The 512,369-nt window shown below is 40.9% G+C and overlaps 21 protein-coding genes, 1 long non-coding RNA gene and 1 other non-coding gene across 32 annotated transcripts in view; 10 read left to right on the forward strand and 13 right to left on the reverse strand.

Annotated features, from left to right (window-relative positions):
- The window catches only part of fras1 (Fraser extracellular matrix complex subunit 1), a 402,098-nt gene extending 378,689 nt beyond the window's left edge, over positions 1-23,409 (reverse strand). The window contains exons 1-2 of the mRNA XM_049578302.1: positions 22,812-23,409; positions 10,378-10,409 (exon numbers count right to left, since the gene is read on the reverse strand). Of these exons, the coding sequence (XP_049434259.1) occupies positions 10,378-10,409; positions 22,812-22,899 (120 nt within the window). The 5' untranslated portion in view covers positions 22,900-23,409. The remainder of the gene's footprint in view (positions 1-10,377; positions 10,410-22,811) is intronic.
- Positions 23,410-33,294: 9,885 nt separating this feature from the next.
- On the reverse strand, positions 33,295-48,990 carry mrpl1 (mitochondrial ribosomal protein L1). Its single transcript, XM_049577669.1, has 9 exons — positions 48,914-48,990; positions 47,190-47,298; positions 46,704-46,959; positions 44,061-44,144; positions 43,647-43,718; positions 41,945-42,056; positions 41,711-41,811; positions 39,802-39,883; positions 33,295-33,446 (listed from the first exon to the last, which is right to left on the reverse strand). Exons 1-9 carry the CDS (start codon positions 48,942-48,944, stop codon positions 33,352-33,354), a joined length of 942 nt encoding a protein of 313 aa, XP_049433626.1. The 5' UTR covers positions 48,945-48,990; the 3' UTR covers positions 33,295-33,351.
- A 559-nt stretch (positions 48,991-49,549) lies between these two features.
- cnot6l (CCR4-NOT transcription complex, subunit 6-like) lies at positions 49,550-78,498 on the forward strand. Its single transcript, XM_049577668.1, has 13 exons — positions 49,550-49,678; positions 54,493-54,614; positions 56,396-56,582; positions 58,543-58,628; positions 58,741-58,830; positions 59,014-59,082; positions 60,974-61,131; positions 61,847-62,001; positions 63,605-63,756; positions 68,054-68,281; positions 68,456-68,667; positions 71,319-71,536; positions 75,377-78,498. The coding sequence occupies exons 2-13, from the start codon at positions 54,503-54,505 to the stop codon at positions 75,411-75,413; spliced, it is 1,704 nt and encodes a 567-aa protein (XP_049433625.1). The 5' UTR covers positions 49,550-49,678; positions 54,493-54,502; the 3' UTR covers positions 75,414-78,498.
- A 10-nt stretch (positions 78,499-78,508) lies between these two features.
- Positions 78,509-99,976, reverse strand: LOC125889644 (C-X-C motif chemokine 13). The gene is made up of 5 exons (XM_049577670.1): positions 99,941-99,976; positions 82,598-83,449; positions 81,432-81,549; positions 79,960-80,040; positions 78,509-79,122 (listed from the first exon to the last, which is right to left on the reverse strand). The coding sequence occupies exons 2-5, from the start codon at positions 82,785-82,787 to the stop codon at positions 79,068-79,070; spliced, it is 444 nt and encodes a 147-aa protein (XP_049433627.1). The 5' UTR covers positions 82,788-83,449; positions 99,941-99,976; the 3' UTR covers positions 78,509-79,067.
- Positions 99,977-105,155: 5,179 nt separating this feature from the next.
- On the reverse strand, positions 105,156-153,123 carry fam102aa (family with sequence similarity 102 member Aa). Its single transcript, XM_049578027.1, has 12 exons — positions 152,969-153,123; positions 152,573-152,876; positions 125,302-125,422; positions 122,954-122,983; positions 119,493-119,609; positions 116,447-116,493; positions 115,544-115,695; positions 112,637-112,741; positions 111,345-111,540; positions 111,128-111,249; positions 110,800-110,869; positions 105,156-108,761 (listed from the first exon to the last, which is right to left on the reverse strand). Exons 2-12 carry the CDS (start codon positions 152,713-152,715, stop codon positions 108,716-108,718), a joined length of 1,149 nt encoding a protein of 382 aa, XP_049433984.1. The 5' UTR covers positions 152,716-152,876; positions 152,969-153,123; the 3' UTR covers positions 105,156-108,715.
- An 8,062-nt stretch (positions 153,124-161,185) lies between these two features.
- slc25a25a (solute carrier family 25 member 25a) lies at positions 161,186-169,466 on the forward strand. Its single transcript, XM_049579056.1, has 10 exons — positions 161,186-161,434; positions 163,310-163,436; positions 163,552-163,639; positions 163,736-163,847; positions 165,396-165,554; positions 166,368-166,520; positions 166,613-166,720; positions 166,826-166,993; positions 167,282-167,432; positions 168,048-169,466. The coding sequence occupies exons 1-10, from the start codon at positions 161,273-161,275 to the stop codon at positions 168,230-168,232; spliced, it is 1,413 nt and encodes a 470-aa protein (XP_049435013.1). The 5' UTR covers positions 161,186-161,272; the 3' UTR covers positions 168,233-169,466.
- Positions 169,467-173,777: 4,311 nt separating this feature from the next.
- Positions 173,778-188,966, forward strand: zdhhc12a (zinc finger DHHC-type palmitoyltransferase 12a). Its single transcript, XM_049578991.1, has 5 exons — positions 173,778-174,109; positions 176,849-176,982; positions 177,523-177,603; positions 178,011-178,177; positions 182,634-188,966. The coding sequence occupies exons 1-5, from the start codon at positions 173,998-174,000 to the stop codon at positions 182,950-182,952; spliced, it is 813 nt and encodes a 270-aa protein (XP_049434948.1). The 5' UTR covers positions 173,778-173,997; the 3' UTR covers positions 182,953-188,966.
- Positions 188,967-190,789: 1,823 nt separating this feature from the next.
- On the reverse strand, positions 190,790-222,848 carry LOC125890388 (serine/threonine-protein kinase N2-like). The gene is made up of 20 exons (XM_049578992.1): positions 222,364-222,848; positions 221,934-222,090; positions 217,869-218,020; positions 215,839-216,052; positions 214,935-215,063; positions 208,324-208,433; positions 200,134-200,277; positions 199,463-199,538; positions 199,192-199,384; positions 198,641-198,776; positions 197,901-197,953; positions 197,764-197,821; positions 197,593-197,684; positions 195,947-196,123; positions 195,714-195,776; positions 195,555-195,631; positions 193,471-193,613; positions 193,226-193,333; positions 192,950-193,030; positions 190,790-192,652 (listed from the first exon to the last, which is right to left on the reverse strand). The coding sequence occupies exons 2-20, from the start codon at positions 222,082-222,084 to the stop codon at positions 192,449-192,451; spliced, it is 2,361 nt and encodes a 786-aa protein (XP_049434949.1). The 5' UTR covers positions 222,085-222,090; positions 222,364-222,848; the 3' UTR covers positions 190,790-192,448.
- A 2,873-nt stretch (positions 222,849-225,721) lies between these two features.
- Positions 225,722-229,945, forward strand: seta (SET nuclear proto-oncogene a). The gene is made up of 8 exons (XM_049578400.1): positions 225,722-226,005; positions 227,164-227,221; positions 227,531-227,673; positions 227,800-227,903; positions 228,008-228,121; positions 228,445-228,615; positions 228,811-228,942; positions 229,028-229,945. Exons 1-8 carry the CDS (start codon positions 225,933-225,935, stop codon positions 229,049-229,051), a joined length of 819 nt encoding a protein of 272 aa, XP_049434357.1. The 5' UTR covers positions 225,722-225,932; the 3' UTR covers positions 229,052-229,945.
- si:ch211-51h9.7 (uncharacterized protein LOC558400 homolog) lies at positions 229,938-231,709 on the reverse strand. Its single transcript, XM_049578401.1, has 2 exons — positions 230,984-231,709; positions 229,938-230,188 (listed from the first exon to the last, which is right to left on the reverse strand). The coding sequence occupies exons 1-2, from the start codon at positions 231,423-231,425 to the stop codon at positions 230,034-230,036; spliced, it is 597 nt and encodes a 198-aa protein (XP_049434358.1). The 5' UTR covers positions 231,426-231,709; the 3' UTR covers positions 229,938-230,033.
- A 435-nt stretch (positions 231,710-232,144) lies between these two features.
- Positions 232,145-249,029, forward strand: LOC125890024 (outer dense fiber protein 2-like). Of its 2 annotated transcripts, XM_049578397.1 has the most exons (17): positions 232,145-233,340; positions 234,728-234,844; positions 235,430-235,551; positions 236,222-236,351; positions 236,446-236,577; positions 236,661-236,735; positions 236,828-236,899; positions 238,083-238,199; positions 239,531-239,731; positions 240,309-240,418; positions 242,752-242,887; positions 243,389-243,499; positions 244,165-244,428; positions 245,983-246,083; positions 246,235-246,397; positions 248,408-248,533; positions 248,610-249,029. In XM_049578397.1, the coding sequence occupies exons 1-17, from the start codon at positions 233,239-233,241 to the stop codon at positions 248,754-248,756; spliced, it is 2,226 nt and encodes a 741-aa protein (XP_049434354.1). In that variant the 5' UTR covers positions 232,145-233,238; the 3' UTR covers positions 248,757-249,029. The 2 variants fall into 2 exon arrangements, with proteins under 2 accessions (XP_049434354.1, XP_049434355.1); XM_049578398.1 differs by lacking the exon at positions 248,610-249,029 and having other exon boundaries at positions 246,532-248,527.
- A 726-nt stretch (positions 249,030-249,755) lies between these two features.
- Positions 249,756-264,536, reverse strand: LOC125890554 (zinc finger protein 260-like). Of its 5 annotated transcripts, XM_049579248.1 has the most exons (5): positions 263,938-264,536; positions 263,408-263,800; positions 262,094-262,156; positions 260,909-261,910; positions 260,183-260,781 (listed from the first exon to the last, which is right to left on the reverse strand). In XM_049579248.1, exons 1-4 carry the CDS (start codon positions 264,104-264,106, stop codon positions 261,183-261,185), a joined length of 1,353 nt encoding a protein of 450 aa, XP_049435205.1. In that variant the 5' UTR covers positions 264,107-264,536; the 3' UTR covers positions 260,183-260,781; positions 260,909-261,182. The 5 variants fall into 5 exon arrangements, with proteins under 5 accessions (XP_049435202.1, XP_049435204.1, XP_049435203.1 ...); XM_049579249.1 differs by lacking the exon at positions 262,094-262,156; XM_049579245.1 differs by lacking the exons at positions 260,183-260,781; positions 260,909-261,910; positions 262,094-262,156 and adding an exon at positions 249,756-254,507 and having other exon boundaries at positions 263,938-264,522.
- Positions 264,537-266,149: 1,613 nt separating this feature from the next.
- Positions 266,150-279,085, forward strand: gle1 (GLE1 RNA export mediator). The gene is made up of 15 exons (XM_049579398.1): positions 266,150-266,332; positions 268,621-268,863; positions 269,388-269,546; positions 270,026-270,174; positions 270,668-270,728; positions 271,368-271,619; positions 271,736-271,958; positions 273,490-273,602; positions 273,837-274,049; positions 274,226-274,416; positions 274,505-274,634; positions 274,715-274,819; positions 275,527-275,609; positions 275,721-275,784; positions 277,998-279,085. Exons 1-15 carry the CDS (start codon positions 266,234-266,236, stop codon positions 278,064-278,066), a joined length of 2,154 nt encoding a protein of 717 aa, XP_049435355.1. The 5' UTR covers positions 266,150-266,233; the 3' UTR covers positions 278,067-279,085.
- Positions 279,086-280,685: 1,600 nt separating this feature from the next.
- ptgesl (prostaglandin E synthase 2-like) lies at positions 280,686-286,839 on the reverse strand. The gene is made up of 7 exons (XM_049579443.1): positions 286,526-286,839; positions 284,339-284,527; positions 283,752-283,807; positions 282,721-282,873; positions 282,311-282,511; positions 282,043-282,160; positions 280,686-281,938 (listed from the first exon to the last, which is right to left on the reverse strand). Exons 1-7 carry the CDS (start codon positions 286,820-286,822, stop codon positions 281,810-281,812), a joined length of 1,143 nt encoding a protein of 380 aa, XP_049435400.1. The 5' UTR covers positions 286,823-286,839; the 3' UTR covers positions 280,686-281,809.
- A 2,438-nt stretch (positions 286,840-289,277) lies between these two features.
- Positions 289,278-391,451, forward strand: ralgds (ral guanine nucleotide dissociation stimulator). Of its 5 annotated transcripts, none has more exons than XM_049579581.1 (18): positions 289,278-289,953; positions 366,036-366,340; positions 368,092-368,166; positions 370,333-370,508; positions 371,398-371,522; positions 371,966-372,181; positions 372,303-372,406; positions 372,534-372,618; positions 378,166-378,243; positions 379,153-379,239; positions 379,349-379,381; positions 379,615-379,736; positions 380,838-380,933; positions 381,074-381,278; positions 382,541-382,615; positions 383,494-383,760; positions 384,082-384,196; positions 384,341-391,451. In XM_049579581.1, the coding sequence occupies exons 1-18, from the start codon at positions 289,699-289,701 to the stop codon at positions 384,514-384,516; spliced, it is 2,595 nt and encodes an 864-aa protein (XP_049435538.1). In that variant the 5' UTR covers positions 289,278-289,698; the 3' UTR covers positions 384,517-391,451. The 5 variants fall into 5 exon arrangements, with proteins under 5 accessions (XP_049435538.1, XP_049435537.1, XP_049435541.1 ...); XM_049579580.1 differs by having other exon boundaries at positions 289,279-289,953; positions 370,333-370,526; XM_049579584.1 differs by lacking the exon at positions 289,278-289,953 and adding an exon at positions 307,956-308,227 and having other exon boundaries at positions 370,333-370,526.
- LOC125890810 (uncharacterized) lies at positions 308,472-325,860 on the reverse strand. Its single transcript, XR_007449583.1, has 4 exons — positions 325,817-325,860; positions 325,597-325,730; positions 310,864-311,010; positions 308,472-309,446 (listed from the first exon to the last, which is right to left on the reverse strand). It is a non-coding gene; the product is annotated as an uncharacterized LOC125890810 (long non-coding RNA).
- Positions 391,452-392,708: 1,257 nt separating the features above from the next.
- smarcb1a (SWI/SNF related, matrix associated, actin dependent regulator of chromatin, subfamily b, member 1a) lies at positions 392,709-400,615 on the forward strand. Its single transcript, XM_049579607.1, has 9 exons — positions 392,709-392,863; positions 394,652-394,763; positions 395,287-395,416; positions 396,251-396,388; positions 396,746-396,873; positions 396,983-397,149; positions 397,253-397,443; positions 399,517-399,648; positions 400,148-400,615. The coding sequence occupies exons 1-9, from the start codon at positions 392,780-392,782 to the stop codon at positions 400,185-400,187; spliced, it is 1,122 nt and encodes a 373-aa protein (XP_049435564.1). The 5' UTR covers positions 392,709-392,779; the 3' UTR covers positions 400,188-400,615.
- A 155-nt stretch (positions 400,616-400,770) lies between these two features.
- Positions 400,771-412,736, reverse strand: derl3 (derlin 3). Its single transcript, XM_049579625.1, has 7 exons — positions 412,614-412,736; positions 411,898-411,963; positions 411,736-411,809; positions 411,542-411,635; positions 407,586-407,781; positions 406,845-406,935; positions 400,771-405,371 (listed from the first exon to the last, which is right to left on the reverse strand). Exons 1-7 carry the CDS (start codon positions 412,701-412,703, stop codon positions 405,272-405,274), a joined length of 711 nt encoding a protein of 236 aa, XP_049435582.1. The 5' UTR covers positions 412,704-412,736; the 3' UTR covers positions 400,771-405,271.
- A 1,131-nt stretch (positions 412,737-413,867) lies between these two features.
- mmp11a (matrix metallopeptidase 11a) lies at positions 413,868-466,752 on the reverse strand. Its single transcript, XM_049579596.1, has 8 exons — positions 466,492-466,752; positions 443,802-444,022; positions 433,798-433,941; positions 429,819-429,952; positions 427,326-427,564; positions 423,395-423,599; positions 421,397-421,657; positions 413,868-420,527 (listed from the first exon to the last, which is right to left on the reverse strand). Exons 1-8 carry the CDS (start codon positions 466,594-466,596, stop codon positions 420,409-420,411), a joined length of 1,428 nt encoding a protein of 475 aa, XP_049435553.1. The 5' UTR covers positions 466,597-466,752; the 3' UTR covers positions 413,868-420,408.
- A 17,558-nt stretch (positions 466,753-484,310) lies between these two features.
- Positions 484,311-485,262, reverse strand: LOC125889684 (taste receptor type 2 member 40). Its single transcript, XM_049577727.1, is given in 2 exon segments — positions 484,311-485,024; positions 485,026-485,262. Coding segments are annotated over 2 exon segments (951 nt in total).
- Positions 485,263-487,135: 1,873 nt separating this feature from the next.
- trnac-gca (transfer RNA cysteine (anticodon GCA)) lies at positions 487,136-487,207 on the reverse strand. Its single transcript has one exon. It is a non-coding gene; the product is annotated as a tRNA-Cys (tRNA).
- Positions 487,208-490,210: 3,003 nt separating this feature from the next.
- On the forward strand, positions 490,211-499,970 carry gstt1a (glutathione S-transferase theta 1a). Its single transcript, XM_049579624.1, has 5 exons — positions 490,211-490,384; positions 493,690-493,777; positions 496,438-496,594; positions 497,245-497,421; positions 499,637-499,970. The coding sequence occupies exons 1-5, from the start codon at positions 490,279-490,281 to the stop codon at positions 499,835-499,837; spliced, it is 729 nt and encodes a 242-aa protein (XP_049435581.1). The 5' UTR covers positions 490,211-490,278; the 3' UTR covers positions 499,838-499,970.
- Positions 499,971-502,349: 2,379 nt separating this feature from the next.
- Positions 502,350-512,369, forward strand: part of p2rx7 (purinergic receptor P2X, ligand-gated ion channel, 7) — a 19,012-nt gene continuing 8,992 nt past the window's right edge. Inside the window, exons 1-8 of the mRNA XM_049579590.1 lie at positions 502,350-502,591; positions 505,492-505,639; positions 505,727-505,798; positions 505,922-505,994; positions 508,751-508,847; positions 509,925-510,005; positions 510,131-510,266; positions 511,161-511,297. Coding sequence (XP_049435547.1) covers positions 502,476-502,591; positions 505,492-505,639; positions 505,727-505,798; positions 505,922-505,994; positions 508,751-508,847; positions 509,925-510,005; positions 510,131-510,266; positions 511,161-511,297 — 860 coding nt within the window. The 5' untranslated portion in view covers positions 502,350-502,475. The remainder of the gene's footprint in view (positions 502,592-505,491; positions 505,640-505,726; positions 505,799-505,921; positions 505,995-508,750; positions 508,848-509,924; positions 510,006-510,130; positions 510,267-511,160; positions 511,298-512,369) is intronic.

The following is a 512,369-nucleotide window of genomic DNA, read 5'->3' on the forward strand; positions in this document are numbered from 1 at the left end:
CGCGGCAGGCTCACGATTTGCAGCGATCAGTTCGGCGTCTGGTCTATCTTCTGCGCGAGCCGCGAGCGAATCTGACAAGCCAGGCAGTGAAAAACAAGAGCTGGGAGCAGAATCGCTTGTCGACGGCGTGGAGAAATGCGCGTCTGATGTGAACGGAGGTGCTCCGGCGCGCGCGAGAATTTCGGTGCGCTGCGCTTCCGCGGGCAGTGTGGCCCTGGCGTAAATGTCTTTTTAAAACTGATATTCAGCATGGCATGAAGTCAGTGTTCACCATTAACTTTTTTTTTAAAGTTCAAAACTACTTGTTCTAAGACGTTGGGTCAAAAGTGCTGAATCCAGTTTAGTTCTCAAAAGAGGGAGAGAACAGTGACTGCAGAGTGGTGACTCTACCTGTCCAGGATTTCTAAAAGGAAAACGCTGACACACAGACTTTGTGTCCCACAGGACCTAAGTGATGTCAGGTTCCTGCTGTCAGACACCTCCCTCCTGCTTTTATTTTGTCCCAGACTGTCGACCCTTCTGTTTCGCCTCTTTCCCCCTCTTCAATACTTTGCTCCACTCTCAGTATGTTTCCCTCCTGCAGCCTTGAAGCATTCCTGCGGTGCTCGTCTCATCCCTCGGGGGGGACATGAGGTCTGATTTGGCTTTTCCTTTGATCACATGGGTCGTTTAGAGCCCCGCGGGGGGAAACAGCAGCGTGAACACCAGTCAGTGGCGACCGGGTCGTCACAGAGGAATTAGCACTACAGCTTGAGCGTTAATCCACCGAGGGGCCCTGGAAAAAAGGCAGTTTCCGCTAATATACATATTCTGTCCAACAGCAGTCAGATCCTATTAGTGCTTTTAATGTCATACTTCACCACCGAACCCCAGTGGGCACAATGTGGATGGATATGAATACGCGTGCTGGGGATATTACCCCTCGGCACAGAGGAAGTTAGAGATAGGCGCTTTTAAAATAGCTCATTGTATTTGCCTTCACTGTATTCTCCTTTTAATTTGAGTCTGAGCTTTTTCTTTTTTTCCAGTCGGCGTCATCAGACTCAAGTTGTGAAGCGTGTCGGGCAGCAGCAGCAATCAGACGTACTGCTGAGATTGTTTTTCTGACGGTGACTGGAAATGTTCTGCAAAACTATTTTCCTGAGAGATCACCTTGGTGCACTGAAGCTGCACTGCATTTCAGGTGCTGCAAATTACATACGGAGGTTAACCTCAGAAAAGTGATCAGGGGTGCTCAGATTTATAAGGAGAATATAAATGTCAAGTATGATTTAAAAAGTCAGTTATTGAGGAGTCATCAGCTGCTTTGGTGAATTTTCTTTTACAACTTTGACTTCACTAAAAAGGTGTTTTTATTATGTAGCCATCAGTGGTGGAATGTACCTGGGTGCAGTACCTATAGGGAAACTTCCATCATTACATCATTTTTTAACCTCGACACTATTTTCCCGTATTTTTGTCTAAGTGAGAAATAAAGACAACAATTTTCGAAATTGGTTCAGTACTGAGAGAGACCTGCTGCCGCTTACAGCAGGGAAACAGGCTGAAGTTTTTGAGTACTTCTTCCACCGCTGGCAGCAACATATTCTCATACAATGGTTTGCATGATATCAAAGAATTAGCACCCCAAGAATGATGTAATGTTCTACATGTACAGATACGTACTTAAAGAAAAGTGGCTGCTTAGCCCTTCTCCAACGGCTCCCTGTGGCTTTGACCAAAAATTAGGCTACATGGAAAAGAATCAGGGTTATTTTTGAACGTTTTAATTTTCATTTATTATTGTTGTAGGCTGTAATTGATTCCAACGTTATCCAGCTGTAGAAGTGTGTAACCTGCAGGGTTAGGGTTAGTAAACGTTGCTGACTCTTTGGTTAGGTTTAGGCAAGTAAAGTTCACGTGCTTAGGTTTAGAAAAAGAAACACGGTGATGTTGTGTCCTTTACTCCTGTCAGTGCATTCGTCAAGTGATCATAACCTTCCCAAATACATTGTGGGTTAAACAGAAATTACTGGCTCACGATGACATGTACAAATTTTGGTGCATTAGTTTTTGCAGACATATGTACGAACAGTATTAAGGCGAGACACCCCAGGTGAAAATATGGTGTTTCATGCACTGGTCAAGTTTGAGATTTTGGGCTGTTTTGCTTGTATAACATGTCGTCTTTCAGACTAGTGGATGAGAAACATCCAAAATACACATTTAGGTTTAGATTTCTGCTCTGGAAATAACAAATAAGGCAAAAAATAATAGTTCAAGTAGATCAATAATTGCAAAATACTTGTTTCTGTTTGGCACGTCGGTGTCTTGATAATCAGGACACCCCAATCAGAATTTCAGTTAAATAATTAGCCCGCATTCTTCATCAGTGCTCCAGGTATTTTAATGCTGTTAACAGTTAACTGTCACTAATGAGACTAAACGAATCATGCGTTAAATTTACTACAAACACACTTCAAAAATCAAGGGGTGAGTGGTCATGGTTTAATTTTTGGGTTGTGCTCAAGCAGAACTTGAATAGTTTGTCAGAAATTAAAGGTGTTTCTAGTTTCCTCTTGAAGGCGGAGTGATAACCCGGCCATCATGGGAGGTATTGCAGGGGAATTTTCACTAAATTAGGAGGAAACCATAAGAGTTGAAAGAGAGACATGCAATAAATGTCCTTGGGACTTCAACCAGTGATGATGTGATTAAACAGACACCAGGACTCCCTCTGGACATCACTTTTATGATCATGACGCCTCTTTATGTAGCATCATTTACACATCCAAAACTGGAGAGTGATTTACTTTTGGGGGATGGGAAAGTGCGCAGGAACTGGGAGGAATTTACATGTTTTATTATCATGTTGGAGCTGTTTTATATGCTGCATCCATGACAACAAATGGAAATGATTATTTTTTTCTCTACATAAATCCAGAGATACCTGATATATGCATACAGTACAGGCCTACCACCAACCACAACTACAACCCTGAGAGCTGTGTTTAAGGCACTTCAGAGAGATTACAGAGGTTCAAAGAGACATAAGACGGTTTTTCCCTATATGTGCACAGCAAAACTCATTATCTTTTATGGCTCATCATGCTGTAAAAAGCACTGCATTCCTGTAAACATATGTGCACTGATGTGTGCATAAGCTCAGCATGTTAAAAAATTAACCACTGAAGTAACATCGGATTCAAAAAGCATTCCTCATTTTTATGTATTTAGCAACCGTTACACATTCAGGACTGGTTATGAGTTGTTCTTTGGGCTGGAGCTTCGATACTCAGCACTGGAGAACAATGACTCAAAAACAAAAGTGGGAGGATTGGGATCAAACAAGAAGAAATTTATTGGGACCAGTCCAGACAGGAAGAAATATTAACCTTACAACACGTCACTGTGAGCCGGTGAGATCAAGAGGAGTTTGGAGTTGCACCCACACAACGTTCCAGCTCTGTTCAGGTTAATGCTCTGTTAAATCCAAAGCTCTACCCGTCTTTGTAAAATCTTGGCGTAACTGCATGGACCTCCGCCCCGATGGTGCTATTCTCGAGGTGCCCTACATTTTGATTCCTACAGAAACAGTGACTTGCAATGCCAGGAATTCAAGCCTTGAGGGGGCAGGTGATATATTTGGACATGGTGCTGCATGTTGCCGAGCCCCGCTGTCCTTCACTGAGGGGCTATATGCTGTATTTCAGCAGCGTGTCAGGCCTGGTGGCACACTGCCGCACCGCCACAGTGAGTCTGGAGTTATTTTAAATCTGCCAGGATGCACATAGAACACATTACCCACAATGCTTTTGGCTTTACAGTGTACAATTGTTGGGTAAAAGGAATGGAGAGGAGGATACAGCAACATTTACTCAAGTACTTCAGTATATTTTTGGAGGTATTGGTGCTTTCTAGAGAAGTTTTGCACTATTTTAACATTTATCTGATTTCTAATCACTTAACAGATTAAGATGATCAGAACGTCACTTAAAAAAGCCACATTTTAGTTTGGTGGTGCATTTTAGATATTTTCAGCCCTTAGATGCTGAGCCGACCTTCAGCCATCATCGGGCCAGCGCTGGGCCGTAGATGAACATATATGGCTGTCCATTCTCTGGATTTTCACCTTAGTTTTTTGTTCTTGGGGGTACTGATCGAGTTCCCAACAAATCAGAGACTAAATCTGAATGCTTAGATACAGATTAGTTCAAAAAATGGCTGCAATTTAACAACACACCAGGCAAACCATCAGCCAACACTGAGTCAGCAGTGGGCCATAGTTAAACATCTGTGGATGTCCATTGCCTGTATTCTATGCAAAGTTTTTGGCTCTTGGGGATACTGATCGAGTTCCCAACAAGTCAGAGACTATATTACGAAATGTTAGATACCCCTCAATTAAAAATAACTGCAATTTAACCACTTAAAAATGTAATAAAACCAACTGCAGTTCCTGTTCTCTATAACATCTGCTCTAAATAAAGTACCTGAGAGCTTCTTCCTCCACTGGTAGCTATGTTTAGCACCCAGTGTAAGCCTACAGGCTGGCATGAGCTGACCAGATTGGGATGTTTAAGACGACCTGAGGGTGACGTCACTTGCTGTTTACACCCAGCAGATACAGGCCTCTCTGAGCACGACCTCCGGTGGGTCTGATCTGATTGATCAGGTTACAGGAGCTGAGAGACAGCTGACTGATAAATGATTTAGTGCGGATGTGGAACATCAGCCAAACACCGCCTCCCATGGTCTCTTGGAAGTTGTCAGTAGAAAGTGAACCCATAAAAAGGTCCAATCAATACATCCGTGGGAACTAGACTGTTCTCTGTGGCAGAATGTAAGGACTTGCTCCTCAGTGTCTCACTGCCTGTAAATCCATCTCACACATTGTACCACGTGTGAAAATCATCATTTCTTTGATCAGTATGGGGTTTTGAAGACCAAGCCAACTGTTTTTGTTTTAATAAATTCCAAAAAATGATGAACACAAAATGTTAGTCTTGGCAGCAAAAAAAAAACACAAAGACATCTCTGCTGATGAAAATGAAGGGTGATCAGCAGCCTCCGCTTTGGGGAGCTGCAACGCATGATTAATCGCCTTAACATTTAACGACGATCAGATTTTTGGCATATGAGAAATTTTGATTGGCTGAAGTCCCTTGATCCAATATCCCATATGGCTGCTGTGAGAACATTCATTAAAGACTTGTTTTATGAGTTTTATTATTTTAGAGCGTTGTGGTCACTAGTCTCTGCTGTGTTACAACACAACTTAACTTTGCCGCAAAACACAGACCATAATCCATAAGCCATGTGAGTCCATATTTTTGTTTCTTGTCAATCACTGCGTTTATATTTAAGGGGCCAGGTTATGTAGGTAATCGTGTTTACACGCTCTAAAGTCACCTGGTTCCTGTAAATCCATATATACATGCAGCAGCTCAGTAATCAGCTTTCTACCTGACCTTATTTTGTGAGCATGGCTCGCTGATTTTCACTGTATCAGTGTCATTTGGCTGTTATTTCCCTGTCTGAAGTCTTTATCAAGCACATTTGTACACTTAAAAAGCCAATTAGGTTCCAGTTCCACTTACATTGCCAAGAAACCAGCATTCTCCGGGAGAAAACTATCTGGTGATGTCACGTTTCTCTTATCCCGTGCCACAGAAACCAGGTTTCACTTTAAAGATCTATAAAAGGTCCAGTGTGAGGATTTAGAGGTATATATTGGCAGAAATAGAATATAAAAGGGTTTAAATCACCAGGTCTGTTTGTGTTAAAGTCAAAGAAACCTCTATGAATAATTCAGCTCCCAGTAAAAACCTTCTGAACCTCTGGGATAGCATTAAAGTTGGAAAAAGGTCAACACAAAAAGTTCAGCACACATTGGCAGGTGCCGGGCTCGCTGCTCGTCTCCAACATGCAAGACAACATCAGAAAAACACTGATTTGTAACATAAAACTGATTTATTCAGTGTTTCAATCAACTGGTCTGTTTGGTTTGGAGAGGAAGAGACCTCTGTGGATAATTTTGCTCCTGGCAAAAACCTCCTGAGCATCTGAATATTAAATTATCAGAGAAGAAAGGTGAGCACATATTAGCAGGTGCTGGGCTAACAGCCTGGCACCCACATGCCAAACAGCATTGGAAAAACACTGATTTGAAACATGAAACTGATTTATTCAGTGTTTTACCAGTTTTAATCACCTCGTCTGTTTGTTTTGAAGAGAAGAGACCTCTGTGGATAATTCAGCTCCCCATAAAAACCCACTGAACGATGAACACTGAAGGAATACTAACCAGGAGAAGTTTCAGCTGGTTGCAATCTGCAGTCATCCCTGCTAGCTGCCATTAAATCCCCCTAAACCTTACACATTGGACCTTAAAGAAATCATCTTACTGAAGAACTGTAACCAGGTTCTTGAAGTGTGTGGAAACGTTCAGACTGGAAAAAACTGACCACATGTTCTTGTCTACAGTTGTGACTATAAATTGTGAGTGTAGAAGTCGTACATTCTGACAGCGCAGAGGGTGAATAAAACATGTTCTGTGATTTAAAGCAACATCCAAAACTAGTGCCTGCTACACATGAGGTGAACTCATTACCCTGGAAACCCTTATCTAGGGATCCTAAACACTACAGGGAGGTCTGGAGATGTATGAAAGAATAATTTGGTTATTTTAAGTCCTGGAACCATTTTAAAATTGTGAGAGAAATCTTAGAGAAGAATGAGAAATGCTGTTTTATTGCTCTGAAATGCACATACCCCATGGTTTTAAATGCCTCTTAAATGTCATCTCACATATATAATTGTGCCTTTATGTCTTTTCTTACTTTAGCTGTGAGCAATGATCATAATGACCTTTGTTCGTGGAGTTATTATCGAGCATAAATCAAGCTGAACACCAGAGCTAATCAAATTCAGAAATTAAAGTCTGGAAAAAGAAGAAAGAGGACACTGATCATGTGTGAGAAGGCTGTTGTGGCTCTTATGATTATTTTCACCACACAGAGAGGCCTGAGGGCTTCTGCACTTTAATCTGTGTGTTTCTTTATTTTCCATTTGTTCCCCTCTGCCCACCACTCCAGGTGTTGGGGGGGAAGTTCTTCACTTTGAACTCCAGAAGGGCCTTTTTCCTGACTGTGTTCAAACATGCTGGGACGGCCCACCTGTCTCCCTGCCCTCTCCTTTTTCCCACAAACCCCCTCCTCCTCCTTTCCCTTCTCGTCCTCCACCACCACTCCTTCTTCCCTCCTAAAACACCAACTGAGCCATTTCTGTCTTTACATCCTTGCTCTAACAATTACCCCCCTTCAAAGCCGGGGGGATTAGTAACACGGGAGGCAGGATGTGTTCTCGTGCATTTACATGACTGCAGGTAGTTGTAGGTATGTTACTGCGCGCTGTTTAAGCTTTACTGTAATTATGCTGATAACACAGCAGGAAAGAAGCAGGAGTTCATCATTATTCTGCATGGGAACCACTGAGAACCATGTTTAAGGCTTTTTAAGAGAGATTACCAGTTGTTGCGAGACTCAAGTGGTGTTTTTCTAAAGTGTACAGCAGCAGATTTTCTTTTTTTTTTTTTTACTTGGGCTTGACCAATAAAAGGAGAGATATCTATTGGCTGAAGCACTTCAAAGTACAACCAGTGCTGACAGTGAATGTCTTTAACTGTTTCATCTTTTACCCTCCTTTGGGTGGAAAATCTCCTGAAACAGCACCCAGGACATCACTGGATACAAAGTCCTTCCACTCAAGTCTGACGTACGTTATTTCTTTAAGAACCAGAAGCTCTTTAAGGCAAAGTGACCCACCATCACACCTCGTCTTTGGTGGGGAAATTTTAGCCCAGTAGCCAGAATAAAATGTTGGCATTGCACATTTCTGCAAACCACAGATGTTTCATTTGCATGTTTCATACCTATCATATCAGTGTTTCTAATGTGAAGTGGTACACGAGCTTATTTCGTCATCGGGAGGAGGAGGGGGACATGGATGGGGTATCACCTGCCAAGCTGCAGACTACAGTTCGAGACTGACAAACAACAAAGGAGAATTGGGACAGTTGTGTACACGTCACTTCCGTTTGGGTCCAGCTGGTCAGTCTCCTAGGAGACGAAACATGGCGTTAGAGGAAATAACGTTGTTCGCAGCACTGCTGCTGCAAATGATAAATAGATACAATCAGCGAATGATGAGGAGGATTAAAAGCCGCAGGAGAAGGCGGCATCTACATCAGATCCAAGTACTGATGCTGATGCCCAGCCAACAGGTAAATTAAATTAAATTTTACTCTTGAATTTACCTGTTAATAATGTGTATATTAGCTGTAACGTCTTTTTTTTTACTCTACCGTTAACGTAGCTCCATTGCTCTCGGTTGTTTTGCTTTCCGTTTCTTTCCGTCTCTTTCTGTTGCTTTCTCCTTCGGCTTCCCATTGGTTGGCTGTTCGAAACGTCACGACACTACAGAGGATTCTGGTTCTGGATTCTGGCGCACTTTCAGAAGGGGTGCATTAAGGGCGCAGGTTTGCACCCCTTGATAACAACAGAAGACAATTGGGACACCCTACGCATTTGCGCCCCTTAACGGGAGCGCGCAATTAAGGGGCACTGGGGCGCAAGTGCGGGTATTTGGACAGGGCCGTGGTCATGACTTTGTTAAGCCATTTCTGCAGCTTTTCAGCCCCCAAACATGGGTGTTTTTAGTAACCACTTGCTGGTTTTTTTTTCAGCAGGGATAGTGGCACAAAAACCAGGTATTTAAAACTAAACATGATCTTTTCCAAACCATAACCAACTAGTTTTTGTGTCTAAACCAAGTGGGAACCTCCAAGGCTTCATGCACCACTGCTCAACTTTTAATAAGACTGTACAAGGCCTTGCCCCCAGCGCTGTATCCAGTTCTCTTTATACATCTGTGGCAGCAAACTCTGGGGCTGAAAAACAAAGTCAATGCTGGAATGCCAAAACCTGCAGTTCATCGAATGGCCACTTGAGCTGGCTCCAAGACAAAGTAAATCCCCACAGACCCCCATGTTAAAATACCCAACGTTACAGCAGAAATAAACATATTTACAGTCTGGTACAAAAAATGGTTTTGGTCTCTGTCGCAAATTCGAACATTCATGACAACTGAACAGGGAGTAAATGTTTTTATAACTCATGTGTTTCCATTTTGTTAAGGCCCAAAGTTACACATATTTAAGGGCGGGGATGCTTAGCATGACAGGCTGTCTGTGAGGTGTCACCACAGCCCAAGAGTCAGATCCACCCCTCACTCCTCTACAGCTCCACCCTCTCGTCCAAATGTAGACACTTCTGGCTCCAAAAAATTACAGTGGCAACGGCCAAATTGCCCAACTTGAGACCTCAAGGTGGCAGTCTGCGTACCAGTCAATGACGTCAAGGTAGCTATGTCCATTATTTCATACAGTCTGTGGCCTAAACCTAACCTGCATTAAGCAAAGCATTGTTGAAATGTCAAGTGTCAACATATGTGCTAAGTAATAATAGAAGACAAACGCAGTTTCACCTGAGACTTTTCATGTAGCCGCGGTCAGAGACAAACTTACATCTTATCAGCAACAGATAACAGACAATATCACAATACTGGATAACTGTAGTGGTGAGGAGAATACAAAAACAGTGTGTCTAAAAAGTACAACAGCATATATCAACTGACATCTCTGTCTCAAACTCCACTTTCTACGGCTCAAACTTAGTGCAACTGGGCAACTCTCTGCAGCCGGCACAGAGGAACAAGGCGACTTCCATCAGTCGAAGCCTAAAGCCAAACACGACAAACTTAAAACATTATAATAAGTCACGAGCCAGGATATGAGGATCCTGCAGCAGGGTTTAAAAGACTATAAAACAAAAGCCCAACTCAGAGCAAAACCCTGAATGTTACTCAGCAGAGCCACGGGAATATAGCTCATCACAAACTTCTGTCTAACTTTGAAAAGAGCCTAACCTTCAATCGACAGAGCAGCAGGAGTCGACGGCTCTTCTTTTAGCAGCCAGGGCCTGCCGCCGAGCTGCATCATACTCCCTCTCATCGTCATTATCATCCACAAAGTCAGTATGAGGCATGCATTATAGATGAGACACATCTTCTCGGGTACATCTCAGACAACAGAGGATGTACGCAGCAATCCCTACTGATCATACACACGCCTTTTACCACCTATCTCTGCACATACACACATCTTCAACCGTCAGTCATGCTAACCTGGTGATGTCCCCTGTGAATAATACATGAGCAAATACCCATTAAGCTTCACAGACGGACTCGAGATCCTAATTCTGTGAGTGGACGGGGAGGAAATCTTAACCAGTGATACCAGAGAGGTAAAATAGGACAAGACAGGGTGGGTGCACCTACCGCATACAGCGATCCCTCGTAGGTACAAGCTCCTGGGATGACAGACAGATAAGGGAGGGGGAGAGAAAGACAGAAAGCATTAGAGTCCAGTCATGATCACACCTTTCATATGTCAGGAAGCAGGGATTATGTAAATCTGATCCTGTAAGTGCTCAGTGTCATGTGTGTTGCTGCGTAATCAAACTCTGAGAGTGGTCAACATGCCCAGAAAAATGGTGAATAAACAGACTGTTAATCCCTGTGGGAGAATAATCCAAGAACAAACATTTAAAATCTCCTCAGCTTGAAGCAGAGATATGAAGTCGTTTTAAAAAGGTTACAGAAATTCAGATGTCACTGTTACATATATATGAGCTCATGTTTAATGAACATTAAAGTTTGATTTAGTTTGAGAAGGAGTTATAAGCCCCTTTTACACTGCGGGCTCTAGTTTCGCAGACTGGGCGAGGCGGAGGCGCAGCGCACCAGCGCTTCGCCAACTGGGTACAGCCAGACAGATTTTGCAAGTTTGGCACACCGTGCGCCTGGCACAACTACGCCTCTTTCCCACCTCCGTCCCTCCTACCTGCGCAAGTCGGAAAGAGGGAGGAGAGAAGGCGTGGAGTGGGTTTTACACACATCACACCAATCAAATGAGCCATGGCAGAAGAGCGCAGCAGCGTCAGACGGCCAAACTTCTCCCAGGAGGAAACTGATGTTTTGGTCCGAAAGGTCCAAGCTCGCAGTGTCCGAATATACGGAACTGTGAGCAGACCTCCACGGGCTGATGATGCAAAGGTAGCCTGGGAGGAGGTCACCACAATTGTAAATCAATGTTGCATTTCTCTCTCGCACGCACGCTGTCTCCTTCTCTCTCGCAGTCTCACTCTGTTTCTTTTCTTTTGACTTTTCTAAGATGGCAGATGCTGAATATATACTCCCTATCTGATGCTGTGGCTGTTTGTGGTTGGCTGAGAGGGATGTGAACTCATTAGTTTGCAGCTGTGTTAATCAAATCAGGTTGGGTTTCCATTACGCGTGCCAAACGTGCCAAACGTGCCAAACGGTGCCAATCCCCTTTGATCTGACATCAGATGTGACGGGACAGTCGATATAGAGATACATTTATGTGCTAATTGCAGATAGTTGCATTGTATAATGGCTTTGTGGCTATTTATTGCATCGTTAATGTGCCTCATATTCTGGAAACCTGCCTGTGAGGTTTGGTGACATGTGCGCACTGTCCACCGGTCAGCCAAATTTCCACTTACACCAGCTGCGCTCCGCCTGCGCTGACAGTAGACGTGGTTTCAAATGGCGAGCTTTTAGCGCACCTTCGGCGAAGCCTTTTGGCACGAAACTGTCACTGCGCCAAGCTGGATCTGTCGGCACCTCCCCCTGCTGCGCCGCCACACCCATCTCAGCGCACCTCAGTCTGCCAAACTACCAAACTGAGCGCGCCTCAGGTTGCGCTGCTCGAAACTAGCTCTGCGCGGGATTCGCCACCCTGCGCTGCACCGGGAAGCTAGAGCCCTGCCTGTTCAAGTCCAGAATTTCACGCCACATCGCCCTTCTGTATAAAAAATACGATTGCAGAGTGGGGGGACAGAGTTGTCTCGCCTCTGAGTCAAGAACGGAGGTAGTAACAGCGCTGAAATGGTGTCTGTATAAACAAGATAGCTGGCATGACGGGACCATGGGTGGCACAGGTGTGACGTTTTGACGACGTGTTATGCGTGCAACCCACCATGGGAGATTTAAAAAGTAGCTGCTAGCAGTTAGCAGCTAACTCACAGAAGAACACTGGCTGAAAATGTTCGCAAACTGGGAAAACAATGAGATCAGAGCAGAGGACGAGATCAGTAGCCATATAACAGAGGTGGTAAATGATTGTTATTGCCATATTATGTCATCGTTATTGTTTATAAAGCGCTGGCGACGCGTATGTTATATGTCAAACTAGAGACTGATGCTGTTGTGTTAAATGTCACACCTGTCACACCTCTTTTCATTCTGTGATGCCGAGATGCTATCTAAAACCACACACTGGAGAGGAGTGATGCCGCCGACATTTGTTTCTTGTGTAAAAATGCAAAGGCGGCATGAAGAAGGGTGTGCGTAGCGGCCTTATTGCGCAATCTCTGTGTAAAAAGGGCGACAGAAAATCCCAGGAAACACAATCCTGATTGTGATTCAATAATCATTGATCCAATCAGTGCGATAATTGGACCAAAAAAAGTGCCAGCTCCCCAAATTAGCAGCTGCCTGACATGATCAGCGCACGTGTCTTGGATATATTTATATCAATATGAATATCTTGGTGATGTATTCCACCTCAAATGTATATTTTCATGCATTTCGTAACATGTGCATTTCTACTTTACCTAGGACGTACGTTTCTAAGGTTTGTACCTAAATGTCTATAAAAACTTTGTGCTACTGATACGAATACAATTGTACACAAATATTATATTGCATATATGCTACAAAAAGCATCCAGCATCTAAGCTTCTTATCTCTCACACTGAGCCTATCACAGTAGCCATATTTATCAACTTAGCCTGTCATTCAGCTCATGGTGCAAAGCAGTTGACAGCTGATGGGGAAGGCTTGGCATTGGTGCTGCAACTGGTACCAACTGTTTAGTGGTGTGTACACACACACCTGGACACATGTTGGGAGGTGGAGGTACACAACAAGAAGTAAGGGTGCTCATGGTGACAGAATATAAGGAGTGCTGGGACTCAGTGGTGGCAGATTTTCAGCACCTCTGTCCTCTAAATGTGTGCGTAATTTCAAACCCTGAGGTTCAGGTTTGAGTGCACTTTAAAAAGACTAGGTCACCTGTTTTGTTCTCAAACTGGATGATATATAACACAAGCACAGGTTCACCTAGTTTACAGAGCACATGCAGGGATGCTAATAATAATATTGCAGCTTTAAAATATCTCAACCACCTGTGTGATATAATAAACACAGTTGCCTTATGTTGGGTGTGACATTTCCCACTCAGCTTGCCAGTCTCACCTCAACATTGTTATATTTGAACAACACTTTGTTACACTTCACTCAACACCTGAACACATGAACATCAGCTGAGTCCAACAACATACAGCTGAGGCTGGGGAAATGCAGCTGAGGCTGGAGATGGGAATCAAGAACTGGTTCCAGTTAAAAACCAGCTCCAAATTGTCTGATCCATTGAAATCATTCGCCTCCGAGCTTATCAATCCCTTTTCTTGAAGAAACGATCCAAAGCACAGCTTCATTTCATGAAGACAGATGACGACAGTGTTGCTGTAAAGCCTGTAAAATGATCATTTCAAGTAAGGTGGAAACACCAGCAGTGTGCTGAAACATCTTGCTATGCAACTTGGGTTTAAAATCCAGGAATGCCATGACCCTCTGCCACTGCCTCCCAACCGAGCAGCATGTCTGTTACTGAGGGTCAATATCCTGTTTTATAACATCAGCGCCACACAGGCAGGTAAGCAGAATTTTTCTTTGACTATGAAAACCTAAAACGAATGCTGTTAATATTTTCTCATTTCATCTACACTGTTCAGACTCAGATAATCAAACAGTTGCGCTGATGCAAAAAACCTGTGTAGGCCTACGGTTTTTTACAGAATTGAAAATGACAATGCTTTCAATAAAGTCTCATCAGTTCTCATTCCAATGCTGGGGCTAAAGCCCTGCACACATGCAGAGACAGAAGACAGAAGAATCGTCCCCTTACATTTATTGTAAGCCAAGAACTTAAGTATGTGCATGCAGGCAAATCTTTTGGATTATCGGAAGGCTCCCTCTTTAGCCACACCAACACAATCCCTCAAACACTTGAGCTGCCAAGCAGTGTATGGCTAACAGAAACCTCTCAGAAACCTTGAGCTGTGAAAAGAAGCCTCCTTTTGCTACTCATCACGGCCAACTCTACCATCACGCATCACAAAGCTGGCACATTCAAAGACATCAGGTCATTAGCTTGATAAAAACTGCTCAGCAATGAGTAACATTTTGCACAGATAAGAGACAAAAGGTGACACAAAAATAATTCATCTAACCACAGTTACTTAATTTCACACACACTCCACACTGCCTGCTAATGCTACTCGTCATATCAACTTGACTTTACCATCAAATGACATAACGTGTACAAAGAAACCAGTCTCCACAACACTGCTCACTTATTAGTGCTAAGTAGTCTTTCACTACTAGCAGCAGAAATCTCCAAGGCAGAAGTTCCCACAGAACTCCCAAAAATGCATCTAAAGACACAAACATTAAATGACTTAATTTCATAATATGGACGCATAAACCCAATTCTCAAAGGTCCAGTGTAGGATTTAGGGGGATATATTGGCAGAAATGAGCCATTTATATCTACATAGGAAGCGGGTCCTCATCTATGGAGACTGCCATGTTGCACCGCCATGTTTCTAAAGTTGCCCAAAATGGACAAACACTGGCTCTAGATAGGACCTCTTGCGTTTTCACATTGAGCACCACAGTTAGAAGCTCATCTGCAACGAACAGTGTCGGAGAAACACTGATTTGTAACGCGTAACTTCTTTATTCCGTGTCTTTACTGGGTTAAATGACCAGGGGTCTCATTCCTAAACATTGCATACGCACAAAACAAGGCCTGGAAGAGGTATACGCCACTTCCCACCGAAAAGTCGAGACTGGAAACTAGCAACGCAAATGGTGAGGTGGACGCTTGGTTGTAGACACTGTCGATTATTTTGTGGTACACACCATCTTTGGCTTTTGTCGATACGTATATTTTTAGTTTGGATCCTTTGCACTGCTTTATAAATGAGACCTGTGACTGGAATAGATCTGTACAGATAATTTGTCTCCCAGTATAAACCTCCTGAACAATGAGAAGTGACGGAATTCAAACCAGGAGAAGTTTCAGCGGATTGTAATTTGCAATCCTCACCACTAGCTGCCACTAAATCCCCCTAAATCTTACACACTGGAACTTTAAAAATGACTTTCAACTGTGGTACCTGAACACCGGATGTAACACCTCCCACTCTGAATTATTGTATCTCTTTTGTTTTGTCTTCCAGCTCCTTAATGTTAACACAAATTTATAATTCAGTGTATGGTACGGTTTCCATTAGGGCATCTAGGAAATTTAAAAAACATAATATGCAACCTTTAGACTGAAATGGCAGAGAGGTAATAATTATCTCTGCTCAGTTTGAGGGCTAAATGTTAAGAAAACACAGACAGACGGATGAACGGACACGTGCCTGAGAACCCGCCTGATGTCTGATCCTCACAAAACCAGACTGGAGAAATCTGAGACGCCTCAGGGGGAAAGTACAGCAAGAGGTAAACATTTACCAATAATGGTCCAGGTCCACAAAACAAGAGCACAGTTACACAGTCCTCAAACGAGATGCCCGAGAGCGAGTGTGTTTGTGCTGCTGCTTCATGCTGTTGTCTCTTTATCACTGAAGTGCACTGCAAACTATAATCTGGCTGTTTAATCAGCTGTGGGCAGACACACAGAAGTGGAAGCTGTGAAAACTGTTTCCCCCAAAAAAGTCACCAACAGTTCAGATTTTAAACAATTATTAACTCTTGGTTTGACTCTGAGGCTTTTGGTGGCTTTAAGAGAGTGTGTCGTGTTATCAGAGGGTGAGTGTGCAGATTTAAGATAGAATTACCGCCTCGTGGTTGTGTGCCTCCTCCAACCAGTCAACTTACAGCTTATATCCATGTCTGTCCAGACTCACATAGAGCCATGACAGCTGACACAATTTGACCACCAAATTCTAAGCAATTCATTCTTAAAGTTCCGGTGTGAAGGATTTAGGAGCATCTACTGGCAGGAATGCTACGTAATATTCATGTCTTCATTAGTTTATAACCACCTGAAAATAAGAATCGTAGTGTTTCTGTTACCTCTCTTCAAACACTGTAAACATCACTGCCCTCATACTTCCATGTGTCCTTTGTGATGGCATAGATACAGCCAACAGATGGCGATAGAGAGCGTTCCGTTCTGCTACACTGCCTCCACCATCTTTGGTGGTACTGCCCTGTTGGGCGGCACAGTGGTGCATTGTCACCTCACAGCAAGAGGGCACCTGGTTCGAACCCTTCTGTGTGGAGTTTACATGTTCTCCCTGTGTCAGCATGGGTTTCCTCCAGGTGCTCCAGCTTCCTCCCACAGTCCAAAGACATGCAGGTTAATTGGTGACTGGTGTGAATGTGAGTGTGAATGGTTGTCTGTCTCTATAGCCCCTTTTACACTGCCAGATTTTCAGCGAATGTTGGACCGTTTTGCCGGCAAGCTGCGAGCGTTTAGACACATAGAGCCGGATTGGCGAGTTGATCCGAGGTGCCCAATTTTCCGCCTCATAGGGTAGACATATTGGCAGAACCTTGTTGGTTTAAAAAGACCGAGGCGGCCTTCCGCAACGGGAGGAGCTGTTGATGACGCTGCAGGTGCGACCCACTGGTGGTGGATAAACAGGAAACAGCTGATAGCAGGAATTAGCGAGCAGCTAGTAGCAAGAGGGAAACACAAACCTGACAGACACTGTAAAGATGAGCAACTGGGAGACAAGGAATTGCGCGCCCTCCTTGTCCTCGCAAACGAAGAGGCCATTAACCGTCAGATGACGGGGACGGTGAAGAACGGGCCGATTTATGAGAGAATCGCCGAAGGACTGACCAGCCGCGGCTTCCCTCCCATGTCACTGTTTACGTCACACGCTGAGCTACACGTTTTGTTACTTGCTCACGCCCCCCACTGCCCCGAAAAAGGCGCATTCTGTGTAAACCAAAGTAGGTAGGTGGCATTTTGCTGCACTCTCCGTTTTTGTTTTCATACTGCCAATGCTGAAAGAAGACTGATTGAGCTTTCCTGCAAATCTGCACAATTCCTATTTAAAAAGGGCTATAGTCTGGTGACCTGTCCAGGGTGAACCCCATCTCTTGCGTCAGTGTCAGCTGGGATAGGCTCCAGCCCCCCGTGACCCCCAACAGGATAAGCAGTTACAGAAAAGAAAAAATGAATACGCTACACTGCCTACCTGATCTCTGGTAGTACTGCTCTGTTTCGTCCGTATCCGTAAGCTTTGAAAAAACATGCACAAATATGGATGAAATGAACGCAGGGTATGTAACGTTGAGCATGAATGAGCTCTTGATATTTACATAATGCAGCAGGTCTTCTCAGAGTTCGCTGTGTTTTACAGTTGCCAAGAGCAGACAAAACAAACACTGGCTCTATAGACAGGGCAACTCCTGTTTTCGCATCAGCCACTGTAGTTAACAGCCCCTCTGCAATGAGCAGTGTTGGAAAAACACAGCTTTTATAATATGAAACTGCTTTATTCAGTGTTTTTACTCACACATTCTCACTCTGACCTCGTCACATATCGACGTTTGGTCATGGACTTTCCACGTCAAGATTAGATAGGGGGCGTTGGCTGGTGATGTTCTCGGATGTCGTGTCAAGTTCTGCCTATTAAATGAATTGTCTTAAATACACTTCTGTTTTCACAGGAAATTTGCCGTTTACATACAGTCTCTTTCAAAATAAAGGCACTAAGTCGGTACAACACTGCAAAATACCGTTTTTTTTCCTTCAATAACTAACACGTGGTCGGGTTTAGGAACAAAATAACATGGTTTGGCTTTATAATCTTACAGGACACAAACACCACTCTCCTGGGTGAAAGTCAGTGTTTGTTGGAACCAAATGCTCCACTTTCGCTGCCTTAACTTTCATTGTTGTCCCACAGTGTCTCCCCCTGACACTACCAAATGCAGATTAACTACAACAGCGACGGGCTGCGCATCATGCTGACATTAAAGGTTGCTTTTGTTCGACGGTGTCTGATGCTGCAAGTCCAGATTTCAATGGCTTTGGAGTGAGACTGGGTTTTTTTTTTACAGGTTTAAATCCCCATGGTCCATTTGGTTTGGAGATGAAGAGACCTCTGAGAATAATTCAGCTCCCGCTAAACAAGTCCTGAAAGATGGACACTGAAGGAATCCTGACGGGAAAAGTTTCAGCTGGTTGTAATCTGCAATCCTCACCGTTAGATAACGTTAAATCCCCCTAAGCCTTACACACTTTTCCTTGAATGCAATATAAATATTCTGAAGAGGCATTGCTGCAGGTTCAAGCTTTCAGTTTTACTTTAAAACCATCAGCGAGTAAAATTGAAACAACGCCTTTGTCCTTTTCTTAAGTGACTCTACTCTTAATTAATATACTCCTTCATGTTTTGGCTGCATTTTGAATGGTGCTCTGTATCTGGTGAAAGATTAAACCAGAGATAAGACGTGTTGCTCATCTTTAGGCTTTTAAAGCTCATTTTCACAAGATGATTCCGTAGTTAAGAGAATCTGGAGATATCAAACTCTTTTGATCGTTCTCTTGTGATCGAGTCTTAAGTGCCTCATCAGCTCTTGATAATCGTGTTGTAGCTGAGTTTCATCGCGGAGTTGTTCCTCTCAGCCTTGAAAGAAAAAGGCATCAAAGAACATCAGAAAATGTTTAAAAAATGGAAGCCTGTACATGTTTTACCACAGTTCTTTTACATGGAGAAATAAGATAATGAAGAATCCATGGCAACTCTCGGCTTCCGCAGAGAAACAGAACAGAAACTTCCACTTTTGGCAAAACCCCAATCTTCAAGCGTTTCACTGCAATCACTCTTAAATGCTGCATTTCTCAGCCTCACAGTCAGGATTCTTTCATATCACACAAACATCCATTTAACACAATGAGCTCCCCGCACCTGAGAAGATTTGTGCTTCTATTGTACATCGTGAAGTGAAGGTTTAACTGCTGATGATACTGGAAAAGAGGCATCTTGTAATCAGCTCAGTATTTTGTTTGTATTTCATAAAGCACTGATTTGGTGAGTTGCAGGTGTAAAGACATCCAAACGCCTGTGTTACAATGGAGAAAAGTTTTGCAGATAATGAACATTTTTATGGTTATATAAACAGGTTTCCCATGATTGTGTCTGAATCTCTAAATATGGCATGATTTATATTGACATACAGTCATTTGAATGCAACAGTTTATGTATCCTAGACATTTACAACACCTAACTTAGCCCACATGTATCATCTTTGGACCTCCAAATCACCAAATCAATCTCTCATGTGGTAGAAGTTCAGTCAAATTTCACAGCCAATTTCAGAAAGTCTAATTTCAGAGGAACCATGCTCAGTCAACCAAATTCAGTCTCCAAGTTGAGTGAGACTGTAATCTGGTTAGGTCAGGGGTAATAACACTGCAGATACTCACAGCCACATACAACAACTTTAAAGGTCCAGAAAGTAAGATTGAGGGAGATCTAGTGGCATCTAGCCTTGATGACTGCAGACTGCATCCAGCTGAAACTTGTCTCAATTAGTATTCCTTAAGTGTCCATTGATCAGGAGGTTTTTACCATGAGATGAGTTACCCCCAGAGGTCTCTTCCTCTCCAAAATAAACGTACCAGGTGATTTAAACCGGTAAAAATGAATAAAGCAGTTTCATGTTACAAATCAGTGTTTCTCCGATGCTGTTCGGCACATCGCAGACAGGCCACGAGCCCAGCGACTGCTACATGAGCTCACTTTTTTTCTCTGATAACTTAACGTGTGCTCACCTTATTTCTGATCCAGATGTTCAGGAGGTTTTTACTAGGAGCCGAATTATCTGCAGAGGTACTCTTCCTCTCCTAAACAAACATCTCATTTATAAATAGTGCGTAGGATCCATACTACAATGTCTGTCATATGGACCGCCACCTCACCATCTGTGTCGCCAATTTCCCATCTCCAAAATGTTCGTAAGCGTGGGTCAAAGTTTCTAACATTAAGTCTGTTTTTATAGATCACAACTTTTGCGTGGAAAGTGGCGCACACCTCTTCCAGGCCTCGTTTTGTGCATAAACAATGTTTACAAAAGAGACCTCAGGTGACTTAAAGTGGCACAAACACCAAATAAAGCAGTTTTATACAGTGTTTTTCCAACATCTTGTCACAAAGCGGCTGCTAACTACACAAAAACATGAAAACCGGAATGGCACTACCTATAGCTAGTATTTGTTTTGTCCGTTCTGGGCTACTGAAACATGGAGATCTCCACAGACAAGGACCTGCTCCCTGTGGAGATATAAACCGCTCATTCTAAGGTAACAAAAACTAAAAGATTCTTATTCTCTGGTGATTATACACTAAAGAAAATATAGTTATCATATTCTGTTTCTGCCAGTATGTCGCCCTAAATCCTACACACTGGACCTTTAAAGGAATCTGCATAGCAAAGCAACACGTGTGATGAACTTCACTCCAAACTTTTGCTCAGTCTCTTCATCTCAGCAGCCATCCGATCCATGCAGCGGCACTTCAATGTCGATAACATTTCAACATTTATAAGTACTTTAGTCTGCCTGCCAACGCCAACGTGCTCTGTCTTCAGTGAAAGGAGGCGAAGGAGTATCTCTGTAAAAGTTTGAGTTTTATTTTATTATGAAGCGAGCGCTGCCAAGCAGATTGGATACATGCCGAGATGGATGAGAGAGGATGCTAATGAATTTGGTAAAGAAAAAAGTCTGTAGTCATGTTCCTGCAGAGAAACATTCACCCTCCAGATTTCAACATGCAGCCCGTCTCTTTCCCACCGGTACCCGGCTGTGATATTAACAAGCATGAGTTTGATTTGAGGAACGCAGTGAAACCTTGAGTGGGTCAGTTCAGTAACGGCTGCTTTAGATTCTGCTCCTGACAGTCTTCTGCATTATGGGAATACTGTAGCTGTGCACGGACAGAGCTTTTTAGATGTGATGCAGAGTTATGAATATTTAAATGACACAGAGGCCACAAGCGGGATCCGTTTCAAAGACGTGCTGAGATATTTAAAGAAAGTGAAAATGCACAACAGGTCGACTCAGACAACAAGTTTACTTTGTTTCTTTTCTTCTCAAATTCCTTTAAAGTCTGTTGAATGTGGCTGTGAGCATCTGCAGAATTATCCATGAAGCTGATTATACTCTCACTCACCAAGGAGATTATTTTCAGTAGATATTGACAGCCTGAATACTGTATTTTTAAGAGACGTAACTGAATGTATTCCAGCATGGCTCCTCTTTAAATCAGACCTCTTCAAACTGGCTGTGAAGTCTGGCTGCACTTCTGTCTCATGAGGCAATGATTTGGTGATTTGCAGGTCCAAAGATGAAACATTTGGGTTAAATGAGGTGTTTTAAATGTCTACGATACATAAAACTGTTCTCACCGCAGGGTTTAAATGACCATATTTCAATGTAAAACATTTCTTACCCACAGGTTCAGATATTATGCTTAAAAAAGCTGCTTCAGCAACCATAAAAACTTGCACTTTTCATCCTAGTTTTGGCTCTTTTCATCTGCAAATCACCAAATCAGTGCTTTCTGAGATACAAGCACAACAAGAGGATAAATCTGACTATGTTGAGCACAAAGTGCTGCTTCCCCAGCATCGTAAATAGGCAAATCTTACCCACATAATGTAGAATAGAAGCAAAAATCCTCTCAGGTGGAGGGTGCACATTCAAAAGCCCTGTTAAATGAATGTTTGTGATAAAGCTATCCTGGCCGCGAGGCTGAGAAAGGCGGCAGTTATGAGTGATTGAATTAGACTTTCTCAAACTGGCTTTAAAGTTTGACTTCACCAAGAACTGATTTGCATATCAAGAGATGTGACGGCATCTTGTTAAATATAGGCTAAGTAAGGTTTTAATACATCTAAGATACACGCAACTGTTGTTTCAACAGCATTTCAATTCCTGGATTTCAGTGTCCTAACTCTGCCTCGACAGATAGCCACTGAAATGCGACAAAAGTTTGAACACTTCTTATCACCTGCAAATCATCTAAGCAATGCTTTCTATTAATCTGAGTTTGGGTGCTGCTTTCTCATCATCAGAAACAGTTTAGTCTCCACTTGTGATCAATACTTTCTCCCAGGTGGACGCTCTCATTCAGAGATCCTATCAAATGATGTTTGTGTGACATGAAACTTTAAATTCACTGCTTTTCTTTTCCTTCTGGGGAACTCTGCAAATCCTGAAGCTGGAATGGCACTTCAATGTGTGCTCTCACTCCTGGGAAACAACAACCTGCTCAGGGGGTCCCACAGCAGGTCCTGCCCCCCTCCAGGGGTCCTTGAGAGAGCTCCAGGATGTCCCGGGCAACTTGAGGAATGAATTACATTCCCTGCTGCCTGTATCAATGGGAGCTGGTCTAAATAGAACTTTCACTCCCCTGTGAGAGTCCTGAGCAGCCTGGGCAGATTTATGTGACCAATGTGGAACAAAATCTACCCAAATCTGGAGTCTGTGACTCTAATGTGAGAGTGCATGGTGGTCCCTGATAACCCCTGACCTACATAACAACCCCGAACAACTGGTTTAGTAAAAAGACACCAAAAATACTAACCATGTATCCCACGGGGGACGGTGAGGATCCCGGCCAGAGCGCCAACAAATATCCACCATGCACCCATGGTCGCAGCCAAAAAGGGCATTAAATCCAAATCCAGTCAGGAGGGAGAAACGCGCGATGTGTTTGTGTTTATCTCTCTAGCTCAGGCAGTTCTCACTGTGCATTACTGATGTCCCGATGTACGAGAAAACAACCAGGAAAAGATCCAGGAATCTTTGAAGACAGGGAGCGGGGAGACGGAGCGCACCGGGTCCGACTCCTGAGCGCTGCGCTCCGGGCTGGAATGCGGCGCAGTCCCGAAACCTGGAGAAGTATCCACCTCCTCCTCCTCCTCCTCCTCTTCCTTCTCTCCGCCTGCTCACTGCTCTGCCGGTCGGACACAAAACTCTGCCACAAAATAAATCAGCAGATGCAAGGTGCTTCGTCCTCTCCCCAGCAGCGGCAGCACTAGCAGCAGCCGGGACGCTTTTAAAAGCCGAGGCGCATGACGACGGGAGGCGGTCGGACTTTCAGCGCTCCTGCAGCGAATGTTGCGCGGTGTTTGAAGTCACTTCTTGCGGTGCGGCGGTCTTCTTGTCCTCCCCAAACCCCCTACTCCCTCCTCTTCTTCTTCTTCTTCTTCTTCTTTTTTTCTTGTTCGTCCTTCCCTCCTCTCTCCAGGAGGACGTCCCACCTCTCCTCTGCTGCACCTCCCTCCACCTCCACCTCCCTCCTCTCAGATTATCTCACATGATGGGGGACTCAGCTCCTTGGGGATTAAAACATGAGAGAGAACAGTGACATTATCACAGGGATTCATCATTTTAATCTCATTTACTGTCAAAAATCTGAGGTTTACAAAATAATAAATCTGTGTCGGTGGCACCATGCTCACTTTAATAACTTTGTCTTGCGTGTTTCTACTGACTTTAACATACTTCATGGTGTTTTATATCATCATTAGTCTCCTGCAGGGCGACTTTCTCCCACCAAATGACATTCAGTCCTCTATAATGAGCCATATTATAGGTAATCTTATCAGGTAAAGTGAGTTTAGAGTGATTATATTGCACATTATGGCACTGTAGGTCTCATATATTGTTAAAACATATTCAAACTCTTTTGTGAAACCAGAGGTCAGGACCCTCCCAGGGCTCACAAGATAATTAACAGGGTTGGAAAACAACATCTTTTCACACAAAATGATGCTTATTTTCTACAGGGGTTTTTTTTGTAATCATTCCTTTTTATTTTACTCATTTAATACTGGACAGTTTCATTTCTCTCAGGCCTTTAAATATGATTTACTTTAAACAATGTGAAAGTTTAAAATCCCTCTTAGGTGTAGCTCCTCACAGCTCATAGACCCATGCAACTTCTAGTCACTTTAACACACATATACAGGCTTTTTGTGTGACCTTATGGTTTAGAACTTTGATGAAGACCTGTTAGACTTTCGGACGTCAAATTGGCATGAAAAAATCTTACATTTCCTGATAAGGAAATGCAGATTGTTGTTAAAATCATGGAAGCATTACTGAACAGGCCAACTGAGCACAGGCCGCGGGGCCTAAAGTGTAAAGGATTATTTTATCTTCTGAGTTTTCCTCAACACAGAGAACCCAGGTGATGCACTGCTGATAAGCATCTTCTTGCAGCAGAAGATTCAGAAACTTTTGGGGTGTATGAGGACATGCAAATACAGTTTAAACTGATCTGCTCCTTTAAAAACAACCAGGTATTTTCAGTTAAAAGTGACATGGAACAGAAAGCAGGCAAATGTCCAGTTCAAAACATGATGGGAGATAAAGAACAATACAATACACAGAGGATAAGACTGTGACAATTTCTGCTTCACACAGGACGAGTAAGTTCTGAGCCCCACCAGTCTTTCACTGACATGTAACAGGTGTAAACCAGACCCAGTAACCCAGTGAGAAAATACAGCTGGGGTCATGAAGTGTAACAGTCAACTCACTAACAGTGCAAACTGTAAACCACCATGTTCTGAACAGACACACTATAGACAGTGACCAAAAAGTGACATTTGCTTTATGGAACATAAAACAGCAAATTTGAGCTGCAAACTACAAACTCCTCAGTCCAGCATGATGGGAAATGTAGGCGTCGCTACAATATCAAGGCAGTAACTGTGTTTAGTCACGGAAGGATGCCTGAAGTGTGACAAGGGGTTGGTCCCTGGTCCTCACCTGCAAAATGTCACTCAAATGAACACATACTGATCAGGAAGAGAGTCAAAATGACCACAGAGACATGCAAAACAACCACATAATACAAGGCTGAACAACTGCATAGTGTGTGTCTTGCTCCTACAGGAGAGGAAGGGGTAGGGTGGGGGGGCTTTTGCATATCTGTGCCCAGGGGCAAAGGGTCTGATAATCTGTGCCTGATCAAAATGTCGAACCAGTTTATAAAGTTTATTATTTCAGTTTAATATCCATATAATGCAGTTGGAGTACTGACATCCAGTCCTGTTGTACTTCAGGTGTGATGTATTGCCTTTATATATTCTAAGGCAGTGGTTCTCGATGGTGTGTCCCGGCACACTGTTGTGCCCTGATGCAAATCCAGGTATGCCATGGGATTTTATAAGAACCACTCATAATTACTGCAATATTCAACTGAGCCTGTACAAAAACTTTTGAATTCATTTTTAATTGACTGTATCAGTGTGTCGTGCAAACCTATTTCCTAATAAAGAGGCAAACTCGACCTGAACTTTATTCAATTTAAGGTCATTTAATTTAATTTAATTTAATTTAATTTAATTTAATTTAAGTCAATTGTATTTTATTTTATTTCATTCTATTTTATTTAAAAAGTCTTTGTGTGTTGGAATTATCTGACATCATTTCCCACACATTTAAATTGATGTTTCATTGGTGTTTTGATGTCATTTTAAAAAGTTTAAAATGAATTCTTGAATCATTTTGTCAAATATTTCATGAGTGATAGCACAAAAACTTTTAAAACCACTGCACTGATACTGTGGGGACTTAACTAAAGTCTAGTGTTTATTTCACTGAAGTTCCCTGAAAAATGAAATTGTCTACTAACAGTATTTGGAGACAAGTGAAAAAGTCAAAAGTGATCAGGTTTTGGAGAAACTAATAAAATATTGAAGTGATAAAGAGCTGTAAAAGCTCATAAAAATGTTCAAATTTTGTGTGATATGAACTTTCACATGTGTCTAATGTGCTTCATTTTAATTTTTTCTACTTTCTACATTATTCAGTGTGACTTTATTCACTTAAAATGTCTTAATATTGAGTTTATAGTAACTTTAACATGCTTTAACAGCAGTTTAATACACTTAACATCACTATCTAACTGGTGGTGGCAGCTTATGGTTCCTTTAACTTACTTAACCACATTTAATGGTTACTGTTATTAACATACAGTATGTTTTTATGATACAATATACTGCATACATTTAGCTGTGACTTTAAGTATTTGTGTGTGTTTTATGTTTATAATCCCACAGGGACTCTGAGGAGCTTTCCCAGTGTGTATTAACATCATATTGCCTTCATAAAGTATGACTATATGATTTCTGCTGGATGTATTTGTCATCCGTAGCTGCAGGGAGTTTAATTCAGCTGATGATTGTATTATAACAGTGGAGTATTATGGGATGTGTGCAGAGTGTGATGTTTAATCAGAGGGAGTGCAGCACTGAGATTCCTCAGTGTCACATGGCAGTAACCTGATCTCCACTCAGCCCTTTTGTCCTCTGCCAGAAACTGGGATCAGAATCAGTTTTGCCTTTGAACGAGTTTTCTTTCTTTCTGCTGCTTTAATGTTTCTGCTGCTCCCGTCTGCTGCCCTCAAACTATTCACAACCTGCACTCAGATCTGAGTGAACCTTGACCTCCAGTCTGGGACCCTGACGAGTCGACGTGAGCAGAAATCAGTCAGAATAATTAATGTTGTCTCTGTTTTAACTGTCATTACTTTGACACCTCGGGACGAGTCTGCTGATGATTTAACTTTATTCTCACACTGAGGTCAGATTTAATACAGAGAGTGAACTGAGAGAAGATGAATCCACTTTCATTTACCTCTGGTTATGATCATAGAAATGTTTTCACACTATTATGAGGAGATAAATAACATCAGTCAGGTGTTTTTATAAAGTTACTTGATGCTCAGTTCATGTTCAGAGACACTTCTGTGCTGTTTTCCTTTTTTATCACTCACTGTGCTTTTTAAATCAGTGTCATAGATGTAGATTTCGGGGGATGACACAGGGGACATGTCCCTCTCAATATTTCAAACATGTGCATTCGTCCCCCAAATAAAAACATGAAAGTAACAGAGGACTGGGGCGTCGGTGGCTTAGTGGATAGAGCAGGCGCCCCATGTACACAGCTGTTGCCGTAGCGGCCTGGGTTCAACTCCAGCCTGTGGCCCTTTGCTGCATGTCATGCAAAAAAAATCTAAAAAAAGAAAGTAACAGAGGACTTTTATTTTGACAAAATTAATATTTTCACTAGTAATCGATGCAGAAAAGGAACACACTGGTGCATACAAACTAACCACGATGCAGGAAACTGCAGGAAAGAAAAGTGTTTGATGCTCAGTTTCATATGTGTGTCCCCCCAGTGTTGAAACAAAACCCTTGATTCATGTGATTTGGGAAACACAGGAAGACAAAAGTCCTACTTTAATATAATGCCAGTGGTCTTAGTGCCGAACGTGTTCTGTCAAGGAACAGCACTTCATTTGTAAAGCGGCACATATTTACAGGTTTATATTTGCATTCTTCTACTTTTTTTTCAATTTCATGTAACTGTGGCAGATGAATTCAGGGTTGCAACTAACAATTATTTTCATTATAAATTAATTTGCCAGTGATTTGTTTTTTAATCATTAACTTTGTCGGAATAATCAAATACTAATGTTTGGAGATAAAGCAAAATGCCCATCATACTTTCCCAGAGTCCATGATTACATCTTGTTTTGTCCGACCAGCAGTCCAAAACCCCAAAGTACTCAACTTATAGTGATATAACACAGAGACAAGCAGCAAATCTTTACATTTCAGATACTAAAACAAGCTAATATCTTGGCTTATTTGTTTAGAAAATGATTCTAATTAATCAATAAATTGCAAGAATAAACTTTTTTTATTTTTATTTTAACCTTTATTTTACCAGGAAATAGTCCCATTGAGATTCAGAATCTCTTTTGCAAGGGAGTCCTGGCCAAGACAGCAGCATAATAGTTGCACTAAAAAACACAATAGGTTAAAACAGACAGCATGAAACAAACAGTTAGAAAACAGTTGGCAATTCACTTCAAGACAGTAATCACCAGCAGCGCTCAGTAACAGGACGTGCATTCAGTACTCAAATAGTCCTTAATCCTACTTTTAAAATGTTCCATACTTGGCAGGTAATCCAGTTTAAAATGTCTCTGTAACTCACACCAGGACGAGGGTGCGAATACTTTAAAGGCACTTTCACCAAAGACAGTTCGTGTTCGAGGAACGACATACATAATTTGTCCATCTGACCGAAGATTACAGCTCCTGGCGACTTTAGGAATCAAGAGAGAACATAAATAAGAAGGCAAATCACGCAATATGGCCTTATAAAGAAAAATGTACCAATGTTCCAATCTCTAATTTAATTGACGATTCATCTGCCATCATTTCTCTCTATCCCCCACCAGAGCAGAAACCATCCAATAAAACTTGATCACAAAAAAATCAATCAGGTATTTTCATTAAATTAAAGTTACAGATGATGATTTTTTTCCAAATGTAATATGTCATGACATTTTACTGGAGATTTATTTTGTCTTCACAGAGGTCAAAGGTCAAACACGTCAAGCACATTCAACAAAATGACCTCCCAACCGATCACACCACCTAGGGCTGTTTGCGTTTTCATGTTGGCCACCGTACTTCTTCTATTGGCTCAGCACATGGGAGAAGTTTCAGTTCTGCAACCTCAAAGCTAGATGCCACTAAATCCTGCACACTGGACCTTTAATATTTTATAACTACACTTGTGCATGTTGCAGGTTTCTATGTCTGGAGTTAATTTAACTGATTCTTTATTGTTGAAATGCTGCAAAATCCTAAAACCCTCTTAAGAGCCCTTTAAGATCCCAAGCCAAGTTTTATTTATATAGTCCAAAATCACAAATCTGCCTCAAAGGGATTTAGCCTCCATGTTTAGACTCTGTATTCAGACAAGGACAAAAAAGAAAAGCATTAACAGGAGGTAAACAAGGAGAAACCTCAGGAGGAGCATCAGAGGAGGGAAACATCTTCGAGGACGCGCAGATGTGCAGAAGACGTCTGGAATAACAACGATAAATTCACACTATGAATCATCAGAATAACACTATAGATACCAAACACACTTGAAGAGTACAGGCCTGTAAACGCCACACAGGCAACAACTTCTCTGAAGCTGCTGCTCGTCAACAGGAGTCAGCTTCATCATTTTTATTATTTCCAGTTTCCACAGCCTCCTTCCATTGTGACTCTCTTTATCTGCCAAATCCTATTACATTAGCTGCAGCAACAGCCTGATCTCCCCACAGGGACCAATAAAAGCTCCAACTTATCTCCATCTTACACTGAATATCAACCTGCACAGCATCAGAGGACGGCTGCGTAACTGTCTGTATACTAATTCAACACACAGTTTGAGAAGACATCTCGGCTCTCGCTGTGGTTCAGGGACATCAAACATCATGTCTTACCTTCCCAGAGACATGCTGCGTGTTGTTAGCAGCTCATACTGACACAAAAATAAATCTTTAAAGGGGTAAATGTTGACCTCAGCAGGGTGAGGACGCAGCTACAGGGACATTGAGCTAATATAAAAACAGTTTTCAGTTAAAGCTTCAATTCACTGGTTTAACTTCAGGCTTTAAATCGTAAACATGAATTAATAAAGACACTGTTCGGCTCAGGAAAAACAGCTGGAGGAGCTTATACTTACATTAATGAAAAAAAAAACCTAAACTTTGCATTTTGGGGGAGTTAAGACATCCCACAGGTCTCAGTGAGATCCCCTCAGACTGTCTGCTATAGCAACATAAACTCGTCTTCAACATGTGAGTTTGGACTCAGAGACACTGATGAACTGATGAGAACTTTTCAAAGCCACTCAGTCATTTTCTGCAACCTTGACTCTTGTCTGTCTCCCTCAAACCCAAGAGGCCACACACACACTCACACACACTGTAATGAAGCTTGCAAGACATTTTATAGATAATAAAAGAGCACATCTTTGTTACACAGATCAATAAATATGTTTATATCTAGAGGATGGTTGTCAGTGGCCCCGCATGTCTTTATGAATTATTGAGTAAAATATTAAAAGAACAGAAAATCAAACTTCTCCTCTGGCAACGCTTCATATTTCTGGTGATTTCAGCTGCAACAGGTGGCAGATATTCATCTCTGCAGGACGCTGCAGCACAGGCTGTGTCAATACTGCCTCCCGGTGTCTGGTGGCGGTACTACACCTGTGGTACACTCATTACTGTAGTCAAAGTGTTTGATTTTGCTTTATAAAACCTGCGGACACCTTGTAAAAACTGAATATATGCATACTAGAGATGTGATTTTATTTTCTCCAGATTAAAACTCCAAATGTACATGAATGTGATGAAGTACAGTCTGCTAGGGAGAACATTCAGTGATCTCTAAAGGACAAAGTGTTTGGTGTAAATTAGGCTCCTGTCTTGAATTAGATCATGTAATTGTTACTTATTAAGAGGCCAAATGTCCGTATTAAAGGGACAGTCCACCTCTGAAATCAGAAGTACATATTTTTCCTCGTAACTGTAGTGCTATTTTCCAATCTAGACAGTTTTGGTGTGAGGTGCAGAGTGTTGGAGATATCAGCCTGTCTGTCTTCTCTCCAGTATAATGGAACTAGATGGCACTCGGCTTGTGGTGCACAAAGTGCCAAAAAACTACATTTGAAAAACTCAGCAGCAATGTCTCTTTCCAGAAATCATGACCCGGTTACTCTGTATCACTGTGCAGAAAGAAACGTGCATCACGCGTGAAAATGTGGAGATTGTCCGGTTTTTCCTGGTTTGGACTCCTTAGAAACAATAAAGTCTTGTTGCTGCAACAATACATGCAGTGATATTTTAGACAATAGTGTTGTACCCTGTGCACAAAACCTGCTCCGTGAAGAAATGGTTTCCTCCAGAGGTGGGGCAAAGTCACAAGTCTCAAGTCTTTCGGTTCAGGATTGTCCGCTGCAGGACAACAGGTCTGAGAACAGTTTTTATCATTCAGTGATCAGACTGTTGAACTGTCTTTTGACTGCACTTTATTGGCCTTTTTAGTAGCTTCTATTTTAGATTTATTTATCTACTTATTAACTGAATAATTTTACTGCACTGAGAACTTTTAATTTTGCTGATTTTAGATGTGAAACTGTATTTCGTTTTTTACATTTCATCATAAAAAAAATGACAATGAAAGGAATTTGAATTTACACTCAAGTCACACTTAAAGACAGGCAAGTCCAGAGTCACGTCGCAGGTCCTAAACTTTAAGTCTCAAGTACTTACTTAACAAGTCATAATGCACTCTTCCCCAAATGTAATGCCATTTTAACAGCAGTTATGATAGTAATAATATATTTGCAATAATCATGAATGCTTTTTAAGTTTGTATTTATTTGTTTGATTGTTTAAAGTTGTTGTATCTCTGTCTGTAAATTTTGACCCACACGCTTTTCATACTGCAATTCATTTCTTGTTGACCACCTCACAGTTTTTGTAGGTGAACTAATCTTTGGTATCATTTTTTCCAGCTGACACTCAGTAATGTCAAGTTCCCTCCTGCAACCTGAGTAGAGTGTCAGATAAGTTCAAAGTGGATCTGGGGAATTAAGCGTCGACTTGCTGGGAATGAAAAGCTTCAGTGATTCGTGACACAGTTTTTTGAGTAACATACTTTTTCATCTTTGAGCTCGGGGTAAGGTATCAAGTATTAAAAGTCAAAAGGCTCAAGTCCAAGTGAAGCCATGAGTCAAAATCCAAGTTGAGCTGCAAGTCTTTTTTGATTTAGTAGAGTCTAAAGTCATCAAATTCTTACCCTAGTCTGACATGAGTCCAAATCTTGTGACTCATATCCACATCTCTGATAAATATCCAAACTTTATAACCTGGCTGCAGAGATTTGCTCTGTTGCCACTAGAGCACCAGTGAGTTCAGGTGCGGGTGCTAGATGATCAGGTTGCTGGTGCTGGTGTTGGATGGGGTTCAGGTAAGGACTCAGTCAAGATCTTTGAAACCAAACTGGGGAAAGCATTTCTTCATGGAGCAGGATTTGTGCACAGAGGTAGTGACATGATGAAACAGGACAGTGACAAACACAAACTGTCAAACTAACGCTATTGTCCAAAATGTCACTACAGGATGTAGCAGTAAGACATCACTGGAAGCGAAGAGCCCAAACCAGGAAAAACAGGATGGTCTCCAGGTTTACACTTGTGATGCACACTTCCTTTTGAGTGGTGATGCAGCTGGCTGGTGTAGTTCAGTAGAAAGAAAGTATTTCCTACATGAAACTGCTCACAACAAGGTCTGTGGATTATCCTGAGAAACCAGGTCATGATTTCTGTAAAGAGACATTACTGTTGAATTTAAAAAATGTGTTGTTGTTTTTTTTTTGAGCTTTAAGCACCACAAGCTGAGCGCCATCTAGTTCCATTATACTGGAGAGAAGGCAGACATCTCTACGGCGGATATCTCCAACACTCGGTGACTCACACCAAAAATATGAAGATGTAAAATTAACACTACAGGTCAGAGAAACAATATGTACATCCTTACACCTGTGAAGAGTTCAGATTGTTCACAGGTGCATCAGACAGGGGCTCTCTAATTTACACCAAACAGTTTCATCTTTCATCACTAAACGTTTTCCCTAAAAGACTGCTCTTCATTACATTCATGGACATTTAGAGTTTTAAATCTGGAGAAATTACATCTCTAGTGTACAGTTACTCATATGGTCAAAGTGTTTGCAGCTTTTAGCAAAATTAAACACTTCAGCGTCATTTCAAATCAACTTTCAAGTTGAGTTTTCAAAGTTAAAGACTCTCCAAACGAACCAGCCAAAGTTAGGATATTTCTGACTGAACGAGGATCATTTAATTATAAAATGGAAATAATCTAAAAAGAATGTTAGTAAATGCAGACGTGACACACTGTGCTATCAAACTTTATCTGGATTAGAGGAAAGAGCTGGATTTTAAATACTTTTACCAGTGTTAGTTAAGGTAACACACACACCTTTGTGGACCTTTGATGCACCTCCGTGTGTCCTGTGAAACACCACAGCATCAGCTGATTTATGGGCTGTAGCCTCCTGTGGGTCATTATTAATAAAAGTCACTGTTCTGTTCTGGTCACCTTGTTTTGTTCTCCTCTTACTCTCCTGGGATGTTTTTGTTTTTAACAGCAGACACCAGAGCTCAGGAGCCAAAGTCAGAACAAACACTTTATTCAATACAGTGAATATATACAATGTGAGATCAGGTCACTCCTCTTCTGGTGTTGGTAAAACGTCTTCGCTCTTGAACCAAAGAGCTTCACTGGTGTGACTGGCGATGATCGCTCGCTCGATGAAAGGTCCTGAGGAAGAGGAGGAGGAGGAGGAGGAGAAGAGGAAGAAGTGTGTCATCATTAGGAGATTGTGTTAATGTAGTTGGAAATGGAGGCGTGAGGTCAAAAGGAAATTTCTAAAACGCTTTTCATTACAGCTGAAAAACACTTTGAAAGATGCTGCGGCGAGATACGAAAATCAGACTGAAATGAAAACAAAACAAGAAGTCAGGCTTTGGTGATGTCAGGTTTTGCAGTAATAATACTTTTAAATTCAGATAACAGGTTTTCTTTCTTTCTCTTCACAATTAGCACAGAAGTTAAAGATTATTCTCATTATTAATTCATCATTAGTGACAACTATCGTTCAGATTAATCTAAGAAAAATATAGAGAAAAATGACTTTATAATTTCCCACATTCCAACGTGACGTCTTCAGCTGTCTGACCAACAATCCAAAAGTCATGTGTAGTTTCTTTTTTTTTTGCATTTTTATGGTTTAGTTCTAGTAAATAATAACATACATTTTGGCTTTTCTTTGTAGTAATCTTATTTTGTGTTTTATATTGCTTGTTTTAGAGCTGTACATTTTTATTCTGCATTTTTCGTTCTGTGTTATCTGTCTGTAACTTGTTGCTGCGTGTCTCGGCCAGGACACTTGAAAAAGAGATTTTTAATTTCAAGAGGTGTTTATAAAGGTTAAATAAATACATAAATAAATGAATAAATAAATAAATAAATAAAGTCCAGTTATATTCAGTTTGGTATTGTTTGCAACCAAAAAAACAAAACAAAACATTGAATCCTCAGAACTAAAAACTTCCCAAACTTCTCAACTGAAAAATGTTAATTGCTGTTTAAGTAAATAAAATGACCATACATTTCGTTACTACAAAATTAGGTCAAGAAATATATGCACCAACAATACGTAGTTAAGACTGAAGAAGAATCTGACTCTGAACATCGCGGACACACTCTGGTCAGTTCTTACAAATCACATCTAAAGAACAAATCAGTACTTTGTAATAAAGAACTTATGGACTGGTTCACCAACAGGTTAAAGTCCCTCAGACACAGAAACATGTTTTTTCCTTCACTTGGATGATTTCAGAGTTTGAGACTAGAAGGCTGTTTTCACATTTATCTGCTGAAGGAGGAAGTTTCTCTGAGCTCAGCATGGCTGTATGAAGACACCTTGAACATTAATATCTGCAGAAACATTTCTGATTTTTTCAATGAGAGAGAAGGGCTACATGTAATTTTAAGGATTTTTTTTAATGACTGACTAAACTCTTTGATGGAAAACCAAATAAATATCTGAAGGACAGTCTTTTTTTTTCATCTTGAAACATATCGGAGGGGGATCTTTACACATTTATACTCAAGAAATTAGAGAAAAAATAATTTCTTTCCAGTTTTTCTGTCGTGGCATTCAGAGAGAGAGACCTTCAACCAACTGCTCTTATCGTGCTATTATCTCCTGGTAAACCTGTCGACACCAGTTCTTATAAAAAAATATGTTATGACAAGTTATTTAAAACATAAAACAGCCAGCGTCTCCCTGGATAACAGAGCTGAGAATAAAAAAAGGAGCGTGAAGACTTCTAATACATATCAGACTGAGGATCAGTTTGCATGAGATTATGTTAAACAGCTGCCTTCAATCTGTCTCACCCACACACCCTGCATCTCGCTTTTATTTCAAAACACGCTTAAATTCCCTGCAGTCTTTTATTTCTCCCACGTATTTACTTTTAACTTACTTATAAATAGTTGTTTCAGCATTGTTTTCCCTGTTGTCTCAGATCCCCTGCATTCAGGTCTTTATTTATCAGCATATGGTTGTGCTTTTTGTCATGAATAATTCCCATAAGCCCCTTGGGGATTTCCTTTCCCCTTCACCCACACGTTGCATTGCTGTGCTCTTTTCTCTGTTTTAAGCATCTCTCTGTGCAGTTTCCTCTTGTTTCTGCCCACGCTGCAGCCATTAGCTTCTGTCCAAATGACTCTTTAACAGGCATTAATGGAAATAAAGAAAAAAACCTCAGGTATTTAAATTAACAGTAAGTATTCACATCTTCTGATCCTTGACTATGAGGTGCAGAGGAAATTAAATTCTGCCCAGAGCCCTCGTGCACCTCTTGTCGGGGAGTTGAACTGCTGCATAATGTTTGCTGGCGCCAACTCAAAGAGGACTCTTCGCTGACAGTTCAGAAAAGCCCAAGTGGCTCGACTTGTCGCACCGCCTTCAATGCTCGGCGATGAAAATTACAGAGCTGGAACGAGTCACTGAATGAGACGCTTCACTCAGCTACTGTAGCGCAGAGGACGCTCTCTGCAGCCGGGAGGGTTCAGCAGAGCATTAACATTTCCAGGGTGAGCTGTGAAGAGTCCCCCTGGGATCATCTGGAATAAAAGTGCAAGTTTACTGTGAGCACTTTAAACAGAAGCTGTGCGTGCAGTCACAGACCTGCTGCTGCTGCTCCGAAATGGAAAAAGTTTTCTTTTAAGTTACCTTTGATTTGTTTGATAACTCACATGACATCAAAAACCTCAATCTTTTAATGGTAGGAAGAGGCCATGAGCCAAGAAACAACTCATTAGTTTTCGGTTTAGACGCAAAGAAAACACTGGGAGATCATTTTTCAGCTCATCAACTGCTGCACTTACTTGAAAAAAGGCTTCTCATGACACCTGTGTAACTAGAGTCAGATCTGTCACTCTAAGATCTCTAAGTGCTTTCTCATTTTAGGTTTTTAATTTTTCTTTATATTTAGGATCTTAAAATCCAATTAAAAGTGACCCGGGCATGTAGACACAAATTATGATTTGCAAGCAGCTCTTCCATTTAGCAGAAGTTTACATAAGGACAGTGTTTGTTGCTGTTGTTTATGGTGCACAATTAAAAAGCTCGACTAACACTAACACTGTGTTCCTGTGCGTTTCACTTTGTGCTTATTCAAAGGGCAGGTCTCTCTGCATTCTTTTCTGTGTTTTTCAAATGGTACTCCCACTCAGCCGTTAGCAAAGAGGAGTCATGTAGGTTACAGCTCAGATGGCCTCTCCTCCCGCGCTAATTAGAGGCAATGGTAGACCAACAACTCCTTGTGTTTTGCAAAGTAAAAGTACTGTTTCTGTCGAATGAGTCTGGTGGCTGTGGACGGGGCAGCTGCAAATCGTATTTTAGCCTCATTAAAAACAGACCACATTAAAAAAAATCAATACAAGTTTAAGTGTATGCTATATTTGGATTGATTTTACCACTTAATGTTGCCATCAGATACTCTTTCCTGTTGGGGAATGAAGCTGCTACATCACCCTCTACAAAGCCACCAGACTCTTTGAACAGACACAGTAATTTTATCTCACAGCACACGGGAGTTGGTACTTGCAACTTTACTTTGTCAAATCAACGTTTTCTCAGTGATCAGAAAAACTGTCGGCCAAACAAAAAGGCAGGCAATAGAATAGACTTAAAACAAAACTTTCTTCTTCTTTTTGTTTTTTGGAAACCTTTGTGACACGTCCTCCCTAACATGACATCTTCAGTTGGCCTATTGCTCTCTCTCTTTCTCTCTCCTCTCCCTACTTGATGCATTTTTCTGTCTCGGCCTCGCTCAGTCGATTCCCTTGCTCTGTGAGTAATTCAAAAACTGAATTCAAAAATATATTTTTCAGACAATAAAACTATAATAAATAAAAGACAATGATATAAACAATAAAAATAACAGACCTAACTGAAAATTTTTCTTTGTTTTGGGACATTAGAACATGAACGTGTCCTGAAAATAACACGTGAAATCAGTAGGTCACTTCTCAACCGCGCTACTCAGTTGATCAACTTGATCAACTTTGCTCCTGAAAAGCTGTTTGACTCAGAAAGTAGTGATGTTACCACCACACTTGTAGAGACACTACTGCCCATCACTAGACCTTACTGGTCAACCACTGCCTTAATCATTTAGTTTATTTGTGTTTTTGTGTGACTTCCAAAACCACATTAATGTGGCGTCCACAGCAGAGCAAAATTTTAATTTTAAGATTTGAATGCATAATGAACACTACCAGGAAGCTAGAGAATAGAGCTGGGCATTGTATCTACATCAATATTGTGATATGAGACTAGATATATAACATTTTGGATATCGTAATATTGTTAAGTGCTGTATTTTCCTGGTTTTAAAGGCTGCATTACAGTTAAGTGACGGCTTTTTCTGAACTTTTTTTAGCTGTGTATCATTTACCTTTAACCACTTAATCATCATATCCACATTACTGATGATTATTTACAAAAGAAAAACTCATTGTGTAAATATTTTGTAAAAGCACCAATAGGGTGGTACTGCTTTTGTGGTTACCGTCATACCGCAGTACTCCGGCTACAGAACGGGGTCCGGCGGCCTGCCTGCCTCACGCACCTACCTCACTACATGATAGAGGTGGCCTGGCCAACTGCCCCAAATCCAGGCCCGTGGGAGAAGAGGGCCCGGGATCCAACGGCCCTCCCTCTTCCCACTAACGTTTATACATACTATTTAACATTTAATACACAATAATAGATGGATTAGCAACTGATTTACTTCTGACGATAAATAGTTTCCATCCTAGACTTATATGGCTTTTTAAATTGTTTTATTTAAGGTGTAAAAAAAAAAAGAGAGAAGACGATACCGCGATATCATACCGTCACCGCATCCCCCCAAAATAATACCATGATATTGATTTTTGGCCATACCGCCCAGCCCTAAGCACCAATAATAAACCCAACGATACAGTATCATTGCATTATCGACATCAAGGTATTTGCTCAATAAAAATCCTGATATTTGATTTTCTCCATATCGCTCAGTCCTACTACAGAATGATATCAAAACCTCAAAAAACAAAACAAAAAAAGAAAATGACGGTGCCACCCTTTAAGCAGAAAAACCAGGACTGATATTTTCAAAGGTGTCACTGTGAGATAAAGAACCACAGACATTGTTTAGTCCAAATCTGGGAGCTGTTTGATTTAAAACTTTGGTGAAACAAACCTGTTTTTCCAATATGACTCGGGTCCAAGCACGTTAACTTGAGGCAAACTGAACGAGGAGGTTTTATACAAATGGTTTTACATTTCCTGTGTGGTCACAACACAATCTGTGCCCCAACAGGAAGAATTTCAGAGCAAGAAACCCATTATTCAGAGGCCGGCTGAAGAGACAAATGTGTGAGTGGCAACACCGTGCTCAAGAGAGACATCCAAGATAGATGGGAAAGTAAAGACTTCTTGATATGAGACGTTTCAGGTCACAAAGGGACGTTGGTTTTAAAGCGTCCTCCATCAGCGTTTCTGAAAGCTCTGCAGTTTACTTCAGCTCTGTTAATGACATTTTATTTAGCAGGCTCAGAATCAATTATATTGTAGATCATTTAAGCCTCTCCCTCTAATGAGGGTCCATTAGCTGATGATTACACTCAGCGTCTTATTATCGAACAGAAAGTGAAGCAAATGTACAGAAGATCACAAATGAATTAACTCCAACGTCCCGAAAATACAGTCAGTTTATAGCAGCACTGAGACGAGTCCCGGCTGCCTCATCGGGGTCAATCTGGGGTCATTTTCATTCAGTGTTTAAGGGGCTGTAACTATGTTCTTTCTCTCCAAGTTTTCTTTGACTATTTGTGTCTTTTATATTTTTGCTGACTGTCTTTGAATGCATGCTTTACAGCTATGGAGCCATTAGTTTCCATTCAGTCCTGTGCATTATGAAAATCAATTAGCAGAGTTGTGTGATCCATCACAGTGAACAAAGTTCACATTATTTGTGTGTTACATCAGTGTTGAGTGGCAGGGCAGTCCAATAAAGATTTATTTGAAACCGTATAATAATAACAATGTGATTCTGGTGGGAATTTAATGCAAACTTTAGCAAGCAAGCAAAATGTGGATGAAAACGTGAGTTGTTTTTCAATAAAATGGTTTAATTTTCCACCTCTGGATCCACCTAAGAACATAAAAGCTGACTGGACTACTCGCTCTCATTTCTGGGGTAAAAAAATTCAGAACACTTGATTTAGAAAATGCATCAATAAGCCTGGAAAAGTCATAACGCCTGGCTGGCATGTTGTCTCCCTGCTGTCTCCATCACTCTGACTGAGGAGCTGTAATCTGAACCAGGGAAACTAAAACCAGCCAGCAGATAAAAACTGGCACATTTTGAAGGCTTTTTCCCTCCAACAACCATTGTGGCGAATAAAAATCAATCAGCAACGTGTTATTTTATCTCGAAGAGCTGTCAAAACAGTTAGAGGGAGTTTATCAGTTGCTGCTGACAGAAGAAGAGCAGCCACAAAGTCACGTGTGTTTGTGTTGTGATTTATTGGCTGGGGTTGGTGAACGTACCCATTTTAGCTGGTCGGTGGGAGCAAACATCAATCAGGATAGTTTGCAGGTTGGCGTAGATGTGTTCTTTGGGCATGTCGAGCTGTGAAGAGGAGAGAAAATAAATAATATGACCACTGCAACCAAACAAAATGCATTTTACCTAACATAGATATTTTGTTTTCCTGGTCTTGTCTCACCTTTATGTTTTTTGTTTCTAAAATCTGCTGCTGTAGGCCTGTCACAATAACTACTTTTGCTGCACGATGAATTGTCACAGAAATAATTGGGCTAAACAATATAACATGTCATTTTGAGACCATTTCATGCCACTGATATGATGACAAAACAATTGTGTAATAATGCAAGTACACCCTCTCAAAGAGCAATCAACTTTTGATTCTTAGGAATATTCAGACATTACAATTAGAATATGAAAAAAGTAAAAAATAATTTTTAGAAAGTTTAGCCAGTGTGCTGCCAGAATATATGTTTATATGTTAAATGATTTTTAAGACCTTTTCAAGATCATTTTTAATTAAATTTAAGACTAATTTTCTTTCGGACAAATCATCTTTTCTCTTTCAAGCGTTGCAGGTAAGTATGAAGTTAAGTAGTGTATATGGGGTCCCACACAGAGGTAGGTTTCATGAAGAAATATGGTTGTTAGAGTGAGTTAGGTTAATCTGTGTTTTGATCACAAGGTATGTCAGGTTTTTAAGATTTGTAACATCAGAAATGCAGACTTCACGCAGAGAAGCTCGACTTATTTTGATAAGAAGAAATTAAAGATGAGAAAAATAAACTAGAAAAAAATGTGTCTGGCAAATTCAAATTCAACAAGACAAGACAATTTAATATTTAATATTCTAATATTTATCAAATTAAATTTAAGACATTTTAAAGAACCTGCAGACACCCTGCATACAATAAATCCATAACACACTTATCATGACAGGCCTAGCCTTTAGATAAATACAACTACAGTCATGATGTGCTGCCTTTAACTCTTTGAAACCTGGAGTGATACCACTTTTCTTGTGCCGCTTTCAGACGCCTTTCTCAAGTTTGAACATTTGAACCCTGAGCAAATTGGTGTCTTTCAAAAACATGGGGAAAAAAGGCAATTAGCAACTTGGTAAGAAATGTTCCACAAAAAGCTCAGGAGAAAAATTTAATAACACGCAACAACTATATTTATAATTATCATTAATACATATTTAAAGTTATGTTACAGAATTATTATCAGTTTAAGTTCTTTTTTCCAGGTAATTTCCTTGTTTGTTTTTAACTTTTCTTGCTTTAAATTTTCTCCTTTTACTAATTTCTTGCTACTTTTTTGGGTCATTTCCTCCCTCTTTGCTCCTTGCCTTCTTCCCATGTCTTTGAAAGACACCAGGCAATTTGCTCAGGTTTCAAAGGGTTAAATTTAACTTGTGACGCTGTATTCTTAAGTATGACACAGGCAGAGTCTTCAACTGGTGTTTGTCCTGGGAACCTGACGGGCAACTTATGTTCCTTTTCAAAAATGGTGAATAATTTTGTGTTTTCCACGTCATACAAGATGGTACAACACGTATGAAAGCTCTGATCAGAAAAAGACTGAACCCCTCCCCAGCTGAAACTCCCTCGCTGATTTTTGCAATTTGAAACTACTTTATAATCTTTTGCAATTCAAACTGATCCTGGTGGGAACTCAAATGTAGAAGCAAAATTGTATTTCATGCCTAAATAAACCCAAACACTCCCCACAGTCTCTAAACTTTTTCCACTTTAACTTGTAAAATTTAAAATGTAAAACTGCCTCGTCCCCAGACACTGAAAGCCTCCTCTGAGCTGCTGTTGATGACAGAAAGACGTTCAACCTAACATCTCACTATCAGCTATAATAATCCCACTCAGCGCTCTGCAGCCATTTGTTGAGACGTACCGTTCCTATCTGGGTCCTGACGAAGCAGTTGCTCTCCACCATGTACTCGTGACCCATTTTAAACAACTCTAGCATCTTCGAAATCTGGACCCCGACTGTGCCTGAGTGTCAACAGAAAGAGAAAGAGAAAAGAATTGATTGTCTTCTTTATCTTATTAAAGCAGGTTTTGAATCCCAGGACTTTTTCACAAGTTAAAGCAAATTAACCTTTGATCTGCCAAAGACGCAGCTTACCTCTCCTGCTCTTTGGAAACTTCTTCCTCAGTTTGTTTTTCAGCGGTAGAATCTTGGGCAGTATTTCTGGCACTGCTATGTAGAAGTCTGCTGAGATCTCATCATCTAAGATCTGGAAGTGAATAAAATGTTATTGAATGAAACTTTAAAGACACCAGGAGGAGTCTTAAAGGAGTACTTCACCTACAAAATGACCATTTGTGTATCAATAATGCAGAAAACTTTGTTCTTCTCTCATGCCTTTTTGTAAAACGGTGAACATACTGACTTAAAACTGACTTGACAGTGAAGCCTGTCGATGCTCTCTTCAAAGCCACACTCCAGTACTAAGATTTTTTTTTTTTTTTTTTTTGCAAAAATGCATGTGTTTAGGAAGTACTGCGAAAACAACTGGATAAATGAGTCTTGAATTAAGGCTTGGATATACTTTTGCATTAGAAGAGCTGGAGTCACGCGGACGTACACGCGGTTCTATAGTTTATAGATGTTCAGAGTATAATTGATGGTTCGCTTCAGCCCCAGCTGTAAACAGGAGGACTGGGAGGTGAGCTTACCGACCTCCTACGGCCAACATCAGGTGAAAGTGAAACTAAACAGGCTGCATCCACATAGTGGTCAGCGCTGACCCTCGCAGATTTGTATGGATGATAAGATTTACACCACATGGACGTAAAGCTGACCACCGCGGTTATGTGGGTGCAGAAACATTTTCTTTTAAGATTATTTTTTAGGGCTTTTTTTTGCCTTTTATTACAGAACAGCTAGAAAGTGACAGGAAAGGTCTCTATAAAAAATATGTATTAGGGACCGTTTGTTATTTATGAGAAAAATGTGAGAAGCATGTTAGACATTTTTTCAAGCACTGAGAGGGGACGTATGTTTTTTATTTTGGCCTAGGAAAGGGACATACAACTTTAAATGATTGTACTTTGTATTTCTTTTACTGCTGATTACAGAACTTGCACCATTTATCAAAGAAAGAAACTATAAAAACAGAAATTATCATTGGATTTTCAGATTTATGGCTGTTCTTGAACACATCATGTGTGACAAATGTTTCCGTCAGAAATAAACATAATCAAATCTGAGCTTAAAATAGTGATATTTCATCAAAATCAATTCATTCTACGTCTCATCATCTCAAGCTTAAACCGTTAGCATGAACTAACCTGCAAAAAAACGATGCCTTTTTTCAACTTCAGAATCTCGTCTTCAACTTTTAACTGTTATTTTGACATCTAATAATTAATTTACGGTGGAGGGAGGGTCGTGCATTCACTGCCAGTCACTCAAAGAGAAATATCTGTAGCTTCAGCAAGGGTCAAAGAAAAAAAAACAAAAATTGATGTGACACCCCAGCAACCCCCGTAATGTGATGAATAAAGATCATTCCCTTAACGAAAGGGAACAGGAGTGGATCATATGGTAGAAACTGATATCACAACAGCTGTACTTTACCAATATTGATATGTATATCATATAAATAATCAAACTGATGTTTAATGCAGTGAGCTGTGCTCCACTGTTACACACTGCACCAGACAAAAGTCTAAAAATGTCTGAAAGAAAAACTTTAATGCCTCATTTTATTCGTTTTTATCTTTCCATTGCTTGATTTGGGAAATATGCTTTGTAACAAGATTTTAACTAATAAACTTGATCTGAACCTACAGTAAAATACACCTCAGTTAAACCGACTCACCGGCTGCATGAGCTCTACTCCTCCAGCCAACATTGCTCCGTTCTCCTGGGCAACCTTCACGAGATTAGCATCCTGCAGAGAAAACCAGAACAACGTCACCCATTTAAATCTGATGCGGGGTGTGTCAAAGTCTGGCAGACCCCACCAGTCCCATTCATTATGGTCGTTAACATGCAACATCTAAGTTACAACCCACAACCTGTGCTCCTCGACAGGAATATTAATCAAACGCCGCTTGTAGGATTCCGTGATCAAAACACCCGAGCCCATTCATTACAGACAAATAAAAAGCTGCTGCTGCACATCTGAATCATGTTCAGACAATATTAAAGCAATTCATCAACAGCAGGTAATCAATTGGCTATGAAATTAAGATTCAGCGAGGCTGAGGGGGTGAAAAATAAAAGTTTTTACCTCAGTAAATACTAAAACTTTGTTCATCTCTGTCTTGAAGGGGTGCGGTAAGGTCAACGTGCTGACAAAGGGGTCGACTTTTTTCTGTGAGGAGAAAAAAAAGATTCAATTATTAGAGTTTTAAAGCCTCGGCATGCTCCAGCAAATAAAAGGATTCAGGAGGAGAGATAAGAAGAAGGAGGGATGTCAATCAAAGAGAAAGCTCAGATAATCAAGTATTAAATCTCTTCCGTTGCCACTTTAATTTTTCATTTCTCTGGAGTGTTCTTAATTCATTATGCAAAGGAACACTGGTTCTGCATGGTTCTGCAGAGACAGACAGATGAGAGCGAGGCTGTGAGCAAGTCTGTCTCATGTGGGCTGTCTGGACAACACAGCAGCTCTGCAGCTCTGTGATATGGAAACAAACTCATGAGGTTTTTATTCCTCTGTGTCTCTCTGTTTTTCGCTGATTAACCAAAACTGCTCAGGTTGACTGATGCAGGAAATATCACTCAGACTGGTGGATTAATGGATATACACCAGTGAATTCAGAGGAGCCAAGAGCTGTTAAGATTGCAGAACTCACCAAGTCACTCCAGACAGCCAGCTTTGAGTGCAGACACGGTATAGCAATACAGATGTGACAATTTCGGTATATAACCCAACCGTTTAAGTTCTTTTTTGTCAAGTGCACAACAGTTACAGTGACGTAGTCTTTGGCAAGGAAAATAACAGATCTCAGACTCCCTTCAACTGTGCTCCTAAAGATACTTACACCAATCAGTCAAGACATTAAAACTACTGAAAGATGAAGTGAATAACATAGATCATCTTGTTACAGTGCAATCTTCTCTTTTGATAACCTTGGGTCCACTACCCAACACATGCCACACCATGCTCAAGAATGGTTCAAGAAACATGACACAGAAGTTAAGGTGTCGACCTGGCCTCCAAATTCTCAACATCGTAATCTGCTTGAGGATTTGTAGGATGTGCTGGTACTCCAGAAGGTACCCCAAATCCATAGTGGGTCTTCCTTGGATTGGACTTGGCTCTGACCTGTGAGAGATGGACACAGGGCCTCTGAGGGTGTCCTGTGGTGTCTGGCGCCAGGGTGCTGGCAGCAGATCATCTGAGCACTGTGGGTTGTGAGGTGGGGAACCATTCTGTCCCACAGATGTTCAGTCAGATTGGGATCAGAGGAACCTGGAGGCCAAGTCGACGCTTTGAGCTCTTGTCCTGTTCTTCGGGCCATTCCTGAGCAGTCCGGCTGTGGCTCAGAAGAAGAGCGGGTCGTCCACCAAACAGAAGATCTGCAGTTAGATCCTCGGCTCCTCCAGTCCGCATGTCGAAGTATCCTTGGGCAAGATACTGAACCCCAAATTGCTCCTGATAGCTGTTCCGTCGATGTGTGAGTGTATGAATGGTTACTGGGTAGCAAGTGGCACCATGTATGGCAGCCTCAGCACACCAGTGTATGAATGTGTGTGTGAAGGGGTGAATGTGGCGTAGTGTAAAAAACACTTTGAGTGGTAGGAAGACTAGAAGGTCCATTTACCATTTTTGCAGTATGGCGTGGCGCATTGTCCTCCTAGGGGGTTGCCATGAGGAGAGGTATCTGGTCGGCAACAGTGTTTGGGTGGGTGGTGTGTGTCAGGTGGCATCCACATGAATGCAAGGACCAAGAGTTTTCTAGTAGGAAATTGCATTGTGTCAAGCTGTTCACTGTTCACTCCACCTGTCAGTGGTTTTAATGGTGTGGCTGGTTGGTGTACGTATAAAATACATAAGAAAAATTATGTAAGTGCAACACAAACTAATTAAAATCTAAGACATAAAATAGCAGAGCAGCTGAAATATAGGAATCTACTGTATGTGTATAATAGTTCCATTTGGGTTTGCACAAAAACAAAACCCTTGGCATTATTAACTTCGGTGTGCATATGTAATAATTAAAACCTGAGCTGATGTTTCTGCTGTTTTCTTCACCCCATTTATATCAATAGGTGTTAAAATATTAGTGTAAATGAAACCTTTGAGGATTGAGATAACTGTATGCATCACCACAGCTTCTTGTTGGATGGTTGAATAGCTTATGAACCCCCAAACTTTTCCACAGTCAAAACTGTGAGAGCTGCTTCAGACAACTTCTGTAACTTTACTAAACCGACTATCCAACAAACTATTACACGTCACAATGTGATTGGTGAGCTGTGCAGAGATGAGACAAGAGCAGGAGTTTCTCTCTTTTCTCATTTGTTACTTGTTACTATTTCTGTCACTTGAGTGCTATGACTGCCTTCTGGGAGAGACTGTCTGAAAGTGTACGGTGTTATCACCATATTTTAACAATATGGCGTCCCCTCTGACAGCTGGCTGTTGTGGCTTTTCAGAACCGACATAAATACTTTGGATTTCTGACATAGTTGGACAACGCGTCGCAGAAACCACTTTGTCTCGCCACAACCCAGACATTAAGATGCTACATAACCTTTCAAGTCAGGCCAGGGGCCATTGCTGTACGTCCTCCCCTATTTCTCTCACCTCATTTTGTTCAGCGCTTCACTGTTTCCTGTCTGACAGAAGCGAAATTGCCCCCTAAAAACACTTTCACAGCAAAACAACTCTTCAAATCTCTTCATCCATTCACTCTGTCATTACCTTTTTTTCCAATTTCATGTCTAGCCTCAGATCGATGTAAACAGGCTGATTGTAGGGAGTGAAGTCCAACTTCTGAAAGTTCTTCAGCATGTCGATGGCGTCTCCTGCGTCATAGATCACCTGGGGGTAGAACCTCATAACATACACGTCGTCCACGGGCGCCCACGCTGTCTTGCCGAAAGGCTTATGTCTGTCTTTGTCATCGATGACCACCCTTGGCTTCTTCGCCTTCTCTGTGTCCTCCTTCTTTTGTGCCCTGACAAACAATGAGGGAGATGTTGAACAGAAAAGTATCAGGTCATCAAGCCTACCTCTGTCTGCTCTTGATTTTATAAGTCACTGCACATGGTGACATTTCTATCTACTAAGTGAACAACAAGCTTGTACTGGTAGGCAGCTCCATAATGTGCAAAGGTGGTTGCAGGGTGAAGCGGAATGGAAGATCTTGAAAGTTTGTTTTATTAAACTGAGGGTTTGTAAACTCACTTGACAGCTGCGAAAGTCCTGACGGGCAGATTCCTCTGTGCAGTCGGTGAGATGCCGGTGTAGGCAGGAGCACCGGCTCTCAACAGCTGCCTCTGACATCCTGCTAAAACTGGAAAAGAGAAAAAAAAGCAGTTGAGAAATGAAAACATACAGAGCTGGGTTACAGATGACATCCTCCATTTAACACACGCAGATGTTGTTCTCTCTTTATGTGACACACAACATGAAACTGTATACCAGAGATAGAGACGTTATCTGCAAAGTGTATGTGTCAGGGTTTATCTCTGCCAGACTAAAGCAGACTGCATCCAATGTTTGTGCTATTTGCATGAAGTTGGAATTATTCGATAATATTTGTCGGCGGAGGAATATCTGCCTGCGCCAATATCATTTCATCAACGTGTCAGCGAGCTAGCTGTTTTGCAAAACAAAATGTGCTTAGCAAATGTAAATACTTGTGTCAACTTGTCCACTGACACTAGTTAACATGTCACCAGTGCCTCTTTTAAGTTCACCATCAAAAGCACTTTTATAAATCCTGCTGTTAATTATAAGTAATAAATCTCAGGACGCCTGCAGGGATGTGTGCTGAGAAAATCTGCCTCATGTCGGCGAGGTCTGTTTGAGCTTCACAGACTGTGTGCAGGATGCAAAGCAATTCATTTAATCAGGTTTTAATTTGTTGAAGTGTTGTGGTTAGTCATGGGCACGCAGAGACCGATCCAAAACCATCGAGAATCAGAATCGAGGTAATTTACTGGTAGGTTTAATGTACAAGGAATCTACTTTGATGTATTGGTGCATAACAATAAGCATAATAAGGGAAAATAAAAATTGAGGCAAGTACTACAAGGCAAGAATGAGAAATATATAACAGCAAGACTATAATAAAATATCATAAAATACAATGAAAATGAAAAGACGTGCAAAACACAGTATGTATAATATATCTCTCTAACGTATACAGTATGTGCACAATTTAAGTGTAACCAACAGGAAGATACAGTTTTCTGTATTACTGCTCTTTGTTTTGTTTGTTTGTTTGTTTATTTCAACATACAGTTCAGCTCTTTTCGACACGGAGCAGGCTATAAAGCCCATAACATTGGACGTTGCCTGTTATTACATTTTCTGCACGAAACTGCGTTCAGAAATCTAACAATTTAACACACCCTCGCTTTTAAGTACAAATAAATATGCAAAATAACGTCACTTCAAACCTAGATTTACTCATTAATAGTAAGTCTTCGTTTCGGCATACATATAAACATCTAAGCAGCACTTTAAATTAACTGAATAACGACTTTTTGAAGTCATTACCACTTCTCGTCACCGCCTACTACTACGTGCAATGTCAAGGACGCTCTGAAATAAAACGGTTAACAGTATTTAATTAAAGCCCCCCTCGTTAATTATATTAACGCCGAATTCAATGTAGAACTCCAATAATTCAGATATGATCTTAAGTGATGTGTCTCCATGTAAGGAAATCGTCGATACGCAAGGGAACAGTAAAATTAACACACTTTTGGTAGCTGTATTCGTTAACAAGGATGGCTAGCTAACGGAGTAACACGTAAGCTAACAGACTATAATGACTGTTAACTGAGACGAGGAGCCAAAGCGGAACCCTGAAATAAATAACATGTACTTCTCTTATTAAATACATGACGCGAATGTTTACTGTCACTTAGAATAAAGTAAATTACACATAAACATCTGACCTTTCCACACACTCCGCGTGCAGGTTGCCATGTCTGGGAATGACGCTGTTCCGTGTGGAAACAGCGGTACGTGCTAAACAGTTCCGCCTGGAGAGTACAAACCAAACCTCCATGCAAAAACTGCCAATCTATGATTATCTTCACTACTGGTAAATGCTAAATGCTTAAGTAAAATTCTAAGTTACTATGTGGAATTGCTCTGGTCCATTTTTATATTCGGGATAGGTTTGATACACCAGTATTCACTTGTTAAGTAAATATAGTATAGTTTGACTTAGATGAGCATTTAGCAACTTCCAAAATATAGACAGAAATCCATAAAACTACAGTTTAGCTTGAGGAAATGTATGCCGAATTTTCCAGTGGTGTCTATAGATTCTAAAAATGAACATGAATTGATTAATGGCAATCTAGTTTTCTTTATATTTAGTATTAAACTGAGATTTAAATGGAGTTTGGTAGTACTTTGAGCTAAACCAGGAAATGCTTCGCTCCCAATGGGATTTTCTCATAGTGGAAACAGCGTCTTGTGTTTTTTTGTTCTTAAATTAAAAAAGGACACAATTTTCCAAATTTTGACATGATATGAACAAGGGAGAAAATCTGGGGGTGCATGCCGTGTGCGGACGAGTACGAGCGGAAGTCGCGTTTGTTGTTCTTCCTTCTGTTTCCGAGACGTTCAGGGTCTAAACGGGTTCAACAGCCGTGTCTGCATGTCTCTACCAATTCCCTCTATAAATCGTCTTCTACCGCTCCCGAATGAAGGTAATAACAATTCTGATTTTGTTCTCACTCTGCGGATACGCTGTCCAGGTTGTCCCGGGTTATATTTCACAGTTAAATCCGCTTCCGATTGTGCCAGCACCGTCTACCCCCGCACCGCGTCGGTAAGCCCGGGCGGCGTGCGCCCTGCTGCCGCTAGCCAAACAAATCCAGCGCCGTGCTTCAAAGCTCACCCGGCGGTTAACGTGTGTGAGCGGTGTTTCGGTTGTATTTTAATAGTTTCAACAGTGTGAAAGGTTTAAGTAGACACAACCAGAGGGCGTGTTTACCTCGTTGCCAGGTGTGACAGCTGGTGAGCGGTGGGCCGAACTTGTCCTGAACGGGCCCCCATCCATGTAACGTTACGTGCTTGTCACTTTTGACATTACAGCTATGTTTGGACGCTCAGCTGTTGGCGCAGTTGCCATTGCAACATATTTTCCATTTGCAAAAAACTCCCGCCTTGTTAGAATAACGTTAATGACACAGTCACCAAAGCAGCAGATTTGGGGTTCAGCACTCGGTGATCTGTCACAGCCCCCCGGAGCCTCAAATGTTATCGACCCCAGCTTGAGATGAAAGCCGCCGTCGCAACAGTCTCCGTGCGGCTGATATGACCCGCTGCCACTAGGCCGTATATCTGCCCGCAGCCGCTTACTTGTGACCCAGAAGTGTGTAAACAAGTTATGTAAGTCCTCTCCAAACTTGTTCACCCTCAACCGACCTCATGGCGACTGGATTCATAATATCATGCACCCTGCTCCTTTCTCTTCTGTCACTTGTTTTGCTCACACGCACCATGTTCACATGTCAGTGGATAATAAATAACAAGTCACGCAACATAATGTGTGTCCCTGAGCCGTGCAAACAGCAGTACTCTGACAGCAGGGGAGTTTACTTGCAAGCTGCTGCTGCAGGCTGGTTTCTGAGAAGACCTCCTGCTGACTGCATGGCTGCAGAGCAAGTGTGATATTTAAGTGTCACTACATGAGGAATCCCTGTGTCTTCAACCTTGTAACTTGTTGTCTTATAAACATGTGTACTGCTTTGAAGCATTGCACATGGTGTCTGAGAAGAAGCTTTGAAGGTGATATGATAACCAGTCACATTTAAGACACCATGTCACTTAAATTATCATGCAACTTTTAACTTTTTAATGTCAATGCATCAATCAGACTCTGAGGTGTTTTCATGTCTCCTATCATGACATAGATATGTCACCTTAGCAGCATATTCTTCTGTTCCCATTCTGGTCACTTTTTGTGACACAATGTGTGTTATTACCAGCAATGCATGTTATGTTATAATGTCATACACATGCTCAGAGGTGGAATAAAAATGTGCTTTCCGAATAGACTTAGACACATATTTTTCCTTTGTTGCACAGGGCTGTGGACAAGACTGCATCTGTTTGGTCCAAATTAAATTCAAGGCAAACTCCAGTTTAGTGTAAGCTGAAATCAAAGCAACTCAAGTTCTATTTGAAGCCAAAATGTGCATGCTTTAGTTAGTTTGATTTACTTCTGAATTAAAATGTTCAGCTATGAGGTTGAAGTTCTTAACATTGTTCTTGTTTCTGGGTAGGTTGGGCACAGTGGCGTAGGGTACTTGCGACGGGCCCCAGTTCACACTAGTTCCTTGTTATAAGGCGCACACACACAGCTGGCAACTGTTAATATAAAATCCAAAGGAATCTAATTTCTTATTCATTTCCCTCTTGTCCATTCTTACTGCCGCTTTTATGTGTAAGAGGCATGACTGCTCGCTGGGCTTGTAGATATACTCAGCTTGTCAGTCTTGACAGATTTTGCACCTAAACTAGCAACTGTTTCGTATCGTCTTGTCACATGATCAAATAGAGACTTGACATTAGGCAACATTAACAAACATGTTACCCAATAATCATCATTGCAGACCTGTATATGAGAATAGTATCAAAGAGAATAAGAAATTTTTCATGTTATTGAATAGTTTTTTTTAAATGTATTTATAGTTTATTCAGAGTTTTATAGGTTTTTTTTAGAATAAGCGTTTAATTTTGTTATAGTTACATTGCTACTGACTATTTTACCTAAAAAGGAAAAGAAAATTATGACAGAAATGGGTTTGAATTCTATAATAAATTCTATAATAAATGGCACCATTTTTAATTTAATGTGAGTTTTTATAAACACAAGTGTAGTTCCAAGGTGGCAATCTGAATCATCATGCAGGCCCCCCACCCCAGGGGCCCCAGTGCAACAGCACTGCCTGCACTGTCTATATTTACGCCCCTGGCTGGGTACGGTTTGAATCGACATGACAGTTTTAATAAGAATATTTATCTTGTATTGATGTATGTATCATGATTTGGCAAATGTGTGCAAAATGAAACGCACTGAAACACTGGATGAGCCCAAGCTCTTTAAAAACTTTAAAACCTAATATTAGTTAATAAAAAAAGACACCTTGCTGCACTGACACTTGCATTCCCCCTGGTATCTGTATATCTGCTTAAAATTATTAGTTTAACAACAGACTTTTGTAAAACTAAAACATCAAATGATATCATTTAACCTAATTTTCTCAGCCTTACTTTCTGGGAGACAGATCAACCGTGTATTAAAATAATTACCAATGTTTTACAGTCATGTATAACCCCCCGAAAAAAGTTTGAGAAGTTAACGAAAGTCCAGATTCAGATGAGAATCGACTCACGCAGCACTTGTCGGTGATTACTGACGTATTGTACTTTTTTTGTCCCATGAACACAACAGATGTGCGCTGATGTGTCCCACTGTTACACACTGCGTGAGCTCAACCTCCTCACACATAAAAACCTAATTTGGTTAGTTTATAATTGTTAGTTTAGTTTCAGTGTGCAATATCATGCTGTTATGATACTTGAATAGTGCTTGGGGTTAATAAAGTATCTATCTGTAATAATTCTTACTTTAGACAACAGAACTTTTGTAAAATCTATAACGTTACATGATATAATTTCACAGAATTACCACAGCCTTCATTTCTGGGAGACAAATCACCAATGCATTAGTAAAAATACCAGAGTTTTAAAGTTTTATTTAACCAAAAACATGTTTGAGAAGTCAGCTAAAGTCCAGATTAAGATGAGAATCCAGTCATGTAGCCTTTGTGTGGTCCCTTTTTTTTGTCCCATGAGCACCGCAGATTTCTGCAGAAGATGTTTTCAGACAGGAGCAATTTAAAGAAATTATTTTTAAAATATTTCTTGCATGAATCAGTTTGGGGGTGAGATCACACAGGACAGGATTATTGCCAGAATGTGTTGATTGTCACTCTTGTTAGGGCATCTGGTGGGAAAGCTGCTGTTGGTGTGAGGGTCTCTAATTCTGCACTAAAATTGTCTTGGCACCATGTTTTAATTTGCTTCGGCTCGTAGATCTAAAGTTTATTTTCCTGATCTTCTCACAGGATTAACTCTCCACATGGACTCAGCTCCGACAGTCACATTAAATTCTTTAAATCACGTGCTGCACACGTCTCACTGATAACTGAACGATCTATGACCCATGACTGACATCAGCTCTTTATATAGACATCAGGTTTCGTTCGAGTGTGCCATAACTGTCTGCCAGGTGCTTCCTCTGTGGTTTGGCTCAGATTTGGTCGAGGCTCTGTGTCGTTCTCATGCAGCCGAGTGCCGGTAAACGCTGTCTGAGGCAGCTGAGGTTCATGACTCCACCAGCCACAGTTTTGAATATTTAAATTACTAGGAAAATATTTTACAGGTGGCTGGAAAATTTTGGAGCCCTGCCATTCACTGAGACCCGGAGAGAAAAAAGTGACAACTTTGTCACAAGTGATCTTTGATGTTGGGAGTTTATACTGATCTGTCTGAGGAAAAATGTAGGTCTCCGACAAGAAAGACACACCTGAGGACAGCTGTGTTTTACGGTGCTGGAGGACTCAAACAGAATAAGATTTCTTATCCAGATTAAACAGAACATAAAGTATATTTTAAAACACACAATAAAGACAGGAAACATTTGTTGGTTATTTATTGTGGAGCTAAAAACATTAGTTAATTGTTAAAGGAGTGGACTGAAAGAGAATCCATCAGCAACTATTTTAATTGGTAAATCATTTGAGTAGTTTATCAGGCAGAAAAATCAGTGTTTGTGTTTTGAAGACGTTGTCTTGGGTTCTGGAAAACTGTGATGGACATTTTTATTATAAATGTTATGATATTGTACAGACTAAATCATTAATCAGTATAATAATCAGTAATGCAAAGGCAAGGCAACATGATCAAAAAATAAAGAGTTGCAGCTGTAGTTCGCTGATTTCCAGAATATAATGGCCACTTTTATAATAAAATAATAAATTACATTTATATAGCACACTTTCAAGTCAAATGACTTCTCAAGGTGCTTAACTATTTTAATGACCAAATATATTATTAATTCAGAACCAGAAACTATTTTTATTGTTGCAAACATGCAGAAGTATTATTTTAATCACTAAATTTTTAATTTGAAATTATTTAATTATTTGAAATTAATCTGTTAACTTCAGTTTTTTATTAAGCTCAGTGGTATTATTTAATTATTTTTTTAATTTTTTGTACAAAGTGGCCCTGTGGAATTTTCTTATAAACAAACAAAAGTTCTGTTTACATTCTCACTCTCCAAAGCACAGTGTGTGTATCTTTGGGGTCTAACACTGGTTTAAGTCTTTTAAATAAATGTTAATTATTTATTTACATCCATGTTTACCAGCTTGCTGTCGTCTCCTTCTGTCACCTCAGTGCTGCCTAATGAGTGTTTCTTGCTTTGGTTTTTTTTTTTCGCCCTCAGATTAACAGGTATGCCAAAGGAAAAATATGATCCTCCAGATCCCCGCAGATGTTACACCATCATGCCAGCGGAGGAGGCGGCCAGTGGGAAGAAGTCTTACTGGGCTGAGCTCGAGATTTCTGGTGAGTCTGACAAACTCCCTCTGTGTCTGCTTCTATGAAAAATATCCCAGCGGAGGCCTTGAAGCTCAGGTGTGAATCTGTACCGAAACTGATAGGAGTGAAACCCAGCAGAGCCCAGAATTGAAAACCACTACCTTTTTTTTGCAATATAAGAACATCAAGAAAAAGGTGACTTCATTCTGGTCTCTGATATCCAGTCCAGTTTTTCAGTCCTTGGAAAGCAAACATTTAAAAATGTAGCGGAGTCGTGGTTTTAATCTGTGAGATTGAGCAGAATGTCAAATGAGTTCCCAGTATTTTTCTCGGTGTGTTGCTTCCTGACATTTTTTAATCTCCCTCAAACTGTACTGTTTGTGCAAACTAAAGCTGAGCTGTTTCTTATTTCGGATGGTGCAGATTAATCAACACAAAACTATTTAAGAGGCGCCCACTAGCTCACCTGGTAGCGCAGGCGCCACGTGTAGAAAGGCTGTGTCCTCGCCGCAGCGGCCACAGGCTCGACTCCCTGGCCCTACATGCCCTCCCCTCTCTCTCCCCACTTCATGCTATAACTCGCCTATCAAATAAGAGCAAAAACCCCCCCCAAAATATAATATAATGGTTTGTGATTTGTAAGTAAAATGCCTCGGGTTCTAGGTAATTATTTTACATATTTGTGATATTTTTGAATGAATGAATGATTTTATTTCAACCAAAAATATAAAAAAAACACAATAAAAAACAAACAAAACAAAGACAACAGTGTCTGAAAAGGAGTTGGTAGAAGTAAAGCTTATATGTCCCAACCCCTTTTTTTACATTTCTTCTTTTAACTCAAATTATTTCAACAAATCCCTAAATTTATTTACAGCTAATATACAACCATCCCCAGTCTATTTACCACCCAATTAAATAAAGAAGTAATAAACCCAGTTTATTTACAGTCCAAGAACCACCCAGTGTTAGAAAATAAATATGTGCTCCCCTAACACAACTTTTCCTCATTTATACATCTGCCAAAAATATCTTCTTTGTATAGTTAGACCAAACCATTAATTGGTTACATTCAGCAGATGAATCAATGATAAAAATAATCATGTGTTGCAGCCATAAGGACTCTTAGATAAGATCATGGAGATCTGTGAACAGCGTAATTAAAATTCTTTTCATCCCAAAACCTCAGATGTCAACTAACAATTTTAAACAGAATCACAGGGCGTCTCAGTTTGAATGTTCACAGCTGAATGTGAAACTGAAAGACAGAGTATTAATGGTTAACAGACTCTCCCTGGCTGGTCAAAAGTTAATAATAAACAAGCAAATCAGGTTTCTGTTTTATGTTATCTGAAGTTTTATCTATACGTTAGATACGGGTTAGTCAGTGGCATTCACCTCTGAAGTGATGGAGGTTTCTTTTTGACAGAAGCTACAGAAGAACAATTTAGAAATTATTTATCTTTTGTGGTTTGATTCAGTTGTTTTATTTTGTAAAGTTTTAAAATTAAAGTGTAGTAATGGGTCACAGAGTTCTCTACCAGTGCTCTGCTGGAGTCCACCAGTCTACTTTTAGTGTCACATGATGGTCTTGATACTGATTCATGTGGTTTTCTGCCCTGAAAAAGAATTATATTTCAGCTGAAAACTGAGTCCAGTTCTTGTTTTGGCATGAAAAGGGTGTAAAATTAAAACTATCTAAAAGGAAACAGTCTGCTTTCTTTCTTTCCTCCTGTTTTCTTAATGAGTTCTGGAGGTGATGTCCTTTTTAAAAACACTCTGCTGTTCCTGTGTCTGTCTCGACGCAGGACGCGTGAGGAGTCTGAGCAGCTCGTTATGGACGCTTACCCACCTGACGGCGCTGCACATCAACGACAACAACCTGAGCCGCATCCCGCCAGACATCGCCAAGCTGCCCAACCTGGTCTACCTGAACCTGTCGTCCAATAAGCTCCGCAGCCTGCCCGCCGAACTGGGCAACATGGTCTCTCTCAGGTAGGTCGGGCCCATTCAGGAGACATACCTGTAGGTATTACAGGGACATTGTGAGACAGTTTATCTTGGATACACAAAACAGGCTTCTTAAATATGGAGAGAAAAATTAACTTACTGTTACACTTTGTCACAGATCTTCAGAGAGTGGTTGAATATTCTGTGATATGACTTAAGATAAGAATAAAATCTTTTTTACAGTATATAATTTTACATTACAGCAGGGATTTATGGTGTAAAATAGGAACATTTCTGGAACTTTATTTGAAAAATGACTGACTGGCGACCGGCGACACACACAAGATCTTTCACTGGAGGAAAGACACAACTCAGGGGGGCTTACTCGAAAATATCTAAGTCAAAAAGTGACGACAAGAAAAGTTATGAGGCTGACAATTTACAGAAACATTAGGTGCAGTAGTCCACCTTCCACCCTCTCATCCCGTCTCACTGTTACTTCTTCACTGTCCCTCTCAAACACACACTCATCTTGGAATGCACAGACACAGCTCGTCTCTGTCCTCAACCCGTGTCGTGAGCTTTCTTTGGCTGTGGCTCACGACCAGGTCAACGACAGGTCCAGATATTTAGCCTGATGATATCTGGAGTGTCTGGAGCACTCGAGCACCAATTTGCAAGCGCCGAGCCAGCGCTGAGATGCCTCTGATGTGGGGCTTTTGTCTGCTGTTAGCAAGCAATCAGGGCTTAAGGTGTATAGTGTGAACCAGACATTATTGGCCAGAATGAACTGGAGGAATTGTTACTGTTTTAGGACAGACTTGAAAAACTTATCCTTTAAATATGTGGCTGCCTTTAAATCGAACCCACTCTGTAATCACACTAGCGTTGGGAAACCGCTAACATTTTCATATCATCCATAGACGATCCGATCGCCAGGTTATGAGGTGATTTGTACAAAACCATATCCATAACTACTCCCATCAAAGCAACGTTTTGGTGAGCAGGCAGAATGAAGAAGCAGGGTGTCAGATCCCTGGCAAAGAGATGGCAAACTGTTTTGTAATCAAGGATTTAAAATTCACTTGTCACTCGTGCTGATTAACGGGGCTCAGCTGGCGGATGTGCTGCTCCACCAGAAACATCTTAATGTGCACAGTAGGGCACAGAGTCTAGAGATTATTTTTATAGCATCTTACTTCTGATTAATTGCCTCAACTTTGACATAGGAAAAATCAATCATCGATCATCCCTTCAATCGTTGATATATGGTCTGATCCAGTCAGCACAAGCCTAAATTATACTGTTGATTTTGTTTTTGGTTAAATGCAGCTTTAATTGAAAATAGTGACAGTAGCGTTTAACCTTTTAGACCAGATATGAATTTCAGATGTGATGTGTGTATGTTGTAATGTAATAAATAATATCTCAATGAATAAGAGGCCTCTGCTTTGTAAGTCTGCAGTGTTTGGGTAATTCTTTACACAAACAAAGTACCCAAGCTTCCACTCAGCATATCTACTGACATTTGTTGACTTACACAAAGGATTGAATCTTGCTAATGACTTCATTCTTCACAAAGCTTTCACTCCACTTCAACAGTGTATATTTTGTCTCGAAGAATAAATGATTCTTTGGATTCATTCAAAGGATTACGTGCCACACGATCCGAAAGCATAGAAGAGAAGTGATTAAAAAACTTGACAATTAAAACACAATGATCAAAACACTCAGAAGAAAGAGCAAGATTATGAAATGTGTGGGTGTGTGAGTAGTTATCCCGCAGGGCTCAGAAAAGCATCTCAAAACTGACAAATAAAAAAACAAAGATGACAAGTGAAGTCACGTTTTGACTGGAAGACTTAATTGAAGTGACAACAAAGGACGACATGGTCGATGTTGTGACACCAGTGAAAATACACTGATGACAAGGAATTACTATGTTGTAAAAATTAAGTTTGGGAAAGACACAATGCTGATATTTTTTTCTCCCGTTTTCTTGTAGGGAATTGCTTTTAAACAACAATCTTTTACGAGTTCTGCCTTATGAACTTGGGAGGCTTTTCCAGTTACAAACCTTGGGGCTTAAAGGTGAGTCCTGTTTTTTTATTATTACTAAAAGTTTGGCCCAATAATATAACTTAAATTAAATTAAAGTGGCTGGCAAATTAACCATGTAAGTCATTTCATGGTTGTTTTGCAGGAAACCCTTTGTCCCAAGACATCCTCAATCTGTACCAGGAGCCGGACGGAACCAGAAAGCTTTTGAACTACATGCTCGACAATCTAGCAGGTGAATGGCTCGGCGGCTTCACGTTACCACACAACCGTTTTATTGGAACTCATGCATGATTAAAGGGCAATTTATTGTAAACTGGAGTAGCACAGGTGTATCGTAGCAGGTGTACCATTGTGTTTGTCACGGGCCATTGAGCGCTTGTCCCTAATTTGCCCCTGCCTCCGCCCTGTTTTGCAGTGCACCCAGAGCAGCTCCCCCAAAGACCTTGGATCACTCTGAAAGAGCGAGACCAAATGAGTTCCACAGGTACGTTCAGAAGGGTCTTTCTTTTATTTTTTTAAAAGCTGCAGCAGCCTAGATTTTACACAAAAATTCACTTATTTCATCAGCCTAAAGGACCAGATCACCCCAAAATCAAAAATACATATTTTTCCTCTCATGTGTAGTGCTATTTATCAAACAAGACTGTTTTGGTGTGAGATGCCGAGTGTTGGAGATATCAGCCGTAGAGATGTCTGCCTTCTCTCCAGTATAATGGAACTAGACAGCACTCAGCTTGTGGTGTTCAAAGCACCAAAAATATAGATTTCTGAAAAACTTAACAGCAATGGCTCTACATTACATGGCTCTACGGACTGCAGCGTTCACAGCTCCACCTTTTAGTACCAGATCTGTGTGCTAGGTACCCCAACAGAGGGGGGACCAAAATTGGGGATGGTACGGAACGGTTCTATTGGTACCATCCACAACTTTTCATAGCGGAAACGGGGAAAAAAGCACACCAAACTGAACTGTACTCTACCATACTGCTCGGTGGAAATGGGGCTTAAGTGTTATGGTCTCCACCAGGCGTATCTGTCTGCAGCTACTCTCAAAACCTATTGGAGCCATTAGCCTAATATTTTGTGTGTACATCTAAGACTGTATGTTCAAGCACAAGAACTTCTTGTGCTTGCAGTGATTCACAGTTGTTGAAAAACCTGTTTTAATGACTGTTCTATAGCATCATTGACCGCTGATTCCTCAGTTCTCTTAACTGGCCAGTAGGGGCAGGAAGTTTTCCAGCAATCGGCTCAACTAAAAACAACAAGCCTTACCTAGTATGTTACAGGTAAGGCTTGTTGGAAGATGACCAAGGCTTTACATCCACCAATTGTATCACCACACAGAAAGAAGTGTGCATTTACTGGTAGCTCACGTAGCACCCCTGAGCTAGCTAAGGTTACAGCTCAGCTGAGGATGCCATTCATGTTTACATCTCAGGCTGTCATGAGCACGAGCCTCTGATCCATGAGTAGAGACACGCTTCCTTCTGTGCTGTTATACAGTTGGTGGGTGTAGACCGGTAGAAAGAAAATATTCCCTACATGACACTGTTTTAAACCATGTCTGTGGATTAACTTGAGTAACCGGTCATTATTTCTGGAAAGAGACACAACGAAGACCAAAATGTGGCCTGTAACAGACAAGTTAAAGCTTGTTTTTAGACAAGCTGATTACCAGAAAACCTACTGCCCCTACCAGCCGGTTCAGAGAAGTGATGAGTCAGCAGGCAGTGGCGGTATAAAACAGGCAATAAAACAAGTTTTTCAACAATTGAATCACTGCATGTACGAGAAGTTCTTGAGCATACAGTCATAGATGTACACTCAGAATATCAGGCAGATAGACAGATACACACACACACACACACATGCATGTAACCAAACACATGATCCCCTCCAGGCTTATGTCTGGTGGAGATAGTAACACTGTTGAAGCAGTAAGAGAGTGTAGAGTTTCTTTTAGTTGCCAAGTAGATCTGAAACTCACTCACAACCTCATTTAACACAAGTTGACCCAAAAGCTGTTTGATGTGATGACAAAGGAAAGGCACTGCTCATCTGTTCTCAAGGTCAGAAATGGTTTAGTAAATAAAACAAAGTTATTTTTCCTTTAATAAGACTTCAAATTTTTTTGCCTTCGGAGAGTCATATCTTCCTTATGTCATACTGTAGGTGCACAGGTTTAAAATGAAATCATATAATGAGAAGGAGGAGTGTGTTGAATAAGATTTATGTCCGGTTCCATCCAGCACAAAATAATCTGTGTATCAATAAATGTCTGTCCACACAGGGCAGCAAATGTCAGAGGAATAAATTTATAGCAAAATGGATCTTAACAATAATCTTGTCTTGTTAATAATAATTTTCCGCAGCCGTGTTCACGGTCATGTGCTACAACGTGCTGTGCGACAAGTACGCCACGCGACAGCTGTATGGCTACTGTCCATCCTGGGCCCTCAACTGGGAGTACCGGAAGAAAGGCATCATGGAGGAAATCACCAGCTGTGACGCTGACATCATCAGCCTGCAGGTAAACGAGAGGCTCCTTGATGACAATCCATCTAATAGCTGTTTAGATATTTCAGTCTGGACCAAAGTGGTTGACTACACAGGATCCACACATATCTAATAACTTCATAGAATAGAGAGACTGTTTGGTGTTCTGTCAGGATTTGAAATAAAGAGATAAACTTACTACGCACAGCCAAGATGTACCTGCTTTCCTCTGGCTGTGGATTTTCTATGATTGTAACAGTTTACAGTCTTGCTCTAGCTCACTTGTGACCTTTCACGAGAAGAAGGTTTCTACCCACCATCTGTCCACACACTGACTTCTGATTCAAGCAAGGAACAGTTTCAGCAGGTTTATTGAGCCTTTCACTCTCGTCTGTGCTGTAATTATCAGACTGTACTCAGCTGCTATCAACTCCTCCAGAGTCACCAACCACTGCCCTTCAACACAATTAAGTCATTGTCTAGTAGATAAAGAGGCAGACATGACTGATAAACCGTCCTCAGCATTGGAAAGTGTGTTTGTTTTCCTACTAATATCATTTTAGAATTCCAGAGAGGGTTTTGTTTTCGTTTATTTTTTATGGAAAGGCATCTTTAGGACGGAGCAACCTCATCTGGATCAGGGAAATGTTTCCTATTTATATGTGGCTAAAGCTTACTCCTTCAGGCACACCTTTGTATGACTCTTTATGACTCTTTTAGGTGACATTTCTTGCCCTGTGTGTCTGCAGGAGGTGGAGACAGAGCAGTACTACACTATGTTTCTGGAAACACTAAAGGAGCGCGGCTACGATGGCTACTTCTGCCCAAAGTCTCGTGCCAAACTGGTTTCTGAACAGGAGAGGAAACACGTGGACGGCTGCGCTGTGTTCTTCAAGACCGAGAAGTGAGTTTAAGAGCTTTGCAGAACAAGATTTATTGAATACATTTGCAGATTTGTAGGTTTTTGTTGGAAATCCTAGAATGTTTTTGAAGGTGATTTTTAGAGGTTGAAGCTTCAGAAGTTAATTTGAAACAGACTCTGACCATGTTTGTACACCACAGTTGAAAAGTTTCTGTATCTTGCCACAAAAGCCTGATTGGGTCCAGTCAGGTGTCTGAGAGGACTGCTATGTTATGTGTTTGAATGGTCTCTCCTGCCTTTAGGTTCAACAAATATGTTATATGAAGGGTTTATTTTGTACATAGAGAACAAAACGCTGTACAGTGGTTCAACCAGACTGACAACTGAAAGACACAAAGATCCCTCTGACCAACAGCTGAATAAGAACAGAAGAAATCGGCAGTCATTGGTTAAAGAAACTGGAAGCTTAGCATCAAAATATGTGCAGATTTAATTAGGAACAGGATCCTGTTTCCGTGTCAGATGCCCAATAATGCCTTGAACAAGCTGGAATTAACAGGCAATGTTCTTCTTTGGCAAAGCTCTTCTTCAAACTTCAAAATTGGCACAGAAGGTTAGTTCAGGGTTAGCACTGTTGTAGCTGATCCTCAATATTTAGGGCCCAGTTGCACAGTTGTGGTTCAGTAATGATCGAAGGACATTAACGATTTTCTGGACTGAAAAACAAATTCAAAATCAAAGGGTATCTGGAGGAAGAAATGGTTACAAAAGTAGCCCCTTTCAAGACAGGACTTTTACGCCAATATTCCATCTTGCTGTTTTGTACAAAGGAGTCATTGGCTGAATGAGGGGACGGAATTGGCTCCCCTTTAAGCCGGCAGTGGAGGTAGTAGCAATACTAAAACGACGTCTGTGTTGATGTGTTGTTGATGTGTTATGTGTGTGCTCCTCTCCTGGGAGATTTAAAAAGCAGCTGATAGCAGTTAGCAGCTAACTCAAAGAAAAAGAACAGCAGCAAAAAATGTCTGCAATTGGGAAAAACAATGAAATTCGGGGGGCTCTTCACCCTCTGAGCAGAGGACGAAATCAGCCGCCATATAACAGGGACAGTAAATGATTGTTATTGCCATGTTAAAGCCACTGTTACTGTTTATAAAGCGTTGCTGACCCATATGTTATATGTCACACTAGAGGCCAGCGATGTCGTGTTACATGCTACGCCCATTAGGCCTCTGTTTCCAGGATGCTGGCATGTCTAAAATCACAGTCTGATGCTGTATGATGCTGCCGTTGTTTGGTTCTACATAAAAATACAAAGGCAGCACAAAGAAGGGACTTTCATAGTGAATCTATAGCGCAATCTCTGTATAAAAAGGGCTGTTGCCTAAATGGAAGTCTAAATCATTTGATTCTTCTTCTGGGGTCCAAACCATTTCAAATATAAATAATATATTTGGAGTGTCAAAGATACTGTTTTATATGTTAAATGGTTTACTTACAAAGGAAGTCAAAAAATATTAATAGTACAGGTGATTCCGAACCTTTGAATGTCTGTGTATGTAGTAAGGCAGGGACATCCCACATCTGAAAATTAAAGCGTGAGTCCTCCGTGGATATTTATGCTGCCTTGTTGATGTTTGTGCAGGTTTACTTTGGTCCAAAAACACACTGTGGAGTTCAACCAGGTGGCCATGGCCAACTCTGAGGGCTCAGAGGTCATGCTGAACAGAGTGATGACCAAAGACAACATCGGGGTGGCCGTTCTGCTCGAGGTCAACAAGGACATGTTCTCCAGTGGTAAGAACATCTTCAGAACACAAAACAGAGCGTGTAATGTTACAATCCCTTGTTATTGTTGTGCCGTAAGATGACGATTTTCAGACCTCAAAAATTGCATTTCTACCCAAAGTTCCCAGGACCTTTAGTCTAAGGCACAACTTTTCAAGGAACTAAAAGGTTCATTCATCCCATTGTTATCTATGTTTTCAATACAGTCTAAAGACCTGTTAGGATTAGGCAAAGTAGTCCACTGCCGCATGAAAAAGCAGCATGACAGGACGAGGGCTGCTGGTAGTTGCAGGGGTGAACACACCCATTTCATCTACAAAAAAAGAACAACACATTGGAAAAAAACACACCTTGGGTTTTGTCTCACTGCCATGACATTTACTGCTGCATCACACTGCTGCAAGCAGGATGTAATTAATTAAATGCAGGGGAAGAAAATGAAACTCAGTCCCCACGGTAAATCCTTTGTTGAGTGTTTGATGGTTATTTATTTGTACTTTAAAGCACAACCACCATGAAACAATCAGAAAATAATATTTAATTTCTCTCAGTCTCTGGTTTTCTCACGGCACCGCAGTGCTCGATTGGTGCTCTCAGTTCGCTGCCACAATCTCTTTATTTGTCTGTCTTTTTGAAAATGAGTCTGGAAGTTCACAACAAAGACTAACTTTATTCGTAAAGTTATCAAACAAAGAGAAATGTTCCCCCCTTGTCCTAAAATTGGCCTAAATCGATACTAAAACACTTTCTTGTTTTGACTTGAGCAGTACAAGTTGAAGCAGCAGCAACCAGCGATGGTCATCCCCCGACACCCCAACCTGGAAGTTCCTGTACTTTCAGTCAAAACCCCCTGATCAGGGACTTTTTGGGGGAAAATAATGTCCCCACAACTTAATTTAGACCCTGGTCCTTGTGGTCGAAACACTGAGCTCTTGAAAAGCTTCCTAGATCCTGGGGAAAGTTTCTGTGGTCAATAAGGGGGCTACAATGTTCCAGCTTCCCAAAAACATACGTGTAACTTGTTTTAAATTAACTGTTTAGTTTGTAACATGTCAGAAAGGAGTCAAAAGGCACAAGTTGATGTCTCATTGCTTGTTTCGTCAAATCAGCAGTTCACTACCCAAAGATATTTAATAATATAACAGAAAAAAGGCAGCAAAAAGCTGATAAATGACTTGATGATTAATCAATTATCAAAATACTTTTCTGTTAAAAAATCAATTTAGCCAGGGCACAGGTGTATGACCAACCTGGTCAATATTATATTTACTGTGAATTTGCCCCACTCAAGTTTACAGTGTTATCATGAATGTACATGGATCCAAGGTTGTAGTGTAGCCAAACATAATTCAATAAAACTGCAGTCAGCTTGTAATTAATAATTCAAATTATTTATAAACTAGTCCATACCCACTGAGTACAGCATACCATACCATGACTTAGTCATACCAAAAATTAGAAAAACAAAACACCAACATTGGTCCACAGGGGGAGCCACAGCGATCGGTCACATTTTGAAGCATTTTTCTGTTGTTATAGCGCCACCCAGTTGCCAATTAGAGTTAAATTTCTCCAGTCACCTTGAGGCGTCTTGTTCTACATATCTACCAAGTTTAGTAAAAATCCATATGGCGGTTAGGCCTAGATAAGAAATGAGCTCTCTAGCGCCCCCATTTTGTTTGATGGGGTCAATAATGGAGGGGTCCCCTCAGATTATGTGTGCTCATATGCCTACAAAGTTGCGTGGTGATGGGTGAAACCCTTGAGATGTTCTACACCTTTATGTGATGAGCCACGCCCTCCGCAATATTCATTGCCTTATAGAAGCTCAGTTTTAGGAAGTTTTCCAACTTTTGCCAAGAGGGAACTTTAGATATTGCTCCCTAGATTATGTTCACCCAGTTTCATGCAGATCGCTCAAACTTCCTAGGAAGAGATCCATTTGAAGTGTTTTTCAAAAAATTCAAAATGGCGGAAAATCTGTATAAGCGGAAGTTATGGGTTCTTGAGGCAAATGTGTTCCTCATGAGGAGAGGCATCTCTGTGCAAAGTTTCATGTCTCTACCACATACGGGGCATGAGATATGCCCATTCAAAGTTTGACATTTCAATCGGTTGCTATAGCGCCCCCCTTTGGCCAATTGATGTAATATTGCTTTATTGGCATCCTCCCATGACCCTCTACCACTGTGCCAAATTTCACATGGATTGACCAAGTCAGTGAGGAGAAAAACGTGGAACAGACACACACACACACACACACACACACACAGAGTTTTGGTCATTATGTAGTAAGATTATATAGGAAGATGAGTAAAAGTTTACCTGCAGTAATTTCTTTTTGCCACAAGGTGTCACTACTGACTTTATTTAGAAAGTTACATATAAGTTAGTGTAGAGTGTATTTCTGATCCTGCTCAGGTAGCATCTGTTTCATGAGTCTGTTCTGTTGTGGTTTAAACTTTGTACATAATTAGTGTTCATTAATTTATTAAACTTTGCAGTGACTGACATGCAGGACTGTATTGCTCCATGTTTTTAATACCAGGGACTGTTTGTGTACAGTATAACTTCCCTGTTTGTGGTTTACTTCTTTTTCACTCACGTCCTGTAAGTCCTTCTCTTCCCTCTTGTTCTTTTATTTTAATGTCTCAGCACTTCAGATGTTTCTAAAGTTGCATCAGCGCTCTGTGCTTTTCTGTGACCAGAAGTCAACTGTGTTGAGGTTTCATTTGGGGGTTTTGTGGGGATTAACTGTCCCTTTTCAGTGTTTATAAAGTTTTTTTATTGTATATGAAGCTGAGGTAAGCAGTTTAATTTTGGCATTATTGGACAAAATCCCATAATAAACTACATATTGTGATTCAAGAGGACTGAGAGAAAACTAGACGTCTGCACCTCCTCTTAGCTGCTTTCAGACTTTAGAGAATCTAAAGGGCCTTTTCCACTGTCACTTTTGGTCGCACCGAGTCAAGCCATGCTGCGCCACTTTGCGTTTCCATTATCACTTTAGACCCACGACGAACTGCACCAAAGACCTTTTCCAGAGTAGGTCCAAAAGCCGGGCTGCCCGCCCTCAAGCAGGTCATGGTGATGCCTCGCCAACCTGTGTCTGTTGTCTCCGTGTTCAGCTCTCAGTAGGTCTGTAGCTTCTAACTGAATCACTGTGGTTTTAGTTTAGAGAGTAGGAGTTTAGTTTCTTTCCTGCGTCCTGTTTTTACTTTAGATATCTGCTTTATTTCACTGTTTATGTTCACCATCAGAAGTCGTGGGAAAATGCTGTTAAATAAATCTCAACATTTCCTTATTTTGCTGCTTCACAATAAAAACAAACAACAAAATAACGGGGGGACCTTTTTTACGAAGAATGTAAAGTAAATGAAATGCGTTTATCACTGAACTGTGGAACTTTGTTAGTGGCTTTTCTTCAATAAAGGCAAGTCTCATAATACAGCAGGGAGGAAGACTAAAAGCAGAAACAGTGAGATGTTGATGACCCTGCTATATTGGAAATGTAAATCCCTGCTGTGCTGGACTGACGGCCTAAACCAAGCCAAGCCAGCCCATGACTGTTGAAAAGGGATAAAGGCCATGATGGGAGACTTTGGCTAATCAGGGGTCATTTTAGAGAAAGGGCGTTCCTATTTGCAGATGCACATGCTGAAAACCTGATTTAATGGCAGACAGTACTGCAGAGAAGGTTTCTATTCCAGCATTGGCAGTAACTGGCTACACTGCAAAGCAACCCAAAAAAGGGAGACAGATACTGTTGCTGTTGCTGGCCACATGCCTGCTGCGACACCCTCCGCTGGGGGGTTTGCCGTGGCCCAAAACAAAGCCACTACAGCCACCGACCAAAGATCTGTCCTCCAAGCTGCTGCCTGCTCTCTTACTAGAGAAGCGGTCCACAGTGGTGGGGAATGGGATGGACAGACTGTGGGATGGCTAGTCGCTAATTCTTCTCTCTTTTTTTGGTCTGATAAGCAGAGAGAAAGCAGGGCGAGAGTGAATGAGCTGTGTGCAACTTTACAGTGAAATAGGATTAAATAATTCAATGTTTGGGAAACACTGGGTCACTATATGAAGTGAGTGCATATGCCCATGGTCGTCTGGTGGGAGGGGCTTAGGACAGAGAGGGGAGAGCTATTTTCAAATTCTGTTGAGTTTGTTGCCTTTTCCAGATTTCTACTTTAATGCTTTGACATATTTATAATCCCTTTTGAGATTTCTCTCATCTCATCTAAACATTATTTTGCATTAGCTTCGTATCTGTTTCATAATCCAGTTTCCTCTTCTCTGTCTTCAGGCATGAAGCCAACACAGGAGAGGCAGCTGATCCTGGTGGCCAACGCCCACATGCACTGGGACCCCGAGTACTCGGACGTCAAGTTGATTCAAACCATGATGTTCCTGTCGGAGCTGAAGAGCATCGCTGAGAGGGCCTCGGGCTCCATGGCGACCGGTTCGCCGACATCCGACCCGTCCTCCATCCCCATCGTCCTGTGTGCTGACCTCAACTCGCTGCCCGACTCTGGTAGGACTGTCTCACTTTTCAGGGACTTTGTTTTAGTCTCGCACTCAATCACTTAGTCTTCTTTAATTTATGTTGCTGCAAATGTAGTTTCGTATTGTTTTATAAAATGAGAGGGATATTCTGGATTCATGCGCCGAGCTTTAGGATAAACATTTCACCTTCTGTATTATCCAGGTGTGGTGGAATACCTGAGCAACGGAGGAGTGGCCGAGAACCACAAGGACTTCAAGGAGTTACGCTACAATGAATGTCTGACCAACTTCAGCTGCAATGGCAAGAACGGCAAGAATGGCAACTCAGATGGGAGCATCACACACAGCTTCCAGCTGAAGAGCGCCTACGACAGCAATCTAATGCCTTACACCAACTACACATATGACTTTAAGGTAAGAACCTCTTAACCTCTCTCTGTTTCTGTTCTCTTCAAGTCCGCAGTGCATTTCGCATAACTTGTACATTGCAATCACAAAGTTCTTAGGGTGTGCTTTGCTCTTAGCCATTATATTTAGCCCTTTAGATCATATGCTATTGCGATGGGACGTCCTTCCATTAGGCAACATAATGGACGATCACACAGCACAGGCTCAGTGAGTGCAAACACGAAACTAGCTGATGTGATACAGTATTTTCGATATGGCAGGTTCACATGCAGTATGTGGAATGTTTAATATCACTATGACTGTTTTTGTGACGGGAGATCCCAGTGGGAATGGAAAACCATGAACGTTATCACGTCTGTAGAGTGTTCGAAACAACACAACACAACTGTTCTACGCTTTTTTACAGATGCGTTGGTGGTAAAGCGCATGTCAGTATTTGTTCTGATAAGTCTTGTGGTCTCTGTTCTGGTTTCTAGTGAGTCATCCAGGCAGTTTTTGTGATCCATTTTTTTGTAGGTCATTGGTTTCCCTTTTCACAAACTGTTAACACGCACCGGTCTCACAAAAACATTGAGCTTATCTCTGTGATACAGATCTTGAAGATATATATTTTTTGGCAACTTTCAGATCAACTGAAGAATCCCTGTGTTGTGTAGAAGTTCATTTTTCTTTCTTATGTTAGTGTCTTTAGATGCATCATCTTCACTGAGTTTCTGTTTATTTCAGTACATAATTAATTATTAGAAAATTAAAATGAAAAATGAATGATAAGAGAGGCAGAATAAATTAGCTTTCACCAACCAAAGTGTTTTTAGGGACTTCAGGTTTTTTTGGTTTGGAAACAGTCGGCTTTTGCGTCATGAAGTGATTTTATCTGTTAAGTGTGCGTAGATTAAAATTACTTTGCAGGCAAGTGCATGACCTTTTCGTTTTGAGAGGTTTTTCCTTCTCGAAAACATCAACCCTTCCCATATGCAAAATATTCTTTTTTTTCCCCCAAAACTGTCCATTTTCGATAATAAATATGTAGTTGTAGAAAACTTTTAAGTCCAGCTGCTAGACTCAGTCACTTCTCAGTGCATGTGTTTATTTGGCCCAAGAGTGCCAAAGGATATCATTTATAGCATTTATTTTTCTGAAACTAAAATCTAGTCATAAAAACTGAGTATGTCGGATTTTTTTTTTTGCAAGATTTCTTTAAGAAAAGTACTGAAGAAGGCAAATTGAAGCATCTGTCCCACCTGTGACTTTTTATTTTGGAATCATTCCATAAGATAAAGAATCACATCAGATGACACGAAGAGTTTCCCAACAGGAGTGACATTACCTGCGCAGGGTGGATGGAAAGATTAATACCATTCTCATCTCTGTATGCTAGAAAATGAAGCTACAGCCAGGAAGAGGTTAGCTTAACTTAGCATGAAGACTGGAAACAGGGGGAAACTTCTAGCCTGTAAAATCTGCATAAGAGGACCTCTAAAGGTCACACATTAACATGTTATATCTTGCTTGTTTAATAAATACTATTAGAATTGCCGCCTTGTGGTTGTATGCCTCTGAGATCAATACTTGAAAATATGGATGTTGCTGCAAGGAAGCAACAAATTCTAAAACATAGATGTTTTACACGCATCTTCAACCCAGAGCTATACAATCAGCACAGTTTCAAGGAGTCACCCATTCAGTATCTGACCAAATGTCTCCCCTTCTGTTCCTGAGATATGACGTTGAATAATGGCCAGAAAATTTTTTTTTCCCCAGGACATCATAATGTCTCAGTCAAGCTGACCTTTGACCTTTTGGATATAAAATGTCATCACTGAATCCTATTAGATTGTTTATGTGACGTTTTGTCATAAATAGCATGTTAATTTTTGAGTTGACGTTTGTGCCAAATTTTAAGAAATCCCCCCAGGTGTTCTTGAGGTATCACGTTAACAAGAATGGGACAGACAAATGGATGTGAGATGGACAAACGAACAGACAGCCCAAAAACATTTTGTCTCCAACCCGGAGACATAAAACGTTGTGTTGAAACGGTAAATCACTTATTCACGTGGGTTTGTGTGCCAGGCTAGCTTTTTACCCTTGTTTCCAGTCTTTGTTCTAAGCTAACAGTCTCCTGGCTACAGCTTCATGTTTACGTGGTGGGGCGCCCACTAGCTCACGCCATGGAGCAGGTGCCTCATATACAAGGGCTGTGTCCTTTCCACAGTGGCTGCAGGTTCGGGTTCCAAACCACGACTCTTTGCTGCACATCATTCACGCTACAGCTGTCCCATCAGATAAAGGCAATATAGCCCCAAGAGATACCTTAAAAAAATCTGAGTGGTATCAATCTTACCGTCTAATTCTCAGCGACATATGCAAATAAACGCATATGTAACTAAGTCAAAGAGACACTTGTCAGGCCTCAAAAACCCACATTTCGATCTAAGGTTTTAGTCCCAGGTCAAACTTTTCCGTCAGGACAACATATAAGAATGCATTTGGAAAGTTTACCATATTGTGTTTGCATTAAAGGCACTGTGAAATACAAAAAAGTCTTGTCTGATAAAGAACGAAGTCTTAAGTCCCAGTTTATGGACACATTTCCTTCATAACTCATATTAAAGTTGTTGGTGACCACCTCTGAATTGGTATCTTTGTGTCTGCAGGGCGTTATCGACTACATCTTCTTCTCCAAGACCCACATGAGTGTCCTGGGCCTGCTGGGACCGCTGGACAGCCAGTGGCTCATCGACAACAACATCACCGGCTGCCCCCACCCCCACGTCCCCTCGGACCACTTCTCCCTGCTGGCCCAGCTGGAGCTGCACCCTCCCCCGCCCCACTCGCTCAACCCCCTCAACGGGCTGCACCTGCCAGTCCACAGGTAGTGGAGCCCGAGAGAGCCCCGCCAACCTTCAAAACACTGTCCTTCCCTCCCCCCCTCCAGCTTTATACAGGACCCTGTACAGTTTACCAATCATGATAAAACTCAGACACCATCCGACCTTCCAACCCTGAGACACACCTTCCCCAAAAGGAGTGAAGTATTCGCCCGTTTGTTGCTCCTTTTTGTGTTTTTGCACACTGTAAATGTTTGTTTTATTACATTTTTTCTCCCCTTGAAAAGGCTTGATACCAAATGTTGGGCTTGGGATGAGGTTGCTATGGTAACCCCCAATGTCAGTTTCTGTTTTTTCTTCTCTTTTTTTGCCTTACATATGATCAGAACCGCTTGTAGATTCTGCTCCTACAACAACAAACCTAATACTATCAACGTTTTAGTGATAAACTACATGTCAGCAGATTAGCTGAATTAATTCGGGTTTCTTTTGCCATTTTCAAACAGCTGTGAAATAATCTTTATAGAGTAAAAACACAACATAATATTAATGCTGCACCACAACATGTACGTTGTGTTACAGTCGCACTCCCAAATAAACTGACAGGTGTTTTAACGAAAGGAGTAACACTACAAGGAACGTTTACAAGGATGTGAAAGGTTTGTTTACATCGGATATTATTGTAAATGCACGTCTGCATTTTCAATTAGGATCAGCCGAAAAACAACAAAATAAAAAAAGTTCAATTAAATAAGGAGGAAATACCTACAGTTTTTAATGTGAGGAAGTACCAAGTGGGCGTTTTTAAAAGTAATGTAATGACATGCTAACACTAAATTGTGTTTCAAATGGGAACTAGAATATAAAATCATCTCGTGTCACAGCTGGCGGTGAATCACTACGCACTGCTAATACTGAAGAAACTTTTTCTGGATCACATTTTCATATAATTTAGGATTACGCTGCCTAAACAGGATGTCATCTGACGCATTCTTTTTGCCAGGTAGCAAATCTCAACCTGAAAGACGCCTCACGTGGCTGCATGAATGCTACTGAGCTGCTGCATTCGCCTCTACAATTTTTTCTTCCATAATACCAGTCTCGTACCTCTTCTTGGTCATGGCTAAATGTTTTGCAGAGGTGTCGTGCTCACTGTAGTTTAAAAGATGCAACTTGTAATTTTCCTGCGGCACAATGAAGTTGTAAAACAATCAGTTCAGGCCAAATGAGAGCTAAAATCCTAAATATTAATAAGCATCACAGGCAAATAAGCCCCCTGCTCTTTGAATTGCTTTGAAAAAAGAAACAAACTAAATATATATTTGTTGTTTGTTCATTGAACAACAATGCGCTTTATACTTTTAGCTTTTGAAGTCGTGCTTTCAAACACCTTAGGTCTTAAAAGAGTTTTGTCCCGTTTTCCCTTCACCTGACTGGCCAAAGAATCTCCCCAGAATGAGTGACTTATGATCTGTCGACCATAAGATCAGAGATAAAAACTTCCTGAGAAGAATCCGCCAATGATTCATGACCAGGAGCCGAATGTATTTACCAAATGCTCACTATAAAATCAGTTGTTGGAGCCTCTTAATGCCAGATTCCTGTGGACTTTGTATATTTGTGTCAGATGATTAGAACTAATAGCCCTTTATATAAGTTGTAACTCAGGGCTATGCTATGCATCCAGCAGTACCTCTCAAACCGAAGACTCTCAGAGTCGCGTCGTAAGAGCAAAACCAAACAGGAAGCTATTGGTTTGAAAATCCTTTATAAAGCACAGGTAATGTTTGTAGGTACATACATATATGTTGTTATTGTTGTAGAAGTCCCACGTCTTGGTGATTTTTTAAAAAATAAAACTGCTGCTGCTGCACTTTTTCTCCATTCCCAAAAAGTGTAACTTGGGAAGTTTAAATTAGTGAAACTTTTGAGTTGTCAGGAGGTGCGAAAAGTGTTCAGATTAATTTGGTTCGGACACTTTTTAAATACATTTTGTTTAATTGTAAGACTCAAGTATCAATGATGGGATAAATGACTGCAGGGGAAGGACTGGGTGTCAAAACTGACGCACTTCACTGTGTCTGCTGCTGACCTGGTTACGATACTTTTCTACACAGACATGCAGGAGAGTTTCGCTTCCCATAAGAAACGCCGCCACACTATGTCACAGTTACACGTAACATACAAAAGCTGAAGGCTTGGCTGGTCTGAGTCATGGAAAATGAGAACTGGGCAAGTTTTCCCTTTGTATCAAGCATCAAATATGTTGAGGTAATTTGCCTCACTTGACACTGCACGTCCTTCGATGCGACTGTTGCACATTGCAACGTTGATGCTGAAAGGATGCATCGTGCAGCCCGAAATTGACGTATATCAACGGCTAATTTATGGTAAACATATTCTCGGTTAAGTTATGTTATGGGAAGGTTATCCCCGGATGATTACGGTAACAATTAACTGCATTACAAACCACAAAATTCGATGAGTTTCCCATAACTATTAATGATTTTTTACCAAGTCCATGACTTTTTTATGGCTAGAAAATGAGATTGTGAAATTCCCGGACTTTTCCAGGTATTCCATGACTATGAGAACCCTATAAAAAAACAATATCACTCTTTGAGAGCCACTGGTCTAAACACAATCAGCTGAACTGAAATAAGAGTCAAAAATTGGCAAAATTTTAAAGTAAATCAGGAACAATCTGAGTGAAGAATTAGCCAAAAAAAAAAAAAACCCTCCATAGTTGATGCAACGGACACATTTAGACTGGTACAAAATAAAATACTGAGGTTTGACACCCAGCCCTTCCTCTGCAGGGGGACTACAGCTGCCTGCACATGCACTCACAGTGTTTAACATATCTGGCACATTTCACACTGTGGTGTCGAGTAAATCCTGACGTTTTAAGATTTAATTAGTTAAATTAGTCGAAGCATTTGCTTTGTTCAGTATTTGACAAGAAAAGCCATAATTTTCGGGATAAATGGTGTCAGCACAACACGGCACCCTGTAACCTCAGCTTTAAACTGCAGTCAGATCAGTGTAACCGGCCTGGACGGGCAGCATCTGCTTTGCTTCATTTGCACATGATTTGGCGCTAACGCATACACCTCCAGTTCTGGTGGAGTTGATGAAGTCTGTCGTTGTGAGCATTCTGAGGCCTATACTTCACTCCTAAACTCACCTCACTGGGTTTTCTGATTTTGTACAACAAGCTGTACATAAATTAAATTTGCCTTTGATGACGGGGCGTCTTTCACATCTGTGAGGGGAATGTACCATTCTCCGATTACGGGGCGTATTTTTTCTCACAAATCAAAGATGTACCTGGTGTTGTACTTTTTTTCTTTGCCCGGTGCACTAAGATCTCATATGTGAATACCACCTCCACCTGTCTCTGATACTCTTGTGGAGACAAAACTGGTCTCTGTCCAACTTTGTTTTTGAACTACGGGCATTTTCTGTCTCTGACGAACATGCAGTCTTTCAATTGGTACTTTGTACAATTCAGTATTACCAAGTTTTTGAGAAAAAAAGATAAATGTTCTAGGTTAAAAAGCAGTTTGTCTTGATGGCTTTTATTTCGTCAGTGCACATCTTAAGTGACCGCCCAAAGCTCCTCACACTCTGAGATGATGCTTAATCAAAATTACTTTGGTTTCTGCCTCTTTCTACTCGATGTTTTCCCAAAAAAATGTTTTTCCAGATCCCTTTCACACCCTTTCACCCCACATCCACAGCCACTTCTTCCACATTTTTCATAATAATATCCACCTTTCATTACCTATAAGCATTTACCCTGTTAATTTTGTCTCTGTAGAGCGCACCTTGCATACTTTTTCTACAAACAACGTGCCTAGTTTGTACAATTTCTCCAACAGCAGCACTGCCCATGAGACCAAGACGCTCAGAGATTAACCCAGCGCCATCATCCAGCCATCCATTCATCCATCCATCAATTCATCCCTCCAGTCCTTCCTGAACCAACTCCTGGGGATGAAATCACAAGGAATCATTGCTCACCTCAGACTGGTTTCTGTTTTTCTTTTTTTTGTTTGTTTTTTTAAATCAAACAGCTCTTTTGTATCCATAACATCAAGGACAAATCATTTCTACCAGATATCAAAAGATGCACACTCTCACTTGTTATTGCAGTTTTTCTCTGCAAAGAGTTTGCTGTAAACTTCACAGGATTATCACGACGGTCATCGCATGTGATTTCTGAATGTAAAAATCCTGTTGTTGAATATCTGGCCATGGTTTATTTTTTTAAGTTAATTCAGGCTGATTTTACAAATGCGCTACATGAGATTTTTGGTGGCATGAGGATTATCTGTTAAAGCATTTAGCATTCGGATGAAGGGTTTGTTGTTTTTTTTTATCAGCTTTTACATGTCAAATTTGATGCCTCCAACTAGGCCAGGCCGCTACGTCCAAACTGGGAAACAGGAACTTAAAGGATGCTGCATAAATGTTTTATTCTCAGTGTATTAACCTGTAAATTATACTGTGGAATATGAATTCAGAAACACACCAAGTAAGTGTGATAAAAATGAGGTGATGCACATTTGAGCAGAGTCAATACAACCTTTAAAATGCATGGTGTGTCGTCAAAATTCATGTAAATCATCTTTGTTAAATTACAAAATTAAACAGGTTAATTCACTGTTTAAATTGTTGGAATGAGGCCATTAGAAAACAAAAGATTTGACTATAAAGGGGAACGTCAGCAACTTCAGTGTCAAAACACCTTGAAAAGTCTTCGCCGTCACTTTATTTGACAGTTAAGAAAACAACTTTCTTTGACTGTCCTTCCTTCAAACTTACAATTGCCACCTGTCGATTCCAGGAGTGATCAGAAAAAGGAATGCAAGGCTGTTTTTTCTTTAAACAAACTATTTCCTTGGAGCATTCTTAGGAAAAGTATTTTAAAGTTGCTGCCTTTCAGCAACTTACAGCAAATTTTATTCATGTGAAGCCACCAGCAGTCACCAACCACGGTGCTACATTATTTCTCGAGGATTTTTAAAGAGCTCCACTCAAACCTGTTCTATGTAACAACAGAGTTAAGTTTCTGTTATCAGATTCATGACAAGCAGCTCTTCACCAGATTGGTTTTCAGTCCAACCAGCCTCCACCGTAGGAAGCTCTCAGTGAGGGTTTGGTTGGAAGGAAAACTTAGACGAAGAAGGTTGTGGAAGCCAAAGTCTGCGTCGTGTCTGACAAGTAAATGTCAAGAACTGCACAACTGCAGCGACACAAGTTACTGTTCGCCTGCGAGGACGAGTGGAAGTTTGTCTAACGTAGGTGGCAGTGCTGACTTTGTGGTTTTCCTCTGACAAAAAAATACAGATCTATCCTTTGTAGAAGTTCTCCTTACTTTTGTTTTGAAAATTAAAGCTGCACACTGCAGATGGAAAGTCAAGATTTGTCTCTTAAGTCATGAAGGCCCAGTGGAATCTGAATCCCCCAGAAAGACTTAAAATCAGTGAAAGGCACCAAATTACCTCATTAGTTTCTTTCTTACAAGATATATCACAACCTTACTAAAACTGGTGACATATATAGAACTTATAAATAAGAATATCTGCAGCACCTTTCATCAGTTTTGGATGAAGATCTCCTGCTCTAATTTGGGGAATTTTTATGCTTTCATAAACTTTAAAAGATTACATTCTCCTCTGTGAATTGACACATTTCTTTTTAAATGATAATAAACGTATTATTTATGTTGCACTTTTCTCAAAGGAAAACCCTGATCGTACACATAAGGTTAAGTTTTCCTGTTTGGAGGAGTACTACTACCTATAAAAGTTTTAAAAAATAACCCTGATTATGCAATAGGGATGTTATCAGGGTTTATCCAAGCTTGTGATTAGAGACTTAAAATTTTTAATGGAGATGCGTAGGATTTGAAAGGAGAAGGAATATAGAGAGCAGTATGGAAACTTTAGGATGCAGTGTTTTTGCAGTTTGACCCAAACTAGGGACTGAAATTCAGGATGTCTAAGACTTCGCTGCTGAGATCATGACCATCCTTTTTGTGAAATCACTGGAGTACGTAGACTGTTTGCCAGAGTCGTAAAGTGTTTTGCAAGGAAAAGACAAAGACAAACAATGCAAATAAAAACATAATGTGACATATTGGCTTTTTTCAGACTGCAAGCAAACCAGATTTTTCTCTCAAACCAGATCTTTAAGACAGACTGTTCATACTGTTATCTGCAAGTGATCGGATCAGATTTGTGTGTCCAGATATCAGTAACCTATCTGCATGGGTTACTGTGGTCACAACATAGGCATCAGTACTATGTAGGTAGTGATGCTGTAGGTACGTAGGACAGTACTAACAAGGAAGCATGAGAAATGGAGGTCCATTATTTGGCCCTCCGAGCAATCGTCAAGTCGCGGTGCAGAACTCTTCCATAGTGCTATGCAAGAAGCAAACTGGATTCTGCTCAGTACTTCCTTCGCTCTGGATTTGATGTTGTTGCGTTGTGAGTGAAGCAAAAGACACTTTGAAATCTGATTTGAGCGGCCAGGCTGTGACACATCTGTAAAAACCTGATTGGAATTGCATTTCAGACAATCTGATATGTGGTTTAGATTGGATTTGCTGTCCACACTATCAAAAATCAATCTGGATATTCTAAAAAACAGAAATGGGCTGGCAGTCTGAACACAGCCTTTTTTCAGGAATGATAAAATTAGGTCCCCAAAAAGCTGACATTTGGGTTACAGCGGAGGTTTTCATCCAAAAAACAAAGTGATGGTCGAACATTTTGTGAACCTCACTGGCTCCTGGGGGAAGCCACTTCTTTTGTCTCAACATATTGACATGACTGGAGGACCTCTACAAAGGCTACAGCTGTATTTAGTATGTAAAGCTGTTACACCTCAGTTGAAACCAAACATGCTCAACAGCACTTGTATCATCTCTCCACACACAGCCCCAACTCTCTCCACCTCCTGTAGGCAATAAACATGTCATTTTTTTGAAAGATTCTTTGTGTCTATGATTTTTATTCGTCACGAGAAGTCATGGATTCAACATGAACATGTCAAAGGTTACAGCATTATCCCAAATATAATCGAGGCATTTGATTTACATTACAGAGTCAAAGTTACAGGACAGCATCTTCTATTTGTTCTCATTAAAATTGAATTGACTTCACAGTATAGATTTGTGGGCTCTGACACTAATATGGCAACATAAACACATTTAAAACATTTTTATTTCAGAGTCTGAGTATCCATGCAGCAATAATGGATTCCCTGATAACACATACTTAAAACAGCACAGATAAAGTCTATGACAACAAGAGTCAGTACTTCAGGCACATGAGGAAGCACTAAAACAGCATTATTGCGCTAATATTCACATTTTATCAACATCTAAAACTTAAAAAAAAGCCCAATGCATCAAAGAAAACTTCAACTTAAGATGTTGAATTGTATAAAATTTGATTACAAGCATAGTTTTTAAAGCTGGACAGCATCTCCTGCAGTCATTCACAGTTTGATGAACTTAAGTGAAGCCACTGATATGTCAAAACGTGCCACAAAATGTGATCAGTTAGTTGTGGAGGCAGCAGTGGATGGCTTGGCAGTTGTGTTCTGGTTTTTACTGTAATCGAAACAAGACAAGAAAAATTGATTAAAGAAGGAGCAAGTAACAGTTACATCATAAAACAATACAAGACACAGTAACTCAGTGTTGCATGATGGTCAAGGATGACATGATAATGACCGAGCGGATACAGTACTATAAGATTCTAGTAAAGTTTTTAGAACTATTACCACAATTACTGATGACAAAGACAGGAGGAAGCCCTTCCTTTGACACAATGAAATACCAGTAAATACACACTGTCGGAGAAGATAATGACTTTTTTGTTTGCATTTGTTTTCAAGGACAGAAAATTAGAAAACAGAAGCTTCTCCATGTCAAATACAACAGTGATAAAAGATAAAAGTGCCTCCAAATTGATATTATAAAGTTCTGTGTTCTGTGGCGATCAGCAGTGATGTGGTGGTTCACTTTTACACTGTGATCTGTAGCCTACAGTTCGGCTTTAGCTTCTAACTATCTTTGTCTTTTTAACCTGTTGTTGCTGCTGAGTCAGTTTGACATCCTGGATATATCCTTCAAACACAGACTGTAGACCCCTCTGTCTGCTTCTCTCTGACATCACTGTTTAGTTTCTACAAAAATATGATACTATTTCTTCAGGGAGTGCAGTTAGTTACAGTGTGGGCTCCCTGCTAGCTTGACCGACCATCTCAAAGGGGCGGGGCTTAGCGAAGGGTCAGTTGGTTGTGTCTGACTTACAGTCCAAAATGTGAAGACAATCGATTTATAATGATATAAAAAAATCCAGGTATTTTAAACTGATCTTATTGATTAAAATCATGTTGATGTACAAGAACGCAATCACTGATAGGAGTAAAAGCAAATCGTTACCTTTGCAAACGCTTGAGCAGGTTGTTGACCCACTCTGCGTTGGGGTCGACACAAACACGAGTGTTGTTCTTCCTGGTGATTCTGTGGAAAAAGACAGGGGTTACATTTTGTATTTCTAATAAGAGTGAAGAAGCTCTCACACTGGACTCAATGTATATGTAAAGTAGTATTTTTACTGAAGTGATACAACACTACAGTTGTGTATTTTGAAATACTAGTCGGTAACTTGTGTTTTTTCCAATTTGTGCAACTTTGTTCTTCTATTTCACTACTTTCACTTTTGCTCTGAGTGCAGATGTATTCGTCAACCATTAAACGTCTGTGTGCAAATTCAAGTTGCATCACTGCTTTGATGACAAACCAGAGCAGGGGTAGGAAGTATGTTAGATTTACTCAAATGCTGCACTTGAAGGAATAGTACAACTTTATGGGAGATGCACTTATTTTGGGATGCAATTAGCTTAGCTTAGCATAAAGACTGGGAGTATGATGAAACAGCTAGCCTGGCCCTCTCCCAAGTTAAAAAATAAATGAGAAAAAATAAAATGAATGTGCTCTAGAGGCTCTGGTGGTCGTATTTTTGAATTGTGGAGACCGCTAAGCTAGCTGTCTCCCCCTTAGATGTATAACATTAACTAGATACTAGACCCCAAGATGGTGCCTATTCAGCCCCGTGGAATTACTTGCAGGGTGGCATACACCAAAAGTTTCTAGCTTCTGGGTTTACAGTATGTGACCCACTGAATATGCATAGCAGTGTTTCTCCCACTAGCCCCGCCCACAATCAGCTAATCCAATTTACATTGTGATGACATCACAGATTTTAAAATCACTTTTCTCATCTCAAGAAAGTTTTATGAATATGAAACCTCCATGGATCAAAAATTGATCATAGAAAGAGTCATAATTGACCTTGTTTGCAATTCAACAGTTTTACATATGTATCTTTTGCAGTGGTGGTCTACGGAGAAAATACTTTTTGAGGTGTGAGGGATTTTTTTTTCGCTGCAGTAACACGAGGGGCCAATGGAAAAAAATGGAGGCAAAGTTGAGCTACTTCCTGAGGCCCTGGTGTCCCCCTGCTTCCAGTCTTTATGCTAAGCTAACTACCCAGATGCTCTAATTCTATGGCTGCTGCACAGACATGACTGATTTATGTCAGGAAAGCAACTGAGCATATTTCCTAAAATGTTAGAATATTGCTGCAAGTACAGTTTAAAGGTATTCATACTTAGTAGTTACATAATACTTATGCTTCACTACATTTCAGAGGGAAACACTGTACTTTTTACTGCACTACATCAGATACAGTCACTTTGCAGATTAGCATTTAACACATAAAATATATAAGCTTAAAAGATATAATGCATTTTGTAGATTAAACATCAACAGTATGTAAAATTGCTCCATCCCATGCAAAATATAACACCAACAGGGTGTTGCACTTTCACTGAGAGGACTTGACTACTTACACGACTTCAATCCGGCGACAGTATCCAGTGATAGGAAACACCTCAATTTTCTTGATGACCCGGACAGGAATGACATCAGAGATTGCCCGTGCGCATTGGCACCTGCCTGCCTGACGAGCTGTGGAAAAATTAAATTAAAAAAAGCCTAATTATTTAATTCATTTATTAATTCAATCTGTAGTGATTAAAAATCAGTCTGACTTTGTTAAGCCTCAAAATGACAACAAATTTTACTCCTAACAAAACCCTGAAAATGAGAATGAACTGAACTCAAGGTACATCGGGTCAGTAGCTTTTTCTGGATCTTTCAACCACATCTCCCTGTCTTCCTGAGATGACTGAGTTTGCCCAGTTTCCATGGAAACTATGAAAAATGTAAACCTTGATTCTTGTGGTAACAGGTGGTCTTACATGAGCAAACTCTGTCACCTGAGAAAGACTGCGAGATGTGGTTAAAAGCTCCAGAAAAAAGCAAGTAAATGGATCTTGAGTTATGAAACTACTGTTTCCAAGATCAAAAAATGAACTTTGACACTTAACAGAACTATTTACTTTCACATGTAAAACTAAAAGTTTAACCAAATGTTTATCAGTGCAAGTTGCAGTGTTTTTGATTAAAAAATAAAATAAAATGATATAAAAAAAGTAGTGTTGTGTCTTGCGCTTTACGACAGAATAATGAAAAGTATAAAACCAGGTAAATTAAAATAAGATATATTAAGTCAATGTTAAAAAAAAACTTACCAATACTTTTAAACCCAGTGAATACGAACAACATGGGACAATTATTGAAGAAAAATAAAATGTATTGACAAATTGCCTGCCTACTGCAAATATAAGAATGAATATGTACAAAATCTGATGTTAGGGCAACATAAACAGAAGTTACAGCAAAACATTTTGTTTACTTTAATTATTTGATGTTAGAGTAACAAAAACAGAGTAACACCAAGTGCCTAAAGATATTAAGACAAGATATTAAGACAAGTCAAATATAACAATATGCAGATGACACCTTAGTGTTTGATTAACTCCAGTTGCACAAATTTTAAAGAATACTATACTAAACTGAGAGCATGTAATCCGAAAAAACAAGAGGTGATATTAAAAAATCCTACCTAATCATGTCATTAACAGTTTTAAATAAAAAATGGAAAATCTCTCACCATGCAGAGAAGCCATGCAGCAGCAGAGAGTCAGAGCGACCAGGAGGAGCAGTGGCTTAGTCATCATCTCGGCGGTTGTTTTGATCTTCCAGCACCAATGAGGATGTGAGAGTGATGAGAGTGGAGTAGAGTCTGGTCTTATAAAGTGGCAAATAAGGAAGTGTGCGTAGGAAGCACTGTCCTGACACATCAAAAATGCAAAAATGTGGCATCTTGAATTTTTAGGGTGGGGTTTCTGCTCTGAATGAGCTCCGAGTTTCTTTCTGAGGGTCTATTTTTACTGATCTATCAACCAGACTTCACAACACATCACTGTAAAATAAAAACTGAATGACTCCTCATGCACTCACTATTTTGTCTGCACATTTATTGGGTACCATTGCCGCACCGACACCATGTGGGGTTGGAGGTATGCCAGTTACAAGTATTCTAGCCAGTAGACATGCCTCAAAAAATGTCAATAACTATAATTTTGTTTTTAAGCGTTGTATAATAGCCTTTAGCTGATAAAAGATATATTTGTTCGCCTTTAAAATATTTTTACATATTATCCCAGTGATGTTGATTGGTTTTCCGCTCATTTGAGTGGGTGTGTTTTTTGATAATTGGTACTGTTAAACTTGTGTTTTGTGTTATAATGAGAGATATATTTGTGTATATTGAAACTCTATCTGGAAATTAAAACAACTAAAATCCCAAAAACCATAGACTGTACATGTATGCACAAAACATTACACAAGGGTCACATCTTGAGTTAATCTTCTACCAGCAGTCCACAGGGACCTCCATGCTGTGCTGCTGGCATCGCCGCCTTTGCACACAGAGATCTTGGGATGACAGTAGGTGTAAGATCTGCGCAGAGCACCAAAACAAAAACACAGACACATCACCAAGAGTTATACAATAACATCCAAAACACATGTATCACCATTTGTGGTTTCTGTCACTTGAGAAATACTTTCTAAAGAAGTAAACTCTTGCAATATCACTGTTTCTGTGATTTCAACATGCAGTTGTTATTCATAATGTATTATCGTCAGGGATTAGGGTGTCTCCTCCAGACACATTTGTAGTGATGCAGGACACGTGTCCGAACATCTAGAAATAAAAATTTCCATTATCAATTAACACTTGGATTTTTTTTTTTCTGAAATAATATTGTTAATGCAGCAAAAGCTACAGAGCGCCTAAATTCAAGCAACTTGTCCTCCAACTAAACGATAAAATTGGCTGTCAGTGCCTTCCAACGAGTAAAGGACAGCTATGAAAATGACTCAAGGGTGAAACTAACTGGCTAATGAGGACCCACAAAGTGCTTCACAAGATAAAATACAAAAAATATAACAACAGAAACAATGCAAAATACACAAAAACAAATAAAAAGTAAAGTGCGGAGAAATACAGAGGTGATACAATGGACTATTACTGGAATGCATGCCTAAACAGATGTGTTTTTAACTGCTTTTTAAAAATGTCCACAGAAGAGGCCGCTCTCAGCTCATGAGGTAGTGCATTCCACCATTTCAGTGCAACAGCCTTAAAGGCTCTATCACCTTTCGTCTTTAATCTTGTGTGAGGGACAGTGAGTAGGTGGCCTTCAGCGACCGCAGTGACCTGACAGGACAGTGAAAGGACACCAGATCCGTCAAGTATGCAGGTGCTTGACCATGGAGGGCTCTGTAAGTGATGGTTAGAATCTTGTGCTGGATCCTGAAATTAACAGGGAGCCAGTGCAGGGATGCCAGGACTGGAGTGATGTGAGTGAACTTATGAGATCTGGACAGAAGCCTGGCGGCAGCGTTCTGGACTAGTTGGAGGCGGTCTAATGAAGTTTTATTGAGACAGGTGAAAAGAGAATTACAGTAATCCAGACGTGAGGAAATAAAAGCATGGATGATCATTTCTAGCTCGGAATAAGTTAACATGGATCTGAGTTTGGAAAATGTTTTTGAGGTGGAAAAAGCAGGAGCAAGTGACAGTTTTGATGTGGTCATCGAAGAGCATGGCCTGATCAAATGTGACCCCAAGGTTTCTCAACTTGGGGCGCACAAATGAAACTAACACTGACTGCTGGTAGGAGATGATAGGATGCCAACAACGGCCTCTCATGTCAAAGGTGTTCAAACGGTGCTTGGTGGCGTCAGGAGGAAACGCAATGTGACAAGAACGAAAGTTAAGGCGACAAAAGTCTGCATAGGGTGGGACAAACACCGACTTTCATCTGAGAAAGCAATGTTTGCGTACCGGAAGGTTAAAAAGCCAAACCCTGTTCTTTTTCCCTAAACCCAACCATGTGCGTTAGCTGTTGAAGGAAAAAAAAGTCAATTTGCGGCGTTGTACTGACATTTATTTTGAAAGAGACTGTATGCAGCTTTAATTTTCCTTTTGCAAGAAGACAATGCATTTAACAGGCAGAACTTGACACGCCGTCCCAGAACGGCAACAACCAACACACCCCGGATACCTTTCACGTCGTACCTGAACGTGGAAAGTCCATGACGAGGTGATGAGGTTGGAGTGAGAATGGGTTGGCCCAATAGACACAGGTTGGCCCAATAGACACAATCCCGACAGATGGCTGCTTAATTGCCATCCCAGGCGGACTTTGTATGGGACGTCCAGATATTTTAAACCCACCAGCGTGCTCACTGTTCTACTATAAAAATGGGAATTTCAGTGTATTCTAACCATGAACTATCTTCTCTTTTAAATTTGGTTCATCAGTTCAGGTAAGAATGACACCATTTTTATTGAGTAATAAATAAAGAAATAAAAGTCTCTGTCATCATGTTATAGCCTTCTTATATTCATCATTTAATAAAAATTTTGAACTCGTACTAAAAATGGCATTAAATATCAATATTTTTCAAGGTACTGTGTTGAAGTTCCAGCTGTGACAACACTACACAGATAAAAGAAATAAACCAGACCAGAACAAAGTGCAGCCACAAGAGGGTGGTGTATTGCATCTTGCAGGTGGTTTAAAGTTTTAAGACTGAACTGGATTTTATGTGTCTGATTGTCTTGTAGCAGATTTATATAAATATCCTGCTCTACAAGCTAATTTTTTGAATGAATAATCCCACTGACTGAGTCTGACAATGTCTTAAAGAGGGTGCACATTTTGCTGGAGGGCCACTGAACTGACGTGCCGCTGCAAACAGTCAGGCAGAGAAAGAAAATCACAGCTATTTTAATTTTGTCAAGACACAGTGTCAGCACATGTCAGGAAAGCTCTAAAAACCGCAACTATTGCATGAATTATAAATCCAAAACAGACCGAAGGAAATTCTGGGACAGACAAAGAGTAGTTGCAGCAGTGTGGGATTAACCCGGGCCAGAATCAGGAACAGAGAGTCTTGCAAGGATACTGGAGAGTACAAACTCTGGCAGAGGTGTACTTCTGTATTTGCCTAACTGATGTCCACCACATCCCTTTCTGGTAAGTAATTAATTGAGGGGACTCTTTCCCTCCCCCTAGCACACTCCAAAATTAGACTGAAGTTCCCGTTCATGAAAATAAGATGTATATTCTTGTATTAAATTTGGGTAAACTAAGTCATGTACAGTAAACACTGAACTCAGCGGGGATCAAGTTGGGGACTGCCAAACAATCACACGGTGCTTCTGCCGGGTCAAGACACGACACTGAAAGCTTGAGGTTGAACTTTACACGCATGTTTCTTATTTAATTATATTTCATGTTAATCCACTTAAAAGTGAATATAGTCAGTCTGTGACATCACGCTAACAACAACAATCACTTTCGAGTAGCCAGTGATTTGAATTGCGGAGATATTTGAAAATCGGCAAACTGTTGTTTTTGTTTTTTTTTTGGTCATTTTCAGCCACAACTGTAACATTTAAAGATATAGTAAACACTTTTCTGCTGTGCTTATTTTATGTGCTGTGTTGCTGCTTTGATAAACCAAATGTACTGACACTGAATTTAATTTTTTTTTATATATCACTTTAAGTGTACAGTATATTTAGGAATTTTTTATCACTTTACCTTACACACTAAGTATTTGAGGCGCTTAAAATGCTTAAACGCTAAAGGCAAGATAATTTTTTGCCCAATTCTGTGACTGTACCGTTTATAAAGGATGGCGAGGTGGAATAACAGTGTGAAACTCCTGCCTTGAGCAGGCAGTGTTAAAGGAGGGCTTCAGTTCCCCACTGGAAATAGCAGTTTTACAGCAAGGCAATGTGGTGAAAATATTCTAAATATAGCGTACAGAAACTAATATTTATTTTTTTGGTGGGCCTTTATTTGGTGGCTCAAAACAAACCAACTGAGGCAGAGATTGCTCAGTGCTGTTTCACGATGATGATGCGGGGGTTTCCCCTTTAAGTTGTTGTTAACCAACACTGTGATTCATTGTTCATTGTTTCAGATGTAATCATTGGAAGTAGAGGCCAACAAGACATATGGGGACACAGAGGACAAAAGGAAACAGAAACTCTCTCCAGCACAGGCAGTAAAATAGGCAAGTGCAAAATGAGTTGCCGTCTATAGGGGAAAAGATCCAGTTCGACACGCGGTGCCCGTGGGGACCAGTGATCTCATTTAGCAACACTGTGTATGCACAAAACGAGGCCTGAAAGAGGAGTACGCCACTTCCCACGCAAAAATTGTGATCTATTAAAACAGACTTGATGAGAGATACTTTGACCCATGCTTACGAACATTTTGGAGACAGGAAATTGGCAACGGAGATGGTCAGGTTGAAGCCTGATTGTAGAAATTGTCAAATAATTTTTGGCTAATACCGTTTCTGGCTTTTGTCCGACATACGACCCCAGATTATTGACTATGGCAGGGGAAATATACAGAACCACCTCATGATTGTTCAAGGGTTTTTTAGGGGGTGTTTTTCCTTAACCAAACTGTGGTTCAGAGGACAAAGGGTGTCACGCTGTACAGATAAAGCCCTTTGAGGATAATTTGTAGTTTTGGGGGGGCTACATAAATAAAATTGATGTAACTATAAAATGGCCTTGATGAATAATTTGCTTTAATTGGTCATTCATGTGCACAATATAATTATCTTATTCCCTACATTTAGTAATTTATGCCCTCGAATGACTTTAATCATCTCCCAGAAGAACTTTTTATTTTATTTTAGATATGACCACATTTTATTTTAATCTCAGACTGAGATATGTGGGTTTATATTTTGGGTTTTGGCTCACTTGGAAATTCCTTGGTGAAAGTATATTGCTGCAATCATCAAGAGAGAAGTATGGGGAGGAAGTTGAAATAATATGTAAAGTTAAGTAGTAGGAGCATAAGATATCCATTTGAAGAAGCGATATTATGTCATACACGGTTATTTGAGGGAATGACATTTTGAATTTGAAGAAATATGCTATGGGCTCTCGTAGGATCACTGCTCTGTTGCTTCAAGTCAGAGGTCAATTAAGGCAGTGACTGTGATAGGTTTTCAATGTAGTGAGTCCCAAGGACACACAGGAGATCATTTGAGACCCAATAAAATGTATGTTTTTATGAAGTTTTGTAACCAAGTTCCGGAATAAAGACCACGCCTCGATCTCATCTATTTCTGCACTAAAAATATTTAAGCACACCTTATCTGTTTCCTTCCCTGTTATCTCTTCCTTTTCTCTCTCTGTCCACAGAATAAAGGAATCACCACGGGGCTCTATCTGTAATAGAGCGGGCGAAAAGATGACACCCCCACTTTGTCTCAACTTCCCTGGTTGCGTCCTGCCCTCTCCTCTTCAGTCTGCACCAGACCGCCATTGCACTCCACCGTCCAACTGTCTGGAACCCTGATTTTTCTCATCATCTCCCCCACCCCACCTTTGTTCCTTCCCCATCCCTACATCCCCTCCATCCCTTGACCTTCATCCCTTCATCCAAATCTCTCAACCCTCATTCCAAATCCCACATTGCTTGATCGCCTTCCCTTCAGCCAGCATCCCTCGACGCTCATTTTAAATCCCTCGACCCTAATCCCTTCATCCCACATCCACACTTTTCCCGGTTTCTTCAATAAATAATCCATAAAAATGTCCACAAGCCACTGTATAAAAATACCACTTCAACATTCTGAGAAATACCCTGATCCTCCTCCTTTCTGAGAAGAGTTATTTATGTTTTCCTTGAACGCCTTTAAGGGTAGTGGCCTTGCTTCCATCAGATTGCCCAACTCGTAAACATGGGTGTCTCCTGCCCAATTCTGTGAAGCAACAAAACAAGCTCCAAATCAATAGGTGGATGTCCTCAGATTAACATTTACATTTAAAATTTTGCAATGGTTGGAACCTTTAATCAGAAGCCCTTTTAAATAGGAATTGTGCAAATTTGCAGGAAAGCCCAATGGGTCAGAGGACAAAGGTGTCATGCTGTACAGATACAGCCCCTTGAGGCAAATTTCAAATTTTTGGGGGCTATATAAATAAAACTGACTTGACTACAAATGGATTTGATAAATCATACCCTTTAATTGGTCATTCATGTGCACAATATAATGACGTAATTCCCTACATTTAATAATTTATGCCCTCGAATGACCTCAATAATCTCCCAGAATAACTTTATTTAACTTTACTTGTTTTTATTTTAGATATGACGACATTTTATTTTAATCTCAGACTGAGATATGTGGGTTTATATTTTGGGTTTTGGCTCACTTGGAAATTCCTTGGTGAAAGTATATTGCTGCAATCATCAAGAGAGAAGTATGGGGAGGAAGTTGAAATAATATGTAAAGTTAAGTAGTAGGAGCATAAGATATCCATTTGAAGAAGCGATATTATGTCATACACGGTTATTTGAGGGAATGACATTTTGAATTTGAAGAAATATGCTATGGGCTCTCGTAGGATCACTGCTCTGTTGCTTCAAGTCAGAGGTTAATTAAGGCAGTGACTGTGATAGGTTTTCAATGTAGTGAGTCCCAAGGACACACAGGAGATCATTTGAGACCCAATAAAATGTATGTTTTTATGAAGTTTTGTAACCAAGTTCCAGAATAAAGACCACGCCTCGATCTCATCTATTTCTGCACTAAAAATATTTAAGCACCCTTATCTGTTTCCTTCCCTGTTATCTCTTCCTTCTCTCTCTCTGTCCACGGAATAAAGGAATCACCATGGGGCTCTATCTGTAATAGAGCTGGCGAAAAGATGACACCCCCACTTTGTCTCAACTTCCCTGGTTGCGTCCCACCCTCTCCCCGCCATTGCACTCCACCGTCCATCTGTCTGGAACCCTGATTTCTCTCATCATCTCTCCCACCCCACCTTTGGTCCTTCCCCATCATCTACATCCCCTCATCCCTCAATCCCTCGACCTTCATCCAACATCCTACAACCCTCATTCCAAATCCCACATTACTCAATCGTTTTCCCTTCAGCCAGCATCCCTCGGCCCTCATTCTAAATCCTTTGACCCTCGTTCTAAATCCCTCATCCCTCGACCTTCATCTCTTCAACCCACAGCCCTCATTCCTCTTCCTTCCATCCCTTGACCCTCATCCCTTCATCCCACATACCTCATTTTAAATCCCTCAAGCCTCATCCCTTCATTCCAAATCCTTCGACCTTCATCCCTTATTCCTTGATCCTCTTCCCACCATCCCTCGACCCTCACCCCTCAACTCTTGTCCCTCATCCTTCAGCCCTCATCCCTTCATTCCACATCCCTCAACCCTCATTCCAAATCAGTGGCATCATGGAATAAACTAATTGTAACTCTTGGCATGGTTTTTGTTAGTGAATGATAAATTGCAGTGTTAAACTCGATCAATCAAATCAAATGTGATACATTTGCGATAATCCCATCAATACAGAATTTCAAGAAATAATCCATAAAATGTCCATAAGATACTGTGTAAAATTAGCACTTCAACATTTTGAGAAATACACTGATCCTCTTTCTTTCTGAGAAGAGTTATTTATCTTTTCCTTTCACTTATTGAGACTATGAACGCCTTTAAGGGTGGTGGCCTTGTGAGTAATCTGTGAGTCTATGGCACGTGCTTCATTGTACGTTGTGAGTGAGAAGTAGCTCTCTCTCTGGTGTGTCATGGTGAAGATGGCGTGCAGCATGAGTGATTATGGCAAGCAGAATACAGTGTCTAGATAAGCTCCAGGCTACTGCTCATCGTCATGAGAAGGCCATGTTTATTGTTTTCTGATGAAGACTGAAATGAAGCCATTGTTGGTGGATGGCACCCAAGCACCTCGCTATCCTTCCTTGCCCTAATAACAAACCAAGCTAAATTAATGCTAATAAAGCCAGCATGTTCCCAACTATGGTTCGGAGCCAGTAAGCTGTCACAGAGAGGTAACAATGGCCAGCGCCAGAGCCGCTTCTGAACAGCGTGTAGCAGTCATCCAAAGCGTTAAGGAACAGGACAACACCTCACATTCGCACTGTCACACTAGTCCTTACTCACCATGAAACGCACACCTCCTCTTCTCTGCTCTGTCACATCACCATAAACAAAAGAGTCACCAGGTGGAATGCTGTCCGGTATTTGAGGATGGAGGTAAAACAAAAGTTATCATAGTTTCTGATATACCTTTGGAAGCTGATGTGAGCACAGATTCATTATCCAAACGCTTGTACACTGCCCAGCCAACCCAGTCTCACTCCAAAGTCGTCGAAATACGCTTGGGCAGTCAGACACTGACGAAAACAGCCTTCCTTTAATATCAGCATGATACGCAGCCGGTCTGTGTTGAAGTTTAATGGCACTTGGCGGCGTTAGGGGGAAATGCGGCTGTTAAGTGTGTTAAGGTGTCAAAAGTCCAAGTATGGTGGGTGGGACGGGCGGTGAATGGATCCAACAAACGCGGTGTTCACGTCCCGTACGATTATAAAGCCAAGCCGTGCTTTTGTTGCTTAAACCCAACCACATGCGTTAGTTGTTAGAGGAAACTGACGTCAATGCGCAGTGTTGTACTGATATAGTGCATTCATTTGAAAGAGACTGTATGTCAGAGATTTCCTGTGAAAACGTCAGTGTGTTTTAAAAGAAGGCAATGTATGAAACAGGCATACCTACTGAGGGTACCTTGCACGTCATATCTGGACGTAGAAAGTCCATGACCAAATGTCGATATGTGACTAGTTCGGAGTGAGAATGTGTTGGGCCAGAAGGATGCTAGTTCAGCTTAAAAAAACAACAACATATGAATGGGATCACAGCCGTGTTTAATTCTTGCTTGTCAATTGTAACTGGTGCCCATTTTCTCCATCTTTTACTCAGTCCTCAGATTGACATTTATATTTAAAAATTTGCAACAGTTGGCACCTTTAATCATATTCAGCATTTTCCATTTCCCAATTCTCCTTCTCAAGAAGTATAATCTAAGGTCAAAATCAGGGTGTAAACCCTATGTCAACCTTTGACATATGATATTGATTCTGAGCGGATACACTACTACCTTCTGATAGGATTTGATGTGGCAGCAAAAAAACAGCACCAGCACTAAATCAGAGATTTGGAACACAGACTTCATGTAGATGTTTTTTCTTTTAATGTTTTTAAGAAAAGTTTTACAATTTTGTGCAATATATAAGACTGCTGACATAAACACAATCATCACAAGAGAAAGTCATGACATAAATTCCACTGTCAGCGTTTTTCTAAGCGACTGATTAAGAGAACAAAGCCACCACAGTGTGCTGACAATCACTAAAAAAAAGAAGTGAAATGCCACTGTAATACTTATTTCCTGAGTCAGTCATATACATATACATTTGCGCAGAAATGATACTTCACACCAACTCAGCACTAAACAGGAAACTGCCATATGGTGTGTGATATTTGATCATGCTTTGATACCACTGATCCTGGAACTGGCAACACCAACGCATCCTTTAAAAGTGAAAAAATGGATTTTCCTTTTGAGAAAAAATTTACCGTACAGGTCTGTAACAAAGCAGGTTAAAGAACGTGAACAAGGAGGAGTGTGTGGAGGAGGGAGACTTCAAATTTAAAGTTGCAAAAAGAGTGATAAAGTCCTGGGACCAGTTGCACAAAACACCTTTTTTTTTTTTTTCTCCTTAACTATGACAAGTGAAGTGAAGCTTAATTTCTCCTTAGCTCAGAGACTTACACAGTTGCACAGAATCCCTTAAAAGGTTTCCTTAGTTAAGGAAAAATGTTAACTCACTTTCTGCGTTGAAAGAAATTTTACAGTGGCACAAGTTTCCATAGAGTTTGTTATCGTCACACAAAGTTGGCTTATAGTTAATGAAAAAATGGCGGAAGAAAAGACAACAAGAAAACCATATTGGATTACGCCAGGGCCACACCGCCCGCGAAGTGCTGCAAAGCGCAGCGCACCAAAATTCTCGCGCGAGCCGGAGCACTTCCGTTCACATCAGATGCGCATTTCTCCACGCTGGTCGACAAGTGGTTCTGCTCCCAGCTGTTGTCTCCGTCACCTGGCTTGACACATTCGCTTGCGGCTCGTGCAGAAAATAGACCAGATGCCGAAACGATCGCTGCAGGGCGCGAGCCAGCCACAGAGCTGCGCCGCGCGGCACAGCCGGTTAACATGGGCGCCGAAAGGAAACTGGCTTCGCTTCAAGGCGCTTCGAGGCAATTCGCAGCGCTTCCGCGGGCGGTGTGGCCCTGGCGTTATACCTGTTGAAGAATACAATCATAGAAAGCACAAACTACAGAGTAAATTTGATCCCCAGAAAACAGAAAATGATTGCAGGAAGAAGCAACGAAAATTAATTGAGTCAGTACCTTAATTTCTTTTTGTTTGTTTTTTTTTACCTTGTTTTGGTTGCTAAGGTCTTGTGTGCAACGGTCTGGGGATTCCTTATGTATAAGACCAAGACAAAGAGAAAACCCATACCATAAAAAAATTAAATACTTTTTGAAATTTGTGCTACAGAAGGAGGAAACCTGCAACTACCAGAATGCACTGCACCACACCACCTCAATAAACACTGCCACTGGTGGGTGACCTAATGCAAACACGTCCATTTGAAACAGTGGCAGCCAGCTGGCAAGAAACGATTTTGATCTCTTATAGTTTAACAATGAGCTAAAACATGTTTCTAAGAACATTTGAGGAGAAAAAAGGCAACTCAGTAACAGAATCTTTGTTTATATTTGATCAGCGCTGCCTAATTTTACTTTTTGATCTCAGTTTTTTCAGTCTCCATTTTCATGGTGCAGGAAAAAGTATGGCGCCCACTTCCTGTTCACAAATTCTCACTAATTACAGCTAAACACGGCACTAAAATATGTTTCAAAAAGCACTGTAGGCCAGAAATAGGCAATACAGTGACATAATCTTGATATATTCAATCAGCACTGCTTATTTTTAACATTTGATCGGATTTCGGTCCGAGTTTGAGAAAGAGAGGGGCGGTCTGTCTCTTGATCTGCTTCTATAGTCTTTGTTTCCATGATGGCAGCATGGGCAGTGGGCAATACAAAATGCAGATGTAAAGCCTATAGTTCAAGCAACAGCCCAAGAGCCAGCTAAACATGATTTGGCAGAGTTTTGCTGGGAAGTGAGGAGCCCTATGTGTCAGCCCTGTGATAGTCTGGTGACCTGTCCAGGGTGTACCCCGCCTCTTGCCCAGTGTTAGCTGGGAAAGCTAAACCACAAATTATGAGCCAGGGTTTTGTCCATTTTTGTAATTTGGTGCCACACCTGTCACCTGACCATGGCATTTTTGTCTCCATTAGCTCTTACATAGTTTTGTATTCTTTATCCCATTATCTATCTATTTTATGTCCTTTTTATTATTTCTCTTTTTTACTTTATCTGTACTACTGCTGTCCTAGTGCTGCTCCAACAACTGAATTTCCCAGATGGGGATCAATAAATGTTTATCTTATCTTAACCTTATCTTATTCTTTGTGTTAAAATAATCTGGGAGTAAAGTCAAGGCTGACCTCACACTACAGACCAGTCTAAAATATCTTACATCTGTAAAACTGACCTCAGGACTTATTCAATTCTACCTTAATAAAAATGTTGTGAAAGAGAAACACAAACTTTGTTTTGTTTCTAATCATAGTCAAGATAAGATGAAACTTAAATGACTTCAGTGGAGATTTTGAGTTGCCGCAAAAGCAAAACTAAAGCAGATAAAAATAAACAAATCATCCCCAACCACTTCCTCCTGACAGGCCATCCAGCGCACACCAAATAAACCACCTCTGCATTCTTTTATTAGCACGCTGACGGTATTGTACCACCCTATTAAGGAGAAACTCATCTGTCTGCGAAAAAGGGAAACCACTGATTTTCAATTTCCCGACTTTCTACTTCAGAATAAAAAGGTCAACCCTCTCACTGAGACACTGCTGAGTAAACAGAGCTCTAAAAACCTGCTTAGCTCAGCAGGATTTCATCAGCGTTTGGATTGTGTCTAATAATCTAATTTATAGTCTGTTTTTTTTTTTTTTATCCTTGTCTTGCAGGGCAGTTGAAATACTATAGAGCTTTTTAAAATGAGGGTTAAAGTTTCTGATTTGTTTTTAATACAAGACATTATGCTTATGATACAATTTTACTTGCAGAGCATGAAAAAGATCTACAGATGATGCCTAATGTCGGCTAAAGGACTGAAATGGTATGGACCTCGCATGGCTGCAGAATGAAATGACCACATGCAATTCACATCGCTCCCTGCTCTGCTTTGTGCATCTTTGCCATCGTTTGTTAAAGAAGTATTTCACTCCTAGAAAAATGGTCTTTTCGTAAAACAGGGCAGTCTATGCAGCAGAAAAACACAAATACTTTTGGAATTGGTTCTTCGTGACCGGAGGAAACAAAGAAAAAATTGCTTTTACTCAAGTGGTAGAAAATGTACAACTACCAGAATGCAGTACGCCACACTGGACCAATAAACGCTCTTGAACTTTTTGAAGCTCAATGGCAGCAAAACTGAGGCCCTGCTCATTGGCTTCCAAAACACCCAAGTCCCATACATTATCACTGACAACTTCCCTGTACCTTTCTCCAGCCATGTCAAGAGTCTTGGTCTTGGTCATCCTGGACAGCACTCTTTCATTCAAATCCCACATAAGAAAACAAAAACATTACCCGGAAAGCTTTCTCCAAACTCTGCAACATTTCCAGGCTCCGCTCATCACCGTTCCAGTCTAGCGCTTAAGTCTTGGTCCACGCATTTGTTACATCCCGTATCGACTACTGCAATGCAGTTCTCTCTGGCCTTCCCACCAAACTAATTACAGACTTCACATCACCCCCATTCTCCTCCAACTACACTGACTCCCTGTTCAAGACCGAATTGACTGCTCACCTTCAAAGCCCTCCACAACCGAGTCTCCACTTACCTCTCTGACATTCTCCAGGAGTACACCCCCTCCCGCTCCCTGCGCTCTTCCTCTCCTGGTCTCCTGACCATCCCCACCTCACACCCCAGCACCATGGGTACTTCATCTGTTGCACTGCCCCCATGCTCTGGAACTCCTGATCCTTCAAATGCCATCTCAAAACCCACCTGCTCAAGCTGGCTTATGCACTAGATATGAATCTAGAATATGAACAGTGGCGTTGCTTGCCAAGCTTCAATCAGCAGCTCACATGGTGGCAAATATGTATAAATAATTCTTAAAATCCTCAAACGCGGTGCACTATTTATACACAAGATGGCGGTGCAACAAAAAGTGGATCCACCCCAGCTCACTGCAGTGTTGCCAGTTTTGGCGGCCCTCTAGAGTGGGGATGTGTAAGATTAATCAACTAGTCGATTTTGTCGGCCTTATCAGACTGTGACCTCCAGCATGCACTGGGGAGGTTTGCAGCAGAGTGTGAGGTGGCTGGGATGAGAGTCAGCACCTCCAAATCTGAGGCCATGGTGCTCTGTCGGAAGATGATGGATTGACCCTCGCGGTAGGGAGAGAGTTACTGCCTCAAGCAAAGGAGTTCAAGTATCTCGGGGTCTTGTTCGACAGTGAGGGTAGAATGGAGCGTGAGATGGATCGGTTGTTTGTCGTGGCATCTGCAGTGATGTAGGCACTTCGTCAGACTGTTGTGGTGAAGACAGAGCTGAGCTGGAAAGCAAGCTTTCGATTTACTGGTCCATCTACGTCCCAACCCTCACCTATGGTCATGAGCTCTGGGTAGTGACCGAAATAATGAGATCGTGGATACAAGCAGTCAAAATGAGTGTCTGGCCTCAGCCTTAGAGATAGGGTTGAGGAGCTCGGACATCTGGAGGGAGCTCAGAGGAGAGCTGCTGCTCCTTCACATCGAAAGGGGTCAGCTGAAGTGGTTCGGGCATCATCGTCAGGATCAGGATCTTCCTGGGTGCCTCCTGTTAGAGGTGTTCAACTTTTACTAAGCAAGCTGTCATGTTTCGGAAGATAATGTGTTGATAGTGCACGGTGCCACAAATTTCAGTGGCATTTAAAATACGATTTGGCTATCGAAAAATGTGATTAATGATTTCAAATGACTCTTATAATATATGCAATTTTTCCCAACAGTGTTTAACCTTATAAATTCAATTGGGCTCAATTCTAACTGTTTTTTCAGGTGTTTTCTGACTTTTAGATTAGTCGACTGGTCTAAGTTTAAACTTATGTTTAAATGTAAGGACAAGAGCTGCTGGACAGGCACATAAATACTGGGCTGGTGTAGGGTAATTTGGGGAATTCAATGACAAGCATGTAACCTTATCATGTATATTTGGGCTTTTACTAACTTCCTAAATGTTTCTACTGAATTCAAGAAGTGGAAACTGTCACTGATCTGTCTGTTGTAGGGCTTCAGGCCAGCCAGCATTTAGTGCAAGGACAATAAAAATAGATTATTTCTAACCAACCAAGGATATTTCAAGAAAAACAGACAGATTACCACTTAATATAACTGCATGTTTTTTGCTGTTTCACAGCAAAGTGGCTTTCCTGTTTAACGTTTCAGTAGTGAAGACTATTTGTGCAGAGCCTTATCAAACTGCACTGATGTGGAAACTGTTTGTCATGCCTCCTCCACATGCCCACACTTCCCTGGTTATTCCATTAGCATCTATCTTGATTATTCTTTTAATGCACTTTAAGTTTTTCTGTATATATATGTTTTCAAAAATGTTCCATCTTTGACAGTAACGTCTTATGATTCTCGGGTTTCCACTTGGAGACAGCTAAATCTCCTCAGTTTGTGTTTTAATCTGAGGAAACTTCCTATCACACACTGTGGGGCTCACACGTCTTATTTTACTGTAACTATCAGTTACTGGTGTGAACCCAGTAGGATTCTTGACTCATGATATACGGGAAAGCTTCTATACTTAAATGCTACATAGACCAGAGCTGTCAAGACTGGCAGTTGTTATCTTTGATATAATTTCAAGGTGCCAACCACAAGCCTGCTGTGCAAATCGGGAAATGGTACACCATGTGAAACAAAGAACTTCTTTTTGTGTGGACTTAAACAAAAGCAAAACTTTGAGCCCTTTTTTTTCTGCTGATGGTTGTATCAGGCAGCCAAAACACTGTGCCAATGGTGTGAAAATGTAGGTGTCGTACAGTGGTGGAGGAAGTATTTGTTTACTGAAGTGTGGTATTAACCACAGAATAAAGATCTAAGTAAAAGTCCTGCATTCAAAGTATCAAATCAAATGTATAAGTACTTATATTATACTCATATATACAGGGTGTCTACTGTCAGTGTTACTCTATTCTATTATTCGACTGTCATGATTTATGTACACTCACCGGCTATGTTATTAGGTACACATATTCGACTGTTCGTTAACACAAATAGCTAATCAGCCAATCACACGGCAGCAACTCAGTGCATTTAGTCATGTAGACATGGTGAAGACGAGCTGCTGAAGTTCAAACGGAGCATCAGAATGATGAAGAAAGGTGTTTTTTAAGTGATTTTGAACGTGGCATGGTTGTTGGTGCCAGACGGGCTGGTCTGAGTATTTACTGGGATTTTCAGCACAACCATCTCTAGGGTTTACAGAGGATGGTCCCAAAAAGAGAAAATATCCAGTGAGCCAAAATGCCTTGTTGATGCCAGAGGTCAGAGGAGAATGGCCAGACTGGTTCAAGATGATAGAAAGGCAACAGGAAGTCAAATAAGCACTGGTTCCAACCAAGGTGTGCAGAAGAGCATCTCTGAAGCAACAACACCTTGTCCAACCTTGAAGCAGATGGGCTACAGCAGCAGAAGACCACACCAGGTGCCACTCCTGTCAGCTAACAACAGGAAACTGAGGCTACAATTCACACGGGTTTTCTCACCAAAACTGGACAATAGAAGATTGGAAAAACCACATTCAGATGGAAGCATGGATCCATCCTGCCTTGTATCAACGCTTCAGGCTGCTGCTGCTGGTGGTGTAATGGTGTGGGGGAGATTTTCTTAGTACCAACTGAGCATGGTTTAAACACCACAGCCTACCTGAGTATTGTTGCTGAGCATGTCCATCCCTTTATGACCACAGTGTACCCATCTTCTGATGGCTACTTCCAGCAGGATAACGCACCATGTCACAAAGCTCACATCATCTCAAACATGACAATGAGTTCACTGTACTCCAATGGCCTCCACAGTCACCAGATCTCAGTCCGATAGAGCACCTTTGGGATGTGCTGGAACGGGAGATTCTCATCATGGATGTGCAGCCGACAAATCTGCAGCAACTGTGTGATGTCATCATGTCAACATGCATGTTGTATCAGTACTGAGCTCTTCAGCAAAAATTGTTTGCAACTGTTTGTGTCATTGTTCACTAAGGCATCATAAATATTATTTGTTCTTTCAACATCAGGTTGTGTCGTTCATGTGCTAACTGGCTAACTAGCATTATGAAACCGTCCTGTCGTTCTTTGGGTTTCTCATTTTGAATGACGATTACAGACCACCACCGGCTGCTGGTATGGAGTTATTTCCTCTCACGCAGGTGCAGAACGTATGTGCTAGTTGTTGTTGGCTGTTGTCTTTGCAGTGTGTACAAGCGCAACCTTTTGGCAGAGATACAGGTGAGGTGAGGTGACGCAACTAGTTCTTTGATGTCAGTTTGGTTTTTTGGGCCTTAAGTGACCGAAAGATCAAATCATGCAAATTAAATTTCTGATTTTCTCACAGCTGCTTAACACTATGACTCCAAGTTTTATTGTTTAATTGAGCCGACAACAGATGGAGCTTTTAAATCACAATGGTACAAAGTATAACACAGAGCTGCACTAGAACTTTACTTCTATCACAAAAAACAAAAAGGCGAAAACTGAAACCTGCCGCATTGCATTTTTGACCAGCTGCAGACTGTGCATCAAATGTCAAAGAATGGGAGTCTTAAGTTCCCTAAAAGATATCCTCCCTTATACACACTTCCTCCGCTCTTACCTCCTCTTTCTGTCACTTACTGACTCTTCAGGCTCCAGATGAACCTGTTGAGTATCTCCTTCCACCATGGTGTGTTGGTCAGTGTCCACATCTGGTTATGATAGCCTCCTTAAGGGATAGACAAAACAACGATATACACCAATCAGCCAAATCATAAAAACCACAGCAGGCTCTAAACACTGACCTATTATCATCATATAAAGTTGAAATAGTTAATGTGTTTACAAATGTGTTTCCTTTTTACACACTCAGCAGGCACAAACCAGAGCTAGCATTTATTTGGAGCCATGTTTGAAGCCACCTGGCAACTGTACATTCATTATTCACTCACCTGTTGGCTCTGGTTACAAAGTACATAGTTAGTAACTGAAAATAAACCATAATATATAATATAACTTCTCTAAAGTACTCATAAACATGTACAGATAGGCTAGCTGGCTAAAACACATCCATATGCTCCTTTGACAATGCTAACGTGCGCAAGCTAGCATTCATTAGCATCAATAACACCACGTTACAAACAGTTATTAACGTTACAAACCAAATATAACTACTCATGTAACGTTACGTTATTAAACTTGTACTTAAACGTTATTGTGACTAAAGACGTATCTCAAATACTGGAAGTAATATACTCACTTGTTCCCCATCTTCTCCGCCACCAATGACCTTACTGAATCAATTAGCAGAGACAAAATGGCGCCGGATAGCGGGTCCAATTAGGCGAATTAATTAACACCTGCACAGGTGAAACACTGATGTGTGGTGAGTGACTCTAAAGGTTTAATACCATCTACTTTTACAGGTTTAATGCACCTGTTGCAACAATAGAGACATTAGAGCACTTATTCTTAGTCTTCTGGACATTTCGGCAAAAACATTTCACTCAAAACGCAAATTTATCCAAGAATGAACGATATATTTAATGTGTTCATTATCAAAAATTCAAATTTATATATTTTTAAAATATTATATAACTTAAAAGTAATTAAGAAAAACCTAACCAAAACTATTATTTTATGCAACTCTTACATCTTTATAACCAATAAAGTGAACCCCTGTGTGTGTTCACACTGGTGTCTTTTTATTTTATGTATTTATTTATGTATCTATTTACAGTACAGGCCAAAAGTTTGGACACACCTTCTCATTCAATGCGTTTTCTTTATTTTCATGACTATTTACATTGTAGATTCTCACTGAAGGCATCAAAACTATGAATGAACACATGTGGAGTTATGTACTTAACAAAAAAGGTGAAATAACTGAAAACATGTTTTATATTCTAGTTTCTTCAAAATAGCCACCCTTTGCTCTGATTACTGCTTTGCACACTCTTGGCATTCTCTCCATGAGCTTCAAGAGGTAGTCACCTGAAATGGTTTTCCAACAGTCTTGAAGGAGTTCCCAGAGGTGTTTAGCACTTGTTGGCCCCTTTGCCTTCACTCTGCGGTCCAGCTCACCCCAAACCATCTCCATTGGGTTCAGGTCCGGTGACTGTGGAGGCCAGGTCATCTGCCGCAGCACTCCATCACTCTCCTTCTTGGTCAAATAGCCCTTACACAGCCTGGAGGTGTGTTTGGGGTCATTGTCCTGTTGAAAAATAAATGATCGTCCAACTAAACGCAAACCGGATGGGATGGCATGTCGCTGCAGGATGCTGTGGTAGCCATGCTGGTTCAGTGTGCCTTCAATTTTGAATAAATCCCCAACAGTGTCACCAGCAAAACACCCCCACACCATCACACCTCCTCCTCCATGCTTCACAGTGGGAACCAGGCATGTGGAATCCATCCGTTCACCTTTTCTGCGTCTCACAAAGACACGGCGGTTGGAACCAAAGATCTCAAATTTGGACTCATCAGACCAAAGCACAGATTTCCACTGGTATAATGTCCATTCCTTGTGTTTCTTGGCCCAAACAAATCTCTTCTGCTTGTTGCCTCTCCTTAGCAGTGGTTTCCTAGCAGCTATTTGACCATGAAGGCCTGATTCGCGCAGTCTCCTCTTAACAGGTGTTCTAGAGATGGGTCTGCTGCTAGAACTCTGTGTGGCATTCATCTGCTCTCTGATCTGAACTGCTGTTAACTTGCGATTTCTGAGGCTGGTGACTCGGATGAACTTATCCTCAGAAGCAGAGGTGACTCTTGGTCTTCCTTTCCTGGGTCGGTCCTCATGTGTGCCAGTTTCGTTGTAGCGCTTGATGGTTTTTGCGACTCCACTTGGGGACACATTTAAAGTTTTTGCAATTTTCCGGACTGACTGACCTTCACTTCTTAAAGTAATGGTGGCCACTCGTTTTTCTTTAGTTAGCTGATTGGTTCTTGCCATAATATGAATTTTAACAGTTGTCCAATAGGGCTGTCGGCTGTGTATTAACCTGACTTCTGCACAACACAACTGATGGTCCCAACCCCATTGATAAAGCAAGAAATTCCACTAATTAACCCTGATAAGGCACACCTGTGAAGTGGAAACCATTTCAGGTGACTACCTCTTGAAGCTCATGGAGAGAATGCCAAGAGTGTGCAAAGCAGTAATCAGAGCAAAGGGTGGCTATTTTGAAGAAACTAGAATATAAAACATGTTTTCAGTTATTTCACCATTTTTTTGTTAAGTACATAACTCCACATGTGTTCATTCATAGTTTTGATGCCTTCAGTGAGAATCTACAATGTAAATAGTCATGAAAATAAAGAAAACGCATTGAATGAGAAGGTGTGTCCAAACTTTTGGCCTGTACTGTATTTGTCAGGTTTTGTAAGATTACAGTTATTACTGAAGTCTGTGCTTACTTGTCACATTATTCTTTATATAAATAGTTGATTGGCCTTTTGGCTTCAGTAAAGAGGCTATGTGGTGATTTATTTATTTTTAATACATCAGAGTTAGAGTCTAATTTTGAACTGCCATTTATTGTATCTTATTTTATCTTATTTTATTTTATTTTATTTTTTTTACCAGTGGTTGATGTAACTAAGTACTTTTACTCAAGTACTGCAGGCTAAAAGGTACTCAAACATGAGGCAACTTATACTCCATTACATTATCAAGGCAAATATTGTAATTTTTACTCCACAATATTTATCTGACATTAGTTACTTTGCAGATGTAGATCATTAATAAAAATATGAATAAACTATATTATTACAGATTAAAATAACTAGCACTATGTATAAAACTTTTCTCCACTCTTACCAGCTGCAACATTAAAAAAACATAATATATATATTCTTCTGAAATGAGCCACAATTCATACTCAGTATTTTTTTTTACTTGTGGTCCTTATATTTTGATGCTGTGTATCCCACTTTTACTTTAGTGAGATTTTGAATATGGGACTTTTACTTTTGTCAGAGTATTTTGAAAACTACAGATGATTTAATTTCTCACTCAGAGCTCAACAGCACCATCTTCAGTCCATGTGCAGACACTATACTGACCTAATTTTCTGGTCTGTGACGCTACATTTAAATGATATATTAATTATTTATAAGCAATTATAAGCATGTTAATTTGTCATACTGTTGAACACAGAAGCAGCTTCAATTGCACAAGCATTATTATTATGATCATTTTTAAACAACGTATGGAGTTATAATCAGAATATTTTAGCTTCTGCTGCACCAGTTTTGACCATAACACCTGTCTCTTCCAAGTCAACAGTGGTTTTCTGTAATCTCCCTGCTGTCACTATAAAAATAAAGACATAATTAAATTGAAAAAGTTGCAACTAAATCGATTTAAGTATCTGTTTTAAGGCTTCACTCCTGCATCCAGAGCAGTTTTGTATGGCTTTGCCTCCAAGAAATGTTTGTAAGATTAAATCTAAGATACAAGAAACTAAAGATCAAAATAATATATTCCTCCATTTCCTTCAGCTGCTCATAGTGAATGTGTGTTAATAGATGTATGAATCTCTACAGAGGTAATAAGCTTATGCAGATCGCCCTCTGCTGCTGCAGGAAGAGAACCACAAGTGTGATGACGGGATAATTCACCAATTCATAAAAAGAATAAAATTAAATAATAACAATAAAATATAAAATACGATAAAAGTCACGCCAAAAATAAATAATAAAAAATGTCAGGGTTTGCATGCAAAAAAAAAGTTTGATGACAGGATATTTTAACCAATTAAAACGATTAAAATTAAATAATAACAATAAAAAAAAAAGTCACACCAAAAATAAATAAAAAAATGTCACGGTTTGCATGCAGAAGAAAGTTTGTTGATGGAATATTTCACCAATTAAAAAAAGATTAAAATTAAATAATAATACTAGAAAATAAAACAAAAAATAGTCACACCAAAAATAAATAAAAAATAAATAAATAATGTCAGGGTTTGCAAGCATGCATGAAACGACGGGACATTTCACCAGTTTAAAAAAAAAAATTAATTAAATAGTAAAAATAAAATGCAAATAATAATAGTAATAATAAAATAAATAAATGTCAGGGTTTGCATGCAAAATAAATAAATAAATGAAATAAAATACAATAAAATAAAATATATTGATGATGGGATGCATTTTATAGAAATGACCCCAGTTGAGCCTCACAGATTTCTTATAATTGGAAACTAAAGTGGATTTCTTTAGAGATCAGATACAGTTTCTTCATGGTTGTGTTCCCAGTGTTGGATTCACTCCCTTTTTGGATCATTGTCCTTTTTCACACAGACACACTACTGTCCTTCTGTACTTGTGAGAACCCTTATTGACATAATACATCCACATAGCACCTAAACTGTGACCTTGAACCCAGGTCTTAATGCTTAAATCGCCCTTAAAAGAAATGAGGTCTGTCCTCACTTTTCCAAATATGTTCTCACTCTGACATGGACTTAGGCAGTTTAAAATTCTCCATCATCTTCACTTCACTTGAGAGAAATTATCCAAGATATACGCTGATGTAAACCCATGTGTGCTAAAAATTAGATAGCATCTCTTTTACACACATTTTGGACCTGCCTTTGCAAGTACCGCGGAGATGTGTTCAGGACCCTCTTCAAGGTGTTTGAGACCCTTCTCCATCAGTCTCTGCAGAAAAGGCATAAACTGGTGCATACAGTTTCAGAATGCAGAAAATAAAGTGTTTGAAGCCCAAAATTATCTACCATAATCCCGTTTCTTAATCCCCCCCATTAATATATTAAGTCAGTGATTCATCACCTCACACTGACACTCAAAAACATGACACAGAGACAAACTCAGATTAGATTTTTATTGTTTAGAAATAATTTCTGCAGAAATACAAACGAAAAAAAAAGAAAAGCTTCAACATGGTTCTCTATAAATTTAGGTTATTACACTAGCTTTGTTACAATAGAATAATTTGTTAGAATTACTACAAGAAAAAAAAGCTCAGGGAGGTGAGTTGTGTGCGTAGCTTATAACCAACCTCCAGACAAATAAAAGAAACAAACACATATAAATAAATGCTTTAAAAGAATAACTGAAGGCTGCGGTGATGTAAACCCAAATTCAGACTATACGGTCAGTGGTTCATCCATGTGATTAATAAACATACAGCAGCTACAAAATACAAACAGGGTAGTGTAAAGACAAGTGATTCAACTTATATATCAAGAGCTGGATTCAACCAGCGTAGTGTGAAGAAGGTGTGAAACGACGAGCTGGAAAACAAACTGCAGCTTCACTGGAAAAATAACGTCCATAAAAATAAGTTTACTGATGAAGGACGGAGTCTTAAAAGATTATTTTTCTTATTGTAAATGATGAAAATTATTCTGCCAGAGGGACTGTTTTATAACTGATGAATCAGTTATTTGTCAAGCACGTGTCAAACATTTGCTGGGTTACGAGTGCAGATTTGCTTCTTTTCTCTATTTTTGATGATTGTAAATTGAATATGTTTCAGTTTTGTGCTGCTGGTCACAACAGACAAATTAAAGATGTCACCCAGTCACCATTTTAGAGTCTAAATGAGCGATTCATCAAACAAACTGTGGCCTAATTAAATAGATGAGGAAAATTATCAGTAGTTGCAGCTCTAGACTTCGTTTTTCCTGGACGATCTTGGAACATAACCTCCATGTAATTTAAATTAATTCAAGAAAGGTGTGAAATTAAAATAACCTCCATTTGACTGCCGGACTTTTTCACCTTTTTTACAAACAGAAAATAACATTTTAAGAGTCTGTGGGGGAAAAAACAATTTTTCTTGCTCCATTCAAATAAATTTACTGATACAAAAAGAGTCTTAAAACTGATTTCTTATTGTAAATGAGGGAAAATAGTCTTTCCAAAGGATTATTTTATTTTGGATGTTACTAAACTTAGGCTGAAACAGAAAGTCGATTTGTTGCTCAACAGAAAATTAGTCGCCAATTTGCTTGTTCCAGATTGTCCTGTGAAGGTCTTGTGTCTCTTTTGCTATATTACTGTATCATACATTGAATATGCTTTAGTTTTGAGATGTTTTTCAAACCAAACAGATAATAACCCAGAACTCTTTGACTGTTTTGCACCATTTTTCTTGACCTAAACTAATAACAAATTAAGTGAGTCATCAAACAATTGCCTGATTAAATCGCTGAGGAAAATTGACAATAGTTTCAGCTCTACAATTAATTTTTCCAGACAATCTTGAAACATAACATCCATGTACTTGAAATTAATTTAAGAGATTTGTAAAATTTTAAATGTTTGACTAACAGCTTTTTTCACCTTTTGTACAAACAGAAAAATAAGATTTTAAGAATCTTAGAAGCTAATTTCTTATTGTTAACAAGGGGAAACAGTCTGCCAAAAGGATTATTTTATTTCAGATGTAACTAAACTTGGGCTGAAACAAGAAGTCTGTTAGTTGCTCACTGATTTATTGTATTGTAAATTGAATATGTTTCAGATTTGGGATGCTTTTTGGACCAAACAAATAATTTAAAGATGTCACCCGGGACTCTTTCTGACTGTTTTTCACCATTTTATGATCTAACTATTAACAAATTAAGTGATTCATCAAACAAACTATCACCTAATTAAATGAGGAAAATTATCAGTAGTTGCAGCTCTAGACTTCATTTTTCCTGGACGATCTTGGGAAATATTCATGTAATATTAGTTTAATCAACCTTTTCAAGAGATTTGGGAAATGAAACTTTGACTGATGGACTTTTTCACCTTTTTTTACGAACAGAAAAACAACATTTTAAGACTCTGTTTAAGAAAAACACTACTTTCTGCTCCATCTTGAGGAGATTTGCAGAGTTCAAACTCCAAACAAAAAACTTTCCTCTAAAACTAAACAAAAAAGCATCAACCAGCCGGCTGGTTGCCACCATGACAATTCTTCCTCCTCTGTTTGTCTGAGCTGCAGACTCGCCCATTATTCTGCCTCTTTGTTGTTTGTTCGTCTGAAGACAGCTGTAAACAAACTCGGAGTAAACAGCAAAGGGCAGGGACTCATGCATGAGCGTGACAGCAGGCTGCTGCTCCACCAGGGGGCAACAAAGACTTTTACAGTCTGCACAAATCTGTCTCCCTCTTCAAAATAAAACCAGCACAGTTTGTACCACAGTCGGAGTGTTTTCAGATACCTGACATTTTAACTTCAGATGGCTGAGGAGAGAGGAGAGCTAAGTCTTACGCATCCTTCAGGAGATGGAGCAACATGCAGTGAGCGTACAGTGGGGTTTCCATAATGGCTACACCTGCAACTTCCAACATGACAAACACAAAGCAGAACAAAGAAACAAAACAGGAAACAGTATTTCTCTCCTCACCATCACTAGCACGCTGTTGTCACAGTGTTCGTGGTGCTTTAGGATCATTCAAGAGAAACTTTACAGGCACAGAGTGGTTCTAGTGCTCTCCCCCGATCAACAGGGAACAACTTCAAAACAAAAAGACAAAATCGATTCAGAGTTTCTGCATCTTCACGGCCGCTCAGTGGTGTCCTAAACTGTGGATCACATTCAGTGTTTGGATGTGTTGCCTGTCGGTGGAAGTTAACACACTTTGACTTTTTGTTATGAACACATGAAACAAAATGATTTTATCCTGTTGTGCTGTTCGGACTCAGTTTATAAGTTCTGAATTAAAGGTGGAAACTTTCCTGCTGAATCAAAATTGAAAATTAAACATTAACTAAACTCCCAGTAGGATTCTTGCTCAGCATTACAGAAAGTGTGCAGCAAAACAGTGCCAGATTAACAGACGTGTTTAAAAAGATAACTGACTGGATCCACAGAGAAAATGCTGCTGAACATGTGGCTGCACAACTTGTGGCCAAATTAAAGTCTGTATAAGCTGTCAGCTAAACAGGAGCTTAATGAAAAATGCATCATCTCAGATACACAAAAAGTAATTTCAAACACTATGTTTCCATCGCTTTTACTTGATGTAATGCTGGTCACCTACTACCAGAACAGCTGGTATAAACTGGGGGACAGATGGATGATTTAGGGGTCTGCATTATCTCTTAACATGTAAAGTTACTATAAAGTGTGATCTCCTGAAATCTCTGGACTTCACAGGACAAAACAGGACCAGGTAAACGCACCACACGGCAGTATCAGAGAAACGTTGTGTGCATTTCACTCTGAGTCTTCGCCCTCAACGTCACAAAACAACAGCTGAACGGAGTGCAGACAAGTGCCGCCACAAACTTCACATAAAGTGCAAACTGACGAGTTGTCTTCCCCTCACGGCGTCAGACCGGCTGAAGCTCCGGGAAAACCAGCGAGACAGAAGACGAGACGATCCACCATCCACGGGTCAACGTGTCCGCCTCTTCCTGCTGCTCGGTTTAATGGCTCTCAATCACCACAGGCTCGTACCCGCCTGCAGACACCCTGTAAGGACCAAACACACAGAGACGACAGTCAGAGCGGTGACACAGTCCACACATTTCTTTAATGCTCACTTTTAATGTCACCATGTCAATGATTTACAGTTAATTGTGTCAGGTCAAAAATTCAAAACTTTTCCATGACTTTTTAAGGACCAATAATAGATTTTTTTCCTAATATGTCAACGCATATTAGAGCTATGTTACATCCACAGCTAAAGAAAATAAATTTGCCGTTATGTTACATAACATTGATTGTGAAATTCCATGACTTTTCCAGGTTTTCCCATGACCTTGGGAACCCTGTGTTTTGCCCAAGGCTTTTCTTTTATGGAAAATTGGATTTGATGTTTATGTGGATTTTTGGATTATGGTTAAGATTCGTAAAGAGAAGCAAAAACTGATATTTAAACTCTGATATTTCCATAAGTGAAACTGGCACCTACTTTTATCATGAGAAGAAAATCTGAGAGGCCTATCAAGATAAAGAACACTTATCTAACATTTCATTGAATATGTTAAAAACCAAAGAATGTGTTTTTGCTGTTAAATAGAATAGAGTAGAATAGATCTTTATCGTCCACCATGGGTGGAAAATTGTCTTCGACTCACCAAACACAAAGTCAACATTGTAAAAAGCAGACAAACAGTAAAACAAACATGCATAGTCATCACAAAAACACAACTCAGTGTCTGTCTGTGGTTTAAATCTCATCAGTCACGTTGTTGAGCTCAGAGTATTGATGACAGTCAGGATGAAGGACTTCTTAAATACATTTTTGTCTCCAGAGGGGCTCTATAGCGCCTCCCAGAGTTCAAGAGCTCAAACTGGCTGAAGAGAGGGTGGCAGCTATCGGCCAAGATACTCCTCGCCTTCTTCCTCGTCCTGTCTATGAAGAGCTGGTCGAGGGCTTTTCTGCTTTGCCAATTATTTTACTCACCATTGTCACATTCCTAGAAAGTTTCTTGTTGTATGTACAGTGAAGGTAACCGTACCAGGCAGGGAGGTGAAATGTTCAAACACTCTCAACCATAGTTCAGTACACTGATTCTAAAATCTGCTGACTCACACCAAGGTCAGTGTGAGCATCTCTTTTAAATTATTAAATTAATTATTTAAATTAATTCAATTTAAATTATACTCCAGAGGAGCTCACATGGGAGTCCAGTGCTGTACAAAGGTATTTAAAATCTCCCATGGTTTTAACATGATAGCAATGAAGTGAAACTGGCTGTCTTTGGATTTTGTTTTGTGCAAATAATCAATTCAGTCAATAAAAGAAAATAATCTAATGAAAGTGGAGAAGAGTGGACTGAAAGGACACTGTAAGGAAAGGAGGTTCACTCAGGCTTCAGCCTATTCTTAGTAAGGCTGCATATTGTTTGTGCCAAACAAGTTTTTCTACAAAATCTTCTTTTTAGATTTAACAAAATGAGCCAAACTTCTCAAATGCATCAGTGTTTAACTCTGTCTAAAGCAAAGCAGCTGCACCAACAACTTAAAATATAAAAACAGATGAAATATAGTATTAAATTAGCAACATTATGACTTTAATCAGGTGCTAGCTAATTAAGGTAAAACTATTTTTCATCCCAAGGGAAATTGTTGTGCAGCAGTTGCAAGACAAAGTGGGAAGGAGTGTAAGTATACAGAGTGCAAATAAAACAGAAAATAAACAATTAAGGTTATAATAATGTGCATAAACCAAATATACACAATGCCAGTCACACTAAGGAGTAAGTAAACACAACAAGAAATCTGATGAATCAACACTTGTTGAAAACTATATGGTGTTTTGAACACATTTTAAACGTAACCAGAAAAATGTTTTAGTGCCACAAACTACTATTATTAATGCATTATTTTAGCAGAAGTGTTTCTACAACTAAAACATCAATCTGAAGAAAGTCAAGTGAGAGTGACAAAAGAAAAAGAGGAAGAGAGAGCGACACACAGACTGTGGCAATGAGTGGAGAAACAAAGAGAAGAGGAAGCGACAGAGAAACAGAAAGTGACACTAAGTCCCAGCCGAGCTTCTCACCTGTTGCCGAGCCTGATGCCACTGAGCGCAGTCGTTCCATCTCTGCTGACGAACAGACGCAGGTTGCTGTCTGAAAGCCAGAAACACAGAAACCGAGTTAGCAGCTGCTGATGGAAACCAGAAGGCATCGAGACACAGACAATAAAATGTGACATAGAACAGAGCTGGAGACAGAGAGCCGAGTCCAAAGATGGTGCAGGAGTTACAGACTGTTTTAGACATCAGTAATATGCTGTTAACTTCATCAGACCAAGAGAAAAACCACACAGACACAAAGCTGGATTATCAATGGCAGGTCACTGTGTAATTTAATCACTCTCCTCTGTACCTTCAGTGTTGTTGATATCTGCAAAGTTTTGGCTTTGGACAATTTTCTCCACAATGTCGTCAGCATCCATGCGAGTGTCGTCTACCCAAGAGGGGTGACTCTCCACTGAGTCCTGCTTCCTCCTGAAACACCACGATACAAAGAAGAAAACTGAAGTCAGAAGAGAGCAGCAATCCAATGACAAGAGGACTGACGAGATGCTGTGATGTGTCTCTACCTGGGGGGCCTGTTAGGAGGTAAGACAGGCCTCGGGGGGCGAGGAGGTCTTTCAGGACGTCCTGCGTCCTTGTCGCCCTCCGTAGGTGTGTCAGCAGTGAAGCCCAAACCCCCAGAGGTGCTGCTTCCTGTCGAGGTGTTCCTGCGGTGTGTGAGGTCGGACAGGCTGGAGGAGCAGGAGTGCTCAGTGCTGTAGCCTGCAGGGACACAAGACAGTTACCATAGAATATATATAACCCTTCAAACCAGCATCTACAGCACTGCATCTACACATCTCGTTTTAAGCACCCTGGGCATGGAATAAGCTGCAAGATATCATCCCCACAGAAGTATTCCCTTCTCTAAATACCACTCAAGGTCTTTCACAAACTGTCCTGAAGCTGCCCACTATACTATACTATACTATACTATACTATACTGGGACTGGATATCTGGCATGCTAGAAAACTGGAGAAGTGTGACATGACTGACAAAGAGCATCAGCCAATGAGAGGCGGGATACGTCCCACGTCAGCACGCAGGAGGATGGAAGAAATGTGAGGAGGACAAGCCGCAGAGTTGACAGGTCCAGTTGCTTGTTTTGGGCTTGTTTCCATAGCCCTGGTTGCTTGTTTCTCTCCCAAGATCTGGCAACACTGACAAGCCGGCAAGCAACAACAATGGCGACGTCCACAGGATCACGGGGAGCGCGTTGTGTTTGGACCCAGGCCCTGGAGGCAGATCTGATTCAACACTAGGAAGAATATCCATGCCTTTACGATGTGTCCTCTCCAAGTTAAAAAACACAGTTTGGTGACGTCACCGCGTTATCTGGGGCTCTGTCGGCGAGGGCTCGGTGGAGGAATCTTGTGGTGTGCACACACAGGTCGTAATGCAGTTGGTGAGACTCCCGATGACAGAAACACACGTCGCCAGGTATGAACACTCAAAAGATTACGATAGTCTCTGCGACGCAAGATCAGGGTGAAAATTGTGTAAAGTGAACTAGGCTTTAGTCAGCGTCCAGCCGGTCAGATGAATATTCAACCATAAAATTTGCAACAAAACAAGTCAATAAAATGGAATAATGCAAAGAATAAAGAATAAACAGAACAAAGTTTCCTGTAAATTTCAGATAACAACCAAATCTCTCTGGGAATCAGCTACTTCTAAACTTTCTTCCCCTACAGTCAGTTCACATTTATATACTCCAGTTGAAACATTTCATTATAGCTATTAGGAAATTACAGGACCCATGAAATAAAGACTTTAATTCATTATTTTGGATAAAACAACTGTAGGTGAATGTTGTACCTGAGATTTTGCTGTGCTGGCTGGCGTAGCTGGAGTTACGAGAGTGGCCAGACTGGAAGATTTCTGCAGAACCGGACTGGTTCACCTCTGATTCCTCAAGAAGACCTGAAGGCACCAAAAGAAGGAAACAACAGTTACCATCTCATTGTTGTTTACGTTGTTTACTTTCACAGCAAATTACAACCACATAGTGTCTGTGTTCATGTGCAGTCAAACAGTTGGCAGGTTTTCAGGAGCTGCTTTTGTAAAACAACCTTCTGCACGTAATGAAACCTTGAATACTTTAGACATTCATGTCTCGTGTCGGAGAGTCTGCGAAGGTGTTTTGGACAGATTCCTGAACCAGACACGCCGCTGCTGTGAACAACTTCAGCCTTCAATCGTTTTCCACGTTGGAACAAAAACAGGTTTAATTTTTCATTTTAATTGAAACTGAACAAATCCTAAACACTGTCAGCTAGTGTTCCGTGCAGGGAAAATCTTCTCAACAAGATTTTATTTGAAGTTCTTCCAGGAAGTTCTGGCTCAGAGTGAAACACATCTGGCTGAAAGGAGTTGGTCCAAGATCTAAAAGACTGGAGATTTGGTTTTCATATCAGAGATCAGTTCTAAAAGCAGGTGGTGTTTGACATGCTTTTTATTAGTCTGGGACAATTAGGACAATTAAGGCTAATAGGATGTAATTTAATCTGTTCAGTCTCAACTTCCGTCACTGTACCTGGAGACAGGGTTGAGATTTAATACCATTTTATTGATTCTGGATCCAGTAGCTAATCTGCTTATCACATCCAAATCCTTTTGAATCCCTGAACCCTAAAACTCAAAGATTAACTGAGTACATACCGAGTACAAATGCCAAAACAATGAATACAAATTGCATTTTATCAACCGATACACAAGAGTTCTTATACACAAGACTCACATCTCTCCCACTATACTGACACAGTGAACTTGAGAGCAGTATGATTGATGTGTCTGCTCAGTGAGGATCATCTGCTTTTCTTCTTTTTCACATCTAAAATCTCCCCATCCTGTACACGTTGTTCTGTCTAAATATATCTCGCAAACCTCTACAGTCTCACACGCATCAAAGCACACGTGTTTGGTTATTGTTTTTTATGAAACAGATCCCCCCTGGTCGTGTATGACCCTTGCACGCCCCTCAGAACGGCCCAACACGTCAGTTTGGGAACGACTGACTTAAAGGGGATCTATTATGTTAAACTTGAAGTTAATACTTATATTTTGGGTTTTAACTAGAACAAGTTTACATGCTTTCATGTTCAAAAAAAAATACTTTATTTTCTTCATACAGTCTGTGCTGTAGGGTTGCAACGGTATGACATTTTCCCGGTGCGATAACCAGCGGTTTCATGTTATCACTGTATAACAAAAGTATTATTATTATCAGTCAGATTGAACCTTAAAGCAATGAAAACAGAAGGATTATTTTTGGTTAAACACATGGTTTATTACTAGAATTGAAATTTGAAAACAATTGTTTTAATAGATTTCAGTTTTTTAAAAATATATTGAGATAAGTAATATATACGGTGTGGTAACCGTCAACTTTTATATCATAGTACACCTTGAAACCCGTATATTGCTGCAACCCCACTGTGCCAAAACACCTGTATTCACCCTCTGTCTGAGATGCTACGTCTTAGCGCCCGTCTCTTTCACCCCCCTCCCAAAAAAGCCCAAACAGCTTGCACTAATCAGCGTTACCAAGTGTTCCACATCTCTGTGTCTCTGCAATGTCTGTGCACCCTGGAAGGGTGCGGCCGTTCAATGTCAGGCCGTTGAACGTATGCCGCCCTAGTTTTTGCAGCGTGTCCCGCACCATTGGCACTACTCTGCCCTTGTTGGCTGTTTTTGATTCAGCATGTTGAATCGATGTCAGGCCGAGTGGAGCCCTTCAATGAGTTAAATCAATCTGACTGGCAGTTTAGCTCAGTACATAAGAAGTGGGGAAGTGAGGAAAGCAAACATATGACTTAAGTCAAGATGATGTAAGATCAAAACAAGCTTGTATTAAATGCATTTTTTAAAATTTTAGTCATTGAACTGTTTGTGTTATTGTTTGTTAGCACACCGTATATGTATTTGTACTTCCTGCAACATCAGGTTGTGGTGTTAACGGGCCAACTAGCTAACTAGCGTCTTGAATCCATCCTGCCGGTCTTCTGGTGTCCCTTTTTGAATGATGAATCCGGACTATCGCCGCCTGCTGGTATAGAGAGGTATTTCCTCCCACGCAGGCGCAGAACATAGGTGCTTGTTGGCCAGTGGCTATAATATTTGCAGTGTGTTTGGGTGCAACTTTCTGGCTGAGATACAGGTGACATGACACAACACAACAGTCAGCTTTCATGGCTGAACAAATAATAGCTGCACTTTCTACCAGGAAAAATTACCAATAAAAGCTTTAAAACACAACCGGACATGTTGCAGTGTGAAGATGATTCGAAATCTGGGAGAAATTAACAACATCAGCGACCAGGATTACATGTTTCCCTGATGTTAGCATGTAGCTACATGTAGCAGTGTATGTCGTGTAAACTTTTGCAGCTGCATGCCTGAAGCAGACGACCATATAAAGAAATCTGTCCTGAGCTGACGTCAGCTTGAGTATTCAGAAAGGTCTGAAGCCTGAGGTTTTTGCTCACAGGGATTATTTTTATATATCTTTACCTAAATATCTGAAACTTTGGCCACGTTTAATATGAACATCTAACAGTGTAACATTATAGACATATGACAGGAAATACTGAAAAGCATAATTGGTCCCCTTTAAGATAACTGTATGTTTTACCAGGTCAGACCCAGGTCCAAAATGTACCCTGCAACCCCAACTAAAACAGCCCCTTTCAAGTCCAAATCCCTCTGCCCACACGAGAGATGTACCTGAGCTGATGATGGAGGGTCGAGGCTTGGAGGCTCGGCCCAGAGAAACCCCTCCAGCCGGCCCGGGCTCAGCAGTTCCCTCCCCCTTACAGTCCAGCTGCAGGGTGTGCTCTCGTCCTGGGATGGAGATGGACTTTGCTGTGCTGGGAGGCCTGCAGGAAAAAAAAACACAAAACACAACTTATCAGTCTGGAACAGATTAAATGAGCACAGAGCTGCTTAGCTTGGCACGCTCAGATAGGACTCATTTTATTGACAGCGGGGAAAGTGAGTCATTGCTCCGACAAAGGACAGAGGAGCATGAATATTACAAGTGTTTAATAATCTGGTTAAAAGATTAGAAACATACCAAGACACCAATCAATAATAGACTCAAACACATTATTCAGAACTCTTTAAACAAATATTTAGGACAGACAGGGTTATTTTAAAAAACCTTGGAGACAACTGACAAGATTTCCTATTGTTTCAGTAAACACTGTATGTCTTTATTCGTCACTAGTTTTACAGACTTACTGTGGAAGAAATCTGCTGTTCATCAAGATGAACATGAATGGTTTGCTTCAGATTAATCAGTATTAAATCCAGATTTAGAGTGTTTTTGACATTAACAGAGACAAACGGTCAAAAAAAAAACAACAAAAGGAAGGAAAAAAACAAAACTCAAAAGTGTGATGTCGAGTTTATGAGGTGAGACTGAAAACTCCAAATGGATGTATTCAAATGTGTTTAAAAAGACAACATTTGAGTCCCAGTCGGATCTTCGTCTGATCAAAAGTTTAAAAATGTTTACCACACTCATTTTTAAACCAATATCCTGACGTGATGGAGACCCTGTGATGAAATGAGGTTAACCATTCAGGAACAAAGTCCATCCTTAATCTCACAATTTGAAATACTCACGTTTTAAAACACGGATCTCCAGACAGGAGGGTCATCCCGATGATCACCTGGAATTAACATAAAAAGAAAATTCACCACACAAATTTAACACGCACATAGAAATCCAGAGGTGAATGCAAAAGCAACGTAACAAATATCTGTTTTACAGCCATGTTAACAAGTGCTCATCAAAAAGGGGTTAATTCTCTTTTCTTATCTCTGATCTAACATTAACAGAAGGATAAAACATTTCCTCTTACTCTCCCACAGTTTTGTGGGTCCTTGTCCTTATCACAGGGGGAAAGACGTAGATGTGGAAGACGTACTCTGATCTTTCACTTCAGTGAAATTAGAAATACAACAGTGTAAAAATACTCTGTTACAAGTAAAAGTCCTACATTCAAAACCTTAAGCAAAGGTGCAAAAGAAAGTAGTTCCTACATGAAACTGCTCACAACAAAGTCTGTGCATTTTCTTGAGTAACCAGGTCATGAATTCTGGAAAGAGACATTGATGTTGAGTTTTTAAAATCATTTTACAGCACAGTACAAGTAACTCAGAAGTACAGTACTTAAGTAAATTTACTTAGTGACACTGCACTACCTCAGGATGATAATGGTGATTATCACCAATCAGCTCAGCTAACAGACAGAAATCTGAAATCAAAGGTTAACAGTGTCACTGACGTATATAGTCGTTACCGAGAAGCAGCAATCAAAATGTTTCGTCTGTTGGCTGCTTGAGCGATGATAAAGATGCACTGGAAAAGCTGGGAGTAAATTCCCAGTAAGCTCACTGACGTCTGAGTTACGCACAAAACGAGAAGTCTTCCAGAGGAATGAGATGACACAAAGACTCGTGACTGTCTTGGCTCTGTTTTACAGAGCAGTTTGAGTGGATGACCTCTGGATGGCGCTGCAGAGTGAGAAAACCAGAACATCCCTCACATACAGGGACACTGAACTGATTGAGCTGCCTGAGAAGTTCTTATCTTTGTGATCAGCACTGATGAATAAATGGGGATTTTTTTTTTATTGTTGTTTTTTTTTTGGTTGCACTTAACATGTTTTAATTTTGGACAAATCCGCAGACAATAAATCGATCAATCCTTTGGTCTTTGCCAGGAAAATTGTGATTTTCCTAAAATCTTTAGTCTTCAAATTCCTTTTTTTTTTGTCCAACCATCAGAACAAAACCAAAAATATATAGTTTATTATCAGGATGGAAGAAGGGAAGCTTCCAAAATAAAAACAAATAAATTAATTGATTGATTAATGACTCAATAAATGAATCAATATGCTATTAGATGTTCCAAAACTAATATCAAAAATAAATAAAGCTCTTGATAAAATGGGACATAAATTGATAATTTATCTGTTTTATTTCCTTTCCCATCTAATTTCCACATTATTTTTATTTATTCATTTACTTACTTTTGTTTTCATTACATTAGACAAAGAGACGCAGCAAATCCTCACAACTGAGAAACTGGAACTTGGTTGATTCATTCTGAAGACTGGCTAATTAGTGAATGGACTAATCATCATATCTTAACTTTATCTATACGAAAAGAAAACATCCTAATAGTTGCATCCAAAGTGGACGTTTCCTGTGCAGTGCAGATTCATGGATTGGTTTACGAAATGTTTTATTATCTGTTGAATAAAAACAAACAGGTGAGCAGAAGAAAACACAAAGAAAAGGCTGCCAGAAATGAGATGTGACACGTTTCCTGGTCGAAATAAAAGTTAATCAGCAACTATTTTGATAACCAATTAATAGTTTCAGTCGGTTTTTAAGCAAAAATGCTAAATATAATCTTGTTCCAGGTTCTTCGCTGTCAGGATTTTACCTCTTTCTCTGTCTTCTATGATAGTAAATTAAATATATTTGAGTTTGGGGCTGTCGGTCAGACAAAACATTTCATTGGTTGTCTGTCATTTTTCTGCATTTTATAAATTAAACACTTACTAAACAGAAAAATCTGCAGATTAATTGCAGATTCAATAGTAAAAAGAAATCACTGACATTTACATTTACAGTTTTTTGTTATCTGCTTCCATCAAAAACTGCTCTCGAAAACTAAATTTTCATGGCATGATAAGAAGATTAAAATGAACTAAATTAATCAGCATGACTTGTAACTGGAATTATTCATTGCAGGCACTGAAGATAGTTTAATTAGTATTTCAGAGCGTCTCCTGTGAACAGTGTTGTTTTAAAACACAGACAAATTAAAGGTAAAAAGGTTAAAGGAAACTGAACTCCTCCTGGAAGCTGCAACTGATCATTTTCGATCTCAATCATTTAAGTCGATAAAATGATCAGAGAATTATGGAAAATGCACATCACAATATCCTTAAACCCAAAGTGATGTTCTTAAAATTTTGTTTTGTTCCACTGACAGTCTAAACACCCCCGAAATTTTCAGTTTACTGTCACTTTAAACAAGGAAAAGCAGCAAAATCCTCACAACTGAGAAAACGAAATGAGGGGTTGTTTACCAAAGAACTGCAGATCAATTATCTGTAGATTGGCAAACTGACCAATTGACTCCTAGTTTCAGCTCTCAACTACTAAAATATTTTTAATTCTGACAGAAAAACCAAAGCACTTGAACAGAAGTCGCCAGTTTTACATGACAAAGGGACCATTGATCCTACACCTTTCCACTCTGACCGCTCCTGACTAAATTTGTGGAGTGGAAGCAATCAATGAAAAGGTCAAAAGTCAAAGGTCAAAGTCTCAGAGTTAATGATTGCACTTCCTCCAGGCATAAAATTTATGACACAATAACATTCTTGTTTAAGCCATGAGGGCACGGGCTAAAATAAGACAGTCCCATATTAATGTCCTCTTGTTCTGATGGTGTTTTAAACCACTGGTTCGGCGTCATACTTGCATTTGGCTGTGTCATTGAGCTAGTCTGCTGCCTCTGTCAAGTAGCTGTCCATTGGTCACTCACTCTACCGCAGGAAACACTACTTCAAAATAAAAGCTCTGAGCCAGAAATTCATTAAAATAAAAAGTGTTTTTTACAAACTTGACACATTTGCGAGTCACTTGCCTTCAGTATGGAGTTGTCCTGCCGTGTGTTCTTGGTGTCGTATCCCTCCAGGAGACAGCAGCGCACAGTGGAGCCAGAACCCGCAAACTCCGCCATGTTGAGGTCTGTGAAGCCCAGCTGAGGGCGAGGAGGAAGAAGAGCAGAGTTTATTCTAGATTCGCTAATGGAGGGGTGTGCTGGTCTTTATTTTTGGCATGAGAGATTTTTTCGACACCCATCATTTAAGCACACCGAGCAACGTCACGTCGTTTAAGACGTCACAAGCTTCTGAAGTTTTAATGTATGACAGGGTGCAAAAGCCACACGTCCATCTCAACAGACATCAGATGAAGAGTGAAGCCTGTATTTTTAAAACAGCTTTGATGAACACAAAAACGCAATTACATGCTACGTTTTAAACAGTCAGCTGATAATATCCAGAGCTGCAGTGAGTGAGCAGGTGTATTGTTAGCATGTGGTGATATAACTTGTCTCAGTCTCTGTGACCTCAATTAATCAAAGCATGAGAGGAAGTCCAGAGCAGGACTAATGTTGGTCTCCCTGCTGGAAACAACTCCTCAGAATCTGAGGCACACCTAATGGGAAATGGTCCTGTTCACACCCAGTCCGTGCTCACGATGGGAAGGTAGCAAGACAGCAGGTCTCATACTGAAAGATGCCGTTCGTTTTTTAAATTAACAGGGAAAATAAGAACATTTAGACTGCTAATAATTTGGTCTCTGTCTTATTATGAATGTGCTTGCTTACCTCAAATGTTCTTGTTTTTTTATTTACTACATGTTATAGATTATATGTCGACTCGGTACTTTAACATAATGTATTTTCTCCGGGAGTGTTAATTTAATTGTATTTCCTGTTAACTCTTTGCAAATGACACAGACGTGTGGTTTGGGTTTGTGGGGCAGCCCTTATTTGTATGTTCTTGTTCATTGCTATGTTGACTGATTTGGGTTGTTGGATTTTTGCTTAAATGTCAGTTAACCTCAATATTTTTGTGCCTGAGGACCCCCTTGGGATCCAGATGGTGCATGTCAAGGGGTTATCCTCTAGTTAAAGAGGTCCAGTGTAGGATTCAGGGGCATATATTGGCAGAAATGGAATATAATATATAAAGTATGTTTTCTTAAGTGTATAATCCATGAAAATAAAAAGTATTGTGTTTTCTTTAGCTTGAAATGAGCTGCTTATATCTACATAGGGAGTGGGTCCTTGCCTGTGTCATGTTTCTACAATAGCCCGGAATGGACAAACCAAACACTGGATCTAGTTAGGGACATTAGCGTTTTCATGTCGGCCACCATAGTTACGGGCTGTACACATGCTGTGTTTTTTGCGCCCTCAAGTTCATTGTTTTCAATGTAGACATGCAGGCAGGCGTGCTCTAACACCATTGTGGCGCACACGCATTCCTAAAAGCCCTTTTTTCAGGTCACAAAGGCTGTGCTCTGAGATAAACCAACTTCAACTTTTGGTACGTAGCAGCGCGCACCGCATGTCATGTGACGAGGAACAACCGATCACAACTGACAGATATCTTTCCCTTCTTCTGTAAGTCTGTGATAAATACGGAAAAGTTGATCATTTTGGCGCAGGGCTGACAGAGCTTTACATCTGTCCCACGGATGATAGGCCTACACACTAGGCTTTGATATGGTGCTTGTTAAGGTTGCTTCGCAATCTCAGAGGCAAGCTGCCGCCGCGCTCTTGAGAGCTGGCTCGAAAAAAGGCACAAGCACCTTCCCTCGCGTTTTCCAGGCGGTTAAAGACGCGGCATGTGTACGGCCCCGTAGAAGTCCCTCCACGATGAGCAGCGTTGGAAAAACTGATTTTTCCTTTGTGAAACTCCTTTATTCAGTGTTTTAACTGACCAGTCTGTTTGTTTTATATATATTCAAATGGAAAATTTTGCTTCCGGTTAAAACCTCCTGAACGTCTGGATCTTAAGTTAGCAAAGAAAAAGCTGAGCACACGTTAGCAGGTGCTGGGCTAACATCTTGTCTCTGTCATGCCAAACAGCATAGAAGAAACACTGATTTGTAACATGAAAGTGCTTTCTGAAGTGTTTTTTATTGGGTTATATCAGTGGCACTGTTTGTTTTGGAGAGGAAGAGACCTCTGCGGATAATTCAGCTTCTGGTAAAAACCTCCTGAACATTGAAAAACTTAAGGAATTCTAACTAATCCTCACTGCTATGCCACTAAACCCCCAAAATATTACACATTGTTCCTTTGAGATAAAGTAAATTTGATATTAAAAAAAAACACATTAGTAAAAAATCTATACAGGTTATCAGAGTAGATTTCATTTACAGCTGAATGCACAAATGTCATCGTTCAATTTAATTAGTGGAGATTCTTGTGTATTCTTATTTATATTCTAACAGAACTTATTCTAATGGGAAACTTTTTTAACTAACAGAGCTAAAACCTGAGGGAAGATGGGCACCTTTTCTAAATCAGGTGCTGGCTTGCAGGCAGACATAAAAAACAACAGAATAGGAAAGCTTCCCACTCGAACCTCTGACACATTTATTTCAACAAATAAAGACCAATGCTTGGGCAAACTGCCTTCCCCAGGACGACTTGGCTTTTAAACTGACTGAGACAGGCGTCACAAATCAGGGCAATCAGGCCCCTTAAATCCTGAAACCACCTGACGATTAAAAGCACCGTGAACTCAACTTTCTGTGTCTAAAATACGACCTCATGAGTTGAATTTGAAGCCACCATTACTCTCAGCATCTATAAAAGTTGTAATGGTCCAAGTATGTGACATTTGCTGTATGTTGAGAGTCCAACCTACATGTATAGGTCGGGGATTTCTACACAGCCCCAGATTACGCAGATAAGGACTCTGTCTACATGACCTTAACCTCTAGAACAAACCTCACATCTTCTCACTGTGTGGAAACTGCCTTTGTCTGAGCTGCATTCATGGTGTTGTTTTAAATCAACTCTGCTGCTCTCTCGAGCTAAAGGTCCCCATTCTTCATCCTCCAGGTTTCCCTTTTCTTTAGGAGCTTCTGTTTTCATAGGTGTGTATTTAAAGGAAGCCAACTTCTAAGGAGGGAAGCTGGGTATATTTAGCCCAAAGGAAAACCTAAATAGGGAACGGGCGAAAACAGAGGAAACGGTTCCTGTCGGGCAACAACGTCCACGAATCAACAAAGTGTCTTCACGAGTGGTTTGACCTTGTAATTTCATTCACGAGACGTGACTCATTTGTCCGGGGCTCGTCCAGTTACGGTTAGAGAGGTGTTGGCAGGATGTGCTGCAGATTCCGGACAAATGTGAACTCAAGCAAGACAGGTTTTTGATTTATCGTCACGCCCTGCGAGTGTGAGAAATGCTAATATTTACATAACGTGACATTAAGGTTTACAGAGAGCTCATCTGTAACTGCTTCTATGTGTTTATGAACGTGAGAGGTGAGGCGACCCGAGAGGCAGACAGGCTCTTACCTTCGTATATGCTTTTCCTCCTTTGAGTTCCTGCAGGGGGAAAACAGGAAGACAGTTATGAACCCGGTGATCTGAGCTGATCCAACTTCATATTACAGTGGCCTCCAATTACAGGGCTCCCGACGGGAGAGTTAAAATTACAGGCTGAGACCACACTCATGGTTCCTCCGAGCATGGCACCGAGGCGGCGTTCACATGGGAGATTTTAGCTTCAAGTCTGAACTGAAATATCCTCGAGACATTTGTGTGAGAACGTCTCCAAACCTCCTGAAACAGTCTGTACAGTGCCCTTGGCTTATGTGTTAGTGGATGCAGTTCTATAGGTCTGGTAACAGTATTGTAGTTTTATTACCGAATTATGCCTTGCTTGGAGAAACCAAGAAAACACCACTAAAACAATGGTTATATTTAATCTAGAAATACAAAGGTTTTTCACCTTTCCTCCAAACATGTACCATTTTTCTACCAAATGTACATTTTCAGACAAACAGGACTGTTGTCCTGAGACTGAGGGCGGCAGCAGCACAGTCCATGGGGACTTAGCTTGGGAAACAGAGGGTCAGTGGTTAAAGTCACTGTACGGATGAAACATGGAATGTGGACTGCTGGTTGGAGAAGTGCCACAGATGCTCCTGGGTACCACTGAGGTGCCTTCAAGCAAGGCACCAAACCCCCAACTGCTCAGACACCTGTCCACTGACAGTCCCCCTTGCTCTGACATTTATCCACCAATGTTTGTGTAAAGGTCCTGTTTGTGTGTGTCTGTTTTCAGGCTTGCGTGGGTATAATCTGAAAAATAACAATGAGTCAAAAAACTGAATTTCCCCTCAAGGGATTAATAAAGGAATGCTTTCTTTCTGCACTCTTAAAATAGGCTTTGGGTCCAATGGGTGCCCTTTTCGGACTAATGTGGGCCATCAGAACAATGGGCAGTCACCGTGTGTTCACCGCAGCTTCTGTGCATACCCAAGCAGTTGCTGTGCTGGGCGCACACCCATACGTATTAGAGCAGTGTATATTCCGGGTGAATTGAACTAAGTGGCAGACATTATGTCGAGAGGAGGGCCTTGTCAGATTAGCCTGCTAATTCAGCCGTCCATTAAACACACGCACTGAGTAATGCTCTGAAAGCCTGCATACATCCATTTGATGAAATGAGCCAAGTCAGAGCCGCCGTTGCTTGTGTCGGAGTGATCTCCCGTGCAAATCACAGCAGGCTGAAAGGGCTAAGCAGGAGCTTTGGGCTGCATTATCCATCGCAGCCAGGCACTGCTGGGGAGACGGTGCATACTGCACGGAGACATTGGCAACAAAATGCTGGTGTAAAAAACAACAACAAAAAAACATGAATAAATGTCTCCTCTCTTGCATACTCACTCCTTCGTCAGTGCACCAGTGCACTCCAGTCACTTGAGAGGGCAAAACAGCCTAATTCAGCCTAAAATATTATCTCCTACACAGGAGATAAACTTTGGTATTGGCCGACACTGTCTGCAAAATGTTTGCTTTTCATTGATTGAGTAGGATGAGTCAACAATCACTTTTTGGGTAAAACTAACCTTCAAAAAAGCAAATAATGACAGCATTCAAGTAAAACAAGTCTGTGGCCCTTCTTACACAGAGATCGCACTATGAGGCTGCTATGAAGTCCCTTCTTGATGCCTCCTTTGCACTTTTATGCAGAATCAAACATCGCCGGCGTCTTTCCACTGCTGTGCGTGATTTTAGACAGCATGCCGGCATCGGGGGAAACAAAAGAGGCATGACAGGCGTGACATGTAACATGACAGCGTCAGCCATGCGCGTTGGCAGCGTTTTATTAACAGTAAAAATGGCATTCCATGTCAGTAAGAATCATTTACCGTCTCTGACATATGGTGGCTAATCTCGTCCTCTGATCGGAAGGTACGGAGCTCCCGTATCTTATTGTTTTCCAAATGTGCGGACATTTTCAGCTGCTGTTCTTCTTCTTCGAGTTAGCCACTAACTGCTAACAGCTACTTCATAAATCTCCTGCGATGTGTTGTACACATGATACATCGTCAAAACGTTACACCCCATGATCCTATCGTGCTGGCTGTCCATTTACACAGACCTCCTGGCTCAGAGGCGAGACAACTCTGCCTCCGTATTCCATAATTGTACCTTTTATACAGAACACTAAGGTGGAATAATGGCCTGATATTTCCGCCTTGACCAGCCAGTGTACAAGGGGCTTACATCTGCATGACTGAATGTTCTGAGTCAACAGGAGTGTAGTTTTCTGTTACTGGTATTCTGGTTTAAATCAAACTGTTAAAGACATTGTATTGATGTAGTTAATCTCCAAGATATTTTGAGAGTCGTACCTTCCTGACTGACACCCTGCAGACAGAAGGATCCAGGACTCCGGTGTGAGGGTTGGCGCTCATCTTGGACACAAAAGTGAACCTCTTCCTCCAGCGAACACAGTTCTCATGAACCTCCTGTCTGTAAGAAGACAGAAAAGAACAGCAGGAACACATAAATCTCTGTGATGAACAGTTTCTGCATTCTTGTGCTTCCAATGAATTATTTATTTCCAAAAAGCCTTTCTGTTTCTGCTTACGCCTCACTTCTTGAGTAGAAGACTTGGGTTAATGATAGTATGATTCATTTTGCTGCTTGCTGAGGCGATTTAACTGACAATGACACTGAAACATGTTACATAAAATCGCAACAACCTAAAGAGTGTATTCATGTATAGACTAGGACTGTTTTCCTGACATTTAGGTCAAACACAAATGTTCTCAAGACTTGGCATGTTATATTTTCGATTAGTTATACTCTCTGAGTTCAGAACAACACATTTTTTCCAGTTATGTCATCCCCAGTCTCATAGCCCCATGATCAGTATGTCCACTGAGGATCAGATTTATCAGAGCAACACTGAGAAAACATGTTCTGAGCAAGTTTTTCCAAAACTAACTGAATTACAGAACTGATTCCCATGACTTCTGACACATGGTCACAGTTTAAGCTTAGCCTTACATTGGCTGTTTCTGTAGGTATGGATGCTGTATTTTATTTTGAGGATAGTGAACTGCTGACAATTTGTCAACAGGACCCACCAAGTAACCTCAAAGTCGCTGATGAAACAACCTTTGCGACATGTAAACTAGTGTGGCTCTCAGGATTTTCCCTCCTGCTTCACTGACAAGACGAACTGTCAAGGAAACAGTTTACAATGGTCAACAGACCTGTGAAAACACACTTTGCTTGGTCAGAAAATGCCAGTGGAAAACCTGAAAAAAGTATCCATACATCCTGGCTGACGGGTGGGAACACAGCTGTAGGTGTAAAGACAAACAGACGGGTCACTGACCTGTTTGTTTCTGAAAACAAAAGCTGATGTGACTGGAGCAGAAATGTCATAGAAACACCGAAGCATGCAACATTAGGAGGAGGAAGTAGACTTGTGAGACAGCTTAATTTGTTTAATATGTCACTTGGGACATGTGTTGTCTTGCCAAAACCAGACTCACATCTAAATCTGATTTTCTGCAGCCCTATGTGTCATCTGTAATATCAGACAGCACTCTTGTTTAGAGCTGGAACAGTTGCTCAACTAATCGACATCAGAAAGATGATCATTTTTCAAGAGAAAAAGCCAACCATTACCTAACTCCAGCTTCCCAGCTTATGGGGATTTCCAGCTTTTCTTGTCTTATGAGATAGTAAACTGCGTGTATTTGGGTTTTTCACTGTGGGTTTTAAGAGCAACAAGCAATTTAAAGATGTCACCTTGAGCTTTAGAAAATTGCAATCAGCCTTTTTTTTCACATTTTCTTACATTTTATCGACAAAATCAACATTCTGGCACCTTATTTATATCCAACAAAAATTCCCAGTGTGAACCAATTTATTTACATTGTGAATTATAAAATGCTGGGTGGGCCAACCAGCATCCTATCATGAGCCAGATTTGACCTTTGTAGACTAAACTCTTAAGTATTTGGTCATAAACCAGAGGAGATGGGGCAAGATGAAAAAGTAAGAGATCAACAAAGTTATTAAATAATATGAAGGGGAACATGAATGTGTGCATCAAAAAATAATGGAGATGCATCAAATAGTTTTCAAGGCATTACACTCAAAATCACAACATCTCAAAGTCCGTGATTCACCAAAGAACTTTAAGGGTTATTTATCAAATATTTCTTGAGATATGTCCGTCTAAAAACATGGCTGAAAATGAGTTTTTCACTGAGAGGAGAAGTCATTCTTCTGTGTCATTTGTAGTCAATTATGAGCGTCTTTGGTGGTAAAACTGGGAGACGTCCAAAAACCAAAGGACGTTTGAAGTCGCTTCAAAAAACGCTACTTACCAATTATGGGCAGAAAATACTCCTGACACACATTACTCTTCATTATTCCTACATCATGAGAACCTACGCTGTTCTGTGAATGATCATCAGTCTGTCAACCAAACATTTTAGTTAAACACCATCCCATCAAAGAGCACCATCATTTGTGTGAACGGTTGTCAAAGAGAAAAAGTTGTGTTTTTCTCCTTTGAAAATTGCCAACAGCTCATTTAGAAACTCAAATTGGATTCTGTCCAACGACATGCTGAGAAAAGGGAGACCAACCAAACAGCCAAATGTTTCTGGAGTCACTTAAACTGCATGACGCCTCCTTAATTCCAGCACATATAAATCACAGATGCAGAGCTCCATGGTGGGACTGTGTTTCAAAATGAAAGGTGAAAGAGAAATGATGATGAGATGTTTGTATTGGCGCTACTTTGGAACATCAAGTTAAGCAAAAGAACGGCCTTAATGCTCCCTAAGTCTAACTAGGTAACCTCTGAACTTGTCTTTAGATGATTAGATCGTATCAGAAATAATCTCCGTCCATACTAACACGCCTGAACTGGACTTGGACTTGAAAGAGTGAACAAGGGTTTTTGCGTCATTGTTTCAAAAAGTCTCCGTTTACGCCCATCCAGACTAAAATGCAATCCAAGAGGTAGAATGTCCAACTTAACAGCAGAAATGAACATGTTTACAGCCTGGTACAAAAAATGTTTTGGTCTCTACAGCCACTTTACCCCTTAATCTATATAAGTCATCCGTTCATGTTTTATTAAGGCTTAATGTTACACATAATTACGGGCGGGCCACTTTGAATGACAGGCTGTCTGCCGATAGTGTCCTCAGCTTCTCTGTCAGATCCACCCCTCGCTCCTCCACAGTGCCAGCCTCTCACGAAATACGGTCACCTCTGGCTCAAAAAAAAACAAACAAACAAAAAAAAAAAACAAGATGGCAAAGACTGAAACACCAAACTCAAGGCTTTAAAATGGGAGTCCATACACCAATGGGTGATATCACAGTGGCTACATACATTATATTTACAGACAATGGTGTGGACGCTAGGTGTAAATGTAGCACTAATTGTCTTATGTCTTACATGTAATATATGTGATTATACTGATGTTTACATGTTTTTAAGTTAGTAAAGTATATTCTATCTTATTCATAAAAGTGCTGTATACATGTTTGTCGGAAGGAAAATGTGAGCAAAACCTCAGGGTGGAAAGCATGACATCAAATAAAGATAATTATTAAACTCTCTCTATATTAGTATGAATGCAGCCTTAGCTCTCAAGCTCTCTCTAATGACGCTCATTGAATGTGTATAAAGAGAGAAAATCACGCTATAAATGTTGAAATCTTTGGATAAAATATAACGTGTAAAGTATAAAGTAATGCATTACTTGTGTTAGACAGTAACTACAAAATGAATAAACTGTAGTGATAACAGGAATGTCATGAATGTATGCACATAATGCAGAGATGTGAACAGGTGGTAAACAGACGTCAAAGTATATAAAAAATAAAGTGACAATATAAAAAGTAAATTTAAATACCTTACATTTATATACAGGTAGTGCTGCGCTGTCAAGACTGTGTGCAATTTACAACCACTCAACTCCCATGACTTTTTATTATTGCTGGTTATAAAATCAAATAACTGGCGGGGCTTTTTGTCTGCCTGTTTTAAAAATGAAAACCTAATAATTAATACATACTGCACTATCTGTAGATGATTTCCCCCTTCGCAAAGACAAAGGTGACAGGGTTTAAACAAGGTCCTCATATTAACAGTGGCAGCAGAAATAAAAAATGAAAAACAGAAGTGATTTCAAACTGTTCCAGAAAATACTGACAATATTTGATGTGCGGAGGATGAAAGAGAAAAGTGTTTTGTGACATTATCATCAGCAGGAAAATGATTATCGACCTCCAAGAACCTTGGATCAGATCAGGGAACAAAAACATATGACATGCCTCAAAATGAAGAGGGTTCATCTGAACTTCCTGCCACTCAACCCATTAGATTTAAATATTTCTTTATGTACAAATAGATACTTTAACCTGATGGTAGTGCTTCAGGGAAAGAGATGGATCAGCAAAAACATTAGGATGCATCCTTTGGGGAACATAAATATTCACTGACATTAATGGCAATCTGGCCTTGAGCTGAAGAGACATCATGGTCTAGAACAAAGTGTTGGAGGTCGACTCTTTGAGTGACTGATCAAAATGATGCTCACAAAAGAGGTGATGAATCAATTGCTCTCAGTTTTATTTCAGTGTTATTTCGATTATTATTTACATCATTTTCACATCAGTAACTTTAATTTCAATCAATTTTATTCACTGAGCACGTGAGGCAGTTTGAGTTATGGTGTGAGACAGAAGGTGCTAATGACACATGTACAACAACAACACATACAATCTATAGTGCTAACCAGCAGCAGCTGCTCCTCACACTCCCCTCCCCCATCATCTCATTCACCATTATCCACCAACCCTTCACAGTGTGTTGTGTGATTTCCACCACTTGTGTTTCCTTCTTTCTCTCTCTTTGATCATTTTTAGTCATTTTTCAGAGAAACACATTTCATAAGAAATATTAGCCAGAGTTTAGCTACTTCCACTTTTGGTTGTACAATGAAGCCTCAGTAAAATTGACATGTTTTACTACAAAAATCCTGAATATCTATTATTGTCACATAAAATTAAACCTCTTTCCTTGAGCACATCTTTGGTTATTGCCATTGTAGAATCAGTGACAGCTTTTAAATCACTTTTCAAAACTTTTTCTGAAAGCTAGCACGACATATTTCTTCCATTTATTTGTTTTATTTTAACTGGCTGATTTCATTGGCCTCGTTGCAGTCCGCAAATACTTTCTGGCTCAGTCATGCAAAGCACTTGTAACTGTGTTTTAAATACAGTTTATTATTATCTTGTTATATTTTGTGGGTATTGTATTAAATGTAATGACAGACTGTTACAGACGATGAATATTGATGCAGCACAGGGTTGCTTAAATTTCAGTGTTTTTTAGGTTTTAATTGATCATTTGCTGAAAGTTCTGGTAACCGTTTGCTCACTTACATGTAAAAATACTAAACACCTGGTGGCTACAACCTCTCAAATAAAGCTTTAATGCTTTTCTCCATTTAATATCCTATAAAGTAAAATATTTAGGGGTTTGGGGCTCAGTTTTGAACACCACTTTACTTGAAGAACTGAAGTTCAGCAAAGCTAAAATCAAAAATAAAAACAGCCCAATGTGTTTAAGGCTTGATTATTAAATTACAGGCATTTCAAAACTCTGAGAATCACCTGGTTTCAATCAGAGCAGCGTGGACCAGCTTATAACCTTTGGATGCAGATTTGGGAGACGACACAAGGACTCGGGTACTTGCATCTTATGACACACGAGTGACGCAATACACAGTCCTGCCAATGGTGTCACACTATTCCACAAATCTACTGGTGACTGTAATGTGGCATTTATACTTCTGCATTGAATCAGCGCCGCAGCTACGTCGTAACCTACGTGGGTTGATCTGCACCTCCCAAGAAATGCAGCTACATGTCGCTGTGACACAGACCTCCTATCTACTTCTGTGAGCTGAAACCATTTCCCTCAGTGGAAACAAAGCTTTTGTTTACTTTAATTTCACAGATAAAAACAATAAATTGTGAAGACAATAAAGCCTCCACAAAAATAGCTTTTTAAGTCTTAAGATTTATCCTAGCTGAACATTAGCATGTTGTATTTGTTTGGAAAATGTGTTTAGTATAAGACAGTTGTTTTGTCAGTGAACCTTGTGAGCTGTAATGGAGACGAATTTTGTAACGTTACCTTTGTTACATGTTGCTGTTGTCCCTGGTTTAATATGAGAAGAGGAAAAGATCGCTAGACGCTAGGCTAATTTATGCAATGTAAAACGCCATAGACTTGTGCTAATAATGTTAGCATGTTGTATTTGTGGGGGAAATGTGTCCAGATAAAGGCAAGTGTTTGTCTGTGAGTGCTGCGAGTTATAGTGAAGCTGATTTGTGTACTTGTGTTTGAAATTGTCTCTATTAAGCCATGTTTAATGTGTGTTTTGAATCAATTAAACTTTACAGCACTTCACAGAAACCTCCGCCGCTGGCTACTGTTTTGAAGGTGTAACTGCAGAGTGACACAGACACACCACCGCACAAGTATAAATGCTTACAACGGCGTGGGATATGGCGTAGGGTCTGCACACGACTATATATCCCACTTATAAGACGCCAAAATATGTTGCAATGCACCAGCAGAGGTAGGAAAGAGCAGAGTAAGTGGGAGCCAGTAAACATGGTTGTAAACAATGCTGGATTTATTTACGATACTTAAATAATCAGGTTTGTAAATGTATTTATGAGGATGAGAACACACTCCTTGAGGATACCCATGATGTGTTTTGCTCTGAATGTAAACATAATTTTTGTTTACAGGAAAACTCCACAGCTAGACTGTCTACTAATGCTAATCTATCCAGAAGACATGATTTAAAGGTCTGGGCGTGCTTCACCCAAAAAGCAACAAATGCAGTGAAGCACTGGGAGATTTCACAAGAAAGAGATTAAAAACACCAAAAACAAAAACCATAAATCACGCTGTAAATCTTGAAAGTCGAATCCTAATCTAACCCTCTGAAGAGGTGAAGAGAGGTGAAAATGAAGATTTTCCTTTATCCATCTATGCCTGGAAACAAGTGAGGATCTCAGAAGAGTACAAACACGAAATCACACACACACTCCCTCTCTCAGCTCTTATCAGGACCCCCACACTATTGGTCCTCCAGTGTGTAACGGGGAGCGTTCCCAAACCACATTCCTCAGTCCAGATGGCTTTGTTCAGACTCCATGGAAACCTCACACTCCTCAAATCCAGCGACGCTCTGCCAGCAGCTCAGAGGAGGAGGAGGAGGCGCTCGCACCGACACTCTTTCAGCCTCGGACGTTTTTAAAGGCTTAATCTCACCTGCAACCTTTGCATCTCTATTGTTCTCTTCTTTTATTCTCACGTGTTTTACTGTTTGTGCAGGAGGAGGCTCAGAGAAGTGAAGCTGTTTTCTGGCTGCGTTCGTACTGCAGCTGATTATACAAACTGACTTTTGCCTCTCACATGAGACTCAAATCTAAGCTGTCAACAAAAAACCCTGCATGGTTTCAGGCTGTTTCAGTTCTGATCTGGTGTATATATTTACATAATAACAATGTGACAATGTGGGCACACTGTAGCATCGTAGCAGATATCGTCGCTAACAAGCTAAAATACACAACAAACAAATAAAAGATGTGCTGAATGTGCATATTAAGGCAGTACAGGAGGAGGTGCACATTAATAATCCTCCAGGACTGTAACATGCTCATGTTTAACCCAAACAATGTGTCATGTGACTGCAGTTGGTTCACATCCAGGTTGGAACACCTTCTCACCACAAACCAACCGCACCAGAGTTCATTTGTAACCGGACCAAGACCACCTCTTCAAGAAGGTCTCAGTCTGGTTGCTTTGGTGCGCACCTGAGTGTGATTGCTGAGGGGGCAAATGAACTTGGGTTCGACTGAACCGAACTAAACAGGGCAGGTGTGAAAGCACCCTTAGTCTGGTGCTGACTGAGGCTCAAACATGTATGGCTTAGTCTCTCCGATGTTTCCTCTAACAATAACGTCAACATCTGCTCTTTCACTGCTCATATGGTAAAACCATGTTAAACAAAATATTAATAATAGCGGAACATTTTGACATACGTGTCTGGAGGTGGACTTCAACATTGTTATATCGTGTATTGTGATACAGATCGGGATCCACATGCAGATTAAGAACCTCTCTCACAAAGAGACTTGACTCATCCAGAAATAAAAGACTAGATACAAGCAACACTTGAGCTGTGTGCTGTGAACGCAGCCCAGCAGCAGGACGCAGTGACAGTAGACAGACACTGAGCTGCTCTCACTCCAGCTGAACAGAGCTCACATAAACAGAGGACAGAGGGCTGACATGATAACGCCTGCAGAAGAAAAACGAGTACAAAGGCCGACATTGTGCGTGTCCTCTACCATGCATTTGTCCCGCGGGCAACACTTTGATCATGCTGAACCAAATTAATGTGTTTCAAACAGAAAAATGCTTCAACCAAACATAATTTCCGACAGCTGAAAAGTAAGTTAAACCTGATGTTTCCCCCCACACACATACATCATCCGGAAGATGGAGGAGTGGCAGCTCAGGAAGATGTGGGACTTCTGCAAATGCTCACAAAAAAAAGGCACTGTCCTGAGGGGAGACGGCATCCAAAAATGAGCTCAGTCTCTGGACCTCAGACCAAACCAAAAACAGAGATCATAAAACGACAGAAAAGTCTGCTGGCAGACTGATTTAGCCCCCAACGCTTGAAGAGTAAAGTACAACAGCCTCAAATCCACATCATCAACAATTACAGGCAAATTAAAGAAAATAGGCCAAGAGTCAGAGGCTGAATAAGGCAACCAGAGACGGAACAAAATATTCCTGTGACTTTATAATAACCAGTGTAGATTAGGGAAGTTGTAGGAAAGCAAATAAGAGCCAGGGGCAGAGGAAGAGAGGATTTATTTCCTCAAAAACCTCAGAGAAGCAAACACTGGAGAAAAAAATGGAAGAAGAGGTTATAATTGGGACAAGAAAGAAAGGATGTGAAGTACTTCTTGAGATTATTTACAGGAAACATGGGATGAGAAAGAAGTATGACATGCAACAATGGTACCCAAAACTGAGGTTTTGTGGTATGTAGCATAACCGCGAGGCCACAAGAACTCTTATGAAGTATTGTTGAAGAAATGAGTCTTCAGTTTACAAACAAAGAAACTTCAGCAAATCAAATTTAACTGGAAATAATTGGCCTCTTCTGCTTGAGAAAGTCTTGGTTTTCTTCTCAGCATCCCAATGTTTTTGAGTATGTTATTATTTTATAGTTTCAGATGCTCTTACATATGATTTTAGCCAGTTCTGTGGTTGACGTTATGCTGCCTTTTCTAGGTATTTCCAAGTTATTATATGCAAGATATTTTTTTCTGTTTCATGTTAAAGCCCAGACACACCAGACCAACATTGAAGAACTAGTGGCGACAAAGGCCGACTGTTGCATTGCTTTATGTCTTGGCCAAAAAGTTGCACTTGAACGCACCCCAAAGAGAACAGACAACGACCAAGTAGCATCTAAGTTCTGTACCTGTTTGAGAGGAAACTGCTCTCTATACCAGCAGGCAGCAGTAGTCTGTATTCGTCATTTAAAAAGAGAAATAGGAAGACCGACAGGATGAATTCAAGATGCTATTTAGCCAGTTAGCACATTAGCAATACAACCCGATACTGAAAGAACAAGTGATATAAACAACTACAAAATGTTTCTGCTAAAGAGCTCAACGGCTGAAAGAAATAATCTCACCTAATATAAAAAGTCTGTTTAGCCATTTGTTTGCTTTCCTCAGAGTGACGTCACTCGCCGACAGGTTCCGCCATCTCCAATGCTGATTCAACATGCTGACTCGGCCGAAAAAAAGCCGACATGGGTCAACTGGTGCCAAGAGTGCATAACACACTGCAAAAACTAGGACGACAGATGCTCACCAACAGCAACAACCGTCAGCTTGGTGTGTCAGGACCCTTAGTGTGTGAATCTTTGTTGTTGAAGCCGGTCTTGGCAGCAACACATATTTTATTGATCTCTGTGAAGCTTCACTGGTCAAAAGTTAAATTTATATAGGCATATTTTAAAAAGGAATGTGAGGACTGACTGTTTTTAAAGCAGGAAAAAGGGTCACTTTTGATACATCAAAGAAATGTGAAACATGATTTTGACTTTTCAGGTGAAATGTTTTCCATCCTGACTCAGTGTTTTAGGTGTGAAAGTAGACTCATACTAATATCTACTTATCAGCTGGCCCTGCTGCTTGGAAAACCTTACATAATAAAGTACATCTATCATGCTGAGCTAAAGTTACAGGAACTGGAATCAGATTTGTTCTGACCTTCTCCCTGCTGCCAAAAATCTGCAATCTGGCGAGATGACAGGTTATTAAAGCTCTGTCAAGTAATCGAGCTGTACTGGCTCCATGTTACTTGTGTTTAAAAGTCTTGGTTGGCTTATTAAAGGGGGGAAAACTGAGCCTAAATGAAGCCAACGCAACAAATGCAACAACAAAAACTTCTCCAGAATGATTCAGACTGAAGAAGACAAACTACAGTTGTGACTTCACCCTTAAAGTCATCAGAGAGCCTGAAATGTAAACACGAAGCCCCTGATTTGAGTTGCCCCCCAACAGGACCCCAGCATGTGATGACTCAACATGTCAGCAATGCAGCAGAATGGGATCCTTATCTCCTATCCTGGCTGCGTGGCTCCTGGGGGCCCCGGCCGTTTACAGAAACACAAACAGCAGCCCGGGCTGGGTCGGGTCGCATCAAGGGCTCAGATAAACAGCGCAGAGAGAGAGAGCAGAGTGCTGAGGAAGCAGACAGATCCTGCAGAGGGGACAGTGACGTCAGGATGAATCAGGAGGGGCAAGGAGTCACAGAGGATGTTCCTGTACCCAAAATGTCACGGGGTCGTCCCTCACTGGCGCTGACAACCTTTAAACAACCAGGAGATGCTGGATAGATCACCAATCCTCCCCCTACCTGAGCAGTCAGTATTTTATTTGCACATTGATCCATATCACTGCCAAAAGGCAAAATTCCAATAGCTGTCTCTGACCAGATGTTAGCCATTAGAACAGCAATAAAACAACAACACATGGGACCCTTCACCCTCATATGTGTGTAGCTCTTATGAAATAAACTAAATAGACAATATTTAAAGGGGAAGTCTACAAATCACACACACAAAAGTCAGTTTAGTCCTCACAGGGAGTCCTATTGAACCTGTGGAAACGTTATGAAATGTTGTGACTCTGGAGGAGCTTTATCAACTTTGGGCTTGGAGGCTACAAATGTTGGTACACATACGTATATATGTATATATATATATGTACAAGTTTGGCAGGGATGGGCTGAGAGAAAGAAAAGTACTACATTCATTATGGGGAGTGTAGTGTTTAATGGAGCTTGACGCATTCGGCAGACTAAAAGTCAGGATACCACGGCCTTTGCTGCAATACAAATTTGCTGGAGTACTTTTTAATTTTTAATATTACAGATAAAGAGATAGAGCCAGCTTGGCCCTGTTCATGTTTGCAATGCTCTTCTCTAACAAGCTTCAAAGCTTCAATGTAGTTTTGGATTTTCAACAAGTACACTTCCAACATCTGCAAATTTAAAAAAGTAGAGGAGGATGCACAGTTGGCTTTTTATTTGTCAGACAGAAAAAACACCCTGTGATGTAGCTAAAGTTAGCTAAAGTCTTCAATGAAGCAGCAGAGTATTGTACTAGGTTGCTATCTCACTAGAATTTAGTGATACTCTCACTGTACCTCGTCAAACATGATATCTGATATACCTGCGAAACTCCTCCCCTCCGTAATATTTTGGTCCAGAATTTGCCTCAAGTATGTTTAAAAAAAATTATCTTTTGCAGTGGATTTCGGAGAGACCGTATGACAGTGTGCTAGCTTAGCTAACAGGCTATTTACCTCAATTCAGTTGCCTGTTGATTGTCAAGTGAGTTTGTATGATTAAAACGAACTTGTTTATCTAGTTTAACACATTGTGAATCTGAGTAATGTTATTCTGCTAAAATATGGTTGTACCTTATATACAGTCAGATCGTCATTATGGGTCGAGCTGCTGTTAATATGTCTTTTTAATTAAGTATTTCACAAAACATGCCACGTAGCTGGCAGGCCAACATCTTCATTTATTTGTTGTCATGCATTATTGGTCCTGTTTTTGTTCCAAGCGCATATTCCAAACTACTGGATGGTGAAAATCAGACAAAATTAGCCTCTTTTCCATGGCTACAGGTCGTTTCTATAAGGTTTCTATCCATCCGTAAAGACATGCACTTCCTTGCGTTGGACACTAGAGGCATCATCCCTATATTCACGGATCTACAGACACCAGTCATATACGTCAATGGAAACGAGGCATTCGCCATTATGTTCATTTTATGGTTGGTCTCAATCATTTATAATCAATTAATTGTCTAGCCTGAATCACAATTTTTAAGAACTTAGAGAACATCTTTCTATGCCTTGTTTTGTCCAACCAACAGCAAAAAACACAAGGTTTACAATCAACAACACAGAGAAGCTGGAACCAGTAAATGTTTGGCTTTTTTGCTTGATAACTGATAGCAATTAATCAATTATCAAAGCTGCTATTTAATCAACCATTTGTTTGTCAATATGGGAATGAAACACATAAATCATCAGCTAATAGTACGAAGTTTCTGTCTTTGTCAGAGAAGTTTTTCGTCTGAGACTGAACAACACAGTTTCGCCTCTGTGATCATGTAGCAGCTCAGAAAATCAAAGTGCTGTAATCAAAGTTATTAATTATTTACAGGAACTGTGCCTCGATGACAATGACTCATTCAGTTCAGAAAATGCGATTAAATTATTCAACAGGATTTAATTTTTCTTCACTTTGAAGCAAATCAGAAACTCTTTTTCAAAAAAGGAGTTCAATCTAATAAAGGTCAGTCTTAAAGAGAGAAGCTCTAACAATCGATTTCACAGGAATTCTTCCGTATGGTCCGTATGATCACCTGGCCCGATACCAGAGGAATAATATCCAAAACACTCCCACACACTCACACCTCCCCTCACATCCCACCAAAACGCTAACGGCTGGAAAAGTGAGATGAAAACAGGAAACAGCTGTTGAGAAGCCACTCGTCCCAGTCGATCTCTAACTCTCCTCACAAACTTCTTCCTTCCTTTTCCCTCAACTCTTCCCTTCCCTCACATGTCAACTGTCCCACCAGGTGACAAAAATGGCACTCACAGTCACAGTGACACTCAGAGCCCCAGCACAGTAACAGACAACACACACGAGCTGCATATGACGCACAACAAAACACTGATGAGTTGTTTTTACTGACCTCAAATACTGTGTCAAGGCAGACTGCTGACCCATATTATAGCATCCCTTGTCCTATTTCCTTGTGTTGGCAAGCGTACAGAAAAGCAGCATTAATATCACATACATCCTGACTACAGTTCCTTAACTACATCTTAGATCTGTGCGGTGCATCTAGTGCGTGCTGTAGGTGTTAATAGTTTGCCCAAAAACAATGCAACTTGGATACAGTACTCACCTCCTAAGCTTTTGGTGATAAGGGGAGCGGAGCAACCCAAAAAAATGAAAGCATATCAGTGCAAACAGGCTTCTACAAAGGCCGAACGAATGACAGATAAAAATGAGGTTAGAAAAAGTCCTTTGCAGCATTATCCAAGTGTCTTATATACATTTGTGGCTTCATGGAAATCCAGAATCAAATATTTTTGCTAAGCTATTCCTAAACAGAGCATCAATATTATCCTCCCATGAGGAAATTTGTTGTGAATGGGTGTGCACATTTACTTGTAGGCATGTCGTCAATTCAAAGACACTTGTATAATGCTGCAGAGGAACTTTCAGAAAGTTTTTCTGATGTTTTTTTTGCTGTCTTTTGTTTGGCCTCCATCAAAGTCTGTTTGCACTAATATACCTTCATTTTTGGGCACTTCAATTCTCACCATTCGATAGAAAACTTTTTCTGTGACTACAGTGAGTCTTGGGAGGTGAGTGCTCATCTAAATTATTTTGTTTTGAGGTGAACTATTCCATTAAATTTCATGTCGCACTTGCCGCCTTTCATGAACTCCAGTCTATTTATATTCTTTATGCTACAAACATTCGCACAATCCATTCTCTTCATCTTTCAACACTGTACAGCTCTTTTTTAAATATATATATTTTTCATATGTTGTATTGTCAATTTCTATTTCATTCTCTTGTGTTTTGCAGTACTTGTTTTTCATTAGGCACCAGAACACCTTGTACGTGAGAACCTACTTGGTGATGAACTCATTTCTCTCTCTGATGTAATGCTACACAACCCAGCTGATATCTATTGTGCACTTATAACCCTAATTCCTGCTTCTGCAGCTGTGATAGTCCATGTGACGGAAATTTCATCATCTGCTCACATCCACAGGACTACAAGTGTGCCAACCGGACATGTGTGGAACATGTCACCACACATTGAGCAGAGATACAGGGTCCCAGAACAAACCCAAACATCAGGCAGGAGATACCACGTAACAGTGACACCAGAGACCTTTGTTGCACTTCATCTACCAATGCAAATACAAATTTTCAAGTTGTGAGAATGCCAGGAACATATTTAGAGAAACAACAAATCAATGAGAACATGAAGAAGACAAATCACTTAGAAAGTTCAACTAGGCCATCGACAACAATTCAAACCCGTCAAGTGCTGGATGGCGCCTGACAACAACAGACAGTCAGGAAGCTCTGCCAACTCCACCCAAAAGTTCCTGGTACTTTTGAGGGTCCCAAGAACTACATCCTGAACCTTACTACTGGGAAACACTGACACAACCTGTGAACGACAGGGTGACACCATACTGGATGAGTCCAGTGTCAGATTTATACAAATAATAAATTCAACACTAAATTTTAACAAATAAAGAAGCTAGTCAGAAGTATTATTGGCCAGGTTAAAGGGAAATTCAGTATTTATCAGCCTGGAGTGTGATGAAATGTTTGGTCAATTTTGGTCATTGTTCTTGTAAACTTTAACAATTTATGCTGCAAAAAGGTGCAGGTAACACCACTAGAAACAGCTTTACAATAATGACCGTTAGATAAGTTTAACCAGTTTACAGACTGAGTGACGGCACCAGTTTACAGATTTCTGAGTCACAAAGATGGCAAATCATTATTGTGTGTTAGGATTTATAAAATTATGTTTTAATATGGACTTTGGGCTGAAAGAGATCCAAACAATGAAGCCCATAAAGTTCAATAAAGCCCCGACGCTGTCCTCTACTGACCAATCAGACTGCAGTGTCCACAGCTCCACCTTTTAGCACCAGATCTGTGTGCTAGGTACCCCAACAGAGGCAGGGCAAGGCAAGGCAAGGCAAGGCAATTTTATTTATATAGCACCATTCATACACAAGGCAATTCAAGGTACTTTACAGGAGAAATACATTAAAATAAAACATTAAAGGAATAATCAATTTGTGTTTGAGAGCATTAAAAACAAAAGCTAAAAGCAAGACAATAAATAGTTAAAAACAGTGCAGAAAATGCATTTAAAAAGCAAACATAAAACAAAAGCAACAGCAGACAAATATAAAAACAATAGCTACAGATTATCCTAACAATAAGTTACATATCTAGTTCACTGCTAAGCTGCAGTAAATAGTAATGTTTTAAGCCCTGATTTAAATGAGCTGACAGTTTCAGCCGACCTCAGATATTCTGGAAGTTTGTTCCACAGGCGGGGAGCATAGAAACTAAAGGCTGCTTCACCTTGTTTGGTTTTGATCCTGGGAACACTGAGTAAACCTGTTCCAGATGATCTGAGGGGTCTGGATGCTTCATAACGTACAAGTATATCAGAGATGTATTTAGGCCCGAGACCATTTAGTGCTTTATAGACAAGTAACAAGATTTTAAAGTCTATCCTTTGACACACAGGAAGCCAGTGCAGTGGCTTAAGCACTGGTGTAATGTGCTCCACTCTCTTGGTGTTGGTGAGGACTCTGGCAGCAGCGCTCTAGACGAGCTGCAGTTGTCTGATTGATTTTTTACTCAGGCCTGTGAAGACACCGTTACAATAGTCCAGCCTGCTGAAAATGAAAGCATGAACAAGTTTTTCTGTATCTTGTTTAGACAGAAATTCTTTTATTCTTGCTATGTTTTTAAGGTGGCAGTAAGCTGATTGTCTAAGTATTAACTGTCTTAATGTGACTATTGAAATTTAGGTCTGAGTCCAGAACTACACCAAGATTTCTGGCTTGATTTGTAGGTTTTAGTGTCATGGCGTCAAGGTGAGCACTGACTATTGATCTTTGTTCTTTGGGGCCAAAAACAACTATCTCAGTTTTGTCTGTGTTTAGTTGTAGAAAATTCTGGCACATCCATGTACTGATTTCGTCAATGCACTTATTTAGCAGATGTAGGGGACTGTGGTCATCTGGTGACACTGTTATGTAGAATTGTGTGTCATCTGCATAAGTATGGTAGGAGATGTTATGATATTCCATAATCTGAGCAAGAGGGAGCATATAGATGTTGAACAGAAGAGGCCCAAGAATGGACCCTTGAGGAACACCACATGTAATTTTTGTTCGCACAGATTCATAATTGCCAAGTGACACAAAGAAATCCCTGTCTTGTAAATAAGATTTAAACCAATTTAGCACAGTGCCAGAAAGTCCCACAAACTTTTCTACAGAGGGGGGACCAAACATGGGGACGGTAAGGAATGGTACCATTAGTGCCATCCACAACTTTTCACAGTGGAAACAAATGTGTACCGAACTGAGCTGAAACATACCGTACTGCTTGGTGGAAACAGGGCTTCAGTATGTGTTCTGTTGTTGTTAAATTGTAGACATTAAAACTACATTTTTCAGAGCATTTTAAAAGGACTTCAAGGATTATTTGTAAACTACTGTTTCCAAAGAAATTTTTAAGTTTTTGGTGTTTGCACTTTTACAAATCTTAAGCACTAAAATAAAATAGCAAAATCTGTATTAGGACAATTTCTGTGTTACAAAAGGTTAAATACCTTCAAGAGCTAAAGTTTGTGTCTTGTAATAAATATGCTCTGAGTCATCGGTTGAATTTTAAACTGTGGAAAAAATGATACAAAACAAAACAGATTTTGACAGCGAACTCAAATTTTGGACGTCACTGTGCTGTATACTTTTGAGAGGAGCACCTTATTTGACCCCATCATACCCATGACGCTATGTATTTGCGTATGCGTGAGAGTGTGTGGTTGAGGTCTGGTCCTGAACATGGTGTGTGTGTTCCTGCAATGCTGAGGTTAAATATCAGGACAGGAAATGAACACAATCTGTCCACGTTGCCACATCAGAAACACTCCCTGCAGCCTCTCAAAGCTCCACGTTTCACTCAGACTTCTTCTACTCTGTCTTCATCTTTAAACTCTCTGTACTCCATCGCACCGTCCTCTCAGGTGCATTTAGCCTCTAACTGCTCCAACATTCCTGCGTCTTCCTGACCTTTTAAATCCCGTCTATCTTCTCCCCTCATCTCTTGTTTCCACTCCTGGCAACTCTCTAGCGTTATCGTCTCAGATAAATATTTCACTGCATCCCAGAGTCAGACTGTTGTGATTGTGTCTTCACACTATTTACAACTGGCTTCATACATTAATAGTCTCTGGAAATGTCAGCAACAGTATAGATAAAGACATCAGATAAATGTCCAAACTGTAAACTCTAAATGTCAAGATGGAGCTTATAAAACCTAAACTAATGCACCACTGGAAACCACGTTTTTCTGCCAAAATCAAGACAGAGACCATATGTTTCTGAAGCTGCACAGACATTATCCATCACAAAATCTGACTGGCTGTATACAGTAAAGCTGGCAGGAAGTAGTGCGCGCCTTAAAGTACTTGAAATTCAAAACCAGTTCTCAAATGGCGCACTCCTGATATCTTTACTTCATGAGAGAAACTGAATTTGTGCAGTTTCCTCTTGTCGTCTGTTTTCTTGGTGCAATCTATTGAGTGAGATTTTGCATGAAGTTAAACAAACCATGGCAGAAGTATAAAAGTGAAAACAGAATTTCTGGTACAAAAATATAAAAAATGTTCAATGAGTCAAAAATCAAAAATACTCTTAAAAGGGATAGTGCACCCAAAAATGAAAATGCAGCCATTATCTACTCACCCATATGCCGAGGGAGGCTCAGGTGAAGTTTTAGAGTCCTCACAACACTTGCAGAGATCCAAGGGGAGAGGAGGTAGCAACACAACTCCACCTAATGGAGGCTGACGGCGCCCCAGATTCAAACGTCCAAAAACACGTAATTGAAACCACAAAATATCTCCATACTGCTCGTCCGTAGTGATCCAAGTGTCCTGAAGCACACATGTGAGTGCAGTGCACAGAGAGGCAGTTAGAGCTACAATGAGGCTAAAAACAGAGTTCAAATGACATTTTTCCAAACAACTTTTTATGTCGGGGCTAGGGTTCGTTCTTGTCTTTTGGATTTCCTTTTGCTGGTCTGGCTTTCTCTGTTTGTTCCTGGGTTGGTTGGTTGGTTGGTTGGTGAGTTTGTTTTGTTCTATCCTTATTGGTTTTATGTTTGTGTTGATGCTCCATGCATCTTAATGAATTACAAATAAATAAACCTTGTTTAAAAAAAAAAAAAAAGGTGATTTGTCATACATGTATAGACGAGTTAGGGGAGGAACTTGGCGCATCTTTCTTAAAGTGGTCTACAGGAGAATTCAATCTTTTCCAAATGTAGGTGCATCACATCCTTCACAAAGGCAGAACGGTCAAGAGCCTGTATTTGTTTTAAGATTTTGCATGGTTTTTTTTTTTTAGTTAAAACAACAAAACAAAAAAACATTTCAGCATCTTGAAGGAGGATTTTAGCAATTATGGGTTTCTGGGGACTGAGTGCACAGAACTGCTTTGGGACCTTTGCACATGTTTTGGATTACTACGCAGGAAGGGAAGTTTGCACTTAAATACTTAAATCTTAGAAGTCGAATTAAGTCAAGGATTTGAGTCATTTTTGTACTTTGAAGAACAACATATAAGATCAAATTAAACACAGAGCTGTTTAGTTTTCTCTCGAATGTTCTTCTAAACATAAACTGTTTTTGTTGCAACTCTTTTTCTTTGGTAAACTTGTCTATCCTCTTTCCCAGTATTCCTGTTAAACTCATTCAAGTTCTGAGAAACAAACTGAGCATGCACGAAGGGTCTTATGTAACTCTTCTTTTGCCTCTGGCTCGTCTTTGTGTTTGCCGTGTCCAATTGTTATAAATGCACCACACAGTTTTATGTTATATCACTAAAACTGTAAAACCACAAGTTGGACGAAACACAAAGGCCCCGTTAAACTAGAATTACAGCCTCGTGGTTCTGTGTGCCTCCACCAACCAGTCAAGTTTCAGTTACAGTTTACATCCACGTCTGTCCAGACTCGCATGTAGCCATGACAGTAGACAATTATTCATGGATAGATGTTGCTCTAACAAGGATGCTTCGCACACATCTTCCCCCCGGCAGCACTGAAGATCTAAACAATCAGCAGAGTTTCAAGATTAGTATCACCAATTCAGTACCAGACCAAATGTCTACCCTGTTTCTGCAGAGCATTATGATGTAACAATGAAGCTGACCTTTGACCTTTTGGATATAAAATGTCATCACTTCATAATTTTATCCTGTTAGACATTTGAGTGAAATCTTGTCATAATTAGGGCATGGAGTCTTGAGTTATGGCCAAAACCATGTTTTGTGAGGTTACTGTGACCTTTGACTGCCAAATTTAATCAGTACATCCTTGAATGCAAGTGGACATTTGTGCCAAATTTTTGGAAAATCCCTGAAAGCGCACTTGAGATATCCCGTTCACAAGAAAAGGACGGACAACCCGAAAACATAATGCCTCCAGTCACCGCTATCGACCGGCACAGACACATACAAACAGAACAAGTACTTACCAGTCAGTCTTTTATTTTTCAGACTGGATATCAGCCACCAATATTTTTTCAAAGCTTATTTTCTGTAAGTTTGTCCCTTTGATGCCAAAACAAGATAACCTTGTGGATGTATTTTTATTCTTATCAGCATGGATAAACATCTAAAACAAAACTTAAACCATCGTGGGACGTAAAGGCCAAGTTCAGCTTTTAAGGCAGCTTTCAGACCAAGAGTGGTCTCCTTTGGTCTGACCCAGGGACTGATTCTGTCACAAAGTTGTATAATTGCCTAGAGTTGGTTCGTGTTCTCACGGCAGCATTTACATTTTCATGTGACTGCAGTTGCTTCACATCCAGGTCGGAACACCTTCTCACCACAACCAACCGCACCAGAGTTCGTTTGGAACCGGACTGAGACCAGCTGTTCAAGAAGGTCTCGGTCTGGCTGTTTTAGTGCGCACCTGAGTGTGATTGCTGTGTTCACACCTGCCCAAACGAACTGCACTGAGGGGGTAAATGAACTTGAACAAAACAGGACAGGTGTGAAATAAGTAACACAAGACATTTGAAGACTGCAAAAGAATCATCCTTAGGCACTTAATGATGTTACACAGAGGAAACATAACAAAGCACAGTGACACCCAGGGAGGTCACTGTATTGTCGATAATGAGATCACGCCAGAAATAGTAGCAGCCATGTGAGTTTCCCTGCAAAAATTTCCACTGTTGTTGCTGTTGTCAGTCTGCTGCTGACCTTACTTCACATCCTGATATAATGTCTTCACTGTGCTTTATTGCATCTTGTGGTTTATTCTTAAGGACGTGCACAGCCAATGCTCTGAAGAAACAGGCTTAGGAATCCATCAGGCTGCCAAATCTTCTGAGGAAACACATGAATATGTTTCTGTGCAGCAGCTGAACCTCTGTCATATCGCAGGCGGACGACAGATATCAGACAGACCAAACACAAATCAACACGTCGGTCACATTCGCAGCATGTGATCCTCTGTGCTTTCACCCAGACTTGGAGCCAACAGGGACTCTGGGAGGGTTTTCATGTGGAGCAGCTCGGTCCGCTGCATAAGCTCGCTGTTAATTCCCCCCACTGTTCACGACCCACAACAAGGCAGGGCCCCGGCCAGGCCCCCGTACAAAGACTGGGTTTGTCAGATCTGTGACATAACCCTAATCTCTGTCCGCCGTGGGGGGAGCCTCCCTGTGCCGTCGCCTCGTCCTCTGAGAGGGCCTTGTTTTCAGTCATGGAGATGATAACTGAGATGGGAGGGAGGGAGGGAATCTGAGCTGTTATATAATATCCAGAGAGGAGAGTGACCTCTGAGGGAACGGGACCTCGGCAGCCTCGTTAATGAAGACAGGAGCTTGTAGTTGGTTATTTCTCAGCAAATTGCAGTTTTAGTTTGACAAACAAACTTTTCCAGAGGCCGCGTTCCTCTCGGGGCAGAGAAAAATAATCTCACTGGATCATGAACTGAGCCGCAGAGGCCAGAGCTCACAATGTTTTTGTATCATGACGTAAGAAACTGGCAGAGTATAATATCAGAGATGGATCTTTAAACTAATAAACAGATGCAGGACATTGTTGTTTTTCATTAAAAATACATGACAATGAAATATATCAAGTTAACAAACTCTTCCGAAAAATAAAATCTGAAACACATTCTGCATTATTATGTTAAGGAAAGTTATTCAGACTAAACTGTGACAGGACATGTGATGTGGCATGTTCACAGTTACAAGCAGATTTACTAACATCTGCGTGTTTGTGGTGTGTTGTTTGTGTCTTCCTGCTTTTCAGTTTAACATGAAGAATGAGGGCGAAGATTAAACAAGACAGAGTCCAGTTGAAGTCTTAAAATATGCTGCCACACATTTCGCAGTCCGCACAAAACTCTCAACTTATGACAGATTGTGTTAAAATGAGTGTTGTTTCTAAAATGGTTGTCATATTCTGGGTAGAACAGAAAACAACAAGATGAGGCGTGTTCACAAGGCAAATCAAAGTGCTTCACATGAGACATAAATGCATTAAGAAAAGATATAAAATGAGTAAAACTGAATAAGACAGTAGATTAAAAAGCTAACGCCCAATAAGACAAATCAAACAGTAAAATGAAAATTACAGTGCACCTACAGTATTATGTTGATTAACAGATTAATCCAGTGGCTCCATAATGTGATGCAATGTCTAGTCTCAACTGTTGCATGGCTTAGAGTTGTGATTGTGACATTCCCTCCTCAGGCTGTTTGCATATGAATAGTTTTGAGAGGCCTAAAGAGGTAATACTGCCCAGTTTTTGCAATAAAAACAAGAAGATTAAAGCTGCTTTAAGCGGCAGGTAGTGTTACAAGTTTATCAGAGTGTGTTTGCTGGAACAACAACGTTGAGAGTGGTGAGATGAAACCATGCAGTAAATGTGCCGAAGCAATGAGCTAAAAACGGGCTTCGTAGAGTTGGTGATCATACGAGTGACACCTTTTACATTACACATTATCATTTAAAGAAAAGTTAGAAAAATAAACAGAATTTTTGCAGCAGAAATATGATATTTTTTTCTACCTTGTAACCCAACAATCAATTTTATTGTTTTTGTTTTATCTGCAGGTTTCAGCTTTACAGGAAATGTGGTCTTTTCATAAATCTAGGCTGTCTATACAGTAGAAGCGCACAAATACCATTTAAATCGGTGCTACACGACCAGAGGAAACAGAGGAAAAGGGCTGTGGCATTTACTTTTGCTAAAGACGTAAAAAACTGACAGCTACCAGAATTCACTGCACCACACCAGACCAATAAACACTCCTACTGGTGGGTGACGTAATGCAAGCTTGGCTGTTTTGATGCAGTAAACAACATGACAGCCAGCTGGTAACAAATTATCTGGAATTACAGTTAAACACTAAACTAAAATATGTTTCTGAAAATAACTGAGGTGAGAAATAGGCAACGCAGTAACAGAATCTTGGTTAATTTTTGATCAGCGCTGCTTAGTTTACAGAGTTTTCAGCCTCAGTTCTGACAATACAGCACAGGAAACAGTATGGCGGCCACTTCCTTTTAACAATATCTCTTATTACAGCCAAACAGTACACTAAAATATGTTTCTGATTAAATTTTACGTGAGAATTAGGCAAAACAGAACCTTGGTTTATAATTGATCAGTGCTTATGGTTTGATCTGAAATTGAGAGTGAAGAAAGGTAGGTCCCTCGTTCGATCCGCTTCTAATTTCTTAACGTCCGTGGTGGCAGGCATACGAAAATGAAAAAGCACAATCTGTAGTTTTATCATCAGCCCCAAAGCCAGCAGAAATTGTCATACAGCAGATTTGAGCAGGCAAACAAGCAGGGAGATCTGGGTGCTGATATGATGGAGGGAGGTCTAAAGACCCTGACACACCAAGCCAACAGTTGGCCGTCAGTCAATGTTGGGCCACGCGTGAGAGTCCGAGGCCCTTGCCACTGTGGTGTTTCCCGCATCGTTGGCCTTGTCAGCGCTAGTTACTTTTTTCTCACCAATTCAGCATGTTGAATTGGCGTTGGCAACTGTGGAGCCCATCAGTGAATTAAAACTGATGAATGTGACTGGTAGTTGAGCTCAACCCACAAGAAGACAAATGGAAGTGAGGAAAGTAAACAAACAGCTAAACAGCTTCTAGTAGCATAAGGTAAGATTATTTTCCTTTAGCCATCCAGAGCTTTAGCAGGAGCAATTTGTGATGGTTTATGTCATTATTCACTGGCACACAATAAACGTGCTTCGTTCTTGCAACATTGGATTGTGTTGTTTATATGCTCACTGCCGTCAAGACAGTTTTCTGGATTCCCTTTTTGAATGACAATTACTAACGACTGCCGTCTGCTGGTGTGGATAGTAATATCCTCTCACACAAGTGCAGAACGTAGGTGCTGGTTAGCCGCTGGTTGATGTCTTTCCGGTGTGTTCATGTGCAACTTTTTGGCCGAGATACAGATGATATGAGGCGACACAGCAGGGTGCTTTCGTCCCTGCTGGTTCTCTGAAGTATTTGGTGTGTCTGGGCCTTACTAACATCTACTACCCACACTGATATAATGCAAAGCCAGTTGAAAATTGTTAACTGTTGCTCATACAACATGAGAAACTCTTTGAATCACCTTGAAGTCTGAAAACATTTCTCCTCAGTTTCTGACTTTTTATGGACTAAACAATTACTAAAAAGAATATTCTGCGGGTGAATCATTAAGGCCTTAACTTGTGTTTCACAAAAGCTGCAGTTCTTTGGCTCTGCCCACAAAGGTTTGTGTCAACCTGTGAGATAATCTGTGTTTGTAAGACTAACACTCACAATCTGCTCTTTCCTCGCTGATGAAAGGTAACAAAACGGAAACATCCGCTGACAAAAAAAAAAACCTGATCAAGATTATCACAATCTGTCAGAGTGTTTACTTTTCCCTCTACCAGACCTTCCAACTCGCACACTGACTTCACACACTCTGCTCCGGGATACGTGACAACAGGGAGGTCTAGCACATCCAGAGAGGACAAGCTGTTTTCACTAAGGACGCAGAGAAAATGTTCTCCCACATATGCATCAGTCAGCTCTGAGATTTAGAAGTTTAACAGGCCTGTTTGAACACGAGGTGCAAACAGGGTATGGAAAAGTCTCGATAAAAGCAAGGAAAATGGGGTTTTCCCCCGGTTTCATATCACATACCCAGAGACAACTGGAGTCCTGAATGTGGGGCATTCTGAACTTAACATATCAGACGCGAGACCTGGAAAATCAGGTCCATGCTTTCATCTGGAAAATGGGTTAGCAGCGGTTCAGAGATTCTCTGCCAATAAAACACTTAGCTGGCTAACAATATAACGCCTCGTATTGTTTAACAAGTTGAGGTTAGTTTAGTAGGTCATACTTTGAAAGAGAGAGCAGCGTGGCAGGCTCAGAGAACCCAAACCAACCACCTAAAACATGAGAAAGTTCTGTACGTATAAAGTGATGTTCAGGGTGTTTTGTGTAACGTAGTGTGTTAGTAGGTCAGACTGTAAACGAGAGCAGCCAGGCAGTCTCTGTGCTTCAGGCTGGGTTTGAAAGGAGGGGTATAAACAGCGTACAAGTGTGTTGTGAGCTCACTTATTTGGCTCATGTAGGACATAGTGAGCATCCAGGGGCCCCTTTAATGTCTGTACACCTGTTATGGAAACAGAAATATCACCTGAAACGAAGCTCTACTTTTGAAACATAACTTGTAACACAAACTATCAGGTGATGCCTCGACCTGATGGCTCTTATAGCATGCTTTTCTTCACCATAATGAGGTCAAAACAGGTTGGACTGTCTCCAGATGCTCACTGTGTCCTGCCTTTACCCCTACACAAGTGTAAAAACACTGGAAAAAACATCTGACGAGACTTTCAAGGTTGCATAATCTCATCTAGTGAATCAAAGACAAGGAAGGGAGAAAGAGATGAAAGTTGTTGATGTTATCGAAGTCCAGGGAGGGAATCTGGAGTTGTGTGTGACGTGAATGATGAAAACACAATCTCATTATCTACTTCACCACATCCTACTGCCATTTAACCAGATACCCAAGGCTACCAGAGCAAAAATGATTTTAGGGAAGTTTAGAGCCAGTGGACGAGATAATTCAACCAGTGTGAACTGGTTTCGAGAGGTTCTGTTTTGTTTAGTCTGGTAGTCCAGTTGAGGTGCCAGCACAGATACACAGAGAGGCCACTTAACATGGCAACACCCTGTGTTTAAATGTGACTCGGAGAAAACCAGTCTTTCATTAACCGGTCTGAGCTGAGCTGCAGAAAGTGGTGCAATATACACCTGAAAGACTCTGATGCAACAAAGCAATAACGGTGAATTTATGGGAGTTTCGACAAGGATACAACAGCAAAGAATTTAGTCTTTTATGATACTGAAGGTGGGGGGGGGGTCAAACCCAAACACACCAGCTAAAACACAGGAAAACCAGTATGGTGACTGCAAAATCACAACATTTACCATAATGAACACACTGCAGACAAGATTAGGAACCATACCGAGTATTACAGAGACACCATAAGAGTTGAAAAACTCAGTGAAGTCTAAAAAACTTCACAATGTAGAAAGAATAACTGCACTTTAAGCACCTGTGAGGGTATTAAAGTGACTGTCCGAGGAAAATGTTCTCTAAATTCTGTAAAATTTTGCAAAAATACTTAGCATTTTGAATGCAAGACGTTATGTTTTAGTGTGGTTTTGTGTGAAAACAGCAAACAGCAGAGCATCTGGTATTTTATGATACTACAGGAGAAAGAAACAGACCCAAACCAACCGCCTACACCATAAGAAATACGGTATGGTGACTACAGTGTGGCTATATTTACCATAAACGACCCACCAAACTCTATTAATGCATTAAATTCTCTACATTTTAAAAACAAATGCATTTTCAGCTCAGAAGAGTGTATGTAAGTGACTCTGTCAGAAGAAAACTCATTTCTAAAGTGTATAAAATTGTACAAAAATCCTTGAAAATGCCTCTTACACAAGATTTGCATGCATGAATTGATATTTCAGGGTGTCTTTGTGTGAAAACAGTTAACAGAGGAGCATATAGTCTTACGAAAGGAGACAGAAACAAACCCAAACCAACCACCTACACTATAAGAAATACTTTATGGTGACTGCATAGCATATTATAGAACCACAACAAGAGTTTAAAAACTCCACGAAGGCCAAACAAAGTCAGCAAATTCCCTACATAGCAAGGTAAATGCCAAACTCTAAGCTCCTATAAGTGCATAAAAATTACTGAAACTAAATAAAACTGTACAAAAACACTTTAAAATGTCTCTTAAAAGACGTTCTGCATGCATGAAGAGATGTTTCAAGGTGTCTTTGTGTGAAAACAGTGAACAGAAGAGCATGTAGTCTTTTGAGATACTAATGGAGACAGAAATAAGCCCAAACCAATCACCTACACCAAAAGAAATCCTGTATGGTGACTGCAACATTGCTATATTTACCGAAATAAACCCACCACAAACAAGTGTAGGAATCATACAGAATATTATAGAAACACTTTAAGAGCTCAAAAACTCCATGAAGGCTTAACAAAGTCAATAAATTCACTATGTAGCTAAATAAATGCACTTTAAACTCACATAAGTGTATATTTAAGGAACTTTGACAAGGAAAAATCATCTCTACATTGTATTAAATTGCACCAAAATACTTAAATATTCCTCTTAAAGAAATGTTGCATGTACAAAAGTGATGTTTAAGTGTGTCTTTGTGTGAAAACAGCAAGAAACAAACCCAAACTAACCACCTAAAACATAAGAAATCCTTCATGGTGGCTGAAAAATCACCATATTTGGCATTTCAAACCCTCCACAAACAAGTTTAGGATCCATATACAACATTATCATCTCTATGAAATATGAAAAATGGTTAATAAATTAACATTTAAACTCCATTATTGCATTTTAAGCTCATTTCAGTACGTTGAAGAGACTTTCAAAATGATGTTAAATTGCACCAAATGCAACTTAAAGAAGTTTTGCATGCATCAAGTGATGTTAAGCTGAGTTTACATGGGATTTGCGGTGAGTTTTTTTGCTTTTACCTGGAGGATGTGGCGACAAAATCTCCATCCAGCAGCCTCATCTTGCAGAACAAAACTCCGTTGACAAAAGGCACAGCGGTCAGCTCCTCCAGAGTCAGATGGGTCTGGAACTTGAATTTCTTCTTCTTCACGAAAAATGCCATTGTCTTTGTGTCTTCACTCGCATACAACACGACCAACACTAACACAAACTGTTAAGAACTAAGCTAAAGGTGAATGAAATGTCGCTAACTACTGTTGATGTTTCAGTCTGTGTTTTCATGCGAGCTCCGCTTCTTCTTCAGAGATGATTCAGCGCAGAAATCTGGAAACAAATCCCGAATATTTTCGTTAATAACGTGAATAAACGAAGAGAAAATGTTGATGTTTGTGGTTTAAAAGTAGTAAAGGACTTACCAGGAGACATTTCTGGTCCGCTGAGTGTCTTCAGGAGCGCTTCAACAACATAAACTGACCGAAGGAGAGGTTTGTCCGCTGTTTCTGTCTGTGCCGAGAGGAGGAACTTTGCGCCATTAGCATCAAGCTAGCTGAGAGCTAACAGAGTGACTTCCGGTTAGCATCTTCCAGAATAAAAGATAATAGCCATACAAATTAAGGGATTTTTTTATATATATATAAATCTAATAATGTATTATTTATATGGAATAAAATCCATGAAAATTAAGGGAATAAAAAAACTCCAATGATATATAATTTATATGAAATCAAATCCATTTAAATTAAGGGAATAAAAAAAATCTAATAATATATAATCTATACGGAATAAAATCTGTGTAAATTAAGGGAATAAAAAAAATCCAATAATATATACTCTAGATGGAATAAAATCCATGTAAATTAAGGGAATAAAAAAACCTCCAAAATTGTATAATTTATATGAAATAAAATCTGTGTAAATTAAGGGAATAAAAAAACTCAAAAATAGTATAATTTATATGGAATAAAATCGATGTAAATTAAGGGAATAAAAAAAATTCCAATAATATATCAGTTATATGGAATAAAATCTTTGTTAATTAGGGGAATTAAAAATAAACCCAACATAGAATTTATATGGAATAAAATCCATATAAATTAAGGACAAGCACATTCTAACATTAAAATGAAAAATGTTATCAGTTGTTCAGACTGGTAAAGTTAAACCTAATGCTACCCCAAACACTCTGACTGTGTATTTTAACTATTTGGTCCCATTTAAAAACTTCAAGAGAGACTTGATTAACATTATAAAACCACAACATATTGTACAGTGGTGTAGTGGAGAGTATATGCAGATATACAGGGCATAATCACATCTTTTTCTGGCAGTTAACAGTACATCCACCATCAGCCAAAAAGTAATGAGAATATATGGGGGACTGTATATCCATTTCCACCTCTACTTCAACCTACCCATCTACACAGAATTACACCCACCTCATCAAATAGCCTCATACTACACTGCACATATTGGAATACCAACAAAACACAATAAAACTAAACAAACAAATTCACTATATTAAGTTAAGAATTATAATCAAGAATTCATTAAAGTAACAGAAATTAAATGGGAAAACAAAAACAATGAATTGCTGTTTCTTGGCCTGGATTTGTGGATACAATTGTGGATTTATTTTTTTTATTTTTTTTTTAAGGTAAATGACCCAACTTCCGGTTTCTTCCCGGCTCACCCTTGTTAACATGACACTGCTCTGTAGCGCTCCATTCACTGCCAGTCACTCTGCAGCCTCACAGTGAAACAGCGACACCCTGTGGCGGCAGACTGCACCGCTGCTGGCTTCATGGACCAACTGGAAATTCAAACTTCCCAGGACCACAAAAAAAAGTATATTTCTGATATGTGAAGATCAAAATTAATTTTGAATCACTGATGAATCAAAGAAAAATCAACCTAACGCGATGACTCGCTTCACAGTGTGTCTTTAAGTTAAAAATAGACCCTGTATTTTTTAGATTTGACATTAATGTCCATAGGCTACATTCATGTGTTTTATTCATTATATCATCACAGAATACTATTTTTTTTGGTATTATTATTATTACTGCTATTTATACTCATCTGTACAGGCCGACAATATCTGATGAAGATGCGTTTTATTCTTAAAGGGGAGATTACGTATTTAAGCATTTCAGGCTCAAGTTTATCCAGCAGAGAGCAGCAGAGACCTAAAGTCTGTCAACCTACAGTCAAACTTGTGCGTTATCTCCAGAGCAGCATCTTGTCAAGACAGTTGTACACAGTACTTAAGTGTGCAGAAAAAAGCTAAGTTACCATCTCAGTATACTGTGTGTAATGCCAGTAGTAACAGAGTAAAAGTACAGAGAAAAAATACATGGAAAATTTTAAAATTTGAGCAGTATCAGGGGCTGGTTTAAGATTAGTCATTTTAAATTTCTCTCCTAGTTAATAAACTATGTTTTCTTTGGTGATAATTGTCTATTGTCAGTCATTCTACTGTGTGTTTTATAGTGGTGGAAAGTAACTAAGTATATTTAGGCCCACTTGAGAACTTACTTAAGTACAAATTTTAGGTCTTTTCATGCCAGTTTATACTTCTTCTCCACTTTTACTCCACTACATATCAGGGAGAAATATTGTACTTTTTACCTTACTACATTATCTGACACCTTTAGTTACTTTACACATTAAGATTTTTGGATACAAAACATACACAGAGCTTCTAAAGTATGATATTATTGTCATAAATTATACTGTCAAACACAGGGCTGCAATCACATGTTTGGTGGGGACCATTTTCAATCAGCACGTAACAGCTAAACTGACCATTTTAGAGTATGTTGAAAAAACAAATCTTAGATTAGGGGTTCTCAAAATTTTAATGACTTGTCAACTTGTGATTGAGGGTCGAACAGGAACAGTGCACACGCTGACTTTATCATGACATAACACGACGATCACAGTCGACAGTGAAACAGCAGCACTCAGTATTTGGGGGCAGCAGTTGTTCAGTCTATAGGGACTTGGCTGGGGAACTGGAGGGTCACCAGCTCAAGTCCCTGTACAGACCAAGCATGGAGCATGGACTGGAAGCTGGAGAGGTGCTAGTTCAACTCCTAGGCACTGCCAAAGTGCCATTTAATGCATGTATAAAACCTGTTTGTGCATGTGTGTGTGTCAGGCCTGTGTGTGCATCCTCCTGAGACCCTGTGTCCTCATATGAGGACATCGCATTTTGGGTTTGCTGCATCTGACACTTCATTCTACTTCACTTAGACCTGTTGTCCTTGCTCGTGGACACTTCCTTGTTCGTGGACACTTATTGTGCCATCTAGTGGCAGTGAGAGCACAATACACTAATCCATGTAAAAACAAGATGGCAGCCAAGTCAGTCTGCAGCCGATCCCGACACAAAAGAAGACAAGGTTAAAAACCTGATCACATTTTATGGCTTAAACTTGTTTATTTATGATTAATAATGTTTGTAGTTTGATATGGCAACAAATTTGACCAATTTTAGCAACAGTAACAAACTTTTATAATCGTCTCGTTTGAGGACATTGGGACCAATCAGGTGTGAGAGACTGTTCCTAGCTTGGAATATGGATCGAGGGAAATTCATGCTGAGTTTTTTAAATGAACAAAGTTTTATACTTTATTACACACTTGTGACTAGTAAGATAAACCCATCGTTCCCATTAGAGGACATCATTTTTCCTCTCCCAAGCTACTTCCTGTTCAAAGACAGTGTTTATTTTTTTATACTTATCAGGTCCTACTGATCCCAAACAGTTAGGAGACATTAAAAATGCATACCAAACAGAGGCTGAGGTTTCAGGAGGATGTCCACCTAAATCCTACACTGGACCTTTAAAACCACAACATGCTGGAATACCAATAAAAATCAGTTTCTTTGGACTCAGGCTGTAAAATGTTGTGATTCAAAGACAAGGTGATCTTTTGGTGATAAAGGAACATCCTGTTACCCGTCCCTCCTAACAACAACAACCCACCAACAATCATAAAAATACCACAATCCAGCTGTAAACCTGCACCATCTCATGAGAAAGAGCTGCAGATCATTGTGCCATAACAGTCTGAGATGCTGCTGTCAGTGTCCAGACCCCGCCCCCTCAACTTTCACCTGTATCGCTCCTGCAGATATGGAACTGTTTGTGTGATCCTGCAGGTTAAAGTGTCTCTGTCGCAGCAGTTATCGTTTAACGTCAGCTGAGTGACGCAGACGACAAAAAAAAACAGCAGCTACACCAACATGTTTTCATTCAGGCTGGACTTTAGCTGCTGTGTTAATGAACTGCTGAGACTGCACGCAGCTGCAATCAATTTAAACATCTCTATATGCTTTAAACCACCAGTTAAGTGCACCTGAGAACAGTGATGGAAAGTTTTTAAATATAGTTACTTAAGTAATGTAGTTAAGTATGATTTCAAAGCACTGAGAGTTTTCTACAGTTTTCTCCTTTCAGCTACTTTATTATTCTACGACACCAAATGTTAGAGACAAACATTTAGCAGAGAAAGAAGTGCTCAGATCATTTATGTAAGTTAAAGTAGAAATACCACAAAATTCACCAGCCACTTAATTAGGTACACCTTGCTAATGCCAGGTTGGACTTTGTTAGCTGACAGGAGTGGCACCTGGTGTGGTCTTCTGCTGCTGTAGCCCATCTGCTTCAAGGTTGGACAAGGTGTTGTTGCTTCAGAGATGCTCTTCTGCACACCTTGGTTGGAACCAGTGCTTATTTGACTTCCTGTTGCCTTTCTATCATCTTGAACCAGTCTGGCCATTCTCCTCTGACCTCTGGCATCAACAAGGCATTTTGGCTCACTGGATATTTTCTCTTTTTGGGACCATCCTCTGTAAACCCTAGAGATGGTTGTGCTGAAAATCCCAGTAAATACTCAGACCAGCCGATGCTTCGTTTGAATTTCAGCAGCTCATCTTCACCATGTCTACATGACTAAATGCACTGAGTTGCTGCCACGTGATTGGCTGAATAGCTATTTGTGTTAACGAGCAGTTGAACAGGTGTACCTAATCACGTAGAAGACTATGGAAAAGCACATCCAAATTAAGTACAGTATTATAATAAATCAGTGTTCTTAGTTATGTACCACCCATGGTGGCAGAAGTATTCAGGCCTTTTACTGAAGTAGAAATGTGGTGCCACTTACTTCTCAGTAACCATCCACACAGATGGAACAGCCATTGGGAGAAATATTTGGATCAGTATCTTGCTCAAGGATACTTTGACATGTGGACTGAAGGAGCCAGGAATCAAACCGCAGATCTTCATATTAGTGGACGACCTGCTCTGCCTCTGAGCCACAGCCGCCCACATCATACTAACTTGGAATTTAACTAATGTTGTCAAATAAATTTAGTGAATTAAAAAGTAGAATGTTTTCCTCTGAGGTGTAGCAGAGTGGAGGTGTAAGATAGCATAAATTGGAAATACTCAAATAAAGTACAAGTACCTCAAAATTCTACTTAAGTACAGTGTTTATATAAAGTTATATACGACCATTGCAGATAGCTTCTTTTACTCTTTAGTGCACGATACTGATTTAACAATTGTGTTGCTTTTCTGATTAAGATTTTACATTAAACACCCTATATAAGATTATAAAATACAACATATTGTTACTGAGTAAATCAAACCTTTGTAGCGTCTGACCCCTTATAAAAAAAGGTCATAGTTAGAGCCTCTAGTGTCATGATGTGCCGTTGTTGTTGTTGTTGTTGTTGTTGTTGTTGTTGTTGTTGATGTTTAGACCTTTCATCTCTCAACATTGCAGATGGTTTCATTCATATAGCAGTTTGAGGCTGAACATTCCTAATAACAAAGATTATAGAAGAGTTAAAAAGATAAAAACAGGTTTATGTAACAGGACTTTGACTCTGGATGGAGTCGAGGTCGGAGGTGTGTGCAGCGACACTGTCATGTTGAGACAGGAGCGAGCCAAACACAAACTGTTGACACAAAGTTTGAAGTGCAGTGTTGTCTAAAACATAATGAGTCAAGAAAAGAAACAGCCCCAGAACAAAAGTACACAAAAGCTGAGCCACAGGACTGATGCAGAGGAGTGTATATGTGTGTGTGTGTGTTTGTTGTATGTAAACCCAGACAGGATTAGCTGACAGCCCAGGGAGCTGAGCCGAGAGCTCTTGGCACTCCTTCAGTGCCTTTTTTGGCTTTTGGTGTTCGTCCTTGTCCCAGTTTATTTCTACTGCCCTCATCCCTTCAGCCTGGCCGTACCTCAGAGTGGATTTTATAGAGGGAACAGGCTTAGGTGTAACTACTGCGCAGTCAGTGCCCAAATAAAATTATGCAATAGTGTCTGCAGCTACATACAAGGGCAGAAAAGAAAGTCAAAGACTGGAAAGAGGACTGTTTTAGCTTCTCAAAAACTCACTGTAAAAAGACTTTAAAGGAAAAACATGACATGTAGACTGTGCTTAAGTTTGTCTGAACAAGCAGGTTAAAGTGAGGGGACAAGAGGAGAGTGCAGGTTTTCTAAAACTCACTCACATTTGGTCAAAATCAATCTTGTTTATCAGGTTTACTTTGTTGTCTCTTGTAACTGCAGCTGTGTGTGATAGCTGCATATTTACATGCCTCCACACAGGCGACAGCCGTGGTTAGAGCTGTTATGTTTTCAGGACGTCCGTCTGTCCCATTCTCGTAAACGGGGTATGTCAAAAACGTCTTGAGGGAAACATCCACTTGGACTCAAAGATGAACTGATTAGATATTGGTGGTCAAAGGCCAAAGGACACCGTGACTAAAAAAAACATGTTTTTGGCCGTGACTCTATAATATATACACTAATTATGACAAAACTTCACACAAATGTCTAACAGGATAAAGAGATGAAGTGATGACATTTTATATCCAAAAGGTCAAAGGGCAAACTTCACTGTGACATCGTAATATTCTACATAAACACTTTTCTGGCCATTATGTAACGTCAGAAGGGGAGACATTTGGTTAGATCCTGAATTGGTGACTCTCATCTTGAAACTGTGCTGATTGTTGAAATGTGTGTGAAGCTGTAGCTTCTCTGCAGCAACATCCATAGGTCTACTTGAAGCATTGTCAACAGTCATGGCTACATATGAGTCTGACTTGAATGTAAACTGTAACTGCAACTTGAGCGGTTTGCAGAGGTGTAAAACCACAAGCTGGTAATTTCACTTTCATTGTTTTACTGACAGATACTGTATGTCTATTTTACACCGTCTGTGACAATGAAGGCTGAACTGAAAGCAATATAAAACATTAAAGATTAATGTTGGTTGCCATCCGTACATTTTGTCCTGTGTTTAATACCTGGCTGCAAATAACATTTCCTTTGGGATAGTCATAAAGGTGAAGTTGCCTAATAGCTCATACAAAGGGTACACATTTCCTGTCTCTGTTTAAGGTTAAAAACTTTCAAGCAAAAACTCAAATAAATGTTGATTTTCTGCTAAATTTGCTTGCATATCTGAAAGTAATATTTCCTCCTAAAATCAGTACTGGATTACGGGCATTGGATTAAGGATGTTATGTATTTTTTACAATTTTGAAGGATAAACTGCAACCATTTCTAATGGTGTGGCAAATATGGAAGCTAAATAATTGTAATGAAACATGCTAAACTCCCCTACTGATGTCACATAGATTAATTAAATAAATGAAGGTTCTCATTTTCTTTTGGATTCCCTTTGACTGGTCTGCCTTTCTTTGCTTGTTTTTGTGTTGATGGGTGGGTGGGGGTTTTTTCCTTACAGGTTCTGTGTTTGTTTTTAGTACTCTGTATGTCTCCATTGAATGGCTAATAAAAATATTTTGTTTAAAAAACCAGGACTGGATTACTAACTGCTTAGGTTTCCTGTGTATCTTTTTTGGGGTGATTTTAAAGTATAAAATAAACTAACTTAAACGAACAGCAGGGGTAAACAACGTCCTGTTTTGGAAAAGTAAATATGAAGGTAAATGTCAAGAAAAGTTGTATTTAATTTGCCTAGTCCTGCTGTAAATTCTGTTTCTTGAATAAGGTACATTTGATTGAAACAGTTGAATTAATGAATTTATTTTTTCTAGAAGAGGATCAACTCTGAACACTGAAAATTAGCACTTGACCTTCATGTAGCCTACCTTTTTGTATTTCAGTTTGCAGAGAGGTGCTACAGATAAAGATTTGTTGTTGTTGTTCTCATCATTCTTAAGATTTTTCATGCCTAGTTCATTTTATTTTTATTAATATTAATATTTTAAGTTGTTTTATGTCAAAATAACCTCTTTGATTATCACAAATCTTAAATTATTTGAAATAATGAAGGTCATTATTGTTATACCGCCAAGCAGCCCTGAGTCTGCTACTATCACAGTTTAAATGAAAAAGACACGTGATTGGTCAATCTTCCACATGCTGAATGAAAGAAGGGACGGGATTGGTTGGGCATTCTTCGTCTCTTTACGCAAGAAGTAGGCGGGACCGTGCCGAGTCCATCAATGGGCAGCCTCAGCGATTGGTCTGTAGTAAATTGACGTCAACACTTTGGGCAGAACATCCAATGATGTAAAGCTATTCCTGGAAGGGGCGTGGACTTCATGACATTCATTAGAAGTCGGCGCTTCCTTACCGGCATTCAGTGTTACCTCGCGGAGGAGAGACACGTCAGTGTGCTATTTATTTATTTATTGTAGTTTATTTTTTAATTTGAGCTAAAGATGCTCGGCCTGTGCCTTTACGTCCCGGTGTCCAACTCGGACCAGGTTGAAGTGGAATACTTTGAGTCTAACGGACTCCCGTCGGAGCTGAAGTCTCTCTTTAACAAGCTGAGCCTGTTCCTGCCTTCCCAGGAGTTTTCAACCTACCAACGATGGCGAAAGGTGAGCGAGAAACACTCAAAGTTAACTTTTTAATGCTTAATGTGTCAACACGCAGCGTATTTAGCGTTAGTACTCACCTACTTTTCCCGATCTCATTACTTTGACCGCCGCTAAATCCTTTCTTTCCGGGCGCCGGAAAGATTAGCATGAGGGTAGAGTAAAGCCTTACGACTAGGCCGCAGCGCTGACCGGCTTCCAGGAAAGTCGCTACGAGGAAATTTCAATTTTTTTGTGAAAAACTTTGCTGTAATTATCTGTAAAATATTTGTCTTAGTTTATTTGAAAACATAATGATATATTTTTAATCGAAACTAATTGTTATAATCTTTAAAAGTGAACTAAATGGAGCGCGCGCCACAACTCATTCATCCAGGGAAAATCCACCCTAAAAAGGAATTTGTGCTATGTCTGAGTGGATGTGGAAAATCTCCCTGTCTGCTGCCTCGTGTAACTGTCTGCTGATAGTGAAAATCTGATGTAATGATAATAATATTAAAACAACAGATTGTGATTGTTCTAAGGCATAAAATACACACATTTGCTGTAGTAAGTAGTTTAAAAAAATGTGAAACTGGCATCAGTCAGGCAGTGCACTACTAGACTGCAATGTGTAAAATGTACAAATTATGTACCACACTTAAGTATTGTAATGTGAAAATACCTTTGAGTGTCACATCTTTAATTCCTTGCACATCCTCATTTTGCTGAAGGTCGTTTCATTGCACAATTGCACACACAGTGCACTGCAGTCTTATCAAATCCCATGTACCCACCTGACTCGCAGCACTTAATGAGAGTTGGTCAGTTTCCCACACTCCAAAAGGAACAAACATATCATTACAAATCAAGAGTGTGTAATATGTAATATGTGTAACACCTCTTTTGATATCTTTCTTGCTCCACTGTAGCAAGAACATTTGATATAGTCTTGAGTGAACTAAACCTTGAATTTTGTGCTCAAAGTTTGCACCTGTCTGTGACTCATCCTCCCTCCTCTGCAGTCAGTTGGCCGCTGACCTGTTAGAAGTTTCAGTCCCCGCACACAGCTGAGGTTCACGTTTGTGTTCATGAACTGATGGCACTGCAAGAATACTTTGTAAACATTTATTTCGATGTGATAACTTCAGCGGGCATTGAATGCCTCCAGCAAGTCAGCTGCCATATCGCGTTGGGAAAAAGGAAATACATGGGCGCTGCAGGGGGGCGCAGGATGTCCAGCAGTGTATCAGTGTGACAGTCATATGCCTGTACTGTGGACAGCGAGGTCAGGTATCAGCCCTGGCCTGTAGGCAGGAGGACTGCCGGTGTCCTCATCTTGTTTTAGCTCAGGAGGTTTGAGCTTAGACTGGATTACATCGGTTGGCAGGTCGGCCTGTGGTTGAGGTCAAAGATAGACCTGCGTGTTACAACCTAATTACCCAACCTCCCCTGTCCTGCAGACACGAACGTCATTCCAGAGCGCCAAGAGCATTTCGTCTCAGCAAATGGGTCATGAGACTCACCAGTGCCATCGTGACATAGAAGCCAGTGCGCTTTTTAAATCCTTACATTCAGACTGCATGATTGGCAGCCAGACATGGAGAACATTACAGAACTTGCTGTACCTGTTTCATAAGTGACCAATTAATCATTTTAAATGTCTGCACAGATCATTCCTCTGCATACCACTGCAGATATAAATAACTGCTGGGGTTTCTCCCTGAAACTGTGTGTAAACATGGTGTACAACCACATTAGTCTGCATCTTTGCACCAATAAAATGTAATTCTCAGCCCCCCAACAACCATCAATATATTCAGACTTGACTCTGTCCTCTTATCTGACATATTGGAGTACTTTGTCTCATTGTCTATGTATTTTTTTTTTTTCTTACAGAAAGCGGGAAAAGGAGCAGAAAATGTCTCAGACGGACAGCTGGACTTTGACGAGTTTGTTCACTATCTACAAGACTACGAGAAAGACCTGAAACTTGTGGTGAAAAGCCTCAACAGGAAGAATGCAGGTATGACGCAGCTGCCCTGACTATTGGCAGATGCATCAGCGCTCGCTTGGTTTCATCTTTCGCTTTGTGTCAGTATAAGACTTGTTCTTACACATTGTCTTTGTTTCCTTTTAAGGCCAAGTTGATCTGAAGGAGTTCATGCAGTCCCTTCAGGACCTCGGCGTGCATATTTCCCCGCAGCATGCAGAGAACGCCCTTAAGAGGTAATTTCATTCATCCATCCGTCTCATCCACTGAAACCATGGTTTCTGGATTAAAGGCTCAGTATCTAATGTTTGTTTTTCTTTCTTTATTTAAAGCATGGATAAGAATGGAGTGATAACCATCAGCAGCAAAGACTGGAGCAAGTACACCATGCCAGAGAAGACTGAGAGCAGTCCAGAGATCATCCTCTACTGGAAACACTCCACGGTGAGTTCACCAATCTGCACCGAAACCACAACTTCTGCCCACAAGGGAACACATGTAGATACAGCTGAGCTCTAACAGTGGTGCTCTTTCACTGCCAGAACCCAAACAGGGAAGTTTGGGTTAAAAAAAAATAATGTGGAAAGAACTAGAAAATTCCACTGCTGGTGTTACATAAAACTTCTAGTGACCTATTTTCACCTAGCCTAAGATCCGATAGCGGTATCAGGGCGTCCGATAATGGTATCACTCGAGCTGAGACCAATCAAAGTGCACAGTGTGTTGCACCTTCCTGTCTATCATAGAGCAAATTCCCTGAATGGTGCTATCAGCACAAGCCGTGCGTCAGCAATTAAGCCCTATTAGGCTATGGCAGGAATTGGTCTCATTCCTGGAGGATTATGTCGGAAGGATTTGTTTCGCTGTTATGTAAAAGAGAACAGCGGTCAGTCAGAGCAGGTGGAGGCTGGAGTAATACGACACCACTGCTGCAGGAGGACAGTGTGGTTTTTGGGTGTTAGTTCAAGGCTAATGAGTGCGGCAACCTCGACTTTTCACAGAGGGGACAGTGGCGGGGCTAAAAATAGCGCTGGAGTTAGGCCTCCCGGGGGGGGCAAGCAGAACGCAGCCAAGTCCCTGATGAAACATAAGCTGCTGGGGTCATTTCAGTTTGCACAAAATCAGATGTTTAATTCGTTGTGTGGCCACAGGTCCAGTCGCCACAGCAGGATCAGCATGTCCCCAAGTGACATTGAAACTTCCACTAGCTATTTACAAGGAGGAGGTTGTTGATGCCCTCTTAATTAAAGCAGGGAAATTAATGTGCTCAGTAGAACTATATTATGATGATAAATCAAAAATAAAATTCCCAGACTGAGATTTGAAATGTTCTTTAGAGAGAATGTTGTCATTCATCTTAGTGAGACAAACTTGTATTGGCCTTTAAAACTGAGACACTCGTTAGAGGGGACCAGTTGCAGGTTCAGACCAATCCAGTTATAACCAGTGTCTGCTTCCTGCTCCTGATCCTCATCGTTCTGCATCATGTCTCCTGTAGGACTTTGCCACTTCGCCTATTGAGTCTCATTAACATTACGGCTCAGATTTCAAAGCAATACAGTGTGTCCATGCATATCCACTGAAATCAGTTAATCTTGACCTCCAACTGAGGTGGCTGTGAAAACAAACCTGGCACTCAATGACAGTCACACGGTTTGACCATTACTGGGGCTCGAGGGGATCTGGTGACACTTTTACTGCCAGCAAAAATGTTCGGAACAGTATACACGGGGCTGCACGTCAATGCCACACGTGAAGATTTTTAACTGCTAGCTGGGTGTTTGGTTAAGAATAGAAACTCTTGGTGGCAGCAGCTGGCAGTGGTGAAGACAAACAAATAAATAAAAGTTCCACTAAAAACATCAAGAAGTTGTCCACATGACATTGACCTCCTCTAGTCTATCTTTGGGCAGGACAGTTACAAATGTTCTTCCAGGTGTTTTTCAAGGTCTAAGCTAAACCTGATCATTCATGTCCCCCTCCTCTTGGCAGATCTTCGATGTGGGTGAGAATCTGATGGTGCCTGATGAGTTCACCATAGAGGAGAAGCAGACAGGAATGTGGTGGAGGCACTTGGTTGCAGGTGGAGGAGCTGGAGCGGTTTCAAGAACCTGCACGGCTCCGCTGGACAGACTCAAAGTCATGATGCAGGTGAGGCAACCAAATCACATGATGAAACACTCCCTAAAAATTTTGAATTCTGGCAGTGAAGTTAGGAGAAGTATGACCTTGGGAACTAGACAGTGTGTGTGGAAACTCTTATCTTACAGCAGAGAATTATCATCAGCTTGTGAGGCGATGTGACCCAGTTGCACCAGACATAAAATTCCAACCAAATTCAAGTCAAAACAAGATTTAAGCACTAAAAATCAAATTTAGAATAAGAAAATGTGGCCTAGGTTCTTCTTCAGGCCTTAATTAACCATCTTTCATAACTGCATGTTGCACAATTAGGAACGAACTTGAAATAAATTGCTCAAGAATAAGTTTCATAAGCGCCATAAACAAGTTAATGTTTAACAGACGGTGTGTGTGGCTGAGGGGGGGCAGAGTCCAGACGCTGACTCACTGTCAGAGCCAGGCCACTCCGCCGACCAATGACTGCTTGCATACGGTCGTCACACCCTCGGCCACATAAAAGTCACCATCATCGATGAGACCAAGGTCTAACTGCGCAGATTCAGAATCTGTGTCAGTGGCCCTGATGTGCGTCACTCGTCATGTTGAAAGTCGACTTTGAAACATACCTGTCGACTTTGAGCCCTGATTGATCAGAAATTACATGTGTTGGTTATGTTCCATGCGCCTTATCAAACGGGCCTAGTTGGCAAAGTTTTTTTGGGTCAAAAGAAGTCTAGGCCAACATGGCATCACGCCTGATTTATCTTCATCAGCCAGTAAAATTAAGTCAGATCTCCAAATAGTATGATTAATGTGTCTTATTCACAACTTCTTCTTTCTCAGGTTTATGGATCCCGAACCAACAACATGTGCATCCTGACTGGGATGATGCAGATGATCAAAGAAGGCGGCACGAGGTCACTGTGGCGAGGAAATGGCGTCAACATCATCAAAATAGCACCCGAGTCGGCGCTCAAGTTTATGGCATATGAGCAGGTACGACGAGTGGCTCTCACTGTGGCTTCATTGTAATATTTCCGAAGCTTAGTGTTCATTTACTAATGTGTGTTCTTTCTCAATTCGTCCAGATTAAACGCTTAATCGGCAGCGAACAGGAGACTCTGCACATCGCGGAGAGATTTGTTGCTGGATCTCTGGCTGGAGTGATCGCTCAGAGCACCATCTACCCCATGGAGGTGATTATCAGTTTAATTACATCTACTCTGAAACTGAAAAGACATCAGGAAACCTTATTTAGGTGTTCTCAATACTAAACTCTTCCTTTTATTCAATGTCCTCAGGTCCTGAAGACCCGTCTGGCTCTGAGGACGACGGGGCAGTACTCCGGTATCGCAGACTGTGCGAAGCAGATTTTCAGAAGAGAAGGACTTTCAGCATTTTACAAAGGCTACGTCCCAAACATGTTGGGCATCATCCCCTACGCAGGCATCGACCTGGCAGTGTACGAGGTGAGCAGTGAGCTCGACTACACACGCTGTTATCCAGTGAAACCTCTGTGGGTTTATTTTGTCTAGCATTCTCTAGCCTTGACAGTATCAGACTGTGTTTGTATTTTATCGCCCTGCTTATGGCACGTTCTCAACTTCTAATCAGAGCAAGAATGTTGATCTTTTCAGCTGCAGTTGCTAGCCTCCTAACTTAGACCAATGTAAACCAGCTCCAAACACATGACTGAGTGACGTCACACACTGTGAATGCCCAAATGATGTAATGTAATTGCTCTCTTTCCTCCTCAGACACTGAAGAACAGCTACCTGCAGCAGTACGGCACCAACAGCGCCGACCCAGGCATCTTCGTCCTCCTGGCTTGTGGCACCGTGTCCAGCACCTGTGGTCAGCTCGCCAGCTATCCTCTGGCTCTGGTCCGCACACGCATGCAAGCACAAGGTGAGGCCTCTGCTTTAAACATCTGAGCTGGAAAATGGAATCATGTGGCGGTGTTTTTCCTGATGTTTCTGGGGAGAGCCACCAACATGTTTCTAAACCAACTCAGTACACATTGATTTAAAAGGGAGGGTTGAAAAGTGTCTTAAGGAAGTAGCAGCTCCTTAAAGGACCACACCTGTTTAAGGGAGGATGCTTTCATAACTGGTTAGGGAGGGACATTCCTGCTATAGGAGGACAGCATGATTCTATAATTGTACTGGTGATTCAAAGGGCCGATGTTGACCTTTAACAGTTAACAAAGACGCAAGTACAGCTGGAAGATTTATTACTTGTTGTCTTGAAAGCCTTTGTCATGATCAATTATTCTGACAAGTATCTTCTCCATAAGCAGTTGTTTGCTTTAGAAATAATCAGTGGGATAAAAAAATCACAAAATTGCGATACCCTAGAGCCAAACGTGACGCCACTGTCTTGCTTTTTTGTAAAACCAACATTCAAAAACCCTCAAATATTAAATTAATTTTCCTAAACCTAAGAACGTCACTTGATAATCATGTTAAGATACTATAATATTTCTCACATCATCTAACCTGCTCATTTTTTTTATCTTTACAGCTGCGACAGAAAAAAACCAGCAGGTGACAATGACGGGCCTCTTCAGACAGATCGTGCAGTCTGAGGGCCCGATGGGGCTCTACAGAGGCCTGACCCCCAACTTCCTCAAAGTCATCCCTGCTGTCAGCATCAGCTACGTGGTGTACGAGCAACTGAAGACACAGCTAGGCGTGAAATCGCGCTGAAAACCAACCTCTCGTTGTCACATGAAAGCTTGAATGTGATAAGTGACCCTCACCCCCTTCCACCCTCCCTCCCACCACCCCACCATCGATACGTTAGGGAATCCCATGGACCATTTTGGCCCCTCTGGGGGTTCGTGGAGTGATCTCATTCTGTGAATGTCAGCTGACGAAAGACGAGAAAGGCCAAGGTGGAGGATCTGGACTCTATGAGCTCGGGTTGTCTGGACTGTGACTGCTGCTATTTATGTTTTTAACTCGTTGAGACCTGAAACGAGAGATGCGTGAGGGATGTGAGCGATTTCTAAGTCGAGGACCAAATGTTTTTGCTCTTCATGCCATTGTGGTGCCTGAGCATCCGTCCTGTTTATTTTTTTATGTTGGTGTGATTCTGTAAGTTGTGGTTGGTCAGTTTGAGATGCAACACCAGCGCTCGTGTTACGCAGCTCTACTGAAAACGACCACCATTCAGAGCACTTCTTGCATGTCAGATATAGCATTAATAAGCTCTTTGAGGGGTGTCATTATTATTTAACAGGAGGAAATGATTGTGTTCCTTAATGAGAGGAGTTTGCACATGTGAGATTGATCTTTCTCCACCCCCGTCCTGAATGAATGGATGAATGAATAGCTGACAGGATTTTCTGACTGTGGATTATTTATTTCCATCTGTCCTGTATTTGTTTTTATTGTCTCTGACAGTGGACATGTACTGCTTCAGAGTCAAAAGTAATAATAGTTTTAAATGCAGTGATTGTGTTCAGGATGGACAGTAACACCTGGCAACAGCCTTAACAGGTGGCTATAAAACACTAAATGTAGTTGTCTGACGTGTTGAACATGAGGTTGGAGTTCTCGCTGTAGCTGCTGTTAAAGCAACTGAAAATAACTTATTGTGCAGACGACATCAGATTATGTCAATGTGTGTTCATGTTTTTGCCCTTTTATAAAAGGTTTAAATGTCTTAATGTTCACCTCAGGTTTAAGGGCAGATTACTGTTAAATCACAGAAGAGTACACCAAGGTGTTAATGTTTTTGGTTTCACAACATTTATACTCGGGAAACGAAGGGCTTGGGAAAAAATGAGCAACATAATGCACTTTAATCAACACTGGAAGGGCCTCTGAATGATGTCATGTCAATATCAGGTATTAACATTTAATTCTTTTGTAAAGAATGAGTTTTAGTCTTGTTTTAATGGACCATTTTCATGCAAATAAATGCAAGTTCTTGTAATACCGAGTCTCTATTGTTTTCTTTTTGCACCAAATGTAGTACATAGAGCTGTGTGATGTGTCCAGAGTATTTTCCCACACAGGTTCAGTTTCAATACATGTGACCAAGACAGAAGTGGATTTAGGCTGGGGCTTTTTCTTGTGTAATGTATTAAATGAAGGTTCAACTTGACTTTCCTCATTTTGGCTGCGCTCTGCTGCTGAATGGGTGATCAAGAGGTGTTTAGAGCAGCTTGCTTTCCGACTTGTCAATAGCTTTCGTAATAATCAGAGCTAGACTGATAAATCAGCTGGTATTAGATATATCAGTATCAGTGCTCATCAGCCAGTAAGGAACAAGGAAGTGAAGTACAGAAATGCCAAACTAGGTTTATGGTAAATGGGAAACTGTGTCTCTGTATAGTTTGTTCACCAGAGAGTAGTTTCTTCAACTGTAAAATGTCCCAAATAAACATTTAGGTCACAATACAAGCAAAAAACAAATCTGAGAGATCTGTATTAAGATATGTTTGTACTTGTGTTAATGTTAAAGAAAACTACAGGCTGATGTGTTGTAATTAAATAACAGCCTCAGAGTATCAGTCTGGTTTACACAGCTGGGATTTATCTAAAAGCTTTTGGCATGACAACCAAACAAACATGAACCTCTCACATCAGCCAAACACTGTTATTCAATGCAATCACATCAAAATGTAACTGACCTAGAGTTAGGCTGTCGGTACACAGTATTTTAATCCTTACACAACCAGCTCTGTCATGGACACTACATCAGATACTGGGAGATTACTTTGTACGTTTTGTACGTCCATTAGTGATATTGAACCATTCAGACTGGATCTGAACACTCCAATATAAGTGGAGGTGAATTTAATTTGTGGTGCACAGAGGTGGAAAATTACAACAGCAACATTTTACTTAAGCAAAGAGAATCCAAAAATTAGTTTAATTGGGTCCGGGCAGCTAAGTCCTGATGGTGGCGCTACAGCAAGCGTCTAAAGTTCAAAACTTTGAAAATTCATAACAAATCAACCATACGTGCTACAACTTCACAACTTTCATCCAACTGTAGCCCCAATACTGAAGAAACTTTTGTACATTTAAACCTATTAATAATTATGAAGTTCATCACTCTGTTTTTTTCAAAAACTGTAAAACTTCTTAAACCTATCTCCTCCCACAGTTTTTGCTCAGTTGACACCAACCTTGCTACAGAGCATCTCCAGGCACAAAAGCACAGGAAAGAGATGGGTTCACATAACAAACACCTGTCTAGTCTGTGCGAAGATATGATACATCAGGAAGGTGGTTCATGTGGGAGGATCGGCACATAAGCGCGGGAAAGAGATGTGTACCCGCAAAAGACATTGTTCAGTCTGAAATGTGTGGTTCATGTGTGTGTGTTTGTGTGTGTATTGGGGTGGTGTGTATGGGGATGTTTTCTCATCTGATGGGTGGATTCCCATTCATTTCCTATGGCGATCACTTTTGACAGGGAACACCACAGGTGTAACAAGGTTGACTAAACCACTCAAAATTCAATGATGTTCAAGTGCACAGTGTGGAGGCCCATAAGGCCCTGAGGCAGTCAGATGTAAAACATAATATTTATGAGTGTTTTAAGTTGTAAATCAGTCAGATTTGACCGGAACACAACAGGAAGGTTTCCAGTATAACAGATAAATAAAATAATGGGGGGTATACACAGCCTTTTTTCTGTCTGTTTACAGTAAGCCCACTCATAAGCCAAAAACCCATTTCCTCCTCTGTAACCTACCCATCCACTTAGTAGCACACCCACCTAATCAACTACCATTACACCACTGAATATGAACTAGGCTATATCAATGGATATTAACTAGCAGAAGTAAGAGAATATTTGTCTTGTTTGTTTTACAGTTTGGGTGAACTGATCCTTTAACCTTGACCTGACCCTCACATAAATGCAGTAGCGAGGATGACTTAGGACTTATAACTTTATATGAAAGATGTACAATAGTTCTAGTATACCTGACGCTGTTCCACAGTCATTTTTAATGGTGTATTGTATTATATAAGGACGGCAGATGAGATACCCACACACAAATGACAGCCACAGAAAAGGTTCACAGGCTGACATCAACGCAAAAAAAACACCTGTGCACAAGAACAAAGATGCTCAAAGTGCAAAAAATAATCAAAAAGTGAATGAAAACAGCTTCAAACATTTCAGTCAGTGCTACTGACGTGCGTGCGTCACAGAACAGATATAGACCCTGACAGATTATTACCAGGTGTGATGAATCAGTCAGCTGGTGCCACTAATCACATGAGATCAACTCTGAGGAGCAGAGGCCTGACGACCAGATCACAATGACCTGTCATATGAGAGTTGTGCTGTTCACAACACCCTCAGACACCAGTGTGTGATGGCAGAACATGTACAAATGTACAAAAATGCACAACTATATACAGAATATATGGTTATATATCCATAAGGGCCACACTGGTAGACGCAGATGTCTGTAAAAGGCAGGACAGATTAAGTGCTTCATTCAGGCCTAAAGGCTGTTCATTCACACTGCAGGAGTTTAGTTTCCAGATCTGTATGTCTGCAGTGAGGATTAACTACATCAGTGCCACAGAAACTGAGAGTGCAGTCGCTAGATGTTTCCTCCTGGAAGTGTCTCGCTACAGAGGATAAAAATGAACTTCTCAGAAAACTCGTTGGCAATAAAATGTTTCTCTTTATCTTCATTTAAAGTATAATCTTTCACAATGTGCAAATGGGCCCTTTTTACATTTGTTAAACCTCTAACACATCCCAGTATGGTGTATAGGGTATACTGTGGGGATTATATGGAGAATCAAGCAATGTAAAACAGGAAACAGCAGATACTGAAACAGGACGGGATTAGACACTGAGTGTTGTTACATAACATTGGTTGAAGCAGGATTATCAGTGTTGGAATGTAACTACATTTATTTAAGTTCTGCAGGCTATATAAGTACATTTCTGAGATACTTATACTTCCATTGAGTATTTCAATTTTCTGGTACTTTGTACTTCTGCTGTAGCTACAACATCTCATGGGTCTGACAGCTTTCGTAACTTCACAAATTAAGCTTTTTGTACACAAAACACATGAATATCTTATTAAATATGATGTTCGATATGAATTAAGTTCCCCAACAGTCTATTGACGAAATTATTGGGCACCTCCAGAGGCTCTCTCCAGGTTTATTCAAAGACAAGACAGTAACAGAGTAACAAGGAGCAGCTTGAATGGCAACTGTAAGACACCATTTTGTAAATCTCAATTTGGACAATCAGCATTTTCCAAAAAGGTCTGTCAACTCTGAAACACATTACCAACTGAAATCACCTGATTACAGATTTAAAATCCTTCACAACAGGTCAGGTGCTGCTGGTTAAAAGCAAATTAGAGCTGTACTCACTCTGAGCTAAAGGTGTGGTATGTGTATTGTGGTTTATGTATTTCATTGTTCCTTCCATGTTTATAGTGTAATGTCAACCACATTATATGATGATGTTTTAAACTATATATTTTTTTGTAAGATTTTAGATCTACACGTAAAAGCCCAACTATGGACATGAAATTAGCAATAGCTGTAAAGTCTCTGCAACACATCAGTCCCACACTCTGTATTGGAACTATGTCAAATTACATTGTCCTTTTAAAATAAAATGAAATAAAATAAAATAAAAAAGACAAAATAAAATAGAATAAATAAATAAAACTATATTGATAATAGTTTAAGTCATTATTCTTGCAAAAAAAGGTAATAACATTTCATGGTTCCAAATGTGTGGATTTAGGTCTTTATTTATTTGTTTTTTTTTTTTTTAGATTTGTCTGCATCGAATGTTACTTTTTAATACTTAAAGTATATTTTCCCGATCAACAACTTAACTTAAACTTTCAATGCAGGACATTTGAATGTAACAGAGTATTTTTGCAGTGTGGTATTAGTACTTTTACGTATGAGTAAATTATTAGTAATTGTTATTATTATTAGTAGTAGTAGTAGTAGTAATTATTATTAGTACTTCTTCCAGCACCACCACCAGTTGTTATATAACATTATGGATTTAGTCCTACAATTATTAAAATTAATACTTATATTGTATTTTTGTATTTGCATTGCATCGCATTTTTTTCTGTGTAAACCACTCTATAAATCCGATTTATTGTTCTTTTTATTACTATTATTATCAGCAGTAGTAATAATACCTTGTTTGACTTGTTCGCGCAGCGTTCAGTTCACGTATTTTGTCCCACGCAGACTCCCGTACCAAAACAAGGGAGTAGCAACTTCCGGTATCAGGATGAATGATGTAGAACCAGACAAGAAATACATAAAATCTGCATCTATCTCGTTAACTAGCTGCAGGATAATTTCGTAAATCCCACAGTTATTTCCTAACAGAGTTATAATGTATTCAATTTTGAACGTATTTGTTTTTTTTCCGGTAAAATAGCCATGTTTTTACTGCTAACGAGGCTAGCTAGCTAGCAGCGGTGCTAACGTGAATGACAGGGATTGAAATGGTGCAGAACATGTTTCGGACCGGGTTTCTTGTTCGGGCCACGCACACACTGCTCACCTGGGTCATCACCCTCGTACTGTTCCTGCACAACACAGGTAAGTACATCCAGACTGGGACACCTTATCCGAAATACCCCCCTGACGACAGACCACCAGGGGCCAAAACAACAGGAACACCTGAGTAAACCTGGGCAGTAACGTCAGTCAATAGTAGAGTAGTCAGAGAATGGCAAGGCAAGGCAAGGCAAGTTTATTTGTAGAGCACAATTCGTACACAAAGTAATTCAAAGTGCTTTACAGAACAAGAAAATGCATTAAAATCACAATGCAAAATAAAAACATAAATAATCATTATAAAATGAACTTTAAAAGAGAAGAGTGCAGATAAGATCCTTTCAGTCATATGCACAGTGAAATAGAGCTGTTTTGAGTCTAGATTTGAACATTGTCAGAGTAGAGGCCTGTCTCACATCTTCAGAAAGACTGTTCCAGATTTTAGCTGCATAAAACTGGAATCCTGATTCCCCATGTTTAGTCCTGACTCTGGGCACCAGCAGGAGGCAGGTCCCTGAGGTCCTCAGAGTCCAAGATGGTTCATATGGCACTAACATGTCAGAGATGTACTTTGGTGCTAGGCCGTGGAGAGACTTGTACACAAGCAGAGCTGCTTTAAAGTCTATTCTCTGAGCCACAGGAAGCCAGTGTAGAGACCTGAGCACAGGATCCATGGCGTGTATCCAGACACTGTTGCCTCAGTGTTGTTTGGATAGTCCTAAAAACGTAAATGCCCAAAGTCCAAATGCCACATTACAGGTAAAAGTCCTGCATTCAAAACAGAACTCATGTAAAAGTATGTAGGTTTTACGTGCAAAATGGAGGCCTGCTTAAATGACAAGTGAAAGTAGTCATTGTGCAGTTAAATGCTCCCATTTCTATCTGTTGTCAGTGGATTAATATTACAGCTGCATTAAGCTTTGTGTTGATGCATCTTTCAGCTGATACAAGACGGTTTTTAAAGTTTATTTAGCTTCAGAAGAAGGAGACATTTCCCAGTACAAACGTTTAGCATCAACAGGAAGGGGGTGAAATACTCATCTGGAATGTAACTAAAGCTGACAGACAAATGTAGTCCAGTAAGAAAGCGCCATTTCCATACTAAAACAATAGGACCTTGGTCCCAAGGTGACCCAGAAAGAATTGCTTTAGCTCCATTCGGATAGTCCTGAAAAAACTCAAATACCTCCTCTGTATGCGCCCTAACTGGATATTGTTTATGACTAACATTAAACATCAACACATCTGGACATACATGGTTTTCACTGGACGGGAAGGGGATGAAAAACTGTAATCTGAAAAGTAACTAAAGCTGTCAGACAAATGTAGTCCAGTAAAAAAAGTACCATATTTCCCTCTGAGATGTAGTGGAGGAGAAGTATACGCTGCATAAAGTACAAGTACCCTGAATTTGGGAATCTGTACTTCAGTAAATGTATTCAGTTACATTCCACCTTTGTCTGAAACCCATGACGACAAACCAGCAGGGACCTAAAATGACAAGTACACAAGGCTACATCAGGATCTGCAGAGTAAATAGTAGAGTGGTATGGCTTGTTCCAGGGCGCTCTGTGTGGCTGCAGGTTCCCAGATGACCCAGAAAGATTTGCTGTAGCTCAGGTTGTTCCCAAAAACACACTCAAATACCTCCTCTTTATACAACCCACACTGGATATTATTTATGCTCCATGTTGTTTGAAACGTATGTAATGCCGTCACCAGCAGTGGAGGAAGTATTCAGATCCTTTACTAAGTACAAGGTATTCGCACGTCCAACTGTCTGAGATGCGTTTGAACAGAAAATCCTGCACACTGCTCATTTCAGAGGCGTGCACAAGTGTGAGGGAATTAATCAGCTGCGGGTGTGTTTCCCAGTAACTGGCAAGAGCCTGTGCACCATGTGTCACATATCCAAAAAATGAAAAGAACAAGGGTACAAGAAAAACACGCACACCTGTGAAATGGTTGGGGCAGTTTCTGTTTAAGCTCAATGTCGGAAATAATAGTGTTGAACACTAGTGTTACTACACTTGTAAAATGTGAAGCTGAGCAAGAGCAGTGTGCGGGATTTTCTGTTCAAAGACACAAGTTCCTGTATCGAAAATGTTCCTAGTTTCCTTGATAACGGCAAAAGCAGCAAATCCTCGCATGTGTGAAGCTGGAACCAAACATGCTTTTGTCATTTTTGCTCAAATTTCCCTGCTTAAAGGTTTAGCTTATCTAATACAACTGCTTTCACATTCAAACACCGAAAACACAGCAAGCAGCAAAGTGCAGCCTGCAGCAATCTGCCCTGCAATATCCATGGAAAGGAGCAATGGCTGCTCTGAGCTGCAGAGCGAAGTGCTGCCAAACTAAAAGCTGTGGATAGTTTAACTTTTAGGGGCAAATTATGGCCGGTGAACACAGTCCTGTTACTTCTGTGACATGTTGACCCCTGAAACACAAAAACATGCTTCGCAGCTGCAGAAAAACGTAGTTACTGCAGCAAGCCGCACTTCACTGCTGCTTCAAGTGTTTAAGAAAAACACTGCATGGCTCCCTTAATGTCATTATAAATGAGATTAGCATATTGTACAGCTTTAATGTTGTATTTTCCATGTCTGAAATACTTTAATGCAATTAAATACAAATTTTCTGACTGTTTTTCTAAATGAATGTTGTGTGGAAGCACATCCAAAATATCTTAACCTCAGAATCAAGCATTTGATATAAAACATATTTGGCTCCGTAAGTTTATCTCTGTTTTGTCTGTGTGTGTGTGTGTGTGTGTGTTTGCAGATTTGCGGAAGTGTGAGGAACGAGGGGAGCTGCTGCTGCCCATTCTGTTCTTCCTTGTGGTCGTGCTGTCGGTGCTCTTATACTTTGCTGTTTCTTTAATGGATCCTGGCTTTGTTCTAACTGACAATGTCAAGGTGAGAATAATTTAAACACAATCACGTTTATCATCATGTGTTTTCTGATAGTTTATCGCACTACAGTGGTCTATAAAACAGTATGTGCTCTTAAAGGTCCAGTGTGTAAGATTTAGGGGATGTAGTGGCATCTAGAGGTGAGGACTGCGGATTGCAACCAGCTGAAACTTCACCTGGTTTGAAGTCCTTTGGTGTTCATTGTTCGAGAGGTTTTTAGGAGGAGCAGAATCCACAAAGGTTTCTTTCTCTCCAAAACAAACAGACCAAGTGATTACATTTTACAAAAATACCAGACGGTATGTTTTCTACAATGGATCATCTTCGTTGTAAAGTTTGTGGAAATGTTCTTAATCACTAATAAATCTAGAAGCCTGTGAACTGTACCATAGAAAACATTCAGCAGTGATGATGACTACATGTGATTTTTCATAAACATGCTCAAACGTGCCAAAACATGAATGAACCGTGCTTTAAGTCAGGGCCACAGTTGACGCATGTGTATGTAAACGTGTGACCTACATCAGTCTGTGTTGTGTTCAGGGTTCAGATGAAGAAATGGAGTCAATGATTCCTCAGTCCTCAACCCCTCGGCTGCGTCGCTGTGGATACTGCCTGCTGCAGGTAACCAGCTGCTGCCAGCTGCCCACGCACACTCACTCTGTGTCCAACAGCATTCAAAGTTTAACATGAGTTTGTCATTGATGCGTGCGCAGAGTCACATATTTGCTTTTGTTTTCTGTCCAACTCTTGATGTATCTGTATCAGGTTTTTGTTCATTTATTTATGGGGCAATAATGCAACTTTGGCAGAATTACAGTCAGACAACATGTTCATATGTGGTGGAACATTTTGTCTCCTGGTTGCATGATGATTCAGATCAGTGCAATCAGTCAGGCTGTAGCAGAGAAAAAACATTCCAGTGTTTTGACATACTGCTTTTATCCAGTCATTACTGCTCTTCTCTGGAGAGGGGTTTTCAACAATAGTACATCTCTCTTTCTTTCTCTCTTTCTTCCTTTTTCAAGCAGCAGCCAATGAGAGCGAAGCACTGTCAGACGTGTAAGCGCTGCGTTCGTCGCTTCGACCACCACTGTCCCTGGATCGAGAACTGCGTGGGAGAGAGGAACCATCGTTGGTTCATCGTCTACCTGCTGGTGCAGCTGCTCGCTCTGCTCTGGGCGCTTCACATCGCTCTGTACGTCTGCTAAACACCCCAACCCCCTCAGTATCTGTGTTCTTTAAAGGTTCTCTATGACATTCAGAGCAATAATACAGCAGCACACCACTACTTGCTATTTACAGACATAGTGCTTAGCAGAGAATGAAGTCACACTACCTCTGTGTGTTGTAATCTGAGCTGTGGTAAGCCTGTTGCTGTATCCCACTATCTAGCTCGTAGCTGCCACTCTGCACTGCCTTCATATTGTGGTTAGCACTGATACTGGGATGGTGTTGTTGTGGAAGCATCGCGCCCGCCCTCTGGTTCCCCCCTGGTTAATACTGATACCTCTGTCAGCACTGTCGTCATTGTTTTGCAGCACTTTCAAAGCTAGCCACAAGAATAATTGGTGTAGTTTTTGTTTTCTTGAGTGACTAACACTGCCGTAACTCTGCTCGCCACCCCAAAAACACATGGACTTTTAAGGTAAACAAAGAAAACATGCCCCCTTCCGTCTGCTGAAATTTGATCTCTTTCACAAGTTATTGTCTCAAGCGAAGGAGATCAAGTATCTCGGGGCCTTGGTCACGAGTGAGGGTAAAATAGAGCATGAAATGGATCGGCGGTTTGGTGCATTGTCTGCAGTGATGCAGGCACTGCACTGGACCATCGTGGTGAAGAGAGCTGAACCAGAAGGTGATTTTTTTCGATATACTGGTCCATCTACGTCCGAACCCTCACCCATGGTCATGAGCTCTGTGTAGTGACTGAGGGAATGAGGTCGTGGGTACAAGCGGCCAAAATGAGTTTCTTTTGAAGGGTGTCTGCGCTCAGCCTTAGAGATAGGGTGAGGAGCACAGACATCCGGAGGGAGCTCAGAGTAGAGCCACTGCTCCTTCATGTTGAAAAGAGTCAGTTGAGGTGGTTCGGGCAGCTGATCAGGATCCTCCATGGCGCCTCCTGTTAGAGTGTTCCAGGCACATCCTACTAGTGGGAGGCCCTGGGGTAGACTCAGGACACACTGGAGGGATTACATATCTCGTCTGACCTGGGAACACCTCTGGATCCCCCAGGAGGAGCTGGAAAGTGTTGCTGGGGAGAGGGACGTCTGGGGTTCTTTGCTTGGCCTGCTGCCCTGTGAGACACTAGTGGCTCCGGTAGTAGTTGTCATATTGTGCATTATGGATGCAATACAAGCTGGATTTAGCGTCATGATGCTGTCAGCACAGGCTGCCAACGTACGCTACTTTTTAATTTACCAGAATAAATTTTAGTTCAGCGCTGGTTTGCATGAAATCAAACTGGGTTAAAGGGAAATTTCGGTTTATTTCAACCTGTCTCCTATCGTCCAAAATTTGTTTCAAGTGACTAGTGACATAAAAATAATAGTTAGCATGTTAGCCGTTAGCCTAGATACAGCCGGGGCGCATAGTAGCGTCAGACCTGTTAAAACGTAAGTGAACGGGCAACCTTCAAGTGCAAAGTTAGTCCACTAAACAAGCTTTTTTCCACAAAGACCGCCTCATATCGTTAGGATAAATGTCAGAGAACATATAGAAAACGACATGTAAACGTGTTGTCTTACCTTACCGGTGTGCTGCCATGTTTGTTTACCATTTAGCTCTGCTTTCCAAAGCGCAGCCGAAATATCGCAAGAACAAGCAGCGATCTCATACCGTGCCTGAAATCTCGCGAGCTCTAGATAAAGCCCAGCTGGATACTACTCCAGGTGGAGGTGTCTCGTCCTCGGTCACATCCAGACCTTGAAAATAAGGCTGCAACCGGTCCCATTCCTTGCAACAGAGGCATTCCTCTTCTGTGGGCACTGGGGCACAGCATTCACAGGTACACCACCAATCTCCAGAGCTACGCAGCCTTGCAGCAGCCATTCCTCCTCTCTCGTCCTCTACCTGTTGCACCTCTCTCTCTCCTCCTCCGTTCTTCAATTTCACAAAGCTCTTCGTCAGTGTATTCTGGCTCAAATAAATAAGGGCGGCCATCAAACTCTGCAAAATCAAATTCCTCCTCCACAAAGTCGAAGTTTGGCAAAAAGTCAGCCATTATTCTATAAATCTTTCATAAAATAAATGAATGAACTTTTCAGGCTACTGTCTGGTTCTGCCTTCCAGCTGTTGCTGCTTGTTCTCGCGAGATTTCAGGCACGGTATGAGATCGCTGCTTGTTCTCGTGATATTTCGGCCGCGCTTTGGAAAGCAGAGCTAGATGGTAAACAAACATGGCAGCACACCGGTAAGGTAAGACAACATGTTTACATGTCGTTTTCTATATGTTCTCTGACATTTATCCTAACGATATGAGGCGGTCTTTGTGGAAAAAAAGCTTGTTTAGTGGACTAACTTTGCACTTGAAGGTTGCCCGTTCAATTACGTTTTAACAGGTCTGACGCTACTATGCACCCCGGCTGTATCTAGGCTAACGGCTAACATGCTAACTATTATTTTTATGTCACTAGTCACTTGATAGAGACAGGTTGAAATAAACCAAAATTTCCCTTTAAGCTCATACATCTGACAGCCAAAACTGGAAACTGACCCAACTCTGTTATCTGCTAGCTGCCGGCTCAGCCACCTTCACATTGAGAACCATGTGCAGATAACTCATACACTCTGAATTACACAAAGAGCTCCTGTAATATAAATGTCTTTATCTGGTGGAGAACAGCCTTCTCATTGTGACTCAGTGAAAAATAAACTTGTAGTGCACTCTGATCTGCAGGTTAATCTCTACAACATCAGGCCATGTTAGGAGACATGTGAGTTTGAGAATACAAGTAGATTTACTGATATTCACTGTTTATATTTGGTAAACAGACACTTTAATGTGTTGCTCAAGTACAATCTCAAAGTTCATCCTCATTTTCGAAATCGATCCTGCAGAGATGAAGCATGTTGTAGCTCGTAGGTTTGGCTACACACACACATCAACTTGTATTTGGATTAAACCTTAATAAGTAGAGAAAGTGAGCAACTGTTATGTGCAAGAAAACTAAATGGAGAGACGTGAATGAAAAAGAAGGAACAGTGAAAGCTGATGGGTATCCAAACAAACTCCAGATAAAATATAGACAAGCTGAGTGAATGTGTGTGTAACAAGCAACACAAGATGATGCAAATGCTGCAAACTTTCCCCAGAAATCTGCAGTACAGCTTTAGGAGAGACGACCTCAAAGACCTGAAGAAGATTTTAAGGGGCTTAAAAGATCCCAGTTATGAGAAGGGCTCTGAAGCACATGTGTCTATAAAAAACATTTACTGTTGAAAATCAATTCTGGTAGCCAGTTAAGAGAAGCCAGCACAGAGGTGGTGTCTCTCTTTGTGGTGTCAGTGTGAAACCAAACAAGATGCAGCTGAGACAAGTGAGACGGACTAATATGAACATATAAGGAGTTACAGTCACAGTCCGGTGTTCAGGACTCCCACGAGGAATCACAAGATGATTAACAGGAGGGTGAAGCATTAAAAAGAAAAACATTACCTCAGTGCAAAGTTATTTTAATTGTCTCAGACATTCCTCTAACCTTTGCCCTCTCTGTTGTAAGTGACTCAATAATTTCAGGAACAAAGTTATTCATATAAAACGAGGAATGAGGAACATGTCACAGCTGGTAGACGTGATTCATCCGGTGATGAGGGGTCACAAGTGCTTTGTTTAGAGTCTGGATAGGAGGAGGCGTGATATCGGAAGTTGCCAGCAGCAGGACTTTAACATAAATGTGGGTCTTTCTTTGGCAGTTATGATATTGAAAGGTCAGCAGTCAAGCTAGCTCGGGCTAGGTACGGTAAATACACTGTAGGCTAGTGCAGCTAATTAAAACTTTAAAGATTAGTCAGGCTGAGTAGCTAACTAAAGATACTTTAACTTGCTAATTAGGACACAGCAGACTTTGTCTTCAGGAGGTTTGCTCAGCTGTCCTCTTGCTTTTTTTCAGAAATCAGAAACTGGTTTATTGGGGCGCCCACTAGCTCACCTGGTAGAGCAGGCGACCCATGCACAAAGGCTGTCTCTTTGTCACAGCGGCCAGGGGTTTGATTACCACCCACGGCCCTTTGCTACTCTGTCGGTTGCTGATATCTGTGGTTGTATCTTCTCTCTAGATCGGACTGTTTTTGAGGTGTGAAGTTTTGGTCTTGATGGTGCGCCGCTTCCTGTTGTAGTGACTCAAAAAGTTTGTGTCCAGCTTGGGAAGACTGGAAAAACTGTCTCAGCTTTGTTGGCTAATGTTTAACCCACCGTATAATCAAGGATGAAACAGTTTCTACCGATATACCGCCAACACATTGTCCATAAATGAAATCTAAATAATAATGACTGAATGTATGAATGGGTGTTAAATCTTCAGGACCAAACCTTAACATACACATACTTGCTGGGTGTTGCTTGGACACCCAGCCTGTCAGGCAAAGTTCAGGGCAAAGAACAACTCTTGAAATAATAAGAATATTTGTCATTAACCTTGGTGTTTATCCTCCAGGTCTGGCATCTCGCCCAGCATCACATGGGAGCTGTGGTTCAGAGTAAACGGGTTCCTGCTGGCGGCGCTGGCCTTCGTCAGTATCTTCTCCATGGTGGTGCTGCTGCTGCTGGGCTGCCACCTCTACCTGGTCTCCATCAACTGCACCACCTGGGAGTTCATGTCGCGTCACAGGATCTCGTACCTGAAGAACTGCGGAGACGAGGAGAACCCGTTTGACCGCGGCGTCCTCTGCAACCTGTGGGATTTCTTCTGCATCTGCAGGACGGTGGTGTGGGAGCAGACGTACAACGACAGAAGCACCACGCATTCTGTCTGACCTACAACCAGACGCCACGTCACTACCTACACCCGAGTCAGACGCTTCTTTCAGGGAGAGAAAATAATTTTCTTAACCTCAGTAGCAGAGATTTTTTTAATTTCCTTTTTGGGTAAAAGTTTACAACTGAATTGAACCACAAAATGTTTCCTAACTACCTGCTAAAGTTCACATACAGTGCTAACAAGGCATTAAGCAAATCACTGAGCTGGTTTAAGCCTAAGCTTTGTTTATACCAGCGCAAGACACCATGGCATGGGCCTCGGTAGATGGCATGCAAGCTATGAGCATGCACTGAGGTGTTAAAGCTCAATGTGCTGTTGGCTGCAATATGCTCCAAAACACTGGGTGACACACCAACAAAATATTCTGTGGATAAGCAAGAAGTCTTAACAGCGATCTCATGTGCCTCCACACCCTGCAATGAAATGTCTTTCCCAGGTGTGTTGGCTGTTTCCAAAAACATAAAGCCATTAGATGACTGTCCCTGTGGTCTCTCAGTGAAGAGTCGTTATTAGAGATCAGTAGAGATGTCAGTACAGGCCAATCTCCTTGGTCAGAACTGAAAAGCGAGGTGGGCTCCTAGTAACAGAAACTCAGAGGTGCATGACCAAACATCGTAACAACTTTTTAAGCCCTTGTGGTCGATGCACAAAGGATGATTATGTCATTTTCTGGCATGCAAAGGTCGCACCTGGGACACTAAGGCGAGTATGAAACACAAAACAAAAACACCCCGTCTGTTTTTCAGTCAGTTCACCACTTGACTGAAATAACTCAAAAACTTTTAGATGGGCTGCCATTAAATTTTGCACAATTGTTCATGTTCCTCAGAGGAAGAATCCTTTTTAGGGCTGTCCCCAAATCAGGATTTTTCAAAGTCAACTCACTTCAGAGTGAGTTGAGCCTGCACTGGAAGTTCTTTTTCAGAGTTGATGCGTTGCTTAGAAAACAAATATTTTAATTTATAGACATATTTAAAGATCGATTTTTCTCTGTGAGGATATTTTTACCTTCGTTGGACAATTTGACAGTGATGAGGTAGACAGGAAATGGTAGAAAAAGACTGGGCCATGACATGCAACAAAGGTAATAGTAACTGGACTGAACCGGCGACATTGCAGTTATGCGACACACCCAAACCACTTAGCTACCAAGGCTCTCTGCATATGTTTGTTATTGTAAACATTATTACTGCTGTTTTGTTTTCGATACAACTTAACTACAAATATGGTAAATATTTTATGCGCTCTGCTGTGCACTTAAGCCCTGTTTCCATCAAACACTTTCAGTATAGTACCTTTGGAACCCCCATCAGACATGGTACCTAGACCCAAGTGTTTCCACCACAAACAGTCCTCTGAAATGTGGGCAGGGTTGTTGTCACTCACTGCTCCGTCCAGCGCTCACTGTATTTCCTCCTTTAACTGTCAGCACCTAGTTTATCCACAGAACGAGGCTGCACACCAACATTCATCAATAAAAACTAAAAGTGATGGTCAAAGTTGTCACAGTGAAATTTAAGGTGTGCTGATGGATTCACGTCATCAACTCATGCATTGAGTAACATTACAAGTTAACGTTCCACCTTAAAAGTCACCGGCAGTCGGCCCAGTGAATGAAGTTATTTTTTCTCAGACTCCAGCTGCTGTGAGAGGCAGCAAAACATCCTTTCATTTTATAGTTACAGTTTACTAATAAAACTCTCCACAGTATGAACAGTGGTTACATGAGCCTCAAAACCAGACACAACTCAGCCCTGAGCAGAGTGAGCGTCCTGTACTGACCAATCAGACTGCAGTGTTCACAGCTCCACCTTTTAGTACCAGATCTGTGTGCTAGGTACCCCAACAGAGGGGGGACCAAACATGGGGACAGTACAGAACGGTTCCATTGGTACCATCCAGTGGAAACGGAAAAAAAGTACTGAACTGAACTGTACCGGTACTGCTCAGTGGAAATGGGGTTTTAGTGTCACTTCAGCACACTTGCAGAGCAGCCGCCATGTCCTACAACAGCCTACCCATTTTGTTTTACCTTTAAGACTCATGTTTTAAGCTTCTATTCATTATTGCGATGTGCAAAAATCAGATTTACACCCAGTCAGAAAATTAAAAAGTGTCCATCCTGCTCGTAGTTCAGTTAACAAAATCCAAGCGTATTTATAATCTAGGCTCAATCTGACCTGATTAAGAGTAAATAAGGCAAAGAATCGACATTATGTGCTCATTTTTGGTTCTTCACACTTTGATTCTGTGGACAAAAAAGGAAATGAGGTTTCACAATGAGTATTTGTCTGGTGGATGGTAATATTTGCAGATAATTCCTTAATATTTACTTAAACCCTGTGGACTGAAAAAATCTGAACTCTGGATTACAGACACCAGAGGCAACAAGACTAAACGGTGATATGGTGATAGTTGAATGCATTCAAATGTTTTGTTAAAATGAAGATGATTTGATTCAAACATTTGTTTCCTCAGGTCTGGTCACCACTTTCTCTTCTGTAAATGTTTCTGCTGTTGCCTGGTGAGAGTGGTGACCTCCGTATTACAACACTAACTGCCTTTACGTCTGGTTTGATTCATGTCTTGTGCCTTTGGTTTCATGTGACTGCTGTAAGTGATTATTTTTATTGTTAATAATGAACTATAAGATAATCTTCACACTGGGAGCCAAATATTTTACAAACATTTTTTTTACTGTATTTGTTCTGTTTGTATTTATTGACAACGAGAGTACATTAAAACACTGATGATATGCATATTGTTATAGAGTACATCTGTACAGAGTGACATTCTGAGTCAGGATGCTTCACATACATACAGTACATACATACATACATAAATACAGTACTGACACATAATAACATGTAATATTCAGCAGCATGAACTTAAAGTGCTACAGCAGCTAAATCAACACGGCTGGTTGTCCTGGTACATTTATTAGCTGACAATCTCGTATCCACAGCAGGTGGAAGGTTCAATGACTTGCTCGGGGACACTTCAGCAGGACACGTGGCTGTAAAGGGACACTGGCCCCTTTTTAATTTAACCCTTTCAGTTTCAGGACAGATTTTCTGTTAGTTTAAAGAGCAACTTAACACCTGTCACAGCTTGAACATGTCTTTCTTTATGTATGGAAGTAAATAAATGACAAAGGAACTGAGCGAACAGTAAATTTAAGACTTTTAAGGACATTTTTAATGCCACTTAAAGTGAAATTTAAGACCAAACTTGCAATGGATATGAACAATGTGCAGGGTCGCTAGCAAGACCTTAGTATAATGATGCCTGAACGACTCGAGAGGGCATTTATAGGGGCATTGCTCGTGACTTAAAAACATTTAGGAGCCATCCACTCTAAATTAAAAATGGTTTAATACTTTTTAAGGACCTGTGAGCATCCTGAGTTTCATTTGCAAATGACAACGAACCATGAGCACAACAGATGTTCTGGGTTTTTTTTCAAAGTTGCTCATTCTCACGTTTGGGAATCTGATACAGGAAAGGGATACCAGACGCAAAGATGGCACCCATGAGCTTGAATTAAAATGGCTCATCTTGCTCATTCATTCATTTCATTGATTCAGGCAGGGTTCACCCTGGACAGGTCACCAGACTATCACAGGGCTGACACATAGAGACAGACAACCATTCACACTCACACCTACGGACAATTTAGAGTCACTAATTAACCTGCATGTCTTTGGACTGTGGGAAGAAGCTGGAGTACCTGGATAAACCCACGCTGACACAGGGAGAACATGCAAACTCTGCACAGAAGGCCTGCCCCACCCCTGGGTTTGAACCAGGAACCCTCTTGCTGTGAGGCAACAGTGCAAACCACTGTACCACCGTGTTGCCAGTCATGTTTCATATATTTGCATGTCAGCATGACAGAGACATTTTACCAGTGTACAAGTAGTCATGACCCCTGCATGTGGATATGTGTGCATGGCTGAAGTTTTCTATTCACAGAAATGTCTGTGACCTCAATGTACTCAGGATCAGCCAAAACATTTGGAAAGCAAATTGAGACAGCAGACACAGAAAGAAGGGTTAGGTGCTCAAAACTGATCTTACTCTTATATGTTGACTTGCTTTTTCAGTCGTCCATCTTAGTTTTCAGTGTAATTGTTTAAACTGGAGGTCAAATGCTTGAGTCTGGCTACTAGCCTATCTGTTGCACAATCTCTTCAAATTACTACAAACAAGAAATTTGGCTTCAGTTCTAGTGCATTGCCTTGTACTCTGGGGGCATAGAGTATATGATAACACCACAAGTTATTTTTGGTCTGTATGACTATTGCCATGAACATGAAAGACTGAGACTCGATCAGTTAATACAATAATAAAATGAATATTTGCTCTTAAAAGTGGATTGTGTTAAGTTACTCTTTAAAGTCCAATATCTTAATATAGTGCCCGATAGCTCCCTCTCTGATGCTTTTAAACTCAGCTGTGAGTTTAAAAATATCAAAAAAATGAGCTGAGAGGAAATTCAACAAAATCAGGGCATTCATCTTAAAGCTTCGTCCCTGCCGCTCCTCTTTTTCCTCTTCTTTTATTGCACTGACATCATTAGAGCTCGAGTATCACAGAATATGATTTTGCTAAATTCAAAATACAGATATTTTCTGACTATTTATGGCTATATTAAATTCTCTATGGCTTCTCTTATATATATCGCTAGCATTTACAGGATCTCTAGTGCACAAGTTCACCACGGTGCCATGCACTTCTACTGTCGTAACAGAAAAAAAAAAAACAGGTGGAGACTGATATGTGTGAATGTGTCTTTGCTTTACGAGGGAATGACTTGACAAGTACGTGAAATATTTCCATGTTTTAAAAAAGGTCTGTAACCAGAAATTGGGTTAGCTTGTTTCATTTGTTTGGTCAAGGCAGTGGGCGAAGCCTGTCACAGTGATGCATAGAAACGGCAGCACGTACTGTACATAATTATTATAAATTAATATAATAAGCAAAGGCCACAAAGCAAGCTGAATCTGTCTCCGACACACGGGATGCTTGAAGAGGCTATCACTGAGTTTTAATGCCAATAAGTACATTTATAGTTTGCTAAAAATGGCAATAATGGCTGAAAAGCTGTGGTTTCAGTTGCTGCAGTTAGCATTAGTCAAGTCAGTTAACACATGTCAAGTCAGTTTCATCTAACATGTTAAAGGCTAACCGTTACGGTTTCAGTTGTTGCAGTTAGCATTAGTCAATTTTATCTAATGTGACAAATGCTAACTTTTGTGGTTTCAGTGGCAACAATTAGCATTAGCCAATTAAAATTTAGCATTTGTTAAGTAAATTTTATGTAGTGTAACTAACAGTTATGGTTTTAGTAGTAGCACTTAGCATTAGTCAAGTCAGTCTTATCTAACATGATTAATGCTAACTGCTATGGTTTCAGCAGTAGCGGTTAGCATTAACGTTAGTTAAGTAAGTTTTAGCTAATGTGACTAATGCTAACTGCTGTGGTTTCAGTAGCAGTAGTTAGCATTAGTCAAGTAAATTTTAGCTAATGTGACTTATGCTTACGATTATGGTTTCAGTAGTAACAGTCAGCATTAGTCAGTTAAATTTTATCTAACGTGATTAATGCTATTATGGTTTCAGCAGTAGCTGTTAGCATTATTCAAGTAAATTTTATCTAATGTTACTGATGCTAACTGTTATGGTTTCAGTATTAGCAGTTAGCACATGTCAAGTCAGTTTCATCTAACATGTTAAAGGCTAACCGTTATGGTTTCAGTTGTTGCGGTTAGCATGAGTCAATTTTATCTAATGTGACAAATGCTAACTTTTGTGGTTTCAGTGGCAACAATTAGCATTAGCCAATTAAAATAAAATTAAAATTTAGCATTTGTTAAGTAAATTTTATGTCGTGTAACTAATGCTAACAGTTATGGTTTTAGTAGTAGCAGTTAGCATTAGTCAAGTCAATCTTATCTAACATGATTAATGCCAACTGCTATGGTTTCAGCAGTAGCGATTAGCATTAACGTTAGTTAAGTAAGTTTTAGCTAACGTGACTAATGCTAACTGCTGTGGTTTCAGCAGTAGCGGTTAGCATTAGTCAAGTAAATTTTATCTACTGTGACTTATGCTTACTGCAGTGGTTTCAGTAACAGTTAGCACTTAGTCAGTTGTATTCTAGCATTAGCATAGCAACACCAGCAGAAACTTTGCTAAAGGAGGCAGCTTAGCTGGGTAGCTACCTAGCTTGTTTAGCTAGCACTAACAATTGGCTGAAATTATTAACAGTTTTGGAAAAGAGACTGTTAAAGCTCGACCCATCCTGTGTTTTGACACTAAAAATCAATATTTTATGATTTTGAAATAATCCAATAATATTAACTTTTTAAACATCTTGTGATTTTGTTGTTTGAAAGAAAATTAGTACAGCAACATTTTATTTATTGGCTGTGTTGTTGGTGATCTGCTTATCTGCACTATATTGCTGAGCCCTTCCAAAAATAACAGTACAATTACAACAATATAGTATCCAATATCCAAATTTAGTGAAGCTAATTATTTATTTTTATTAATTAATAATTTGTTTTTTGATAAGACTATCAGAGGTGTTAATGGGCTTCTGATTTGGACCTTTTATAGTGTTATTAAAGTAACTTTCCATCAAGTGTGTTTCAGTCAGTGTTGCTTTTATTCTATGTTCCTCTTTGTGCCTTTGTAGTTTTCCTATGTAATACAATGTCGTCATGATTTACGAGACATTTCCTCTTACCACGTTATGTAATCATGTCCTATTTGTGACTGATGCACCAGCAGCTGAGGCAACTAACACTGCTGAATACAAGTCAGTATTATGGTATCATTTTCAGAAAGGTATGACAATCATCATTTATACATTTATGAGGCAACATAAGGCAGTTTACAGACTTTTACAGAGTCCACGCAGTCAGTGCCTTAACTGCTGGTATATCAAGACAAATTTGGGGAAATGATGTAGTGCGGCAAGAGGAAAAGTGGCTGACATTATGACTTTACACACAATAAATGCAGGGGCTTACCAGTAGTGACTGAAAGTTGGGATATGTCTTGAACTTCAGCTTCAAAAATGACAATAGACTGACTCAACACCTCTCTTGACAGTCTTATCAAAAAATACTTGGCCAGAGCTTCAGGAAATGCACTGCAACTGTTAATAAAGATTTTGCTGTATTTTTGGGCATTTTGACAGGAACTGTAACGAGGGATAAAGACATGGAAGAAAGCAGTGACAATGGTTGAAACTCTTCAAGCATCCCGTATCTGTTCGTACACATCTCACCTGACCACATCTCATAGATAAACTCTTAATAGCAGGAGCAGGTGAGTTGTATTACTGCTGGGACAGTCAGAACAAAGCTCAACTCTCCACAGAGAATATAAAGGGTTATAATCACTTTCTTTTGCTCTGTTAAAAACAAAAAAAAAAAAAGATGCTGCCTGGTTTAGTTGATCCACGGTTGGCTGTCGATTAGATGGCGGTGAGAACAGTCAGCAAAATCAGCCATGGGATCATATGTAGAGTTCTTGTTGGAAAATGACTGAGCTGCAGAAATATCCAAGATGTTAGTTCATTTGGTGGTACTATATATCAAGACCAGGGTGGGCGACTTTATTTAGAAGGCTTGAAGGGCTGTTGATCAATGAAAATAGCTGAATCATTATTGGGCTGGGAGGTCAGATTTCTAGCTTTCAAAACTCTTAATTTGCCTCCAAATAAATCTGGGCTCTTTTGTGAAATATTTTGTGAATTATGCTTATTGACTTTCTTTAGATAAAAAGACTGATAACCCTCTCATGTCTGTATGATATGAAGCTACTGTCTTCGGTCAATTAGCTTAGCTTAGCTTAGCAGAAAGACTTGAAACGGGGGAAAAACTAGCAGGGCTGACTTACCTTTCAACAGAGCCAGGCTAGCTGTTTGCCCCTGTTTCCAGCAGGCCCCCAAGAAGTGCGCCAGGGTTTGACGCCAATTTTCATAGTGGCCAAACAGTGGTACTACAATTTCTGGGGTCCGTCACATGATGCCCTGCAGCTCAAAAAGACTATTTCCAATTGACTTACATTGGGAAAGAGACATCTGTAAATCAGTGGAAACATTCTTTTGAGTGCCACAACCCCCACAAAAATGACTCGCTTCACTATGAGGATTTGATCCATTTGGTCTGATAATATTTGGAAAGTCTAGAAGAGCCACAAGATGAAATTATTTTATCCCCATCCCCATTTAGCGGAGTGCTAAATTGGAAGCTATCCATTCAGCTGGCAGAAGTGAGTTGTTTGGCTGCACTGTAGTGTCTCTAGTGTACATGCTCTATGGGCCACACAGTGCTGAAGTAATGCCGAAGATCTCCAGATCAGTCGGGTTATTTCAAATGCGACAGATGAACCATTTTGGCTTCATGTGCCACTGAGCAACTCTCATAGAAAGGGACGGGCCCCGCTGCCAATGCTGTATCCAGTTCTGCTAATACATCCATGGTTCCCAGTCTTTGTGCTAAGCTAAGCTAAGCTAAGCTAACCAGTAGCCTCATATTTACTGGCATCAATCTTCTCATCTACCTTTTGGCAAGAAAGCGAACAAGACTATTTCCCAAAAGTGTTTCTATTATTTAATTTTTCAGTCTGTTTTCACACAAACATGGACTCCAACTAACTTTATTTTCCTTTCACTGAAATAGTTTGAAACTTTCTGAAATATGCTTATTTGCTCATTTTAGATGAAAACATCAATACGTTCTATATCTGTACGGTACATATGACGCTAACGCCAGCAGTCGATTAGCTTAGCTTATAGCTCAAAGCCTGGAAACACAGGAAAACAGCTAACGGGGCTGAGGGGCTGGTAGGTGGATTTATGTTTTCTTTGGACAGAGCCAGGCTAGCTGTTTGCCCATGTTTCCAGCCATTACGCTAAGCTAAGCTAACAATTTGCTAAGCATAGCTTCATATTGACCGTACAGATACCACCTGTATGATTTTAAATAAATAAGACCATTTCTACAATAAACTGTCAAAAGATATGACGACCAATGGTCATCGCAAGTTACCATGGTCTATAAGTGAGGTTAAAAAGTTCTTATGTCACATTTTTGGTTGTAATCTTCTTGTTTTGTGTTTGTAATTGATAAAGGACTTAAATGAAAATTGTTAGACTAATTTAACAGATACATTTTATGCCAATTGACCAATTTATTAATAATCTAACACAACACTAGACTAGAGATTAAAGTTTTAAAAAGTCTGTTTTCTTGCGAGTCCTGCTGCTAAACAGCTAAACCTTTAATGTTTTTAATCCAAAAAATATATATAAATAAAGTCACTACTCACTTGAATAATTTAACTTCCCAACAGTGGGGTTGGTTATACTGTAAATAAATAATGATGTTTGGTAAGTCTACTGAAGTGGACAAGCTTCCCAGCCACAAAATAAATGGAATCATTTTCCCACCCTGGTCCTTTGAGTTCGTCTTTCACCCGTGCAAGGCGCAGAAGTCGAAGTCTGCGAAGGCTTCCTGCTGCTCGGCAGAGAGGATGAAGGGTTTGGAGGGAGGCGACAGGATTGGCTGAAGTCGAGTGAACTCGCTGTCAAAGTTGCTGACGTCCATCGACTCTTTGATTGACGGCAGGAATGGAGGTTTTACTTTCTTGGCTAGGAGGGCTTCCCAGTCGATGGTCTGAAAGAGGTTAGAGGTTCAACAAGGTATTTGAACCTTACTTGAGTATTTCGGTTACATGACACTTTATACTTCTACTCCGCTACGTCTCAGAGGGAAATATTGTACTTTTCAGCAATCAATAATTTAGTGTTTATCACAGCTTTGACATGTCTTGGCAGGTTCAGTAAATGTGTATAATCAATACAAATCAATACCTCATTAGGCTGAGTCACAAGTGGTGGACATGGATCTTAACAAATACACAAAATTATTCTTTTACAGAGTAATACGTGATGTTTAAAGAAAGTGATTTACCTCAAAGAATTTCTCTCCTTTGACCTCGTTTGCATCCCTCTCTCCGGCTCCGATTCTTTTCAGAGGATTCTTCTTCAGCAGCTGCAGATGGATGATCAGAGAGTTTGTAAATAAATTATACTTAAAATGGATAAATTATATTTTATATCCTATACTTTTTTTTTTAAATACACCACATTGTGTTACACGGAGGGAAATAAGGTATAAGATAAGGCATAAATATCTTAATAAACTGTAGTAAAATCAGAGTTAAGTGAGCAGATGAGCAGCATTTACCTTCTGGATGATGCAGACAGCATCAGGAGGAAGACACCCTGGATATTGCACATCATCATTGACGATGCTGTCAAATACCTCCTCCTCATCCTCACCAGGGAATGGAGACTAGTGGTAGGGCAGAGAGAGTTAGAGATTGAACTATATTTTTGAATTTGGCCTCTCTACCTAGACGATAAAATTTGACTGTGGACCGAAAATCAAACAAAACTGATGGAAGAAAAACAAAAATGAATGTTACTAACCTCCCCAACGAGCATCTCGAAGATGAGGACACCCATCCCCCACCAGTCCACCGCCCGGGTGTAGTTGTCGTCTGTCAGGACCTCAGGAGCCAGAAACTCAGGAGTCCCACAGAAGGTCGAGGTCCGATCGCCATGACCCATCCCTGCCGAAATATTAACAAAAAGATAATCACAGAAAGACTGAAAAAGAGTTTTGAGTAGATAGACTGCATTTTTTTTTTTTTTTTTACTGAGATTTTCAAAAACTTTCATAATCACGAAAATCACGGACTTCTGTAAATTACTTAAATTGTAAAGACAAATGTAAGACAAAAATATGTTGCAGGTGTATCTCAAGTAGTGGAAGATCTTTTACTTGAATAAAGTAGCAATACAGTGCAAAAATACTCTGTTAAAAGTACAATCAACACATATTTAAAGAACTAATAGTAAAAAATATTCCTTATATTTCAGCTACTTTATAAACTGCCGAGTAGTTTAATCTGTACTTATACACCCTAATTTATTATGTAGTTTATATTTATAATTTGAATCTGCCAAGTCTCTAATGTTGTTCGATAAATGTAGTGGAATAAAAAGTACAATATGGGCTTTCAAACTGTGGGGGAGTAGAAGTAGGATAAAGTAGCATAAAATGGAAATACTCAAATACAAGTACCTCAAGATTGTCCTTAAAGGGAAATTTTGGTTTATTTCAACCCATCTTCTATCGTCCTAAATTTGTTTCAAGTGACTAGTGACATAGAAATAATAGTTAGCATGTTAGCCGTTAGCCTAGATACAGCCGTAGTGTCAGACCTGTTAAAACGTAATTGAACGGGCATCCTTTCAAGTGCAAAGTTAGTCCACTAAACAAGCTTTTTCTCCACAAAGACCGCCTCATATTGTTAGGATAAATGTCAGAGAACATATAGAAAACGACATGTCAACGTGTTGTCTTACCTTACCGGTGTGGTGCCTTGTTTGTTGCTTACCATTTAGCTGCAACCAGTCCCATTCCTTGCAACAGAGGTATTCCTCTTCTGTGGGTATTGGGGCACAGCATTCACAGGTAACGTTACACCACCAATCTCCAGAGCTAAATCCTTCCAGCAGCCATTCCTCCTCTGTCGTCCTCTAACGTTACCTGTTGCGCCTCTCTCTCTCTCCTCCTCCATTCTTCAATTTCACGAAGCTCTTCGTCAGTGTATTCTGGTTCAAATAAATAAGGGCGGCCATCGCCTCTCGATGTGGAAAGCCTATATACTAACATTCCACATTTAGGTGGTCTTCAGAGTCGTTGTCTTACCTTACTGTGTGTTTACCGTTTACCTCTGCTTCCCGAAGTGTGGCCGAAATACCGCGAGAACAAGCAGCGATCTCATACCGTGCCTGAAATCTCGCCAGCTCTAGATAAAGCCCAGCTGGATACTACTCCAGGTGGAGGTGTCTCGTCCTCGGTCACACCCAGACCTTGAAAATAAGGCTGCAACCGGTCCCATTCCTTGCAACAGAGGCATTCCTCTTCTGTGGGCACTGGGGCACAGCATGGCCGCCCTTATTTATTTGAGCCAGAATACACTGACGAAGAGCTTCGTGAAATTGAAGAATGGAGGAGGAGAGAGAGAGGCACAACAGGTAACGTTAGAGGACGACAGAGGAGGAATGGCTGCTGGAAGGATTTAGCTCTGGAGCTCGGTGGTGTAACGTTACCTGTGAATACTGCATCCCAATGCCCACAGAAGAGGAATGCCTCTGTTGCAAGGAATGGGACCGGTTGCAGCCTTAGCTAAATGGTAAACAACAAACATGGCAGCACACCGGTAAGGTAAGACAACACGTTTACATGTCGTTTTCTATATGTTCTCTGACATTTATCCTAACGATATGAGGCGGTCTTTGTGGAGAAAAAGCTTGTTTAGTGGACTAACTTTGCACTTGAAGGTTGCCCGTTCAATTAAGTTTTAACAGGTCTGATGCTACGGCTGTATCTAGGCTAACGGCTAACATGCTAACTATTATTTCTATGTCACTAGTCACGATAGGAAACGGGTTGAAATAAACCGAAATTTCCCTTTAAGTACAATACCTGAGTGAATAGTTACCTTCTTTACAAAGTCCAAAGTCTGTGATTTTCACAAACCCGTCTGCATCCATCAGCAGGTTGTCCAGCTTCAGATCTCTGTGTAAAACACACAGTAGGTGTACTTGAATCTGAAGATACAGTACAATGATGCAGCATGGCGTCAGCTGGTGCAACTTACCGATAGATGATTTTATTCAGATGTAGGAACTCTAAACCCAGCAGCACACATGCTGAGTAAAACCTGTAAACAACAACAACAACAACAGATTTTAGATTTTGGATTATAAAAAATATGATCCACACTTTCTGCACGTAGTCTGTTACAAATATTTAGAACTTTTACTTATTCCACCTCTTCATTACACAAACAGTGAAGTGTTTTTGAACAAGACAAGGACATACTGTACGAACCTGGTCTGCGCCTCGGTGAAGACGTTGTTGTGGATGTGGATCATGAGGTCGCCGCCTGGTAAATACTCCATGACAAAGCAGACGTGGTCGCTGGTCTGGAAGCAGCCGTGGAGGTTCACCAGGAACGGATGTCTGGAAGCGTTGATCATCTCAAAGATCCTCTTCTCACTCATAAGGCTGCAGAATGAAACGTCACATTAGCACCAGTTTTTCTGAACTTCATATTATTCTAATTTAGATTATATTATGTTATATCATTATATAATAAAATTTAGATTATTTTTATTTACTATATTCTTTCTTTAAAATTTGTAATGTTTTATTTATAATATTATTTTATTTCAATTTATTTACATTACTTTATGTAACATTTTATTTCATTTTAATGTATAGGCTATTATTTTAGATTGTATTATTTGAAATGTATATTATTCTATTTTAGATTTTATATATTTATAAATGAAAATTTTATCCCTATTTTAACTTACACAATTTAATGTAGATTTTAAGTTTGTTACTTGTCTTGAGATATATGAATTCCATTGTCAATGACAGCTTCTCTGTAACTGCTGCCCATAGGACAATAAAGGACTTGAAATTTCCTAGACCTGAAAATCAAATTACCATCTGTGGAACTTTTTCAGTTTTAGCTCAGTGCTGTAGTATGGCCTTGGGTCTACAAGTAAATTGGTACAAATTCTGTTAACGTGAAAAAATTAAAAGTAGAAACAAACAAGTAAGAAGAGACAAAAGAAAGAGGCTCTTGAACCAGAACACTCTGTTTCACCTCGTCTTCTTTTAACTTAAAACTCATTTAGATGACTGCAGCAGGCGTTTCATTTGTCCTTAATTTGGTACATTTTTAATGAAGAATCCAATGAAGGTTCTTTATACTGTTAAATAGGCTTTAATTAAGTCAAATCTGTTGCTTCATTAACAGAAGCAATGAAACAAATCCTTCCTCAAGGCGGATCGTTGGTGTTTAATTTAGTTAATCTGAAGTACAAGTACAGCTTTGTAGAGAAAACTGCCAAAGTCTGTTACTTTTAGTTATTTTCAAGGGTCCATTTGCTCAAAATATAGAGGACTAATCTTCTGTTTACCTCGTCTGGTGCAGATTTGGTATAATGTGCATAGGTTTTGGTACATATATCGGTATCTGGTGGTGAAATAAATTTGTGGATTTGTGGATATTCACACATATTGGCAGAAAAATGATGGCATTGTGCATTTCTGCAAACCACGGATTTGTTACAGTCGCATGTTATTATTTAACAGAAACGTGTGTTTAGGTTTAGACACAAAAAACACTTGGTTATGGTTTGGAATAGATCGTGTTTTGGCTTAAAATACCCAGTTTATGGGGCACAATCCCTGCTGGAAAAGCAGTGGTGTGTCAGCTGCTTTTAACGGCTCTATCCCTTTTTGAAAAACAGCAACAGCGTCACAGCTCAAGTTTCTTAGGTTATGTTTTTTATTCCATTCACTCGTGCTGTTTCCTGTTTTACTTTGAAACTCATATCTCCTCTCATATCAGATCACTTCACTTGCAGGTGTGGCTTGTTGCTGTGATATGGATAAACTTTAAAGCTTTCCCTTCACACACACACACACACACACACACACACACACACACACACACACACCTGTCCACTTCATCTCGAGTCACAATGTCTCTTTTCTTCAAGGCTTTGATGGCGTACAGTCTTCCTGTCTTCTTAAACTCTGCCAGCAGGACCTGAAACAGAAAACATTCACTGAGGAGATGTTTTTAATCGAGCACGATGAATTTAAGAGAAAAACTTTTAAACTATTACCTTCCCAAAGTGTCCTCTGCCCAGAACTGACATATATTTAAAATCGTCCATTTGCATCCTTGTGGAAAAAAGACAAAAATATTAAATGAAGGCGATGCTTCATTCTGAGTGTGTAAAGAAAGTGTATGTGTGCATACTTCAGAGCAGATACAGGCTGGTCTTCACTTCCTTCTGTGTTGTTTATGGACGACTGCGAACAGAGACAAAGTTTGGAACATTTAACCATTCAGTCACAAATCAGCATTGCCTGACTCTCTTGTTTTGAAAGAGTTTCTTAAAATAATAGAAACATTCAAGTTCGTGAACCCACAGGAGACGCTGTAAAACTCCATTAAAGGTCCAGTGTGTAGGATTTAGGGGGATTTATTGACAGAAATGGAATATAACATAACAAGTATGTTTTCTTTAGTGTATAATCACCTGGAAAGAAGAACTGCTGTGTCTTTTTAAACACTGAAGGAATTCTAACCAGGAGACGTTTCAGCTGGTTGCGATCTACAAACCTCATCACTAGACACTACTAAATCCCCCTAAGTCTTCCACACTGCTCCTTTAAAAGCTAAAGATCACCTGATAAATGGAGCACCAGCAACATGTCATTCATGTAATCTGGTGGATAACGATGAAATACTACAACTGAAGGAGAATAATTTAATTATTTAATACTGTAACAGAATAAAATATAGAGCAAATGTATGTTTGTGTGTTTTGTAACCATGCTAGCTGTGCTCTAGTGTGGTTTTAGACATGTCATTACACAGTGAATAACATCGGAGAATTTAGACTTTCGCTATTTATGTACTCTTTCAAAGTCACTTAAGTTAAATGTAAAAATAAAAATGTGTATTTTCTGGCAGGTTTATCAACAATCATTTACCAGCGTTTCTTGAGTTGCAGTCAGAGATGATGTTTTGTGTGCCGTGGTGATGATGGTGGGAGTGTTGTCTCCCAGGTCGAGGCTGGTGGGAGACGGCTGATCCTCTGTGACGCTGAGTCTGATTTCTGGAGCTTCGCTGCAGATATACAAACACAAAAACAACATTCATACATTTATTAATTTTCCATAACTGCTTATCCTGTTGGGGGTCGCGGGGGATGGAGCCTATCCCAGCTGACACTGGGAGAGAGGCAGGGTTCACCCTGGACAGGTCACCAGACTATCACAGGGCTGACACATAGAGACAGACAACCATTCACACTCACATTCACACCTATGGACAATTTAGAGCCACCAGTTAACCTGCATGTCTTTGGACTGTGGGAGGAAGCTGGAGTAAAATTAAACCCCAAAAACCAAACTGTAAACAATCACACTGTTGCAGATGGTGCTACAATACAAGTTGGAAGTCAGTGCAGTTTTCACACAGGTATAAACTCTCCTATCTAAATCTACGTCAAGTCAGATACTGATGCTTTGATTGTTCTGACCTTGGCAGTGGAGAGGTGGTTTGAGGCTCCTTCTCGGTGGGACGCGACGTGTTGTTGGCCACCAGGTCGGGGGTCGTGGAGAGAGTTGAGCTGAATGTGGTGAATGAGCTGTAGCGAGGGAGGATGCTCATCATCAGGTGACCCCACGTGGCAAAGTTCATGTTCATCTGAGCCGCCCGGAGGAAGTTCTTCCCTGAAGAAGAATAAAATGCTTCACTTACACTGCAGACACACAAATAAAGCGGTGATCCTTCAGGGTGATCGTCTGTACCTCGCTCTTTAGTAAAGATACATCGCTGACGTCTCAGTTTCGGCTGCCGCTCAACAACAGTGTCGATGAACTGAAGCTGTAGAACCCACAACAAGAGACATCTTTTAGATGCTGGCTTGTGTTTACGCCTTGATGAAGAGCTCCTGAACATTTTCTATTTAAAATATTTAATATGTGTGGTTATTTTCCTGACAGTCTTTGTATAAAGTAAGGACAATGAGGTCTTGTAAATAGTATTTTTGAATAAAAAGACAACTGAAAAGTTTCGTATATATGGTATCTATGTTCATATACACTCATTAGCCACTTTATTAGGTACACCTGTTCAACTGCTCTTAACACAATGTTTCCAGCACCTTGTTGAATCTGTGACACCAAGAATTAAAAAGGGTCCAACCTGGTACTAGCAAGGTGTACCTAATAAAGTGGCAGGTGAGTGTATGTAAGGAAACAACCTGATAATAAATACACCAGTAATATGATAGTTTCTGGTCAATATGCCAACTAGATGTTAAGTAATAATTCCCTCCCCAGACTGTTAGTACCTAGAATTTATAATAAATACATTTTCTATTTCTGTACTAGAAGAACACATCAACACATGTCTCCATCAGATTTATTCCGCCCATTAAATTAGATACCACCACACACGTCCAGGTCACTGTGTGTACCTTGGCGTAGAGGCGGCCCTGCGGCTCCAGACTGAACTCCTGGTCGTGGCTCGGGTTGTCCATCATCTCCTCTAGTCGCAGGAACTTGACGGCACACATCGCCCTCCGGTCCCGCCAGAAGACACAGACCTCCAGCTCCCGAGACTATCAGACAGAACATGAACACAATCACAACAAATACAATCAATGAACATACTCATATTCAACATAATTTTGTTTGATATGCTTTGATGATTTGAGCTGAAGTTCAATGTGATTTTTTTCCAATAATATTTGTATTGTTCTGTAGGTTCCTAAATTTTAACCCAATTAAGAAAAACAAACACAAAAGCTTTTAAATCAGACAGAATAATACGGCCTTATCTGAAACTGGATCATCTGGTTTCTTCCTCTGATTTTAAAGTTTTAATTGAGTTTAAACTGAGTGAATCTCCAAGCTCACACTTACTTCTATCTGTTATCTTTAATTAAAAGAAACAAATCACCTCTAAGCTTTTGTTCTGCAGCACTGAACATGTTTAAGTTTGTCCCTTCCTGCACATTTCTGTGTGATAAATCAATGTGTCTGTGATGAATGAATATCTGCAGGTATTAGGGCGACACCTGCCGGTCACAGACACAACTACAGCAACAATAAACCAGTGCACATTAAACAGCAGTAGCACAGTGTAAACCCTGACAGTAAGCATTCAGAGTGATACTTTAGTGAAAATATTCCCAGGTAAGTGCACTTGAGTATCACAGGTAGGAGGCAGGAGTGTAGATTCTGGAATGTGGCCTTTTCAGAGTGTTATATTCTGTGTTTAAACAGGATTTTAATGTAGATATTTTGAAATACTAAATTCTGCCTCATCATGCTAATTTGCCTCCTTGCTTCCCGCACTTGCCATAAGTCCCACCCATGGGAGATGCAAGCAGAGGAAGCAATGAAAAGTTGTGAGGACGATGGAGCCAGTGCTGCCAGATGAAAGATCCTTGGTCTCATAGCGTCAGTCTTAGGCTATGTTACATATGACCTGCTGCACAGCTCATTCATTGTCAACAGAATCTCCCAAAAGAACAACTTCAAAACCTCATAGCATCTTCCATAGATAGATAGATAGATAGGAAGATGTCTTATAGGCCTATAAAAGTCTTATGATTTGTAATGATCACTTGCATTATTGTTATCTGCACCACATAGCTGTGTGAGAATATGTGCACGTTGATTGTACTGTAAAAAACATAAAACTAAACTGTTGCTTTGTGTGATGCTGCAACACCTTGCATCTAATGATCCTTTATATTCTAAGGTGTTAGATTCATCACACACAAGGTGACGGTGTATTATACTGCTTCACACCATGTAACTGTAGATCTCTATACACGACACTACAACAGGCAATGTGAGAATAAACTGTGTGAATGAAGAATCATGCAGTGGTATGGCATCACTGAATGCGAAAAATAAATCAATAACTAAAAAAGAAAATCTCGCCGTGACCCTGGGGGAGCGCCATAGTCAGACCACTCGATGTAAAACTCGCTCAAAGCTTCTCCTAAAGCCTCCTCTCCCCTCGGGGTGCATTTAAAGGATTGCAGAATCCGTCATGATGGTGGAGGGGGAACGATGTTTGTGTCACGGGAGGAGAGAGGAGGTGAGGAGGCATAAGTAAGTATAGTGAAAAGGACCCTGGTCCGTCCCTTCAGTCACCTCTCACTTCATCTCTGCCAGTGGAGCCCAGCCCTGCTCTGCCCTGCATGTTTCAGGTCCTGATCAAACCACACCTGATTTAAACGACAGGCTCACTATCGAGCGCTTATAAGCCTCAAGTGCTTAATAATGAGCAGATCATTTTCACTTCTGACAGTGAATCCACTGACAGGGTGTCCTCATACAAGTATTGGGTATATGAATAGATGACAAGCTTTCATTTACATATTGCTGCTCCTGTTAGGAAGCTTAAAGTGAAGATTGGCTTTTATTTGAGAAATAAATCTTGTTTTACTTTCAGTGCTAAGACAAACTGGTGGAAGCTCCTTTTCTGTCTGTGACTGATTACAGTGACATATTGTATATGATGCATGCAACCTCCACCAGTTTGCGTAGCCCTGATTCAGTGCACCATGCATCTCTACGTTTTATTACAGATGCAAAGTCACTTACTCATCACTGCTTTCTTTATGATTTGGTGGGTTGAACACCACTGACCACTGACAGCACTGGTATATTTTTATCTATAAAGCAATATTGGGCAAACTTCCGGCCGACCTCTGCACCCTGCTCTGTGTCAGCTCTGGTAGTGACCAGCTACGCTCCTCCAGGTGCTTGCTTTTTAATGAACCCTGGGTTTTAACAGATGTGGGGAAAACTGCGTTCTCCTACTCTGCATCATGGACATGGAACGATCTTTAAAAAGATCTAAAATTAGAAACACTTATATCATTGATGAATTTAAAGGGATAGTGCACCCAAAAATGAAAATCCAGCCATTATCTACTCACCCATATGCCGAGGGAGGCCCTGGTGAAGTTTTAGAGTCCTCACATCCCTTGCAGAGATCCAAGGGGAGAGGAGGTAGCAACACAAAATTGAAACCACAAAGTATCTCCATACTGCTCATCTGTAGTGATCCAAGTGTCCTGAAGCCCCGACATAAAAAGTTGTTTGGAAAAACGTCATATGAACTAGCCTCACTGTAGCCTGTAGCTCTGACTGCTTCTCTGTGCTCCGCGTTCATGTGTGCACGCTTGCGCGAGACCAGCGAAAGCATGAGCTTTGCTTACTGTTGTTTACATCATGTGAAACTTGCACCGCAGGGAGAGACAGCAGTAACCACAGTAGCTAAAAGATAATTTGTACTACGGTCTTTTACCAAAGGACAGCCCAACATGTCTGAAGACTTTGAAATTGAGGAGGAACAGCATTTCTTTGTTGAGCCGTATTTGTTTGTGCCCGAGTATACGGACGGAACTCAGGCTACTGGACGAAGCAGCCGCTGGAGTCGAGCACTGGAAACCTGGTGGTGTAGTTGTTTCAAATGCAAAGCAATGCCAACGGATGAGGAAAGTCTTTGCTGCTCAGACTGGGAATTGGCGATGCCTGCACTTGAGAATCTGGACATCAGTACTGACGAGACTGCCGCTCTTCAGAGACCGTGCATCATCGACCACCCTGAGTTTCCAACACTGCTGACCCGTGGTGTTCTGGAGACATTTTTTTACTTCCCCAAGATCAACTGGAAGAAAAGGCAGAGGCCCACAGGACCAGATGACAGGCTTTCAGAGGAGTAAGTCATTCATTTCTACCTTAGTTCAGGCGGACAATGGAGTTGGTCTCGGGTATATGGTTACTGTTGTCTCTCCCTGCGGTGCGCATGTCACGTAATGTAAACACGGGTAAGCAAAGCTCATGCTTTCGCTCTCAAGTGTGCGCGCTTGTGCGACCATGTGAGAAGCAGTCAGAGCTACAGGCTACAGTGAGGCTAAAAACAGAGTTCATATGATGTTTTTCCAAACAACTTTTTATGTCGGGGCTGCAGCACACTTGGATCACTACGGATGAGCACGTTGGAGATATTTTGTGGTTTCAATTTTGTGTTCTTGGACGTTCAGCCATTAGGTGTGCTAGCCGCTCCCCCCGCTGATCTCCGCAAGGGATGTGAGGACTCTAAAACTTCATCAGGGCCTCCCTCGGCAAGTAGATAATGGCTGAATTTTCATTTTTGGGTGCACTATCCCTTTAAGGGCATCATAGAGAATGCGGTGACAGAGACGTGCTTGTTTTTCCTGAGAGACCACTGTGTTTGAATCGGGGATTTTTGTATTACACGTTGTATTTGTGCATTTGAATGTGTTTTGATTCACTGCTACCTCGGTGTCTCTTGTAAAAGAGATTTTCAATCTCAATGGGACCTCCTGGTTAAATAAAGGTTAAATAAATAAACAAAATAAATTAATTAGAAGAGTAGGTAGAGACCTAAAACATGCAGGGCAGTAGCTCTCCAGGAGCAGGACCGGGCACCGCTGATCTATACCCATGCATTTGCAACTCCGTTCCCTCCAGTCTCGGTCAACTGACAGCCTCCTCACCCGTTCCCATTTCCCCTAATCAGCACAGTTGTACATATTCAGGTTCATTTTCATGAGTAATCTGCCAATTTGTCAAGTTGCAATGTTGCTCTCTTGCTTTGTGTTACCTTCTGTACATCTCTATATAAAACATTGAACTACACCACTCTGCCTTCACCGTCTGGGTTTGGATCAAATCCTGCATTGCCTCAGTAGTGACAGTTTTGAAAGTAAAAATATTTATCTGCAAAGTAACTCGTAACTGCAGGTGTCAAGTAAATGAGTAACAAAAACAATATTTCCCTCTGAGATGGATCGAGTTGCACAAACTGAAAATAATGAAAGTACACAAAATGATTCAGTGAATTAATTTGTTTTTCCACCATTGAAAAAGAAACACCTTCTGGCGTATTCGAGGGCCTGAAAAACTCTCGCTTTCTGAGCAGAAATCTCGTTGTTCGAGCAAGCCCTTCTTCTTCTTCATATGTCGGGTGTCTGTGTATACATCCTGTGTATTCTCTGTGCTGCACGGTGCCCTTGTACTGCCTGTAAGGTCCTGTGTTTGCTGTATTACATGTGTCAGCACATACAGAGTAACGACAGCCTGTAAGCTGCTGATGCTGGTTGTACCTGCTCCAAAGTCACGGAGACAAAGTTCTGTACATTCATCATACAGGGAGAACATGTCGACTCTGATCTGCAGTATTTCAGTGGCATCTTGCTTCTGTAATTGAACTTATTTCAGGTGGAGACAGGATGACGTGGAGGGAAGTAAACTCAGAGGAAGGAAGGACGGCTCGGACGTGGGTGGTTTGGATCAGAATGAAAAATGACTCATGAATACTGGAAGCTGGCTCACAGTGGAGCTGGTCTGCAGTAAAGGAGGTTTAGAAGATGAGAAATCTGTGCTTTCTGCATTACAAACCTGACACTATCATCGACATGATCAAAAATACTGACTGTATTTTTGTCATTTAAAAGGTGTTTATTATCTAACAAGCAATATCCCTGATATTAGATGGAGATGAACTGTATTTGAATACTTATATATGACGTTTATCTAGGTTTATTAAATGTACAAGACACCATAAAACTAAATCAAGCCAGGACCAGAGTCAAGTGTGCATATTTTCAGACATTTAACATTTAAAGGAAAGAAAATGGAGCAAAGCGACGAAATCATCCTACATAATCAGATCATCACTGCGTAAGACCGAGTTCATGGATAACTCACGAAGGCAGTTACTGTGTCACGCTGAAAAAAATCAAAATAAGTGCTAATCAAACTTTCTTGCCTTCTCTTTCAAGCTTTTGCGACAAAATTGGTAAACTTAAACACATAAAAATTAAGCACTCATTCTAGATTTTGGTCATCTGTGTTGCTGTATTTTTGCTTTTCTTGTTTTGCTTTGTCGTTATAATTGTTGTTTTTTGTTTTGTTATTGCAGGAATATGATGTACACTCTAAAAAATGATTCATGGGGTTCATCGATAACACTTGAAGTTTTTCAGGATAAGAAAAGGTTACGTTTGTTTCATTAACGTGTTTTAGTCAGTTGACGGATTATTTGAAGAAGTTGGTCAAAATTAAAAACATTTTTGACTTTTGGATGGAATTAAAATAAACAAATTAGAATATCTTGAATAAATAATATGACCACTAAATGTCAACACAACTTTAGGATAAATATTGAGGTCAAAGCAAATCTTACTAGTTGTACTAAACTAACTGAGTTTGTAAGATTATAAAAGAGTATTTACTTTGTAAGGTCAGAGTTGGAACTACTGAAGAAGATGGATGCAAATTTTTATCTTAATTTCTTTAAGCTAAACCAGTGGATTCTTTAACCCCGTTTCCACCAAATACTTTCGGTATGGTACCTTTGGAACCAACAGTAACCCTTTAGACATGGTACCTAGACCCTTGCGTTTCCACCACAAACAGTGCCCTTAAATGTGGGCGGGGTTGTTGTCACTCACTGCTCCATCCAACACTCGCTGTATTTCCTCGTCAGCGGTGACACAAGCCATGTTTCCATCAGCCTGTTTAGATGCACATCTAGAAGTAACACATCAGAAAATTATGATGGAAACGCCAAAATTCGAATTAAAATCCCCTGATTCGCACAAACTAAAATACGCTCGCTTTAGCCGGGTTTTGGTTGATTCGAAAAAATGTTGATTCGCAAAATCGGGGATGGAAACAGTTATGTTCAAATTAAGTCTGACGTAGCGCACCTCTCTCCATGGTGATATCCACACTCAGGTCGGGAAGGCGGTAAAGCATTTACAAGCTGGTTGCCAACCGCCAGAAAACGCAGAAGAAGAAGAAGAATGCGAGACTTGTTTTGTTTCCGGCTCTGCGGAAAACTGGTGCGAGTTCGTAGTTTTCACCAACGTCCGTACATTTAATGGAAACACACAGGATTCGTATTTCTTTTAATGCGCATTTCCCAGTGATTCGAATCACTTTTGGATGGAAACATAGCTACAGATGGAAGTCTGCACCTGGTTTATTGTCCACAGAACGAGGCTGCACGCCGACATTTTCAGAACGAAATAGAACAGGCTGCAGTGAGAGTCTCTCTCCATGGGATATTTAAAAATAGCAGCTTTGTGCATTTAGTCCTTCTCAGACAAGCTCAGGGGTTTAGTGTTGCTGTAGCCTGACGCTACTCGACCCTTACCTTCGAGTGAGGATTAGCATATATACAGTCCACATAAAACGACTGAAATTAATACATATAAACGCTTGAAGATCCACTCATTACTAAAAGTGTGTGTCATATAAAAACTAAAGTGATGGTCAAAGTTGTCACAGTGAAATTTAAGGTGTGCTGATGGATTCACGTCATCAACTCATGCATTGAGCAACATTACAAGTTAACGTTCCACCTTAAAAGTTGCCGGCAGTCGGCCCAGTGAATGAAGTTATTTTTCCTCAGACTCCAGCTGCTGTGAGAGGCAGCAAAACATCCTTTCATTTTATAGTTACAGTTTACTAATAAAACTCTCCACAGTATGAACAGTGGTTACATGAGCCTCAAAACCAGACACAACTCAGCCCTGAGCAGAGTGACCGTCCTCTACTGTAGATTAAAAGGATGATTAAATACATATAAAGACAAAAAGAAATCCCACATGTTGGTTTTAGGAGCAGCTCAGATTTTCTGGTACCATAAAGTGGGCTCACTTTTAATAGAGTTACTACAGGTAATGACTGCACTCACTTGCATGTGATTGACTTGTAATAAAGAACTCTATTTGTGCTCATGGTTCGAGTGGAAATACACAGGTTTTTGTTGCTTGAATTCTTCCTTATAAAGTAAATATCCATTGCACAATAAAGTAACTATTGAATAATGACAGTCAGCATTCAGATTGGTTCCTCATAAGCCTCACTTTCACTGTGCACTTCTGTCTGTCAGTGGGTTCGATCTTCCAGGAAAATAAAGCCTCCATTACCGGCACAAAGGACGTGAATCACCCATTGCACAACCTAAACAGGAAGAGGTTAGTCCTTTCGATTTCCCCAGTAGCTATCAGTAGCTATTCCCAGTTATCAAAGAGTATCAGTGTAAGTTTTTGCAGTTACTATCCTCAGCAGCAGAAATGGCAAACGGTGAAACAACTGAAATAACTGTCGGAAACAAAATGCAGTGTTTCCTGTGCTGTTGGCAGTTTATCACTGTAAGGAAAAGGAACTCAAGTGTATTGGGTTTGTGATACAAGCCGCTGGATAAGCTTTTATCCTGGTTTTGAGACGGATACACAAAGAGAGATACATAAAGGCTGGTCAGTGAAACTAAAGATAAAATGAGTAATAACATAATCTAAACTCAAAAGGTCCAATGAAGCCAACTCCAGTGTGATCTTGTTCACTGTGAAAACTGTGCTTCACTACAGAACTTGGGTAAATGTACTTAGTTACATTCCACCACTTCAAGTAGGTCTGTGTGCACGGCGGCAACATGAGAAGATCAGTCTTTTCAATTCAAAGCCCACACACATCCTATCTCCTACTGACGCTTCTCCAGATGTTGGCGCCACTCCCTTCTCTTCTCTTTACCTCAGCACACAGTCCTCCGTCCTCCTCCACAGCAGCAGAGGGGTCTCTCTCACATTAGTTACTGGACTTACCCTCTCCAGCTGGATGCAGAACGTCTGATCCCAGTTCAGCCCGCTGACGGCTGCACAGCGTGTCTGGCCGACCACTCTGGTGTCCAGCCTGAGCACCGCGCTGATCTCCGCTGAGGGGCAGACAGAAACAACACGTCACTGGAAACAAAAATTCACCACCAGCTCGATCCTAACATCTATCAGGATCTGTCCAACATGCCCCTGCTCACTCAGTCAGTGTGTTTACAGAAAGTGTTTCCAGGCAATTGTCTGATTGTCTGATCCGTCAGCTGAAGGTCAAAACTGCTGCCTGTGTTTTTGTTTTTCCCACTTCCACAGGCTTCTGCACTTCTATGAAGCTTTGTAGTCATTGTTACTCTCCACTTGTCTGCAAGATGCCCTCTGAGTTTTACATCCTCCTGCTCGCCTGTGTCTAATTCTCCAGACACTATGTCAGTATATCTAACATCCCTCTTTTTCCATTCAGCTGAAGATAGTAAATGTTGCTTTGTACCTTTCTTTCTAGCCTCTCGAACCTGCCTGCATCTTTTATCTGACCTGTTCCTGCTCACCTGTGGATTCTCACCTACGTCTGTTTGGACTGCTGCCTTTGCCTGAAACCTATTCTCATAACTTAACCATTAAATCAGTGAACAGTTCCTGTCTGTCTGGTTTACTGCATTTGGGTCCTTTTCCTTGCTGCCTCACACACACACCCCATGACACTGAAGTTCAAACGGAGCATCAGAATGATGAAGAAAGGTGATTGAAGTGACTTTGAACGTGGCATGGTTGTTGGTGCCAGACGGGCTGGTCTGAGTATTTACTGGGATTTTCAGCACAACCATCTCTAGGGTTTACAGAGGATGGTCCCAAAAAGAGAAAATATCCAGTGAGCCAAAATGCCTTGTTGATGCCAGAGGTCAGAGGAGAATGGCCAGACTGGTTCAAGATGATAGAAAGGCAACAGGAAGTCAAATAAGCACTGGTTCCAACCAAGGTGTGCAGAAGAGCATCTCTGAAGCAACAACACCTTGTCCAACCTTGAAGCAGATGGGCTACAGCAGCAGAAGACCACACCAGGTGCCACTCCTGTCAGCTAACAACAGGAAACTGAGGCTACAATTCACACGGGTTTTCTCACCAAAACTGGACAATAGAAGATTGGAAAAACCACATTCAGATGGAAGCATGGATCCATCCTGCCTTGTATCAACGCTTCAGGCTGCTGCTGCTGCTGGTGTAATGGTGTGGGGGAGATTTTCTTAGTACCAACTGAGCATGGTTTAAACACCACAGCCTACCTGAGTATTGTTGCTGAGCGTGTCCATCCCTTTATGACCACAGTGTACCCATCTTCTGATGGCTACTTCCAGCAGGATAATGCACCATGTCACAAAGCTCACATCATCTCAAACATGACAATGAGTTCACTGTACTCCAATGGCCTCCACAGTCACCAGATCTCAGTCCAATAGAGCACCTTTGGGATGTGCTGGAACGGGAGATTCTCATCATGGATGTGCAGCCAACAAATCTGCAGCAACTGTGTGATGTCATCATGTCAATATGGACCAAAATCTCTGAGGAATGTTTCCAGCACCTTGTTGAATCTGTGACACCAAGAATTAAGGCAGTTCTGAAGGCAGAAGGGGGTCCAACCAGGTATCTCATGTGTGCAATAAAAGATCTGAGAATGTTCAAAGATGCAAAATGGTGTTTCCATGTTGATAAAGTCTTGTGGGAGTATGGACAGGTAATTTAAATGAACTTAAAGCTGCATTTGGCAGCTTCATTTAGCTTTTCTGGGGACATAAAAACTCCACAACAAGTAGATAGACTGACATATCATCTCATGAACATGTTAGTTATAGCAACTTCCACCTACTTCTGCATCCAGCAGACACACAGCAACATTATCATCCTGTCAAAAGTCATGTGCACCAAGATTCACTTTCTTTTAGCTCTGTTTTTGGTCTCCACCAGCTCCTGAGGGAAATACCTGTCTCTGTTTACCTGCTAAATGCTCCAATATGTTCACCAGCTCATCTCCAACTCTGGAAACAGAGCTGATGAGAGCAAACTGATTGTCGATACTACAACTTTGTTTTTTACTGTTTACCTATTTATCATATCCAGCTGATGCTTCTACTCTCTCTGCTGCTGTTACAGTGCAAATTTCCCCGCTGTGGGACTAATAAAGGATGAAGGATTATCTTAAGAGTGGCAGCTAAATATAAAATTAGTGTGGATCACCACAGCTGGAACCAAACCTGAAACTTTAATCCTTTTAATGGCATGCTTTTCCCCCTGAGCCACATAGGAAAACTCTACAGTGATTCTCCTGCTTCCAAATCTGCAAACTTATAACGAGTTTATACTTGTTTGTTGTTTGTCTTCTCTGTTCAGTTTTATGAAACCAGCGAGTAAATGTCATGCCATTTAGCGAATGGCTTTTTGAGATGACTTCAAACATCCGTGACAGAGGATGTAACGTCATAAAATGCAGTAAGCACGCTGATATTAGATTAACCTTTACACAAGTATTCATACTTCACAACGAGCATGGTTCAGTTTTAGAAAGGCGTGCTCAATATCTGCAACAAGTGTAAATCAATGTTGATAAAACAAAAATAGCTCTGTACAACTGAGCAATGTCCGTTCATCAAGACCGTAAGATTAGCGACGGGCAACAATGAACGAATCAGTCTTTTTGAAGGACTCTTTTTAGTGTACAGTATGTACCGAGTCAGCCTATGGAACATCTGAATGCTCATGAATTTTTAACGTGTTGCAATGTAGTGCATAGGGTTGCAACGGTGTATCACAGTACAATAACTGTCTCAGAACATATCGCAGTATCACGTTATTACAGAATTCATCTTATTATCAGTCAGAACGACCCTTAAAGGGAAATTTCGGTTTATTTCAACCTGTCTCCTATCGTGTGTGCTGCTGGGTTTAGAGTTCCTGCATCTGAATAAAATCATCTATCGGTAAGTTGCACCAGCTGACGCCATGCTGCATCATTGTACTGTATCTTCAGATTCAAGTACACCTACTGTGTGCTGGACAACCTGCTGATGGATGCAGACGGGTTTGTGAAAATCACAGACTTTGGACTTTGTAAAGAAGGTAACTATTCACTCAGGTATTGTACTTAAAGGGAAATTTCGGTTTATTTCAACCTGTCTCCTATCATCCTAAATTTGTTTCAAGTGACTAGTGACATAGAAATAATAGTTAGCATGTTAGCCGTTAGCCTAGATACAGCCGGGGCGTCAGACCTGTTAAAACTTAACTGAATGGACATCCTTTCAAGTGCAAAGTTAGTCCACTAAACAAGTTTTTTTTTTCCACAAAGACCGCCTCATATCGTTAGGATAAATGTCAGAGAACATATAGAAAACGACATGTAAACGTGATGTCTTACCTTACCGGTGTGCTGCCATGTTTGTTTACCATTTAGCTCTGCTTTCCAAAGCGCGGCCGAAATATATCTCGCCAGCTGGATACTACTCCAGGTGGAGGTGTCTCGTCCTCGGTCACATCCAGACCTTGAAAATAAGGCTGCAACCGGTCCCATTCCTTGCAACAGAGGCATTCCTCTTCTGTGGGCACTGGGGCACAGCATTCACAGGTACACCACCAATCTCCAGAGCTACGCAGCCTTGCAGCAGCCATTCCTCCTCTCTCGTCCTCTACCTGTTGCACCTCTCTCTCTCTCTCTCCTCCTCCGTTCTTCAATTTCACAAAGCTCTTCGTCAGCGTATTCTGGCTCAAATAAATAAGGGCGGCCATCAAACTCTGCAAAATCAAATTCCTCCTCCACAAAGTCAAAGTCTGGCAAAAAGTCAGCCATTATTCTATAAATCTTTCATAAAATAAATGAATGAACTTTTCAGGCTACTGTCCAGTTCTGCCTTCCAGCTGTTGCTGCTTGTTCTCGCGGTATTTCAACCGCACTTCGGGAAGCAGAGGTAAACGGTAAACACACGGTAAGGTAAGACAACAACTCTGAAGACCACCTAAATGTGGAATGTTAGTATATAGGCTTTCCACATCGAGAGGCAATGGCCACCCTTATTTATTTGAGCCAGAATACACTGACGAAGAGCTTCGTGAAACTGAAAAATGGAGGAGGAGGAGAGAGAGAGGCACAACAGGTAACGTTAGAAGACGACAGAGGAGGAATGGCTGCTGGAAGGATTTAGCTCTGGAGATCGGTGGTGTAACGTTACCTGTGAATACTGTACCTCAATACCCACAGAAGAGGAATACCTCTTATGATGGCTGACTTTTTGCCAGACTTCGACTTTGTGGAGGAGGAATTTGATTTTGCAGAGTTTGATGGCCGCCCTTATTTATTTGAGCCAGAATACACTGACGAAGAGCTTCGTGAAATTGAAGAATGGAGGAGGAGAGAGAGAGAGAGGCGCAACAGGTAGAGGATGAGAGAGGAGGAATGGCTGCTGCAAGGCTGCGTAGCTCTGGAGATTGGTGGTGTAACGTCACTTGTGAATACTGTACCCCAATACCCACAGAAGAGGAATGCCTCTGTTGCAAGGAATGGGACCGGTTGCAGCCTTAGCTAAATGGTAAACAACAAACATGGCAGCACACCGGTAAGGTAAGACAACACGTTTACATGTCGTTTTCTATATGTTCTCTGACATTTATCCTAACGATATGAGGCCATCTTTGTGGAAAAAAAACTTGTTTAGTGGATTAAATTTGCACTTGAAAGGATGCCCGTTCAATTAAGTTTTAACAGGTCTGACGCTACGGCTGTATCTAGGCTAACGGCTAACATGCTAACTATTATTTTTATGTCACTAGTGACTTGAAACAAATTTAGGACGATAGGAGACAGGTTGAAATAAACCGAAATTTCCCTTTAAAGGAAAGCGAACAGAAGAGTTATTGTTGGTTAAACAAACGTTTTATAAGTAGAACTGAAACTTGAAACCATTTTTTAAAAATGGAAGTAAAAAAAATCTCTCCTTTAAAAATAACTAAAATAAAGGTGAGATTCAACATCCAGTCGCATTTTTTTCAATGTCATAGATAAGCAAACGTACAGAGTTTGTTTTATTGTTAGATGGTGTGAGTTGCTACAATACAGAGAGAAATATATTTCAGTATAATGACGAGGTTGTTAAATATGTGAGGTCACTTTGTTCCTGTATACTTTGACCTCTGCGAATCTTTATATTGGTCCTGTGCGGCTACCGTACATACGTGAAAAACAGGAAGTGACTCAATGGGTAAAGCAGTCTCCTGTCGTTATTAAGATTAAATTTAGGCAAAGACGAAAACAATGCAGCCTAAAAATAGCCACTACACATGGTTTGATAACCGTCAACTTTTATGTCAAGGTATACCTTCAAACTGGTATATTGCTGCAACCCTAGTAGTGCAGCAAAAGCACTAAATGAATGAGCCTGGACCAGAGGTGCCTTCACATGCTGCACACATGCTGATTCTGTAAGTTGAAATGTGGAAACAACATCGATGTAACAAAGACGATATGTTGTATTTTATTGTTCTGAGTGCTCGAGAGCAAAGAACATGGATCAGGTGAGGCATGTAATATGATCGGGGAATAATTTTTCAAATCATTCCAACACTTGATTGCAACACAATGCTGCAGAGGTAACTGGGACATCTGCTACTTGCCCCTCAAAGAACGAAAGGTTTAGGGTCTGGCTATGAGTAATGAAAATGTCCCAACTCGAGGGGCGGCACCAAGCATGCATTTGTAAATATCACTGCACGCAACTGGATAACACTACGACCAATCAGAACAATACACGGGGTGATGTATACGCTTAGCTACCAGCGGAGCTAACTGGTAGATTAGACTCTTGCCGTATCCGGTCGGCAAAACAGCAAAAACGTCCTTCTTGCAAAGGAAAGATTCGAGCGCCGTCTTCTGTTCCTCTTTTAGAGAAAAAGCCAAGTCTAACTCGTTCACTGTAGCGGCCAAAGCCGTTTCAAACAACTGGTGTTCATCCGTAGCCATCTTGCAATGTTTACTGACTGATTCTGGACTTCATCATCGCAGCGCTGTCGTCATCTGTTTAGCCCGCCTCTGGCCCGCCTATATCAGATACACCGATGTGATTGGTGCAGCTCGGCTCCAACGGCATGGGTAATGAGCATCATTACTGATTGCCAGAGTGACTCGCTGAGCAAATTCAAATTGTGCTCTCGCGAGAACTCTGGATTTCCAGGGTACCAATTTAAGGGAAAAGGGCTAAATTTAAAATATTCATTTATTTATTGTTATTAAATTATTATAACAATTTATAGTATTGCAGACTTGCCTGTAGACAAATTTCACATTTTTTCTTGTAGCAAGTAATTGCAGTCAGTTGGAAATATACCAATTATCAAATACCAAATTCCACTGTCCTTTTCAGAACATAGTTACTCAGAAATTACAAATCTGTAAAATTAAGCGTTGCTTTTTTCTCTTTCTTTTGTATGTTTCTGTATTATTATTTATATTGCTCTCCTACTGCGTTTTCGGTAGGAAACACAGCTGAGAAAAAAAGCTAAACTCTCTGCAAATCAGTAAAATGTAAAAACAAAACTAAATGTTTTAAAAATCCAAAATGTCCACTCACCAGCGTTTCCGTCTGTCTTGTGAGCAGCAGCTGAGCCGTCCTCAGTTGCACTCAGATGATTTTCCTGCTCTTGGTTTATTCGAGGTGTCAGTAAATTCTCACATCCAAGAAGTCTGACTTCAAGTTTGCCTGAAAAAATTATAAATAAATTTGACTCTCAGTTTACAAGAACACACTAGATTAAATGAGTGTTGCTATCAAATTACAAAAGTAACTACACACAAACTCTGTTGTTACTAAATAATGTGTTTCCAGTATCTGGTAATGAATCTCAGTTTAAGCTGTTGACCAAAATGAACTCAGCGTTTCAAAATAAAACCTTTCATTTGTCAGCATGAATAAATCTCTGTGACTGGAGCCTCTAATCAGTGCTGTCTGGAGCTCTCACATCCTAATTTTCTTCATTTCACTGTAGTGCTAACAGCTGTGGAGCAGAAAATCACCCCGAGTGTTTTCACCGCTCTGAGACCTCGCTCTCATTATTCGCTGCCAACAGAGCAACTCCAGGATTTGTCTCCTCATTACATCATCAAAGGCCTTTTTTTTTGCCTTGTGCAGCTACAGAGAGACTGGCTTACAACTGAACCGTCCAGAACCAACAGATTATATGTCCTGATTATCCCCTGCCAGAGGTCAGCCGTATGGTAAACCGTGTTCAAACACTGGCCGTCCATGATACGACTGAGGATGGCTGCTTGTTTAAATCAAAAATACAGGAAAAATTCAACTTGGAGTCGTTTTCTTAGGAAGAAATGTGGTTTTAAAAAATCAATAACCTACGAATCAGGCTGCAAATGAGAGAAAATACTTGACTTGTGAACCTGACAAACCTCAAACTGCCTGAAAATGAATCATGCAGAGAAATCTATTTATATGCATGTTAAATATTTGCAATGCTTCGCACCAGTCAAGGAGGCAGGTCTGATAGAGAAGATGGACGGGGAGGTGGACAGTGGACATCCAGGTCTGGACCCGTGGGGGGACAAGGATCCCTCTGAAGGGTCGATCCCCGCTTCAGGCTCTTGTAGAGGCTCCTGGCTCTTTTCCTTCATGCATTTCTCCAGAGAAAGCCGCAGAAGATCCAGCTTCTGGGAGGACTCCTGCACTCGGGACTGAGCCTGACAGGAAGACAAACATTGTGTTGTTATGTTTGGTCTTCTTAAACATAGTGCTGTTTGGTATTTTGGGATACGGTTAGAGTTCATGAACATGTTTTCCAGATTTATTATTATAATGTCAGATTTTAGCTCCTTTGAGATGGTGAAGGTGCCAGGATCAAAGGCTCAACATGAAACTGTATTGTCAGGGCACATTTTGTGTCTTAAATCAACCTTTACAGATGCAGGATTATTGGTTGCTGTTTGCAAACATGCTCGCCAGCGAACATGACAGCAAAAGCCGACCCAAGATTCACTCTTGCTTGGCATTTCACCTTGCTATATTTGTGTTTGTCCTGTGCTGACTCTGGTGCTTACAGTCTGGCACTTGGTCGCCTCCTTTAGAAAAAGCCCATATACGTCCCAAACACAGAAAATAAGAAAACACAGGCAGAGTCTCTGCAGAAAAATCACACTGCCACACACAGGTTGGGTCATGAGTGATTCATAGGTACTTAAATAAACAGCACTACACTCCCCTGGTCCTCCCCCCAGGAATTTTTGTGTGTCAAACACTGGTGAATTTTCATGCTCTAATTTTTTGCCTTTTCGGCATCAATTTAAGGTGGAAATGTCTTTAATTTCATCAAAATAAAATTTCCTCAACTACTTAGCTAACTGGTAAATGGACTGTACTTGTATGGCGCCCTTCTAGTCTTCCAACCACTCAAAGCGCCTTCACACTACATGTCACATTCACCCATTCACACACTGGTGTCCGAGGCTATCAGCGATGATGCCACTTGCTACTCAGTACCCATTCACACACTCTCACACACCAATGGAGCAGCCATTGTGAGCAACGTGGGGTTCAGGATCTTGCCCAAGGATGCTTCGACATGCAGACTGGATCTTCCAACTGGTAGACGACCCACTCTGCCTTTGAGCCACAGCTGACCCTCAGCTACAAATGTACAACTTCTAGATATTGAGCGGGACATGTCCTCTGCATTCCCCCCAAACTCTACGCCTATGATTCTGCAGGATGCACGGGGAAAACAGTCAGCAGGCAGCATTACATGACTCTTAGTGTCTTTAAAAACATATTCTTCATGTTACTCCCCTATCTTTAAGAGCTGCTGACCATCAGTTTGGTTTTACTTGGAGAGTTTAAATGATCTAAAGGCAGATTCAGAGACTTTTCCACCCAGAGAATAACACTTAAATAAAGAATAGTAGTAAAAAAGAGAAGAAAGAAATGTACTTTTTCTGGGACATCTCCTGAACCAAACCAAATTTAATTTTCTAAAGGTCTTCTTTTTTTTTAGCATTTTAGTTATTTCATTTACTTTACTCTTATTTGTCATTGGCATGTAAGAATGCATGCATTATTATTTATATTACTGTCATATCTATTTTGGACGTACAGTAGCTATTGTAAAGACTAATACTTTCTTTTTTCTTTAGTTTCTATGAGAGTAGCCCAACTGCTGTAAAAGACTATAAGTTAAAAGAGTAATAAAAACATACTTGAATAAGTTTTCGACAGGAAAACAAGCCGGAGTTACAGTATCAGCTCCAATCTGTCCTTTAAACCCAATTTTAGACACCTTTCTCTGTAGCTGGAGGTTATTCTGCAGTTAACAGTACAAAGAATCAAGTATACAGTTACAATAAATGAGCTGTCATAGTCAAAGTTTATACAATTTTCCAAACTTGGTCACAATAATTAACCCTCATTTTACACACCTGACTACACCACTGCCAGCCCATATCTATTTCCCAGCACTCTGCCTCCCCTGAGCTGCCTTAAAATAAAAGTGATTGAGAACCCCACCTCAGCCAGTGCCTTCTGGTCCAGCGATGAGATTCCCTCCAGCTGCTTCACCACATCCTTGGCCAGCACCAACGCGTCTGTCTCTCTCTGCATGTAGTGCTGCAGCTCTGCCAAACGAGCATCCACAGCACTGATGGCGAGCGGAGAGATGCCTGGGAGGAAGAGGAAAGTGGAGGCAGAGAGAGAGGAGGAGTATTTCAGCGTGAAGGAATTCACTTCAGAGGAGCGATGCACTTTCATAGATCCTCTTTTCATTCCTGCAATCAATATTTATAACACTGAAGTGAGCCCCTTTTCTCCAAAATGTCACCGTGCTCCAAGCAAAGGTCTTAACATTACATTATTTTATGTTCCTGGCATTTAGCTGACACTTATCTGAAATGTATGAAAGCTCTAAAAGGTGAAATAAAAACGACTGGGGAGGAAAAGCCTTCACCTGTTGCTAAGTTAATATAAGGAGGCAGGCACTGTAAATGAAGTGAAGCATTTTGCTCTAAAAAAAAAAATCCTTTTTATTTATTCTTGCTGCTCGGGGCTTTGGAAATATCGACTTCTAAATGTCTAGTTTTAAACATTTGATCCATTTCATCATCGCTTCTCCAGCCTGCAGCAACAGTTTACTGTGGGGAATCCGCACCAGTTAACACTCTCTAGACTGTAAACATTATTAAATGGTTTCTGGATGTTGAATATTTGTATGGGATATGGGGAAAACATTAATTTTGCTCCAAATTTCATATGCATATGCTTACAGGGTGTGAAACTTCACAGTAGCGCTACTAAAAACAGCAATTATTTAATGTCTAATTTGATTATAAATGTGTTACTTTTCCTCCATAAAGATGAGGTCTGTGAACAAATGTATGTGAACCTGTTTACTTTTGGCATCTGTACTTTGAATTTGCAGCGTCCTGTTAACGTGTTTATATTTCAGGCACTGAGTGCACTTGCTTGGTCATGATTTCTGGAAAGAGACCCTGCCGTTGAGTTTTTCAAATGTATTTTATTTTCTAATTTATTTTTGGTGTTTTGAGCACCACAAACTGAGAGATTACATTAAAACTTAAATTATCAAACAATAAATCGGCGGCTCCATGGATGCATTAAAAGACCTGGACACAGCATTGAAGGTGGGACCCCGTTCATTTTAATGAAAGTTGCTGAAAGTAAGAGATTTCTCGGGTGATCAGTGCTGCTTCTACGTACATCACTGGGCCCATAGCTAACAGAGTCACTGAGCACGGCCAAGTACAGCCGAGCGCAGCCGGGCAGCCAACTTCTGCTGGCTGAACGGCTGACTTCCGGTTGAGTGCTTGGCAGCAAGGCCCCGTTTATTCCAATGAGAGCTGTTCAGTGGCACATCAAGCTAAAATGGTTCATCTGCCGCATATAAAAATATACAGTTTTCTGCACTTCTGCACTGTGCAGCCTATTGAGCATGTGCACTAGAGACTTACATCAGCCGGGAACGGCCAAGCATGGCTGAGTGCGGCCAAATGTCTAACTTTTGCCGGCTGAACGGCTAACTTCTGGTTTAGTACTGCGCTACCTTGAATGGGGATAAAATTATTTAATCTTGTGGCTCCTCTGGACTTTCCAAATGTTACCAGACTGAATGAATCAAATCTTGATATTAAAACAATATATTTAGTGGGGGTTCTGACGCTCAAAAATATTTATCCACTGATTTCTTTTGTCTCTTTCCCAATGTAAATCAATGGGAAAAATAATTTTTGGGCCTGCTGGCATCATGTGACAGACACCAGAAACTGCAGTGTCACTGTTTGGCCACTACAAAAATTGGCTTCAAAGCCCAGCACACTTCTTGTTGGCTGCGTGGGCCCCCTTCAGTAACTCTGAGGACTCCCTCGTGCAGTGGTTCCCAGCTGGTCCAGCAGGGTCCAGACTGTCTCTTTAAAAACAATCAGCTGATGCATACACAGTGAACAAACTTCCTGTAACAGTAAAGAGGACTTCAATTCCCTGCAGATCACCACATTACAAAGAATCAATAAAAGGAAATAAGAGGTCAGGGGTCAGGGAAACATGAGCCAAGGAAACGTGGGACAGAGCTCATCGTCTCATATTTCATACTCTTTTGAGCCATTCATAATTTTGTAAGTTTCAGAGTTTTTCAGATGGCACACATCTCCAGTTCAGTGTTAAATGTCACATTTACTCTCGGTCTCTAATAATGCTCTCAGAGTGGTTTCACTTTCCGGATTATACAAATAACACCTACAAAGACGACAGTTGGCAGGAAGCACGCTTCAGCGAATATGGGTTTTTGATACCAGCGCTGATATTTCTGTTGGAACTGAAGGTTTGAACAGGCAATATACAGTTACTCAGCATCACTGAACGTGACCTTTTTCAATCCAGAAAAGAAAATTGTAGTTTTTCCACAGGAAATACCTTTAAAACAGAAAAACATAACTGAAACTCAAAATAGTACATTTTTTGCAGCTTTTTCCAACATGTTTGGAAGGCAGGAAGCTCTGGGACACATTACTGCTTTTAATTGAACTGAATCAAACTATTTTTAAACCACATTATCTGGGGTAGCATCAGAAGAAAAGAAACAAGATTAAAGGTCCAGTGTGTAGGATTCAGGGGACTGTATCTGCAAAAATATAATACAATAAGTATGTTTTCTTTAGTGTCTAACCACCTGACGTCTATGTCTACACAGGGAATGGGCCCTCGTCTAAAGAGATCGCTGTGTTGCACCACCATGTTTCTAGAATAGCCCTGAACAAAAAAAGGAAAACTGGCTCAAGATAGGACCATTTGCATTTTGGCACTGGCCATTGTTGTTAGCAGCCTCTCCATGATGAGCCGCATCGGATTCTTTAACGTAAAACTGCCTTATTCAGTGTTTTTACCGGTTAAAATCAACAGATCTTTTTGTTTTGAAGAAGAAGAGACCTCTGTAGATGATTGTGCTCCCAGTAAAAACCTCCTGAATGTCTGGATCTTAAGTTATAAGAGAAAAAAAGGTGAGCACATACTAGAAAACTACAAACAGTATCAGAAAAACCACAGATTTTTTAATGTAAAACTGCTTTATTCAGTGCTTTTACTGGTTTAAATCACCTGGTCTGTTTATTTTGGAGAGGAAGAGACCTCTGTGGATAATTCGGCTTCCAGTAAAAACCTCTTCAACAATGAACATTGAAGGAAATTTACGTGGGAGTTCATGATTGGTACAAAGGAGAAGTTTCAGCTGGTTGCAATCTGCAATCCTCACCACTAGATGGCACTAAATCCTTTTATTCCCTCACACTGCTTCTTTATCGATGCTGGCAATGTTTGCAAAAGCGCTCGAGATAGATCAACAATAACAGTGTGAAAATTAGGCCTTACAGCTGTAATTTCACGCATGTATTACGCCCATAAATCTGTCTTTTAACTCTACCAAGCAGCTTTCAACTCTTTTAACTCTCTGACCCCAAAAAACAAACGTCTCTGTAAGATGTGATCCCCAAAACAAAACGAGGACTTTAACCTCTGACAACGAAATGTCATTTTTAAGCGCAATAAACTATATTTCCCAGTCATGTAGCAAAAATAAATAAATAAAACATGATCTGTGGGGAATGATAGAATTGGTTATCACTATCAGTGTCTCAGTGATTTCTTTACCAGTGCAGAGGTTTGTAGTTTCACGCCTCAGTCCCCATTATAGTTGTAATGGTTCAATTGTTTTGAGAATAAAAGGCCGGATTTTCTTGCAAAAATGGCATTACAGTTGTATCATCCCAATATGTTGTTATCTAATGATTTCACGTTTAACGAGCCAGCTTACTCCTCAAATTTGGAAAATCTTACTGTAACCAGAAAGACATAAATTGTGTCACGTGTGTTGATGTTTGCTGTAAATAGATGTTTCCGTGTCTCTTTCGAGTTTGTTTACACACAAGAATAAGATGGAAACATCCCTAATTTTACATAACAAAATGAATGTCTCTAAAGTAAAACAAATTCTGATAAAGAAACACCCCTCCTGACATCCCCAGTGTCATTCTGTGACCCTCTAAAGGGGTCATGGCCCAGGACTCTGACCTCCATGAGTGGAGCTGTTGGGGTTTCCGCCACCATCCCCGCCGCTGCCGCCGCTGCTGCTGCCAGCCTGGGTGACTTTGATAATCTGCAGTCGGATCAGCTCGATCTTGGAGCGGCTATCCTGCAGCATCTGCTGAGCTGTGGACAACATCTGATCCTGGATAACGACATCACATCAAGAGACAACAAGCCACACTTCATCACCACGCTTTTCTTTTTTTTCCCTCCCCTCCTGGCAGGTCAGCTGGGACGGGACTGAACACAGCCATGATTTATCATAACAAGTGGCACCACATGAGGGAACCACCAGAGACTGCACACACAACTCATTTCCATATTGGACAAAAACAAGTGGCAAAGAAGACATGGGACAAGTGAGGACGACATGAACATGTCAGGTGGAAACAGTATGACTTTGCACTTCACTAACCTCGGAGTGATGCTCTTGCTCCTTGCTGAATAAGGACTAATTTGTCATCCTCTGTGGAGGTGGAGGGGAGGTCTTCTCAGGTTGCGCCTCTCCACCTTCACTATCCTTGAAACACAAGTCCCCTGATGTTATGGTGCGTTCACACACACTCTGACTGAGGGCTCCTCTGATGCGGCTCCTACATCTTGAGACCTGGATCACACAGCTTGTCCTGTTTGTGTTTGCCTCCGTGCAGCATCCTCTGCAACATCCCCTTCCCACTGCATCCTCATCCTCCTCTGCTCTGTAACCAAATCTCTCCCTCTCCCTCCCTCTCTCTGTCTCTGCCTCTTTTAGGGGGGTTTCTTTCTGCGGGGGGACGGCGGAGTTCCTCTCTGGTGCCAGCACTGCTGCTACTGCTGCTGCTGCTGCTACTCTGACAGTGCTGATCGCCTGCTCCAGGCTCGGCATTGGCCGCTGCATGACCACATGTTCCTGTGCTGTCACCAACCAAAAGACACCACAGAGCTGCTGCTGCTGCTGCTGCTCTGTTCGGGACAAGGCAGAGACCAGCCAGCATGCAGTGTTTAGGAGATGTGTTAAACCTGCTCTGACAAGAAGGAGGTGTGAGGGACGTTAATAGCCGTACTGATTGTAGTCACCATACATCCAGGGGGTGTGGAGTGATGGAGCAGCTGCTGGTGTACTGAACATGATCCTGGATGTATAGTTAGATTTACTGACAGCTCTGTGGATGTTCACAAGCCCTGACTTCTTGTCTGCAGCAAACATGACAGCTCTGTTGTTGTTGTTGTTGTCCTCAGCCGTCTGCAGCCCTGACAAATGAAAACAGAGATTGGGGGGCTCGGGTAGACAGACTGACTGATTGAAATCCAATAATATACTTGCTCACGGTGGTGGAGGAAGTATTCAGATCCTAAATAAAAGTTCTAAAACCACACAGTAAAAACACTCTGTTACAAGTGAAAAAATGCTGCATTGAAAATGTTACTTAATTATATGTATTATGAAAATGTCATTTAAGTATTAAAAGTAGACTGTGACTGTTAAGATATATTATATTATCAGATGATTATTACTCATGTATTAATGTAAAGGCAGAATTTTTCTGTTGAAGCTGGTTGAGTTGGAGCTCATTTTGAATTTATGTTTTTTATGTCATGGATTAATCTGCTAATTATTTTGTATGGCGAGAAACTATACATACATACATACATACATATATATGTATATGTATACAACATTATCACAATACTGAAGTCACAGCACAATATTATTGTGATTTTAAATATGTTGCAGTATGCTGAGTATATTACATTATAAATATTCTATTATATTATTAGATTATCATTACAATTATTAATTGCATAAATGTGAAAGTAGCAGAAGCAGGATTTTACTGCTGTGGTTGGTTGAGGGGGCTCTCTTAAAATCAATGTCCCATGTTTCTGTTACACAATGATATATTACATCATTAGATTATTATAACTGATGCACGTATTAATTGCATTCATGTGAAAGCAGGACTTTACTGTTGTCGTTGGTTGAGGTGGAGCTCAGTTTGTAGTCTTATCTAATGTGAGAAACTACAAACTATCTGGGTGGGAAATGACTTCAGGGACACAGTAAATGATGACCATTTTGAATATTTTATAATTTCATAGGATTTACTTTGCACTGGCAACATGGTAAAATCAGGTAGATCCATGTGCTAAAAAATGTCAGCAGAGTAAAAATAAAATAATTTAAAAAAAACAACAACCTAGTTTTAATGCGCAGACTTGTGTGTGTGTGTGTGTTTTTTTGTAAATATGACACATTTTAGTAAAGAAAAATGAATGTCCCTGTTATACTATATCATGAGAGTATGATTACTTATGCACTATGTCTTGCATTAATGCAAAAGCAATGAAAGCAGGACTTTACTGTTGTAGCTGGTTGAGGTGGAGCTCATTTTGAACTACTGACTAATACTTTTTTTTATTATGAATTTATCTGGTGAGAAACTGATGTATAATCTTATGGCTCATAGTTCTTGTAGAAGTTGATTACTTTGCACATGCATGTGCCAAAAAACGTCAGTAGAGTAAAATAAAAGTACTTTTAATGTGCAGAATTGTGTTTATGTGATAAAGTAGGCCTTAATCTGAAAAAATATGAAATGTGAGAAAGTAAAATGAATGTCCCGTGTTCCTTTTATAGTATGAAATATCATTAGATTATTATTACTTATGCACTTATTACTTGCATTAATGTGAAAGCAGTTAAAGCAGGACTTTACTGATGTAGTTGGTTGAGGTGGAGCTCATTATCAAGTAGTAACTGTGTGGAAAATGTCTTTAAAAAAAGAAAATAATAATAATAAATGAAATGTACCAAAAAATGTCAGTGGAGTAAAAAAAACCCTAACAGATATTTATTTATAGGTATTTAATTATAAGTATTTTTAATTTGCAGAATTGTAGGCCTTAATCTAATAGAAACCATTTATCATGAATATCTGACACATTTTAAAGAAAATATTAGATAGTAAAATTGATGCCCCATGTCCCTGTTATACTATGAAATATCATATCATTAGATTATTTTTACTTATGCACTTGTTACTTGCATTAATGTGAAAGCAGTAAAGGCAGGACTTTACTGTTGTAGTTGATGTCTATCTATATTTTCATCATAGATTTATCTTTTTTGGAAAATGACTGATTTATAATGTTATGACTCATAGTTGTTGTAGAAGGTGATTACTTTGCACTGGGGACATGGTGAAATCAAACACATGCATGTACCAAAAAAAACAATGTGCAGAAATGTGCGTCTATAAAAAAAGCATTGTGTCATAAATATTTAACGCATTGTAAAGACAATATGAGAAAGTAATGTAGGGTGGAAATAATGTTGCTGCATGACATAAATGGCCTATATGGTGTAATATGGTACATTATGGTATGGAAGAAATACAGCCTACGTAAGCTACTGGACACAACCTAAAAATAAATGTCACGTTTATGGGTGTATTTCGTGTGTAAAAGAAACAATTAATCGGGGACAACCTGTGACTAACGGGCTAATTTGCACTGACCAGCAGAATGAGGTTCCTCCTGCCTTCACTGATATTCAGCATCTTTTTTTAAAGTGCGCAAGTGCGAGTCGGTCCAACTGAAGGTTTGGCCTGGCCTGAATAAACAGGAATGTTCGGGGGGGGATAAATTTAAAAATCGGCTGTGAGATTAATATTAGGGCTAATTTGAGGTTTAGCTCATTTTGGGGGTGATTTTAAGCAGAGAGATAGTAGTAAATCAGCAAATTGGAGCCGAGTAGTGAGACCTACTTTGAGAGGCGGAGCTCGCCTCTTCTCCATTCGGCGAGGCGCGTTCGTAATGAAAGGAGCGCGTGAGCGGCGGTTGCTCTGACTTCCTCGCGGCTCGTCGGCAGCTACATTGTGTGGAAAGCAGCACGTTGTTGGCTTCTGCACGCTCAACTTTACTCTCCTGTTCAAGGAGAAACCAGATTTCAAAGCTACCAGCTATTTTCTCAGACGTCTGTAAGTTACCCCAGCTTGCGAAAACATGTCGGCCTCGGCGGCAAAAGTGAGTAAAAAGGAGCTGAACTCGAACCACGACGGAGCGGACGAAACCTCCGGTAAGAGGGGAGAATGGCGGCCTCCCGTTCACCGCCATTTTCACTTTCTTCTTCTAACATAATTTGCATCGCCACGGGGTGCAATATTGCTGATAATTATTGTGTGTATTGCTTGGATTTTGCTCCGGGGTCCTCTTTGTGGTTGCTGCGTTTGTTCACATTTCGATAAACAGCAGCTAGCTCGCCAGCTAACGCATTTATTAGCATGCCGCTGCTCCTGTGCCTGCTGTTGTTCAGTTCAGCCCGGTGCTGAGAGGCCATGTTAGCTCGCTTATGTAGCATCATCAGCGTGGCCAGTTGTGTCGTTGGCTACTGACCGAGTGGCTGCACGCGATGCTGGAGGATTTTTATCCAGTAATTCTGTTGTAAAATCAACTCAAATTGACTAATATGTCCTTTACATCATTATTAACGTGTGAAATCACCGGAAAAGTTGCCCGTTTCATTTGGGCATTAGCAGTTAGCCAGCTAGTGTTGTTGTTGTAATGTTACCTAACGCTAGCTGACGACGTTATGTTTTGTTACTGGTGAAAATGCATTTAAATCCACCGGCCCTTCAATCAGTTACAATCAGTATTTACTATATTTAGACATCTGGATGCAGGACTGCGCCGTATGAGCCACAGTTTGACAGTTTTGGGGGTCTATTCTGGCATCTGTCCTAGCACGGTCTCTCACGTTATCGCGGCTCTGTGTGTGTCCCACATTTAAACCACGCGGCCTTGTCGGTAGCAGCCGGCAGGAAACGGTGAGTGTCTGAGCCGCTAGAGCTGCAGCCATTGGCCGCTTATGTTACCTTAACCTCCGGGGGAGCCTGTGTATTAATCTGCCACATAGCATGGCAACCGCCGTGACTTACCTTTTTAACTAACGATGGTTTTAACATAGTAAACACCACAAAATATTGTCATTAACAAAACGCCCCCCTCTTAGAGCTTAATAGTTTTCGGAAGTATGATAAACTTACTCGGGGATTTATAAAGCATCTCTCAATATTGCAAAAAATTATATTTAAATACGCCTAGTTTGCATGCATGCACACAATTTTTAATTGATAATAATATGCATGTTTGTTTGTTTTTTGTTCTTGTCCTGATTCTTAATTCATAAGTTGTACATTTCTTTAGTTACTCATTTATGATTTTTTTTCCCCTCCAGAGAAAGAGCAGCAAGAAGCTATTGAACACATCGACGAAGTTCAAAATGAAATTGACAGGTACGTAAAGAAGTCAATTGTAGAAGTAGGGCTGAGATTTTCTGTCCAGCAGAAAACACAACAGAGATGATGGTGCATGTTTGTGATTTAAGAGAAACCACCTAATGAAGTTAAGTGCTGTAACTTCTGATTGGCATGAAAATCTGCAGAAAATCATTCCTCCACAGTGCACTTCTTGGCACCCCTGTCCTCAAATAAATATGATTATTGGATAACTGAAATGCATGACAAATTGGTTTCATGTATGATTTTTCCTGTATAAACAGTAAAAACTGGTTTAATAATTTGTTTTGTAATTTTCCCCCTCAGGTTGAACGAGCAAGCCAGTGAGGAGATCCTCAAAGTAGAACAGAAATACAACAAACTCCGTCAGCCATTCTTTCAGAAGAGGTCAGAACTGATCGCCAAAATCCCCAACTTCTGGGTCACCACGTTTGTCAACCATCCACAAGGTAAACAGTTGAACAGGTTTTTTTTAAATTGCAGAAATTAGGGACATCGCAATAACAAAAGTTAGAATGACTTGGACAGTGACTCAATTTAAAGTTTTGTCTGTGTAATCTGTTCCCCCCTCACAGTATCTGCCCTACTGGGAGAGGAGGATGAAGAAGCACTTCATTACCTGAGCCGAGTGGAGGTGACAGAGTTTGAAGACATCAAGTCAGGCTACAGAATAGATTTTGTAAGTTTTTTGTTTTTGTTTTTTTAATGATGCACACACACATACAACATAGGTGCAAGTTATTTCTTGTCTTCTAACCTTTTTTGTCTTTTTCTCTCTCCTAGTATTTCGATGAAAATCCGTACTTCGAAAACAAAGTACTTTCCAAAGAGTTCCATTTGAACGAGAGCGGAGACCCATCTTCAAAGTCAACAGAAATCAAATGGAAATCAGGAAAGGTATGTGTATCTTTGAGTTTGTTTGCTGTCAGTCGAGTAATCCAGAGGGGAGGTTAGACGTGAGGCTTCTCTTCTTACTTGCAACTAGTCAGGTGGCATTCTTATGATCCTCATTTAAAGTGTGCTTTTCAAATTTACATTTTAGCATTTTGTTCACCTTCTCTTTTAAAATACATTCTCCCTGAGCAGCCATGGAAGCTTTGAATCATTACCTAAAAAAACTGTAAACTATTAAAGAATGTGACCTGACTTGACTCAGGATCTTGCACATTGAAAGTTTTCAACAGTTAGACATTTAATGATTTTGTGTGTGTGTTGTGTAGGACCTGACCAAGCGCTCCAGCCAGACACAGAACAAAGCAGGAAGGAAGAGGCAACATGAAGAGCCAGAGAGCTTCTTCACTTGGTTCACCGATCACGCTGATGCCGGCGCTGATGAGCTCGGGGAGGTCATCAAGGACGACATCTGGCCAAACCCGCTGCAGTACTACCTGGTATGTTTATGGCCATGTTAAATGTATGCGTAGCTGCTTACACTATAAGCAGTTTTTTGGTTTGATTTATATTAATATTATCTGTGTTGTATTAGGCACTTTATCTTTCTGGTAAAATATATTACATCCACCAGGGCAGGAAACTTTCTTTGTAGTCTGGTATAGCTGAAAAACAAAAGTGCTTCTTATCTTCAGGTTCCTGACATGGATGACGAAGAGGGTGAAGGTGAGGACGACGAAGAGGACGAGGAGGCTCTGGAGGACATAGACGAGGAGGGAGATGAAGATGGAGAGGAAGACGAAGAAGACGACGGCGAAGATGGAGAGGTAAAGAGAGAAAGTCAAACATGTGTTGCTTTAAAGTAGTTTGTTCTCAGCACTCGCTGATCATTCTGAAATCTTGTTCTTTCAGGATGACGAGGGAGAGGACGACTAAAAAAAAAATAACATCATCTACCCAGACCCTCAACCTTCTATTCCCTGTTTGATTTTTCCACTCACTTTCGGGAGCAAAGGTTTTAATTTTCTTTTCTTTTCTTTTTTTTTTTTTATTACTTTTTTTTAATTATTATTATTATCCGTGTGTGCTTCATTTTCCATTCTGAAGCCTCTTCACCTTGTCGGTGCCATGTTCTGTTTCCTTTGACTCATCTAAGGCCAATGGCACTTTGCCCTGAATTGTGAGTACCATCCCCAAAGTCATCTCAAAAATAATAATTAAAAAAAAAAAGTATAAAAATAGAATCAGCACGGCATCCTGAGTAGAATTTGAAGACAATTCACACAGAATTCCTCCTGTTAAAGGTTGTGTGGTAAATTGACTTAAAGCCATGGTGTAGTGACCCAGCGCTAGTTGACCTCTTCAATTTTTTTCCCCCATATATTTTTTTTCAGTTGGGGTGTTGATCTCTTGAAAAATGTTATTTTTCCCCTATGTGGTTAACGAGTACCAGCTCATTCCTTTGACTTGTAATGTTTAGGGGGCGGGGGGTGGGGTAAGCTGGGGAGGGGCAGGAGTATGTTGGTTATTGGGGAGAGTGGTTATTTTGACACCATTTCTATGGGACTTTTTTTTTTTTTTCATTGTATTGTTTTACAGATATCCATGAGATTTGAAATGACATTTTTAATAAAGAACAAAATGGAAAAAAAAAACAAGCTTGTAAATTTTGGCCCCCACTGCTTCATGGGTAAAATAATAAAAAAAGACCTGTTATCTCATAGAAGTCACATTTAATCACCTTTCCTTTTCCGCTGGGGGGAAAAGAAACTGTTTTAAATTTGAGGTGTAAAACTTGCTTTGTTACAATAATAAAACTTACTGTGTTTACACGTGGGTGCATAGAAATTTATTTTAAAAAAATAGATTTAGGTAGCAGCAAAGGCACCTGGGTTAACTGTACAGTCAAATGGTCCCATCAGCTCATGAAGGATTTTGGAGTCATTAGCAGGCTTGAGGCAAAATCTTCTCGTAGTAGACGATGGGTGATTAAAGCCAGGAAGGTGTGCGCCGACTCGTCAAATTTCGTTTTTGTGATGGTGTCCGGCCAGTCGCTGGGCTGGAAGGCCCAACCTGGAGTGAGGGGGGGAAAATAAGTTTTCTGAGAGACAAATGGGCATCAAAATATAAAATATAACATTGATTCAAGTGCGTTGGAACTGTACAAGTGTAGTCTAAGAGTCTCAGTGTGCTTAATTTATTTACTTTAAGATTAGGAGCTGTTAACAAGATAGCAAATATAAAATTATAATTCCTGATAGTAAATCATGGCAGAGGTTTTCCAGAAATATTGGACTTACAATTGAAGTTTTTATCTGCCCCCAAATTAAGATTTACTCGACTTAATCTTGGCTGTAAAGTGTGGCACAGACACAAGTAAAACTACTCTGAAGTTACTAAAATGTGCCCAACTAAAGTTTTTTTTTGTAATTTAATTTTCAGATTTGCTCTCTAATAGAGACATGAAGTCTAACGATCTCTTCAAGTCTTTATTGACTTTATGAAACGAATGCATGTATTTTTTAAAAAGTTACGAGTATGCAAAACAATTCAGCCATAAGTAAGACCTGTTATACAAGATAATAATTACCCTTTATAATGCCATAAACACTGATGTATTAAAGGGTGACCATGACTTTCTGGAGTTACACTCCACATAGCCTTAATTATAATATAAATTCTGAGTATTACAGGATTAAGCTCTTAATGTTGACAGTGGCAAACCTTAAAACAGATGCATAACATTGTTTATTGGTAATAGGGGTGCAATCTTACAGGACACATGCTGAAACTGCTCCCGGCAATAACTGGTTTGATGTTGCAGATTTTTAAGTAAACGCTACTGCACCTTTACAGGTTGGTACCCACCTAAATGAGTCTTACACCGCGGACAAGTGGCCACCGTCCATGCGAACCCCGGGAACCAGGAGAAGTGTTTATCTGCCGGCCAGTGCTGGGTAACGTCCGCTTTCCTGAAGGTAATCACCTCAAACTGGTGTCCGTGGGGGTTTTCGAAAAGCTGGATGTTAACCCTTCGGCCCCCGATCGACGTGTCGTTGCGGCTGGCGAGCGCCAGCTGGCTGGGGACGAAGTGGATGTCCGCGCCGACCGCCAGCTCGTGCCCGCACGCCCTGCACAGTATCAGGGTGGCGGCGCTGCTGGTCGCCCCCTCCTCCGCCGCAGCAGCACACCCCTCAACTGGCTGGTACGCGGCGGGATAAAACAGCAACACAAAGGAAATATACTGCATTATAATTATTAACGTCTCCAGCTGCTTCACCAGCCGCCACAGGCTCCACTGGTGCATCATTGCCGCCTCGCACGCACATGGAAGGCTAATCTCAAACTAGTTAGCTGCTAGCTGTTTTTAGCTGAGGTTAGCTAACATCGATCAGTGCCGTTTGATTATCGAATACCAATCAATAGTGCGTCAGATTTGCCCATTACGCATATTAACTCGGACAGGAAGTACGAATCTGCAGTGTAAACACACAAATATACGGTGATTAGTGAACTTAAGAAGCTGCTAGCCAGTAAGGTGTTCGTTAGCTCGATGCTAACTGTTGGGCGGAATTGTTGATATCTCAACCATTTCCTTCTCAAACTTTTGGGCGGAAGTGCCGTCATCCCGACCATTTCCTTCTCTGAAACTGCGCACACAGAAACAAAACACAAAAATGAAAAACTTTAGTTAACTTCAGTTAAGTTAGAATTAGTTACGTTCAAAGAGAAGTTATATCAGTTATGTCAGTTAATTTAATTTAAAGAAGTAGATCCCTCTGTCACCGCCATTTTGGGCTTCATAAAACTTTTTTGTCAAGAGAAAGAGGAGTTGGGGAAGTATTTAGATCCGTGACTTAAGTAAAAATACTAATGAAAAGTAAAAGTATAAGGTCCGCATTAAAAATGTTACTTAAGTAGAAGCATGTAATCAGATAACATGTTTAATGTAATAAAAGAAACTACTCAATGCAGTAAAATGTCTCCATTGGCTACTGCTCGATAAAAATATTAATCCTTAAATTATTATTACTCATTCATTAATGTAAAAGCAGGATTTCACTGTTGTAGCTGATTGTGGAGCTCATTTTGAAATATTAACATGATTATTTTCATTATGGACTAATTTGTTGATGTTTTTTTCTCCAGTAATATATTGTTTGCATTGTATTTTGTTTATTTAATTATTTAATGTTGGATTTTAAATTATTTCAAATATTTATTAGGGTTGTGAGACTGTGAAAATAGTGACAAAATACCGCCACAGTGACCCAGAGCCCTAAATAATAAGAATTTAAAAAAAAACCCCATTTTATTTAAAAGGCCTTACTAAGTATAAAATAACATGCACAAGACACTTTCACAGTTTGTTTTTCCAACTAACTGTACAAACCTTATTGTCATTACAAATGAATTTAAAATATTAAAATAGTTACAAGGAAAAGCAGCTTATCATAACATTTACGAAGCTGAAACCATGAATTGCTTTTACATAAAAAATATATTTATTTAATTTCTGTCAATTGATTATCGTAATTGATTTAAAATGTAAATGATGTAAAAATACAATATTTACCTTACAGATGTAGTGTTCTCGCCCGATGTCAGCTGGGATGAATGAATGTAGTGTTGTTAGAGGGCGAAAGTGGTATTAAAAGAAACTACTCAAAGTAAAACCACCTCAAATTTGTATTTAAATGCAGTACTTGATTAAATATACTTTGTTACATTGAGGAAAGGGGGAAATAAGACACAAATAATACAATTAATTAAGAAAATAGTTGGTTAAACAGTAGTTTGTAAAGAGATAAACCTATCAATAGATTTTAACGGTTGTTTAAACACCCCCGTTACTTTCAATGGTTACCACGGGCAACGCTGACTGTACACTCGCCTCCACCAATCAGAGAGCGAGATATTGCAAACGGGCCAATCAGGGCGCTTCTTTGTCAGTCCAAACAACCGTCCGCTCCACAGAGAGGCGTCGAGATTTATGAAGGAAACATGAAGCTAACTTAGCATGTTAGCACTTAAAACTGCCGTTAAGCTTTTTAAAAACTAGTTTAATGGGGTCCGGGTTGATCCTAAACTCGGTCTGAATGTTGTTGTGACGTCTCGAAGGAATGAAGACCCGGGATTCACCGCCGCCACCGGTTCACGTCCACGTACCGGAGACCACCCCTGTGCATGTTCATATGAAGAGGAGTCCGAGCAAGACACCGCAGGTTATTATAACGTTACTGCTTTATTAAACTGATAAAGACAAGTTGATGTTATTGTAGGCCACTGTTTCAACTCTAATACATGCATGGTGATCAAAGTTTAAATTTCCTAAATGCATACTGCAGTATTTTTGTATTTTATAGCAAATATGTTAAATTAATAGTGTCAAAAGAAGTACCCTCAACTTCTACTTAAGTAAAAGTAGCGATACAAGAGTGTAGAAATACTCTGTTACAAGGTAAAGTATTGCATCAAAAGATACCTGAAGTACCAAAAATAAAAACGTACTCATAATGCAGAATTAGCCATTTAATAATAATGTATATTGTGTTCATCACTGTTATGTTCCAGCTGGTAAAAGTGGAGCTATTTTTATTAATTTAAATATTTTTTTCATTTATTTGTATCTGCTGGGTAGGTTGTGAATTCCCCACAGAGATCAGTAACATTTTATTTAAATACATAATTTTACATCATGATTATTTTGTTTATTATATTTTTATTATATTTTTTAATAAAATAAATGAGTTGAAACAAAGTACAAATATAAGTCAATTTAAAAAATGATCTAAAATGATATTGTTGGCAGATGTAAAGATGAGGAAAGGTTGTGTTAGGGGAGCGAGTGTATATTTATTTTCTAACACTGGGTGGTTCTTGGACTGTAAATAATATGGGTTTATTACTTCTTTATTTAATTGGGTGGTAAATAGACTGGGATAGTTGTATATTAGTTGTAAATAAAACTGGGAACTTGTTGAAATAATATGAGTTAAAAGAAGAAATGTAAGAAGGGAGTAGAGACATTTAAGTTTTAATTCTACCTACTCCTTTTCGGACACTGTTATCTTTGTCTTATTTGATTTCTTTTTATGTTGGTCTGAAATAAAGTCATTTATACATTCATAAAAAAGTACTCATATTGCAGAATTAGCCATTTAAGAATAATGTATATTATTATTATTATTATGCATACATGAGTTCATCACGTTGCAGCTGGTAAAAGTGGAGCTATTTTTATTACTTTATATACTTAATCTGCAGGGTAGGTTGTGAATTCCCCCAGCGATCAGTAACATTTCATCTAGATATATCATTTTACATCATGACTAATTTGTTTATAATATTTTTTACTATTAATTTGATTCTGCAAAGTTGTCAGATAAATGAAGTGGACTAAAGAACACAATATTTGCCTCTGACATGTGGTGGAGTAGAGGTGTAAAGAGGCAGAAAATGCCCAGGCAACGTACAAGTACCATAAAATTGTACTGCACTATTTAAACTAATGTTTAAAAGTCACTTTTCCACCAGTTTTTAATGAGTTTAAAGTTAAAAAGACTGAACTACTAATTTATTATGAACTCTAATGTGTTTCCTTTTCTGCAGAGTAGAACAAAAGATGCCCAGGTGAAGGGAGACGGAGGGAGGCCAAAGGTGCGGACGCCGTGGATTCCTCCAGGAAGACTGTCCTGCAGGAGAGACGTGGGCTCGTACAAGTGCCAGGTCTCTTTATAGTGTTTATTTCTCATTACAGTGCTTTTAACTAGAACCAAATAATAATACATATGCTGGAAAATGAGTTTAATTACTGAGAGGAAGGGATTCTCTGACAGGGATTTTCTTCCCATGACAGAATAGACAAGTTTCCACTGAGCGCTGAAGCAGTACTGAATTTAAGAACAGAATAAGACGTGATAATCTCATTTCATGGACTAAAGTTAGCTGTTATTCATTTAAAGCTGTCATGAGTTGCAAAGCAGAGATTTTACCCCTGTGAGAAACCAAGGACTAAGATTATGGATAGAGAATCACGTAAGGCATTTGGCAATTAAATTAGCACAAAAACATTACTCTGGGTTTGCTGACATTGGAGGAAAATTAATTTGTTCACTGAAATGCAGCAAGTTTTATTCGTAGGGAATCAGGCAGCACTGAGTACTTTAAATACTTTACAGCTTGAATATCTATTCTTTTAAAGAACATACAGCTCCTTTTTTTGATTGCAGATCTTAAAGATATTTATTGTTTTAAGCACAGCCCTGTTGTACATTTTGTTGTGAGCTGTGTTTGTTTGTGTCCTATGACCAGAGAAGCAGATCGGAGCATCGATCAGAACGTGATGAAGAGGAGCAGGAACAAGAGCTGGCTGCAGTATCCAAAAACCTCAGTGTCCTACTCAGAGAACAAGACAGCACTCAGCATTCAAAGAAGTAAGTAGTGGAAGTGGGCTGCCGGGGCTTTGCTGGGCGCTCAATCTGTAAAGCACTGACAGGGCTACGTGTAGCTGAAGCGGCAATGAGGGGGGCCATACAAACCATAACTGAAGCTGCAGATAAAGAGGGCGAGCCTCTGGATTGCTGCTGCTGGGGTGCAATCCAGGACTCCATCAACCCCGGATGGGTCACCTGGGTGAGGGGGTCTGATGTTGAAAGACATGGAACAATGGATACAATGGAAAATCCAATTTGCATTTAGCACAGGGAACCAGGCTGATGCTAACTTCCACTGGCCTGCAAAAAAAACATCCCTGCAACACTGCAACCACTGAGTAGACTGCAGAGGGCCCAAAGAAAACCAGACAAACCAAATATTAGAGCCCAGTTTCAATATTGAGTCTCAACAATTCAAAATCTAAGTTCACACAGTATCTCCTCTGTTAAGCAACACAGTGGGGACATCGACTAAATGGGAGTTGGAATCATTCCCTCCATCTTCTCATGGAAACTATTTCAGATATAAATAATACATTTGGTGTCTGAATTCTACAGTTTTTATTTAAAATAGTTATTAAAAGAAAGAAGAAGAATACAAACATAACAGCTGAGTCATAGCGTTTGAGCAGTAGTGTATATGCACACTTTTTGTCCCTCATGCCTACAGGTCTGATTCTCACGGTCAGCACAGAGAGACTGACGTGCTCCTGAGGGCGCTCGTAGAAGCAGAAATCGATGGCGTAGCTGTAGCTAATCAGCTGACAGCTGTGAAGGAAACTATCGACAGCTTTGCTAAGGTAAATTTGAAAGGATCAATGAAGGATGAACGAGTGGAGAAGGACTTATTTTTGTGCATGATCATGTTTTTATTTATTCACCTATTTGTTTTAGGACAAGCGGCTGACAAAGTTGCACGCAGCTTCGCTGGCACGACAGCAGGAGGTGTTGCTGGAGAAGATCGAGATGTTTGACCACACGAATCACAGCCTGCGAGAGCTCCTCAGAGAGTGGAGTGGCTACGAGGTACAGTAAATAGAAGGTAGAAGTCAAGGAGAATCAAACGTGCAGTGTTCCTATTCTGACTGGCTGTGTTGTTGCGTCCACAGAGAGAATCACTGATGTGGTTAGAACAGAAAGACGCCATAAAGAAGAGACTGACTGACAGTGAAGCAGAGAACATTGTGAGTAATTATCACCTGGTCACATGCAGCACTGCATCATCAGCCATCAGACAGCTGAGGAGATGTGTCTTGTTCTTCTTCTTCTCTTACAGAGACTGTTAGCCAAACTCACCAACAAGGAGAAAGAGGCCTCTAAACTTGCTGAGCATTTGGACTTTGAAAAGGTTTGAAACTTATCTTTAGATCTGTGCAACTACAACACTGGCTCACACAAGGTTTATATCTCTCACACACCTTTTAAAGGGGTAGTTTGAATTTTTTTAAGCAGGGTTGTATGAGGTACTTATCCGTTATCAGTGTAATACCTACAGTAGATGGTGATCGGCATGCCTCGTGTTTGGAGAAGCCAGCAGGAGTACCACCACAGAAGCTAAGCAATGTACTGCCATGGACAGGGCAGCAGCAAAACGTATTTTAGCCTCCTAAAATAATCAGTATCAGTTTAGATGTATGCAGTATTTAGAATATTTTTACCACTTTACCATGCTGTCAGACAGCCCCTTCCAATGAGGACTGAAGCTGTTATCACCTCAAAACCACCAGACTCCTTTGACAAAAACAGCAATTTTACCTCACAGAACACGAGAGCTGCTGGTCCACTGCTGCCTTGATCAGTTTGTCTGTGTCATTGAGTAACTTTGGTGTTTTAAAGAGTTCCCACAGTCATGACCTTCCTGGAAAAGTGAGGAAATTAGAAAAACAGTTTTCTAGGCCTGGAAATAATTTGGAATTAACAGAATGTTCTGAAGAAGTTTTAAATAAACATTGTTTTGGCAATTGTTTAAAATATTCTCCTAAATACTCATTTAAAATCCAGTGCTGCGCTGCGTGACAGTTGAAACATCACCAGTATCACTTGATACACATCGGTCAGTGAAGCTAGTTGACGGCAGGATTGTCTAACAAGCAAGTAAAGTTGGAAATGGGATAGAATATGATGGAAAAAGTTTTGAAAATTAATCACTGAAAATGTGTGGTAACCCTGGGGTTAGCCTGGATTCACCAAAGTCACACAATAACACAAACAAACTAACTGATTGAGGCAGCAGTAGACCAGTGTTAATGTGTTCAGTGGGGTAAAATGACTTTGAAGAGAGAGCGCAGATTACGGCTTCAGTTCCCTGTCAAAAAGGGCTGTCTGATGATGAAATATTCTAATATAACATACACTTAAACTGGGGTACTCCTGCCAGCTTCTTCAAATTGGAGGCGTGCAGACTGACATCTACTGTAGGTTATACACTGACTAGGGATAAGTACCTCACACAATCCCACTTCAAAGCATCCAAATTATCCCTTCAAGGTTCAGGTGTTTACACCGTTTACTGCTTCTGTTTGTCATGGCAGGACAACGCAAAGACGACAGGGGAGCTTTCAAGAATCCTGCAGTCTACACGCGACCATCTGGAATCTGAGCTGAAGAGAACAGAGGCTGAAAAGGTCCACCTGGCTGCTCAGGCTCAGGTCTGTGAACGGAAAACACGACACAAAAATATGACCTGTGACTTGTGTTTTAGCCAGTTGAAGCTCAAGAAGATTGCAGTAGGTAGTGGAGGAGTAGATAAAGTTCTGCACATCCTTTTTATTAGTTGTTCATATGTAGTGAATGATGCAGACCACCTTATTTGACCCCAAGCTTTTCATCACTTTCAACCTGTCAGAGCAGCATATAAGAGCCTTCATTGCCCTTTAAACCAGACAGAGGAAGAGGAAGGATTCAGATCTTTTACTCAAGTTGAAGTACCAATACCACACTGTAAAAATACTCTTACAAACAAAAGTCCTGCCATGAAAATGTCACTAAGTAAGTGCAGACACATGAATGTCAATCACTCTCACATTTTGGGTCCAAATATTTAAATATTTTGGAGAAAAATATGTTCAGTTATTAAGATTTGGGGTATGAAATACCTACTGATGTCAAGGTGTTGTATTACGCTGCAATAAGAGAAGATGTGATAAATTTTAAAAAATGGTATCTGTGTAAAACACTGTTTACTGCCAGCAAGATAGTGATTACAAAGAACTGGTGTAAAGACATAATCAAGGAGATCTTTATAATGGAGAAGATGACTTTTTCCCTGAGGTCAAGAGGAGCAATATTCCTAAGAAAATGGGAGAAATGGACTGTCTTCATTTCTGAAGACACGGACGCAGCTTCACCGTGAATGTCTGGACAATAAAAGAACATTTAACACATGGACTCAGGACTACTTGGGCACTGGTGTGCCCCTATACAGTGTTCTCTATGGTGTTTATGTTGTGTCTAAGCATCTAAAAATACTTTAAATAAAGAGTTAAAAAAAGAAAATGTCACTAAGTAGCATTTATGTGTAACCAGGAAATAGATTTAAATAATTAAAAGAAAAAACAGCAAATTGTCACATCTGTGAAGCTGGAACCATGGATCCTTTGATATTTTATCACGAGAAATGACTAACTATGAGCAAAATAGTTGCTTATTAATTCAATAAGTTAATTGACTAATCGATAAATCAACTAGTTAGTTAAACTGTACTTCTATAAACTGCTGGGTAGTTTCATTTTAGAATCTTTTTGTATATTATGTGTGCAAAAATCTTAATTGGCGAAGTAACTAAAGTACAGATAATTGGGGGGAAGTAAAAAGTAAAAGATACTTCCACCTCAGAAGTTGTGGAATAGAATTAGAAAGTGGCATTAAAACTAAGTAGAAGTACTTATATGTGTCCTCAAGTACAGTACTTGAGTACTTGTATTTTCAGCGCTGAAACCTGATGTGTGAATATCTGTTTCCTCATCTGTGTGTGGAGCAGAAGATGCAGCGGATTCAGGAGCAGCAACAGGAGGAGCTGCAGGCTTTGCAAGAGGAGCTACAGACTCTGAGGCAGCGGAGAGAAGAGGAGGAGAAGGAGGAGCAGAGGCGGCAAGACCAGGAGGCGCTGGCCATGCTGACCCAGCAGGCCGAGCGAGCCGAAGAGTCCGCCAGGCAGCTCGCTGAGAAACTGCAGGAGAAGGTCAGTATTCAGAGGGACCATACATCCACACTGTGATGTCTGAAAATATCAGAGTGGTGCACCAAGCATCAGAAAATACAAGCAGCATCTCTTTCTATAAATCCCCAGGATGATCCGCAGGGCTCCCTGCAGCGTATCCTGCATGCAAATGAGTTTTCTCACTGGTGGCGGTGTCTTGTTGTCTGATCACATGCTTTTATGCAAATCGAGTTCAAAGGAAGTTCAGCCAGCCTCCTGGTTCAGTAGAAATACCCCAGTGAAACACACACAGGCCAAAGTCTGAGGCCAGCACGGCTACAACTAACGATTATTTTAGTATCGATTAACTGCCTGTTATTCTCTCAATTAATCGATTTGTCAATAAAATGTCAGAAAATAATGAAACATGCCCTCCTCTGTAGTTTCAGAGCTCATTGTGACTTCTTCAAATGATATGTTTAATCTGATCAACAGTCCAAAAATTACCTTTTGTCAAGATTCTCAGAACACTTATCTGCAATATAAATGTGTTCCAGCTGTGAAATAAAGGCTAAAACATGAACAATAATGATTTGACAACATTTGTATTTTGTTGAAGGAATCCCAGTTGGCTCAGGCTCTGTCCACATCCAGTGACTGGTGCCTCCGTCACTCTAAAGAGACGGCAGCTAAAGGACAGCTGGAGGAGGAAATCTCTGTACTCAAACTGTGAGTATGTGTGGGAGACACATTTAAGCCCTGTTTCCACCGAACAGTTCAGTTCAGTACGTCATTTTTCCGTTTCCACCGTGAAAAGTTGTGGAAGGTACCAATGAACCGTTCTGTACTGTCCCCATGTTTGGTCCCCCCTCTGTTGGGGTACCTAGCACACAGATCTGGTACTAAAAGGTGGAGCTGTGAACACTGCAGTCTGATTGGTCAGTAGAGGACGCTCACTCTGCTCAGGGCTGAGTTGTCTCTAACCCCCATCCCCTCCCCTTCCCACTCTCTGATCATCTCTGCATCCTCTTCTCCGCCCCTCTACCCTCACCCCATACCCACCTGCACCATCTCCTACCGCAACATCAAGGCAGTCAACCCACCCACACTCTCCCAGCTCATTTCCTCTGCCTTCCCCCCTGACTCTGCCCCCTCCTCCCCCGACGACTATGCCATCATGCTTAACTCCATCCTTTCTGACTCCCTCGACTCCCTAGCCCCCTGGAAAACCTCCTCTGTCTCATTCACCAACCCCGCCCCCCTGGTACACCCCGGAACTCCGCACCATGAAACAGACTGGCCGTCAACTCGAACGACTATACAAACGAACCTGCCTCACCGTTCACGCCGAAGCCTACAAACAACACATCTCCTCCTACCGTGATGCTCTCCAAGCTGCCAAATCCGCCCACTTTTCCACCCTCGTCAACAGCACCAACCGGAACCCCCGCATCCTGTTCTCCACCGTCAACAAACTGCTCCAACCACCGGACATCAATCCACCCTCCTCCCCTGACCTCTGCAACTCTTTCCTCCTCGCCTTCAACAATAAAATCTCCCAAATCAACAGCTCCCTGACTGCCACCATCAGCAACTCCACCCCCACCACTCCTGCCCCCCCCCCCAACATCAACATCCTGTTACTACTTGACCTCAGCGCAGCCTTTGATACAGTGAACCATTCCATCCTCCTACAAAGGCTGCGCCAACAGGGTGTTGAGGGCACTGCACTCGACTGGCTCACCTCCTGCCTCACCGACAGGCAACAGTTCGTCTCCCTCTCTGGCCACACATCCACCCTCTCCCCATTTACGCAGGGGGTCCCTCAGGGCTCAGTCCTCGGCCCCCTCCTCTTCATCTGCTACCTCTTCCCCCTTGGTCACATCATCCACAAACTCAACCTGGACTTCCACTGTTACGCTGACGACACCCAGATCTACATCACCACCAAACCCACCCAAAACCCTCCCCTCAACTCAACAGTGACAAAACAGAGCTCCTCCTCATAGGCACCAAATCCACTCTCAACAAAACTGGACCCATCTCACTCACTATCAGCACCTCGACCATCACCCCCTCCCCCCTGGCACGCAATCTCGGCGTTATCCTGGACCCCACCCTCTCCTTCGATCACCATGTCAGCTCCATCGTCAAGACCTCCTACTTCCACCTCCGCCGCATCGCCAAAATCAGACACTGCCTCTCTCCCCCTGCTGCTGAATCCCTCATCCACGCCTTCATCTCCTCCCGCCTTGACTATTGCAACTCCCTCCTCACTGGCATCACCTCCCATTCCCTCCATAGACTCCAAATGGTTCAAAACTCTGCTGCCCGCCTCCTTACCCACACCCGGTCCCGTGAACACATCACTCCCGTTCTCCACTCCCTCCATTGGCTCCCCATCAAACAACGCATCAACTTTAAAATCCTCCTCCTCACTTTCAAAGCTCTTCACCACCTGGCCCCCCCCCACCTGTCTGACCTCCTCATCCCCCACCGCCCCTCCCGAGCCCTCCGATCTTCCTACACTCTCACCCTGACTGCACCAACATCCAGACTGAAAACCTTCGGCGACAGAGCGCCCTCCAGAACAGCACCCCGACTATGGAACTCCCTCCCCCAACCTGTTCGCCACTCTCCCTCACTTCCCATATTCAAATCCCGCCTGAAAACCTACCTCTTCTCCCCTACCCCTAACCACCTCCACCCCACTGACTGTTCCTATACCGCCTGCGTTACATCCCATCATTTCTTTTGTTCACTATGTTGTCTTCTGCTTGTTCCCCCGTCTGTCACTACCCCTTTTGTGTTACTATGTAAGCGTCGTTGGGTCTTTGAAAAGCGCTATACAAATTTAATGTATTATTGTGTCTGGTTTTGAGGCTCATGTAACCACTGTTCATACTGTGGAGAGTTTTATTAGTAGACCGTAAGTAAAATAATTAAAAAATTTACTTTTAAGGTGGAATGTTAACTTGTAATGTTGTAATGTCAAGTTTTAAATGACAGTGTTACTGTGACTACAACATGACACAGTGCTGACGTACCTGTTTCCTTTACAGTCAGGTGTCCGAGCTGAACTCTCAGCTCCATTCAGCGGAGGAGAGGATTCGGACAGAGAGGGAGGAGCTCAGAGAGCAGCTTCATCATTTCAGTGCTGAAAACACCTCCATCAAGCTGGACAACCAACGACTCAAGGTATCTTCAGTAACCTACAACAATACTTTAAATCTGCATGAAACTGCTTTATTCAGTGTTTTTACCGGTTTAAATCACCGGGTCCATTTGTTCTGGTAAAGAAGAGGACCTCTGCAGACAATTCAGCCTCCGTTAAAAACTTCCTGAACATCTGGATCTTGAGTAAAAGCCTCTCAAATGATGAATACTTAAGGAAGTGGCAGAAACTGACTGTACTGACGGCACTGCTCTGCCTGTTCTTACTGTTTGACAGTGGCAAGACAACTGTTGTCTATGTTATAATAGCTGTCTGTTCCCAAATCTTTATCACGTCAAAATGTGTTTTATTTAATTAATTTTGCAGCTTTTACAAGTAAATTTCTAACAAAAGTGTTTAAGAAAATACTGTTGAATGTTTGACAATGTTTTGACATCTTCTTCTTCTTCTACTGTTTCATGATTTCTGTGCACGAAATGAAATGTGTTTCAGTGGCATTTATCATAAACATACATTATGTTTAGGGTCAGCTGACGTCCTCTGAGGAGAAGCTCAGTGGTCTGCAGTCTGAAGCTCGACGCCTGAAATCGTCGATCAAAAAGCACGAAAACCTGGTGGAGAAATACAAGAAGAAGGTACAGTCACACTCTCAGATTAAAATGTATATAACAGTAAATAAAGGAGTTAAAATGTGTTTCCCTTTTCTAAATTTGGAGGTTTTATCGAGTCTGTGAACATGGCACAGGCGGAGCAGCAGTTTGTGGAGTTTTCTGTTGTGGGATGGATAATTGTTCAGTCATTCTGATCAGAGCTGATCAGATAGATGGATAAGAGGAGCAGCTGTTTGTGAGTGAGAGCAGACTTTTAGACCCAGCGCAATGAACGATTAATTTTCAATTTATCAGCACCTGGTGTTCTGCTGCTCCATCTGTGCCCAGAGTGAGTATGCTGTGCACAAAATAGGTGAACACACATTAGCAGGTGCCGGGTAAGTGGCTCGTCTCCGGCATGCCAAACAGTGTAGGAGAAATACTGATTTGTAACATGGAGCGGAAGAGACCTCTGTGGATAATTCAGCTCCCAGTTAAAACCTCTAAAAGAATCTAAATACTTTATCCATCACTGTATGATTGCAAAATGGATGTGGAGACAAAACGATTTCTGCAACCATGTCTTGGGTAAAGAATATACTTGTGTCACAACCCCCCATAAAATCTAATCTCCTCACTGAAACACGTCAGACACTAGAACATGTTGAAGTTACCTGTGTTATCTAGTGACTCCATACTGCTCTGTGCAGGTCCAGCAGGTTCGTCTGGAATCAGATGAGTACTGCCTGAAGCTGGAGGCGACACAGACGGAGGCGCGGGAGGTGAAGGTGAGTCTGGAGAGGGAGACGGAGCAGGTGAGGAGGGAGCTGTTGGGCCGGATCAGGGAGCTCGAGACGCTGCCCGACAGACTGAGGAGGACCGAGCAGCAGCTCAGAGATGCCCAGCAGGAGGCCGACATCCATGAGAGGAGGAACATGGAGCACAGCTCAGCCCTGTCTGAAGTCAGACACAAGGTACTCAAGACACACCGATCAGCCACAATATTAAAACCACTGACAGGTGAAGTGATACCATTGATTATCTTGTTACGTTACAATGTTCTACTGGGGAACCTTGAGTCCTGGCGTAAATGTGGAAGCCGCCTGACATGCACCACCCGCCCAAACACTGATGCAGACCAGTACGCCCCCTCATAGCAACGAGAATGCAACATGCTTCACCACAGAAGCTTCTCAGGAATGGCCAGAGGAACGCGACAAAGAGCTCAAGGCGTTGGCCTGCTCTCCAGTTTCGCCGGATCCCTGTCTGATCGGCATCTGAGGGACATGGCCATACCCCAGAGGTCCTGTGTCCATGCCTGGACAGGTCAGAGGTCCACCGTGGATCAGACTTGGCTCTGAGCTGTTGAGGTATGGATATAGCACCACTGGGGGTGCACTGCGGTGTCTGGCACCAGAGCGTAGGCGGCCACAGATGCTCGATCTGATTGGGATCTTGGGATTTAGGAGGCCAGGTTGACTCCTTGAGCTCTGTCCTTCCTGAACAGTTTTTGTGGTGTGGCATGGTGAATTGTCCTGCTGAGGGGGGGCAGCACCTTCATGGAGTGACATGCCATGAGGAGGGGTACTTGATCTGTAATGGTGTTTGGGTGGGTGGAGTGCATCCAGTGACATTCACATGAATGCTGGGACCCAAGGTTTCCCAACAGAATGTTGCATTGTAAAGAAATGATCAATGATATTCACTTAGCTGTCAACTTAACGTAGCTTCAATATGCGTTGATGTGTGACAGCGTCATGTGTACCCTCACGTACATTTCGTCATTGTCTCCCTGGGTTTGTCTCTACCTTCGTGTATGCCCACTAGCTGGAATTATATTTGAATAGAGTTTGAATCTGATTTGCAAGCGGGCAAGAAAAAAAAACTTGTTTTATGGGTCCTTGAAAAGTCATGGAAAAGTTTGGAAGTTTGTCCATGCAAATATGTGGGAGCCCTGTTGTGGAGCCTCACTGACTTCCTGCTGTGAAAGGTGGTGAAGGATTTCCCTTCATCTGTGCTCCCTTTAAATAAAAACTGTTGCAGTCTGTGTTTATTGGCATACAAAGTCTATTAAGACACAAAAAAATGTGTGCTGGTGAACTTGATATGAAATATAATCCAACCTCGTTACCATCGTGTCATTCTTGATACGACCACTAGATGTTGCCAAAGTGTATTATTGACTGACTTAATGAGAAATCCTCAATCTACAAATCTGTAAATATCGACAAATCCTCCCACAAATCGTTCCTCCATACTTCCTAATTTAGTTCAACCAGAGAGAGTTCATTGGCTGCAATAATGCAGGATGAATGCATGGAAGTAGGTTTCTTATTTAGCGATTATTTGAAAGCAGAGAGTTCAGAAGTGACAGAAAATAAAAGGAGAGACAAGAGATGTTACAAGAGTTACAAGCTGGACTCATACTGGGGATGTTGCTGTTATATGACCAGTGACTTAAACCTCGAGGCCGCCACAATGCCACATGGAGGTTCATTTCTGTCATTACTCATTGTGTTACATCACAGGTGGAACAGCAAGGCAGTCAGCTGGAGACGTTCCAGCAGAGGAACCTGCTGCTGCAGGAGGAGAACAACGTCCTCAAAGAGAAGATTCACAACTTGGAGAGGTACAGACACTTACATTACAATCTGTGGAAAATAGATGGATACAGTTTCAAGACAAAAGTATCACTTGTTCACATTTGCGCAAAACACAGAAATGGTTTCTAAACATTTTTCCAAACTGCAGCTGTAGATTTCCTGTGTCATCTGTTGCAGGAGGCTGGAGGACATGACGGTGGAAAATGAAGACATGTCTCAGGCTGTCCTGTCAAAGGACAGCAATATCCGCAGCGTTCAGCAGCAGCTGGAAGAGAAGAGCCGTGAGTGCAGCGTCCTGTCCAGACAGCTGCAACACGCTCTGGACGACGCACAGAGACAGGTGTGAAAATATATCGCCACTTCTTGTAGGGTAAAAATGTTCAAACCGGTTTGATATTAAGAGCCGGACCAATTGTATGCACTTGTCTTAAAAGTTGCTCTCAAGTGGAACATAATGACACTGTGTCCCAACAGCACAGGAGTGTCCAGCTGTCACATTACATCATGTAACATCGGAGGTCTCTGTCAGCTATGTGCACGAGATCCACTTAAAAGATGAGTGAGGAGCCTACTTGCTGCCGTCCTACGTTTGAAATGTGACTTTTTAAAACAGAAAACACGTTTGATATGATGATATATTTTCTGGAAATGGTATACAGAGTAACAAACAGAAAGTAGCCTAGCTTGTTATTAGCGATAGTCATTTAGCTCACCAGAAACTTTCAGCTCCCTGGCGATGTCCCTCCAGCCAGCTGCCACCTTATGTTGGTTTCTGCAGTGAAAAAAGGAGGTTTCACAAAGATAATCCCTCATTTCAACTTCAAAATGGCACACAGCATCGCCCACAGCCAATTAGGACACCTTCTTTCGTCAGCTTCAAATCCAAAATGTTGCCATATTGGCGCAGTTTTACTTTTCTTGAGAGATTAACTCTGCCAGGTCTCCTCTTGTTATCATTATTTCGTTAAAAAACACATGAACTTTCTGTTAAACAAACACATTGTGTGCTGCTTGTCCCCTCTCCCACCACTGAGAACTGACCTCCTTTATGTTGCCATACTCGGCTCACAGCCTGTCAGACGTTAGCCCGTTTATACAAGAAGGTAATATACTCATCATGTTGTCATGTTGCTATTACTATTACAATATGAGTTGGATTCAGCACTGTTGATGCTGACGTAGGCTACTTTTTAATTTGCCAGAATGTGTCCTAACAGAAAATGCTGGTTCCGCCATTTTTTTAAATGAAATCAGACTAGTTAAAGTTCATACACAGGACCGGCAAAACCAGAAATGGACCCAACTGTCCTGTCCAGTGTCCACAGAACAAAAGTTAAATCCTAAAATATAGTTTTTGTGGCTATTTAGTATTGCAGATGTGTCGGAGTGTTGCAGAAGTAAAGTTTAGTTTACTGCAAAGAAAAAGACAGGGGCAGGCTGTAAATTAAATTGTACTACTAAATGTCTTAGTGTGTCTGACAACAGTCTCAGAACTCATCTGCTATTCTCTGACAAAGATAAAGCCTCAGGGAGCAGGAGTCAGTGATTTAGTTTGATCCAGGGGGGGATGAAGACTTCCTCTTCTGTGCACCGGCCATTTCAGTTAATCTTTAAAACAGATATCTTCATATTAATGCAGATACATTTTTAAAAAGATAATACCATGATAACTCATCAGACAATAGCAGATGGGTTCTAATTGGCATTTCAGCCAATGTACTCCTTTAACCTGCATTTCAAACATGATTGCTCAATACTGCTTGGACAACAAAATGAAAAACAGAAGACCTCCAATACCGAAATCTTCTCCCATCGCCTACAGATTCTTCACACATAAGCAAAGTCTGTGTATAGAGATTAATCTGACTATTGTCAGTGGTGGAGGAAGTATTCAGATCCTTTACTGAAGCAAAAGAACTAATAAAACAACGAGTGTTACATATGAGTGTTACATATTGTAAAAGAATGTAAGTAGGTAAATGTCCCGAAAGTATTTGGAAATTGGAAAGTAGTGATAAATGGCGTCACAGTGACCCAGCACCCAAAGTAACACCTTCACATTTTTGTTTTGTTTAACCAACAGTCTAAAACTCAACATTATTAAACATATATCAAAATAATTAAAAGGAAAAGCAGCGTTTCCTAACTTTTGTGAAGTTGAAACCATGCAGTGATTTTGCATGAACAATTACTAATCTGTTACTAATCAATGAATTGATAAATCAACTAATCGCTTGAGCTGTACTTGTGTATACTACTTGCTGACAGTGATGTCATTAGGTGAGGTGAGTACAGCGGTCCATGAAGGCATCGTGAGGAGACCTTAGACTCCATGTTTTCCTGTCTGCAGGTTGACAGCAGCATGCAGAGGGTTTTAGCCAAAGAGAGAGCGTCTCAGTCCAAAGCTCTGGACCTGCAGAGCCAGCTGAGCCGAGCCAGAACCGAGCAGAGTCAGCTGCAGCGAAGCAAAGAGGAGGTTCGTCACAATGTCCGTGAGTTTTCACCTTAGACACACAAACTGTTGATACTCATGTGTTGTTTGTTTCCTTCAGATGGAGCGTCGTCTCCAGAGTCAGCTGCAGAACATGAGGGACAGACTGGAGCACTCGGACTCGACAAACCGCAGTTTGCAGAACTACGTTCATTTCCTCAAAACCTCCTACGGGAATGTGTTCGGTGATTCTTTGCTTGCGAGCTGACGGCAACAAACCTGACCAACATTTGTCCGTTCCCAAATCATTGCAGTCGACCTGAATGACATTGACTGACCGCTGTTTTTGACTTGAGAGGTTTATACTATGAAATTAAAACTTTTTAAAATTAAATGCTTACAAATTAGTCACATGCAATTTATTTATACTCTTTTTAATAAATAACTTCCTGCACAATAATTGATTCTGACGGCATTTTGTTTGAATAATCTTCTACCTTTCAAGTATCTGAATTCAGGGATGCACAGATTGTTGGCTGATTGTTATTTATTCATCCTTTTGTGCCAGAAAAACAAAGAATATTTATTATAGAAAAATAACTGTTTTAAAGTCAAGCAGCCCTTCATTACACCACCTTTGAACAAGCAAAAATTCTACCATACAAATGTATAAAAAAAACACTTTAATATAATCTTCTTTCACATGAAAAATAGCTTTTAAAAATAACTGCTTCGAAATCCATTTTAATATACTTTTTTAATTAATATCTATTTTATATTACTTTGTTTCTGCTGCAAACAAACTTCAAGTATCTTGCCAAATCTAAATTTTACAAGATTATATTTGAACACTTTAATAATAATAATAATTATTAATTTAACTAACCTCCATTAGCTGTTAGGTCAGGCCACCAGCTGCTGACAGCTGACGTTAACCAGCTCTCCTCATGCTCTGGAGAGTTTTAAGGGCAGTAACTAAATATGTAAATACATAAATAATTATAGAATTAAATGCTCAAATAAATAAATACATGATTGTATATGAATAAATATAATAACATTTCTAAATAACTAAACACATGATTAGGTAATTTAATGCGTAAATGTCACCTAAATAAATCACAGATTAAATAAAACTTTAATTAAATATATAAATGAGGGAGCAGTATCCACAGTGTAGTTGCAGTGTGATAAATAAATCTGTAACCATCTATCAAACGTCAGGGGGCAGGTTGAAGCTTCTGGTTTGCTATTCGACGGTCCAGGCATCTGTTATTTTTGATTTTTCTATGTTTAATTTCCGTATACTATTTCAGTATTGAATTAAAAAATGCTCATTACCCCTAAATCCCATTTCTCCTAAAATACACACACTTTCAGTTCTGGCTCTGGTCTGCAGGGCTGTTAAGGTATCGTCTACATTTAGCTGACGTCCTTTTGAGCTCTTTCACAATTTAAGATTAACAAAATTTGGCAGTGGTGGAATCATTTTTTACAGGTGAACAAAAGCAGCAACAACAGTGTAAAAATACTCCTCATACTCCATGTTGGTGGTTAGTACAGATACGACAATTTATTGTTAGACTACATAACATGAGATCAGAATACAGCAGTTTGCTTCCCGAGTCTCTTTGAACACTGATCATTAGTGTTTAGTCACAGGTCATTACAGCTGCTCAGGCTGATGTGTTGTGGTACATCATCTACAATTAGTGTTTGGGTGTCACTTCTGAATTTCAAAACAACTACAATTACAAAACATCAAATCAAAAGTTGCAGCCAAGAATACAAAAATAATTGTAATATAACTGAGGTAGTTTATAAATATTGTAAAAAAAGACTACTTATTTAACTGTTCAAACATTTTTAAGAACTTTGAACTCACCATGTAACGAACATTTTTCAAAGATTTGGGAGATTATTTCGAAGAAATACTTTTGCCAACAGAAATATGAGTGACTGTAAAACTTCAATTAAAAGCCTTGTTCCTATTTAACAGCCTGGTGTGGCTACACATTTTGACGAACAAAGGCCTGTCTCAATAGATGTGTGTAGGGGAGACTGGGGTAAGTTGAGCCACCCCTTGTTGCTAGGAAACCGTAAATAAAATTGAGCATGTGACCAAATATTTAGGAGGAAGGCATCATTTTATGGAGTCTGTGAAGGTAAGAACCACATGGGTTAAATGGTTAGAGATTTATGTCCAAAAAAGCATTTTTCACTCATGAAAGTGAATTTAGTCTATCATAAGTTTCATGGGGATTGTGTTTAGACCAAAATAGATAATTTTTCATTTATTTTATACATCAATTGTGGTATCTATTAACTACAAAATGAGGCAGTACAGCTAGCATGAAAGTGCACCATTTCAGCTGTGGGGGCTAATAAAGTCAATATGGTAGCTATGGGGTAAGTTGAGCCTTTACTTTCAAGGAGAAAGATGAGGGATTCTTCCCAAGAAGTGATGTAATCGCAAAACTCCCCAAACCTCAGAGTCCCAGCAGTTTGTATTCCCCTGCAACCTGGACAGGTGGGATACTGAGTAAAGGGGCAGGTGGGATATGGATGGAAGGAGGGAGGGGGGTGCATGGAACGAGAGTAAGATGGAGGGAGGAGTTTAGAGAGGATGAAGGAGGCCCTCCTGTCAGCAAGGACACCAAATTCACGATTCACGTTTACGGATTTAGTTCAGTGTTTTCTTTCCAAAAACACAGCTGTTAAGGTTCTCTTGCTAAGCACACTTTAAGGCATTCTCAGGCCTATGTTAAAATGTTTTGAAGTTGTTATATGCAATAATAATTTAAAAAAAAAGATTTGTACCTGTTGAATTGTGTATTATAAATAAAAATACACATGGATTTGAAGAAGCGTCTTATTTAATTCAGTACATACATGTACGTATAACTGGAATATCTTAACCCAGGGAGGGAGGGAGAGAGGAGGAGGAGAGAAGGTGAGGTGGGAGGAAGGGGGGTAGGAGGTTGTGCCACGAGACCACTTTTTTTGGACATGCTATATTATCAAAACAGTTATGTTTACACTCATTCTGTTTGTTTGTAGGGATGCACAACATCCTGAAATATATGCACATATATTAGTTAGCAACAAAACTATAATAGCCTTGATGTAGTGATCCTGAATATGAAAAGTGGCTCATCTTACCCCGGTCTCCCCTACGGACAAAAGCCTCTGACAATATCTCCAATCAGGCTTCCACCTCACCATCTACGTCGCCAATTTCAGCGTTTCTCCCATTAAGTCTGTTTTTATGAATCACAACTTGTGCGCGGGAAGTGGCGTACGCTTCTTTCAGGCCTCGTTTTGTGTGTGTTTATAATTGAGACTACAGGTCTGGTTGCCAAGCAGTTCATTTTTATAGACGTTCTCTGGACGTATAAAGCAGGTGGTTGGATACCCACTTGAGCTAACGTTAGTTAGGTGCTTCGACTGCACATACAAATATAAATGTTTGAACTTTTGTCAATATGGAGATGCTACATGTTGTTAACTGATACGTTCTTCAAAGCCAAAAATTTATACAATTAATATTCATACTGTGTATCCCATCTTTGATGAGCAACAGTTTTGTGTGACAGGAGTTAAAGGCCTGTCCCAAATATAGGCCTGCTGAGGTCAGCGATTTAAGCAAATAATAACCCGGGCTATAAACTGAAGTTTTACAGTAATGCTAACAATAATACAAAGGGAAAAAGATGAGTTTGTTATGACGAGTTAATTTACTTCTTTCAATATATTGTGACCTCTTCCAAAAGGAAATTAAAATATACATTCACTTTCAGAAGTAGAGCTGTTGCAAAGGTTTATTTTATTCAGTTGGTGAATATGTCGTCAGGAGAGTTTTCGCCCAGTGGTTTCTCTTGTGTATGTTGGGTGTTTTTCAAGAACATGATTTGAGTCAAACTTTTCTGGCTGTTCACTTCTGTGAGTTTTTGTACAAGCCTTTAACCACTTCTCCTGCTGGGAGTCACAGGAGGATGGAGAGTATCCCAGCTGACACTGGACGAGAGGCGGGGTACACCCTGGACAGGTCACTGGACTATCACAGGGCACAAACTGAACCGCCTCCCACATATTTTGGATGATATTCAAGACTACTTGGTTGCATGCGATGTTACATGCTTTGCCAACTCGGACACGTTAAAGCATCTTGTCCCGCAGATCTTGCAGAGGTACGGCTTCACACTCGGCCTCTTGTGTATTCTCATGTGGACCGTCACGTCACTTTTACGCCTGAAATCTTTTCCACACACTTCACAAGTGAACGGCTTCTCACCTGTGTGAATTTTAATGTGGGACAACAAGGCGCCACTACGCCCGAAATCTTTCCCACACGTTCTGCAGACGTACGGCTTCTCACCTGTGTGTATTCTCATGTGGTACATCAACTCATTTTTACGGATGAAACCCTTTCCACATGTTGTGCAAGAGTACGGCCTCTCGCCCGTGTGTGTTCTCATGTGGACCATCAAGTCAAAGTTACGCCCGAAACCTTTTCCGCATGTTTTGCAAGAAAATGGCTTCTCATCAGTGTGGATGTTTGTATGAGCTTTCAGTTCTGTTGCCTGACAGAATCTTTTCCCACAGGTGTTGCAAAGGTACGGCTTCTCACCGGTGTGGGCTCTTCTCATGTGGGCCGTCAAGCCATCGCTGTGTCTGAAAGCTCTCCCACACACTCTGCATGTATATGGCTTCTCGCCTGTGTGTCTTCTCATGTGCACATTCAGGTGACCTTTATATCCGAAGGTTCTTCCACATGTTTTGCAAGGAAACGGCTTCTCGCCTGTGTGTCTTCTCATGTGCACATTCAGGTGACACATATATGCGAAGGTTCTTCCACATGTGTTGCAACAATACGGCTTCTCACCTGTGTGGCTCCTCCGGTGCGTTTTCAATTGAGACTTGAAATTGAAAGTTTTTCCACAAATGTCACATTGGAAAACCGTCTCAAATGGGTTTGCATCATCGGGAATCTCTGACATATTGGAGTTAATATCACTGTTGCTTTGACTTCTGCTTTCCTGATGCGCTCTCTCTGGCTTTGGTTCTGCATTTCTAGTCGACCCCGAGTCTCCATGTTTGTCTCCTCTCTGATCTTGGCTCTCAGCTTCAGGAGAGTTGTGAGAGAGGAGCTGGTGGTCACTGTCAGCCTCTGATACCACAGAGCTTATAACTGGCATGTTCACTACAGACTCCTTATTTGTGTCATCAGGTTTTGGCTTTGCATCGTGGTGCTTTCTCATGTGTTCTGTCAGGCCACTACTACGTCTGAAATCTTTTCCACATACTTTGCAAGAATATGGCTTCTCACCCGTGTGGGTTCTTAAATGAGAACTTAAATCGTATGACCGACTGAATCTTTTCCCACAGGTGTTGCAAAGGTACGGCTTCTCGCCTGTGTGTATCATCTGGTGTCTCTGCAAAGCTTGCTTAGACTTAAAGATTTTCCAACAAGTGTCACATTGGAAAATTAACTTACTGGTTTGAGTAATACAGGGTATCTTTGACACGTTTGAGTCTTTTACAGTTTGATTGTGACTTTTGCTTTTGTGATTTATTTTCTTTGGTTTTGGTTCTGCGTTGCTAGTTGATCCACAGTCTCCATGTTTGTCTCCTCTCTGATCTTGACTCTCAGCTTCAGGAGAGTTGTGAGAGAGGAGCTGGTGGTAAGTGTGCTCTTCTGATACCACGGGGCTAATAACTGGTGTGCTGACCTCAAACTCCTCCTCTGCTGCACCTGAAGTGTCATCAGGACTGAAGTTCAGAGTCTGATCTTCACTGTGCTCTCTTTCCTCATGAGTAGGAGTCAACATGGAGGCATCAGTCTCCTGCTTCAGTACAAGCTGCTCTCCCTCCTGACTGGTGCAGAGTTCCTCCTCTTCCTCTTTAATCTGTGGAGGCTCTGGCTCCTCTTGCTCCACACTGGAGTTCCTCTCCTCAATACAGAGCTGCTGCTCAGAGAGAACCTCCTCCTCCTTACACACATGTTGCTGTGGGAGCTCTGGAGGGACACACAGCAGAATTATTAGGATACTAATGGGATGGTAGAGAAACACACATCTGACCAAATAAATACAACTAATAATTCAAAGCCATACTCCTCTGTAAGTTTTATAGACCTTTAAAGTTTTACCCACCTATCCTGTGTAGCCTTATTTCAGGTTTCCAAACGACATCCAACAGCCTCCTCTGACGGTCGAGCTCTTCTTCATACTCGACGATAGTTTTCTGAAAAACTCCGAATATTTCTTGAGCAGCAGCAGTTAGTCTCTCATTAACAAACTCTCTCAGATACTCAGCTGAAGACATTGTTGCTTTGTTACTAATTAAAAACTACAACACCGTCTTTAAGCTAATTCCACACCTCTTCAAAGCTAAACGCTAATCGCACCTTTATTGTTTACCGCTGGTGTCACACTGTGAAGTTCCGGCAGTCGAGGTGAGCCAGACTTTCGTTCCGCTTTCACTCTGGGTTGCACATCTCTGGTTTCTTTCTCTCTGTCTTTCTTTTCTTCTTTTCTGTCTTTACTTTTCTTTCTTTCTTTCTTTCTTTCTTTCTTTCTTTCTCTCTTTCCTTTCTTTTTATTTCTTTCCTTTCTTTTCCTTTTCTATTTTTTCTTTCTTTCTTTCTTTCTTTCATTCTTTTTCTTATTCCTTTCTTTCTTTTTCTTTCCTTTCTTTCTTAGTTTATCTTTCTTTTTCTTTCTGTTTCTTTCTTTGTTTCTTTCTGTTTTTCTTTCTTTCTTTTGGTTTTCCTTTCTTTTCCTTTTCTTAGTTTATCTTTCTTTTTCTTATTTCTTTCCTTTCTTTTCCTTTTCTATTTTCTTTCTTTCTTTTTCTTTCCTTTCTGTCTTAGTTTATCTTCCTTTTTCTTTGTTTCTTTCCATTTCTTTCTTTCTTTCGGTTTTCCTTTCTTTTCCTTTTCTATTTTCTTGTCTTTTTTTCTTTCATTCTTTTTCTTATTCCTTTCTTTCTTTTTCTTTCCTTTCCTTTCTTTCTTAGTTTATCTTTCTTTTTCTAATTTCTTTCTTTTTCTTTCTCTATTTTTCTATTCTTTCTTTCTTTGTTTTTCTTCTTTCCTTTCTTTCTTTTCTTATTTTTCTTTCCTTTTCTTTTCTTTCTTTTATTATTATTTTTCTTTCTTTTTATTATCGAAAATTTTAAGAATATACAAAAAACATATAATAGCTCATAGAGGATGTTCCTTCTATAAATATACAGAGCACAATAATAGTCCACCATGATGATGACGAGGGAGAAGACTAAACAAATTAATAAACAAATAAATAAAACAGACTAGGGGAGATTTATATATAAATACATAAGAATTGTAAAAGGTAAATTAATAAATTCATAAATTAAAGCACCAGGTGAACAAAATGTAACAAACAGGAGCAAAAACATCAAGAACAAAACAAGGACCATAATTCAAAACAAGAAGAATTGAGAAAGGCCAACACATATCTTTTGTTAAGATTTAAGATATACTTTATTAATCCCTGAGGGGAAATTCAGTGTATTTTTTCACTCTGTTGTCATATACATACACACAGGCCTGAAATACACACACATGCTCAAACAGGACCTACACATGCATAAAACAGAGAGATGAGTAAGTGAGGAGGCTGCCTGTGGACAGGCTCTCTGGGCAGCTGGGAATTTGGTGCCTTGCATGGGGGCACCTTGCCGGTGTCCAGGTGTGGGCTGGCCCCTCTCCAGTTGCCAGTCCACACTCCTGCTTGGACCGTATGGAGGCTTGAACCATATGGACTGAGCTGCTACTGCCCTTCTGAGTTATTCTTTTTTCAGTGACCATAAAAACAACTTAGAGTCATTTATAAACCAGCTAAAGGAGGGCTTACTATTCCTCCACTGGCTACAATGGATACGATATTTAACCATAAGCAAGATAAAATTTATCGTGTCAGAGACAGATTAATTATCTCTCGTTTCACTTTACCAGAAAATTCAGTTGTTGTTTTTTTTTATTCACTTATACGTTTAACTCAAATCTTTTGAGTTGTTAAAAAAATATCTTCATTAGCAGAGATGGAAAAACTTACCTCAGGCAAGACGAAGTAACACTTTTTTGATTTGAAAAATATATATCATATTTAAAAAATATACCCAATTCATTCACAATGTTAGTAAACACATTAAATTACTCTCAGAAAAAAGTAAAGTGTAAAATGTGAAAGCAATCACACCCGTTATCACTGTCAGTGTTACGGAGGCCACGGTGTGAGACATGGAGCTGTTTCTCTTTACTGTTTTTTTGTGTGTGATTCTTTTCATATGTTAAAATTTTTTTTGGTTAAGCAAGGAAACTATAGCTGTCAGGTAAATGTGCTGCCCTGAAATGTACAATATTCACCTATAAAATGTATTAAAACACAACTACATGTTGCATAAAAAGAAATCAATCAAAGGAAACGTCAAAACTTATGATTTTCTTTATTTGAAGTGTTCAAGATTTCATTTATGTGCGGAGAACAATCAATCATGTTGCATCTTTGTTCAATATAAGGCAGCTCCACTGATTAAACTACCAAATGGTATCAAATTATACATTAACTCAACCTCCGGTCAGTGAGCTGCAACATTTAAACACATTCTTCAGTTCACAGAGGGTTTCAGCCTCAACATCACAGTTTACGATCCACTCACACATCTGAGGTAGTGTACAGAAATAGAAAACAAACAAAAACATTTGTGAGAACTTTGAACTCACTGTGCAACAAACATTATTCAAATATTCGGGAGATCATGATAGTTAAAAGAAATACTTGTGCAAAAGGAAGAATGAGCATTGCAGTAATATGAAGGGGAAAAACTACGCTAGAATAAAATGCACTTAGTCAAAATTTTGCCACCTCTCCTGAGTAATGACTTTATACATTCAGTCGCAGTCATGGAGCTGTTGCAGAAGGGTTTGTCAGTCAGCTGACGAACATGTCTTCACAGGCTGAGGATGTGTAGCTGAATGCCTGGGAAACCACGGTCGACCTCCGCTAACTCCCGGACGTGGGGAGGCTTCCGCTGCAATAACCTGATTCACTTTTTCATCACGCCAAACAAAGTGTCACCCAGCTCTGCTGCTGGAGGGAATGTGGAGAAATCATGGTCGACCATGCCCGTGTTTTTTGGTCTTGTCCTTCTATCCAGACTTTCTGGAAGGACATATCAACAATCATTTCAAAAACTTTTGGTTTCAGTAGTACATTCACGTCCCTTTATCTTGGACATGTCCCTGATGGACTAAGTAACGATGACACCTATCTACTAAAGATCTTGCAGCAAGTAAAAAGGCCGTTAGAAAATACTGGCTCCTGAAAAGTGGACGGATGACCTGCTCCGTACGGCTTCAAAAGAACTGGGAGAAAAATGTTGGAGAACATGGTGTTTATTCAGCCAACGAGACAGATGCCACATGATTACTGTATGTACCATATATGACACCCTACTTCCAATGAGGAAAATTTGTCACTCGTGAAAAAGACCCTGAGATACTTGAACTCCTCGCTTGAGGCAGTAACCTGGAGGGGAGCAATCTACCGGCGGTTTGGTGTGGCCTCTGCAGTGATGCGGGCGCTGTGCTGGACCGTCATGGTGAAGTGGGAGCTGAGCCAGAAGGCAAAGCTTTCAACTTACTGGTCCATCTACGTCCCAGTCCTCACCTATGGTCATGAGCTCTGGGTAGTGACTAAAAGAATGAGGTCGCGGATACAAGCAGCCAAAATGAGTGTCTGGGCTCAGCCTTAGAGATAGGGTGAGGAGCTCAGACATCCGGAGGGAGCTCGGAGTAGAGCCGCTGCTCCTTTGCATCGAAAAGGGTCAGCTGAGGTGGTTTGGGCATCTGATCAGGATCCTCCTGGGCGCCTCCTGTAAGAGGTGTTCTGGGCACGTCCCACTGGTAGGAGGCCCCGGGGCAGACCCAGAACACACTGGAGGGATTACATATCTCATTTGGTCTGGGAACACCTTGGGGTCCCCCAGGAGGAGCTGGAAAGCCTTGCTGGAGAGAGGGATGTCTGGGGTGCGTTGCTCAGCCTGCTGGCCCAGCCACCCAGCCCGGATAAGCGGATGAAAATGTATGGATGGGTGTCATGTTTTTGTAAACATACATGTGTAAACAACAAAAAATGTTCATAAATAAAATGTATGAAAAAGAAAAGAAAATGTCTTCACAGGCATTTCAGCTCGATGGTTCCTCCTGTGTATGTTCTTATGTTGTGCTCTTCAAGTACATGGTTCAAGTAAATCTTTCGCTTCAAGCGCCACAGTTATGCAAATACTAGTCTACCTGCCTGGATGTGACCTCGTACGCTTTGCCAAAGTAGATGCATAAAAGTTTCTTTTCCCACAGCTGTTGCGAGGTTACGTCTTCTCATTTGCGTGAGCTAATCTCATGTGGTCCATCACGCTACTATGATGTCTGAAATCTTTTCCACATGTTATGCAAGGAAACAGCCTCTCAACTGAGTGTGATCTCAAGCAAGCTCGATTTATGAAATCCTTTCCACAGATTTTGCAAGAACATAGTTTCAGAGTTCCCATGGGGATTTTCAGTATTGACATCCCATAGAATCTGATCCCACCAGTCTTGGTGGTCTCTGTATTAAAAGTGTCATCAGGACTGAAGTTCAGAGTCTGATCTTCACTGTGCTCTCTTTCCTCATGAGTAGGAGTCAACATGGAGGCATCAGTCTCCTGCATCAGTTCAAGCTGCTCTCCCTCCTGACTGGTGCAGAGTTCCTCCTCTTCCTCTTTAATCTGTGGAGGCTCTGGCTCCTCTTGCTCCACACTGGAGTTCCTCTCCTCAATACAGAGCTGCTGCTCAGAGAGAACCTCCTCCTCCTTACACACATGTAGCCATAGGAACTCTGGAGGGACACACAACAAAAAGAGATAAGATAGAAACAGATATTTGAACATATAAACACAACAAGCAGACACTGTTACAGTTTAACACACCTATCCTCCTTACAGACATGTAGCTGTGGGAACTCTGGGGGGGACACACAACAGAAGACATGTGTGACACATGTGTAAGTACTCTTTCCAAGTTAACACACTGATGTCAAAATGAACAGTAAGTGAAAAAACAACAACAACTGGGTGAGTTTAAGTTTAATGTGTTTGATGTAAAAAGAAAACCAAATGTCATCACTGTCATGAATGATATTTATTATTACAATTCTTCGATCTATAAAATGATTGTTAACAGTCACTGGGTCTGTCGGGCTGGAGACATTTTCACAGTAATGTGACTGAAATTACAGAAAGACCAATCAACTCTGAGTTTAACAGTAGGACCGCCAGGATTACAGCGCCCCTGCCCGTGTTCTCAGAAGCAGAAGTTAGGATAAAATAAAAATAAATATTACAGACTATAGAATAGGACTGACAACCTCTCCAATGTCTCATGTCAATTAATTAACACTGTCGACTTTTTATAATTCCTTTTTTTTTTGCATGCTGCACCGTGTCTCCAGTTGAAAGTTGTGATTTGCTAAATACATTCTACAATAATAAATCAGATTAACTTTTGGTCTATAATATTGTTGGCTATATTACGCATTTTAATTTAAAAAAACTTAAGAATAAAAGAAATAAACACCGAAATAATTAGTGGAAACTTTTTTATTGATACTCCTCTCTGACATACTAACACACACACACACACACACACACATTAAACACGCAATTGAATGAATGAATGAACATTAATTAGGGATGAAAACACAATTGGAAAACAACAACAATAAGGCAATATGGGCGCTGTCAAACTATGGAACTATGTACAAAGATAACAAAGAGAACTCAGAACATGACGGATGCATTGGCGAACAAACAATGAGCACGAACGGCATCTAATGAGGCGGACACCCTGGGCAAAAGCTGTCAACCCTTGCAGTGCACTTCCCACACACAAGGCGCTTGCATCCCTGGCAGGACCGAAGGGTCTTATTTTGTTTGCAGTGGCTGTTGATCTGACACTGCCTCCTTTTTGCCCCTTGTGGCTGCTGCTGCGGCGCCCTGGGAACTGCAGTCAAGCTGGCCTTGACACGCATGTGCTCCTCTCTCAGTTCCCCCACCAACTGCAAAATGAAGGCTCTTCTGGGGATGGCGGTTGAGGTGCACGCCTTGAACAGGACATGGGCGTTTATGCCAGCCAGGTCCAGTAGGTTGCAGAAGACTGCGACAGGCCACCTTCGAGTTACATCTTTTACACTGTACTGGCGAGCCATCCTGTCCAGCACATCAACCCCGACCTGTAGATGATGGAAATAGCAGAAACTGAATGCGATTATAAAAACAATTATAAGGACATAACAATAATAATAATAATAATAAATGTGATAAAATAATTAAGAAAAAAAATACAATAAGCTAACTTACCTTTGTGGCGTTGTAAAAGGTGACCGTCTCTGGCTTTCTCGGGTGCATTGTGCTGAGGAGAGCAACGCTTTTTCTTTTTTTCCCCTGATAAATGGTGAGGGTGGCTCGCTCGTGCTGCAGCACCTTGGTGGAGAACGGGTCCCCTCTCTTCTCCTGGACTGAAGGTGGCAGCTCCCTTCTGCTCTTGTTGACTGTGCCAACAAGACTGGTGTTTTTTTTGCAGCAGGTTTTTTGCCAGGTTGAGGGACGTGAAAAAATTGTCCGTGGTGACATTTCACCCTTTTCCCACGTACGGCTCCATCAGCTCCATTACCACGCTCTCCCCCAGACGTTGCTGAGCTGGTCTGGTGGTGTCCTTGCCGAGGTACGGCAAGCCGTTCAGCAGATACTTAGTCTCCACATCTGCAGCCAACCAGAACTTGATCCCAAATTTATCAGGTTTATTTGCCATGTATTGCGTGAAGGGGCACCTGGCTTTGGTGGGGAACAGCTGCTCATCCACAGTGATGCATGCTCCAGGTTTGTAGCAGGCAATGCAGGCAATTTGTCGTTGCTCAGGCGGGCACGTCTGTCTGTACTTCATGTCAAAGCCCAGGTAGCGCATGATGTCCTTGAAGCGGTTTCTTGGCCTCGTGGCCGCGAAGAAAGCCAGCCCCCATTCCTCGGACCAGAAGCTCTCCGTCTCAATGTTTCTGCTGTATGCGCCTCTGACATACAACAGGGCCATGAAGGCCTTCAGCTCAGTGATGGACAGATCCCATAAGCTGTCCTCCTCCATACGGTGCGCCTCCGCTACCGTGCAGTCCTGTATGTGCCGCAGCATGTTTCTGTCCAGCAAGCACGTGAAAGCGCTAAGTGCGTCTTCAATATTGCGCTTAGCGTGCGCTGTGGGTCCTGTGGTTTCTGTGAGGACATTTTGGGACTGTTGTCTCCCCGAGTGTCCTCCAGGCTGGATACTTCTCCAGGGGGTCCCATCTCTCCCCTGCTCACATGTGCTCGGGACTGAAAAACATCAACAATAAACACACAGGAACATAATGCGATCATTTATTGATTATGAAATATCATTCTTCTGTTATCAGGCTTTATATCGACATCTTTAGAATTATTTCGTTTTCAAATAAATATTTGGAAATGAATATTTATGCTTTGGTGTACTTTTACAGAGTTTTGCAATATGTATACCTGTATGTTCAGATGGAGCACCTGGAAGCGGTTCAGCCGCAGTCCCGCCAGCTGGCGTGGTCACTGTTGAGATTTATTGCATTAGATTTTTTTTAATATCATTCACAGAAGTGGTATCCTCTCTCTCTCTCTCTCTCTCTCTAACTCTCTCTCTCTCTCTCTCTCTCTAACTCTCTCTCTCTCATAGTTTGTCAAATGGCTGCGCTAGCTAACTTCAGTCTCATCAGGCCTACTCTTTATCTAACACAAAATAATTAACCTAAAAATGATAGAATTCATACAATTATTTGGCAAAATAGATAACCATGCGTACCTGGAGTGGACACACCAAGAGAGGAGGCAGCTCGCAACCTCTTTTTTGGTTTGGGCCGTGGGGTTCAAGCTCCGAGCTTGAACTCTCCTCTTCACTCCAGTCCAGGTCACTGATGTCGGATACGACTCCGCCATCAGACTCCCCCTCGCTCATCTCCTGGAGCTTCTCCAACACCTCCGCCAATGAATATCTCACCCTCTTCATCTTCTCTATCTGTCAGTCACTGTGTATCTCTATCTCTCTGTCTATATCTCTCTATCTTTTTCTATATCTCTCTGTCTGTGTTTCTCCCTCTCTCTGCACCTCTTTGATTTGCCACGTATGAATTTATAACACAGTAGCCGCGGGAAAACAATGGCGCGTAGTGTATCAAAATGTATAATCTTCAGCAGCGGTTGGAGGTATAAATGCTCAGAAGTCTAGTGTGTTTAATTTTTGTAACTTATAGGCTTCAGAAAACATACAAGACACATTTTCAGGAAAAGTCATGTGAAGAGAAGCTTGTAGGCTTTATCTAAACAGAGTTATTTGCATTATAAAAACCCAAATGGTCTGTCAGACCGTCGTGGTGGTTCTAGTGTTAAGACTATATAAAACTTTTTTTTATATTAAGAAACCTCAACTGGAGACATTTTAAGACTTCTAAAGGACCTGTCGACAACTTGTTTGTATGTCACCCCAAAAAAAAAGTTTATCCAATTGCAAAATATGTACAATATCAAATTAAATGTTGCTGACAAAAAAAGACTCCAGTTGGCAGGATGACATCATAAGTGACCCAAAGGGTTTTGTAAGTGTACGGCATCTCACCTGTGTGGATTCTCATGTGTCCTCTCATGTCTCTGTTACATCGGATATCTCTTTTACATTTTCCAAGAACATGGTTCCTCACTTGTGTGTGTGTGTGTGTGTGTGTGTGTGTGTTCTCAGGTGTGTATACAGTTTATCCTTAAACCAGGAGGCTTCGAAATAAGTGTGGCATTGGAAAAAAAATGTCTTACCTGTTTGAGTATTACGGTGAATCTCTGGAAGTTCATGAAAGTTGTGAGAGAGGAGCTGGTGGTAATTGTGTTCTTCTAATATCACAGAGCTTATAACTGGTGTGTTGACCTCAAACTCCTTCTCTGCTGTAAAAGTGTCATCAGGACTGAAGTTCAGAGTTTGATCTTCACTGTGGTCTCTTTCCTCATGAGTAGGAGTCAACATGGAGGCATCAGTCTCCTGCTTCAGCACAAACTGCTCTCCCTCCTGACTGGTGCAGAGTTCCTCCTCTTCCTCTTTAATCTGTGGAGGCTCTGGCTCCTCTTGCTCCACACTGGAGTTCCTCTCCTCAATACAGAGCTGCTGCTCAGAGAGAACCTCCTCCTCCTTACACACATGTTGCTGTGGGAGCTCTGGAGGGACACACAGCAGAATTATTAGAATACTAATGGGATGGTAGAGAAACACACATCTGACCAAATAAATACAACTAATAATTCAAAGCCATACTCCTCTGTAAGTTTTTAAAGACCTTTAAAGTTGTACACACCTATCCTGTGTAGCCTTATTCGAGGTTTCAAAACGACAGCCAACAGCCTCCTCTGACGGTCGAGCTCTTCTTCATACTTGACGATAGTTGATTTAAAAACTCCGAGTATTTCTTGAGCAGCAGCAGTTAGTCTCTCATTAACAAACTCTCTCAGATACTCTGAAGACATGGTCAAAATTATCCATACAACCACAACACCGTCTCCCAGTTACTTCTACACATCTAACGCTCACTCTGACTGAGCTTGTGTACATTGTTTCTTCTTCTATGGTTTTCCCGGCGGGCTATAAACCAACGTTAAAGGTACATAGTGCCACCTACTGTATGGGAATTGTAATGACATGACAACAAAACTAGCAAACAATAAATAATGAATAAGACACAATATAAATAAATAAATAGATATATACATTTTTTGTGTTAGCCATTTCATACATTTTGAACCCTACTGTAGCTATTTCTTATATTTTGCACCCAACCGTTAGCTAGTTTTTATATTTTGCACTTTAGCTAGTTAGGTTTTTTTTTTTTTGCACTTAAGCTAGTTAGCTTTTATCTATATTCCACACCTTACTGTTAGCTAGTTGTTGTTTTGTTGCACCTTAGCTTGTTAGCTGTGTCTTATATTTTTCGCCTTATTGTTAGTTAGTTTTTTTTTGCACCTTAGCTAGTTAGCTATTTCTTATATTTTTCACCTTACTATGAGTGAGGTTTTTTTGTGCTTCAGCTAGTTAGCTTTTATCTATATTTTGCACCTTACTGTTAGCTAGTTTTTTTGCACTTTAGCTAATTAGCTATTTCTTATATTTTTCACCTTACTATGAGTGAGGTTTTTTTGTGCTTCAGCTAGTTAGCTTTTATCTATATTTTGCACCTTACTGTTAGCTAGTTGTTTTGCACTTTAGCTAGTTAGCTATTTCTTATATTTTTCACCTTACTGATAGTTTTTTTTTTGCACCTTAGCATGTTAGCTATTTCTTATATTTTTCACCTTACTGTTAGTTAGTTTTTTTTGCACCTTAGCATGTTAGCTATTTCTTATATTTTTCACCTTACTATGAGTGAGGTTTTTTTGTGCTTCAGCTAGTTAGCTTTTATCTATATTTTGCACCTTACTGTTAGCTAGTTTTTTTGCACTTTAGCTAGTTAGCTATTTCTTATATTTTTCGCCTTACTGTTAGTTAGTTTTTTTTGCACCTTAGCTAGTTAGCTATTTCTTATATTTTTCACCTTACTATGAGTGAGGTTTTTTTGTGCTTCAGCTAGTTAGCTTTTATCTATATTTTGCACCTTACTGTTAGCTAGTTTTTTTGCACTTTAGCTAGTTAGCAATTTCTTATATTTTTCACCTTACTATGAGTTAGGGTTTTTTTGTGCTTCAGCTAGTTAGCTTTTATCTATATTTTGCACCTTACTGTTAGCTAGGTTTTTTTTGCACCTTAGCTAGTTAGCTATTTCTTATATTTTTCACCTTACTGTTAGCTATTTTTTCCTCGCCTTAGCATGTTAGCTATTTCTTATATTCCCTATATCCTATGCACCTTATTTAAAATAAAATTTTCAAATGCATGAATGAAAACCGGACACATTTTTTAGAACTGCTCCCACACCTGTTAACAAAAACAAATCGTTGCAAAAGCAGATATGGTCATGTTTTTTTGATGGAGACCTTCATCGCACGACATGTCTGAGGTCTACTGAAAATGTAAAAATCCAATGATAATTTCTGCTTTTACTGTTTCCATCTATGATAAGTGGTGTAATTCTAGATATTTTAAATAAAACATGACTTGTTGTCTTTAAATATCACAAAATACGAAGCACGCACATCTGGAAGGCATGTTGTAAAAGTCAGAAGTAAGATGAATACAAAATACAGCCATGTAAAGATGTATGTCCCTCCCCTAAGCCAAAATAAAAATATAAGTCCCTGCCCAGTGCTTAAAAAAAAATATGATTTGCAACACCCCCGTTCCCCCTCATAAGTAAGGAACAGTCCCTAATGCATTCACTTGAGAAAATACTACTACTTCACCTTAAAGAGCAACTAAATGATAATAATAATAACAATAATAATAATAATAATAATAATAATAATAATAATAATAATAATGATAATACACACATACAATAATAATAATAATTATTATAAAAACAGGCTTTGGCCCATCCGGAAACAGAGCGGGCTGTTTCTCGTCGGATTGTGATTTATGTAACTCCATCCTCCGGTTCAAATCTTGTTTGTCCGACGCTGTCGGTAGTTTTTAGTTTTAGTTTTCTTTATCGTCCTGTCGTGATGCCTGCTGAAAATCTACGATGGGAAACTTTAGAGGCCTTAAAAAATTCACCGAAGGGAAAAATCTTATACGACCCGTTCTGGTCGGAAAGAGGCGAGGTGAGCTAACTTTGCTAACTCAGACACCAAGCTAACTAGCTAAGGGCTAGTTTGTGTTAGCCGGGCCAAGATGTCTCCGCTTGTTTAGCTACATAACTTAAGGAATTCACTCTGTAAAATTACCACAGGACGATCTGTAATGAGGGAAATTAAGTGCTTCAGTTTTCTAAATCATCATTAGGACAAATAAGAAGCAGGTGTTAGCACTGTCTTCAATTAGCTAACGTTTATCTAACTTAATGATTATGTGATCGCACACTAACCCACAGAATTCTATTTTAATTCTTGTTTTCAAGCCGAAGAGTTTAACACAAGATACATCGTTAAATAAACACAGTGGTGCATTTTCGTGAAGTGTATTTGCTTAATCTACTTGTTCAATTTTTAGGTGCTTTGTTGTACTTGAGTACTTCCATGTTATGCTACTTTATACTTCATTTAAATGTGCATGTTGTACTCTTCCTCCTCTAACTGTCAATGTTTTATTCATCAATAGTGTAACTTATGTCTCTTTGTGTCAAAATATACTCTATTGTTTGAAAGTTTGTAGTCTCCTGCCACTAAAACTTGATATGGTATTTCCTCGCTTTTGGTTGTAGAAAGTCCTCTTTACGAATGTTTTTTTTTTTATTTTTATTATTGTTTTGTATAAATGGTTTGTTTTGATATATGATATTCATTTTGAACATGTAAAAAAAAAAGACATGAACATAGAAACAAGCAGACAGAAAGAAAGTAATATTTACAAATAATGAAAAGCATAATGTAAAAGCAATTGTCACCTTGATTTACACATCCAAAAAGGAGTGGGAGGAAGTATAAACTTATTAAATCCCACGCCTTCTCCATCAGCCATCGAGTGAAATGAAACTTATGTAGATAAACCTAAACCTAAAATTTTTCTAAATATACAACTCCTATCACCAGTTAACTTTGTCACACAAAAATAACCCATGTATATGTATATAATATTAATTACAATATATCTATCTTTATATATAATATAAATTACCAATTAATCATGACTTCCAAAAATAACCAGTCTGCACGTAAGATATATATTACCAGTTGTCTTAGCCTTACTAAAAAATAAATCTAAATATTAATATTACATATATATCTTAATCAACTTGTCCTGCTATTTTATTTGTATTTAAATAAGTGAACAAATGAATTATACAAAGTAGAAAAAGTAAACAGTAATCCCTGTGAGCAACTGGTGAATGTCCAGCCCCTGTTCTGTACATGGAAAACAAAACGTCAAACATTGGTTCAGCTAGACTGACAACTGAAAGAGCAAAAACAGACAAAGATCCCTTCAACATCTGAATATGTGCAGGAGTGAAAATGAGGAGTCGTTGGTTAAACAAACTCGAAGCTTAAGCTCAAAATGTTTGCAGATTTAAACAGGAGTAGGTTCGTGTTTCAGTGTCAAGTGAACAATAATGCCGATAACAAGCTGGAATTAACAGGCAACATGACGATTTAACAAAGCTCATCTTCAAAATTCAAAATAGAAAGAGAGGGTTTGTCCAGAGTTAACACTGATGGAATAGGATCAGGGAATATTGGCTGACACTGTGGGCCGACAAGTCACAATTTAAATCTTGTCAGTAGTGCTGCAACAGTTTATTTCCCAATTAAATTAGCGATTCTTCATCCGATTAGCCAATTACTTACTAATTTCTTGATAAGAATAAACATTATTTTTATTATGCAATTAATATAATAATTAATTTATCCTAAATAAATATAAAAATGTGCATAGTTAATATTTAAATATTTTATTCAGTCATCTTCTCTGGAAAACAGACACATTTTAGAAGAAACAAAGTGATGATAATTGCAAAATTTTGAAGTTAGTCCAATTTCCCTCAGTCTATCCACCGAGGAGCGTGCAGGAGGCCCAAAGTAAAATGACCAAACATATTTAAAGCCGAGTTGCACCATTGTTCAATAATGATCATGTGTCCGGACTCTTCCCTGTCATACAACACTGTGAGGTAATTCAGCTTACAACACAGCACGGATAAACAATAACTGTAAACACATGACAGACCAATAATTAAGTCTTTAAAAAGACCTTTTAACTTTTTGTAGTGTTTATGTATTCAAGACTATATCTGTAAACCTGTGTGAGGTTGAAATGTGTGTGATGTGATAAAATCAATGGAGTTTAGTGTGTACTCATCCCATGTTAAAACCTAAAAGCCCTTTGGTACATTTAAACCAGAAAACACTCCATGAATGAAGCAAACCTGTGGTTTTACGTATCTGTGTTCTTGCAGCACATTCTGGCAGGTTGCAAAGAGGCCGTCATCCTGTCCTCGCACTCTGGGGTCATACTGGAGCGTCTCGGCTCCTTGCCCCTGCAGAACTCCTCCTTTCTGAGCTCCAGCTCCAGAGACTCCAGCCCGGGCCTCTCTGAGGAGATCTCAGCCTCGGTCTCCTCCACAGGATCCATCCCCGACCTCACCACAAGGCACGCCACACTTTCTGCAGCCCCGTCTTTAAAGGTTGAGCGTGAGCAGGCAAGTCTCTCGTCCAGAATACATTATGTATTTTCTTTTTTTTTTTTTTTTTATGGGGGAGAAAGTGCAGTGTTTTCTGGGGGGTCAAAGAAGAAATAATTGTAATAACTTTTGTGTGATTTGTGAAGGTTTTTTGGAGCTTACTGGTATTTGTAATATACTATATATTTGAAACAACCCAGTGGCAAAAGCTATTTTGTGTACTGTATTGGTTTCAGAAAGTCATCAAAACAAGTTGTTATCATTTTGTAAGGATGGGCGTTCCTCAGAGGTTTTAAAAGAATTGAGAATTTTTGTTTTGCAGTAACCTTTTCTTGAATTTAATTCATTTGCAAGATTGTAAAAGTTTCACTATTGACTCTGAAAACCTGCAGATTACTGTTTTTTTCCAAGGAGGTATTTTAACTTTTCCGTGAGGCTGGATGTTGTATTTTCTTCCCTGTAAGATAAAAACAGTAACTCACTATGTATGTCTTCCTGTGACTGTGAATTTCTGACTCCTATCTCTTCGTCACGTGCTGCAGGCTGTTAGTGATGAGGCGAAGGATGAAGATCCAGAGGCAGATGTCAGCGAAGTTTCTAGTCCTACATCACTACCTGCCATTTCCCTGCTGTCGCCCAAAGCCATGGAGACGGCAGGCCGCATTCTCAAGTTTGAGGAGCAACAACGAGAAAAGGCCAAGGTCAGACACAGAGATTCTTATTATCCTACGTGAAGTCTCATGAGGCCAAGTTTAACGGCTGTGTGGCAAGAAAATGTTTAAATGTTTAATGTGAAATAGACACGGTGTGTTTTGATCAAGAGCAGGAGCATAAAGAAATTTTTGGACAGAACATCATCTTGTGAAAAAAACTGCATTGGTTAGATCATTCAGTGTTTGATTAATTAATTTGTCAATCAACAGAAAACTAATTAAGAATATGTTTGTATTGATCAGTGATTAAAAGCAAAAACACCAAACATTTTGCAGCTTTTCCTGTTTTTTTAATAGTAAAGTAAATTTATTACTTTTCTCTTTTGGACTTTTGGTCGCAAAAAAAAGACCTTTTAAGAAATCTGACAAAATTCAATTCAATTCTGTTTTCTTTCTCTGGATGTAACCTGTTTACTGTGTGTGCTCTGCTGTCTCACCTGACAACTATCTGAAATCTGTCTGCCCAGGTGGCGCTCAAACTGCGGCAGGAGATGCAGGAGAAGCTGGTGGCGGCGGTGGCGAGCTCCGAGTCAGAGCAGCTGAAACGTTTTGAGGAGTTCATGGAGCTGAAGCAGAGGCAGGAGTTCCAGACCATGAGGGACATGATGGACAGAGAGTAAGGGCGGTTTACATCTGTAGTTTGTTTGCTCTGGTTCAAATCAGCTGATGAGTTTGTAAACTTGGAGCTTGTCCCCCTTCAGCTGAGTTTCTTTTCACACAGAGAAAAATACATGTGAAACAAAATGCATCACTACAAATCAAGTGAGAGGTTTCACTCCAGCTATTGGTCAGATGTGTCACGGGCAGGAGTAAGAATGTAAATACAGGAAGAAGGTCCTTCCTTGGCATTTGCTCATAGCTGTGATAATTATCGGGGCGATATAACAGGCAAAACTGAACCAGCAGAATGCTGAATGCACTTTAAGGAAGATGTGCTGCCTTCAGACGACTGAACAGGACAAGGGAGCTCATATTGAGCCTGAGTCTGATTTAACAGGACTAAAAGTTCAGGTGTGAAAACACTCTAAGAGCTGCTGTCAAGGATGCAGAGTCTTAATGTTGTTTCCAAAACGTGCCATCAAACCTGGTCTGGTTTTTACTTTTTGTAGAACTAAAGAAAGCATCGGGCGTCAGGAGAAGCTGAAGGAGGAGCAGCGACACAGAATGAAGGTAAGAGTTGAAGAAAAATCAACCCTAACTGGATTAAAAATTTCAGAGAGATGTATTTTACATCTAGAGGTCAAAGCATTGTCTCAATTTAATTAACTTAGGTAGAACACCTCTTTGTGCTGCTATGCAGGAGACTCTTGATATGCCAGGACATGAAGGTCAGACACAGACATTTCATATTAACTGATGCCAATTAGCTTATTAAAAGATGCAGCTTTGGCAAAAATCAAATATATATTTTTTAATAAACTAATGCCAGAGAGAGCTCATGATTTCACTGCATAATTGAAGTCCTCACAAGCTTATTTTTCCGGGGAAAATGCAGCTTTGAAACTAGAAAAAGTTTATCTTGAAAAGCGTCTGATACCTGCAGACACGCTGTTAATCCATATAGCTCACTGGAAGATATCAATACGATTTACGAGCTATTAAATTATTAAACTAAAGTCCTACTCTGAGTTACGAGTGCTTCATGACATAGTTTCACTTGTGGCACAGTTTCATGACTGATTCTGAGACACTTCATTAATTAATGTCCTCACTGTTTTGTGATGATGTGATACACCTGAACTCACATCGTGTGTCAGCAGCCGTGTTTGTTTTGTACAGTATAAACTCATTTTCTATTCTCGCCGTCAGATCCTCAACCTGCGACTGAGGGAGGCGGAGCAGCAGCGCATGCGGGAGGCGGAGCTCGAGCGTCAGCGGCAGGCGGAGGGCAGGGAGCGACTGCGTAACCTCAACACCATCCAGGAGGAGATCCTGCAGCTCAACCAGCTGCTGGAGCCGTCCACCAAAACTGATCTCCCACCGGCCAGCCTCAACTCCTACTGCACCCGCGGGAACCAGCTGTGCTCGCAGCTGTCAGAGGTGGTGCGGAAGACGGCAGAGGTCAGTTTAAATCCTGATTTGTAAAATTCAGGTTTGGATCATGGCTCCTTTGTACATTAAGAGGAAGAAAGTTGGGACAGACGTAGTTGTGTGTAAGAGCTACTGTGTCTTTCCAGGGAGAGTTTCCCAGTGTGGATGACATGACCGTGGCTGAGCGAGCCCTCCACGAGATGAGGGCTCTGATCCGGCAGATGCAGGAGGAGTTGGCCAAGGCTCAAGAGAAGAAGAAGAAGGAGCATGAGGAGGAGGAGCAGCGCAGGAAGCAGGCGGAGCTGCAGGCGCAGCAGGAAGCGCAGAAGAAGGCGGCGGAGTCGGCCAAAGAGAAGGCAAAGAGGAAAGGTGAGCGCATCGGGTTCATCACTGCAGTAGTGACCACTCCCTCATCACGTGTAGTGATCTGACCTGTCCTTAAGATACTGTATGTTGTTTAGAGAAGCTTTAAAGAATGATTAAGAATGAGACTTTAAACCCTCACAGCGCAGCAAGAAGTGACTGTATACATTTGATTCTAGCTGATGTTTTTCAATCTGTAACCCACGGATACAGAATACCCTGAGAGCTTTAAGAGCATTTGATGGTTATAAGTAGTGTAATTCAAAGTACTTGTACTTTACTGAAGTATTTCCATATGATGAAGCTTCATACTCCACAACATCTCAGAGGTAAATATTTTACTTTTCACTGCTCTACATTTGTCTGTCAGCTTTAGTTACTTTTCGGATTACAATTTTTAATTCCCTTCCTCTCCAGTGAAAATCATGTGTCTCCAGTTGTGTTCATGTTGAGTGTTTGTGATAAACTGAGGTCCCGATCACACAGAAAGTGTTTTAGCAGCTGGAAGCGTCTTTTTGTGATTTGTTTTTAATGAGAATGAAAATTTTTGCTCGCTGTTTTTGCACTGCTAGGCGCCTTGTGTTTCTGCACTCTTGGTGCCTGGCGTTTTTGCCGGAGCGCTCTGAACTTCTTGAGGTGAAAAAACTTCCAACTCAGAGCGGAAAAGCGCCCCACATCATCTCTATTTTCCACATCTTTTTTCCCATTGTCCAATCGGATGATTTGAGAGGCGGGCCTTCTGTGTTGGTCACAACAACAAGTTTACAGTTGGTAAACAATGGAGGAGAAACTGGTGGTAGTGGTTGCTGGATACCCAGAGCTATACGGCCTGATGATAGACAGCAGGTTGTCAAACTGCCTCTGAGTCATCCTAAAATATGCCTGGAAATGTCCACCATGGAGGAGAAGCTCCTGGACCAACTGGTGGTACTCCCCATGATCCAGCCTCTTTTTTAGGGTCTCATGTACCCACACAGATCTCTGTTTATCTGCTGACAGCCTCTCACCCTCAACCAGAGCTACAGACAGCACCCTCTGCCTCAACATGTCATGAACTAGATACTGAAATGCTCTCTGTGTGACCGGGGCCTGAAGGATGAAGTGTTCCTTTATGTGTTGAGAAAATTCTCGTACTTCTTAAGCTACTTAAACTCTTTAAAAACCATCTTGGATCAGCTGGAAAATAAACAAGACTGTTTTTCTGACTTAGAGATGCATCGTTCTCACAGGACAGCCACGCTTCAAACATATGACGATCTCAGGAAAATGACACATACGCATTAATGCAGCAGGAATATTAATCCAAAAACACAAGATGGAATAAAACACTGACAGCAGGGAACATTTTACTGCACAATCAATACTTTTACTCTGCATACTTAACGTACATTTTACTGATAATAATTGCAAACCTTTACTGAAGTAAGCGGGTCTTTTATTTGTAGTGAAATATTTTCACAGTGTTGTATTAGTGCTTTTATGTAAGTAAAGTATCTGAATACCTCTGCTCCCACTGATGGATGTTGTTCTCCAACAGGGCTGCAGAACAGCGCTGAAGACAGCACTCTGAAATGGTACAAGGAGCTGCAGGAGTTGGCTGCTCAGTCCGCTCAGTCCTTCAACCAGCTCAACACCTCAAAAGACGTCCAGGTCAGGTTGTGCTTCAATAATGATAATAATCTTATATTTATAGAGAACTTTATATCCATAACCTTAAGTTCTTATGCCTTTGCGCTGGCTACAGCCGTGGCCGGAGGACCCTAAAAGTATTGAATTTCAACAAGCCATATAATTAAGCGCTGTAGTGGCAAGCAAAAATGTGCAATGATTAACGTTTAACTCGTGAGCAGAACTCTGTACAGATGGTTTCATTTCTCCTCAAAGACAAAGAAGCTGAAGCTGGAGCTCCAGAAAGCAGCCACCATCCCTGTCAGTCAAATCGCCAGCGACTCCGGATCGCAGCTCCGGGAAATCTTTGACAAGATCGACAAGCTACTGTCGGGACGAGCGGTGGTGTCGGGGGGGAGGTCTGTCTCCACCTCCCAGCATCCTCAGGGCCTGGAATTTGTCAGCTACAAACTGGCTGAGAAGTTTGTGGTGAGTCTGATTGACATGTTATATAAATATCTCTGAAACACTCGTCACAAAAAGGTGGGAAAATGTATGTTGCAACACCAGAATCAACAAATAAATAAACCATACAAATAAACCAAATCTACAACAAATTAAATGACAGTAAAACTCCCGTGGAATTGGATTTTTCCTCCCTATAGAAACAAGGAGAGGAGGAGGTGGCGTCTCACCATGAAGCTGCTTTCCCCATCGCTGTGGTGGCCTCGGGCGTCTGGGAGCTGCACCCTCGAGTGGGCGACCTCATCCTCGCCCACCTGCACAAGAAATGTCCGTACGCAGTCCCACATTACCCTCCGATGAAGGACGGCACACCTGTGGAGGAATACCAGAGGTCAGGGAGACAGACACGTGTTGCTGCACTCATTTTTTACTCCATCATTACATTTGTTTAATCACAACAATAATCCTCACTTCTCCAGGATTCTTGGTTACCGTGTGGATGACGCAGGGGTCGAAGGTCAGGATAGTTTCCTAAAGAGGATGTCTGGGATGATCCGTCTCTACGCAGCCGTGATCCAGCTGAGGTGGCCCTACGGCTCCAAGCACGGGGTAAGAACTGTTTCACCTCCCTTTAAAAACATTGATTTGATTGATTTTTTGATTCTCACTCTTTCCTTGATGTGTTCCAGTCTGCTCCTCACGGACTGAACCAAGGCTGGCGTTGGCTGGCTCAGATGCTGAATATGGAGCCTCTGGCTGACATCACGGCGACGCTGCTGTTCGACTTTCTCGAGGTGAGTGCACACTGCTTTTTTAAACATCAATATAGCTGTTCCTATACACAAGATCCCAACAGAGCACAGAGGTTATTCAGCTAAATTATACTTTGATTTCTTATTTAAATATGCAGATGAAGGCCTCGTCTGTTGGTCGAGGGGTAATGTGTGCATTTCTCATTTTTGAAAAGTGGGTTTTTATGAATTTGAATGAGCAGTATTAGAATGTTAAAATATGTGAACACACTGCTTCTATAGCGTAAGAAATACTTTTATGGTGTCACATAGTATAAACATTTTGTCACTGGGTTATTTTCTTCAGTTTAAAAAAATAAAATGCAAAAAAAATCAAATTAAATATAAAAAAAAACCAAAAAAAACCTCTTTGAAAAGTGTGTACTCAAAAAATGAAGAGAATTAAAAACACTTAGAAAAGAAATTCTTGACTGAGTCATAATTGATGCACGAAAGGTCGGTTTTTATCACAGCTAACCATAGCTGTAAATGCACCATGCTAACCAACCAGCAGCTTGAGTTAGAGTTAGCTTCTGCCTTTCGCCCAAATATGGTCACTTCTGGCTCCAAAAATTGAAGGCAATAATGGCCAGAATGCCAAACTGGAGGCTTCAAGACGGGAGTCCACAAACGTTGGCTATGTCCATTATTTTGTACTGTCTATGGTTAAAAATCTAAACTTCTGTGCTGATGTTTGTGTTTTTGTTCAGGTCTGTGGTAATGCTTTGATGAAGCAGTATCAGGGCCAGTTCTGGAAACTCATCCTGCTGCTGAAAGAGGAATACTTCCCCAGGTACACGCTCTCTTTAAACATTTAAATCATGGAGTGAAATATTTTATCAGCAGCTGTCGCCACAAGTTTCTTCTGTCTGATGTGTTGTACGTGTCTTTTTGATGTCTCCAGAATTGAAGCGGTGACCAGCAGTGGACAGATGGGCTCAGTCATCAGACTCAAACAGTTTCTAGAGGTACGTTACCCACTGCTAATGTTAGCTATGAACTGGGCAGATGCTGCACGCTACACTCGTTAATCAGCCTGTAATCTATTCTTAAAACCTTTCACTAAGTGTAGCACAACGTTTTATTTCCAACATGTTGTTTCTGTTTTATTATTATTGTTTGTATCTTATAATATCGGGCACTTTGTTCCATAAAGATTGAGAGATGCTCAGTTTACAGTGCAAATGCAAAATATAAGATAACGAGAAAAGATTTAAAAGAAAGAAAAGGGAAAAATACACCTGTGCACTGATACACACAAATGTAGTGTAGAAAAAAAGTTATGTATATAAACATAATAAAGGCAAATCAACTTAAATATTTAAAAGTAAAACAGTAATAATAATAAGTTTTTCTATTATTTTTATTTGTCTTATTGCAGTTCTGAAATGTTTCAGTCCTGGTTCAAGCATGTGAAAACATTGTTTTGCAAAGTGCTGCATTAATAAAGTTTGTTAATAATCTGCACTGCCAAAACTATACTGGTTTTGTTCAAACGTGACGGCTACGTCTTCAAAAATGTTGGCAAAAGGGAAAAGAAAATAAGTTGTTTACTGTGAACAGAAAGCAAGAAGAAAAGTATGTTCTGTCTGTTTTTGCAGCAAAGTTTAGTTTTATTTATTTCACAGCACTTTTTTAGACACATGTAAAATTTTACATCATTAATATTAAAACAAGATCACTACAGTTTATGAAGGATCTTTTGATGTGATCACAGAATTGTTTAAACTGCAGATCAGGATTTTGGACCTTCCAGAAAGTCATCTGATGGTCCAACAGATGGATTTATTATTTACTTAGCCAAACCAGCATCAAAGAACTAGTGATGACAAAGTCTGACGTCTGTGTCTCGGCCAAAAAGTTGCACTTTGCACCACAAAGACTGCAGCCAACGGCAGCTAGCATGTACGTTCTGCACCTGGGTGAGAAGTAAATAGCGCTCAGTGCCAGCAGGCGGCAGTGGCCTTTATTAGTCATTCAAAAAGAGGAACCAAATGACCGTCAGCACGGATTCAGGACGCTAATAAGCACATGAACAAGACAACTTGATGTTGAAAGAACAAATGATATGTGCCGTGCACGAGTGAACAATAACCCCAACAGTTGCGTAGCGTTTCTGCTTAGATACATAGGTAGTTAGACTTTTAGTTACTGTCCCACCAGTGACAGAGATTCTCCTTTGACAAGGTTCAATCCACATGATTAATATTGAACACACATTTAAAACAAATGTATAAAAAGAACAGTTACAACAGCAGGTCAAAGTGCAGTGTCTGTTTTAGATTGTTCAGAGTGGTTATTGCAGAGGGAATGAAACATTTCTTGTAGATGTTTTTCTGGGCCAGTGGGACTTTGTAGTGTCTGCCTGATGGCGGTAACTGAAGGATTGGTAGAGGGGGTGAGAAGGGTCCTCTGTGATCAGGGTGGCTTTCCTGATCTGAGCAGTTACACAGTTCACACAGAGGAGTTTGGGGTGAGCCAGCGGCTAAAACAAAAAAATCTTACCTCATAAAACAAGTTTGTTTTTAACTCATGCCCTTTTGACTTGAGTTGTTTGCTGTCCTCACTTCTGTTTCTCTTCTCGTTCACTGAGCTGATCTGCCGGTCAGGGTGATCGATCTCACCGACGGGCTCCGCCAGCTGACGCTGAAAAACAGCTGATAAGGGCCGAACACACTGTGAAAACTATAGCGCAACAGACACTTAGCGACAGCTCAACATTGGCCAACAGCCGACCGTTGCCCTGATGTGTCAGGGATCACGATCAGTCTGAGTGTCAAACAATTCAGCCCAGTTCATAACTTAAAAAATGTCTTGGTGACATGCACTTACAGAGTAAAGAGAGGAAATGCAGAGTTTTATATGACAAATGTGAGAATATAGGAGTAGAGTTGACAACAGGATGTTTCTGTATCTGATTGTATGTTACGTCAGCTTTTTTGTCAGCATACACCACAGGAATACACAATGAAATGCAGCTCCCTCCATGCTACACACACAGACAACATAGAAATAGGACTTCAATAGAAACAAGAAAAAGGTAGAATAAGAAAAAGAAATACTTAAATAACAGGAGCACAGAGCACAAATACCTTTAAAGTATGTTTAATTTTTTTTGTGCGATGTCAAAATCTTGTTTTTGTTTCTTGTGAATAAACTCCACTTTTCCTCCCTTGCGTAGACGTCGCTGCAGAGCCGGCAGATCCGTCCACCCAAAGGCCAGCTGAGCTCCATGTTCTGGAACTCATGATAGACGAGGAGGAAGAGGAGCCGCCATGTTGGATGTTGCTGCATGACGCCGTTCAGGACTGAATGAGGCAGAGGGAGTGAGGGACATGTGGTCTGACGCTGGGGACTGGGAGGCAGCTTCAGGCAGTAAACAAGGAGGAAAAGTAGAAGCTGCTGGAGCTCATTAAATTTGTGTCATTTACTGGACGTCTCAGAGAAAATATCATGAGGTGTTTGATAAGTAAAGACACAGTGGAGGCCACGCTCAACTACACGGTATATTCCAAATTGATTCACCAGCTTTGGATGAAGTTTCAAACGGCTAATGGCGAGACAGGAAGCACTTCTACACCAACATCTGCTCCAATGATGGTTTTCTGCTTCTTACAGCTTTAAGATGTACTTGATGATTTATGTGTTGCAACAAAACAAAGCCAGATCTGCTCATTCTTTAAAAACGACATGTAGTAATTATGTTGCTCTAAACACTCTGAATCCTCCAGAAGAAAAGTGTTAAACATCCTGATGTTGAAGCTGTTTCTGTTGGTTTGTTGGAGGAAACAAGCGGTTTTGTTTTCTCACTAAATCTGGTCACTACTGTTAGTGTTTTTATTTCAACACTCGCTGTTCAAATCCGAATTGTGTTGAATGATTTGAACGTTTTTGCTATTTATTTTTAATGAATCCACCGTGTGGATTGAAGCTTCGTGAGCTGATGAGCTGTCTTTAATAGTTGTGAATGAAGTCATGCCAAAATTAGGACGTATATCAATTTAAAACTGCTGACGTGTGTTAGTCAGTGTTTTCAGAATACAGCAGAGTTGATGGTCATGCTGAAAGAGGAAATCTAAAGATGACTCAGTGCTTTCAAGTGAAACAAAAATGAAAGTCATGGTAGAGGAGCAGAGAAGTCGTCTGAATGTGGACTCTTGTGATGCAGATGTTTTATCAGAATGATTGTAATTTTCACATGTTGTGCAGAAATGTCTCCATCTGTAAACCAAATGTGTGGAATTAAACCTCATCAGCAGTTTACTGGAAGATTTTGTCATTTGATTTTTATCTCTTTTTAAAAATAGTCAATTCTACTTCAGCTGGGTTGTCGGAAACTTTAAACAGTCTCTGGTTCAAGCTTCTAAATGTGAGGATTTGCTGCTTTTCTTTGTCTTTTTAAGCTGACATCTTCAGGTTTTTGGCAGTTGTGTTTCAGACAAAATGACGTTTGGAAGACATCACGTTGCTCTGTGATTTGCCTCCTCATGGCTCGAGTAACCCGTTTGTTGCCTCCATGTTGCCTACAGACGGCGCTCTTGGACGACAGCGTCATTTGCACAGAGACCCAGAAACTGATGAGTATTTAACTCCTGGATTATGACCTGCTCCCAAGTCTTATTTGTGTTTGAGAGTCTGTGGTTATTTGATGAAGAACAACACAATTTTATGTACTATACGCAGACACAATTTTGAGGTACTTGTCCTTTACTGGAGAATTTAAATTTTACAGTACTCTATACCTCTACTCCACTTCATCCATTCATCCATTTTCATCCGCTTATCCGAGGCCAGGTTGCAGGGGCAGCAGGCTGAACAAAGCACCCCAGACGTCCCTCTTCCCAGCAACACTTTCCAGCTCCTCCTGGGGGACCCCAAGGCGTTCCCAGACCAGATGAGATGTATAATCCCTCGTGCCCAGAACACCTCTAACAGGAGGCGCCCAGGAGGATCCTGATCAGATGCCCGAACCATCTCAGCTGACCCCTTTCAATGCGAAGGAGCAGTGGGTCTACTCCGAGCTCCCTCCGAATGTCCCAGCTCCTCCCTCTATCTCTAAGGCTGAGCCCAGACACCCCATGGAGGAAACTCATTTCGGCCGCTTGATCTCATTCTTTCAGTCACCACCCAGAGCTCATGACCATATGTGAGGGTTGGGACGTAGATGGACCAGTAAATCGAAAGCTTCACCTTCCGGCTCAGCTCCCTCTTCACCACCACAGTCCAGCACAGCGCAAGCATCACTGCAGATGCTGCGCCAGACCACTGATCATCTCATGCTCCATTCTACCCTCACTCGTGAACAAGACCCTGAGATACTTGAACTCCTTCACTTGAGGCAGTAACTCTCTCCCGACCCAGAGGGGGCAATCCACCTTTTTCTGGCAGAGAACCATGACCTCAGATGATTTGGAGGTGCTGACTCTCATCCCAACTGCTTCACACTAACGGCATTACATTAACTATTTTTGCTTTCGCACATAAGTCAATATTTTGCACATTTTATTATCAAAACGTTATTTTTTTTCTGACAGATTTTACACTTTTTTTGTGTAAATTTCCACTTTAAAAGGTCTTAACTTGCAGCACTGGTGTCTTCATCTCTTACTGAGTTCATTGTGACTGTTAAGCACCAAATTACCAAGTCAAATTCCTTGTACGTGGTCAAACCTGTTTCTGATTAGTGTAAGAGTAAAAGATGGTTAGAAGATCAGTTCAGGAACGAGTTGATTTATTAGTGGGGTTTCTGTTGTAGCACTCTGATAACATTCACATCATTTGTTACATCTGATGTGAAAACATGATTGAAAGAAAAAAATTCACGACCTGACTAGATGTCATCCTGCACGAGTCAAATCAAACACACAACTCCAGGTTTCCTTTTTTTATTTTTACCTTTTTACAACTATGCACATTAAGTTGTTTTAATACACTTAATTTAGGATTGATCTGCAGTTTGCATATTAAGTACATTCAAACTGGCAGCTCACCAGCTCTTCTTACATCTTATTTTATTTCACCCCCAAAGAGAAAACCAGCCGATGAGCTCATTGAGTCCTCGCTGCCTCACTGATCCTGCGTCACTTACACAGAGAAACAACCGTCTGAAACAAATAGAGATAACCTGATGTGTAGAGAGTTTACAAAGAAACGACTGAACCGAGAAGAAAATCAAAATAACACATTTTTCCCCAGATAAAGCGGCAATTATCTGAACATGCTTATTTGAAATTACATGACAGCTGAGTGAATCTGAGTCAAATGGATAAAAATAAACATTTTCAATCACTCAAAACTAAGTAATGTGTACGTGACCTCCAATTGAAGCTTATCTCTTTACTATTGTTATTATTTTATTTTTTTTAATTTGTTGTGGTGGTGAGGACTGAAAAATTATTCAAAATTATTTCCGTGTAGCCTGGAAATGTGTAAAATCATTCTCCAGACTTTTCCAGATCTGCATGGAAACCCTGTCAGTTATTAAAGGGACAATACGTGACATTTTCACCTCCTCCACAACAAAAAAATAAAGCAAACATATATGCAGTAAACTGACAGAACTGCTGCGTCAGAGATGCTGACTCATTTATTTTGTTTCTATTATAAAAATGTGACTAAACTTTGGGTTAAATGTGTTTGAATTATTGCAGTTCCCACAGTTAACCAGTAGAGGTCAGTAAAACGTGCTTAAGATGAGCAGCAGGTCTGACGTGTCCTCCGCAGAAGCAGGTCATTAAATGGTCAAATTAAATATCTGGCGACAGTATTTTCAGTATTTTATCTACACAAACGTCTGCAGCTAACAGGTTTAAATTCATCAGGAAATCAATCAGGGCAGCAGCAACCGTCATCGAACCGTTTCCACAATAGAAGCAGGACTTCTTGCTTCCTGATGCCGGACGCCGTCTTTCTGTGTCGACAGTTTACTGTTCAGTCCTTTTGAGGCTGGAAGCGCTCGGTGTTCTGCGGTCTCCTTCCTTCAACTGTTCGGCCTCATTCACGACCCTCGTGGTTGAGCGACGCCCTCTCCATCCGTCTGTACCAGTGTTTGACCTTGGTGTTCGCCATCATGTCGTCAAACGCCTGCAGGCCCTCCATCACTCTGAGGACGCCAAACACCGCCTGCAGACGGAGGGAAACAGCGATTAGTTTTAAACCTGTTCCGTCATGAAGTCAGAGGATCATCAAACATGTCAGGAGAGACAGAGGCAGATATGTTCCCTCACCAGGTCTGCCAGGTTGGGATGATCTCCACCCATGAACTTCCTCTTCTTGCCGATGGCTGCCACCCACTCGTTGACGGCCTTGTAGAGATCCTGCCTGACGTCGTCCTGCAGGTTGTGTCTGTTGTATAAAAACAAAGGAAAGAATCAATACTTTGAGGTTCAACATAAAAAAACTACAAGTCCCAACTACCAGAAACATTTCCACGACACAAGGGACACAGACACAGTTCTTCACACTCGCTGTGAGACAACTTCCTGTGTAACTCACCGACTCTTCAGCCTTTTGGAGATGATGAACATGGCCACAGCGCCGACATATTTGGCAAAGAAGCCTTCGAAACTACCAAACTTGCCCTCGCGCACGATGTAGTCAAAGGATGCCAGGGCCTCGCCGGTTGTCCGGTACACGTTGGGGGATATAAGATGCACGAGCCAGTCGTCGGCCCACTGACGCCACTTCATCTCCTCTCTGAGAGAAAAAACACAACGTACAATTTACATCACAGTAAAAACACAAATGACCTTCAAATCATTTAAATAGTGAAGAGTGTACTTTTCTACACACAGCCATTGGTTGACAGACACCCTTTCAAAATAAGAGTAACTGACAGTTCCAGGCTGTTTCCTGTAGCGACTGACTGACAGTAGTTTGTGTGTGAGCCGCAGGTCTGGACTTACTTCTGTATCCCCTTCTCAGGGTACAACGCCGCGGTCTCGTCCTCGCTCAGCATCAGCCAGTACTTGTTGGCGTACTCCGTCACCTGCTTCCCTCTGTCGTTCGTCGCCTTCATCTCAGGGTAGCAGCGGATGATGTCAGTCATGCTCTTCTCCCTGGATGAGGAAAAAAAAAGCTCACATTTAAAGGGTCAGTTCACCCAAATAACGAACTATACAGTGTTCTCTTCTATGTCCAGTGCCTTATAGACATGCATGATAGCTTTGGTGTTATTTGCCTGGGAAATTTATGACAGAAACAACTGTTTTCATTATCAATTATCCTGCTGATTATTTTTAGTCCAAGGTGACGTCTTCAAATGTCTTGTTTTGTCCAGCCAAGAGTCCAGGCTCATGCACACCTGCAAAACGTGTAGACAAGTGTGCAGGAGGAAAATGTCCATAGGTGAGGAGAAGAGAATTCCCACACACTGTCCTATTACTTTATAACCTTAATTAAAATGCACAACATTTAGATCCTCAGACCTTTATCGGGTAATGATGATGAGTGGTGATGAAGGTCTGAGGATCTAAAACGTAATTAAATAAGGTTTATTGCTCTTAAAAGGACAGTGTGCGGGAATTCTCTCCAGTTCACCTTCGGCGTTTGTGCTTAAAAGATGATTAATTGATTCATTAATTATAAAATAGTTGCGGTTTAATTTTCTTTGTTGCATCTCTGCTGTTAACAGTGAAGTCTGAGGGTTATCCACAACACCTGAGACATTCTTTTTCAAATGGAAAGACTTATTTTTTAACAGTGTTTTAATATTTTATTTCAATCCTTTCAGCTCTAGAAACTAAATTATAATCATCTCCAGTGTACAGCAGTGGAGGCACAAAATCTCAGAGAGATATATCTTGAAAAAACTAAGTCAAACCAAAACTGAAAAACGATTGCATGGCAAATACGGTAACCTTACCTTTTACTGGTCACATTATAATAACCCAGGGAAAACATACTTTCATACCACGTGACCGAAGCTACAACTTACTTGTTGATTAAATAAGTCTTGATGGAGCTGATGATGACAGACGAGTCGTTCAGTTGCTGTAGAATAACAAAAGAGAGAAAAGAAAAAGACATGAAGGGTTTCTCTGAGGTTAACTGCACATTTATGGAGAAAAAAATTAAATAAAGAGAATAATTTCTAAATTACAATGGAAAAAAATCCTCATCAAACCTCCGAGTTAAGGAGGTGGAGAAAAGGTTTTTATCTCAGTTAGGGCTGCACAATACCACAATTTTTGATTGAACATGTCACAACACACTGTTATAAATGAAATATTGTGAGATTATATTTCTTTTCAGAGAAAATGCAAAACATTCCCACTAAAATCATGACTCATAGCACTCGCAGTATCTCTCAAAATAATCACAATATGATTTTTTTCCACATATCACGCAGCCCTAGTTTTAACCACACGAAAGCTGGTGTTAGTTTCAGCTAGTTCCTCTGTGTCAGTGTGAGGTGACTTTAGTGTCAGCAATAGTAGAATTACAGTAACATTTTTAAACTTTATCTGAGGTGAAGAGACTCCAGTAGAGGGGGAACATGATGGCAGGTATCAGGTGTCTTACCACGTCTTCATTCACCATCAGGATGGGCACTTTTCTGTAGGTGGACCACTTGATCTCCTGCCTCATCACCGGGTTCACCTCCACGATCTCGTACGGCAGCCCATGGTAGTCCAGGAAGGCTCGCACCTTGCTGCAGAACGGGCAGGTCTTGTACTGGTACAGAGTCAACTTCAGACCTCCTTCTGGGGCCTGGAACGAGACGGCAGAGGAGAGACGATCCAACATTAAAGGTCCAGTGTGTGGATGTAAGGGGATGTATTAGCAGAGATGGAATGTAATATAATAAGTATGTTTTCTTTAGTGTATAATCACCTGAAAATAAGAACTGTTGTGTTTTCGTTACCATAAATTGAGACATTTATAAGGAGCAGGTCCTCATCTAGGCAGATTGCCATGTTGCACTGGCATGTTTCTATAGAAGCCCAGAAAGGACAAACCAAACACTGGCTTTAGATAGGGACATTTGTGTTTTCATGTTGGCCACCGTAGTTGGCTGCCTCCAAAGCATTGGAAATGACATCTATTTCTTTAACGTGAAACTGCTTTATTCTGTGTTTTTACTGATTTAAATCACATGGTCTGTTTGTTTTAGAGAGGAAGAGACTTCTGTGGATAATTCGGCTCCTGTTAAACATCTAAATCTTAAGTTACCAGAGAAAAAAGGGTGACCTTACATTAGCAGGTGCTGGGGTAATGGCCTGTCTCCAACTTGCCAAACGGACAAATACTGATTTGTAACGTGAGACTGTTTTATTCAGTGTTTTTACCGCTTTAAATCAGGTTACCGGTTTGGTGGCGTAGTGCCAAATTCTGGGCCCAATGCAACACTCTCTGTGGGCCCCATGACATTCCTCTCTTGATCCATGGATCCATGTCACTCTGGGTTTTTTTTTTGTCAAGTCACTTTGCCCTTTTCCCCTGGAACCTCGACTTCCCTTTCTTGGGGAAAGCAGTCACTAGCCCCTTTTACACTACCTGTTCAAGGCGGAAATATGGCAACGTTATGCAGTAGTTACTGCTGAAACGATGTCTGTATAAACAGGACAGCCAGTAGGACGGGATCATAGGCAGCATGGGTGTGATGTTTTGAGTGAGATACATTTCCGGAGATTTAAAAAGTAGCTGTTAGCAGTTAGCGGCTAACTTAAAGAAGAACAGCGGCCGATAATGTCTGCAAACTGGGAAAACAGTGAGGTCCAGGAGCTCAGTCACCATATAACAGAGATGGTAAATGATTGTAATTGTCATGTGACTGTCTATAAAGCACTGTAGACACGTATGTTACATGTCACACTTGTCATGCCTCTTTTGATTCAGCGAAGTCGGGATGCCGTCTATAATTTTTCACAGGATGCAATGCAGTGTCCGTTTGGTTCTGTCTAAAACTGCAAAGGAAGCAGGGTAAAGGGATTTTGTAGCGGCACTATAGTGTGATCTCTGTGTAAAAGGGCTACTCATTCTGCTCTGGCTGTGTTTAAGGATGAATCCAAGTGTGGACTAAATCATTTGGTGCCTTTAAGGGGTGAGAAGGTTCTCAGAGAGCTTCCACTATTTTTCTATAAAAAGTTCTCTTTAAACTGATCCATACAGCCAGTTTTACTTTAGTTATGGCACAAATGAATTAGAAATAAAAAGGCTGCAAACAAAACCAGACATTTCAAGGGCCCCTATCCCACTGGGGCCCTGAGTAATCAGTCCCCCCCCCCCCCCCCCCGCTCCCCATGACGACGCCCCTGTTCAAATGTTTTACTTGAGTGGAAGCAGAAAAAGTTAGCAGCAATATTAATTATCACCAGAGAAAATACTAACATAAGAGGATTGATTATTGATGCATTAACGTGTTCATCACTTTAATGTTGCAGCTGATAAAGGTGGAGGTGCAGTAATCTGTAATTATTTATAACAATTTATGAGTTAATTTATATTTTGCATTATTTAAAAATTGAATCTGTCAAGTAACTTATGCTGTCAAAATGTAATGGAGTAAAAGCACAATATTTCTCAGAGATGTAATGGAGTATAAGTATAAAGTAAAATGGAAATACTCAGGTACTGTGATAGTGTGTTGTATTCAGGTGACCCTGTCTGCACACATGAAGTTAGGTAACAAAGGAAAACAGCCACCGGAGATCAGCGGGACACCGGCGGACACTGTGACCGCTCAGCGGCTCAGGTGAGCGGACTCACCTTGGTCTCCTCCTCGGCCAGGTGCTGCTGGAGCCTGAACTTCACAGTGTGGTACAAACCCAGACCTCCACCGAGCAGGACGGCACAGCCCAGCACCCTGCGGCTTCCTCCTCCTGTCCGCAGGGAGGACAGCAGCTTGGAGCGGTACCCGGTCCCGCCGGTACCGTACGCCCTCCTGGACCCGCGTGCGCTCACATTCCCCAGCAGGTAGGAGACGGTACCGGGCCGACGGGCGGCCGGAGACTCCAAGATACTCCAACCGACCTTACACAGGGCTCTGGTGCAGGCGGCCGCCATGCTGCTTTTACATAAAGTCCCAGGGTGCACTGCGAGGGAGGAGATTAGCGGGCTTTGTTGCCCTGGGTCAGGCCTGTCAGGCTGTGTGCAGGCAGACAGGCTCCAGGGCCGTGCAAAATCTGGGGCCCAACGTCCCCCCTTGAGGCCTAAATCCTGAACCCTTACAAATCTAACTCACATCACCTGGTAAGTGCTTCAGTGCAAGAGACTACAAGGACTTTATACATCAGAGTGGCACATATGACGAGGTCTACTGCGCAAAACATCAAAGCCATGTCACTTTTTCGGGGATAGAAAACAGAGGGTCCTTTAGCATGTATTTAACATGTTGGGATTATAATTTTGCCAAGTTTGAATGATATTATCTCTTGTTAAACAAACGTCTGTTTTACTTACATGTCTCATGACAGTGTTTGCAGGCATTGTTAGCTACAATTATTATATATTATTTTTATATTTTACTTATGTATTTCATTTTATTTCAGGATTTTTAGCAGTGACTGGCAGCTCTATAGCTCACTGTTGGTTAGTCAGTCTTTTTTGGGGGCAAAAATGTTCCCACACTTTGGTGGCCACAGTTTTTTGGCTAGGAGGCTGAAATTTGGCATGAAGGTCAAGATTATTAATAAGAATAAGAATAATAGTAATAATAATAATAGTGTGTGCATGTGTGAAAGTGTGTTTTTGTGATCATGCCAGTTGGCTTGAAGGGGCTTGTTTAGATTGAAAGTATATATTTTCTATTTTTACTTTTTATTTATTGATTTTTTTTAATGTATTTTATTTTTAATATAAAAAGTCTGTATTTTCTAATTATTTCTATTTATTTATTTTCTTATTCTATTTTATTTCACTCTTATATTATTAAAAGTATATATTTTTATTATTTTATTTCCCTATTTATTTATTTTTATTTATTTATTTATTTATATATTATTTATATATTATATTTATAATTGAAGTATGTATTTTTACATTTTTTTAATTTATTTATTTTCGATTTTATTAACTTATTTATGTCTATATTTCATATTTTTAAAGTATATATTTTTCATGTTTACTTCTGAGTTTTTGTATATAATAATAAGTATGTATTTATTTTTTTATTTCATTTACTTTATTCTATTTTATTCCAAAAACTATTTTTTAAACTTAATTGCATTTTTTAAACTTTACATTTTTTGTTTTTAGTTTTTATTATATTTTAGAGAGTATGTATATTTATTCATTTTTATTTATTCATGTATTTATCGTTTATATTTTTACATAATTAAAAGTATTTGTTTTTAGTATTTAGTTTTTGTTCTATATATAAGAATGTATTTTATATATTTATTTTTTAATTTATCTCACTTATCTGATTTTTTATGTATAAAAAGTATGTATTTTTATTATTTTTATCTATTTGCATTTTATCTTACTGTAGTTTATCATTTTTTTTAATCTAATTATCCAAGTAACTTTTGAATATATTTCTATATATAATTGAAAGTATGTATGTTCATTTATTTTATGTTTATTAATTTATTGTTTATTTTTTTATATAATCAAAAGTATTTTAGTAGTTTTGGTTTTTGTATTTAGTTTTGATTTGCATGTATTATTAAAATAATCTATTTCTTATGTAATTAAAAGTATGTAATAAAAGTATGTATTATTATTTATTATTTGCATTTTCTCTTTATTTTATTTTTTTAAACTTAAAAGTATGTATTTTTATTAATATTATTTATTATTTGCATTTTATCTTTATTTCATTATTTTTTTAGACTTAAAAGTATGTATTTTTATTGATTTTATTAATTATTGGCATTTTATCTTTATTTTTTTGGACTTAAAAGTATGTATTTTTAATATTTTTATTTATTATTTGCATTTTCTCTTTATTTCATTTTTTTAGACTTAAAGTATGTATTTTTTATTGATATTATTAATTATTTGCATTTTATCTTTATTTTATTTTTTTAGACTTAAAAGTATGTATTTTTATTAATATTATTTATTATTTGCATTTTATCTTTATTTCTATTATTTTTTTAGACTTAAAAGTATGTATTTTTATTATTTGTATTTATTATTTGGATTGTATCTTTATTTTAATATTTCTTCAGACCTAAAAGTATGTTGTTTTTTTGTTATTTTTATTTATTATTTGCATTTTATCTTTATTTTATTATTTTTCTAGACTTAAAAGTATGTATTTTTATGTATTTATCTTAGGCTTTTTTAATGTATCTATTTTACTTGGGGTTTTTATGTAATGAAAATATGCACTTTTATCATTTTTTATGTATTTGCACTCTTATCTTATTCTTCTTTATTATTTTTAAAGATTAAAAGTGTGTATTAAAAATGAACACGTGAATGGTGTGTTCAAGAGCGTCAGTGTCGCCTCCGCATCTCTTGACGTGTGTTGCGTTCATGAGCGTCGTTGTTCCGAGATGCTGCTCTCCTCCTGTCTGTGACCGCAGCAGCAGCAGCAGCAGCGTCTTGTCTTCAGTGCGGAGATTCCCCACAAGCAGCATCCATTAAAGCATCAGTGTTACCCTGCTCAATCAGACACATCTTCCCCGGGACTGACCACTCCTCGCTGGGATGTCGTCGTCGAGCCTCGGCGCGGATCTAGTCGTGAGAGCCGCCGCTGGAGGAGACTTTCCCGTGGTGTTTTTCTGACGGGAAGGAGGGGAGCGGAGCTGCGATGGATGAAGGCAGGAGGAGACAAATAAAATTTTGATAATCGCTGGGTTTAGCCTGCTAGCAGCCTGCTAACGTTAGCAGCTAGCCGTGGGTTGTTTTTTTCCACCTCCCCGTTCACTCCACCGAGGTGCTGTTTTCCTCCGCCAACAAACACTCCTTCATTTCTTCTTTTATGATGGATGTGGAGACATGTTGGAGCCGCTGAGGACATTTCTCTCAAGGATAAAGAGCTGTCTACGAGCCTCTCAGCGGAGTTAGCTCACACCATTTTTTATTCATCATCATTTGTCCTTATTTTATTTTTTATTCATCTCTGGCTCGTCCGTGAAGATGCTGGCAGAGGAGGAGTGTGTGTAACGGTGAACCTGAACTCGCATGGACACACACTCCATGAAGGTCATGATACTGAGAGAATGATCATGCTGGAAAAACAGGTAAGAAAAAAAAAAAACACCAGTGAAGTCACTGGGTTCATATTTAAAATGCACACCTGAGCTCATTAGCATACGTGTGTGGTAATTAGGGCGTTAATTAAATCTCATATCTCAGCCTGAATCTGATCACACTGAGGATGTGAGCATTACATTTTCAGGTGATCAATACCTTTTCCAGTGGCACACATTTCCCATCACTCCCAGCTCTCTGCTGAAAGCTCTCCCACTGGGTCTCCTGCTGCTATTTGATTTTAGTCACACAGCTATGGAGTCTGGCATTGTGCTGATTTTTTATTTGCAGTTTCACAGTATTTCACTTTACTTTGATTTTTGTGTTTTGTATCCCTTTAAAGGCTGCGAACACTTTGATTTTTTTTGTCCATATAACACTGAATAATGCCAGTCACAAGCTCCCAGAGCCCAAAGTGACACATTTTTCATTATTTTCTTTCACCAACAGTATTAAAAAAACCCAAAATTTATTCAGTTTACAATCATATAAAGCAGAGAAAAGCAGGAAATAATCAGATTAAGAAGGTGAAACCAACGTGAGACCACTTGGCTTATTGTTTGTTAATTATGTAACCATTTAATCAGTTTTTTTAAATTAATTTTTATGTGTTTCAGCATGACTTATCTTCAGATATAAATGCCTGTAATGCTTTATTTGTTTTTTATTTAACATTTATTTGTGTGACAAACTAACTTTTTAATCCTGGATGGAAATTTGGGTTTCACAGCAGTACAGTCAAGAGACCAAAAAGAGGTCAGTTTGGCTTTGTGGTGATTTTTGACTCTGAGTGTAACAATATTTTCATATTGATTATATATGTGTGTCTTTTATCATTTCAAGGCTGAATTTTTTAATCGATTTGTCCATAAAATGTTAGAAAAAATGCCAATAGCAGTCTTTAGTTTCATTATTTTCTGTCACCAAGAGTCTAAAAACTAAAATATATTCAGTTTACAATCATATAAAACAGAATAAAAGCAGGAAATAATCACATTTGAGAAGCTGAATCCAGCATGAGACGACTTGGCTTATTGTCTTTATAAATCATGTAACCACTTAATTGATTTTCTTTTTTTTTGTCAATAGATTTTCTGTGTTTAAGCACTGCTTATCTGCAGATGGAAATGTCTGTAATGCTTCATTTGTTTTGTATTTAACATTTGCCTGACAAACTTAGACGTAGACATTAATCCTGCGTGGAAATTTGGGTTCAATCAAGACACCAAAAAGAGGTCAGTTCAGTTTGAAACTAATCTGTGTGAAACAATTAGTGTATCTGTTGATTAGTTTGTTTTAAAAAAAAATTACATTAAAAAAATCACAATTTTTAAAAATTGGGGTTGTAACTTGCAATTCTTTTATTATCTTTTTTTTCAGTATGTGGATTTTTTACAATTAATTCACTAGAAATATTGTGAAAAATGTCAATAACAGGTTCCAACTATCCACAAATTAAATAAAACTGAGGAAATTAGGACCCGAGAAGCTGTAATTAGAAGAATTTTGGCATTTGAGCTCCACATTTTTGTATCGTGATTGTTGGCAATAAATTTTCTGTCAGTTGATGAAACAATACATCAACTAATCCATACATAAATAAAGCGATTAAGCATTTGAGTCGTGTATCATGTCAAAAAAAAACCCCATTTATATCACTGTAAATTATTTCTGTTCCTTTGTTTGTTTGTTTTTACAGTAGGTGATGGGGTGGGGGAAGAAATCGATACACAACATAGTATAGCAATATTTTGCGTGGCAATACTGTATCGATACACAAGCACTAAGAACGTTTTTTAATGTATTTAACGTTTTTTTAAAAAAATATTAATATTGCAAATGCAAATTAAACTTTGGGTCACCAGCTAGAATAATAAAATAAATTAATTTTTTTAGTTCCCTACATAAATTGTGCTGCAATAAAAATTATTTTAGTGAGATAAACAGACTGAAAACTTTATCGTATTAGGTAAAACAGATGTTGACAGAGTTTGGGGACATAACTTACAGTTGTAAAAAGGTAATAAATAACAATATATGTCATCACAATACTCAGCATGTTGCAAAAGATTTAAAATTGTAATAATATCGTGACTTAAGTATCGTGATAATATCGTATTGTGGGGACTCTGGTGATTCACACCCTCAATGCATGGGACACATTAAGACATTTGATATTGTGATAACATATTTTTGGGATCTTGTGATGAAGATTCTTCATAATTTTTGACATTTTATGATTTATTGACAATGGAAATATTTGTTAGATACGATCATAAAATAACAGAAGTGGAGGGGGGGAATCATTACAGTGTAGTATCGCGATATAGAAAAATAAATTGCCTTTTTAGTTCACTAGTTAAATTTCGGAAACAATTATATTATTTTCATTTTTAATTCTTTTAAATTTTTTCTTCTGGGACATAATTTTGAGTCGAGAAGAAGACATAAATTGCAATATATCGCGATATATGTCATCGCAATACTCAGCATATCGCAAGTATCATGATAATATCGTATTATGGGGCATCTGGTGATTTACACCCCTGTAAAATAAGAATAAAACAATATTCACTGGAAAATGCTGTAAACAAACATGTAAATCTTTATGCGCTGCTGTATAAATTCTTAAATGAATATTGTCCAAAAAGGGTGTAAAATAGTGCTGAAATTATCATTAGTTTTCGTCTTATTTCATCTCATTATAAATGGACTGTTTTTGGGTTTTTAGTACTTGGTCAGACAAAAATAAGCAATTAAAAGACGTCACTTTTGGCTCTGGGAACTCATAGCGAGCATTTTATTTTCCAACATTTTAACAGCTAAACAAAAAATTGGTTAATTGAAGAAATACTCAATAAATGAAAATATGGTGTCACTCTCTAAAGATAAACTGGTGTTTGCAGACCGGAAGCTCTCGAGGAAACGTCCTCCAGTCAGCTGAGCTCTGAACGTCCTCTGTCCAAGAACTGTGGGAGGTCATGGAGGGGTTTGAGGGGGGTTTACTTCCTCCCGTTTACTTGCACAGCAGCATCAATGACCACAAACAACAAAAGCCGACACATCAATAATACATCAGAGCGTCAGAGATGAGAGGAGCAGAGGTCTTGTGTTGATGATCGGGAAACTCTTAGTCAGTTAATCCATTAGTCACTCAGCAGGAAATGAATCAATTCCTATTAATTATTTGATATTGATTCATCGTTTCTACGTGGAGGGTCTTCAGGTGAAGTGGAAAATCTGGAGTTTGAAGTCGCTGTGAGTGTGTTTGTGTGGGTGTACTCTGCGTCTTTCCCAGTGCATGCTGGGAGTAGGTGGTTGTAGAAAACAGATGGATGAATTGTGATTTATTCAGTTAAAATAACCCCAAAACGTTTGTTTACTGCTCATAATATTTACTAAATATTATATATTTGTACTTTATTTGCCTGATATTCTGTTTCTCCATATTGTTAGATTCCTGTTGCTTCTGTCTGCTCTGTACACGACATGTTATTTGCGTTCACATACTTGCTCTGACCATATTAGCGGCCTAATTTATGACAGGCATTTGTCCTAATCTGCCATTTTAACCACAGAATTTTTTTTTTATTTAGATAATTTTTACATGTGTGTAGAATAAAACTTGGTTGACATTTTTATTACAATATTAATTTGGAAATAGACACGTTTTATTGAGCCAAGTATGTGCGACTCCTCTACGATAGGTGGAGATATGCCCCCTTTCAGCTTGTTAGTATTGGACCTTTTTCCTGTTGACCTATTACGTCACAGACCAAACAATGGACAAACAAGTTAGCTACGGTTAGCTAGCAGCTAACTGCTACCATGGTGGACAACTTTACAGCTCTGTACATTTGGTCCGTCCAAAAAGTCACGGCTCTGGATGTAGATTTCTCCATGTTGTTACCGGCTTCTTCTTCTCTTACACATTTAATGCTATTGGACTTCCGGGTCAAAGCCCGGGGCGGAAACTGTGGAGCATGCTCAGAGCGCCTCGGCCAGTTTGGGTCTGATTGACTGTATACATGCAGGAGGAATCTGACTCCCAATCACATGATCTGGGTGTGTTAGTCCGACTTTGAGAAATTCGATCCAGCATGATTTCAGTCCGGTTTTAGTCGGAGCAACACAATAAATTGATTTTCTTTAATGTCATGTAAACATATTGACTGTAGCACCAAATTCTTTATGTGTCAAACAAAAACTCTAGTATTTAAAGGAGCAGTGTGTAAGATTTAAGGGGATTTAGTGGCCTCTAGTGGTGAGGATTGCAGATTGCAACCAGCTGAAACTTCTCCTGGTTAAAACTCCTTCAGTTTTCATTGTTTATGGGAAGTCAGATTATCCACAGAGGTATCTTCCTCTCCAAAACAAAAGGATCAGGAGATTTAAAGCAGTAAAAACACAGAATAAAGCAGTTTCATGATACAAACCAGTGTTTCTTCTAAGCCAGGTGTAGGAAACTTGCGGCTCGTGGCTCCTGAGCCATTCTCCAGTGGCTTAGTTATTTTTTTATTCATTTTAATTTCCATTTATTATTGTTGTAGCACTAAAGTGATTCTTACATTTCCGAGTGTATAAATGTGTAGCCTATACGCTGAATAAAAAAATGTTTTAACATCTCATCAGCCATGTGCGTCATGGCTACCTACTTTTGTTTATACAGAATGTGCCTTTTTCGGGGCAATGGGGGGCGTGAGCAAGTAACAAAACGTGTAGCTCAGCGTGTGACGTAAACAGTGACATGGGAGGGAAGCTGCGACTGGTCAGTCCTTCGGTGATTCTCTCGTAAGTCGGCCCGTCCTTCACCGTCCCCGTCATCTGACGGTTAATGGCCTCTTCGTTTGCGAGGACAAGGAGGGCGCGCAATTCCTTGTCTCCCCAGTTGCTCATCTTTACAGTGTCTGTCAGGTTTGTGTTTCCCTCTTGCTACTAGCTGCTCGCTAATTCCTGCTATCAGCTGTTTCCTGTTTATCCACCGCCAGTGGCTCGCACGTGCGGCGTCATCAACAGCTCCTCCCACAAGTCATCAACAGCCCCTCCCGTTGTGGAAGGCCATCTTGGTCTTTTTAACCTAAAAGGGTTCCACCAATATGTCTACCCTACGAGATGGAAAATTGGGCACCTCGGATCAACTCGCAAATCCGGCTCTGTGTGTCTAAACGCTCGCAGCTTGTCTGCAAAACGGCTCAACATTCAGTGTAAATCTGGCAGTGTAAAAGGGGCTATATGTTTACGGCCTGGCGCCTTTTCCTGAAGTTTGCAGAATCTTCATAGCGATGGCTAAGCTTGAGTCTCCTTAGTGAGGCTAGCTATTTATTCCAAATCCAAAAAAGTAAATTTCTTGGAGAAAGATAGAGAATTTCATAGTGGCATACATGGCAGCGCAACATGGTGATCTCCGTAGACGAGGACATGCTCCCATTGTAGTAGGGCTGTCAAAATTGCTCAAAAATGACGTTCGAATATTCGTTCTAAAAATAACTCATAGGTTCCAACCATTTAAAAAAAATTTTTCGCATTATGTCCACAAGAGAGCAAACTAATACAAGGAAACATAACTACTTGTAGGTATTTTTATTTCAACATAAACGTCTTTGAAAATATTTACATACCTACACATTAAAACACATAAAACAATTATCTATAACATTACGTTATAAACGACCGCGGACCTCTCGCTCGCCCCCCCCCCCCGACCTGTCAGGCCACACAGCCTCGAAGCGGCGAGAAGCGAAGCCACTTTCCTTTCGGCGCCCATGTTAACCGATTGTGTCATCCACACCGGCTGCGCCGCGCCGTTAAAATTCGAATTTAGAATATTCGTTGACAGCCCTACATTGTAGATATAAACGTCTCATTCTAAGGTAACAAAAACACAACAAATCTTATTTCAGGTGATTATACACTGAAGAAAACATACTTATTATATCATATTCCATTTCTGCCAATATATCCCCCTGAACCCAACACTGGACCTTTAAGGGTTAGTTTTTAAATTACAGCTGGCACAGAATCATTAATTTGGACCACAGAAATTTGCAACACCAAAAGATAATAAGATCATATCATGACAAATTTAAATTACTACTGATCATTTGAGAAATGGAGACAGAATAATATAATTCAGTGTCTCTCTGTTGTCTTTATTATCTGGTAACCACCCACATTTATCTTGTGGTCCCTTCAGGGTTTTTGGAAACCACCATTATAGATCACTATGGAGATATTTCATAGATGATTTATGGCCTGTGAGAGAGAAAGACAGGTTTTTAAAAATCACAAGAACTGAGATGATGATGCACTCGAGACGTAGCTCAGTCACGTCACGTAAACAGGAAATAATAAAGCTGTCCTTAAGAGCGAAATTCAAGCTGTCAGCGTGGACGTGAGCTCCGTCCACAGAAAGATGGACTCACTATGATCATTTATGTTCCTCTTTTTGTCTGTTTGGCGTTAAAAAATCGCAGATCTGCCAGTTTGAAATATGAAATAATAAAGTGAAATATGTTTAAACAGGCAGTTTTAATACTTAACTTTATTTATCACGCTGCAAGGTTTATTTATCGTGTCAAAGGTCACCGCTGAGCTCTCTGTGTGAGATATGAGGCGCCCCACTGCCTCTGTTTAAAGGGTCTGTTTAACCTTCGCACACACACACACACACACACACACACACACTGGATTTCACTGTAAACAACCTCTTCTTATTCTTCTTTTCTCCCCCTCCTCCTAAATCCTGTTTCCTCTCGCTGGTATTATTGATGTTTATCCTCTTTTGAGACATTTACTTGCCTTTTCTTCCCTGCACCATTGTAGGAACTGGAGATAAAGCCATACGCTTTTTCTGTTGCTCCCATTTTCTGCACGGCGCTCCAGAAACCACTCTGTTCTTGAAGCTTGACTTCACTCCAAGCATATCTGACTTCTTTGTCTGATGGAATGTGACAAGAATCAGACATTTTCTCTCCAGTTTTTAGTCTCGAGGGCCTTTCTTTCTTTTCCTTTTTTTTTTTTTTTGGGAGCATTAGTTATGTGTGTATGGAGGAAGGGCCTGTCCTTGAAATGTCTTGTCAAAAGCATTTTTGTGCTGTGGAGAAATGTATGAACAGTGTTGCAGAAACGCAGGAGCGCTGTAACATTTGGACTTGTTGCTGAGACTGTTTTGCTCTGCTTACTCGGTTCATCGTCAGCAGTTTGTTGAGCTCTAATTTGTTTTCCTTTAAGGCCCGACTGTCCGCGTTTGTAATTTCCAAGTGACCAGATCAGATTTAGTGTGTTAGTGCTCAGACACTGTAATCATTTGCAGGCGTGTTCATGCTGAGTGAAATGAAAGTTTTCCATCCCGAGACTCTGCAGGCCAGAAACATGGAGGCTGGCTGCTGCACATTCAGGGTTTTATTTATCGATTACTTTCGGTTTTTGAGGTGTTTTTGTTGTTAAGGACATAAAACAAGCTGTTATTGACGTCTGTGCTCTGACACGTGAGTTGTGATGGAAAAATATGAGAGACGAATCACATTTTATTTTCAAGAGCAGGTTAAAATCATTGGATCTCGTGATTTTTCCTGAACACACTTGAGGAAGACATCTGGCAAAAATATGGATATAAGCCGCCTGTCTGCTGATCATATTCAGATTTCTGGGGTTCACAATAAATCAACCATCCTATAATCATCAGGCAGGAATGGCCTCAAAATAAAATATTGGCATTAGGACCGCTGTCAACATTAACACACATTTAGCACAGATATATCAACATAATGTTGAAAATACAATCTGTTTTAACACGACAATTACTGGGCAGTTTACTTTCTTTTTATTTTGTGAATAAATCAACATGTGACTGGAAATCATTCAAGGTTCCTTCTGCTGCAGAAATCCATCTAACGACAAAAAAGTTACACCAAAGCACACAAAGTTTTGTACATTTGAGTGGAAGTATTTCAGCTTCTCTCCCTCAGAGACAGAATTGTTGTAATAAAAAGACATGAAAGGTATTAAAAAAACATTAATACAAGCAATTACAAACAGTACACAGCTCTAAACTCAACATTATCATGCAGCGCTGCAGGTATGACGTTTTTTTGTAGGCTAACGTGAAAGTTAGTGTCGCCATGGTCCCCTCGTCAAAAAGCCTGTGGGATAGGGATGTGCCATATCATCTCATTCACAATAATACGGTATAATTTTTAATATCATATGAAAAATTCATATCGTGATACTCACAATATTTCAGCTTGTTGACATATTGATGTCATACTGTTACCCACGGCAACAACAAGCATGGCTGATTCCAAAAAGAGGAGCAGCTTCAGTAGTGTGGAATAAACTGTGGCGTCCTGAATGTTTTACTTCTCAGACTCAGAGGGAACTCATCCAGCGGCTCCTCTGGCAGCAGCACAGCGTCTCTCCCTCTCCTCTCTCGCCACGTCCTTAAGTGACTTTGTCATAAACCCTTGGATGATGTAAACTCAATCATTTAGGATTTCACATAAAGAAGGAAATCAGCTGTTGATTTATATAAATAGATCCCAGGGGACATTTTTGTATTTGGGAGCTGTTTAAATGTGTAAGTTGTGGTAGATTTTATTTAGTTGAACTATTGATATTGTAACAGAATCTGAATCTCACTCTGAGTTACTGTTGTTCACAAATTAAAGAAATTAGAGATTTCTTCTTTAGTTTTTTCTGAATATTTGAAGCAAACTGTAAAACTAGATCACTTGTTTTGTTGCAATTCTGTGTTGTGTTTTTTTTAAACTAATTTGTTACGTCATCAAGAATATTGTTATTGCAAAAATTCCATGAAATATTGTGATATTATTTTAGGGCCGTTTCACCTGCCCGTTCTGCAAAGGATTTTTGCATTGGATTATCGCAGAAAATAAGCTCTCTGGCAAACAAATGTTTATGATACTTACAGGTTTTGTTCAGCAAGATAATCTCCACGAATGAAGACCTCTTTAATGATTTTTGAAGTCTAAATACAAACACCAGAAGTGAAAAGCCAATGTTAGGTTACAAACGAGCTAAACCACGATCGCACGACTTAACATCCTTACCGCAACGAGGCTGTAAAGCAGTGTTCGGCGTGATGGTATTTACTTCGGCTCAGTATTTACTGATGTATGTTATGTTGTCAGACAAAACGTGGGAGTCTCTTCAGCTTGTGTTTAACCACAGACCTTATTTCAGAGCATCTGACCAAAAAAACATTCAAAAAACTCACTAACTTCAAAACCAGGGAGCTGAGAGTGCTAATATGCTGACAAATGTCCGGGTCATTCTTGCATCACTCTATCGGTTGGTATTTTAAGGATGTAAACTTTGACTCTTGAAAACATTTTGTACTATTTTCTGACATTTTATGGGTCAAACAATCAGTAAAGATGATAATTGGCAGATTAATATTATTATTTTTGTTTTTAATTTATCATAAGACGTTGGGTTTGACACTTGTAAACTTGGAGGCAGCTTTACAGTAGAACAAAAGCAGCCAGCTGTGGTGACAAAAACACAAGATAAAATCTGAGCTGGGCAAACACAGAGCTGCACGGTTCAACAGATTCTGTGTGCTGAATTTATCTGATTCCCTGTGCGTGCTGAACCTCAGAGCCTTCTTATCATGAGTCACCTGTTACATGTTGTCCTGAGAGGTGTTGTGGACGTCTGAACACGTCATCATCGTGTCCAAGCAGCATTTATCCAGACAGGATGACACTGAGAGCGGTAACGATTGTTTACAGTCGTTACGTGTTGCAGATGATGATGATGAACTGAGGTCTTGTGTACCTGCACCGCCCGTCCTGTCTTTGTCTGAGGCCACAGGAAGCAGACCTGCAGGTTACGGTCCGGCTTCCTGTCCTGGCTGGGTATCTGTAGAGGAGGAAGGGAGGAGGTGGAGTGGAGGGGGAGGGGGTTGGTCTTATATAGCCCTATGAAGAGCCGGCTTTGCCTCCCTGTTTCCATGACAACGGCTCTCCTACAGTATTCAGCCGTGGGACGGCCTCTGCATCGGAAAGCAGTTCCCAGTGGTGTTTCAGGCCCTCTCGCTCTTTTCCCTTCAGCTGTGCTCTCGTCTTCTTTCTTCTTCTTCGTCTTCTTCTTTTACTGTCTGTGTTTTTTTGAAGGCAACAGCACTTCATCTTCACTCGCTGCTGTACTCTTAAATCATGATGTCGAACATCATTTGCATGTGAATCAGGGCTGAATTCTGCCTTTGTTCTCTGTTTAAATTCCCCAAGACTACAGGCCTAGACTCGGAGCCAGCGCACACTTAAAATATTTAGACCGCCTGTCCTGTGAAAATGCAAATATTAGCCGCCGAGTGAAAGAAAGAGGAGCTTTAAAATTAAATGATCGTGATGCTCTTTGCTCATTCTGCAGGATCATTGTGTTTTATTTTGCAATATATCTCCCCAAAGACTCAGTAACGTAATTACGCAGCCTGCATGTTGAACTGAGCTCAGCTTAGTTTAGAACATTTGCACGATGATGAAACACAGAAGCAAAGTGGTCGCAGCATGGCCTGTGTGACAGGTGCGATAAAATGAAAACCTCAGAGGCTTTCAAAAACAAAGTACAGACACGTTGTCACAGCTCTGAGGCTGTTTTTTTTTTTTCAGGTCAAGGCAATCTTACTTCCTTTCTATCACGGTTTCAGCCATTTGGGGTAAAAGCTGTGTGACCTACATACGACGAGGTTGACTGGAAATACTTCTCAGAGTTTGCAGGAGGGTGTTTGGGCCTTCAGGTTCAGTCCAGTCAGAGGGGAAAGTGTTTGTGATGGACTCCTGCTGCTGTGGGGAACCACCTGCACACAGCAGGACAAAAACAACACAGACTGAGAACCTTCAGTTTATTGTGAAAGTAAATGTTCTGTAAAGTTTTAGTTTCTCTTCAGACACAGCCTCAGTTTAGTGCAATGTGTTTCCACGCGGCAGGAGTCTGACTGCAGGCTTTGAAAGCTCATAGTGATGAAATGTAATCGATGCAGTGAAGAGCACCTGGATGATGAAACACGAATCAAACTCGACTTTGCAGATTAAGCTTGAGCCCCTCGATATACCAGCTCCTTACAAATGGGTATCAGCAAGTGGCTGCAAACCAAGCGGCATCAGTCACACACTCGCCCCCGTAGTCTTGAGTGTACCTGGAGGACTTATACACACAATATGTCATTTCTGACACAAGGGGTCTCTCCATGTTTAGTGCAATAACTTATTTTATGTGCAATAATATGCATGAGCAGTTTTTTTTATCCCATTTCACCTGCGGGCATTGGAAATGAGTGTATGGCAACCACAACTGTGTTGATGTGAGTAGAACTGAGGCATTATTTTTATTAGTATGTATTACTTATTTTCATCTAGGAGCCCGGTTCTTGAGTGCACCTGAATTTCACTGTATGTCTGTACAATGACAGTAAAGAAATCTGAATCTGATCGAAACATTAACAAAAGATGGACTTTTATGATGTTGTGAAGTAGTGTGGGATCATGGGAGTTGTCATCTCCGCTGTTAAACAACCGACAATGTGACACACTGTCGGGCAGATATCAAGTTCATGGATAAGGAAATGTATTAAAGTTTTCTTCACGTTATGTCCTTTCATTCTAATGTGTAAATGAGTTACGTCAGTTACCTTTACAGCTAGTGTAGCTAACGTTATATGGCGAATTCAGTCTTGGGGTAGCCCTCTGCTGTCATCTGTGGTCAAAAAAATCATACTAACAACAATTTTATGACCACGTTGTATGGTGTTGTAATGTGATAATGTTACCGTACGCATTAGTTTGGTGACTGGCATGAGCCTTTTGTCAAACGAACACATCGTAGTAAACTGGATTGATACTGAAATATGTCATAATATCATCGGTTTGGTCTCTGCTGGATTACTGCAAAATGGCATGACGTTAATGAAAAAATGATGCTTTGGGGCAGAAAAACGCTGTATTACTTTCCTTTATGTTTCCCCAAATTTAGAGCAACTACAGAGACATGTATAGCTGCAGACATGTTCCGTTTGTAGTGTACATGACACGCCCCCACACACTGCACCCACTGCTTGCACAAGACAAATGTGACCGTTATCTGAACCCCGTTACAACGGGACACTGTAGTGAATAATTATGAGGCCAAACATTGCAATAATCCACTTTGTAATTCATTATACGCTAGTCCATACCCATTGAGTGCACAGTTGCCCACGTACAGTTTCACATGGTGTGTGTTTGGGATACAAGTCATAGGAAATTGCAGATTAAATAGTCAGCTGAACCCATTAAAAAGAGCAGTGTATTCAGACAGAGTGTTTGTGACTTTGATAGTACAGTTGCTTTATTGAAAGTACAGTAGTACCATTGCCAATAGTGGGATAGTTAGTGGGCTAAAACTGTACATTAGTAGTTGAGGTAGCACGTTGAAAGGCAGATAGTTAAAGTCATTGCCTTATAGAAGCTCAGTTTTAGTAAGTTTTCCAACTTTTGCCAAGAGGGAACTTTAGATATTGGTCCCTAGATTATGTTCACCCAGTTTCATGCAGATCGCTCAAACTTCCTAGGAAGAGATCCATTTGAAGTGTTTTTCAAAAAATTCAAAATGGCGGAAAATCTATATAAGTGGAAGTTATGGGTTCTTGAGGCAAATGTGTTCCTCATGAGGAGAGGCATCTCTGTGCAAAGTTTCATGTCTCTACGACATACGGGGCATGAGATATGCCCATTCAAAGTTTGACATTTCAATCGGTTGCTATAGCGCCCCCCTTTGGCCAATTGATGTAATATTGCTTCATTGGCATCCTCCCATGACCCTCTACCACTGTGCCAAATTTCACATGGATTGACCAAGTCAGTGAGGAGAAAAACATGGAACAGACACACAGAGTTTTCATCATTATATAGTAAGATAAGATGAAGATGTGATTCACTGAGAAAGTAACAAAGTCAGTGTAACCCTCACCTTTGTCTTTATGCCAGTGTCAACCGCCCCTCTTTCAAGCAAGTGCTTCATGGCTCGCTAATCACTCACCTAGTATTTTTGTCGGGGGTTTTGTGTCCGGGCCGAAGGGGCTGATTGTGGACTGACGTGGAGCTGCTCCAGCTGCAGCGTTACCTACTTGCAACTAGAGGAGGGCGTAAAGAGGATATGATGCCACTGATAAGAGACCAATTGAAAGACAGAATTTCTTAAATAAAGTTACAGATTTCTCTGGGTATAAAACATTATTGAACATTTGGGATAATGTAAGCACACAAGTCAAAATATATAATATAGATCTAGTCGTTTTTAGAGACTTTAATGCAGAAATGGTCCATATTATACCTTTTAAAGTAGATCTGCTAGAGGGCAGATGAGAGCTAAATCATCGCGGACTGTCACCAGAATATCTTCCTTGAGAATTTACACAACATAAATTAAAATGGAGATACAGGAGCAGGTTGTTAATGCTGAGATCAGGGCAGAAAAAACAGCGGCTCCACTGGCTCTGTTCAAAACGTTCAGCCATTGTTGTTGTGGCTTATCCAGAGTCTGCTGCTGACTTTGCTTCAAGTATTTTAATATACTGGGGCAACCTCTAGCTAAACAGGTACAGCCATTATCTTCCCCTTTCCTGTCTCTCTCCAGCTGTCGTAGTAGTAAAGACAAAAAAGCTGTAAAAAACAACCTAAAAGTATTGATGTGCTGTCCCCAACATTCATTAACTGCATCAATGTTAATTTAAGAGCACAAAAACCAATAAAGGAACATGGGATATGCAGAATTATGCAAAATTAATCAAGTGCATAGATAAAATCTACTATTTAGCTTCAGGAAACTGTTTTTCTTTTCACCTCAAATGTTTGGGAAGTGTCATTTTGTTGAGACAGGAGCTACCGCCTTTAAATTGTTTGAGAGCAAAGAACAAAATTTTTTGTCCAAGTTGCGGGACTATTTAAAAAACAACAATAACACCACCAACAACATAAAAATGGCGATTTTATATAGTTAATAACACTTGCACTGTCTAAGAGGTTATGTTTGTGTAGGGCAGCATCTAATGATTATTTTCATAACAGATTAACCTTAAGGTTGTTTTTACAATAAAACGTTTCGTCTGTAAAACCATATAGTTTCCCACAGCCCAAGATGACATTTTGGAATAGATCACTTTACTATAATATATGACAAAGAGATGCATCAAATCATCTTTGAGAAGCCGGAATCAATCGCAGCTTTAGTTGATTCCACTAAGCACAACTGGCTTCAAAGTACCTTTATTTAATATGCTATTATGAAACATCTTTTTGTGTATGTTGAGCCATAACTTAAAAAATATCCTAATAATTAATTGGCCAGTTAATAGATATTATTATTGGACTGCAGAAATGTCTCCTGCTCTGTGAGATTAGCCGTCAAATGTTGGAGCAGAACACCAACAGATTCACACAAACATCACTCGCACTGAGACGTGTGACTTCTGCACACTGAGAGTGATAATCTGTGACATTTTCATATTCATCACTGATTCATCTTGAAAGCTTTAACATTTACTGCTCAGAACACCTGATGGTTCAGTCGATCCTCCATGGAAAAAAAATCTGCCAGGTAAAAGTGAGTATGTTCTAGTCTTTATTTCCTTTTATTTCTATTGTTCACCCAAACTGAAATATGGTTTTATTGATCCAAAGTTAGACACAAAATGCTCTTATTTACCTTAAAACTGTTGCATATGTTTTGATAGATGCACATGTATAATTAACAATCAGTAATAATAGTAACATGTAATCCTGATACACACTACACGACTTTTCTGCCTGTTCTGAAAGTCACTATGTCACATTAAGCGATTATGGAGTCATAAAATCGTGCCGTGACTTTGTCGACAGACATGACACACTACACGCTGGTATTCACCAATTATACCCGGTCGTCCTTCACGACGTGTGTGATGTCATCATTGTCCTATTTTATTACTGTTACTGTTATTTCAGTCACTAGTCTGTTCATGTGCCAGCCGAACTGTTGTTATAGTAACGTAAAACGTGCCACCAGATGCCAGGAGCTACATTTGAAGTACAGCATGCAAACATGCAAGTCACTGAATCCTCCACAGGAAGTTCCTGCAAATGTTTCACAATAAAAGCCTATTTAGAAAATGAAGGGATTCTCTCAACTGAAGTTATATGGGGCTTTTAATTTGAAATAGATACAGGAAATGTTGAGTTTGAAATGACGGCGCAATGCATTGACTTTATCAAGATAAATGGGAGCAGATAAAAAGTAGTAATATAAAAATACAGAGGGATTAATAAATAACATCCCGTTTTAATTTTCTTACTTTCTGTCCATCTCCATTATGAAGACGTAACATTGTTTGCTAGCTTGATGCTAATGGCAGTACTCAGCGGGTTGACAAAGTGCCTCTGCTGTTTGACGCCATCATTTTTCCCTTTTTACTCTGTGTGGTAACATCCCTAGAGGAAATATCAAAACCCTGGGAGGTTGTTGCCGTACAGTTGTCGACGGCAGCAGATTGCTCTGTGTTCCTGTTGGTCAAAGTGACGGCTGTGACAGAAGAAGTCATGAACGACAAAAAGAAACTCAAATATGGTAGACTTTCTGTCACAACATCGTGAGGCGTCCCAGATGTGGCGTCGGTTGTCATCTACTGTGACACACTACATGAGATGAGGCGATGGATTATCGTGTACGACACTCTTTGTCGTTCACGATCTGAGCCGACACTGCACAACGCTGCGTCAGAATATAATTGGGCTGATATCATGTAGTGTGTACCTGGCATAAATTGGCCATAGGTGTAAATGTGAGTGTGAAGGGTTGTCTGTCTCTATAGCCCCTTTTACACTGCCAGATTTTCCGCCAGTGTTGGGCCGTTTTGCCGGCAAGCTGCAAGTGTTTAGACACACAGAGCTGGATTGGCGAGTTGATTCGAGGTGCCCGATTTTCCACCTCGTAGGGTAGACATATTGGCGGAACCCTTTTAGGTTAAAAAGACTGAGGTGCCCTTCCGCCACGGGAGGGGCTGTTGATGACTTGTGGGAGGAGCTGTTGATGACGCCGCACGTGCGACCCACTGGCGGTGGATAAACAGGAAACAGCTGATAGCAGGAATTAGCGAGCAGCTAGTAGCAAGAGGGAAACACAAACCTGACAGACACTGTAAAGATGAGCAACTGGGGAGACAAGGAATTGCGCGCCCTCCTTGTCCTCGCAAACGAAGAGGCCATTAACCGTCAGATGACGGGGATGGTGAAGAACGGGCCGACTTACGAGAGAATCGTAGCCTGGTTCCAGACCATAGACCTCGCCCACTCAGCTGAGTAGGCTTGCATTACTGGTCTGGCATACTTCAATGAATTTGCGATTTATCTCGTCCAAACGATGGACGGACCAATGAACGCCGGGGGTCTAGCGATTAACCAATCAGCGCCACGCTGATGTCAAGCTGTACGCCGGTGGGTAACTGGTGCGGATAGCAACAATGGCGACCGCTACAGATCCTACAGACCACGTTAACGATGCTATCGAGGTATTTCGCCACTACTCGCGTTAATGGAGGACCAAATTAAGGAAGCTGCTAAACTGGATTTAACGGCGATGCAGCTGGGCGTGCACGTTGACGGAGACATTTTAAACGGGCAATGCTCGCTTGTTTCCGAACCCCCGAGGCATGGATACTAATGACGTCAGGTTCTGGGTGAGTCGTTGATCTCTACTGATTGGTTAGGGAAAAAATCAAATTCCCTCCCCCTTGTAAATCGCCTTCAATGGAAGCCATGTCAGACTGAAGGTTCTGGAAGCTTCAGTCTGACACTCAGGCTAAGAGAATCGCCAAAGGACTGACCAGCCGCGGCTTCCCTCCCACGTCACTGTTTACGTCACACGCTGAGCTACACGTTTTGTTACTTGCTCACGCTCCCCATTGCCCCGAAAAAGGCGCATTCTGTGTAAACAAAAGTAGGTAGGCGGCATTTTGCTGCACTCCTCGATTTTGTTTTTATACTGCCAATGCTGAAAAAAGACTGATTGGGCTTTCCTGCAAATTTGCACAATTCCTGTCTAAAAAGGGCTAGTGTGTCAGCCCTGTGATAGTCTGGTGACCTGTCCGGGGTGTACCATGCCTCTCGCCCAGTGTCAGCTGGCATAGGCGCCAGCATGGACAGACAGAGAAAGGAGTGCCACACAGCAAAGTGCCAAATTTGATCACCAAAAATCTTTAGAGAAAGACGTCACTGTGTGATGTACTTATTCCTCTGGATCTCAGACGGGCGCGGTGAAGACACGCCACCGCACTTACTTACTTTGATACCATCAAAGATTTAATCAGGAGGAGGGAGAGGAGTCCCGACAGATATTTACCAAAGAAAACAGTTTTCCAAAGAGGGCTGGTAACCTGCCAGAACGTCTGGTTCCTCATTTACCAGCAACATTAATGAGAGCTGATTCATACATCAGCCTCTGAAGCAGTCACCCTGCTTCATCTTTAATGGGTGCACACAGACAGTCTGACACTACAGGAGCCAAACACAGCCGGTCCTTCCCTCCTGATTAAATCGCTGCAGCATAATGAAGCAGAAGAGAGTCAAGACGGCAACTCGCAGCCTCTCTGTGTACCTGCTGCATTTCATTTGGCAAGGTTTTTTTTTTTTGGGTCTGGCAGACGAATGCGGCTGTGTGGCAAGCCTGAGCACTTGAGCCTGTAACGTTACAGAAGAAGAAGAAAGCAAACACACTGCGGTTGTGGCACAACAGCTGAGTGTTGGGCAATACCTCCAGAAGACGGAGAGACAAGAGAGCAGCTGCTGACAGTTAAGACGCTCCCTGGTGAGGGAGGCAGGCAGGCAGGGAGGGAGGAGGAGGAAAGAGAAGAGGAAGAGGGAGGGAAACGAGGAGAGTGCAGGGTTTGTTGGTGGCTGGGAAGAAGAGGAGGAGGAGGAGGAGGAAGGAGGTGGAGGTAGAGGTGGAGGGTTCCTCTTTTTTTTTTTTCTTCTCTCTGAGACGGATTCCTCGCAGTCTTCAGTGAGAGGCAGGGCGAGCGAGCGAGCAGACAGCTCGGGGAGTTCCTTCTTGATTTTTCTTTTCTTGTTTTATTATTTGTGGTTGGTGTATGTTTGCTGCGAGTGGCCGAGCGGCGGCTGTGCGGTGCGTTCAGTGTGCACCATGGAAGCCAAGTCCCTGTTCAGCCTGCACAGAGCCCTCGCTCAGCCCGTCAAGATGTGCATGTTCGATTTCCCCGTCACCATCCTGGACGACCTGGTGAGCTCCACTACCACGCCACTACACCGCAGAGAGCTGAGTGTGTGTGTGTGTGTGTGTGTGTGTGTGTGTGTGTGTGTGTGTGTGTGTGGGCATACATTAACTTGTAACTGCATGGTGTGTATATATGCCCATTTCTATGTGTGTATCTGAGGTATGTTTCTGTGCACTCAAAAGTAACATACTGTACACTGCATGGTACGTTTAAATACTTAGTGTGTTAGTGTGTGTGTGTGTGTGTGTGTGTGTGTGTGTGTGTGTGTGTGCGAGTAGGATGCTGTGTATGGCTGGAGCAGTGCTGTACCATCATTCTAGTCACATAAAAGAGCATTACATTTGTATTTTTGGGCAATTTCAGCAAACAAAACTCTACTTTTTATGCTGTGTAATTAAAGTAGATGTCATTGTAATGTCCAGGTGTTTGTAGGAAGTGTGTGTGTGTGCTTGTTTGTCCAGTGCCGCAGTGTTTCACTTGTGTAGATCCCAATATTTGTGTGTACATGTCACAGGGCTCCTGCGCAGTGTTCAGTGTTGATTCATAAGTCTAAAATGGGTTTAACAGTTTACAGAATTCCCAGTTTGGTTCGATGGGACACACTGGTGTCACAGTTTGATTTAATGCAGCAAAAAAGTAGAAAGTTCCTTGATGTTTAAAATATTTAATTCATTAAAACTAACATTATAAAGTATATATTTACTTACTTTGAACAATGATGGAGTTTTACCTGAGTAACCCATCTTCTGGGGTGTATTCTTGGCAGCATATAAAACAAAGCAGCTCCGTTGACCAAACCAGTCCAGTGTTTCATCGTTCAAGTCAATTAGACGACTATTGCTATTCAGTGGCCGGCATTTGGGGCAGCTGGTGATTATGTGTTTGTCGTGGATTCCCACATTCACAATGGGCACTGTCCACTAGACTCCTGACGCCTGTCCTCAGGCGGTTGAGGGATGTCCATTGCTGTGTGGTCTTCAATGTAGTGATGGAGCCTTGATGGTTCTGCTGACCGTCACTGGTCCCTTGTCTTGACCCAGGCAGCCTTGGAGGTATCAGATGGTACTGCACGAAGCAGGTCTTGGGTGTGTGTGGTGAAGGGGCACCGGGACTTGAGACACGAGCGCTGTGGTGTCTCTGTAGCGATCTTGTAGAGGAGGTGGGACTCACTTGTCTATGCCTTTCGAGTGAGGGCCAGGGCGAATGCTTCTTGTCTGATCTTTGCTGGAGCGATACCAGCGAGGACAGGCAGATGAAATGAAACAGAAAACAGATTTTTGATTTCATAAATGTATTAAAATTAACATCATAATTTGTGCTTTTGCTTTTTTGTACAAAGCAGTTATGATCTAGCTGAAATGACTTGTTAAGGAATTTTCTAACAGAGCTTGAATACATTAAGCATTTTAATAAAGCCTGCAGGTTCCACTACAGAGTTGGGTCTCATATCCGTGGCTAGAAACGTAACGTTACCAATCGCTGCAGTCATTTGAATTTGAATTTGTTTCAATCACTTGGGAATGATTGCCTAAAATGTTGTGGGAATAACATTAGCTTGTTGCAGTGGCATAAGGTAGTTAAGGTGGGCCATAGTGTGCCTTAGTTACTAGCTGTGAAGTGCACACAGACAGTTTAGGTGTATATATATTTTACCAATGGTGCGTCTCACTGCAGTTTTAATGTTGTATCCCCGTGTCAGTCATGAGAGATTTTGCACCAAAACTAGCTGCTGTAAATTGTATCGTCACGGCAAATGATTTAACTGAGACTTGATACTGGACAACAACACACATATCACCCAGCAGTCTTCAAAAACTACAAAAGAAAATTGGAAATTATTAGTTTAACTGAACAGTTTATGAACAGAAAACCATGATGGAGATGAGTTCCTCTTTGAACCCCATGGGCCCCGGTGCAACTGCACAGTCTGCACTGTCTCTAGCTATATTTACACCCCTGGCTTGTAGCATGTGTGTTGGACACACTGGGGTGATGCCAGTTGACATGTTTAAGTATTCCCACTGGTGTAACCAACCGTCGTGACACAAATGCGACACACCGTTGTTGTTTTTTTACGCACGACTCTCTCTCGCCATCACCTTCATAATTCACAGGAGAACCAAACTGGCTCCAAACGCCAGACCTGTAGGTTATTGGAGGATGTTTCATCTCTGATAAATGGTGTTAATAACCATCTTGCAATGAGCTAGCTTAGCGTAGCTTCCTCCCAGTGTGTCTGACTGGAGTATAATGTGTTGGTTTGGTGGATGGGGGGGGGGGGGCAGACAGCATGTTGCCTGTTGCATTGTGTGGGCTGCCTTGTTAAGAACATTATATTTAACACAGTTTAAGCTGTATTAATATTATTTTCCAAATGTAATAAATGTAAATGTAATTTGGTTTGTGATGCATACCAAACCGAAAGCCTGCTTATTTTATTATATGAAGTGTCTTAAATTAATCTTTCAGACATCTTTAAAAAGCTCAGCTCAGCTCACTCATGTGAAGTGGGATTTTATTAATCTTTTTTTCTGACGTTGCATGGTAAAATGTCAAAATAATATGTAATATATCAAAAAATGCAGAATGCCTCTCGCATTAACACCATGCAGGTCAGGGTGGCAAAATAAAAAACACTCACATTTCATTTCTGGCTGTGATGCTCAGAGCAGAGACTTCACCTTCTGCAAACTGGTTGTCATCGCACCCTGGATCCATGGTGTCCAACCTGGGGGTCCCAGTCCCTATTAGGGGTCACCAAAGCTTCACAGGGGGTCACAGAGAGTGTCTAAAATTAAAAACAGTAGGTCTTTATTGAGGCATTTCATTAATTTCTGTGAAGAAAACTAAATGAATTTGTTGTGTTAAACTTTAGATCATTATTTAAGATATAAACCGCAAAACAATCACACAGGATGCAGCGAAGAACTGAACCCAGGCTGCACTCACAGAGCCTCCACTCTCTGCTCAACAGCCTCACCCAGTTAAACACCAAAGAGCTTATAGAACAATGGCCAAGCGTCAGGAAAAGGAAAACACTGTAGCTGTCAAAAAAGACGCCTATTAAGTATGTATGATTGTTAAAAATGGAAAAAAAATCTGTAATACAGACAGAGAGCTGTATAAAAAGTCTCTTAAAAACCAGGAAATATCATCTCTGATGCCTTTAACAGGAAATAATCCACTCAGAATTCATCCATGTTGCTCGTTTTGCACAAATTGAGTTCAATATTTTGGTCAGTTGTACAGTTTTTCTCTGTAGTTATTGTTATGCACTGAGCATAATATGAAATATCCTTAAAATATGTCACTCAGTCAGGGGTCGTCTGTTTACCCACTGATAGACAATGAGTCCTTGTGAGGGAAAACAATTGAAACCACAGCCCTGGATGACATGAGGAAGTGCAGATTCAGTGAAAATTGGCCGTTAACCAAGATTTCACAACATGAATGCACGTGCAAAAAGTTTTTCAGACTCAGCACGATGAGAGTCAAAGCAGTGGAGTCCCACACGCAGAGTGAGAAACACAAAATTGCAGCGGAAACGATCCATCCAACAGCAGGTACATCCCAGCTCTGTTCTAGCCTCGTCTCCGCCACAAGACAAAAAATGTTTAGTTTACAAAAAACATTTGGGCAAAATTGTCCCCAACCCTACATAATTTATGCCGTCTTAAATTTCATCCTGAGCTGCATTAAGAGGACTTCAAATGTCTTAAATCTAACTTGCTGTACGCTATAGGAGCCCTGATGTCGTCGTATGCATGCAGCCCTGCAGCTGTCTATTTGTGTGATGTAAATGAATACTGTATGAGAGCATGTGTGCATCAATAATATATAAGTGTGTGGTTTATTATTTGCGTGGTTCCCAGTGTAAAACATGTCGTAGCTGATGTAAAGGACGGTGAGTTTCTGGTCTGATCCAGAGAAGCTGATTTTGCTGCTTTTTCTGTCCTTGTTTTGTTTTGTTTCACACCTCGGACCAATTAACAGCCAATCGGGGCCCGTAAACAAAAGTTGCATGACTCACTCGCCGTCTAATGAGCAGTTTCTGAAAACTTGTCAGCCCCTCAGGGTAAAGGTTTTAGCTCAAAGTGTAATTTTTTGCAAAACTTGATGCAATTTTTGCCGTCGCTTCCTGCTCTGCTGTTCTTAAGGTGACTTTTCACCTCATGTTGACTCTCAGTTTGCCCTCAGGTGATGCGATATGTTTACCTGGAGTTGCCTCTGGCTGCCAAAATCAAAACCTGTCACCTGTGGTTGTTTCCTTCTCATGGGAACATATGGGGTTTTTTTGTAACTGCCAAGTTCATCTTTCATTGTTCTTTTCTTATCCATGTGGATGCAACTAAAGAGAAAACAAAGAGATCTGGGTGTGAACTCAGCTTTTGTGTATATTGTGTGTGTGTGTGTGTGTGTGTGTGTGTGTGTGCCACTAAAAGCTGCGCACCCCAGCAACCGTCTCCCTGCAGAGGAGGGTGTGCCCTTTGATATTTTGACATGTTTGGTCGTGTCTCTAATAATCCCACGGCGACTAATGAATGTGTGTCCTGTGTCGCCTCGTTAATAAACGCTGAGACTGAAAACACGAGACAGATCCTCCGCTGATGTGGGTGAACATCTGATTAACACTGTTGATTTGCGGAGTCATTTTTAATTGGGCACAGCCCGGTATTAAACCTGCAGGGTCGCAGGTTGTTGTTTACAGTTCTTTGTCGGTAGAAGGTTGTTTGTTAATATTTTCTGCAGCTTTATATCATAATTTCTTTTGTTCACATGTCCCCACTGAACAGTTTTATATTTATCAACTGTTTAAAGGTCCAGTGTGTGGGACTTAGGGGGATATATTGGCAGAAAAGGAATATAATAAGTGTGTTTTCTTTAGTGTATAATCCTTTGAAATTTAGACGTTTTTGTTACCTCAGAATGAGCCGTTTATATCTACATAGGGAGCAGGTCCTTGTCTGTGGAGATTGTCATGTTGCACCGCCATGTTTCTACAGTAGCCCAGAACGGACAAACCAAACACTGGATCTAGAGAGGGACATTTGCATTTTTTAAGCAGCCACCATAGTTAGAAGCACATCTGCAGTGAGCAGCGTCGGAGTTTCACTGATTTCTCAGTGTTTTTTCTGGTTGAAATCACCTTGTCTTTTTGTTTTGGAGAGGAAGAGACCTCTGCGGATGATTCAGCTCCTGGTAAAAACCTCCTGAACATCTGGATCTTAAGTTATCAGAGAAAAAAGGTGACCTAACATTAGCAGGTGCTGGGCTAATGGCCTGTCTCCAACTTGCCAAACAGCATCGGAGAAACACTGATTTGGACCGTGAAACTACTTTATTCAGTGTTTTTAGCGGTTTTAATCACCTGGTTTGTTTGTTGTGGAGAGGAAGAGACCTCTGCAGAAAATTTGGTTTTTGGTGCGACCCTCATAAACATCGGTAACTGAAGGAATTCTAGGGAGAAGTTTTAGCTGGTTGCATTCTGCAGTTCACTGCTAGACCCCACCAAATCCCCCTAAATCAGGGGCGTCAGACTCATTTTAGTTCATGGGCCACAAACAGCCCAATTTGATCTCAAGATGGCCGGACCAGTAAAACCACTGCACAATGACCTATAAATAACAACCCCTTCAAATTTTCCCTTTTTTGTCCTGTAAAGTTAATTCTGAGACTGTTTATCCATTTGCAAAACAAATGATGAGCACCCTGTGATATCCTCAGAAAAATATCTAACAGTGTGTCTCAGTTTTTCCACATTCAGTCAGTCTACGAATCACTTTCACTGCATGTGACTTATTTCAAAATGTTTCCACTAAAGCAGAAGCTGTTGGAGAAGCAGGATAAGTCCTCCGCAGCCTTATAAACCATTTTAAATCTAGTTCTGTCAGTGCCTCAGCAGCAGGGCTCCACAAATATTGTTTTAAGATAGTAGTCTGATACAGATTGTTTTGTGCTGAAACTGCTGGTCGACAATATTTTGCACAATGTTCACTATCTTTAAATCTGACCAAAGTAAGTATTCATTGTTATTTCAGAGAGCTGTTTTCTGGTCGGGGTGGAAAAGCCTCTGAGGCAGTAGTTTACATAAAGTATCTGCTCGCTGCTCCTCTTAGCCTTCACAAGTGCATCAATATTAGGTGTGCAAAGTCATCTAGTGGGCTGGATTGGACCTTTTGGAGGACCAGTTCTGGCCCCCGGGCTGTATGTTTGACACCCCTGCCCTAAATCTCACACACTTCACCTTTGAGCGACAATGGTTTTTAGATTTTGGACTAAAAAACAGAAACAAATCTTTATTATACATGCTATGTTTGTTTTTTTACAGCTCTTTATTCAGTGTTTAAATACAGAAAAATTGCAGTTTGTACCATAAAAACATATTTTATAGCCGTCCACATAAAAGTACACTATATGTCCAAAAGTGTATGTCATATTCGGGACTGTTTCTCATGTTTTGCACGCCTTTTTGTTTAAGTTAGAGGAAATTTTAGACACACAAAAACAAGTTATTCTTTCAGGTTTGTGTTTGGGTGTCCACACACTTTTGGTCTTGTATTCTATTCTAGTGTTGTATTTCTTCCTTTTAAATGTCTGTGTGGATTTTTAGTTTTAAGTGCAGACAGATTGGCCAGGATGGTGCGTTCATGTGCCGTTACACAGACTGCAAATAAAGACGTCCTTCATCAGAAATACAGGCTTGTGAACGCAACTTTGTCTGAGTGTTGAAACTCTCCACCTGTGGAAATACTGAACATGAATCTGCTGCTGCGGAGCCAAGAACATCCTGATATATAATAGCCCCAATCACATCCTGTTGCTTCCTGTGAACTTGATTAGCTTGTTGTTCATGTTTTCCGAGGAGCGCCTGAGGTGATGTCGTTGTATGTAACGTGCTCTAACAATAATATTGAACCATGTTTGATACTCTGCTGTGCCGTCAGCGTGAGAGGCTTCTCCCTGTCGTTCTCACAGACAGCTCGGTGTCTCTCGGCTGATTGTGTTTCACGCGGCCTGGATTCTTCTTCTGGGGTCAAATGAAGTCACTCATTCCTCCTGCTGTCAGTCTGCAGTTGTATTATGGTCTGGCTGGGTGAAATGGTTGAAATAAAGTCAGGACACGTCGTCGTAAAGATTTGTTTTATGCAGTATTAAAGAGAAACCGCCAGGCTGTGAAAACACTTGTATAAAGTCCTCTGTGGCTGCGGAGGAGCTTTGTCAAGTCTGATGAAGTCATGGTGAAGTCATCTGGGTTATCTCAGCTCGCGCTCAGAGATGACAAATTTATTACACACAGCCTGTGTTACAAACTGCCAGTGTGTGTTTACCAGGGAAGATGATGTTACTGGGTGCATTATGGGGAGTGTAGTGCTCTTTTTGATGGTGCAAGACCTGTACTAGGGACTAAAAAAATGTGTATTTTTCTAGCAGCAATACCACTACTAATAACAATGATCTTTATTTATAAAGCACTTTTCTAAAGAATTACAAACAGCTTTGCATGTCAGTAATCAAAACAGACAAGACATGAAAGCAGCAACTTTTAGAAGAACTGATGAAAACACTTCAGTGTATAGAAACTGAAGAAATAAAGGACAATTTAAGTGAATTAGAAAATCAAATAAAGTCAGGAAAGGCTCTCCGATAAAAATCTGTTTTAAGAAGGGACTTAAAAGAGATCACTGCCTCTGCCGACCTGATTTCCTCGGGCAGATCTCAGAGCCTCAGGGCCCTGACAGCAAATGCTCTGTCTGCTTTGGTTTATAGCTGGGCCTCTGGAACAGACAAAAGACCTCTGCTGCCCGAGGACCGTGAAGTACGTACTGGCATGTATGGCACTAAGAGGTCAGAGATGTAACTGGGAGAGAGACCATGAAGAGCCTTAAAAGTAATCAGTAAAAATCTTAAAAGTGTTTTTGTTTAATACATAGGTCATTATATCTGAAATTGCATGTTAAAGGGAAATTTCGGTTTATTTCAACCTGTCTCCTATCGTCCTAATTAGTTTCAAGTGACTAGTGACATAAAAATCATAGTTAGCATGTTAGCCGTTAGCCTAGATACAGCTGGAGCGCATAGTAGCGTCAGACCTGTTAAGATGTAAGTGAACGGGCAACCTTCAAGTGCAAAGTTAGTCCACTAAACAAGCTTTTTTCCCACAAAGACCGCCTCATATCGTTAGGATAAATGTCAGGGAACATATAGAAAACGACATGTAAACGTGTTGTCTTACCTTACCGGTGTGCTGCCATGTTTGTTTACCATCTAGCTCTGCTTTCCAAAGCGCAGCTGAAATATATCTCGCCAGCTCTAGATAAAGCCCAGCTGGATACTACTCCAGGTGGAGGTGTCTCGTCCTCGGTCACATCCAGACCTTGAAAATAAGGCTGCAACCGGTCCCATTCCTTGCAACAGAGGCATTCCTCTTCTGTGGGCACTGGGGCACAGCATTCACAGGTACACCACCAATCTCCAGAGCTACGCAGCCTTGCAGCAGCCATTCCTCCTCTCTCGTCCTCTACCTGTTGCGCCTCTCTCTCCTCCATTCCTCCAATTTCACCTTCAGTGTATTCTGGCTCAAATAAATAAGGGCGGCCATCAAACTCTGCAAAATCAAATTCCTCCTCCACAAAGTCAAAGTCTGGCAAAAAGTCAGCCATTATTCTATAAATCTTTCATAAAATAAATGAAGGAACTTTTCAGGCTACTGTCCAGTTCTGCCTTCCAGCTGTTGCTGCTTGTTCTCGCGATATTTCGGCCGCACTTTGGAAAGCAGAGCTAAATGGTAAACAGACATGGCAGCACACCGGTAAGGTAAGACAACACGTTTACATGTCGTTTTCTGTATGTTCTCTGACATTTATCCTAACGATATGAGGCCGTCTTTGTGGGAAAAAAGCTTGTTTAGTGGACTAACTTTGCACTTGAAGGTTGCCCGTTCAATTACGTTTTAACAGGTCTGACGCTACTATGCGCCCCGGCTGTATCTAGGCTAACGGCTAACATGCTAACTATTATTTTTATGTCACTAGTCACTTGAAACAAATTTAGGACGATAGGAGACAGGTTGAAATAAACCGAAATTTCCCTTTAAAGGTTCTGCGGACCCACACAGGTATAGATGCTACAGGTGTGCTTCCATCCACCTGCTTATAAAATAAATGAGTGAAAACACTGAGAATAAGAGAAAAAGAACAAACAGTTATTATAGCAAAAAAAAAAAAATATATAGGCCTGATGTATCAATAAATGCAAAATGTGACAAAGTGCACTGGAAACAGGCTTGGCAAATATGTCATGACGTACATGAAACATGTGACTTAAACATCGACTGAAGAGCCAAAAACATTAGATCTGTGCAAAGCGACAAGGAGACTGTGAAAACACATGAACCAGAAATGTCGTGTTTCCATCCATTGATTTGATGTTAGACTGGAGCTCTTTAACTACACCATCTTGTTGTAGCCTCTTCTTCTGCTGTGGTTTAATGGGTTGGCCTATATTTTATCTGCAAGCGCACGTCACACACTGAGCGAGCCGCCTGTTAATGACGCTGTGGGCTAATGGGCATGTAGCTACTTCCATGTTTCAGATGATACGTCATGTTTGTAGTCGACCAATGAAGATGAGTTTACATATCACCTTGGGTTCGTCCTTCACCTTCTCAAAATGATCCCACACTTTGGATTTCCTGCCCGACATGTTATTAACTAGCCTGTGGAATAACCGCAGGTACCAGCCCTGGAAATTAACCTGAAAGTAAAGTAAAGTCACGCATGGTCCAGTCATATAGGTTTGGATTCATTTTGACAAGGTGCAGCTCCTAATGGAGTTTTTTTCTGCGACTAAGCCAATGAAATCTTGCCAACTAATGACCTTTCTGGTTGACTAATGTTTGGTCGACTATTTGGGGGCAGCCCTAGCTTGTAGTGACTAAAGCAGTGTTTTTATGGGATGTTTTGGCACCCGCAGCCGTTCTTGGACAAGAATAGTGGGATTACTTTAATAGTGAAAAAAGACTACAGTGCATGAGACATGATAGATTAATTAATAATTAACCAAAGCCATTAAATTTCCTTAACCTTATCCAAAGTGTGGGGCCTTTAAATACTTCTTGGTGAAGTATAATGTCAAACAAAACCTCCTCACTTTTCCTCTTAAAATAAAATGTTATAATATTGAACTCAGTATTTATATCAACATAATTATTCACAGTTTCTTATTTATATCATGGTTGTTCTTATGTCACTCTGAGGTCAGGGTGTGATATTGTTTATTTGGCTTTGTCATTTCCTGTCAGAACATTGCATGGGTTTGATGAGTTCACATCATTACTCAGCTCGTGGTAACAGAGGGAAGTGTTAGAAATATAAAAATGCAGTTAATGCAGCAGTTGTTAGAGACTTAAAACTTAAAAGTTAAAAGCCGTGAGCTTTGCCAGACACAACAGTTGTCTACGAAGCAGGTCTGAAAACACGAAGGTGCAGAGATGTGAGTGCTCGTTGACAGCCAGCGATGGTAAAGAGTTTAACAGCAGCCAAATGTTCTCAGCTGCCAAGTGGTCAGACTGTCAAACTGTCAGTCGGCTCTAAAGGAAATGAATGAATGTCTGCAGACTTGTTGATAATGTTCTCTGTGAAGTGTCGATGCTGTGAGGAAGTATTTTATCAGAGTGTTAACACTGACACAGTTTTCAGCAAACAAGTGAAGTATTTTATTGCATCAATCAACGATTTTTAGGGATTGAATGAGCAGTCGTGTTTTAATTTGCTGCACAATTACACTCCCGCTCACCCGCTGTTCAGGTTTAATGTTGTTTTGAAGTACAACAATATGCAGATTTTTGTCCTCAGGCAGTTTTAGTGTACTGTCAGTCCCCTCACTCCTCGCTCCCACTCGGTCCCTGATGCCTCCACAGATGATCTGATGCTGATCTGAGTCATTGAACAGAAAAACAAGGTTCAGCTGCAGGCAGACAGTCACAACAGGCAACCAAGTCTAAAGGGGCTTAAAGTCCAGAAAGGGCAGTGAAGGGTCAATAAACAAGGCAGGCAGGATAACTAGACAGAGGGCCGGGGGCTTGGAGAGCACAACAGAATATTTGGCAGGGAACAATGGCTCAAGGGCAGGTATGTGTACAGCAGAGAACTGACGGGGGATTTGGGAACCGGTGTGCAGGCGGATGTGGAGGTGATGTGGAAAGATCAGAACACGCTGGGGACAGCTGCTGGACAGGGAGGAAGGGAGGAAGAGGGTATTAGTTACTTGACATTTAGCGTCGCTATTGTCTCTCATTGTTTCTTCCTGTTCTTGTTTCTTTGACTCACAGGAAGCTGGTTAAAGTTCAAAGCAAAGTAGATGTGTAGCATTATTTTTGATCAAATCCAAGCTGGCTACCAAGGACGTTAGACGATATATGGATATATGGTTGTGGTATCAGTTGACCAAAATGCAATGTCAGGACCATAAACTGTATATAATAGTGAACGTATCTACCGTGACGTCACCCACTGGTTTCAGCAAGTTCAGCCATCGCCATCTTGGTTTTTTGGAGCCAGAAGTGACCATTTTTGGGCGAGAGGGTGGATCTGACTCACAGACTTTAGCAAACCCAACAGACAGCGTGTCACTCAAGTGGCTCGGCCCTAAATAATGCGTAACTTTAAGCCTTAATCAAATGTAAACAAATGAGTTACAAAAAATTCACCCCCTGTACAGTTGTCATGAACGCTAAAATTAGCTATGGACGGTTTAATTGCTTTTCTGCTGCTAGGGCAACAACTTTGGTCCCTGTTTACTTCCTGTCAGCTTCTGCATTAACATACATTCAAACAGGAATACAAAGGGACCCATGTAGAGTGTTCATGTTGTCCAGTTTGAAACGGTCTATAGAGACCAAAACTGTTTTTTGGAGCCAGCCTCAAGTGGCCATTCAAGGAATTGCAGTTTTTTTGTACTTCTGCATTGGCTTCATTTTTCAGTCCCGGAGGCTGCCGCTCAGTCAGGATGTCTAATACCAACGTCAATTAGAATACTGACGACAGATAACATTGTTTTGTTGGGTTTAAATTGTGTTCTTCTCTGAATGAAAACTTTTAGTTGTAAGGTATGGAGGACAAAACCCAATGTCTGCAAAACATCATAACATCCACATAATGTGAAATTCTGCCATTGTTAGATTTTTATTCCAACGAAAACTTAATGTCTTTCTGAATTTATATTGACGTCTGGTGCCAGGTGGGATACAGTACAGGCCAAAAGTTTGGACACACCTTCTCATTCAATGCGTTTTCTTTATTTTCATGACTATTTACATTGTAGATTCTCACTGAAGGCATCAAAACTATGAATGAACACATGTGGAGTTATGTACTTAACAAAAAAGGTGAAATAACTGAAAACATGTTTTATATTCTAGTTTCTTCAAAATAGCCACCCTTTGCTCTGATTACTGCTTTGCACACTCTTGGCATTCTCTCCATGAGCTTCAAGAGGTAGTCACCTGAAATGGTTTTCCAACAGTCTTGAAGGAGTTCCCAGAGGTGTTTAGCACTTGTTGGCCCCTTTGCCTTCACTCTGCGGTCCAGCTCACCCCAAACCATCTCCATTGGGTTCAGGTCCGGTGACTGTGGAGGCCAGGTCATCTGCCGCAGCACTCCATCACTCTCCTTCTTGGTCAAATAGCCCTTACACAGCCTGGAGGTGTGTTTGGGGTCATTGTCCTGTTGAAAAATAAATGATAGTTCAACTAAACGCAAACCGGATGGGATGGCATGTCGCTGCAGGATGCTGTGGTAGCCATGCTGGTTCAGTGTGCCTTCAATTTTGAATAAATCCCCAACAGTGTCACCAGCAAAACACCCCACACCATCACACCTCCTCCTCCATGCTTCACAGTGGGAACCAGGCATGTGGAATCCATCCGTTCACCTTTTCTGCGTCTCACAAAGACACGGCGGTTGGAACCAAAGATCTCAAATTTGGACTCATCAGACCAAAGCACAGATTTCCACTGGTCTAATGTCCATTCCTTGTGTTTCTTGGCCCAAACAAATCTCTTCTGCTTGCTGCCTCTCCTTAGCAGTGGTTTCCTAGCAGCTATTTGACCATGAAGGCCTGATTGGCGCAGTCTCCTCTTAACAGTTGTTCTAGAGATGGGTCTGCTGCTAGAACTCTGTGTGGCATTCATCTGGTCTCTGATCTGAGCTGCTGTTAACTTGCGATTTCTGAGGCTGGTGACTCGGATGAACTTATCCTCAGAAGCAGAGGTGACTCTTGGTCTTCCTTTCCTGGGTCGGTCCTCATGTGTGCCAGTTTCAGTTGTAGCGCTTGATGGTTTTGCGACTCCACTTGGGGACACATTTAAAGTTTTGCAATTTTCGGACTGACTGACCTTCATTTCTTAAAGTAATGATGGCCACTGGTTTTTCTTTAGTTAGCTGATTGGTTCTTGCCATAATATGAATTTTAACAGTTGTCCAATAGGGCTGTCGGCTGTGTATTAACCTGACTTCTGCACAACACAACTGATGGTCCCAACCCCATTGATAAAGCAAGAAATTCCACTAATTAACCCTGATAAGGCACACCTGTGAAGTGGAAACCATTTCAGGTGACTACCTCTTGAAGCTCATGGAGAGAATGCCAAGAGTGTGCAAAGCAGTAATCAGAGCAAAGGGTGGCTATTTTGAAGAAACTAGAATATAAAACATGTTTTCAGTTATTTCACCTTTTTTTGTTAAGTACATAACTCCACATGTGTTCATTCATAGTTTTGATGCCTTCAGTGAGAATCTACAATGTAAATAGTCATGAAAATAAAGAAAACGCATTGAATGAGAAGGTGTGTCCAAACTTTTGGCCTGTACTGTATGTCTTATGCTGATCGTCACTTATACATCAGTATCTGTATCTGTTGTTTAGAGTTTGTCACTTCCTGGAAAACAAAAAGAAAGTTGATGACTCATCCTGCAGCTGTGGACGATATTAATTTTGCGTCTACTGAGAAGCTTTCTACTATTGACACAAGCTTACAATAAGGATGCATCAGCTCCATCTTGGGGATGACCCTACATCTCTTCTTCATCAGCAGCACTGCCAGCTTAGGATCTCACCTTGAACATGTCTGGCCTCACTTCAAAAATGACTTCATCGTGGTTTTCTTCTTCCTTCACCTCATGCCTGTAGTATTCGTCAGTAAGATGCACAGGTATAGGCGATGGTGATGGCAAAAGGCCCTTGACAACAGAGAGCAGGCTGTCCTCATGACTGTTCTTAACGTTGAGTTAGTAGCTAGTCCCACCGTCAGCCATGTCTGCTACTGTGGATAGTAACTGCCAAGAACTTAGACAGACTTTGGTAATTTTAGAGAAGAAAACAAAACATTACCCTCTTCCTGTTTTGGTTGATTCACTTCCTTTGTGCCATAAATTGAGGTTTTATTTTGCGCTAGATCATACCCGCTGGCAGAAAGACTTGTGAAAGTGAAGCTGAAAGATAACCAATCTAAACACTGATGGTATCGTTACTGTATAGCCAATGCATTGTGCGATCAATATTTGCTTCATATTGATAAGTAAAGGTATGCTATGCAGGAATTGTGTGTAACTGTTTCTAAACAACAGAAGTAAAAGTAATAGCCGACATCAGATTCACTCCCATTCGCTCTATTTGTGTTTTCTATGTGTTGTATCCACAATCCTAGTAGCTTTTCTTGGATGCATATGGTCTGGCACCTGGACATTACCTTTATATAAACTCCTGACCTCACCTGCACCATGTGCCCAGAAATATCCGCAACACAACAAAGAAGAACAATCTGATAATTCAGACAGAGAGGCAAAGTCTCTGCAGATGAATAAACCCCCCCGCACACTTCTAGTGGGTCAAAGGTGATGATAGAGAGGGATTACTTTAGTATGAGTCTATACATTGCTTTTTCTAACCAAAATCCTGCACACCTTTAAAGCAAGAAAACTTGCTGACAGAAACATCTCCCTTGAAAGACACAAAATAAAGAAACAACAAACAGCCATTCAAATGAATAAAATGAAAAGGTGAAACTTGGTTTGAAAACAGATTCTTATTAATGTTGTGGAACAATCCAAAAAAGTAATCTTTATTACGGTATGATTTTCTAAACAAAGAGAGGCTGGTTAATGTCTTCCTCAGCCTAGGCGACGGTTGTCAGGCTGCCTCTCCCAGTGATCTCCCAGTGAACATGAGAAAGCATTTTTAAATGCCAGGACCTCAGAGGAGCACCTGAATGGCTCTGCTGGCTGAAATAATGTCAGGGAATAAATCCAGACGCTGTTAGAGGCAGCTCAGACCGCCTTCACTGGGTGTGAATGGGAAGCTTCTTCTTTTCTTTGTCCGTTACTGGGAAACTCTCTCATGGGGTTTATTTCCCAGTGCAGCAGGAACTGGGCATATAAGAGGAAAAAATAAAAATTCGCCTGTGATGGTTGGGTTGTTTGTTTCAAGTCAGCCAAAGCAATTTTCTCTTCACCTGCATCGTGTTCTATTCTATTTATTGATTTTTCTTCTATTTTCCAGAAGGCTTTTGAACCTCAGCCAGTCGTTTCAAAACTTTTTAAAGCTCTGCAACCCTTCATATTGATTTATTTTGTCATGGCCCCTCCAAATGTGCACTCTGCTTTGTTTGTTTGGTTTGTGCAGTTCCTTTAGGCTGGTAGGAAAACTGTCAATCAAGCGCTTATATGGACAAAACATAAAAACTGAGATCGCCTGAATAGGAGCGCATCGGTCCACTTTAGATTTGGCTCTGGTGGGGTTTGTTTTTTACGATTGTAGATATGTGACGTGACTAGTTGAACAGAACAGGAGTACAACTTTGAAACCACTTGAATAAGTTGTCTTGGTCCTTGGGTTTCTTCCTTGGCAGGAACCTGTTTTTGTGCCTCTGTGCTGGCAACAGCCCTGGACGGATGCATTTTGTTTTCCGATTGTTGATCCGTGCTTATGTCCGTGCCATTCTCTTGATCAAAATGTCTCAAGATCGCCATGAAGTAATTTCTTAGTATTTTGCACTCCTAACGGTTCCAGAAAACGGTGGATTGCCCCCTCTGGGTTGGGAGAGAGTTACTGCCCCAAGCGGGGGAGTTCAAGTATCTCAAGGTCTTGTTCATGAGTGAAGGTAGAGTGGAGTGTGAGATGAATCAGCAGTTTGGTGCAGCATCTGCAGTGATGCGGACGCTGTGTAAGACTCGTGGTGAAGAGAGAGCTGAGCCAGAAGATAAAGCTTTCGATTTACTTGTCCATCTACGTCCCAACCCTCAGCTATGGTCATGAGTTCTGGGTAGTGACCGAAAGAATGAGGTCATGGATACAAGTGGCCGAAATGAGCTTCCTCCGTGGGGTGGCTGGGCTCAGCCATAGAGATAGGGTAGAGAGCTTGGGGGCTCGGAGTAGAGCCGCTGCTCCTTCGTGTCGACAGGGGTCAGTTGAGGTGGTTCGGGCATCTGGTCGAGATGCCCCCTGGGCGCCTCCAGTAAGGGGTGGTACAGGCACGTTCCACTGGTAGGCCCCAGGGCAGACCCAGAACACGCTGGAGGGATTACATATCTCATCTGGCTTGGGAACGCCTTGGAAGCTGAAAAGTGTCGCTGGGGAGAGGGATGTCTGGAATACTTTGCTCAGCCTGCTGCAATGAACTGATTCGATTTTGGTGGTCAAAGGTCAAGGTAACTGTGACCTTGCCTCTGTTTCATTCTCATGAACACGATATTTCAATAAGGTGTCGATAGCCGTGGCTGGAAGGATTATGTTTTCAGGCTGTCCATCCCATTCTCGTGAAGGCAATATCTTAGGAACTTCTTTAGGTAATTTCTTCATATTTGGCACAAACGTCCACTTGGACTCAGGAATAAACTGATTGGAATTTGGTTTTGAAAGATAAAGGTCACTGTGGCCTCACAAAACATATTTTGGGCCATAACTCAAGAATTAATTTGCTAATTATGACAAAATTTCACAGAAATGTTTACTAGGATAAAATAATGAAGTGATGACATTTTATTTACAAAAGTTCAGCTTCACTGTGACATCATAATGTTATGCAATAACACTGCCTTTCTGGACATTATTCAACATCATAAATCAGGAACAGAAACTAAACTGGTGACCCTAAATCTTGGGTATCAACCTTGAGACTGTGCTGATTGTATAGATCTTCTGTGCTTCCAGGGGAAGATATATGTGAAGCATCCGTTTTTTCACAGACCTGAATGTAAACTGTAACCGTAACTTGTCTGGTTCGCAGAGACATGCAGGCGGAAATACTAGTTTTATTTGGCACAGAACATAAATGATTAATTGCATAAGTCAGGTGTAGTCATGCTTCAGAAGGTGTTACCTGGTAAAGCTGTGGAGCAGGTCGACTTCTGATAATATCTCTCAGCATACAGCCTGGGGATGAGTGTAGTTTCCTTCTTCAGTTAATCAGGGAAGTCCCTTTGAGTTCCATGCCTCATCATTGGCTTTCATTTTCTGTTTGAGGGTTATAAAGTGTGTGAACACCACAGAGATGCAGTGCTGCTGTTGTTGTGGCACTATTCGAAGAGGTTTCACCTTACCTTTGACAGACAAGCCGACATGCTGAGCTACTGGAAACCTTTTTTCTTTTTCCCAGCATAAGTTAATTTTTTCTAGTGTTGTTCCTTGCGTTGTTGACACAGCTGGTAAAGTCAATATGCATGAGCAGAGCGTCGGCAGGGGGTTCGGCCAATCTGGGACGAGGGGAGTGGGAGCCCTGGAGGCTCGTTGATGGGTTTTTTGCTCCGGGATTATTTGGATCCTGAGATTTCTGGTGTGGCTCTGAGGGAAGTCGGGATGTTGTGCTGGAGGCGGTGGACCTGCGGAGTGCTGGTCAGGACAGGTGTCTACTGGGACGGCGAGGATTATTACGGGACAGTCAGGAGAGCAGGCAGAGAGGTTGGATTTATGTTTTCTTTTATTCTCAGGCATATATCTGCTGCTTTAGTGTCTCTCTGAGGACACGTCGATAAGGACTGAACTCGTGACTCTACTGTCAGTGAAAATTTCTGTAACCAAAAGGTCACCCCACTCTTACCGATGTGATCCAGGCTTCAGCTCTCATACTGATTGGTAAACCATGTTAGGATAGCATTTATCTGCCGATAAATTTGCAATTCTAATTTAATTCTAAAGTCCACTTTTAATTTATTTGGTTGATGAGATGATTGCACAGATAAGATTAAGATTATTTTCCATCATAAAAATCTAGTTGGTGATTAATCTGAAGCACTTTTCTTTCTCCTTAAAATACTTTCTATCTTATCTCGTCTTTTCAGAATTAGTGCTTCAGTATGTATTCACAGTTTGATGGAAATACTGTCATATGTACGGGCTGTCCAGTGTCCATGGGGCCTCGTGGTTAAAATGAACACCATGAAAATGCAATGTTTGCATTGAGCTGTTGCATGCCATATGCCTCTCTTTGTCCCCAAAGTTTATGTTGCTGTATTCAAGAAAATCATCATGTCTGAAAGATGATGTGTTTTTAAAGATAGAACTGATGTAGGTCGTCATTTCAAACATTATTTGGCAGGCTTGAGACATGGACTCAGGTTGGACTTAAACCAGAAAATTTCACCTTGAGACTTGGCTAAAGCCGACTGAGACTACATGAATTTTTGGCAGATTTATCTCTGACTCATCCCTCCTGACAATTGGTGGAGAAATCTGGTCTGGGCCCTTGGTCGGTACCAATATTCAGCCCAGATTATCTGGTAATGTGGGAGGCTTACAGATCCATTTTAAACTTCTCGAACTGCTGACAGACTCTTTATTGCTAGTGAGCTTTATTGTTGGGCTTTTATCAGGGTGTATTGCTGCTTGTTTAAATGACAAAGTTGACACAGTTTTACTTGTTTGTTGTTAAATGCAGAGCACAGAGCAATGAGGTGCAACATGGGAGGCTGTGGTTTCAGTTGGGATGCTTTGGTTGCATAGTTGCTATGATACAGAATACTTGAGGAAGTAAAAATGGCGGCATAATTTAGAATACTTGCTCTGGACGAAGGGAAGGCAGAAGCATGTAGGGAGAGGATGGACCCACCAGTCTGTGTGGGTTATGTTATTATTTCTCCTCCATTGTTGTTGTAGTTCAGCGATGTGCAGGTTGGTCTTTGAGGTATTTGTCTATCCCCTCCTTCACTCACTGAACGTTTTTCAACTCTCGCTTACCAGAAAAAAACAGCAATCGTACAGTGCTCAGCGCCTCGTCACGTTGCTGGTGTATGTAGCATGGTGTAAACACGTGACACTCCCATGAAAAAAAGAAAAGACATAAACATAGCGGTAGTAGTGGGTGCTTGCCATCCCTGTGGTTGGCTTGACATTAGCATGGTCTTGCAGTATTGCAGTTATTGCGACAGCTGAATCAAAGTGCTAAAATTTTTTGGGCAGAACTCGCACTTGTGATGTCTGGTTCAGAGCTGCGTTCATCAGTCTTTGTAATTTGTTTTCTTCATGTATCAAACTGTGACCTCATATGTAAGCCATGTCATTTCAATGGTCAGCGTTCAGAGAGCCGGAAAACGTTTTGCATTTTTCTTTTTAAGACTTTAACTTGCTTTAAAAGTCTCAAAAGCAGCTCTGATACTGGATCATAAAATTCTGACTGGTCTTTGATTTACTAGAGGATTTTTTTCAGAACAAAATTATCCTGAAGAGCAGGAGGAGGTAAAAGCAGTAACACAACATTCAGTTTGGTTCTTGGGTATATAACCAGACTCCTGCATCATAATGTGACGTGTCTGCAGTGGAAATAGAAGAAACAATAGCTGCTTCTCTGACTGTGATCTGATCCCATTAAGCGTCATTACAGCGTTCTGCACTTCACAGCGACATGAAACAGCGCAGAGGCTTGACCTCAGCTGTCTGCTCCTGTTAGGAGCTGTCAGACGGAGACAAACAAGAAGGGCAGGAGGCCAACCTTTTCTCTGCCCACATCATACTCGCCCTGGCCATCGGATTCTTGAAAAGTCTAATTGGGGTTTTTTTAAATAGAATTCAACCAGCAGGTGATATTTCTGGCTTTGTCTGACTCACTGCTGGCATCTTGAGATCTGTGAACCTCCTGTGAGCCGCCGTCCAATCAGAGATCCTCAGATAGGAGGGGATCGATTCAGACTGAGGTCTTATTTAAAGGTCTCAGAGGCAAATTTGTGATTTTGGGCTTTATTTTCAAAAAAAGGGCTTCAAAACTGATATTAAGTCTGGGTTTATAAAGCGACCGTATGCCAGATTTCCTCTTGAGGATTCACGAAAGGTGTTATTTGTACATCCATCCTCCCACTCAGTCGGTCACGTCAACACCTGTCAATCATCTCAATGAGCTGATTTCTGGGCTTCACAGGTGTAGAAGGAGCAGACAGGAAGTGTAGGATGCTGTCTGAACATTAAGCATCGATGCTTTTCTATAAGTTTGTTGTCGTCTCACTCTGTTGACGTAACTAATGGCCACATAATTAAGGCTGCGAGTACATAGACATATGATTGTTTATAACACACTATAATGTAGTTATAATCTGATCTAAAGACATTTTTAAGTGTTTAAAGTGTTGTCAACTAGTTGAATTTCTCCAATGAAAACATATATTATTACAACTGTGCTTTACCATATTTTCATTTATTATCTGTTCTTATTTATCTATTATCATTCAGATATGGATCCCTCAAAGGACGATAAACACTTAAAAAGAGCCTTTATTCCTCAACCTTTAACACACGATATATGGGATATAAGTCTTAAATAAATGATTATAAACTGTTCATAAGGTTGAATATGGTGGTTAGAATTAAGTTTTACTTTATTAACTACACAATTAAACCTTTGAGCATATTGTAATTTGAGCAGTCTCAGAGAAAATTAGCCTTCTGCACCTCCTCTTGACTGTTTTCAGGCTTTCGAAAATTGGGCTCATTACAGGAGACTTTGGCCAATCACAGGTCATTTCAGAGAGAATGTTCCTATTCGTTGTCCTTTAAATTCAGATGTGGGTGACTTCAGTGAAAGTCTGATTTAATAGAGGAGAAGATGGACTTATCAAAAACAGAGTCTGACAGTAAAGGAAATAAAACACTGTGTCAATATTGGTGAAGCGTTTCAGAGATAGAGAGAAAACATTGCTTATTGTTTAGCCTTCTGCCAACCAAAGAGGTTCATGACTGCGGCTACTTCAAGTTCATATTTTTGCAGCTAACATTAGCTAGAGCTAGAGTGTGTCCGCCACCTCACTTCCCGCCGCTACAGACCACCTTGCCAGGAGGAGAGTGGGCAGCAGCTCTGAAGACAGACAGCAGCCGCAGCAACACCCTGAATCTAGTCAGAGCAAACCTCAGCTGTAGGGGACTGGACTGGACAGCCCTGAGTCTCCACCAGGTCACAAAACTTTCTGTTGCTGCTGTTACACAGGTTAGACCCAGTGTTGCTGCTGGCCACCAGCCCGCTGTGACACCGGGGTTTGGGAGTTTGCGCTGGCTGGATTTGAGCTGCTACAGCTGCTGACTGAAGGTCCCTCTCCCAAGCTGCTTACTGCTGTCCACCTGGCAAAGCAGTCCACAGCAGCGGGGAGCGAGGTGAAGGGACTGTTAGGTGGCTAGCTGCTAATTATTATCTCAAATGTGGTCCGATAAACAGAGAAGGAGAGCAGGGCAAGAAAAGGGTTGGCTAATATGCTGCGTGAAATAAGGTGAAATAAATCAATGTATGGGAAACACTGGGTTACTGTATGAAGTGCGTGCATATGGTTGTGGTGGGGCTTAGGACAGAGAGGGGAGAGCTGCAGGAGGAGGGTGTATTTTCAAATTCTGCCGTTTTCTTTTTCTTCCTTTTCCCCCCTACCCCAGCTTTATATATTTAGTCTGCAAAATGAAGCCCGTCACACATTAACAGCCCTGAAAGTAATATTTTCAAGCTCTGGGTTTGTCACTACATTACATTAGACATAGTCATTTGATCCATTGCTAATATGAAAATATTGATTCGTGCAGCTTTAAATAATTAAAAGGAAAATATGAAACCTTCACATCTAAAGTTTTTGCACCGCAGAACCAGATTTGGGCCGAACACAGGAGGTCTGAGCACAGAAATCCTGCTTGTTACCTCTTTTCCTTGTGCGTTCTTCACGGCAGGCCTTTGTGCGTGCATCTATGTACTATAATCAGTTTATTCTCAATTTATTAGCTTGTTATTTTTTCCTCCGTTATGTAACTCTGTACTCTGTCCAATGCCTGACGCTCTCATTGGCTTTTATTTGTTACAGATTTATTGTTTGTGAAGCACTGGGGAACATTGTGCGCCTGGCTGCAGCCCAGTGAAACCACAGGCCTCCACTGCTGCCCAGTGAGCCTCCACTGGGGGTGGAGTGCCTCACTAAATTGCATCCTGACAGCAGTTTTGCAGAAGTAGAACTTGTTAGGACTTTCTTGACCGAAATATCTTACCGATGACGCTGCTCTGATTTTAGTTTTGGCCTCGTCATGATGGAAGACGTTTGCCAGGCTCAACCTGGCCTCGTCACGTGTACATACACATTCGTCCCACTCCTCCTGGGTGCGGTCCACGTCTTTAAATACGCTACGTCGTATCTATTTGTGTGTGCAGCGGAGTAAAACTGGTGGTTTGTGAGAAGGTAAAGGGGGGGCTGTTAGCGTCACCCTCCTCAGGGAACAGTAAAGCATGTCGGAGCATCAGCCAGAGCCTCAGCAGCAGCACAACAACATCCTCTGGTATTGATTTCCAGCAGATGGAAGCAGAGCTTTAGTTAAATCACAGCAGACTAAAAGTTGGCTGTCCCTCTGAGCTCTCAGAGATTTCTGGGATTCAGTCCATATGGGGTTTTTCCCGATTATATCCCGATACCAGTGTGGATGTTTTTATACTGAGGTGTCTGCTAAAGGCTGATAGATTCAGTGACTTTAGATTTTGTGATTTGAAATGCAAAAGAGTCAGTGTTTTATTTTATTCTTGTGAGGTTTAAAAATCCTCTGAAACAGCATTTAGATCAGAGGATTCAAACTAGGCTGCTCAAAAACTCAAAAAAGTATTCAGGTCCTTTAAGTCAGTAAAAATACCTTTACATCAGTATGAAAATACTCAGTTACAAGCAAAGGTCCTGCATTCAAAATCCTACTTATATGGAGGTATAGAAGTATTATCAGCTAAATCTGGTTAAAAGTAGAGGATACATTTGGGAGGTTGTGGACTTTGCTCTTTTTATTTGCTTATTTTGGTGAAATATTGGGTAATTTTTCCACTTTGGACCTCAAACTGTTACTTAAATGAAACCATGTGAGAAGTTTAGAGGGGAAAACTCTTTGATGAAACCTCACAGACATCTGAAATGTAACGAGTAAGCCAAACGAAATTCTGTTTTTTAGTTTCAAAAGCCAGAAACATTGGAAACTATTGGTTTAATGTTTGGCAGTAAATTGTATTTTCATGTTGAAAGGCTGCTGTTAGGTTGGTGCAGCTTGCTAAATGTTAAAGGAGAAAGGCTGACTACATTTTTATTAGTCCCAAATACATGCAGCTTTGGGAAATACTCACTAGAGCACCAAACGTGGATTAATCCACCGCTGAAAATAGTCCCCAACAGATGCACTACTCCTCCTGTCTGTTCGATAAAAAACACACTGAGCAGCTGTTTTAGGAAATTACTGAGATGTTTTTAAATAATGAAACTATCTGTGTGTTCCAATACCCATACTACCATACTATATAATGTGCCAGAAAAAGATTTAGTATGTCCCAATTCGTAGTATGTCAAATGCAGTGTGCCAAAAACACCAGGATGTTCTGCTACATCCGGTCGTTTGTATGCCAGCATGATTTTGCTTCTGCGCAGCGGAGGATTGTTCACATCGACTGATTGACAGCTGTTACAGGTCACAATGACGGATGACAGCGTATTCAAGTAACTGATGACCAGTCGAATAGTAATAAGAATATTGATTGTTTAAGTGAACAAAATAATCATAACTATCACAAACAACATCAGGACGGAACTATAAAACTAACAGTGACAGAGAACTGCAGATGTAATATCACTTTCGCAAATATAATATGTTAGAATCTACTCTGTGCAGGTGTAACATTAGAGTTAAACTACACACATTGCAAAGTAACAGCAGCAGATCTCTGTGGGTTGACCTCTGTCTCTGGTGAACTCTGTTTGTTTTATCCCCAAGGTAACAGATATAAAAGCAAGAGGGTCAAAGTTCAGTTTGTAATGTCATGAGACAGTAGTATGTCCCGATTGTGTGTGTACACCATGCAACAGTAGGCACTTTTTAAGGGCAGCTGCAGCTCCTACAAAAAGTAAAAAAAGAAAGTATGTGATTCAGAACGCACCCTATGTTTGTGAGGTGTGTTTAATGTTTACATCTTCAGTAGGAACCAATGGGTTTGGAGCTGAGAGCCGCAGACAGGAAGTCAGAAAGTACTGAGAGACGGACTACAACCTGATCACCAGGAGAAAATGTTGGCGTACTTTTCTGCAAACCACAAATTTGTTAGATTTGTATGTTTCATATGCATTGTATCAATGTTTCTAAAGTGATGTGTATGAGCTGAGTTCGCGATGGGGACGTGGAGGGGATGGTGGATGGCGTGACCTACCAGATGCCTGCAAAGCTGCAGATCAATGTTTATGACCAAGGAACAATGAAACCAGTTGTCTTTTAGCAAGTCATCACTGTGTTTGCAGCAGATTTTCTGGCAGCAAACCTTGGTGTTTAGTAACAACCCATTTCTCGCAGTTATTGCACCATGAAAAGCAGACGTCTTTTACCAAGACGTCACAAGTGGGGTTTCCGTCCACCTATTTTTATTCTTATTTTCAAAAATTGCCAAAAAAAAAAAAAAAATTGGATGGAAACACCAGAAATTCAAAAAAAAGACTGAAAATTCGCAAAAAGTTTTTTTCGGGGTGGATTTGTCAGCGTATCGATAAAAGGAAAATGCGAATTTTTTCTATGGAAACAGGTTTTGTGAATAAACGATGACGTGCCGGCACAGATCCTCAAATGTGACCCTTGACATGCGGAAATGTTTCAGCCAGAGTTCGTGAGTGAAATGCTGCTGGACAACTACTTCCCAAAAGTCCTTCACACGCCTACGTTCCCATACACACGGAGAACGGCGCGGTGGTCTCCTTCCAGCTACTTCTGACAGTACTCTTAACTTTAAACTTCTTCTTTGTCGTCTCTTCTTCAAGATGGTCAGGTACGCTGTGAATGCTGACAAAATGCTAACCAGAGTTCTCCCAAGAGCCGACAGGTTCATCAGGAATCTGTCCATGGTCAGTTGTTGAGTGTCAGTTGAGTGTGTTGTTGTTTACAGTGGGTATAAGACGCTCTCTTATGACGTCATCTCATGGCGCACTCTTCTTCTACGGGGGTGTTTTTATTTTGTTCATTTTTCACGAGAAGCGCCACCTACTGCTCTTCCTGTTGAATCCCAATAATCGCAAAACAATAACAAATGGAAACGGGCATAAATTCGCATTTTCTTTTGCGCATTTTCACAAAATTCACTCTAAAAAGTTCGATACATTTGGATGGAAACCCGACTACTGCTAACTTTTCCACCATGGTTGTGCCACCAAAACCAGGTATTTTAAGCCAAAACTTGATCTTTTCCCAACCTTAACCAATTGGTTTTTGTGCCTAAACCTAACCACTTGTATCTGCTACATAATAATGTTCAAATGTAACGATGCCAACATTTTTTTCTGATGGCTGGGTTGCGGATGACGCTTTTCATTTGATTTGTTGATGCCTTATCCTTTAAATATGAGAGGAAAAAGTCAGTTTTTATGCTCTGTTTGTGCAGCCTTGCCAGAAAATTTAACAATAATTTTACAATAAAATTTGAATGGGAATAAATGGCCCTTGATTTAGACTATTAACAAGCCATCACTGTGTTTCCAGTGGTTTTTCAGGCACCAAACTTGTGGTGGTTGTTCGCAACCCGTCGCTGTTTTTCTACCAGTTATAGTACCATGACCAGAGACACTGACAACTTTTCCACTTTGCCACTAAAACTGGGTATTTTATGCCAAAACTTTTCCTGCACCTTAATGAAGTGTTTTTGTGCCTAAACCTAACCACATGTATCTGCTGCATGATAACGTTCAAATATAATATATCTGTGGTTTGTAGAAATGTACATTGCCAACATTTTTTTTCTGATTGGTTGCAGACTACGCTGTTTTGTTGATGTTGAAAGAAACATGTAAAATAACAGCCTTATCCTTTAAATATGAAAAAATGTCTGTTTCATACTCTGGTTTTGCAGCCTTGCCAGAAAATTAAATATTAACTATATAAGAATTTAAATAGGAATAAATGGCCATTGATTTGGACCATAATGAGGCACTAAAATACATTTACTTTTATGGGTTTCTGCCTGATTCACCACACTTGGATGGAGACTAAATTGATTTCTTCTGTGACAAAACCAAGTAATTTTTCCACATTTTATTTTCCACATACAGTTTGAATATACATTTAATTGCTCTGAACCTTCATAAAATTTCATTACTTTCTGTTTTACTGGACAGTTTTTGTCTCCCACGGTGGTATAAAGACAGAAATCCCTCCCAGAAACATTGCATATTTGCACATTTGGATTTTTTTCGGCATGAAAATAATCAGATGTAAAATCATTTCATATTTGCACAAATCATCAGCTGTTGGTGAACGTAAGTGCAGGAGTATTGGTATCAGTATTGATCTTCAAACACTAGTATCGGTCCTTCTCACACACACACACACACACACACACACACACACAGAGCCGTTTCCCCTCCAGCAGCTGCAGATTTGTGAGTTATGAAGCGCAGCAGCTCGGCGATGAGAGAGGCCGGGGAGGTCAGACATGTTTGTGGTTGCGTTCAGCCTCAGCTGGTGCAGCAGATGTTTTCCTTAAAAACTGCTCAATCGTTTTGCACCTGTTCTTCCTGTCGGTGTGAAAAGCCAGCGTGGATTATATTTCGTTCTCTAACAAAAACATGCCAAAAAGAAAACATTGATCAAACTTCACTGTTAATTATCAGTAACACACAGGCTGCTGCTCTGTTGTGTTCAATTGTTTTGTTGATGTATCAGCTTCTCATTTAAACAGGCTGAATTAATTAGAGTTAGTAATCATCTTAAAAGCCTGGCGTGCATCTTATTGAGATGATAGATGGGTTAGTGTGGTGTAAGACATTTGTTACTGACCTCGGCCAATAGGAGGCAGTGTTAGATGTCAAATCGACCGTGACTCCTGCAGTGTTGGACAGCAGGATCCATCCTTGACTTATTCAGACTGACCTTGTCATGTAGTGGTTGTTTTCTGCTACAGCTCATCGCTGTCTTTATATGCAGAGCTGCAGATGTTTGTGTTTAGATGGTGTTTGTTGAGAGTTTTACTGCATTTGTTGTCATTTTTGCTGGTTTGTCATGGACTTGGACTTGCTTATGGTGCTGGAGGAAGGACTCAGATTAAGCAAAGATGACAAGACAAAAATTGTACTGTATTCCAGCTTCCCAAACACGAGGATTTGTTGCTTCTTCTTTCTTTGTTTTCTATTATTGTAAATGTAATTTTATTTATTTATTTATTCATTTCCAAAACTAGACATTTGAAGACGTCACTTTGGACTCTGGGAAGAACAATTTTCTGACATATTTTATAGACCAAACGTACCAAATTAATCAGTTAATGGACAAAATGATTTTATTTATCGATAATCATTAGTTGTCGCCCTGCTCACATCCTTCACTTCAATAAAAGTAATAATTCCACAATGTCACCATTCTCAGGTACAAGTAAAAGTCTGTTATTAAAATGTTTACTGAAGAAAGTGAATTAAATTTAGAAAAATAAAGGTACACATCATGCATAATAATGATAATAATAATGATAATAATAGAACATTTTAGGGCGACACTGAGGGAAATAAAGTCAGACCAAATAATCCAAAAATAAGTAAAAAAAAATCCAAAAATAAGTAAGAAAAAAAATTAAATAAAATAAATAATAGAAATGATCCCTTTAAATGTGTGCACATACATTGTGATAAATATTTTATTTCGTATTTTTAAAAAATGCATCTAACACATAAGCAGCATTTTAAAATCCATGGTGGAATTTATTTTAACTACTTTACATATGAGTATTTTTTGCTTTATTTTGTAATTTATCATGTGTTGCATGTAAAACCCAAGCCTGCAAGACATGTAAGTGATACCTAAAGCTCTTTTACAAATATGTGGAAAAAAAATATGGTAAAATATACAACAAATATCGGGAAAAAAAAAATCCAAGTACCTTTAAGTTGTCCCTCGGTCTGATTTTACTTGAGTAATTTATACTTTGAAATGTTTGCAGACCTACTGATGGTTTTCACAGCAGGCAGGAGGGACAGTGAACTGTACACCAGTGTGTTTTCTTTTCCCACAGCAGCCTGCTGCCATAGTGAGAGCAGAAACAACACGGCCATCATTTCCCAGAGGCATGACGTCACGATGCCTTCAGGGACATCTCGTAGATATGTACTTCACAGTATAGATTTTGGAAATATAGCAATATAGCCCGTCAGAAAACAGGAAAAAAAAATCTTTCTGACAAAAAAAAAAGTTGTTTCATTGGCTTCATGAAATAACACATGATGTTTATTCATACAGACACTTTAAAGAAACTTCCAAGTGTAGATCCAATACTTTAATAATACAAATATAGTAAAGTATATTTGTACTAAGAGTGAAATTGAGTAAATAGAACATAATCACTTCAAAGAAATTTAACAAATTGATTTATAGGAAATAAACGTAATACTTTGAGGATGACTATGATATCTTTTTCTTCTAATTGATATCTAGAGTGGAATTCACATGTTAAAACAGTATTAGAACAGCTCTCACGTGCTGAAGGAGAAAACACCACTGCAAATGTGAAGTACACCAAATCAATAACAGAATTAACATATAATATCTTGTAAATACATGATTGTTGCATCATGCAAACATTTGTGCAAACATATATGTGCAGACCTAATGAAGTGTATGTAGCTTATATAATATATTGCAATCAATACAATGGTTTTATTCATATTTTTGTAACATAACGTCTTATAAAACAGTATTAACACCAGCTGATTGTTGGTTGTTGACAGCAGGGATCAAGGTTGAGCACAAAATTGTCTCAATTGATTGATGAATTGTTTTGTCAATAAGTTGTTAGAAGATCGTGAAACATGCCCAGTGATATTTCAAAAAGTCCAATGGGACTTCTTCAGAAATAATCTTTTATCCGACCTACAGTCAAAAAAAATCCAAAAATATTTAGGTTATTATCATGTATGATGAGAAAAGCATCTTAACTTTCAGATTTAAGAAGCATGACGGGCTTTTTACGTAATAAAAATGCCTAAAACGATTATTCACTGATCAAAATAGTTGTTAATTGATTTTCTGTTGATTTAATATTGATTATTTGACTGATCTTTGTAGCTGTAGCTTTTTTTGCATTGCCATGAGTTGTCAGAATGAATAGAAACAGTGTTCTCTGATACTTCCTACGGCCCTGAAGGCAGCACATGGCTGTGGGCGTGGTTTAGAAAAGCCCCAGTGTGAGTCATGACTGTGTGTGAGCAGCGATGATCCAACACAGAGGCTGATCTTCAGTCATCAGCAGCACCGAGTCTCTGGTTTAGAAACAGAAATAAAAAGTAAAGATGACTCCTCCGCCGCTGTGACTGGACTCTCGGCTCCGCGGGCTCCATGGTCTTTGTCCCGGGGATGCAAACCGAGGCGCGCAGCGTCAATCCGGGACAGCTGGTCGAGATGTTTGACTCGTCGTGGAGGGTGCGGAACATTTGGGACGGGGTGAGGCTGGAGGTGACGGAGGACCGCAGCCCGGTGGTCCTGCACAGCCTCACACACCTGGACCCGGACCTGCCGCTGCTGGAGGTGAGGAGGGAGAGTGGCAGGAGCCCGGGGCGGGAGGAGGGTGAAGGGCAAGCGGGGATGAGAGGCGGCTGAGGTCCGTTAGCTGATGCGGTTTGTTGTGGTGTGATTTGGAGGATGTTGAAGCGGGTCCGGGCTGGTTGTGAAGGTCCAGGGTGGGGATGCAAGACTGATCCTGAGCTAACATTTAAATAATGAAACTAAGAAATTAAGTTAAAGTTAATTTAAGTCCAGTTTCATTTATTCTCAGAAGTATTTAAAAACTAAAGATATCCAGACTTCACTGCTTCAGCTCTGCACCTTTTCTTAACTGTTTACCTCACTTTGAATCCACTTTATTTCATATTTAAACACCTGTAGGTGCCACATATACAGTAGATAAGTACAAGATGAATTTATTCTTGTCTCACACATCAGATGATGTAATCTAACATGACTAATCCTATATTTTTACCCCCTGTAAAGCCTCATTACAATGATGTAGCTGCTATGTAACCAGCTTATCAATGTCAGATGCTGAGCTGTAGGAAATGAAGGGATAGATGTGAGGTAATATAATGGACATAAACACAAAGTAGTACCAGACATTTTAGTTTGAGACATTGTCTGGCCGTTGTGACACTCCTTAGGTGTTGGCACGAGAGCACTCTTACAGGATGACTTGCTTTTTTCGGTGGTTATCACATCAGTACTCCCCCTGCATGCACAATTATTTAGCTCAGTAGTGAACAGAGGCTCAGTGAAACCTTCCACTGCAGGTGTCAGTGAATCAGGACTTAGTAAATGTAATGGAAATATTGATAATAGTGATATTGAGAATGTTTTTGTCATATCAAGCTGCTATTTCCTGCTTTGTTCTTCTTGTCTTTTAGTCGATATAGAAGCTGAATATCTAGATACTGCTCGTACTTTATACAGCGTGTCTGTGTGAGTTATACTGCAGTGAGATAAGGGTCTATTAGAGATAATTAATACTGAGAGTGCTTGTGTGCTGAGCCAAATGCTAGTGCTGCAGCTAATGATCATTTTCATTATTGTGTAATCTGCTTAGTATGTTTCGATTGTTGGGAAAAAAAAGGCAATTACAATATCCTAGATGACATCATCACAGTGCTTGTTGTGTCCGACCAGCAGCCCAAAACTCAAAGAGATTCAATTTACGATCAAATGAAACAGAAATCATCAAATTGCAGAAGCTGGAATGTTTGATGATGTAACTCGAAATGTGACTCAAACATTTAAATATCAGATGTAGGTGCTGATTAATTTTCCTGCCGAGCAATTTTCGATTCATGTCTGACATGAGTATGTTGACATCCTCACACAGATGACATGCTGAAGTTAAGCAGGTAATATGTTTACGGTGCTCTACGGTTAGCCTGTTAATGTTTGCTTATTAGCATTAAATACAAAGTGCAGCTGAGGCTGATGGGATTGTCGTTAGTTCTGCAGGTATTGAGTCATAAATCAAAGTATCAGAGGACCAAATTTCATAATAATCCATCAGGCATGTCACAGTAACAGAAACTTAGTGGTTGATACCAATACCAGTGCAGTTTCCAGGGATTTCTTTACACAGTTTGATTTCACGGTAAAAAACAAATATAAAACAATACATCCCATGTGCTTCAACTCACACTCGTTTATTAAAAATGCTTATTTAAATTTTTATTATTAATAAAATCCCTGATGATCAGATCAGAAACATGACTATATAGCCTACAGTATTTGAAAATATTTGTCCTCCATTGTTGTTGTTCAGCACTTGCTCATATAACATGTGAAAGTTGGTCTTGTGGTATTTGTCCCGCCCCTCCTCCACTGTGACTGGACAGCTGGGTAAAAAGTGACATTGACGATCTCAGTGTTTTACCCATCCTTGGACATTTTTATCTCTCTGCAACCAGAGAAAAAGCCAAACATGCAGCACTCAGCGCAGACTAGAGACCTCCAGGGATGACGTTTCTCTGTAGGCTGACGCAGAAGTTAGCATCACCCTGGTTCCCTCATCAAAAGGCCTGTGGCATTTTTCCATTGGATTTTGGATTATTGCAGAAAAGAAGCTCTGCTGCAAACAAACTTTTATGATACTTACACATTTTGTTCATAAAAATAATACCATATTTATGATTTTTTAAGCATATATGCAATCACCAGAAGTAAAATGCTAATGTTAGGTTGTAAACAAACTACACCCCAGGTCGCATGACTTCAACATGGCCACCACAACGAAGCTGTAAAGCGTGTTTGGCTTGATGACGTTCTGTTGTCTCATTTAGCCACTTGTTAGCAACCGCTTTATTGAAGACGCACAAAGCTTCGGAATTCACGAGTGGGGTGTTTACTGGCGTATTTTATGTCGTAGAAAAGAACGTGAAAGTCTGTTTAGCTTGTGGTAAACACAGACTTTATTTCAGGCGTCTAAACAAAATCCTGTTGACTTTGAGGCGAGGGAACTGGGAGTGCTAACATGCTAACTCATTTCTGGGTTTTAGACACTCATCACCTTGTCACGCTGCATTCTCGGAACCCATCGGCTGTACTCGGCGTCTGACTTCCGGCAGACGGTGATACAGCCTCTGGGGGCAGACCCCCGATTTTTTGGCATTCTGGTTTGATTTGGGCGGAGGAGGCGAATTTCCTTTTCCGACATTCCTTTTATATGTAAGTAACGTGATTGGTCAATATCACACGGACTACAAACAGCCTACAACCGGAAACCAGGACTCTTCCGCTCTTCTTCCGGAGGCAAGATCTCCGGGGTTTGCCTACAGACTCTACATTCACTCAATGTAGAGTCTGTATATAGAGACTAGTCACGCTGCTGGTGTTTGTAGTTCGGCACTCCCAGTACAAAGAATTTAAAAATTCACTGGCCTCAGGAAAAACACTTCTTTTTGATGTTTTAAGGCCGAGCTGTTGCTGAAGTTTGTGCTGGTAGGCGTTTTTCTTCCTCCTTTGGCATTTGACGGTAGACTAGAACACTTGTAGCCGTATATGCTGCCCCATCAGGTCCGCAAGACCTGTATCCCTACTACCTACGATACCTACGGTACTGGAGAAAATCAAGTACCTGAAGGTACCGAAGTATCAGTCCTTGTGACATCCCTACAGTCCATCCAGTAATTGTTGCTAGAGTAAAGGTTATATGTTGACCAAAATCATTAGGATTCATCCTCAGAGGAACACGAATGCCTGAACCGAATTTCACGGCAGTCCATCCAGTAGTTGTTGACGTATTTTAGTCTGGATCAAAGTGGTGGACCAACCCTAAAGCCACTGTCATGTGTAAAATTATTACCCCGATGCAATTCTTCTGTACACTCTGAGCTCATTTCATATCCATAACTCCACTTCTTTATTTCCTTCTGCGTCACTCTCGTCTTTAACACATGACCCAAAGACGCAGTCATGTTGTTATCTGTGAAAGTGTCTTTTATTATGGATTAAGCGGAACATTCACCAGCACCGTGCTCTTTACTCCCCGTCCATTCGATCAGATCAGGACGGAGGATGAGTAATCATATTTATCGGCCTTGTGTAAGGCCTGGGAGCAGACGAGGACAACATCATAACTGATAGCTTACAAAGACGATCTGATACCATGTTTGCTTTTTGATATTCTCTGGTCTGTTTGTCTTTCTGGACCTGGGCTGATATCAGAACCCTGTTGTATGTTTCCCCGTGCACGTCCTGAGCTCGGAGAGGTAGCTGCAGCTAACCTGCCCTGCCTCTTCCCTCTGCTCTAATCTAATCCTCTCCACGAACACAATTACCTAATGCCTAATCCTCCTCCTGCAGAGGCTGAGGGGTTTCCTCCACAATCGCTGCCTTTCTTCCCGTCAGTCCAGAGGCAGAGGTGGACGTTATTCAATGTCATGGTTCTTTTACAGTGTGAAGGGTCACTGGGGCGGATGTGGAGGAGGGTGGTGGGTTGGATTGGGTTATTTATTGATCCCTCTGGCTCCATGTAACCAGCGTCACAGCAGTAGAGTCTGTGCGTACTGTATCATATAGCTGAGGGATCAAATGGCTTTGAAATGGACGTGCGAACAGATCCAGTTACAGCTGATAACAAATAATGGTTAACTTCAAGCTGGGTGATAGTTTTTGAATTTTCTTGGCTACAAACAATCTGAAGTTTAAGTTTCTGTTGATGGGCTGCTGCTTGTGCTTATTGATTAATTCAGTATTTGTTAAGTTATGGCCAGACTAAACTTAGCAAGGCCACCAGACACCTCCCGTGATTAGTGCCTGGGATAATTCACGTTTTGATTCTGCATTTGGCTGCTAGGGCTCAGTATTGGTATTCAACACCTTTAAGGTATCAACCGAAATAACCCAGTGCCACAAAAACCTCTCCAGTCAAACAATACCAGCATTCAGTCCTTGTTGTATCCAGATCTGGGAAAAAATGACTGTTTGAATGGTTGTGCTCACAGTTGGTCACAGCAAGCCTTCTTTGATTTATTGCAAATGTTACAAAAGGTACTCTCTGGTATCAGTATCACCTTAAGGCCACTGGTTTTAGTATTCATGTTGTCAAAAATAGCGATTTATCGATACATATTGATTCGGAGTATTTGAAATGTTTTCATTTTCAGCAGTATCGATACTGTCGATACTACTTTCTTGCTCTTTATTGTCTCCATCAGCATTGACACTCTGGTAATGCTTCAGTGCCCCTGTCACTGTGCTGTCCTCTCGTCACTTCTCTCATTTGCTGCGGTTGCGTATAGGCTTTTGCGGCACAATTTGTTTTTACTTTGACTTAACTTATTTGCTTATTTATCACTTTGCTGTATCAAAATAACTTTTGCAATATGTTAAGTCCAGGTTGATGTCTTCATATTGCTTGTTTTGTCGTAAAAAACAGTCTGTAACCCCAAAATGACCCCAAAAGTTAACGGTCACACAGGACAAAGAAAAGCAGCAATTATTCAAATTGGGACGTTGGAACTAAGAAAAACGTGGCTCTTTTTCTTTAGAAAATTGCTTAAAACTTATTTGGATTTAATTGTTTGATCTCGAGCACAATACCAGAACAATACGGGCTGTTTCATAGTCGACGCAAAGGCACGCAGACATGAAAGCATTGGGACGCATCAAGACGCATTGGGCCACCGTGATGTGTGCTTGCGTCTCAAAATGTGTTGTCCTTTTTTTTTTGACACGCGCCGCAGCCCTGCATGTAATACCATGCGTCGCCAGCGGGGGTGATAATGCAATCGACATACTTTTTAACCACTTTTTGTTATTCACATAAGAAGCGGGTATGAAATATGGCGGGCGAGGAGGAAAAACTTTGTGAACTCATACGGGCACACCCCCATTTATGTGACAGTTCTAGTGCCCTGCACTCTAATAAAACAGCAGTACTAGCTAGCTACAGCAGTGCTAGCTAGCTACAGCAGTGCTAGCTAGCCGGAATGTACCGGTGACTCTGCTACCCCCTATTGCGCGATTGATGTATTGCATTTCAAGTGTCTCCCACGTCGCTTGCGTTCAATGTGTTGACCAAGAAAGGAAGTGCGTCTCTTGCTCATGTTGCGTGCGTCGACTATGAAACAGCCTTAAGTTTTAAATTCTTTAGTGTGAGGATTTTAAAACCCAGGCTTTCATGTTATCAGCTGCTACATTTTGCCTAAACACAAGCAACTGTACAAACTAAATAAAATAGTCTTAAATTAACAACGTTTTGATTTACCAGATAAAGTTTTCTCAGCAAAAGATTTTTGTTGTAGAAAAAGTAATGACATTAAATCCACAGCCCTACCCACGATCGTCCATTGTGTGCTTCTTCTGTATTAAATTCTAAGGTTTTATTTATCTATTTGTCTGCAGTTTGATGTAATGGAAAGGAACAAACAGTGTGCAACTCAGCTGTTTGAATATTGCGTGTTTAAACCTTCTCTCTTATGTTTTGTTTGAATTTATGTAACCGTATAGTTGCGGTGTAATCGTATTTTCACTGGAGCTGAGTAAACAGCACTGACACACATGCAAAAAGCTGAACAGTATACAGCAGTGCATTTAAGCTAAAAATAGTAGTTATTAAGAGTGGAGTTCTGAAAGCTTTCCCAAAGGCGGGCGTCCAGTAGCAAACCAGCAGGATTAGGGGCCAAACCAACATGAGACGCTGCTAAACAAAGAACAGACTGCTGCTTAAGGAGGCTGCCTGAAGAAGCCTTAAACAGCGAGTCCTTCGGACTGTCAGCTCATTTAGTTAGAGGTCCGTTTGGTGGCAGAGGACATCACAGAACAAGGCCCTGCAGCTCCTGGACACCCAGCACACTGTAGGACTGTTGGGTCTGAACAACAGTCACTTATATGGAAGTCTTCGCATCTATTTTAGGAAGGAATCAATGCTCACTGCATTGATGAACTGACAGTGAAATCAGAGACACGGAGCTACTGTAACTGATCTAAAAACAGCTTTCTTCCTACTGTATATGGTCCTCAGAGCGAACAGTGACTCAGCCAAGTTTACAAGCCGACGGATGACATAATAACACAGTACAACTGTAGTTATCCCACATGGAAGAAATAATATCACATGCATGACATTAAAAAACAAACAGAATATCTCATTACAAAAACAGGAAAGTACACAACACTGGTTTAAAGTTTACTTGTTGTCAGTGATGGAGGAAGTGCTCATTTACTTCAAGATATCGTATGTAACTTCCACGTTAAAATGTCGAAAAACAACTAGACCAGTGTTATATGGATTGTTGAGTTGTGTACTTAGATTATCACAAACGTTTCCAACAATGCACAAACCCAGAGAAATCTTTAATCAAAGACACAGTCCGTGTCATTTGGTTGCTGTCGCCTATCAGTAGCATCAGGGTTGTGGTAGTTTGCCAGAAGCTTTCATAAATTGACTTTTTATCCAGTTTTAAGTCACATTTTTGAGATACATTTTTTAGATCTTGGTCATTTCTATTTGTTTTGACGGGATGGAGAGTTTAAGTCATTAGACATTTGGATCTAAAGTTATCAGAGAAACAAGCTGAGCAAACGTCTGCTGTGCTGAACAGCATAAATAAAATGCAGATTTTTAATCTGAAACGTCTTGATTTAGTGTTTTTACTTGTTTTAATCACGGGGTCCATTTATTTCGGAGAGGAGGAGGCCTCTGCGGATAATTCTGCTCCTGTAAAAAACCTCCACAAAGTCGGGATCTTATGTTATCAGAGACAAAGGTGAGCACATGTTAGCAGGTGCTTGGTTAGCAGCCCTTCTGCAACCAGCCGAACAGCATTGTAAAACCACTGATTTTTAACATAAAACCACTTTATTCTGTGTTTTTAGCGGTTCAAATCACCTGGTCAGTTTGTATGGGAGAGGAAGAGACCTCTGTGGATAATTCGGCTTGTGTAAAAAACCTCCTGAGCATCTGGATCCTAAGTTATCAGTGAAAAAGTGAGCACACATTAGCAACAACTTGGCCAGCATCACGTCCATGACAAAAGAAACAGCATCAGTGGAACACAGATTTCTTACGTGAAACTGCTTTATGCAGTGTTTTTACCTATTTAAATCGCCTGGTCTGTTTGTTTTGTAGAGGAGGAGACCTCTGCAGGTAATTCGGGTACTGGTCAAAACCTTCTGTATGTCTGAATCTTAAGTTATCAGAGAACAAAGGTGAGCACATGTTAGCAGGTGCTTGGTTAGCGGTCCCTCTGCAACCAGCTGAACAGCATTGTAAAAACACTGATTTATAACTTGAAACTGCTTTATTCAGTGTATTTACTGGTTTAAATCACTCAATCTGTTTGTTTTGGAGAGGGAGAGACCTCTGCGGATAATTCGTTTCCCGGTTAAAACCTCCTGTGTGTCTGGATCTTCAGTTATCCAAGAAAAAGGTGGGCACACATTAGCAGGATTTGGCTAGCATCACTTCCATGATGAGCCAAACAGCATCAGAGAAACACAGATTTCTTACGTGAAACTGCTTTATGCAGTGTTTTTACCTCTTTAAATTACTGGGTTTGTTTGTTTTGGAGAGGAGGAGACCTCTGTGGATAATTCGGCTCCCTTCAAAAACCTCCTGAATGATGAACACTGAAGAAATCTCGGATTCAGAGAAACTGCAGTGACAACATTGCTCGATGTTTTGTGATTGCTCTGATTGCGGGACACCTAGCATTAAGTAAAAGTACTAATATAACAGTGTAGAAATACTCATTTACAAGTTGAAGGCCTGCATTCAATGTTTGACTTAATAAAGTCTAAAAGTATTAGCATAAGTGAGAGTATTCACTATCCAAAATAATGTATCATAATAGAAAGATAGCTTGTTGTTATGTAGGTTGCAGCTATTTTTATCCCTGTGACTGACATCCACAGTGAGAAAAAGTGACTTCAGTGAGCTTTTTGATCATAAAACATCAGATCTGAGACAGAAGATGTCACACTGGGACACTGAACTGTGTGTATTTTATCATTTAAGCATCGATTGAAGCCCAGGCGGAGGTTTGAAACAGTAGCCGGACCGTCCGTGTCGATACAGACAGAGAAGCTTTTGTTTCCTCGGTTCATTTTGAAGAGAGCTGAGCTGAGTGCTGGATCTCAGCGGCAGACACAACGACAGAAACAGACAGCGGCTGGAATGTGAAGGCCTGCGACGCCTGGAGAAATACTTAATGCTGTCTGATTCTGCACTCGCTGTCTGTCTGGTCTGGTTTAATTACCTGGACTGCTCTTACACGAGGCAACTTTAAATAAAAACATCAACTGAAGTGTATTTATAGAGAAGGTGCAAATCAAGTTTTCCTACATCATGTGACGGAGGGTTTCTGATCAGCCTGAGCAGCAACAATCTGCACTGAGCTGCCTTTTTTAGACTTCCCATCTGGACTGAATTAAGATATGGGACAGAAGCGAAGATATGCAACCTGAATATTTCAGAGTCCATAAATCAGACATTATTAAAGGAATGTTTCAACATGTTTTGGAAAGCAGGGAGAATTATAGCTTCTCCTTTTGTATCTTGTTAGTTTAACCTTTACAGAAACTCCTCTTTTTTTATGGGTGTATGTGAAGTATGGAGACTCAAGTGTTTGCTGCGGTAGACTCAGTTTGAAACAAGTCTCACATCATAACTTCAACAGTTTGAAAACAGGTGTGACATCTACTGTGTACATGTATCTCTGTGCATATTGGATGTATGATTAAACTGTAGAATGTGAAAAGGAGCATGAGTTGAGGACACAAAAACAGATAAAAAAATTTCTGATCTCACAACCAAGAGATCAAGCCTGTGTTTGCCTTTATATTTAATGAAAACAAAACTCTGTGGATGGAGGGACAGAGAAGGTTCTGGAGGGATTTGATTTGATTAAACAGGATTATCTTGCTCCTGTATGTAGGGAGGTCTTTATCGCACTGTCTCTGGGAACAGCTCAGTGTTTGTAGTGTTTCTCTACGAAGTGTCTGGAGCTTTCAACCATGCCAAGCGATTCTCATCAGCAGATTGACTTTTCATTATTCTGAACATCAACACAGAGACAATAAAAAGTTCCTAAAGAAGCAAGTGAATTGACCTTGAATTCATATTGTTTTGTCAGCGTCTTACTTTGTTCAAGCAGAAACGTCCACGGCTGAAAAATGAAGCCAATGCAGTAGTGCCATAAACTGCAGTTCCTCTAATGGCCACTTGAGGCTGGCTCCAAGAGCGAGTCAATCCCCATAGACATCCATGTTAAAATGCCCAACTTAACAGCAGAAATAAACATGTTTACAGCCTGGTACAAAACAGTTTTGATCTCTTTAGCTAAGGTCAACATTCATGACAACTGCACGTGGGGTGAATTTTCATAGAACTTAACCATTTACATTTTATTTAGACTTAAAGTTACGCATAATTAAGAGTGTGGCCACTTTGAGTGACAGGTGGGTGCCATCCGTTGACAAGTCGCTACCACTGCTACAACATTAGCCAGGTAACATAACCATGGCATAACCTCTGATTCACAGAGTACAGGATTAGCCGTAGCTATTGCTATTTCAGTGTGTTTCCTGTTCATGAGAGTTAATGTTAACGTTTTAGTTGCCTAAAAGAGTCTTGTTCAGCGTTTGGTTGTAACCTAAAGACCTTCTAGAGGGCGATCACACAGAAATGAGACGCTAGAGACGTGGACGCTTCAAAGACCCTTGACACGCTGGAAGCGCTTATTCAATGCGCGCTAGCTACTGGCGTCTGATGCTCAAAAAGATGAAAATATTGTAACTTGTCAGCATCTACGCGCATCTAAAAAGACGCTTGAACGCCGGTCAGACGCGCCGTATCATAGGAAAACAGTTGTTTTACTGGAGTCGCGCTTCTAGCTTTTCATCTCTGTGTGATCGCCCCCTGAAGAGTCAGATGTTCAGTTTTTACAGGAAGTACATTTTGTTTTAATGGTGAAAACTTTTTTTAGCTAGTGAAAATTAGTATTAGCATTATCACAGTTGATAATAGCAGTAATTGCAACATACTAACCAAGGTAGCCGCTAGCTTTAGAATTAACTTCATCCACTTGTCCAAAATTGGTCATCTCTGGCTCTGGATGTATTAAGAGACCTGGGTGCACCTGAAAGTGGGACCCCGTTCATTCCTATAAAAGTTGCTCAGTGGTGCATGAAGCCAAGAAAGCTCTTTTTGTGCAACATGGAATTAATTACCTTGATGACTGGCGCTGCTTTAGCATCATTGGGCCCATAGAGCAAGTGCACTAGAGATTACCGCTGGCTGAGCCGGCTACTTCTGGTTTAGCGCTCCGCTAACTTGAATGAGTATAACATTTCTTAATTTTGAGGCTCTTCTAGACTTTCCAGATATTATCAGACCCAGTTGACCAAATCCTGATAGTGAAACAAGTCATTTCGCAGTGGGGGTGTGATGCTCAAAAAATGTATCCACTGATTTACAGACATCTCTTTTCCAGTGTTGGTCAAAAAAAGGAAAATGTCTTTGGTTCTAATGGCATCACATGATGGACTCAAGAGTTGTAATTCCACTGTTAACCCACAGGAAAAATTGGCTTTAAATCCTGGCGCACTTCCTGGGTGCCAAAAATCTGGCTCCAAAAATCCAAGATGGCGACAGACAAAATACCAAACTCAAAATGGGAATTGACAAGCAAATGGGTGACGTCACAGTGGCTATGTCCATTCTTTTATGCAGTGTATGATTTTGTCTGGCAAACAGATGAAATTAATTGATGAAAACAAGTAAATATTGGAGAAGCTGCTATTACGATATTTGGTACTTTTGCTTGCAAATTATTGTCATTCAAGAAAAGCCAGTTGTGTGTGAACAGGGTTGTCTCTACAACCCAACTCACAGCTCAACAATGTTCAGCCAAGAAAAGGTGAAAATGAAAGAAACTAGGACACGTCCACCGCCTGAATCCCCCCCAGACTCCATTGAAAGATAAGAGGTTTATTCTCCTGATGAAACTCTGCATGTTGGTGATTGATAATGGCTGACAAAGCCAGTTGAGCTGGCGGCGTGTATTACTAATACCTGTCACAACAGCTCCGTCACCAGCACACACACAGAGCACACTTAGCCACAGGTTAAATCAAGGTTTAGTTTTATGTATGTGCCAATGATAGAAAGTAGAAAAATAGAACAAACTGTGTGGGCGAGACAAATCAGCAAAAAGTACAAATAACTAGAAGGCACTTCAAAGACAACAAACTTCCTCCTTCCCTTCGCTTTGAATTTAAATAGATCTCTTGATGCTGTAAACAAGCCCGGAAGATTTGGAATACGTCTGAAGTTACAGCTAAATAAAATTAATTATCTGATGGCAGGAAATGTCTCCGAAATCTAATCAGTTGTTCTTTGGCTCGAGGCTGATCTGTCAACTTAATTTCACAGAAAAAGTCTGTTCATGTTCACGTCAAGTTTGAGCTGGAAGAGGCACGACACAACACAAAAAAGGCAAAAATAGACCTGCTGTGTTTGTGGTTATTTGGAAATAGAAATAATCCAGAACCTTTTTAGATCGGCCCATATGCAGGAAAAGAGGCAACACTAAGGGAGTCTATGTTTTATACGTGTTTGTTCAAAAAGAAGAAGAAGAGGAAGCAAGATATTTGTAGCCAGATCACAGCGACATTTGGTTTGTTACATATTTTATTCATGCTAGCAGTGTGTCTCTAAGGATGGCAACAACAGTCAGCCCAGACTGAGATAACTTAATACCTATTTGATGGATTGCCATAAAATTCTATACAGACGTTCATAATTCCCAGAGGATGAATCCGACTGACTTTCATGATCCTCTGACTTTTCCTCTAGTGCCACCATGAGGTTGACATTTGCAGTTTTGAGTGACATGTCTTGACACCTAATGGATGTATGTTCACATGGCTGTAGACTTTTAGTCTTGTTTGGTTTTAGATGTAAATATGTATCCACGGGTGAAGTGAATGACATTAATCATCTCGTTGGGAAACCTTGGATCCTGGCATTCATGTGGATGCCACTTGACACACACAACTCACCCAAACACTGTTGCTGTTCTAGTACACCCCCTCACGGCACCAGCACACCCTGATGGTAGCGCCAGACCAGATCCTAACTCATTTGAGTATTCGTGCGACCCGCAGGACTCAAAGGATCTGACGCCAGTGCCCTGGTGCCAGACACTACAGGACACCCCCAGATATCCTGTGTCCGTGTCTCGACAGGTCAGAGGCCCCACCGTGGATCAGACTTTGCTCTAACCTGTCGAGGAGTGGACACAGGACCTCTGAGATACTGGCACGTACCACGGATGTTCGATCAGATTAGGATCTGGGGAATTTGGAGGATAGTGCGAGGCCTTGAGTTCTTTGTCACGTTCCTCAGGCCACTCCTGAACAGTTTGTGATGTAGCATGGTGCTTTGTCCTGCTGGGGGTGGGGTTTGCTATCAGTGAGTTTTCCTTTGTATTTGTAGAGGTTTCAATCAATCAATCAGTTTAAAAAAAGGAGGATGACATTTAGCAGTTTCAAAGGCTTTGGTAAGGTAAAGATTTCAGTGAACAAACAGGGTTTCTGTTTGTCGAGGCCACGTTGCCTCTGTATTTAGAGCACTACAGAGCTCTCTGATCGTTTGGTTACACCACCCCTCTCCTCCTCAGCCACTTGCCCCACATCCAAATGATCTCACTTGCTGTCAGCAGTCATTGTTAGCGAGGGGAAGTCACTGGCTTGTGCTCCAGGGTTGTAATAGACGCGCGCTATTGTTAGCTTTGTTTAGGTGTTGACTGTTTTGGGGGGCAGGTTTTCTCTTTCCACTGGGAGTTTCCCTGTTGATCTACATTTAGAGCCAGGCTCTGAGGGGCTTTCTAAGGGTCATATGGGACCACTGCTATCGAGGCAGGTGTGTTTTCTGCTGATGAGAGCCGTAAGTTTGGCAGACGCCTCCGAGCACGCTCTCAGAGCGATGTTTGCCCTTGAGGGGATTTTGGCTCAGAGTGAGAGTTTGTGTTTGTTTTAGCCTGTTCCTGTGCCAGGTGTCTGTTTATAAACTCCGCACAGCATCAGATATGAAGATGGGAGGTTTGTTATGCAGGATAAACATTTTTTTTATTTCCAGATGATTGTGTTTCTGAGATGATGAGCAGGTCAGCCAACAGTTGAGTTTGTTATTAAGACTGAGGGTGAGGCTGGGAGTCTGTGAGATGTATGTCACTCCCTTAAACATTTAATTTCCGCAAAGGATCATTCCCGTTTATTGCAATCCAGGTTTTATTTTTGTAGATTTACCCATCATTCCTATCAGTGGTAATAACTTAGAGATGTGGGCAGGAGGCGACCTCTAGAAAACATGAAAACACAACTGATTCGTAGGAAAAACAAAAGTGACTGTGTCTGTTTAAACATCATCACAGGGTTCACGCTTCTGTTCCACATGTTATTTACTGTTAAAGCTGCTTTAACTTTGACCCACCAGACTTTCCGTAGTTGTACACAAACAAGTTTACCTGCATAGTGAGGAATTGTTAGAGAGGTTTTGGCTCTGTTCCCTTTCAGTGTCACCTCAAAATAAAATGTATCTGGATAGCTTGTGTTCAGAAACGTCCTTAAAACTTGTCCTTAAAATTGTTCGTCCTCTGACATTTATTCTGAATAATTATAGAAGAAACTTGACTTTGACACCAATTTGTGCTGCAATTGTTAGTCGATAATTAGTTGACTGAGAGAAGATTAATTTGCAACTATTTTGATAATCGATGAGACAAAATTCCAAACCTTGCCTGGTTCGAGCTTCTCACACGTGAGGATTGGCTGCTTTTCTTTGTCATATATGACAGTAAATTGAATATCTTTTAGGTTTTGGACTCTTCAGTAAAGTTCAGGTTTTTATTGTCCCACAGGAGGAATTTTGTCCATACGAACATTTTTAGAAGACAAAACAAGCGAACTAAGACGTTATGAACAGTATTTTCTTTGCGAATTTATAGACTAAACATTTAATCAGTACTGAAACCAACTGTGAGTTGCAGCTCTAATACCACTGGCCATACAGGGTTATACTGTTTTGTTAGTCTCAAAGAACATGCAGATACATTTTACTTACATGTAGTAAAGTAAATACACGACTAGACGCCACAAACCACAGAACAGTTTCAGGAAACCCTGATGTGAGCTACAGTGTCTTAAATTGGACATGGCAGCATGTTCTCAGTACCAGTGCTGCGTGCAGTGGATCATTGATGTGTCCCTGTATGTCTGAGGAAAGCTCAAATCATGTCAGGTCTGTCAGACAAATTGATGCAGGCAGTGTCTGCAAGAAATCTGATTATTAATCTCTAATGGCCGAGCAATTCAGTTATAGTTGCACAGCAGTGACAGACGCATCATGCAGGTTAAGTTGCAGGCCAGAGACTGAAAACTCTTCCCCTTCAGAGATGAACATTATCTGTGGTTCAGAAATTGCTGTGGTCAGAGTTCAGATTGTTTTAACCACTGTGGGTTTTTAAATATTTTGTGCCTTATTTGTTTCTTAAATCTCAGAGAAAACTCACAGCACTAAGAAATACATCAGTAATGAATTTATAATTATTAAAATCTCTAAAATATATAAGGCCAGATGAGTCAGCCATCTGTTGTTTAATGCCAGTGAAGGGATAAATTACATCCCTCTAAAGGTTAATGGTTTACTCTGCAAGATTTTCCTCATAACATGTATAGACTCATACAAAAGTAGTTCACCTTAATCATTACTCCTAACCTACCCTCAAGGCGTGGCAGCATTGAGACTTGACCACTTAAACCACTTGCTGAGGTGGTCTGGGACACATTTGACCATATATCTTTTGCAGTGTAAATGCTAATGCATCCAAATGCGTCCCTGACAAGGACTATGCCATTTATACAGGAGGTGGTGGCCGTTTTGCTAACAGTGAGCTAACGCTAACTATAATAACCATATTACGACGAGTTGCGTCCATCGTTTTGCCCCATGGAAGGAAACATGTTGAATTTCGCTGACAGTGATATCTCAAGCTGTAACGACACAACTGCTAAGGTGACTAGCAAGCATGCTACAGAGCAGCTAGTGCGAGTGTGGACATAATAACTGTGCACGGGGCCCTTTGACCTTCTAGTGTATGTGACATAGGCAGTAATGAAATCTGAGAACAAGTGATCAGCTGGGGGCGCATTAGAGACAGGTGTGAACGGTGATATGTCTGGGTTGTCCACTTGTGTTTGGATCACCAGAGCGCATAAACAGGTATAAACAGGCTTCAAGAGGAAGCTATGAAAAACTGTGGACACAACAGCAAAAGAAAGCAAATACAGTGAGGCTAAAACGCCAAGCACACAAAGCTGATTTCAAAACAAGATTGAACCTGTGGTAGGCTTTCACTAGTGATCGTTTACGGCTGTCCAACTGTGTTTGGATCACTGAAATGCATGTTAATACTAGTTATGAACAGGCTCTGGAAACTATGAAAATTGCAGACACAGCAGCGAGAAAAAATATATATAGTGAGGCTAAAACGTCAAGCAGACAAAGCTCGCTCCAAAACAAGAGTGAACCTGTGGTCGGCTTTTACTGGTGGTATTGTTTATGGCTGTCGACTTGTGTTCGGATCACAGAAACGCATGTTCCTACAAGGTATAAACAGGCTCTGAAAGCTATGAAAATTGTGAACACAGTAGCGGGAAAAAAAAGCAAATATAGTGAGGCTAAAATGCCAAGTAGACAAAGCTTGCTCCAAAACAAGAGTGAATCTGGGGTCAGCTTTTACTGGTGATATCTTTTACAAACAGTATATGAAAGTATATTGTTTAAAGTCTGTTTTAAAGGTGGACTTGACTTTGCAGAACTTGTTTTCTATTTGTATTTTTGCATCAATACACCAAGGCAAATTCCACGTATGTGAAAACCTACTTGATTCATTCTTATTAAAGTACAGTCAAGTTGTATAATGTTTTTAAACAATTTCTTTTACAAAAAGGACAGTTGACATGTTTGTGTGTTAGAGGAGAAAACATCATGTTAGATAGAAACAAAACAGTAAATCCATTCATTCGTTCTCCACTGTGGCTCATGTGACTTCATTTTCCCGTTTCCCTCTTTCTGGAAACTTATTTCCTTTCCTCTGCCGCTCTCCCATCATCACTCTTTGCTGACACTTTTATTCGCCTCACATTCCTCCGGCCCACATGTACATTCATGGTCATTCATGGTCAGGATGGTGTAGGTGAACGTAGATCTGATAAGTGTTGGAGCGAGTGTGGAGGAGGCCGACTCTGCATGCCAGACATTTCTGTGGGATTTCCATTTCTGATTTTACTCCAAAACTCACACAAGATGCCCAAGAAACACAGAAGAGAATATTAATTTAGGAGTTAAAAAAGATTACTTTGCATTACTTTTCAGGCCATGAATTTGTACTTCTGACATTTAGCAGATACGCAGAGTGCTGGGGATTCACGAGGGAAGACTTTTGCAGATTATAAAGTGACTTCTCTGCTGTCAAACAAAACACTGTGACTGTTGATTTAATCTAACTAGCATGAGCATTTGTTTTAGTGCTGTTTGCATGTAATGAAATATTCTATGTTTTGACATCAACACGCACTTTTCATTTGTTAATGACCCAGTCGTCAATGGTTAATTGTCCCTGATGTTACAGCCACCGCCCATCTGATACATCTGGATAAAACAAACATTTATATGTTTATTGTGAAAACTTTGTGTCCCAGTTCCACTCAGGAACACGTGGAGAGCTGCCAGTAAAGAAAAAACCCTTCCCTCTGGTATAATGGCCGTGATGCAGTTTGTTTGGTTACATAGTTCATTACAATAAAGGGTAAATAGACTTCTATGAATAGTCGAGTCATCAGTGGCTTTTTGTTGTTAGTGTCTCGTGTTCACAATGTTCTGGTTCCCAGCCGCTCAACAATTGTGATTTTAAGGCATAAATACTACGACCAGCATCAGCTTTATGGATCAGCTATGGGAGCTTTGACCTTAACAATCAATAGCACGTATAAAGTCCACACTGAATGTTACAGCCGAGGCTACTGATTCGGTGAAAGAGTGAAAGGCCTCCAGGAAACGAGTGGTTTACTGGATCTACAACCTCAAAGCCAAAAGTCACCCAGTACTAAATGACCCTTCATGTTTTTGTAGCAGATATTAGATTCTAATTTGTATTTCATAAGTGTCTGGAACATATCATGAGCTGCTAGATGAAGTTATTTCATGTTGTGTTAATCAAATTTTGGGGGCTTTAAAGTTCTTTTTAAACATGTTTTATTATGTACAATCAGGAAGGGAAATTACCCTGTTTTCCACCTGCCACTGTAGCTGCCAGTTTATTCCAAAATCCATCAGCCACTCAATATATCACCATTGTGTTTTTGGCTGGTTAGTGTAACAGCCACTTCTTAAGTGCTGTATCATAGGCAACTGGACTTGCTTGAGTTTGTTGAAGATGTTTCACCTCTCATCCAAGAGGCCTCTTTGGTTTGTGTTTCTGAACTGATGGATGAGAAGTGAAACGTCTTCAAGAAACTCAAGCAAGTCCAGTTGCCGACGATATAGCACTTAAAGGCGCTGTATGTAAGAATGTGGCCAAAATGGTTACTACAGTCAAATTCAAAATAGTGCCGCGAGTCATGTCCACCCCCCTCCCCTACAGATTCGAGGTTGCTGCTCTGTGCTGAACTGTCCGGTATAAATAGAAGTCCTGCGTATCTGTTGCGGAGGGCTCCGGAGTGCCGCAGCTGAGACGGAGCCAGAACGCCGCACTTCCGCAGCCGGTGGAAACACACACATTGACTAGAATCGAATCCTATCGGCTCCGCTGCTGTGCTGGAGCACAGACGCAACCAGCACGCATCTGGTGGAAATTGGGCGGCTGCCATGGCCGGGCCGCGTCACCGCATCCTTGAACTTCGGTTTTCCAGCGGACCGTTCGAGCAAGTCCGGCTTCTCTGCTGCTAACACTGCTGCCGGGATACAGCGGAGGAGGAGCCGGCTGCTAATGCTATGTACCAGGACACTGCTAATGCTGCTTGCCGTGCTGCTAACGTTTGTTTCTCAAAAAAATCAGTCAGGTCAATGACCCACCTGCACATGGGCTACAATGTATGATCAAAAATGAATAACAGCTGAAAGTATTCGAAATGTCCATCCCCGTCTAGCTATGATGCTAGTTAGCCAACTTTGGCTAAAGCTTACCTGTCGAGGAGAAGAGTAGCCACTTCGACATCTGATTTCAAATTCTTCTCCACTTTCAACCGTCTCCACCGTTCAAAAGCATCTCCTATATAGACCCTCGCTTTGCCTCGAGTTTTGTCTTGGCGTTTTTGGGAATCATAACGAGGTCCTTTGGGTTTAGTCGCACCGTCAGCCATTGTAGCTCAGTCGTAACTGTAACTGATGCTGAGACTCCACTGACTGTGTGACTGGTAGACGGCGGTGGGTGGCGCAACAGGCCAAAACACAAATTCAAAACATAAACATGATTTGCGGACCGTAATTTTTTTTTTCAAATGCGAATATTCTGGCTGTACTATTGTTTTCAGTGAGATCAGTATGTTATATGAACATTATTCCTTAGTCTCTGTGACATATTAGGAGGATTTTATTTGCTTTAGATTTCTTCCATATAGCTCCTTTAAGGCTACCATGACCTGGATGACTAAGATTCTTCTGGTGCTAATTTCCATCCCTGTATACCACTGCAAAATAGAAAATGAGTACAAAGTCAAAACTATTGATTCTAACTATGGGAAATGGTCTCACATTTTTGCATTAGCGATACACCCGTACCAGCTGTGCTTTCTCGCTCTCTTATTGTTTATGTTTTTACTACAGTCATTTTGCTGTTCTCTGGTACTTGTTATAGCCTGATTATTTTATCTTTTCATAAGAAGTGTATCCCCTTAGTGTCAAATTTTCTCTGTGGTATTAAGAATAGTATTATTGTATCAAAGGTAGAAATTCCAGTATCGTGACAACACAGGTGCAAAGTATATTTACGTTCCTTTCAACCCATTCACCCATAACTCCATCTTCCCCCAAATTAAGAGTTTTCCAAGAATTCTTCAGCGCAGTGACAAATATGGGGCTAACATAAAGAAGAAGGTAAAGGTAAAGAAAGGGGGATGAGAGAGAGAAGAAAGTTCATCACAGAGGCGTCTAAAAAGGAGATCATGGGTTGCCACAGGGAGCACAGTTTAGCTGAGGATGTTCTCAATCCAAATAGATTGTCTTTAAGGTTAAGGAGTGATAAGAGATCCCACATGTTGGAATTACATGAAGGTGGGGTTGGTGGTTTCTAATGAAGCAGCATCCTCCTGCAAGCAATCAACAGCATTTGGCTTAGGGTTTCAGTGGTATACCATGGTATTGGGATAAAAAAAAAAATCTGCCCTTCATTTTATTTATTTTCAAAATAAAGACTTTTTACAAATACTTCCATAAAATAAAATGGTTTCGATTACAGTAAGGTGTTTGTTCAAACTAGAATACCCCTTCTGTTTCTGTTCCTTTAAGGGTCATTGTAACTGATAATAATAATTGTAATAATAATAATAATAATAATTATATTGAGTATACGGTGTACAGTAAAACTGTGCTTGTTTCTTAAACAATTACAAAACTCTTATTGTTTCAATCCAATAATAGGATACACCAATTCATTGGACGATGGCACAGTATTTGCAGATATCACAAAGTCTTCCACGGTATGATTTTGATTCAAGTCAAAGGCCTGTGATCGATCTGTAAAAGTCCTCATCAGTTTTTTCTTAGCTGCTTACCATTATCTGCCTGGTGCTAAGCCGCTAGCACTGGTTGAATGTTTAGAAAGTGGTAGGAGGTGTAATTGGACAGAAATGGTGACACAGACATGCCAGGGGAATCTCAAAATAAAGGCACATCTTAAAGATGACGATATGAATCAATGTTTTCACTTTGCATCAGCGACAATGGATCGTTAAGGAGTGAATCAATACATCTGTCATCCTGTATTTTTCACCATCACTTGTATTTATTTTTTGCCAAAATATCCTACTTGTTGAACCAGCAGTTCTGAGAAGGCTGCCTATTTTAGGAACCCACTTCCTGTGTGTTTGTAACCAGGATGGTGCTGATGTGGTTGACTAAGCGCTGAGTCAGGCTGAAGGAATGTGAGACGAGCTTGAATTAAAAAAAATATGTTTCAGAGGGAATTCCCTCTGATTTACAGGGCGTCTTATCAACTTTGTTTGACGGTAAATTTAGTTGCAGTGGGATCCAGATCAAGATGGTTGGGTTTGCTCAGCTTTCCGTGTCTAACACTTGTTGTCTGCTGAAAGATTGTAACCCTGACTGCTTTGCAAAAACCCTCCCCGCATCTTTTCCTTGCCTTAGAGAGGTTTCATCTTATTCACTTTAGAGATTGAATGCAAATCAAGAGGTTGGTTCAGACAAACATTTGGAAAGACTCTGTGAGAGAAGAGTCCTTCATCACCAGCTGCAAGTGTAAATTGCATTCTTTGAATTTAAGACAGACCTGTCAACGTTGTTTAAAGCTCTCTTGTAATTTAAGTGGTTTCTTGTCAGATGCGAGATTCCTGCCTGCTGACCTTAAGAGACGAATGTTTGGTCTTTGCTCAATGTTTCTTCTTGTTTCCACTTTACAACTTGAGATATTTTAAGTGCTCAGAAGCCTCGGCTAATCTTAGCTTTTATTTGTTGCATGCTCTCTATTTAGACGTGACACTGAACCCTCTGTATAAAGTATTGATCGCTCGGTGTTGTGTTGAAGTTGTAAGGAGAGTTTGGTTATCATGGCAACAAGGATGAATAGGAGCATTATGGTGGGAATCGACTCGGCGGATGGAGCGAGGCGCTGCCCTTGAGCGCTGCATTTCTCAGCGTTTGAAGTGATAGCGGCGCGGCCTCTGTGGTTGGAGCTGATAAGCACCTCTCCCGCTGTCAAGACCCTGGGCTGCAGCTGCGCCGCGGTCATTATACTCGGCAGGATTTACAGCAGTCCAGAGGTTTGTCTCCTCTCCCCATTTATCTGTCACACACTCCCTCCCTCTGAAACACAGGCTCTGTGCTGGGGTTACTGAGGTTCAGGTTCTGTGTGTAAACTCGAGGCTTCATTGTTCTTATCAGAGTGGAAAAGTTTGCTTTTACTTTTCGGTATTTGTTGAACCAGGAGTCAAATGACTCACCAGTATCTTGTTGAGCGGACAGAGGTTTGATATCCCAGTTTCTGTGCCCTGTTCTTGTGTTTAATAAAACATATTGTTGCTTTTCAGTCACGTAGATCAGCGCCAACATTCCTCTGCTCATAATCCCATTTGTTTTTAGTTTTGTAGTAGTTTTGTAGTTTGCTGATCTCACTCTCTTCTCATTAATCTCCTTATTGTCTCAGTTATGTCATGTGCTGCCACCTCAGTTTAAATGTTCTTGTTGTTGCCTGAATAAAGTTGTGTTGTCACAATGCTGGAATTTCTAACTTTGACACAATACCCTAAAAAATATCGATACCACTGTCGATAACACTGGGGAAGATTTCAGTTGGGGGATACAAGATAAAAGTGTTATTAAAGGTTAATCTAACAAGGCTCAAACATGACATGGACAACTTTTCTTTTCATGGTTAGTAGCAGAAAACAGCAGAATGACAGTAGTAAACATAAACAACGAGAAAACACAGCTGGTACCAGTCTGTTGATAGAAAAATAGAAAATTAAAACTTTCAAATAGGCTGCAACTAACAGCTATTCTCATCATCAAGTTAATACACCAGTTGCATTCTAGCTTCATGGATTAATTGTTAGGTTTGTAAATGTTGGAAAATTTGTGACAAATGTCTTTTATACTTCATGTAAAAGGTCCAAAACTGGTAACCATCATAGAAGGCCAAGAAAACGAGCAAATTCTCACATCTAAGATGGTCATTTTAGGCTTCCTCATTATTTTTTGCCTATAAACAATTGATCAATCTTAACAGCTTTTAATTGAATTAAGCTTCAAACACACTTACAGCAAGGTGCAGATCAGTGTGAGTTTATTTTACAGACAGTTCACCCCAAAATCAAAAGTCCAGATTTTTTACTCTGCAGTGCTGTTTAACAGTCTCGATAGTTTTGGAGTGAGTTGCAGAGTGTTGGAGATATCAGCCGTAGAGGTGTCTGCCTTCTCTCCACTATAAGAGAACTAGATGGCACTCAGCTTGTGGTGCTCCAAGTGCCAAAAATTAAGTTTTAAAAAAACTCAACAGCAGTGTGTCTTTCCAGAAACAATGACCCAGTTACTCAAGATATTTTTTAAGATACATTTTTGATTTTTGAGTAAACTGTCACTTTAAAATCTATTAGGATCAAACATGCAACACAACTTTTCTCCAGTACATCATGTTTTATACTGCAAACATCGTCATCCATCTTACCTTCATGACGGAGGTTTTTGAGGTTTTGTCAACTAATAAATCACAGTAATTTAAAAACAACATTCCAGTCATCTTTCAAGAGATTTTTCTGAACATAGTGTTATTCCTGTTTTTTAGAAAAACATAAATGTCCATAAGTACAATAAATGCAGCTTTACAACCAATGTTTTTTTACAAAATGCAGTATTTTATTTTTGCCTTTTGGTGGATAAACTGGTTGAATCTTAATTACTCAGTGCAAAATTCCAAATTCTTTTCTTGTAAACTCATTTTTAAAACACGGTATAATGCTCTTACATCTCTTTCATCTGTCAGCAGTATGGACAGTGGTGAAGGAATTCCCTGGAAACCACACTTGAGTAGAAGTACAGATTTCTCATCAGAAAATGACTTTGGTTGAAGTTAATGTCACCTATTAGAATATTACTTGAGTAAAAGTCTTAAGGTATCCGATATTTACTGTATTTGAGTTTTAAAAGTAATTTGTGATATTAAATGTACAAGTAAATGCAGGTAATAAAAAAGCAAGCTGTCAGAAGTTTGAGGATTATTTATTATTTATATATTCATTTCCCCTAAAAATGAACACCATGTTTAAAATGGAGGAAATGGAAGGTCCTTTTCACACCTTAAAAGATTTAAAGAACAAAATCCAGTTTGTCCTTCCCTCCCATTCCTTCATTCGTCCATCCATCCCTTCCTTCCCTATTTTATAGTACTACTTTATAGTACTTTTATAGTACTATAGTTACTAAGATGCTTAGGGGAGTTATATCACAGTAAAAGTATACAGTTTATTGAGAAAATATAGACCAATACTGTTTATTAAAACTCAAATATAGCACAGATACTCCCAAAAAATACGTAAGTAGAGTATGGAAACCCAAGCTGTACTCAAATAAATCACATTATTCTCCAAAAATTAACATTTCTAAGAACAAATTTAATTTACTGAACTCTGCAGTTGAGGAATCACACAAACCAAAAGCCAAAGACAACTTCAGATAGCACCCGGAGAAAAGCAAGTTAGTGGAAAACAAGCATGACGGAGAGATAAACTTGTTCAAACATGCATTTTTCCACTAATTGGTATTTTGTTGTTCGTTTTGTTGACTCTGTCCTGTAACTTGTGTTACTGCCCTTATTATTAGTTTATTTTCCAGTAGTTTTCCAGTTTAATATGTCATAAAATCATTGTGCCATTCTCTGAGTCATTACTCGTAGATTAAAATATCTTCAACGTCTTCATCATGTCCAAAACAGTGAAAGCTAAAACAAGACCAGCAGCAGTGCTGGAAGATACTCTATCACTTTTTCCAGATTCACAGCCATCCTCACTTTGAGCTTGTCTCCATGGCAACACAGACACAACACAGGCACTTGGCGTTGACTGAGATGTTACCGAATAGATCCCTGAACCAAAAGAAAAATAGGCACAGGGGAGTCACACTGAGCCTCTGAAATGGACTCTGATGACTCATGCTCCCAGGATGCACTACAAGGGGCCGTGACAGATGACTGTGGCACGCCAGATTACACGCCAGTCCTCCACCGGGGCCTCAGCTCTAATGATTCACACTGCTCCAGCTCTGTTAGATGTGTTCGTCGGCCTCGGAGCTCAAACAGTCGAGGTTTATCTTCGAGCGGTGACACAAACTGTAGATTGGAAGCAGATGCTGTCGTGTGATAAGCTCCGCTCTCTGTGTCACACACATGATTTATAAACTACTTCAAAGTTGTGCTGCTGAGGTGTATGAAAGGATTTTGTAATGCTGAGTGATCGCAGGCGTCTTTAGTATTATTAGAGTGTTAACTTTGTGGCTTTTAGCTGTTAGTATCAGGTTTCATGGTGTTTATATAGCAGAGGAGCTCCATCTGTTTGAAACAAGAGGAGGACTTACTAGTAGGAATATTTTCTAATGATCACAATTTTATCTTAAATGCTACACAAAGTTTTTAGACTAATTTTTAGGGGACGTCACAGCAGTTATGTGCGCACACTTGTGGCAGAAAAACAGCAGACACCGGAGAGAAGTAGTTGAGATAGCTGTAATAAATATGTCTTTTTGTGCCGTTGCATGTCAGGACAGGATTTATATAAAAGATAATATTCATTTTTATAGAAAACCGTCACCGAAGATGCCATTTGGAGTTAAACAAAGACCTTCGTGGTTGCTAGAATTTGATTTAAAACAAAAAATCTGCAGCTGCAACCAGCCCAAACTCTAATGAAAAGATGACAAGTTAAGTTAGGGACTGTTGGTTATTTGTGAGAGGGGAGGGGTGGTGGAAAACACAGAAGGCATGTCAAATATTTTTTAAGCACCGGAGACAGACTTGTGGCTTTTATTTTGTGTTAGTGGAAGGACCTACAACTTTAAATGGTTGTATTTTGTATTCATTTTGAATACCGTCTGAACCCCAAACTCTGCCGGCGGGTTTGAAAGCATGTTTTCTTTAAAAATCGCCCAAATTACAGCTTTTAAGTAGCGAAAAATGGTAAAAACAGAAGCATGAAATAAACCATTTGCACGAACCTGATTCTGTGAAACATTAAATTCTGCGCTCCCACATGCATGACACACGTGGTTATTGACAAATCTGGTAATTAATGGTGGAGGGAGGGTCATGCATTTTCTCCCATTCATTCAGGTAAAAAAAGACTGTTAGCTTTGGGGAGCATCAAGATAAAATACTAATAATAATAAAAATAAAAACAGTCATACCCCACTAGAGCTGCAGCTAACCATTATTTTCATTGTCGACTAATCTGTCCATTATTTCTTTGATTAGTCGACTAATCATTTCATCGAAAAATGTGTTGAAATGTTGAAAAATGTCGGTCTGTCTCTCCCAAAACCCAAAATTATGTCATCTAATGTCCTGTTTCGTACTCACGCCACTCACGTTTTAGTTCACCGTCATGGTGAACTAAAACCGTACAAACGTAAGAAGCTGCAACAAAAGTATTTTGGGGTACTTTTATAGTACTTTTCTATAAAAGAAATGACTCAAACCGATTAGTCGACTACTAAAATAGTCACAGATTATTTTAATAGTTGTTTAGTCATCGATTAGTCGACTAATCATCGCAGCCCTATACCCCACCCACCTTCCTCCTTCGATAAATACAAAACAGGCCTTTACAAGAATTTACATGAAGTTGGTTTTATTTTATATTTCACATAATACACAAATTTGTCTAAAAAAATAAGAGATTAACAATTCCCAGCTTTTTTTGTGCCTTTGTATTAATACCAGCACTGAGAAGCAGCACTGCATGGTACAGGCAAAGGTCTTTAAGATCAATACCACAGTGTCCATGACTTTGACCTCGTCCCAGTCGATGCTGTGACTGGTTTCGGTCTCGTGTTCACAGTCTGCTGATGTTTGTTTTCAGTGTTCTCTCAGTCTTTTGTGCAGAGTTTTTTATATATTTTTTAAGTTTCTGTTTCAAAACACAGACATTGTTCAGTACTTTCTGTACCTTTTTATGTCCTCATGTTAATACTGAGACCAAAGACAAGACAAATGTTGGTGCATATTTACATATAACGCAATAAAACTGATTTGCTTGGTTTATAAAATGTCATAAAGCTGTGGAAAAACTCGAGACAGTTGTGAAATTAAATGGTAAATGGACCTTCGTGTGTATAGTCTAAGTGCTTTAACACTACATGTCACATTCAGCCACAGGTGGCCGAGGTTATTATACAAGGTGCCACTGGAAGCAGTTTGGAGTTCAGTATCTTGCCCAAGGCTACCTCCACATGTAGGCTGGAGAAGCCAGGGATCGACCACTGATCTTCTGATTAGTGGAGGACCACTTTCAGTTCGTGAATTGGGTCCATCAGTTCCCTTAAGCCCAAAGTTTGATCTTTAAACAGCTTGTTTTGTCTGAGCAGCTGTCAGAAACCAAAACACATTCAGTTCACTTTCACATGAGACCATTCTCACAACTGAGAGACCAGAACTGTGAAAATATTTGGCATCTTTGCTTAAAAAATAACTAGAAAGATAAATTGTTTATCAAACAAAGCAGATCAATTCAGTGGTGAATTCAGTTCAGTTTCGTTGATAGAGCCCTTGACATCAGAGGCTTTACAGCATACAACATCCCTCTGTCCTTTGGACCCATCGAAGTGGTTGATTTATTTTCTGTTAATCAATTAATCGCCTACTTCAGAGCTTTGTCTTGTAAAGTAGAGGCTCAAGAACGATCTGGTTTCACTCCTAATCTGTCAGAAGTCACTCAGATTATTTTTCTTCAAAGTGAAGTTTAGTTTTGTAACTCGCCGATTAGTTTCTGTTGTGTAACATCCAGCGGAGCTAATGCAGGTTACACGCATGACATGTTGTTGACAGCCGTGATGATGACTAAAGCTGTCAACATCTTCTCAGTGTTCCTTTGTGGCTTGTTGCATTTTTGTTTTTCACGTCCAGGAGCAAACAACAACAACAAAGTGCAGCGATGGTGACATGCAAACAGCCTACAGAGCTCGCATTCATGCAACAAGCGGCTTGTGTTAATTCCCTGTTTGGGTATCTAAAGGCTGCAGCTTGTATTGTAGTGCCAGTTATCCAGTAAGCTCTGTTTAGTAACAAGCTATTGTTTGTTTGTGCACGGCCACGCACATGATTCACAGAGTATGAGTCACAGGGAGAGACCTAAAAGAAGAGCGCCGGGTCACACAGATGGTCATAATTAAAGGGTTTCATCCCAAAATGAGATGTCGGGCATTTTTAACTCGCCGTTCCGCATGGTAACGATGGCATCTTTCCTCCGTCTTTAACTCCCTCTAATCTGCTCAGAGCAGATATTTGAAGAGCTTGTTCCAACATGAAAAATCCACCACTGCTTGTAGGTCAGGATATCAGCAGCTTATTCCTTGTGTCCTCTGTCTCGTAGAGCTCGACGCAGGAGATCGGCGAGGAGGCCGAGGAGGACGCCATCTTCACCATCACGCTGAGGAAGGTGCAGCTTCACCAGTCGGCCAGTAAGGGGCAGCGATGGCTGGGCGTGGAGACGGACTCGGCCCTGAGCCTCTACGAGACCTGCAAGGTGCGCACCATCAAGGCCGGCACGCTGGAGAGGCTGGTGGAGTACATGGTGTCGGCGTTCAGGGGCAAAGACTCCACCTACGTCACCATCTTCCTCTGCACCTACCGCTCCTTTGCCACCACCAAGCAGGTGCTGGATCTCCTGCTCAACAGGTAACGTGTCTGTGCATGCCGTGGGTGGTAAATGTTTGGGGTCACAAGATGATTTTATTTTTTTTCAGATTTTTCTTAAATTTAACTTCTTTGGCCTCTAAAATTCATTTTGTACAAACAATGTGAGAAAGAAAAATGAGTCTAGTTCATGTTGTTCTAAGGCCTTTTAACAGGGTGTTGGCACGTCCTTAAAAAGTCTTACATTCAACTTTTATAAATTTTTGTACTAAAAGCCGTTAAATAGTCTTAAATTCGATTCTGAAGAGGCTGATGTGCTTCCTCTTTTAATTTAGTCCTCATTTGAGATGTTACAAATGATGCGTTTTGCCCATGGCTTCATCAGGTTCATCAGAGCATGGGTGAAACGTGTTGTTTGTAACATTTCAAATGAAGATTAAATTAGTGTTATCTGCTTATTTCCTATCAGTCTGATGTTTCCTGCCATCACCTGCACCAAGTTATAAAGACTGACAGCGCTGTGCACGAGGCATGGGCTTTAAAATGAGTCTTAGATTTTAATTTGTGACATCTAAATCACCACAAACATTTTATCTTTTGTCATTTATCCATCTTTTAATTTTTTCTTTTCAAGAGTTGAGCTCTTCTGTGTGAAAGTCCACATTTCTGATGTTGCAAATCTTTAAACCTACTGCTGAACCTTATATTGTCTTTACTTTATATCTGCACTGATCTGTTGGCAAAAATGTGGATTCACCTAACTCACTCTTATAACCATATTCCTACATTAAAACTACATATATATACTGCTTACCTTTATACTTATCTGCAGTGCTTGAATAAGAAAAAGACTGGTTGTTGAAAAAAATCAGCCTTAAACGTGGTTAAAAAATTATGTTTGAAAGTTTTTAAGAAGTGTTGCATTTAAGTTTTGCAAAGTTAGCATCATCTTCAGCAATGAATAAGCAGTTCATAAACATTGTTCCCCTTTTGGTACGTCTTTTGCCTGTGTATTTTCTCTGTCTTTTTAAAATTCGTGAGCTGCTACTGAAAAAAGATAATAGAAGAAAAGATGAGACGTTTTGTCCTCAGAAAAATCAGCAGCTAGGGTTGCAATGGCATAAGATTTTCACAGTGCGATAACTGTCACAGAAAATATTGTGGTTTCACTGTAACTATTTAATATGACATAATAAGGTTTTATGATGAAACCTGATTGGTCGCTGATGCACAGTGTCGTTTATCATTAAACTGACTCACTTGTGTTTCTCTTTTTTGTAATTTTGTTCAATTTTAGGTCAGTTTAACATCATTTTCCACAAATACAATCACACTTTAAAGCCATCTGTGAAAGACAATCTATTTTTGAGCGTGAGAGATCAATTTAATTGCATATCTTAAAGAATCTTAATGCACAAATATATGTTTATTTTTTTACTTTAGTGTCCTTGTCTTTTGATTTTATTCCATACATCAGCTTTGCTTTAATCTTTATTTTTAACACGACTGTTATTAAACATGCTGAATGCTGAACGTCTAAGTCTAAGATGTGAGACGTGTAACATTTACTTTCTTTTCTTACAAGTTGAATCAAAGCAGAAAATCATGAACACAGTAATATCTCTACTTTTAGATGGTGTGTGTTTTTACACACTGCTCACACAGGTCGCTCTTTATTTTAAGTTTAGTGCACACTGTGTTAAAATGAAACTAATTCTTTCCATCAGAATTTGAATGTTGCTTTTATAAATAAAACCCTGCGGAGCAACGCTGATGTTGTGTTTCTGTTTTAGGTATGCCAAGCTCCCAAACGTCCCTGCAGCCACAGCACACAGAGTCTCCCAGGACGACTGCACAGAGCTGAGAAAGTGAGTGTGCTGCGACCTTCAGTGTGGAGCTGCCAACATTAATCACTGAGTACATTCACAGCGGCGGCGAGCCTCGTCCCACTCCTCCCTGACTTAAAGGGATATCAGCAGAGTGTAAAGCTTCAGCAGATTAATTTTCTCTGTGAGACACCTGTCAGACCGCTGCTGCCGGAGATGATAAAACACAGTTAGTGAACTGATAAAGATATAATAAATCACAGAAAGATGCAGGTCTACAAAAGTGACAGTGGTTAAAGAAGTACTCTGATCTTTTACTCAAGTAAAAGTAGCATTACTTGAGTGTAGAAATACTCTATTATAAGTTAAAACTTGAGTCATAGTACAGCAGTATTAGCATCTGAAGTAGTAGCAGGTACTTGTTATGCAGAATGGCCCATGTCAGAATGATATTGGATCATAATTATTGATGCATTCATGTGTTCATCACTTTCATGTTGCAGCTGGTAAAGAGCTTATTTTACCTCGTTAGCATCACTAGGGTTACCATTACTCATAAGAATTAAGGGAGCAGTATGTATGTGAATATTTTCTCTAAAGGACTAATTCAACATTTTGGGAAATATAATTAACTAAAGTAAAATTTTCCCTTTAAGCTAAGCTTGGTTTACCACATCCTGACTCCAGCTTCATACTTAAACGTCCAGTGTGTTGGATTTAGGGGGAGATATTGGCAGAGATGGAGTATAACATAATAAGTATGTTTCCTCTAGTGTATAATCACCTGAAAATAAGAATTGTTGGGTTTTTGTTACCTTAGAAAGAGACGTTTATATCTACATAGGGAGCAGGTCCTCGTCTACAGAGATTGTCATGTATATATGTATATATAGAACACTTTATTGTCATTCATGTACACATAGACACAGTGCACACTGAACGAAATTTTGTTGCATTGACTCTTCAAATAGCAAAAATATCAACATGATCAGTCGATCAGTAAAAGTGCTTCATGTGCATGTTGCGCTGCCATGTTTCTACAGTAGCCTAGAATGGACAAACCAAACACTGACTCCAGATAGGGACACTTGTGTTACCATGTTTTTGCATTTTCACGTTTTCGTGTCGGCCATTTATTTAGTAATTTATTTATTTTTGTGTTTTTCTGAGTAATTTTTTCTGTTTTTCGGGGGGTTTTTGTTTGGGGTTTTTTTTTGTAATTTATTTTCTGTTGTGGTAATTTTTTTCTCCTTTTTTCTAAATATAAGCAAAATGTATCTAATGGACTGAAAAAGCAATAGATTCTATTATTCTAGTAGACCTAAAGTTTAATTTGTATTTGGTTTTTTTTGTTTTTGTTTTTTTTTTAAGATATTTTTTGGGGCTTTTTAGCCTTTATTTAACAGGACAGACAAGCATGAAAGGGGGAGAGAGAGTGGGAGTGACATGCAGCAAAGGGCCACAGGCTGGAGTCAAACCCGGGCCGCTGCGGCAACAGCCTTGTACATGGGGCGCCTGCTCTATCCACTAAGCCACCGGTGCCCCGTAATTTTGTTTCCTGAACGAGGAGATGAGATACTTGAAAATCTCGCGAGAAGCTCCCACCTGGTACCTGCAAGTGACCCTCCGAAAAGCAGAAAAAAATTACTCAGAAAAACAGGGGTTTTTTTTATTTGTCCAGTGAATGCAATACGCCTCCGTACTTCTGCAACATTGGAAAAAACGCAGATTTTTTTAACGTGAAAGTAATTTATTCAGTGATTTTAGCGGTTTAAATCTCTGGGTTTGTTTGTAGGCCTCTGCAGACAACTCAGCTCCCAGTAAAAACCCTCTTTGACGTCTGGATTGTAAGTTATCAGAGAAAAAAGTTGAGCACACATTAGAGGGTGCCAGGCAAACGGCCCATCAGCAACATGCCAAACGGTGAAAGTGAAACTTCAGTGTTTTACTGGTTTGAATCACCTGGTCCGTCTGTTTTGGAGAGGAAGAGACCTCTGTGAGAATTCAGCTCCTGATTAAAAACCTCCTGAACAATGACGGAATTCAAACTGGGATAAATTTCAGCTGGTTGAAATCTACAATCGTTACTGCTAGATGCCACTAAATCTCTGTAAATCTAACACACTGCTCCTGTAATGCACACACATGATAAATTTTCTCATCTCACTCTCTGAAAGAATGCAAACACATTTTCTTGTGTGTGTGCAGCACTGTGTCGTCCATCCTGGGCGCGTGGCTGGACCAGTACTCCGAGGACTTCTGGAGCCCGCCGAACTACGACTGTCTGCACCAACTCATGTCCTACCTTCACCTCCACTTCCCCGGCTCGGACCTGGAGCGCCGCGCCCGCAACCTGCTGGCCCACTTCCACCGCCGACAGCAGTGTGAGCCTGATCCTGATGGTATGAAGGCAGGACAGGAGAGGGACAACAGGGCAGGGAGTCCAGAAAAAAAACTGAAGTCAGGGTCAATGTAGAGATGTAGCTCGGAGAGGAAGGCTGGATTAAGTTTTGATAGAGACTCAGAAAATACTCCACTACGAGTAAAAGTCCTGCATTTAAAACCTTACTTTAGAAGACTGTTGGGTAGTTTAATTCAAAATCTCGAAGGATCGGTTCAGACCAAAGATTTGCGACGAGAAGAAACCATTTTAGAACAGTGCAGAGAAAAGTTGCAGCGATGTGAACTGCCTGTTTCAACTCATCTCGTCTTTGGTCTGAACTAGACGTTAAAAGTCAGAACAACAGCCTGTTTTCAGCTTTGTAACGATGCATTTTGCAGCTGATCCAAGACAGTTTTTAAAGAGTTTATTTAGTTTAAGAAGGAGGAGAATTTTCTCAGCACATAAAGGAACATTCCAATACAATATTTACCTCTGAGGTGTAGTGAAGTAGAGGTTGCAGTATAATCATCAAATCTGTGCCTGAGTAGAGTATGTGAGGACCTGAGTTACGTTCCACCGCTGGATTTTGATTGTAAATAAGTCTTGTGTGAGAGCAAACAAGTTGTCCTCATGTTCAGCTCCACATCTCATGTCCGTTCACATGTTGTAATAGTGGCACCAAAGAACAGTTTGCTTGTCCAGGTGATAAGGACTCGCTGGCAGTCACTGTCAGCACACATGAGATTGAGCGCTGAGAGAAACCCTGAAAACAAACACCAAGGTCACAGCGAGGATGAGAAACAGCAGCAGAGCAGGAACTGTGTTCAGCTTGAGCTCAGGTTGAGGCAGCGTTGTAAAAAAAGAGATGTTTTTTCATTTAATCTCTTCAGGGGAACACATCGGCTGCCCTTTCGCTACGCAGGAAGAGAGCGGCTTTGAGGACGAGCTTCCTGCCTTCAGTTTCCTGTCGTTTGACCCCATCATGGTGGCGGAGCAGTTCACGCTCATGGACGCGGTGAGGATGTTTTTTCTTTCCCTTATCAACAGGTTTACTCTCCTTTAACCTCGAGAGTTTCACACACAGTTTGGCATTCAAATCAGTAAATGGTAGGTCAGGTTTTTAGGTCCTGCAACTAGTGATCGATTCAAATTTTCCAAAACTTTCTCCAAAAATTGGTGCAACCAATTATGTGTTGTGAGGCCCTCTTCCTGCTCAATTCCCACGTGTTTTAAAACTGCCTCCATACCCCCCAGAGCCTCTCCGGAGCCATGGAAGACATTAGAGATCTTTATTTCATCATGTCATCACAACTAACTGCTGTCACATGCTGATCATTACTCCTAATCAAAGTCAAAAATCAATCTCTGTTTAATTATCCTTTAAAACAGCCTCTGTCTGAAACCACATGTTTGAAATGACTGGTCTGGTCCTTAAACTGTTTTGTTAATGTGTCTCAGGACCTGTTTAAGAAGGTGGTGCCCTACCACTGCCTGGGGGGGATCTGGTCTCAGCGGGACAAGAAGGGGAAGGAGCACCTGGCTCCCACCATCAGAGCCACTGTGGCCCAGTTCAACTCCGTCACCAACTGTGTCATCACCACCTGCCTGAGCAACCCGGCGCTGAAGCCCAACCAGAGAGCCAGGTTGCTGGAGAGGTGGATAGACGTGGCGCGGGTCAGTTTATTTCCCATTCAGAAATTATTTAATGGGATGATGAACAGCTGGTTGCTCATCAGACTGAAGGAAACAGTGTTTGTTGTATCTGTGTCTGACTTTATGTTCCTGTTGTGTTCAGGAGTGTCGGATTCTAAAGAACTTCTCCTCGTTGCGAGCCATCCTCTCCGCCCTGCAGTGCAACGCCATCCACCGCCTCAAGAGGACCTGGGAGGAAGTGTCACGGTACGTTTCTCAGTCATGGTTCAACAGTAGATGCATGTTCACACTGGGACTGAATATCGTTGAAGTCAGAGGAGCTGTTGGGCTCTTTGTTTGTTTTTCATGCACTGACCTCTGCGTCTGTCCACAGGGAGAGTTTCCGCACCTTCCGCGAGCTGTCCGAGATCTTCTCAGACGACAACAACTACTCCCTCAGCAGAGAGCTGCTGGTGAAGGTGGGTCACTGACAAACACAGACACAAGCAGCTCATGTGTTCTCTTAATAACAGGGCTGGAGGAAAATAGATACAGCATAGTATTGCAGTATTTTTGTGAGGCAATATCTTATCATAACACAGTGCCAAACATATTTTTTTTAATTGAATAAATGATTAATATTACAAATATATAGTAAACTTTAGGAAGCCCACTAAAATAATATAATCAGTGCATTTTCAGTCCATTAGATACATTTTTCTGCTGCAAAAAAATCTTGTATCTTACTAGATAAAACTGATGTTGAGTTTTCCTTTAGGGACACAATTTACAACTCGAAAAGGTAATAAATCATAATATATCACAATTTATTTGATCGCAATACTCTCTATCACAATGATATTGTATCTTGACCCCTACTTATTAGTGACTTTAAATATAAAAAATAGGTAAGGTAATTTAATAAAAACTAGTTTCACTCACTTTTAGGATTTTAAAAAGATCTCTGCTGGTCTACTGATAACTATATATTTTTAAATGTTATAATCAATATTGTGATATACTGTAAGATTCAATATTTTCTTGGACCTAGTTATTGTCATATTGATATACTGTAAATCCTAAATATTAAAATAGTAGTCCTAAATGTTGCGTTTCAGTGATCTAGATCGAGCACTTCTTTGTATTGATAATAAAGTATTTGTTTTAAAAAATCCCAATTAGAGCGATCACATTATTACTTCGTCTATCAACAAAAATATAATTGGTAACACTTTTGAAGATCAATTAATTGTCTAAGTACTTTTTAAAAAAAGATGCTGATTCCAGCCTCTTAGATGTGAAGATTTGGTGCTCTTTTTTAGTCGTATACAACACTTAAGTGAACATGTTTAAGGTTTTAGACTGTTGGTTTTTAATAATAAAGCAATTTGAAGACATTACCTTCTGTTCTGGGGAGCTGCAGACGGCATTTTCACAGTTTTCTTACATTTATAAATCAAACAATGTCTCAATTAACCAAAAATATAATCTGCGGATTTATCAACAACGAAAACAATCATCAGTTAAAGCCCTAATGACGGTATTTGAGTTTGTCAGTATCGCCCAGTGGTTATTCCCAACAGTTTTTCTTGTGAATTTTCAAAAAATGTAGTTTACAGGATCAATGTTATCTTATAAATTACAGACATTGTGATGTTATCCTTGTTTCCCGCTCCTAATTTGTCTGATTTTCTCAGCGGGAATGGTTAGTTATCTGGCTGATACGATGCAATATGATACGATACGATACAGTACGGTTTACTTTATTGTTTCCATATGGAAATTTGTCCTGGACTCAGGAGCTGCACAAGTATTGCTGCCTTACAGTAATAGTCCAGAAGAAATGAAAAGCATACACCATAAAAATAAAAAGAAAAACACATATTACACATAACAGTATTGCACATCAGCCACTCATGTTGCATGTAACACCAGCACACGACAGAGCACCATAAACAGCATATATTATACTGATGCTGATGATGGTTGCATGATGCGACAGAGGAGCTGCAGAAAATTAAATAACAGCCCAGAGACGGAGAGCAGTAAAGTGTTTTCTCTCACTCAGCCCTTTTTAATGAGACAAACCGATCAATCACTCTGTGCGAGTTATATAACACCTGAGCGTGGCAGCTGAACAGATAGCAGCAGGATGTATGGCTTCATGACCCGTCCCGTCGCTGAACTTCCTCACGTCTGTTTCGTAACAGCTGCAGAGAAACATCCTGCAGGGGAGAACGCCTCGTACCATGTTCTGTTGGATCACAGCATCCATATATTACTGGTGATGTCCTGGGTGGGCTCCGTGCAGCTGACAGATTGCTGTCATCATTACTGTGATTTGTGGAGGTTAATGTAGAGAGGCGATGACACCTTCTCGTACTGACGCCCTCGATACAAGGACAGCAGGGAAATGTGACTGAACAGAAAATAAGACATCATGTCTTTATGTTCCGTATGCTGGCCTGCTGGTGTCATGATAAGTGAAATAAATGGTTAGTTTTCAGTTAGAAATATTCAGCAGACAATTTACGTTGAAACTCGTACTTCTTCTTGGAGGCATAACTCAGTCACATCTGATCACACAGACATGATACACATATTTTTAGGTTCAGCGTGACTTATACTTTATTATTATTATTATTTTAGTTTCTTCAGTATCAAAGTACTCCAGTGACCATGTGTCCGTATGTCCATTGGTCTGCTGCAAACAGGAGCTGCTATTAGCTAATTGTCCATTTTACATCACTGTAATGTAGTAGTTTGATTGATATAGATTCACCAAAACCTCATTCCTCTTTCGGTCGTTATATAAGACTGTTAATCACAATAAATATGATTATGATATAAAATTAGGCTCATTGGTTCAAACTGAAAACATGCATCTTTTAACAGGTCACAAATATGTAGATTCACTTAAACGCTAGAAAAGTGCACTGAGTCGAGTCAGATGTTTGCCAGAGCTGATCACAGCCAGTCTGGACTCTAGAGTGCACAGCTGCTCCTGGTGAAAATGTCCCTCCTGGCACCCTTACAGTCAAGATGGCGGTGAAGATAACAAAAATGGTGATTTATCCATCTCGTATCGTGCCTAACTTCAGTATTCAGTGAGACCAAACTCTCCTGTGAATGTTTTTGTGTTTTTAGCCATGACGAAGACCAAAGTGTGGCGTGCATGAGACGATGAAGCTTGTTGTTTTTAGCCGAGCTGTTTCAAGGAATGCCTTTCGCTCTCTGCTTTTGCTGCATGATTTTGTTGAGGACCTGCAGACCCTACTGGCTAGCTAAGTAGAGTGAGGAGTCAGAAGTCAGTGACGGTATAAAACAGTCAATAAAACAAGTTTTTCAACAATCATGTATCACTGCAAAAACCAGAGATCCTTGAGCTGCAGTCATAAATGTGTACACTAAATATTAGACTGATAGAGTAATATGCAAGATAAGCTGCAGACAGATGGGTTGAAAGATACACATACGCTTGTACACACGACCAAACACATGATCACCTCCATGCTTACACCTGGTGGATATAAAAAAGATGTCTCAGTAGTTTCCGACTGAGAATTTGTGTCATCAGGACAGTGTATTGTCCTTAAACACTCGTTGGATTTGAACATCAGAGTTTAAGCAGACGTCTGTCTTCCCATTCACATGAATATCTTTGCACTGTGTCAAAATAAGGAGATGGTGAATGTGTTATCACCTGTTTATAACCCTGAGTTACTGCTGATGTAACGGTGAGCGAACACCCCGGGCTTCGTGTTAGGGAATCCCCGCTAACGTCAGAGCGCGGAGGAAACCCGTGGCAGGTGCAGATAACAGCTCTAATCTGGCGTCTGCGTAAGAGAACACCTCGGGGCGTCGCCTCTCTCGCTCTATCTCCTCAGACCAGGCTGCGTTCAGTCAGCTCGAGTTACCGAGCGCTGCAGAGGGCCTCTGAGTATTACATCACTCTGAGGAATGTGAGCAGGAGGTGGATTCCCCCCACTTCTCTCTGAGATGGGGTTTTGAAGAACAGGCAGCATGAAAGTGTGGTCACATTCATGTTGATGTTCGTGCTTTGTAACCACAGAAATCACGTTTTCACACATCTGAATTAAACTAACAAATGTCACAGTGCTTCTCATATACTTTTATTCATATAGGGCCATAAAAACGGAGTTCAATTAAACATCCATGAAGGGAGGTTCCCGCTTCCACAGAGACCTGAACATCCAGGCTAAAATATCTCATGTTAAAACAGCACAAACAATATCAACATCAAACTTTATTTGTCATGAAAAACAACAGTAGTTTAGTCGATTCACACAAAAGTCCATCGCTGTATTCTCAGAATTAAAGACACAGCCTGTGAAAACACTTGCATCATTTATTCTGGGGTTAACGAGGAGCTTTGTGGAGCTTGGAGAGCAACAAATGTAAAACAGAAACCCTGTGTTACAACAAAGAGGGAAGTCTAACAAATTGTTACTGAGTTGCATCATGGGTAATGTAGGATTCCACATACTTGTTGTTTTACCCGTTCTAGGAACTCAAGTCAGGATATCTACCACCTCTATTTTAGTTCGCATTAACACAAAAATTCTCATTTAAGTCATGGATTCATCGCTGTATTTTCAAAAGTGAAGGGGCACTAGTACTCAGCCACTGAAAACTGCTGTATTATATACTGTCAGATCTTTGAAAATAACCCTGGTCATCGGACTTGGAGACTACTGGAAGACGACGGCATTTATAGAAAGCCTCTGTTACAACTTAAAGATGTGGGGGAAGTCTAAAAAATGTTAGTCAGTTGCATTATGGGAAATATAGGATTGTTATAGGGTTTGTAACAGAGTGGTGCAGGAATGAGTCCAAAATCGTGTAAATGAGTTAGCATTGTAGCACTCACAGTTCCCTCGTCTCAAAGTCAGTAGGTTTTTGGTCAAGTGCCTGAAATAAGGTCCGTGTTAACACAAGCTGAAGAGACTTTCACATTTTGTTCAACAACTTAAAATACGTCAGTAAATGCCACTCGTGACAAATAGCTAAATGAAACTACAGATCGCATCACTTCGAACACGGCTTTACAGCCTCGTTGTGGTGGCTATTTTAAGTTATGTGACTGTGATGTACTTAAAGCCTAATGTTAGCTTCCAAAATCATGAAAGTGGTGTTAGTTTGTGAACAAAACATGCAAGTATCATAAATGTGTGTTTGCCACAGAGCTTATTTTCTGCAATAATCCAAAATCCAATGGAAAAATCCCATTGGCTTTTTGACGAGGGTACAGGGGCATCACTAATGTTTGCAGTGGCCTACGATTAACGTCGTCTCTGCAGCTCTATATTGTCGATTAAAGTCAGGATATTTACCACATCAGTCTTGACTGTTCCTTTAAATGTGTCGCCCACTTGTTGCTTAACTTTGGGGAAGTGAAGCACCAAATTTGTTGGTGTACCACTGTAAGCATCATGATGTGAGCTGTTGAATAATACTGTTAATTATTCTGTCATCAATATCTGATTATGGTCATACAGTATATGTGATTTTTATTTTGTTTGTCAGATAATATCAATGGCAAATTTGCAGCAGATTAAAGGGAGCAGGATTTCTTTATCAAAGTTGGATATTTATTCTATTAAATTAGGTAGATTTATTATATATAATATAATATAATATAATATAATTTACACAACCTGCGTGAAGGTTGTGTTGACTGAAGTGTCTTTAATATACTTTATAAACCAGCTTTGAGTGAGACAGTTTGTCACTCAAATTTTGTCAATTGAGTTAGACGTTTTGTAAAAAGCCTGAACTGTTTTGCAGCTGTGCAAAGATTAATGGTTGTCTCAGTTGACATGTGACAATGACACATCCATAGGAAAATTATTTTTAAAAAACACGCTGTTACTTCTGTATTGTCGTTCTTATTCACATGTGTTGCAGGGTATAAAGCCCTCAAGGTGAAACGTGTGAAACCATTGCACTTTATTTCTTTGTGAATTTATTAGACATATATACACTGTGCTGTTGTTTTTCTGCAGGAGGGCACCTCGAAGTTCGCCACTTTGGAAATCAACCCCAAACGAGCTCAGAGGAGACACCAGCAGCAGAGAGACCTGGTGAGTCCACACACTGAAACACCAGAGGGAAAGAAGATAGTGTCCTCATCACAGAGCTTCTGACTCATGTTTTTACACTCTCACACTCTGCTGCCTCCAACACTGAACATTACACTGTATTAATTCTGTGCCAACAGCCTCATCTAGTGGCAGGTAGAGTCACTGCAGTTTGGCAGGGAGAAGGAGAACAAATACTCCATATTTAGACTGTTATTTCTGACATAAACCTCTCAAAGTGTTTTGACCTTTAGCTGATTTTTCTTCTTACCTGTAGTGCTGTTTATCAGTCTAGATTTTTTTTTTGGTGTGAGTTGTTGAGTGTTGGAGATATCGGCTGTAGAGATGCCTGCCTCTCCACTATATAATGGAACTAGATGACACTCAGCTTGTGGTGCTCAAAGTGCCACAGAAATACATTTAAAAAAACTCAACATCAGTGTCTCTTTACAGAAATCATGACTTGGTTACTCAAGATAATCCACAGACCTTGTTGTGAGCAGTTTCATGTAGGAACTATGTGTCACTGTGTCACTGAACAGAAGGGGCCGTGCATCTACTCATGGACAAGAGATGTAAACATTAATGGCGTCCTCCTCAGCTGAGTTGTAACGTTAGCTAGCTCAGTGGTGCTAGGTGAGCTAGCAGTAGATGCACGCCTCCTTTTGCACCTTTTTTTGGGGTGAACTGTCCCTTTGAAATAGCTGTAGTGGTAGAGAGACAATGATTTTACATCCGAAATACGGACCATTGAAAAATTACGGTACCATTACAGTAAAATATGCAGCTGGTATCAGGAGAAATGTATTTATACTGCTCTGAGGAAAGTGTTTTTGTTTTTTAGCACCTCTACATTAAAAAAAGTCCCAGCTTCCTCCATGTTATATAATTCAGTCTGTCCTCTGTGAACAGGGAGTGATGCAGGGGACGATTCCCTACCTGGGGACCTTCCTGACGGACCTTGTGATGATGGACACTGCCATGAAGGACTACACTGAGGTCAGACACCTGACCTGTCACGTTTACTGTGATACTTTTTGTATTTACCCTTATTTTATTTATTTTTTTAACCATCATTGCCTCACGATTTTAAATCTGTTTATTTCAGGGTGGTCTGATCAACTTTGAGAAGAGAAGAAAGGTGAGTTTAATTTCATATTCAGCTGTAAGGGTCTGAAAAACACATTAGAGCTGGTGTTTTTGTTTTTTTTTAAAGCAAAGTGGCTTTTTAAAAGTTGGGAACAGACAAACAGATTGAATTTTAGTAATATTTTATTGGGAATAACATGAAGTGTACAGAAACATACAAATACAGTGCAAATGGAAGTTATTGTCCCTGCATTGACTGTCTCCTGCTCTCCTTTCTACTTGCAGGAGTTTGAGGTGATCGCTCAGATCAAACTGCTCCAGTTGGCCTCCAACAACTACAGTTTCACTCAGGACAGCCACTTCAGGGAGTGGTTCGCAGGCGTGGAGAAACTCAGCGAAGCAGAGAGGTTAGTCAGTCTGTTTCCGTCTCTGACTCAACAACAGTGTGTCCGTCTCTGACAAGAATATCTAATGAAGACCACCAGATAATCTAACTCAACATGGTGCTGAAGGATTCTAGTTACTGCTGGTTGTTCTCCTGTAAGATTAGTTTAAACAGGATGAACTCTTACAACTGGAACTGGGAACATCAACCAGTGTTGTTGCTGATTCTGAATATTTTAAAATGGTTTCAGTACTCATTTTCTGTGGTATTGATAGGCAATCTAGTACTCCAGAAATACAGAACAATTAGGCCTAATCCCTGACGAAGACCTGCAGCAGTCGAAACATGTTGGCTGTTTTAATGAGCACCTGGATCTCCTTCCTGTGTCTCCTGTTGTTTAACGTTCTCCACAAGCACCCGGCACAAGGTTTTGATCTGCGTTTGAATAAACAGATCAACCAGTCATCTCTCTTTGTCTAATTTTATAGATCTACTTCTGTTTTGCTAAAGGCAAAACATTATGTACACGCAGAATTTCGGGAAGTCTGTGCTGTGATGCAACCGCTGACATCCAGTGTGTCGACATCCAACATGAGCTCCCCCCATTTGACCTTAAAGACTGCAAGACATGAGCATGTTTGTGGAAGCTGTGCTCTGAAGCGCGGTGCTGCAGAGAAACAACAGAGTGTTTAGGAATAAAGACGCTGTTGGTCAGAGGACGGCAGCGAGCACTTTCAAATAATTGAAAGCAATTTGAAAATGACGATAACACTCAGGGAAAGTGGTGAAATCCACCGGGAGCGTCTGAAGCTATAGACAAATTATATTCATCATCTAAACATAAACAAGACAAAGTATTAAAGCTGCAGCAGGTGAAATATATAAAGCTGGTATCAGGATGAATGACAAAACACAGCCTACTGATTCTGACTCAGCAGATTTTGTATTAAATAATTCAGACCAGTGAAGTGATGATCCAGCACTCAGGGTGGTGATGTGTTTACTGACACATCGGTGCAATGAATTGGCAGGACGGCTTTGAACAACAAGGTCGTCCTGTCTTATCGTTGAGATAAATTCAGATTAACATTGTCATCATCGTCCTGACTTCCTGTTCCTGCAGCTACAATCTGTCCTGTGAGATCGAGCCTCTGTCCGAGTCAGCCAGCAACACGCTCAGAGCCAAGAAGAACGGAGGAATCATGAAGCGCTGGAGCGAGTGAGTGACAGTTTTGATCAAAACTGAGCGCTGTTGTGTTTTGTGTTTTATATTATTGTACATGTTTTACAACTCAAATTCTAATCAGAACTCTGGTATCATGAGTAAAACTCCTCCTTGTGTTATTGTTTCACTTCCAGCCGGCAGTTGACGGAGGCCGGCTGCAGCAGTGCTCCAGGCTCTCACTCCAAGTCCTTCGACCACTCGCACTACAGACCGTACCAAGGAGGAGGGGGGGACAGCGGCGACGCTCTCAGCGTCACCTCCGTCAGCTCTAGTGGGTCAGACCTGGAAGACGTGAACGCCAGCTTCCTGTCAGATTCTCCAGAGGGACATGAGAGAAAGGTGAGGATGAGAGAGACAGTATAACAGTATTTTATAGTGGTGGAACATTTTAGGTACTTTACTTGAGTCTTTTTATGACACTTTCTCCTTCTGCAACATTTATCTGACAACTTTAGTCACTGTGCAAATTAAGATTTTGCAAACAAATCATACAAAGAGCTTATAAAGTATGTGTTATAAATTACAGCTCAAACAGTCAGTTAATCAACTCGTCAACTGACTGAAATTAATTTCTATTCAAGTCATTTTCCTGGTAAAATCATTCCACGGTTGCAGCTTCACAAACTTTTCCTTTGAATAATGTTAATAACTGGCATGTATCAGTAATAATGTTGAGGTTGAACAAACATAGTGAAGGTGTCACTTTAGGCTCTGGGTCACTGTGACGAGCATTTCTCACTATTTTCAAAACTTTTTACAAATCAAACAATCACTAATTAATAAAGAAAATAATCAGCAGATGAATCCAAAATGAAAATAATCACTAGGTATTATTATACAACTACACCAATAAAGTCTTGCATTTACATGAATGCATGAGTCAGAATCATCTAATGAGATCAGATATTTTAGTATAAAAGTCACATGTAACATACTTTAATAATTTAAGTACATTTTCCTGATTATAGTTTAGGTACTTTTACCGTAGTGAACTGACTGACTGACTTTTAAGAATAAGAATAATAATAATAATAATAATAATAATAATAATGATGTATTTCATTAGGACTTTATTTTTATTTTATTTTATTTTATTTTTTAAAATAAAATAAAATAAAATACATTATTTTATTTTATTTTATTTTATTTTATTTTGCTTTGTTTTGTTTATAGGTGCTTTTCAAAGCCCTCAAGGACATCTGTCAAGACACAGTTAAAAAACAAGCACCAATCTATCCATACATCATAAAATTAAAGAAAGCAGTCGAATACAAATACAAGGTCATAAACTAACCAGTCAAAATTCGTGATTATAAAAAGTAGCTATAAAATCATCATCATGAAGTCGTCATCGCAGTTGTCGTAATTGTAGTGGAGTATTTTTACATTGAAGTATTAGTACTTTTACTTACTGGAGTACTGACACACTCACTCCACCACTGGTTATTTCACATTAAATACAATGAGAGTCAGCCAGAGAAACCTCAGCTGATGTTGTGTTGTCTTCCTGGTTCTGACATCACCTCTCAGCAGCCAATTAGATGCTCGTGTTGCTTGTTCACCTGTGTGGCTGTTTGTTGATGGCTCCTCTCTCTTTGTAGACGTCGACTCCGTCAGTGAAACTCACCGTCTCTGCTTTGGGGAGAGATGCTCCACCAGCAGATACAACGTCAACGGTAACAAGTTTTACTTTTTCAGACGTGTTAAGAGATGGCAGTATCACAGCGTATGAACTATTTTTAACTTTAATAACATACATTACTGAGTGCTTGATATGTCCAGTGTTATTCTGTTATTTGCTGGTTATTGTTTGATTCCAGCCTCTCAAATATGATGATTTTGTTTGTGAATTTAATTTTTTTGGGTTTTGGACTGTTAATCTGACAAAACCAGTCCTTTTGGGACATCACACCTCTACAGTGTACAGTGAGATGCTTTGTTGCCCCTCCACTAAAAACAAAATATATATGAAAATAAAAATGTAATATTTACGACAAAGAAATTATATGCAATGAAGATAAGAACTATTTAATAAATATTAGATATAGTGCAGATATTATTTGTGGTATTAATATTAGAGGGATGCAGGGAAGTAGTGGAGGTATCTACTTATGATATCAGAGATGTAGTATTTCAAAAAACCTTAGCAGTGCTTGTGTCCTCGTTTAGGATTGTAAATGATGACTATATCAAAAGGTTACCGTGGCAGTTTAGTGTTTGACTTCCATAAAGTTTGGAGACATGCAAGAGAGAGATTAAATGGCAAAAGGTAAAATAAATAAGGCAGAATTTTTGTCCTTGGTATGGGTCAAGCTCAAAATGCACCGATCCTACATATCCCATAATGCAACTCAATCTTACAGCTCTTCATTAGACCTGGTAAACATCCACATCTTTTAAATTCCCCACCCCCTGTTAGTGACACAGGCTGAGTGTCACACTAGTAACCTGATCTTGATATGTAAAATTGACGGAGTAGTCCTTTAATCCAGAAGGTAGCTGACAGATTATTTGATAACTTTGTCCTCACCACCTCCTCTGTCCCCCCGTTTAGTTCTGGGAGTGCACGTCTCTGTCGTCTCTGGACACCTCGGGGACGGGCTCCAGCTCCGGCTCAGCCTCGGGCTCCAGCAGCGCCTCCTCCTCCTCTGTCTCCTCCTCCACCCCACTGTCCGCCTCCCGCTCACACAAACGCTCTGTGTCGGCGGTGTCGAACTACTCGACTCTGTCACTGCCGCTGTACAACCAGCAGGTGGACGACTGCTGCATCATCAGGGTCAGCCTGGACGTGGAGAACGGAAACATGTACAAGAGCATCCTGGTCAGTTAATCTCTTTTTAAAGAATAATTTAATGAGTATAAAATATCGGTCTCTCTGTGATCAGCCGCTACAATCTGCTGAATATCTTGTTAGTTTTACAGCAAGTTTTCTGATTGCATTGCTTAACAAAATTATACACCTATTAGTAAATAATTAGAAAGAAAAACACTCAAAATATAAACATGTAATAAACCAAATGGTTGTTTTTATTTGCCAAGATTCACATCTAAGCCTTTAAAAGCTTCAAAGCAGTAAGAAACATTTAAGTCGACTCTGACAAAGACGTCAGTTGTTGATGTTTCCCTCGTCCTTTTGATTCAGGTGACGAGTCAAGACAAGACTCCAGCCGTCATCAGGAAGGCAATGATCAAACACAACCTGGAGCGAGAGAAGACCGAAGAGTACGAGCTGATGCAGAAGATCTCTGAGGACAAAGGTACAAACTTATGACCGTGTTGTTGCAGAACATATATCCACCATATGCTCAGTGAACAATAAATCATAATGTTCATATTTTTCTCCAGATGAATTTAGACTCACTACATGTTGTGTCTTTTCTCCCTCTCGTCTCGCCCTGCAGAGCTCCGGATCCCGGACAACGCCAACGTTTTCTACGCCATGAACTCCACTGCCAACTACGACTTTGTGCTGAAGAAGCGTGGCCTGGCCCGGCCAATGCGAGCCAAGAACGTCGCCAGTTCGACGCTGCCTCGCATGAAACAGAAGGGACTGAAAATCGCCAAAGGGATTTTCTGAGGAGAAACGACGCACCACTTCCTGCCTCCCCTCCGCCCCCTTAACCCTCTCTGGTCTCCAACTCCTCAGAAGAAACATTTGTGTTCGGGTCTGTCGGAGTTGGCACATTAACCTGAAGTATCTGAGTTTTGGTTTGGACAGAGATGCCAGAGGAGAGAAATGACCAACCTTTCTGTGGATAAGCAGAAAGCAGAGGAGCACCTTAGCACTTAGGGACAGCTGTTGTGTCATCAGGACCCTCCCAGGACTCTAAAAGGCCGAGTGCGACGCAGGAAACGCCCTGATAGAAGCTGTTTCCTGAAGGCTGCGAGTTCAGGACAACAAAAGGACACGTTTGTGGGAAAAACAAACAGCCGCGTTGGTGTTGGGCGCCGCTGCTCGGAGGCTAGTCGAACTCTTTACCAGTCTCCGCTCGGTCTGAAACGTCACACAACCGGTCGTGTTGGCTCGTGGAGAAGACGATCCATCTCATTTCCTGATCCATTACTTTTTGTTTACAACTGTTTACATCTCAGCGTCACTCGGCCAGCTCTTAAACATTTTTGTCCAAGCCTCTTGCTTGACTTTTTTTGCACCTTCAGTGAAACTATTTTTTAAAACCCCAGAGTCCCTCGGCAGCCTTCAACTTCAGTCTTCATGCACGCCCCCTCCTGGCATGGAGTGTACATACACGAACAATACGAACAGCCGGGTGTTCGAATGTGTTTCTATTTTTCAGGGAACTTTTCTTGTGAGTGTACCGCCGCCTTTACCGTCTGGCCCCCAGGGTTCCTGATGTCGACAGTGTTTCTGGGACTGCAGCACTGAACTCTCCACTCTGCGGACACTGGGACTGGTTTCAGCATTTTAACACCAGCGACGCTGACGTGGAGGCATCTGAACTCTAAACTTCTGAACGCTGCCATGTTACAAAAAGAAAAAAGGTCAAGTGAAGTGGAAACATGGTGTCAAAATCCAGTGGGCACAGCCATGAATCACATGCCAGTGTTTTCTTTTTGTTATTTTTATTAATGAATCGTAACCACTACACCGTGAAGGATGTGGCAGTCCTTTGATCGCACTTGACTGGGACACAAAACGTTCCCAAGGGAAGAACAAATGAGCTGAAAACAAAAAAAAAGAACTGTGTGTATATATCGATTAACACCGACTGTGCAGTATATTCTTTTGAAACGGACCATGAGATTTTGTTAATAGACTCGTCAATATCAACACTTTTTTCCATTTTTGCTTTGTACATTTTTTTGCATTTCTCTGCTCTGATATGGTGCTGCTGCTAACTATCTTTATCACGTCACTGCTTTCTCTACTTCCTGAACGCCACCGCCATGCTGGAAGACGACACGAGCATCTCTTCTCACCTGCGGAGTGAGACCTTTAAATGTTGGGTTTGCCGTTGTCAGAAAATTCTGTTCGATGTATGGAAGCCCATTTCTGCCAGAAAAAGAAAAACAAGATTAAAAAAACCCAAAAATACTAAACTTTGACTAATTACTCATAAGTTTGAATTACTATGAACAGATGTGACAATAATGAGTATTTTCCCATTGATTATTCTTTCGGTCTCTCGATTAATCATTTATCAAGTTATTGTCTTAAATGAACTTGTCTTATCTGACAGTCCAAAGCTGAACGTTTATTAAATTAGTATCACATAAAACAGAAATGTAAAGTGATAACCATAGATTTTTGGTATTTTCACATAAAAAATGACTTAAACGATTAATCGCTTATCATTTTTTTTTGCTGGTCAACTAATCAATTAATTAGACAATTGTTTTAGCTCCATTCATGAGTATTTTTATCACTGCAAATTTTTCTTTATTTTTCTGGCAAAAATGGGCTTCCATAGACCAGAGGGAAAGTGCTTACAAGGTTTTATTAAAAAAAAAAAAGATTTTCCATGAAAATATTTGATATAATTGAATTTGACCATAGTAATTGCAAGAGTTAAAATATTTAGTTTATTAAATATTTTTTTCTTCTTGAAAAGCAACATTTTGACCATCGAAGACACTAAAAGCTGACTTGAATTATTATTGTTATTATTTTATATAGGGATAGTATGTCGTGTTCCTGAATCACTGCAGTAGAGAAACTCTGGGACACGAAACGCAATTTATCAAAGAATAAATAAATAATAATTATAAAATAAAATAACATAAATGTATCAAAACAAAATATTCTGTTAGGTTAGCATGTTTCTCTTGCTGTGGTCAGAAAAGAATATTCAGCATTTTCTGTAACAGCAAACTGATATTTTGGTTTAAGCCTGGTCTCCACCGCTGCACCAGAAGAAGAGATGGACTGTGTTTTAGTGGTTTGGTTCTTCCAACATGGCGGATCATCCTTCATATCCATCAGTAACCACTTTCCAAATGTGCCATGACAGACTTGTGTGTTGCAGACGCACCCGACGCGTCCTGCTTATTTATCCTGCAGGACGTTCTTTCTTGCGGTGTCGGCTGTGCTTGACGTGCCGGTGTTGACAGCAGAGTCTTTCCTCTCTGGGCTCTTTCTCTCTTACGGAAAGTGTGGAAAAGATTTTGACGACATCCAGACGTGGAAAACTTGTCAAAATACAGAAAAGCTCCTTAAATCAGGCAGTAGGAGCCCAGACGAACGACGGTGATGCTGCCAAGCTGCACATGAGGGAACAAACTCTTCTTTCTGTGCTGTTCATGATCTGTTTCTTTCAAGGAAAAATCCAACCAAAAAAACATCTTATCACTGTTTTAAAAAAGAAGATTTTGGTGACGCACTTTCCATTTTTTGGGGGGCCATATTTCTTTTATTCCCATGGATACAAAGTCACATTTCTAACAGCTACAAAACTTTTTAAAGAGCTTCTTTTCTGGATTCTACATTTTCCTTCCGTTAGCTTGTTCTATTGACCGTTAGCTTAGTCACAACCCCGTTAGCTCATATGCAGCTACAATGACAATAGAGGCACGTTAACCATCAAAAGTCTAGGTTATTTCTGTAGGAGTGGGTCCCAAAAATAGACAAAAGCAGCTTCTCATTTCAAGCCAGCAGACTGCTGTCGCTAACAGATTTTGTCAGCCGTTGCGAGAACCCTGTAAAATGGATCCTTAATATGCACTTACATACATGATATCATGCTTAAGGCCTGAGGCTAATGCTAACTGGCTCAAAGTCCTCACCAGAGGATGATCCATTCAAAAAACATGGAAATTAAGAAACAGCCTGTATTGACTTATTGGTCCTAGTACTATAAGTATGATGAGGAAAAACTGAATGTAACGCATGTCCTGGTTTTGGCTCGTTAGCTTACATACTTCACATACTTTTCACATGCTTTCATTTTAAAGATGAGGACTGACGAATGTGTCAACAAATGTAAATCTTTGGTAACACTGGCAGGAGTGTAAACTTCCCCAAATCCAATGTAGAGCAGGACAGAGCTGCTAACGTTAGCCTAAACTCTGATAGCATCCAGGACCAGCTTCCACAAACTGCAGAGAAAATACGACACAGTGGATGTGTTAGTCGTGAACAGGACATTTTTCCTTACACACAAACTGATGAAATGTTTTAATGATGTGCTTTTTGGCCCTGAAAGTAAACACCAAAAGCGATAATGATGTTAGCATCCACACTGTTGAGCAATATCGTTCTGTAAACAGTGGCGCCAAGAACATGTTGCGTGCTCCAGACGGCAGTAAATTTCAAAAGGCCTTTGATTGGCAGTCAGAGTTTCTATTGTCGATCAAATCGCTCTGAAAGTGATCCCAACAATATTGTTTTCCAGTGTCGTTGTTGCTGTAGTTACACTGTGAACTAAACTAAAAACGATGGCTCTTAAGACTCACTTACTTCTGAAGGTTGTAAAACAGTTAGCCGGACATGCTAACGTTTGTGGGTCTTGTTAGAGCAGATAAACTCACAGATTAATGCACGTCTTACACTTTTGCTTTTGTGTTTTTAGAAATGCTTAAAAAGTTACGAAACTTTGAACGTCCCAAGCTGTAGCTATGATTGGACAGTTGCTGTTGGGAGGTGGCGCAAAAAGCCTGTTACATCAACAGCTAATTTTCAGACCCCTTCCCTGAGTGCTGTTGCAGAGCATCCTGGGAAATGTAGGAAATCACCAATTAAGGGAAAGTGGCTTCACCAAAAATGCTTTATGACTGAATATCAAAGGTTGGATTCTTCCTGAGTTCTTCATATCACAACAAAACACTACATTTGCCTGGATTGCACTGCGACCATGTATTGCCTTTTTTTTTTTTTTTTCTTATTTCCACCTGCATGAAGTTCATAATTCTCTTAACGATCAAGTGAATGAAACATATCCCCCGCACCCCTGAAAAACGCCCTGCGAAAGCAATATGGTGACGAGCGGCAGGAGGCACGTCGTCCGGCTGTTGTGGATGTTGTCCGTGCCCCTGTGGCGTGAAATCCTTCGCTGTTGAACACTGTGACCTTTGACCCCTTTCACTCTGCCCTCTCTGCCTGTTGATCGGCGCGTCACGTCGAGCACTGTGAACTGAAAAAAAAAAAAAAAAAAAGTCTCGTTCCCCCTTAGCGGTGTCGTAGTAAACATCCGCCCCTCGCTCGTCTTGTTGGCGAGCAGCGAAGGCGTCAGGCTTGACCCTCCATGTGCCAAAAAAAACAAGGAAAGAGAGAAAAAGGTTTTAAACAGACGAGTCCTCTGCCTTTCACAGTGAAAAAAAAAACAAGTTTATATGTTTACTGTTGTTGCATTTTTCTGGAAAACAAAAAAAAGGGTGAAAACACTATGATGTCTGGACCCGTTTCCCTGTGGAGAATTAGACGTCGAGTTGTCCGAGAAACTTGAAGCAAAGGATGTTTGTCCGGAGCTGCAGATGAAGCTGTTGTAGAAACTTTAATAAATTAATCCTCCTTTTTCTCATGTTTTAATGTCGCCTTTAATAACTGCTGCTGGATTTGCCTATATTCAAAAGTGGACCGTCAAACCAGCAGCTCGTAACCATACAGCAGGTTTTTATTCCAACCAAACTTTATATCTGACATGAAAGAAACAAAGAATCTCACTCACTTTATTAACAATGTTTTAGGTAATAAAGTGAGTACAAGTGGTCGACAGTGTCTTCAGTTTTTAATACTGCACACTCATCAAAAACACTTCATGGCATGCAGGAACGTTACATTATTCTATATATTTCATCCCACTGGTGCTCAACATTTTACACAAGACTTTAATGTATTTTTACTTTCTTTGTGGGCAAGTTTCAGGCATGAAAACCACTTGAGAACGTCAGAACGTATATCAGAGATCCTCCTCCGTTGTGTCGGAGCGACATCTTTGCAACATGACCTTTAATGCATCATGATGTCTGTAAAAAAGTGTTTTAGTACCTCCTACTTGATGTCATAAATTAATGTAGACTATGGAGCAGCAGTTCACACTAAAACCATCAACTTTTACAGATCCCTGAAAAAGACATTGTTGGCCACATTATTCTATATGTTTGTCTGGTTGTCAAAAACCCCCATGAAAAGATCAAAACAATGTGTTTGTCCCTCCAGGATTTTGCGGTCTGATTGCTTTGACTGATTTCACGGCAACTGTTCTAAAAGATTGTGATGGTTGCTGCAGTGTTTGTAGGAAAATTGAAAAAATGGCTGTGATGCTGTCTAGGATTCATGATGCCGCCTATCAAAGCAGCGCTCAAGGATCGTCCCCGTTAGCTGCTCCCCTCATGCTCTCTCTGCCTGGTTAGCACAAGCTAACTCGGCACAATGTGATCTTATCCCTACTTGTCATCTTTTGCTGTGTAGGCCGAAGCCCCGCAGCAGTTAACATCCGACACAGAGCCGTTTATCTCAAACCGACACAGAAATGGCTCGGCTTGATTCTGCCGTTAAACCTGTTTAAAAACCCTAGGGTAACGTTAGCCGTGTGATGCTAACAGTTAGCCCCGTCACTGTGTGTTTGTGACTCCAGGCACAGAACCCCAAATCAATACACTGTATGCAGCTCTACAATAAAATGATATTTTATCCTTTTTAAATAGTAAAACTTGGAGAAAAGTTAGACAAAATTGCAAGGATGTGTAGAATTCACACTTTGCATTAATTATTGCGACCACAACATCGCAACATCCTGGAGGGACTGGTTAGTCCATCTCTCAGTACTGTCTGACTTCCTTAGATTCTACTGAAGACGTAAATAATTGAAATATATGGCTTCTTTTCCTTATGTTTTCAAGGCTCATCAATATCCTAAAGCAGGTGCTCACTTTTCCAAACACACCTTGAACGCAGTGTAAGTTCCTTCTTTGTCTTTGGTTGGAATAAAAACTTTGTTATCATCAGGCCTTGAATTAAAGAACACTGTTGCCTGTATCAGTGATGACTTGCTTTCTGCAGCAGCTCCGTCTCCTAACATTGAACATAAACATCGTGCACATGAGTGGAACTTTAAAATGAACTGACCCTGCGAGCGTTTCCGTGCTGTTGAGGTTGATGTTGGACCGGTTTGTGTGTGTCGTCGTAGCCCGTGTTGACAATGACGTACCTTTTTGTGATTTGACCTGATTCTGTGCGAGTTTGAACAAAAAGGCTGCGTTTACAAGAAGAAGAAAAAAAAACTTAAAAACTGGAAACCAGCTGGTGTGGTGTGTGTGTTTTTATTTTCATTTCTTTGTTTTGTTCCCCTGAACTGTGCTCGGGTGCCATTTTCCATTTTAACAAAAAAGAATTTCCGAACTTTTTCTAACTGCAGTCTCTTCTTTGTTTTACTTTTCCTACTTTTCCCAAGAACACAAAAACCCGTGTAGAATACAAAACTCCTTGATTATGTCTTTGTTTATTTATTGATTTGTATATAGAGATTTTGTTTTGCATTGTACATTCTCTCCTTTCTTGGTTATAGATTAATATATTCATGTATATACGAATAAACATTAAGTTTATAAAAGTAAAAAGACTCTTTTCTCTTTATTACTGCATCCTTCATGTGAAGATTAAAGAACCAAAATTCATGACAACCGTGAGTAGATAGTACAGCTGCATCATACTGGGCTTAAATCAGAAGCACAGAGAGCTAAAATAATAAAGGGTCTTTTATAATTACTGTGGATGTTACACTGAACTTTTAAGTGTTAAAGATCATAATCAGACTTTTCAAGCATTACAATTTAATAATACAGTGGGGGAAGTATTTCACACGACAGTTTTTTCAGTAAGCACATTTATAGTGCAGCTATTCACATAAAATTTAGACCAGTCATTGGTATCACTTCAGCGAAACTACACAGATGAAGAAATCATCCAGACCATAAAAATGTTAGGTGCAATAAAGTGGAATGATATAAGAACACACTCACTGGAATTTATTTATTTCGTAGAGAAGATGCACAGATTAAGCTGAAAAGAAACCGGTGACAATTTGTTTTACAATCTTTTGTCTTTAAAGTAATTTTAGGGCACTGATTTCATTAAAGAATAGCAAAAATAAGATAAGCCTTTATTGATCCCTAAAGAGATTTTTTTTGCAGCAGCAGCACAATGACATAAAATAGGAAAAAAGTAAATGATTTTACCTTTAACCAGAAAAACCTCTTGGAATTAAAAAACTCTTTTTCAAGAGTGTCCTGGCCAAGACAGCATAGAAGAAAAATGCAGAGTAAAAAATGTACAGCTCTAAAACAAACAATGTAAAACACAAAATAAGATTACTACAAAGAAAAGCCGAAAAGTATGTTAATATATACTAGAAGTGAACCATAAAAAGTAGAATAGAAGATTGTGTACAAAAACCCTGCAACAGTACTTAAAAACGGCTGAGAGGAACCACAAAGTGCAACTTTAAATTTTCCTGCAGAGGATTCCACACATAAGGAACTGTGCATACCCTTGGCACAGACAATAAAAACAATAATTGAAATAATTAGAAGCATATGAAACAAAAACAATAATAGAATAAAAACAGAAGCTGTAAAAAGTTGGTTAATAGCAGCAAAGTGTCAAATTTGTAAAGTAATGACATCAACTATACAGTGTTCAGCAGAATAGTATATACAGTACAGCAATAAAGTACATAATATAAAAGTTTGATATGAGTTTAATATAGTGTAATAAATGGTGATTATAGTAAAACTACCACTGCTAATAATAACCATAATATTTTAAATTGACAGAGTAGCGACTGCTGATGACGTCATGAACTAGTGTAACGTCATCTCTCAGCGTCAGGACGCTCTCGTGGTTCGCGCCTGCGCAGTAGCACCGAGCTTTGTTATTTCATTTCAGTATGGCGCTTAGCAAAACGTTTGGACAAAAACCGGTGAAATTTCAGCTCGAGGAGGATGGAGACTTTTACATGATCGGATCAGAGGTTAGTATTTCACTTATTTCACAAACCCCGTATTCCACAATTCACTTATCTGGCAGAAAAGTGTCGTTTAACTCGGCAGCCGGTCCGCTAGCAGCCAGCTAACCAGCTAACGATGCACGACAGCGCACGAATACTCATTCATTTTTTTGAGGTTTATTGTTCATTTAATTAAAAATAGTCTTAAAAATAAAACACATTTATCTATATGCTGATTTATTGAGATAAAGTTTGACCGTAAAATGTTCGTCCTTCTCCTGAGGTTCACCGGGTTATCTGCGGCCGAGCTAGCTAACGTGAAAGAATTAAGCTAAGCTAGCAAGCTAACGGTGCTAATCCAAAGCAAAGCTGCTTTAATTGGCGTTATGAAGGTTAACTGTACTATATTTATGCAGTATACCATATGTTATATAGTATACGTATATAATTTGTTAGACACATGCCTGTTGAAAACATATTTTTGTTGTTTTACGTATTTTCTTTTTTTTAAATGACTAACGTTACGTGAACACTTGACTTGTAGCCTAACTACCGTTAGGCGTTTTATTTTTGTTATTTTTATCGTCGTTAAACGTTTTATATAATATTTGTATAGTTAAATACACTTATTTTTCACCTACTTGTGTGCATCATAGGCCAGTCGTCTTTTACCCTCAGTTGTTCCGCTTTGTTGTTATTTCTCGTAGCTCTTATGTCTATTTCTATGTAAATTCATTGAGGACAATGCAAACAAAACTGGCGTCAGATTCCCTCAATGTGTACACGTGGTTGGCCATCAGGCTGATTATATCGCTCGTCTCATATTATTTATACATGTCAATAGTACTGCTACTTGCACAATAAACCGGCGTGTATTTTACCAGACTGTCAGTGTCATGAGTTTTAATTATTTTTACAAGAAAGGAATTAAAAGTAACATTGTGTGTTACAGTCAAAACTGACCTGACTCAGTTAAAATCTGGTTTTCAGCAGGTTCCTGTTGTGCAACTAAAACACATTACAATACAAAATAAAAACAGAAACGGTCAACAGAGGCAAAACAACAAAATGTAGGCGGCTACAGAGACAATGCAGAGTAGAGGACTGAAGTGGGGTGAGAAAAATGAGATGTTTTGTGGGATGTAAAAGAGGTTATTGCTCTAATGTACAATGCGATTTCAATCCAGATCTTAGTGTAAGTGTGACAAAATTATCTCTGACCATAGTTTTTTAAATATATGTAGCCAGAGTTACAGAATTTTAATAACTATGAAAGCAGAAACTGTTTTGTATAGGGTCACTAAAATAACAGCTTTATAAACATCTTATCTGAAGACCAGTAGATGCTCAGTGATTAGAAACAGCTTTCAAATAAGGTACACTACCAGTGAAAATATTGAAATCTGCTGTTGTACTGATGTATTTTTTTTCCTTCAATAATGTTTATTTTAGGTGAGATTTAAAGCATAATTTAGACACCAAATCTCTTATTTATTATTGAAATAGTTTTGAATTAAAGAAGAATTAAACATTCTAAACATTAATTAAGTCAATTTCCCATCAGTGTTGAATGACAGGGGAAAAAGTTTTCCAGTCCAGAAAGTGAGTCAAGTCAAGTGAGCCTTGATAATTATTGAACCGTAGTGGTGCAGTTGGGCTCTAAATATTTAATTTGGCTGTGTTCTTAGAGCCCTCTGCAGTCCACTTTGTGATAAGATTGAATAGATTCAAGCTGTGCATCAAGAATCTGCCTTCTTATATCTCGATTCTCTTTTTCTTTCTGTGTGTGTGTGTGTGTGTGTGTGTGTTCAGGTGGGAAACTACCTCCGTATGTTCAGAGGCTCCCTGTATAAAAGATACCCGTCATTATGGAGAAAACTGGCATCAGTAGAAGAACGGAAGAAAATAGTGGAGTCATCACACGGTCAGTAGAGTGCAGTGCTGACACATCTACAGCTGGGTGGGGCTGTAGCAAGCTTTGAGTCCCCATCATTATCTCTGAGCTCTATTGTTTCCTCTAATATTAAAGGCTGTTGTATGTAAAAATTATGGACTACAGACTCTTTCAGTCGCTGTTATTGAATAGAACAAACTAAGTAAGGTCTGTCAATTCATTTATAAGGAGATTGAGTTATTGTTTTAAAAGATTTTACCCCAGAACAATTGAAGGAGCTAATCTCAAAGACAGAAAATAAATAAAATATGACAGTAAACCTCAAGTTAAATGATATTTCTATTTTAAAAGATGACAACATAATGATCTTAAAGAATATCTAAGCACCGCGTGTAAAACCAATTGTAATGTCACTTATGGTTAAATGCATTTATTTAGCGTTAGAAGTTAATTGTGGGGGGAAATTGTGATAAGGAACCACAATTTGACACAGTGATTATCATTTCAGTGGTTGTCGTCTTGTGTTGATTTGACTCTTGTTCTTGTCACTCAGATCACGGTTACACTCAGCTGGCCACCAGTGTGACTCTGCTGAAAGCTTCGGAGGTCGAGGAGATCCTCGAAGGAAACGATGAGAAGTACAAAGCTGTGTCCATCAGCACTGAGCCCCCAGCCTACCTCAGGTAACTCCACTGCAGTCAGTCACCTCTGAAAACACTGTGCAGACAGGGCGTGCTTTTTAGGAGTCTGTAATGTAATATTTGTAATGGTAGTGGAAAATGGTGAGTCTCTAAAATTACATTAATGGGAGTGTTGCTCTGTTTACATGTTGGGATCACATCAGAAGAGGTTTCTCAGGTCATGTGTAGCCTCTAGTGTTTTTTGTTGTTGTTGTTGTTGTTGTTTAATGTACCAAAGTTTATCGTGAGTATTAGTTTTAGTCATTGATCTGATGGTTTATAGGCGTAGACTTCAGGAAGCAGTGTCTGCTGCAGTTTAATACTAACCTAAGTCTTTCTAGGTATAGATGCACATGCATATACATAAGTATGATATTGTTTAATTTGATTTTAATTTAAATATTTGTGTATCTGCTCTGTGTGTGCAACATGAAGAGGCTACAACTGACTTTTCATTCTGCAGCCCTGTGTTTTAAAATGACAAATGAATGTTGTAACCCTTAAATAAAAAGCAGGAAAAAAGATCTGAAAGGCTCTTTTCAGTACAGTATGACTCCGGTTGTTGATTAATACTTGATGCTTGAAACCTAAGATTATTAAGAGTTGTGTGGGACTAATTTGGAAATCAGATACCCTGTAGTAATAATGACACCACCTCTCCCCCTCCTAAATCTTTCCAATCAAAGTAGGATGCAACCTGTGACATTTAAATCTATGTTGGTGAGATGTAAAATGTACTACGTGTCTCACTGGAGTTATTTAAGATGGAATAAAAAAACCGACGCTCTCATTTTGTACAGTTTTCACACATACCCAACTGTGTTGTTCTCTCACCAGGGAACAGAAGGCGAAGAGGAACAGTCAGTGGGTTCCCACGCTGCCCAACAGTTCTCACCACCTGGACGCCGTGCCCTGCTCCACCACCATCAACCGCAGCCGACTGGGCCGTGACAAGAAGAGGACTTTCCCGCTGTGGTGAGCATCAGGAACCTGCACAAATCACTCCCTTTGTTCATTTGGAAAGGGTAACTTTGTTTTTCTTTCCAACCTGGAGCCCTTTTCCCATGTTTTTGTGTCTAAGTGAATAAAGGAGACAACAGTTTTTGAAACTGGTCCTGTATTGAGTGAGACTGTTTCAGCTGACAGCAGCGAAACAGGCTGCAATGTAACATTTTCACAGCACAGTAGAACTTTACATTATGATGTACAACCGGTAGAGCAGACAAAATGCCCCTTTGACGGACGACTGCTATCAAGTGTACAGTAAGAGCAGTGTATAATTTTAGCTGCAATCACTAAGTTTTTTTCCTGTGTGTGTTTTGTCTTTCCCAGCTTTGACGACCACGATCCAGCAGTGATCCACGAGAACGCCACTCAGTCTGAAGTTCTGGTTCCGATCCGTCTGGACATGGAGATCGAGGGACAGAAGCTCAGAGACGCTTTCACCTGGAATATGAACGGTAACGTCCCATCATCACTTTCTCTCAGCTCAGAGAAGTATTGTATTAAAGCAAAGGCTTTTCCATCGATGACCAAAAACAAACTTTCTCCATTTTTTGAAATTTCCAGAGAAGCTGATGACGCCTGAGATGTTTGCTGAGATCCTTTGCGACGACCTAGACCTCAACCCGTTGGCCTTCGTCCCTGCCATCGCCTCCGCCATCAGACAGCAGATCGAGTCTTATCCGACAGACAGCATCCTGGAGGAGCAGACGGACCAGAGGGTCATCATCAAGGTGACGATCTAGATCATACTGAGTATCTTTGAACATCCTCCAGAGTTATACTTGTGGTGCAGACAAGTTTTTGTCTCTTGTTGATTAAATGTTTTGTGTCCAGTTGAACATCCATGTTGGGAACATCTCCCTGGTGGACCAGTTTGAGTGGGACATGTCTGAGAGGGAGAATTCTCCAGAGAAGTTCGCCCTGAAGCTTTGCTCTGAGCTCGGCCTGGGCGGAGAGTTTGTCACCACCATCGCCTACAGCATCCGCGGTCAGCTGAGCTGGCACCAGAGGACGTACGCCTTCAGGTACTGTCTCACCAACACACTGCAAAATGTTTGTTTGAAAGTGTGTTTGTATCCTGGCTGCCGTTTTTTTGTACGGAAGGTATCCAGTACTAGATTCACCAAGCCCATTTCATCCGTCATCTAAGGAGAATTTGAATATTTACAGATCAAAACAATATACAAGTAGAAGTCTGTGCTTCAGATTAGATTGTTTATTAACTGTTTCAGGTTACAGTCGTGTGTCTCTTATCTAAATCGCTGAAGTCAGTCTATATCTTGTTGGAATGTTGTTTACGATAATAATGTAATGATGAAATGATATATTTTGGTGGTTTGAGTTGAAGGTGTGAGAAAGAATAGTATCAGTAACATTGTTAACACTGTGCTACATTACAGAGAAATACAAACCGTACTAATGAACCTTCATTAATATAGGCCTATATTTTATCTCCAAGTGCACGTCACACACTGAGCGAGCCGCCTGTTAATGACGCTGTGGGCTAATGGGCATGTAGCTACTTCCATGTTTCAGATGATACGTCATGTTTGTAGTCGACCAATGAAGATGAGTTTACATATCACCTTGGGTTCGTCCTTCACCTTCTCAAAATGATCCCACACTTTGGATTTCCTGCCCGACATGTTATTAACTAGCCTGTGGAATAACCGCAGGTACCAGCCCTGGAAATTAACCTGACTCCTGTCTGACTGCTGAGCGTGGACACTTCCTGTGTCTGTCCTTTCAAATTAAAGTCCCACATGCTCCAGTCATATAGGTTTGGATTTATTGTGACAAGGCGCAGCTCCTGATAGAGTTTTAGATTTAATAAATGCTGACTAATGACCTTTCTGGTTGACTAATGTTTGGTGGATTGTTAGGAGGCTTTTATGTTGAGTGAGCACTGCGCCATTTGGATTTTTAAAAGTAGCCTTACTGATAAATACGTGAAGAAACCTCAAAGTTGAATTTAAGTAATTTGATGTGGCGGTTGTTGGCAGAACGAGTGTTTGATTGTGTTATTTTGTGTTGATCATTACATCAAATTCCTTAAATATATTGGTGAATATAGCCGTGATGTGAAGGGTTAGAGAAAGAAACAAACATAGAAGGACATATGTCAACATTTTAAACCAGAAAATTAGGAACATACCAGTGAAAACTTAAAATTTTTAGGGAGTTGCAGGAACAAACAGTGTGGAAATTATCTGTTACATCTCTGCTGTTGTATAGCTGTTGCCATGGCGATGTAGCTGTGACCTTTGACCTCTCCTCTATAGACCTTTGGTTCAGAATGCTGGTCCAGCAGCTGAAGCCTGTAGTTGCACTTCTGTTCATGAACCAGCAGATGTCTCTTCCCTGACGTGTTTTGATAAAACATCTAGACTGAAGTTGAACTGAGTCAAACGAAGGTCTTGTTTGGTGTTTGCTGCTCTGACGGTTCCTCTCTGGGTGAAATGTAGCCGACAGTCTGCTGTCTGAGTTTTTGGGTTTTCCAGGATGTGAAGTGATGAAATATTTCAAGACCCAGACAGCAGCAGTGACCTCTGTCACGGTTGGATGTCTGGTGTGGAAGAAATGTTTTGATTTCCTGCATATTTCATGACAGGGAATAATGGTTTGTAATGTGTTTTCATTACTAACAGTGAGCCGCCCGGAGACAATATTTTTACCTTTTCTTCTCATGCTTGTTTTCATATTTTCTTTGTTTCCATTGAATCCTTAAGTTTCCTCAAATATCAGCAAAGATTAATTTGGTTTTCTTTCATCCTGTCCTTTTGTCATCTGTATTCACGCTGCTCATCCAGGCCGTCAAAAATAATGTTTTAGCTCCATGTCATAATGTTTAGTTATGGTAACAGAAACAATGTCTTTGAAGCTTCAGATTCAATTTAGCATGTTTCAGAATCTGCAGCTTCAGGGGGAGAAGTGACTCCACTTTTCACATTAATAATCAAACATCTGATCTGAGTCACATGAAAAGAAAAATCACAGCTGAACCTGCAGCTGCAGATGGAAACCAGCCAGCTAGGTTTACGTTACTGCAGCACTCGGTGTAACAAAGTGTATTTGTTCTTGTTGGTGGTGTTTTGCAGTGAGAACCCGCTGCCCACGGTGGAGATAGCCATTAGAAACACAGGCGATGCCGACCAGTGGTGCCCCCTGCTGGAGACGCTGACAGATGCAGAGATGGAGAAGAAGATCAGAGATCAGGACAGAAACACAAGGTGAGTGTCAGCCGGGTGTTTGATGGACCGCCACAATGGAGCCAGCTGCTACTAGCAGTCGGCTGTTTACGTTTTTATGTTGCCTTCCAGTCCGGGTCTGTCTTCAATATAAGATTGTCTTTTATCTTATTGTGACTTCTTACCTGGTTAGATAAAGGTTAATAAAATAAAATTAAAAACAAGGTACTGCTGCAGCACCTTCATTGGTTTTATTATGACAAAAATGTTCAGCTAATAAATGAGTCTAGTGGATGATTATTTTAATTACACAGTGAGCTTTAGACATTTTAGATTAATTTGATTCTTTTCTTCATGAATCAATTAATTATTTGGTCTTCGGTCCAAAGATATTCAGTTTACCATCATAGAATAGCAAGGACACCAGAAAGAAGAGATGAATTCCTTCTCACAATAAATGACTCAAAATGATTTATCAGTGATCAAAAAAAGTTGTTTGGTAAGTGTGGTTGTTGACGCTCTGCTCCCGTTCTCTCCGTAGGCGAATGAGGCGACTGGCGAACACAGCGCCTGCATGGTAGAAGCAGCAGCACCAGCGCCCCCTACAGGAACGGTGCCCGACTTGATTGAGGTATGACGCTGACACGGTTCGCAACATCAGCAACAACGATGTCCCTCCATCGCGTGCTGGATGTCTTTTTCTGCTCGACCGGGTTCTCAGTCAGTTCCCCGTTCACCATTTCATTTTTTTTATTTTTATTATTAATGTTAATATTACGTTCTGTTTGGAGAAGCTCCCCCCGGTAGAAAATTCTTCATGTTTGCCTCCTGACCCTTCGGCGTGGAGAAGCTGCTCTCTCACTTTGACCACTGACTCTTTACCCGACCACAGAGGGAGAAAAAAAAACACACAGCCAGTCTCAGATAATATATTGTTATGTTGTATTTGTTGTCTTTTTGTACATTTTAATAATTCTTACAAAATAAAAAAAAGTGAAAGAGCTCGTCACGTTATTTTGTGCATCATTTAAAAGGTATGTCTGCCACAAAACATTAAGTTTACTGATATTAAGTACTTGTATGGGTGGTGCAGTGGTGCAGGAGGTGCTCTGGTTTTCTATTGATTGTTTTTATTTTTATCTTGTTGATCTGTAAGAGTGCAGTACTGAAATTTTATTGATAGCTTACATAATTATCAGCGTCTTAACAAGCTGTACAATGTGATATATGTGTAAAACTACAGTTGGCAACCAATGAAAATAACTTCATGTCATATTTGTCACTAATAACTCTCACTATATCTGAAAGAAGCAGATGAAGACAAATAATCTGTGGAAAAAATCATGTCGTTCCTCCCTTCCTGCTGCCACAGTCGCTAAACCTGTCTACAGGTCCTCAAAGTCTTAAATTGTCTTGAATTTAATGTTACAACAATAAGGCCTTAAAAATCATTAAATAGTCTTAAATTTGAGTTTGTGAGGTCTTAACTACCACAAACATTTTATCTTATTTCATTTATCCAGTTTTTAATTTCTTTTAGTGAAAACTGTGAAGCCTTTCTAATGTTACAAATCTTCAAAAAACTATACTGTCGTTTACTTCATACTTGCACTGACCTGTTGGCAAAATGTAGATTGACTAAACTCTAATAACCATATTCCTACTTAACACTTCCCTCTGCATAAGACCACATATGTACTACTTACCTGCAGTGCTTACCTGTGATACTTAAAGGAAATGACCACTTTAGAATGAAAATACCAACATGGCAACTCGCGAGACTCGAGAACAAGAACGTCTCTGAACGTTCTCGAGTCTCGCGAGTTGCCATGTAAACACAGCACACCTGCAGGGCAGGCTAACTGACCATGGTGAGAAATGATGCTATGAAAGTGCAGTAAATTACGTCTTTTCAAGTCAAATTTGCATGCCGCGGCTTCAGGGCACTTGGATTACAACGGTCGAGGCGTTCTGACGTTTTTGAAATGCATTAGCGGAGTTTTATTACATTTTCAAAATGTGTGTTCTGTGCACTTCAAGTGTAGCTGTTATTCCGACTAGCTGCTATCCTCTGATACCCCGAGCGAGTTTTGTGGATTAAAAAACTACACTGGACTTCTTGTCGGCATGAGGGTCACTAAGTACTGTCTGTGTTTTCATTCTGAAGTGGTCATTTCCTTTAAGTAAGTTAAACATGATTTGTCCGAAAATCTGTCCTAAATTTGGTTAAAAGGTCTCTTGCACTGGTCTTAAAAAAACATTAAAGTGTCTGATTCATGTTGACACACTGATTAGACCAGCGCGGTCAGCATCAACCAGTCAGACCAGAGTCTGTAATGCAGCTGTCAGTCGCATCAATCGCTCCGTGAACTGCGGTCAAACTGTCAAACTAGGCAGCACTGATCAAATATGAATCAAGATTTTTGAATTGCGTTGTCTATCTCTTGCCTCAGATGTTTTCAGAAACATGTTTGAGTGTACAGTGCACACAGGTTAGTTTATACATCTGGCCCCTGGACTCTCATAAACATCAGTAGCCTCATAAAAAAAAAAAAAACTTTTATTTTCTTGTGTTAACAGGTTAATTATCCTGTCAAAAAGTGCCAAAATAATTTACTAGTGTTCTCAAGATAATGGCATTAAAAAAAAAATTGCAAGCATGGCCACTCTCTGCTTCCGTGCATCGCAAATAAAATGTTTTAGTTTAATTTGTAGAGAATCTTTGCAGTTTAGATCACATTGATCAGCAAAATTGCAATTAGATATTTGCCTTCAATCTTTGACCCCTACTTTAATTTCAAAATCCCAAACCAGACTGATTCACTTGACCTCTGTTTACAAAGTTTTTCACTCAGAATCTGTGAGCACCAACAAACATCCTACAAAGCACATTCAACACTGAATGAAAGAAGCAAAAACAGCTGGACACATCTTCAAACTCTAATTTCTGACCACAGTTTGGCTCCTCTAGTGTCGACACGACCAGATGTATAAATGTGGTATTTGAACGTTGCTGAGGAAGAACTGACTAACAGGACTAAACATTTTAACTCCCGTCCTCTGCTGTTGTGTCACCGCTGCTGGTTCACAGAACTGCCGACGGCCTGAAATCCCATCAGCCCCGTCTGCACACTCTGCACTTTCACCCGCTGCCTTTGTGGGTCAAACACTGAGAGGGACAAAATGGAAATTGCTTAGCACAACAACACGCAAACAAGTCACTGTGGGACCTCCAACAACAGAACACATACTTCATCCTCCCTCATAACAGAACTGTTGTGTTATGAGTCTTAGCTGAGGTCAGACTGACGAGGGTCAACGTCAAGAAACAAGTCTGTTTGCACAGATTCAACCAGGGTTTTTTTTCTTGTCGGGGGAAACCTTCTTTACAATAAAACACTATGGGAAGGAAAATTAAGTGTAGGGAAGTTCTGACATACAAAGTGGCCTTAAAATGAAGAATGTATGAACCCACTGAAACCTGGAGCGACATCTCTTTTCTTGTGCTGCTTTCAGATGCAGATTGGTGTGATTTCTTGTCCTACAAAGTGCCAAAAAGCAACAAAAAAAACAACCAATATATTTAGAAAATTATTTTGGGAAAAAAGAAAAAAGCTGGGAAAATTTAAATTATGTTGCAGAATCATTTCCTTGTTTGTTTGTCTCCTTCAAACAGCTGAATTTATTCAAGTTTACTGCCAAAAACAACATAATATTTGAACACATCATGAGAACGTTATAATTCACCTTCGTGTAATACTCATTTTTACTGTATTGATCTTGAACGCATCACAGTATAACTCAACACAACCTCCTTCAGCAGGTAGGTCTGGTCATCAGCTTAAGTCTCAATAGGGTGCGTCCCCTGGCACGACGATGGTGAGTTATTGTGTCCTTTCATCCTGAGGACGTCCCAGGGAAGATGTTTTCTGACATTTTCTGTTGACTTCGGGACAACAGGATGCTGTTAGTGTGGAGCCCTGCTTTTTAGCCTGCGCAAACTAAATGTGACGCAACAGAAAAACACCAGGGAGTGTCATGTTAGTTGCCAATAGGCCGATAGCAGTCAACAAGGCAAATATCGGCCGATACTGTAGTGATGGGCAAAGCAGTTCTTTACATGTTACTGAATCACTAGAATCAGGTCATTAAAAAGATTTGTTCAAAAGATTCGTTCACTGAATCGTTCAGCGCTTGGCGGGAGGAGCCCTGACTGTGTACTGAGTAGTCCGACTCACTGAACTGATACACGTCTGAGCTGCTGCTGCGTCTGCCCTGCACTGGTGAGTCTCAGTATTGGCCAGCCTAATGTTTTAAGTTGGTTTATCTGGAAACTAAGTCTGTTAAAACAATAGGGAGGTGTGTGATTGTGTTCATGTGGCTTGACTCCTGGCTACATTAGCCGTTAGCTTGGAGAAAACGGTCCCTGTGAAAGTGTATCGCTGAGAAGAAATTAGTTGAATCACTCAGGGATAGGGGTTACATCGTTCACTGAGTGATTTGTTCACTGAATGATTCGTCACACGGTAGGCAGTCCCTCCTGCACCCTGGTTGCCTTGCCACTTGCGAGTCATTCATCGTTTGCACGGACTGAATCGGCAGTTCCACTCCGGGCCCGCACGCTCGCTGCTGAGCTCAGCTGAACTGAGAAATGAACGAATCAGTTCCGGAAGTGATTCAGTTCAGTACGTTCACTCAACAGATTTGTTCTTTTGAACGATTCGTTCAAAAGAACGACACAACACTACGATACTGATGTTTAGCTGATAAATCGGTGCATCCCTAATTCAAGCTACAGCTAAGACAGCCCTTAACAAACTCTGACAGTGTTGGTTTACATCAAGAGACACACTCGACACAGAAGAGAAGGAACAGAGTAACTTTTAAAGAACGTAGCTCTGGAATGGTACAACATTATTTCACACGCTTTGCAGTTTCTTTTGTGAGTGTTCTCTCTAATCCTAATTTGAAACTCGGTGAAGGATGAGCATAGGACCCTGGGAACATTGGGGTGACCCTGTCTGTTTTTACCTGACCCCTGAGATAGTGAACGCTCAAACAGGGCAGTAAGTGGACCTTCAGAGGTGCTCTGTAGTGTTTTGTTGTAAACAAACAAGGTGTCTGTTTACAATCAGAGCTCATTTTGTGTATCCTGGAGGTCTCACAAACATGTTGAGTGCATTTCCTTCATCACAAAACACTTGCAAAGCTCATTTGGAAAACATCTGAAATCCTGTTGTGGTAACATCCATGTTTACTTGTGAGCAGTCTCTTCTTTCGTCACCCGCATGCTCGTGTACGTTACAAACAAAACAGGGACCCACTTATGAAAACATCGCTCTGTTGAGTCGTGGTCAGATACGCCACAGGTTGTCTTGAGGTTTGTTTTGCTTCGATTTCCAAGACATAGAAACTGAGTCCTTTGTCCTTTTTATCGCCTGAATGCGTTTTGGGGTCAGTTCTGGTTACTTGTTGAAATTATGCTTCTTTGTCCCAAAGATCCTGCAGCACAGTCTTCTGCTGAGACTTTTTGTGCCACCTCTGTGCTGCTGTCTTCTTATTTAGACAAAAGATACTCCAAAATGCTTTGGTATTTTTGGTTAAAAAAAAGTGTCCTCTGCAGGGACTCAGGGCTCCACAGATCCTCATCTTGGTCTCAGTGCTGTTAGTTGTTCTGCTCCTCGTTCTGCTGTAGATCTTCACCCTGCTGCTCCTCTCGGAGGGGACGGTAATCTGGGTCCTCCGGCCGGTCGAACATTGCTCGCCTGTGAGGAGAGAACAAAAAAAATCTCTTGGCATTTCTTTAATAAGACAAAGACACTGATTTTCTTTTTACTTAATAACTGTATCTGGGTGCTGTAAGTACAACTGAACACCTGTTCTGACTGAACCCTGCAACACCTCCAGAGACCTCTTTCACCAAATCTGCAGCACATTTTGCCCTTGTGTGTCCACTTTGACACGTTCCTCTGATCAGAAAAAATGCCACACTTATTTTGAGAATATAAACACAATTTTATATTATGCAAAGCCATATCAGATCTAAACCAGAAGTGTTTTATGTTGTCTTACCACAACCAACCAATAATAATGCCAAAAAAAACTTGCATACATTTTTGTTTAAATCTGTAAATGTCTGAAACACACTTCCTAGTTGAAGAGATTAACCTAAACTAAATATCCAAAGCATTTGATGCCATAATAGTACATCACAGTTTTTAATTCTCAGTGGTTCAGGTCATAGTTTGTATAAAGTAATAGTCGTAGCCACTGTGATGTCACACATTGGTTTGTGGACTCCTGATTAAAAGCCTCAAGTTTGGCATTTTGGCCGTTGCCATCTTGGAGTCAGAAGTGACCATCTGTGCGTTCCAATACCCACACTATACTGTATAGTATGCCAGAAAAAGTTGCCATGCCAGAACAGCGCATTCACGTAGCTGATAGCCAGTCGAATAGTAATTACAGGAGTATTGATTAAGAAAACAAAATAATCATAAATATTACAAACAACAAATATATGTTAGAATCTACAATCTATGCAGTTATAACTTTAAAGTTAAACTACACACATTGCAAACAGCAGATCTCTCAGGGTTGATCTCTGTCTCTGACAAATTGGGTGAGTGGTGTTTGTTTTATCTCCAAGGTAACGGATATAAAAGCAAGATGGCCAAAGTTCAGGGTGTAAAGGTATGAGACAGTCGAGCGTCCTGACTGTGTGCATGCTGCTTGCAACAGTATGTACTTTTTAAAGGCAGCTGCAGCACCGACTAGGAGTAAAAAGAAAAAATTATGCGATTCAGACCGCAACTCATATTTGGTTGAGAGGGTTGTGCTAACCATAACACTAGCTGCTAGCTATGGTTACCTGTAAAACGTTAATGCTATTCTTCCTAAATGAAAAATAAGCTTAAAACCATTGAAACAAAATGTCATTGTCAACAAAATCTCATTCATGCTACTCTGAGAACTGGGGTTACACAAGTAACCTAATTTTTTTTTCTGCTGCAAAATCAGGCATTGCAACATGGAGGTCTTTGGGGATTGACTCTGTTTTGGAGCCAGCCTCAAGTGGACATTAGAGGATCTGCAGTTTTTGTCACTTCCATGTTCGCTTCATTTTTCAGCCCCTGAGGCTGCTGCTTGGTTCAGACTGAGGTCCAGTATTTCTGCTAGTCGTCTCGTTCCAAATGTATCAAAGTTAAAAACACATTACGATAAATTCTGGTTCTTACAGAAGCTCTGGCGTCATCAGCAGCTTCCTTCCTCCCGGCTGGTTTGGAAACACGTCCTCCAGGAAGTAGTACATGTGACCCACACTGATGCCTGAGGGAAAACACATCAGTGAGACACACTGGTGCTTTTCTAACAAACTTTGAGTTGTTCTCAGGATCCATTTTGAAGTGCTAAGAGTCTATTAATACAACTTTGGCCTCCTGCAATTTGATGATTTAAGGAGTTTATGTTGCAGGTTTCATGTCTTTTCTTAAAGGAATTCATGAAGTGAAACTGCAGCTGTAACTGAACTCACAGTGAATTCACCTTCGCTCTCTTCAAACACACTACCAGTTGAGGCAGTGGCTCAGGTGTTCAGCGAGGTAAAATTACTGTTTTTGTCAGTGGAGTCTGGCTTTGAGGACTGGATAGATATTTTACTTTCAGCTCAGTTCCCAGTCAGAGAGGGTTGTCTGTTTGGGAAGTTCTGAGCATATGACTGGATAAATGAGACCTGGATTATACTATTATATATAGTTGTGTGAGAGTTTGTAAACAGATGTTTTGACATAGATTTACTATGACTTCAGTTCATCAATAATTTTCTCCATCCACAAATTCAGCGTAACACAGGGTGAGTAACTGATAAACAACTGATCATTTGGGGGGTGAAGTGTTCCTTTAGTTTCACTGTGCAGCCTTCCTGAACTCTACTTACAGGCTACATCAGATATGTGGTGTTTGGTGAATTGTTCTCAAACCTAGGAGGTCGACCATGATGGAGTTTCCAAGCAGCAGCGAGAATCCCATGAGCACCCAGGGCAGGAACGGAGCCTGGAAGTTCAGGAGGCCGAAGAAGTTCATGCGTACGAGCGGATGTCTTCTACTCCACACGTACACCAGCATGATGATGAAGGCCTGACCCAGGAAGAAGATGTTGGCGAACAGACCGAACAGCTGCAGGTTTCAGGTTAAATACAACTCATCACTTGGTCTGTTATTATGAAATCAACATGTGAGAGCTTCTGTTGTAGAGAGATTAAAGTTTTAGTTTAACAAACGTTTTTCAAAGAAAATAACCTCATTGCTGAGTCAGACCTGAGCTGGTGCAGCGGCAGCTAGCTAGAACATTATAGAAGAAACTCTGGTCAGAATAAACTGGCAAATAAAATATTTGTGTGTATATATGGAAGCCCATTTCTGCCAGGAAAAGGGTAAAAAATGAAATGGCAAGTAAAAAAAAAAGACTTCTTTTCTCAATATTTCGACCTACTAAATTTATATCATGAGACGATTAGTACAAAGGTTAACTTATTAAAATTAAGACATTATTTCATTGTTTTACTCATTAAACGTGATAAGAGGATGAAGTACAGAGAAATTAAGAGTAAAACACAATAATATTAATAACTTAAGTGAAAAAAGTACAAAATATTTAGGAATAAATAATAATAAAAAATACAATTAATGAAATTAATAAATAAAAATTAAATTAATAAAAATGTTACCATAGTTTTTATCTTGTTTTCCTCATTAAAAGGTGATAAGAAGATAAAATACAGAGAAAATAAGGTTAAAATAAAATAATGATAATAGCAACTAAACTAGAATAAAGTACAAAATGATAAAAACTACAGAAAAAAATAAACTAATACTTTTTATCAGTAGATTAAAAATGCTGACTTAAAGCTGGACTTCAATACTGACTTATTATGGTTTATTTAGTCAGAACATTTAAAAATGTTAAATCAAAATTTGGATTTAACTTTACTAAGGCAAAATTAAGACATTTTAAGTCAAACATTCAATATATTTTTTGTAGTGCTGTCAAAATAATGCGTTAATTTTTATTAGAAAAAAATAACACGTTAACAAAATTAACACTGATGAATCACGTTCGGTGGTGCCCTTTGACCTGGTGCATCATTTAAGGCCACAGTGGCTTTGTCAAATGAAGGAGGCAGATAAGACGACTGCTCGGCCCTGTTGATAGGAGCATCGCTCTCTGCAATTTCTGCAGCAAGGAATTATCATACCATCGGAGAACTTCAAGCCTGAACTATCACCTCAACACAAAGCATTTAGCAGTGAACCCAAAGGTCTCTGATGCTAATGCTAGCTGCCAGTTACATCAAGCCACACTTGACCAGGCGTTCAGACGCAAATTGAATCAGTTTAAGTTTGCTTGACAGCCCTAATTTTTGACTTATTATTATAATTCTTAGTAGAAAACTCTTTTGGCATGTGTATATTTTGAATTCACACCTTACTGTTAATTTGTTTTTGGTTTGTTTTGCACCATTTAGACAATCTTTATTGTTTGTATTTTGTTTTTATTTGCACTCTTTTTCATGTTGTACTGCAACTACTGCACAACTTTTTTCCCCCTCTGGTTAAACTAAGTTTTGTCTTGTCTTGAATTTTACATATCTCATAATTATGACTCATAATGTTGACACTTTTAATTTAAGATTTCGTAATTCTGACTGGCCGATTTTACCATTTACAAATTTTAATCATTCTTTTTCAGGCAGAAATGGGCTTTCATACACGTGCTGCATTTTGTTGATTTCTGCCTCCGTACATGTGACATGACAAACCACCAATATGTAAAGTACTGGACATTAATCACTCAGTACTTGATGACATGCAGTTCTCATAAATGTGAGTATTTTGTTAGACTAAAGACCCAAAACTTAAACATTTTTACAAGTTTTTTTTCCTCTAGTATCAGCAGACATTTTGTCAGACCTTAATGTTTACAGGATGCTCAGCCCCTCACAATAAAAGCCAACTTGTGCATGTTCCTGTCCTGATAACACACTGTACTCCCCTGATATTACAGCCGTATTAGACCTGCGTGTAAAACTGTCCATGAAACATCACACGGCTCCAGACAAACCTCATAAACCTGCACATTGACCGTTTCACAGCAGCCCAGAGGGACATCTGTGGAGAGCAGACCCAGGACTGTATCATTAACCTGGAATGTGAACAAGAGCTTCTGGCAACAAGCTGCTGAGCATCACCACAAAGAGACAGGCTGCATGTACAGTAGCTGGTTTTACATGTTGTCAGCCTGTAGGCGTCCTAATTTAAGCATCGAATTAAAATAGTGCTCCCCAGGAGAAAAGCACCCTACTAATGAGATGTTTATCAGCCTGCCTTTCACCGGACCGACTGACAGCTCAGACTAATCATGTTTCCCCCTTAAAGGGTCAGTTCACCCAAATTTAAAAAGCATATTTTAGCGCGCACTCTGGACACTCTGTGGAGACGGAGCAGCAGAGCGCCGAGCGGAGTGAATGTGTGATTAACTTTGGACGTTGGTTCATTCATGTAGAAATATAACGCTGCGTTTCTTCCACCAACAGGGCTCTCATTTTAGTGTAGAGCGTCAGACTGAATTTACCAACGCACCATGTCAGGTCACTCACTCTCCGGGACCACCAGTGTTACTTGAATAAGTAAACACTGACCAACGGGACCAGACTGGCCGACCCGTATGCTCTCACTCAGTGGATGGATGATGTCACAGGAAGCCAATCTTACAAAGGAGGAGCACACTTGTTTGTTTTGCTATGGAAGCTAACGTTAGCTAATGTGCTAAAAAGTTAGCGTTGCAGAGAAATCCAATCTTCCTCTTAATCCCTCCCCAGTTTCTGATGAGGTGGACATGATAACCCTTAATACACATAACCTTATTCATCCCTACAACAGGAAATACTTTTCCCTAACCTGATATGAAGTGTGCGCTGCACATGTGAGCATTTTTGATGATGGCCTCCGTCCAGTCCTTTGGTCTTATCACATTTAACCATCTTTGTTTTTGTTGACGGGCAGTGGCGGCTGGTTTTGAGCCATGACTCCTTCTATTCTGGCTCCCAATAACACAACAAGACAAACACATTTTAACACTCCTATGGAGCCTACAGCCCTGTGGGGGAGAGGCAGGTTTTGCCTCCAGCTAACAAACTAACGTCATTGTGACGTCGGCCCTCAAAGGGTCTATTGGTTCCATTTTTAGTATGGCTCCTGCGTACTGTTTTATAAATGAGACCCCAAGTGATTAAAACTGGTAAAAACACTGATTAAAACAGTTTACGTTACAAATCAGTGTTTCTGCAAGGTGTGCTCACGCTTTTTCCCTGGTAACTTAAGATCCAGACGTTCAGGACGTTTTATCAGGAGAGGTCTTTTCCCCTCACAACATCGTCATCTCGGAATAAGAATTATATTCAGATCATGGATGTATAAAGAGAACTGGATACAGTATCGGAGGGGGGGCTCTTTTCAATCGTACTAAATTTGCTCAGTGGCGCATGAAGCCAAAAAAGTTCAACTGCTGCATATAAAATTACCCAGATCCTCCGCATCATTGGGCTCAAAGAGCAGTTGCACAAGAAACTTCACTGGCTGAGCGGCTAACTTCCAATTTAGCCTTCTGCTAACTTGAACTGACATAAAAATAGTCCCTCTAGGATTTTGCAGACTGTCTTGCCAAATATCACGGTAGCTTTGCTCCTCAGTGCCTGATCTACATTCAGAGCGGGTCCTCCTCCACGGAGTCCGCCATGTTGTTTCTACACTAGCCCAGATGGACAAACCAAACACTTCCTCTAAATTAGGGTATTCGCATTTTTGCGTCGGCCGCGCTTGGCACACCGGAGAATTTTTAGTTGGTCGCCACTGACCCGCTAAACGTGTGAAAGGATACAGTCATCACGATTCCTCCAAACAGGAACATGAAAACAAAATCCGCCGTCCTTCCTCGGAAACATCCTTCCTCCAGCATCCGACAGTATCGATAACTTCTCTTAGTCAAGGACTCTGCTGCATAAATGTATTATTAGACTCTATAGGAGTGTTTTGATAAATAATCTGAGACATTACGTTTTTGTTAAAAGATACAGAAAGATGATGTTGAACAGGAAACTGAATCCAAGAGAACCAAAGAAGAGGAAGCTGGTTATCAGGCGCCATATCTGAGATACAGGGAGAATACAGGGTGTTAATATCATCACATACCACATTGACCTGTTTTAAATGTATTAAATGGTTAATAAATGTTACCTGATATCTTCTGATGATGAGGTCTGGGTTAAAGTAGAGCTGGAAGGGCGTGATGACCTCAAGTTGCTTAAAAAAATAACACAGAGCTTAAGATAAATCAGCAAGTTGGGTATCAAGACATTAATGGATTATTTATAAAATATTTGAAGTAAGAATATAAAACAAACAAACAATAGGCAATGAAACAGCAAAGTTTATAAAAGCAGCATTAAAAGAAGAAAGAAAAAACTAAATTATATTTACAAAGGAAGGTGCACAAATACATACATAAAAATCTGTGCAATAGAGTTAAAACTTAATTAGTTTTATAACATTATTATAATTCGAAGTACTTTTTTATACAAACACCCAAACATCTCAGAGAGTTTTATAACATTTTACAACAGTTTAACATGTTGTATTGATTAAAAAGCTCCAAACACTCAACCAGTCAAGACACTGAATCTATTTCAAATGTTTTCATCTGCAAGTTTTTGGTCAATTTTGCCTTGTCTACTTTGGAGACACATTTATTTATACCTAAAAAAGTAAAGACTGTCTGCAGCTCAGTGTCCCATCAAATAAAAATGATCAGAAATCATCATAATTCAGCTCATGAGGAGAGGTTTGATAATTGAGACAAAAAAGTAAAAAATGAATGAAATAAATGATTGTTTTCTGGAGATCAGAGTTTAAACTCTTGTTGTTGTTTGTTGTTGTTTGTTGTTGTTTCTTACCACAGCAGCGGTGGTGAGGACGCAGGCGGTGGTGTAGGCTCGGGTCACCACTGGGATCTGAAAATACTCCTGAGTGAAGCTGTGAGCCATCCCTGCTGCTGCTGCTGCTGCCTCACTGTCAGCCATCATTTACTCACTGAATGAACAGCACAGGCCCCGCCCCCTCTCACTGCAGCAGCCAATCAGAGTCAACCATCAATTAACACCATCCACACCACACACTGTAAGCTCTTAACACATTATAGTCACCTTGAAGGCAGCAAGTTATAATGCAGAGGCAGAAATGTGATTTATAAGTTACTTTCTTTTTTCTGACATCTCCACATTTAATTCCAATGTTATATCCTATTTTTACTTTTATTTATTTTATTTTTATTTTTATTTTCATTTTTACAGTCCATGGGAATATCCTTTTTTTATTATTATTATTATTTTTATACAAACATTTTAATTTTCCCTTGGGGGGAAAAGTCCGTAAATTCAGTAAAATTTAGTGTGTTAAATGAGTTGTATTTAAAAATTAAAATTAAATTAATAAAATAAAACAAAATAAAATGAAATAAAAAAAGTTTCAGTTACATGAATAATGAGATGTGCTGTGTTAATAATTGCACAACAAAAATGTAGATGAAAAATATACATTTATATATTTATACATTTATTTTTTTAATTAATTTAATAAATTATTATATTGAGACTTTTTGTTTACAAAATTATCAATTTTTAGAAATTACTCAAAATTCAAAGCTCATTAAGTTCATAAACATAAAACCATTTATATTAACATCTTTTTGTTAAATCAACGATGATTCAGTTTAAAAAAAATATGTATTTTTGCAAAACATTTTTTTTTAAGATGTACACGACATTATTTTGTAAAAGAAAACATTGTTTTTTCCGCCATATTGTAAATGAGCTTTATAGCGAAGTACTTGAAATACAGCTAATTTCTAACGCTAATATGCAATAAATATGATAATTTTAAACAAAAAAAACCAATTGACATTTATTAATAATGTTGAGGAAATTATTCATATTTGGCTGGAAAGTGAACTTAAATGGCTTTAAACCAGTTCGGTTTATATGATACACTTATTTTCCTAAAATTAAACACAAAACTTAAGTGCAGCAAATTGGTAAAAATGTCCAATGGGTAAAAAAAAAAAAGAAGCAGTTTTTGATTGAATATTATAGAGTGTGTCTGGTTTAACTTGTCCGTAGTGAATCAGCTTTAATCTCCAGAGTTTGGTCGAAAGGTTATTGGTTTTATTAGAAAGAAAACATACATTTTAATGTACAGGTGTAAAGGCTACATATGAGTAAACATAATAATCAAAGACATGTATGTACAACAAACCTTTGCCACGTTTTTTGTGTATAAATATTCAGAGTTCACTGATTAACACTTGAGTTGTAGAAATGATTCAAACAACAACAACAAAGTCTGAATGATGAAAGCTGTAATGACTCGTCAGCGTCCTGCACTGAAACACTATCATCGGGTGAACACCACAGTCGGAACGGAGCCTTCACATGTCAAGTGCTGCGACCAGGGACGCAGCGGTTCTCAACCTGCGGGACCCGACCCACAAAGAGGCCAGAACATGAATTTATCAGATCTGTCAGAGCTTTTCACAGCCAAGTCGCCAAAAGAAAATGTATGCTTGTATGTTTCTGCAACCTGCCACCCTGCAATGTTTGAGACCAACAAACAAAACCATTTGTGATATAGCGAGTGATTCCAGTGGCTTTTTAGGCACCAAGCATGGGTGTTTTTTAGGGGCCCATTGCTGTAGTTTCCAGCAGGGATTGTGCCCCCAAAACTGTCTATTTTGTGTGGGAAGGATTTTTTTTAAAAGCCCGAACATAACCTTTTCCTAACCATGTGATTTTTGTACCTAAACATAATCACACGTTAACCACAGTGCTGCTGCAGTGTAAAGAAACATAAAGTTTGAACGCCTCTGCTACATGATAACATACAAATGTAACGTATCCGTGGATTACAGAAACATAATGCCAGCATTTTTCCTTGCAGTTAGTTGCCTTTAACTCTGCAGCAGTGGTGGAAGAAGTACTCAGATCAGATATAGTATCAAAAGTATAAACACTTGCAGTAAAATGTCCGCTGTGACTGATGTATGATGTTTTATTATATATTCTGTTACTAGTTTGTTAATACTGATCAATAAGTGTCAGAGCAGCATGTTACTGTTGCACCTGCTCCAGGTGGAGTGAGTTTAAACTACTTATATACAGTTAGCTGGGTTAGAGGTCAGGACCCTCCAAAGAGTCACCAGACAAATCTGACTAATGGGAGCGGACAGAAGAAATCTGGGGTCTCATTTATGAACATTATGTACGCACAAAACAAGGCCCGAAAGAGGTGTACGCCACTTCCCACGCAAAAGTTGTGATCTATAAAAACAGACTTGACGGGAGAAACTTTGACCCATGCTGACGAATATTCTGGAGATGGGAAATTGTCGACGCAGATGGTGAGGTAGAAGCCTGAGTGAAGAACTTCTCCTATGCACTGTTTTATAAATGAGACCCCAGATCTTTCATGGAAAATATTAGAGATGATTTGACCTCTTTAAGCTCTTTAAGTTATGTGGATAAATCAAGGGAGACATTTAGAGCAGAAATATATCTTTGGTGGAAACACTAACAACTCATAGACATCTAAGAAAGGTCACACACAGAGGTCACAAGACAAAAAGATTTGAAGCTGTGTCCCAAATCCAAAATACACGCTGCCTCTAAACAAGCAAGTGATCTGTGATAAGAATGTATTTAGTCTCTCTGACACTAAACTTCACCATCAGCCACACAAACATGTGTGCTGTTGATAGAATAAAGCTCAAATCACAATATATCCAATTTGACAAAAATTAAAAGTTTATATGAAAGGTCATATCAAACCTATCTGCCTGAGAGCCAGGTGTTTCCCTGGGTCTTGCAGTCAGTGGAGAGCAACTGCAGTATCTGGCTTTAAAAGCGGTGACTGTGAGGTTATTGTTGCCCATGTATGTGTGTCATTAGAGCAGGTTCTAACAATCTAACCAGCGTCAGTGTGTGCCAATCGACGGTGATCCGGTCTGGCTTATATTGAGTTAGTGTAGTAGTTCACATGAGTAAAAGAGACAAATCAAATCAGATAGCACGCACACTAAATATGGTCACATTCTTAGGTGTGCTGTTTCTGCACACTCTCCTATGTCTCCCACAGCGCAGTGCTCAAAGGAGGAGCTGCTCACAGCTGGAAAACATTAAAGTAAATTACAGGTGGTGAAACAGCTCCAGAGAGATTTGAGAAAACAAGAGGTGAGTATTCAGTCTCAGTCAAAACATGCTGATGTTTCAAAGTCGCCGTTTACTTGACGCACATTGAACATGTATGATTTTATACCTGCTGCTCAGTACACTAACTGCAACAACAGCGTGCTGTGATGATCAATTTGTACTTGAGAAAGATTTGATTGTAGACAACAGGGCTGATTGGGATGAGCTCGGCGATCAGATTTGTGTCTGATTTGATCCTGACTTGCTCTGACGTCATGCACGAGAGGACATCAATAACCTCACTAGATTGAGAAGGCAGCAGTTTTTAGAGCCAGGTGCAACAGCTGCTCTCACTGACTGCCAGACCTAGGGCATGATGGGAAACACCTGGATGTTGCCTGATCAAGGAGCTGATTGGCTCTTAATGTCGACCGCAAATGTCACATTTTATAGGAAGTCATATTTTCTGTGGAGTTGTAATATTTAACGCTGATTGCAGGCCATTAGTCTCATGTTGTGCAATGAAAGTTTAATCTGTTAACAATTTTTTTGTGTGGATGTTAGTAATAAAACGTGGTTTACAAACCAAACTACTCATATCCTACAGATGAATCTAACAGGATGTAATTATTTCCTGTAGCTGATTTGACTGCAGCTTTCTGTCATCACCTGCACAGCTGCCAGCTGATCTTGTCCACCTTCCTGGCGAGGCACAGATCATCTCAAATGAGCCTGGTGTGTTATATTTGATAAGCTATTTGATTTTGTGCTTAAAGTTAAATCTTAAAGTAATTATTAACCACAGGTGTAGAATACATGTAGTGGAGTAAAAGAAAATATATGTCTCTGAAATGTAGCAGAGTGGAAGTATAAAGTAGAATAAATGGGAAAAAAGTCAAGTACAAGAACCTCATATTTGTACTTGGGTAAATGTATTTTCCACCACTGCCATCCAACTTCCTATTAAAACTTTGTTTTGAAAAATCGTGTGAAAGTCAAAGTCTCTGGAGGCTGAGAACCGCTGCTCCACGCAGCAGCTGCTGTCCCTGAATGTGTCACACTGACCCACCTGAATAGAGCACCATGTTATGTTACAGATAAGCAATGACTTCATCAAGCATGAGGGAGACACACAATCTGAGGAACACTCACTTCTCCTGCAGGGTGACGGAGCTGCGCTCTAGATGGCGCCCTGCAGCTATTTTACTGCCACAGACGCCCTGCAGACTGCAGACTGCTGAGTGATCACCAACAACTCAGAGCTTCACACCATCATGTTAGAAGAGTGACATCAGAACACGACATTAACTGATGTTACCACCTTTTTCTCCTCCGTATGAGCATCTGATTTTTTTATGGCTCCATGATAGTTTTGTCGGGGAAGGTAACATCACGTCTTAAAGCCACATGAGGAAAGATTAAATGCAAAAACGAACTTGTGTATTTGCTCAGTTTGCCTGCATACGACAAATAAATACAAAACTTTCTCTTAAAGACTTTCAATGCACTGACATCACTAATAACTGTTAGAGTGAGAACATTATCCAACTTAATGTTTAGAAGAAACAAGATGAGGCTCCTCCTTCACCGTGACTGCACCGCCCAGTCGGCAGACATAAATGTCGGCACTGTACGTTTCTGCAAACCACAGATATGTTTAATTTGTACATTCTCATACTTTTTGTGCCTAAACCTGATCACAGCACTGTCACAACATAAAATTGAAACTTGAAATGTAAAGAAACATGAAGTCTCAACATGCCTGCTACATATGAAGCATACAAACAACATATCCATGGTTTGCAGAAATGTACAATGTCAACATTTATTCTGGCGACTGGACAGCATACCTGTCAGATCCTAATTCAAACACTGTTCTAAGCCTTCATTAATGTAAAGCGCTGCGATTAAACTTTTACATTCTGCTTCTTTGTGTCTGTCTGAGAGGACAATGAGTCAGTGAGTGATTATGTAACATGCACGTGATGGAAAAGAACAAAGCCAAACCACGGTAATTTTTTAAATAAAAGTTGAGGAGGATTTGTGGGAAGTGTTGATGGTTCACCTTTGAGGGAGGAAATTTGAACCATGGATGTGGAGTTGCAGGAGGATGAGTAGGTTTATACGGTAATTTGTTTGTTTCCAATGATTTGTATGTTTGCATGTAGTGTTTGTTGTGTCCATCAAGGACCTCTTTGTTCTATCCTCTGTTTTTGAGTCATGATACTCCTGTGAGTTGTTGTGCTTTTAAATTCCTAATGAAAATCAAACAAGTTAAATCAAACATCTTTTTTTCCAAAAAGGTACATTTTGTAAGTTCAAAGCCTGCAAGCAGGCAACGTCTGGGACGACTTCTTCTTCCACATTGTCGTAGAAAAAGTTAAAATTTTGCCTTCATTGCTTTTGATTGGCCGACTCAGACAAAGTGCCTGAAAGTATCACAGCACAATTATTTGCCTGTTAAAAAGTGTGGGGACTTGGTAGCTAAATATGATACAAAGAGGAAAGCTGTATTGTTGGTTGCTTTTTATTTGGTGCAGCAAATTTAAATGAAACTGAATGCTAATATGATAACTTTCCATTCTAGTAAAAGCCAGCGCTGTCGAGGCAGTCTGCTAATGGTCAGCTGCACAAATTTGTGTGCAGTTAAGTACGTTTCCACCCACCTGTTTTTATGTGCATTTTTAGTTTGAGCATTAAAAGGCTGAGTGGAAGCACCAGAACAAAAAACCTTTCACACCTTTGCACGGGTTTCAAGGTGGACATCCAAGATTAGTGTCACCAGTTCAGTATCTGACCAATCGTCTCCCCTTCTGTTCCTGAGATATGGCGCTGAATAATGGCCAGAGAGGTGTTTTTGCAGAACATGATGTCATAGAACATAATGATGTCATAGTGACCTTCGACCACCAAATTATAATCAGATCATCACTGAGTCCAAGTGATTGTTTGTGCCAAATTTGGAGAAACTCCCTCTAGGTGTTCTTGAGCTATCACGCTCACGAGAATGAGACAGACAAAGTCAAAGTGACCTTAACCTTTGACCTTCAGCCTTCCTGAATCATGGCCAAAAACATATCTTGTGAGGTCACAGTGACCTTTGACCACCAAATTCTTATCAGTTCATCTTTGAGTCTAGTTGAACGTTTGTGCCAAATTTGAAGATACTCCCTCAAGATTCTCTTGAGATATCATGTGCACGAGAATGAGACAGATGATGACACAGTGACCTTGACCTTTTGACCTATGACTGCCAAAATCTTATCAGTTCAACATTGAGTCCAATTAACATTTGTGCCAAATTTGAAGACATGCCTTCAAGGAGTTCTTGAGATACTGCGTTCATGAGAATGGGACGGACGGACAACCTGAAAACATAACGTCTCTGGCCATGGCCGTCGCTGTCGTGGAGGCATAATGAAATAAAAACCAAAACAAACATGCAAAACAGCAACAGTTTTCACGTTTGGCCGAGGAGGAACAGCTAGCGTATCCTTATAAACAAAATGTGATGAAGTGCAACAGAAAAAGACGTATATGAATCATGTGACTTAAACTCAGATCAGTGTGGAGCAAAGAGGAGACTGTAATCGTCCTTGCATTAATACACGCAGTACACAAACGCAACATTTCCATCACGTTTTGACACGTTTGTGTTAAAGTTTGTGCTACATTTGGATGGAAACTTGACTGTTTGTGACGCCACCTAGCATGCTGCCTGAGAGACTTAATTCAGGACATGAAACTGATTTGAAAGCTGAGCAGGACACAGTCAAAGTTACTGTGTCACATAAACTCTACTCAGATCTGCAGAACTCTGTACAATAAAAGAGTGACTTTAAAGCGATGCGACCTTTGTTTATACGCTCTGACTCATGGTCAGTGTGAGTCAGACTGGCAGGAAAATCAACTGCACGTGTGATCACCTCCTTAAACTTTTGTTTACCGACATCATGGCGAATGATTTATAGGTTTAAAGTTTCGGCATCAAAACAAAAGTGAACTCCCCCTGCAGCTAATGCACAAATCTGTCTCCTGCAGCGTTAGGTTTGATGTCACTCTTCAAACATTTGCAGATCACAGAGTCCAACCATGATGACAAAACAACAACAGTTGAAATGGAAAACATCCTCCACAGTCTGTACTGGTTCTGTCTGCAAACCAGAATCAGTCCAAATTCTCAGTTTGAGGCTCAAAGACAGGAAGTGAGGACAGTGCAGCGTGGCACGTCATTAATACAGGGCCCAGATCTCAGCCTTATGGTGACAAAATGTGCAAAATAAATACGAGTATAGCTGCACAGGAGGTGCCAAGTCTGAGGAAACATTACTTGGTTTTCCTGAGAAGAAGGTGTAACTCAATAAATGGAGTAAAGCATAAACAGATTTAAAGGAGATTGACTCATCCTCTTCAATCCACAGGATGAACACATGAATGTCTCTGCTCAAAAAACTCCTCTTCATAGTCATAAAAAAAAGAAGTGTTAATTTGACTCTCCACAGTTAGAGACTCACACATTTTTACAGCCGAAAAAATCCATGCCGACGTAGCGAGGGTAGCCTTCCAACGAGTTCTTGCCAACGGGATCGAACTTCCAGTACTGTCGTCCTCGGATAAAGTGAGCGTAGCCTGAAAGACAGAGAACACAATGGTTTAACAAAATAATGTGTGAATGTATGTGTGCAGTCAAAACAATGCGCTTTTAATTCGCAAACTTCATAAGTTAATGGATGTAGCCATGGTGACATCACCAATGGGTGTGTGGACTCCTGTTTTTAAGCCTCCAGCTTGACATTTAGCCGTCGCCATCTTGGATTCTTGGAGCCAAAAGTGACCATTTTTGGACGAGAGGATGGAGATAATGCTAATGCTAGTTGCTAGCATGGTTAGCACCTGTGCATTTACAGCTATGGGTAACTGTGTTAATGCTAACGCTAATGTTTGCTAGTGAAAAAACAGGCTTCAAACCATTACAACATAAACTGTTCAAATTAAGCTTCATGAGCTGAACACACAGCTACGGCTACGGCTCTACTCTGAATCTAGGGTTACGCCATGCTTACATTACCAACCAATGCTGTTGCTGTCGTAGCGACTTGTCAAAGGATGGCATCCACCTGTCCCTTAACGTGGCCAAGCATTAATTACGCACGACTTTAAACCTGGCTGTAAACATGTTTATTTCAGTGGTAAAGTTGGGCATTTTAACACTGGCTGACTGACTCTGTTTTGGAGTCAGCCTCAAGTGGCCATCAGAGGAACTGCAGGTTTTGGCACTTCATGCAGTCTTCAAACACTCAATACAGGGTTGGATAAAAAAAAAGATGAATAAACCAGTTTCACTGTGGACACATCAGTCTTGAAATCCGATTATAACCAACATACTAACTTTTAAACCCCAAACAGATAGCTAGATAACTCCTTTATGTATGCCTGTGGGGAGGTTCACAAATAGGAACTCTTTGTTAATTTTCTAGGTTTCTGTCTTTGGACCGCACCGTAGATGTCCCTGAAAGTGGCATCCACGTCGTCAGGGATGCCGCTCCAGTCCTGCATGCTGCGTGGGTAGACAGACTCAACGCGGTTCTCGCGGGGGCTGAACCTCCAGTAGCTGCCTGACTTGAAGAAGTAGGTGTTGTAGTTGGAGTCGTGGCCCCAGCGCAGCGCCGCCTGGATCCCGGACACAGACAGACCCAAACGCCTGATGGACTCCGGCCCTCTGATCTGCATCTCAGCATCGAACACCCAGTAGTTCTCACCTGCCCAGAGAGAGATGGTCAAGAATGGATGACATGCAACTCTTGGTAAATTTCGTTTCAAGATCCATTCAGCCATGCTCTCAGTCAGTGAGTAGTCATTCGCAACAGGGCTGAAGTGCGGCTGGACAATGGTCGCCCCTCTTCTATCTCGCACCACATGTTTATGGAGAACCTGGTGCTAAATCACTTGCAGACGACCTGATTTTTTGTGGACAGCTGTGGCTCCTCCAGTCTGCAGGTCCAAGTATCCGTGGGCAAGATACTGAACCCAAAAATTGCTGCCCAAAATCAGTGTGTGTGAAAAGTTATACTCAGTAGCAAGTGGCACCATGTATGGTAGCCTTGGCCACCATGCGTGTGAGTGTGTTTGAAAAGGTGAATGTGACATGCAGTGTGAAAGTGCTCTGAGTGGTCAGAAGACTAGAAAAGCACAGTCCATTCAGTGTGCGTGTGTTGTTAACCTGCCCGTGCAGGCACATCTTACTGTCTGAATAATGCGCCCTTTAAATAGAATGAAAATACTGCACCATTCTGGCAGGTTTTTGTTGGTCAATGGTGCAATCGCTCTCTCTGCTGCCTCAAAATAGCAACACACCAACAATGTACCTGACCACACCTATTCATTTTCCGTAACCACTTATCCCGTTAGGGGTCACAGGGGGCCTATCCCAGCTGACACTGGGTGAGAGGCAGGGTTCACCCTGGACAGGTCACCAGACTATCACAGGGCTGACACATAGAGACAGACAACCATTCACACTCACATTCACACCTACGGACAATTTAGAGTCACCAATTAACCTGCATGTCTTTGGACTGTGGGAGGAAGCTGGAGCACCTGGAGGAAACCCACGCTGACACAGGGAGAACATGCAAACTCCACAGAGAGGGGCTCCCCCACCCCATGTTCAAACCCCCCACCCTTGGTTTGAACCCTCTTGCTGCGAGGCAACAAGGCTAACCACTGCACCACAGTGCATGAGAGAAAATTGTTTGAGTATTTTCACAGAATTATCTTCTTAGTAAAACACCTTATTGACTTCAGTTGTGTTCTGGCTTATTGGTTGGATTTTGTGTTGTCAGCAGCGGCTTACTGGGTGCACAGATGGGCGTAAGTACATACACTGCGTGGGCACTGGCAGTGTCGGTTGCACTGCACTGTGCGCCACTTTGCACTGGGAGTAAGTTGGGGCCCTATCAGCAATTTCCTCATGATTACAAAATAAAAAATGTCATCCAACTTGTTTTCTCTTATGTCTTCTTTCAGAATGATCAGTTGGAGCTAAGGTGAGGCTCAGTGGAGATGAAACCCAACCAAGAGTCGGAGTTTGAAACAAGACAGCCATCTGTGTTTCCTGATGTTTCTGAGAGAGCTAAGAGCCTCAGCTAAAGGTAATGCTAATGGTTTATCACATCAAGAGAATGTACCTGGTGAGGTAAAAAAAATATTAAACTGACTCGAAACAATTACAAAAAGCTTCCCCCCCCCACAGTAAGGACAGAAATATGCAACTCACATCTGGCTGAAACAGAACTATTGCACATACTACCTTCACCACATCTAACCGAGACACCTACAGAAAGACTTAATGGCAATAATTTTAAAGCTCTGTGTTAATTAACATTTTACACCTGTTTAAACTTGCCTAGGAGAGCATGGTGATACTTTACATCTGCAGATGATCCCAAAACCATAAACCACATAATAGCACTGCTCAAACGTTCCTCGCTGCCCACCTTGAAAGAACCAAATATTCCCTGACTTGTCTTCAAAGGCGGCGTCGATGTTGTCGGGAATCCCCCTCCAGTGACGGGACGCCAGCGCTGGGTAACCGCTCTCCAGATGCCCGTCCCTGATCCGCCATACGTAGCCCGACTTAAAGAAGAACAGCTCCCCTCGGATCATAGACACGGCATCAAAGTCCGTCTGGCAGGCGTCGGGCTGGAAGTGAGACAGAGCGTAAAGTTTCTAACAAGAAGGGTTTTTATTGCAGTGGGATGAAGTGTTAAGAAACCGTTTTATTGTCTGATCCCAAAATAAAGTAGAGGTCCAGTGAAACAGCTCTCAGTTACAACTTTTACAAGAGAAGTTTATCTGAGAAGGAACCTTTTCCAAGTGCTCGAGACTAAAAAATGACTCTGACCCTCATTTATCATCTGAGGTTCAGAAATACACTCTTGTGTGATGTGGTGCAGAGATATTCACTCTATTTGAGTTTGTTGTAACCACAGAAACCACTAACGTTTAAGGGATAAGGCTGATGGTATTTCATATTTTTCTTCTTGTCAACAAATCCCGTAAACTTGAACAGTATTCCCTGTGGATGTCCTCTTCCTCTTGTGCTCCATTGTTTTCCAAAAACAATTAAAAACACATCAATGAGACACGCTGTGGATGACATGATCCCTCATTACCATGCACGCACACTGTAGTTTATGTTTACTTAATCCCACACACCCCGTCCTGCTGCCGCAAATACCCACTAGAGCACCAAATGTGGATTAATCCGCCACTGAAAATAGTCCCCAACAATGCAACAAATGTCCTTGTGTTTGTGTAACATTTGAGACATTTTTTATGTCTTCAGTAGGAACCAATAGATTTGTTGCAGAGAACCACAGAGTTGGGGAGTCAGCATGTATTAAGAAACAACCTGAAGGCCTTTGCACACCTAGTCTGTTCTTTGTGTCCATCCATCCATTTTATCCATTTATCCGAGGCTGGGTCGAGGGGGCAGCAGGCTGAGCAAAGCACCCCAGACGTCCCTCTCCCCAGCAACGCTTTCCAGCTCCTCCTGGGGCACCTCAAGGTGTTCCCAGGCCAGATGAGATATATAATCCCTCCAGTGTGTTCTGGGTCTGCCCCGGGGCCTCCTACCAGTGGGACGTGCCTGAAACACCTCGAACAAGAGGCGGCCATATCAGATGCCCGAACCACCTCAACCGGCCCCTTCTGATGCAAAGGAGCTCTACTCCAAGCTCTCTCTGGATGTCTGAGCTCCTCACCCTATCGCTAAGGCTGAGCCCAGTCACCCCACAGAGGAAACTCATTTTGTCTTCTTGTATCTGCGATCTCATTCTTTCTGTCACTACACAGAGCTCATGACCATAGGTGAGGGCCTGAACAAAGACAGACCAGTAAATCAGGGGTCTGCATTGCCTACATCACTGCAGACGCCACACCAAACCACCGTTCCATCTCCTGCTCCATTTTACCCTCACTAGGGAACAAGACCCAGAGATACTTGAACTCCTTTGCTTGGTGCAGTAACTCTCTCCCAACCTGGAGGGAGCAATCCACCGTTTATTGGCAGAGGACAGGCAGGAGGTGCTGACTCTCATCCTGACCGCTTCACACTCTGCTGCACACCACCCCAGTGCATGCTGGAGGTCACGGTGTGATGAAGCCAACATGGTCATCTCCAGCGTGCACCGGAGTGGGGTTTTTTTTGTGTCTGTTTTTTTAATCCATCATGTGATAAAAATGGTTTCGCACAAAAACCTTGCACACTGAGTCCAATTCATTTTATTCTTCTATTCTTTGCAAACATCCACAATACGCGACCTCCCTGGCTGTCGCCACTCTCTGCCCGCATCTCATTTGGCATTGTGGTCACCTGAAGGTGCTGACCTGTCCCCTGTCTCTGTGTCCACACTGTCACTTCCTCTTTCTCTGTCTGTGTTATGTCTTCGTCCTCTATTACATCCTCCCTCTCGTCATCATCCACCACCTGACTGTTACTGTCTGACCTGTTAGTGGGTGAGGAAATGACACTGTGCTCCCTGGTCGTCTCTCTTGTTGAGGATGTAGCCACATTTTCTTCAGAGTCAGTGTGCAAACGTGATGGACACAACGTGAGGTCGGATTTATTTTTAACCATGTGGCAATTCTGGAAGAAAGACACAGACTTGGTGCATAATGGCCTTAATGCTTGTTTTTGATTGTTTTATGTGGAGTCAGTGCCACACTCAGAGGAGCAAGGCACTTATTTGTCTTTCTTAAAGTGTGTTCAATAATGTTCTAAGAATCTTTTGTGGTTTGTACTGTAAGAGCAAAAGTATGAACAAGTGAGCTCAACTCTATCAATAAAAGAACAAAGTTTAATTTATAAAAGCTGCTCGATAGAGAGAAATATAGAACATTTTCTAAATCAGGCTAATGCAATTGTTCGGGTTTAACCTATACATGGATTAATCTGCAGCTGAAAATAGTCCCTAATAAATAATAATAATAATAATACATTTTATTTCTTAGCCACACAAAAATAAATATACAGGAAGCACCACTTTTAAAACACAAACTTAAAGGGGACTTCACCTATTCTTAAATTCATACATGTTACACCTATGGTCTAAGATTGAAAAATATCAATAAACATGGACAACTCTCTCAGATCCAAAAACTACAGCGCTGAAGCTCAAATCTGTGATGTCATAGGGTATAAAGTGTGGAGGTGCTCCAACTGTTTCAACTGAGAACACTACAATAGAATAAAGCTCATTTGGGTATCAAATCAAACCATCGGTGGGTCCACAAAATCAAGCTCCCATCTAAAGAGCAGCTCCAGACTTTACACGCTATGACAGGGGTTTCTAAACTTTTCTGATTTGGGGCCAGATTAGATAATGCGAAAATACCTTTGGGAACGGGAAAAAGTATTCTACTTGGCACCGTTTCTAAAAGCAGCGGCCCTCACTGTCGACTTAACGCTTCTTTGCAGTGGCCACACATAATACCTTAAAAGACAAGCCACGGGCCGTTTAAAATCATTCTGCAGGCCACGATTGGCCCCAGGTGTGGACTTTGGACATGCCTGCCCTATGACATTTCAGGTTTGAAGCCCTTTTCAAACAGGAATTGTGCAAATTTGCAGGAAAGCCCAATCAGTCTTTACAGTGTCTGTCAGGTTTGTGTTTCCCTCTTGCTACTAGCTGCTCGCTAATTCCTGCTATCAGCTGTTTCCTGTTTATCCACCGCCAGTGGGTCGCACGTGTAGCGTCATCAACAGCTCCTCCCACAAGTCTTCAACAGCTCCTCCCATTGCAGAAGGCTGACTCGGTCTGTTTAAACTAGGTTCCGCCAATATGTCTACCCTACGAGGAGGAAATTTGGGCACCTCGGATCAACTCGCCAGTCCGGCTCTGTGTGTCTAAACGCTCGCAGCTTGCCGGCAAAACGGCCCAACATTGGCGGAAAATCTGGCAGTGTGAAAGGAGCTTGAGACTTCCTTCTCTGGTTTCTGGCTTTGACAGAGAGTAGCTCATTGTGTTAACTATCCAAGGCCATGAAAATAACATACTGGAGGTCTTAATTTAGGTGATGTTCAACCTGAAAAGTGATCGAATATTAATCCGCGACTGAAAATAGTCCCAGACAAATGCACCGTTTCCTCCTGTTTGTTTGATAAAAGTACAGTTACCAGCTGTTTTGGAAATTACTGAGACTTTAAAAAAAAAAAAACTATATTTTTTTAAGGTGTTTTTTTAAGATTCATGTCTTCAGTAGGAACCAATGGGCTTGGAGCCGCAGACAGGAAGTCAGAAAGTACTAGGATTTGTTGACAATAAGAAAAATCTGTGCCTTCTTTTCTCTTTGACATAACCAGTTATTTTTTTTGAGCGTGTAACTCCACGCTCGGTTCAAAGCTGTTGCATCAGCTCCACTCACATTAGTGATGATCTCGTTGGTCTCTGGGTTGGCTGGAGGCGGAGGCGGGGGCGGCGGTGAGGGCAGGACTTGCGGATGAGCTCCATACAGATACTGAATGCCTCGCTTGTCATCCTCGCTCAGCCTCAGCGGGTAGGAGAAGGAATAGTATGCGGACATGATGGCACCCGGCTCGCGTGAGTGCTGCAGGCCCAGGACGTGCCCGAACTCATGGGCAGCAACCTGGAGAAGGTCTGTGCCTGCAGAGGGCAGGTAGAGAGAAGGCTCAGAGGCTGCAAAGAACACACCTGGTTCAAACAGTGTCATGGTGAAGATAGTTTGTTTTGATCTGCTTGTGGCAGACGGCGGGGATTTTGCTACCTGAGATGAGACGGTGCCAACAAAGAATCATGAAAAGTGCTTCCTCTACCTGCTGACTCATAATCTGTTCATGTCCTGCTGAAGCCTCGTGTTACAGATGAGCCTGATACATTTGACTTTTCTCACCTGAACTCAACCAGTGAGATGATTTTTGCATCCCAGATGTAACAAGAAAATACTGCATTTAAAGATTGTTGATTGTTTTAGTTCAGTATATTTACTGTAAGTAATACACCAACTGATCCTAAAGCCAAGACAAATATCCTCTAAAATTCTTCTTGTAGAATTGGACAAACTGGTCACTGGTTTTCCTGCACTATTACTTTCTATCATTAGTGTTATTTAATTTATTTCCCACTTCTTTACTGCATGGATTGGGTGAAAGGAGAAATGACTGCTATCAGATTTTTGTGCATAATGGCTGAAAACAGCTGAAGACTGGTTATCTTATTGGTTTATTTGAATTCTTTTTGGGGACTTTAAGAAGCATATCTATTTCTATCCTATCTGGATTTGGTGATCCATTTATTCTCAACACAATATACACATGCTCACCAGAACACAACTAGGACGACAGCATTGTCCATATGTAATCATTATTCCATTCAGCAAATTCAGTTCTGCATGCCAATACTAACTGCAATTCGACATGCTCCCATAACACGGTCAAAAACTGTTTGCTTCCCGTTCTACACACCTGATTCCCATTACCTGCAGCTTATCTATGTGCACTTCACACGTGAATGTTCCACCCTGTGTTCAGTTAAATAACTGAACGTGTATATTTACATTGACCTTGTTCAGATTACGATAAAATAAACAAAAACTATATTATGGCTCCAACAGTGGTAATTTAATACCGCACCCTGTCTTCCTGTTAAAATTGTCTTTTTATTTAATTTTACTTTATTTTATTTTTTTTCTCTTTGGTCATGGAATTTAATCTATTTTCATTGTAGAGGAAAATACAATTTTTGCAGCTGTTTTGTGTGTGTGTGTAATAATAACAATAACAATAGCAATACTAATAATAATAACTTCACTGGCACTTTTCTTAATATAGTTACACAGTGCTGTAACAAAGGACATGAGGCAAAAAAAGATAAATAAAATCATATGAGTAATTTAAAGGGTAGGTTCAGTATTTTTCAACCTGGACCCTATTTTTTCATACAGGCTGCAATATAACCACTCGTGTTGCACCATTAATGTACAGCCACTTAAAAGTTCTTTATTTTATTAAACGTAAAGATTATTATTCTAAGTGTCTGACAACATTATGAAAGGATCCCTACAGAGATAGACCATTTTTTAAGATCCTTTTGTTTAACCAGAAACAGCCCAAACTCACCATACTCCATTTAACTCCATTTAGTAATTTTAGCGTGTGTGGAGGCAGCATATTTTTACATCTAACTGTGTGAATTAAGGGTCAATTTTAACCAAACCTGAGTTGATGATTGTTGGGGCAGTGAAAAGACAACCAACATTTTTTGTTAGTTTAATTTTGTTTCGATCTTCTTTGAATGAAGTGTGTTTTACAGTGATAAAATTACAAATTATTTAAATGGAGTTTGGCGATGGCCATTTCAGGGCTGTTTCTGGTTGAACAAAAATGATCTTACTCTTTAACAAAAAGGTCTATCTCTGTAGGGATCCTCTCCATAATGTTGTCAGACACTTGTAATAACAATTTGAGCCTGTCAGTTGCAGAAAAAAGCACTTTTAATGGACGTATGCTGACAGTGTGAACACGCTCTGAGTAGCTAAATTGCAGCCTGTCAGTACGGGACCAGTTTCAGAATTTTTTGTTCACATTACCTCGACACAAAAACATGGCAAAATAGAGACCAGGTTGAAAAATAGTGATCTTACCCTTTAAAGGCAGTTTTGGACCTTGTCCTGATCTGCACAGTAGGTCAGAGTTAAAGTTTAAAGCTTTACAGATGTAGTGATTTTTTACTGCGTGCGGATACAGAGAGACAGTGACTCTTAACATACAGTAAACACATTGTTAAAATGTATGAACCTCTGTATTGTATTGTACTAAAGGCAATAAAAAGAAAAGAAAGATAGTGTGTGTGAGTTGAACTATACACAACTGTTTTCTTCCTCTCTCAGACAAACACTCACCCATGTGGTTTCCGAGGGTCCATGACTCGTCGTAGTCAAAGTGAATGTCACCCTGTCGGTGCGTTTTGGGGAAGAAGGCGTGAGCGAGAATCCCACCCGGGCCATCGAAGGGGAGGTTGTCTCCGTGCCAGTACCTGCAGGTCCGTAAATCAAACACTGATGAGCTCTGAAGGTTTAAAGCATGATGAACTTAAAAACATCTTCTTTCAGCTGTACCCAAGTTGACAAACTGAAATTGCTCGTTTTGTGCGACCAACAGTCCAGACCCAAAGACGTTCAGTTTGTTATCACAGAAGGTGACTAAAACCAGCAAATATTCACATTTTAGAAGCTGGAATCTGAGAATTTCTTTCATTTATGCTAAAAAAAAATCAAATAATTTGACTGATCTGACTAATTTTTAAAGTGTCACTCCTTCAATAAAGCCCAATATATCAATACATAATGCAGTTGGTTAAATAACTAAAGACGAATGTAAAAAGAAATCTTTACACTCACTTCATACATTTCCTTTGACCTACAATCAGCTGGTGAAAATAAAGAAAACTTTATAATTCTTCCTTAAACATAATCAGCTGATTGGATAAATTCAAATATAAATAACCTCACTCTCATATGTTTCTTTGCCAAGCTCATTTTATTCCCCCTCCTTGGGTCTTTGCGTACTTTATACTAATCGTTCATTAATTCTTTTTTTCCCTCACACATATTTCTGATTTCTTCCCTCCTGATAATGACATACAGTTGTGGTGTGTGTGGGCTCAGTCAGAGTTAAACGTAAAAGTTCACAACAGTAATGAGATGTATAAATCCTTATTGTCATTAAATTAAATTAATTTTGTATTATATAATCATGAAAGTCAAACCGACCGACTGTGACGAATATTAAAGCTTGAATCATCATCTTCAAAAGACAAAAGAAAAGAAATCAATGCAGGAAGAAACAAAACATTCAAATAAAACCCCCCGAAATGAAGTCATTTTAAAAACATCACAGATCCCCCATAAAACTTTTTGGATCTCAGGAGTTTGGAATCTGTGTTTATTCTTTGCTCTCTCTCAATCTGTTGTTTTTATCTTTGTGGCGCTCTGAAACTCTGTGTCACAAAGGTCTTCGTCAGAATCTGATGTGTCTGTCCTGAACTCATAAACAGATTTAAAATGTCTGACTCTGTGTTCACTGAGGTGCTCGTGTCTCTCGTAGTGAACACAGATGAGAGTTCAGAAAGTCGGCCATAAGATGTGACGTGAAACCAAAAGAGAGCTGAAATAAAGCTGATACAGTAAAAACACGAGTTCTTGAAGACTGAAGTGGTACTAATTTAAAGATGGTGTCACATATACACACTGTAGATTGGACTTTGTGATGAAACTAGATGGAGGCTGGTGAGCTCTGACATCAACCAAGAATTTTAAAAAAGTCTGTAAAAAATCCAAAATTAAAATATAAAATGATAATAGTTTGTGGAAAAGACTGGGTTTTATTAATTGTCTGATTCATCAAATTTATCTGCAACTATTTTTAATTACTGACTGATTCTTTAAGTTGTTTCTCAGGCAAATATGTCAAACATTTGCTAGTTTCAGCTTTTCCATTGGGTTTTGGACTTGGACAACAGAATCAACTTGTAGTCGTCACGTATTATTGATAGTTCTGGTCTTTATTCTGAACTTTCAGAGACAAAATGATGAATCAATTCATCCACAAAGTAATGGGCAAATCAGCTGAAAATGAAAATGATTGTTAGTTGCAGCTCAGTGCAGAAGTCCATGGTAGAGGCAGGCAGTCCAAACAGGCATCCAAGACACTCTGACTGTGGTTAATAATCCTTCATTGATACACGGATACACCAGCGCGTTTCCACTAGAGAGTCTTCATCAGGGTTGATTCTCTAGTTGACTCTCTAGTCGTTTACCCACGTATTAATAAAGGATTTTTGACCACTGTCAGAGTGCCTCGGATGCATTTTTGGACTGCCTGTCTGTACCATGGACTTTTACACTGACTGAGCTGCCCAGTCGTTGTTTATATCTTTATGTGACTATTTGCCCCGTCCTTGAAGAGCACCTGATTCTTTACAACTAACTACACAGAGCCTGAACCCAGTGCAGCACTCCCTATTTTTCCTCAGTATGATTTTGTTTCTTTTAGACAATTAGCAGCGACAATATCTACGTCATTGCTGTGTCCTCTCAGGGTGTCTGTGGTCTGCTGGTTGACCCTTCAGGGCCCGTGTCCACATGGAGTTTTCTTGTCAGTGCCAGCGTCTCTTTTTAACTGTTAGCAATAAGCAGAGAGCACATGGGGCCACACGTGGCTGCCTAGAGAAAGAGCGCCACCTCCAGTGTCTTTTTTCTGTGCTCCAGCTTTTTTTTGTGCAGCCACTCTGAGCGCTTCAACTTGAAAATTCTTCAGAAAGGCACCGGTGACGTCACTGCCGCCCGCTCCTTTAGCTACCCTCACAACAAAGACAGAAGAGCCCATCTGTGGGAGCAGATCGGCCAGCGGACACTGAACTGTTGTAACTTGTTGTTAACTGTGTCATCAACCCTCTGTTAATGTAGCACTACGTTAGCTACCTAGCTAAAGTTAATGTAAAGATATTGTCGTCAAAGAATCAAACCAACATGGAGTATGTCATTTAAAAAAAAGCACTGAATGAAGTGCTCCCCAGCCCCCTGCCACAACCTTTCTGCTTTGTGGACACAGACCCTTAGTCCAAATTAAAATAAGTCAACCCCCATTAGACAGCTTGCCATGTAAAGGTGCTGACACACCAAACCGACATCAAAGAACTAGCGGCAACGAAAGCCAACTGTTGCGTCGTCTACGTCGCCTCACGTTGCCCTGTGTCAGTTGCATTTGAACACACTACAAAGACTACATCCGACGGCCAAGTAGCACGTACGTTCTGCGCCTGCGTGAGAGGAAATAACGCAAAAAGGGAAACCAGAAGTCCGAGGAATGCATGAGATAAACAAAGTAGCAGAGTGAGAGAGTGGTACATCCTGTCAGCCGAGGGGTTTCCTATCTGTGCAGCCGAGCACCGCAGCACCTCCACGGACTATTACATCCAGACGCTCCCGGTGTTTCCTCTGCAGGCTCCACTTCACTGCCCGATAAACCCGCTGCTTCTTCCCACTTTAACCTGAATAACAAACCAGGGCTCGGTGCTCCGGTTGGATCCAAACGGAGAGCCGGGGCTAGCTCAGAGACTAGCGGAGGCTAACTGGCTGTGCTTCCCTCCGGTCATGCTGCGGCTATTCAGGTTAAAGTGTGAAGAAGCAGCGGGTCTGTGGGGCAGCTGAGTGAAGTGGAGCCTGAGGAGGAAGCACCGGTTAGCCCCGGTTTCACTACAGGCAGATTCACTCGCTACAGGGGCGAGGAAATAAAACCTGAACAGCCAATCAGAGTGATCTCTCTCACCGACACACTGCGCCGCCGATTCAACATGCTCAATCGGCCGAAAAGCCGCTGACGCCGAAGTGCTGACGGTGAAGGACACGCCGCAAAAACTAGGCCGACAGACGCTCACCGACGGCCCGACTTTGGTCAACGGCCGACCGTCAGCTTGGTGTGTCAGGGCGTTATTACTGTTCAGACCTTCATGGTTCCCAGATGATATATCCTCATTACTATGGTGATCTTCCAGGGGTTTATCTCCAAGTCTGAAGAGTGACACTAATGTAGCCAAAGTGCCAAAGTACTTGGACAGCTTTAAACTTTGACCTGATGGTGGCGTTAGATACAAAGTCAGAGAATCATCAAAGTTATTACAATTAATCCTGAGGAGAACATGAACGTCTGAAACACATTTCATGACAATCCATCCAATATTTGTTGAGATATTTCAGTCTGGACCAAAGTAGTCTTTTGTCCAACTACAGATTTTTTTCTTTACAATATTATCTGTATCTTTTAATCTAAACATGCATCATGTGTTCAGCCTCCTTTTCCTTTTAGTTCCAGTCCTCTCACCTGGTGAAGTCGATGCGGATGTCGGCCTTCCCGCTGTGGATCTCAGTGAAGGTGAGCGGTGTGACGTCACTCCAGATTTTCAGCGCTTCCCGGAACACACGTCGCACCTTTTCCTCACTTATCTGCCAGGGAAACCGGACGATCCTGGGGGAGATCAGTGCAGGTGTCAAACTCAAACACACACACACACACACACACACAGGATGTACAGTAAGGCAGCAGAGGGGGACCACCAGCCTCGCAGGCCTCCCTCTAATCTGATATGTGCAGTCATCTCATCAGCGGGGTGGTGTGCTGTTACTGACGCCCTCAGGCCTGTGAACAAAACACCGCATCACTGTCTCGTCCCTTTCCTTTCAGATACAAACCACCCAGTGTGATAACTGGAGAGAAACCTCCTCGTCTTACCAGCAGCACTCAACTTCTTCATAAATCATATAAAATATTAAGGACATTTGGCAGTTTGCACCTTAAATCTGAAAGTTACTGCTGCAGAGGAATAAAAATAAATCCAGTTTGGAGTAAATAGAGAACAGCCAACAAACTCAGTTGTGAATTAGATGGAATTAGACTTTGTACAGTGAGAGTAATGACTCACAGAATGTTAACAGGTTGGAGAAGCAGAATTAGACAATTCTCATGTCTGTGCAGCAGTGGTTGAATGCAATTAAGGATTCTTTCAGCCGTAGAGTCGTCTCCTCTGGTCTGAATCAGGGACTAATTTTGTTTGGATTCTGTAACCATCAGACAAGGCCGCACTGGCTGTTTCCACTCTTTGTGCTAAGCTAAGCTAGCCAGCGAATATCTACGTATCACAAATTGTTGAGCTATTCTTTCAAACCAATAAAAAGTGTCACGTGTTAACATCAATTTGAGCCAAAGATTCAAAGGAACTGTTAAACATTCTGGCAACATGCTGGTGTGTTTTATGTGAGAGTGAGATGAGGAGATTGAAACCTCTCTGATGTGGGTGAAGCTGTCAGGACGCGTTCAGCCTGTACTCTTTGCTTCTAGCTACAGTCTGGGATGCCAATTGCCACAGGTAAGCACAGGTTTTAGTTTCGGTACAATGTTACCAAACCTGGCAACCTGACTGCTCGGAGAAAAACAGTTTCAGCATGTGCTCGTATACAAATTCAACAAACAAGACACAACATGTTAATAGTGGTAGGATGAGATTGGTATGTTTCTCTCACTACCAGAAAGACAACAAAGTGCGTTCACCAAAATGTCAGAATATTCCTTTAAACTCCAGCTGCTAACTCTGGATCTCCCTGGGGTCAACATCTGCAGCTTTAATTGGTGTAGAGGTATAAAGGTAAAGGCATTACGTGTGGTATTTGTAGCATCAGTCACATAAAGCTGAGGTCTATAATTAGAGTGACTGTGGACAAACACTGTCAGCGTCTAGTGTCCTCTCTGCTGAGAAGAATCTGCTGTGTCATTTTATGGCACCGGTCCAGAGTATGTAAGCTTACCTGCAAGAATTTATTCTGCCTGTCATGGTTACGGCTCGGTCAAGAGGGACAGGAAGCAGCAGGGTTTATGGGAAATGTGGCTTTAATTTAGAGACGCACTGACAATAAAAAAAAAAAAAAAAGATACCACTTGTATTCATCTCAACCACTGTCTCTGAAGTATAGACTGCAGGAGCAGAGGAGGAGCTGAACCATGAAGCCTCTGAATATTTTGTCATTTAATATGGCGGATGGAAGCTGCCAAAATAATAAAATACAAAGGTAAACTAATGAATAAATAAATAAATTTAAAAAGTTAAAAAATAAGATGAAAAATAAATATTACATCGAAAAAATAAATAGTTCAACAAAAAAAAAATAAAAAGGAAAACTACATAGAAAAGTATATAAATAGGAAAATTAATATAGACCTGTATAAAGGAATGTATTACAACAATAATACGGAAATAAATAAGTTTGGGGAGGGAAATGAATGAATAAATAAATCTAAAGATGAATAAATACACTTAAAATAAATTTAAATTAAAAAGAAATGCAAAAATAAATAATACAATTTAAAAATGACTAAAAATAAATAATAGTAAATAAATAAATAGGGAAATAAATGAAAAAAGAGAAAATTGTAAATAAATAAATCTAAAAATGAAAAAAATTAAGAAAAACAAGTAAATAAAAGGGAAAACTAAGTTGGAAAGTTAATAAAAGGGGAATTAATACAAAGGTAAATAAAAGAAGAAAATAAAAACAGGAATATCAATTTGTCAAATCTTATCTATTACTTAATGCCTTCTTTTATTTTTATTTTTAGTACATTTAATGGCGTAATAATTCATTTATCGTGTCCTTAATTTTTTCATTTTTGATTTTTGGCAGCTTCCATCCTCAGTACTCAAAAAACTGAATGAAAATAACTTGTTCATTGTTCATAAGTTACTTGTTCATTTATTTAAGACTCCAGCGAAGGTGCAAATATTTGTCCACATGGGGCTTTCCACGGTGCACAGTTCACACAGGAAGTCTTTGAGCTTATCACTTTCTCAGCACAACACCCTGCTCATTAGAGGTGGAAATGTTATCTAAATATGTCTCATCAGACCTACATCACTGACCTGTACATATGTAATTAGACCAGGGTTTTATCAAAAGATAATGAAGACATGACTTCCGGTTTGACGAGCGATGGAGTAGGCAGCAGGTCGGAAGAGCTCTGTCACCACTCGACATTTATTTGATATCCGCTGCATTATTTGCCTTCTTAGAGCGCGGTGAACCCGTTTCTAAAGCGGACTTCTGAGTTTGTGTCCAGGATATTCAGTTAAACATGGGCAAGTCGACCACAACTAAAGGTAAAAAAGCCGAAAACGGGAACGAGAGCAAACAAGACAGCGACTTAGCTTCTGAGCTGCTAGCTAGCAATGACCCCGCACATGGCGACAACGACAACTCGCCGGCAGCGTCTCTGACTGATATCCAGAAACTGCTCACTGGCATGAAAGAGCAGATTATTACAAGCCTGACTGCACAAATTTCAGCCAACCATGCCGCCATCGCCAAACACGACCAGACAATCCAGGCCATTGAAACTTCAATGAACGATTTCCACGGGAGGCTAACTACACTGGAATCGGCAGTAGGAAAACTTACGAAGGAAAAGGAGCAGCTGCAACTAAAAGTGGATGACCTCGAGAACAGATCCAGGAGGTGCAATGTTCGTATAACAGGCATACCAGAAGGAGCGGAAGCCAACCAACCGACCTCTTTCATTGAATCCTGCCTGGGAGAGATCCTCGGTTCCGACGCCTTCTCCCACCCTCTGACCATGGATAGAGCACACAGGCTGGCCACCCAGAGAAGACAAGACGGCGCGCCCCTACCCTTCATAGCATGCATCCACCGCTTCCAGGTTAAGCAATGAATCATGCAGCTGGCACGAGAGAAATGCCCCCTGTCTTACAGAAGCTCAGAGATTCACATTTACCCCGACTACAGCGAAGTGGCTAGGAAGAGAGCTGCCTTTGCTCCGGTCAAGACCTGGCTGAGAGCGGCGGGATACCAGTTCAGCCTACGCTTCCCTGCTAAGCTTCGTGTGGTTGCTGATGGATCCAGGCACGAGTTCTACACCCCGGCTGAAGTCGCTGCTTTTTCAGAGGACAGACTACCCGCTGAATGAGACTCCTGACCAACCGTAACGCTATCATTGAAGAAAACAACCGGGGACATTGCACTCTTCTAGCTCAGCTTTGTTGGACGGACTGGTGAGTGAATAAAATTGCCGATTTGACTAAGATGTTAAGCAACGGAGGACTGAATGATATATCCTACTATGCTATTAACCTGAATATTATTAAGAGAATACACGGCGGCCTTTATTTCTGTTTACCGCGCCATTAATGGACATTATCTGACCAGTAAAGACACACATGTGCCTCGGATACTATAAATATATGTGGGGTTTAAAATACTTTACCTACTGTTATTGTTATCTGTGTTAGATATAGTCAGAGGTCTGTTTCTGCTATACGCTACCGCTGACATGCCGTGGCCATGACCCAGGCGCTTTTTTTTCTCCTACGCCGTCCGTCCTTAGTTAATATAAGTTAATACCAGTGATGTTGTATTAAGCTTGTCATCCGGCAACTGGACCAAACATTATGATTGTGAACCTAATAGTTTTGAACAAATAAATTACAATGAACGATCATTACGTCAGCTACTGGGCTTTGTATAATCTAATGGATATCTCATAATAGGAGGGGACTTCAATCTTGTATTGGATGTCACCTTGGACAGGTCATCAACCAACCCTCAGAGCCTTTCTAGGTCAGCAGGAGTTGTGAGTGATTTTATGTGTCAGTGTGGCCTTTCGGATGTTTGGAGGTTTCCCCAGACTAGAAGTTATTCCTTTTTCTCAAATGTACATCATACCTATACCCGTATAGATTATTTTCTTCTTGATAACAGGCTTCTACCCAAGGTTAAGACTTGCTCAGATTCCAGTATTGTTATATCAGATCACAGCGCCATCCAATTTGACCTGGATCTTCTAAATCGCCCTCCCCCAAACAGAATCTGGAGACTCAACCCTCTTCTACTATGGGACGAGAAATTTGTAGAGTTTATTTCATCCCAAATTGAACTTTTCCTGGAGACAAACACCTCCCCGGAGATCTCATTTGCCACATTATGGGAGACTCTTAAAGTATACATCCGTGGACAAATCATAGCTTACTCCTCTACACTTAAAAGAGAAAAAAAATCCAAATTACATGAAATCTCCCAACGAATACCAGATATCAACTCAAAATATGCTCAAAGCCAGACTCCGGATCTTTACAAGGACCGCTTGAGATTACAAACTGAATTTGACCTTTTAACCACTGATGAGGCAACACGCCTTATTATGAAAGCCAGGCATAATGTCTACAAATTTGGAGACAAAGCGAGTAGCCTACTAGCTCTACAAGCTCGTCAGGCAGCGGCTGCGCGCTCCATTACAAAGATCCAGTCACACACAGGAGAGATTTTAACAGATCATGACGACATAAATAAAGCTTTTTTTCAATTCTATTCTGACCTTTATACATCGGAATGCAGCAGGGACTCTAATCTCCCATGTAATTTCTTTAAAACCTGACTATTCCTAGTGTGTCAGAGGACCAAAATACTAAATTGTGTGCAGACATTTCGGCTTCTGAAATTATTACAGCTGCTAAATCTATGCAAAATAATAAGTCGCCCGGCCCTGATGGGTTCACATGCGAATTCTATAAAAAGTTTGCCCATCTACTAGCACCAATTCTCCAAGCTGTGTTCAAAGAGGCGCTCTCTCTGGGTACTCTTCCCTTGACACTGAGACAGGCCTCAATCTCACTACTGGCGAAGAAAGATAAAGACCCACTCTCATTTCTTTGCTAAATGTGGACTTTAAAATATTATCCAAAGTGTTGACTAAGCGCCTAGAGAGTGTGATCCCCGATATTATTTCGCCCGATCAAACGGGATTCATTCAGGGCCGGCACTCTTACTCAAATTTGAGAAAGCTATTCAATGTTGTCCACTCGGCCCGGTCAACATGCCCTGAGGTAGTAATTTCGCTTGACGCTGAAAAAGCCTTTGACCGGGTCGAGTGGGACTATTTATTCTTCACTCTTCAAAAGTTTGGCTTTAAAGAGGGATTTACAGCCTGGATTAGATTGCTTTACTCTTCCCCCCTGGCATCTGTGATCTCCAATAATACTCAGTCTGGTTACTTCCCTCTCGGACGGGGGACGAGACAGGGATGTCCCCTGTCCCCCCTCTTGTTTGCATTGGCCATTGAGCCCTTAGCGATTGCACTGCGACACTGTAAGGACTTTAAAGGTATACAGCGGGAGGACCTAGAGTTTAAAACGTCTCTTTATGCAGACGATCTGCTTTTATATGTTTCCAACCCAACTTCATCAATCCCCTACATTCTAGATACTCTGAATCAATTTGGAAAGATTTCCGGATACAAGTTGAATTTGCAAAAGAGCGAACTTCTTCCCCTAAACTCTAAGGCAGATGAAATTCCCTCTAATCCTTTCCCCTTTAAAAGGGTCCAAAATGGTCTTAAATATCTGGGAATTGAGGTTACTCGCTCTTTCCCTGCTACCTTTAAGAAAAATTTTATGGCAGTCCTTAACAAATGTAAGCAGGATATGAACCGATGGGCCAGGACGTGTTAACCTTATTAAAATGATAGTATAGCCAAAATTTTTATATCTTTTCCAAAACATCCCAATTTTAATTAAAAAAACTTTCTTTAAAACACTCGATAAAACCATTGTCTCTTTCATATGGGCGAATAAACCTAGTCGTATTAGCAAGACCCACCTACAAGGATCTAAACGCTCAGGAGGGCTTGCATTGCCAAACTTTATTTTTTATTAGTGGGTGTGCAACATCCAGAAATTAATTCACTGGTTTGAAGATAGACCAATCACAGATAAAGCAGACTGGGTGCAACTGGAGCTTTCATCAAGCCAACACCACTTAGGCTCAGTGATTTGTGCGGCCTTGCCCCTTCTTAGCAATAATTTGAGTTCAAATACAATCGTTAATCACACCATAAGAATTTGGGTTCATTTTAGAAAACATTTTGGGCTACAGGGACCTTCTATCCTCTCACCTGTTAAGTCAAACCACATGTTCACTCCCTCCTGTACTGATCCTGCATTCAGTCTGTGGTTCAACAAAGGGATCAAATCAATGTGTAACTTATATACAGAAGACATATTTATGTCTTTCTCCCAACTATCCCAAACCTACAACTTGCCCAAGAACCATTTCTTCCGTTACTTACAGGTGAGGAGCTTCGTACAAAAGTCATTTAGTTTGTTTCCGGATAAACCCGTAAAATCTGGCAGGCAAAGATCTATCCGAATGTTAATCCATTATGTCCCTGGTGTAGAGGACAGCCAGCAGACCTAGCACACATGTTCTGGTGGTGTCCGAACCTCTCCACCTTTTGGAAAAGTATTTTCAAAGCTTTTAGTGAGATATTTGGAACCCAGTTGGATCCTGATCCTGGTCACTTGAGTTTTTCATCAAACAAACTGGAGGAAACAGTGCTTTTGTTGGGGACTATTTTCAGAGGCGGATTAATTCACATTTGGTGGTCTAGTGAGTATTTGTGGCAGCAGGACAGTGAATGTGGCATTGAGTCAAAATAAACTACAGTGTGTGTGTGTGTGTGTGTGTGTGTGTGTTTGTAGGAATGAAGAAACATGTCACCCAGTGTGGCTCGATGAAGTGATTCTAATAGTTTTTATGGACAACAATGGAGCTCTGTGGCACAGAGAGCTCCTTTTCAGTTTTGTTAACAGCCGTTAAACCGTTAAAACAACTCTCCACCCTTTCAATGCTCATATTTTAGAAGGACACAGAAGCAACAGTGGCTTTGTCAGGTCATACAGAAGTATAGTTTGACTTTGCTGGTTGCTGCCTGGATTCTGGTTAACCACATCACTTTGTCAGGTGTCACTTTGAGCTCTTTATTGGTCCGATCTTATTAGTCTGTGGCCGGTGCTTGCTCCCCCTTCTTTCTCTCCGTCCCTCTGTCTGTCTTAATATACTGTTGTGTTAAAGAATGACTACAATGAAAGGGACCCCGGGAGACACAGACAGAGAGGCAGCAGCCAGACGCTCGACAGTGCCAAGGCCTCAGATGGAGAAAAAAAACCCGGCACTTGTTTGTCAGAATCATAACTTCAAGACCTCATTTTCTAAGAACAATATAAGCCCTCCCACGTTACATTGTTTTACTTGAGTCCACCATGTAATGTGTCTGAAGTCCAGCAGATCGTGTCGCAATGGAGTCATCACTTTTAATGTCATGAACTTCAATAGCGTGCCATCTCATGTAAGTCTTTCTTTAAATCTGCACTAAATGATTTCTCCTTTGGCCACTTGGGGGCAGTGGAGACAAGTTGACACTGACGTATTACATTTCAAGTTGATATGGTGAATGTGCTAGCAAACAGCTGCTTATTTACAAAGGTTAGCTACCAAACTCAGTACTTTTAAGGGTACCAACTGAATCACATCAGCACTACAGAGAACACGTTCACGTTAATTCCATATTTCAGTGTCTGAGAGCACATCTGAGTGAGAAAGCCAAGAGGCAGGAGTGCGGCGAAGCCTGGAAGCCATCAACAGAGCTCCACTTAGCCAAAGGTTTCAACTTCAGACAGGAGGCAGAGGCACCCAAAGCTGGGAAGCTGGCCACAGAGCTCCATCAGCCGTTCCATCAATCCCTTAAACAGCCGCTCTGTTGGCAGCTTCATCAGTTGCTCCGTTGGCTGCTCCATCCAATCACCCGGGAACAGCAGCGGGCTTTGAAGCTGTAGTAGTAGTAGTCTAAAATGAAACTGCACCGTCCAGGTCTGTCGAGTGATGCCTTGGGACCCAAAAGACTTTTTCCCAAAGACTTACACTGAGAAAGAGACGTCTGTGAATCAGTGATTGCATTTTCTTTAGCGTCACAACCCCCATGAAATGACTTGCACGATTAAATAATTTCATCCCCATTCAAGTTAGCAGAGTGGTAAACAGGAAGTTAATTGTTTGGCTGCAGTTGGCCGGTGTAAGTCTCAAATGTACTTGCTCTATGGCGCCACAGTGTGGAAGAACTGGGTTATATCATACTGCAGAAATTGAGCTTTGAGCATCTTCGATTGATAACACTTAGAAAGTCCAGAAGCTCATGCATGTTAGCGGAGAGCTAAACCAGAACTAGCCAGCTGTAGGAGAAGTAGTCCCTCGTGCACCTGCTGTATGGGTCCAGTGATGCTAGAGTATTGCCAGTCATCCAGGTAATTTAATGCTGCAGATAAAGAGTTTTTTTGGCTTCATGCACCATTGAACAGGGCCCTGCCTCCAACGCTGTATCCAGGTCTCTTTATACATCCGCAGCTCAGTCAGCTGCTCTGTTAGCTTCCCAGTGAACCAAAACCACAGCTGCAGCACCGATCTCAAAGCCTAGCTAGCCTCAACTTTTTGCTGATGCTATGCTAGCTTTATGTGGATTGCGTTGCATATGGAGATGCAATGGGGCGATGAGGTGTGATGTTAAAAGGGGGCTCAGACACTGATGAGCATCAAAGATACTTTTATGAACAAATACAATCTTTAAATAACGTTCAGTCCCTTTGTTGCAGTTAGCAAACACACACAAGCCCATAACAAAGTTAACTAGGTCAACAAGCACTTGAGCAACACTTCAACAGCAACTCCACGATAGTGCAGCTGATAACGGTGTTGTGTTGTCACGCCTAGTTTGACCACAGTATAACTGTATCTGTCTGCTGGTTGCTGCTGAGCAGGAGGCGCACAGTGGCTGTTTACAGCTTTTTGTCTGAAGACAACGAGGGCGGTGAGAGTTTTAAGGTCCATTTATTCGCTTTTTTTGGAACTTTGCAGATGAAGTTGTCTTGAAATTGTAGATGTCAAATTATCCTCAACACGTTTATGTCTTTTCATCACTGATGGCTTAAAAGTTGAGCTTGATTTTTTACTTTTGATCTTGAAAACAGACAAAAACAAATCTCCACTCGAGGTCCCTTACTTGACTTTGCTAGTGTTGATTCTGATAACAGCCATTTACACAATTTTTTTTCTGCTCCACATAATGGCTCTTCACTGTGTTGGACACTGTTGGTCAGATGTGGATTGGTCACTGCCTTGTATCTTTAAATCTGATCTCTGTATGAAAATATTTGTATTTTTAGTTTTTTGCATTTGTTTGTAGCCTCAGTTTGCCCCCTGAAGAATGCATAAGAATTGGGGGACATAGTAAAATATTCTTAATGGACGGGTTGGGTCATTTTCTGGAGGTGTTGCTAAAAAAGAAAACAAACTTTCGTCCTTGGTTGTAAACACAGGAAATAAATAAATCACCGTGCTATCATGTGGTGTTCTTCCATTTCATTTCAATAACCAACAATAAAATGAATTCTGCAAATTAAACTAATATTGGGTCAGAACTGAGTATGTAGGTATCTGTACCTGTAGGTGAGGTCTGTCTTCTCCAAACGTCCTCCATACAGGACAAAGCGTCTCTGTCGCCCCCGATAATGCACCTCCTTCTGAGCGGGGTAATCCGGCACGCCACAGCGAGGACGGTTCCATGTGTTGGAGGTGTTTGTCTGCAAACTCGTCTCCTTCACTAAGTCCTGAGCGTGAGGAGCCTTCCCCCTCTTCTTCAGGTCGGGGAATTTTTCAGAGACCTGCAATGACAACATGTTCTTAGTCAGTGCAGGTTCGTTTTTATTCAACAATCAGTTGGCATTTAATTAACTGATTAACAGTCACCTAATTATCTTGGTATGTTATTATAATGTGTAGAAATATATAAGAAAATAATTTGTGTTTTTGAAGAAAACAAAAAAGAGAAGAAAATGAAAGTTAACGGAGAACCGTGGACGAGAAAAAGGAGCAAGTTTTTAAAAAAAAGTAGGACAAGAAGGACTGCTCACACTTGTAGGACTCTGAGATGTAGGTACACTCACATGGTTTGTTCCTGGTGAGCTGACTGCTAACATGCAACTTTGACTTTTGTTTTTCTTGCATGTCTCCGTAGTGAATGGAGAATCCAAACAAGGTGAACACTGTTAATAACTTGTAAACAGGGACCAAACTTAATAACAGCAAAACTATATCAAAACATCACTTCACAAGCTCTGACACAACTTGTGCTGTGTAATTCAAGTCTCATTTATCCAGTCCTATGCTCTGTACTTCTCAAACACATGCAATTTTGCTAAAATACTGTTCAGTACAAATAGACTCATGCACAGCTGAATCTGAATGCGCATTTGAACTCTGCTCAGGACGCCCTAGTCGTAGGCGGAAGTGTTTTATATTGGTATGTGTTAGTGAAAATGCATGTGTTTGGGAAGAACTGAGCATACGACTGGATAACGAGAGTTCGGTTGTTGTGTGACTGTTTGTAAAATGATGTTTTGATATAGTTTTACTGTTGTTGAATGCAGTCCTTGAAGTTTTAAGTTTGCTTTACAAATTTGAGGTAATAGCAGTGACTACTTGACATAAAAATCCTCACTTTAGGGGTGAAATATTCTTTTAAGTACATGGTGTATGAGGGACGCACAGCATGTGAGTTATGTCGCACGATATATGTCAAATAACACACTGTTTTTAAGCCAAATCATAATGTTTTTTCTGGAGCTGACCATGCTGTTTTAGCGCCTACCTCTAACAAAAGTGAAAGTGAAACCTTCCCACACTGCTATGGAGTGTTCTGAACATAATGGTCAGTGTAGCAGTAGTCTTCTAACCCATATCTATAACTCTGACAAGCACTAATAGCACCCGTTTTAAACATTTGAAAAGGGTACATGAGTAGGCTGTTCAGGGGGTAAAGATGAAAAGTGAAAGAAAGGATAAAGATTTAAAAAGAGGAGCAAGTACATGAGGCAGAGGAAAGGCATGATAAAGTAGAGAATTATAAAAGGAAAAGGGAGACAAAGAGAAACAAGTGGATGAAAAAGAAAAAGTAAAAGTGAGAACAGCAAGAAACAAGAAAAAGACCAGAGTATATCTCTGAGCTGGCTGGATATGAATCATCATCATTTTGAACTGTGAGGTTAATGACAGCCCACACTCATAATCAGGTCAGCGAGCCACGCAGTTTGCCCCAGTTTAAGAGACAGTCGGTCCCAGGGTGTCCCATTATGGGTAATACCCACCCCCACCAGATCCAGAGGAAATGGCTCTGCTCATTTCCACTGAGGCAAATTACAGAGGAGAGCCTCCTCATCTGCCTCGGTCCTCTAAACCAAACCGCATCTGCAGCGCGGCACTTACAGTTGGGTGTTCTCCTCCTATCACACAATTACATGCATTTCCTTTTCCGCTGCCACTCATGGCAACCTGTGGGAAAAGACGCTATCAATTTATCGTGTGCAGATGAAGCTGATTTTTCTGTCATCAGTTCCTGTGAATCTTCCCACAACTTGTCTCGTACATAATCCTGCACGGAGTCTCCGAAATATTACAGTTTCTGTGATTCACTGTCTGTTCCCACTGAGCACAGATTCACTGACCTGCAGGTAAAAAGACGTCTGAGCTTCCAGGTTAAACCCATTAAGTACATGTACTCAACTACTGTAGTTAGGTACAAATTCAAGGTACTAGTACCTCTGTTTGGCGCCTGGATGTTCGCCGTCGCGTGATGTCGCACAGGTACGCGCACGGCCCCGAGTGGCAGTCCGAGTGTGCCTACCTACACATCGTTGTTTGTAATAGTCGCGAGGAGGAAAATAAATTATACATTCATGGATACTTTTCGTCAAATCTTGAATGCCAAGAAAATTTAATACTTCATAAGATCGTTTTTAAGACTTTTTAATACTTTTTAAGGGCCTTAAAAAACTAGACTTTTAGAGGATCTAGGCCGTGATGGGAGACTTTGGCCAATCACAGGTCATTTCAGAGAGAGGACGTTCCTATTGGCTGTTTAACAAATGCAGATGTGAGTGCATGTCCCTTCAACGAAAGTCTAAATCAATGGCGGAGAATCCTGCAGAGAACGTTGCTATTCCAGTGTTGGCAGCAACTGCCTGCACTGCAAAGCAATCCAAAAAAGGACGACTGACTGTGGTTTTATGTTCATATTTTTGTAGCTATCGTTAGCAAGAGCCTGAAATCGGTGTGTTCTCCGCCTCACTCTCCGCCGCTACACACCACTGTCAGGGCACCCTGTCCTGTTGGTAATCCTACATGGCACTATTAGCTGTCCTGCATGGCTGTCAGGCTAGGTGGGTAAGGCTTACCTAAGCCTAGAGGCTGTAATAATTTGAAATGGGGCGTGCTGAGGTAATTAAGAGAGACGATTAGGACCAGGTGGGGGACTGCAGTTGTTGAGAGATGTTTCCGAGTGCTGTGAGGAAGATGGACTATTAAGGGTTGTTGTTTGCGTGTTTAATGTCTACAAATAAACTGTAAATTGAGAACCAATGTTGAGCAGTGCTGGAACACAGAGAGCAAGCTTACTGACTGACTGTCGGATCAGTGCTGGGACAGCAAGGCAACAAATACGCCTACATCCCTGACCTTTAGCCTGGCAGCTGAGCGTTCACTCTGTGGTAACATATGTACATCTAGCCAAAGCCCTGGAAGCCCGAGACCAGTCTTTGCCCCAAGTAATACTAACAAGTGCCCAAGGTTGTGTTTGCTGAGACCCCGCCTGGGCAGCTGTTCAGGAGACTGAACCCCAGTCAGAGGAATCCAGCGAATACAAACTCCAGCTCCGGGAGAGTGCATGGCCCGACTCCCTGCCAGATTAGCAAACTTTCTGTTGCTGCTGTTACACAGGTTAGACCCAACGCTGGCCACCAACAGCCCACTGTGACACCCACCAATTAAGGGTTTGTGCGGGTTAAATTCAAGCTACTACAGCTGCCAACCAAAGGTCCGTCTTCCAAGCTGCTGCTTGCTCTCCACCTAGGAAAGCAGTCTACAGCGGCGGGAAGCGAGGCGGAGAGACTGTGAGGTAGCTAACAGCTAATTCTTGTCTCATTTGTGGTCTGATAAACAGAGAGAGAGAGAGAGGCCGTGAGGGGCTGACTGTATTTTAAAAATCTGTTTTTTGTTTGTTGTTTTTTTTGTTGATTTCTGCCCACCCTATGTGTTGCTTCACGTTACTGCTTTTATTATTATTTTTCTTTATGACTTTGGGGTATTTTACTCCAAATGTATTTTTTATTGCTGCAACTGATTTGATTTTATTGCAGTCCTGAAATGTTTTTGTTCCTAGTCCCCACCCCCTTGGATAAACTGGGGCCTTAATCCAAATAATTGTGCAAAAAGTCCAGAATTATTGTATTTCAAGTCAAACTATTACACAATCAAACCCAAACTGTGACACGTTTTCAGAATTGACTGCTGATAGATTGTACAAGAGCTAAATTGTTGAGCTAATGTTAATATAATTATCCTAATGAGTCCTAAAGATGCAGCATGACAAGTCCAAACTATCTAATGAAAGAGTTTTTTAAGATTATGTAACCTCATGTTTACAACTCATTTAAAGTAATTCTGTGAGAACATAAAACTCAAATTAGATTTATTGTTACAGAGGCTCTTCTGCCCTGACAAGAGGACAACTGCCCGAGGGGAAAAGTGATCAAACAGTAGAGTAATAAAACATCGACTGTAGGCATTATGAAACCAAATATTTCGAAATCGACCTTACAAAAGCCAAACCCTAATTAACACAAGATCCATGAAGTATAGAACAGTGATTGCGAAGTCACAGTCATGTTGGAACGAGGCTGCCTCGCTCGGCTCTGCAGGACTCAAACTGCGTCGCTGTTGTAGGTTAAGGGGAACAAAACCCAGCAGGATTCATGGAATGTGCTCCAGACTGCAGAAACACAGTGACTGATGGGTCTGGATCACAGAACAAACAGTACACACCTCCTCCCTGAGCACCACCCACCCTCCACCTCCTGCGTTTCACTTTGTTTGCTGCTTGTTTTGTTGCACAAAGCATTTACTCACATTAGGGGGGACGTTTCTGCTCGTGTCCTACGGTTTTCTTTACATGGCTTGTTAGTGTTGTTACGAATGAGCTAAAAGAGCCGTGGACCCCCGAAAGCGGCTCCTCGTTCAGCTGCTTTCTGCTCTTTTTCTGCAGGTTTTGTGTGATCTGACGTCTCTCCCTCTGCGCTGTTATCTGCCCTCCTGACAAAAACCTCAGATAAACAACAAAGCCCTTATCAAGATGCAAAGCAGGTCTGAAGCGTATCAATCTAAAGGCTGTTGACATGAAACTGCTGGGAAACATAACTAGCACGGAATTCAGACTCCATTTGTTTGCTTCTTTTACATTTATTTACCTTCGGGGGGGCATAGGCTCTATAAGTGAGTCTTTACAGGCCTGTAGCTTCAACTGAGAGCACTGAGTTCATGTTCTCAGTACTGTTTATGGAAATTTGGGGATTTTAACGACCCGAGGAGGAGATTATATTGTACAATTACATATGAAATATGCATGATGGGAATTTGTATGGCTTGTTTTCATATTCTTTATATTCACTACCATTAAATGTGACTGTTTGTTGTTTGGAAAACTAAATAACTCTGAGCCTATACCAAACGATTTCTCAAGCAATTTGACTGTCGCAGACAAATTTCCAATGCTGAAATAAAATCATGAGAGTTAAAAAATATGGAGTGCTGCACTGGGTAAAGGCACTTTGTAGTTAGCTATAAAAATATCAGGTGCTCGTCAAGATAAAAAACAACGACTGGGCAGCTCACTCAATGTAAAAGTCCATGGTACAGGCACACAGTCCAAAAAATACATCCAAGGCATTGTGACTGTAGTTAAAAATCGCTTACGGATATGTGGATAAACCAACACATTTTGACTAGAGAGTCATCATCAGGGTGAGTTTTGCTCCTGTGATCTCAATCATTTGGTGTCTGTGCTGTCTTAAGTGAGCCATTCTCATCTCGTCGTTCTGACAAAATCAAACATGTTTATTGTTATCGTAAGTTTTAAGTCTTGGCTCATGTAAATGTTGAAGTTCAATTATGTGAACACTGTCAACAGCCAATAGTTTTACTCTCTCCAGCAGCACACCTGGTAGAAGGCAAGGCAAGTTTTTTATGTAGCACAATTTGACAACAGGGCAATTCAAAGTGCTTTCCATAGCTCTACAATTAAAAATGCAATTAAAGAGCTAGAGAATAGAAAATAAAAAGCTAAAATGTACTCACAAAGGTATAAAATACAAGAATAAAAGTTACAGTGCGGTGTAGGAGATGCACATATATCTTACTATATAATGATGGAAACTCTCTGTGTGTGTGTGTGTGTGTGTGTGTGTCTGTTCCAGGTTTTTCTCCTCACTGACTTGGTCAATCCATGTGAAATTTGGCACAGTGGTAGAGGGTCATGGGAGGATGCCAATGAAGCAATATTACATCAATTGGCCAAAGGGGGGCGCTACAGCAACCGATTGAAATGTCAAACTTTGAATGGGCATATCTCATGCCCCGTATGTGGTAGAGACATGAAACTTTGCACAGAGATGCCTCTCCTCATGAGGAACACATTTGCCTCAAGAACCCATAACTTCCGCTTATATAGATTTTCCGCCATTTTGAATTTTTTGAAAAACACTTCAAATGGATCTCTTCCTAGGAAGTTTGAGCGATCTGCATGAAACTGGGTGAACATAATCTAGGGACCAATATCTAAAGTTTCCTCTTGGCAAAAGTTGGAAAACTTCCTAAAACTGAGCTTCTATAAGGCAATGAATATTGTGGAGGGCGTGGCTCATCACATAAAGGTGTAGAACATCTCAAGGGTTTCACCCATCACCACGCAACTTTGTAGGCATATGACCACACATAATCTGAGGGGACCCCTCCATTATTGACCCCATCAAACAAAATGGGGGCGCTAGAGAGCTCATTTCTTATCTAGGCCTAACTGCCATATGGATTTTTACTAAACTTGGTAGATATGTAGAACAGGACGCCTCAAGGTGACTGGAGAAATTTAACTCTAATTGGCAACTGGGTGGCGCTATAACAACAGAAAAATGCTTCAAAATGGCTAAAATGTGACCGATCGCTGTGGCTCCCCCTGTGGACCAATGTTGGTGTTGTTTCTAATGTTTGGTATGACTAAGTCATGGTATGGTATGCTGTACATAATCACGGAAACTGTCAGTGTGTCATTCTGTCAGTCAGTCATTCTGTCTGTCCCACGTTTTTCTACTCACTGACGTGGTCAATCTATGTGAAACTGCACATAGGCATTGAGGATTGGCATAGGTAGAAGGTGACAAAGCTACCAATGGGTATGCTGCCCTACAAAGCCTAAGTGCAGTAACTACATTTTTGGTCAAAATTGAGTTATAAGTAAAAATGAACTCCTTGATATCTGTTTTATCTTGTGACAAAGTTTCAGGGTTCAATTTTGCTTAGTTTTAGAGAAAAAAAAACGGTATAAAATTTGCAGTAACTATAAAATCTGTCTCAAAACCAAACTTTAAAGCCATTTTTCTCAGTTTTACCCTTTGCGTAGTTACTGCGCTTAGGCTTTGTAGGGCAGTATGGACTAGTTTGATTTATTAAAAGGCAGCGGCAAACAGAATAGTCTTCAGCCATGATTTTAAAGAACTGAGAGTTGCAGCAGTCCTGCAGTTTTCTTGGAGTTTGTTTCAGATATGTAGAGCATAAACACTAAATGCTGCCTCCCCATGTTTGGTCTTTACTCTGCGGACACAAAGCAGACCTGCCCCAGAAGACCTGAGAGATCTGGATGGTTCATGAGCCTTGTTTCCATGAAGCAGTCTGGTTCTGTTCATTCCAGTTCGGTACACATTAGAACGATTATCTTTCTGTTTCCACTGTGAAAAGTTGTGGTTGTTACCAACAGAACTGCAGAACCGTCCCCATTCTTTATCACTCTCTCACCCTCTGTTCTAGGATTCAAACCTGCAGCCCTGTGACCTTTCTTTAACCTCTTAAGTAATGTCCTTCACAAAAAACTCATTCATGGTGGTTTGTTGTCACCTGTCGTCTCTGTGGATAAAGTTTGAGCCTAAAAATGACCTGGTTAAAGGTTCTTTGTGGAGTTTGGTCCACTAGTGCTGCTATGAAGCAGTGTTATGATGAGTGGGTCCCTGTTTTATTTATGTGCAGTGAAAGTGAATGCACATGAGTTCACATGTAGGCTATGCCATATGCATTCCTGCCGATGGCTGTGTGCTTTATCCACTGTTGACGGTTGGTGGTGTCAAGAAATGTAGCAACAGCACAGTCAAGAGAGAAGAAGACAGCTCCCTTGAAAACATGGCTGCACATGTTTGAAGAGGAAGGAAATGCATTCAACGTGTTTGTTAGACTTCCAGGATGCACTCAGTGTGTTTTGGTCAGACGCACTGGATATCAACAGAGCTGTGTTCGATAACAAAAAATAAAAGTTTAAGGCTAGCGATTAATGGTGGCGACAGATAAAAGATCCAACAATAACTGCTGGGAGGAGACTTTTGTGGCACAACATGTTCAAATTCCTCCTTTGCCACTGACAGACAGGAGTTATTATCTACATGGCGACAAGAGGTCCCCGTCTTGGCTGCATTAACCTGTCAGGTGACCCCCGGGGCGATGAACCCTGCTGACCCCCCACCTACTGCCCTCTGTGGTGTGTCATCTCTGATACCACATTTCCTCTGCACGTATGGCACAGCTCCACTCAACTCTCTTGGAACTGTTCTTTTTTTGGTTTTCCATCTTCAAAAGTTGTGGATAGTTTTTTTTTTTGGGTTGGGGTTCCACACGAGCTGAGCCGCTAGTAGGAGGTGGAGTTAAAACACTTTAGACCACTGATTGGTCAGAGACCTGTCACTAGAGTCATCAATAGCCGACACAGACAGTGACGGACTGGGAACAAAATTCAGCCCTGGCGTTTTTCTTTTGGACCGGCCCCATTGCCGCTGAGAAGTTGTCTTGTTGCTCGTCCTCAGCAGTGGGCAGCGACCATCTCTTTATGCTCTCAGCCTGTAACGTGTCTCCGCTGGTATCAGCCTGCAGCTGCTCATCTGACCACATTACTTTTTCCTCCTTTTTATTTGGTGCCAGCAGCAGACTGTTATTATTGTTATCATTGCTGCTAATGTTGGAAACACTTTCCAGCATCAACCTTGAATTAGTTTTTCTTTCTGTCTCTGATCTTTTCTGCTCCATGTTTTCGTTTTTTAGCCCAAACAATAGTTTATTTGTGTTGCACTGCTACAATATCAGCATCAACCACCACAAAGAGATTTTCTAGTTCTGGAGCTGCCTCCCTTTTTCTCTCTGGACACAGACGGAGCAGCAGAGTGCAGTGAAAGTGAAACTCAGTTGTTTGTTAATCCGTATAGTTTAAGGCTGCTCTCAGCCCTAGAGTGTCTCCTCTGGTCTGAATCAGGGACTCATGTTGTTCCAAAGTTGTATAATTGCCTAGAGTTGGTTGGTGTTCTCACGGCAGCATTTACAAGAGGACCAGATCAAATGCCTTGTGTGAGAAAGCTGCTCTTGATTGGTCAGAATTTCCATGTGGGAAAAATCCAGGAAGTAAAGCAAACGTTGAAGAAGAGTACACTTGCAAGATAAATGTGACACTTTCTAATGTCACAATGGAGGGACAACTACGCAGGTTGATTTTAGCGCTGCTCATCGTGGACTATATTGCTGTCATTGTTCATTTTAGTCAAAGCATACAGTTTGAAAACGAGGCAAACGCGGCTCCAACTAGAAAACAATGTTTTGATGCATTGGATGTGCTGAATGTGCATATTAAGGCAGTACAGGAGGAGGTGCACATTAATAATCCTCCAGGACTGTAACATGCTCATGTTTAACCCAAACAATGTGTCATGTGACTGCAGTTGCTTCACATCCAGGTCGGAACACCTTCTCACCACAAACCAACTGCACCAGAGTTCCTTTGTATCCGGACCGAGACCACCTCTTCAAGAAGGTCTTTAAAGTTTGCTTTCACTCGCCTGTGCAGCAGCTGCTCCTCTAATCCATCAGTCTAATCTGATCAGCTCTGGTTGATCCGACCCCAACATGATCGAAAGGAAGTCTGAAGTGTGGCTCAATTCTCAAGGCAGCGACTTTAACTCAACAAACTGCTGCTGAGGAAGAAAATAAGCTAAGGAAGAGTTTCGCTTGTGCTGCGTTCACAGACCTTAAAAAAAACGAAAATGAATTCATAGAGGGGGCACAGAATGATCACAAAGGGACACACACACACAAATGAAAACCTCTACAAGTTTGTGACCACATTAAAGACTTAAATTATAAAACTAGATTTTGACACAGGGTCCCTCCACAAGACCTGGTCACAACTTTAAAGGTGAAAATTCGCTAAAAATGTGCCATTAATCAAATTCTAATAATAATAACTGACATGTGGACCTGGAGCTGTTGATGCCCCTGACAGCTGGGTCTGTTTGTAATCCAGTTGTGGTTGTTGCCAGTATCACGGAAACAAAGGTTATTGTAGGTATCTGAACAACGACTGCTGCTGTGTTTTTTGCTGGTAAGGACAGTGTCTTGCCCACAGCTGTGCCTTTTGTTCAGCAGCCTCTGAGGTCTCTGTTGAGAACTGAGGATTCGATCTGTAAATCACCTGGTCACAAGCCGACCTCTGTCCCCAGACCAGACAGTTTAGACTGCAGCTGCCCGCTGCCTGATCCCAATCAGCGAGGTGAGGCGAAGGGAGTGTCGGCTTTCAGGGTCGTAAAACTTTAGCTAATTCTAAGTGGTGGGTTCACGAGGAGCCGCCTCTGTCATTTCAAAGAGAGGAATGAAAAAAAGAAACTGTGTGGTTAAAGGACTAAACCCCCTCCTGCCTGTGTGTCAAATGGATTGTTTGACCTGTCTGACCCCACAGCTGAGTCAAGCCCTAAATGTGCCTGAACAGGTTTCACATCAAAGTTCAAGGTCAAACCCAAACAAAAGCATTAGCTCTGTCTAGAATATCCTGTAGGTTTCTTTCTTTTATTGAGCAGCTTTTACCAATAACACCAATTATTTTTATTTTTCTGGTCATGTTGAGCTCACTTGTCCACAAAAGATTCTTAAACACATCTGAACATACTTTTAAAAACATCCTAGAGGACAAATTCTCAATGTGGCTTTGACTCAAAATCAAAACAACAAACACCAACATGTTGAGGCTCATTAATACTTCCTTTTGTATGAAAATATATGTCAGTTCAAAACGCTGTAAATGTCACTGCCCTCATACTTCCATACGTCCTTTATGATGGCATATATACAGCCAATAGATGGCACTAGAGGCTGGAGTCAAAGGTTTCGTACAACAAATGAGGCAATGGTGTAGGAGGTCGTTATAATGTACCTTTAAAGAGAGGCAGTGTTGTAGATTGCAGTGGTTTGTGAGGCCATTATAAATAAGTCTTCAGTCGCTCGGCTGAATGCTGCGGCTCTGTATTTTAACTGGGACAAATTATATCTCACATATCACCCCAATTCTCGCCTCCCTCCAGTGGTTGCCAGGTAACTTCAGAATTGACTTTAAGATTCTTTTAATAACTTTTAAAGCTCGACATGGTTCAGCCCCGTTGTTATGTAGCTGAGCTTCTGACTACCTATGCTCCAAGTCGTGACCTAAGATCCTCAGACCTACCCTCGCTAATAGTCCCTAGATCGAGGCTGGTAGCTAGAGGTGACCGGGCTTTTGCCATCAAGGTCCCGAGGAGTTGAGGCTGGAAAGCACATTACCCGTTTTTAAATCACTGCTTTTAAAACATATTATTATAAGAAAGTTTCCCTGTTAATATGTGATTTGTACTTTTGTGATTTATTTACTTTTCTTCTATTTTTACCTCCGTACACACTATTTTTCTTCGCTCTTAACATTTTAATTATTGTAATCTCATTGTCGTATCACTTGCATGCGCTTTGTGGCAGATTTACCCACATTTGACCCCCTCTGTGCATGTTTCATCTTCAAGTTATGTCCACTAAAAGTAGGGCTGACCCAAAAAATTCGAAGCTTCAAAGCTTCATTCGATGGCACAGGATTCGACTGTGAGAAAAAAAATTCGAAGCTTCTGCGCTTTTTTTTTCATTTCTTTGGGGGAAGCCTTAAATGCAACACTAACCCCCACCAGTCCGATGCTGACAACGAGCGCACTCAGAGCTGGCAGACATGTCCAAGAGGTCATCAGATGTGTGGTTGCACTTGAAAATATGCCCCGACAACCCCCAGAAAGCAGCTGAGCTCCGAAGCTTCGAATGTCCGTAAATGGATTCGAAGGTCAGCCCTAACTAAAAGTGTTTGTTTTTGCCACTGACAGGCTCAGATTGTTCCTGTAAGTGTCTGACAACATTATGGAAAGGATCCCTACAAATGTTAAAGTGAAAGATTCTTTTTGTTTCACCAGAAACAGCCCCAAAATCACTGTTGGCAATCCCACCAGACTCTATTTAAATAAAAAGTAACTTTAGCGTGTATAGAGGCAGCATGTTTTCACATCTAAGTGAGTGAATTAAGGGTTTACTTTGACTAAATCAGAGCTGGTGATTATTGGAGCAGTAAGTTTAAGTTTATTTACTTTATTAATCCCCCTGAGGAGAAATTCAATGTTTTCACTCTTGCTTGTCATTAACACTCAGGTAGACAGTAGACAGACAAACAAAGATGGCTTCTGTCAGTTTTATTTTGTTTTTTCCGACTTTAAATAAGGTGTGTTTTACCGTGCTAGAATATCTGTATATAAATAGAGTTGGTGGGATTGGTGATAGCAATTTTGGGGCTGTTTCTAGTTAAAAAAATGATCTAACTCTTTATCAAATAGGTCTCTCTCTGAATGGATCCTTTCCATAAGTTGTCAAAAACAAGTGCTTTATTGGACGTAAATTAAAGCCACAAAATGCCCTGAGTGGTTACACTGCAGGTTGTTTTGCTGCTGCCTGCTGCAAAATTGTTGTCTCCATTAGTCACTTCGACACAAAAACATGTGACAATAGGTACAACGTTGAAAAATACCCTTTACCTATTTCAGTGTTTGAGGACTGTACTTAAGTTGACACACCTAACTGCTTTCCACTTTGTTTTTAATGTATTAAATGAGGGGTCTCTCTCTTCAAGTAAAGACGCAGTGTGGCTGAAAGTGCTCTTGACATTGAACTCAGTCAAAGGTTTCTTGGTTGAACCAGCAGTGAAGACGTCCTGACGGCCTTCAGGCTCCCTGCAGGTTGATTCTTGGTGGTGTCAAACTGTAGCACAGTGACCTGGTTGGGGTGATGGTGGTGGGTTTGTTGTCAGACTGGAGACGCTGTTCAGACGCACCGTGTTCAGACATGTTTCTCTCTGAATACCACAGTCAGATCCCCCACACCGCCGCCGCTGCTGCTTACACATCTTGTCATCGCTGTAACCAGAAGCTAGATATGTCCGTACTTGTAATGGACGCCCCCTCCTCCACCTCCGCCATCATCACAAACTCCTTCACATGTTCCCAGCATGAAGATGCCCTCGCGAGGCCTTCAAGCTCTTGGAGAGTTTCATGTCTCATCACCGAGTTCTTGCACTCTCAGCAGAAAGTGACAGACTAATTGTCTCGGGGGTATTTTTGTAACGTCGTCACAAAGTCTCCTGACAGGATTTCCATTGTCTGCTCTGAAATTACATGTGAACACGCGAGCGTGGCCTCAACACCTCTGTCTTCTGAGTCACTGACACTAGATAACCTTCCCCACGTTGCAAAGCAAACTGTAAACATTTCGCTCTCCAATTTAAAACCCTGAGAGAACCAGTTACAAGTTACTGTACATGTAGCATGACGGCTTTCTACATAATTTACTTCGAAGTAAGACTAGTGAGCTGAGATTTATGACCCATATCCAGGTTGCAAATTTGCATTTCATAGAATAGTGCATGGATGACCTGCCCTACTCTCCCTTTGACTGGCTAGTACACATTGCCTTCATTGGTTGGGTTGGTTAGGTTTAGGCAAGAGTACGATCTTTTAGGGTTGGGGTAAGAATGTCAGGGAAAACCAATCAGAAGTAGAGTAGGGTGGGCCCTGCTTTCGCCATCCTAGGAAACACAAATTTGCATCCAGGTTAAATTCTGTTCTCTGCTGTATGTTACCTCTCTCAGTGACAGCATACAGGCTCTGAACTGTAGTTGGGACACGCTGGCTTATTAACATTAAATTAGCTTGGCTCGTTATTAGCTGGTAGGTAGCTTCTAGCGGTCCGGACCACTCTGCTGAAGGAAGATGTTCGGGTGCTATTCACCAACAGTGGCTTTATGCAGTCTTCACCAGAAAACGACAAACGGCCTTCTCATGATTAGCTCTGAGCCTATCTAGACACTTAACTCTACTGCTATCATCACTACTTGCTGCATGCGTCTTCACCATGACACCCGAGAAAGCTGCTTCCCTCCACACACACAATGAAGTACACGTCACAAACTCACAGGTTACTCACAAGAGTAAAGGGGGAAAGGGGTGAGCTGGTCACAGTTGATACCACACTGATGTCTGTGTGCTAAACATGAAGTTACGGCCAGCAGGTAGCTAACTAGCTTGGCTGGTTCTGTCCAAAGGTAACAAAATCTACCTCCCTGCACCTAAAAAGCTAATTGATTAACATGTTATGTTTCATTTGTTTAATCCGTACCAAAACATAAGTGTCAAACGAGAAATTGCCAGTTTTTTAGAAGTTTATGTGCAAAACTATTTCTTGTCCATAATCCAACAAAGGCTCCGCAAAGTTGCAGGTCATGACCAAGAAGAAGTCCAGTGCACAAACCCACTGAAAACAATAGGGCTGTAGTCTCCTGGTCGACTAGTCGATTATTTGTCCGCTATGCTCTGGGGGTGTTTTCAGAACACCCCCTTGTTGACAGAAAGTTGAACTCGCCCACCCTCACGCTCAGCGTCGCGGTGACGCAGACCACCTGTCTGTTTCTGTAAGCTGAAACCATTTCCCTCAGTGGAAACGAAGCTTGTATTTACTTATATTTCACAGATAAGAAACAATAAATTGTGAAGACAGTAAAGCCTCCACTAAAATAGCATTTTAAGTCTTGTGTGTGATTTATCCTGGCTTCATATGAACAGAGGAAATCTCCACTTGTTGCTAGGCTAACTTATACCATGTAAAATGCCATAGCTTGTGCTATTAACGTTAGCATGTTGTATTTGTTTGGAAAACGTGTTTAGTAGGGGTGTAATGATACATCGATCCACATCGATTCATCGATTCATTGATTAACGATCCGATTATATCGATGCAAAATAAAAACATCGATCCATATCGTCATCTTAAAGATACACATTTATTTTGAAATCCACATAGCACGTCTGTGTCACCATTTCTGGGCAAGTGCACCTCCGCTCAAACAACAAACAGAGCTCAGAAATAAAATGGTCAAATCATATTCTAGTTGTTTTTGTGAGTTGATGTAAATGATTGTGTTAGATGGGCATATGATATCACATCTTATCGATCGCAGGCTCCTGAATCGAATTGAATCAAAATCGCATCGTGACAGACTTTGTGATATCGGCAAACATCGTATCGTCATCCAAACAAATCGATATAATATCGTATCGTGATGAAGCTGGTGATTTACACCCCTAGTGTTTAGTATAAGACAGTTGTTTTGTCGGTGAACCTTGTGAGCTGTAATGGAGCCAAATTATGTGCCGTTACCTTTGTTAAATGTTGCTGTTGTCCTTGGTTTTATATGAGAAGAGGAAAAGATCGCTAGACGCTAGGCTAATTTATACAATGTAAAACGCCATAGGCTGGTGCTAATAACGTTAGCATGTTGTATTTGTGGGGGAAATGTGTCCAGATAAAGACAAGTGTTTGTCTGTGAATGCTGCGAGTTATAGTGAAGCTGATTTGCGTACTTGTGTTTGAAACTGTCTCTATTAAGTCATGTTTAATGTGTGTTTAATGTGTGTTTTGAACATTGACTGTATAAAATTTTGAATTTCGAATCAACTACATAAATAAAGTTTGATTTGAACTAAACTTTACAGCACTTGACACAGTCCTCCACCGCCGACTAGTGTTTTGGAGGTGTAACTGCAGAGTGACACAGACACACCAGTAAAAATAACGTGCAGATTTTTTTTTTTTTCCCACGACTAATCGATTAGTTGAAGATTATGTGCGACTTTAGTCGACCAAGATTTTCTTTGGTTGACTACAGCCCTAGAAAACAGCTGATATCAGTCGTTAAGCTAAATTAGCGTACAGACATCTGTTGTGTTGAGCGTGACACCCTGTAAATTCAGGTGGATTTTGATTCTGTGACAATGTTTCAATCGTTCATTAATTCGATCTGAAAGTATCCCAAAAATATTGTTTACCAGTGCCACTGATGTCATTATTTATGATAGTAAATGAAGAGTCTTTGGGTTTTGAACTGTTGGTTGAAGAAAATTACCTATTTGAAGACGTTACTTAGGGGTCTGAGAAATTGTTATGAACAATTTATTTATACAATATTTTCACATTTTATAGATGAAATGATTAATTAATCCTGAAAACAATCGTCAGGTTAATCGACAGTGATAATAATCGTTAGCTGCAGCCCTACTATGCAGTACCTGTGTAAAAGCATGTTTAACAATCAGTCATAAAAGGCCCAAACACCAATTTGTACACCAGCGTTAACATCAGCAGACCTGAATGCACTGCATCCATACAACATGTGTTTTCAATAAGGGCAGTAGGAAATCTATAAGTGCAGCAGAAGCAGAGAGGAAAGGTCGAGGGGAACTGGGTCTGAAGAGGAAATTACAAAGGATGATCGAAAAATTCCTTCTGAAATTTACTGAATATCTCAGACTGATGTGCAAAAAGGGATCTGAGCGTGATTTTACATCTAAATCAAAATACAAACTGGTTTATTGATTGTTGTTAAAGCTACAGGTGAGAAATGGGACGTGGTGAAGTCAGAAGCTTTTTCACCAACATATCTAACTGTATAAACTCATAACATTAAATCCGAATGATAGGAAGTAAGTCATAAGTGAGTGTTTACACGAGGAGACAGATAAGGTTTCAATTTGAAGGGTGTGCTCTCATTGAAAAAACAGGGACAAAGGATTGCTTACAGTGAGAGGGGATTTATAGTGCCAGATAGGAGGGGGGACGTACCCTTTTTTTCATCAACAAATACCTCGTTATCTTCCTTCTTACTCTCCTAATCCAATATATCATCTGAAAATCAGAAACACCCGGCAGTGGAAGGTGATATAAACCATCTGGGCATCTCTCTTATCTTTCCTGGCACACAAAAAACTCTTCCGCTAAGACCTCAGACTTGCAGATCTTCTGTCTGGCTGCAGGATGACTGACTGATGATTTCATCTTGAATGTGATTATTAATGAGAGGGTGTCCCCAGGAGAGTAATAGCTACAAGGCAAATCACGCTGTTTTCATCTTTCGTTTGAGGTTTCTTTGAGCATCTTTGCTTTCTTTGATACTATTTAGTCGTTATTTGATTTGGTGGAGATGGAGCGAGACGGCTGCTTCAGAGAAACGCAACAGATTTGGGTCATAAAGTCAGAGGTGAAGTCAGGACATCACAGTAACACGGCCTGAACATTCAGCAGAGTTAACACAAGGTTTTATTTACTGGGGACAGTGGCGTGATTTTAAAACCCAAGAATTAAGTGCAAGGCCAAGTTTAAGTCCCATCTGGAGAAACAGCTGCTGTTTCGAAGTCTGACGCTGATACTTAAACAACATTTTTAGACACCTTTACATCATGACTCTAGAGATGGCTCCCTCGACCACTTTAGTCCAGACTGAAATATCACAACAACTATAGAATCGACTGCCATGAAATTTTGTTGGGACATTCATGGTCCCCAGAAGATGAATCCTACTGACTTTGGTGATCCTCAGACTTTTCATCTATTGCCATCATCAGGTCAACATTTTAATGTGTCCAATACTTTGGTTTGTGACTGAATACCTGCAGAACTACTGACCCTCCCATCAGCCTCAGCTTACTAAAAAGACAATTTTATTATGGTAATCCCAGTGAAGCAAAACTGGCTGGTCTATTTTCTTCTCTATATCATTTTAGTAATAGCCTATCACTACTAGATGAGAAGACATACATACACGCACATACAAGCAGCCAGAATAAGACAGAAAATGAACTCTATGTGTGATTAGATTTCGACTAAAACCTCAGCCTTGCAGCTTGATCAAAAATTACATTTTTATTATTACAGAGAAAGTAAAGTACCAAAAAAAGGTACTGTTGGGTACCGATACCAAATTCAAGGTACTGGGGAGGTACAGTACCCAACCCTTCACATTACACCTGCCAGACATCAATATTTTAGCATTGTTGAGGTGAGCATGTTACCATTTAGCTCAAAACACAAGTACAGTTTCAGAGTTGCTAGCTTGGCTGCAGACCCGGGCTTCTTAAAGTTACAATGATTGAGTCCCAATTTAGGGAGTATGATTGAAGGACGCACAGGAAAAATGACAGATGACAGGACATTAACTCACTGGTGACCAGAATAAAGCGTTAGAAAAGGAGTGCATTAAAGAGGCAACAGACAACATCTTTTCCTAAATATATCATTATGAATATAATGTGGGTTGCACAGGGTAGTGGCCACAGTAAAATCAGACTATCAGCGTTTTGTGAACTTTGCAATAAGCTTCTGCCATCGGTGCCGAAATTTCACGGAAAAATCTGCTTTCTGGCAGGAAACGCGTCATGTATTGTGAAACTGGTCGGTCAGCCAATCAGGGACTGGAGCTGGTCCTTATGAGGAGTTGGGCATGAGATAGTTGAGTCACGAGCACAATGGCAGACGGACAAAGTTTGGAGACAAGTGAAAAATGGCCTAGCAAAAGAAAAGGAGCTCGTCTGTGTGAGGAGGCAAAGAAGAGCAAAAAGGAGAGTGATAAAAGAAGAGGAAAAACAAGAGTAAACCTCAGTCAGGCGTTCAATAGATGGAGGGAGCTCCGTGACCAAAGAGGCTTCAAAACCCATGTCCAGCTAGCTTTCTTTCTAATGGATCAGTAAGTAACACGGCTAAATGTTAGCTAGACCAGAGAGGACTGGACTGTACTGGCTGCTAGTTCATTCCTAGCTGGCCAGCATCGCAAATCGCCACAACCAGGGAGCGGGTAGCGAGTGTTGGTCAGCTGACATCCTGGTTGCCATTCTACGGCAGCCCTCGGACAGTGATACCCCCCTCCCTTCCTTCTGTTCTCTTCTCACGGAGGCAGCTATCCACGGACATCGCCCAGCTAAGTTACGCCCAGCTAAGTGAACACTGGACTTTGTTTCCCATTCAATTTGAGCTCCAACCGGCCGCATGGTTTATTCTAGAATGGGGACTGTTTACATGTGCATATTGGTATAATTCCACTGTGTCTACTGTTGTTTGTACTGATACTGTACATATTGGTATCATTTACTGTGAGCTGTTTGTACTGGTACTGTGCATTCTGCTATAATTATTTGCATTACTATTTGTTTTTTCTTCATATAAATCTGATAATTGTTGCTCGGTCTCTTTACTCATTTATTTAGTAGAGTGTCCACACACCTTCTCATTCTACTTAAACATAGAGGTATACTGGTGGCTTTACAGCCTACATTTTATTGATTATCTCTGATCCCCACGCTCAATTTGGTCGTTTTGGTTGTTGCAACAGTGCGGCGCAACACCACTGATGCTAGGTGGCGCCAAGCTAAAAAAAAACCTGAATCCTATCTGTTGTTGCAAGGAGAGCTGCAGTACGTACTGAAAGTAAAAAGAAAAGCTTGTGATTCGGAACACGGCCAGTGTAACTGCTGACTTCTCCAGCTGCCATCTTTGTTTTGGTCAAGCGATGGACAAACAGCGTGTGAATGAGTCAGGGTGCAAACTGGGTCTCTGTGCCATCCAGAAACTCAGTACCGATACCATCCTGCCAAACTCACCCAGTCCTGACAGCGTTCACTCATCCTGCAGAAGCACCTCAACTGTAAATACTCTAACACGATGCTTCCCCTCCGCTGACCTTGTTAGTGGAGGATGTAAAACGAGGCCAGTAGCTCCTCCTCCTGCTCACTAACAAAAGCTTCTGATTAACTTTATGAAGGAGGGGTGCATGTGTCTTTTAACTCCATCCCTCCCCCCGTTGTGTCTCATCAGCCACTCACAGCCCGGCGCAGCTGTGACCTAGATCCACACGATGGGAACCCGGTCCGGCTGTGATGTCACCTTTGCTCTCACGGTTCCACGGCCAATCACTTCACCCGACGACATCGACGTGATGGGGCAAAACAGAGGAGAAGCAGGGGACTCAGGGTTTATTGACAAAAACAGTTAGCTGTTAGCTCCCCCTCTTCACTGCAGAGAGAAAACAGGCGCTCTGTGAATCGCACTGCCCTGAATGCCACAGACACTGAGGCCTGTCCGGGCCTGTGTAATCACTCGCTCTTTTGTCAACAACGGGGAACAAATTGACAAAACTACAGATTAGACTTCCCGGTGAGATGACCAGCAGACACAACAAAGTTGTCATCACAGGTGCAGCGTAGTTGTGATAATGTGTTGGTGGAGAAGAGTCATTTGTCATGTGCAGAAACCTGGTTTCAACTTGACACATAATCACTCCGTCAACAAAGACATGTCATAACACTAAAATGGCCTGACTGCTGATTACTGTGGATTAAATTGTGGAAAGGTATTTCAAGTATGCAAAAACACAGTGTGGATACTAATGAATCAACACAAAGAAACCACAAGGCTCGTGGTCCTTCAGGTGAATCTGTCTGCCACCGCCTACATTTGTCCACCAGATCAATTCAACCAGAGTTTTTTCTTGAGTTTTATTTTCTTTAGAGTCTTGCAGTAGTAGAATTATCTGCTATTTACAAAGAGAAACAACAGTTCAAGGAAAGTCTGGGAAAACAAGGATAAATTTATGCAGCAAAATAATTTCTGTTAATCATTTTGAGACCCCTCAAATTTATCTTGCGACGTAGTGAGGCTCCTGACCGCCAGATTGGGAACCAGTGGATTGGGCAAACACAGAGTCATAAATTGTTGCTGTGACTAGGCAAAAAGAAGGGATCCTGATTGATTGTAACTTGATCTCTTTCTAGCCCGTTCTCATTTCTAAGGCGTCAAATATGACAGCTTGGTCTGCAGTGTCAGTGTCTGATTTTGACGCACAAAACACCCTTTAGTGTCTGTATAGCCCCGTTTCAATCAAACACTTTAGTTATGGCACCTTTGGAACCATCCACAACTTTTCACAGTGGGAACAGAGAAAATGTGTACTGAACTGAACGGCACTGCTCGGTGGAAACGGGGCTTAAGAGACACATTGCGCTTTAACTACCTCCAAAGTAGGCATGTCACGATACTGGAAATTTGGTAGTAGGTACAACACTTGTGAAATGATTTTCGATTTTTGATTTTCAATACCATGGTAAAAAACAAAAACAAAAAAATCGAGCTAGTTTGCTGTCTTTCTCAAGTAGCTGTCCGTTAGTCACTCACTCTACAGCACTTCTAAATGAAAGCTTTGTGTCGGAAATTCACTGCACTTCAAAATAAAATGTGTTTTTTTACAAACTTATGTGTAGTCCATAAAGAATGGACCCGTGACCCACTCTTTGACTGCGACCCACCAGTTGGGAACCACTGCTTCAGGAAAGTGTTCACTCAACTTAAAGGTCCTTCACTGAAGTTAAGCACAACACTCACCGCTGCATTTCTTCATGACGTGTCTGTTTGTTCTTCCCTGACTGACACATGTATTTAGTTCTCTTGTTAGATTATTGCCACCTCCTGTCTTATGCTTTGCAACTTCCCTCCAACCTGCTATCTCTCTGTGTGATCCAGCTGATGCTCCAGGAGAAAACCAAAACTGATTTGCTCTGCACATCAGTCTCATGGAATAAAGTATAATCATACTGACGCATCAAAACACCTCCGTCCTTCCATGAAACTTCAATAACCGCTACGTTCTTCACTGTTCCAGCTTATCTGAGCCGTCCATTTGTTTTGATGGAGTTATTATTCTGTGCACCTGTAAACAGGACATTCCTGTGCGTGCTTATCCAGCCTACTCTGGAAATAAAGGTTAGATGTTTGTGATATGATACAGCAGAAGATAAGATATAAACAAGGCTGTAGTAAATATGACAGAGTCCAGAGTTACAACACGAGAACATGCTCATGTGGTCAGGTGTGCAGAGCAGCAGCAGCAGACCAAAGTCAGTCAAATGACATTAAACAATCAAAAAGAAAAACCATTAAAACACAAGAGTGAGCCGGTGTAACGCGTGCCACTGACGCCATCATGACGGGTCCATATGGAGGACCCCTCTCTTTTATGGTGTTGTTGACAAAATGCCTTTAAGACCTGTTATTACTGCTTCCTGCCCTGCAGACAGGGGAACTCAGCAACCTTTATTTTCTCCCTCTCTCCCTCCCTCCTCCCCGCACATCAGAGCTGGCTGCACCGAGGCAAAACCAAAACACTCTGCTGTCATCCTGCTGCATGCACGGAGAGCACGAGACGTCAGGTTTTTGGCTGCAAAGTCATGAGTGCTTCCAGCGCTGCTGAGCAGACGAAATATAAATAGCGAGGATAGTAATTTCTTCAAAGTAAGAGCAGCTCCCGGGCTAATTACAGTGACAGGTCAGCTTCTGTGCGCGCGTAAAAATAACCATCTTCTTAATTACAACATCAGTGTCATTGGTGCTGATGACTTCGAGGAGAGGGCGTGCGTGTGCGCGCGTGTGGAGGGGGAAAAGTGTTACTTAAACCGTAAAGATACTCCTCATACTTGAGTGTGGGTTGTATTTACTTTGGAGCAAAGTGACTCATTCTGCTCCAAAGTCTGTACAAGAAAGCAAACTAAAACTATTGTGCATGAGTGTGTGTGTGCACGTGTATGTGTGTGTGTTTAAGGAGGTGGGAGAGTCACTTGTAGCAGGAGAAAGAGTCAACACTGCAGATTCCTTTAAAATGCAACACAATAAATCATTCCCCGTGCATGCAACAAGTCAAACAAAGCGACTCTTTCTGCAGCAACACTCCCAAACTCCTGCAGAAAACTTCCTCTTTTCTGTTTCGACTTTGCAACAAGTTTCTAAAAAAAAGTTTCCTCCAACTCACCGGTGCCGCTTTGTACCTGCTGGATCCCCGCACTGGAAGACAAAGCGTGCTCGGGAGGCATTGCAGCGCGAAGACGTAGCAGCACACGAGCAGAGAAGTCCGCATCCTCACCGCCGTCTGGAGCCGTGCTGGTGCACAGGCAGGCTGGATTTGGCGCAGCTGTGAGCGGTGCGCAAAGCCGGGAGTCACACGGCTGCAGGATCCGGGGCTGCTTCTCTTTAAATAGACTCTGATTTCTTTGTTCTCCTAAAGGTTTTTTTTTTCCTCCACATACACTTTTTTTTTTTTACAGCCCAGGGCTGATAATACCACCCGCTACCATGTGACTCTTAACCCTTTTTCTCCCGTGTGCCCGTCAACTGAAACCAGATGATGGCTTTGCGTTTTCCACCCACCTGTGGATCCTGATTTTATGAACACCGAGAAACCAAATGTTGAGTTTCGGCAGGGAGCATCTATAAGATACACACAATGTCTCATATTATAACACAGTGACACAGCATGTGCTGGCAGGCGCACTGCAGGACCTATGGAGATATTATAGGATTATTATAAGAGTATTACAGCAACACAATCACCTACAGTAAAAACTAACAGGCAGCAACAAAACACTCATTTTTATGAGGAGTAAAGAACAGTGTGTTGAGTGAAACAGTGCAGATGTGTGAATTAAAGGAAAGTGATGTTTGTGATAATGCCTTTAGTTCTTTTATCTCAGACGTGTTACGATGTCACATACCTTGACATGTTTCTGCAGAAACTTTCACCTTCCTCAGAAGTGATTATCAGAAGTTTCCACTGAAAACATGTCACCTGCCAGCAGGTACAACCTCCTAGGAAAATGAAGGCTGAATTCCAGGCAACACATTGTCACCCCAAGTCATCACATATCGCCGCCTTGTACATTGACTTTCACGTCTGCTACATGTTACATATCCTCCTGTGTCTGCTGATGATGTTCTGAGATGCTGCCACCAACACCAATGGCTCAACATTCATATGAGAGGCAAACACCAGGCTCCCAGGTGAAAGTCCAGGGTTTGCTTGACTCATCCACCAGGGACTTTCCAGATCCTTATATTACGTCATCACCAACAGTCATACCACCACATCAGGTGCAATCCAGCCAAGCGGAGTGTATCATAACACCATCAAAAGTGACTTTTTGCATCCGAAATCACTGATTTGATTACTTTGGGATGAAAACGGGTTGTTTGCCACAAGAAAAGGTTGTCATTGTACGTCTCTGCAAACCACGAATATGATACATTTGTGCGTTTCATTGATTTAACATTTCTAGTATATGAACTGAAGTGGAGGGGTCGGTGGATGGTGTGTTACCTTGGTGAGTTGCCTGCCAAGCTGCAGACCCACTAAACTTGGGTGTTTTTAGCTACCCATCCCTGTTTTTTCGCTGTGATAGTGCTAGAAAAAAGCAATTGTTTTTATCCAAACATTGCTGCATTTCCTCTTGGGATGGCGGCACTAAAAAAAAGTTGTTATTTACAGAGTCAATAGCCCCTTTTACAGAGGCGGATTGGCGAGTTGATCCGAGGTGCCCAATTTTCCGCCTCGTAGGGTAGACATGGCGGAATCCTTTTGGTTTAAAAAGAATGAGGCGCCCTTCCACCAAGGGAGGGACTGTTGATGACTTGTGGGAGGAGCTGTTGATGACGCTGCACGTGCGACCCACTGGCGGTGGATAAACAGGAAACAGCTGATAGCAGGAATTAGCGAGCAGCTAGTAGCAAGAGGGAAACACAAACCTGACAGACACTGTGAAGATGAGCAACTGGGGAGACAAGGAATTGCGCGCCCTCCTTGCCCTCGCAAACGAAGAGGCCATTAACCGTCAGATGACGGGGACGGTGAAGAACGGGCCGATTTATGAGAGAATCACCGAAGGACTGACCAGCCGCGGCTTCCCTCCCACGTCACTGTTTACATCACACGCTGAGCTACACGTTTTGTTACTTGCTCACGCCCCACATTGCCCCAAAAAAGGCGCATTCTGTATAAACAAAAGTAGGTTTGCGGCATTTTGCTGCACTCCCCGATTTTGTTTTTACACTGCCAATGATTGCTTCTCCAGCCTGATCGTGCTATCAAAACCATTTTTTAAAGCCCAAACGTGATTCTCTCCGAACCAAGTTTTTAACTTAATTAAGTATGTGGTTTGCAGAAATCTGGCGATACGTTTGCTCGATTTACGGCAAAAAGGAAGTGTGTCAACAATTACGCAACCAAAACAGGATAGGACAGCGCTTTTGTTTTTCCTTGTAGTTATTAGTATCTGTTCCCACTTACCAAAGAGTCCCTGTGCAGTACAGACACCCGACACCGAAACTCCAGTATACTGCGAAAGACAGAGAGCTTTCTCTGGGAGCACTGGGCTTAATCAGCATCGTTTGAACTTGTTTGGAAAAGGCTTGGCTGTAACAGAAGCTCCTACCCATACTCATTCTCAACTTGTCCAACTCTGCCTCTTGGTCAGTGATTTCAGTGTCAGACACAGACACCAAAAGCCAACTTTCACAGCGGTATGATACGCCACTGGACGGCTTCAGTTTGTAGCTTAGACAGGTCCTTTTGTAGTGATATGATACGCTGCAGGTCGCTGGATGGAACCTGTCACAACAGTATGATACTCGGACAGGCGGCATCAGTTAATAACATGGCCGGATGGCACCTGTTGCGGCGGTATGATACTCCGCTTGAATCTGGATGGCGTCAGTTTGAGCCCATACTCATCCCGAACTTGTCAAACACTGTCACTTGGCCATGATTTTGGTGTCTTTGACCAGGAATGTCTGCTGGAAAAGCTGCCAGTAATGATGTAATATAAGGAGCTGGAAAGTCCCGACAGTGCGTGCGGGAGAATTGGTGGATGGGTCCAACAAACCCACAAACACACAGGAGCCTGGTGTTCACTTCCTGTGTGAATGTAGAGCCAAACAATGATGATTTTTTCCAACACTAACCATGTGCTTTTGGAAATAAACGTAAATATGGAGTGTTTTATTGACTATGTTTTGTAAAAGACTGAGACTAATGAGCAGAAACTGCACATTTCTTGTGAAAACAGGCGTGTATTTTGAAAGACATGATGCATTTAACAGGCGTAAGCTGACACGCCGTCTCCTAACATCAACAACAAGCAGTGGAGGATACCTAGTGACGTGAAGCAGCAATATTTGACGAGTTGGGATAAGGATGTGTTGGAAGTTCATTCATATACAAAACTCCTGCGCTTCAGCTTTAAAATATGCTCAAAATAGAGATATTGTCTTTACTCCCCACATTTTTCCTTTGTCAAAACTTGGCGCCTATATTACCCAGAGTGCACCTCAACCATAGACAGCTCATTTAGGTGTGTTATGCCAGTATCAGCTCATGTATCCTTGACAGCAGAGATGAGCTGCAGATACAGAGGTCTCCCTTCTGTCGAACTCCACACCTCCAGATTTCTTTCATTTCCAGACTTGTTGTCTCCAACCCCAACCGACGCTGAATCAAGTGACATAACTTGAGGACATTTATCAAACTGGATACACTAAAAGGCTTTATACATTATTTCACATGTGCAGCAGTGCTCCCCGACACCTGGAAACTTACTTTGATGTGCAAAATCTGTGGCGTTCCCCTTTAAACACAGAGCCTGAGTCAGAGGATTAGTTTAGCTTAGCATAAAGACTGGCAGCAGATGGAAACAGTTAGCCTGGCTCTGTCCAAGGACGAGAAATACAACACCTCTAATGCTCACTAATAGATGTATTGTATCTTATTTATTTCATCCACACAAACCAAAGTGAGAGGCTGAACAGAAATTCAAGGCAGATGGAAAAACTGTTAGTCAAGTTCCAGCATGTAAAATTATCTTTGTTATTTTTATTTTAGTGTGGATTAAAACGACAAGATGTAACCAGATGATTAGTGAGCTGCAGAGGTGCTGGAAGACGGATTATTGAACTTTGAACAGAGCCAGGCTTTGTTTCCAGTCTTCTAGGATAAGCTAACCTCCTTTTGATTGATCAACCATCTCATCTAATTCCCAGAAACAAAGCAGGTATTTCCCCGAATCTCAGACTATGGATATAAAAGGAATCATTACGAGAACTGCCATCAAAGGGGACACAATGTGTGTGAAGTGTATTTTTTCTGAGAATAAACGGAGTGTGTGTGACAATGAAAGAACAGAGGTAAGAATCTGTTGATTTATTTTTGCAGCTGTAAGATAAAATGCTCCACAGTGGGACCCACTGGAGGTTTCTGACCCAGCTCTGTCCCTTTGTGCAGGAGAAAAAAAAAACCTCTTTGTGAGTCAGTTTGAGATCATTTCTATAATTACAACCACTAATAGCAGTAAAGAATTCAGCAGAGCTTTCCTGTGTAATGGCTGTCAGGTTTCGGAGGGCTATTTGGACATGAAACAAGGGCTCTAATAAAACCTGATTGCCTGACAAGGAACTGCGAGCTCTGCACCACATCAGGCCCGTTATCTTGTGAGTGTAATGAAAGAGAAAAGGGAAAGGCTTTATACGAAAGTGACACTTGTAATTTCTGGACAGGAGACTGTAATTAATGTTACAGGATGCAGATGTATTACGTACAGAGGCCAATTTAAAGTTAGAGCTGACACTGGAGTGGTCAGATGTCAGTGAGGTTTGGTCTTTACCCTCTTATTTAAGCTGTTAGTGCACTGGGTGACATGAGACAGTAACACAATAACATGTAATAACAGCGATAATCGAGGATTGTGTTTCTGTTTTCAACTGTTTTATAGAACGCAGACTCAAAACTGTGACATTGATCCAAAAATAAACAACATCTAGCAGTGAACAACTTTTACAGCACATAAAAAACATCATATCCATGGTTTTATGATAAGATACTGCAGTATGTTGCAGTGGCATGAATAGACTATTTAAGGCGCAGGGGCAAAAATGAAAAATGGGCACTCCAAATGCGTGCAAAGTACTTTAAAGTAATTGTAGGAGCCAGAATGTTTATTAAACATCTGTTGTTTATTATCTGTTTAGGCTGCACATATTGTTTTGGTTTTCACTTCCGGTAGTTATAATTGACACAGGGGTGTGGTTTCACATTATTCAATGCGGTTTCATTCCAAAGTCCTCGAATCCGGCGCACTGACTTGCGGTGACAGACACTGGTGAAAAAAGCCGTCCTTTAACTTCGACATGATGTGCTGTCGGTCACTGTTATAGTTTAATGGTGCTTGGCGGCATCAGGGAAATGTGTCGGGACAAGAACGAAAGCTAAGGTGGCAAAAATCTGAGTAGGGTGGGTGGTAGGGGTGGTGGATGGATCCAACTAACGCCAACTTTCACCCGGGAGAGCGGTGTTCGCATCCTGTAAGATTCTTAAGCTAAACCCTGTTCTTTTTTCCTACACCTAACCACATGCTTTTGTCACCTAAATCCAGCCACGTTTGTTGTTGAGGAAAAAAACGTCAGTTTGCGTTGTTGTACTGACATAGTGCTTTTATTTTGAAAGAGACTGTATGTAAATCGTAAATGTCCTGTGAAAACGGAAGTTTATTTTGAAAACAGCCAACGCATTTAACAGGCTGAAGTTGACACGGCACCCCAGAACATCAACAACCAGCACACCCAGGGTACCTTAAACGTCATATGTGGACGTGAAAATGTCCGTGACCAATCATCAATATGTGACAATATAGTAGTGAGAATGTGTTGCATTATTTTACCTGTTCATTCACTGGCATGGCGGTTTTTAGACAAAGAGGGTGAGTTTTGAGCTCCAATATTTTCTGTTGATCATAATCGCATCACGTAATAATTCGTTTAATCTCATTTTGCTTCGGTTATCGTAGTTGTTTGTGTAATCAACCACCATAAAACGCATCTCTACACGTCAGTATGAGCTTCTTTGAACGAGTCACAGTTAAGAGCCCACTCAGCCTCTTAGCAACTTTTTTCATTGATAGTAGTTGCTACAGTACATTTTGGGAAATTTGCTTTTTTGCAGAGAGTGAAACAAAACAGCCCAGTCGCCAGAAGAACGTGTTGGCATTGTATGTTTCTGCAAACCGTGAATACGTTTCTTTTTTACGTTTCAATCAGCCGATCAATCAAGTAATCATTTCTTTGTCACATACAGTAATACAAAGGTACAATACAAGTGAAATGAGATGAATCAGCCCCTTTAACTTGTGCTCTGTAATTTTGCCCTTTGTTGCATCTTCTTACATTGTTGGTTGTGGACTAATTGAACTGTCCACACATCCGGACCTCAACAAGGCGGCCATATGGTCCATCTACCTGAGCACTGTATAGCATTGATCTGCAGCAGGTCACCAGTGTGTGAATGGGTGGATGTGACATAGTGTAAAAGCACTTTGAGTGGTCAGAAGACTAAAAAGCCACTACACAAGTGCAGTCCATTTACAGCACACATCTCCTTTCCTTCTCTCCCAGAGTCCTCTGTTCTCCGATCAGCATATAGAAAAAGAGTCACCTCGTTGAATGGCGCTGTCCAGGATTTAGCCAGGTTTCAGTGACTCAAAGGATATTACAGCTCCTGATATCCATATGGAAACGAATGGTCGTCCAGTGAAATTTTCAACACCTGCACAGTGGCTAGCAGGTTGCTAGTTCAGCTGGTGCTCATTCTTTCCCATCTGGCTCACCTAGCACTACTGGGCTGGCTAACGTTACAGCTCAGCCAAGGAGGACACCAGTAATGTTTGCATCTCATGCCGTCATGAGCATGAACCTCTCATCCATGAGAGCAGCTGTTGCTCAGGAGGTTGAGTGGGTCATCTACCGATTGGAAGATTGGCGGTTCAGTGCCCAGGCTCCAGTCAAATGGCTATTCCATCAGTGTGTGAGTATGTTAAAGCTGTGTAGCAGGTGGCAGGTGTGAATGGATGAGTGTGACGTAGTGTAAAAAGCGTTTTTGAGTAGTCGGAAGCCTAGAAAGGCGCTATACAAGTGCGTTACATTTACAGTATTCATGCATGCTTCCTTCTGTGCGGTGATACAGAGATGGATGGAGTTTGGTAGTAAGAAAATCTGACATGAAACTGCTCACAACAAGGTCTGTGGATTATACTGAGTAACCAGGTCATTGTTTCTGGAGGGAGATGCTGCTGTTAAACATTTCAAAGGATCTTTTTTTGGCGCTTTTAGCACCACAAGCCCGAGTGCCATCCAGTTCCATTATGATAGAGAGGAGGCAGACATCTCTACAGACGATATTTCTAACACTCGGCAACTCACACCAGAACAATCTAGATTAAGAACAGCACTACGGGTAAGAGGAAAAATATGTATATTTGATTATGGGGTGTCTCTTTAAGCCTAGAAAATTATTTTTTTTAAAAACTCAAAATTTGCTAAAATAGGGCTTTAATGCTTTCATCAGTCTTAGTGTCTTACACAGGAATAAAGTGCAGATGGAGTAGCCATGTTTTAACATTGATTCATTCTGAGAAAGGTTTGTAAGTTAAACTCAGATCTACCGTGTTTCAATCACGCTCTGTATATTTTTACTGTGTTGAGAGGAGAGTGTTTTTGATCTTCAGCAGGTCTGTTATCTGACTCCGAACTTTCCACAAACTCTTTATCATCTCAAGTTTAAAACGTCTCTTGTAACTCTAAAAGTAACCTGCGCTGGCCATTGTCTTCACGTGAATTATATAAACAAGCTATCTCATGTTCCCCACAGATGGTCCCAATACATTTTCCTCCTCAGTACTTTTTACAAGAGGTGGCAGCGGTCCAACACATGACAGCAGCTCTCAATTAGAAAAGAAATACGCCCCGAAATCAGGATCCAAGTCACTGCCAAGTCCAATAAATGCAAAGGAATCTGGGTAAGTGACACTGGTGAGGGGAAATGCTGAAAACATAACATGCTGATTATTGTGGGCGGATGTCATTTAAAGAGCAAAAATACGACACCCATTCAGAATAATGGTTAAATGTGTTCGGTATCCTGTGACATGAGGTTAATGAGTGCAGAGACTACAGGTGCAGCCACCATGAATGGCTACAACCATGACTAAATGTTAAAAAGTGAAAACAATGCAGAATTCTTTTTGTCATTTCTTGAATGACGACTAGATGTTTGCTCCAAGAAAGTGCCAGATGTATTTTGGTGACCTGCAGTGCCAGCCTGCCTCCTTTCATCGTAACGTGTTTCCATGTCACATGAAACTGAACCAACTTGTGTATAGTATATATTAGTTTAACCACACATAATGTACAAGTAAGCATGTAAAGCCTAAAGTGGGACCTATTAGGACCAGCACTACATTTAGATAGACTACAGTAAATACAGCATTTGTCTGTTTACACAAAGAATGGTCTCTCTCAGGGTTTTTCGCTTGATGTGATTAAGTTTGCAACATATTTTAGTATTGTAGTCTCATTGGAAAGGGCTGAATATAATCTGTCTTCATGTGTAAGATGTCTGAAAGTAGAAAGCAGGGGCGTCATGGTGGGACAAAAGGGGACTGATTACCCAGGACCCAATGGTAGGGGGGCTTTGAAAGCCTGGCATAAAAAGTTCAGTTTTGTTTGCAGTATTTTATTGCTAAGCAATTGTGCCATCATTAAATTAAAATTGGCTGAATAAGTCAGTGGCCCCTTTTACACTGTGTCTTCAAGGCGCGAGTTTCATCAGACGCATCGGAGGTAGTAACACCGCTAAAACACTAACTATGTTTCCATCCAGAAGTGATTCGAATCACTGGGAAATGCGCATTAAAAGAAATACGAATCCTGTGTGTTTCCATTAAATGTACGGACTTTGGTGAAAACTACGAATTTGCGCGAGTTTTCCGCAGAACCGGAAACAAAACAAGTCTCGCATTCTTCTTCTTCTACGTTTTCTGGTGGTTGGCAACCAGCTTGTAAATGCATTACCGCCTTCCCGACCTGAGTGTGGATATCACCATGGAGAGAGGTGCGCTACGTCAGACTTAATTCCAACATAACTGTTTCCATCCCCCGTTTTGCGAATCAACATTTTTTTGAATCAACCAAAACCCAGCTAAAGCAAGCATATTTAAGTTTGTGCGAATCAGGGGATTTTAATTTGAATTTTGGCGTTTCCATCGTAATTTTCCGATGCGATACTTCTAGATGCGCATCTAAACAGGCTGATGGAAACATGGCTAATGTCTGTAATGTATTGATGATGTAGTATGCGTGAGACCCACTGTGGGAGATTTAAAAAGTAGCTGATAGCAGTCAGCAGCTAACTCAAAGAAGAAGAACAGCGGCTGAAAATGTCTGCAAAGTGTAAAAAACAATGAGATTCAGGAGCTCCTTACCCTGCAAGCAGTGGACGAGGTCAGCTGCCATGCAGAAGAGGTGTTAAATGATTGTTATTGCCATGTGTAATGTTACTGTTGTTGTTTATAAACATGTTATAAGTCACACTTCCAATACTATATGTCACAGTCTGATAGTGATAGTGGTAGAGTTAATAACACAGTTTGACGGCACCTGTCACAGCAGTATGATACACCATTGGATGGCGTCAGTTTGAATCGCTGCCAGTAACGATGTAATTAAAGGAGCTGGAAAGTCCCTAAAGGACGGGCGGGAGGGCTGGTGGATGGGTCCAACAGGCCCATACTTCCACCTGGGAGGCTGCTGCTTACTTTCCATATGAATGTAAAGCCAAACCATGACTTGTTTTTCTAAACCTAACCACGTGTTTTGGCTGCAGCATCCCGGACCGTCTACAGGAGATGCAGGAGGTTACGTAGCACATGATATGTTGATGGGAAAGTCCACTGACAAAGCGGCAATATGTGACAACTTGGGATGAAAACATGCTGGCAAACTATTGGAGAATAATTTGTGTACTTATCCCAGTTTGTGTTGACTTTGATTATGTCTGTTTGATTAATTTTGTTTAACTTAGTGTGCTCGTTTCATAGGAGACAATTACTGTTTCGTCACTCTTTGTTGGAAAAGTGGCCAAAATATTGTCATATTTATTTGGTAGTTCAATTTTTATTTTGTTTTTTGTCTCACGTTCATTCAAAAGAGTATTTTCTAGGGGCCCCCAAAGACCAGAGGGTCCCCAAGCAACTGCTTAATGGGAAGGGCTGGCCCCGTATCATCCACATTTTTATTACTTAAAGCATAAAATAAATATCTACATAATAATGATCCCAATCTGACACCTGCGAGTCAGCTCCAGGCCTCCATCCAGCCTTTGCGTTACCGTGTCTTTGTCGGGTTGAAATCAAGCAGAGGATGTTTTCAGATGAAAAGATGTAGTGTTTTCCATCTGGTCCTGACGCAGCAGCTGTTCGGCCGAAATGAATGGAATCTGTTTATCACAGGCGCAGATTATCTTGATAGAGTTCGGTGCTTTCCTTTTGGTGAAAATGCCAAAACAATAAAAGAGGGCACACAATAAAAGTGCACAGCGTGGCTTTCCAGTGAGTAATGCTTAGTATGTGTGTGTGTGTGTGTGTGTGTGTGTGTGTGTGTGTGTGTATGTGATGGGGGTTGACTCGCTGCATCTGCCCATGTACACACCTTAGCACATACACCCTTTACAACTTTATATTACTAATGATTAACTTCATTTAAAGACTTGGAACTCAGAACATCAGGTAGCGACTTGGAACGTGGAGGTCAGAGAGGCAAACTTGTGCTCCAAAATTTGCTGGTTTAATCCATGATAAATCTGAACATACGTCCTTCATTACCTGAGCTGGTGTGCCATTAATCAAGGTAAATAATCCCCAACTGCTCCTGTTGCCAACACACTGTTGTTGGATGTTGCAGATAAGGTGTGAAGATGAAGAATTGTTTGACATTTTGAGAAATGAGATAATTCACTTTTTTGCTGAGAGCTGGTTGAGAAGATCGATACCATGTCCAAGCAGTTTTTAAGGATCCTATCCGGTTCATTGCAGATATATTTTACAGGGCAGGTCTGTTATTATTACATTGTTTAAAAAATTTACGGCAACACTTAATGGTCACAGTCCAACACCAAGTCAGTTACTCTTCAGGGTTATCAATGTGTCCATTTAGGAAGCACAAGTGAATCAGTTTCAGCTGCTTTGGTGCAAATCAAAGTGACAACAGGTGCAATGGAGAGGCAAAAGCAAGACAACCCCCAAAAAGGGAGGTTTTACAGACAGTTGCTCTCTCCTTATCCTTCCTGACTGATTCTTCTCTAGTTTTGTGTTCCGCTAGTGTCCTTGTCACTACTGGTAGCCTGAGGTGGTACCTGCAGCCCAATCAGGCTGCACAGGTAGTCCAGCTCGTCCAGGATGGTATATCCGGTCGCAAGAAGGTTTGCTGTGTCTCCCAACACAGTCTCAAGAGCATGGAAGAGACACCAGGAGACCGGCCATTACACCAGGAGAGCTGGACAGGGCTGTAGAAGAGCATCAACCCAGCAGCAGGACCTGTATCTGCTCCTTTGTGTGAGGAGGAACAGGAGGAGCACTGCCAGAGCCCTACAACATGACCTCCAGCAGACTACTGGTGTGCATGTTTCTGACCACACTGTCAGAAACAGACTCCATGAAGGTGGCATGAGGGCCCCACGTCCTCTAGTGGGACCTGTGCTCACAGCCCAGCACTGTGCAGCTCGATTGGCATTCACCAGAGAACACCAGAACTGGCAGGTCCGCCATTGGTGCCCCGTTCTCTTCACAGATGAGAGCAGGTTCACACTGAGCACATGTGACAGGTTTTAAAGAGTCTGGAGAAGCCGTGGTGAACGTTATGCTGCCTGTGACATCATCTAGCATGACTGGTTTGGCGGTGGGTCAGTGATGGTCTAAGGAGGCAGATCCTTGGAGGGTTGCACAGACCTCCATGTCATAGTGTTACCCTGACTGCTGTTAGATACCAGGACAACATCCTTAGAGCGACTGTCAGCGGGCCCTGGGTTCCTCCTGGTGCAGTGAGCCCTGGGTTCCTCCTGGTGCAGAGGGCCCTGAGTTCCTCCTGGTGCAGAGGGCCTTGGGTTCCTCCTGGTGCAGAGGGCCCTGGGTTCCTCCTGGTGCAGAGGGCCCTGAGTTCCTCCTGGTGCAGAGGGCCCTGGGTTCCTCCTGGTGTAGAGGGCCCTGGGTTCCTCCTGGTGCAGAGGGCCCTGGGTTCCTCCTGGTGCAGAGGGCCCTGGGTTCCTCCTGGTGCAGCGGGCCCTGGGTTCCTCCAGGTGCAGAGGGCCCTGAGTTCCTCCAGGTGTAGAGGGCCCTGAGTTCCTCCTGGTGCAGAGGGCCCTGAGTTCCTCCTGGTGCAGCGGGCCCTGGGTTCCTCCAGGTGCAGAGGGCCCTGAGTTCCTCCTGGTGCAGAGGGCCCTGGGTTCCTCCTGGTGCAGAGGGCCCTGTGTGACTTGCTGAATAATTACTTTGTCTCGCTGTTTAAAAGCTGTTTGTGTGTGTTCCTGATAATCAGTATTTATGCTCAGTGACGCTCGGTGAGGTGAGAACAATCTCCTTGTTGGTTTCAGGTGATTGAAGGGAAGCAGAGTGTAACGCTGATATGAAAAAGCTCAGCTTGGCTCCATAAAGCAGAGTTTCTCTCGTGGTTACTGTGAGGTGTTATCTCGCTTTTTCGAGAGTGGTTTTGTGTGTTTTAAAAGAATTAACGGCAGCACAATAATCCTTCTGAAGGAGGCAAATGAGCTGTGATCCCTGCAACACTCCAGATGTCATGTGCTAAGATATAAAGGAACTCGCAGTATGTCTGAACTTTCCTGCCCTGCCTGTAGTGAGCCCAAAACATTGCTTCCAAATAGTGCTTTTGTTGGGGACTATTTTCAGTGGCGGATTGATCCACATTTGGTGCTCTAGTGAGTATTTGGGGCAGCTGGACGGTGTATGTGTGATTAAGTCAAAATAAACTACAGTGTGTGTTCATGGTAATGAAGGAACGTGTCACCCAGCGCAACACTGTGACTCACTGATGTGTTTTTTGGACAACAATGGAGCTCTGTGGCACAGAGGAGGAGGATGTATCAGATATATTAGTTAGTAAATACATTCATTGTTGGCTGTGGGATTTGCTGACTACAGGAAAATAAAGAGTATCATCAGAGACTTTATTAAAGTATCCAGTGGCTGTTTGTAGTTGCAGGGTGGTCTGGTGGTTTAACAGATTGTCCGGTCATAAAAAAAGGTCACAGGTTTGATCGCTGCCACAGCTAATGTGTCCATCAACCGCCATGTGTCCCTGAACTAAACACTGAGCCATTGTGTGAGAGCCTGGAGCATAAATCTCAGCCGCGGACAGAAAAAGTCGTCTTGCTTTTTACGGCAACATCCAGCAGTAAAACTCTGACATGTGATATATAAGTCTGAGCTGCAACATCGAACATACTTGCCAGCAGATTCATATCTGACTCACATACAAAGTCCCTCTCAGACAGACCGCTCTGCATCGCAGCGATACTCTGCGTCCTTAACGAAGGGGCTGAGTCAAATCATGGGCTTCCTGTCATTACGATACCTCCTGTTTAAAGTGAACAAAGTTGAGCTTAAATCTGCTGCCTGAGAAATCCATTTTTCATACGGCTGGTTATGGGTTCGTGTCAGCCGCACTTCTCAAAACAAAGACCACATGTGTCCATTTAATACAAACCAGACGCGTGGATGGAAGCGACCAGCCTGCAGCTGCCTGCCTCCTCCGTCTGTGTGGAGGGAGCCATGAAACATGGCCCTGGAGGGGCGTTAGAGGGACGCAGTGGGGGTCATTAGAGGGTTTGAAGGCATTAACCCTCGTTCTCTCCTACTGCCGTGACCCCAGGTGACCCCTGGCAGGCCTCGCCACAACAAAAAGGGCCAAAGAGGTGACGGCGGAAAGACGGGAGATCAAAACAGAGCCAGAGAGACGTGTGCTGCTGCTGCTAATCTTAGTTTCCTTTAAGGATGTCGTGCCTCAGCATCCTCTGCAGACACATTATGAGCTTTTACGTCAGCAAACATCAATTTGCTGCAGTTTCCGCGAGGAAAACACTTTGATGTTGTCAAGGTTCAAGCGTTTTGATTGGCAGCATGGTCGAAATATTTCAAAGCAGTTTTACTTCAGCGACGATAAGCTCGCTTGAACTGTGGCATTAAGATGAAGTACCTGCAGCTGGTTCAGACTTCTCTTATAAAGGGATTGGCAGAGTTATAGCGGCCTTATTCATCTTTAGGGTAACTCTAGCTCCACTGGTGCTATTGTGACAATTATAGTACATGCAGAATGTTTTAATGTTCAACAGATTTTCCTCCACATGCTCAGTTTTACATGAGATATGAGAGAGGAGAAACAAGTCATGGGCTGCTTACTAGCTTTTCTGGAGCTTTCATACATATCGTGTGGTTTTCATCAGTTATTTGAGTTTCCTTAGTTGTCATGGAGATGGATTTGTTGACGTGCGACTCGGTAGATTTTATAGTTTCAGAAATTAAAGTTCCAGTGTGTAGGATTTAGACCCCGATCACGTGAGGTGCACTGTGCTGCCATTTTAAAAACACTGAACGTCACTAGTAAAAAAAACCCCAAACAAACACTTGCTGTGGCTTTTTATTGTTGCCAGGCAACCGCGCCATCCCCTCCTTATCCTAACCTTTCTGTGTCATCATTCTACTTTAAATTTATTTATTTCAGTTATTTAAAAGTGATCAGTGTGTAGCTGCTGCCATGTTGAGGCAGAGGGTGCTGTCTGTAGCTCTGGTTGAGGGTGAGAGGCTGTCAGCAGATAAACAGAGATCTGTGTGGGTACATGAGACCCTAAAAAAGAGGCTGGATCATGGGGAGTACCACCAGTTGGTCCAGGAGCTTCTCCTCCATCATGGACGTTTACAGGCAGATTTTAGGATGACTCAGGGGCAGTTTGACAACCTGCTGTCTATCGTCAGGCCGTATAGCTCTGGGTATCCAGCAACCACTACCACCAGTTTCTCCTCCATTGTTTACCAACTGTGAACTTGTTGTCGTGACCACCACAGAAGGCCCACCTCTCAAATCATCTGATTGGACAATAGGAAAAAAGCTGAGATGACATGGTGCGCTTTTCCGCTCTGAGTTGAAGTTTTTCCAACTCCAGGAGTTCCAAGAACTCTGGTACACACACAGACACTCAGAGTGCAGAAACACAAGGTGTATTTCGACACAAAAGCCGTGAGCAAAAACCTTCATTCTCATGAAAAAAATGACAAAGCAGATCAGTTTTGCGACACCAGGTATCAGGACGCCCAGGTCCCCACCCGGCACACAATTCACCTGGCCCCCATGCCAGTCCTTGCAGGTGGTGGGCCCACAGGGTGGTGACTCCATGTTGTTCATTCAGACTGAAACCAACCAGGCCCCATGGCCCAAGGCCTGGCCACCAGACGCTCGCTGGTGAGATTCCCCAACAGGTCTGGCACCAGAGGGAAGCCTTGGTGTCCTCATACCAGATGAGGTGCTCTTTTCCTTCCCCTGGGTCCACTTTGCCTTGGGAGACCCTACCAGGGGCTATTGGCCCCGGGCAACACAGCTCCCAGAATCACAGGAGCTGGAGCTAGGTAAGTGGCCCATCTCTGACATACCAAACAGCATCGGAGAAACACTGATTTGTAACATGAAACTGCTTCATTTGGTGTTTTTACTGGTTTAAATTAGATGGTCTGTTTGTTTTGCAGAGGAAGAGACCTGAGGCCCATACTTGTGACAGCATGAGATATAAATATCTCCAACACTTAGTGACTCAAAACCAAACCAAAAAAAACAGTCTAGATTGATAAATAGCACCACAGGTAAGAAGAAAATATGTATGTTTGTTTTTGGGGTGAACTGTCCCTTTAACTCCTAGCACGTGTCTATAGACTGTAAAGTCTGGAAAAAGACAGCTAGTGGACCTTTGAAAAGTTAATGTGTTCCAAAATGAGCAAAACAAATATTACATATTACTGAATATCATTTAAAAGTTGAACAAAGTCTCAAAGTTACGTAATTTAAAAAAACCCCTACTGTACCAATGTGAACTTGGATTTCTTTCCAAATCTCTAAATGTAATATTTAATGATTTTCTGTTGTGATATTTTGACTCAGATTAGTTGCATTTGGACTCAGCTGATCTCGTCTTTGTTCATTTGCATTCCAGGTGGAGGTGAGACAGTTTCTGCAGCCATCAGATTCATGGTAAGCAAAACTTTGATTGCACACACACACCTCTGTGAACTTCAGAGGTGTTGGTGAACTCAAGACCTTTTGTGACCTCTGCTGGTGATCAGGAGAAACTGCAGCAACATGAACCCACTGCAATGAAGGCAACTGGAAGAATCACTTTAGTACAGAGGAGGAAAAGGACCATGTTAATAAGAAAGAGAGAAGAGGTTAGATTTCAAGAAAAGTCTACAAGGATAAAGTTGTAAATCTAGAAGAATAAAGTTGTGATAGACTAGTGTGATCGTGATTATGCCAGAAAAAAAAAATCACTATAAAGGAATAAAAAAAAATCATTATAAAGGAATTGTATTGTATGTCAGAAAAAATGCAAAGAAAAAAACAAACACACAATCAAAAAAAAAACATAAAAAAGTCACTGTAGTTTATGTCATAATAAAACTAGTCATATTATAGTACACCATAAAAATAAAACAATAAAAAAGTCAAAGTATGTCATAAAAAATACCCCAAAAATCATATAAAAAAAACTCACAGTATAGTATGTCATTAAAAAAATAATTTAAAAAAATCATAAAAAAGTCATAGTATAGTATGTCATAAATATGCAGAGAAATAAAAACAAAAATAAAGAGCAGTGCACGTCACAAAAACTAGTCACAGTATAGCATGTCATGACATAAGCATATTTTTAAAATCAATTAATAAGTCAATGTATAGTATGTTTAAAAAACACAATGGTATTGTATGTTTTGAAAAATGAAAAAATAAAACATACAAACTATAGTATAGTATGTCATAAGAATATTTTAAAGATCATAAAAAGTAATAATACAGCATCTCATGGGAATATTTTTAATGCAATATTTTCTACATTTTTTAATTTTAAATATCATAAACAAATTTTAAAATCAATAAAAATTATTGTTTAGTATCTAAAGATATGTAGATATATGTTATCTGTATATTAGAAAATGATATTTACATTAAAAAAAAATTACAGGTAAAAAAATGTAAACTTGTTTTAATATGTATGTTTGTAGTTGCAAGTAGTGTCCACAAGATGGCGCCATTACACCAGAAACCAGCAGCTGACAGGTGAAACTCACTCAGTGAACTTTTAAAGGTTTTTAAAACATTTTAATTTTATGTTAATATATCTATTTTAATTCCTAAAGCCCTTGTATTGTATTTAGTTGTATTAATATTTTGACAGCCATATTTGCCAATATTGAGTTTGAAAAATATAGAAATAAACTGGGATGAAAGGCTGGAGAGGAAATGTAGTGCAGGACAAAATGTTTTCATAATTAATAAAAGAAAATGTGGGGGGAAAAAAACTTTAAAGTTGACTGAGTGACTTTTCCCTTACAGGTTTTGGTTTCTGATGTGATGGCGCCCTCTGGTGAATATTTGCAGGAATTACAAGCAAAGCTGCTGGCAAAAAAAAAATTAAATAAATACAACAGGCTTTGGCATTTAAAATTAATATAGTAAAATGATTAAAAAAATAGTATAGTTTATTATAATAAAAAGCAAAACAATGAATTAAAAATTCATTGTCATGCTTAAACGTAACCGCGATTTATTTACATTTAATAACTGTCAAAGCCACAGGGAGCTGCTGGAGATGGACTAAAGAGCCACATGCTGATCTGTACACACATTAATGAATGTGGATCTGCACGCTGCTCAAATATCCTCAGCGCTCCTGGCTGGTGTGTTTAAGTTCTTCCCCCTGCCAATCAGCACTCTGAGCTTCTCTCGCAGGTTTTTGTTGGAGCGGTTGAGGAGGATTGCCGAGGCCACACAATAAAACGACAAGCTGAAGAAGAGCATGTCTGCACTCAGCCCTGAGGCAAAGATGGCGTGGAAGTAGTAGAACGAGATGGTGAGCAGCGTGGTGAGGTAAACCCAGACCAGAGCCACCGTCACCCTGCAGACCAGCAGGTACGACTCTGCGGTGTGAGAGCTGCTCTGCTTCTTCAGCACGGACAGCGTGTGTTTGCGGAGGTAGACGACCAGCCTCAGTGAGGTCGGGAGCATGATCATGGAGGGCATCAGGGTGAGGTAGCAGATGAAGGTGATCACATAAACATTGACGTCGACCCAGGCTGGGAACAGAGGCTTCCTGATGACACAAGCAGCCTCCTCTGTCACGTTTGGAACAAGAGTTTTGCTGTGATAGTGGAGGGACAGGAAAGGTGTGAACATCACGCAGGAGGTCAGCAAGGTCACCACCAGGGTGACATTCAGGATGGTTGAGATGTTCTCCTTGAATGTTTTGAAGAGAACTGAGGTGAAGCTCAGAATCCTCACGCAGTAGAAGACACTGAGCCGGGCGACAGACCAGAAGCTGACGGAGCTGCTGCTGAGCCACACGAACAGGACGACACAGTAGAAGAAAAGTCAAGTCCAGCCAGCGGAGCACCCCGACCCAGACCGAGGCCACAAGGACGAAGGTGGAGATCTGCAGCAGGATGTTGCTCAGTGAGATGAAGCAGACGATGATGGCGACGGTCTTCACACCTCCGGACCTGCACTGCTGCACCAACATGACCCCGAAATTGAAGACGTTGGCGAGCACCCCGAGGACCAGCAGGAGGGGGGTGCTGCCCAGCCTCAGATCTGCAGGCCCAAACATGGTGGCAGAGGCCGAGCAGAGATGGATCCTGGTGCTTTCCTCCTGGGGCCACGGAGCAGAATGATACGCTCAGGGTCCTTACAGAGGGACTCAATATACCCAGCATGCAAATCTGTTCCTCAAGTCACCGGTGAATGTTAATGCATATGAAAGTAGGAATTAGACATGACTTGATCGGTCACCTCGCTGCTTTGTTCACTTATAGAACACACCTTGACTATAAACTGAGCAATTACTGATTTACAAATTGACCTGTCATGTTAGTGTTCTGTTTTTGTTTATGTCTGCATCTACATGTGTTTGTGACTGTTGTCATGGCGTCCACACTGCACAGTTTGGGTTTTATTCCTCCACTCTGAGGTCAAGACATTTACCAGCATTTGCATTTCACTCAGTTGCATTTACATTTCTTTATGTAGATGATGTCATATAGACTAATTCTCAAAGAGTGGCAGAGCAGTATGAACTGGCTCAGATGCTTTGGTGAGAGCATATAGTGGCATGCAAAAGAAGATGAACTGATCTCCAAAAGACATGAAGTTAAAGATGAAACATGCTTTCAACATCTCAAGTCAGATTAAAGTATTATTGTTGTTTTGTATGATTTTAGAGTAAAAAAAAAATGAAAGGAGCATCATGCAAAAGTTTGGGCACTCCAAGACATTTGAGCTCTCAGACAACTTTTCCCAGGCTCTCAGACCTTAACGAGCTTGTTGGGTCTCTGACTTGTTCACAGTCATCGTTAGGAAAGGACATGTGATGCAAATTTCAAAGCTTTATAAATACTCTCACTCCTGAAACCTTGTCCCAACAATCAGCAGCCATGGGCTCCTCTAAACAGCTGCCTAGCACTCTGAAAACTAAAATAACGGATACCCACAGAGCAGGAGAAGACTATAGGAACATAGTAAAGTGTTTTCAGGGAGCTGTTTCCTAAGTTTGTCATGTCATTAAGAAATGGCAGTAAACAGGAACTGTGGAGGTCAAGCTGAGGTCTGGGAGACCAAGAAAACTTTGTGAGAGAGCTGCTCGTAGGATTGTTAGAAAGGCAAATCAAAACCCCCGTTTGGCTGCAAAAGACCTGCAGGAAGATTTCTCAGACTCTGGAGTGGTGGTGCACTGTTCTACTGTGACACCTGGACAAATATGATCTTCATGGAAGAGTCATCAGAGGAAACTTTTCCTGTGTCCTCACCACAACATTCAGCATCAGAAGTTTGCAAAGAAACATCGAAACAAGCCTGATGCCTTTTGGAAACAAGTCCTGTGGACTGATGAAGTTCAAATAAACACGGGGGAGGATGGATGATGCCCTGGGCTTGTGTTGCAGCCAGTGGCACGGGGAACATTTCACAGGTAGAGAGAAGAATGGATTCAGTTAAATTCCAGCAAATTCTGGAAGCAAACATCACAGCATCTGTAAGAAAGCTGCAGATGAAGAGAGGATGGCTTCTACAACAGGACAATGATCCTAAACACACCTCCAAATCCACAATGGACCATCTCAAGAGGAGCCAGCCGAAGGTTTGGCCACGCCCCTCACAGTCCCCCGACCTAAACATCATTAAACATCTGTGGATAGAGCTCAAAGAGCAGAGCATGAAGACGGCCCAAGAATCTCACAGAGCTAGAAGCCTGTTGCAGGAAGAATGGCTGAAAATCCTCCAAACAAGAACTGAAAGACGCTGGTGTACTGACCATGCAGGGTGCCCAAACCTACTGTATGCAGGGCACTGTACATTTATTGTCACGTAGGGTGCATTTCAAGAACAAGTTATAATCGTCAAGATTCAAAGTATGAAAACCCCATTACAACTTCTCTTCACCCTCCATTCCTAGAAGGGACGAGATAACACATTACTAAAGCTGAATCAGGGGGCATCTGGATTTGAACCAGAGACCTCTTGATCTGCAGTCAAATGCTCTACCACTGAGCTATACCCCCACTCTCTTTTGTGTGATGGTGTGTTCTGTCTCATGTTTTCAGACAGAGCTCTACCTCAGTGAAGAGCTGTCAAAAACCAGCTGAGGCAGATCAGCTGATGGCCGAGCTCCAGAGGGAGAGCAGCAGGATGAGGCAGCTGGAGGGCATCATGCAAGAACCAGACATCGTTCTCAGACACATCCTGATGGTAAAACCCCACAGTCCTGTCCAGGAGCATCAAGGCAGCTGTTTTAGGTCCTGCTGCAGTGTCTGATGGCTTAAAACACTCTCGGCTCTGAAAGATCATAATAGGCCCGTTTCCACCGCAGGAACTTCGGGGTAAATTTACGGGGCCGGGGCCGTTGGTGCGTGTCTCCACTGCACGAACCACCTCCGAAGGACAGAGTCCCGGAACTTTCACAGGGGCTAAACAAGTCCCTGCCTCGGAGTAGGTACTCAGAACGGCCCCGAGAGACTCCTGGCTGGGGCTTGGGGATTACTTGGTGCTGATTGGATATACTCAAGGAGGGATGTGACGTCAACAGAAAACGACAAAATAGATTTAAAACTCAGCAGACGAGGGTTAGCTCGTTCATAGCTTCCACCGCCATGTAAACAAAGAGACGCCAGAAACCCAGCAACCACCTCAGCTCCTTCCGTGTTGATAATCGTCTTTCTTATGTCTGCTTTCTTCTTCTTACTTCTGCTTCGTACTTATGCTTCTACTTCTTCTTTGTTGTTGTTCTTTTTTGTTTCTTTCTTTGCCGCATCGCCCCGGTCAAAATGGTCACGCAACGATTACATCACATCGAGAGCCTGGTAACTTTACAGGAACCTTCCTCCTACTCCGCCGCACAGTGGAGACACGGCGGTTGAGAGGGCCGAGCGAGAGGACGTTCCTGTAAAGTTCTTGCCCCCCAAATAGTACCAGGAACTTCTTCAGTGGAAACGGGCCTAGTATCTGTGGGAACTGTTCTCCAGAGAGGGAAGAGGATTCAGTGGTTTTTGAATCAATGTGCCTGGTTTTGATGCAGGAGGATCCCATTAACCTTCTGCTGCTCCTTTACTGAGGATTTTTTAAATTCAGAAAGAATTTAGTCTGACTCACCAGCTGTAGACGGCGGCTTTAAGTCTGCCATCGGGCACTGATTACGTCAGGTGCACTAATAACATCTGGTGCACTGATTACATCCGGCATTCTCGCTTCATTCTGCAAATTCCATTTGCTACAGGAAACAACAACAACCTCCGAACGAACAAATTACACACTGAAAATTGCAAGTTTTAATGAAGATCTGGATCGTGCAGTGAGACATGCGTGATTTGTTGTTTCGGTGAACTGCTGTAAAGATCTCAGAAAAGCCCACATTCTGTCTTTCAAGACTCTCATGTCTGATCTTGATCTGTTTTCTGACACAGCCAGTTGAAGTTGATTTGCCACATCTTTTAGCTGGCAGCAGCACGAATCAATGCACCGATCCGTTCCACTGCACACAAGCTATTGTGTTATTATCGTAGTAAACTTTTGCTAGATCCACGTAGCTCAAGTATAATCATACTTGATTATCAAATTATGTTTGTCTTTTTTATCACTAAAAGTTGATTGTTGATGCTTTTTCATGGCATTTTCTTTTGCATAGCCATTTTAATGACAGAGCTCGCCTCCCCACGTGCAAAACAAGGGGTCCATGTCATTGCTCCGACATCCCGTTGTTCCGATATGTGATTGCCACTTTGTTTTTCATTTTAACCCACACCATGATCTTTTCCTAACCCTAACCAAGTGGTTTTTGTGCCTAAACCTAACCAGACCTTAACCACAGGGCATCATGATGATTTCAGAACAGCGGGACTTTGGAACAATGGGTTTAATATGGTCAGAACAATGGGATGTCGTTGGACCAATGGGCAGTTCCCAAAACAAGTTCCCCCCGACACTACTTTGCAAGGGCACCATCGCTGCATCCTGGGCTTAGCGCCACCCAAGATGATTGTGATTGGTTTAAAGAAACACAGACATGTTTTTTTCGCCTGTAGCATAATAATAATGTGGGCTTCCAGATCTTTCTTCAGCGCTGACGCAACACTGTGGAGGTAGGTCTGGCTACGCAAGTCTAGAAACAATCCGGCAATGTGCAATACTATCTTACAAGTACAGGTTTTACATCACAGCTTCTTCAGGAACGAAATGTTCTTAGGAAACAAAAGTAAAAATACTAACGCGGAGCATTCAGGCATATTTAATGTTGTAGTTGGTCAAGGTAGAGCAGATTTTGTGTGTTCAAATGTTCTGTCTAAATGTGCAAAGTAACTACAGCTGTCAAGAAAATGTAGGAGAGTAAAAAGTACAATATTTAACTGAGATCTAGTGGAGCACAAGTAAGATAGCAGCTTAAGATAGAACAGGTTTTTACCAGAAGCCAAATTACCCACAGAGGTCTCTTCCTCTCCGAAACAAATGGATCCGGTAATTTAAACCGGTAGAATCCCTGAATAAATCTGTTTTTACTGTAAGAAAATGTATGTTTTTCTTATGCTGCTCGTCAGCTGTGTAGATAAACGTCTCATTCCAAGATAACAAAAACACAGTGATTCCTATTTTCGGGTGATTATACAGTAAAGAAAAAATACTTATAGTGTTATATTCCATTTCTAGAACACCAGCTAGTTTATATGAAATCATAGTTTGTGTAATCAGAGTGACAACTGGTGCAAACCATGTGAAGACAGGGTCTTCAAAGGAGAAGTTATAAATATCTTTATTCATGTGATCACTTACTGTAAGTCAGACCCTCTTTTCTTGAGGACTGCTGCTGTACACTCATTATACAGAGAGGACACTGGCTCGCAGTGCAGAGGAACAGTCAGCAGATAAAAATATGATAATCTCCGCTGTGTTTACAAAATGTTGAGCCAAGCTGAGGCCAAAGGTCGGACTGCTCAACCCTGACAGCCTGCTTACTTTGAACTGTCGCCACCATTTAAGAATCAATGAGCCTCACAGAGAGGAGAGGCGGAGTTCTGGGCAGACAGAGGATAACAGGCGCTGCAGGAGAGGACTGAAATCACAGCAGCCTTCGGACTCTGACAGGATGGAGCTCTATCTGGACCTGCACTCCCAGCCCTGCCGCTCTGTCTTCCTGTTTGCCAAAGCAGTTGGGATTCCCTTTGAGTTTAAACATGTGGACCTCAGTACAGGTAATCCCACACTGCCAGACAGACACATGGACAAAACTTTGTGGTTGCATGCACTGCTGATTTTTGAGAGTTTTAGTAAGACTTTTAACTCACACTCTGCCTTAAAGGGTTGGTTCAGATGTTTTGACGTGGTGTTATATGAGGTGTGTGGCTATATTTTGTACATTTTATTTTGTATATTTTCACTGCTTTACCTTACTGTCAGACAGCCCTTTCTGTCCAGGAACTGAACTGAAACTTATATATGTCACCAGACTTCTTTGACAAAACCAGTAATTTTACCTCGCTGAACACGGGAGCTGCTGGTCTACCACTGCCTCGATCGGTTAGTTTGTTCGTGTTATAGTGGGACTTTGGTGTTGTAAAGTGTTAGTTCAAATTTACCAGAGTCACACAGTAACACAAACTGATAGTGGCAGCAGTAGACCAGCAGCTCCCGTGTTCTGCAGGGTAATATTAATTTAAACCAGTAAAATCCCCGAATAATGCAGTTTCACTTTAAACAATCTGTGTTTTTCCGCTGCTGCTTGTTGCGGAGGGGCTGCTAACTATAAGAAAATATGAAATCACAAATGTCCCTCTCTTGAACCAGTGTTTGGTTTGTCCGTTCTTGGCTACTGTAGAAACATGGCGGTGCAGCATGATGATCTCTGTGGACGAGGAGCCGCTTCGTATGTCGAAATAACTGGTTAAAATTACTGTTTTCGTCAATGTAGTCTGGTGGCTTGAAGAGTGCAGAATAATGGCTTCACTTCCTTGTTGGAAATGGGTGGGAAAAACAATAAATCAAAAAAGTAAAAGTCACTACTGCTTAGATTTGTAACAGTTAGCTTGATGTTCAGCATTGGGGCAGCTGTGGCTCAGAGGTAGAGTGGGTCGTCCACAAATCCCCGGCTCCTGTAGCCCGCATGTCGAAGCATCGTTGAGCAAGATACTGAACTCCAATTTGCCTCCAGTGGTTGTTCCATTGGTGTGTGAGTGTGTTAAACACTGAGTAGCAGGTGGCACCTTGTATGATAACCTCGGCCACCAGTGTATGAATGTGTGTGTGTCCATATAGATTTACTTATTAATAACTTTGAGTCTGATGATAAGTTCCAGATTTAAACTATATATTTATTAAGGTATGTATTATTTTGACTTAAATCTTAAGTGATTTTTTGCCACTGTCAGATTTTTTTAAGGGAGAGTGGAAAGATATTGGCAACTGAATCGGCTATAGGCTTTTTCCCAACGGTGTGGAATGGCCTCTAAAACAAACCATCTGACCAACTGAAGGCAGCGGTAGACCAGCAACTCCTTTGTTCTGCAAGGTAAAATGTTTGTCAATGGGATCTGGTGGCTTTGATTAGACCATAGATGGGTTAGATGACCGACTGAAAGATGAAGCAGTGAAAGTATTCTAAATATAGCGTACACTTAAACTGATACTGTTTTTCTTGACCAGCCAAACTTTCTTTGGCTGGTCAAGAAAGTCTTTGTGTTTTCCAACACACTTCATTGCTTTACCCTACCGTCAGGGAAGCCATTAACATCTAACCTATCTATGTTCTAATGAAAGCCACCAGACTCCATTGACAAAAACATTTTAGCTCCGTAAAAATGGAGTTGCTTGTCTACTGCTGCCTCCATCAGTTGGTTTGTTGTAGAAGTTGATATTGGATTTTTAAAGGTTGATATAATAACGATAGTTTTGAACAATAGCTGATTTATTGGCCAATATCTCTACACCCTCCGAAACCAGTAATCCTACCTCGCTGAACACCGGACCTCCTGGTTTACCACTGCCTTGATTGGTTAGTTTGTTTGTTATGGCCGGACTTTGGTGTTTCAAAGTGTTAGTTCAGATTTACCAGAGTCACACAGTAACACAAACTGGTCAAGGCAGCAGTAGACCAGCAGCTCCTGTGTTCGGCAAGGTAAAATTACTGTCTTTGTCAATGGAGTCTGGCGGCTTGAAGAGAGCAGAATAATGGCTTCAGTTCCTCTTCGGAAAGGGATGGGCAAAAATTTTAAATTACTACCATCTAGATTTTTTTCAGTTAGTTTGAAAATGAGTTCCAGATGTTTATATCTATTTGGTTATATATTACTTTGGTTTGGATGTTCAGTTATTTTCCAGGGATTGTGGAGAGATGTCCGCCAATAAATCAGCTATCAGCTTCCAAACTATCGTTATTATATCAACGTTTAAAAATCCAACGTCAACTTCTAAAACAAACCAACAGATTGAGACAGCAGTAGACCAGGATCTAAGATTACTGTTTCTGTCAATGGAGTCTGGTGGCTTTGATCAGAACATAGATGGGTTAGATCTTCACGGCTTTCCTGAGGGAAAGGGCTTTTTGACGTTAAGGTAAAGCTGTGAAAACTTTCTAAATGCAGCATCCACTTAAACTGACACTGAATCTTTGGTGGTAGTTTAAGCTGCTGCCTCCCGTCCACAACAGTACATTACTTAGCTTCTGTGTCAGTACTCTGTGTGATTCTCCAAACTGGGAGCGTGCCAACCCTCACCTGTAGGTTACACACTTTGACACTAAGTACCTCATATAACCCCACTTCGAATAATCCAAACTATCTTTGCTTAACATAGTTTATTTTGAGCTTTAGAAATGTACACAAATGTTCCAGATGTTTGAGTTTGCAGAGTTCAGTAACCGGCAAACGCTGAACTTGTTGTGTAAGCTTTAGCCCCAGATATCTGTGTAGTTCTATCTGTAGCCACTTTCTTTGGCTTTGTGATTGTAACTATGTGAACACACCCTGCAGGAGTTGGAGTTGACCATCCCTCCGGCCTTAAATTTGTTCTGTAAGCACGAAACCGTCCTCCTGTGGGCTATCAGCTTACATTGTTACATTTCACCCAGAAAGCTGACAGGCTCATCCGGCGAGGAGTAGAGTTACGTTAACTCCTCGATAACCGACTTTACAAGCAAACAGCAGGTGGGATGTCGAGGGTCAGAGGTCAGAGCATCCAGACAAAACATTCCTGTGTCTTTGAGGCGATCGAGTATAACAGAGATGTGTTGGGGAAAGAAAATAAAGAAAGGAGAAGTGTTTGAAAGCAGATAAGAAGGAAAAGGGGAGGGAAAGTTTGAACCAAAAGAAAAACACCAGCTTTTTTTTTCCCCACACTCCGATACTTCCATCTTCTCTTCTTCTCCAAATGGTGGAACAACCTGTTTAACTCAGTGTGCATGTATTCTTATTTCTATTTACATGGCAACACAAAAAAACAGACTGCAGACTTTTCCTTCATCTGAACACATCTGTGCTCTCATGTTGTCATGTGTTTGTCTCAGGGCAGCAGTACAGCGAGGAGTTTGGAAAACTCAGCATCTTGAGGAAGGTTCCTGTCATGAAGGATGGAAGCTTCGTGCTGACTGAAAGGTACAGCGTTGATTTGTTCAGTATTAGGATCAACTTCCTCACACTGACACATGATTAGAATAATTTTTGAAAAACCTACAAGGAAGAGTTTGTTGAGCTCTTTCAAAGCTTGCTACAATAATCAGTTTTTTTTTTCAAATAAAACCATCCTCTTCTATATTCCCCTCAGTTGGAGTTAGCAATCAAAATAGTTACTGTTTAATCTGTGGGGGTATTTTGATCTCCATTCCAGTTCAATGAAGCAGCAGGGTTTCTGTGAAGTACTGTAAAGTTTAGTGGATTCAAAACACACATTAAACACACATTAAACATGGCTTAATGGAGACAGTTTCAAACACAAGTACACAAATCAGCTTCACTATAACTCGCAGCACTCACAGACAAACACTTGTCTTTATCTGGACACATTTTCCCCACAAATACAACATGCTAACGTTATTAGCACAAGCCTATGGCATTTTACATTGTATAAATTAGCCAAGCGGCTAGCAGAGTTTTTTTCCAATCATATGAAACCAGGATAAATCACACACAAGACATAAAAATCGACTTTTCTGGAGGCATTATTGTCTTCACAATTGATTATTTCTTATCTGTGAAATTAAAGTAAATAAAAGCTTCGTTTCCACTGAGGGAAATGGTTTCAGCTTAAGCTGTGGCAGTGGGGCTGTAGGGGATGCCACGAAAAAAATAAATAAAAAAGAACACAGTGGCCTGTGGAAAAATGTTGAAACAGAACTTTGGAGGAACGCCACCCGACATCACCCTGTGGTGGCCAGTCACATAACTGGCAATATCAGACCATAAGATGGCTGCAGTCCACAAGTTGTACAGTCTCTTTGCATTTAAAATAAATAATTAAATAATGAGTAAAAGAAATGTAGTAACATCTCATGCTTACTATCCTAAAGGAGAGCTCTCGCTTTGCTTGTGTGTGCACACTTGTGTCTTTTGTGGTGGTAAAGATAATACAGTGATGATAATCAAAAGGAACTCTACAGATCTTTAAAGCCAACATAAACAAACTTACAAACAAATACCCAGAAATTGAGACGAAACGATCAGCTTGTGGGTCTTCACCCTCCACTCTCCCACAAATGAGCCATTTTTAGTGACACTCCCACGCCATTACACAAATCCGCTGCTAATCGCCACAGTGCCTGATTTGGTGTGAATGCAGCCCGAAGTCTTTGGACTAATGTCACTTTAGGGACTTACGTGAGCAAACCATCTTATCTTTGGTTACTATTCATGCTCTTTTCCAATAGACTGTTCAGAAATGTTTTGTGTGGTTGATTTTATTTTCATTACTGACAGTATCTAATTGTTGTTCTGAAAATTTGCACATCACAAGGGGTTGTTTTTAAGTGTTTAAATAGTTTATATCGACCAATTTTGAGTGGGCGTCACAGTTACATCACAGCAGTTGAGTGTGCATACTGGTGGCAGAAAAACAAAAGTCATCGGAGAGAACCGGTCAACATACCCAGAATAAAAATGTTTTCTTGTGCTTGCGTCTCAAAATGTGTGCATTTTTTGATACGCGCCGCAGCGTTGCATGTAATACCATGTGTTGCCAGCGGGGGTGATAATGCAAGTGACGTACTTTAAATTAACTACTTTTTGTTATTCACAGAAGAAGCAGGTATGAAATATGGTGGGCGAGGAGGAAAAACTTTGCGAACTCGTACGCGGGCACACCCCCATTTATGTGACAGTTCTAGTGCCCTGCACTCTGATAAAATAGCAGTACAAGCTAGCTACAGCAGTATTAGCTAGCTGGATTGTACCGGTTACTCTGCTACCCCCTATTGCGTGAGCGATGTATTGCATTTAAAGTGTCGCCTGTGTCGCTTGCGTTCAATGTGTGCGTTGCTCGCGTCGCTTGTGTCGGTGCTCACGTTGCATGTGTTGACTATGAAACAGCCCTAAGATAACGTTTATTTTTATCGAAGGCTGTAGTAGACATTAAAATTTTGTCTTCAGTTAATTATGATCTCGATATTCATGATATACTCTCTGATGGATACTCCGTAGAGAAGTGTGTGTTTGGTTTACATGAACAGAGTTACGTGATGTGGCGAAGATAATTCATCATCATTAGAAACTGTAAAAACTCACATTTATAAGCATGGATTTGTCTTATTGTCCTTAAAACTTGTGGAGACGTCCACTCATTATACAATTTAATGTGGAAGTAACACACAACTTTTCAACTAGCTAGCTAACGCTGTCTGTTTATTAACTCCATGATCATAACAGAGTATAATAACTCACCACTGCTCATTTTAGAGCGGACACCACAAGACAACATGCTCTTTGTTCAGATTAATAAACGGACAATGGATCATTGTTTCTTTCTAGTTTTCAGCGATCAGCCATAGGTAGCACGCTAGCTACGTTAGCTACAGCGCTAATGTTAGGGTGACTTTCACTTTCCCTGCCTGGATGCAGATAAACTGATCTAAACACACATTATGGGATTTCTTGTGACCTTTCTAAAGTGAGCAGTGTTGAAAGTTATATACTTTGTTTGCTCCTGGTCGGTTGATAATATTTCCAGTGCAGATCAGAAACAATGAGGTGAAACAGTTTCACAAACACTCCATCAGAGCATTCATTGTTTCTCCCACTTTCTTTGTGCTGTGTGTTTCTTGCAGCATTGCGATCCTAAAGTACATGGTGCAGAAACACTCATCGTCAGTGGCGGATCACTGGTTTCCAGCCAACTTGCAGCAGCGAGCTCGTGTTAATGAATACCTGTCCTGGCAGCACATGAACCTCCGAGCTCACGGCTCAAAGGTCTTCCTGCTCAGGGTACGAGACCCCAGATCAACCCGGTGCTGTATCCTCACCTGACTCACTTCAGTGAACACATTTCAACACTTCAGACATCAATTGTTCATTTATTTGTTTTGTAACACTGACATGTTTAGTTAAATAATAACTGATAGTCTCCTATTACAACTACCACTTAAATTTATACTCAAGATGTGTTTCAGTACATTGATAATATATTTTTAGGCAGTAACTTTTTAATAAGTAAAGTTTGAGTGATAACAGTTTATCCTGAGGGGAAGATAAATGTCTGAACCAAATTTCAATTCCTGAAATTTCTATCCAATAGTTGGTGAGATATTTCACCCAAAACCACCCATGTGATCCTCGTGATGACCTGCTGGTGGCGCTAGAGAAAGGTCAGGGGATCGCTTAAGTCATTAGGACACATCCTCTGGCAACCATGAACATCTGTACCAAACTTCAGTTGTTGACAGTGTCAGAATTATGGCTAAAATAAACTACATTTAGAAAACACGTGGGACTGCATTTTTAAAAACGTACGTACAGAATATTAACGACTATCAAAGAAAACATAATCAAAAATCTTATTTGCAGCTGTCATACAGGAATAACTGCTGTTGTTGGTGCTGCCAAAGTGTCATCGATCTTTGTGTTTGTGCGATCAGGCTTTCTTTCCTCTCATCATGGGCTCCGAGGTCCCGAAGGAGAAGATGGACGCTGCTGTCGAGGATCTGAATCAGTCGCTGAAAATGCTGGAGGAGAAATTCCTACAGAACAAACCGTTCATCATCGGCGACAAAATCTCTCTGGCTGATCTGGTGGCAATAGTTGAGATTATGCAGGTAAGACTACCACTGTTTCTACTGCTACTTCTACTGGTAAATAAATTTAAGTTTAATCTTTATACCTGATACGACAACTACTGCAGCTGGAGTTCTCCTCTGACTGTTAGAACTGATTCTGCAGCTGTGTCTGGTTGATTTCACAGGACATTGTGTTTTCTCTCGTGGAAATAAATGTGTCATTTTTCATCACTGTGTGCAAAACACCAACAAGCCTGAGAAACTGACCAGGGTGTTTTTGCTACTTAATGTAGCTTCTGTGATATAAACAGTGTAATGGAGACTCGCCTTAACAGGGCACCACTTTTACACATGAATTTCAGTTTATTAGTTACGAGAAGTACTGCTCAGTCTCTCAATGATGTTACGATGTTGGAGTCACAACAGTTAACACAAATTGTCCCTGTAAACAGACACCTCAAAAAGAGTCTCTCAATTCAATTCAGTTCAATTCAATTCAGTTCAATTCAAATGGCTTTATTGGCATGAGGTAACACTGTACATATTGCCAAAGCAAGCAATCTCTCTCTCTCTCACACACACACACACACACACTAGGTGCGTTTCCATTACAGTTTTGTGCAAAATAAATGCGATATTTCGACAATTTTGAAGTGCAATTGCAGCTTGCAGGTGTTTCCATTGAAAGGTGTTTGACATCTAAGCCGTAATTCTTGTAAGGCTCCATCTCGCAGGATTGCGTGAAAAAAATGGACGTCCAGAGTCTGTAAACTTATTGATATTGGCTATGTGGTTTTGGTTGCATCTACTGCTGTTGCCGTGACCATTTTTAACAAAAGACCAAGGCAGTGGATGATAGTGACAGTTTCCTCTGTCCACACTTACCGTGTCATTTTGTTTTAGTTATACGGCAGCCGACGTAAACCGGATGGAAAAGAACCCGTCCGGTGACATAGTGGGGTCACTTGACGTGTGTTTCCATTACACTTCTGAGACATACATCTGTATTGACACGTATGAAAAACCACCTCATGAGAGCGTAAAAACTTTTTAGTGACATTTTAGAGGTTTTGCGAAATTCAGGTGTTTCCATTACCTGTTTTCTATTGCGCTATTTAGGTTTTGCGCATTTCTAGGGGTAATGGAAACGCACCTACTGAGACAGGCATAACTGTTAGCATCACACAGCTAACGTTATCCAACAGTTATGAACAACTTAATGACAGAGTCGAACCCTTTTTGGGTTAGTGTGAGATTAACAGTTGGACTGCAAATGTTAAGCACTGCCGCAGGGATTTCTCCAAGTAGCAAAATATGACGAGTAGGGATGAGATCACGTTGTGCTGTATTAGGCTAAACTAGCTGGGCAGAGAGAGCAGAAGGAGAGCAGCACAGGAAGACAGTCCTTGAACGCTACGTCGATGAGCTGTTGCTGCTGCACTCACAGATGTTCTAAGTCTGCAGGAGACCCTGAATGCTCCTAATAATAAGCTCAGAATCTGAGACAGCGCCACAGCTATTTTGGCAATATTTACTTGACCCTGCAATTTCATTACAATGTATTGCGTTGCAGTTTTTTTTTTTAGAAAAGCTATGCTGAAATCAGTCATTTCAGGCCGCAGCAATCCCAAAATCAGGACTGCACAATCCTGGAGGGACAGATCATGCGATCTATTAACAGTTGTATAATGGCTTCTGTGGCCCTGGAGTGAGTTTCCAAAGTTTGAGTTGCATTATGGGAAATGTAGGAGCCAGCACTTGGAGTTTGACCCATATTAGAGAACAAAAGTCAGAATATGTTGGCGTGGTTGGAGTTTGATTTTTAAAAAGAATATGTAGCTTCCTAGCTTTATGGAAGTGCATCACTAAATTGTTGGAGAACCTCTTTAACCAAAATAGCAAACATAACTCTGCTGACCTCAACATTAATCATGGTAATTTAACCTGAAATTGAGTGCAAAATCTGAGCTAAAACAAAATTAAACTGATGTACTGTATCTATGAGTTGGTTGCTCTTGTTGCTTTTATTGGACAGTTTGCAGTCAGTTTTGGCAAGAGACATGGTCCTAACCAATATTTGTGAAAATATATCTAACAAACACAATTTGTTGTTCTCAGAAAATTCTCGAGACCCCGTCGGCATGTTCAGTGACTTCCTCCTGACCCTTACATTACTGTCATTTCATGTAATTGCAGTATTATCTTTTCAAAAAGAATCTATGTATTGAGGTTGCGTTTGGTGTGTGTTTTGCAGCCTGTTGGAACCGGCATGGACGTGTTTGCAGGCCGCCCGAAGCTGATTGCTTGGAGAGACCGAGTGAAGAAGGCGATCGGTGAAAAGCTGTTTGACGAAGGTCACGAGGTGATCATGAAGGTCAGCAGCATGCCGCAGAAGTTGCAAAACAGCAGCGAGCTGGAGATGCTCAAACCAAAGTTTAGGAAGCTTTTCAACTAAAGACGTTCCTGTGTTCAAACACGACTGTCACTGATGTGAAAAAGAATGATCTGGTTTTATGTTGGTTTTTATCAGCAGAAGTCCTGTGCAGGTTTGACCAGCTCCCAGGTATTAAACTGTTTGTGAAAGCCGAGCAGCTGTGTGGAAATTCTTTAATATGTTTGTGTGTTTAAGCAACATGTAGCATGTAAACCTAACAAATACAGTAAAGTACAAAGTGCAGTATTTCCCTCTGAGATGTGATGGAGAAATATTAAGTGACATAAAATGGAAATACTCTACTAAAGTACCTTTTCACCTCAAACTGTATGAAGCTGAAGCACTGGAGTAAATATTCTCAGAGACATTCCAGCTCTGCACACATGACTGCAGCAGACACTGAGTGGCCGTCATTGTTTTCTCACGGTCAGTGTTCCACACAGAAATCCACTGTCCTGCCGGGAACAACAACGTCTTTATGTCCAAGGAAATCTGAAAAAGTACAAATGAAACACCAGATTTTTTGTCTGATTTTGTTCCCAAACCACACATTCTTACATGTTTATATCACGTAGAAATATAAGCAACATTTTCTATGTATTTGTTTCTCAGAATGTTCATCTGTGCGCACACAGTGAGGAAAACACTGCCATCTTCTGCATGTCTTTAGCTGCTCAGTGAGGAGTGTGGTCATACACTCATACACTTCCACTCATTTTTTGTGGTAGTCCCCTTTCAGCGCTGTAACTAATTAATCTAAGCATTATTATTTAATGAATCAATTAATTGAATAGTTCAAACAACAGGTCAAAAACTCAAATAAGATATATGAATAGATATTCTATTTACAAAGATGTGCAGTGTGAACTAGGGCTGCACAATTAATTGCAAGTGCAATATCCAAACTGCAGAAGCTGCATTTTTTTTTGTTTGTTTGTTTTTAAGAAGGTAAAATTTGTCACAACATATCATTACAAATGAGGTTTTTTGGTGCTACAGAGATGCCCCGGCGTATAAATCATATCCCAGACATAAGGGAGCATGCTTGTTTGGAACAGACCCCAGCAAAAATCCCATCATCATGGTTTTATATATTTTTTTTCAGTGAAAAATAAATGCAAAAATTATCATTCCCGCTAAATTCTCCACTCATTCGACTCATATCGCAATTGCAATAACTGTAAAAATAATCGTAATGTGATTTTTTTTGCATATTGTGAAGCCTGAGTGTGGACATAGAGGTCGTAAGTTTTGGCCGTAAAGAAAAGGTGGTTAAAACATGTAGAGTGAATTCATAAGATGAATAAAAATGCACATCTTGAACTGCCATGTGTCATCCCAACATGTCACACGTCGCTGCTTTGTTGTTGTTTTTTTCACGTCTACATATATGCACTAGGTATCCTCCTGCGTCTGTTGATGATCTGGAATGCCGCAACGAAGGCTGGGACGTCAACAGAAACACAGGAATCAACTGTAAATGGACAGCACTTGTGTAGCGCCGTTCTAGACTTCTGACCAATCAAAGCACTTCTACACTACATGTCACATTCACCCATTCACACACACATACACACTCTGGTGGCTGAAGCTATCATACAAGGTGCCACTTGCTACTCACTTACCATTCACATGCACTCACACACCGATGGAACAGCCATCAGGAGCAGTATCTTGCCCAAGGATACCTCGACATGCGGACAGGAGGAGCTCGAATTCACAATCGTCCGATTAGTGGATGACCCACCCTAGGTTTAGAAAAAAAACATCATGGTTTGGCTCAACATTAATACAGGAAGAGAACACGAGAGTCCAGGGTTTGTTGGACACCTCCCACCCATCCTACAGGGGCTCTCCAGCTCCTTTTATTATGCTGTTACCAGCAGCAATTAAACCTGATGCTGTCCAGCAGTGTCTGGCTGCGTTATGAACTGACGCTGCCTGTTCGCATATCACACAGCTCCGCAACAGGTGCCATCTGGCCAACCAGGGCGTATCATAACACAATGGTTAGGTCCGGCTGCATTACAAACTAAGGCGACTCAGAGATGTATCAAAACGCTGAGAAGGGTGACTTTTGGTGTGAGGTGCCTGACGTGGAAATCACTGACAAAGCGACAGTATTTGACGACTTTGGAATGAGACAGGCGAAAAATCAGCTGTGTATAAACAACAGATGGGGGGGTCAGTGGGGGCCAGACAGCATGCTTTGCCCCAGGCCTCCCTAACAGTTTAATCCAGCCGTGGTTACACACTGCAAAAAATAAGTTTTGCTCAATACATTTTTGCATGTAACTGAGACTAATTTTTTTTGTTCTTAAAGTGAAACATCCGTTTTGTCTCAAGGTACTACTACTTCTTAATTATTGCTCTATTTGTTTGGACTTTTAGCTCAGTTTAGGATCGTGTGGATTGTGTGTGTGTGTGTGTGTGTGTGTGTGTGTGTGTGTGTGTGTGTGGGTGGGTGCAGTGCAGCTGCAGTGATGATGTTGGAAGTGAGAGCAGCTGCAGGACTTATTCTGGACATGTGACCCTCCACACAGGAAGGAGAGTCAAGAAATGAGTCAGAGATTCCTCCTCCGCACAGAAACCAGACAAAGCAGCCTTAAATCCCCAAAACACTACCACCAGCATCTTCATCATCTTCAGCAGCAGCAGCATGCCGTGCTGCGGAGTCTTGTGTCAGTATGAAACCAACAAGCTGGTCCGGATCCAGAGCGTCCGGCTCGGCTCCCTGAAGTGGAGTCTGAACGCAGCCATCCTGCTGTTTATCTGGTGAGTGAACATGAGGGAATATCTGGGCCCCCGCGTCGCCCCGCATGTTCAGGGAGCGGCTGCACTCTGCATGGTGCACAGTCCGGTGCAGCTCAAACCGTTTGACTACCGGCTGCAGAGAGAAACTGAGCCATTAAGTACATTAACTGATCATTAATGAGGCTGTTTGTTTCAGTGTTTGAGTCAAACTGAACCGTCTCTTGTGGATCTGTGACACTAAACTTTTTTAAATGTATTTTATTTTGTAGGAACTGCCCGTCTGACTCAGCTGTGTTTATGTTCCGGTACAGCAGCTACTTTGTTCCCATATTCCTCTTCAAATACTGTGAGAATTTCCCTGACATTATGTAGAAATACTCTGTAGAAAGTTTTTAAATATTGGAGCCCTGTAATATTCATCAAGTGCGCAGTGAAGACCAAGAAGTTTTTGCTTAGGGACTGTTCTTTACTTGTAGACTGTACTTCTAGAGGAGGCAGGTGTCTGGGGTTTGACTTATTTTTTGACCCTCCCAGAAGGTACAAATATTTCTCCTTGAGCCTCTCTGAGTGATGACGGAAAATGCACAACCCACTCTCAACCATAAAGTAGTTATTAGATTTTAAAACTTACCCTTCAGTGTTTAAAAGTTAAAAGTTGAAGATGAAATTCTGGAATTGAAATTCTCACTCTTGTTGTGCTGGTTAGTTCGTTCGTGATTTTGATGAAATATCATTATATTAAGCTCAGATTTGGTTCTGTGTTTTTTCTGATGTACACCTTTGTTTGTTTGTTTGTCTTTGTTTTAATGATAATTTCTGTTTTTACAGTTTCTGGCTGTGATAAACAGTGTAATTTTGGCAATTTTTAAAGAAAGTATGGGTTTGGAAGGGATGCAGGAGGGCTCTGAATGTCTTTTTTGACATTTGTATTAATATGTCAAATTTGTTTGTCTTAACATTTAAAATATAACATCTTAACATGTCAAATGTGCATTAAGATGACAGAAAACACTCTGTTGACAAGTTTGTTTCTGACACCTTAAGACGTTTAATATTGGGTGCAACCATTTCACCAGTTTCGGAGGGGAAACTGATGAAGTAGTATTTGATTGTAAGTGTCCACTAAAAATTGTCCACTTAAATGAGATTTGAGTACATTGGGCATAGTATTAGCTAGGTCATTTACAAGTGTGTTCATTCTTGCATATCATATAAAATGAATGCCTTAAGTTATTTGTTTTACCAGTACTTTGTATGACTGATATTATTGAGGTCTGCTGCTGAATTCTGTGTCATGTTTCACTTGGAAGAACTCCGATTTAATAAGTCAGCAGTGATTAAAGATGTGTAAACTGTGTCATTAAGGCAGATAAGCGGAGCGTTAGCTGGTTAACATCATGTTTATTCACTTCACATGGAGCTAAAGTTAATACAGTATTATATAAAATGTTCCCGTAATGTGTGACCCCATAAATCATCTTTCAGAAGGAGTCGATGTTTACTGTAAGCTAGCTCGGGCTGTGTTAAATGTGCTAACGGAGCAAGGCAAGCTAATCGCTAACACACTTGGTCAAAAAGGAAAACAACAAACGCTTTGAGATGGCTGTCAGAGATGACAGAGGTATGATTATGTTAGGTTGTCTGAGGTGTAGTCTCACTCTCCAGACCTTACTCAAGAAAAGAAAGGTCTGGCTGCGCCGACTCTCACTTTAAGATTGGAGGAAAAAAAACGCCCCGGCTGCTTGTATTTCTTTCAACCAATCACAGTCGTTCTGGGCGGTGCCACAGCAACGGTGCGCTTGCAAAAATATTGCTGGGGGAGGAACAGGTTTTGGTGTAACACGCCCACAAAAATATCACCTACAGGACGCGAACCATGGCAGAAAAATGGCTACATCCCTGCAAGATCAAACACCGCAAAAGTTAGTAAAGGACATGTTGAAAACTGCTACCAGAGGTGGTAGGGCGGGACTTCAGCGGGTGGCTCGTTTCGCCCAATGAGAGGCTGATCTATGCAGCGAACTTCCGCCCACTCAGACTAGCTGAGGTGTAACAGGTGGTGTGTTTTATTTTTTTAATCGATTATAGAAAAGAGGATTTGCATACTGTAAGCGTACTGTTTCATACCACTACTATAGGAAAATGCCAGGTTCTGGTTCAGTGCTCGAGGCCGCGCCTAAAATTTACGCATTGTATCATGGGGGCTACGAATAAGGTGGATACAGAGCTTGGTTTTCCTGAGTAAAACAGCACGTTTCTGATTAGGAAGAATTTTTTGATATAATTTATACTGAATGAAAACAAAATGTAGGCTATGGTACGTTACGGCCACAGTGGCTTAAAAAGCTTCCAGAGAACATTTGCCCTCCTCAAATAGAATTTATTCCCCCCAACAAATGACAGGGGATAGGTACGTAACCAAAAACGTACCCACTAAAAGGAGCCCACATGACCACAATGTAGGCAAAGTAGAGTGCGTCACAGTCGCTACGTCAGAAAGGGGTGGGCATGTTGACACCAACCAATAGCATGGAACCTCTAATGTTCTATACGTCTTAAGACTTCAGAAATGTACTTGTCAACAAGGCATTTGTTGTCGCCTTAACGTGCATTTGACGTGTTAAGACGTTATAGTTTTACCTGTTAAGACAAACGAAGTTGAGTTATTAAAACAAAAGTCAAAATAGACGTTTACAGCCCATCTGCATTCCATAAGCATGTCCAGTTACTAACTCAGACATGTTGTTAAAAATTCAAACCCAAGCTGAGAGAAGTTATCAGGGTTATTTTCTCTGACTTTACAGAAGACATGATACAGGAGTTACCACAGGTTGAACAGAACTATCCTGTCCGACCAGCTATCTGACCTTAATGTGTAAAATCTGTGGAATTACCGCTTTTTTTTAAATTTCATTTTGCAGCATCATGTTGCTGTGGAACAGGAAGTACCAGGAGTTTGACCTGGTTGTGAGCTCTGTCACCACGAAGGTGAAGGGTGTAGCTCAGACCCACCTGCCCGGGGTCGGGGACGTGGTCTGGGATGTGGTGGACTACAGTGGACCCTTACAGGTAGGAGGTCCTCAGGATTCTCTGGGTGGGTACTGAGTCTTGTGCAAAGATGGGAATTTAAAGGTGTCTTTTTTTTCCCCCTTTCAGAGCAAAAACTCGTTCTTTGTGGTGACCAACGTCATCGTGACAAAGAATCAGAAACAGGGGAAATGCCCAGAGGTGCTCTTATATCATCATTCATTTTCATTGTAGTAGTGACATTAGAAGTGCTACTAATGGTGCGATGATCCAGATGGACAGTTAGCAAACCTGTCTTATTTTGCAGCAGTGTTTATATTCCAGGTTCCCCTTAAAGGCAGAATGTGTCACACTGATAAGGACTGTGAGAAAGGAGGCTGGGATCAGAGGAGCCACGGTACGCTCACTCGTTCACATGCACACAAGAAACCAAGTTACTCATACCCCTCTGGTTCTTGAACTCGTTCTGTTCGGGACTCTTGGAACCTTGGTGCTATCTAGCGGATTGCAAGCATAGACCAACAATTAATGAGACCACTGCATGCTCTCTTTTTTTCAATTTCTTACCCAACTTCTCCTTTGCCTTCTCCATCCTCTCTTTCTAATCTGTAATACATGACACGCCCACTGATGATGTCACAGTTCGTACTTCAGGTTAGGAAAAATCTGCTATTTTTTTCATTCCAGCTGAGAACAAACTTCATTTTTGGTTGAAATGCTCTGAACCATATACTGCATGTTAAACATGGACGACATAACAGCTCCCCAAAAGTGAAGCCAAAATATCTTGATCTCCCCCTGGTGGCTGGCTGCAGTATAGGTCATAAATCTGTACTGTTTGTGGATGGGACATAGGCCAAACTTAAAAATCAAAGTAGATGGTTTCTATTATTTTAGGTAGTCTTCTGACAAGTTTAGTTTTAATTAGTTATTTCATGCTGCTCCTAACTGGTCAGATGGGAGTATGGGCGTGAACTTGATACCACGGTAGACTCTGGCTCCAAATGATGTCAACAGCACAAAATGGCAGCGGCTGTACCCAGGATATTTTGGCTTCTTTTTTTTTTTTTTACACTGGGAGGCAGTGTAGAGGTGTTATCCATCTTTATGTACAGTCTATGTTCTGATATGTTCAAAATTAGGTGCAGGAACCAGAGTGAGACCGGTTTCATGTTGGTGGAAAAGGGGTATCAGAGAAACAAGGTTTAAATGCACTGCAGTAAGCAGTGTCTTGGTGTCTTCTGATGGTTAAATATTCAGTTCAGCGTATTGAACACCATATTTACTTGGCATTGCCGGGGATCCTTTGATTTGAAATTAGAGCAGCCCAGATCATTATGGGATGGATTCAACTCTAGGAGATTTGTTAGCTAAACCGACATTCTGTGAACTCGGATCCAACATAGTATACTTGCCCTGACACACCAAGCTGACGGTCGGCTGTTGACCGAAGTCGGGCTGTCAGTGAGTGTCTGTTGTCCTAGTTTTTGCGGTGTGTCCTGCACCGTCGGCACTTCAGCGTCTGCGGATTTTCGGCCGATTGAGCATGTTGAATCGGCAGCGGAGCTTGTCAGTGAGAGAGATCACTCTGATTGGGTGTTCAGGTTTTATTTCCTCGCTTCCGTAGCGAGTGAATCTGCCTGTAGTGAAACCGAGGCTAACCGGTGCTTCCTCCTCAGGCTCCACTTCACTCAGCTGCCCCACAGACCCGCTGCTTCTTCCCACTTTATCCTGAATAACAAACTGGAGCTAGCTGTGAGCGGCTAGCAGAGCGTTAGCAGCAGCATGACCAGAGGGAAGCACAGCCAGTTAGCCTCCGCTAGTCTCTGAGCTAGCCCCGGCTCTCCGTTTGGATCCAACCGGAGCACTGAGCCCTGGTTTGTTATTCAGGTTAAAGTGGGAAGAAGCAGCGGGTTTATCGGGCAGCTGAGTGAAGTGGAGCCTGCGGAGGAAACACTGGGACCGTCTGGATGTAATAGTCCGTGGAGGTGCTGCGGTGCTCGGCTGCACAGATAGGAAACCCCTCGGCTGACAGGATGTACCACTCTCTCACTCCGCTACTTTGTTTATTTCGTGCATTCCTCGGACTTCTGGTTTCCCTTTTTGCGTTATTTCCTCTCACGCAGGCGCAGAACGTACGTGCTACTTGGCTGTCGGATGTAGTCCGTGTAGTGTGTTCAAATGCAACTGACACAGGGCGACGTGAGGCGACGTAGACGACGCAACAGTTGGCTTTTGACGCCACTAGTTCTTTGATGTCGGTTTGGTGTGTCCGCACCTTTACAGAAATAGGTTTCAAGATTATTAGTGCTGTTTACATCAAATTCCTATCCTACCTATGTTAAATATCGGAACTTTTTTGCCTCTTTTTGGTGTTGGCAGTGAAAATTGTTCACCCTCAAAATTTGTTGGGTTATGTTTTCGGAACAATGAAGACAGTTGGACAACAATTAGATATAGAACAGGATGTAAGCTCTGCAGGTTGGCAACTATAATGTTTTTTGAAGTTATGTACAGATTTTAAGGCATTTTATTATCTCAAATTGCTTGAGAAATAGTGCATATAGCTGCAATAAATGGGAAAATATCTCTAAGGGAGCATGGCCAAGGATTCCCCCAGGCTGAGTCCAGAGTGTTTATAACATCTAGCTCCACCCCTGGTAGTAGCCTGATTACTGGGAATCCTCATATACTTGCAGATCTGTAACCAGATGTCTCCTTTACCCTGGACCTAATTTTGAAAGCGTTACTGACTTATTCTAACTGTAGCATTGATACAAGTCAAATGTTTAGCATAAAATGTGACTTGATTACACTTTTAGGGGCCTCCTTGTGTGACTGTCAGTTTTGGATAGACTTTGGAGGATCCTTTGTCTCCCCACTCTGCTGTCACAGCAACACGTTCCTTGTCCTAAGTTGGTTGGTACCAGCTGACATCTGTTTCCACAAGAAGCAGAGGAATGTGTCATGAATGTGTTGCAGTTTAAGCGTCAGCCAGTAGCTCTCAGCTCTCTGCTACATAACAGATCTGTGTTACAGTTAAAGCTCACACTGTTGGCACCTCATCAGCTGCTGCAGAAATCAAAACTGCCACCTTTTGTTCTCTGTTGTGACACAATCAGTGGAGTTTAAATATTTGTTTTCCCTCTGCAGGGATCAAGACAGGATCATGTGTGAGGTATGATGTGTTGAAGAAAACCTGTGAGGTGTCTGCGTGGTGTCCAGTTGAAACCAAGACGAACCCTCCAAGGTAAACTCTACCAGTCCGTTGTCAGATCAGGTCTTTGTCACGTGACATCACACTCAGTAGTGATTCAAATTTTGTTGATCCACTGACATATAATTAGGTACTGAAAGGTCAAAATGTAAGTTAAAGGATAACTTCACCCCTTATTATGGTGAATTTATGAGTAAAACTTTTTCTCATATGCCTCCACGGTGAATGAAGGATCCAAAGACAGAAAATTCTTGATCAATAAAAGTCATAGGGGTCTGCAGTTTCCTCCATGGGGTGGCCTGGCTCAGCCTTAGATATAGGGCGAGGAGCTCGGATGTCCGGAGGGAGCTCGCAGTAGAGTCGCTGCTTCTTTGCGTTGAAAGGGGTCAGTTGAGGTGGTTCAGGCATCTGATCAGGATCCTCCTGGGCACCTCCAGTTGGAGGTGTTCCAGGCACGTCCCACTGGTAGGAGGCCCCTGGACAGACCCAGACTACGCTAGAGGGATTACATATCCTGTCTGGCCTGGGAACGCCTTGGGGTCCCCCAGGAGGAGCTGGAAAGCATTGCTGGGTAGAGGGATGTCTGGAGTACTTTACTCAGCCTGCTGCCCCTGCAACCTGGGCTTGGATAAGTGGTTGAAAATGGATGGATTGATTGTACTGCAAAGGGTTTGCGTCAGTTTGCAATCTGATGTTTTGATATGGTTTTGCTGTTGCTAAACTTGAACCCCTATGACTTGAATTTGTCAAACATTTTCTCTAGTTTTGAATTCTCCGTTCACCTGAGGCATGCGACACAAACAGTCTTTTTCACAAATTTAATGCAACATGGGCTGAGTAATTGATATGCAAATGGACATTTAGAGATAACTGATTTTTTGGCCACTTGGGGGCAGCAGAAACAAGTTGATGTACAATAACCTTTTAAAGTTTAAATGTGAACAGTTGCTTTGTTACACACTGACATATTCAGAACTTGGTTAGAACTAGTATTTCGTGTTGTTTTGGGACTCTGTTTTTGGATCGCGTTAAGATGGAGGAACAGTAAATTCTAAAATGTTCTGTATTGATTCCAGTGTCTAATATATTTTTTATTTTTTCCTGATGCAGGCCTGCTCTGCTGGCTGCAGCTGAGAACTTCACCGTCCTAATAAAAAACAACATCAGGTTTCCTGCGTTCAACTACATCCAGTGAGACTGCTTTATGACTGATGGTGTTTGGAACTGTTTCCTGTTTTATCGCACTTAATCGCCTCTCTTCAGTGGCAGAGAAACTCTGACTTCCTGTGAGTATCAGAGTCTGATTTGTTTTCCAGAAGGAACATCCTCCCACAGATGAATGACGCCTACCTGAGGAGCTGTCATCGAGGAAATGACGCGCTGTGTCCCATCTTCAAACTGGGAGACGTCGTTCGAGAGGCTGGAGAGAAGTTCTCTGTAATGGCCATAGAGGTGAGGTCACATGTTCAGATGTTTATTACAATCTGTGTCTTCTTATTTCCGTACTTCTGGCCAGCGTCACAGTCATGATAACATTTCATGGACTAACATTGCTGAAATCTCAGGATGCAGCAACATTGCAACACCACAACTTTCTCTTTTTTGGGTTTCCTCAGTGAGCTATGTCCTAAGCAAGGGATCGAAGAAAGTAGAAATGAAACAACCCAAAAAAAGGAAGTGTGGACTCTGCAAACTTTCTTCAGTTTGAGTGTAGAGTCAGCCAGTCCAACAAATGTTTGAGTTTTTCCTAAGTAGAATTTCTCTTTTATTCTTTTATTAATTAATGAGCTGATGTTTCTTCATTCTAAAATTGTTCATTTTTGTCGAAGTCCTTTTAATTATTATTTTCTTAAAACAAATTAAATCCAGTGGAAATAAATTTGTTTCAGTGCAGCTACCTCCCGTACTCTTTCTTATTTCAATATACACTTGAAATTTTTAGAAAAATCTCAGAAGAAGTTGATTCTGTCGAAAGCCAAGTTGAAATTCTTATAATGTATTTGCAAATTTTATTCACTTATTTTAAGGAAATAAGGATTTAAGGACTTTGTTATAGACAGCAGTGACTCCAAAGATGCAGAGCTTCCTGGTATTCAGCTACCTGCATTGAAAAATGTTACTGAAATTAAAGAACATAATTATTAGTATCAAAATGAGCGTAAAGTCTGATAAGTAAAAGTAGTAGATGCAGGACATTAGCTTCTGTGAGTTAAACACTGACCTCACTCACATCTGGGACCTGGACTGTTGTAAAAAGTCCTGTTCTGGGTTTCCCTCAGATACTGACTCCCTTTCATGGTCACTGAGGTTTTGTGGTTAATGGCTCATATTTCATTTTGACCACAGGGGGGCGTCATTGGCATCCTGATCAACTGGGACTGCAACCTGGACCGGCTCATGCACCGCTGCCAGCCCAAATACACCTTCAGACGGCTGGATGAGAAGGAGAGCAACAAGACGCTCTACCCAGGCCTCAACTTCAGGTGCTCAGCTACACACACTCCTCATCATGTGACCAGTACAGGAAGTTTATCAATTTTACACTCAGGTTTATAAAGTCAACAGTTTGTACAGATGTGTGATTGTATATGTCACAAGATGTTGGTGTTTAATGTTGATAAGTTAAGGAGTGTGGCTGAGTGTCAGCCTGAGCATGAAAAGTATTGTCTTCATTAAACTACACACAACACTTGTGGTCACTGGCATGTTGTTGTCGATTGCTGCTGCTGGCTTATGTTCTTACGTATTTATTCTGTTTACATCAATGGCCTGGGCTGTAGAAATGAATTGCCTCCTAATCTGAATCTGAATCTGAACCACTGTGGAAATTAAAGAATGAGTCATGCCATCCACGTTAAGTCTCTGCATGTTGCTTCTTCTATACGAACGCCACAAGTGGGCAGTATACAGCAAGGTAACAAATAAAACTAAGTTCACAGCAAGTGAGCACATGCTGAATTTTACAGTTCATGTGATAACCAGAGGAGAACTTTGGATGTTGCAGCAGAACACGGACAGAAATAAGTTCAGAGAAGTAAAGACCATAAAAGACATAAATAATGAGAGGTATATAAAACTAAAATAAAAACAGAAGTAAATATAGACACTACTGGGCGGCAGTGGCTCAGTCCATAGGGACCTGGGTTGGAACGGGAGGGTCGCCGGTTCACATCCCTGTACAGGCCAAATATGGAGCATGGACTGGTAGCTGGAGAGGTGCCAGTTCACCTCCTGTGCCCTGCTGAGATGCCCCTGAGCAGGGCATCGAACCCCCAACTGCTCGGGGCACCTGTTCATGCACAGCGTGCACATACACTAATATATAATGGGACTTTAGTCTGTTCTGTTGCCTACACTAAGAAGGACAATTGAGTCAAGTAGACGGTGTACATTAACTGAAAACAGGGCGTCTGCAGGTCCTTAAAAAGTCTTAAATTCAGTTTTATGAATATTAGGCCTTATAAATCGTTAAATAGTTTTAAATTTGAATTCATTGGGTGACCTCTAGCTCACCTGGTAGAGTGTGCGCCCCACACTGTAGGCTCTACAGTAGTC

Source organism: Epinephelus fuscoguttatus, linkage group LG6 (assembly GCF_011397635.1).
Source record: "Epinephelus fuscoguttatus linkage group LG6, E.fuscoguttatus.final_Chr_v1".
Classification (NCBI taxonomy): domain Eukaryota; kingdom Metazoa; phylum Chordata; class Actinopteri; order Perciformes; family Serranidae; genus Epinephelus; species Epinephelus fuscoguttatus.

Excerpts from the sequence above, each read along its gene's own strand:
- mrpl1 (XM_049577669.1), bottom strand. The coding sequence starts at position 48,944 with ATGGCAACCTGCACGCGGAGTGTGTGGAAAG. Across the intron at positions 44,145-46,703 it reads ACATGAAATTGGAAAAAAAG|AAAAAAGTCGACCCCTTTGT; the intron begins GTAATGACAGAG and ends TTCTCCTCACAG. Across the intron at positions 33,447-39,801 it reads CCACCGACCAGCTAAAATGG|GACCTTTCATCGAGCGAGCG; the intron begins GTACGTTCACCA and ends CCTCTTCCTCAG.
- cnot6l (XM_049577668.1), top strand. The coding sequence starts at position 54,503 with ATGCCAAAGGAAAAATATGATCCTCCAGATCCCCGCAGATGTTACACC. Across the intron at positions 58,831-59,013 it reads CATGCTCGACAATCTAGCAG|TGCACCCAGAGCAGCTCCCC; the intron begins GTGAATGGCTCG and ends CCTGTTTTGCAG. Across the intron at positions 62,002-63,604 it reads GTGTTCTTCAAGACCGAGAA|GTTTACTTTGGTCCAAAAAC; the intron begins GTGAGTTTAAGA and ends ATGTTTGTGCAG.
- LOC125889644 (XM_049577670.1), bottom strand. The coding sequence starts at position 82,787 with ATGTGTCAGGACAGTGCTTCCTACGCACACTTCCTTATTTGCCACTTT. Across the intron at positions 81,550-82,597 it reads CTGCATGGCTTCTCTGCATG|CTCGTCAGGCAGGCAGGTGC; the intron begins GTGAGAGATTTT and ends ATTTTTCCACAG. Across the intron at positions 80,041-81,431 it reads TGTCGCCGGATTGAAGTCGT|AATCACCAGGAAGAACAACA; the intron begins GTAAGTAGTCAA and ends CTTTTTCCACAG.
- fam102aa (XM_049578027.1), bottom strand. The coding sequence starts at position 152,715 with ATGGCATTTTTCGTGAAGAAGAAGAAATTCAAGTTCCAGACCCATCTG. Across the intron at positions 111,250-111,344 it reads CCTCCTAACAGGCCCCCCAG|GAGGAAGCAGGACTCAGTGG; the intron begins GTAGAGACACAT and ends GTGGTGTTTCAG. Across the intron at positions 110,870-111,127 it reads AGATATCAACAACACTGAAG|ACAGCAACCTGCGTCTGTTC; the intron begins GTACAGAGGAGA and ends TCTGGCTTTCAG.
- slc25a25a (XM_049579056.1), top strand. The coding sequence starts at position 161,273 with ATGCTCGGCCTGTGCCTTTACGTCCCGGTGTCCAACTCGGACCAGGTT. Across the intron at positions 161,435-163,309 it reads CCTACCAACGATGGCGAAAG|AAAGCGGGAAAAGGAGCAGA; the intron begins GTGAGCGAGAAA and ends TTTTTCTTACAG. Across the intron at positions 167,433-168,047 it reads CACACGCATGCAAGCACAAG|CTGCGACAGAAAAAAACCAG; the intron begins GTGAGGCCTCTG and ends TTATCTTTACAG.
- zdhhc12a (XM_049578991.1), top strand. The coding sequence starts at position 173,998 with ATGACAGGGATTGAAATGGTGCAGAACATGTTTCGGACCGGGTTTCTT. Across the intron at positions 176,983-177,522 it reads TTCTAACTGACAATGTCAAG|GGTTCAGATGAAGAAATGGA; the intron begins GTGAGAATAATT and ends TGTTGTGTTCAG. Across the intron at positions 178,178-182,633 it reads TGGGCGCTTCACATCGCTCT|GTCTGGCATCTCGCCCAGCA; the intron begins GTACGTCTGCTA and ends TTTATCCTCCAG.
- LOC125890388 (XM_049578992.1), bottom strand. The coding sequence starts at position 222,084 with ATGTTGTCCACAGCTCAGCAGATGCTGCAGGATAGCCGCTCCAAGATC. Across the intron at positions 199,385-199,462 it reads TATCTTTACTAAAGAGCGAG|GGAAGAACTTCCTCCGGGCG; the intron begins GTACAGACGATC and ends ATTCTTCTTCAG. Across the intron at positions 197,685-197,763 it reads GCAGAGGACACTTTGGGAAG|GTCCTGCTGGCAGAGTTTAA; the intron begins GTAATAGTTTAA and ends TTTCTGTTTCAG.
- seta (XM_049578400.1), top strand. The coding sequence starts at position 225,933 with ATGTCGGCCTCGGCGGCAAAAGTGAGTAAAAAGGAGCTGAACTCGAAC. Across the intron at positions 228,122-228,444 it reads TCAAATGGAAATCAGGAAAG|GACCTGACCAAGCGCTCCAG; the intron begins GTATGTGTATCT and ends TGTGTTGTGTAG. Across the intron at positions 228,943-229,027 it reads ACGACGGCGAAGATGGAGAG|GATGACGAGGGAGAGGACGA; the intron begins GTAAAGAGAGAA and ends TTGTTCTTTCAG.
- si:ch211-51h9.7 (XM_049578401.1), bottom strand. The coding sequence starts at position 231,425 with ATGATGCACCAGTGGAGCCTGTGGCGGCTGGTGAAGCAGCTGGAGACG. Across the intron at positions 230,189-230,983 it reads GCGGTGTAAGACTCATTTAG|GTTGGGCCTTCCAGCCCAGC; the intron begins GTGGGTACCAAC and ends CCCTCACTCCAG.
- LOC125890024 (XM_049578397.1), top strand. The coding sequence starts at position 233,239 with ATGAAGACCCGGGATTCACCGCCGCCACCGGTTCACGTCCACGTACCG. Across the intron at positions 234,845-235,429 it reads TGGGCTCGTACAAGTGCCAG|AGAAGCAGATCGGAGCATCG; the intron begins GTCTCTTTATAG and ends TCCTATGACCAG. Across the intron at positions 244,429-245,982 it reads TGTCTGAAGTCAGACACAAG|GTGGAACAGCAAGGCAGTCA; the intron begins GTACTCAAGACA and ends GTTACATCACAG.
- LOC125890554 (XM_049579245.1), bottom strand. The coding sequence starts at position 264,106 with ATGTCTTCAGAGTATCTGAGAGAGTTTGTTAATGAGAGACTAACTGCT. Across the intron at positions 263,801-263,937 it reads AATAAGGCTACACAGGATAG|AGCTCCCACAGCAACATGTG; the intron begins GTGTGTACAACT and ends GTGTCCCTCCAG. Across the intron at positions 254,508-263,407 it reads TCACCGTAATACTCAAACAG|AGCTCCCACAGCAACATGTG; the intron begins GTAAGACATTTT and ends GTGTCCCTCCAG.
- gle1 (XM_049579398.1), top strand. The coding sequence starts at position 266,234 with ATGCCTGCTGAAAATCTACGATGGGAAACTTTAGAGGCCTTAAAAAAT. Across the intron at positions 266,333-268,620 it reads TCTGGTCGGAAAGAGGCGAG|CACATTCTGGCAGGTTGCAA; the intron begins GTGAGCTAACTT and ends GTGTTCTTGCAG. Across the intron at positions 274,050-274,225 it reads AACTGGCTGAGAAGTTTGTG|AAACAAGGAGAGGAGGAGGT; the intron begins GTGAGTCTGATT and ends TCCTCCCTATAG.
- ptgesl (XM_049579443.1), bottom strand. The coding sequence starts at position 286,822 with ATGGCGGCCGCCTGCACCAGAGCCCTGTGTAAGGTCGGTTGGAGTATC. Across the intron at positions 284,528-286,525 it reads TGGCCGAGGAGGAGACCAAG|GCCCCAGAAGGAGGTCTGAA; the intron begins GTGAGTCCGCTC and ends GTCTCGTTCCAG. Across the intron at positions 282,161-282,310 it reads TCCAAAAGGCTGAAGAGTCG|ACACAACCTGCAGGACGACG; the intron begins GTGAGTTACACA and ends TTTATACAACAG.
- ralgds (XM_049579580.1), top strand. The coding sequence starts at position 289,699 with ATGTGGAGACATGTTGGAGCCGCTGAGGACATTTCTCTCAAGGATAAA. Across the intron at positions 368,167-370,332 it reads GACTGCACAGAGCTGAGAAA|CACTGTGTCGTCCATCCTGG; the intron begins GTGAGTGTGCTG and ends GTGTGTGTGCAG. Across the intron at positions 379,240-379,348 it reads CCATGAAGGACTACACTGAG|GGTGGTCTGATCAACTTTGA; the intron begins GTCAGACACCTG and ends TGTTTATTTCAG.
- smarcb1a (XM_049579607.1), top strand. The coding sequence starts at position 392,780 with ATGGCGCTTAGCAAAACGTTTGGACAAAAACCGGTGAAATTTCAGCTC. Across the intron at positions 395,417-396,250 it reads GAGCCCCCAGCCTACCTCAG|GGAACAGAAGGCGAAGAGGA; the intron begins GTAACTCCACTG and ends TTCTCTCACCAG. Across the intron at positions 396,874-396,982 it reads TTTCACCTGGAATATGAACG|AGAAGCTGATGACGCCTGAG; the intron begins GTAACGTCCCAT and ends TGAAATTTCCAG.
- derl3 (XM_049579625.1), bottom strand. The coding sequence starts at position 412,703 with ATGGCTCACAGCTTCACTCAGGAGTATTTTCAGATCCCAGTGGTGACC. Across the intron at positions 411,810-411,897 it reads TCATCATCAGAAGATATCAG|ATATGGCGCCTGATAACCAG; the intron begins GTAACATTTATT and ends CCTGTATCTCAG. Across the intron at positions 407,782-411,541 it reads TTGGAGGAATCGTGATGACT|CTGTTCGGTCTGTTCGCCAA; the intron begins GTATCCTTTCAC and ends TGAAACCTGCAG.
- mmp11a (XM_049579596.1), bottom strand. The coding sequence starts at position 466,596 with ATGCGGACTTCTCTGCTCGTGTGCTGCTACGTCTTCGCGCTGCAATGC. Across the intron at positions 423,600-427,325 it reads CCAACGAGATCATCACTAAT|CCCGACGCCTGCCAGACGGA; the intron begins GTGAGTGGAGCT and ends TCTCACTTCCAG. Across the intron at positions 420,528-421,396 it reads CACTTTCAGGGACATCTACG|GCTACGCTCACTTTATCCGA; the intron begins GTGCGGTCCAAA and ends TCTGTCTTTCAG.
- gstt1a (XM_049579624.1), top strand. The coding sequence starts at position 490,279 with ATGGAGCTCTATCTGGACCTGCACTCCCAGCCCTGCCGCTCTGTCTTC. Across the intron at positions 490,385-493,689 it reads ACATGTGGACCTCAGTACAG|GGCAGCAGTACAGCGAGGAG; the intron begins GTAATCCCACAC and ends TGTTTGTCTCAG. Across the intron at positions 493,778-496,437 it reads AGCTTCGTGCTGACTGAAAG|CATTGCGATCCTAAAGTACA; the intron begins GTACAGCGTTGA and ends TGTTTCTTGCAG.